The following is a 512,713-nucleotide window of genomic DNA, read 5'->3' on the forward strand; positions in this document are numbered from 1 at the left end:
GACTGTCTAAGAGAATGTAATACTATTTGCAAAGCTGATAAAGGTTCAGACATTTTACAGTCCTGTAAAAGTGTTAAGGTGGGATGATTTTTTGTTTTTGCCCATTAGAGAAGATCTCACAAAGGTTATGGTTTTATTGTCCTGCAGCGTAATGAATAGCCTTGCATCTAACATAGCGTTCTCACCTCAACCTTCGTTTTTCCTCGCTGTCTGTATATCTCGGTTTCTAAAATTGTCTCTTGAACCAACCATATTATTATGCCGCTATCAATGAGTTACATTAAACTTTGTCACATGCTCACTATTTTCTAAGAATGTTTTTTATCATTTTTTTGAACATGCTTTGACAGGGATATACTTCAAAAAGATAGAAATTAAACCCAGGAAACAAAGAGCAACTTGTAAGAAAAAAAAAAGATTTAAAACTAAATAGTTATATATACGGGTAAATCTAAATGAATATTCATCATGTGAGATTGTAATAAAATAAATAATTTGGAAGAAATTTAAGAAAATGGATCATAATTAATGCACTTAATATTTCTCATATTATTCAGGAGAAGGCTAGAGATATTGATTAACCTAAGACTTTATTATGTAAATTTATTATAATTAAGGTAACCATAAAAATAGAAGTTGAAAAGGTCAAAACTATTTGAGGAAAATATTGAATAAAAAAAAAAAACTTCAAGCAGTCATAGAAGGAAAAAATAAAGATGGATAAGCATTAAAATATGAGAGTAATTAGAAAGCATAAAATATAATGATAGAAATAAATCAGTAAATTTAAAAAAAAGTGAATAGCCTCCTTTTACTAGTGGCAGAGCCTGTCAAATTGGATTTTGAAATTTGTTGTTATTTACAAGGCACACTCTTAAAACATAAGGATGTTGAAAACCACATAGAAAAGTCCAAGACTGAAAAAACACATCAGGTAAATAAAAAGCAAAAGACAGCTGCAGTACCGATATTCTCACAGATAAACTAGATAAAGCACATTATTATGGATACAAAGACCTCTGAAGTATGATAAAATGTATAATCACAAGGAAAATATAAAAAGTTTCAATATTTACCCACCTAATAGTCACAACACATACAAAGAAAAAATTATCAGGATTAACTTCATAATGGGAGATTTGATCACAACAATCTGAGTAATTAATAGGTAAATATATCAATTAATAATATGTTAATTTGAGTCCCTATTTCTTGTTAGGTCAGAGTACATAATTAGAAATGGTAAAATAAACTATTTTTAAAAGGAAAAAATTTCTTCACCAAATGTTACATGTGGAAACACTGTCTTCTATAGTTGTTTATGCCTTTATATTGCACAAGTGTTTCAGAATAATTTATCGAGACATTGATTTGTGTTTTGCTTTGCAGCTGTGAAATAATCAGGAAAAATGAGAGTTACTTTTTCATTCGCCCTTTTCACATACACCCAGGGACTAATAGGGCGCTGGAGACCTTTCCCCACGTGCCATATTTAAGGGGTTTGATTTTTCAAAAGAACTAAATTGTACCAGGCATGAGGGGGTGGGGTGAGGCCCTGGGGTTTAGAGAGTAGGAAGGCTGAGTTGGCAGGAGCTGGCAGGCAGTTTCCAAGACAGATAGAGGTGGAGAAGATTTGGTGCTTGTTTGTGTGTTTTTATGGTGCTGAGAGTTGGAGTAGGGTTAGACGGTGGAGATCCATACCACCCTAAAGCCTCTGATAGGTTGACATATAGACACTGAGGTTCATGGTGCCAAGGGCCATGGTGCTGGGAGCTGAAGAGTCTCCTTGGCCTACTTTGGCAAAGGGGAGGAGGGGTGGAATGGACCACAGGGCACCTCAGCAGCAAGCACAGTGAACTGAAGACTGACGTCTCTTCTCGTGTTTTCTAAGCACCGTAAGCACCTCACCCTGAATGTGACTTCAGGAATGTGAAAGAGAGGTCGAGAGGTCCCCCAACCTCTAAAGCACAAATTAGGTTAAATTGCTCCCCCTTCTAGCAAATGAGAGCTGGGAGTAAGATTTAATTTGATTTTTGAAAGTGTTACCACATTTTTATTCACCAGAGAATTAAAGAGTACAATTCATATTTAATACACACCATGAAAAGTTTTCCTGTAAAACGTTTTATTTCCAATGTTCATACGTTTGACTTTCTCCAGAGGCCTACATTTGAGACCTGGAGGTCTTACAAAAATCCTCTGTTCTAATTGAGACTGATTCCATATTTTGCTGTCTACATTTTGCTGAATCTCTATTTTGTTTTTTTGTAAAATAATGAAAATAGCGAAGTCCTTTCATTAATGAAAAACATTCTCAGTAAACATCAACTATCTTGACCCCCTCAGTATTTGAAAAGGATCTGGCACATGGTAGACGTTCAGTAAAAAATTAAATGAGTGAGCCCTATGCCACTGTCAGTTCCACTTCTCCTGTGATGAAACTGAGCCAACACACTTAACTGAGTTTTATAGACTTTACAGACAATGTCAAAGTTAGAATTAAATTGCAGATCTAATTCAATTGTCTTTTTCTTGGCACTAAACCACTATGTTTCAGACTTTGGGCCATGATCCACCAGTGGGTCTCAAAGTCACAATAATTGGTCAGGATTGGCATTCTTAAAATGAAATAGAAGAGAAAATAGTGACAGAATAGCATGCATAGCACAGTCAGCACAGCACAGTAACATATACTGGAAAACAAAACAAAACAAACAAAAGAAAATCTAGTGTGTCTAGCACAGGAAGGCTAAGCAGCGTTTCATAAAACTTTTTCATATGTTGGCTCAATAGGTAAAATGTCTTTTTTGCTATGAGTCGTGGCCTAAAATGTTAGAAAGCCAATAAACTAGGCCATTTGTCTTCCCTAATTGCTCCTTAACATTTGCTAGAAGAAAATACCACTTTTAACCTGGCTTTTCTGACTTTGTCCCCTGTAACTCACTTTAAAATTTATTTTTAATCATGAAATTTTCTACATTTACAAAAAGTTGAGAAAACAGTAATAGAGATACCTATGCACTAATAGATGTTAACCTATTGCCATGTTTCCTCTCTGTCCTCCCCTCCTCTTTCCTCCACCCCTCCTCTTTCTCCCTTCCTCTCCTCCACACATCTCTCTCAAGGAACACAGTGTTACAGATACAGCTAATGCTCCATCTTGTCTTTATTATAACCCTCATTTCTCCACAGACGTAACCATTATTTTAACACTGGTCTGCATTGTCCCTATATGTATGTAATTTTACCACATATTTATCCATCCATAATTCATTTATGCATTGTTTTATATATAGGAATCATTTGGTTGCTTCTTTCCTAGCCTAAATTTTTGCAATGTATCCATTTGTCCTGTGAAAGACTGTTACAATATTTTTACAAGCAGTACTACAATGAATATCTTTACACACATTCCCTTGTGCACATGTGCTGTGAGAATTTCTCTACCTTGGAAATCTAGAGGTGAAATTGATCTGCCTTGGTAGGTTATGGGCACTTCAATGTTCTTTTCTTATTGATTGGTGGAAATTCCTTACGTATTGTGATTATTAATCTTGCCCACGCACATTACAAGCTTCTTATCTCGTCTGTGGCATTTCCTTAAACTTCATATGTTTCATTGCATAGCAGCTTATTGTTAGTTTAATACAATCAAAATTATCAATCTGCTATTTTATAGATTATAATTCATTTTTCTTAGAAATCATTTCTCATTCTAATAATACAAAGATAGCTCTGTGTTGTATTCCAAAAGTTTTATCATTTTGATTTCTACATCATCTTTAATGCATGTGAAATATATTTGTGTGTCTGAAGTGATGTGAGACTCTGGCTTAATTTTCTATTTCGATAGTCAGTTGTCTCAGCATTATTTACAAACGGTCGATCCCTTCTGATATGATTTCTAATGTTCTTTGTAATTCATGTACCAAGCACTCATATAAATGTCAGGTCTTCAAAACGCTACTTTTGTTGTTTGCTCTCTTTTTCTATACTCGTGCAAATAGCAACTTACTTTATAATTATTTAGCTTTAACAACTTAGAATCTGCTGAGCCATAACCTCCCTCCTCTTTCTTAAGGATTTCTTGTCTATTTTTAAGCCCTAACTCTTATATTTGAATTTTATAATCAGTTTTTCAGGTTTCATGAGAAAGTTTTGTGAGATTTTGATTGAAACTGAAATAAATGTATAGATTAATAAGTGGATAGTTGCCATGTTTATAATATTGAAGTTTTCTTCCAAGAAAATGGCCTAACTCTCCATTTATTTAGGTCTTTTGTCTTTCAGTTTTCATATTTTAGTTTTATTCCCCATAACCTCACAGTCTTGTTGCTAGTGCTGAAGTTGTGGTTTATTTTTTACATTTTTTACATTTTATAATTGCTTGTACATAGAATTATAAGAGATTTTTGTATATTGTTCTTATAGTCTCTAAACTTGGGGAATTATTTTATTAATTATAACCATTTGTCCATAAAATCTTAGGATTTTCTAATATTAACAATCATGTTTGCAAATAATAATTTCATCTTTCTTATTTTGAACTTTACATCTCTGATATCTATATCTTTTGTTAATGTATTAACTAATTTATCTACTATAACTGAATATAGGCAATGATAAGAGGCATCCTCTCTTCTATCCCTAACGTTCACAGTTTTTATCATGGGTATACATAGAATTTTATCAGGTTTTTTTGCATTTATAGAGATGATTATATGATTTTTCTCTTTTAATTTCGTATGGGAAATTATACTAATATATCCTCTAATATTGATTAGTTATTACCCTACATGATTATAATATTTATTTTATACACTTCTGGATTTGGTTTGTTTATTAGTTTTCTGTTACTTCATAACAAATGACCGCAAACATAGTGAGTTAAAACAACACACATTTATTATTTCATAGTTTCCATTTCCATGAGTCAGTCCAGATATGAATTAGCTGGGCCTTCTGCTCAGGCTCTTACCAGGATGAAATCAAAGTGTTAGTCAGGGCTGTGTTCTCAGCTGAGACTTGAAGTTCTCTGTGAAGCTCACTGGTTGTAGGTAGAATTCATTTCTATGGGATTTTAAGACTGACATCCCATTTTTTTCTCTATCTGTTGGCTGGGACCACTTTCAGCTCTTAGAGATTTACTTACTCCAAGCCAGCAGGCGACTCTCCCATTCGAGAGCTCACCTGAATAGATCAGACCCTCCTGGGATGATTTGCCTTTTGATTAACTCAATGTAAACTGATTAAGGTCTTCAATTATATCTATAAAATTCTATTAACATTGCCATATGTTATTACATAAGCATGAGAATGATATCCCATCATATCCACAGAATCTACTCACACTCAAAGAGAGAAATTAAAACAAGATGAGAATCTTGGGGGCCATCTTAAATTCTGCTTACCACAGTTTCCTAATTTTAGTTAGGAATTTTCTTCCCACATTCGTAAGTGAGATTAGCATATTATTTTCCATTTTATACTGACCTTATCTGTTTGGAGTATAAACTTAATCCTAATCATTATCGTGTTGGAGAGTATTGACTCTAGTTTTATTCTCTGTATATATACTTTAATATATGCATTAATGTTTAGTATTTTCGAAGTACTGCTTCAGCTGCAATTAACTGCTTTCCCTTGTTTCCTTCATTGGTGCAACTTCTAGCTCTCTGTTATATCAGATCCAAATTGGTAGGAATGATAGAAATATTATTCCAAAACTCAGTTTCATCAGTCATAGATTGTCTCTGTCTCCTATAAGGACATACAATACATGTGTGATACAGTGTCAAGGTCAGATCATGGGATCAGAAGTTGGGAGACCAGATTTTAGTTTCAAATTTACCGTTGATCACCATTATATTAGTGTCATATAAATCACTTTCTAATTCCTGTTGGGAGGCAACTTCCAATGAATATTTTCATGTTTCTGTATGCTGTGGCCTTTCTGAGCAAAAAACGCTGGCAATATTTGTTAAACAACGATTGAATGACAAATATGCCTTAGAAGTTATAGTTGGCACGTTGCTCCAGAAAGATTTAGAGACTTATCTTGCCCAGAGCCATTTGCTTACAAGCCGGGGTAGACAACTTTCCCACCCCCTTCCCAGAGAGGATTTGTTTACGTTCTAGAGTAGAGGCCTCTCTCTGTAGGGAAGGATGTGCTAAAGTGCCAGCCTTCGTATATAAGTTCTGAATCTCATAATTTTGGGGGTTCCTCTCATGTGGTACGACCCCAGTACACCTGGAGATGAACATCTGGCCCATACCTTGTTGAAACAGAAACATGAGGAACAGGTGCTAAAATGCTCTGAGTAACAAATGGGCAGACAAACGGTTTGTTCTTTGATCCAGAGATCCTGTGTTTGCTCTCAGAACATGAATAGCTATATAAACTTAAGAATTCTCAGGCTCTTTTTGGGTAATAGAGCTCTCACAGTCTAGCCTAGCACACAGAGTTTTCCTGATGAGGCAGATAAGATTATGTTTATGAATATAAAAGGGTTTTTACAAAGCAAGACAAGATATGCAACTCAAAGGTGGAAAGGTGGTGATTATTTTTATATGCCAAGAGGTTAGACAATATTTGAGATACTCAATGTCCATTGCCCAAAGTATTATTTCCATACTTACTTTGCCTCCAGAATAGTGTTTATCCACTTAAGCCATTGTATGCCTGAAGGATTGTTTCTTAACAGAGAATGAGACAGAAGGAAGGTCCTTACTTCAATTCAGTGTATAGTCCCGTCATAAAGGAAAAACCTAGATGGTAGGAGTGGTAGGAGGGGAAGAAAGAGGGATGTCCTTGCAAACCTCAACCAGAAAAAAAAAAAACACCTAAATGAAACTAAGGTCAAATTTTGTCATGTACTCCAGAATCCGAAGAGAGTTTTAGAAGAGGAAGTTTTAGAAGTTTAGAAGGAAGTAGGTAGAGAATAACTCATAATTTGGATATTGCTTTCCAGGAACTCTTCTCTACTTTTTCCCCACCCACCCCCAAAGATACCCCCACAATTGTGGTACTTTGATGCAAGTTTACTTATCTCTTAATTTGCCAGTGGTTACCAATAGATTGTAAAATTCATGAGAGTTGGGGCTATGTCTCTTGATCACTCAATGCCTGGCCCCATGACTGACCCTATATAACAGTTTATATAAAGAAAGAAAGACATTGCCACATTATTCACAACAGCCAAGACATAGAAACAACCTAAGTGTCCATCAAGAGACGAACGGGTAAGGATGTGGTATATATACGGGTAAAGATGTGGTATATATATATATAATGAAATATTGTTCAGTCATGAGAAAGAAGGAAGTCCTGCCATTTGCAACAACATTGATGGTCCTTGAGGGCATTACATTAAGTGAGATAAGTCAGACAGAGAAAGACAAATACTGTATGATATCACTTATATGTGGAATCTAGAAAAGCTGAACTTGTGAAAATGGAGAGTAGAATGGTGGTTACCAGGGGCTGGGGGATGGGGGAATTGGGGAGATGTGGGTCAAAGGATACAAACTTGCAACTACTAGATAAATAAGTTCTGGAGATCTAATGTACAGTATAGTGATTATTGTCAACAATACCGTATTATAAACTTCAGAATTGCTAAGAGAATAGATTTTAATTGTTCTCATTACAAAAAAGAAATGATAATTATGTGACATGATAGAGGTGATAGCTAATGCTATGGTGGTAATCATCTTGCAGTATATTAATGTATCAAATCAACACATTGTACACCTTAAACCTAAACAATGTTGTGTGTCACATATCTAAATAAACACATTTTTTAAAAGGAAAGAAGACACTACAAAAGGAAAACAGATGAAGAAAAAGAAAGAAAGAGAAGAAGAATGTCTGCTTTCAGTCACCAGGACCAAGATGTTAGAGGGAAGGAGAATCATGGATATGGAAGTCTTTCACACACAAGATCTCTTGATTTTTTTTTAAAAAAGAGCCTTCAAACATGATTTTCTCTTTTTTCTCACTTGCTTTGCCTACAAATCTCTTTCTCCTGAGATCACCAGTTGTCAAAGTTCTGTCTATGAAACCTAGCTTATTAAACACTCCCAGGGATGCACATTGCCTTTCCTCATTTTCTATCCTTCCAACAAAACTTGTCACTTTACGATGAATAGAGATTTATTATTTATATTTTTCATGTTCTCTTCAAAGTCTTGTTTGACACTGAAAATGTGAAAAAAATGACTAATTTGAAGATTTGAAGACACAGCAAAAAAATAACTACTGACAAGCATTTTGGAGTTTAAGCAATGTGTAAAACATTTCAAATATTTTGGATTTCATGCCCTCATCCACCACAGTTAACTCCTAGAACTGAGGATAATTTTTAACATTTCTTATCTAATAGTTATAGCTGAGCCAAATCAAAAGAATAATACTTAGAGAAATTAGTTTACATTTATTTTTTTCTATTTTATCTCTTCTGAACATCTTAGCCTAAATATGTAGTTTTAGTCTGACATAAAGCTTATTATGTTACCCAAGTTATATTATATAGGATTGAGCTTTGTGGTTTGGTTTGCTAAACCTATGGTTGAAACCTAAACATTTCTGGAAAAAAATGGATAAGAATATCTTATATTTATTGAACATAGCCAAGAAATTTATTTTTAATAAGTGAACCACAGATGGGATGCCATCTGTCAGCATATGGCATTGGCTCTTAAAGTAATGTTTACATCTGGGGGATATGATGATCTCTTTGAGAGAACAAGAGGCATTATTGGACTAAACATGAAGAGGAGTGATTTTAGATTCATGAATATTGTAAGTTTGCTAAGGATAGAATCAGCATGTTTATATGCATACAGTTTTCATACATTTGGGTGGATAAAAAGAAAGAAAATCTGTCCATTGAAATTCTGTTATGATAATAGAAAATAATTGTAATTTTGAAATTGTTGGGGTTTTTTTTCCTCCCATTACAGGCAAAACTTGGGATGAAATGATCAGATCACCAAATTTGAGTTTTTTTATATATCCAATTTGAGTCTATAAAGTTCCTTATAAAGATATTATTGAAATCTCAACTATCAGCTTTATTTTATTCAAAACCATGTACAAAAGACATAATTTTGTTCCTTAAGTTTCAATAACTTCAAAAAAATTTATCTAGTATAATTTTTGTCTGTTTTGCTATGTATTAACATTCTTATTTTCAATCAGCTTTGCATTTTGAAACATCATATGTTTTTATTATTTTATCATAAAAGCACTAAACTGACATTTTTTAAATTGCTATGCTTTGTAAGGGAATTGTATTTTGTTTATGTGCATTTAACTCTCTGATTACAATTTGGATAAATTCTGATTAATATTAACTTCTTTCCATTGTTAGTTCAAAACAAATTCAAAACAGATTTTCTCTTTTCTTCCATCTAATATAACAAAGACTTGATATCTATGATATATTAAAAATTACTTATTTTTCAAAACTCCAGAGAATAGAGACTATGAACAAATATTCAATTGTAATAATAATAATGGCAACTGCTATTTTAGAGTATTCTTTATGTGAGCAGTTAGAGGATTAACAAGCATTCTCTTGAATCTTGAAAATAACCCTTCCAAGTTATAATTTTCCCCAAGTTATAGTTGAGAAAATGAGTTTAATGAAGTTAAGTAATAGGGCTAAGATCCACAGAACCTGTAATCAGCAATCTATTTAAAGACCTAAATTCTTTCTACTAATAATGCTGCTTCTCTGAATGAGAAAATACTATTGGTAGGCAACCATAAAATATTTATTGATTGTTGAAAGGGGAAAAAGACCAACTGTACTAGTAATTACAAAGTAAATTGAAGTCACAATGAAGTACCAATTTCTACTTATCAAGCCGAATTTTTTAAAGTTTAATTATCAGTCTTGTCAAAAATTAGAGAAACAGCTACAATCAAATACTTCAGATCTAGTTGTGCATGTATAATGTATTTTGGAAATACCAATTAAGATCCCAAAATGTTCATAATTTTTGATCCATTACATCTTCAGAAGTTTTTATTTTAATAAAATTATTTAAAATATTAAGGAAGTTAAATTGGATAAAAGCTTTCTCTGCAGCAGAATGCATCTAGGAAGACAGATGTGATAAGATAAATCACCTTCAGTACAAAGATGGTTAAATCTTATATGTACTTAGCAATTTCCTTAATGTAAGACATATATTAAAAAGATGATCACATAAATATAGCAACAAAGACATGATATCATAGGCTTCTGAATCTGTCTATACTATTTCTTAGAAAAGTTCCTTACTTAACTTCTGAAACTCAGTTTCCCCATTTGTAAGATGAAGATAGTAATAAAAACATCCCCACAGTATTGATGTGAGCAAAAATTATTAAATATAGTTAATATATTTAGATTATTACCTAGGACATAATAAATGGTCAATAAATGGGGTATTTTTATTATATAGAATTAAGAAAAGAATAAAATATGTCTTCATTGCTGTGTTCAAAGGTATTACAGCAATACATAAAGCAAGTAGGCAAAAATGAGCATTTTTATTTGTTCAGTAATTATTTTATGGTGAATGTTTATATTCTTTTCCTTAGATTTTCAGTGACATCTGCAATGATGACTGGTTAAATTTTTAAATTTAAAAGTTCTACTCCTAAATTTTAAATTTAAAAATTCTGGTCCTAAAAAAGACCACTCTGTAAAGAAAATATTTGGGGAACCAAAAGAAAAAAATTGAAAAATCATTAATTTTTTTCAGCATACTGTTTTTGTTAAGAAGATGAAATTTCCTTAGTAGAAAAACAAAACAAAACTAGTAACTTCCTTTCCATTAACTTTATGCTTAGCACAGAGCACTGGATACCATACATTCAGTTCTATCTTCAAAATGAAGGCCAAATGTAGATACCAATTACCTGCATTATGATTTTTTTGAATCCAGAAAACTAACTTTATCTCTAAACAAGTATTAAAAGGTATCTGGAATATGTATGTGAGTATGTGATTGCACAGGCACTTACATTGTCAATAAGTTGGGAATTAAGTACACTTATATGGCCAGAGATTTGGGAATTGGCAATAACTGATTCTTCTTCACCTACAAATTCACTTAATCCACACCACAGAATAATGGCAGGCACATTTTAATATCGAATTTCATTAAGACCTCTGAACAATTTCTCTGGATCAAGGGGTATCAAACGGCATTGCTCTAGGGATTGGCTACATCAAAATCATATATAGGCACTGGTTAAAAATAGAGACTCCTCAGTCTCTTTTGCCACCGTCAGAGAGTGTATCCCAGGAATGTGTCTTTCTAGAATAGATTCAAAGTGATTGTGGTGTATGAGGCTTTCACTGGTCAGATCAAGTTTCTGACTTTATGAGGGTATTTCTCTATTTCCATTGGGATTCTGTTGCAGAGAACAGAATCCATTCTCACTAGTTTGAACAGAAAGAGATTTATTACTGGCTGTTGAATGACCTTCAGAATTCTTGGGAAGTGGGATAAAACAAGTAAGAGGAACAACTCTCAAAGTGATAATAAATCTAAAATGACCTGGAAGTTTCTGCCTCTCCGGACATCAGGGGCTGTGAGAGAAGGAAGCTGTTAAATCAGGACACTGACATGTCAGCTTCCAGCTCCAGAACCATGCTACCTCCGCCTTGGTTGGTGATCCCCTCAAGCAAGATGGATCCCCCACTGCCCACTTCTCTCTCCACTTCATCTTAGCTGTGTATTCGAATCTTGTGCTATTGCTTTGGATTAGTGGATTCTTTTCTTTTTTTTTTTTTAATAAGTATTTGTGTGTCTGATTACTTTGGTGTGTGCGAAGGAAATTTGACCTGAGCTAACATCTGTTGCCAATCTTCCCCTTTTTTGTGTGTGGGTCGCCGCCACAGCATAGCCACGGATGAATGGTGTAAGTCTGCACCCAGGAACTGAACCTGGGACCCCGAAGCAGAGAACTCCAAACTTAACCACTAGGCCATAGGGCCAGCCCCAGGATTAGTGGGTTCTCAATCATATCCAAAAACTTTGTGAAAATGAGTCAGGAAATTTTAGTTTCCTAGCCTATTTAGTCCAAGAAGAAATACTAGAAGGAAGTTGGAAAAATAATGAAGTAGGCAATTTATTATAATTGCTACAATCTCTAAGCTCTCTGGTCAAATCCAAATTTCATTGGCTTGAAATAAGATTATTCAGAAAAATGACTAAGTTTCATACCATGAAGCTGTATCATTTTTCTCTTTTTTTTTTTCTGATTGATACCACCTTTCCCATTGAAGTAGTTTCTCATTCCTCTGTATCACCAGATTGTTTAATCTGGACCTTCGTATCAATATGTGTCACTTTCTACCATGTTCTATGGATATCAATTATTTTCCTTACTCTTCCAGAAAAAAATCCATAAAACCATTTTAGTCCTGATTTATTGTATATTCCTCAAATTTAGTGTATTTCTTTACAAGAGAAAGTGCTTGTTTTCAAAAATCAGTTTCTTCAAAAATGCATGCAATTTTAGCATTCTTCTTATCTATGCTGCTATGACATTGGATAAATAAATGAATGAACAAATTAATGCTTCAACTGTGATTATTCTCAATTGTTGTAAGACATTATAGAATTATGTTTTTACTTAATTTAGAGATTCAGATTTGATATAATGTATGTGTGTGTCCACTGCCAAACTTTATCATCACACATAACACTGCATGCAAAGCCCAGTAAAGGTCAATTTTACAACAGAAATTTGTTACTGCTCTTCCCAGAATACGTGTTTCTTTCTTCCAAAAATAGCAGGTCCTCACTTTCCACTTGACTCAGTTTATATTTCATGGACCACTATTAAAACTATTTATTTGCATGTACCTACCTTTCTCCACTAATCTCTACTTTCTTAGTACCTGGAAAACCCCACTGCTGGTTAAATCCAACTTTTTACTCAGTCTGTACCTGCATTTTCCTAGCTGAAAGTGCCTGGAGGAAAACACACAACTGTGCTGTTTGATGTTTTTATGACCCAACAGGGCTCTTACAGACACCCAACAATACTGTTGTATTTGCTGGGTGCCAGTCATTCTTTAACTCTCCCAGGTAACAATGTCGTACCTTTTTCTCTCTCCTACAACCTCTAGCCTGTATTGCCCCATCCTCATTATCACTTAATGACTGTGTTTCCTACAGTAGTGCAAATACTGAAGTAATAAGAATAAAATTTCCAGGCTTCCAACCACACATTTACCTACCTACCTACCTCTGTGCCCATATATCCTGCCTTGTCCTTCATGCATATTATTACATAGGAACTATCCATATTCTTATCTACAGCCAACTTCTGGGATCTATCGTATTACCTCCTGCCTTTTCAAGGACAATTCTCCATCAATTATTCCCTCTCTGCAGAATCATCAAATTTTCCGTTTTACTGGATTATTTCGATGAACATAAAACACATTATTTTGACCATCTTAATAAAGAACCCTCTCATGATGCGTTTTTTCTCAAATACTACAATTCTCTGCTTCTCTTTACAAAAAAAAAAAAAAACTTCTTGAAAATGTGGCCTATATGCATAATTTGAATTCCTCCTTCTCATTGCTCCCTTAAATCTCTGTAAATTTGAGCTTTTATTCCCACAATTCTACTGAATCTATCATTCATTCACTGACTCTACCAACCAATCATTTGTTCTTCGTTACCAATGACCTACATGTTGCTAAACCCAATGATCAATTCTCCATCATTATCTTACTGGACCTATCAGAAATATTAGGCCTGCTGATCACTCCACTCTCTGAATGGCTTTTCTTTGTTTACAATTTTAGACACCACATTTTCTCATTTCTTCTTCTACCCTACAAACCAATTCTTCTTAGTATCCTTTGTCCATTCCTTCTCATCAACTTGGCTCCTTACCATTAAAGTTTCCAGGTCTCCATTCTCATTTCTCTTCTCCTCCCATCTATATTCACTGTCTAAGGGATCTTATTCAGTCTTCTGGCTTGACTAACACTGATATGCTACAGTGCCCAAACTTTTCACTCCACCCAGTACTCGGCCTTATAGTCTGGACTAATATATCCAACAACTTACTTGATATCTCCAGTTGAATTGCTAGCAGCATTTCAAAATTATCATATCTAGAACCAGGTTCCTGATCTTCTCCCCACAGCCTGATTTCCTACAATATCACCTATTTCAGCAAAATGCAATTCCATTTTTTCCAGTTGGTCAGGGAAAAAACCTTGGAATCATCCATAACTTCTATTTTTACTCACACACCTCATATCTGTCAGCAAGTCCTTCTGAGCTCAGCTTTCAAAATATATCTCATATCAGACCACTTTTCCACACCTCGACCGATAACACTCTAGGCAAATGTGTTATTTGTCAAGATGATCTTTTGCCTGGATTATGCTAGTTGTCTCTAAATTGATCCACCTGCTCCTTTATCTATCCAAAGTCTATGATTCACACAATTGCAAGAATTATTCTTTTAAAATACAAATCAAAGCATGTTATTCCTTTCCCCCAAAACTCTCTACTGGCTCCCATCTCACTAAGGGAAAAGCCAACATCTTTATTTTAGTCTCTAAGACCCTATTTGTCTTTTCTCGACCAAATCTGATCTCATCCCCTCCCTCTCTCATTATTGTTCCTCTGTTCCAGGCCCACAGGCCTCCCTTCTTTCTTCAAATATAGCAAAAATAATCCCAGGTCATAGTCTTGATCTTTCTTCAGTCTGAACTGTTCTTCTTCATGTAAGTCGCTGCGTAAATGGATCTTCTCTTACTTCAGATCTTATCAGAGCATCCATTCCTGGCCACTCTCTAAAACAGCAAATCCTCTGCCCAACACCATTGTACTCCCTGTACCTCTTGCCACCTCTATTTTTCTGTATAACATTTATGTCTATCTGGTATACTACATATTTACTTATGTATGCACTTATTTATTTATAATTATCTGCCCAGACTAGAATATAATATTAATGAGACCAGAGATTCTGTTTTGGTCCCTGCTATCTCCTCAACACTTAGAATGGATCTGATCATAACAGGTGCTCAATAAATACTTGTAGAGTGGTTGGATGAACATTCTTGCAATTTTCATTTGGAATTCAATTCTTCCCCATTTTCAGCCCTTTTAGGTTGAGTGGGCACCTGGGTACTAACTGGGTCAGCTCATCAAATGACCCTGGCCATAGTGGTTAATTTAATAGCAGACATGTGACCTGAGCTAAGCTAGTAAGAATAATCTGATGTTTATGATGGCTACTGTAAAAGAGGGAGTCTCTTTTCCCCTGGACTTGTAAGTGAGAGTATGTGAGACTGCAGCTGCTGCTGCCAGAGTCCACCTCCTGAAGCCTGAAAGAGAAACTAACACATGGGCACGAAGTGAGCAAAACCAAGAGACAGAGAGAAATTCAGGAATGATGACACTATTTGAGCCCTGAATCCAACTGTGTTTCAAAGCACTGTAGCCCTGGCCTTTTCAAATACCGAACCAAATAAATCGATTATTTTAAAAAGCCAGTTCAGGATGGGTTTTCTATCATTTGCAATCAAAAGAGTCATATATGTCCCAGATTGAGTCAGACAGTCTTTACATGTGCCTCCATGTTATCCTGTAATTTTTATTTTCTCAGAATTTAAAAAACTTTTTTACTTGTCTGTTTTCCTCATCTAGGCTATAGAAATCTTAAAAGAAAGCACTATAAATCAGTCACTTTTTATGTCCAGTGCCTGAGCCATATCTTGTTCATGAAGGTGGTCAATAAAAACTTGCTAAATGAATATCAAAATTATCCAGCTGCTCCTAGATAGTATGCATGAAAAAAATTTTTTTAAATAGGTCTTTACAATGAATATGTTTGTTAGAACAAATACCATGGAAAATGGTAAATTAACATATTGCTTTTCCTTTTTTTTTTTTTTTTTAGCCAGTCATACCCATAGCTCATTTCAATTTTCTCCATCTAAAAGTGGGAGAGTGGAAAGACAGAAAGATCATGGAGTTTGAAGTCACATATGAGAATTTTGAATCACCACTCTACTGGAAGGCAAGTAATAAGTGGACTATTTTGCTTATCTGGATTTCTCATGTAAGAGGGATGCACACTTACCAGACTATATTCAGAGGCAAGTAATGAACATGGTAATTGGCTTTAATTATGTTATATAAGGAAAATCCCATTCATGTATTCATTCATTCAACAAATAGTTATTTGATGAGTTCCTTCTATAGACAAGCACTATATTAGGCACCATTACGGACTGAATTGTGTTCCCTCAAAATTCATGTGTTGAACCCCTAGCCCCCAGTATCTCAGGATGTAACTCTATTTGGAGATAAATTCTTTAAAGAGGTGATTGATTTAAAATGAGGCCTTCAGGGTAGGCCATAATACAATATGACTGGTGTCCTTATAAGATGGTGTCCTTATAAAAAGATGAAATTTGGATACAGAGAGAGACACCAGGGATGTCATGCACAGAGGAAAGACCATGTGAGGACACAGCAAGAAAGTTGTCATCTACAAGCCATAGAAAGATGCCTCAGAATAAAACCAAACTGCCAAAACCTTGATCTTGGACTTCTAGACCCAGAACCATGAGAAATAAGTTTCTGTTGTTTAAGCCACCCAGTCTGTGGTATTTTGTTATGGCAGGCCAAGCAAACTAATATAGGCACTGTGTATAGAGGATATATTACTAAGCAGACAAAGCATGGACTTCACCATTTGAAGCTTGTAATCTAATTATCAAGAAATAGAAATATACAAATAATCATACAAATATATCATCCCAAACTCAGAAAGAGCTAAGAGGGGAAAACTCCAGGAAGCTGTGAAGACAAAGTAGGGGAACCTGACCTGGTCTAGGGAGTTAGCACTTGAGAAAGCAACGTTGTCATTGAGAATTAAAAAATGACTAAAAGCTGGCAAAATCAATTAGGTAGAAGGGGCCACGAGAGGGAAAGGAACAACTCTAGGACGCAGACAGATTCACTGGAGGCATTAAATAAGGCACATGCAGCTCTTTAGCACATATGAAAAATAGGGGGCAGGGTAAAAGCTATGCTAGGCTTTCTGAGCTGTTATTAAGAACATCCTAAGAGCAGCAGGAAGCCCTGAAAGGATAGTCTGATGAAGGAATAATGGTTCCAGTCCTAAAGGTGAAGCTAGAAGCAGATTTTTTTACCCTCTAAATGAGTTGACGTGTATATAAGACAGACTTGCCATTTATGGTGTATTGTTTCAGATACAACAGAAACTATGAAATTTGCGTCACTCATAACAGGAGACTCAGGGGAAGAGTAAGCTATGAGACTGACCAATTCAGTGGCTCAAAATTTATCAGAGAAAAAAGTTAATTCTATCATTCTGTTCTGCTCAGGATTAGTTTCATAATTAAACTGGGAAAAAGATGGCTGCTGGACTCATATTTAGTCAAGATGCAATGTACCTGTTCTAGCTCTCTTAAGAATGATAAAAAATAATTCCCATAAGCCTTCCAGCAGACTTCTCTTTATATCCCAAAGGCCAGAGTTGAGTCCATGTGATTATCTGGACTGATTACCTTGATTACCTAATCAAGGAGGGAGGTAGAATTATCATAATTGGCTTAGACAAATCACTGAGGGTCTAGTGGATGATGGGTCTCTATCACAATGACTATTACCTATGGATAAAGAAAAAGTAAGCCTTACGACTACCATTCATCCACAATAGGCACAGTGGGAAGTAAACGGAGGGACTTATGAAAAGGAGAGAGTTAAGGGTTCGAGTTCCTCCCTATCATAGGCAGGCTTCCACACACACCAATAACAGAGAAGAGAGAGGTGATTCATCCCTACCATTTGGAGGTCACAACAAAATTGAATAGGTTCTGCATCATTTAATTACATGTAAGTCACAGTGAGTCTCAGTTAGTAGCTTTAAGATGGTTGGAAGACTTCAGACCATTTCTTTGTGGGTTTATACAGTACTGACTAATTCAGGAAATTGAGCATGACTAAGCCTCCAGGTACCTGGCTTACCAGTCACAAATAATGCCCAAGTCATTTATTTTTTTATTTTTTTTTTTATTGGTTTATAACATTGTAAAAATTTCTGGTGTTCATCATTGTACTTCTATTTCTGCATAGATTACATCATGTTCACCACCAAAATACTAATTACAACCCATCACCATACACATGTACCGAATTATCCCTTTCACCCTCCTCCCTCCCCCCTTCCCCTCTGGTAACCACCAATCCAATCTCTGTCCCTATGTGTTTGTTTATTGTTGTTATTATCTACTACTTAATGAAGGAAATCATACGGTATTTGACCTTCTCCCTCTGACTTATTTCACTTTGCATTATACCCTCAATGTCCATCCATGTTGTCACAAATGGCTGGATTTCATCATTTCTTATGGCTGAGTAGTATTCCATTGTGTATATATACCACATCTTCTTTATCCATTCGTCCCTTGATGGGCACTTAGGTTGCTTCCAAGTCTTGGCTATTGTGAATAACGCTGCAATGAACACAGGGGTGCATGTATCTTTACGCATCGGTGTTTTCAAGTTCTTTGGATAAATACCCAAAAGTGGTATAGCTGGATCATATGGTAGTTCTATCCTTGCTTTTTTGAGGAATCTCCATACTGTTTTCCATAGTGGCTGCACCAGTTTGCACTCCCACCAGCAGTGTATGAGAGTTCCCTTCTCTCCACATCCTCTCCAACACATGTTGTTTCCTGTCTTGTTAATTATAGCCATTCTGACGGGCGTGAGGTGATATCTCATTGTAGTTTTGATTTGCATTTCCCTGATAGTTAGTGATTTTGAACATCTTTTCATGTGTCTGTTGGCCATCTGTATATCTTCTTTGGAGAAATGTCTGTTCAGGTCTTTTGCCCATTTTTAATTGGGTTGGTAGTTTTTTGTTGTTGAGATGCATGAGTTCTTTATATATTTTGGAGATTAAGCCCTTATCAGAAGTATGGTTTGCAAATATCTTCTCCCAATTGTTAGGTTGTCTTTTCGTTTTGTTGATGGTTTCCTTTGCTGTGCAGAAGCTTTTTAGTTTGATGTAGTCCCATTTGTTTATTTTTTCTATTGTTTCTCTTGCCCGGTCAGATGTGGTGTTTGAAAAGATGTTGCTAAGACTGATGTCGAAGAGCGTACTGCCTATGTTTTCTCCTAGAAGTTTCATAGTTTCAGGTCTTACATTCAAGTCTTTAATCCATTTGGAGTTAATTTTTGTGCATGGTGTAAGGCAAGGGTCTACTTTCATTTTTTTGCATGTGGCTATCCAGTTTTCCCAACACCATTTGTTGAAGAGACTTTCTTTTTCCCATTGTATGTTCTTGGCTCCTTTGTCAAAGATTAGCTGTCCATAGATGTGTGGGTTTATTTCTGGGCTTTCGATTCTATTCCATTGATCTGTGTGTCTGTTTTTGTGCCAGTACCATGCTGTTTTGGTTACTATAGCTTTGTAGTATATTTTGAAATCAGGGAGTGTGATACCTCCAGCTTTGTTCTTTTTTCTCAGGATTCCTTTAGCTATTCGGGGTCTTTTGTTGTTCCATATAAATTTTAGGATTCTTTGTTCTATTTCTGTGAAAAATGTTGTTGGAACTTTGATAGGGATTGCATTGAATCTATAGACGGCTTTAGGAAGTATGGACATCTTAACTATGTTAATTCTTCCAATCCAAGAGCACAGAATATCTTTCCATTTCTTTGCATCTTCTTCAATTTCTTTCAGAAATGTTTTATAGTTTTCGGTGTACAGATCTTTCACCTATTTGGTTAAGTTTATTCCTAGGTATTTTATTCTTTTTGTTGCAATTGTAAATGGGATGGTATTCTTAATTTCTCTTTCTGCTACTTCGTTGTTAGTATACAGAAATGCAACTGATTTTTGTATGTTGATTTTGTATCCTGCAACTTTACCATATTTGTTTATTACTTCTAAAAGTTTTCTGGCAGATTCTTTAGGGTTTTCTATATATAAAATCATGTCATCTGCAAATAGTGAGAGTTTCACTTCTTCCTTTCCAATTTGGATCCCTTTTATTTCTTTCTCTTGCCTGATTGCTCTGGCTAGGACTTCCAGTACTATGTTAAATAGGAGTGGTGACAGTGGGCATCCTTGTCTGGTTCCTGTTCTTAGAGGGATAGCTTTCAGTTTTTCACCATTGAGGATGATATTAGCTGTGGGTTTCTCGTATATGGTCTTTATTATGTTGAGGTACTTTCCTTCTATCCCCCATTTTATTCAGAGTTTTTATCATAAATGGATGGTGTATCTTGTCAAATGCTTTCTCTGCATCTATTGAGATGATCATGTGATTTTTATTCTTCATTTTATTAATGTGGTGTATTACGTTGATTGATTTGCGAATGTTAAACCATCCCTGCATACCTGGAATAAATCCCACTTGATCATGGTGTATAATCTTTTTAATGTACTGTTGTATGCGATTTGCTAGTATTTTGTTGAGGATTTTCACATCAATGTTCATCAGTGATATTGGCCTGTAATTTTCTTTTTTTGTGTTGTCCTTGTCTGGTTTTGGTATCAGGGTAATGTCAGCTTCGTAGAATGAGTTAGGGAGCTTCCCCCCCTCCTCAATTTTTTGGAAGAGTTTGAGAAGGATAGGTATTAAGTCTTCTTTGAATGTTTGGTAGAATTCACCAGGGAAGCTGTCTGGTCCTGGACTTTTATTTTTGAGGAGGTTTTTGATTACTGTTTCGATCTCCTTACTGGTGATTGGTCTATTCAAATTCTCCACTTCTTCTTGATCCAGTTTTGGAAGGTTGTATGATTCTAAGAATTTATCCATTTCTTCCAGATTGTCAAATTGGTTGGCATATAGCCTTTCATAGTATGCTCTTATAGTCTTTTGTATTTCTGAGGTGTCTGTTGTAACCTCTCCTCTTTCATTTCTGATTTTACTTATTTGTGCCTTCTCTCTTTTTTTCTTGGTGAGTCTAGCTAAAGGGTTGTCAATTTTGTTGATCTTTTCAAAGAACGAGCTCTTGGTGTTATTAATTTTTCTATTGTTTTTGGTCTCTATTTCATTTATTTCTGCTCTGATTTTTATTATTTCCCTTCTTCTACTGATTTTGGGCTTTGATTGTTCTTCTTTTTCCAGTTCCTTTAGGTGCATTGTTACATTGTTTATTTGAGATTTTTCTTGTTTGTTGAGATAGGCCTGTATCGCTATAAACTTCCCTCTTAGAACCGCTTTTGCTGTATCCCATAAATTCTGGCATGTCGTATTTTCATTTTCATTTGTCTCCAGGGAGTTTTTTATTTCTTCTTTGATTTCTTCGTTAACCCAGTCGTTGTTCAGTAGCATTTTGTTTAATCTCCACGTATTTGTGGCTTTTCTGATTTTCTTCCTATAGTTGATTTCTAGTTTCATACAGTTGTGGTCAGAAAAGATGCTTGGTATTATTTCAATCTTCTTAAATTTATGGAGACTTGTTTTGTGGCCTAATATGTGATCAATCCTGGAGAATGTTCCATGTGCATTTGAAAAGAACGTGTATTCTTCGGTTTTTGGATGGAATGCTCTGTATATATCTACTAGGTCCATCTGTTCTAGTGTGTTGTTTAAGGCCAATGTTTCCTTATTGATCTTCTGTTTGGATGATCTGTCCGTTGGTGTAAGTGGAGTGTTAAAGTCCCCTACTATTATTGTGTTACTGTCTATTTCTGTTTTTACGTCTGTTAATAATTGCTTTATATATTTAGGTGCACCTACATTGGGTGCGTAGATATTTACAAGTGTTATATCCTCTTGTTGGATTGTTCCCTTGATCATTATGTAATGCCCTTCTTTGTCTCTTTTTACAGTTTTTGTTTTAAAGTCTATTTTGTCTGATATGAGTACTGCTACCCCAGCTTTCTTTTCATTGCCATTTGCGTGGAGTATCTTTTTCCATCCCTTCACTTTCAGTTTGTGAGTGTCTTTAGGTCTGAAGTGTGTCTCTTGTATGCAGCATATATATGGGTCTTGTTTTTTTATCCAGTCAGCCACCCTATGCCTTTTAATTGGAGCATTTAGTCCATTGACATTTAAAGTAGCTATTGATAAGTATGTACTTACTGCCATTTTTAAAATTTTTTTTTTTCCCTCAGTGTTGTAGTAGTCCTTCTCTGTTCCTTACTTCTTCTATACAGAATTGATGGTCACTTTAGTTTGACCTCTGTCTGAAAGCTGTACTCTTTAACTCCCCTCCTCCCTCCTTTTATGTTTTTGATATCATATCTAACCTCTTTTTTGTGCATTTGTATCCATTACGTTCTAATCATGGAAATAGATAATTTTTCCTATTTGTGCTCTTCTCTTTTCCCCTTAAATCAGTCCATTTAACATTTCTTGTAGCACTGGTTTCTTGGTGACAAACTCCTTTAATTTTTGCTTATCTGGGAAATTTTTGATCTCTCCTTCCATTTTGAATGATAACCTTGCTGGGTAGAGTATTCTTGGCTGTAAGTTCTTTTCTTTTAGTACTTTAAATATATCGTGCCATTCTCTTCTAGCCTGTAAGGTTTCTGCTGAGAAGTCAGCTGATAGCCTTATGGGGTTTCCTTTGTATGTAACTTGACATTCTCTTGCGGCTTTTAGGATTCTCTCTTTATCTTTAATTCTGGACATTTTGATTATGATGTGTCTTGGTGTGGGCCTCTTTGGGTTTATCTTGTTTGGGGCTCTCTGTGCTTCCTGTACCTGGATGTCTGTCTCCTTCCTTAGGTTAGGGAAGTTTTCATCTATTATTTCTTGAAATAGATTCTCTGCCCCCTTGTCTCACTCTTCTCCTTCCGGGACACCTATAACACGGATGTTAGTGCGCTTGATGTTGTCCCAGAGGTCCCTTAGACTGCCCTCACTCTTTTTAATTCTTTTCTCTTTTACCTGTTCACCTTGGGTAATTTCTTCTAGTCTTTCTTCCAGCTCACAGATCCGTTCTTCTGTATCCTCTACTCTGCTTTTGAGTCCCTCTAATGAATTTTTCATTTCCAGTATTGTATTCGTCATTTCTGATTGGTTCTTTTTTATGTCTTCCATTTCTTTGTTGACATTCTCACTGAGTTCATCTATTCTTCTCCCCAGATCAGTGAGCATCCTTAACACTCTTAGTTTGAACTCTCTGTCGGGTAGGTTGCTCATTTCTGTTTCACTTAGTTCCTTTTCTGGGGTTTTGTCCTGTTCCCTTACTTGGAATGTATTCTTTTGCCTCCTCATTTTGCCTCTTTCCCTGTGCTTGTGTCTACGTATTAGGTAGGTCAGCTACGTCTCCTGCTCTTGGATAGGTGACCTTATGTAAGTGTTGCCTTAGGAGGCTTCCAGTGTGCTTCCCTCAGTTCTCAATGTTCCAGGGGTGACCCCTATGTGGGCTACGTGTGTCCTTCTATTGTGGCCTGTTAGCTCTCCCTATAGGCACCCAGGGAGGCTGAGTTATGCTCCTGGCCAGCTGTTGTAATGCTCAGCTGTTTGTAGTTGTTGTGGGCCCTTCAGTCTCTTTCTCAGGTGTGGGGAGCCCCAGCACAGTTGGCTGTAAGTTCTAATACCACATTTGTGTTGCGGTATTTCTTTTAAGTGAGTAGGCCCCCCGTGTGGCAGGTTGTTAGGCTCAGGGCCTTACAATTGCTGTAAGCCTCTAGCCTATTATGTCTCTTGTCAGCTCTCTGAGGATTTCAGCTGGGTGGGGCTGGCCTCAGGCACAGGAGCACCCAATTGTTTCAGGCTTTGGAAGGTGGGGCAAACCTCCTATGTGGGTCTTTGAGAAGCACAAGTCTTCTGCAGCTGACAAGCCCTGTTGCCCACAGGTCCACACACACAGTCAACACAGTCCTGCCCCGTGTGAGCGCCCCGACCCCCAAGCGGACCCAGTCTCTCCACAGCGGGAGCCCCACACACTCAGCCACCACCCGACACTCTCCACCCGCTCCTTGTGCACACCCTGCCCCGCTCAAGTCGGCTCAGTTGCCAGGCTGCAGAGAATCCTGTCACCAATCTATGCAGGCCCACCTGTTGCCTGAGGGCTTGTTGTTGGGTGGGGCCAGTCTCTAGGGTGGGCTGCCTGCCCTGGCTGAGCTGGATTAAATCGGTGCTCTAGCGGGTGGAGCAGACCCTGGGCTAGCCGGCCTCAGGGAGAACTCCAATGGCGTCTGTGTCAGCACGCTCACGCCACGCCACAACAATGGCCGCCGCCAATGTGCCAGTCCCTGGAGAGGTCTCACCCCTCACCGAGATGTACTCAGGGCCTATTAGGTGAGTCTCTTGTCACCAAAGCACTGTACACCTTTCTTTCTGGTGATTTTAGGATGCTTTCTGGAACGGGTGAGTTTGTGCGCGGGCCCTTTAAGAGCCAGTTTTAGTTTCTTTGTGAACCGGGTTTTCTGGGGGTGCTCCCCAGTGTTTTAGTAGCAGGCAGTCAGATATTATGCTGCTGGTCTCGATTGTGCTGGGTCCACAAAATGCCGACAGTGGGGGCGCTCCCCGGCTCAGGGCCCCGCGCCTCCAGGGAGGGTGCGTACCTGTGAGCTGCTCCCGGCGGCCGTGACGCTGGCGGCTTGTGAAGGCGGCGTTTTTCCTCTCCAGAAGGGAGTCTCTGCCTCTTCCACCTCAGTTAGGATTGTCCGTTGTTGCAGGAGCTCCTCTTATCCAGTTTTCAGTTCTGTCTCAGGGGTAATTTTTCCACGAGTAGTTGTAAATTGGCTGTGTCCACGGGAGGAGGTGAGTTCAGAGTCTGCCTATGCCGCCATCTTGACTCCGCCTCTCCTGCCCAAGTCATTTAAAAATACACAGATAAAAACTAAATATATATTTGCATTTTGGACATAACATTCAAATCAACTGTTAGGGATTGAATTTTGTCCCTGAAAATTCATATGTTGAAGCCCAACACTCAAGGTGACTGTATTTGGAGATAGGGCCTTTAGGGAGGTAATTAAGGTTAAAGGAGGGCATAAGGACAAGGCCCTAATCCAACAGGGCTGGTGCCCTGATGAGAAGAGGAACTGACACCAGAGCTCTCTCTCTCTCAGTGCTCACACAGAAGAAAAGTCATGTGAGGACGCAGCAAAAAGAGAGCCATCTACAAGCCAGGAAGACAGCCCTCACTAGAAGGAAAATTTTCCAGCACTTATACCACGGATTTCTAGTTCCCAGAACTGTGAGAAATAAGGTTCTGTTGTTTAAGCCACCCAGTCTGTGATATTTTCTGATGGCAGTCCAAGTTGACTAACACACCAGCCTTCAAAGAATTCAAGAATAATCAAGTTCATTAGCCAGTGCTAAATCTGTTGTCTACAGGCTTCAGTTACTTGAAGAGATAAACTGTCTCATTACAAAGTGGCATTTGCCTGAAGAATTCCAGAAAGGGAGTGTCTTATAATTCCCACATCAAAACAAAACATTTTACTCACTAGGGAAACATAAACAGGTTTATACAATTATTTTAAAGATGGCTTTGGTTGTATTGTTGTAAATGTGTTGTTTAGCGGAAGAAAGGAAAAGAATGGATGGGATAAAACACATTAGTAGGTTATTAGAGAAACCCAGGAAATAAGCAATTGTGGAGAGTTTAACTTCTGATTAAGATGTAGTAGGATGAGGAAGATCACAGCGCCTATGTTAACAATAAGAAAAAAACTAATAAAATATAAAACACACTTTTCTATAAAGCTATTCAAGAGCAGTTGATTCAAAGAAGCCAAAATAAGTTAATACCAAAGAGGGATGAAGTCTCCACAGGTGGACAAAGAAGTGCAGATGCTTCCACACCTAGTAACAAGTCTCTGGTGTGAGTGCAGATGTGTAGAAGAGAGGCCTGCCTTCGATGGAACGACCTTGCAGTGACAAGGAGAAATCACTGTCAAGGTGAGTTTTAAATGACGGCACAGGGTGGCAAGATAGATTGTTATCTGGAAAAGCCCCAAATGCAAAAATAAATATTTCATCTTGACAATTCCCTCCCCCAGAAATTTTGATGAGGGAATGACATAGAAAATGGCAGAACTAGTAATGAATGTGGCCTGGAAAGCAGTGTTTGCATAGTCTCACAGAACTCAGATTCCAGGGCTTGCTGAAGTATAGTACAAGAGTGAACCAAAACCAACTAGGCTAGAACCCAAACTACTCCTAGCTTGAGTCCTGAAAAGGTCAATGGATTAGCCCCACTGAGGCTGCTGCCCTAAAAGTTGTGAGTTAGGCTAAAGGGCAAAGTACAGTCTCCACAATCCCATTTGAAACCAGTAGTGAACACAATCTAATTAAAACTTTGAGGGTGGAGGAAGCAATGAATTGTTGAAGCACAGAGGATATTTGGGGGCAGTGAAAATACTCTGTATGATACTATAATGATAGATACGTGTCATTATACATTTGGTCCAACTCCATAAAATGTACAACACCAAGATGGACCATAACGTAAACTATGGATTTTGAGTGATGATTATGTGTCAATGTAGATTCATTGGTTGAAACAAATGTACCACTCTGGTGAGAGATATTAATAATAGGGGAGGCTGTGCATATGTGGGGGTAGGGGGTGTGTGGGATATCTCTGTACCTTCCTCTCAATTTTGCTGTGAACCTAAAACTGATCTAAAAAAAATTAAGTCCTTTAAAAAAATTCAGTCCATGTCTTGGTGGAATCAGATAGAGCAGCCCCTTTCCTTAGCTGCCTGATGAAAGAATGGGATTGCATACCCTGAAAGATATAGCGATATGAAAATTAAATATCCATTATTCTTTAGACATACCACATGTCATGCTGCCATGTGAAGAGATGTGAAGAAGTAGGAAAATGTGGCCCATAATGAAGAGCAAAATTAATCAATAGAAGCAAAATCACAGATGGTTTAGATGGCATAATTAGTCATCAAGGACTTTAAGACAACTATTATAAAAGTATTAAATAATTTATACTATAAGATGGAAAGAATGGCTGAAGATATGAGTGACTCTAGGAGAAACATCAAATAGGCAATGGAGAATCAAACTGACATTTTTGAACTGCAAAGTACAGTATAAGAAATAAAAATGATTAGATTGTTTTAACAGTAGGTAGAATAAAAGCAGAAGAAACAATTGGTCAACATAAAGATATCTCAATAGTAATTATCTAAATGAAAGCACACAAGGAATACAAGATTGAAAACAAAACAACGAAACAAGAACAAGGCATCAGAGTTCATTGGAAAATATTAAATTAGTAAATGTATGTGTAATTTGAGTTCTAGAATGAGAGGATATAAAGAATTAGGTAGAAAAACATTTAAAGAAATAGTGGTCAAAACTTTTAAAATTTGATGAAAAATTTCAACTTACAGACCCAAAAAGCACAGGAAACACCAAGGAAAATAAGAACAAAGAAATTCACACCTAGGCATAGCATAGTCAAACTTTTTTTTTTTTTTTTTACTGAGGAAGCCAGGCCCTGAGCTAACATCTATTGCCAATCCTCCTCCTTTTTCTCCCCAAGGCCCCAGTAGATAGTTATATGTCATAGTTGCACATCCTTCCAGTTGCTGTATGTGGGACGCGGCCTCAGCATGGCCGGAGAAGCGGTGTGTCGGTGCGCACCGGGGATCCAAACCCGGGCCGCCAGTAGCAGAGGGCATGCACTTAACCACTAAGCAACGGGGCGGGCCCCGCATAGGCAAACTTTTGAAAACAAATATAAATAGAAAATTCTGAAGACAGCCAGCAGATAAATAAGACACAATGTGTATAAGGGAGGAGCCAGATATCAGTGGAACACCATTTTTAAAGTGTTGAAAGAAAAGTATCAATTTAGAATTCTACATCCAGTGGAATTGTGCTTCAAAAAAAAGACATCATAAAGAAATATTCAGATAAAAATTAGTTGAGTGAATTCATTTCCAATATACCAACACTACAATTAAAGCTAAAGGTAGGTTTTCAGGCTGAAGTAAATGATAACAGATGGTCTGATATCTAGGGTGAAGAATACAGATAACCAATGATGGTTAATATGTGGGGAAATGTCAAAACTATTTTTTTTCTTTTAGTAAAATCTTAAAAAGACAATTGACTTTTAAAGTAAAAAAAATAATACGCTTTTTGGTTTACAACATATACAAATTAAATAAATGACAGCAATAGTACAAAGAAGGAGGGGTAAATGGAATTATACTGTAGTAAACTTCTCACATTATCTGTGAATTGCCATTATGTTAATTCAAAATAAATGGTGTTAAGTTAATGATGCATATTATGATTGCTAGAGTTATTATTAAAAATAAAATAAATACATATTTTATATAAATATGTATAAATTTCATATATAAAAATAATATGGCTAAAAAGCTAATAAAGGACATAAAGTGGAAAACTAAAAGAATCCAAAGGAAGTTGTAGTGTTGGATACATGACAAAATGCATCTGTCAAAACCCATTTTTAGAATTTTAGAATTTTGCCGCACAAAAAAGTATATGCAAATTTAAGAAAACGTCACTTAGAAGGTTGGGGGTTCCCAGGATAGAATGTAAAATGTAACAAAAGTACCTAATTATACTACAAATATGTGAAATAACCTTACTGAAGAGGGTGGGAAGAAAAGGTGCTGACCTAACTAACTTTGGAAATAAATGAAATCTGTAAGACTAAAGGAAAAAGAAACTGTACATTAGCATTGTACTCTAGTATAAAGTTATTTCCCACAAGGGTATGAATTAAGAATTCTGATATTGTTATACATGCATACTGAAACTGAACAATTAAGTGAATTGATGGCAGATGGTGAGAGCCACTTCTCTCACCATTGGAGTGGGAGCTTATGGATAAGCAAAAAGAAGAGGCTAGAATATTTCATACGTAATGTATTAGAGATAGAGACATAAGTAGAAACTCATGTTTAGCTTACTATAGATGTAGATTGTTCCATATATAAATATTTATAGACATAGGTTATACATGTGTTAGTACACACACATATATTCCATTGCTCTCTCACCTTACAGGGCCTAGAAGTATCAACACTCCAGTAGAAATGAGCATGCTTTGTGCCCAGATCTTGATTTATAATACCGTTCTTCAATAAAAGGAACTAAGATTCCTTGGAGAAATGGCTGACTCGAACACTGGGTCGTGGACTATACCCAAGGATCCTGAAACATCTTATAGTGTCAGGAAGTAAGGAAGCACTACACACTCCAAAAAGAGAGACATGATGATTAGGGGTATATCAAAGGAACACAGGAGTCAACCAAAAGAACTCCCAATGGCCAAAGCTGGAACAATTTAAGCAATACAATAAATAAAGTGGTATAGGTTTATTACCTAAAGTATAAAATAAATGTCCGTGGGTCTATACTGATATAAATAAATTATTAAGTTATAAATGGGAAAGAATAGACAAAACTTTTGTGCAGAAGAATTCCAAATAATTTATACAGATACTGCCCCTTCAAGGAGGTGGTGCATAACTCCCCACTCCTAAAGTATATATTGCACAGAGGGACTTCCTTCCAAAGAATACAGTATGAAAAAGTGGAAAAAAAGAATTAACTTTATAGTGGAGTAACCTGATAAACACTACCTCAGCCAAGTGACCAAGGTTAACATCAATAGTGATGTCATGCTGATAGAATGTCCTCTTAATATGATGTGATGAAAATGGTACTTTACCTCTCTGGTATTCCTCACTAAACCCATAACCCCAGTCTAATCGTGAAAAAAAATCAGACACATACCAATTGAGGGGCATTCTATAAAATGGTCAATATTCCTCAAAACTGTCAAAGTCATCAAAAACAAGGAGAGTCTAAGAAAATGTCATAGCCAAGAGGAACCTAGAGAGATATGACTACCATATGTAATATACTTTCCTGGATGGAATCCTGGAACAGCAACAGATATTGGGTAAAAATTAAGTCTAAATTTTTATTCTGAATAAAAAGTATGTGCTTTAGTTAACAATGATCTATCAATATTGGTTTATTAATTCTAACAAATGTACCATACTAATCCAAGATGCTAATAATAGGGGAAACTAAGTTGAGGTATATGAGAACTCTGTACTATCTTGACAATTTTTCTGTAAATTTAAAATTGTTTTAAAATTAAAAGTTTATCTAAAAAATTTTTAAGCCATCCAATGAAGACAGGAAAAAATAAATAAATAAAAGTACAAAGAACACATGGGACAAATAGAAAATAAATAGCAAGATGGTAAAATTAAACCTAATCATATCAAAATTTACATCTATTATAAATGGACAACATATATTAATTGAAAGGCAGAGATAGCAATCTTACATGACAATATAAAAAAGAACAAAACCAAGCAATTTCATGATGTTTATAAAAGATGCTCTTTAAATATAAGACTTTGATAGGGTGAAAGTAAAAGAATGGAAACAGATATACCATGCACAGCCTTATCATAAGAAAGCTCATTTGGTATATTAATATTAAAGTACAGATAATATCACTAGAGATAAAGAAGTGCATTTTACAATAATAAAAATATAAATCCCCAAAACAGTGTTACATTTCTAAATGAGTATTCCCCTAATTACAGAGCTTAAAAATACATAAAGTGAAAATTGACATAGCTAAAGAAAGAAATATACAAATCACCATCATATATAGAGATCTGGATAATCATTTCTCAGGAATTGATAGTAGTAGACAAAAAAGAAAAATCAGCAAGTATTCAAAAGATTTGAATATGAAGTGTTTATAAAACACTACACCCAAATTTGGGTTACGTTTATTGTTATCAAGTACACATGGAACATTCACCAAGATGAACTAAATGCTAATTCATAAAGCAAATCTTATTAATTTTGAAAACCATATGATCTCAATATACACAGAAAAATTATTTGACAAAATTAAACGTCAATTTAGGATTAATTTAAAAAAAAAACCCTCTCAACAAACTAAGAATAGAAGGGAATTTACCTGTCTTATAAAGTATATCTATTAAGTGCCTATAGCTAATGTCATAGTTAATGGTGAAATACTGAATATTTTCTTCCAAAGATCAGGAATATAGAAAATACACATATTCATCCCTTCTAATATACACAGTACTGGAAGTTCATAAAGAAATTAACACAATAGATTAAAAAAAATGGAAATGAAGACATACTTTACAGATGACATGAATGTGTATAGAGAAAATGCAAAGCATTTTAAAAAATCTATTAGAACTTGTATATGAATTTATCAAGTTTACAGTATGCAAAGATGAAATAAAAAATCAACTGGGGCCGGCCCGGTGGCTTACCGGTTAAGTGCACGCGCTCCGCTACTGGCAGCCCAGGTTCGGATCCCGGGCGTGCACCGATGCACTGCTTCTCCGGCCATGCTGAGGCCGCGTCCCACATACAGCAACTAGAAGGATGTGCAACTATGACATACAACTATCTACTGGGGCTTTGGGGAAAAAAATGAGGAGGATTGGCAGTAGATGTTAGCTCAGAGCCGGTCTTCCTCAGCACAAAGAGGAGGATTAGCATGGACGTTAGCTCAGGGCTGATCTTCCTCAAAAAAAAAAAAAAAAAAAACTGGTTTTTTATACTAACAACAGACAAATGAAAAATGAAATATAAAATACTATTTACAATAGCATCAAAACCACAATATGCCTTGCTAAAAATTAATCAAAGTCAACCAAAATCTCTACAATGAAAACTACAAAACATTGCTGAGATAAATTTAACGGACGTTAAGTAAGTGAACAGATACACCAACTTCATATTTAGGAAAATTTATTGTTGTTAAGATGGAAATTCTCTGCAAATTGATCTATAAATTCATATAATTCCTGTCAAGGCTTTTTTTTTGGTAGAAATTGATAAGACAACTCTAACAATTACCTGGATATGCAAGGAATTCAAATAGCCAAAAACTGTATGGAAAAAGAAGAATATAGTCAAAAGACTTGTGCTACCAGATTTGATGACTTAAAGTTGCATTAAATTTAGAAAAGACAGCATTGGTGCAAAAATTAAAACAATGTGGTATTGGGATTCCACATCCAGCAAAGATGGAGTAACGGAGACCAGATCTACTCTCCTACCTAAAACAACTAAAAAACTTGGGGAAAAATTTATGTGAATCATCAGTTTTAAATGCATGGGAAATCAGGTAGTAGTCCTTAAGAGAAAATAAAAATTGAATTGTGCCTTACTATTGCCCCAGCTTACTACTCAGAGAAAGCTTCTAGACCACAGCACAGTCAGGAAGAAACCAGTGGAGCCTGGTAGTCCCCCTGAGTTGAAGGGATTAAGCATTATGCCAAGACAGCTAGTTTTCAGGGCATAGTAAGGAAGAGAAAATACTTGCACATGCAGAGGGTTCCAGAGATCTGCAGAGGGTCACCCCTCAGCCTTCAGCTAAGTACTGATTGACAAATGTATATGAGGCCAGGAAAAGAACAGCCCTAAAGAATCAGAGGGGGCAATACCTGAAGTGCACGCAGGGCAGAGACTAGTTCCAGTTCCCACCAGAAAGACTGGAAAATCTCATAATTCATGGGACAGTGAGTGCTGCACAAAATAGCAGTGGGGCCTCGGCAGTAGGGTAAAATTAACCCCACAATAAATATTGCTCTTGTCCTACAAAACAAAGCTTAAAAGCAAGATCTGAAAGGATCAAATTGTTTCCAAATAACTTCAGTGCATTACAGAAAAAAAAAAGGCCAAGAATATTAAAACAATATAAAAATATCCAGTACCCAAAAGGATAAATGTCATGATATCTTCCATTTAATACAAAATTAATGGACGTATAAAGAAGCAGGAAAATACAACCCACGATAAGGAGAAAAATTAGTCACTCAAAACTGACCACCAAATGATACAAATGATTGAATTAGTAAACAAGGGCATTAAAACAGTTATTATAACCGTATTCTATATATTCAAGAAGCCAGAAGAAAATTAAGCATGTTAAGTGGAAACATGAATGATCTAGAAATAAAAACTATAATGTTTAAGACATTAAAAAAATACCCTGGATGAGATTAACAGTAGATTAGACTTTGTAGAAGAAATGATGAGTGATTTTAAGGCCAAAGTAATAGAAACTGTCCAAAATAAAATGTAGAAAGAAAAACATTGAAAAAAGGAATAAAGGGTCACTAAGCTGTAGACAACTTGAAGCAGCCTAATATACATTTAATTAAAGTTCCTGGAGTGGAATAAAGAAGGGAGAGGCAAAAAAAATTAAAGTTTCTAAATTTAATGAAAAATATGACCCCTTAGATCTACGAAACCCAATGGAATCCGAGTATGAATAACATAAAATAAACTACATCATTACATCATAATTAAGTAGCTTAAAAGGCAGTGATAGAGAGAGAAACTTAAAATTAGCTTGTGAAGGAACAACACGTTACTTAGAGAAGAACAAGGATAAGAATGACAAGACCTCTCACCAGAAATAGAGCAAACCAGATGATGGAGCAAAACTTTTAAAATACTGAAATTAAAATATTTTTTAACCTAGAAGTCTATGCCTAGCAAAAACATCTCTCAAAAACAAAAGAAAAATAAAGAATTTCTCAGACATACAAAAGCTGAAAGAATTTATAACCAGTAGGCCTGCACTATATGAAATGTGAAAGAAAATCTTTCAGGCAGAAAGAAAACGATTTCAGATTGAAATATGGATGTATACGAAGGACCAGAGAGACTCAGAAATGGTAACTATGTGGCTGTATGTGAAAGAGGTTTTTTTTATGATTTAAAGACATTTTAAAGGGATTTGGCTGTTTACAGCAAAGTGAATGTCAGTGCAAAGTGAATATCAATGCAGAAGTAAAATGTATGACAATAGTAGCACAAACCCCAGGAGAAGAGAAACGGAAGTACACCAGTGTAAGATTCTTATACTCTGTGTGAAATTGTATAATATCACTTAGAGGTAAACTATGAATTATAGTGTGCTGTTAATAAACTATAAGCTGAAGATATATGCCAAAAATCCTAGTGCAAACACTAAAGAAATATAAATTTACAGCTAGCAAAACCATAAATAAGATAAAACTGAACAGAACATGTAATTAATACAAAAGAAGACAGAAAAAAGGTAGCATAAAAAATAAATAAGACAAATGGAAAACAAATGGAAAGATGATAAATTTATCCCGAACATACCAGTCATCACATTAAATATAAATGATCTGAACACCCCAATTAAAAGGCAAAATACTTCAGATCAAGACCCAACTATATACTACATATTATTCACAAGAAACCTACTTTACATGAAAAGACACTAATAGGTTAAGAGTAAAAGGATGTGTCAACAAATTAAATAACTTAGACTAAATGGAAAATTCCTAGAAAGACACTAACAAAAACTGACTCAAGAAGAAAAAGATAATCTGAATAGACTTACAGCAAGCATTGAATTAGTAATTTTAAAACTTTCAACAAAGAAAAATCCCAGGCTTGAGTGGTTTCACTGGTGAATTCTATGAAGTATTTAAAGAGGAATTAACACTAATTCATCACAAACTCCTCCCAAAAAACAGAAGCAGGAACACTTCCCAATTTAATGTATGATGGCAGTATACCCTGATACCAAAATCGGCAATGGTATCATAAGAAAAGAAAACTAGCAACCAATTCCCTGACGTACATAGACAAAAAATCCTCAAAATATGTTAGCAAACCAAATCTGGAAATATATAAAAAGGGTTATGCAGCATGAGTACATAGGATGTACCCCGGGAACGCAAAGTTGCAAAAAACAATCAAATTAATACACCTGATTCATAAAACAAAGAATAAAAACCACATGATCCTCTCAATAAATGCAGGAAAAAGCACTTGATAAAAGACTTTTCATGATAAAACTGCGCAACAAACCAGTAGTAGAAGAGAACTCCTTGACCTGATAAAAAGCTACAAAAACTCACAGTTAACAGCATAATTAATTGGAAAGAACTGAATGCTTTTTTCTTAAGATCAGAAACAAGTTAAGGATGTCCCCTCTCGCCACTTCCTTTCAACATTGTTTTGGAGATTCTAGCCAAGACAATTAAGCAAAAGTTAAAATTAAAAGGAAGCCATATTAGAAAGGAAGAGGTAAAACTATCTCTACTTGCAGATGACAAGTACTTGTATATAAAAAAATCCTAAGGAATCCACAAAAAGAGCTATTAGAACTAATAAATGAGTATAGTCATGTGCCACATAGCAACGTTTTGGTCAATGACAGACCGCACATATGGCAGTGGTCCCATAAGATTAGTGCCATATAGCCTAGGTGTAGTAGGCTACACCACCTAGGTTTGTGTAAGTACATTCTATGATGTTCACACTGTGACAAAATTGCCTAACAATGCATTTCTCAGAGCGTATCCCGGTCGTTAAGTGATACGTGACTGTACAGCCAGGTTGCAGAATACAAGATCAATATACAAAAATTAATTGTTTCTATACATTAGCAATGAATAATGAAAAAATGAAATTAAGAAAACAATTTCATCTGTAATAGAATCAATAGTAATAAAATAGGAATAAATTTAACAAAAGTGCAAGACTTGTACCTTGAAAACTAGAAAACATTATTGAAGGAAATTAAAGGTGACTCAAATGAAAGACATCCCATAATCAGAGATCAGAAGACTTAATATTGTTAAGATGGCAATACTCCCAAAATTGATCTACAAATTCAAAGCAATCCTTATCAAAATCCCATCTGGCTTCTTTGCAGAAAATGACAAGCTAATCCTGAAATTCATACAAAAATTCAAAGGGCCCAGAATAGCCAAAACGATCTTGGAAAAGAAGAACAAAGTTGGAGGACTCACACTTTCTGATTTCAAATCTTACTACAAGGCTACAGTAATTAATACATTGTGGTACTGGCATAGGATAAACATATAGATAAACGAAACTGGATTGAAAGCCCAGAAATAAACCCTTATGATTTATGCTCAATTGATTTTCCACAATGGTGCTGAAATAGTTCAGTCTATTAGTCTTTTCAAAAGGGGCTCTAGGAGAAGGCAATAGAAGAACAGCACAACTGCAAACCCATAGCCAGGAAGGAAAGGAGCCAGAGGAATAAATAACCCAACTTTACTCTCCTCTCACCCTCTGGTACCACTGGTCAATTACGATCCCTCAAACCTAATCAGAACAACAACCCGGGGCTGTTGATGACAGGAACACTGTTCCTTGACAGGAACACAGTTGATGCATCTCATAAAGAACAGCCTCCTTTGAACATAAAGAAGGAGAAGTAGGGATTAGGGTAGATCTAGAGAAGCAAATAATGAAAATTGAGAGATTAGATTAGATTAGACCCACCCAGATAATCTAGAATAATCTGCCCACCTCAAAGTCCGTAACCTTGGTCACGTCTGTAAAGTCTTTTTGCTATGTAAGGTAACATATTGGTAGAGTCTGGGGATTAAGGTGTAGATATCTTTGCAGGGCCATTATTTTCCCTACCATTCTCTATTAAACCATTCTTGGGCTGGCCCCGTGGCTTAGCAGTTGAGTGCTTGCGCTCCACTGCTGGTGGCCGGGGTTCGGATCCCGGGCGTGCACGGACGCACCGCTTCTCCGGCCATGCTGAGGCCGTGTCCCACATACAGCAACTAGAAAGATGTGCAACTATGACATACAACTATCTACCGCGGATTTGGGGAAATAAAAGGAGGAGGATTGGCAATAGATGTTAGCTCAGAGCCGGTCTTCCTCAGCAAAAAGAGGAGGATTAGCACGGATGTTAGCTCAGGGCTGATCTTCCTCACAAAAAAAAATAAAAATAAAGCATTCTTTGGTATGACCTAAGTTAAATAATAATTGTTCCCCCCTAAAAAATACTTATACACAAATATTCATGGCAGCATTATTCATAATAGACAAAAAGTAGAAATAACCAAATGTCCATCAACTGATAAGTGAATAAATATAATGTGGTATATCCATACAAGGCAATAATCTTAGGCAATAAGAAAGAGTGAAGTACTAATACATGCTACAGTGTGGATGAACCTTGAAAACATAATACTTAGCAAAAGAAGCCAGCCACAGAAGACCACGTGCTGTATGATTCTATTTTATGAAATATCCAGAATAGGTAAATCTATACAGACAGAAAGTAGATTACTGGTTGCCTAGGACACTGGGGTGGGGAGTCTGGGGAAAATGGGGAGTGACTGCTAATGCATATAGAGTTTCTTTTTGTGGTGATGAAAATATTCTAAATAAGTGAACTATATCTCAACAAAGCTGTTAAAAAAGAAGTCTGCCTGAGAAAAACAAACTATTATATAGTGTTAGTGGTCAAGATAATGGGTCTTCCTTAGGGGACAAAGGAGAAGGGAGTGGTTGGAAAGGACTCAAGGGGAACTGCTGGTCTATTAACAATGTCCTATTTCTTGACCAAGTGGTGGTTCATGAGTGTTCATTTTGTTATCATTCATTGAGCTGTACATTTAGGATTTATGCACTTTCGTGGATCTATGTCATACTTCAAAATAAGAAGTCTAAATAATTTTTTTAAATAATTATAAGTGTATTTCTACCCTTGACAAAAGAAGTAACAATAGTTAGAAATATTACAATCATGACAGTTTTGTAATAGTGATAGAAAAAAAGAGATACATGAAATATTTAAGTTAAAATCCAACAAAATTGGAAGTAGATTGGAAGGCAAGAGAGAGGGTGGTGGTAGGCAGATTTTCTTTTCAGCAGCAAGCAGAATGGATTTAGATAGGCGACAATGGATGTATGTTTCTATATACTGGGTCTGAGATGTCTTTAAGACATCTAATTGAAGATGTCAAATGAGAACTTTATATACATATTGAAGCTCAGAGGAGACTCCCAATTTGGACATTCTGCTGGACTTTTCCTATTTTTGCCCCTAGATCTACCCCATTTCCTTCTCCTTCTCTCTCTATGTCCAAAGGAGGTTCTTCTTTATGAGATGCATCAAGTCTGTCTCTTGACCTCTGCACAGGGTTATCCTGGTTGAGTTTATTCATCCAGTGAGAGGAACCAGAGGATCAGAGGATGGAAGAAGAATAAAGATCGTGCCTAGGCGTGGTAAAAGCTCCCAGTGTTTGCTAGCCCTGGGGCGCTTTACCATCACTTTTTGGGTTTTGATTTCTCTTATCCCTATACACACTTCTGTAAATAGTCCTTTATTAAACTCTCCTTAATTGGTCCATCTGAGTGTACCTTCTGTTTCCTGTCAGGATCCTGAGTGATTCAGTAATTGGCACAAGAAGTAGCCCCGGGAAACACCCTTAAAATAGGTTTCTGGGATTGGGTAGCTAGCGTATTTGAGGAGCTCACAGATAGCTTCTTTGCTTCAGGAAATGGGACACTGATAATCTCTGGCATGCTGTGACATCATGATCAGTCAAATAATCACTGGTGGTGGCATAAGATGAAGTACAGATGCAATGAAGGCATTGGGAGATCAAGTGGCGGTGGCACTTAGTCACTATGGCAACAATGGTTATTACAAAGATTGTAAGCAAGAGAAAAGAAAAAAATTGAAGGTCCGCTTCAGAACATGAATGAAAAATCTGAAAGCTTCTATGGAAACTTAAAGCAGTCCCTTATGTCCTTTAGCCACAGGGCAGATATGAATGAGAATCAAGCCCAAGGACTGAATGTAATTGCATGGTTCTTAAAGCCAATTAAATTAAAAAAACAGCCACATATTTTATGCTAAGGTAAGGGTACTTGTGGAAAAAGAATAGGACCCTAAGACGTTTGGGCAGACAAGGGAAAGGGTAAGAAATTTGAACCTCCAAATTCCAGGTGTGCTCACCTGAAATTTGAAAGGTAATGAATTGGGTTTAAGTACCCAAGGAGTGGTGTTCACATCCAAAAAGCTTGTTGATTGAAGCACCTATGTTTTACACTAACTTTTTAATTTTATTTTTAATCTCTTTCCTCTCATTTCCCACTAGCTTATATGTAGAACAGCGCTGGCAAACAGTTTCGATCTTCACTACAAGTATAGCTAAACTATCATCAGTCAATGATAATAAAGTAGCTGATGGATTTGTGTGTCCCCTATGTTAGGGACAAGTATGTTTTTAATGTGGACAAAGGCCACAAGTAGATATTGAGGGGAAAAAGAGGTGGACTGTACTGGATGTGCTTCCTTTGTCCCTTCAGCTCCGTGATCCGCCCTTCTCCCTGATCTATGTCCTAGCCTGCATCAATGAACTCCCTTAAACTCTAGTTGCTGGGATTCAATCAATGGCAGTCACCAGCCAAAGATCAGAAGGCAGGAGAGTGTTGTGGGGGTGTTTATTTCTCCAGTTTCTCCTCTTCCGTGCTATAGATTGACATTTGAGTTGAGGAAGATGAAGAACACAAAATGTGAAAAGCATTCGGAAAGACGCTGATATAGTAAAAAGGTTTTTCCCTTTTTTCTCCTTATAGAAGATACATTCATTTTTATATAAACCAATTATATCATTCAGTGTCCCAGGGAAAATAGATGGCCCATTCAAAAGGTTTTACCTGAAGTTTAATGAAAGGACTATTTACAGAGATAACAAAACCAATAAGAGATGGGGAAGTGTCCTGACATTAGCAAGAATGGGAAGCCATTACTGTCCCTAGTGCCAAAGGGAAGGAAATTATATAATCAACACTCAGTGAGAGCTGACTCCACAGAACAGGGGCCAAGCCACTAGGAGATGTGGCTTTAGAGTACAGACATTGCCAGAGCCAAGGCACAGAGGGAAATGGGGGGATGGGGGGAAGAGGAATGGAGACTATCTTAATCCCTCTCTCTCACCTTTCCATTTCATGTTGTGTCTCCTTGGCCAAATACAACTAGAAGCCAAGGGCTAAAGAATCAAGTGATGCAAGCTATAGAAGTCAGAATTTCAGGGCAGAGAGCAACGCAGAGACCAGAAGAGAAGATAGATCTAGCGAGTATATGGCTGGGATGGGGGAATGGCGTGGGGTGAGCAGGAGAGCAAACAGATAAAAACCAGCGCACCAAGGAATCATTTCCAACTGATTTTGTTAATGAGCAAAATTGAAAACAAAAGACTAAATGGAAGTACAATAAGAAAATTAACATTTTTCAAAAAATGCTTTGAGTCAAAAATCACAGTAAAAACAAGAATATTAAAAATGTTCTTGGATTCAACATATTTATAACAGTTCCAAGAACCTGGATTGAATAGTATAGCTTTGATTCTAACTTCCTCTTTATCCTGTAGTACATGTTATCTTTTAAGGTTCAGAGTAATGAATACTACTGTGAATTCCCTTGCATCTCTGCAATGATGTCTTTGAATAAGGTAATTACTATAAATAGCCTCATTTCTGCTAAAAATTATAATATGAATGTTTTATGTAAGAACAATAAATCAACTCAAACAGCTGCCTCACTATTATTCATTATAACAAAGTTATGATGTAGCCAATTGGAAAAAAATGCAATTTCCCTAAAGTGTCTCTTTGAATTATTCAGTTTCTATTGCAGCTAATTAATTTAGAGCACATTACTAAAATGAATAAACGAAAATAAACAAAATACTGAGCAAAAATAGTACAGATGCTAGTAGTATTCTATTTTCATTGATACTGTACTTTATACATCTGCCCCAAACAGAAAGAAATTAATGTAGTAAATTGATCTTCTTTTAACGAGTTCTGTATATAGCCAAAAATATACTAGCAATGATGATTTGATATGCACTCCATAAAATACTCTAGATGGATGACTATGTAATTTCTTTGGGGAAAGGGTATTTTTCACTAACAAAAACTGAAGTGAAAAGTGAATCTGCATTAAATGCACCACCTTTTCAAAAGCTTCCTTATTTCACTCAGTTTTTACTTGTAAGAGAGAGCATACTTATCATATTATGCTATTTGCGTCTCATACGGTATCTAACATCAGATCTCTTCTTGGTAAGATCATCACAAAAGGAATTATGAGGAGGGATAAAGAAATCTATGTCAGAATGAAGACAAATGTATTCTTAAAAATCACATCCACTAACTTGCTAAATTGCCATTCTTGGGGCCAGAGCCGCATGCTCCTTCCTTGAAACTTCTTTCTTCATTCAATGTAATATTCAGCTCAGAGTCAACTGATTTTATGAAATCAGAGACACTGAAGACTGAGAATTCTAATCCCATCTCCATCATTAATGTAGTATATGACTTTGGACAATCTCTCAAGCCTCATCTCCTTCATCTAAAAGATGATGTTCTCAACTCAGTAGTAACTTACTTCACAGTCTTCTTCACAGGAATAACTAGCAATGTCTGCCACGTATATTGAAAACACTAAGTGCTTGATACATATTTTATTTTGAAATGGAACATTTATGACGTTGAAGGATATGCTGCAAAAAAAAAAAAGATAGCAAAATAAATCATATACAGGGAAGCAGAATCAGAGCAATTAGAAATTTTTCTTTTTAGGCTAGTTAGAAATTTATGAATAGGAGTTTCTTAAAAACCTTCCTGGTACCTGTCTTAGTCCATTCAGGGTGCTATAACAAAAATACCACAGATTGGATGGCTTAAACAACAAACATTTATTTCTCATAGTTCTGGAGGCTGGGAAGTCCAAGATCAAGGTGCTGGCAGATTTCGTGTCTGGTGAGAGCCAACTACCTGATTATTAGATGACCATATGTCCTCACATGAGCTAACGGGAACAAGAGAGCTCTTGGAGGTCTCTTATAAACCCATTCATGAGGGCTCCACCTGAATGACCTAATCAACTGCCAAAGGACTTACCTCCAAATACCATCACGTGGGGTATTAGGCTTCCAGTGCTAAATTTTGGAGGGAAAGATTCAGTCCATAATAGTAACTGTTGCAGAAAGAAATCAACTAAGCCAGCTTTATAATAGTATTTTTCAAGACAATAAACTCCATGCCCCTACAAGATTTGTGTAGAGGCATAAATTTTACTAATATTGTGCAAAGTTGAAGAACATCTGCTTGTGCTACTTGAAGTAAATGTATTGTAGATCAAGAAAACAATGTAGACTCTTTATAAACCTGAGAAAGAGTCAGATGTGATGTGCAAATCTCCCATACTTTCTTGTCATCTCTTCTACCTCAGAAGGTGAATGCAGCAAATAGAGGTCAGTTGAATTATGCTCTATAAAAAGATGAGAGTAACATTTCCTAAATAAAAAACATCCTGGGAAATCAATGAAAACCAAAGCTAGTTCTTTGAAAAGATCAATAAAATTGGTACGTCTCTAGACAGCCTAAATAAGAAAAAAAGAGACAGGCTACAAATTACTAATATCAGAAATGATAGCAGGGATATTATTACATATCCTGTGGACATTATAAGGAATACTATGAACAACTCTATGCACGCAGATTTGATAACCTTGATGAAATGGACAATTCCTTGAAAAACATTATTTGCCAAAACTCACACAAGAAGAAATAGACTATCTGAATAGGCCTACATCTATTAAAGAAACTGCTTCCATAATTAATAACTTTTCAAGCCAGAAAGCAGCAGGCCCAGATGGGCTTACTGGTGAATTCTACCAAACACGTAAGAACGAAATTATGTCAATTTCCTAAAATCTCTTGCAGAGGATAGAAGCAGAGGGACTACTTCCTAACTCATTCTATGAGGCCAGCACTACCCTGATACCAAAACCAGAAAAAGATTTACAAGAAAAGACAAATACAGATCAATATCTTTCATAAACATAGGTGCAAAAACCTTCAACAAAATATTAGCAAATTGAATCCAACAATATATAAAAAGAATTATACATCACAACCAACTAGGATTTATCCCAAGTGTGCAAGTCTGGTTCAACATTTGAAAACCAATTAATGTAAACTATCACATCAACATGCTAAAAAAGAAAAATCACATGCACATATCAATAGATGCAGAAAAAGCATTTGATGAACCCCAATAGCCAGTCATAATACAAACTCCCAGTAAACTAGGAATAGAGGGACTTCATCAACTTGATAAAGATTATCTACAAAAAACCCACAGCTAATATACTTAACAGTGACAAACTCAAAGCTTTCCCACTAAGATCAGGTATAAGATAAAGATGTCTCCTCTCACCATTCATTTTCAACATTGTACTGCAAGGTCTAGCTAATGCAATAGGACAAGAAAAGGAAATAAAAGTTATAAAGATTGAGAATAAAGAAACAAAACTGCTTTTGTTCATAAATGTCATGGTCGTCTATGTGAAAAATCTGAAAGAACAGCAACAAAAAAATTTCTGGAACTAATAGGTAATTTAGCAAGGTTGCAGGATACAACAAAAGTCAATCACTTTCCTACATTCCAGCAGTGAACAAGTGGAATTTGAAATTAAATACACAATATCAGTTACATTAACACCTCCAAAAATGAAATAGTGAAATATAAATCTATCAAGATATGTATAAGATCTATATAAGGAAAACTATAAAACTCTGACGAATGAAATCAAACCACAGAACTTACACTTTTTACAAAAATTAACTCAAAATGGATCACAGATCTAAATGTAAAATGTGAAACTATAAAAACTATAAAACTCCTACAAGATAACATAGAGGAAACACAGATGACCTTGAGTGTGGCAATGACTTTTTAGATACAACTCCAAAGGCATGACTCATAAAATAATCGATATGCAAAATTTCATTAAAATTATGTCTGCTATGTGAAGGACAATGTCAAGAGAATGAGAAGATAAGCCACAGACTGAGAGAAAATATTGCAAAGACACATCTGATAATAGACTGTTATGCAAAATATACAAAGAACTCTTAAAACTCAAATAAGAAAACAAACAATCTGATTAAAAGATGGGCCAAAGACCTTAACAGACACTTCACCAAAGAAGATACACAGATGGCAAATTAGCATATGAAATGATGCTCCATATTTAATGTCATCGGGGAAACGCAAATTAAAACGGCAATGAGAAACCACGACAAACCTACTGAAGTGGTCAAAATCTGGAACACTGACAACACCAAGTGCTGACAAGGATATGAAGCAACAGGAACGCTCATACATTGCTGGTGGGATTGCAAAATGGTACAGCCACTTTGGAAGACAGTTTGACAGTTTCTTGAAAAACTAAACATATTCTTACCCTATGGTTCTACAATCGCACTCTTTGGTATTTACCCAAGGCAGTTGAAAACATGTCCACCCAAAAATCTGCACATGGATGTTTATAGCAGCTTTATTCATAATTGCCAAAACTTGGAAGCAACCAAGATGTCCTTCAGTAGGTGAATGGATAAATAAATTGTGGTACCTCCAGACAATGGAATACTATTCAAAGCTAAAGAGAAATGAGCTATCAAGCCATGAAAAGACTTGGGAGAAATCTTAGATGCATATTACTAAGTGAAAGAAGCCAATCTGAAAAGGCTGCATACTGTACGACTTCAACTATATGACATTCTGGAAAAGGGAAAATTATGGAGACGGTGAAAACATAAGTGCTTGCCAATAGTTTGAGCAAACATTTCGATAAGAAAACATTCTGATTCTGCAAACATCCATTAACGGCTTGTTTTTATTATTTAATTCCCATAGATAGTTGCTGGCTGAGGCTGGGAGAAGGTACTTATTGCTCGAATCCTAATGAGATGATCAGGTACACAGATTTAATAAGCAATGTCCTGAAAGAGAATAAGATCAACAGCCAGGAAAATATTCAATGGAAGGGGATAGAAGAGTTGTTTTCGGTTTTATTCCTGTTATAATATACTTAAGGAGACAATACTCATTCCATTCAGGGCCAATGTCTCACTCGGCAAATAATTTCATGTAAATAGATGGAGTGGGAGAATAGGAACACAACTAAATTTCTTTGGATGTTGATGAAAAAACTCTCCAGATGAATCTAATACAATCCTTTATAAGGATCCCGTAGACACTCCTCATTCCAACTCTCAACAGATTAAGACTAAGAATCAAGGTACAAAGCCAAACTAGAAAAACCAGGGAAGAATGATTGAGGAGTACTAAAGATCAAAGTGTAGGGAGGGAAGGTTGGAGAATCGTTGTGCCTAGAGTGACATTTTATGAGGTTATCTTAAAGAGAGCTGAAACTGAATAGACAGTGTAGCAGTTAATTATTGCTGGGTAGCATATTACCTGAAACACAGTGGCTTAAAACAAGTATTTATTGTTTCTCAAATTTTTGTGAGTTGACTGGGAGGTTCCTCTACTTCATGTGGTGTGGGCAGGGGACACTCATGAATCTGGGAGCTCAGCTGGAGCCTTCAGCCCTCTTCCATGTGGGCTCTCTCTCCATATGCTCTTCTCCATGAAGGACCTCTTCTCAGGTCTTCTTTCTCCAGCACGATAGCTTGGACATCTTTAAGTGTGGTGGCTGGGTTCTAAGACAGAGTGCTCCAATCAGAAAAGCCCTAATGTGCAAGTGTGTATCAAGACTCTGTTGCATCACACTTGTTAAGACCCCGTAGGCCCAGATGCAATGTGGGAGGGGACTGATCCTTGTAGGATCTGAATACCGGGAGGGACAGGCCTTTGCATGCACCAATGGAATGGTCTACTACATTCATTGAAGTCTAGTCTACTGAGTACCATAATGCTATAATCCAGGTATTTCCATGCTCCAGCAAGTTGGAGTCTTTTTTAATTTATCATTTTTTTTAAGACTGTTTTTTAGAGCAGTTTCAGATTCACAGCAAAATTGAGCAGAAGATGTAGAGATTTCCCATATACCCCCTACCACCACACATGCATAGCCTTCCCCATCAACATCTCCCACCAGAGTAGTACATTTGTTACAATTGATGAACCTACATTGACACATCGTAATTACCTCAAGTCCATAGTTTACATTATGATTTGCTCTTGGTGTTGTACAGTCTATGGGTTTGGACAAGTGAATATTGACATGTATCTATCATTATGGTTTCATCCAGAGTATTTCCACTGCCCTAAAAATCCTTTGTGAATGTTGTCCTCTTAAGTATATCGTAACAGAAATAAAAACTGAAAACAACTTTTCTATCCCCTTTGATTGACTTTTTTCCTGGCTACTGATCTTATGCTCTTTCAGGACATCACTTACTGAATCTACCCACCTAGTCATCTCATTAGGATTGGAGCAATAAGCACCTTTCCCCAGCCTCAGCCAGCACCTCTCTACAGGAATTCAGTAATAAAAACAAATTGCAAACAAAAACAAGCCATTAATTGATGTTTGCAAAATCTGAATGTTCTTTCATTGAAATCTTTGCTCAAAAATAATTTTTCTTTCTGGACCATTATGAACCAAGACTGGCTTCCACTATTATTTCTTTATGATCCACAGCTATGTAATATAAATGAGAACTTGAAAAAGATTTCCAAAATAAAGGCAAGGAAAGAGGGGAGGAATTTCCTGGTTTGGATATCTCAATTTGATTTAAGATTGAAGTGGTAAATAGAAAGTTAGTCATTTGGCAAGCAAGCAAAGGAGCACATGATAAAATGATGCTTTTAAGAAGTAGATGTGCAGTGTTAATATAGAGGTTATGTCATTATGTCAGATTCTATTATTGCAATGGTCATATGTTTATTGCAATAAACTCTCATCATCAAAGTTTTTACCAGACCCAGCTGAATTTTTTTGTAATGCAGCTTCTTCCAAGTTGTCAAATATTGAATGTGACTGTAAATTTATTTTGCAAGAAAAGGAAGAGGTTGAGAAGAGAAACTGGGAGTCAAAAGTGATTTATTTTAAAAATAATTTATGTTTGTCCTGTAAATAATCTATCAATTAACCATACCAACACACTTAATATCATCTATTTACTTAGTTAAAGTGTATGTTTTGCTTATATTCACATGAAAAGAGAGCTATGGAGTCCAAAAACATTCAGATTATGCTGCTTTTTAATGTAAATTTGACAACACCAAATTTACCTAGAAACTAGATAAATACCTGTGTAGCTTCCTAAAGAACACATCTGTCTGGCTAATCTAATTATGTTGAAAATTGATAAGCATGGAAGATTTAGGAAAAGAAAAAAAGATTTGAATTACCTTGATTTTAATAGGACATTTTATTTTGTCATACGACATTATATGTCATACAATACATACTAATTAATGAGGAAAATGTGGTTTGGATATCATATACCCATTAGGCTGATACATAACTGGTTGGTGAATAATGTTCACAAAATTTTCTTCACCATTGGCTTGGAGATAGGAAAGATAGCTAACAGTATTTCACAGAAGCTGATGTTGAAGTCTTGGTTGCATTTATGTCTTTTATCCATAATCTAGAGCATATCTTCAAACAATACAAGAATTCCCTGTAACTGGATAAATTAGGCTTACTAATGATGATAATAAGATTTAATAGAAAGAAATTCAGAAAAAAAAGAAATTCACCTAAATGAGAAACCTGCAGAGACATAATATGGAGAATAAATGGTAATATATCTAAATGAATTCAAGGCTATCTTTTCTTTGAATTTTTATTACACTTATTGTGTGAAAGACATATTCTATTCCTTTGTTATAGGTTATGTTGTATTAATCAAAAACTTTTCATGTACTTCTGGTTGAAGTCTTCAAGCATATTTTAACTCCATTGTAGCAGAAATCATTTTTTTGTTATTAGCTTATATTTGATATTATATTAATTTCAAGGAGACAACATAATGTTCTGGTGATTATGTTTAATAGGCGGTTGTTAAAAAAAAAGATGGGCTTAAGTTACTGGTAAGGAAATGTCAAATAAATAGCTGATATTACAGAAATAAAAGAGTGTGCCTAACACAGTGTGATTTGCAAAACAAGAGAGAGACAGAGAACCAAAGATAAAAATCCTGATAAAAACTACAATAAAGGGATGCACAGAGAAAGAGAAGCTAATAAAATAGCTGAGGAATAATAGTTGAGGAGGTAAAAAGAGAACTGAGGTCAAGGATTTTATGAGTCAAGGGTGGAGAAAATTTCATGAAATAATGAGAGACCAACATTCTGCTGGATCATAAGAGAATGAGTAATCAGCAATGAAGTTTCTGAAGCCAGAAGAAACCATGGGTGGATCAAATTCTGTGCAAGGCACGTAGAAAAGCTCTAGAACTAGTTTTGAACTCATAGTCTCACTATTGAACATTCTTCAGGGAGGAGAAAGTGGAGATTAAAATAGGCCATTAATATTAAAAATATAAGATAATTAATACAAACACTTCAAAACTGAAGTTTCAGAGAATATGTTTACAGATGACAACTCAATATAATTAGGGGAAAATGTGTGTCTATGTGTATGTGTAAAACAATTAAAGGTACCAAATATATGGAGAATTTAAGATATTTTCCTAAAAAAATACAAAAAACCTTTGATCAATGAAAACAAAGCTGTTATTACAAGATTACAAAACAATTACAGTGATAACAAGCCACATCAAATCTAAGATCTGACCACACTGGGATCAGAAGCATATGCACAATATTGAGTGCATTTCTTATAAAACAAGATTGCTTGGAAATAAATGAATTAAGTCTTCAACTCAAGAAGTTAGAAAAAGAAAACAAACCTAGAGAAAGAGAATGATAGAAGAGGCAGATATTAATAAATTTGAAACTAGAAACATTAAATTAGAATTAATAAAAAACTCAAGAACTGAACCTTTTTTTTTTTTGCTGAACTTTTGAAAAATAACAGCAGCAAACACAAACTTCCTAAGCAATCTGATCAAGTAAAAGGTGAAAACATTATTATTTAGAAATAAAAAAAAATACAACCTCAGAAACAGGTAAAGTTTTAAAAATTACGATATTATGCATAATTCTCTGCTACACATTATAATCCCAATGAAATGAATAATTATTCCAGAAAAATTGAGATTACCAAAATTGACTTAAGAACATCTGAATACATCAATAACCATGTAATAAATTGAAATACTCATAAAAGAGCCATTCTCTGAAAAGGCATGAAACAGATAGTTTTTGCAAGAAATTCTTCCAAACTCTGAGAAGGAACTGATATTTTTTGTGCTTTTTCAACTATTACGAAGCATGGAAGAAATGGAAGGTGTCACAATTGATGTTATCAAATTATGTTGCTGTTCTCTCTATCCTCTCCTCCCCCTACTCAGCCCCAAGCTCTTATGATTTGTAATTCGTTGCCTCAAGGACTTTTGAATGATTCTTTCTCCTCTTCTGCAAAACTCCATTGAAGAGATTAGGTTAAGTATTTTCATGGTGGCGATCAGCCTTTACTTAGAGGAAAGAAAAGAAGAAATTCCCTCATACTGGTGAGAAAAGAGAGATTTATAATTCCCTAAAACATCAGGGCCCTGCACTCTGCTCTAGCATGGTCTAAGAGGCAGTAAAACCTGGGAGGAAAATGGCAGCTTAGGGATCTAGGGCTGAATAATGGGTGGCTTGGGAACAACTGAGGAGCAGAGATGACTGATGACAAGGGGTTTCCTCCAATGCCTTGGAACTTTGTAAGACCCTAGAAATTTTATACTACCTTAGTAAGAGGAAAGAGGCTCAAGCATAACTGACATTGAATTTCCTGCCAACCTAGGGGCATATGTGCTTTAAGTTGGAATTAAATTGATTTAAAGGTAATAAAAACTGTGATATTTCTTTCACAATTGAGTTTGTGCTTCAAGATTATATCCATTACGTATAGATTAAAAAAAAAAATCTTAAATGCATTTCTGGTTAATTAAATCCAGGAATACAGTAAAAAGTCAAGCAGCGTTAATTCTACAAATATAAGAATGGTTAAATATTGAAAAATCTATTTACGTAATTGATTAAATTAATGGCCCAATTTAAAAAGCATGATTATACTTCTAGCTGTTGAAAAGGAATTTGAAAAATTCAACATTCCTGATTTTTAAAAACTCTTGATTAAAAAAAAAAACTCCAATGAAATTTAAAATAAAAGGAGACATGCCATGGTTGTGCTGCATTCTTTCACATAGTATCTTGTTTTATTTTCATAACAATTCTATCCTTATTGTTTAGACATAAAGACTTTACCCTGGAAAGATTAAATAATTGGCCCAAGGTCGTACAGATGGTTAAGTAATGAAATTAGAATGTAGGTAGTCTGTTTCCTTACAGACTTACTGTGCCATGAAATTACATGGTCAAAAAGATAATAAATGATAAAGCAAAGAACAAATCTAACATATCTGATTCTGATTCTAATGATTCCTTCACTTGCAGTTGGAAGTATCTGTCTCTCCTACTAAATTAGGTGCTCTTGGACTACAACTTCCTCATCTTGTTTTCCCTGACATCAATATTGTGCTTATAGCCTACTACAAACTCCAAGAATATGTTTTGCACAAATGAATGAGCATTTTGAATTGAATCTGTGGGCAGAGGTGAAATTGAAAATATTTAACATCTTACACGACATAGACATCAGCTAATCAGAACACGCACAAACCGGAAACAACCGTCATGACCATATACTGATATGTCGGGATAGCTATCAGCCCTGGCCAACAGTGGTCAGCTCAGTCCCTAACTTCTCCTGTCTACAGGAAAATGCTGTTGGAATCCCAGCAGCTGTTTTATTCAATCTACCCCTGCTGCATTTGACACAGTTGTCTGGACAAGTGGTGGGCACCAGGCATAGCCCAATTCCTTCCACATAGCCTCCCTCCCCAGAAACAGCAGATTGCTCAAGGCTAGAGTGTATGATTTAAATGTGTTCAACAGAGTCTGTTTCCTGATAATTTAGAGTTTGTCATGAGAGGAAGATACATACTGAATAAGGGAATTATCTTCAGGTAGTTGGAATTTAAGTGATTCTATTAACTCGCAAGGCCAGATTTTCCAACAAGATTTCTAGACATGCACGAGAATACTATATAAAGAGAAAGAGAAGCTTGAAGCTAGACTGAGGAAGGACAGAAATGAGAGACAGTCTTGATTTCTAATCCTAATTCTTGGTTTCTAGTTCTGTCTCCTCTGTGAAGCAGTCAGGGTTCAACCAGAAAAGCAGAACCAGTAGGGTATATAAGTATATAGTAAGGAATTGATTACACAGTATCTCCTTACCCATTTATGGGGGCTGGCAAAAAAGTCCCCACAAGGCTGCCTCCACATCTAATGCCAGAGCTCAAAGTTCCCGGGGCAGATGGTCTGGAAGAGATCACAAGCAGACTGGAACCCCATGAGAACAAGTTGGAACTCCATAAGGATGAACTGAAGCCTGTGTCCCTTATTGTTGCCACTGACCTTGTAATGAGTATCTTGCAGAAGCTGGGGCCCTTCCTCAAGGAACTGAACATGCACACACACACACACCTGGCTCAAAAGTCAGAGAAACTGAAAGAAGATTCAGGGGTAAGGGAGAGCAATTGCAGGCCTAGCTGCTGTTTCACACGGAGAAGGTAAGTCAGATCAGCAACAACATATGTATCCTATAAAATGGCTGCTGCCTTCCTTCCTCTCTCCAGCTTTGGAGAGAATCCTCTTTGTATCTCACCCTAATGAAACATACCATTAAAGGACATTCTGGGAAATGTAATTCAGCCTAGCCACATAGATACATTACCAAGCCATCACATGGTGGCACTCACTCAGATGAGTCTTTGTTGTTTGTAACGACAACAACAATAAATTCCTAACTTATGCAGGAAAGAAAGGGAAACTGTGGAAAATGAAAGACAGTAGAGTAGAAGATATATGGAAGCCCCAGAATCAGATCACAAATGATAATACAAAAATAATAAAAATAAAATGGCTTACATTTTCATGGTGTTTTATAGTTTAATTTGCAACAAAAGATATTCAAATAACTTCACAATCCTAAGAACTACTAGAGGGAGGAGTTTACCTGGTGGGCTTGTATTATATTTCCTAAACTGTTTTGAGAAAAGGACAGATACCCATTTGTTGGGGGGAAAATGAGGGGGGCTTGACGGTATACTTTAGCCCAAATACAAGAATTGAAGTAGATGACTTCTCAAGATTCTTTCCAACTACATGATTGTATTATAAACCAAAAATTCTTTAATTGCACCATTCCCATGGCTTCAATTAGCTTATTCATATTAAGGATCTTTTCAGTCTAAGAAAACATATCCATAACTTGTTGGCTAGAGCAAGTGTTTTCCATGAAATGCCACAGAAAAAAAAATAACTTTCAAGAAGAATAACTGCTTCCAAAATTTGACTTGGAACAGATATGCAATACCTCTGCTGCTTATGAAAAGCATACATGATCTAACTCTAAAAATAGCTTCTTGATTTAGGTAAAATGACTCAGGGTTAAACTTTAAAAATGAATAAAAGCTGAGTCTATCAAACTTCTCCCAATTGCCTTAAACAGCTCCTGTACTGGGCCAAATTGGAACAGAGGGAGAATGTCTTTACCTGATACAGTTGGCCTCCGTTTCCTGAGATATTCTGGCCCCACCTGCCAACTCCTCCATTCATAGTCAACCTCAGATCACATTAAGTGCTACTAACTATATAAAAAGAGATGTCATTTTGACAAACACATTCATACAACCTTGCTCAGGCCTTAATTTGGTCTTAAGGGAATGTATAGTTTTAAAAAAAACAAGACAGGGAACACAATACAAAAATACCTGATTTTATTTGGGGACTTATTTCCACCATTATAATTATATATGTCTATTGAGAAAATATAGATATTTGCATAAAAAAATAAAATAATTAAAAACACCAAAAATTGAACAATCACATTTGTGTCTATATTTCCATATATCTGTATATTTTATATGATATACATGTATATGGATAGATAGATATTCATATATATGTATGTATATGTGTGTATATTTATTTGTATAATATGTATATGTGTCTGTGTGTGTATATATATATAATTTATGCATCATATCAGTCAGGTCACATTTTGGAGTATGGAGCACATTTTTGGAAAAGGAAGTCCTCTCTCTCTCCCCAACCCCCACACTTATCATCTCATTCAAGAAGACAAAGTGGATTGGTTAAATTCCATGATGTCTTATGGGCCCTAAGTTCCAGAGGCTCAGGAATCCACTAAGCATGTTGTGAGGACCTGTAGGACTTCATAGTTTCTCAGAGCTGGAGAAACATAACCTCTCCCTGGCTCCTACCTTTTCTGAGAATTCTCTGCCTTCCAAATGTATTACAAAGTAAGACAAGCCGGTAGGCTTCACCTGTGCCTGGTCTAAGAAGGCCTGAGATGGATGGCTGGGACCATCTTTGCCCATGCATTGGCACAAATCTCATATTCTTTCTGAAAAAGAAAAGGCTTTCTCTGCAGTTGGTCGTAAAATCCGACGCTCAGGTGTGTGTTAGAGGAAGTAGAAGGCATATGGCTTGTTTTGGTTCCAGATCATTTTAGCCTAGTAGTACAACCATCTCCTGAACTCTGACTCCGTGCCAGTAATTGTCCTGGATGCTCACATGGATCCCTTCCTTATTTCTCACATCAACCATATAAAGTTGCATTATGACTTCAATAAGCCAATTTGGTAATGCAAAGCTAATTCTATTATTCTTTGTGGTAGATAATATCCACAGTAGCAGTTTGAGATGCATGAGTTAGCTACTTTCTCACAACCTTTCTATCAGGTTTTAATGAAAGCAAATCTCAAATCAAATTCTGCCACATATTAAAGTCATTAACTAAATAGGTATTATTATCAAGAAGGTACAGGACAGTTCATACAACCCACTCTGTAGGTTTGATGAATCCCAACTTGGTCCTTTCAGTTACTCCAACCTCCAACATGAAGGAAAAGATTACTTAAGGCAGGTGATGACATAGTCTAAAGGCAGAGTTCCATTAACATTAAAGTCAGCAACAATTAAAGAAACCCCCAAACCAATTAGGGCCCATAGGAACACTAACCTCAAGTGTAAAGACTACTGGCCTCCCTAGATTCTTCTATCTTGCTCCTTCCTTCTAACTAGGAAGTCCTACAGGTCCTCACAACACACTTAGTGAATTCCTGAGCCTCTGGAACTTAGGCCCCATAAGACGTGGAATTTAACCAATCCACCTTGTCTTCTTGAATGAGAAGTTAAGTGTGGGGGTTGGGGAGAGGGAGAGGACTTCCTTTCCCAATTTTTACAATATCTAAGTCAATCCATATCGCCTGAAAAACTTTAATTTTACTACGTAGAGCCCATTTCTAACATTCATCATTCTAATTATAAGCCACTAATTTTACAAATACAGTCATGCATTGCTTAACAACAAGGATACGTTCTGAGAAATGTGTCATTAGGCAACTTCATGGTTGTTCGAACATCACTGAGTGTACTTACACAAACCTAGATGGTATGACCTATTACGCACCTAGGCTATATGGTACTAATCTGATGGGACCACTGTCACATATGTCATCTGCCACTGACCAAAATGTCATTATTAGCTGTCGTTATTTAGTGCGTGACTGTAACCAACTTATTTCCGACATTTACCATGATAATTAACAAAGTATATTATATTGATTGAGCTATCAACAAGAGAAGAACTCAATTAGCAACTTTTCAATACGGTTTCCTGGTGTGTATCATTCCTAAATATACTATTAACTGCACCTATACTAAAATATTTTAAGATAAATTACAGACATCATAATGAGCAGGAACTGTGATATTCCTTAGCCCATGCAATGCAAAACTGCCTCCCTAGGCAGAAAACGTTATTTACAGGATTCAGCTTGGGTCATAGAATTTTGTGTTGAATTTGGGGACCAAGGTTTAATAGCTAAATAGACTGATCCTTGGCTAGCTGCATGTCTCCTACACATGTTTTCTCTAGGGACTCTCAGGGAAGAGTAACTTGTTAAAGAAAAATTCAGGTGATCTTGCATGCCAGGAAAAATATCTTCACTTATCACATTTAGACAATTACCAGCACCATTCAGCTCATACTATGTAAGGTCCAATTCAGTGTTTGTTCAAATGGTTGTTTATCCTAATTTATGTTGCTTTGTCATAAAGAGAAAAAGTATAAATTTTTTAAAACATAGTAAAGTGATCTAAGATCCCTTTGGTATATTTACATTTTGACCAGAGCAGACCTTCAAGTGCTAAATAAATATTGATGATGTTTATCAGCCTTTAAATTTTCAAAATAATTTAAGTTTCATTTCCATTTGATCCTGATAAAATGCTGCTTGACTCTGAATAACTCATTTTAAACATGCTCAAAACAAAAAGCTTCTAAGATCCTTTAGACATCAAATAGTTCTTACGAAACACTTGGATGGGCCAAATATAAAAGAATGAGAAACATAAGGATTAAATTTCCCTTGACATCCACTTAGGTTACAAAATTAAGAAATAGTGATTAGCAAAACAGTTTTGGAAATTTGGTAACATTTGCAAAGGCTTTCAAGATGTTTTCAAATCTTAAAACAGGCTGGGTTCTTCCATTCCCAATAAAAAAATATAATAAATAAACACACAGGTGGAATGAAAGTGCATACATGTGTGTATTTATATCTAGAACCATTTATTTTCCTAATTTTACGATTTCAAGTGCAAAATTTGCACCTCAATTTCCTGCCCCCGCCCCCGCATGAGAACTCAATATATATTACCTGATCCTATTACTTTAAACCATAGATCAATTAATTTTTTGTTAGAATTTTTTAAATATGGAAAAAATTTCGTTATTCACCTAACTACTACTCTATTATAGTACCTGGGGCCTCATCTTCAAGTGTTCACTTCCTTAGGAAATGAAGCCTTTGTGTCATGAATATCATCTGCATGGTAGAATTTCTGCAGGCTATGTTCTACGGCCTATGCCATAGATTGTTACTATGGCTCTTCAGATTCCCCCTTTATGAATAGCCCTAATCCATTCTTTTTTTTTTTTCAGCTTTATTGAGATATAATTGACATTGTGTAAGTTTAAGGTGTACAATGTGATGATTTGATACACATATGTTATAAAATGTTTACCACAATAAGGTTAGTTAACACATCCTTCACTTCACGTAATTACCATTTTGTTGTTATTATGGTGAGAATTTTAAAACTCCACTCTCACAGCAACTTGGACATATAAAGCACAGTATTGTCATCTATAGTCACCACCATGCTGTACATTAGATCTCTGGAACTTATTCATCTTGGTTCTGTATTGTTTATCTGCTACCACGTGATCCAAACTGCAGACTTTTACTTGCATGTATAATTCAGCAACACTCATGATGTCATGATCCGGGATTAGAACTGACAACATCATGGCATTACTCCGAAAGTTTGTACTCTTTAACCAATATCTCCCCATTTTCCCCACCCCTAGCCCCTGGCAACCACCATTCTACTCTCTGGTTCTATGAGTCCAATGTTTTTAGATTCCACATAGAAGTGAGATCATAGAGCGTTTGTCTTTCTTTGTGTGACTTATTTCACTTAGCATAATGCCCTCAAGGTCCATCAATGTTGTTGCAAATAGCAGGATTTCTTTCTTTTTTATGGCTGAATAATAGTCCATTGTGTATATATATATATATATATATACATATATATATATATATATGCACACAGCACATTTTCTTTATTCATCTGCCAATGGATACTTAGGTTGTTTCCAACCTTGCTATTGTGAATAACACTGCAATGAACATGGAAGTGCAGATATCTCTTCAATATAGTGACTTCCTCTCCTTCAGATATATTCCCAGAAGTGAGATTGCCAGATCACATGGTAATTTTACCTTTAATTTTTTGAGGAACCTCCATACTGTTTTCCGTAGTGACTATACCAATTTACATTCCCACTGACACTGTCCCAGGGTTCTCCTTTCTCTACTTCCTCACCAGCATTTACCTTTTGCCTCATCCATTCGTTTTTTTTTTTTTTGGTGAGGAAGATTGCCCCTGAGCTAACATCCACGACTGTCCTCCTCTATTTTGTATGTGGGATGCCGCCACAGCATGGCTTGATGAGCAATGAGTAGGTCCATGCCTAGGATGCAAACCTGCAAACCCCAGGCCGCTGAAGCAGAGCACACGAACTTAACCACTATGCCACTGGGCCATCTCCCTGCCTCATCCATTCTTGAGGCAGCTTCCCTACAAAGTACTCTAATTCATATTTTAAATGCAGCTTGCATCGTTGTCTTTTCAACTTTACCAAAATCATTCACCATTTTTAAAGGGTTAATTTGTAAGAAATGAGTCTGTTCTCAATTACAGTTGTTTATTGGGATGGGCAAGGACTACTTTATATTAATCCTCCTAAGTGTATTACTTATATCATACTTACTTGTGTTCTCCTTGGAACGCGAGCTTTTTGAAAGAAGCGTCTGTGACTTTGACTCTCTATTCCTAGGCCAAGCACACCATCTGGCACATAATAGACATTAACAGTTGTTGAGTAGATGAATAAATAAATGATATCCTTTGTTATACTTTTTTATAAGCAAAAATAGCAAAACACACCACACTCTGGTGACTTCCAAATTGAATGTGCAGTCATATCTTTTTTCCAGATATCAGATCTGTATAGTTGAACATTTATGGAGCTATCTCCACTTGCCACCTCCAGTAAACATGTCCGAAAGTGAACACATCACCTTTCCTCTGTTATGTTGTCTGCAATCTGCTTAAACCACTTCAGCATTGTCAGTGTGACACATGTGTTAGTTTTCATCCACACCCTAGGGGCAATCAATTGCCCTAATCTAGAAAACACTCCCAGGGTGAGTCAGCATTTAATTAAAAGATATGATTGCTTCAAGGGACTCAACTATCTTTGTTTCCAAACAAGATCAGAGGTTTTGTTGTTTAGCATAATGGACATTAAGAAGGAGATTTTATTTGTGAAATTAGTGATATTCAAGATAGACAGATAAGCTTGAACAGATTTTAAGAAGCTAAAGAGACCAGTGGTCTGTACCTTTAGGAATAATGCTCTTGGCTTAAGTCCAAAAACTCATCAGAAGATTCTTGGACACCTCCCTCCAAGTAGACAGTTAACTAAATTCTGCCACTAGAACCTTAGCACATTTGCCTCAAGCAAACATTTTCTGCAAGACTGTAGGAGTCCCTAAAAGAGCAGAGAGCCAGCGTTGTTTACACTTAGAGGTTGAATGTATGTTTTCTGAGCCTGATTGCTAATAAATGTCTATGTCTATGGCAGTGATTGTCTGAGAATGCTTTCTTTTTAACCTAGGAACAAGATTGAGTGAAGGACACTTATAGTCCTCACTTACATGTAATTATTGGAGACTACAAATACTTACCAAAAGTAATCTAATATAATTGTGACCCATTAAACATTTTCCTACAAGGAAACCTCCATTAAGGTTGTTAAAGCCAGAAATCTAGGAGGCATTACTGTGACAGCAACTCCTATCTAGTCCCATACATAATTTAACATTCAGTCCTGTGATTCTTTCCTAATGCATTGTAAATTTATTCATTTTTCTTCGATCCTAATAAACTTCCCTACTTGAGGCTTCCAAGATTTCACACATGGATTAGGACAACTGTGTCCTAACTGGTTTCTCAGGTGATGATTTTGCTTTACATTCTACAAACTGTGCATGGGATGATCATTCTAAAATTGAATTTCAATAATGGTGCTTCACATCTCAGTTTAACTTTCTTAGTTGCTTCCCAGTATCCTCAGAATAATGTCCTAATGGGATGACAAAGTTCTCAAGAGCGACCCTTATGATTTTGCCATCATGTTGTCTTTAGCAAAGGCACAGAGGCGTGAAGTAGTACACATTTCTGCAGAACTTTAAACTCTGCTGTTGTGTTTGAGGGAGAAGTGAAGGTGACAGAGTGATGCCAGAGGAGTTTGGAGAGGTGCGTGGTGGCCACAACATGAAGAGCCTTGTGTAGATCTGCTGGTGCTTGGGCTGCATTGCATTTAGGTTTGTTTGTTTGAATGAACTTTTTTGTGTGTGTGTGTGTGTGAGGGAGATCAGCCCTGAGCTAACATCCGTGCTAATCCTCCTCTTTTCACCGAGGAAGACCTGCCCTGAGCCAACATCTACCGCCAATCCTCCTCCTTCTTTTCTTCCCCAAAGCCCCAGTAGATAGCTGCCTGTCATAGTTGCACATGCTTCCAGTTGCTGTACGTGGGACACGGCCTCAGCATGGCCGGACAAGCGGCGTGGCGGTGCACGCCCGGGATCCGAACCTGGGCCGCCAGCAGCCGAGCACGCACACCTAACCGCTAAGCCACGGGGCCGGCCCTGAATGAGCTTTTTAAATTAAGAATTTTCAACATTTACTCTATTAAGACAGTATAAAATTAAGCAAAAATTCTGTAAGTTTCCAACAAGTATTACAATTCTCATTTTTAATTCAATCATTATAGTCCTTAATGACAAGACAGATTACAAATAATTAATTGGGTAGTCATTAGTACCCCTTCAATGATTTCCACCTTATTAAATGATTTGCCTTTTACTGTGAGAGCTTTTGGTGCATTCCAAACAATGGTCTTAGTTAAAGAATGATCTTAAAACTTTCTTATGACCATAAATGAGAAGTTGTTGTTCTTTCTTATCCCCTTCTGCTTGTTGTTTATAGTAAGTTTAGCTGTCAGAGACTCAAAAGAAGATCTTATGATTTTTACCATGGGATCTTCTCTGGCATATCAAAGTCTAACCAAAGCCAAACTTTGAATAAGTTTTCCTAACTCATTATAAAAGATGAAGACGACGACAGAGGAGGAAGAGGAGGGGAGGATAAAGAGAAAGAAGAGGAGGATGACAAGGATGAAGAAATAAAGCCATTTAGCATTTAAAATTACTCCACTTATTTGGTTTTAGCTTAATTTGAGGTTTCTCTGTGAAATCTTCATTTAGAAATTCCCAGGCCTAATGGCATCGTCAGTGCACTGGAACAAGAGTAATGCCATGATATTGTCAATTCTAATTCCCTATGGGTTATGATGTCACAAGTGCTGCTGAACTATACGTGCAAGTAAAAGTCTGCAGTTCGGATCACATGGTAGCGGGTAAGCAATACAGAACCAGGACGAACAACACTGAACCATATTGGTGTCTTATTACAAAACATATGTTACATGTCCTTAAGCACTAAAGCAATTACAAGGCAATTGTAGACTTGATCTCTTTGAAATGTACCAGAGCAAGTGGTATTGTATTTAAGGCAATTATTGATAATTTGGTATGTAAAAATAATATATTAAAGAGAATTTGGCAATAGGGAACACTCGGTAAGGTGTGCTTCTCTTATGTAAGTTTTTACATATGAGCACGAGGAATAAAAATGGAATGCCTTCAGAATTTGGAATGGACAATTTGATATTAGAAAATAAGAGAAAATTATGTTACAGGTGAGAGTTGAGTTTTGGTTCAGATAATTGAGTACACAAATTTTTGAGGCAAAATTCTAAAAGTAGAGAAAATAAACAGGTGGGAGAATTGTCCTTATATTATAACTTGATTGTGAATTAGAGGTCTGCTCACCTTTCTGCTATGATGTAGACTGAGATGACTTCCTTCTGTAAATCCTAAATAAGTAAACCCATATTTATTAATTCATTGATTTGCCACATGTTGTCCGAGTGGTAGCGCTGTTTGGTCTGTAAATCTGTCTCCCTTGACCTTTGTTAATGATTCTTTTTTTATTATTTCACTTAAATTATTCTACCCAATCATTTAACCTTAATGGCCACCCTGCTTTGAAGATGACAGGCTTTTGCCCAAGGCCACAGCCATGAGGAGACTGAACTCAGAGCTGATGACCTGTGCACTGCTCCTCCCTCCACACTCTGACAAGACAAGCCTCTTTTTTTGGAGCTTTGGGAGATAAAATTTTAAATCGGACTTCAATTCCATCCTCAAGAAGTTTAAATCTAGCACGGTAGATGATATTTATGCATATAATCTCAAAACCAGGTGGAGTTTAGTAAGTAACATGACACAGATAAAGACCAAATCCTAGAACTGTCCCCAGATGAGACAATTTGTAAAGGCTTTGTGGATGCCGTGACATTGCAATGACAGCATTGCGGAAGTATGGAACTTACTTAGCAGCTAGGTAGGCAATGGGTCCACCTGTGAGAAGCTGGAGAGAGTATTAATGAGTACAGCGATTTTTAACAAAAAGAATTAATTATTGTCTCAGAAAACTTGTTTAATTGGAAGTGTAGGAAATTTGACTCGTTGGGACAAAGCCCTCAAGTATTACCGAGAATCTGAAAGATACTATATGTATTGCTATAGGCACAAGCAATACTTTCATTTTTAATAGTGAGTAAATCTAAGTAATATAGGTATGAAAGAAATAAATGAGGTTCTTTTTGTAAAGCAAAATATAGAATACTCCTGTATCCTGTCTGTACCCACAAAAGACAAATATCTGAAAACGTATAAACAGATCACAAACGCACACCCACACATCACAATTTTTAAGATTAAAAGATCACTTGAAAAAATTTTAGAGTTTTTATTTTGTCTCTAAAAATTATTACTTTATAACTCATGAAATATAAAAAGTCCAATATACATAGATATAACTATTGTTAACACTGTTGAATAATCTTTCAAAAAATCTTTCCTGGGGCCCACCCCGTGGCTTAGCAGTTACGTGTGGCTGCTCCACTACTGGTGGCCCGGGTTCAGATCCCGGGTGCACACCCACGCATCGCTTGTCGGGCCATGCTGAGGCCGCGTCCCACATGCAACAACCAGAAGGATGTGCAACTATGACATACAACTATCTACTGGGGCTTTGGGGAGAAAAAAGGAGGAGGATTGGCAATAGAGGTTAGCTCAGAGCCGGTCTTCCTCAGCAAAAAGAGGAGGATTGGCATGGGTGTTAGCTCAGGGCTGATCTTCCTCATAAAAAAACAAAAAACAAAAAACAAGAGACTTACACTAAAAAAAAAATATTTCCTATCCACACATGTACCTATCATACACACACACACAGATGGAAATAATATATACACAGTTTTGAAAAAGTACACCACTTATTTAGTAGTTAAATAGTAATCCATAAAGTGAACTTAGGTACTATTGATTTAAACAGTCTCCTATCAGTAAACATAGATTTTTTTCCCAAGTTATGCTTTTATAAATGATCCTACAATGAATATCTTTGAACAAATATTATATTGTCCTTGGTCTGTGATTTCTTCATAGTAAACCCCCAGGTGATAATTGCTGTAAATTTATTAGTAAATCTGTCTAGCAGAAAATTTATCAGTTTACCTACAAAATAGTATGTGAGAGTGTCCATTTCTCCAAAACCTTACCAATGTTAAGCATTACCATTCTTTTAAGGTTTGACAATGATATTTACTCAAAAACTATTTATTGAGAGCCTATATAGGCCAGTCTTTTTCTAAGTTCTGAGAATCAGCAATCATCATATAACAATCTCTGCCTTCAAGGAGCTTACATTCTAGTAGAGAGAGATAAATAATAAACAAAACAAATAGAAAATACATATTACAGTATGTTAGACAATACATAGAGTACATTAGAAGTTGACTTTGCTGTGAAGAAAAGTGAAAAAGGAAATAGACAATAGGAAGTGTGGTGGTAGTGGCAGGACTTTTCCATTAAAAACTGGTATTCTGCAAGCTTCTTTGTGTACATTCCTTTCATTGTTTGTTAGGTCCATATATTTATTGGACTTTTCTTCTTTTGTGAATTATCTTTTCATATCCACACCTATTTTTTCAATTTGGATACTTTCTTATTGAGTTTATAGGATCTCTTCATGAGTTAAGTATAATATATAATACATTATATTGATATATATTAATTATAGAATTAATAGAATTAATATTAATACTAACAATATATTATCTATCTACACTGCATGTAATGTACATATAGTATAATATATATTTCCCAACAACATAGAATGTATCATTCATCATTGGTCCTTTAACTTTATAGTATTTTCTATATACATGTACTATTGCCCATTTGGAAGAGAATTTATATTATTAAAATATTGACTTTCCATTACAATGACATACAGTATCCATGCATTTATGCATACTTGTCTTTTTTAGCTTTATATAGGATTCTAGAACTTTTTATTTGTTTGTATTAAAATAGATTCTGAAAACACGTAAGTTTTAGGTATTTGTTTCTATGTTCCCCCCTATTTTATCTCCTGCTGATTGCAGTTGGTACATTGCTGTGTCCTTAATTGCTTTGACTGACAGACTCCTTAAAGACCTGATAAAATCTCTAGAAACTTGTCCGGGTAAAATGTCCCCACACAATTTTGCATATAATTTCAGAGACTCAGAAATCTCTTGAAGTCCAGTCATCGACTTTTTAGTTGTCTATTAATCTTTAGTTTAGATATTTTGTAATATAAGAAAGCTATTAAAGTTTGTATTTTTTTAATTCAGTCATGTTTCTAAATTGTCAGACATTTTATAAAACTTTTTCAATGAATTTTCTAGTACTTTCCAGGTAGACAATATATCTCTTGTAAATAATAATATCATCTCCTTACAAATATCTTTACTTCTTATTTATTCTGATTGCTCTAACCCATACTTTCAGAAAAATATTAAATAATATTGGAGAAAACACTAATCGATTTTCAACAAGTAATTCCTATTATCTAAATATGTGCTGTTAGCTTTAGTCAATTTCTTTATCATATTACAGAAGCATCTTTCAATTCATATTTTACTGTAAGTTCTTATCAGGTGTTGGTGTTGAATTTTTCTAATACATTTTTCAGTGTTTATTAAAATCATCATATGATTTTTATCTGCTCAGATGAAATCTTGAAGCATTATTAATAGTACCAGCCAGAATAGTCTGGGGTCTATATATTTTCAGTAAGAAAACAACCACAAACCCTATTAAATTAACACAAGAAAGTCTTTCCTTGCTCACGTGAGAGGCTTACTTTGGGAAACCAAGGGGACCCTGTTCACGTCATCACTTAGGAATCCAGGATGACAGTGACTTCCCTTAACAGCTGCCACAACAGAAGAGATGAAGAGTAAGAGATTCCTCATTTGACAATAGGCATCAGGGATTTTTGGACTCTTGAGCTTTTCAAAAGAATGAAGTAGTAAATTACGCACTTTTGTTTAAACAAATCTTAACTGTGTTTCTGATCTTAAAGTCAAATTAGTCTCACTTGCACCTCAAATAATTCTGACTAATGAAGTCTTACTTCTATCACCTTGTAATAGACTTCTGGCTATTTATACTACCTGGCTGTCTTCTCTTTTCTTACCCTACCTTGTGCTATATCTCCAATGTTCTCATTGCTTTATATTGTCTCGAAAGCTATAAAACTTATATTCATTCTAGTAGTAGATGCCTATATATCCAAAAACGTGAGCCTCTATTTCTCTTCCAATGTAATGATTCATTTTAGAATGAATCATTTATTCTGCCACATCAGATGAGCAGCATGTATGCTGTTATTTCCTCTCCTCCACATCCCACAATTCTCACATTATGCAGAATAATCTTGACTTTTACAACCAGATTATTAGTATTAATTTAATTGTTACATTATGCATTTAACGTCTACATTATATCCACTTTAACAATTGTTTGGAAATCAACTCTCAAGTTTTACTATGCCTATGGCTACTTCTCTTACAACCTGTTTGCCCATATTTGAGATCGTTATTTTTATTCGTTTCTCAGATGACCAGAGTAATTTTCTAAATAAATTTTTTCAGAAAGAATATTCGAATTCTTTATTTTATTAATCCTTACAAGCACGTGAATATTTTTTTCCCCTTTTTATGTCACACTGGTTAGGATCAAGTTTGGATACATCTTAGAGGAAAACCCAAAAGAAAAATGGCTTAAAATACATTAAAGTTATTTCTCTCTCACATAAAAGAAGTCTGGGCATAGGAAGTTCAGACCTAATCTCATAGCTCCATGAATTTTGTTGGTAATCCAGGCTTTATACTTTGCCTTCCTGGAGCATACGACATATTCATGATCCAAGATGGTTGGTTAAGTGCCAATCATCACACGTACTTTCCAAGCAGAAGAATGGAGGAAGAGAGAGATGAGAAAATGATGTTGCTCCCCCTTTTTAAGGAGGATTCCTGGAAGGACTCATACTTCCAGTCACATCTCATTTAACAAACAGGAAGAAAATAGTCACATGGACACACACAATTGCAAGGAAAATTAAGAAATGTGCTTGACTAAAACTGAAGAAGAGAATGGAAATTTGAAAGGACGTACAAGTTGTGGCCACATAACTGAACGTTATCTTTTATGAATAAATAAAATTGGGGGGTTACAAACATTCTTTCTAAAATCTCTGTTACTATTGCTTCATTGTCTCCTTGCCTGTCTTAGAAGAGAATTAATTGTCTCTTTCATATGTCATATCATGTCTTCCTCTTCTCAACAATGGATGCTGGTTGCATTTGATATTTATCTCTGAAATTATAAAGAAAAATGCAAACATATGTCTTTTCTGTTCTTCTTCATTAATTTATTTTGTATTCAATAGTCCTTTTAAATCTTAAGATTATAGTCTTTCTTCCTCTTAGAAAAGTTTTCTTCTATTACTTCCTTGTTTTCTGTTTCTCTTCCATTTACTCTGTTTTTACTCTCTGGCATTTGTATGATAAATACATTGGCTTTCTTAGAGCTCTACCATTAGTAACTTATCTTTCCTCCCTTATTTTTATTTACTTCTGGGACAATTTCTTTAGCTGATTTTCTAAGTCACTAACTGAGATTATCACTTACAGTACATGTCCTCATTTGTCTGATGTTTGCTGTAAAAATTTAGTAATGATGTTTTTCCTTAGGAACACAGGTTCCCAATCTCAGATTATTCCGTGCTTGTACATACAATGTTTCTCAAATCTTGTGAGTAAAAGATGGAATAACTTTTGTTTTTTCTTTCCAGTTTCAAGAATTAAGTCCATTTCACAGGATTGCATTTGTACTGATTCTTCAGCACTATCTTCCTTTGAACAAGTGAGTCTTTTCATATACCTGGTAATTTTTCTCTGTCTGCAAATTCTTAAACAAGAGGTCTATGTTTGCCTAGTAGTACAACTTGTGGTTTGTTTTCAGAGATTGTGTTTGAGTTTTCATCCCTGGTGAAAGAGGAAGAGAATGTCTATATTTTCTGTGGTTTGATTGTGCTAGACTGGGGATCCAGATGGCCACAAGGCATAGAGAGGGATGTGTTTCTTCTTTTCTAGCAGATCCTGTCCAGCCACTAAAGTAGGTGACTGATTTCTGGCCCACTCGAGCCTGGAAGGTGGCCAAGAATTGGTTCTAAATTGCATTTTCAAATGGAAAGGTAAAAGTTACAATGAAGCTAGGCCTTAAGGAAAATCCCTTACTATTGCAAGTGGTGGTTATTGTTTCTTCATGTTTGTTATACATCAACAGTGGTTTGAGGAAATCAGCTATGGCTATTCACCCGAGCACAAAGAACTTTAACGTGTAGTACTCACCTCCAGATTATCTAGCTAGCTAACTCTCACCTCCAGTCCTTAGTATCTCAAACTTAGGTTTTTATTTTCCCAGTCTTCTGGTGAGAAAAGCTACCCACCTGCCTGGTAGGCAGATGTCTCCTTTGCCTCCATCTGCTTGATATTTTCCAACAATTTCTCAAAGATTCTTGATCTCTGATGGAAATCCTGTGTTTCCAATGCCATGATAGATATACTTTTATTTTTAGACTCCTTGTGTAACTTCAATGATATTTGGGGAGTGAAAAGAAGTAAATGCATGAGCACAAATAACCATTTTGAAACTGAAATCTGAAAATGTGGTTTTTCAGCCAAACCGTTGCATAAAAGCCAATTTTCCAAACTATAAACATGGTTTAAAATGTTTCCACTGCTTACAGTATGTGCTTATGAAGGGTAAAACATTTTAATTATTTTGAGAGGAATAAACATGTTTTATTTTTTAATGTTGGTAAACCTCATACATACATGAATATTATAAGGCTGAAAATATGCTAACTTTATCTAAAAACCATGCTTAGCACAATTTAGGGAGGGCTAAATTCATAAACAGGATACAATTCTAATATTTCAGGTTTTACATAATAGAATTGAGTGGTTGATCTTTTTCCCATAGTATATCTAAATAGTCAACTAAATCAGGCACTAAAAATGTCAATAGTATCCCAGACTTTAAGGCCTGTGAGGGAAATTTTCATCTTTAGTTAAACAATGGAAATACCTACTTGACAGGTTAAAAACTATTTTTATCTGGTTAACTTGATTAACCATATCATAATATGTTTTTCCTTTATTTCAAGAGAAAAAATATTAAGTCTATGTTCACCATCTTCTATCATAGGCCACTGTACTATGTCACATGCTCTTACAGAGGTAAGGTCATCCTGGCTGTCCCTTCTGTATTCAGTGGGAGCTGCTGAAATCTGCCAAATCTGGCCACTAGAATCTTATCTACAGTCATTGAGCGGATCCCTCTGGTTCTAGTTAGCAATAAAGGACAGGATTATTTAATCTGGAACTTTTCAGAGATTAAAAAAAAATTTTTTTTCAAAAAAGATTAATTTTGAAGAACTTAATCCATATTTTAAAAAGAAATACATGGAAAGTGTTTGCTAAATTGTTAACCTAAAGTGAAAATAAACACAAAAGGATGCTTGCTTGTCTGAGAATGAAACTAGAAAGGAGGAAGTAGAACCAAGAGATAGAGCAAGAGAAAACAAGTTTGAGCAACACCAAACTTGAACTTGAACTCTGAACCAGTTTTTCCTGAAGGCTTTCCTACTCCTGGACTTCTCAGTTCTTTCTCCCCAGTCATCTCCTGCTTCTTTCCCCCTTGCTCACTCCTTTGCAGCCCCTGATTTGCCTTGAAGAAGCCAAACTAATTCTCACTCAGGCCATTGTATTTGCTGTTCCCTCTTCCTGGAATGCTCCCCCTCCCCACACACACCCAGCTATTCTCATTACTCCCTCCTTCACTTTCTTCAGGTCTCTGCTCCAATATCAACTCCTCAGAGAAACCCTGCCTGACACTCTTCTAAAGAAGTGCTTCCTGTCATTCTCGCCCACCTTTCATCTGCCTAACCTTCCCCCCTGAAGTCAACCTCATCTCCCATCATATAGTATAGCTGGTTTTACATGTAACGTCTCTGCCTCTTCCACAGGGGCATGAGCTTCCCATGGGCAGTGGGTTTGCCTGCTTTTTCACTGCCACATCCCAGCACCAAGAATCATGCCTGTCGCATAATGGGTACTCAGCAACTATTTGTTGAATGAAGGAATAAATGAATCAATAAATCGCGCTGCTGTTGTTACTTTCGCTTAATCCGAGAGTAAATTTTCTGTCACAGCCAAAAGTATTGTAACTATTAGAATATTATTGTGCTAGTGTTCATGATACAGAAATTAAGCCTTAAATGGTTAAGTAAAACGTAAAGGGAGAAAGAGATTTGCAAGTCTGGTTCTGTCTGACTCAGGAGCTCTTAAAAGCTAAGTCTCCACTGCTTTCCGAATTGCTGAGTTTAGCCAGGAGGGCTTAAAAACATTTCTCTCCTGATTACGTCCATGATTTCTTCTTCTAATGGAGAATCATTTAATAGAAATTTCATATTGCTTTGTATTCAGTGATAAAAACTAATAGCTAGTAAACTCTTGTCAAGCACAGATTCTGTTAGAGGTATATTTTGGTTAAGTAGAAAGAATTATCGGACTGCTATACTTTTTAAGTCGATAGTAAGGTATACGCAAAGGATATATATACTTAGTGTAAACATACATCCAGATTTTGCCTGGGATGGTCCTGATTTATTCCTGTGGTTGTCCTGGCATAACAATAAATAGCACTTCCTTTTCCTCTCAAAACATCCTGATATCGATATCTATATCTTTATCTCTCTCTCTCTCTGTGTGTGTATATATATATATGTATATATATATATACACACACACCCCTTCCTAGGCTTAGTCCATTGTAACCTTCTGAACAACTTACTGGTATGGTTTTCTGAACATCTGGAATTGTCATTCTGCCCCCTTCATACGACAGAAATATACTACATTTCTGAAGCATGCTAGCAATTCCTGTAGACAGAGCACTCATAGTTGAATAAGCAAGTGTGTAAATAAACAATGGCAGTGCACATGAAAAGGCCTAGGAGGGAAGAGGAAGCTAGATCTCAAACTTGTTCACTTTTTTCCATTTCTACAGCTGGCATTCTTTTCCAAACCACCATCTTTCACTGGGACCATTGCCATAAATTCCTAAGTAGGTTCTCCACTCTCTGTCCTCTCCTCCTTCTATCTGTTAGCACACCAAAGCCAAGATGAACATTTAAAACACAAATTGAATCTTCTCCTCCTGTTGTGAGGATTAAATGAATGTCTGAGCCCAGGTGCTCTAGGTAACAGCCTAAGGCAAAAGCTTATGCACTAAGACTATATTGAGGGGTTCAGTGCCAGGAAAGCCAGAGTGATAGAAAAGAAGAGTGAAGCAGGAAAGGAGAGAGAGGAAATGGGAGGAGGTATGTAACTGATCCCTGGCCAGTTCCAAGTATCATGATGATTGACTGCTCAGTCTCATGGGACCATCTCCCAAGGGGCCCTGCGAACTATTAGGTCTCAGGACAGTCTGTGGTTGGTAAGGTGAGGGAGGTGAGAAGACTTAATCTTCTCTCTCCCTCTGTTGGTCAAAGTTTTGCTCCTCAGTGCTTTATCTCCCCCACACTTCCAGGTGGGGCAAGTGTGAGAGCTGCATGGGTCCTGAAAAGATTATATCTCAACAGCTACAGAGAAAAAAACCTGGGGCTGAAGGGGGAGAGATGTAACAGTAGGCATGAGGCAAGGTGTCACTCAGTTTGCTGCAGAGAAATTGATTTTTAAGGGACCAGGGTTGGAGTGGAAAGTGTGGCCACAAGCCTTGGAGACAATGAGGCTGAGAGGATCTGAAATGGTACAAAAGAGGTATCTGCTACAATAAGTAAGTTAGTATATTGAGTTCCTAGAAGCATGCCTATCATATTGGAAGTACCTGATAAATGTTATTGGTCTGTTAGTTATGATTATTATAGATGATATATTTGAAACAAGGGAGTGATGGTTACAAATACCACTCAGTAGACATATGGAAATTTCTTGATTCATGAAGAGTGTTCATTAATTTATTGGTTTTGATTGAATATTCACTTGGTACAAGACAGTGCCTGGGACCAGTGAACACAGTGGTGAACAATTACATATGGCTTCTGTCCTCAGGAGAAGACAGAGTCAGACACGAATCAAGTACATGATTATGAATTAAATCACGACTGTGATGGAGAAATACAGGGTTCTCTTGGAGTATATAAAGGAGGGATATAACACAGTCTTGGGAAGAGATGATCAAGAAAGGTTGATCAGAGACATGACAATTTAGCCAAGAGGAAGGGGTGAGAAAGAGCATTATGTGCATAGATGGCAGCATGTGTATGATAGTTAATTTTATGTGTCAACTTGACTAGGCCATAGGACCCAGTTTTTGGCCAAACACCAGTCTAGATGTTACTGTGAAGGTATTTTCTACATGAGATTAACGTTTAAATCAGTAGACTTTAAGAAAAGCAGATTACCTTCCATAATATGGGTGGGCCTCATGCCCTGCAGATTACAGACTTTCCAGCCCCCACAATCACATGAGCTAATTCCTTAAAATAAATCTCTGTATATACGTACACACACACACAAACACACACACACACACACACACATCATATTGGTTCTGTTTCTCTGAGTAATACAACTAGGCAAAGGCCCTGAGACCACCAGAGAGCATGGTTTGTTCAAGGCTCTGAGAAAAGGCCCCTCTGGTAGAGTGAGGGTTGGGTGGTATGAGTTGAGTGTGGAGAGGGAGGCGGGAGCTAGATATTCAGGATTAAGTCACTGGCATGGATTTTTATCTTTATTTTGAATGCAATGGTGTTACCACCCAAGGGGGGATCGTCTGCCTTCTGCAAGATAAGCCAATAGTCAAGAGGCAAGGTAGTAGGAGAGAAAGGGTTTTATTACAGCTTGCTAGCAAGGGGGAGGATGGCCGACTAATGCCTGAAAGAACCATCTTACAGAACAAAGACTACAGGCCAGTTATATAGGGGACTGGTCTCCGGGTGGGGCAGACATGTGGTCTTAGTTCCTGATAATCTTTTGTTTTACTGGATATATATTGGAGACAGGAGCAATGCCCTATACCCAGATCTTTCAGTTGTCATTGATGATGGCTATCAGAGTATGCTCTCTGTCCGGAGGTCATCACATTCCTAAGGAACTCAAAAGAACAAAGTTATCAACTTATTGCAGCAGGGAGGGGCTGTAAAATCTACAGAGCGTGTATATCTCCTGGAGGGTGCATATCCAGCTGGGTTAGTTAATCAGAGGTCATTCAAAGTTACAATTTACTTTCTTTTCTACAATATGGCTTCCCTTATGTCAACGTTGTGTTGCGCTGGTATCAATGGAAAGCCACTGAATGATTTTATGCAGGCTGGTTTGGAGACATTTCTTTTTTTTTTTTTTTTGAGTAAGATCAGCCCCCAGCTGACATCCGATGCCAATCCTCCTCTTCCTTTGCTGAGGAAGATTGGCCCTGAGCTAACATTCATGCCCATCTTCCTCCAATTTACATGGGATGCTGCCACAGCATGGCCTGAGAAGCAGTGCCTAAGTGAGTGCCCGGGATCTGAACCTGTGAACCCCTGGGCCACAGAAGCAGAGCACAGGCACTTAACCACTTGCGCCACTGGGTGGCCCCAGGAGACATTTCAGTTTGAAGTCTGGAGACCTATGTAATGATATGGATGAAGGATCATGTATTCCCGCACAAGGCTAGGGCCAAAAGAGAGAGAGAGGAATCTATGAACAATTCCTTAGCTGTCCCTGTCACGTTTATTCCATAGGTGCAGCTCTCCTAGAATATTGCAAATACCCACAGTAGTTGCCAGTGAATTCCTGAATTCTAGGGTAAAGATTTCCTCTCCCTGACCTGCGTCTGTGGCCATGGAAGAGGTTTTGTGCATGATGCCAACTTCTTACAGGCCAGAGAGGTAAGCTTCATTTTAAATTCATGTCCTCAATTCTCTTTTTGTTTGTTCAGTTTTTTTAGACATTGAAAAGTTTGACATTTTACTCAAAAAATTTGCAGACATCTTACAAATACCTAGGAACTCTTTTCTGGATGTACCCTGAAATCTGTATAAGTTAAAAATGATATTAGTGTACTCCTGAATTGTTTCTCTTTGCTCTTTGACCTGTTCTGCTCAAAGTGTGGATTGCAAGTGTCAGTAAAAATCAAAGCTTGCAATTAATGCTTAAGTAGTTACAATTACCAACCAAATTAGAAAACAGCCAAATTTTATTAATTTTCTAGGTGTGTAGATCTGATACTGAGAAATTCACCAATTCTTCATGGAATCTTCAAATCTGTCCTGCAAGCTATTATATTTCTCTAGTACTCTGATTTTCTGCCATAATTCACAATATATATTTCATATGTTCCTCTTTCCCTTAGAATCTCCCATCTCCTCTCTTCAGTACCCCTCCTTATCACCCAATTCCCCATTGCAAACTTCCTCTCCTGTTTTACGGTGAAAACAGAAACAATCAGAAAGAAAGTCCTTCCAACTATCATATAAACCCTTCTTGACTTTCCCCACCCCCAACTTTCCATCTTCCTCTGATTTTATTGAAGATTATGTCCCTCCATCTTTCAAAGATGAATCCCTTCGATGCTCAGGTTCCCATCAATTCTTCTGTTGTCTTCTCCAAGATCTTGTCTCTTTAGTTATTCCTCTACTTCTTGTGTGTTTAACTTCTCCCTCTCTGCTGGGTTATCTATTAGCATAAAAACAACACTTGGTGATTCCCCTTAAGGATGGAAGAAAAGGAAGAGAAGCAGTCTTCTGTTTCAATTCTTTCTCCAGCCACCATCTCTTTTCGCTTCTCTCCTTCTTCAAATGGTAATTCTCCTCATAACTATGACAGAATCTCTCCATACCTGGGATTCATCCTTGATCCAGTCATCAAATATTTACTTTTTGAGAAGCTACTATGTTTTCAGATACACAGTAATTAAGACAGCAAGTAATTATGACTACCTTACAATCTTAAAATGGAAAATTGTGCATCTGTGGCAAGGTGTACGGTCTGTCCACTTCTGGAGTCCAGCATTAGGAAGTCCACTATCTCATAGACATTAAACACAGTCTCCAATATTAGATTCTTCTGTAATAAATACTGTAGGTTCCAGCTGCCTTACTCCTTTGTCCCATTTCTCAAAGGTGAGGAAGAGGCGCGATAACTTTGTTTCTCTCAAAGAATCTCAAGTGCCTGAAATCTATGTTTCAGGCCATTATCACCAAGTCTTATGAAAGAATTTTTTAGGCAGGGACTGACCTACAGATAGAAAGAATATTATATGATTTGTTGGGCTTTTAGAATCATGGCCCTGCCCCAAAATATCACCCCAGCTGACTTTAAAATGACTATAATACCTGTTTGAGTTAACACTTTGATGTGATTTCGCTAAAATGTGAAATCATACCAATGTTGTTAGTTACTAATCTATTATCACATTTATTTCTTTAGTTAAGACATATTATTGACTGTTTTATCTGGCCCTGAAGATAGAGCTGAAGACAAACTCCTTGCCTTAGAGTCATTAGTTATACGGGAGAAAGACAAGTATTTATTAGTGTTTGATGAGAAACACACAGAGCAGGCAATAGCTGATGAAGGAATAACCAGATCAGGGCAGAAATGTTCCTGAATTGGCTTGAGGACGCCAAGCAGAGTAGTTTACATTCGAGCCAAGAAGGAATTTTCAAGTGAAAATGTTTAGGAAACCTGATGATATCTTAGATTCAATTATTGTATTAGGTTGAGAGACCCAGGTGAAATGATATCCAATATGGATACATTTGGAGGAGGAGCTGAGTAACAAGGTCAAGAGAACAGGGACTGTTCCAAGAATACACCTCAGTAAATATCAGTCATTTACTATGGATTGATATACTATTTGCATTAAACTAACTTCTTTACATGACTGCCCTGCAAGTTAGGTACTCTTAGCGTCACTTGCATTTTTAACAGATGAGTAAACTGAGGCTCAATTTGAGTAAGTTTCCCAAGGTTCCAATAAAAAAAGACGGTGGAGCCAGGATTTGAATTGAGACAATGGAACATCAACCCTGAAGTGCTGACAGCGACCCCACGGTGTCTCCAGCAGCAGTCAATAGTGACTTCCTGCGAGGGGTTCCTAAAGGATGAAAAGAAGTGCAGGCAGCACAGCACAATAGCAAGATTCAGAGAAAGATGAAGAGAGAAGGAGCCAAATCTGGCAGTCAAATCCACCAGCATTGCCTTGAGGGACTGGGGCAGCTCTAGAAACGTAGTGATTTACCTTCCCAGGACACACCTCAAGGTGATGTGGCTTCCAAAGAGTTTGGCAGCCAAGAAGGGCAGCCTCAGCCAGCATTCTTGATAACTATGGGATTAGGGTGCCTGCCAACTTTCCTCTCCAGATAAAAGCACAAAACTACTTCACTGAATATTAGAGAAAAGTTCACAAGAGGAACTCTTCTACAATCTTTTGGATTTCAACAGAATTTCCCCAAATGATAAGTTTCAGCTGTTTTCTAAGTTAAACTCCAATTCTCACCCTTTGAAGTTTTCCTTGGGGCTATAAAGTACATCTGGAAAACAATTTAGTACAATATTAATATGTGGAGAAATTGCTACTTGTAGAGGTAAAGAAATCTTGTTTGGATCATTTCTTTGCCTTGTCAGTGAAACATTAAAACCTAGACGATATATTTACTTTAAAATATTCAAGACTTTCCAGTGTTGATGATTCTGTAAACTGAATAGAGAATATTCTGATTTATAGATTGGTTAATTTGGTATAGGTCAAAGAAACGTGCTAAAAAAGAGTGAACATCATTCCATATCTTCACCGAATGTTAAGTTTTTATTTAAAATAATACAAGTAGTTTTTGCTTATTAATGGCAGTTTAATGTTAATCTATCTGATCTTCTCAAATGCAGTTAGGAAATCCCCTTGATCACAGCTATGACTAATTTATTTTTAATTGCATACTGATATTGCTTAACTTCCTCTAAATTTTGGCAGTTTTCTACCATTCAATGCAACAGCCTTTTCGTGAGAAAAAAAAATATTTACTCCAAAGTGAAAACAGGTTTCTCTGTGGGTGTTCTAATGCATTTGTCACTTTCCGGCTCTAGAATATTCTAGCATTGAATGAATCTATTTGACTTTTAGAGAAGGTTTGAAATAGTTATTGTGTTTTAGTGTTAGTTCTCAACATCTTCAAGTTAAACCTTTTTAAAATTTTGACTTAAGGAAATAACATCAAATTCAATTGGAAATACATATTAAGATTGTGAATGTATTTGTGCAGGTTACTAGCTTGTATACGGAAATATAATGAAGCTAGGATCTGAAGGGAGAGATAAGACTGTGAATGAGTATATAAATTAGGTATTAATATTTTCGTTTTTAAAATGAGGAGATTCAGACTCAGAGAGGTTAAGTGATATGTCCAAGGTAACACAGTTAGGGATAAGTAAAATCTGCTATCTAAGGAAAACCAACACTCATGCTTGCTCTACTACACCACATTGACTTGTTACATTTTGGCATTTCTGAAAGAATTCCATCCATTCAGAGGGATATGAGGGAAAAAATTGGAAATGGAACAGTGATGAAAGATTTCTGTGGCTTTGAGACAATGAACAAATCACGCATTAGTCAGCCATTTTCCTACCGCCTCCCACCCAGCCTGGGAAATTTCGTCAGACAACAAAGTATTTTTTTGTTCTAGTAATTTTGCAAATTGTTCTAAGAAATTAAGGACAAATAGAAAGTAAATAGAAGATTTGGTCCATGATCTGAGGCAATACACAGTATAGATAGAAGGAAAATATGCACATGAAATAAGGAAAGAATGATTTTATAAAGCTATGTATTAGTTAGTACAAATTATGCCAATAAGCACCCATGTGTTGGGCATAGGGATGGACGTGAAAGTAGGTTTTTATTATCATCAGATGTACTTCTCATTAAAGGCTACTTGAAGAAGATTAATTTTTAACAAATTTAAAAAGGAAAGGAAAAGGAATAGGTGGGAAGAAGAGGAGAGGGGGAGTTAAATGTTCAAAGATAGCAATGATATTAGCTTGGGGAAAACCTTAGAGAGGGAAAGAGTAGAAGCATCTGGACTTGGTAAAAATCATTGAATTCTGGACTTAAAAGTGTAAATTTGATCATAAAGTCTTCAAAAACAGTAAATTAATGAAAAGACTCCTTAAGATTTTGTCCTTTTGAGTGCCTCAAATACACAATGTCCCAAATCACACACATGACCTTCCATCGTTTGAGTCAGCTCTTAGTTCTACAAGGTGGGAACCTGAGTCATCCATAACTGCTCCCTCTTCCTCACCCTCCCTCCCCCAAAACAATTCATTCCAAGTTCTGGCAATTTTACTTCTTAGATATCTCTTAAATCCATCCACTTGTCTCCATCTCTATCACCACGATCCTAATGCAAGCTCCCATTGTCTTTCTCCTGAATTATTTTATTAAAATAGCCTAATGTGTCTACTACTAGCCAGTCAGACCCCTCTGCAATTCCATATCTTATGACATCAAATCTGATAATGTGGCCAGCTGCTCACAGCTTCCATGAATTGTCCTGTGAAGCTCTTTATCAGCTGTTCTCCATCTATCTCTCCAGCTTCGCCTTGCTCTCTTTGCACTAGACTCACTGACCTTTCATCTCTATTTTTACTCATCCTGATTCCTCTCAACACATGCCCTGTGTTTGTAATGTTCTCTCCTTTTTGACCAAGTTAATATGAACTCATTCTTTGCCTTTCTTTTTAAACAGCACATCCCATGACATCCTCCCCTGACTTACCTGACTAGGTCAAATCCGTGATTTAAGCTCTCATGGGACCATTTACCTCTCCTTTGAAGCATTTAACACCATTGCTATAAATTATCCCCTTTAATTCTCAAAACAACCCCATGAAGGTGGTTTATTTATTTTTACATTCTATCAATAAGGAAACTGAAGAATAAAGAGGCTAAATAAATTGTTAGCGTTGTGGGGATAATAAATGAGACAACCAGGATACAGACCAAAGCAGTCTGACTTCCAAGTCTGTGCTCTTGACACTGTAGTTGCCTCTATGTATTTCTTAAATGGATGGGTGGACAGATAGCTAAATAGGCAAATGAGTTAATGTCAGCAGTTGTTTTTTGGTTATTTTAAAGAAGAAAGAGGAGAAAGAAAGGCTATCTATGGAGTTGAGGTGACAATAAGGTGTTTTGATCATGGATGAGACTGATAATGGAAAAAGCTCCAAAGAACGCATCTGCAAGACAGTGAGGAAAGGATGGGTGATGGCTGATGTGTCAAGGTCAGAACTCAAAGAGAAGTTGACACCAATTCTAAGATCACGACCTATGGAATTGGAAAAACAACGCTGAGAGCTTTCTGTAAATGCTGTGCAACCCCTCAATTTCAAAGATTTTGTTCATTATATTATCTAAACGAGTTTCACAAAACTTTCTCACATCATCCCCTTCCAAGACTAGAAATACCTATTGTAACTTGTAAATCCCTCTGCAACGTATCATTTTCATATCTTATCATTGAGCTGAAACACCGTATAGTATGGCTGTCTTGAGTAGACCTCATTCATGCTACTTTATGACAACCAGCTATTTATTGATCATTGAGATTTCAACAATTTCATTTTATTCTGATTTCTACTAGAAACAAAAATCAAGGTCACCAATTACGCAGAACACAGATTTAGAAACCAATTGTCGTAAGGTTGAACTTGCCTCCCCTTTTCAATTATTAGCAGTTTTACAATGATTTCAACAGCATCTATTTTTTTTCCTGAAAATTTCTTTTAGTCAACACATTTTCAAAGCATTATTTGCCTTTTAAGAGAGTTCACTAAGACAAACAGGTAGCATGTTTAAATAATAATATATAAATTACATAAAATATTAAAAAATAGAGCCTCTCCAAGAAATAGTCATGACAAATCAAAAATTTTCAGAAACACCACTTAAAAGATTCCATAATGCCTATTCTTGGAGCTTTATTCATAAATACACACTTGTTTTCTAAGAAACAACAGTGACCACATAGAGACTACACATGAATTGGTTTAACATGAGAACTGAGTATAGTGTCAGAAAGCCCTACCTCCACATCATGCAGAATCAGACAGTATGATTTGTGTGTTTTGTTTTTTCTTTTTTTTTAATATAGCTATGAAAATGCAAGCTTCTATGACATTGATGATTTCTCAAATGAACTTTAACACCAAGACTGTCTCTGCTTTTCCATGGAAATTTTTTTGGGGGGAAATGCTCATGAAAAAAAAGTCTTGTAAAAAATCTGCTTATAAGACATTGTTTGATTTTTGTTGTTATTCTTTGGTTTTGGTGGGGAGTGATGGAAAAGAAGAGAATGAGTCTGTACTATTGCAGGTATATAAATTAGCAGTGAAGAGTATGAACTCTACAGCCATACAGACACTTTTTAGCTGTGCAACCTTGAAAAAGTTACTTGATCCCACTGTCCACTGTGTCTCCATTTCTCCATGTGTAGAATGGGATAAGAGTAACAGTGACTGCATGGAGTTTTTGTATGAGTTGAATGAATTGTAAAGTAGTTGGAAGAGTTGCTGGCCTATAACAAGGATATAATCTATGTTAGTTCTTCCCATTATTAAAGGTTAATTTCAACACACCAGTCAGTTGTTCAAAGTCTTTCATGGCTTCCCATAATCTTCAAATCAAACTAAAACTTCCTTTCTGTCTTTTGAGGAAATCCATAATCAGTTCTTACCCTTCCCGTCTAATCTCTTATGCTCTACCAATATGAGCCACCTGCCCTAATAAGGTTGTATCTTCACTGACCTATAAGTACCTCATACTCATTACTTTTAGTGTACTTCTTTAAAGAATTTCTTCATGCATTAATTAATATCCCCCATTAAATTAATTATTGAATTAATACATGAATTAACTAATTAATTCATGCATTAATTAATTAATACCCCCCTATTGATGGACACAAGGTTGTACTTATTTCTTTTTTATTTTATTAAGGATATGGTACACATACTTATAGATATAATAACATTTAAATCTTAATTTGGTAATTTTATACTTTGCCCAATAATAATAATTTGAAGCTTACCTAGAAGTTTAAACCATAGAAAATTATTGTAAATAATTTTATTAAGAAGATGAATAGCAATTTATCTCCCAGTTATTAAAATGTCCTCTACAGTTATAATGATCCAAAAAGTAGAGTACTTGACAAGAACTGAATGTGGATCAGTGAGACAAAACAGATATAGAGATTCTCATCAAAATGCACACCAAACGCAAGGCGGGAAACACATTGGACACAAGAATGACATATAAAAGGTGAATATTCTTAATGTATAAAAAAACCTTAAAAGGCCAATAAGAAAAATCAAACACTAAATGAAAATTTTAAAATATAACATTTGAATATATCGAATTGACATATTTTTCCTTGCAAAGCTGTTTCCATATATTGATGGTAGAAATAAATTTAAATTGGCAAAAATAACTCTGAAAAGAAATTTAACATTATTTATCAAAGGCGTCAAAGGATTCATAACTTCTGATACAGTAATCCCCTTTCTTGGATCCTGCATTGGTGGTATAGTGGTGAGCATAGCTGCCTTCCATTTCTAGGATCCTAACCTAAGTATAAATTAAACAGATGCAAATTAATTACACCTGTAAGTATTTGCACCACATCATTATTAAAATAGTGGAAAAAAAAGGTCAGAACCCTTGATCCATCAATAGGGGGAGATTAATTAGTATAGACATTTTATTTTCAAATAATAGTTAATGACAAGAAAAAAATGCCTGCAAAATGGCATTACATGACAACAGCCAGGAAACTTACAAAATATGACAGCTTAAATGCCAGCTTCAAACCCTCTGTTGCCCTCTTAAGAAATCAAACAAAAGGACCAAAGACAATAAAGGTGTAAGACGTAATGAGCAGTGAAACGAAGGAACAGCATCAGACACAAATGTCAAGGAATTTTGACTAGTATATTACAGATGGAGACAGATTGAAAGACAGACTCATACTACTCTGTCCAAGAAAATGATGCAGAATGGCAGGAAGTATTGAAAAATTCTGGCACAACATCATAGCCATCCCTATTTCAGAGACAAGGTGTACAGTCAAGAGTTTTCTGCATAAGTAATAAGGACCTCTACTTGAGGTTCTTTTATTTGCAGTGGAGTAAACATAATCAGATGCAACATCTTGTGGCCTTTTTGAGATATTTGAGCAAAGAATGCCTGGGGGCTGCACTTCTTGTCTCTTTACTCATCTCTCAGTAGAAGCCTAGCCTGGATGTAGTAAGTGAAAATGGACAAGCTATTTATCCTCTGTCGGTCTCCATTTCCGCATCTGTAAAATGGGAATAATAATAGTGGCTACCTCATGGAGTGCTGAGGACAAAATAAGATAACGTTGAGCAAACTCAAACACATAGGAATATCTCACTAGGTCTTGAAGATCATTACATTTGTAACTAAAAATTGGGGATTGTGAATTTTGAAGGTGTAGCAGTCTATCAGAGACGGTGTCTTAGGTCGGGCACTCCAGGAAGCAGATTCTGATGTGGAGATTTGCCTGCACTAGGGAATGCCCTGTGGGGAAATGAGGGCAGTAGGACTGGGCAGAAGGAGAAGCTGAAATCCAGTGCAGCTGCAACAAAGGTTTCAGCCTATGCCATGCAAAGCTTTGAAGCTGGGATGATCCTTCGAAAATCACAGAGCAGACATTGGGTAGGGGCTGTCCTTGGGAGGGGTCTAACTATGGGGGAGGCAGCTGCTTTTGGCCTAGGACAGTTCCTAGGGGAGGCCTCTGCTGTGGGCCAGCAATAAGCAATGCACCCACCAGCTGGGGTACAAGTACCTCAGTCCTAACAGGAATCTGGGCTGTGCCGCAGCATCGACTACAGGTGCTTGGAACCCTTCAGCCACTTGGATCAAGATTACAACGGAGATGCTCATGACCATGCCAAAGAGGAGATCTACAGGCAGGAAGGATTTTTTCCTAGCCTGTTTTTTCATCCCCAACACAAGATACTCTTTTTGAATATATTGTAGACTCTCTCAAAGAGGCTTATTCAAACCTAGAAGGCAAAAACTACAGAAAGGAGTACAGGCCTAATTTCATGCTTTCCTGTAACAGAGACACAAAAAACTGAAAATCGGATGTCCAGGGTTAAGCTCTAATACAAAATCCCTGTCAACAATTTTATAGGAAGAAACCATACATGCGTGTGTGTATGCACACACACACATGCAAACACACACAGAGGCAAAAATTCCCCCTTTGGAGCCAACTTCTGGCCTCCAGACTCTGTTTTTAGAGGTGCGTTTTAACAACACCTGGGTAAACAAGATAAAGAGATATAACAGGTTAAAAGACAGAGAAAGGGAGCTGCTTCTTTGCTTGTTGCCCCAAAGCTGATCCCTTTAGGAAATCAGAGAGGACTCTGAGAAGAGAGAAGATGTCTCCCTCTTTCTTAAAATAGAAAAGATTCCCTTGGCCTGGGCTGGGGTAGAGGTGCTATAATGATCACAGTGTGATGAAAATTCTGCCATTGGGGAGTTCTGCAGGAGAGGGTCCCCCCGCTCCCGTCAGAGAAGAGCTTCATGCAAGGTTGTGAACTCAGAGGAAAGGACACCTTGTTGTGCAACCTGGCTACAGCCTGGAGAAGCTGAAAACCCCCAGAACTATGTGAATGTCCACCCAGATATGTTTTACACCATTTCCTTCAAGAAACCCCTGGTGCAAAATGGCCAGAAGGAACTGAGGGAATCCCTGTCTCCAAATTTGGCCCGAAGAATGGAGAGAGGGGCCAGACATGAAAGGCCACACAGACAGTAATGACGGACTTCTCAGTAGCAGCCCTCACGGTGCAAGGACAAAGTCACATGTTGATGAATACCTGCATGGACAGGTGAGAGATGCTAAGAAGCCTTGCCCTCCTCCCTCCATCAAAGGGATGGGAGTGATTTTGTCATGTTATGTGTGTAACCTGAGTATAACTGGAACATGGCAGAAAGAGGAGACAAAAAACTCCAAATTGACTAAAATTTAGTTCCCACTATCATGACAGAGGTAGACATTTAATTGAATTATAGAAAAACTAAAAGGTTGGCTTCTGAAACCTTGGGATTTACTTGATACATATATAAAACAAAATTATTAGAAATTTAAGGAGAAATTGACAGGAACTTAGTGGTAGATCTTAATTTGTGGATAAATGGGAGGAAAGGGAAAAAAATATATGAATAGTATAATTAATAAGATTGATTCATAATGTATAAATTGCAATATATAACCTTCAAAATATAGGACTTTTTTTTCAAGCACATATAAACTAAACAAAACATATAATCTCCCCCAAAATCACATTTACACTCCTAAAGAAAAAATCAGATTATCTACACTCTCTAGTCTTGAGGCAATAACATGAGAAAATAACCACGAAATTTTAGACAACAGCAGCAATGTTGAAAATGCCATGTAAAATTAGAACAAAATAAAAGAGTAATGAAATTACATTTACAGAATCTTCAGAAAATAAAATTAATGATGATAATAAATGGAAAAAGATTGAGAGTGAGAACAAACTGTATACACAGGAAAATCTGTTAGCCTAAATTCTTATACTCTATTCCTAAAAATTAAATGAACTAAGTATTCCACTCAAAATCAGAACAAAGCAACTGAGAAAAAAAAATTTAATTAGGAAGGATGAAAATATTAACATAAATAAACGCAAAATTTCATTTAAAAATAAAAGAGCCACACAGCTAGATAGAAGCATGTAAGGAAAAACAAGACCACAAATATTAAAACCTTGGGAATGAAAATACAGGTTTAACCAAAGATTTTTAGTAAAATAAAGGAATAAAAAAAATTTGAGAAAAAATCTGCATCTGAATTTTTTAAATGTATCCAAAATGTACCTCCTCTTCGAATATATGTTACTAAAATTGACTCAAGAAGGGGTAGAAAACCTGTATAAATTAATGACATCAGTTAAAATCGCATTCAGTTGCATGTATCAGAAACTTGATTACCATGATTTAACCTATTAGGGATTTATACTTTTCACACCGTAAGAAGTCTTGAGATGAGAAATGAAACTCAAGCGTGTGTTTTTCTCCTCCTCTTTGTGGGTGGTTTTTATCCACATGTTCACAAAATGGCTGCTGCAGAATACTGCCTGGACTCTAGGCAGGGAAGACAAAGAGCCAAGAACAAAAAACAGTTGTCTAGTGAGTTTGTTTTTTTATTAAGAAAATAATAGCTTTCCAGAAAGTCCCACCCATCCACTTCTATATCATCAATCCAAACTATTTTACACAGCTACCCATAGCTGAAAAGGAAACCTGAAAATTTTTTTTAAGCTGGGTGCCTTGGAACCCCAAACAAACACAGAATTCTCCATATAATTGAAGGGGTGGTTATAAGAGAAGGAAGGAATGTTGAGTTGGCAATTAACAGGCTATTGCACCATAAAGACATTGAGAAAATTTAAAAACAAAACAAAACAAAAATTTTAATTGTATCTCTGAGGCCAGTTAGTTTCTCAACAACTTTTTAAAAAGTTTATTCCTTTAATATTTAAACAGTTTCAGAGCCTAGCTAAGGAAAGGAAGTTTACCAGTTCTTTTTACAAAGCTATTAGAGCACCAAAACCTACCCTGAAAAATACAGAACAAAAAGTAAAATAATAAAAATTTCATTTATTAATATAGATGCCAAACCCTAAACAAAAATCTAGCAAAATGCATAAAGCAGGATATGAAAAGAATAATATGTCGTGAATAACATGCTTTATGTCAGCATTGCAATGATGGTCGATTTTAGGAGATATATAGAGAGAAATAGATGATGATAGATGGATAGGTAGGTAGATAGATATGTTAACAAGTAAAAGGAAAAGCATTTAGTCATTTCCATAAATAACAATCAATATCATTTCTTAGTAAAATAAAAAATACTTCTTAAACATAATAGACTATTTTAAACCTATATGCAGTAAGGCAATGATGAAATACTATAGTTAATTCCAGGAGAGGGCAGAAAAAGATCAGAATGCCTATTCCCCCCAAAATAACATCTCTATTAAAGAGGAAGCTGGTTCAATTGTTATTTTGTTAGCTTAGTTTACTTTTCTTAGGTAAGTATTGGAATGGATAGGACATAAATATCATAATTTGCTCATGGTATCGTCATCTTAAGACATGAAGAGAATCAAAGGAAAAGATATTAGAAATAGTAGCAATGTTCAAAATGATGACAGGTTTGGAAAATAAAAATAGAAATACGAACAGATTTCTTAAAAGCCAATATTTGAAAATATAATGGAAAATTATCTCAACCATAATAGCAGCGAAAATTTATAAGTACCTGGGGATAAATTTAATGAGAATGTGTGTTATCCGTGGGAAAAAAAAAAAACCTATAAATCTCACTCAAAAGACATGAAAGAAAACATCAATAAATGGAAAGGAATATCTTATTATTTTCCAGGAAAGATTAATATAATAAAAATATCGATAGTCCCCCCACACGAGTATGACATCATCTCGAATAAAAATCCCCAACATGTATATTTAATTTGACAAACTATTTCAAAAAATGATTTGCGAGGATAAGTGTGAGAACAGACAGAGAATTTTTGACAAAAACTAGCTGGCGACCTTGCTCTTCCAGACAATTGAAACACCTCATATAGCTGTAAACATCAAGAACACTGGAAACAAAATAGTTTGGTACCAGGGTGGAGTAGACAGGCTTATCACCAGCATAGTGTGTAATGTCTTTTAGAGAAAGGAAGAAAGGATTTGCATCTCTATTTTACTCCTTATTAAAAAAACATTCTGTAAAAAGATTTGTTTGTAAAAATCAAAAAGACTGAGAGGGAGAGAGAAAGGAATGGAGGGAGGGAGGGAACAAGGGATAAAGGAAGCAAGGATGGAAGGAAGGAAGGAAGGAAAGAAGGAAGGAAGGAAGGGAGGAAGGAAAGAAGGAAGGAAGGAAGGAAGGAAGGAAGGGAGGAAGGAAGGAAGGAAGGAAGGCAGAAACCCCACAAGTGAAGGAAGAAAATATAGGTAAATACTAATGAAATTTTATGGATTGAGAAAGATCTAAGCATAATAATACCAGCGACAAAAATCATTTTTAACATTTTGATAAATGTTCTATATAAAATATTGAAATATAAAATATTTTTTAAACTTCTACAGAAAAAGCCACCACAAAATAAGAGATGAAGAGCAAATTGAGTGAAGGCCACCTTCAGTATATTATTAATATAAAGAAAACTTGCAAATCAGTAAAAAGTCAACCACTTCAATAGGAAAGAAAAAAATGACTCCAAGTATTTTCCATTACTTTATTTGCTCAAAATAATGTGAGATCCATTCATATTGATGCTATAATTTATTTATTTTCCTGCTGATGGACAGATAGGTTGTTTCCAGCTTTTTGATATTACAAATAGTGTGGTTGAGGAACTTCCAGTGCATGTCTCCCGGTGCACATGTGCAAGAAATTCTGAAGGGTATATACTCAGGAGTGCAATTGCAGGGCTGAAAGATTTGCATATCCTCAATTTTACCACATAATGCCAATTTGTTCCCAAAGTGCTAATACCAATATACATTCCCACCTATAGCGTGTATGAAAAGGTTTACTTTCCCCTGAACACAAGATATTGTCAGACTTATTTTTATATCCATCTGTTGGGAGTAAAAAGATATTTCACTGGTGATTTTATTTGCATTTCATAATTCTAATGATGTTGAGAGTCTGTCATGTGTATTGACAATTTCTGTTTTCTGTGAATTGCCTGTTTATACCTTTGTCTTAGGAGTGAGTTTTTAATTTCCAAGTGTCTGGGAGTTTTATGTTTTCTTTTAGTTTGTGATTTTTAGATCAATCCCATGATGAACAGAGAGTGTAGTCTGAATGATACTAGTTATCGGAAATTTGTTGAGACTTGCGCGATGGACTATGGCTTTATGACATGGGTCAAACTCATAAATGTTCATGTAAGCTTGAAAAGAGTAAGTATTCTCCAGCTGTTTGGTGTTAAATCAGACTTATCTATTGTATCCTATGTATGTCCGTTAGATCAAGCTTATCTGTTGCCTATTTTGTCCACTTTATCTAATATTAATAGCAGTTGTTAAAATACCCAATTTGTTGATATATCATGTCTCATCTTGTAGCAACTTTTGCTCTAATAAATTTTGAAGCTATGAGGCTCAGTGTACATAAGTTTAGTAATATTGTATCTATCTGTTGACTTGATCCCTTAATCATTATCTAGCCACACCAGCTTTAACTGATTAGTACTTGTCTAATTATTTATTATTTTGTGCCCTTTCCCTTACAGCTATTCTTATACCTTTGGTTCAAGATGTGAACAGCATATTGCTGTATAAGATACATTGAAGAAGGTCAATAAAGCTAAATGGTAATTCTGTTGTAAGTTTAATAAAATTATTCCACCTCTGGCAAGAGTGATCTTTGTCTTACTTTTTTTGTGTTTACTGATATATATGGATTTATTTTTACCATCTTAGTTTCTGCTTTGTCCCTTGTTTGCTGTGCTCCTTTTGGTTCTTCTCCTCTCTTTTCTTCTTTTGAATTTATTGATTTTTTTTCACTTTCCATCTTTTCTCCTTTGGTAGTTTGGAAGTTATGTACTTCACATTATTCTGTTCTTTAAATGGTTATTTATTTTTTAACTATCATATTTCACTTAACAAAGATTAAAGTAAATCAATATATTTACCCTTTTCCTAAACAATTCAAAGGAATTAGAAAATTCAAACTCTAATCAGTCACACACACACACACGCACACACAGGCACACACACAAATTTTCCATCTTGTTTTTTGCTAATCCCCTCAACATAGACGTTATTATAACATGCTTACAATTTCCATTGCTTGCCAACATTTTTTTTATGTTTGTGAGGAAGATCAGCCCTGAGCTAACATTTGTCGCCAATCCTCCTCTTTTTTTGCTGAGGAAGACTGGCCCTGGGCTAACATCCATGCTCATCTCCCTCTACTTTATTTGGGATGCCACCACAGCATCACCTGACAAGCGGTACATTGGTGCGCACCCAAGATCTGAACCTGCGAACCCCTGGCCGCTGCAGCAGAGCACGCGCACTTAACTGCTATGCCACCAGGCTGCCCCTTGCCAACTTGTTTTATTTTTATTTATTTATTTATTTATTTTTAATTTTTTTTTAATTTTTATTTTATTTTTAATTTTTGTTTATTGCAGTAACATTGGTTTATAACATTGTATAAATTTCAGGTGTACATCATTATACTTCTATTTCTGCATAGATTACATCATGTTCACCACCCAAATACTAATTACAACCCATCACCACACACATGTGCCGAATTATCCCTTTCGCCCTCCTCCCTCCTGCCTTCCCCTCTGGTAACCACCAATCCAATCTCTGTCTCTATGTGTTTGTTTATTGTTGTTATTATCTACTACTTAATGAAGAAAATCATACAGTATTTGACCTTCTCCCTCTGACTTATTTCACTTTGCATAATACCCTCAATGTCCATCCGTGTTGTCACAAATGGCTGGATTTCATGTTTTCTTATGGCTGAGTAGTATTCCATTGCGTATATATACCACATCTTCTTTACCCATTTGTCCCTTGATGGGCACTTAGGTTGCTTCCAAGTCTTGGCTATTGTGAATAACGCTGCAATGAACACAGGGGTGCATGTATCTTTACGCATCGGTGTTTTCAAGTTCTTTGGATAAATACCCAGCAGTGGAATAGCTGGATCATATGGTAGTTCTATCTTTGATCTTTTGAGGAATCTCCATACTGTTTTCCATAGTGGCTGCACCAGTTTGCACTCCCACCAGCAGTGTATGAGAGTTCCCTTCTCTCCACATCCTCTCCAACACATGTTGTTTCCTGTCGTGTTAATTATAGCCATTCTGATGGGCGTGAGGTGATATCTCATTGTAGTTTTGATTTGCATTTCCCTGATAGTTAATGATTTTGAACATCTTTTCGTGTGTCTGTTGGCCATCTGTATATCTTCTTTGGAGAAATGTCTGTTCAGGTCTTTTGCCCATTTTTTAATTGGGTTGGTAGTTTTTTTGTTGTTGAGATGCATGAGTTCTTTATATATTTTGGAGATTAACCCTTTATCAGATGTATGGTTTGCAAATATCTTCTCCGAATTGTTAGGTTGTCTTTTCGTTTTGTTGATGGTTTCCTTTGCTGTGCAGAAGCTTTTTAGTTTGATGTAGTCCCATTTGTTTATTTTTTCTATTGTTTCTCTTGCCCGGTCAGACATGGTGCTTGAAAATATGTTGCTAAGACCGATGTCGAAGAGCGTACTGCCTATGATTTCTTCTAGAAGTTTCATAGTTTCAGGTCTTACATTCAAGTCTTTAATCCATTTGGAGTTAATTTTTGTGTATGGTGTAAGGTAAGGGTCTACTTTCATTTTTTTGCGTATGGCTATCCAGTTTTCCCAACACCATTTGTTGAAGAGACTTTCTTTTCCCCATTGTATGTTCTTGGCTCCTTTGTCAAAGATTAGCTGTCCATAGATGTGTGGGTTTATTTCTGGGCTTTCGATTCTATTCCATTGATCTGTGTGTCTGTTTTTGTGCCAGTACCATGCTGTTTTGGTTACTATAGCTTTGTAGTATATTTTGAAGTCAGGGAGTGTGATACCTCCAGCTTTGTTCTTTTTTCTCAGGATTCCTTTAGCTATTTGGGGTCTTTTGTTGTTCCATATAAATTTTAGGATTCTTTGTTCTATTTCTGTGAAAAATGTTGTTGGAACTTTGATAGGGATTGCATTGAATCTATAGATGGCTTTAGGAAGTATGGACATCTTAACTATGTTAATTCTTCCAATCCAAGAGCACGGAATATCTTTCCATTTCTTTGTGTCTTCTGCAATTTCTTTCAGCAATGTTTTATAGTTTTCGGTGTACAAATCTTTCACCTCTTTGGTTAAGTTTATTCCTAGGTATTTTATTCTTTATGTTGCAATTGTAAATGGGATTGTATTCTTACTTTGTCTTTCTGCTACTTCGTTGTTAGTGTATAGAAATACAACTGATTTTTGTATGTTGATTTTGTATCCTGCAACTTTACCGTATTCATTTATTACTTCTAAAAGTTTTCTGGTGGATTCTTTAGGCTTTTCTGTATATAAAATCATGTCATCTGCAAATAGTGAGAGTTTCACTTCTTCCTTTCCAATTTGGATCCCTTTTATTTCTTTCTCTTGCCTGATTGCTCTGGCTAGGGCTTCCAATACTATGTTAAATAGGAGTGGTGACAGTGGGCATCCTTGTCTGGTTCCTGTTCTTAGAGGGATAGCTTTCAGTTTTTCACCATTGAGGATGATATTAGCTGTGGGTTTGTCATATATGGCCTTTATTATGTTGAGGTACTTTCCTTCTATCCCCCATTTTATTCAGAGTTTTTATCATAAATGGATGCTGTATCTTGTCAAATGCTTTCTCTGCATCTATTGAGATAATCACGTGATTTTTATTCTTCATTTTATTAATGTGGTGTATTACATTGATTGATTTGCGAATGTTGAACCATCCCTGCATACCACTTGATCATGGTGTATAATCTTTTTAATGTATTGTTGTATGCGATTTGCTAGTATTTTGTTGAGGATTTTTGCATCGATGTTCATCAGTGATATTGGCCTGTAATTTTCTTTTTTTGTGTTGTCCTTGTCTGGTTTTGGTATCAGGGTAATGTCGGCTTCGTAGAATGAGTTAGGGAGCTTCCCTTCCTCCTCAATTTTTTGGAAGAGTTTCAAAGAAGACTTAATACCTGTCCTTTTCAAACCCTGCCAAATTTTTAATCATACTTTTCTTTTAGAAGCATTTTCCTTCTTCCTGAAACATCTGCATTCCTTTAGTAATTCAGTTTTATTTGTCTGAAAGTGTCTAGTTTTTGCTCTTGAAACATTATTTTGTAAACTATATAGTTCTAGGGAAATGGCTATTTTTCCTCAATCTTTTAAATATATTATTTCTTCATACTCTTCTGTCAAATTTCTTTATTTCTCTCTTTGGTGATTAGTAGTTTCACAGTGATGTGTTTAGGTAGGGATTTCTTTTTGTTTATCTTTTGGGGTATATTGTATTTTCCAAATCTGAATATTTATGTCCTTTCCCCTTTGTCACCTTTTAGAAAATTCATAGTCACCATCATTTCAATGTTAATTATTAAAAGCACAGACTCTGCTACAAAATTGTCTAGGTTTGACTCTTGACTCTGCCATTTACCAGCTATGGAGTCTTAGGAAAGTTATTTAATCTGTTCCTGCTTCAGTTTCCTCATCTATAAAACAAGGTAATAATAATTATAATAATACCTGATATATTATATAAGAGGCATATATGAATATAATATAAACTGATAGGGTTAGAACACTGCCTGGGCCATAATAAATGCATCTATCAAATGCTATTTATAGTAACAATAATTATTATTTTGTTACTATTCTGTTTATTTTTAGTTTCTGAAAATCTGATCAAGTATTTGTTAGAATCTCTAGCTCTATATTTCAACTCTCCTAAGCTTTTTTTAATGGTTCTTTTTGCCTTCATGTTCTTCTCTAAGTAATTTTTCACATTTATCTTACCTTCAGCTCTGTCAGAAAACTTTTTAACCCACCCACTGAAGCCTGTATGTGATAATTCTAACATCTTAAGTTTTCCTGAATCTGATTGTGCTTTGCTGTTTCTGCTGACTCTCATTCATGGTGCTTTGTTTTCTCAGGTGTTTATGTGTTTTTTGTTTGTGTCATAAGCTCATGTTTTTGGGACTTTATATATCATAATTCTTTGAGTACAAGAGATGCATTACCCCATGAATGAAACCCAAAGCTCTTTAAATTCAACTTTCACCTTGGGTAGTGAAAAATATGACCCTTAAGCAGGTGAGAGAAATACCTGTGGAAGAGCCTAAAGGGAGACCCCTACTACCCCGTAACACAGAGCCACTTCAGTTGTTGGTGTCTTCATCTTTCAAGAATGCCTTCACCCAAACTCCTGTTAAATAACTCCTTTCCTGAGGTTTCAGAACTCCTGCCTGTTTCAACACTCAAACACTCACTGCTCTGGATTAATGCTCAGATTTCTGGTTTGTTTTTGTTTTCTTATTTTTTATGACTCACCCTTCCCCGGACTGTCCTTTGCTTTCTTAACAGATCATTCACGCATCTTTTAAGCATTTTGTCTTTAAACAATATATTATTAAATGTTTTGTAGTTGGAGGAGATTTTACAATATTTTATCTGCCATATTGTCAGGATGAGAATTTGATGCTTAATCTCAAAAAATAATTTAAATTCTAGGAAAATTCAACCCAATGGATATATCAGTATGATATTATATTTTTTAACTAAGCAGTTAATCAATAAAAATATTTTAAAGTAAGGATGGATATCCATACATGTGAAAAAAGTTTTTGTCTTGTTTTCTGTTTGGTATTATTGCACGCACACACACACAAAGTCTCGATGATTTTCTTCAAATTTGTTGAAATAGATCATGCTAATTAAAAGAAAGACCATGTGGAAAGAGAAAACAATGATTTCCAGAGAACTCCTAAAAATTAACAAGGACCACTGGTCGCAAAAGGTGATTAGCAAATGAACTATTTCTCCTATTTGGATGGTCAGCACTGACAGTGATTTTTTTGTTTAATGATGGGTGGTATGTATAGCTATTTGTTAAATGTTTTCATAATCAAGATAAACAATCTTCAACAAAAAAGTTAATCCAATTTCATAAACATTATGCAAGTTTTCGCTAAGCTAAAATTAAACGTAATTTACCAAAGCCATTTTGGCTTAGTAAACACAATTTTAAGCAAGTCTTATTTATATCTAACTTTATTTTAATGCCATTTTCCAAAAAGAATCTTCATGTGAAGAAGAAAATTGTTGATTTTTCTAAGTTAGAGCCTCAGAATACCTCACTTTAAATAGAGATGAGAACATATTTTGCAGAAGTGAATTTTCAGCAGGAAACTCTGAGAGAGGTTATACAATAATGTCTTCAATGGTTTCTTGGTGCTGCAAAAAAATCACTCTTCCTCCTAAATACATAGGATTGGCTTGGTCCATAGGTGAATTATAGACACTAAAATTATCTACTCCATCTGTCTGCACAGAGTCTGAAATTCCCACCTTAACCAAAGAATTAGGAAATTTTATTTTCTGAAAAGGTTAACAAATCTCTACTTCCCATATTTGCAGAAAGTGAGCCAATGTGTTTTGAGGACCCACTGCACGCAAAGCACTGTGATGATCACTTTTAAGGAGGTGAATCTACTTATTGACATTTCACATAGGCATAGCATAATGAACTTGCTACAAATTACTTGCATGTTTAGGAGCATGAAGCACTGCCAAAATTCAGATATACAGTACCAGGCGGCCTATGGGGAGGGAGGTTCTATGCCAATTTCATAGCAATTGGTTATGTACACAATAAAGCATGAGTAATTTTCCAGGAAAATCTTGGTAAAATTATGAAATTCTGCTCCACTTGTGGGAGTGAGTCACCATTTATACATTGATTCTATAGCTGCATCCTGATGGCAGGACAGTTCAGCCTTTATTAAGCCAAAGCCCTGAAATGCACCAGTGAAACTACATAAAAGAAGGTTGTCACAATGATCCAAACACACACAAAGAAAAATTCCAGTGCTTCAAACTCTGCACCAAGAAACTAAATAAATAGAAGAAAATGCTTGATTCCAAAATAAACCATTTTCTTACTGATCAAATATTCAAATACCAATTTCGTTGGCATGAAGAATGAAGTCAAAGTTTGCAATGCAATAAGGTAATTTCTCTGAAGGGCTCTTACTCTAAAAGTTCAGACAGTCTAATTTCCACATTAAAAGTAAATTTATGATGCCAGTTCTTTTGCAAATTGAAGAATAGGTATTCCATCTTCTGCACTCTGCTTTTTCCTGAGATACTTTGCATCATTGCTCATATTCAGCAAACCAGAATTGATCATGAAATTTGAAAAAAATAGAGAGAAAGACATTTACTTTCAACATTACTACCAGCTAACCTTTCTAATTTGATTACTCAAATACAAGATGTTACTAAAAACTGATGAGAGTTCTTAAAGTCATTAAGAACCTACATCCTCAATGTTGCAGACTCACTGTTGTTCCCTTGGAAGTCATCAGTTGTACAAACCCTGCTGCCACTGTTCCATGAGTATTTACATTTTCTCAGTCAATAGTAACTTAAATGGATTTGATGTCCATTTCTTTCTATGCTGCTATATATCAGTCTTTCTTTTTGACAGGTAGTTCTTGTAATGTAAGTTTCTCTTCTGTTTCATTACTCATATCCTTTTCATCAGCATCATGCTTAGCTTGATGTTCAAGTCATCCCATAAGTTTGTTTCAGAGAGCTTGAGTTATTTTGTTGACTTCTACTCCATGATTAATTTATTAATTCTTCAATTCAGTAAATATTTACTGAGTGGCTACGATATCCAAGGCAATCTTCTAGGTGCTAGGAATATGAAATAAAATGAATAAACCAGAAGTCCAGCTTGCATGAAGCTTGCATTCTAGTGGGAAGAGATATACAATAAACAAGTAAGTAAAATGTATAGGATGTTCAATGAGAAGTGCTCTAGAGAAAAGTAAAGCCAAGAAGAGAGAGTGTGCAGTAAGTAGGTGAGAGGAGGCTCGTAACATTGAAGATGGTTAGAGAAAGTATCAAAAGTTCGATAATATTTGAGCGAACACTGGAAAGAAGTGAAGGAACAGGGCATGCAGGTGTCTGGGAGAAAAGGGTTTCATATCCAGGAAACAAATACAAAAACTCAGAGGCAGGAGTATGTCTGGTGTGTTAAGGAATAGCCATAAAAATTTAGCCTGAGTTACTTGAATGATGGATTTTCTACTTGCTGAGAGAGAGAAGACTAAAAGAGGATAGAGTTTGGGGAGGTGATGGGAAATTTCAGGTTTGGAAGTATTTGTTTTGAGATGTCTATTAGACATTCAAATGGGTACATCAAATATCAAGTTGTATATATCCATCTGGAGTTAAGGGAGATTTCTGGGCTGGAGATATAGATTTGGGAGACCTCAGTGTGTTTTTGTGCATGTGTGTTATATAAAGCCAGAGATTGGATAAGTGAATATAATAGGAAAGAGAAATGGTCCAAGGGCAAAATCCTGGAATCTCTAATGTTAAACTGGGGATTTCTAACTGAATTATATATATCCTGAGAATATACATAAGACTTTCTAAGGATTATTCATGCAGGAATACTTTTGGGGAAATAGATTTCCATGTCTTCAACGTTGATATAAGTAATCATGACTAAAATTGATTGACCTGAGATGCTTCGGTTGAGCATCCTATGTGTTCTTATTTCCCATCTCTCCTTTCAAAATATTTTACCTTTATGCAATTTACAAGTAAATGATGTACTTTCCACGCATTGTGACTCTTCCTATGTTGCGTTACTCCAGGTGTTAATATGTTTGAACTTCAAACAAGGGGAAATTTGAAAGTATCAGTGTCTAATTGTACTCTAATGACTTTGAAAAATTTTTATACACATCAGGCAGTTTCCAATTCTTCTACTGCCACAAAATTGGAGGGGGCTCTAATACACTTATTACCTAAAATATTTTTAAAAGTAACTTGTGATGATGGATCATTTAATTTGGGGGCATACAGTCAGAAAGAACCAAGTGACATTTTTATAAGGAAACCCCTCTTATCCTCATCAATGTGAATGAAGTTCTTCAAGGAACACACATATAACAATGAAAAAGAGGAATAGACCTGAAGCAGAGTAATAATAAGTAATATCCACTGATGGATACATGAACTAATAAAAATGAAAGTTCCATACAAAGCATTAAGGTATGCAAGTAGTTACATTGCCGATGGAGGAAAAGGTTGTGATTGGAAAGGGGAGGCTCCTATGTTGTTGTCAATGTTTTGTTTTGTTTCCTGGGCAGTGGTTACATGAGTCTGCCTTGTCGTAAATAATTGAGGTGTACATCTTTGCTTTGTGAATCTTTCTAAAGGTGTATTTCACAAGAAAATGGCTTAAAATTACACTAAGGTAAAATTCTGTGATGGGAATGCATTGGAAATAATAGTCTAAGGAGAACAGCGAATGGTTTATAATTTCCTACTGCTAGAGGAAACCATGTTTATGTGCTTTAAAATAGATAAAGTTATGTATCAAATTGCTATAGCATTAAGATTTCACTGGATGCATTTATAAGTGTCATGTCATAGTTTTATGTGAAATACCATGTTTAAAATAGGTTGCACTTATGTCTTTTGCAACTATTTAAACCTAAGATGAAAATAGTTAGATGTCAACTAAAAAAATGGGCAAGGAGGTGCACGAATAAAAAGTTTGAAGACCACTGGTTTAGAGGTCATGGCTGTGAGGAATATTCAAAATATTCAACAAAGGATCATGAGCTTGAACTGCCAACAGAACAGACGGAAAATTGGAAGCAATGTATAAAAGGTATTTCTTTGAGGAGGGTATGATCAGCTCTGCCTAATACAGTAATTCTGAGAGATTAGCTAAGACAAGGACTGAAAATTCACCATTGGATTTAGCAACTAATGGTCATAGGTGACCTTGACAAGAGCTCTTTGGGGAGAGTTGTGGGGGAAAAAAACTTAACTGAAGTGAGTTCAGAAGAAAATAGGAGGAGAGGAACTGAAGACAGCAAGCTTAGACTAATCTTTCGAAGAGCTTTGCCTTAACGTCAAACAGCTGGAAGGTGATGTGAGGTCAAACAGGAATTTTTTTTTTTTTTTTTTGCTGAGGAAGATTCACCATGAGCTAACATCCATCCATTGCCAATCTTTCTATTTTTGCCTGAGGAAGATTTGCCCTGAGCTATCATCTCTGCCAATCTTCCTTATGTTGTATGCAGGTCAGCTCATACTCATGGCTGCTCATGAGTGGTGTAGGTCCATGCCTGGGAAATGAACCTGGCTGCCAGAGTGGAGCATGCTGAACTTAACCACTAGGCCACAGGGCTGGCCCCAAATGGGATTTTTTTTTTATTTTGTCTTTATTTGTTTAGATAAGAGAAGTTACAACATGTTTGTATGCTGGTGGCAATAATCCAATTAAAAGGGAAAAATTGATAATGCAGGAAAGAGAGGGAGATTACTGGAGCTATATTCTTGAGTAGGTGAGAAGAGATGGTATCTGGAGTATAAGTGGAGGGCTGGCCTTATTTAAAAGTAGTTCTTCCACAGTAAAAACAAGGAAGGCAGACTATATGGATAGAGATGGAAGTTGGATAGATGTGGTTTGAGAGTTGTGTGGCAGTTCTCTCTGATTGTTGTTATTTTTTTTTTTTCCGTCTAATTTGGAACAAGACCATCATCCTAGAGTGAGAAATGAGGAGGGATTGTAGGAGGTTGAAGAGAGAATAGAAGCTGTGATGTAATCATCTAGAAGAGAGACTAAATGGAGTAAGGACTTATAGGAGTGTCACTTGAGGTTAGCAATCATGAATTTAAAGTGATGCTCCAGTAAACACAGTTGTGTTCTTTTCTATCCATGATCAACTACACTTTTTTGTGTGGTTCACTTTTTTCTCTACCTACAAATACAGATGTGGAGTAGACAAAGAACTGGATGTACTCAACACTGGACCTGGCTAAGCAAGTAAGATACCATGAGAAAATTATGAGTGAGTGATTAAAATGATGGTCCTGAACTCAGTTTAGGTAACGAAGAAGATGAAGAACAGTGAAAAGCTCAGAGAACCCATGGATAATGCCTTGTAGGTTCCAGTGGATCAAGTATTGCTGCAATCTCCCTTTCCCTGCCACCTTCTTATTTTTCCTTTCTTTTTTTCATTTCTAAACAAGTTACTTAATCTCTCTGTGCCTCAGTTTCTGCATCTTTAAAATAGAACTCATCTCATTATATTGTTGTAAAGATAAACCTATTTTTATTGTAAAATATATGTAAAGCAATTGGAAAAGCACATGGCAACTAGTAAATATTCTATAAATGCTAACTATTAATACTATTATAATCCTTCCTTAACGCCTTTCCTTCTTTAAATGTTTATTAAACTGCTACCATGTTCTAGTACTATGAGAGATACTGAGTTACAAAGATAAATAGCACAGGTTCCCTGCCCCTAACAAACTCACAATGTTGTCAACACTAAGAGAGGTGACTGAATAGGGCACTCTGGGATCATATGGAAATAAACGCCTAACAATGTCTAAGCTGATTTTTTCTAAATGAGAAGGAATCAGCCAAATGGAGGATATTGATGGGGACAGGAAGGGAACTCCAGGAGGAGACAAAGGTGGTGTCTAAAATAATGATTTTTAGAACAACAACATTGGAAGGCACAAGAATCTTCATGGTGGGCTGAGCCTGTTCTCAAAAAAGGCAAATAATTTCTGGGGTTCCTATGTGAGAATGGCACACATTTCAGAACTGTCTTGATTTATATACAACCAAGGGCTACTTACTGGTAACCTACTGAGTGAGTTATTAAATAATTGTCGATATATTTTGTATTCTTATATTAGAATTAGCTCATTTCAAAGAGTTTTCTGAAATACTCTAATATGGTATTATACTAAGACATCTGGCTTCCAGGAAATGCTTGACAAAGACTTTCTGAGCTTCTACTGCACGTACACACAGATAGTTGAATATTTCTGAAAAATTCATAAAAGATGCTTTTTTATCAGTACATGATAGTGTTACCTGATTTGATGGTGGTTTTCTTCTACTGCTATGTTTGCAAAAACCTATATTGGTTTGGCTTTATCAGTATGAGTTTTGTTGCAAAAGTTCAACCAATTCTACAGTGTATGGCATATTTATATGTTTGGGGATTATACTTTTCCAATAACTAAGCCTAAAGAGTGGTAGGCACTGAAATTTAAATATAAATCATTCATGTTTCTATCATTAATGTACATATATACTTAATCTCCCACGAATCCTTGTAACTGAGTTTTTCTTGGTGATATGCTACCTCACACTCAATAATACTCAAAAAACTCACACGTATTATCAAGATAAGCTGTAATAAAAGCACTGGTAATTTTTAAATTTAGAGCATATTTTTAATAATATAGGAATCATCTATATGATTTCAATTATTTTCTTATCAGGTAGGTAATAAGCTGTTTATGTGTGTTGCTAGCAACAAGGTTTCTGAAAACTTGACATTATTTCCTCTTCATTTTTTTTTTCAGTTAATAGTTGAAATGGAATGGGGTTTTATGATGTTTCAAGTCTTGGTCCTTATGGTAGACAAAATAATGTCCCCCCAAAGAGGTCCACATCCTAATCACCAGAACATGTGACTATGTTATCCTACATGTCAAAATGGACTTTGCAAATGTAATTAAATTAAGGATCTTGATATGAGGCTATTACCCTGGAATAGCTGGGTGTGCCCAGTGTTACCACAGAAGTCCTTATAAGGGAAAGAGGGAGGCAAGAAAGTTAGAGCCAGAGAAGGAGAAGTGACAATAGAAGAAGAAATCAGAAAGAAAGAGATTTGAAGATGCTATATTGCTTGCTTTGAACATGGAGGAAGAGACTACAAGCCAACAAATGCAAGTGGCCTCTAGAAGCTGAAAAAGTCGAGAAAATATTCTCCTGGAGCCTCCAGAAGGAATGCAGCCCTACCTACAACTTGATTTTAGGACTTCTGACCTCCAGAACTGTAAGACAATAAGTTGTGTTGTTTTAAGTAACCAAGTTTGTGGTGATTTGTTACAGCAGCAATAGGAAACAAATACAGTCCTACTTAGAGTACTGCAATCATTAAAAATTGAGAACAGCCAGTACAGGCATATTTGAAAGCAGCCAGCAGTGAGCATCTCTTTGGACCTATTGGACACAGAGAACCATTTGAAGGCCACTTGGAATCCACCTCTAAAGCTTAGCAATGATCTGCTTTGTGTGGGAAATGCTGGGAGAGAATATCAGATCTAATTTCAGATTTTGATTCTTCAAATATAGGAAACACATAAGTAGAGAAATATGGACTTGTGAGCCAATAAACATTTATTGAATCATCTCTGGTTACTTAGAATCACATTAGTACTCCCACTACTGCCTTCAATACACACGAACTGAAACAGTAGTGTTGAGAGCCCGCATTCACATCCATTGTTGAATATGTTTGTCCAACTACCTGAACTGTAAAGCCAAACACAAATAATTATTAATTGAATTGCATTATCCATGCCTGTAAGTCCCTTCTAAGAGTGAATAACACAAGTTACTGCATTTCCCTAACAGTTCATAAACAAGAAAGGCAAGTAGAATACTAAGTTATTTCAGTAGAAGGCTACAAAATGTTATTCTCTATCAAAAGTTATAAGGGATATCCTTGTAACACTGGTGGAGTAAGTATCATAGGGTGTAGGTATGGATTTCCTCTAGGGCATTCCTATGCTCTCTAGCAGTGTTCTAATCTATGCAAATCATAGGTATCTCTCATAAATCAAATTTTGTTCCTTAAGTAAGGACTACTGCTTTGCTTTGAAATTTTAATAGGTTAGACGTTGAGAAACATCCAAACATTGCAAATAGCTTACCCATTAGTCCATTACACACGTAGTGATGGAAATAGCATCTGATTATCTGCTCCAAATGCTTCAATAATCACATTTTTAAAACATTTTTACAGTCTCTTCTAGCTACTTTACCCAAGTTGAATATTTTAAAGGTACACTAGAGTAATATGTTTTACTTAAAAAGATGGGTCTAAATGTGCTTTTACTGAAGCACTCTCTAAGAGTGGCATTATTCATATTCGTATTACTTCTTCACACCACAGTAACAAGACTTCTTGAGAGACATGTTATATGAAGTTATCACTTAATAAGAAATACTGGGTAGCTGACTTACTAGATTTTAGCTGGTGTCTTGGTCACACAGCAAATATGATTTGGACACAGGCATCTCTCATAGCAGAAGATGGAGCCGAATCTGCCAGTGAGACTTCCAGCTTTAGTCTTGCCTTCATCTCTTTGCAAAGTCGGTTTTGCAAAAGAAAGTAATGGCTATGTTAGTTCTCTGCAAGTGACAAATTGTAACAGTCACATATTACCACAATAATAAATTTTATCAAATCATTCCAAAACTGGTGGCTCAAAACAGCAATTATCTGTCCATGCTCACATATCTGTAGATTGGCTGAGGATTGGCTGACCTATGCTGGGCTTGGCTAGGCTTGGTTCCACTGGTGAGAGCAAGCCACACAGCCAAGCGCAATATCAATAGAATGATGAAATATATTGTGCCAACAGTAGGAGGGGAAGGAAAAAGAATATTTGCTAAACAATAATCTAAACTATTGAGGACCCTGACTAACTTAAGCCAAAAATCAATTTATTGCAAAGATGTAGCATAACTCAAAGGATCAGAGGAAAAGCTGAAGAATCAGGCTGGTAAAGGAAACAGAATGGATCCAGGGGTCTACGTAGGAGGAACTAAAAGACAGTCCCTGTAGGAACTGTTTCCTAGATGAATGAGCACCAACCATTTTCACTTTTGTGCCTCCCCAATCAAGTCTGAGATTCCAAGGAGTGCACATCTGTTTGGCCTTGGTTAGTTCATATGCTGCTTCCTGGGTTGGCTGATAGCACTCAGTAATGTCAATGCCGGTGCATTTTCATTCTGTCTTTCCTATCTGCCATCCAAGGTGAAGTGTCAGCTTCATTTTAAGGAGGGTGCTCCTGGAGTGTGTAGGACTGGCTGCCAGTTGTTAGGAGTTACATAGGTAATTCGATCTCAGCTATTTAGATCCAGTGGGAGAGCAAAAACTTCTGTCCTACCATTCTAGGCTTGAGTCTGAAATTAATTCTGAATGTTGTGAGGCCATGGAAGTAGAAAATGATGATTTATGTGAGGTAATTAGAGACTATCCTTAGAGCTGGTGATGATGGTCATCTTTTTTTCATTCCTGTAGACAGCATTGGAGAGGAAAATACCCAAATGAACATCTGAGTGTCTTTAGGAGGGGAGTAGGGGAGAACAGATGCAGGCAGCCGATAAACTGCTGTCAACTTTACGTAGCAAGTAGCACCATAAGTTTGGAATTCACTGAAATCTTCATTGTCATTCAGAGACTTATGCAGTGAATATACTACCAAAAATACATGAACATATAATTCTCGATATTAGTAGAGGAGAATAAATGATAACATTGAGTAAACCATGCATAAGTTCACATGACTGAGTTCCTCACAGCTGAGCAACACTTCTCAATATTAAAAAATTCATATTATATGTATGTATGTGTGTATATATGCATATGCTTATGTATACATACATATACATACATAACATGTAAAATATGCTACAAATCTTTTATGTTGGCAACTGGATGGACACTGAATGCTAGAATTGCTTTTAATTTTGCTTCATATAGCTTTGACTTAAAGTTTTTACTTTAAAGTGTGTCATATATGTAGGAAGATAGTGTATCTTTCTTTTTAATATATAACTTTGAATGTTTTAGAAAAATAACTTTTTAAAAACATTATTGTAATTTTCAACGTTTTTTATTTTCTTTCATTTATGCTTTTGGATGAAATTTAACATTTTGTGCATTTTGAGTAATAAGCTATGTTTTATTTTTAGTTCTTTGGAATGTACATGTTGAGATTGTGATAGGAATACATAACACAAAAGTACAGATCAGAAGAGAAAAAAAGGAAATGGGAAATCTTCAAAAGAGATGTCTGCTTGAAATTTTAAAAACTAGAAACAATGGAAGTGAGCAGACTCTTCTTGAGCACGCTCTGCATAAAATTTGCAAATAACACATTGCATATTCTTTATTTAAGGAAGATTTACTGATCAAAACAATAAAAATGAGCAACAGGTTAGACGAAATCCCAACAACTTCATGTTCTTTAATAACTGAAAATGTAAATATAAGCTCAAAACAATGAGAGTGAAAGAGAGAATTATTCACAGAAAATTCACAACTCAGAAGAAAGAAATACCACTCTGGTCTCCTCATTAAAGAATGAAGAAAAGTACATTTATAAAATGAGCAAATTGAAAGAAAAAGATAAAAATCTCTGGAGTGTTGTTTTTTGGGTTATAAGCTTAGAAAATGGCTGTCATATCCTTCTGACAACATGAGAGTGTTTTTAGCAAGACACAATCTGACTCAAATTAATGATTATGACTTTTCACTAGATATACATAGCACAAAATTTAGTATTCAATTTTACTTTAAAATTCTTTTAAGTGGAGAAAAGTTGTAGACATTGGCATTTCTAAATCAATGGCAAACAATATTGTCACTACATTTACATGTTTCCCAACTAATCTTCAAGTCCAGCTTTGGCTAATGAAGGCATCCATGATTGGAAACATATTTTTGGTTAAAGAAACACAAAATATCACTTTCCAATAAAAAATAAAATTAATTCACAAATGCAATTACTAGTACTCAAAAAGGCTGAGTAAACATCAATCAATAAATAACTTTCAACAAAGATAAATAAATGCCAATATATTAATGCAATATAGAAAAGAATAATATCATGTGTTCAATATTAGCTGAGCATAACAATGCTTTTTTTTGCACTGAAAGAATAATATTTACAGAAAGGAAAGCAAAAAGTTTGGTTTATTAGAAATTATTTCCAAATTTGTTGCAAGCACAGCTGATCATGTAAAATAGATTTAAAAAATAACCGATTTTACTATCTGGAATTGAGAAATGAAAATGAGATTACTAGTTTAATGAGTAATAAAGTAAAATAAGAAATTATAAATAAATAAAAAGCAAATATTATTCTATTTGATTCGATTGTACCAGTGACAAAAGTTATGTTGAGCAACTACTATTCGTTATTATTATTGTTGAATGTCCAGAAGAAAATAATGAAGTTAATTTCATTGATTTTTATACCCGTTGTAAAAAGTACACATTCTGACTTAAGAACTAAAAAACAAATTTTCAGCATTGATTTAAAAGAGATTCTATGGCCATGGTAATGGTGCTAACATAATTGATATTTAAAAATGTATACAAGTTAAAATCTGGACCAAAAACCCAGGAACACGTACAGCATATAGTTAGATTTTGTTGCTAGGAGACATGGCCACAATTTACCAATAGCAATGACATTCCTTAAAAAAATTTAGAGACTACATATAGTCTTTTTTTAATACTCCCAAAGATGGAACAAATAACTTGATAAAACAAATTGAAAATATTGACCTTATAAACACACTTGGACACATAATGATAATGCCAACTGAATACTATTAAAGCAATTCGATTTGATTCGGCAAGGTACGAGACGTTTTAGAGGAGTAAGGAGAAACTAACAGAAGACCCTCAAATAAAGAGTAAAACATGATCTTAAGTGAAAATTTAAGTTAATATTCAATGTGTGCTCTTAAGTTATTTGTCATGAACTGTTGCTTGTTAGTAATAATGTTAGCAGAAGCTTACCAAACAAAAAAATCACCAAGAAATCTAAATTTGGCTGTTTCACTTTTTAAAATATATATTTAAAAAATGTTAACATGTATTTTTAAATCAGTAGAAACTACGCATGAAATGTGCAGGGAAAATGACATTGCAACAAAATATAAGACTTTAGAATGAGGAAACAAAAATGTTTTTAAAACCATAAAGGAGAAAGAATATTACAAATCGTCACCAATTTCTATGGAGACTGTTTTCTGGTCATTCTTTTACACAGACTTTTGAGATAATTTCACATACCATAAAATTCACCTATTTGAAGTGATCAGTTCAATGATTTTTAGTATACTCACAGAGTTGTGCAACCATCACCATAACCTAATTTTTGTCATATTTTTTAATAACAGCTTTATCGAGATATAATTCACATACCATAAAATTCACCTTTTTAAGGTGTACAATACAGTAGTTTTTGGTATGTTCAAAGTTGGGCAACCATGACCACTATCTAATTCCAGAATATTTCCTCATTCAGAGAAGAAACCCCTTTCCTAATTACCAGTCACTCCCTACTCCTCCCCCCATCCCACAGTCTACCAATCTCCCTCCACCCCTGGAAAATGATCATCTACTTTCTGCCTCTACAGATTTATTTTTTCTGAAAATGTCATTTAAATAGAAAGGTGGCCTTTTATGTCTAGCTTCTTTCAGTAAACATAATGTTTTTAAGTTGCCTCCGTGTTATAGCATATATCAGAACTTCATTTCTTTTTATGAACTAATAATATACCTTTGTATGGATATACCACATTTTATTTATCCATTCATCCATTGATGGACATCTGGGTTGTTGCCACTTTTGGGCTATTATGAATAATGCTATGATGAACATTTGTGTGCAAGTTTTTGTGTGGCATATGTTTTCAGTTCTCTTGGATATAAGTGTATGTGTAGGAGTGGATTACTGGGTTATATGATGACTCTATTTTAACTTTTGGGGGAATTGCCAAACTGTTTTTTAAAGCAGTAGCACCATTTTACATTCCCACAAGCTATGTATGAGGCTTCCAATTTCTGCATATCCTTGCTAACACTTGTTATTTTCTATCTTTTTGATTATAGCCATCTTAGAGTGTGTGACAGTATGTATTGTGGTTTGGATTTGTATTTCCCTAATGACCAATGATGCTGAACATCTTGTCATGTGCTTATTGGCAATTAGTATATCTTCTTAGCAGAAATGTGTATTCAAATCCTATGCCGCTTTATAATTGGATTAGTTTTTATCTTTTTGTATTGACTCATATTTCTTGCCATTTTAAGATTAAAATATAGTCTTGATGGAATAGAAATTTGATAAAATTGAACAAATACTGCTTTTTATGGTTTGCCTTACCCAATTCTAAAAAATTTGAAAGAATAATATTAGTAATACAGTTGTATCTAAATATCACATTAAAAAGATTGTGACGGGCCAGCCCGATGGCATAGCAGTTAAGTGCGCATGCTCCACTGTGGCGGCCTGGGGTTCGGATCCCGGGTGCGCACAGACGCACCGATTGTCAAGCCATGCTGTGGCAGCGTCCCATATAAAGTGGAGGAAGAGGGGCACGGATGTTAGCCCAGGGCCAGTCATCCTCAGCAAAAAGAGGCGGATTGGCAGATGTTAGCTCAAGGCTGATCCTCCTCACAAAAAAATAAATAAATAAAAAATAAAAAGATGGTGAAATCGGGGCCCACCTGGTGGCGTAATTAAGTTCACACACTCCGCTTCGGTGGCCCAGGGTTCACAGGTTTGGATCCCGGACGTTGACCTATACACCGATCATCAAGCCATGCTGTGGTGGCTTCCCACACAAAATAGAGGAAGATTGGCATGGATGTTACCTCAGGGACAGTCTTCCTCAAGCAAAAAGAGGAAGATTGGCAACAGGCATTAACTCAGCACCAATCTTCCTCACACATACACACAAAAAGATTGTGAAATGACAACAGAAATGATAACAATTCAATACATAAAATTAAAGTATTTTAAATATTTTTGATGATCTGATAATTTATCTATGAGACCTATTTACATTGTTTGAGCGTGATACGTAAAATCCATGTTCGTTTCTGAATTCAATTATTGTTTTACAAAATTTGTTGACAATTTCAGTTACTACGGCCCTTGCAGAGGAAAATTTTTCAAAGTTGAAATGTGTACAGAAAAAAACTACTTAAACACCATAAGGTAATTTAATTTGGCATTACTGTCAGTGAAACACTAATTATGTGAAAAATTTTGAATGTAACAACATTAGTTAAGGGAAAAATGATTTTATCTCTTAATATGTAGTACTTTATGAATTATATATTTTTATTACTATATAAACATCTCCTGTTCTGCTACTGTATATCTTTAGAGAGCATGTAAAAGTAACTTTTTAGTTCTTGAGTGTCCAGAGCAAGAGAAATCACAGTCGGATTTGATGTGGATTCTACCACATCAGACCCAGAAAGCCTAGACTTGGAGCTTGATGCCATGGCAAAATGGGACTTTAGGACTGACTTCTTTGGGGAAGGATCGAGTATATTTTGCCTGTGGAGGTAGAGTGAGTTGAATATTTGGTGACCTGAAGGGCAGAAAGTGACAGCCCGTAACACTGTTCACCAAATATTTCCAGGTTTCAGCTTCCTGGGCACATGGAGGATTATACATCCTGTTCCACTTGCCCGATCTGGCCAGTGGGTTATGATGGAAGTGAGATGTCACTTCCAGGATGGAGCTTTTCGTTGCTGTGTAAGACTCCATGATGACCAGCAATGTTTGAGATAGTAGCTACTCCATCCACCGGAATGTAGAAAGAGTAGCCAACGATGAAGCAAATCTCGCAGCCAACCCCCAACAGACAGGTACATGAGTGAGAAATAATTTTTGTCGTCATGAGCCATAGAGATGGGAGTTGCTTATTATGTTATAATGTAGACACTTTCCTGTTAGTGACATTAAACACACCGGCTTCTTTAATAAAAATGAGGCATTTTCCAAACTAATGGTTAAACTGGTGAGGAAACATGAATCATGAATATTATCTAAACTTATTTTCGAAATTTGTTGGTTTCATGATGAAGTTCAGACCCAGAAAAGTGTGATACTTTTCCCTGTGAAAAGCAGGTTAACTTTTAAATTTGAGATCTTTTACTTCTTTACTGTATTTACAGTTATTGCTGGTCGCACAATGACTTTAGAATAATGCAAGCTAATGTGGCTCTTTACTCCCAGTTTCTCCCCAGGATACTTGGCAACTTCTCTCAATCTTCTGGTAGCTTTCTCAAAACAGCTGGGACTTCATTCTGAAAATACAGAGAGATAACATTGTCCTACAGCTTTTAATTGCCAATTAAGCAGGTTTCAATTTATGGATCTATCCCGTATGTGATAAAAATGGAGATTGTTTTTTCTTAAATGTTCTTGAACACTATGAGTACTTCTTCACATTCTTTACCTCAGTAGATAGGGTTAATAGGTTTTAATCTACAGCCATAAATAAAAATAAACGTCTTTATTTTTCACTTATTTATTTATTTATTTATTTATTTATTTATTTATTTATTTATTGTGAGGAAGATCAGCCCTGAGCTAACATCTATGCCAATCCTCCTCTTTTTGATGAGGAAGACCGGCCCTGGGCCAACATCTGTGCCCATCTTCCTCCACTCTACATGGGACGCCGCCACAGCATGGCCTGAGAAGCGGTGCCTCGGTTCGCGCCCGGGATCTGAACCCCGGGCCGCCAGCAACAGAGCTCACGCACCCAACTGCTATGCCACGGGCCGGACCCAATAAACGTCTTTATTAGCAGTTGAAGGAAAGTCTAAAATATATATCTATAAGAAATACATATATCATATATTTATATACATCTTATATATATTTATCAGGTATAAGAATGCACATGAAATCCTCAAATGGAAATTTTCTTAAAGAAAAAGCAAAGGTATACGTGTCTGAGTAAAAAATAATGTCTTAATAAGTATTTTTATAAACGACCCTTGAGTCGTATTTGGATTTCATTGCCAGTCTGAAGTAAATCAAATTATTTCAGTCTCTTATTTTCCTATAAGGGTGGGGGGGTAGTGTTTACTCATTTAATTGGTTCTGGAGCAAAGATTTCTCATTTGGTTCCCGCTGTACTTCCAAAGTTAAATCATGTATTATACCAAAAGAAAATAATGTCTGAGTAAAACATTATTGAACATGGCTCTTTTTGTTATTAATGGCATATTGATTTGTAGATTTCCTCCCCTGACCTCTTTCTCTATCTCTCCATAGACTGCAAATTGGAGGAAGAAATAAGAATTTTTTCTCCCTATATTTAGTATTAAAACTAGCAAATACTGATATTAAGATGATCAGGAAGGTGAGGGGGGAAAAAAGACCGTGTTTACTTAAGTAGAAAACTCTAGTATCAGTCCCCACATTCCCCAATCTCCTATAGGGGACATCACCCTCTTGTATTGTGCTTCTCAATTTTGGCTGCACATTAGATCATGTGGGAGTTTCAAAAAAGTCTGATGCCCAAGCACACCCTGAATCAATTAAATATAAATACTTAGGGGAGTGTGATAATTAATTTTATGTGTCAACTTGACTAGGACATGAGGCACCCAGATATTTGGTCGAACATTATTCTGAGTGTTTCTGTGAGGGTGTTTTTGGATGAGTTTAACATTTAAATTGATAAGACTGACGAAAGAAGATTGTCCTTCCTAATGTGGGCGGGCCTCATCCAATTAAGTTGAAGGCCTAAACAGAAAAAAAAGGCTTACCCTCCCCTGAACAAGTGGGAATTCCTCCTCCCTGACTGCTTCTAGCTGGAACATTGGTTTTTTTTGTCCTGCCTTCAGATTTGAACTGAAACATCTGTTCTTTCTGGGTCTCGAGTTGCTGGCCTTCAGATCGGAACTTACGCCATTAGCTCTCCTGCGTCTCCAGCTTGCTGACTACAGATTTTGGGACTTGTCAGTCTCCATATTTGCATGAGCCAATTCCTTATAATAATTTTTTTTTGTGGATGGATAGATAGATAGACAGACAGATAGATAGACAGTCATGTGACTTTATGTGGTCAATGAAATGTGAAAAGTCATATATGTCACATGTATGTCATGTTTAAGAGCCAGAGGGTGAAGCTCCACATTCTCTTTCCCTCTACTATGATGATCACAAGTGTTTAGGCACAGGATGCTCAGTGGGTCTGGCTCCTGGAGTGAAGATGATGTGGAAAAACAGTGAAGATGATATGGAACGGAGTGTAACTGACCCAGAATGGGCATGAAGCATGAGTGAGAAATAAACATTACTAGTAAGGGTTTTCTGTAAGAGCTTTTCAGAATTTTGTTAACATATACATACACTTCCTCATCTACCAATTCTGGGGCCATTCTGCCTCTGTGTTTATTGTTATGTGAGATAATATATTTTCTTATGGGCTAAGGCATTTGTGTCATGATTTTATGTTGTTTGCATCTGTAACCATTCAAATTGTGCACCAAGAAGACTCCTTTCAATCCTTCCTATCCTACTTATTATTCCATTTTCCTTGGATCTTCCCAGGTATCACAGGACAGCATTATTGTTCTCCTTTCTGTCACATAGCTATATACATTTTTCTCATCACATGAATCAGAGTGATTCTTAATGTCTTATTTTTATATTGTCTACCCGGTAGTCAACAAGCTCCTCAATAGGAAGATTTATGTCCTTTCTATCTTTGTTTCTCTGTCCTCTAGGCAAGTGCCAAACACCTAATAGGACCTCATATCCTTTTTTCTGAACTAAATCACACAATCCCTTAATGTGGAAGTGGTAGTAAACCTTCTGCAAGTGTTGCATGCTCTAGTCACCGTTCTATAAGCAATTATACTTTTACTAAATAACTAAGTTTCTTCTTTTAAACTCCTATAATTTTTATTTTTATTATAAAGACCTTTTTTTAAAAAATGATTTGGAAAAGTATGCCAATATTTATAAAATAAAATTAGATAGAAAAAACTGAGTCAGAGAAATAGCCCAAAGTTATGAAATACCATAGAATAACAACAAAAAGCTACATAAAAATATTAGGAAAATAAGATGAAAACTGTCAAATAGTTAGCATGCACAAATGTGAATTATTTCACAATACCTAACGGCATGACCCAAATTCAGCTTTGAGCTTTCTAGCTGTAAAAAAAAAAAAAAGAGAGAAACAATAGCATTTACAAGATTCACTAGACCCATAATATAAAATTTATCTGTAATAATAAATAACATTTAGTGAGTACTTTTTATGTGCCTTGCCCCACTCTAAGCAATTTACTCATATTAATTCATGTAAATATCACAAGAGTCCCTTGAAATAGGAAATATGATCCGGTATTAGAGACAAAAACATTGATGCACACATAAGTCAAGATCATAAAACCACTAAGTTGTATAACCTGGATTGAAACTAACAGAAATCAAGTACAAAGCCAGTGTCCTTAACCACTAAACTATAACCATCTTCTAGACATGATACTGTTGGGTTTTTCTTTTTAACTTTTTTATTTTGAAACAATTATAGATTCACGGGAATTTTCAAAGATGAGACAAAGAGATCCTGTGTACAATTCACTCAGCTTCCCTCAACAATTACATCTTAATTATACTACAATATCAAAATCAATATGGTACAATATCAAAGCGTATGCACACATTTGGTACAGTGTGTGTGTAAAGTTCTATGATGTCGATTTGCGTAACCACCACCGAATCAATCAAGATACAAAACTATTCCATCACCACAAAGATCTCCCTTGAGCTGTCCCTTTATTGTCAGATCCACTTCTTTCCTCCTAACCATCCTTAGCACTTAGCAACCACCAATTTGTTCTCCACCTCTATAATTTTGTCATTTTGAGAATGTTCTTTAAATAGAACTGTACTATATATGGCTTTTGGAGCTAGCTTTTTCACCCGGCCTAATACCTTTGAGATCCATCTACACTGTTATATCAATAGTTTGTTCTTTTTTATTACTAAGTAATATTCCATGGTATAGATGTACACACTTTAGCTCTTCATCTGTTGTAGAACATTTTGGCTGTTTATAGTTTACGGCTATTACAAATTAAGCTGCTATAAAAACTTGTGTACAGGCTCTTGTGTAGACACAAGTTCTTATTTTTCTGAGATAAATGTCTAGGAATGTGATGGCTGGGTTGTATGGTCAGTATTTAGTTTAGGTTTTTTTAAGAAAATGCTAAACAATTTTCCAGAGTCGCTGCACCATTTTACATTCCCATGAGCAAAGCATGTATGCAATTTTTCTGCATTCTTGCAAAATTCTGATATTGTCACTGTTTTATTTTAATTGTTCTAATGTGTATAGTTATGTGTCATCATGGACTGGCATTGTTTTTGTGTATAGAAGTCTGTTTAGAGGTGGTTCAAACCAGTCTGGAAATTAGGAGACCTGAATAGCCATCCTGGCTTTGCCTATAACTAGTTCTGTAATCTAATAAAGATCCTTAAATTACATGAATCTTAGTTTTCTTTACTGAAAAATGGGAACAATAATAACTGTTGCACATCCTTGTCACTGTGAAGATGAAATGATGAAATATTTGTGAAAGCGTAATTGAATATTACTCTCTTTTCAACATAAAACCATTGCTTTTAATGTAAGGAAACTTTTCTTTTTAAAGATTTAGCAACTTAGGTTTTTCCTTCTTTTTCATTTTAGCTGTTCCCACTAACCTACCTCAATTCAGCAGTTGCCCGGTTTTTGCTTTCCCTAAAGTGAGAAACCGCAAACCAGTAAAGACATTTTAGTCTTTGTTATTATCATTGATATTCAAATAAAGAAAGCATCTAAAGATATTTTGCTTGTTTGTTCCCTATAGTGACAATAAAATCATAGATTGTTATAGCTTGAATGACATTAGAAACCATTTAGTACATCCTCACCATTTCACAGATCAAGAGCCAAAGGCTCAGCTAGTTTAAATGACCTGCAAAAGTTCCCGTAGCTAATTGAGAATAGTTATAGGAAAAACTTCTAGGTGTGTCGAGTCCTAGCTAAGGTAGCTTTCTCATTGAAAGGTATTGGTCCATCTGTAAAAGTCCCCCTCTCCCTCCATTATTATACCACACATTTCTCTGTTTACTGTTTATCTCCTTGTACTCACACTTCCTTTATATCTCCCCTGAATGATTCTGGTTCCCACACCTTCACTCATAATGGTCAATATCCTTTCTCCCTTCTGGAAATTCTTCCTATACTCTGTCCAATTCTTTTCTCATACACACACACACTCCTCTCATTCTTCCCAGTCAGCCCTACTCCCCTTCCTCCAGTTACTGCCTTAGCCACCACCCTACTTCAGTCTTCTCCCTTCCCATAAACAGTTTCCCTTTCAGGGTCTCCCATACCCCTCTCTTGCAGCCTATAATCCCATACTTATAACTCCTTAAGGACTTTTCCTTCCCCATCCCTCAGAATCTTTGCATGCAATACCTAGCCCTACATATTGTTTAGAAATAAAGCCTTTTAGTTTTCCTTGTTATAATTTCAGTACTGTTATACTGATGGAACAACACAGTATGTAACTTTTGGTTCTTGTCTGTTTTTTCGAGTCACAGGAAGTTGCAAAGAAAAGGGCAGGGAGGTCTCACGCACTCATCGTCCAGCTTCCCCCAATATTAGCATCTTACATAACTAGAGAACATTATCAAAACCAGGATATTGACATTGGTATAATCTGAAGAGTTTATTCGGATTTCACCAATTTTACATGCATTTGTGTGTGTATCAAAACCAGGATATGGACATTGGTAAAATCTGAAGAGTTTATTCAGATTTCACCAATTTTACATGCAATTTTATCACACGTGTAGCTTTGTGTGTGTAACCACTGCCACAATCAAGATACTTAACTGTACCATCACCATAAGTCTCTCTTGTGCTACCTCTTTATAGCCACACCCACTCTCCCCCATGCCTGTCCCTAACCCCTTTCAACCACTAATCTACTCCCATCTCTATAATTTTGAATAAACATTTTGGATTGTTGTATCTTCTTGGTGGACTGAACCTTTTACCATTATGTAATGTTCCTCTAGCCAGCCCTGGTGGTTTAGTGATTAACATTTGGAGCTCTTGCCACTGCAGCCCAGGTTCGTTTTCTGGTCAGGGAACCGCACCACCCATCTGTTGATTATTATACTCTGGTAACAGCATGTTGCTGTGATGCTGAAGGCTCTGCCACCAGTATTTCAAATACCAGCAGGGTCACCCGTGATGGACAGGTTTCAGTGGAGCTTCCAGACTAGACAGACTAGAAAGAAGGACCTGGCCACCCACTTCCAAAAAAATCAGCCATGAAAACCCTATGAACAGCAGCACAGCATTGTCTGATATAGCAACAGAAGATGAGAGGACGATGCAAAAAGACTGGGCAAGGTTCTGCTCTGCTGCGCACAGGGTCTGTAGAAGGTGGAATCAACTCGACAGCACTAACAATAATGTCCTTTTCTGTTTCTAGTAATTTCCTTTGCGCTGTATCCACTTTATCTGATATTTATACAGCCACTCCCGCCTTCTTTTACTAATGTTTGCATGGTATATATTTCTCCACTCTTTTATTTTCTTCCTACCTATACTGTTATGTTTCAAGTGTGTTTCTTGTGGGCAGCACAAAGTTAGGTCATGATTTTCAGCCCACTCTGCAATCTCTTTAATAGGCATATATAGAACACTTAGATTTAATGTAATAAGTGATATATTAGAGCTTAAATCTGCTATTTTATTTTTGTTTTCTGTTTTTCGGTGGTTTTTCTCTCTCTGTTTTATTTTTTCTGGCTTTCTGTGGGATAAATGAATATTTATTAGAATTCCATTTTCATTTCTCTATAGTGTTTTTGGGTGTATTTCTTTGTACACCCTTTTTTGTGGTTGTTCTGGGTATTACATTGTATATACATAATGTCACAATGTTGACATTTTACCACTTTGTGTGAAGTACAGAGACTTTATGTCCCTTTCCCTCCCTTTCCTCTCATCTGTTTATAATTATAGTCTTCAATATTTCCTCTATATACATTAAGAATCACATAACATAGTGTCATAATTTTGCTTCAACCATCAAAGGTGATTTAGAAAGCTCAAGAGGAGAAGGAAAATGTATTGTCTTTACCCATATTTTTGCTCTTTCTGTTGTTTTTTCTTCCTCCCTGATGTTCCAAGATTTTTTCTTTATCAATCATTTCCTTTTTGTCTTAGACAACTTCCTTTAGCCATTCTCTTAGGATGGTCTGCTGGCAAGACAAATTCTCTTAGTAGTCGTTCATATGAGATTGTCTTGATGTCCCCCTCCACCATCTGACTGACATCAGTTGATTTTCTTTTCTCGTTCAAATTGTGGTTTTCCTGGGTCTTGTATGATGAGTGATTTTCCTCTCGTATCCTGGACATTTTGTTTGTTATGTTAGGAGACTCTTGATGCTACTTAAATCTTCTATTTTAGCTTGTAGTCAACATGTTCAGATTTAGCATGTAGGTTCTGGCTTAGTTCTGTGGATGTGAGTTTCAATGATGGTTTAGTTTTTATAGCATTTGCAATGCAATCCTGGTCTGTTTTACTGTCCTAATGCTGCTGGATCTTCTGCTCAATTCCTACTGGTGCTGCCTGTGGGGGCTGATGTAATATCCTGGGTCATCTTCTGCCAGGGAGTGGGGGAGAGCCAGAAGGTGATGGGCCAAGGTCTCTTATGCCCTGAGTGGAAGGCAAGAAAAGCTGGGATCCAATGATGCTGCCCTGAGGGTGGATCAGCTTGCCTGCTAGTGTCCTGATGATTGTGCAGCAGTGGTTAGGCTGGCCTACAGGGGCTTTGAAGCTGCTGCTTCAGATGGATCTCAGCCAGCTGGTACTCTAGGTATGGAGCAGGTGTTGAGGCACCCCCCTAGGTTTCTCCTGGGCTTTCCCTTTCCCAGCACTCTGTGAGATAGAAAGAAGACCCAGGAAACTCGTGTTCTCATTCCTCAGGTCCTGAGCTCCCTTGCCAGTCCACCTTCTTCTTTTCAGTCCTCTGCGTCCTTTTATCGTCGTCTGTTGAATTATTTCCAAGGCATTTAATTGTACTTAGAGGGGAGGAGTGGGTATATGTGAGCCTATAACATCTTGTTCCAAAACTGGAAGTCTCCAAGTGCTTTTATGTATTAACTTATTTAATCTTCACAACTTCTTTGGGGTAGGATAATATATAATATCTTATTTTCTGCATGTAATAGATTAAGGAAGAAAAATTAAAATTAAAATTAATAAGATCCCAGCAAAGACACCAAGGAACAGGAATATATAGGTGAAACACATGCACATATGTGTGTGTGTGCATGCAGGCATACACAAAAAAACAGTTATGATGGTGATCCTGAATAGATTTACAGCTATAGTACCTACTTCAATCACAACATAAAGCAATTTAGAATGAATGAACAAGTTTTTAGAAGTTGCTGTATTTTGATATACTTTTTCTTGAATGGCATTAGAATTCACATTTTATTTTTCGCAATTTTTCGTTACGTTGCTTGGGAAATCATACATGGGAATATTTTTCAGTTGTGTTATCTTGTAATCACAGTGAAGAACACACAGCTTTATGAGTTGATATTTCTTATACAACAAGATATGACTAGTTAGAAAGACCTAAAGTAATATTTCTAGCTGTTCAGACATTGTATTTATTGAAAAGTTACACTTTGTTTATTCTTAGAGATTCTTCTTTACATAAGGTTTTTCCTAAATTTACATAAACTTGTTTTTTATTCATGTCTCATATGTGGCAGAATTTCCATGTTGTTTTGGTGGGAAAATATTCCTTTTGTCTTATGTAACCAAGGAGAGTGTATCCCAAGTCATGAAAGAGAAATGAAATAATCCTATTAATATGGAAAGAAGGAGATAAAAAGAGTTGGCTCAAGACAGATTATATTTACCCCAGTGACTCTCTACTAAATGTTTGCACGTTATTTTTGCATTCACCATCTTCAATTAAAAATAATAGCCATAATGCAAATAAGAACATTAATACATTATTTTACAGTTTATGTACTTCCTTCACATACATAGTTTTCACTTCATTATCATGAATTTCCCATGATTTCTTTTTTTTTTAATTTTATTTATTTATTTATTTTTCCCCCAAAGCCCCAGATAGTTGTATGTCACAGTTGCACATCCTTCTAGTTGCTATATGTGGGACGTGGCCTCAGCATGGCCCGAGAAGCGGTGCGTCGGTGCGCGCCCAGGATCTGAACCCCGGGCCGCCAGCAGCGGAGCGCGCGCACTCAACCGCTAAACCATGGGGCCGGCCCTCCCATGATTGCTGAATTAGGAAGAGGCCTGGTGCTTTGGACCTGGCTGCTTGAGTTAAGATCCCAGCTCTACCCTTTCCTAGCTGAGTGAGTGACACTGGACAGGTTATTTAAGCTTTCTTGGCTTCATTTCCCTCATCCATAAGGTAATGTGGGCAAGTTACTCAACCTTTTTGTCCCTCAACTTCCTCATCTATAAGGTAATACCGTTTTCAAGGAGGATTAAATGAGGAAAAAAAGTAAAAAATTGGAATAATGGCTGCACATTGTAAATACTTAAGAAATGTTACTTATTGTTATCTCCATTTTATACATGAGGACCGTCTGGTCCAACAGATAAGCACATGCAAGAAATGGATATGCAGCATATCTTGTACTAATTTATTTTATATTAAAATGAAATGAATTTAAATTTTCTTTAAATGCTTTTCCAGAATTGCATTTCAGAGCTAAAGAAATAGAAAGAGTGGCAGATAATTCTGAGGAAGATATTTGCTGCTTGTCACAGAGCAGCCACTTTGGAGCTCAGAGCTCTTATCTTTACAACATCACTTTGAATTTTAACATAACCCTTTAGGAAATTATGACCTCGTACATTGAATAATCACCTCTTTGGACTAAGACCAAACTGGATTTGCCACATGTTTTTGTATTGCCAGTGAGCTAAAAATGGTTTTTACATATTAAACTGAGAAAGAATCACTTTTTATTTGATGATAGGAAACACTTACTTTGGACCCCAATAAGTGAAATGTTATCCCCCAAAAAGAATTCCATAATTCTCATTAGTAGATCTGTATTACAAAATATTGTAATAAATTGTTGTTTTTAATTACATCTGTAAAATGTTTGTGGAAATTTATTTTCTTTCTTTATTATATTAAGTGTCTACACAAATATCCCTGATTTTGCCTATTGGCCTACAAAGCCTAAAATACTTACTATCTGGTCCTTTACAAAAGAAGTTTGCTGACTCTTGGACTAAGACACTAACGCGACTTTTTCTATGAGAAAATGGCTTTTTGGCCATCAGGCAGGCATTCGCTTTGAAATATATTTTTCCAATAGTGGTTATGAACTGCCTCTGTTAATCAGATTTGATTTTTATCTAAAATATATAGTATTTAGCCTTGGGATTTAAAAATATTTATTTTGAGTTTATGCTAGACTACAGGGAATTTCTTTGTAATTTTAGTCTGATGTTATGACCCTGGACGAGAAAGGTCAACCTTTTTGAAATTGGCAGAAGGAGCCTGCAGAAGGTGTGAGGAGTTCCTGTCCCTTCCTTCCCAAGTAACACAGAGAGATTTCTTTCTTCTGTGAAAATCCAGGAGGCACATTTTTAGACTTAGTAAGTCAAAAGATTAGGCAATCTAAAATTATTTACAACTGTATTTCCTTTTCCTCCATAGTTAAATTCTTGCAAATATATTTTAACCTCATAAAACTATTAACATTTTTGCTGTATATTTTCCTTTGGGCTTTTAAGTGTTAATGTGTTTTTTAACCTGCATTATTGAGTGTTAACTATTTCTTTTACTATTTTGTTGTTGTTCTTGCCAAAGTTTAATATTCAAATGTCACTTTACTCCATCTTCATCTCTCTCAATATACTTTTGTCTTAATTATATATAAAAAAGTCATTGCATGGTGCACTGAAATCACAGAATTTGAGAAATAGTTTATTATGATGTTTATAAAATGGGATTTGATGTCAGACCAGAATACTGATTTCTCCTGTGCTACTTACTAGCTATATGTATATGACCAATTGAATGAATTCCTGTGAGCCCCAGTTTTCTTAACTATAAATGGGGGATAAAAATAGTCTCTAACTCAGAGGATTGTTGTGAGAATTAAAGGAGCTAAGATATACAAGGTGATCAGCCCAGAGCTTGGAATGCAGACATTACTCAATAAATATACTTATATTATTACTGAGAACTGGGAAGGATTTATGGCTCAACTAGTCTAATCCCAGCATTATATAAATGAGAAAAACTAAGGCCAGAAAATCTAAGTGACCTATCCAAAGCTTCCCAAGCATTCCCACGTAGCAGCATATATGGGTTTTGGACTTTCCTTTTAATTTCACTAAACCACCAACAAGCTATTTTATCATGGCAGTGGAAAACCAACTTCACCCCTTCAAGAGTGTTGTGGGACATAATTATCATGAAACTAATTGTATCCATCTCCACTCTTTTGTTCATGGAATACTGTAGGCCTGGCCAGGACTTGATCTTTCGTCTGCTCCTGAAGTAAAACCCCCAGCCCGCCCTTCCCAGGGATTCCCAGGTCTCAGTACAAGAAGCTACTCCATTACGGTAATAGTTAATGGAAATATATAATCTATCTTCACAACATAAATAAAATATTTTAGAAATGATCACCTATTAACAGTAGTAGTACTAATGAAATTAATAATACTGCCCTTTGTTTAATGAGCACCTAGCTCTATAACTTGCTGAGGCATAATAATCTGAGCAGCTTGCTGAGATGGACACTCTTTTCACTTCTCACAACCATTTCTTTGGAAAATGAGCCAAAGCTCTTCTTGCCTCCGTGGGGCTGTACCTGAAAATATTTTGGTGCCCCCTAGAGGTCATCAAGAATGTACAGTTGTCAAATGCCAGGGAATGAGAAGCTGAAGCCAATTCAGCAGGCGCTATCATTCATTGCTGCTTGATCCTCCATACTTAGGTGGCTCAGATATGACCACAGAGTAGCTTTAGAGAGCAGTGGTTCTCAAACTCCAGTGAGCATCAAAACCACTCAGATGGCTTTTTAGAATCTAGATTTCTGGCTTCCATAGTAAGTCTGTCTGTAGGTGAGGTGGGGTCTGAAAATTTGCATTTCTAACTACAATCCTTGGTGTTTCTGCTGCTGCTGGTCCAGAAACCACACTCTGAGAACCACTGCCCTGGAGAATCATCTCAAAGTTTAAGCTAGCTCCAGAAGCTGGTTGGGTTTCAATATCCTTGGGGTGCTGGTGCTGAGGATCCTCCTTCTTTTAGATGACCATAAATAGTGTAAGCAGAGAGACATGAACATCTCTCGTACAAGGCTCACAGTTCCTGATGAACTAGAGATTCCTTGAATCATGCGAGTTCCACAGGCTCTACAGAGACCGTTGGGTGTAGGAGAACCAATTCAGGTTTGAGGTCAGAGAACTCAGGTTCTGGTTTCAGCTCTGCCATTTACTCAGACCTGGGTGAAGACCAACATCCTCACCTGAACACAAATAAAATAGCAACCATCTAGAATTACACTGTGGTTTTAACTCTAACAAATAGCTTGGAACTTGGGAGGCATGAAACAAATTTTAGTTAAATCTTAATCTCCCTGATGTTAGGGTTCCATAACTATATTTCCAATACAAAACCATTGGGAGAAAAATTAGATAATTAACATGAACAATTTTGTAACAACGGAAAATAGTAGCATGAAAGCAGTTAGATCTATAGAATTATTCTGTAAGTTTCATGAATTTGATCCATGCTGTTATTGTTATCCACCTTTGTTTTTACTCATATTTACCTCTTTTTCATCAATTCTCTTTTCTTATTCCTTTTTCCCATATATCCCAATTTCACAACTTTTTTCTGCAAAGAAAATGCAAATTGAGAGAATGCTTGCTTTTTTTCTTTTTTTTTTTACTGTATGAGTTTTTAGGTGTCCAGATTGTTTTCTAAATTATTCTAACAACTAGATTTTTTTTCTCAATGTAATAGGAGACTTGAGTGTTGACTCTAGTGGATTCCACTTCTGTTTAATCCAGGTCAGGATTTATGGAGACCTCATGTGGTGACAAGAGGCACCACAGAAGGCTTTCTTCAGGGTGGGTGTAACACAGTCAAAGAGAACTCAGAATTCATTCATTCGGGAGCAACATAATCCAGAGAGAATTAAGACCTAGAAGTTAATGGTACCAAAGCATGGGAAGCATCCAAAAACCATTCCACAATAATACTGAAGGAATAATATAATACTATTTTTAAAACTGAGAAATCTGGTCACTCTGTATAAAGTTGCCTTTATTAACTGACACAAAGAAATTAATGTGTCATGTCTCTCAGAAATTAGTTACAGTCTTCCTTGTTTAAATTTGCATCAAATTAAAAAGTAAGTTTCTATAGGTATGTTGCTATGAATGTTATTTTCAGCTCTTCTCTTGGTTTTACACAAACTGGAAAGCGAGCCAGAGAAAGAATCAAACTTGAACTTATGTCTATGACTGCATTGTGCAATGATATAAATAGCATTATTTATGAATATTTGGCATGCAGGATATGTTTTTGCAATTAACTATGTGATGGATACAGTTGGACACAAATAGTTACATCTTATTGCTGACAATAATTTCAAAGTTGTGAAATTAAATGAATTAGTAATAAACATATTTCAGCCACACAATTTACTGGTACAGACTAAAGAAGGTTCCCTGGAGGTGGGGGGTGGGGAGGGTGGAAGAATCCTTGATCAGTGATAGGTACTTGTTCTTTATCTCATTTTCCTTGCAAGAAAATGTGACTATGGCTTCCACTTTCTCCTTCTTAAAGAAGTTACATAATAGACCTTTAAGTTAAAATCTAGAAGGACAAATGAGTTCATAAATGTTAAATGTTTTGAAGTCTTTAAAAGAACAGAGCAATATAAATCTATGGCATTAAAATGAGTAATACTAAGAACACCAATTCACTTATCTAATGGGTATCCTGCCTTTGGAAATGTCCTCAAGAGGGCTTTAAGTTTCCCAGGGCAGGCAAAATGACATAGGTAGAGGTAGCCATTATGAAAAGACATTTTTGGAAAACTTAAGTAGAAAAAGAGTTAACGGGGATATTGGTGAAATTTCAGATTGAGTATATTCTTGTGTTAAAGAAATCAGTGCATTCTCAGGGCACCTACTACATGTCAGGCATATTGTTAGACGCCGAAAATAAAAAAGGGATTTGGACAGATCCACTTGCTTTCAAGTGGGTAACAGATAATTATATAATTATCATAATGTGAGACTTGACATTAGGCTGGGGGCTTGCACAAATTGCTGCGAAAGCCGTGTAAGGAGGCATGTGACGAGGAAGAACAAGGTGAGGCGTTTTAAAGTCAAGCGAAGTTGTTGACTCATTTAGACGTTATTTCAAACCAATAGTGACAGTGGTTTTGCTGGGAGAGGAGCGGGGAGGCGAAGAGTGGTAGCAGTTGCCAGACACACATCACACTAAAGAGACAAGAAGAAACAAGGAAATTCTCTTTCAAAACATAGTGAGGAAAAAATATCCAGAACTTCCCTGAAATAAAGGAAACCTTCTGGTACAACGTGCGTTGCTAGGGATTTATTTTTTCCCTCCTAAGGGAGGAAAATCACACAGACACATTCAAGTCCTTAGAGTTTTGTGAGCGTACCGCATATTAAAGACATCAACTGAGCACGGTGTTAAGTGCGTGACTATAAAGAAAGGGTTAAACGGAAGGGGGTGGCTCGGAGATGGGAAGGCTGGCAAGAAGGTTGAAAAACACCGTTTTCCAACTTGCAAAAACTGAACTTTTAAGCTCCCCAAAATACACATGTGTGTGTCTGTGAGCGCAGGCAGATCTATTTTGGTAGGATTTTTTTTTAATTATTTAAAAATCATAATCTCTCTGTCTCTCTCTCTCGCTGCGCTGCAAACGCTGAACAGCCCCCTTAGGATCGCGTGGAAAAGCTGCAGCAGAAGCACCGGCAGCGCTATTTATTTACGAGCCGCGTTCAAAGCCGCCCTCTCCCCATTCCCCCGCTGCGAACCACCATCTCGGAGCCTGGGTCACCTCTGGGGCCCAGGCGCTGGGGGCGGGGACGCGGGAACCTCCTCCCTCCAGCAAACTTTCCCCGGGCGTGGGAGCGGGGGCGCGAGCCGGGGCGCGCGGGAACGCGCCGCCCCCCGCCGCCTCTGCCTGGCGCTGGCAGCCCCGGCCTCACCTCTCCCCGGCGAGGTGCGGGCTCCCCGCGCGCAGCCAGTGGGCGGCGCCCGGCCGCGCGGGGCGGGGCCGAGGGGGTGGGGGCTCCGCTGGGTATATAAGGCCGGCGCCGGCTTAACTTCTGACTTGGGGTTATTTATTTGGGGAGCGCGCGGACGGCGGAGGCTGGCGGCGGCGGTGGTGGCAGTGGTGGCTGCCGCAGACGGTGGTTAAAAAAAGGCGGCGGCGGCGGCAGCAGCGGCGAGTGATGGGAGCGCCGTGGCTCCCGGGCGCGGGCGGGAGCTGCCGAGCTTTCCGGGCACGGCGGGAGTGCTGAGGAGAAAGGGGAGCGTCCGGGGGCCCGCAGCCGGCTCCGGAGGCGCGGGCCGGGTTTTTGTTCGGCTGCGCTCAGCGCCAGGGAGCCCGAGCGAACAACTCCAGTTAACAACAACAACCCACCTTCCCGCAGCCGAGCGAGACTAGGGCTGCTGCGTCCGTCCTATTGTTTAGACACTTGCCAGGAGCTCGGGAGCCAGCAGAGCCACCGAGTCCCCGCTCCCCGTCGCCGCGTTCCCTCTCCCCCACTTCCCTCCCCGGAGAAGGAGGCGCGGAAAGCTACCGGGAGAGGGGAAGGGACTAGAAGGAGACGGGCTGCTCGGGACTGCGGCCGCCGAGTCAGGTGCAGCGCCAGGAGCCGGGCGGCGTCCCGACGTCGGCGGGAGGACTCCCATGGTGACCGTGGGGGACAGGATTCAAAGCCTGGGAAAAGTTCCTGCACTTTGAGAAGGAGGACCCACTTGCGGGCGGCTGTCCAGGGGCGGTCGAGGGGCTGCGCCCACCCAGGAGCCCGCTCTGGTTTCTTCCACCTTTGCCATCAGGTGTCTCCTGCGGAGCTGTGGCGTATCCGGGAGACGAGAGGGGCTGACACCCGCTCGCACACAGGACTGCCATTCAGCTGCCTCTTGGCTCTCCTCGGAGTAGCGGATTCCACCGGCCCAACTGCCACCGCTCGCCACCCCCCAGGATACCCCGGGAGGACTCGGGGAGCAGACACCTCCACCTTGGCCTTTCCACTTCTTCCGGCCTGTCTACCAGCCAGACCCCACTCAGTCCTTGCAGGAGCTCTCGTCCTCAACTTGGCCTCTTGGATTTTTTCTGCCAGGGTCGTGACTAGTGGATATTCCTGCCGGCTGCGGCGGCCCGATTGCCCTTTTGTTTTTCCTGCGTGACCTCGGGGAAGGTCCTGGTGCGGAGCGTCGCCAAGGACGCCAGGCGGGAGGCGGGATTGCTGAGACATCCTTCAGCGAAGTGCATGTGTGTTTGCAAACCTCCCTCGGCTGTCGGGAGACGGCGAGGACCGGTCCCGGCTGCGGAGGAGCCGCAGGCCGGGGGGAGGCGGCGTGAGTGAGCCGCGCCAGGAGCCCCGCAGCGCCGCCCCGCGCCCCCCGGGCTGCGCGCCCGCCCCGTGCGCCCCCGCGCGCCATGCTCAGTCGTCCGGCGCGCTCCGCTCCCGGCCCGCGAGGCTCCTGCGCCTTCTAGCTTCAGAGAGCCCACTTTGATCGAGGCCACCATTTCTATTGAGCACCCCTCTTCTGTCTCGTACTCCCCCCTGGAATCGGATTTGCAGAGGAGGTCCGTGGAATCGGAGCACCCTCCTTCCCCTTGCAACTGGCCCCTGCATCTTCACGGCCGTTGGGAGCCCCAGCTCTTTTACCGCCAAGTTGATCTTTGCGAGACAGACGACGCGTGATCTCCTCCCGGCTGCTCTGGGGTCTCTTTGCAGCCTTGGCCGTTGATCTTCAGGACCTAAAGTTGCCCGAGGAGCGCCTGACTTGCTGGAGGAGGGTGGAGGGGAGGCGGGAGGCGTGTACCTGTGTCAGCTCTACTGCCCTGAATATTATTACTGTTACTTCCCTATTATTTTGTGCACATTTACTCGGATACTCTGGGTTGCTAGCCCCGCGCCAGGCACTGGGCCTGAAGACACAGCGCGGTTCGCGCGGAGCAACGAGCTAAAGAGTAACCCCCGGCGCCGGCGAGCGAGGAGGCGGCGGGGGAAGATGCGCGGCGACGGCTGGCTGACGCTGTCCCTCTCGCTGGGGTTAGTGCTGGTGATCCTGAACGAGGTGGCGTCGCAGGCGTGCCCGGCGCAGTGCTCCTGCTCGGGCAGCACAGTGGACTGTCACGGGCTGGCGCTGCGCAGCGTGCCCCGGAATATTCCCCGCAACACTGAGAGACTGTGAGTATGAGTTCTTCCTCCCTCTCCCCCTCATCGGGGTCGCGCACCCCCTGCATTGAGGCTGCAGGGACCAAGCGGCACAGGGTCCTGTGCCTGGGGCAGTCCTCACCAGCTCTCCTGCACGCACATCTGGGCTTGAACTCTCTGGGAGGGCGAAGGACGGGAGGGCGCTGCCCAGGGAGGGGCCACTACCCAGGAGGGGCGGGCCCGCTGGCAGCTGCGCTTGGCGCCTTCCTCCCGCCCTCGTCCTGCCACTCGCAGCCCCGTGAGGGCGAGTTCGCTGGGGCTGGGAAACCGGGGAGATGGGGACAAGTACTCGTGGATGCCCGGGGCAGGAAGACCGACTTTGTTCCCCAGACTCCGTAAACCGAGTCACCTTGTGGTTGCCAACCCTCGCGGGTCGGTTGCCAACCCTCGCGGGTCGGTTGCAGGGCCGAGTCCTCGCTCTAGTCGCCGCGGGGTGTCGCGGGGGGGGGGGTTGGCGAGGAAACTCAAAAGAGAGGAACCTCCGCTTCCCGGCTTTGTGTCGCCCTCCTGGGGACGGAGGGAGGGGAGAAGGGGTCTGGGGCGGCTGGGTCCGCCCGGGGGCGCTTCTACAGGCCGCGGAGGGAAGGATGCCCCAGGGCGGCGGCAGCTCCCGCGATGCCCGCGCGCAGCCCCCCGCGACTCTTCCCCCAGCCCCCCACTTCCCCGGGGAGGCGGCGGCGGCGGGCCCCACGGGACCTGTCCAAGCGGGCGCATGCAGAGGACCGCGTCCCAACGTCTAGGCGAAGTTAGGGCTGGCTCTTCAACCGCAACTCGCCGAGTCGGGTCTGACTGCTTCGGCGACCCCGCGGCCCTCGGCTGCCCCCTCCGGCCCTTCCTGAAGAGCCCCAGTGCCCCCGTCCACCTTTCTGGCAGCTTCTGCGCCTCTTCACGTGGCAGCAGCTCCCTCTCCTTCCCCTCTTCGCGCTCTGCTGCCCGCAGACATCCCCGCCTCCCTGTCTCTGCGAGTCTCTAATGAAGAAGTAATCGCAGCCCGGCGTTGACGGCCCACGCGCTCCTGGTGGGGCGCTGCGCGAGTTCAGGGAAGTGGAGCATGGAGGCCGTTCTCTTTGTGAACGCGAGGCCCCGCCCGCGCTGCCCGAGCCCCTGGGCGCGCTCCGCTCGCCGTGGCGCGTGGGCCAGGCCGACGTTCCCCCACTCAGCTCCCGCGGCCTCTGCGCCCCCGGGGTGTGAGGGTTGCGGGCCGCGGAGTAGACCCGCTCGGACTCTCACGTCTACACCCGCGCGGCCCGCAGCGCCTTGGGTCGCCCTTCTTATCTAACCCATTTCCCTCGCCCTAAGTTTAAAGGCCAGCATTGGGCCCTTTCTTCCTTTGCAAATGGCTCCCCCACCCCCAACCTAAATGGGCCACCCCCCACTGCTCCTCCTCCCTCCTCCCCAGGCCCGCAGCGCTGGGCAAGTTGGGGCCCTACCAAGGGTGTCTTGTCAAAATGTGATCCACCACGTTTGTCTTGCGTGGGGGTAGGGATTGCAGTTATGTCAAATAGCTGGTAAAAGACCCCAGCAATTGTAGCAACGACTTGATGGTACTTGGCTCGACGTGGAAAGGGGCTTGGAGAGAAGGCAATGCAGAATTCTGTTTTAGCACTTGTCATTTGATGCAATTCAGAACAGCGTAAAGTTTAAGCACTAACATGTCTTACTCAACAGAAAGGGAATGTGCTCGGGACAAAATAGCAATTGAGTTTCAGGTCCTTGAAAACAATTTTTTTCCCTATGAGGGATCTATAAAGAGTTTTCAGAAAATAGTTTACTCAGTTCCGGCTTATAAAATTCTACCATTGACAAAATAAACGCATTTAATACAGATTTCAAACACGATGTTTCAAAATCAAGGTAAGAGAAAACTTACTTCCATGAAGGAGAGCGTTCAAACCGCAGCAAAGCCTGGTTTTACTTGAAATGATTGGAACCAGGGCAAGTTTAGATCTTGACCTAAGATGCCAGAGAAGGGGTTGTGACTGTTGAAGGAAACGTGGTGCTGAAATCTGAACAAAAATGTCAGAGACTGAATACTATTTCCATTCTTAACCCCGCTAGTAGTTTTCACTTTACAGTCACAGCGGGATGCCCTGAGCTGCAAATGAAAAGTTTTTTCATACAAACATAGAATTGTTGGAAGGTAGAGGCCTATAAATGCGTGTCTTTGAAGTGCACTTCTTTTGGTGGCACTCTGACTTTTTTCTTTGCCTTAGGAAATTGAGTCACTATGCCACCTAAAGTTAGGGTTCTGAATTTTTAAAATTTCTTCCAGAATAGTATCAGAAAATTGTTCATCTGACTTCCTGAAGGGAACTTTTTGGGAGTGAATGTGCCTAACAATAACAGTTAATAGCAGAATACCTGTGAAATTAGTGTACACATCCATCATAAAAGCAAAAATTGAAAGCACTCCCATACACACACAGAAGAGAACTTTTCGTAGTAACATAATCACCTCATTTTCTTGTCATATGCCAGCAAGCATGGACTCTAAACTAATTAAGAATCATTTAAAAAAATTTCTTTCAAAAGTCGCTTTCTTCTGTCTCTCTTACTTTGTAAACTATGTTAGTAATTGGGACTGATCTTTAAAGTTCTTATTTAGTTTAAATTTTTCTTTGTTTAACCAGATAGTGATAGAAATAAAATGGAACTTTCATTTTCTTATTTGTTTTCTCTTAGGGATTTGAATGGAAATAACATCACAAGGATTACCAAGACAGATTTTGCTGGTCTTAGACACTTAAGAGTTCTGTAAGTATGTTCTTCATCTGTGTTTTGAAAAATTTTCTTTTGTTTTTTGAGGTTGCGTATTTTGAATCTCAGTTTTAAAAACTATGCCAATGACAGACACATAAAACTTTAAAAGTCTTGGTTTCCTTTTTTTGTTTATCATTGTACTACAACTTTTAATAAGAATTCAGGATTTTAAGATTGGATGCAGGCCATAGAAACAATATTATAGAAATGACCTCAAATGTTTGCTATACCATATCCTAAGTGCCTTATGCATATAAAAATGTAGAATAATTGCTTTCACAATATGAATAAGTAATGTGAGACATTTGATACACTTTTAGGATTTGAGATTAACTAGAAAGAATTTAAGTGGGTATGCATTTTATTATTACTAGTATAAAAATGTTCAGACTTTTCTAGCAAACAACATTTATATAGGTATATAAAACTTATATAGGTATAATTTCTAACATTAAAATCAAGCAATCTAGCTTTTCACAGAGTTTTTGGTGGGAAATGTTTCTCTATAAAAACATGTTGATCATATTTTAAATTGTTTCTTGTATTTTATATCTTTGTAGCTTTTATAAAATTGTTGCAATGTGATGTCTTCTTTAATTAGTGGGTTAAATTAGTTGTGGGTGAACCATCATTTGAGATTCAAAGTAATTAAAATTGTTTTTACCCACAGATTTGTAAATATTTACATTTCAGTGAACATATACTTATGATCACTGTGTGTTACTGTTCATCTTTTAAAAGACACATTTTGGCCATTATGAATTCTTCCAATTTCTGATGTATATCCGTAAGTGAACTGAAGTATGTGTATGATGAATTACTGTATATTGATTCGTTCAGTTCAGAATTCACTTGAAAATCAGTTTACAAAAAACAGCCATCAAAGCTGCAGTGTCGTGTATTGCTCTTTAGCATATACTGTAGTTTAAGGTTTAGTTTTGACTAGTAGATGTTGTGAGAAACTGCATTAGTATTTTCTATGAAAGTTTTATGATATCGCTGCTATTTCTCCTCTCTATTTCATATATCATCACTAAATTTGATATCGAACCTCAAACCAGACCAATATTTAACTTTATAAAGGGAAAGAGGTTACACATTTTCAGTTGCTGAATTGAAACTTATTCAGATGGTGAATGGTAACATTAAGACTCCTGTTATACTTTGCATTTCAGTCAGCTCATGGAGAATAAGATTAGCACCATTGAAAGAGGAGCATTCCAGGATCTTAAAGAACTGGAGAGACTGTAAGTATTTCCAATTCCAAACTTATGACGACATAACTGTATTTTTAAAAATACTTGAGTTTCAAGGACCGTGTTTTCAATTTCATGTCTTACTCTTCAAAAGTTTACAGAAGCAAAAGGTTGAATAAGTGGTTTTTAGACTAATTTACAATTGGAAATTATAGAATTTTTACAAAAATAGTACCAACTTGTAATAAAGTTAAAAAATACAGAATTATTTCCTGAGCCATTTACGTCTCTGATAAACATTGCTTTGGTACTTAGAGATGTATATATTTTTCTTATTGTTCATTTAGTTTGTTTTCTTTGCTTAGTAGGAAGAAAGCTGGTAATTTTATTTGCATTTATGGTTCATTATGGAAAAGTTTTGCTAATAGTTATTTTAACTTCCATGCTGTTGCTTTGTGTGTCATTAGTGACTTTGAAGAAATATTTTAAATTCTTAGTGATAAAGATTTGCTTTCTGATATTTAACACTTATGGTGAACATTGTTAATAACTGCTATTCAAAATTTTACTTCATTATTTTATAGAAGCTTTCTAAATATTTCTGCTGGAAAAAGAATTTAAAGATTAGTAGAAATAGAAGTAAGAATTATGTTATCAAAGCGTGGTCATTTTAACATGAATTCTTTTTTTACAAGAAGATCAAATGTGGACTTCAGACTTTAAAATACATTTTTATTTTTTCAGACACAAAATCTTTTGGATTGATATATATTACTTGAGGGCCATTATTATTCTATGTGTACAGTGTATATATCTACAAAAGACAAAACCTCTGTCTGACAAAATTAGGATAAATTACACACTTTGTAATTTGAGATATGAATTCCATATCTCATATGTCTTGATAATTCAAGTTTAGTAGGTTTGCATTTCAAGGGCAAATAACAGCTCTATTAAAAGTAGCAACAATTATTTTAATACGTTTCCATGTCTGTTTTAATAGGCACTTTAGGTAAAAATAAAAATTTTATTTAAAATAAGGAAATATGAAGTTCATTTTATGTGTAGCACATATTCCGATTCACTGGGCCCAAGGGTGGAAGTTAATTTTGTGTAATTGTAAATAGAAAAACAGCTTGTTAGCTTCTTAAGACATTTGTAAACATATAGGCTACATTTTTATCACTTCAAGTAAAATTAAACACAGAGATGTCTAATTTATTTTACTATAAAATTTGGTCCATGATAAATATTACAATATAGGAAATATAATTGTGGAATTGAAAATAAACTTAAAATCACTATTTCGAGCTAGTTTTGGGGGGGGATAAAAACAGGTAAAACATTTGGTTAAGTTCATAAGTTCATAACCTATCTCTTAATATATAGAAATACTCTGAAAGTATGTATTCTTTTATCTCCTTCATAGGCTTTCGTGAATAGTTAATTCCTAGTGAGTACCTTGCAAAGGTATTTTTAGCTCATCCATTTAAAAAAATAGTATCAATATAGTTTCATGTTTGGTAAGATGAATAGATAATTTAAAATTATCATTTGAACATTAACAGTTTTTTCATGAATAACTTTTAATTATCACATGGAAACATATATATATTTTATTTCTTAAACAACTTTCAAATCATTGAAGGAATTTCAGTGGCTTTTCACGTAGTCTCTATTTTGGTTATATTGTAGTTTTAAATATTTTCGGAAACACTAGAACAAAATGAACTTGCTCATTATTTTTCAAGCCGCTTTGGAGTATCATTTGAACTTTCATCTTGAATAAATTAACTTTTCCTAAAAATTATTAACCAGATGCCTTAAGATCTGAAGTTTGATTAGAGTTGTAAGCAGGTACTATTTTTTGACTTTTACTTCTGCTGGGAATGTCACTTCATCTCAGAACAATTTTCTGTTCTACTAACATGCAGTCAAATGTTTCAGAGTGGGACGAAAATTTGTAATTTTGAATGAAAACTAATATATATGCAGGACTTCTTTAAATCACCCCAGCTGTTGGCTGAGAGCAAATATTTCATATTTGTGAGGAAAAGCTGAGAAAATTCCTTTTGTTTACAACTGCCAAGTCCATCTGATGGAAGCACATTGTTATCTGACAGCCAATTCATCTCCTTGGGACTCTGGAATTTAAAACCATTTCTTAGGAACTCTGTGGATACACTTTTCAAATATTTATTTTTTTTAAATACATTAAATGGCAAGGCAGTTTTGCGAAAGAATGCATCAAGTTATTGTGAAACAAACTATTTTAAATTTTGTTCAGTATATTATTTAAAAAATAAAAATAAAAAAGCTACCCGGAGAGTTCCATAATTGAATTACTATGGCCTGTGGCATATATTCTTATTTTAGTAGATGGTGTCATTAACATCACAAAAATTGCCTTTTTTTCCTCCCAAAACTTCAAGAGTTAATGTAAGAAACAGGAAGTAATTAATGAATTAACTTTTAAGTAATTATGTGGTGTGTGAGCTTATATGATTTTTAGCAATTTAGATGTGAATTTTTAAATTCAAACTCTAAATTATGAAAAGGTATTAAATGCAGGTTTATGTTTTAAATGCCATTCATATAGTATTGTAGTAACAATTTTCATTCTTGTGTGAAGAACAAAAAATAAAAACATTAATTTTATTTGTGTGAAATTTATGATTCTGTTTTTTTGTCATTTTAAAATGATAAAATCAAAACAATTCCAAATAATATTTGTGAATATTTCAAGATTATGTTTTTTCTTTTTATTTTATGTTGCTAGAGTTTTAACTTGATCTAAAGAGGACAAATCTGAAAACACAAGATAAGATCTGTGCTTTTTTAGAAATCCAACTTTTAATCTGTAAGAAACAGGGTCATGTTGTTAGGTTGAATTTGATTTTAGCATAGAACGAGAAAGTCATTATTTGTGAATCAAAGCATTGTAGCTATGAAAGAAAGATATTTTTTCCACTTTAAAGAATCAATGAAATACAAGGTTATGAGTCAAAATGTCAAGAAGTAGATGGATATTAAGATCCAACCCCCGCTTCCTCTACTTTCTTCCTTCCCTGTCCTACTGCCTCCCTCCCTCCCTCTCCTCTCACCCCCTTCTTTCTGTTGTATAGAAGGCAACATCAGATGACATGGTCATCATCGGAGTGTGGTTATGAATCACTGTAAAAGGAATAAGTTTTCATAGTGCGTACACACCAGGAGCGCACATTACTTCCTGTTTTGACAGTTTGCTCCTATACTCCCAGACCTAGCATGTGCAGGTCTGTGATGCCAGTAGTACCTGCTTATCTGGGATGAAAATGAAGCCTTGAGAATGTGCCTCATGTAGATTGTATTAGCAGGTCTCATATCATTTAATCAAAAAGTTCAAAAGAAATCTATTGTAGTTAAATGACTAGTTAATTCAATGGGAATTAATTAAGACCAAACAAACTACCAATAAGCTCCAGTAAAAAATTGGAATGTTTAGGAAGTATAGTTCTTTTTTATACTTCACAGATGATACCTGTGTATATCTGCAATAAAGGATCCATGCAAAATTATTAATTCAAGGTACTTCTTGGCTGGTGCATAATGTCTTAGAGGGTTAAAAAAGATCACATTGGGACTCAGGACTTCTGTGGGCTGTTCTACAGTTCTGTTGTTCACTCAGAGTTTATGGGGTTATGCTGCAGTCATTGAAGTTCTATTTTATGACCTTTTAAGGAGACCCAGGCCACTTCAGTGTTTCACTAGGGAAAATCATATGCTTTTGCCAGTTCTTGATAACACAAATTAAAGAGAATGAGAAAGTTTTTGAAATTTTTTAGGCTTGTCAAAAATATTTTAGAACATTTTGTCTTAAATGCAGTGAAATGCTTGTGTGCAAAATAGCCTAGCTTATGGTAATGAGAACCAATAGCATACCATAGATTATCTTGAGTATTAGGCTTTGCATTAACTTTACAATTATCTTATACCCTTATAATAAGGAAATTGAAAAAGTGATAAAGACAAGGGCTTGGACTGTTCTTCTTTTCCTACCAATAACATGTAAAAGTATTCTTTTAAGGCAGATATTGCCTTAAACTCTCCAAGTTTTAGTATCTTTGGATTTGAAATTACATTTTTCCTGCTAACTTTGTCATTTAATATTCATTTTTGCTTGAAAAATGAGTCCTGAAATATTATGGTGATGCCTGGAAAATAAACCTGTTGACTTGGATGTCGTGAAGCTTCTACCAAGTTGATATAAAGAAAATACTCATTTATTTTTTTTTTTTTTGGTGAGGAAGATCAGCCCTGAGCTAACATCCATGCTAATCCTCCTCTTTTTGCTGAGGAAGACCAGCTCTGAGCTAATATCTACTGCCAATCCTCCTCGTTTTTTTTCCCCCAATGCCCCAGTAGATAGTTGTATGTAGTAGTTGCACATACTTCTAGTTACTGTATGTGGGACGCAGCCTCAGCATGGCCGGAGAAGCGGTGTGTAGGTGCGCACCCAGTATCCGAACCCGGGCCGCCAGTAGCGGAGCGCGTGCACTTAACCGATAAGCCACAGGGCCGGCCCAGAAAATACTCATTTTAATTTAGAAAAGTCTAAATCCCTTTACAGTGGAGACTAAATTTGACTAAGTATCTCACTTTCCTGAAAGTATATCTAAAAGGCACATTATTGTTTTGTAAGGTGGTGCTGAATTCGTTCTCCAGCGTGCACACACCATTCATAAGCATGTGATGGCTAGTGTGAGGCTGAGGTACTACAGGTGCTCGAGGAGTTTTGTTGTAGGGCGCTACCCATGAGTTCAAGTAGAGAATATGTTGTGGAACAGGTCTGAAGGAAGGCACCACTTACCCCCTGTTCATCAAGGATGCGGAGAACCCCTTTTCTGACTAATCCTATAAGTTTGTGGGCAACACATAACACATTCCTTTTCTGAAAGTAAGGACAAACTAACAGTGCTAATCTCCTCGGAAAAGAATGCAAGCTCATCTCAGAAGAATTGTTCTCTGGCGTCTTTACTCCCAACTTTAAAATCACTACAGCTATTTTCTTGGGAAAGGCTCTAAAGAACATATCAAACTTAGTAGCAGAGGCCAAGTATGTATACTGTGTGACATAAAAATGCGCCAGATGACCAAGTGTATATCACTTAAATTGTGATATCCATTAGATGTCAGTTGTTCTCACCTGTTTATAAGCAATATTGAACTTTTTGAAATTATATTTACTGACTATGGTCATATAAGCCTTTAATTCATGTGCACTATTAGAAGTTTAGCAGAACATTGAATCCATCAGAGAGGGTTTCTCATGTAACGTTTTTATGGCCTTGAAGTTGAACAGTGGTGAGAAGGCCTGTTTGCTCTTTGTGGACCGTTTTATAAATTCTGAAGCAGCAAGGCTGTTTATTTTTCCCACATCTGTTTTGGGCTCATCCTTTGTGACAGTGTTTGCTGGATGCTGTGTGCTTTATACCTCCCCCGAAATGGGTAGTTTAGTTTACACTGTTACAATGTATTTGTGGAAGCAGCGAATGTCAAATATTTTAGGTTGAATTCTGTCTTTCATTCCTGTTGGATACCTTTCTGCTTGAATTATGCCTTCTAGACTGAATTTCACAACTTTACATGGAATGAAAGACTTTTCTGCTGGGACATTTATATGTATATATATATATACATATATAGTTCTTATCTTTTTTCAAAGCAATTTATGTCTGCTGGACTGGAAGGAATGTGGGTGAAAACGCTTTCAGAATGAAAGTTTGGTAAAAGCAGGGCTTATTTGGTATTAATGCATTAGAATATTGCTTTAAGATAACATTTACAAAAAATTATTTGATTATCCTCTTTGTGTAGCGTCCATCCACTCTGGATGCAAGTGGAAGGTTCTGGCGCTCTGGCTGTGTGCTGCTGTTCTAGGTTCTGGCAGGGAGCGAAGGGTGCAGATAACCTAGACTCCCCTCTGCTTAGGCACTTTGTACTTGTATATGCTGTTGCCTGGTGTCCTATGGAATGTGGCAAATACTCATCTGTTGTACCGTTGATTATGTTTTCTAAACAGATACAAACTCCTATCCTCCCTTTTAAAATCAGAAACATTAGATAAGAATCTCATCAGAAAACACTTGGTTTCAATTCCACTGTGAGATCTTGGTCAAATTGCTTCGTCTTTACAAACCTCAGTTTCTTCGTCTTTAGAACAGAGCTAATTATTATATCTAATAGCGGCAGTACGTGATTTAAGAAAGATAGCGTACGTAGTTTCACAAAATGCTTGGTACATAGTTGGCACTTAAACTATTATTATGCATTTCAGCATCTCCTATTTTTCAAAAGCTCAATTTAGGAATTATTTTATCTTATTGATCTAATAAAATGTGTAAATAATAAATTTGACTTTTGTACCTTCTTATTTACTATCAATTTCACTGATTTTCTGCTTTTAATAGCATATGATTAGTAGAAGAGATATGAAGAATGTACAAAACCTCCTTCAAGTTTTGTTTCAGAGTGTTTTTTATAATTGCTCTGAATATGTAGAGAAATACCAAGAAGTAAGGGGAGTGAAGAGAAAGCAACATTTTTCCTAATAAGTTTTTATCTCTCTGCCATGAAATATAAAGGATGAAATTGTTGATATCACTTCTGAAAATATAAACTTTATTTCACTCATGTAAGACTTCATAAATGTTAAAATCTTTCCTTTAAAAATGTTAGTATAAAGACATCTAAAAAAGACAAGTGGAAATTTACCCAAGGAGAAGGCATTTATATATGAGAAACAGAAGATTGTAAATGATAGACTCATTAAGGCAGCATTCATCGAATGCTTGGTAGAGACCAGGCACACTGCTAAAATGTGTTACATTTACAATGAGAGGTTAAATATGAGGCGTAAATTTTTCACTGGCTTTGGTAAAATTGTTTTCATTTTACATTTTGGATTGGGGTGAAGGTTGCAAATATTCATTGAATTGAGGTGAAAGTTGAAAAAATAAAGAGACTATAACCTTTACCAATGGATGAATTACAAGAGCAGCTGGCAGATAATAATTTGAAACAATGCTTGTCAAGAATGCTTAGGCTGCCCTTCAAATTGAGGTCGTTAAGAATCAGCACTTCAGAGGCCAGTGGTGTTTTGTGTGATACAGAAAGATCATTCACCCCACTGAAGGTCATGCTCAAAAATAGCCTGTAGCACAGAGGAAATAGTTACTGAGATCCCTCTCATCTTTGCCCTAAGAAAAAGTGTTTCAGAGGCACACATTACACACCTTTCTGAAATCATGCATTACCATCCAGAGAATTCTCAAGCAAGCCTGAGATCTTGTAGGCAGATTCCATCTAGCTGGTGATGACACAAGAGCTGATGTCACCAAATCGCTGTTATCTCTCCTTTGACACGAGAATACTCGCTTGGAACAATAGGTAACTAACCCACCTGGTCTGCTTAATGGAGCTAATTTGTGCTGGCCCCCATAAATCCTCCTCTGAGATACCCTTAATTCATGACATGATGTTTTCCTGTTCTGAGACCTTCAGATTTTAAGTTTTTAAACTCATTTACATTAGAATTATTATCATATTATGATCTTCAAGCCACTAAGAAGTATTCTGTGGCATTAAAAGAAACTAGGTTACTTTTTCTTCACCTCTATTTAGAAATTGTTATACACCTTAATAGTCTTTAAAGTAATTCTGGATTTGAAAAAATATCCTCTTTACTTTAAGGATTTGATTTCTGGTCATTGTACAAGAACCCCTGCTTTTACATTTTTTCCTTCAATGAATATTTTGGAAGAGTTTCACTTTTTATTTTAATGTTTATACTTCCATTTCTTCTTAGTACTGGTGGAAGAAAGAATAGAAAAACAGGGACCAAAAGTGTATTGATACTCTTTTAAAGAAAAAAAGCATGGTCCTACTGTTTTTCTATGCATGTTACCATATCATCTATTATCTGCCCTTTTTTGCATAGTACTACCTTGTCTTATATGCATGGTTGGTTTAGACATATTAAGATCATTCATAATAATTTTCATGAAATAATGATAAACGACTTGAATTCAGAGAAAAATATTTTATATATGTTTTCATTTTTCTCTCAACTTTAGGTATTTTAAATAGATCTTTAAAACAGTGAGCTGAACATAGAGCTAGTCTTTTGTAAAACTTGATGTTTTATTTTTAGGTGGTTCATTCATAGATACTTAAGAAGTTGGCTGTATAAAACTATGTTTTTCCCAAGGAAAGACTGGTTAAAAGGAAAATTTCGGCATTACATTACTGCAAATTGTTGTTTAGGAATGTTTAGACTCCTCTTTGAGAGGAGTGATTCAGAGTGTATGTTCTGGAGTCACCCCACCTGAATTCAAGTTCTAGCCCTACTTTGTATGACCTGTGTACCTCCCTCCAAAACAGCAGTAACAATAATACCTGCTCGTGGGTTGTTCTGAAGAATGAGTGTGATAATTGATGTAAAAATCTTGGAACAGTGACCATCACGTAGTTAGCTTAATATATGTTAGCTATTACTTTTGGAGTGAATTAAGAACCACTGGGAATATGAAAATAATAATTGATAAAAAGACACAGCTTGCACCCAATCTGAAAGATCTACTTTCTCACAGTATCTGCGATTATACCCATTAGACCCATTAACAAGAAATCTAGTAGGAGCTCTCCATCACTTATGTATCTGAATTTGTTTCAACATATTGAGTTCCTTCCAGCTTCTAGAAGATGTTGAGAATGGCAGAGGGGAGGGAGGTTGATGGGAGAGAAAGGAGGTAATTGCTGTATAGGTAAGTTCTTGTATACATGAAAGCAGGTTTGGAGGCAGGGCTTTGGTTAGCTGGAGAGTGGTGTGAAACCTAAGGCGGGTATCTCAGGGAGCATGCCAGAGGAAGGTTGTCTGAATATAAAATGCACGCTTGGCTTTGCTGAACTGTATTAAAATGCAAAGAGAATGGTCTGTTCTCATTCAACATTTCCTAAGAACCTACTAAGTGCCAGGGAAGAGGGAGAGAATACAAAGGTGTAGTCTTTACTCTTGAAGAGCTTACAGCATAGTGGGAAACAGATCAGAACGTGAATAAATATAAAACAGTGTGAGGGACTCTTATTTATAAATGCCATGGGGATATGGGGACACAGCCAAGGGAGGAACTAACTCTGTGTAGGGGAATCAGGGGATTGTTTTGAAGAATGGATCCAAGTTTCACAGAGGATGCAAGAAAGTACCATTTGGAGAAAAGGAAAAGCCCTCCATACAGAGAGCTGCCTCTGTGGGCACTGGGGGCTTGAACGGGCACGCTTGTTGTGGCTGGAGAATCAGAGGTGATACTTGTTAATCCAGTGGTTTGGATCAGATTATGAAAGCCCATCTCTGTCATTTTAGAAATGGAGATTGGCGCTTTGGACATTGGAGGTCTTTCCAAGAGTTGTTTCCCTAGAAAAATTCTCATTACCACTGTTGTGAATATTTGTAATCTGTTTTTTGAAAGACACATATAACAAGGTCATAATTAAATTATATTTATCAAAATTGTATAATAGTAACTCTGGAAGTACTCCTTCCTCAGAATCATGCCCAACAGAGAAAAAATAAATAAAAGCTTTTGGTTTCACTTTAAATTTAATCTTGTTATGTGCTTTATTCATAAAGATTAGTGTAAGTGGGAAGTAAGTCCACCCATTCACCACTATTTTTACTATTTTCCCCTAATTGTCTTGGCATACTTTTTTATGAGTATCCATTTTATTAAGTGAAAATGTTGCTGTAGGTGACCAACTTCATAGTATGTTATGTAACAAAAGTTATGGTTATCATCATTGCCTCATGGCATTTTAGAGTTGGAAGAAATTCTGAAATTCACCTGGTCGAACTTTTCGTCTAATGCAGGATTTCTTTTTATTACATCCTTTGCAGGAAAAAAAAAAAAATGCATACCTCTGCTTGAATATATGTGGGACAAGGGGTGGAGAGTTTTTCAAGGCAGATCATTCCATTTCTTAATATCTTGAATTCTTAGAAAGGTCTTCCTTATGATCTACTTTCTTAAGAGTTATAATCACTAGTACCATTCCTGACCTCAGGACACTAAATAAGCATAATTCTGCTTCCGCCTGATGACCGTTTAAATATGTCAAGGTTGATATGCCCTCTTTTCCTGTCCCCTTAACATTTATCCTTAAGACTTAGGAAATACCTTCTGTTTCTTCAGGGTGCCATTAGTTTCTGGACCTCCTTACTCTCTTCTAGAGCTATAGCAGCTTGTAAATCATTTAAGTGTGCGTTTTGCATCAGCTTGTCATCATTTTATTTAAATTTGGGAAAAGCAGAGAGATAGACATTTATTTTTAATGAAATGTTAAATTATACACTTAAAATGAACAGGATCAGGATATTAGTATATCGGGGCCAGAATTGGCCTTTCTGACAAGGGTGCATAGTTCAAAAGAACTTAGTTACATAGCATCAGGGCTTAAATTGCGTTACAGTTGAAATCAAATTCTTTCATAAAACATTCCAATATCAGTTAAACATTTAAAAAACATTATTTAAACATTTTTGCCATAGCTGTTAGTTGTAAAAATTCAGTTAGGGGTCGAGAACTGTGGGTTAAGGTTTGAACTTTGCTGTTTTTCTTCTGATTTTGCCTATAGGGACAAATCATGCTGACGCTTTCTCACACTTTTTTCCGCAACTAAATGAAAAGCTAACAAAATTGAAATTTCCATGTCCACACAATGCCTTGGCTGAAAATTTAGGCCATTTGGGACAGTGTATGAATTATTTTAGGGCACCATTTACTGTGGTATTTCTGCTGTATGCTGAACTTCCCTAATCTAGACACCAGAATCTGAGTCAAGAAATCCTTTTTCATTGCGTAAATTCTGATTGACTGATGGTGCACGGGATGTGAGTTTCGAGTTTAGGCCCCAGTAATCATCATCTGAGTAAACATAATGGAAAATTGCTTTAAAGAGTCATGTAACAAAAGGTGTAACCAACTTTTGATTTGCGATGCTTGAATTCTCTTGAATGTCATTTCTTTCTTTCCTGCAATACAGGATGAGGCATGACACAACCAAATCACAGTCTCATTGTTGGGTATTTTCTATGTAACATACGCTTTGTTTTTGTTTTTCTCAAAAGGCGTTTAAATAGAAATCACCTTCAGCTGTTTCCTGAGTTGCTGTTTCTTGGGACTTCGAAGCTATACAGGCTGTAAGTAGACACAAATAAGTTATTGTTGCTTTGGGTAGTACCTTCTGTTTTATTAAATGTATTTTGGATCTGTTTCCTTGTGCTTTTCTGGAATCTATTCACCAACAGATTAATGGATTAAAAGTTTGCCTTTCTTTTTTTTTTTTCTCTTATGGAAATTTGTGATTGGTTTTCCATGGCTCCAGTTGTGTTATTTGGTTAGCATTTAGTGGTTTATGTATGTGTTGTTGTAATTGTATTATTCTTTTTTGGTCATGTGATGATCGTGAGATTTACCTTACTTCTTTATGGAGGCTTTTGATTAAGTTCTGATGGGAAAAATTGCCACTGTACTTCCTCTTCAGAGGAAGTTGGCAATGTTTTCTTGTAAAGTTGGGGTTCTTAATGTCAGCTTTTTTGATACTGTCTCTGTACTTGAATAGCGTTTATTAGTCTGGAAATATAAGGCATTTAAAGATGGCTGTAAATTTTCTCTTAAATGTTCCTTTTAAAGCCAGAATGCCAAACTCTGCAATATGAATGACTGTAAGGGTTTCGTATCAAATATGTCATAGGCTGTTAATGGAAGTACTTCTTTGGAAGGAGCATAATGTGAATTTTAGTCAGAATCGGTTTTTCCTCCCTGGAATGCTTGTTCGCTGACCTAATGCGTAATGGTGAAAACACATTTTTGAAAGCTTTTAAAATTAGATTTTCAGCCACATGAGTGGTTTTGTACAGATGGGAGATAGCTACAAAATGTTAGGAAAATAAATAGCAATGATTATTGATGTTCACGGATGTTGTGAAATAACTGTTGGGATATATAGAATAAATTGCTCGTCACGGCCCCCACCTGGGTGATGGGGACGTCCCATATGTTCGTGTTTGTAGGGAAAGTGAACAGATTGCTTTTTTCCGAACTTGACTTTATAGCCGAGGCTTTGTAGCCTACCAGTTCAGTATTGTTATCAATTCCAGAAGTAGGAAGACTGTTTTCCTATAGCCCTCCCCCCATTGTAGCCAGTATCTCTGTTAGGTACCTTAACTTGCTATTGAGAGAACTTTCCCAGTAGGCAAGGGTGTGGCCAACTAACACACCAGATCTTCTCTTGAGAATCTGTCTTTCCTGATACTGTTCCTCTAGGATAGCCAAAGTCGCCGAGCAGTATTTTCTTCTCTTCTTTGTGTTCCCTGCTGGTTAATTGGCTCAATTGAAGTAAATTAAAAAAAAAATCTAAAGGAGAAACCCAGAGACTGCCTTTTTAACGAGAATTCTCTAGGGTCTATATTTACCAAGGAAATAGGATATAGGCTGTTATAAAGATTATATGTATGTATATAAATTGACATATTTAAATATTTGTGCTTAGTTTCTAAGAAGGGCCACAGAGATGGTTTTAATAGTATTCTACTTTCTGCTTTAATTTTTGGTGATTGAGTGGATTTTGAAGAATTGACTTCAGGGCTACTATACAATGAGGTCTGTGAAACTACTACCTTGTTAATAGTGTGCGTATAAAAGCAATCCACACCAGTCTAGGAAATTGTCCATTTTCTATATAGCTGTGAAAATATAATTTAAACAGAATGACTGTCATCTAGAATTAAAATTATTAAACTGAAGAGGGGAAAATGTAGGAAGTAACTTCAACACTATCTCTGAGGAACAAGAATGTTTGATTTTTAGTCTAGAGGTACTTGAATAACCTTCTTAGGAAGCTTCAGATGGTGTAATCCAGTTCAGAATCCCATCTCAGCAAATTATATTCTGTTGAACATTTTGCCCTCTTTGACAATATCACATAGTGGACCAAGGGATTTTTCTCTTATGTTTTGTTATGGTTTTATAACTTTATGAAGCTGCGATATGAAAGGAGACTTGAAATCTTTAAGAAGTGAATTAAAGAATAATAACAACAATAAACAAACACATAGGGACAGAGATTGGATTGGTGGTTACCAGAGGGGAAGGGGGGAGGGAGGAGGGTGAAAGGGATAATACAGTACATGTGTGTGGTGATGGGTTGTAATTAGTATTTTGGTGGTGAACATGATGTAATCTATGCGGAAATAGAAGTACAACGATGTACACCTGAAATTTTTACAATGTTATAAACCAATATTACTGCAATAAACAAAAAATTAAAAAAAAAAAAAGAAACAGAACCCATAAAACTATAAGGCCACAGTTTCTAATAAATTAAAAGCATTTAAAAAAAATGGGAAAATGGGCAGCTCGAAAATGTGTTCAGAGTTATGATGTGCCTTTTTGGCTTAAAGGATTTCCCCTGGGCGTTGATGTAAGATAAAATTTTGTTTGTTTGATAGGACTAATTGCAGGAGGGATTTGAATGCTTTGATGTTCCTGAAGTTAGAGGTCGATGGCCTAATGTTTAATATTGATTGGGATTTAACATCTGACATAGGCACTGGATACACATGGAAACATAGAGGTGTAATGTTTTCCTGCATCCTCACATTAGGAATCTTCTTTTGAGTTGAGGTACTGTTGTCTCACCTGAATTAGAGTTAGTGATTGTTAGCACTGATCTTTCTCTTGAGAGGATAAGTTAGAAGCTACATGTGACCACTTTTTTATGATGGTGATCACTAATTAAATTACAACCACCATTAAGAGTCTTTAATAAATAAAGGAAAAAAAGTTTGTGAAGCTGACTGCCTGGCTAGTGTAATTTCTAAGAGGAAAGATGCAAGTTCAAACTTTTTTCATATGGTACAGGTGCCTAGTAGCTCACCCGAAACAAATGTTCTAACAGATGGAAAAATGTGCACAAATCTGCATACAAAAATGTCCTTTAAAATGTTCATTTAAAAATGAATCTTTCTTTCACAAGCAGGATAAGAGACAGAACAAAGGATACAGGATTTTTGACAAATAACAAGGAAAATAGGTTGGGATAGGGAAAGTATTTGGCTGGTTGTTGCATATACATCTTAAGTGATCCATAGTTGCCCTACTGTATGATGTAGCAAAGCCATACACATCTAGAAGTCATGAAAGAAACAAATTTAAAATTTCTTTTCTCTTTATAAATTGTTGCATAAAGCTAATTAGTATCTCTTTCTTTTTCTAGCTTATTGTAGCTTTTACCCTTATTTAATACAATTTTTTCCTGATACGTAACCAATGAAAAAGTTTACTGGTTTAATATATAGTTTATACATTGGTGTTTGATTTTTATCACTGTTTGCTTAGATTAAAGCTAGTCTGATGTACTGGACATTATGCAGATATTCTTTGCACTTTTGTAATGAAAGATCACCATTTGACTCTGGGCTGAAAATTTGATGCCAGGTGAAGAAGCGCACATGCTTTTTTTTTTGACTCTAAATGTAATATAAAAGAAAAGAGGGTACACTGTATATGAATTATGATTCGACATGGTTGGTTGCTGCTAGCGGCCAAATATGCTTTTCCTTTGCTGTCTGCTCCAATTTCTCTTTGGACGGGTTGAGAGAGCACTACATGTTCCGGTCAAGATGTTTGCTCAGAAATAGTAGTACAGTTGCAGCTGTGTTTGTTGGAGCAGGAGACTAGTTTAAATAGCATTACCATTTATCCAGTCCATTAACAGAACTCTGTAAAATAATACCAACTCTGCATAAACTACAGGACAGTGTAATAAAATTACAAGCTCTTGTTGACAGATGGAAAGTGTAAGTAGAAGGAAAGGAAAGTAAAGGGCCACAGGTTGGAGGTTAAAAGAGACAGCACATAGTTTTCTTAACTTACATAGATACTCCATCCTCCCCTTTGCTCCTCCTCCAAAACCAAGGTTGCATTTTTATTATCAATATAAGAGTGGAGAAAATTATTTTCAGAGCAGTCTGGAGCTGGTTAACTGGCAGAGATTTCAGTGACTTTTGAAATGGTCAATTATGATTGATTGAAATTTATGAGTAGCAATTATCTTTATGAGTAGCATATACAAATCTTCCTGATAAATGTAACCTTAAAGAGACTTACCAGTGAATGATTCACACTTTTCAACTTGAGTTTGCAACTACTAATCCAGGCTCATTAGAGATGAATTTCAATGGTAGTACTGTGGTTGAGCATTTGGTTATAAATATTTGCTTTGTGGTTTCCAGTTTATTTCTTTGAGTATTACTATATTTACTCAGACTTCTTACGTAAGTTTAAGTACCCAAAACATGTTGCAGAAACTCATTTTTCACTTGTATTTACCAAAACAAAGCAAAACTAACAATCAAAAATAAATATATAGGTCCCAGTGATTCATTTTCTTTACTTCTTTGAATAAAAACTTTTTATTTCTGGTTCACAAGTGGCATTCATTATTCCCCAGTGAGTTTTGGAGCCACTCAATTATTTAACATTATAAATAGTTTTTTTAAAGCTAAGGGCTCTTTTTATGTGGCTTAGTGACTACTTACCTGAGACAAATAGATTTTGACCGCTTAGTTTGATTGGTCAGGTCACAATTGTCAGATGGGATCTCAGATTCTCAAAATTGTTTATGATAATAATAATTGGGACTTTTTTAGAGGAAAATTTAATTTTTTATTTTATTAAGGTAAAAATTAATTTGCATAGCGTAACAAATATACAATTAAGCTGTCTTTATTTCCCTTTGGCCCACTCCCATAGAAGGAGCCTTAGTTTTTGTTTTTGTTTGTTAATAGTTATAAGAGTAACACATGGTCATGTTAGAAAGGTTTAGACAATTCAGAAAAACAGAAAAGGGAAAGTAGATATTATTCATTATCTCCCACCCAGATATAAACACTAGTATATACTTGTCAATTATTATTATCTTAGTTTTCTTTTTCTATGATTATGCGTATGAATTCTGGTATACATGTATTATGAAAACATTTTTTTTTTATATCCCCAGGGTCTAGTATAAGTCTTGACCTTTAGAAAGCTCTCAGTAAGTGTTTGATGTATTGAATTAAATCTCTGTCAGGTTCAGGGTTTGTAACTTGAATGAGCAAATAGTTAGAACTGGGAAGGCATTATGAATAATGGAGAACCAAATTAAATTTAAAGGATAACTTGGCTAATTAAATGTTTAGTCTCCTTAGGTTTTCTAAACATCGAGGGGTTTTGATAGACAAGACAAAATCAAAATGATCCATTGTCCACCTAAGCAAAATATACCTTAATTTAATATTGTGATTATATAAAACTAATCCCCCAGTTCGCTAATGTCAATTTAGTCTCATAGGAGTCTTGTATTCAAAGATAAAAGCAGAATGCAACAGTGGAGGCTGTGTCAAAATTCCTCTTGAATTAATTTCTGCCAGCTCTGATTAAAGTGTGGGCTCCTAGAGGTGTCAGGTGCCATAGTCTCCTGCTTCATTTTACTCTTGGTCTGTTTGGCCCCTGCCACAATAAATCCGACAGCGGTTGTGCAGGAATTGCAGGTTACAGTTGCTACGGTTACCGTTGTCCAGCCAGATCGACATCATTACTCATTTAGGAGCTGCCGTGCTAGCTACCGCTGATCTCTGTTGCTGAGACTGACTGCAGAAGAGCTTCATGTGTACAGGATGAAAGTTCTTCAGAAGGTGGTGTGTGCATGTGTTACCATTTGGTGCAAGGATACACTATTGGTATTGTTAATACTGATATTTTGCTAAAGAGGAACAGATTGACTCTTTATCTTTGAAAACAAAGAACCAGTAAGAGAGATAAAACTTAGAGAAAGTGTTAACTTTCAATGATTAAAACACCAAGTTCTTTGTTACTTGATAAATAACTTATTAATTATTTATTATTATTGGACCCAAGGGACTCTGTTCTTGCCACTTAAAAAATAGAGATATACATGGAGTATTTAATTTAAAGAGATCACTACTACATAACTAAAAGTTTGTTTTTAAGTAGACAGATGAAAGACTGAACATATTTCAGAGTAGCCATTACCACTTGCCAGGAAAAAAAAAGAACAATGAACAGGACCTACTTTTGATTTTGTTTTTAAGTCAACATGTAATCCTATAATTTAGAAGTTATATAACCAATGAAGATTAAGATTGTATTTGAGATTTTTGCTAGGCCTTATGTTGATAGTTTTTACTTCAAAGGGATCTGTAGTAGAAGACTTGTTGCTGGAGAAAATTAGAAATTGGCAGATTTCTGCTGTTGCCAACCCACAGAGTAGACTCTCTGAGTCAAATCCACAGTGTAGTTCACGTCATAGCAGTCAAGTGTGAGAATGTCTTTCTCACTCAAGTGTACTTGTTTAAATGGGTGCTTTCCCAAATGGAAATGTTTCTGTCTCCACCAACAAGTACTCATGGTATGCCAACTTGGATTTGGAGAATATGGTGATAGATGCTAAGGAGAAAAACTGGCATAATATGTGACCCCACGTAATATGTGGTATTTGTGGGCCTCAGCTATTGCTAACATCTGATCTGTAATATGTAAATTAAAGCCTAGAGGGTTCATCGAGAGTGATTGTGTTTTCTGAAACATGAATTTAAGTATATGGTTTTCGTGTCAAAAAGATATCACTGAATACACATCATCAGGGACTATTTAAAAATTTGACTGTAAGTCATAAAATTACCATTGCAATCTCAAGATTATAATTTGGTGACTGAAGTTTACATAAATATTAATTCTAGGGATAAGGGTCCATAGGGTTTTAGTTCTATTTAACTAATTTTAATGTATTTACATCATGTTTTAAGACAATGAAATCAATTAATTTGTATCCTAAGAGAGGTGGTGTAAAATACTAGTGTTTAAATGCCTACTCAGATATTAGCGGCTCTGCTTTCTTTGGAAATCGATCAACACCTCTGGAGTCAAGTTTCCTTATTTGTAAAATGGGAATGATCGTAATATTTACTTCCTGGGTACATTTCAAGTCATAATTTAGACTATGTATTCAAAAGAACATCAACTTTCAAGTCTGACAGATATTTGTATTATTATCACCCTCTCATTGAAAAATAAGATGAAAATAATAGTCACAAAGATGTTCTTGCAAATCTGCTGCTTCTATTTCACCTCACTTTAGCACTTATTTTCAGTGTAATGATACATACATAAGTGTAGCCACATTAATTTTTTGTACCACTACAAATTAACATAAAATGTGCATTTGCACCATTTTATTTATCCTTACTTGGCCACAGAAGGTGCATTAAGGCCAGAATGTTCTTAATGAGATCTTTTCCTCTCTCCCAGTTGATGATTCATATAGTTTTAAAATTCCTATATACAATGAATTAGGGATAAAAACAGAGACTATGACTCAGGAAGTATTTATCTTAGTCCACATATCTAGGTTGTTGTTTTAATGATGTGTTTTCCTGAATCACAAAATGAAGGAAAAATACGAATTAGAAAATGCTGAGTAAACACCTTTAACTATAGGTAAACTTTTCTGAAAGTTATTCAGAAGATTTATATACGTTGCTAAAGAACATTTTTTTACTAATTAAAATTTCAATTTTTAAAACAATATAAGATAATCCATTGCTCTTATACTATACAAATATGATTTGATCTGTGGAACATTCTGTCTCCTTTATGTAACTGCGTATGTGATTTTAAGTACATTTTTAGATAAACATTATGTCAAAATGCAGTACAAATTGCAAACTGTTTAGCACTTTGGATTTAAACAATATTTAATAATGAAATAGGTTTGAGCCCGAAGTTATTTTTGTTTTGTTTTGTTTTTATCACATCTCCAATACTTCTTGTAAGTACATAAGCTTTGCAGTCAGATGAATGGGGGTGCATGTCCCCTTCATTACCTGTTACCCATAGCCAAGTTAATTGCCATCGCTGAAATCTTTGTAGAGGATTGACCTTAAAATATTTGATAAATTGTGGTATAAGAAACTTTGGGCAGAAGGTTAAAATATACCTAAATTCTAGAGAAGGAAGCAATGAAAATAAAAAGGCCTATCGGTGGCAACGCCTGTGGTCAAGGGTACAGTATGGCTGTGTGAAATGTTATTAAGAGAACATCTGTGCCTCTTGAAATGTCCCCCAAATGAATGTGTACAGCTAAGTATGGCAACTTTATTTAAGTGTTTAAAAAAAAAACTTAAAGAAAAGAGAAATAAATAAGTCTGGAAACAGAATGGGAACAGATAGCTTTGCCCTGTCATGATAAGTTTCTTCTACTAGTGAAAGATTAAAGCTTGAAGTATGTGAATAGCTGAGAAAAGCACAGAGAAAGGTTGATTGCTTCCCCTCCAACAGTTCCAATTGATTGAAAAAAAAAAGCCTAATTTAAAGTTCTGTTTGTTCTATGTCTTAAACCATCAGAATTCTCTTTTAGGACTAGAGGAATGCTCTGGAGGAAAAAGAATTCAAGGATAAAAAGTCATTGCAAGCCAACAATTGTTCCTAATCCTCACAAAATGCTGGAGAAATTAAATTTATTCTTTATTGCTCAAAGTGTTACCTAGGTCACTGGGCGATGGGAAAATTGGACTGGAAGTCGAGTAGGCGCAAGCTTTGTTTTGTGTCTAGATGCTTAACCTTAGACACGACAAGGCATCTTAGAGTGTTGTGGGAACTTGGTTCAGAGCGTTAACACCAAGACTTTTATTACCCCGGATTTATAATAGGCTGTGCTGTCAACAGATGAAAATGTTGTGTTTACGTTTCAGTGTTAAATGATCATTTAATTAACACCTAAGGAAAAAAACCTTGTGAAATTCTTAGCAGCTTTTATTGTTGGTTTCCCGGGAGGTTTTAATATCCGAGATTTCTTTTTTGTAAGTAGAGACACAAAAGACATTATAAACTTTTTAAGGAAGACAAATAGTTTAACCTTGACCCTTTTTTTCTAAAATATTAATTTTAATTACATTTTAAATGTAATTTAAAGCCAACAATTGTTCTGGTGTGCTTATTTCAAAGGTTTCTAGACTAATATATTAAAACATGTCTTAAAACATTTTATTTTTGTATAAACATTTAACATTTAAATATTTTTTATTTTACATTCTCTAAAATACTTGAAATTACCAATTAGTTCATCTTAAGAAGTTTAATACATTTAGAATACTAATTGTACATATTTTACATCTTTTAAACAACCACCGTAGTTACGCTGTTTTAAGAAGCAGCATCAAAATAAATAATCATAGGCAAGCAAATTCTATAAGAAAAAAGGTACATTATTATTATATTATCACCATCATTATTTAATTGGAGATAGTTACTATCATATGATGAAAGAAGTTTATATGTAAACAAAAGGAAGGATGATGCCATTAATATGAAAATTCAGATTCACTTCATTAATTACTAAAAGATTAGATCTTATCAAATGCCTTAATTTATTCTTGATCTTTTATAAAAACAGTTACCTAAAAAAGGAATGGTCTTGAGGCAAATTGATAACATGTGGAAAATATAATATGTACTGTCAAGGGCAGCTACACACTCAGTAACACTTTATTTTTCTGAAAATATTACTAGAATTTGTATCTGTTATTTCTCTCCTTTTATATGGATATGCAACTTCGTATTGAATATGTGAAATTTTAAAAAATATTTACTAATTTACTTGCTGTTAAAGTAAAATCTTTCTTAATTTTTTCAGAAATGAACATGCTGTTATAGTATAGTTTTTCTAAGTGTGCTATTTTTATTCATACTGAAACTAAAAATGTTTATCCTTTTTTTAAGTTTAAATTCAAATGCCTCTGGATAAAACCTACTTTCTGTATTATTCATGGTAAAAGAGTGCAAGGAGGATTGAATGTTATTAAAATCTCTTAATAGAAAGCCCTGCTTTGAACTAAGAATTATATTCTCATTCACAAAGTATTGCTGAACATTATATAGGCACTTTGTACGATGTTATATGCTCTTCTGACTTCTATCAAGTTTCAGCTTTTCTCCAAAACTTTCCTTGTTTTTTTTTTAGCCCACATTGATCTTTTTCTTCCCAAAGCTGCTTCTCCACCCAGAGTCTAGGAACAAAAACTCACAAATAGGAATATTGCTTTAAATTTTATCTCCTTTACATAAGGATGTGCCTTTTGATCGAGGTAGTTGCAAGACACAGAATAGCTCAGAAATTAAAAAGTGTGAAAGAAAAAGAGAGAAAGAGAGGAGTAGTGATTTAACCTAGTGATTTAACATACTGGATAGCCACCCTATTCTAAATGATGTTGTTCGTTTATACCAGCCGATGTTCCAAGCCAGCCATGTAGAGGGTGTGCGTGTGTGTGTGTGTGAGCGTGCGTGTGTTTGGGAGGTAGGTGGGGATACTGAGAGCTAGAGAAGCATAAAAATTCTGTGGATGTTCAAAATGCTTGAATAATACATATTTAGAGAAATTTCACTTAACATAGTTAAATGCATTGCTTTTATATCGAAAAAGCCAGTGATATGCTCTTATACTGAGAAAGTCAGTGTCAAAATTTTATGCATTAGTTATTTGGAATCTCTAACTAGAAATCAGAAAGAAAGATTCCAGGATTTATTTTAGATAAAATCTCCAAGTTTCCTCTTAAAGAATAGGAGTAACAGTTCCCAATACAAACAATTATGCTGTCATGAATGTATTTGATAGTTATTCTATTGAAACCATTGCATATAATGAGATTGGGAGATAGGATATCTAGAAATATGCTTATTCTACTCTGCAGTGATTAGGTTAGTTAAAATTAACTGTTTTTTTGCATAAGACTCTTTTGCCTGACTTTCAGGACCCACTATAATCTAGTGCTACATTACCTCTTTATCACTGCCCTCACAGTGTATATGCCGTATTCCTGTTACTGCCTGGAAATTCCCGGCACATTTCTGGTCTCCTTTCTTACCTCCAGTGTATATAGTAGTGTGGTTTACCCTCCTCATAGAAGCCTGACCTCCTCTATCAAACCTTTCTCAACTCTCCAAATGATCAGTCATTATAATGTGGTGGTTATGAGTACAGACTATTGACTCAGACTACCTAGGTTTGAATCACTTAATGTGTAAGCTTGGGAATGTCACTCAATGACCTGCCCTGTGCCTCAGTTCCCCCTTGTGGAAAATCAGGATAGTAATAGAATTTACCTCGTGGAAGTGCTGTGTGGGGTAAATTATTCACTAAATAAATAAGGCTTAGAATGATGCTTGGTATACAGTAAGTGCTAGGTATTTTGTTTTGTTTTTATTTTTTTATTATTAAAACAATGATTATAATTTTCTGTCCCATATAGTGTGCTGTCACATATTATTCTCTAATCCTAACATGTGTTAACTTTGCAGACTCCTGTCTTACGTTTGTCTTTGCTTTACATATAGCATCTAGCCTAGTGCAGGTTGGTTAATCAATACTTTTCGACTGAATGCTTAATGGAAATTAAACCTGAAAAAGCCACTAACAGTAGTTTGAATTTGGGATGAAATACACTGTGGCGTGAAAAGAACACTTGATCAGAAGTCAAAAGACATACTAGTTATATATCTAGCACTGCTGGTCACTAGCTGCAGATGCTGAACAAAGGTACTTGATCTCTTTTTGAGAAGCAATTTTTTTGCTTGTAAAAATATATAGTAGGTCAGATAAGAGAGGGACCATGTCTGATGCATTCACCATCATATCACCAGAATTGACCACAAGGCCTCCTGGTCTCTAGGGGATGCTGAAATATAATTGAGGGAAGGGGAGGGGATTGAAATATATCCAAGATTTGTTCTAGCTCTTTTTCAAAAATTTATAGGGAATGCTTCATAGCACTTGCTAGAATTATAATGGTAATAAACCAGGAATTAGATAATTAGATTGTGGATGAGGGATTTTGAGATTGTTCTCTTTCCTATTAGCAATTTAAAAAGTAAAGGCAGTTTCTTTACTGGATAAATATAGTCTGCTTACATTTTGCATGGCTTTGCTATTAAATGTGTATTATTTGAAGGCTTAGGTTAAAAAAATGATTAAAGGAGGTTTGATGATTACTCGTTATTAAGTGGTTGTCCTGATACTTGATAATGCCTCAATATGAGCTAAGTGGTGTACACTTGAGGTAGTTTCTATAATCACCTGCCTCTCAGACATCGCTAATGGTAGCATAAAGAAGTGAGTTAAAAATCAAACAAGACAAATCAAGGGAGAATAATGGAGTTGGTTCATGCAGGTTTTTATGTTCATGTTTGTGTTTTCATCTTTTGATTGTAACTGGTTTGAGAACCTGGACCATCATTTTCTGTAATTCTCCCTAGTAAATGTGTTATGCACCCTGGTCAATTAATTTTCCTGACCTTTTGAGGAGAATAGAGTGAATAGAACCTGAATACCCTGAAGGCAACTGAAATCTGGAGTCTGTTTCTAAAAGGCGAACTCATTCTCTGAATTGGTGTGGTTTTCTTTCCCTCTCTTTAAAGGGAATGAATTCCACACCTAATGAATAGTTTCAAGGAAAGTTGTTAATCAGGTACTCCCAGTGACCACCCTGGATTCTTCTTTTATTACACAGGAACGTGATGGAATGAGAAAGCAACATAGTTACATTTGATAAAAGGAAATACCTTTTTTCCTCTCCCCACCCACCATGTAATCCCCTGGAATTTAGTTGATGCGGGAAGTTACTGCAGCAAATAGTGTGTTTGAAAAAGCAAAGTTGTATGAACAAGAAGAACACTTGTAGCTACAATAATTACATTAAAATCACAAAGTATATCAATCATCATATTTCAGAGCAAGAGTTCTCACCTTAGAGGGTCTGGAAATAATTTTTTTTTTTTTAATTCTTGTCAGTCGTACGATGAAGTTATACAATGAACAGTGTCATTATTATCAACATTATTTTTTGTTTTTTTATGAGTTATCAGATATCCTTCTGTTGCCCTGAGATAGAACACTAGATCAAAATCAGATGAAGAACTTGAACTAAATATGACAGAGGGGCAAAAAAAGAACTATAAATATAACAGAATGTTTTTAAAATGGACAAATGTCATTCTTCAATCCCTTCCTATTCAGAAATCATACACTAATTTAAAGAGAGAAGAGTGGTTTAAAACAATAACAGTAGAGTCCAGATATGGCTTTATTTTCTAAATTTAAGTGACCTGGTTTAAGAACACTATTAAAGTGTAGATAAACATGTTTTGATAGAGGTTATTTCCAAATAAATGTTATACCCCCATCATCAGTGTGGTATCTGTTACAAGGTACTTAATTTTGTTATATTTTTGTAAGATGGTTCAGATTTAGATTTTTTTTTAAGTATAGCTCTTTTCTGCAGTTCTCAAGCATGTGTTATTTTGATGCTTTGTATTTATTGCTCTACTGATTATTTTATATGTATTATATTTCAAAGCCGTGATTTCTAAAAGGTGCCCTCCAATGATCCAAGAGAAAAGTATTTTGTGGTCAAGGGTGTCGGGAAATAATAAAAGTCATATCCCCTGTGATGACTGCAGTGTACACTGTGTATTAATCTCTAAGGCATCGTGTAATAAAGAAATCTGTTTAACTTTTTAAAATGTGTTTCCCAAAGTTATTTGACTATACAAGACTCCTGCTTTCTCTGCTTCTCCCACTTACACCAATTAATCCAACTAAGCAAGAGCAGCCTTTAGCTGTTCCAAAGAATAATTACTTATTGTTAATTCTGATTGAGATTTTTTTAAAAAATAAGTATTTTAGATGTGGGTGATTGCGGTTTAATGTTATTTTTCTTGTACCAGCATGGTCAGGTAACTTTTTATAGTGCATTGCCTTTATAAATCTGCTCTTTTCAGCCCACCTTTGCAGATGAACTTGGCATTCCTTTGTTCCCTCTAGGAATAGAGAAATTTAGATCCTTTCGTAAAGAATTTCAATAACTTAGCACTAGTATTTGCTTCTATCTTTGTGTTTGTGTGTGTTGTATGTAAAGTCATTTGTTGAATGCACACACACACACAGCACCACTCGACTACTATTTTAATGATTGCCAACATTTTATCACTTACCTCTTTTTCTCTTCTCCTCTTCTGCGATTACACCACCTGGAATCTTGTGGAGTAGCTGCTGTGAACAGCAGTCTTGGCAACACAAGGAGGCGTGCATCCTGTAAGCTAGCTGTCAACTTGCAGGAGTCTTTCTCACTCACTGAGAGGGTGTTGAAGCCGAAAGTGTTTTATGTGCAATTTGTAGATGGTTGATGGGCTTTGAAATCAATGTGAAGTTTAATTTGTTCAGCTGTTTTGACCAAAAAACCCATCTCTCCAGGACTAGATGGCGAAATAACTTAGGTATGAAAAATTTGAGACAGGATTAAAAAAAAGAAGAAGAAATAGTATTATAAATCTTCTAAGACATCTTTTTTCATACACCTGATAGGTGCTTCTTACTAGAATACTTATACTGATCATTACTGAAAATTCTGGTCCTTTCTCTTAGTTGCCCCAGGATGTTGCTTTGACTGCCTATTCTTATTTATATTAAATATTGGGGTAAAGGATGTCAAAGAAGATACCAGATTATGGCTAAAACAAAACTACATTTTTCCATCCAGTTTTATTGAAATATAATTGGTATTCAGCACCAAGTTTAAGGTGTACAGCATAACGATTTGGCTTACATATATCATGATTACCACAATAAGTTTAGTTAACACCCATCATCTCATATAAATACAAAATAAAAGAAAAAGAAAAAAAGTTTTCCTTGTGATGAGAACTCTTAGGATTTACTCTTCTAACAATCTTCATATATGTCATACCTTAGTATTAGCTACAGACATCATTTTACATTATACCCCTAGTACTTATTTATCTTATAACTGGAATTTTTGTACCTTTTGACCCCCTTCACCCATTTTCCCCTCCCCCTCCCCTCTACCTCTGGAAACTACAAGTCTGATCTCTTTTTCTGTGAGTTTGTTTTTTTTTTTAGATTCCACATATAAGTGAGATCATACAGCATTTATCTTACACTGTCTGACTTATTTCACTTAGCCTAATGCCCTCAAGATCCATCCATATTGTCACAAATGGCAGGATTTCCTCATTTTCTATGGCTGAAGAAACCATTGTTTAACTGTACCACAACTTCTTTATCCATTCATCCATCTATGGACACTTAGGTTGTTTCCATGTCTTGGTTATTGTAAATAATGCTGCAGTGAACGTGGGGGTGCAAATATATCTTCGACATAGTGTTTTCATTTCCTTCAGATATATTCCCAGAAGTGGGATTGCTGGATCATATGGTAGTTCTATCTTTAATTTTTTGAGAAGCCTCCATACTGTTTTCCATAGGGCTTGCACCAATTTACATTCCCACCAACAGTGCACAAGGGTTCTCTTTTCTCCACATCCTTGCCAGTATTAAAACAAAACTACTGGGGCCGGCCCCGTGGCTGAGTGGTTAAGTGCGCGTGCTCCGCTGCTGGCGGCCCAGGTTCGGATCCTGGGCGCGCACCGACGCACCGCTTCTCCGGCCATGCTGAGGCCGCGTCCCACATACAGCAACTAGAAGGATGTGCAGCTATGACATACAACTATCTACTGGGGCTTTGGGGAAAAAAAAAAAAAATAAATTAAAACAAAACAAAACAAAACAAAACAAAACTACTTTAAAGCCTGACATTAAATGGATTTAATAGAAATAATTCACTTCAAATTAGATCCAGTATTTACAAACACATTTATTGTTTGGATTTTATTAAAAGCATAAATGTAATCCATTTTGTGATAGTTTAGGTTCCTTCTACGTGAGGAAGCTGAGTACCCTAACCCTCTCTTCCCAATTCCCTGGTTTCTTTTTCTCTTTAGGCTCCATCACCATCTATCATACTGTGTATTTTGCTTATTTATCTGGTTGTCTGTCCCTCTCAGTTAAAATGAAAGTTTCGTGAAGGCAGAGAACAGTAGTAGGTGCACAAGAAATATTGGTGGAATGAATTAATATAGACTTTGCAACAGATGGCCAGAATTTGAATCCTAGCTTCAAGTCTTCCTAGCTGTGTGACTTGGAGCACATTACTTGACCTTTCTGCCTCAATATCTTCTTTAAGATGGAGATAATTAAAGCATCAATGTTAGAGTCATCGGGAGGATTAGATGATGTAATGCATCTGCCACAGAATTCAATTGTTGTTAAATATTATAAATCAAACAACTCTCAAATTGGTTGAGGAAAAATAACCAAATATTTACCATCATCTGTTAAAATCATTTGTTATTGTTTTCTGGGTTTTGCCTGAGTCGACCCCTCCTGTCCCCCCAATATAAGAATGAGAAGCCTAACTGTGCAGAGACACATTACAAGCTGCCTGTTCTCTCCTTCTTTCTTTCTACATGTTTCATGAGTTCTCCATTTGCATGGAGTTCTCCATCTTCCCAGTCTTGCATCTGGAATGCTGAAATCCCACCCGGCTTTGCCACTAACCAGGCATTGCTTTACTTCCTCTCAATGGGGACTGCTGCCATTCAGAGGGTGCCCGCACCATGCCTGGGGAGTGGGGCTCCTCTCCCTTGTGTCGCTATGCAGTACCAAACAATAGATGCCTTCCAATACGCAGATGTCTTCACTTAGGTCATTAAAAATGTGCTACTTTAAGTCTAGTGTATTCTAGAAATTGTTTAGTTTTTATATTGTGATTATTAGTTTGCCAACAAAATCCCCTCCCTAGGTTGTACTCTTGAGGGCTTGGGCAGATTCATCTCTATTCACCATAGACCAGTATTCACATACAGTGGACACTCTAATGTTTGTAGACTGAAGGAAAAGGCAGGTGGTACAGAGGATCCACAGAGTCATCTTTCATGGCGAATGAGCTGCAGAAAGCATTTGAAGCTTTATCTTGTTAATATCTTTGCATTTGTTCTTCCTTGAAGTTTAAAGAGAATAGCAATTGTAAACTTGTTCAGTTAGTATATCATATATTGACATATGCACTGATACATAGGTCGTTTTTTGTACCAATTTCCTCACTCTTCTATTTATGAAAGCCTGAAAAAAGGTTATTCTACAATATCTTTTATAGTATTTATCAATTCTTTCCTAATATTTTTACACATTTGTGCACGTGTATGATTTTGTTTAATTTGCAAAGAAAACAACATTGCTACAAAATTACTACAAGATAGAAATTGCTAAAATGATAGGAAGCAACTGAGCCAGCTGGTCATCTCATCATTTTGTATCCTTACATGGGTTGCTAAGGCACAGCTTGCGTTATCTTGCGTGCTTCCACAATTCTTTGCCATTCTAGAGCATGCACTTCTGACATTTTTATTAGGCTTTTGTGTTTGGTCACGGTATTAAATCCAGCAATTTATTCCTTTCCAGTTAAATTGTCTTCCCTGTACAAGGGTGGAGAAGAATTCACAGCGCCTGCACATGAAAGGCCAATATCTTATCTTAGCAAGTCCAGCCCTACAGAGACAGTGAATCATGACAGCTCAGCCGGGAAGATGGGGAATAGGGAACTGGATCATGGAGGGCCCAAGAGTGAGAGTGAGTCAATGACGAGGCCTACAGCGTGGGGTGGTGGTAAGTGCAGCACCAGCGGCCAGTGGTAGCACCCCTGTGCTGATCCTGGCCTGAGAGACCGTTTAGCAGACAGACTGAAGTTTGCATCCGGGGAGTGTGCTCTGCCCATTATCTTGATTTACCTGTAGCTTGTAGAAACTACTCAGGAGACATACTACCCATTGTTATTTTTCTTGCCCCACATCAAATCACCTTTATTTTGGATGGAATAAGCATGCTGACATTTGGTGTGTATTGCTGGGGGCAGGCATAATTAAACAACTATGTAGAAACTTTGGTGCTTTTCTCTAATACAGCCTTCCTTCCACGAGGGGAAACATTTTCGTATTGGAGAAGGAGGCGGTGATGCGGCTAGAAGGGTCGAGTCAGCTGTACAGCTCTCATAGGTTGAGTACGTGACCCAGGAGCTCTCCACAGGGAGAATAGTTCCTCATTTATTCACAGGAATAGTTCCTCATTTGATCTTCAGCAATATGAAGGAGAACCAAATTACAGATGAGAAAACTGAGACCCAAAGAGATGATGTAATTTGCCCAAGTGGCAGGCTGGCATTTGATTACAGTATAGAACTCCTTGCCACATATATTAACTGGACAGGGGACAAGAGTTTCTTTTAATTAGGTAAAAATACTACAAAATTCGTGATTCTTATTATATTCTTATAATCTATTTTAACTCCTCACCTTGTTTTGTGCATTGTTAACTGGCATACATAGGTGCTTATAGGGAGCTTGTCACCTTGTCTCCCCGACCCTGTCCAATCACTTATCCAAACTTGAAGCTTAGTGTCACTTTGACTCATTTACTCTCTCTTATCCCCACTGACAGGGTCTGTTGACTCTACCTCCGGAGGACCACGTCTGTCCCTCTCTCCTTTCCCTGTCTTGAGCTTACTTCCAAACTAGTTTCCTCTGCTCCAGGATTTCTTCATCCACACCATCGTCTGCCCAATATCTAGAAGTATCCTCTTAAAGCACAGCTAGGATTATGTCTTTTTCCCAGTCAAAAGTCATTTTGTATATTAGCATAGAGGTTTAGATTTAACAAAACATTTTCCCATACATTATATTCAGGGGAACTCTGATAAATACATGTCACTGCCTCAGTTATGTAGATGAAATACTGTAGCTGAAAGTGGTTAACTGAGTTACCAGCCCACCGTCATAAGGCTAGTAAATTGATAGAACTATTATTTTCTTCTTAACTTTTACTAACACTCCGTGTCTGTAGTCTAAACTCCTATCTTGGCCTTCAAGTTCCTTCAGGGGCCTCAAGTTATCATTCTTGTTTCCTGATGTTTTCTTATTAAACTGTGCACTTGCAGAGTTACACGAGTAACTTAGCTACTCTTGAGCCTCTGGACTTTTGCATCTGATAGTCCTTCTGCCTTCTTCACCAGGCAAACTTCTATTCACCGCCCAAGACCCAGATCATGCCTCCTCCACCATGAAGACCTACTTGATTTCACCCAGGAAAATGTGACCCCATTTACTCAGTACCTCAGGCAAACAGTGCTCTGTGTTTGGAGGTCTTACACACTAGCTTAGCACAGATTATCCCTCTTCCCCGGAGTATTTCTTCCTTCTTTACTGCCTGGCAGAATACCTCCCATCTACTTTGTGGCTAACATTATGCCTTGTATCTCGAGAGAATGTTGTAGCAGGGGTCCTATTTTATTTATCTCACTATCACCTTTGGTCCTGGCCCATAGTTGGGCCTGCTTTGTTGATTAGATGAGCTTACTTTCAGACTGTACGTAATGATCTCAAGCGTGTCCTTCTTCTGTGAGGCTCTTTCTGGAGAGCTTACTCTGAGCCTGCTTCCTTTGCAGCCGTGCCTCGCAGTCTTTCTTATGCCTCTGTTAGTTTTATGTAACAGCTGTCTTATATCATAGTGAGTTTGTCCCTCTCTCTCCCCTTCTAGAATTCAAGCTTCTGGTGGCAAGTTCTAAGTCTTTTTCATTTTTATGCTTCCCAGGGCACCGACCACAGCACTAAGCATGTAGGAGAACCTCAATAAATGCTTGTTAAGTAGATTTAATACAGATTCTTCATTCTTTTCCTCCAAGTCAAATTTCTATCATTGAAACAGAGAACATCCGTCTGAAAAAAAAATCAAAGAGACTTCAGTAACATTGTGTCTGAGTTTTAAACAGTTCATATTTGAAGAAATGAGAGCGTGTTTATGTGTGTAGATTGATAAGTCAATGCAATGTCCAGGTAAACAATCCTTGCAGCTGTTGTATTCCCTCATGTTTCTTATGGGAACGTAGTATGTTAATTTATTTTAGAATTTAAAAAGAAGTGGCATGTGAGTCAGCAGGCTGTGATGAAGAGAGCCAAGTTTTAGTGGGCAGACAGGATGGGGTTCAAACTCTAGTTTCAGCAGTGCACTGGGCGGGAAACACTCTCCTGGCCTGGTTTCCTTACCTGTTAAGGGAAGATAATATACTACACGTCTTTTTGGTTGTGAAGATTGAATGAGTTTGTGGTGTGAGTAACGTGCTTACACTTGGTAAATTCTCAGTAAAGATTCACTATTATGTTGTTATTAGAAATACTGACACTTTACTGAATTTGTGTGCTCTGCACACGTACTTGAAAATTAGAACATTTCACTTTAATTTCTTAAATGCCAGGATGATGATATCTATACCCAGAATAGTATTTCATGTCAGCCAGCTTATTGTGGATGCCTGTGGAAAAAGCTCTTCAATTTTAAGGTCTTGTTTTCTTTAATTTATCGGTAAGACATAAACCATTTAAGTTTAGAAAGTAGGTGGTCATGGTTAATGGATTAGTTATATGTTTACGGTTACAAATAACTGACATCTGACTGAATTTGGCTTCAATAATAAGGAAAATTATTATCTCACAGAGCAAAAAATTCAGAGGTGGGTCAAATCATAGCTTGTAATTTCTTTCTATCACTTCATTTCTCCATCCTCAATGTCAGCTTGCCCTCAGGCTTTGCACCTGGTCTCAAAATGGCCATCAGTTCTAACCAGGGCTTCATGATTCCTGGTTCATATTCAATGGCAGAGAGGGGAAGAAAGAAGAGAGAGAGAAAAGGAAAGAAAGGAGGGAAAGAGACAGAGGAGGAGATATCTGCCCCCAAAATGGATTCTAAATCTCTTCCTTCAATCGATTGAACCAACTTAGGTGAAGTACATACTTTAGACCAGGAGTTGGGAAAGAAATGCCATATAGAGATTGATTTAAACTAGTTAAGCTGCCTTTCTGGATTTTTGGATGGATGGGCACTGAATCAGATCATGATTCTATTAGGAAAGGGGGAGGGGCACTGACTGATGTGAGCAAGTAACCAATAGTGTCCACTACAGTTAAGGACTTAAATTTTAATTTTTCATTTGATGTTATCATAGGAATTTGGAAACGTTGCTACTATGGCGAGTTTTAGTTTATGTGCATAAAACTGAACTTCTTAGAATTGTTGATTTCTTTGTGCTTCATTTTTACATGTAGGGATAATAAAACCTACCATTCAGGTTTTTGAGGTGATTAAAAGTAAAATCTGTGGAAGGCCCAGTTCCAGGCACATAATCCAGGCTTGCTTTGTGTAGTTGCTGCTGTTGTATTTTCTTGATCAGAATTTCTTTATTTCATCTTTGTCTCTTCTATACTCCAATTTTCCATTTCCAAATTTTTGCATTATGAATCTACATGAGTGCCTTGTTGCCACATCCAAGTTAATACACCCAAGAAAAAACTCATAAAGTTCTTTTTTTTTTACCATAACAGTTTACATTTTATATTATAAACTATATAATCGTGTAATTTCCTGTGATCCTCACAGGAACCCTGTAATGTAGATATCATTTATGCCATTTTACAGATCTCTTTCTCTATTTCCTCCTCTAAAACGTGAGCTTCATGAGGACAGAGACTCTGTTTTCTCTACTGTTGTATCCTCAGCATCAGACGTGGTAGACATGTAGCTGCTCAATCAGTGTTGAAAGAAAGGAGAGAGCGAGAGAGGGAGGAGTCAAGTATGACCTGCAGAGGTTAGAGGACTCTCTTAGTTCGAGACATTGCACTTAAGATATAACCACCCATTCTTAGTGGGCCTATGAGACCTGCAAACCCCACCCCTCACTCTTTTGCTCCATCCTGCTTTCCTCACTCCCCTCTTCTCTCTCTGTGCTCCAGCTGCATAGGCACATGCAGTTCACAAGGTATGCCTTGCTCTTCACTTCCACAGGGCCTTTGCATGTGCAGATTCCTAGGCCCATAGCTCTTCCTACTCAGCCCCCTGCTGCCATCCCATACCTGGTCATTGTCCCGTAGTCTCTCTGGTTTGCTCTGTTTAGATCTTGTTCTTCTAGTTCAAACATCACCTCCTCTGGGAAGCCTTCTGTGATCCTTTAGGTTAAATCATCTTCTCTTTACACATACTCACAGTATAAGGATATTTTCCTCAACTGTTTTTGTATGATTGTTTGTATGATTATTTTATGAATGCTCTTTCTTCACTAGAGCTTCTTGAAAACAGGGGGTGGGATTTTACTCATTACTGTTTCCCTAATGCCTGACTAGTATCTGGCATATATCCTATGTGTTCAATAAATATATGTCGAGTGAATGCCATCAAACATTGTCTTGTCAGCCTATTTTCATGATTTTCTCACTAAATCACGGTTTTTAGAAGAGAGATTTGTGTTTTGTATTAGTTCCTTAATTTTTCATATGTCTTTTCAAATAATAACCTATACACTGGAACATTGTAAAGTCTTCCGAAACAGCTACTGTCTCCCTGCCTCAAATTCTCATCCGCATTTCCTTCTCTTATTTTAGGGCTTAGCTTAGCATTTGCCTTCACTGGGCTTCACTTCACTCAAGGTTCGATTAGGTGTCCCCATCTGGGATGTCCCGGCACCCTGTTAATGCAGTCATCACTCATCTGTTTTTCTCATCTGTCTCTTCGCTGAGCTGAAAAGTAGACTAAATCTGTTCTGAGATGTTTGCCCGTTGCCTAGCACAGTACTTGGCATAGTAGGCACCCAAGGTATTTTTTCCAAATGAATGAATAAATGATGTATATCTTGCACTTATGTGATATTCTCCAGATATCTAAATCATTCCTGGAAAAGCATTCAGTAAATAGTTGTAATTTAATTCAGTGTTTTTATTGTGGCATATGCATCGTTCAGTGATTGCTCAAAATAATCTACTCTTTGTGATCTTATACTCAGGGTGTCTGTTGGACACTGTGGACAATTGCCTGGCTGAGGAGGAGAATGGGGACTGAAATCCAGCCTGCCCTCTGCTCATTATGCTATGTCTGCCCCTGAGAGACCTTCTTTAAAATTTTTTCACAGAGATTCTATATATAGTAGTATGGCCCTGGATATAGGACGAAAATGTTAGAATCTTCTGTTTAAAATTTTAAAATTTTCTGTTTAAAATTTTCTCCTCAAGTTTGAAAACTCTCTATTTTTGTCTATTTTTAAAATATACATAGTGTATTGGTACAGTAACCCTAACTTATAAATACATGGATAAGTTATAAGTGATGGGGGCATATGCTCAAAAAGATTGTACTGATGTTGATACATGATCAAAACAATCAGGGAGAACTTGGATTTAACTTAGAGTTTACTTACAGGCAGTTTCCAAGTTGATTTTCAGCTTTTTCTTGACGCCATTTTCAGATGCCTTAAGAAAAGGGTGAGGGAGCTCAGGGTAATGACGTGCTGGACATGTGGTGCACCGCTGTGTGTCTATATGTGTGCATATGAGAATCATGTGTATATCAGTTGTTCCCGTGCATGTGCTGAAGAAGAGAATGGATGGACTGTGGCTGAGGTTTGACTTCAGGCTTTGTTCAGATCCATCCCAATGCCTTCCTTTTTGAGAAGGCAAATACAGTAATTTCAAGATTCATTAGCCATTTCCCCTTTCGGATGAGTAGTTTCTGATGAGTCTTCTTTTCCCCATTCATTGGCAGACTCTAAATCTTTATATGTAAAGCAACTACTTCATTTCTTCTCTGTCTCTGAAGTATGATACTAATAAATGAATGGTAGATTTCTAATCACAAAATAGACAAACATGCTTGGAGTCAGAATATCTTAATTGGAATCATAGCCCAGCTACTTTCTAAATGTGTGATTTGGGCAAAATAATTAACCACTCTGAATTTCGGTTTCTTTCCCTGTAAGATGAAAATAATAGTAATTAATTCACGAATTTGTTATAAGAAATAAATAAGAATAGTACCAAGTGGCTGGCATAGTACCAAGTAGACAGTGTATAGACTTTTTTGAGTTTTGAACATGCTAACTGCAGAATCCTTTTTTATGGTTATTAGCAGTAATAAAATCACAGCTGTTTGTGTGAGGTCTGTTGTGGTGGTTACTTTGAAATGAAAGTTTGTTTCTTCTTTCTATTGAACTAGTTAAAATGTGACTGTTTCGTTAGATGAGTGGCTAATTGACTAATCTATTTACTGAGGAAATAACAGTCTCCTAGCCTTTTTTGGTCTACTCTTGGCAGCCACATCACATGGTTGAGTAATGATACAGTGAGGGAGCTTCCATCAGAGCCCTGAATAGTGTTGAGTCCTGTGGGTACTACAGGGCTATAGAGGAGTAAAAATCATTTCTGATTGGAGTATCTAGGAAGGTAACACAGAGATTCCATTTTAAGTGGATTTATGTAGTTTCCATAAGCATGAGAGAAAAAAACATCCATAGAGAGAGAATGACATTAGTTGAAATGGTTAAAAAGTATGTTTATTGACCAAGAGAAATTTCATACATTTGTAGTATTAGATTCAGGAGAGAGAGTCTAGAAATGTAAATTGGGACCATTTTAAAGACTCTGAAATGCTAAGCTAAGGACATGATTCAGACTTTATTTGGTAGGCAGGGGTCATCTGATCAAGGTAATGCTCTGGGAAGATTATGACTGAGAATTAAAGTAAAGAGAGACTTGAAACTTAGAGATCAGTCACAAAAATGATGCCATGGTCCAAAGTCCTAATTCAGGGTGATGCTATTAGGAAAAGAGAAGGATGTATAAAGAGATACTTGCAATGAAATTGCATAGCTGTTGTATAGAATGATGGGTTTTTGGTAAAGATCAAGATTTCAGAATTCTAAACAAAGCCTATGTAAACAACAAAAAAACTCAATTCCCCAAGCATTTTGATTAATTGAGGTACTAATGATTATCAAGTGAATTTCTTAACTTATAGTAGTGTAAAATAGAATCATGAAAGGAAAAGCTCTACTGTTGTTTCAAGATTTGGAATCACTTCTTAGCTTTATTCCTGGTACGTGCACCATGTTTCTCTTATTCTGTTGTTTGAAGAACTAGAGGCATAGATGTATTAATGTGGCCTTCATTTTTCATATTAGAATAAAAGGATGATATACTTCCCATGCTGGAAAGGACTTTAGAAACTTAGGTGAAGAAACAGGTGCCAGAGATGTTATGTGACCTGCACAAGGTTACCAAGCCCGTGGAGGAGGAGCCTTCACTGTGGCACATGGGTCCAGACTCCCCACGTAAAGGTCCTCTTTAAACTCTGGGCTGCCTGGACTATACCTGCTGCAGGGAGCCAGATCCTTTTTCTTACCATTTCATAGTGTATGCATTTGTTGTTATTTAAAGGTACCTCCCTGAAATTCACAGAACTATACATGATGCTTATTGTTATCTTTTCTCTTCACAAAGTACCCATATGTTAAGGGTGCTATACTGGGCTCTATATAAAGCCAGGTAAATATACAGAGGCCTTAGCCTCCACTGTGTCTCATGTTTCATACATTTGAGGTTTCTATCCTGAGGCCACTGGAGCAAATGTTTAAGTATCAGTTTTCTCCCCTGAATTCTCCATTCTCACTTAGAGGGACTTTTGTTTTGTTTTGTTTTTAATTCTGACTAATAGTTTTGGCCCTAAAGAGGGAGAAGAAATTCACATGCTGTTTGTCTGATACTTTTGCAAGAAGCTATACGTGGATTTTTAATTTATACTTATAAAATTCTGTTGAGAAGGAGCTATTATACTCCTTAGTTTACAGATGAGAAAGCTGAAAACCAACTAGCTTAACTAATAAAAGGTAAAGCTGTGATTGGAATTCATGTCTTCTCAGGTCCATAAAATAGGCCATCACATATTGAGAAGTGACATTATAATATTGACATTGGCAAACTGAAAGACATTCAGAGAGAAACTGAGGGTATGAGAAGGTCTGAATGATATATCATATGAGAATCAGTTGAAGACAGTTGAGATGTTTAGAAGAAGTACATAGTTATCTAGGTGCTACTTAATCAAAATTTTAAAAACATCTGAGGTGTTATCCTCTCAAAGGAGAATCAAACCAAATGCTAGATAGCTCAGAAAGACCAAAGTATTTTAGTATTGAAGTGACCACTTGCCTGAAAAGGCCCATGCAGAGGGCTTGGCGCCAGATATTTGGCACCACTGCACTGTTGGAAGATTGCACAAGAATGGTGTCTTAAATGTTTCCAATATTAATTTTTCTGCCACTGAATTCCATTTAAAAGTGATTCTGATACAAAATGACAATATATAACACAGATTAACCAGAATTTCTCTGAAGCAAGGATGATCAGAAGCCACCTACTCTGAAAAGCTCCCTCAGGCCCCTCTCTGAAATACTGTGCATGCAATAATCTTAATTGGAAAAACTGTGGGGTAAATAATTTTCAATTTCTCCCCAATGGAAAGATATTAATTTAACTTTAATTTAGAGCAAGGTCAGTTTATGCCATTGACTCTTTATTTGTACATGACTTTTGGGGGAAATCCTCACTCAAGTTTGTACTTAGAAGACATATCAGGGCCGGCCCTGTGGCTTGGTGGTTAAGTGTGCGCGCCGCAATGCTGGTGGCCCGGGTTCGGATCCCGGGTGCGCATCGAGGCGCCGCTTCTCCGTCCATCCTGAGGCCGAGTCCCACATACAGCAACTAGAAGGATGTTCAGCTATGACATACAACTATCTACTGGGGCTTTGGGGGGAATAAATAAAATCTTTAAAAAAAAAAAAAAAAAAAAGAAGACATATCAGTTATCTTACTAGCCAGTCAATCCAACTCAGTTTATTTTATTTATTTATTTTTTGTGAGGAAGATCAGCCCTGAGCTAACATCCATGCGAATCCTCCTCTTTTTTTTTTTTTTTTTTTTTGCTGAGGAAGACTGGCCCTGGGCTAACATTTGTACCCATCTTCCTCCACTATATGCGGGATGCTGCCACAGCATGGCCTGACAAGTGGTGCATCAGTGTGCGTCCGGGATCCGAACCAGGGCCACCAGCAGCGGAGCACGCACACTTAGCCGCTATGCCACGGGGCCGGCCCCAACTCAGTTTTTTTATTGCCAATTCAATCCAGTCCTCTCCCTGCCCCCCTAAAAAGTTATTTGAGCTGCCTACGAAGCTATTTAACCCAATAAAATGAAATAGAAAAAAATAAAATCATATTATTTTCAGGATTTTAAGGAGGTATCTTCAAACATCTCTGTGCACAATGATCTTTTTCTTCTAAAAATCTTAAATCTCTGCTCAGTTGAAGGCATAATTATAAGGAAATGGGTACAGGCGTTATTTTTCCTAACAGATCACTTTTGAAATGAAAGTAAGAACGAAGTATAAGGAAGAACAGATATTATTAAATAAGGCATTAGCAGAGTTGCTCAGATTATCATGTTTTTTGACACAGGATGCTCTAGAAGAGACTACATTTTCACTTTATTTGTGTGATGGTCCATGTCATATGTGAAATCTATTCAATGCAAGAAAATATTTAGGAAACAGTACTACATTCAAACAGGTTTTCTACTGATTATTGTCCACTGACTTTTACATACTGTAGATATTCTATAAATACTAGCAAACCAAACATGTGTCCATTAATTACCTTTTGTTATGCTTATGAGGATAAACTGGTAACACAGTTCATATTCTCTTGCTTTGAACACAGATATGAGTTACCTCCTTGCTTATTTTATTATTCCACCTACTTATAATAATGTCAAATGGTAAAAAAGATGTGGAGAGTGGAATGTTGCTGTAAACAAAGAGAATAAAACCAAAAATAAACCAATGACCTGAACTGGGAACAAGTTAAAAAATGTAATTTTTCAGTTGCACAAAAGTTACCATGGCATTACCTTTCCTTTTGTGTCTGCTGGTGATTTAATTTAGTAGTTTTAGAAAAAGTGTCTATTGCTGTGTTTAAAAATTCTAATTACAGCGATTGGTAAAGGAGTTTCCAAGTACAAGGGGTATTTGTAGAGAGCTGGTGAAACTGACAAGTGATTGACAGGTAAACAACCCCACTGTGCCCTTATATTCCATTCTGTGATGCTAGACTATAGATACTATGTAAGCCTCAGGAAGTTACCACCATCCAGTTTTTATTAAATGCTTGGCTTCAGGGATGTAAACAACATTGTGCCTTAGCTGCCTAAATGCCTCACTTTTTTTTCAGCTGCCACACCACCCTTACTCAGTGTGGTGGAATATCCGTGAAAATGAACAAATGGGAACTTTTCTTTAAAACGTTTAACTGAATTTAAACTCTGAAAAGGAAAGCAAAGTGCAGATTTCATCAAATAGATTGAAACCATCTAAAAGTGAATGAAAGGGATAGCATTTCTAACTTAGAATTTTCTGTTTATGACTTACCAGTGTCAGTGTGAAATTGCTCTTTCTTCTCTGGTAATGCCAAGGTGACAGCTCAGCGTGTACACACAGCATTATGTTATGTGCAATCAGAAGCGCTTGTAATTGTCCTTGAAAGTGGTTTACTATTAATATATCTTGATTTTCAGAGTGCCATTTTTTTTTCTCTCTTGGATCAAGGCTTTCTTTTCCCACTTCTTTACAAGTAATTTTTTTAATTCATATGCATTTCTTACTGCACTTCTTAGTCCTAATTTCTTTTTAAAAAATTTTTATTACAGCCTGTTTTTATAAAATATTTTGAAATAGTAAAAATACATGAGTACAGTCGTAAATTATGATTCTTTTAAAAATGGTTCCCGTTTTTAGTAATAAATTCAAAATTAAAGGATTTATCTGAAATAAAACTTTGTTTTCCTGATTTTTAAAGTTCGGAAGAAATTCTTGTTTGTAACCATTTTATATTTCTAAAATGTTCTAATGATTGTCTTAGAGTTTAGAACCAAAATGTTCTTAATGTGTGTGTGTTTTTTTTTTTTCCTCTTGAACTTGAATGCTAAGAACTTGGATGTTTTTAATGAGCTATTTGCCAGCAGATGACGATTCATTCCAGATAAAAGAGAAACCAAGTACAGTAAAATCTGTGTTTTCTAACCAGCAAAATCTGGAAAATTGCATTTTTGAGATTCCCAAGCAAAATTGTCAATGTAATAAATGTCAATAGGCTAACTGACATAGAGTAGGGTGACTGTGCTGGAATTAGATTAAGGTTGCTGGAGATTTATTATGTATTCTTGTCGCTAATTTAAAAAGTTCCGTAGGATCTTTTCAAACAAAAGTTATATACCTGTGTAAATCATGGCATTTTCATTCTTTTGCCAGACTGTGAAGGAAAAGTGGCAGGTAAAAAAGGGAGATAACATGAATTGACTCCGAGTCAACTGTAATCCATATCCTGTCTTCATAATATATCTCATAACAAAAAATTTTTAATTCAATATATTCCAAAACTTTGTAAGTTATTTAGAACTTGGAACATGTTTTCCCATAGAAACAATGTTGTAAATATTGGTTCAGTTCCCAGGCCAGTGCACACAGCCTATTTAATCCATATGTATCTAAGATACAGTACCAATGTTTGCTTGAGTGCTGGGTCCTAAAGGCATATGTGTAGGGAAGAACACAGTAGTGGGTATTTTTTCTCCATTTTCTGGTAAGAAAATGGTTTCATGGGAATTTTCAGAAGGAACTATTTTTGGTGTTTGTCTCTTCTGTTTGCGCTTTTTATTCAGTGATCCCAGAGCCCTTCTGTGAACCTGGAGTGAAGGCAGGACCCCCAAGTTGCTGTCTCACCTGCTTTTTGAAAGGAAAGCGATCAGCTTTAACAGCTTCGCTGTAGATTATGGCATTTTGACCCCTTTATTGCTCTGGGCTTATTGATAAGTCTTATTAACCTTGTTAACTTTCTAAATGACCAAAACTTAAGAAAAGGGACAAGATAAAGTTAAAAATATTTATGAAGTATGAAAAAATACAGAGTATGACAGAAACGTCTTGATATGCTGCTGGATATTGAAGGTCTTAGGTCTTAATCAGTTGTGATTTTTAATTTCTTTCCTTTTTGTCCCCCTTCAAAACGCCTCATTTATATTAAAACTCTCTAACATTTTACAGTAGCCCTCATAGTGATGGTGGCAGAGCCTTTGCAAAGGTGAGGCAGTGTCAGGGAGACTGATGATAAACTCTTTGCAAATTGGGAATTGTAATTGATTGTATTATTTTTCAATAATGTAAGATTGCTATTATTCATAGTTGTAATTTTGCATTTATTTCAGTGACTGTGTTACTTTGTGTAATATGTTTTCCCCACAATCTTTTTTTTTTTTTTTTTGTGAGGAAGATCAGCCCTGAGCTAGCATCCACGCCAATCCTCCTCTTTTTGCTGAAGAATACCGGCCGTGAGCTAACATCTATTGGCAATCCTCCTCCTTTTTTTCCCTTTTTCTCCCCAAAGCCCCAGTAGATAGTTGTATGTCATAGTTGCACATCCTTCTAGTTGCTATATGTGGGACGTGACCTCAGCATGGCCGGACAAGCAGTGCTTGGTGCGCGCCTGGGATCCGAACCCGGGCCCACCAGTATCGGAGCGCACGCACTTAACCACTAAGCCATGGGGCCCCCCCCCCCCCGCCCCCCACAATCTTATATTCATGAGTGAGTAGGGATTGTATCATTTTTTTTTTCTCTCTGTATGTATTCCTGCTCTTGCCATACCAGTTGTTCTCAGACCTGCTGGGGCAAGCAGGTTAAAGACAACCCACCCAGTGGCTGAAGCATAACAGCCAATCTTAAGAGATATAAACGTCTGCATTTCTCTGTGCAATAAGAATGTACACACTTTAAAAATTAAAGTTCTTTCTAATATATTTATATATCAAGGGTAAAAACAGATTTTATTGCCAGAACGTTATCTCAAACCATATTGTAGTGTAGGAGTAACTGTTTTATTTTCTTGCATGTTTGGTTCAAAGGATGGCGTGTTTTTTAGAGGACAAAAGAAGACAGGAGCATTCGTGAGATTATACATCTCGTTTGGGCATTTTATCTAAGTTTCACTAAATTGAAAATTATTTCCTGTTTTGTCCACTAACTATTTGCTAGTTTTCGTGATTTCTTTTAATTTAGAGACAAAGAAAATATGGCTAAATATAAATTTCCAATGCACTTTTAGGTCTTTAATTTTGTTTACATTGTTCATTTTGCTTTTTTTTTTTTTAAAGATCTGTGATGTGATGGTCAAAAATGTGGACTTTTCAAGCCCAACAGGGGGAGCCAACTCCATGTTCTGTTGAGGTTGCTTGGCATTATTGCTGTTGCCCATTTGTCAAAGCCAAAATACTTCCTCTGCCTTGGCCATCTACAGGGCCCCAAAACAGATACTGTATTAAAAATGATGCAGTATTTTATATCAATTATCTTTTAGTCTGTAATACTAAATTTATTAATCTATTATGGTCATGCCTAAGAAAGTCTGAATTAAAGGTCATTATTTTCAAATACATGATATTTTTCTTCAAGGTAAAGGTTATCTTGTAATATTTTTACAGTAAAAATCAATACAGAAAATATAGAACATTTTAATGCTCACAAAAATCCTTTAGATGCAGTATATTATGATTATGTTAATAAAAAGGGAAATATGTTTTCTGCTTTTTAAATTAATCAAATTTATAAAATAATTAAAATCACATGACTCTATTATATGGATTCTTTTAAAAACCACACACCTTGCTTTCTTTAAAATAAAGATTTTCGACTAAGTTCAGGGTCTACGACAATGAATCATTTAGGGTGGTATTGAATTTCCATAATTGTTTGGTTCTGTGTTCTGTTCTCAAGGAAGAAGGTGGAATAGTTTTACTTATTTGAATTACTGTAGGGTACAGTTTGTCATAAGGCATTCTCAGAGATTATAAAAATTTTCACTCTGATATTTACATTTATCTTGATAAAGGACATGGGATTATATTGTGCAAGGATGTTGTTTGTTTCACAGTTTAGAATGCATATTATTTCATCATTTTCTGTGCAATTTTAATTTTTTAAAGTCTTAATTTGATACCTAACTACATATCTGTATATCCTAGGTTATAATATATGACGAAAGTATCTGGGTTGTCTCACGTTTAGACACATGTGGATACGCACACACAAATACACATCTTCGTTCTCAACTACAACAAAACTTTGGTCTTTATTTCCTGTATATTTAGCAACTAACATGGTGATGGATATATGGTATGTGCTAAATAATTAATTAATGATTGCTTATTTTAAATTTCAAGATAAATAAATCTCCAGCTTATTGTTTGATTTTAGCAAAAGAAGAAATTTACATATATTTTTCCCTTATGAAACTCTTCCTTTTTTTTTTTCTGTAAACTTGGTCTCTGTGATGACTAGAGCTTCATGGGAATATTATGCTACTAGGAGCCTAAAATACTATAGCATTTAGTGAATTTGCAGGGTTTTTTTTTTCCAATTAGATCTACTGTATACAGTTTTCTAATTAAAAGATTAATCTTGTTAGTTTTTTATTCCTTCAACATATAGTACAGTGTTTGCCACATAGTAGATACTTTGTAAGAGGTGGGTAAATGAATGAATGAATGAGTGGGTGAATTCTTACTGGCTGTGGGACCTTGAACAGTATATGTACCTGCTTTCTCACATGTGAAGCTGGATGCTCACTGCCCTGCTTTGCTCACATGGTTGTTGGAGAATTAAATGAGGTATGGGAGAGTGTTAAAAATTATAAGTATTTTATAATTGTAAAGCTATTATGAATAATGATAACACTACACTTTTATAATTCAGAATATTGACTATTTTGGATATATCTTTATTATAATCTTAAGAAAAATATAAGCATATTGTTGCCTATTGGAAAATTTCAGTGTAAGAATGTCTTCTTTTTTCAATGTTGTAATGAATCATGCTTGTAGGAACAGCCAAGTAGATTCATGTTTGCTAAAGTGAGATGTCTTTTATATCCAATTACCCTTTTGTTCTTCATGCCTCAGAATGTCATTTTCCCTGATGACCAGGTATTATCGGGGCATGCCAACTCTAGTGTACCTGCTACTTATGTAACATTAGTTCCAGACTCCCTGCTTTTAATTGAAGTGCTACATAGTTAAATTCTCATGCCGTGAATTCTAATTCCCTAGTAGAGCCAAGGCGGAGAACTCTCGAAACCTGTTCCAAATAACATTTCTTTTAAATTGATGAGAGTATTTATTTTGAGTAATGAGATATTAGTAGGGATGTTGTATTTTCAGTTGTAAATAAGAATTGAGATTAAAAAAAAAAAACTTGTTAAAGAAGACTATTTTAGAATAATCTTATCCCTCATGAGAAAAGTTGTCTTGACAACAGTACCATTTATAATTAGAAATGATGAATATTTTATTTCTCAAAGGAAAATTCTCCCTAAGTATGCTAGACAGTGATTGGGCTAAATGTTCATCAGGCTCAATCATTTCTAGTGCAAAAATACACTGAATATCAACTTTTTGGCTCAGTAATAATAAGGCTTCACATTTTAGCTTAAGGAAAGGATTTTCATATTAGTATTCTGTAAGGTAATAAAAAGATATTATTGACCTCATTTTACAGGAAAATTTCATATCTAATAAGTGGCAAAAATAGAACAAGAGAAATGCAGATTAGTTTTTTCTTTTCATTATTTTGCCAGAGGGTGCAGAAGCATATGACACATTTCAGAATTGTACTTTCACTCGTGTTGTAATTTATTTTTTTCATATCCTAGAATTTGTGTCTTTTCAATTTGTAATATTTTATTCTAAAGTATATGAATGAAGACTTAGCTAAAATTAAAATGTCCAGTACAAATGTCAGTCTTTTTTTGTGTTCATGATTTAAGTAAATGACTATTCAAATTAAAAGACAAGATTCAAACTTGATTTTCTGCAGTCATTCATTATATCAGTCATCAGACATTTATCCAGTGCCCATTATGTGCCAGGCAACATGGAATGTTCAAGTGAAATAAAACACAGTCCCTATGGAAGGACTCACCTGTACAAAGTGGTGGTCAACCTTTAGAGTATTGAAACTGAAACTGCTACGTGAGGTTGAGGGTGGAGCATTCACTTCCAGACAGAGGGTTCATGAGGGCTGTGCGGAGGAGATGACACTGGAATTGGGTCGTGAAAAAGGAGTTGTGTTTGTGGAGGAAGATTTAGGTGGGGGTGTAACATCCACTAGAGGAAATGACAGATGCAATCCAATGTGATGACAGAGCAAGAGAGAAGAGGATAAGATGGAATGTTAAATGGGACCTGATTCTGGAAGGTCTTGGTTTGTTTTTAAAGCAGACATCATCCAATGAGGTCTGTTACCATAAATTCAATGGCTTATTGAATTACACAACTGTTTGTACCTGATTACATGTGATATGGAGCTTGCATGAAATTAGTTCACTTTCTGTCATCATCTATATGACTATGTTAAAAATCCATTCACTTATTGAAATCTTATAACTAAATTACCTAATATGGACATTTTATCCTTAATTTAAATATTATACTTTTGAAAACTTCAATGGATATATCCTTATGATGAATTTAAAATGAAAGTGTTTTGTGGAATACTTTAGTTTTATACTGTAAGACTTACTTTTAATAAAGGTTCACTGTTGGGATTCTGTTCACAAAAATGTAAAATTTAATTCAAAGATTTTCAGTAGCTGGATTTAGAGAGCATACCCTTATCTTACCAGCACCCTTGCAAGTTGCTCATTTTGCTTATTACGAGGCATCGAAACAAGGATTAAATCAAAGTGTAGTGGCTCTTTATATCTACATTTCATTTATTTGTTTTTGTTTTACTGAATAGGAATTTCTTTACTAGCCTCCATTTCTCATTAGAGCACATTTCATCCTGGAGAAGCTCTGAGGTCTTAAATTAGATATATAATTATGACTGTGTTTTTTTTTATTTCAAAGATAGTAAATGAAAGAGAGTACATTTCATAGAAATGAAAGAAACTGTATGAGATGCCTCTTCCTCTTTTTCTTTTCTCATATGTACCAAGCTGTATTAGGAGTAGAAGATGCCAAGTTGTGTAACCACGAACATGGTGCCCTCAAGGAGTCTACAGTCCATGGAAAGGACAAACATGCAGAACAGTGGAACAGCATCAATACTAAGTTAGAGATATGATCACAGTCTGCACAGGCATATGTGTGTGATTTGTTCTGTCTTTGTGGAAACCTTATGGAAAAGTAATTAAGTGTGGCTCTTAAGAGAAAATTACATGTTCCTGGAGCTGAGGACTAGGGAAGAGCATTCTGGCCTGATGGAATGGCAGAAATAAAGCCATAGACCTACAAAAAAGAATGAGAGGTAAGTTGAGGGGAAGCGATAGGAGATGAACCTGGAAAGACTGGTTTGAGGGACCTTAAATGAGGTGCTGCAGAATTTGGATCTCATCTAGTAGGCTGGGGTAACCATGGAAAATGTTTAAGCAGGGTTGTGACGTGCTGAAATCTGTAAGCTAGAAAAATAATTACAGTTAAGGAGACAGGTTTGAGGGACTCGGGGCATATGTTATTGTCCCCTGCAGAGTTTTAGCTATGAGGGAAGAGGAAGAATCTTGTTCGGTCTCATGTCACACACAGTTACTACTACACTGTATTACAACTACTCAACACATGTTTGTTCCTTGAATGAATATTACTGTTCTTCCTCCTACCCTTGGTTAAAAGCCCAGCTAGATTTTTACAAAAAAATAAATAAATAAATGAAAGAAAAAGATGAAAAGGAAAGAAAGAAAATAAGGTGAAAGAGAACTCAAGATTGAACTAAGGCAGTGAAAATAGGTTATATAAGTGTATTTGAGGAACATTTCAAAAGACAACTCAAAGGTAGTTATTTGTGAGGGAATTGTGGCAGACTCTTACATTGGCCCCAGTGAAGCCCACCTCCAAGAATTCATGGGCTTGTGTAGTCCCTTTGGTTGAATCTGAATTTGGCCATATGACCAGCATTGGTTCATGAAACATTAGGAAGTGAGATGCAAGCATAGGCTTGATAAACACTTGCATTTGGGGGATTGTCCTCTTGGAATGCTTGCGGTTAGAGTGCACCTTCTTAGAACAGCTCCCACGCCATGGAAGCCCAAGAAGTGATGGAGAGAGGTCCGCATGGAGGAAAACCAAGATCCCCAGCCAACAGCCCATTCTTTGCTTCCAGACAGTCCCCTGTCAGGCCATTTTGCAACTTCCAGCCATCCCATCACCCCCCGCTGCTCCATATGAAGCATAAACACTGCCTGCTCAAACCATTGAATTTAAAGGGAAGGATTGGTTGTCATTTGAAGTCACTAAGTTTTGGCGTGCTTTGTTATGTAGCAATGTATAACTCAAACAGGAATCAAAAATAGCTTTAATATATGTGGACTGAATATGTTGGTGGGTTATGATACCTTCGTTTACCTAAGATCAGAAATGCAAGAGGAGTGTCTCCTTTACCTAGTACACTAGACTGAACTCCTGAAAAAAAGAATAAATATTTTTCCTGCATTTTTGCACATAGCGGATACTCAAACTGTTTGCTGAATACAGTATTAAAAGAAAGCCGTACTTTGGATAATGATGTGCCATTTGATCACTGTTAGACTGAGAACTTTCCAGGTGGCCTTCTTTTTTATTTTTGCTTTTGGTTATTGTAGATCCCTATGACCTAACATACTGAATAGTAACAGAAAGTGTAAACACACGTGTGTGTGTGCGCGTGTGTGCACACACACACACACACCAAAGGGGAAAACAAAATATTTGTTAAACTGAAACTAGCTAGATCACAAAACATTAAAAAAAAAGTAAGTCTATAGCACATGTTAAGAAGCTGAAATTAATGAACAAATTTCAGTAACATAGGATAAGCCAGGTTTATCCTTTTTATAACATTTAATCTAACGTATACAGAATACCATGTATGGGAAACCTATAATTATGCATACAGATTGTATACTTAGATTAGACAGTTTGGGGTTCCATCTGAATGAGAGGCAAATGATGTGTTTGGGGGTTGGTTACTACTTTCTGATGAAAATGTACAATGAGAAGTCCTAACTAAGTTATGATGCCCACATAGGATTGCTTCGGTGTGCGAAATTTTCAAAGCCATAATTTCTTCCTACCAAGTTTTGTATAATTCTTACACCTTCATTGCTATCAAAATTTCATTTGGCCAAGAACCAACCCTAGAACCGTGTTCATCATAGAGAAAAGGGGAGAAAAAAGTAAAATGGTGGAATCAGTTAAATCAATGAAAGATGATGAAAGGAAATGTTTTTTTTTAGCTTCTGAGACTTTAAAGCAGCAGGGGGCAGTAGAACATTTTGAGTATGGAACAGAGGGAAAGGACGACTGGTCAGTGGAGGACATTGACATCTCTCAGGAAGAGTTTTTTGTTTTGTTTTATGCATAAGACTCTTTTTGATTAAGCTCATTTTTTCCTGTTCTCACAATCCTGCAAGATGGGAATGAATAGTCATATATAGTCAACGTTAATAATAAATGAAACTCACCCTTTTAGAAAAATAGCTTTTGCTCCTTTCTCAACTAAATCAGTAAATAGAATTTGCTTCCATGCTCAGTCTATAATACCAATTAGTTTTTTAATTTGCTTTTCCTCTTGTGTATAACTTTATTTGAAAATCCTGATAAGTAGAGTAGAGGGATTCAAATTAGGAAGCATGAGAATTATAAGCCAGATAGTGAATTGAGGGTTTAATTTTCCAGTAGGTGTGTAGGTTTCTTTTCTCCGCAGTGTGAGGTCCTTATCCCACAATATTTTCTCATGCTTCTTATGCTCTAGCAAGTCATACCAAGCCAGTCTTTGTTCCCAGAGAAATCCTTTGCTCTCCTGCGTCTGTGCCTTTGCTCTTACTGAACCTTTTACCTAGGATTCCCTTTCTTGTATATCCATGACTCCGATTTATAATCAGTAGTTCAAATCATTTCAGCTTCCAGATTATTGGTGACCACTTCCAGTATTTCCCCAACCAAAGCAGCTGCATCCTCCATTGCGTTCTCCATAGCAATATCCATGCACTCAGTTTATACTACTCAATTTATACCTTATTAAAAAAATCATTTCAATAAAATTTTATTTTCCTCATCAGATTGTCAACTTCTTGAGCACAGAAATTCATCTCTCTGACACACACAGCACCTACTGTGGTTTCTCATTCTTAGTACACATTTGAGTTTGCTTGTTCAGTCCATAAATGCACTTATCCTTGATGAATCTCACCTGTTCTGCATTTAGGCATTCAAGAAGGTAGAGGTGAAAGGACAGGAAACTAACATTTATTAAGTACTTAATTGCTTACTAAGAAGTCTAATTTTTTGTGTCAGTTCTCTTTAAATCCTCATGGCAGGGCCGGCCCCGTGGCTTAGCGGTTAAATGCGTGCTCTCCGCTGCTGGCGGCCCGGGTTCGGATCCCGGGCACGCACCGACGCACCGCTTCTCCCGCGATGCTGAGGCCGCGTCCCACATACAGCAACTAGAAGGATGTGCAGCTATGACATACAACTATCTACTGGGGTTTTGGGGGGAAAAAAAATTTAAATCCTCATGGCAACTCTTTAAGATAGATAATGTTATGTCCATGCAGGTGAGGACATGAAGCTCACAGGCAGTAACTTGCCCAAGCTCACCCAGATAGTGTGAGGCAGAACTGGGATTTGAGACACCCCCGCCTCTCCCACCACTGCATAGCAAACAGTTATTTATTATCTACTATGTGCCACACAGTGCTTTACGCACTATTGATTCTACATTGAATAAAAAACTATCCCTGTCTTTGAAAGGCTCGCAGGAGAGAGATTAAAGTAATTATTATGACTCTGAGTGATAAGTGCTTGAAACGTGTCCTATGGGTACATAGCAAGGGGACCATTAGCTCTGCCTGGCGAGGCATGCACATCATGGAGAGCTGTAGGTCAGATTTGGGAGGTGATGGGGCCTTGGAAAATTAGCAGTTCACCAGGAGGAGAAGGTAGGAGGGCTCCTTGGGCAAAGGAAGGTGTCTAAGGTCAAGAAACTGGAGGGCATAGTCCAAATATATCAGTTCATTGAGTGGAGTGGAGTTTGGAGTTTGTGAAAGTGGTGAGAAGAGAGTGGAAGATGCTGTCACCTCATTGTAGGGTCTCTGGAGCCCTCCAGGGTGCCAATGGGCAACCTGGAGTGTTAAATCACATGAGTGCAGAGGTTTATAGTCTATGGATTAGATATCAAAGAGTTCGCTTATACTCAATCTGTAAGGCCAGACAGGAAATATATGAGAGGAAATAGCGTGGTGAAGAAAGCGTGGGCTTTGAAGTCAAGTAGAAGAATCCTTGAATCCCAGGCTGACACTTTTTAGCTACGCGATCTTGACTGATAACCCAACTTTTGTGAGTTTCAGTCACTCCTTCTGTAAAATTGGGATATTAAGACCCTCAAAGACTCATGGTGGGGATTAGAGAACAGACACAGCACCTGATAGACAGTGGTGTTTCGTAAACACAGGCTTATGTATAGGCTTCACTTTCGTACATATGGGTATACTTATAAAGATGTTGGTAAAGCACTGTTAAGTTTCTAAGACTATATGTTTTTATATATTGATGTACGAAGTAGTGTCAAGGTTCTAATTCTATACATACATATATGTGTATATAAACACAAATATATATATTTATCTTTATGTAATTTAGTGAAATTCTGTAAGGGTGGGAAAGTTCACACATTTTTCATTTTCTTACATTTACTAGTATGAAATAAAAATGATTTTGTCATTCTTCATTGAGTTCTATTTTGAGGGGTTTTGAGAATAAGTCTAATTGTGTGACATTCCTAAGACATTTTAGGCTTCTAACATCAAATTCATCATTGTTATTAATTAAAAATTGTAAACCATGTGATTCTTCTGGTTTATAAACCAGTTTCAAGTATGGAGAGTTATCAATAGTACAGTGCCTGTTACTGAAATAATGTTTAACAAAAGTCCTATTTGAGATATTTTTTAAGTCAAAATAGTAAATATTCTTATTACAATGAAGTTATTCTCATGTATTTCACAGACAACCAGTTAAAGTTTTTAAATAAGAACACTAAAATATGAAGGACTTCAAGGAAGAATTCGATGGGCTAGTAACTTCTCGATCCACTCACATCCCTACTTTCAGTGTCTGAATAAGAGACTGAACTTTCTTCCTGTTTATAACTCATCTTTCTGTTTTTTTCTTGATCCCCTCTGGTTTCTTTTCCACCAATTATTTCCATTTCTCCTACGTTTTTAACTTACTACTTTTTATTAACTCTTTTCCTCTGCCTGTAATGTGATCAAAGTTCTCCTGTTCTTAAAAAAATAAGGAAGCAACAAATAAAATCTCATTTTGTTCAAAGCTTCCCTAAATTGTTAAAACCTTCCAGCTCTCCTCTCTACAGCTAGACATCTTCGTATAATTATTTACTTACTATATATACTACTCAATTTCTCATTGATTCCTCAATCCACTGTGATAACCTCTGCTCTTTGCCATACCACTAAAGCTCCTTTTACTAAAATCACTGATAATCCTCCTACGCTCCTTTTACCAAATTCAGTGATCTAGTCTTAGTCTTCATCAGCTACAATGGACATAATTTACCATCATCTTCTCCTCATGCATCAATATATCCTCAAATGTCTTTCTTACTTTTTTTTTTTTTTTCTCTTTCTATACATGCTTTCTGGACAAGCTCAGCAATTTTCAAGTTTTTACCTACCCCCACTAACTGACAACCCTAAAATCTAGGTCTCCATCCCAGAACTTCAGATTCAAACACAAGAATATTTACTATCCGTATAAACTTGGATGAAACATTAACAACTCGAACTTAACTGGCACAAAAAATTTCTATCTCTGTCTTTCTCTGTCTCTGCTGATCTCCTCCTCCTTCATCCCCATCATGAATTTGCTCCATTCCCTCTATTTTCTTTTGCAGTTCCCAGCACCATCATTTCCCAAGTCACCTATGACACAAACCTAGGTCTCAGACTCAGAATCTTCTCTCACCATTTCCCCAGTAAACCTTCATCCCTGACAATTTTGACTTCTAAGTATTTTTTGAATCTTTCTTTTTCCTTTTCTGTCATGTTTACCATTGCCCTGGATTATTACATTGGTCCAAAATGGTCTTGCTGACTAGAGAGATGCTTTTCATCAATGAATTTGCCCCAATTGCTACAGAGTACTCTATCTCAAACCCAAGTTTCCCCATGTAATTATTCTGGAAACTCTTTCATGCTACTCATTCTCTAACTTAAAGTTAGTTTCCATTTATAAATCTTCAAAAGAAGAGAATGCATTTATTATTATCTGTATTCTCAGAAATTATCACGTGTAGGTAGTCCACAAATGCTTGAGAACTGAACTCGATATTTTATACTAAAATAATTTTGATAAAAAATAAACATATAGTAAGGGGCCGGCCGGTGGCATAGTGGTTAAGTTTGCGCGCTCCACTTCAGTTGCCTGGGGTTCGCAGGTTTGGATCCTGGGCGTGGACCTACACACAGCTCATCAAGCCATGCTGTGGTAGCGTCCCACATACAAAATAGAGGAAGATGGGTACAGATGTTAGCTTAGGGACAATCTTCCTCAAGCAAAGAGGAAGATTGGCAGTGCATGTTAGCTCAGGGCCAATCTTCCTCACAATAGATAAATAAATAAATGTATGGGAAAAGTTGGGAAATTAGAAAACACTTTTGAACTTGAAACTCTACATCCCATTTTAGAACCATGCTGTTATAACAAGATTATCTCTTGGATAATCTCTTGGATAACAAGATTATCCAAGAGATAATACTTATAACAACTTTTTCAAAGTGTGATGAAACGATTTTGAATATCTTTACCTTGTATTTGGATGGCAGCGTTATCAATTAAAAATGAGGTAATAATCTTAGCATAAGACTTGGTGCATTATAGATGGACATTCTTATTGTATTTTAAATACAAGTTGGTATGGAAACTTATAAGATTTTCAAGTTTTTACTAATTTTTTGTCAAACTTATATTACACACCATTCATTACAGGCAGTGAACAGTACTAGTTGGTTGGAAGGTTTTGTTTGTTGTGTTTTACTATTATAATTGAGAATGGACTATTCTTTATAGGCTATTTAGTAAATTATACAGAATATTGAGGCTTAATTGCTTGCAAAACTAACGTAGTTTTGTTTGGAATTTACTCTAAGTCACTATAAATGTGTATCCAATAAGTAACTTGAATTGGTATTCAGATAAAAGCATATTGAGTTTTTCTGGGCTTTCAATATCAGTTCTATTTCTGTAAGTATTTTAGCTTTCTAATACAAGGAATGCAATTTGAATTGTTTACTGCTATAAGCCACTGGTTATTTTCAGGCATAATGGAATAATGGTGTTTAACCACAATGTGGTATTTTCTAAAAGCACATGAAATATTTCATGAATAAGATTACCTAAAGAATTTAGTCTCGTTTTATGACCATGCCAGTTTAGGTGTGCAACATGAGAAGTTTGTATTTTCAGAACAGTTTCTCAGAGTGTTATTTTAAAGAAAATGAAACTCTTTCTTATAGGATCAGATATTGGGTTTCCACTAACTGTGTTAAATATCTGGTTTTAAGTTACACTATGGAAAATTTAGGTTACTCAGTTATTTAGGGATTTTAGTGTGAACCAAGAAGAGTTTAATAGATATAATTTAAAACTGTCACATATATGTGATGGTGTGACTGTAAATTCATTCTTTAGTGAAATACTAAGGATTTTATAATTTCACCTTGCTCAAAATGTCTCGGGAACTTTGTTTCTTGCCATCCTCTTCTCTCTCCCCCCTACAGACAGTTTGCTGTGTGGGCCGTCTGGGCCAGAAGGTTGGAGAAGGGATGGATGGCACAGGAGGGGGGCAGTGCTGGGATGGGTGGACCAGAGGTGAGACTGGAACATTCTCTTCTCTGAGGCAATAGGACTTCAGCAGCTTCTTTTAGTCAAAAAGAGAACTAAAGCTCAGAGGAGCAAAGTTTGATGTTTCCTATCATGATTGGATTTTAGAAATGGGAAATTTGGCTCCCTATATGTTCTTGCAGTCTGTAAAATAAATGTCTTTGTTGTTGTAAATATCTTTTAAAAGCACAAAGAAAGAAACAACGTGCTCGTATAAAAACATTCTTAAAACTCCTAGATACATCTCCTGGGAAAGAGTGTTAGTTTTAGTCATGTCAGTGGTTTATTAAATTGACGCTATTTCATGAAAATTAAATGAATGTCACTGTGATAAAATATTAGGATGAATTTATGAGAAATAATTTATTTATTTTATAGTCCCAAATAAGCATTTCTTTTTATGATTAAATCATATGAGTTTCCCATCAAATGAAAGGTAAATTGCCTTTTATTTGTCTCATATATACTTTATAACTTTATGTTGGAAAGTTATAAAAATTTTGTGGAGACGTATCTTTTGAAAATAGAAATGTTTATATCACAGAGAAGTACAAATTATTTTAAATTATCATTTTTTTTTTTTTTTGGTGAGGAAGACCAGCCCTGAGTTAACATCTGCCAATCCTCCTCTTTTTGCTGAGGAAGACTGGCCCCGGGCTAACATCCATGCCCATCTTCCTCCACCTTATATAGGATGGCGTTAAATTATCATTTTTAATTAAGATTTGCCAAAAGTTTTCATGAGTAATTTCCATTCATAGAATGTTATAGAAATTATATGTTCTAGTTTTAGATAAAATTAAAATACATATTAGAGGAAAAAAACCCAAAATATTATTTAGGGTAGAACCTATAATTGATATTTTCATCTCTCCTTAAATGGCAAATTTACAACAGGTTTTAATAATTAACTATTATTCTAGTAATAATTTTCGTGGGGTTCTGTCTATAAGAAAATGATTATAATTTTTGATGCTGAATTTTCAACACAGGGATTGTCATTCTTCAGCTATTTAAAATGTATTTGGTCAACGTTAACCTTTAATCCAAGCTTTATTGTCTTCTAAGAATGTTCCCTCACATAGAAGATTGACACAAAAGAAAAGAACTCTAACCCTAACCAAAGAATAATACCAAAGGTTTTGTATTACCATGGCAAACTATGTGGCTTTTGGGTAGGAGGGATTTTCATTTAATAGTGTTAGTCAAGTAATTCCATGGCGATATTGCATTCTAGCAGAAACTGTATCCACCAACCCCAAAACATGATAACTGCTGGTATTTTCACCAATAGTCTCTGCTGGCTTTTATCAATTAGCTGAGAGAGTTAGTGTATTTTAATATAAACAGACTGTACTGAGTCTGAATGTAAAAAAAAAAAATCCATCATTTTTGCCTGTGCAAGTTTTCTACCATATCTGCTAACTATAAACACATAGTTGAACTTGTGATAGCCAATCACTAATAATCCCTGGCAATTGTTATGAGAAATAGCATTTAAAAAGTGAAAGAAGAAAAAACTTAATGAAACCACTGCATGAATAAGAACATTCTGGAGTTATAGAAAATAGACGAATCAATGATAATCAAATTTTATTCTGTAGAAATTACTAAATTATGCCACTTAACAGTTTGGATATAGTTTTCTTTTGCAATTGTCCCTTTAAAGATTTGAGATTTAATTTACATACAGAGGTGCACACACACACACGCACATGCGCGCACACAAACTTGATTAATAAAGTTTATATCTTTCTTATTTCAAGTTATTATTAAATTTATTTTGTAGCCTGAAATCTTTTTATGCTTTTATTGTTCAACATATTTCTTTGACAATCTCTATATGACTGTGTTAGAATTTGACATGATTAAGAAATTTTTCACTTCTATGTTTGAGATAGTGTTTCTAGTCTAGTTGCAGGATTTTGTTCACAAACCACATTGATTTAGTTAATCACATTCTCTTGTAGTCTGTTGGCACAATACTTGGCTTTCTGTAGAAAGTAGCCTTCTGATTACTTTTAGCTTTCTATTTTATTTTCTTTTTAAATTTGTCCATTTCACTGCTGAAGTCTTAGAGCCCATATTTTCATAGCTAATTTTAGGCTCACAAAAATAGATATTTTATGTATTATGACTGCAAATAGAATGCTATTCTTGGTTTGTAGATCTCAGAGTGTTTCTCAGTCTTGGGGCAATTAAAGTTGAAAATTAGATGATAAGCATATTTCTGCCAATCCCAGGTCAGACACACATGCTGATAGGCAGGATGACGTAATGGAAAGTATCTGCCTCTGGCATCAGAAAAATGTGGATTTATATCCCAGCTCTCTTATTTATTGACTCTGTTATCTTGGACAACTTTCTGAGTCTTGATTTTTCTCATCTGTAAAATAGAAATAACAATATCTGCCTCTCAGGATTAAATGAGATGTTAAGCTGTGGTAAGGATTAGAAACACTAAATGATGGCAAAGTACAAACAAGCTTCCTTCCCACTTGGAAAGCAAATATTTAACAGTTTTAGGGGTTAATATATATACATACACACATTTATTCAACAAATTTCTGTATCCAATAAATGGATAGATATTTACTGAGTTCACACTGTTTGCCAGACTCTGTTCTAGATTTTTGAGAAAAATGATTTAACAAAATAAGGAGCCCTGTCTTTGTGGAGCTTAATATTTGAGAAAGTGAATATTGCAAACTTTCCTTCTTTGTCCCTAATGTTTATTTTAAACCATTTCAGCAGTCTTGGCTATCTGTTGTCTTGGTTCACACTATATGCATATTCCTATGAACTAATGGAAAGAAGAAAAAGTAAAACAGGATGGGAGTTATTTATTTCTCATATAAAAAGAAGTCTTATGAATTGATTCAAAAAGACAAACAACATAAGGGAAATTGAGTAAATGATATTAACACGTAATTCACAAAAGAAGAACTGCAGATGGCTAATAAATTCATGGAAAGCTGCCCAAACTCACCAGTAACATGGGAAATGCAAATAAAAGGATATCCGGTATTTTGTTAATAAAATTGACAAAAGGGAAAAATACTGATATTTTCCAGTGAAGTTGGTGAAGGTACGGGGAAAATAAGCACAGTTCTACATAGGGATGTGAATTGTAACTTTTTTGGAAAGTGATCTGTATTAGCTAGTAAAATTAAAAAAAAAAAATGTGATCATATCCCTGATCCAGCTGTTTCCCTTTCAGCAATCTCTGTTGTAGAAATAAAAGTACCAATATGTGAAACTGTGTTCTCAACACTGTACTACATTACTATGTGTAATAACAAAAAGCTAGGGGAAGAAAACCTTCAAGTCCCTCAATAAAGGGACATTTCAACACAAATACATTGATATGTAAAATATGTCTTCAAGGTATTCTTCATCAGTGTTTGTGACGGGAAAAATCTGGAAAAATCATGAATTTTCATCAATAATGGAGTAGTACAACAAAGTGTGGTGAACCCAAAGTATGCAGCATTATGTAAATATTAAAAATGATGACTTAGAGCTATTAGCATTGACCTCCATAGATATCTATGATATGTTGTTAAGTGAGAAAAGCAAGTAGGCTTGTGATGAACTTATGATGATCACATTTTAATTTTAATAATTCTGTATACATGGTTATTTCAAATATGAAGATGTTTTATGAACATAGAGAAAGACAAGGAAGGATGTCTACAAAGCTGTTCATATTCGTTACCTCAGTGTAGGGGTTGTTGATGGCAGACGGGAAGTCACGGCACTTGACTTTCTTCTTTCTGATTTATTTGAGTTGTTACAATTATCGTGTATAACGTTGTAATAAAGAAAGCAGAAATAGAAAAACTAAAATTTCAAGCTATTAAGAATGGCCTATTCATTGGTATATTCCTTAGTATGGAGTCCAATACAGAATCTGTTGTAATGCTTTGCATTATAGTAAGTTTTTCGTAAATATTTCCATCATTCGTTAATTGAAATAGATTGAGAACTCTATTTCCAAGGGCTTTTAACACATACACACATATATATGGATCTCTATATAATTTTTATTGGTTATTTATGATACTTTGAGGGCTATTGCATGCAAGATATCTTTGTCTAGAAATAATTTTCTTGCTTGGTTTGGGCTTTTATTTTCTTTGTGTAGTGGGAGTGAGCCAAGCAAGGATAGTAACAGAGCCCATAATAAAGTCATCTCCCTCTGGCTTCCTCCGCCTCTCCAAAAATGTGATCCGGACAAGACGTAATGAACTTGATGCATAGTTATTCCAAGGTTCATTGCTTGCTAAGCCTTGTGGGGGAAACAAAGATTTATTCATGAGTTTTTTACCTACAAGGAGTTTACAGTTCTGCAGGTTATAAACATGTCATCAATTCCATGTCACTTAATTTTTTCTCTTCAGCATAGATTAAGGTTTTATTGCATACTTATTATCAACTTTTACACAAAAGTCAAAACCTATCCATTCCTAACCCTTAAATGTATACTTAGTGAAGGAGACAAAGAAAAGGTGTGATCTCACTGAAAGACCAGCAGAAGATGTGTAAAAAAACAATAACTAAGGAGCCGGCCCCGTGGCATAATGGTTAAGTTTGGCGCACTCTGATTTGGCTGCCTGGGTTCCCGGCTTCGGATCCCAGGCGTGGATCTGCACCACTTGTCAGCCATGCTGAAGTGGTGACCCACATACAAGATAGAGGAAGATTGGCACAGATGATAGCTCAGGGTTAATCTTCCTCACCAAAAAAGACAGATAACTAAGATATAGAAGACAATTTAGATGTATGATAAAAATGGCTGCCACGGGCCTTATACTTGTTGGATCCGAGTATAATCAGACTTCGTATTCTAGTTTAACAAGCCTCACTTAGACTCATCTGCTAAAAAAAACTTCCATCTAATGAAACTTCCGTTCTTCAAGACCAGATTTTTAAGCAGAAAAAGTATTCTAATAGGCATATATTCCTGGGATTCTCATTGTGAAAATATTGGCTTTCATTATATTTATATTTTTATCTTTACATATATAGTATTCAAAAAATATAAAATTATATATCTATGTAATATAAAATATCGTATTAAATGTTTAATATATTTAATATAATTACTTAATATAACAATAACATATTTTATATATTTATATTTAGATGTTGTTATATGTTCTTTTGTAATAAATCTACTGACACCAGAATGACTGCTATGATTTTTTTTTACCTATGCTTTAGCTTCCATTGGTATATTATGTATTTTTAATTCTTGTGAGTATTTTTGGGTAACATTATTCTCTTATATTTCTGGCAAGATTTGGGCTTTTTCTTTAGGAATTCTTCCTATTTTCAAATTCATTGCTTTTGGTTTATTGTGAGCAAGGAAAGCAGATAACCAGGTTTGCTGAATTATTTTTAAAATAGGTATTAATAGACCCAGAAGGAAGGCCTGCAGTCATCTCCTATGTGTAAAATGTGTGGCCTTGGGGACAAAATGCATGAAATATTTTGACTGCTGGGGCTTTGTTATTTATTTATTTATTGCTTGTTTTTCTTACTAGTTCTCAGCCATATTCTGAAAAATTAAAGGTGTCAGATGATTTGCCACGGATATATGACATAATATAATATCTCCTTGAGTTTATTAAGGTGCTACAATTTGTGAGGTTTTCTTTCCACATACCTATCGCACAATCTTAATGACGACTCAGTATATTTAGGTCTAATACACAGAAAAGATGCTTCATTGTTGAGCTCAAATTGTAAAGAAAAAAAGATTTATCTGAGAGGCTTCAATTTCATGTAGAATTTTGCAGGCAATTTATTAAAAGAACATTCAACTTACAGGAACTCCTGGTGTCACTGGAAGGCAGCGTGGGAATTGGAGGTGCATGAGCTGCCGTTTCAGTCAGACCCGAGTTTGAATCATTGTTCTTTATTAGTTGATTTAGAGTGAGTTCTTTAACCACTCTGAGCCTCAGTTTCTCCATCTGTAAGATGGGATATCATTCCTGCACTTCCAAGTCTGTTGTGGAAAATAATACTTGTCAAGTACCTCTAGCTTCTGGCCAGGCCCTGTTGCTGTCAGTAACTGGTGGTTTAGCATCCAGTTGCTGCATACCGACACTATTTGTAATGAATTACTACTGCAAAGGTCAACTATGACACTGGCTGCAGGAATGTAGTTTTCAAAATCAGTGTTTTTTCTTCTCATTAGAAGATAAAAGAACAAATGGTGAGACAATCCTAAAGAATGTACATCTCTGAGTTGTGGTTGATTCTCAACAAAAGGAAAAAGAAATTTAAATCAAGGATTTCTGTTGGATTTCTAGCTATAGAGAAGAAGTATTTTCCACAATGCTGATATGTTATAATTTAATGATGTGTTCTTTGGGGAGATGGTCCATTTTTTGCACATTCATCATGGCTCTAAAACTGAGTAAGGATGAAAAGCATGTAGTGCTTGCCTTGTTCTTACATCAGAAGAATTTTTTCTTTTGTCCATTTTATGCTTGTTTCCAAAGGCTTAAAATGAAAGCTTTGTTTCTGCAATAATGGCTTAGTGTAGGCTTACATTGTTGATCCCCTCAGTAGATGCAATGTAATCCACTTTGGTAATGTGAATTTTTAAACAATCATTGGCCTTTGCCATTAACCCTTCTCTACTAATGATAATACTCTACAAAAACTACAAAGGAACTCAGGCCCAGCTTAACATTAGACTTGGAGCGTACTTAGCTGAATTTGCATTTCTTATTTTAGTAGCAGTGAATTGTGGAGCATATGTTGAACTTCATCAATACCAAATGTAGAATAGGTGATTGTGAAACTAATGTTCGAGTGCAAGCATTCAAATACAAACACGGGAAACTAGAAGAAAATAATGATGAAACGAAGCAAAAGTGCTTTCCAGTCCAGAATTCCCCTTCAAGGGGTTTTGGCTGCTGTTGCTTTTTTGCAATATTTTTTAACTTGACCTGTTGCTTTGCTTGGTTCATTGTAGTGCAAATGTCCCTAATAAAGCTGTACATGAGTCACTGTTTTTTCCTCCTCAGTTCAGGCTACTTGGATAATAGCGCACTTTGAACACAAGCATGGGAACCTATTGAATGTTTCCTGCATAAAGCCTTCAGAGGTTTGCTCAGCAGCTTGACATGTTTCTTTAGGAGGGAGAAATGGTAAATTAGCTAAGAGTAATTTTATTCCATGACATATTTCCAAACTAACTTTGAGAACACATTTCCACTTCGTGTTTGGATTCCACTTTGGGGACTTAGAAAAGGTTTCCTGAATTTGGTTTAAGTAATATAGATGGTGGATGGCTAAATTAAGATGTTCTTTAGGGATTTGTAGATATTTAAAGTTTTACCTAAAGTAGAGAGGACTTGACTGCAGTTCGTATTGAAGCTGCAGTACTGTATGCCTTCAGGGCTGTGGAGTTAATAAACAAAAGATCTGTCACTGAGCGTGGTGCACAGTAGGGGGTAGATGTAATTATATACTTTAAAGGGGAAAAGACTGTTGTTATTATTTTACATTTACTGAGTGCCAACATTCTGCAGTGTGCTGTACCTAACATAGAATTAGACACAGTCCTTGCCCAGTGGACTATCTATTTAAATTAGACACAATCTAAATATTTCTCTTAAGTAGTTCCTGTGTTTTCAAGTTTGTTACACAGTGCATTGTACAAGTACAGAAATATTATTGTACTTGCAAATGTCATTTAAAACTATGAAGTCTTTCAAAGACAGGTAGTAAAATGAGATGTGATTATTAGACTGTAAAATTGCTCATGTTTTTCAGGACTTCTCCTTTAACTGTTACTGTAGATCTAACTTGAAATGCAAAGCAGGAGAGGTATGAAATTTGGAAAATGGTGGATATATACTTTTGATTTTTACTTTGGAAAAAAATTGCAGCTTAACAATAATAATACCATTTTTTTACATAACTAGGTTTGGAATTATATTTATTTATGTGTTTTTTAAATTTATTTTTACTTTTTGTTTCTTTTTATTTTTGTGTGTGTGATTTTTAGTTAATTCCAGTCTGAAATTCCATGAGAGCCGGGATCACGTTGTCTAGCACAGAACATAGCATGTATTAGGCACTCATTAAATATTGTTGAAGGGATGAATGAAATGGGTTTGCAGATGGGTTTCCATGTCAATCATCATTTTCTCAGGATTCCTTTTTCTGATTTTAGAGACTGAGGGGCCAGTGCTGTACTGGCTTTGGGTCAGCAATAAAAAAACAAAAACAAACAAAAAAACCAAAAACATTCCTGGGAATACCTTCAAAGAGCCCTGTTTGGAATTTGTTTCTGATAAAGATGTTTCTCATCTCTCCACAAGGCCTAGGCACGTGATCCAGCAGGTCTTTGGGGGCTGTGAGAGTCCTCAGGATTGTGGCGATCCCCACCAGTGATCAAAAGGCCCTTTCACACCGGATGCCTGGTTTCAGGGAGGCAGTCACCTGGTCACCAGGTGACTTATTGACCTGTTGTGTAGGCGCACACAATGTCTATTGACTCAATTATAAGTCAGGCTGGTATTAGGGAAAATGTGCAGATAAACATAGAGAAGAATATACAAGTTGGTCTGTTTATGTATTTGTCCTGTATATTATGACCATTTTACGCCCACTGCTGTCTCCCCAGTTCCAGCATGTTCATTCAGTTCCGTCTTGATGTCACACAGTGCACATCGATTCTCGGTTGCAAGACTGTAGCTGTTCTCTCAGTAAGCAGAAATGAGGATCCTTGATATCGCAGTGGAATTATCCAGCCCTGAGTTTGCATCTCTGGCCTGCCATCTGCCGTCTGTGTAATCTAAATCAAGTCGCTTAACTTTTCTAAGCCCCAGGCTCCTTAGATGTAAAATGGGAATAATAATAGGACTGAGCCCTTAGAATTCGTGTGAAAATTAATCTAAGCTACATAAAGTACTTTGAACATAACTCTTCTATTATTGTTACTATAGATAATAATCCATTTATCTATCTTGTAGTGTCACGGTCAACTGTGAATATCAAAAAGTCTGTTGCATATATACTTAATATTTTAATTTAAAACACAAAATATTCATATTGCAAAGCGGTTATCATTCTGATCAGCCAGCAATGTAAATGTAAAGCTTAGGAAGTAGAGAAATGGTGCCCCTTTTTGACCACCACATCCACTCTGCCCACTTTGCCATGCCTGCTCAGCCTCTCCTTTAGGCTCAGTATGACCCTCTTCCTTCCGCTTGGCCTTCCTGCTAATTCCCTCTTGCCCTAGCTGCCTTCTGATGCAGCTGAACCCTAGTAATTCTCCACTAAAGCCTTGCCTTCTTATCCTCAGCAGTGGTCTCATACTTTTTACTTTGGTGAGCATCTGACCTAATTTCCTGAAATATTTCTTCGGTTTTCCTCAACATTTCTTCTATTTTCCTCCAGCCCTTTTTCCTCCCCTCCTTTCTCAGAACACAAAGAGTTTCTATAACTTTCAAAATCACTAATTGCGTCACACCCTCCATGTTCTGTCAGTTGCTCATCCAATCTTTGCACATCCTCAGTTTTTTCCCTTTTTCCTTGTTCTCTCCCTTTTGCCCTCAAGATTCCCTTCATCTGCTTGTCTCCCATTCACTTATCACACACTTGCTCTTCTCCCTGCCTCTTGGTGGAGATGATGTTCCAGATAAGACACTTGTCATGTCTTATCACCAAATCCAGTGGTCTCTTTAATCCCTTTTCTTCACCCTTACTGCTCCCTCTTCCTCATCTCTTTTTCTAAGTTAATAGAAGGATTTTCTTCTGTTTTGAGCTTCCTTTCACTCTCTCCTTCTTCTTCATTATTATCTAGGTCTTGCATTGTCAAATATTACATTTATGTACACGATGTACAGATCTGTATATCCCACTCCAATCTATGTTTCAAGTTCTAGGTGTGAACTTTATCTCTGACTGTGTGCTAGACATGCCCAGCTGTCTGTTTCGAGGCAACTCCACTCAGTCACCTAAAAGCCAAACTTATCACCTTTCCTCTGAACGAGCTTCTCCTCGTGGTTTTCCTGTTTCTGTTAACGAGCCCAAAATTCTCCTCAGAAGCCTAGGCTACAGACCACTGAGTCATTTGATAGTCAATTAGTTGCCAAAATTCTGCTGATTTTTCATCCACATCGTCCTTCATATCTACCACTTCCCTTGCTTTCTCTGTGCCTGGTTATACTACCGCTTGCCTCTGCTACTAGCAGGAAGTTCCTCCCTGGCCACACCATTTCTAGTCTATGTAGAAAATGAGAAGTCACAAAATCCAAATGCCTTCACCAGCCTTTCAAGGCATTGGCTTGCAATGACTAGCTTCTGACCCCATGGCCAATAAACCTAAACACATAGAGAATATTCTCTGACTCTAGGACCCAATTAGGCTGCATAGATTAGATGCCTGTCTGAGAGAATCCACAGGAAATACTGTATAAATGTGTTGCCCATTCACTGGATTGGAATCATGAGGGAAGATTCACAAAGTGGGAAGAACACAGGACCATCCTCCTCAGTGCAGGCCAACCAGATTCCAGGCTTGTGTTTCTTGCTCTCTTCTCTCCCCAGAACCTCTCCTTCACAGTTTAGCCCTTTATGAATGCAGGGTCCTCTATGCTTATCATATTGTTCATCTTTCTTTCTGCTAATTTAATCCAATCATTTCTTCACAGTCTAGATTTATGTCTCATTTCTGTGAAACTCCTCTGAAATGAAATCCCATAGTGTTTATTAATGGTGATACTATTTCTTTAAGAGTGATTGTGCATTATTCTCCTTAATCATTATATTTTACGTCTTATGCCCCAAAATAAGTTCTAGGAAAAGAAAGTCAATGTTCAAGCCCCATTTCAATTCCCCGTGGTGTCTAGCACAAGGCTGCTTTATAGTCTTTGATGATGAATTTTCAGGACTATGTAGACTAATGGTATTGAACATTCTGGGCTCTTCATTGCCCCTTGTCAATATGGCGTCACATTCTAACCACTGGTCTGAGGTACCTTTGTAAGAGAAATCTTCTACATCAGTGGATTACGTAGATAAGTACCATTTTAAAGATGCTTCAGAGTTTGCAAAGTACTTTCATAGAAATATATCATTAGATCCTCATAAAAATCCTGTGATGTAAGTACTTTTATTATCTCAATTTTGCAGGTGAAAGGACTAAATATCATAGTGTTTGAAAGTACTACTCTCTATGGGAGAGTGGGAAGACTGTGGAGATTAGAGTAAGAATCTCCCACATAAGCAGACATTAACAATTTAATTTTCTCTGTAGACGGTTTCAGCTGAAAAATATATTGTGATCTTGCATTTCCAGAGTATTTATCCATATCAAGATTCTGATATCTTACTTTCCAGGCAAGAGTAACCTAGCCTTTTCTGTTAAATGTAGTTGAAGAGAGTAATATAGATGGAGAAGAGAATGGACTCTGTCTTTGGATGAAGACATTAACATTTAAAGGACTGGAAACAATTATCAGAATAAATGCTTACCTGTATACACATTCATATTTAAACCTAACAGAAAATGAGAGCTTTAGCTATATAAATTGAATAAACAAGATTCAAAAAATATTTCTTTTTTACCTTATGGCAAATACACATAGATATCAGTATAAATCTTAGATTTTATTCAGAATTTTTCTGCAAAAGAAGCGGAAGAGGGAAAGAATCCAGTATATGTGCAGATACAAGAGGTCAGCCAAAATGGAACTTGCCCTTAACATTCTATGGAAAAAGAAATATTCCATTCCAGTTCAGTTGGCTGTAGACACCAGTTAGGTATAGAAAAAATGTCTGGTTGGAAGAGTCAAATTATCATAGGAAAAACAGGTAGACAGAAACGATTATAGGCTAAATTAAGTTCTATGTCACTTGAAGAATTACCATAACATAGTGTGTTGTTGATTTTTCCTCTTTAATTCTTCCCATGTGTCTTTAACAGTATATCGCGTATAGCGTGTGTTCAATTTATATTTACTGAACCATTTACTTTATACCTAAAACAATATTTTTAATTTGTAAGTTCATAACATGACCCTTAAGGCACTTTGGAGAACTTTTGATTAATGACAGCTAAAATTTTGCAAGTCAGAAACATCAACACTTAAAGAGGGGAAGAAATAATAAGATTGTGAGCAGTTGTGGGGAAAAATGAAAAGCAAGAGCGTAAGCGTAGTGAAATGGAGCTTGCTGAAAATGCCTAAATTTGGCCAATCGTCGCGGCACAAGCAAACCAGTCTGAGGACCAAGTCATGTGGTATTTGAGACTCCTGGAGTAGAAGCCCTGGAGTCACCATCTAGGCATGCCAGCGCTGGTTTTGCTATTTTCATGTTCCCAGTACGTTGAGGCACTTTGGATGAACTAGAGGTGCCGCTCACCCCGACCAGGCATTTCCCTGCTCTCCTTCCATTGGTGTTAAAGCAGAGGTGGTGATTATGGGGATATTCTTTTTAGAAGCTCATTTAAAGTAGTAAAAAGATGTAACCAAAGGGCAAAAAACTGCAAGTCCTCAATAAGCCCTGAAAATAGAAGCAAGAATTGAAAAGCCATTGGAAACCAAGCAACCTTTCTTTCTCTCTCAAGTCCTCTTGCTCCCTCTGTCTTCTCTCCTCCTTCTCCTCTTCCTCCTTCTCCCTCTCCTCCTCTCCTTTTCCTCTTGGCTTTCTCACCTCCTCCCCTTCCTAAGCTCCTTTCCCCTCCTACTCCCCTCACTCCTCTGCCCCTTTCCTCCTCTCTCCTTCCATCTTCTCTTTCGCTGAGTGCAAAGAGAAGCAATGGTAGAAGATGGCTTTCTAATTGCTCTCAAGTTTATCTCACTTCTCTTTAAAGGAACAGGCTAAACTCAATGAGAGTATTTCAGAGTGAGACTCTGGTAAGTAAGTATCTTACAGGGCAGCTTTAGTTCGATGTTGAACTCTGTTCCGGTTAACTGTGGCCAGTGACACAGGGTCGTGAAATACAAACCCACACCTATATATTGGAGAAGATAGTGGTAAGGTGGGACAGATTAAAAAAAAGAAGAAGAAAAATAAAATATTGTCGATTTTGACTCAGCAAATATGCTGAAAAGTATCTACTACATCATTCATTCTTCCAAATTATTACGTCAACCAAAATGGAGCTTACCTACATCATTTGCCTTTACATAAATATAACCAGCTATTCTGTCCTCAGCTTTATCGAGGTTTGTTACAAGTCCTAATTAGAACATTTACAGTTTTTGTAATTTTGCTGTAAAGGACACCATTCATTCCTCTGAATTCTTATATCAGATTACTAAAATGGAGCATACCTGCATTATTTATTTTGAAGCATTACCTTTACATAATATGTACAAATATTTTGCCCTAAGTTTCATCAATGTTTATTCTAAGAAATAGTCCTAAGTAGAACGTTTGCAGTTTTTGTAATTTTGACATAAAGGACACCATTCCTTCCTTATGCTGATTGGTATCTCTCATTTAAGTATCAAAACAACAAATTCCTCTTTGAATTCAAAACTAGAAAAAAGTGAGCTCTTGATGGACTGGTCTTTTTCCTTAGATTTGACCATAATTTTATACGTGATCAATAAATATTTCTTCACGATGGGATAAATAAGGGAGTGAAAGAATTCATCTTACTTAGCTTTGCTTTGGCTACCAGAATGCAGTGCTCAATTTTGTGTTAAATGGCAGTGGCTTTTCTTAGATGAGTGTTCCTGCTATATTCTTGCTCACCCTCATTTACTATTTTAATGTTCTTTTATGATTTTACTCTATCTGTGCCCTTCAAAAATCTGTTTTGGAAGTAGCTGGAGTATAAATAGCATAAAAAATAAACTGCATATTCTGACATTTACAGTTGTAAGGATAATTCCATGTTAAGGATGATTCAGTCTGCAAGTAAAGTTATTGGATATCTATCTAAATATATTTTAGAATAATTTTGATCATCACGCAGCGTTTCTAAGATGCTAGTGTTTCTTGTTTTGTTGTTGTTTTTTTCCTCATCAAAACATTTCTCTCTCTATCCAAAAGTGCATAATGACTCAGTTTGGCTAATTTTATCAAAGTGATGTTTAGAAGGGCATGTAACTCTACTGAATCTTGTCACAGGCCCTACATTTTCTTAATTATACCAGCCCCAAAATGGATTTCTCTACCCCAGAAAGCATAGCTACCCATCTTGCTCATTTCCATCTTTTAGCTTTCTTTCTGGATCTCTTTGCATTTGCATGCATTTTTTTCTTTGCTTTTCAACCATTCCACTTCTGTCTTGTCTTTCAAAACCTGGCTTAGGTTTAACCTCTTTTGGTAAGACTTAATGAACTCTGAGTGACTCTTATTCCAAGTCTGCTTGGAATTATCTACTCAGTTTTTACTCTATTAATTTGCTCTTATTTGTATGACATGTTGAAAGCATTCTGAAGCTGTTTTTTTTAAGTGCAAGAATGAGTTCTGGCTCTCTAGTTAGAAAATATGCTAATTGTTTCTTAGGCTGTGTCTTCCTTTTCTTTTTCATACTGTCCCCAAACCACATAGTTCAATGTTCTATGGGATGAAGGAATGCTCATTAAATGATGTTGACTTCAAGACTCTCAGATGAAAACATAGGTTATTGATTATGTTTGTCTTAAACATTTTATTAGGAATTAAGATAAGAATTGTTTCCAGAAAATTTAAATTTAAACTTAGAGAAGTGCAGCACAATTTTTGATATAGTTATACATCCAACCATTCCAACAACAGGTTTCTAAGTTAGTTTCTTTGTTTCTTCTCCTATTATTCATATTCTTTCCAGGTTGATTGAGTCATATGGCTTTAATTATCACATATATGCTGAGGACATGCAGAACTACAGCTTTTCCTGACTTTTTTAATGAAGCTAGTTTCTAACAGCAACATTTTCCAGATTATTTTATTGTATTATGACATTAAACATGGACCAGCAGAGGTCTGGATAATTGGGAATGATACCTTTTCCCCTCTAACTGCTTATTTATTTTCCAGGAAACTAATTTAGCTTGGTTATAAAATGAAACCTCATAATTCAGTATAAATGAGTTAGGTCATATAATATCGATAGCTAGGCTGGGTGAAATCCTATGAATAAATAAACAAAAATTCTGGAAAAATTTATTTAAAGAATGAATAAATGCAATTTTATTGCTTTTGTTTATTACCTTTAAGACTGGAAGTAACATTGAATAATTGTTTTTCTTCCTTTTTTTAATGAATTGGCAAGCATTATTTGTAATTAATGGATTAATTGTGTATAGACAAAGATTGTTGCTAAAGTGCTTTAAAATTAAAAACAGTTTATTTCATTTCACTAGAAAATAGGCAAACTCACTCTTATTATGCTTAAGTGATAAAATTTAAAAAAACTTTTTATAACTCGAATTTAAATAATAAATGTTGCAAGTATAATTTAACTTATAATGTATCAAATCTTTAAATTTGTATGAAACCATACAGCACTTGTTGCCAGCTGCCCACCCCGCTAGTTAGCATCGTCCATCTTATTTGAATTATGGCACTCTGATTTCTGTCAAGGCAGAGCCTATGTTGCTTGATTTATGTTCATATTTTTAAATGAGTGCTATTAGCCTGAAAGATATTTACAAATTTGGACTTTAAATTTTAATCTTATGGCCATATGTTAATTTTATGAACAATCTCAATGTGTGGTTGGCTTTTAGAACATATTCTACATCAAAGAGTTGTAGAATGGGAGAACTGTCAGGATTCTATAGAGTGCAGTGATCATCAAAGTGTGTTCCAGGGAAACTAAGGGTTCCTTGGAACTACCCCAGGGATTTCCAAGGAGAGGAAGGGGAGTGGTGGTCAAGTTGAAATGTCTACTTCTGTTCTTTGAAGGGTTTTAATAGAAATATGGGATTCCACTGATAAATTTTGAACACACTCAGAGTACAGTAACTTCTTTTGTATGTGAGAAACTATCCAGACAAGTAAAGGAATTTGATGAATGGGATAGAAAAATATTTTGCCAATGCTTGAATTTGAACCCAGTACTATGAACTCTTAGATGAGTTCTCTTTCACTGAAAGCAGAATAAAACCCTTTAGGTAAAAAGAAGGAATATATTCTTAATATTTTTAGTATTAAACAAATAATTAGTTTTTGAAATTAAAAAGGTTGAACAATACCAAGCTCTAAAATTTGCTATAAGGTTCAAAAAAGTTAATCACTGCATTTTCTGTTTGCAGCTTGACTTTTTTTAATCTTTACCTAGCCAGTTTTTGCCACAATAAATAGGATGGAATAAGAGGTTCACAAGTCATATTTGAAAAATTGCATTGAGATATGCAGAATTTTAAGGAAAAAATTTAAAAAATGGTTATTAGATTTCAGTTATGTACCAGGCACTCTCTACTGGACACTTGGACTCCAAGACAAAAAGCAAAATAAGGACTCTAGGACAAAGAAATTCACACTTCAGCAGGAAAGACAACCTAAAAATGGACTGTGGTAGAGTGATGATGATGTTTTAATGGATAAATGACTTGGAGCTGGCCCTTGAACTGAGAATAAGAGTGTTCCAGGGAGAAGAGTGTATGTGGGCGGGGGAGGGGGAAGAAGAGAAAGACAGTCAAAAGGAGACAGAGAGACATTGATTGGTTGATTTACGATGATTTTGCTAAACCAAGTTATGGAAGCTGGAGAATAGGATAGAATATGGGGACTAGAACATGCCCAGTCCCAGACATCTGCACCTGGACAGACAGAAAATAGCTTAGCATTCAGACAAGAGATTAAGGCTGGAGATATTCACTCATTTGTTCATTCATTCATTCATTCATTTGGTAAATATTATTGGGTGTTAACTGTGTCTTAGGCATTATAATAGGCACTATGTTAGGGAGTGTGGAATACAAAGACGAAAAGACGTGGACTACTCAAGAAATGTACAGTCCCTCAGGGGGACCAACAGGTCAACAGATATTATAATTTAATTAAGAGAATTATAACAAATAATTCTCTGAAATAAGAAATAATTAAAAGAAATAAAAGGGATCCAAATTGGAAAGGAAGAAGTGAAACTGTCACTATTTGCAGATGACATGATTTTATATATAGAAAACCCTAAAGAATCCACCAGAAAACTTTTAGAAGTAATAAACGAATATGGTAAAGTTGCAGGATACAAAATCAACATGCAAAAATCAGTTGCATTTCTGTACACTAACAACGAAGTAGCAGAAAGAGAAATTAAGAATACCATCCCATTTACAATTGCAACAAAAAGAATAAAATACCTAGGAATAAACTTAACCAAAGAGGTGAAAGATCTGTACACGAAAACTATAAAACATTTCTGAAAGAAATTGAAGAAGACACAAAGAAATGGAAAGATATTCCGTGCTCTTGGATTGGAAGAATTAACATAGTTAAGATGTCCATACTTCCTAAAGCCATCTATAGATTCAATGCAATCCCTATCAAAGTTCCAACAACATTTTTCACAGAAATAGAACAAAGAATCCTAAAATTCATATGGAACAACAAAAGACCCCGAATAGCTAAAGGAATCCTGAGAAAAAGAACAAAGCTGGAGGTATCACACTCCCTGATATCAAAATATACTACAAAGCTATAGTAACCAAAACAGCATGGTACTGGCACAAAAACAGACACACAGATCAATGGAATAGAATCGAAAGCCCAGAAATAAACCCACACATCTATGGACAGCTAATCTTTGACAAAGGAGCCAAGAACATACAATGGGGAAAAGAAAGTCTCTTCAACAAATGGTGTTGGGAAAACTGGATAGCCATATGCAAAAAATGAAAGTAGATCCTTACCTTACACCATACACAAAAATTAACTCCAAATGGATTAAAGACTTGAATGTAAGACCTGAAACTGTGAAAGTTCTAGAAGAAAACATAGGCCGTACGCTCTTCGACATCGGTCTTAGCAACATCTTTTCAAACACCACATCTGACCGGGCAAGAGAAACAATAGAAAAAATAAACAAATGGGACTACATCAAACTAAAAAGCTTCTGCACAGCAAAGGAAACCATCAACAAAACGAAAAGACAACCTAACAATTCGGAGAAGATATTTGCAAACCATACATCTGATAAGGGCTTAATCTCCAAAATATATAAAGAACTCATGCATCTCAACAACAAAAAAACTACCAACCCAATTAAAAAATGGGCAAAAGACCTGAACAGACATTTCTCCAAAGAAGATATACAGATGGCCAACAGACACATGAAAAGATGTTCAAAATCACTAACTATCAGGGTAATGCAAATCAAAACTACAATGAGATATCACCTCACGCCCGTCAGAATGGCTATAATTAACAAGACAGGAAACAACATGTGTTGGAGAGGATGTGGAGAGAAGGGAACTCTCATACACTGCTGGTGGGAGTGCAAACTGGTGCAGCCATTATGGAAAACAGTATGGAGATTCCTCAAAAAATCAACGATAGAACTACCATATGATCCAGCTATTCCACTGTTGGGTATTTATCCAAAGAACTTGAAAACACCAATTTGCAAAGGTACACGCACCCCTGTGTTCATTGCAGCCTTATTCACAATAGCCAAGACTTGGAAGCAACCTAAGTGCCCATCAAGGGACGAATGGATAAAGAAGCTGTGGTATATATACACAATGGAATACTACTCAGCCATAAGAAACGACGAAATCCAGCCATTTGTGACAACATGGATGGACATTGAGGGTATAATGCAAAGTGAAATAAGTCAGAGGGAGAAGGCCAAATACCGTATGATTTCCTTCATTAAGTAGTAGATAATAACAACAATAAACAAACACATAGGGACAGAGATTGGATTGGTGGTTACCAGAGGGGAAGGGGGGAGGGAGGAGGGTGAAAGGGATAATTCGGTGCATGTGTGTGGTGATGGGTTGTAATTAGTATTTTGGTGGTGAACATGATGTAGTCCATGCAGAAATAGAAGTACAATGATGTACACCTGAAATTTTTGCAATGTTATAAACCAATGTTACTGCAATAAACAAATAAGCTAAAAAAAAAAAAAAAGAAAAGTATATGTATTAAAAAAACTAATAAAAATAAAAAATAAAATCTATCATGTGTAATCATGATAAAATAATTAGAATGCTTTATAATGTTAATGAATATAAAAAATTATATTTCGTTATAATTCAGTAAAGAGATTTGCTTTCATGGAGATATTTGCTAGGCATGTTTATTGCATAGGAGAAAAAGCAGCTCATGCTGTCTGGAAGTATTCACACTGGAGGTAGCATTTGTGCTGAGGACTGATGGATGGTGTATCAGAAGTCACTTTTAGCATACGAGTAAAATCGTGGGAGTAGATTTGATCTAAACATACCAATTAAGCATATATTAGGATTGAAAAATGGGGTTTACTCATACTGTCAAAGTCAGACTTGTAATCCTTGAAAGTGCCTCTATGGTTCCTGTAAGAGTCTGAGCTGACTTGATGGTACACGGACAGAGCGATGCTTGATGTTTTCATGGACAAGGAAGATAATCAGACAGGTACTGATAATTTGCCTGTGAATAATGTGCTTAGGGTCATAATCAACTCCGGTAGTTGATAATGCCATTATTTCATTCTATCTCAACATCCTGAGAAATGACACAGGCTGCCTTTCAGAGGGACAGGGTTTTCTTGGCTTCTTTATGTTTTTATCAAATTCTATGGCTACTCTAATTTTATCATTTTTTATTGACGTCTTTGCATCTTTCTTTTTCTTTTCCCACTTAGGTTTTTGTTTTGTTTTGTTTTGTTCCCCATTTAAACCTTATACTGTTAGGACTGCTCTGCAAACTTTCTCATTTTATACCTCTGTAACCACAACTTTAGCATTATGGGCTTTGTAAATCTAGCAGAATGATCAGTTTATTTTGTGATTCTTTTCTCCTCATCATCCGTTGTATAGATTTTTCTTTTCAACTAGTTTAGAATAAGTCAACATTCCCGGAGACAGCACAGCTTAGGTCAGATAGGTCTACCAGACTCCTCTCCTCATTGAGCCTGTTGTTGCTTTGTGGTCTCCAAATGCCACTGAAATCTTAAATGTAGTTGTGCAAAGCATGGAATAAAAATAATGTATTTGGTGATAACGATGAGGTTAGTGTTAGCACCTATTGTGAATTATTCCTCATTTATAACACAGCATCAGTTTTGGATTTTGAGAAACCAGTTATTCTTTTCATTTGGGTCCTATCTTTCAAGGTAGAGAGAGTAGTAACTTGCTGATTCACAGCACGTTTGAAAAGGAAAAACTAATTAATAGCTTTAAAGGACTTAGAAAGCATGAAGTATTATATACATAATAATTATATAATCCCCCAAGATAGTTATTTATGTGTGTTAGCATATACTCACTGACTGTAATTTCTCACACTTGGTTTTGGGGCTTCTTTGGTTTGGGGAGGATATTTTCTTCCTTTCTCCAGAAAAATGATGATGTGAGAGGAACATGTATAGTATTGGGGATTAATTCATACTAAAAGGTAATTATTCAGAAGTTTAGATGTCAAATCATGACCTCATGGAGTTAAAAGAATCTTGCAGATCATGTAGTCAAGTTTTTGACAAGGAAACAGAAGTATACATAAATTTAAAAAGTTGCACAGCTAAGACTGGTTTTCATGCTTATATTAAAATTTGGTCCCCAATTGCAGCTGTCTTTAAAGTAAGCCTGTAGGAAAGTCACCAAAAACAAACCAACAAAACTTGCTGTAGGCAATTAAACTTGATATGTAAGAAAATTTAGCTTTTTATTAAGGATGGACATATGATGATGTGTTGTAAAATGGTTCTGCATTTTTGCCAAAAGTACTATTAGAGGCAGTGGTTATTTAGTTGTTACTCATTGTCTTTTGTGACACCAGGCATGTTTTTTTAATGTGTTATTTTCAGTAAAATTCCATATGGATTTTTAAACATTCACATAAGGAACAACATTATAGAGAAAGAAAATTACGATGACGCCGGGAAAAAAGCAGTCCTATTTGGAGACAAAAGAAAATTGTGTCAGAGGATAGCTATAAGGCTTTGAAATATGTTTTACAGCTATTGCTATAAAATATTTATTTACAAAAGCAATATTATGGATTTGCAAGAGTAAATTAGTCAAGCAATGGGTAAGAATGTTGTATTCATCTTGAAAAAGAGAAATTAAATGTACTATATTAAGTTCTTATAATTTAAAAATCAATTTTGATAAATGCACTTATGTTTTCAAATAGTAATTACAGCTAATTATAGCTAACATTCCTTGAATCATATGATGCCAGTCACTGTACTAAGGGTTTTTCTTATGTCAATCTTTGGCACTACATTTTTTTTTTTATAAGAGCTTGATTGAGGTATATTTCACATACCATACAATTAAATTATTAGAGTATATAATTCAGTTGTTTTAATTTATTCATAAAGTTGTGCAGCATCACAACTCTCTAATTTTAGAATATTTTAGTCATCCCATAAAAGAAAGACAGTACCCATTGGCAGATACCTCTCATTTTCTCTACTTCCATGATCCTGGCAATCACTTTCTGCCTCCACATATTTGTCAATTCTTGGCATTTCATATGAATGGAATCACATAAAATGTGGCCTTTTGTGACTGGCTTCTTTCACTTAGCATATGTTCTCAAAGTTCTTCCATGGCGTAGCGTATATCAGTATGTTATTCCCTTTTACTTCAAAATAATATTCCATTGTATGAATAATGCTGCTATGAACATTCCTGTAGAAGTTTTGTGTGCACTGTTTTCAGTTCTCTTGTGTGTGTACCTAGGAGTAGAATTGCTGGGTCATATAATAACTCTATGTTTAATATTTTGAGGAACTGCCAAACTTTTCTGAAGTGGCTGCACCATTTTACAATCCAACCAGCAATGTCTGAGGGTTCCAATTTATTCACATCCTTGCACACACTTGTTATTGTCTCTTTTTTTATTTTAGCCATCCTGCTCAATGTAAAGTGGTATGTCACTGTGGTTTTGATTTGCATTTCCCTAATGACTAATGATATTGAACAACTTTAATGTAATTATTCACCATTTGCATATCTTCTTTGGAGAAATGTTTATGCAGAGCTTTTGCCCATTTTTCAGTGGGGTTATTTGCCTTTTTATTATTGAGTTGTAAGAGTTCTTCATGTATTATGGATACAAGTCCCTTATCAGGTATATAATTTACCAGTATTTTCTCCCATTCTGTGTTTTTTTTTTTTGATGGTATGCTTTATAGGACAAGTGTTTTTAATTTAGATGAAGTCCAATTTATCTTTTTTGTTTTGTTGTTGCTTGTATTTTTATTGTCATATCTAAGAAACCATTACCTAATCCAAGGTTATAAAGATTAACTTCTATGTATCTGCTAAAACTTATAGTTTTAGCTCTTACATTTAACTCTGTCATCCATTTAGAGTTAATTTTTGTTGATGGTGGGTGGTAGGTGTCCAGCTTTGCTTCTCTGCATGTAGATAGCAAGTTACCCTAGCACCATTTGTTGAAAAGGTTAGATTTTGCAACTAATTGTCTTAGCACCTTGTAAATCTAAGGGTTTCTTTCTGGACTCTCTATTCTATTCAGTTGCTATATATGTCTATCCTTAGGCCAATGCCACTTCTGACTTCTGAAGCTTTGTAGTTAGCTTGAAATCAGGAAGTATAAGTCCTCCAACTTTGCTCTGCCTTTTCAAGATTGTTTTGGATAATCTTGGTCCCTTGTATATCCACATGAATTTTAGGATTAACTTGTCATTTCTCCAAAAAAGGCAGCTGGGGTTTTGATCAGGATTGGGTTGAATCTGTAGATCAATTTTGGGAATATTGTCATCTTAAAAATATTGTCTTGGGTCTGGCCCGGTGGTGTAGCCGTTAAGTTCACGCATTCCGCTTCAGCAGCCCAAGGTTCCCCGGTTTGGATCCTGGGCAGGGACCTACCCACCACTCATCAAGCCATGCTGAGGTGGCATCCCACATAGAAGAGCTACAACTCTTCAACTATAATATACAACTGTGTACTGGGGCTTTCGGGAGAGAAAAGAAAAAGAGGAAGATTGGCAACAGATGTTAGCACAGGGCCAATCTTCCTTAAAAAAACAAATATTGTCTTCTGATCCATGGATATGGGATATCTTTCCATTTATTTAAGGTTCTTTAATTTCTTTCAATGGATGTTTTGTTATTTTCAGTGCAGAAACCATACAATTCTCTTGTTAAATTTGTTCCTAAGCTTTACAGTCTTTGTAATGCTGTTGCAAATGGAATTCCTTTCTTAATTTCATTTCAGATTGTTCATTGCTAGTGTATAGAAATATATATTGATCTTGTATCCTGCAACCTTGCTGAATTAATTTATTAGTTCTAATTTTATGTGTGTATGTATTCTGTAGGATTTTCTATATACAAGATCATTTCATCTGTAAATAGAAGTAGCCTTACTTCTTTCCTTTTCAACCTGGATGTCTTTTATATCTTTTTTCTTGCTTAATTGCCCTGGCAAGAACCTCTAGTACAAGACTCACGGGCAGAAATCTTTGTCTTGTTCCTGGTCTTTGGGGCCTGCTGTTTTTCGCAGCTACCATGGTTGTGAGGATGCTGGTTTCCAAGCCTACCATGGAGCTGGGGAGAGAGGGATAGAAATAGACAAGTTAAAACACTACAAAGCTTACTACTTGTATTAAAATGTAGCTGTTTTTCTTGAATAAGTTCTTGGGTTTCTGCAAGCCTTTGGTTAATTTTCATAGTTCAAAAGTTGATTTTGACTATTTTTGTCATTACTTTTCTTGCTTTTATTGAGTAGTGGATTCTCTGAGTTCTGACTCTACCATTCTGGAACTGGCACTAGGTTTTCCATAGGCCATATTTAGGGGCAAGAAAGGGAAAATTTCGTTTTATATATGTATTCTTTTCTATTTTTAAAAGATAGGAAATAATATTTTTCCACAGAAATATTTCTGAAAATGCAGTGGCTTCTAATCCTTTGAAAATGTCAATTTATTTAAGAGTGTCTATCAATTTCCGGTTACAAAATGACTTAATGGCTTTTTAGAAATTATCGTTTTATTCAAAATTAAAAAGCATTTAGAGGTAAATATCCTTATTCATATTAATTTAAAATTAAAGCTGTTATACTTCATAATGTGTTGTTAAATTCTTCTGGGAAAAAAGAAACTTTCAATGAATTGATAATTGAATGAGACACCTTTTATATTTTGTTATGTGAGCTGAGAATTTGGATATATACTAATTTTCTGGCTGTCAGCACACTTTATTTTTAAATAATCAGACTTTCTGTGGGTGGAGTAAATCTGAAGATAAAATTCAGTTTCTTACTGCTCATCCATAATATGCCCGAGTCATTCTTTGATCACTCTTCCTTAAATCATTGTATGACTACACACTTTTCACCTTTCTTTCTCTTCCCATCCCTCCACTGAGAACAGATTGACTTTGGAACACTCTGCAGTTTGCTTTGCCAGTCACATCCCAGCAGCGGAGAAATTTACTTTGTTCTGAGTGAATCTGAACCAAGAGTGTAGCCCGTACTCAAAATGTGTTCACTGACAGATGTTTCTCTATAGTTCTCTGTTGCTACATAGGACAAAGAGAAAAGATGCTTTGGCCAATTGAAGTTGCCAAGAAGTTGATTTTTCAATATTTGTTTCAAGCTTTGAACCACAGAAAGTTCCTTTTATAATTTGTTTTGAAAATAATACAAGTCCAGTACACAATGTTGTATTGTTTTTATTTCATGTGTATATGTAGTAATAATTTAGGAGAAAACATTATGAAGAATGAATTCAGAAGAGAACTTGATGAGGATCATCAGTGTTCTGTAAAAATGTTTTGTCAGTTGCATTTACTTGGGGATGTTGCTTAATAGATAATAAGAAAGAGGTACCTGTTCCAAAGATTGGTTCCAATTGATCTAATTAGTTGTAGTTTTTGAAATATTATTCAACTATTTTTTTCCAAGTTCACTGTGATTGGCTTGATAAAAGAATGAGAGAACTCAGAAATTTATATATTGTATGCTTTCCACATGTTTATATTTTCAGGCATTTGTTTTTCATTATCACCTTCCCCTGGGGAGAAAAATTATATCAAATATAATTCGCCCTTACTAGAGAAATTAAATAATAAGGTAAAAGATTTTGTTGCATTGGATTGAGTTTTGGAGGGCCATAAATATTTATAATATCAAAGACTTTTGCACCTCCCAAACCTCGCCATTGCCCCCATTAAGTACACGTGCCCTATATTCTCTCTCTATAAAACTATCTTTAAAAAGTTTAAGATTTCGTTTCACCCAGACTTTTCGTGAATTTTTAAGTTCATTTATAAGATGTCACTTCTGCTGAGGCTTTTATTTTTTTAAATACAGAAACTTTCTTGATTTAGAACAGAGAAAATATCATTTGTGTGCGTATGTGTGTACATACATACATACACTGGAAATCTCTACTGTACCCAGAGTTGCTGAATTCAATTAAAGATATATTTTCTGCAAAAGTTGTATAATGGTTGTTGAAATTTAACCTTAAGAAACTACCAAACCTATGTTTCTGATTTTACCTCCTCTAAATTATATTCTATTCATCTTGTTTACCTTAAAAAGATTGTAGTAGAAATGTATTCTTTTTTTTTTTTTTTTTTTTTTTATTCTTGATTGATAATACAGGAAACAAAAAGTGGCCGCTTAGCTTAGGGCAATGGCAGTGAAAATAGAGAACAGGGAATGGATGCAGAAAATGAAATGGAAAAAGGCTCAATGGAGGTGGCTGCTAATGGTATGTGGGGAAAGGAAGAGAGAGTTCAGTCATTGATGATGACCACTAGCTTTTGACTCTGAGCATCCAGAAGGATAGAGGTTCCATTAATAGAAATAAGAGAATAATATTTGGGATGGGAGATGGTAAGTTCAGTTTTTTTAACTTTATTAATAATACTTAGACATTCATTTTTGGATATCTAACAATGGTTCTGAAAACTAAAAAGTGGTTCTGAAAATGCAGAGAAGGCCAGGCTGAAGGTATACAGTAGGGATTATTCATATAGAGAAAATATGACTATCAAGCCATTAATTTGCACGGGAGTTCCAATGGAATGACTAATGAAGATGAGCTTAAGGCTTCATTTTCAGGGGCTGCCTACATTTAGAAGAAAAAAGAAACAGAGAAATCCCCAGCCAGGAGAAAAAAGAACAGATCCAGGAGCAGTGTGTTCCAAAAACAGAGTTAGGGAGAGTAAACACTGGAAAAATACCGTTGAATTTAGTAACAATTAGACAATTGTATCTAATCAAATTACATAAATGCTATGTTCTATTTTTAGGAATTAGAGGTGATAAAATGCCTTTGAGAACCTTTTTAGGTGACTGTGAGTCGAAGGAATCATTATGAGGGACTGTAGATTGATTAAAGCATTTATTGAGTATCCGTTATGTACAAAGTTAAATATATGAATAGGTGATCCTACTTTAGTTACGTTTGAAATATATATTCTGTATTGTATACAGAATGACTGTGTATTAATCAAGGTCCCAATAGTCATTAGATGGAACATTTAAATGTTTAATTGGGCAGGGATAAGAACCAACAAGGGATGGTGACACACTCAGGGACTAGCACAGCAAAAAGCCATTCCCTAGACCCAAAGGACTAGAGAGAGGGAACAGTGTTACCAAAGCCCAGTGAGAGCTAGTGCTGTGGAAGAGGGGCACCATGGCCAGAACGGACCCAAGGCAACGAAGCAGCGAAGGATCTCCTCCCAGTACCTCCCATTGGATAGACCAAACTGGGAAAAAACATGATTAGGGAGATTGAGTGATTCATCTTTAGAGTCAGACCCGTGGTGCACAAATCGGGACAGAGTATAGAGAATAAACCTGGGAAAGGGGGAAAACAGTAACCAGTGTGTGTAGTCAGTGCCAATGCTCTTGTAGTACTAGAAGTTGAGTCGAGATAAAGTAAAAATGAAATGGCACAGTTTATTATTTAATTAATGTGTGAAATGTGACAATACTATGTAGTTGATAACCTTTTTGATGACAATACCATATAATTGATTACCTTCTTGATGACATGTAGAAAAGGGTATTGTAGTGGTTATTGAGCTTTTCTTATGAAACAGAGTAAATAAGGAAATAAATAAGTGTTGAAATGTTAGAGCATTTGCTATGCTCCCCCCTCCCTCCCGAAAGGTTCTCAAGTTGGGGCACAGGAAGAAAGACTGCTAGTTAAAACACGTTTCAGGAGTCAATGAATCAGCATTGGCTTACCAAATCTCAGGTCAGAATAATAGTACAGGTTATTTGTGGCTAAGTATACCAGAGAGGGACACTAAAACTGCTCAAGGACTTTTAGCTTCAGGGCAAAATTGATTTGGACATTTAGACTGAGCTAGATCAGCAGATGGAAAAGTCAAAAAAATAGTACTGTTTCAAGACTACTACTATGGAGTAGTAATAACAATAATAACTATCGCTTATGGAAGACTCAATACATGTCAGACATGATGCTAGATACTATATAAATTAGGTCTATAATTTTAGATCCAGTTGCCCAGGCAACCTGGAAAAACAATTATATTATTTTCCTCATTTTACAGATTAGGAATCTGAGGTTCAGAATAGTTAAGTAACTTTTCCACAATCATACGGTGTACTGAGTTGATGGAGGTAAGTCTGTCACCTGTCATCTCTGGACACACTGTGTTCACCCTGATTTGCTGTACATCCTTCCACCTTTTGCAATCCAGTGAGTTGTTAGCTTCCTTCCTCCCCCAGTTCACTCATCTCACTTTCAGTGTCAAAGTGTCATATGCTGCTTGTCAACCTAACACCCCTGCAGTCACTGATCTATTGTGGACTGTGCCATGCTGTACCCGATATGCTAGATTATGCTTTTAACCTTGATACTCTGTTGCCTGTTATTATAATTTTGTCGTTCATTTATTAATTCCAGTATTGGGTCATCTCCCATTATGTGTTAAGAACCAATGTGCTGGGCACATTAGATACGGGATGTGCCAAACAGACAATTTCCTGCTCTCATGTAGAGGGGTCAGACAGTAAAAAGTAAACGAATGTAATACAATGTCAAGGAGTGGTAAGTGCTACGAAGAAATGGAAAACAGAGATGAAGACAAGGAATCACTGGAGATGCTGTTTTAGAGAGACAGGCAAGGGCCTTCTGAAGAAGTGACATTTGAGAAGAGAAAGTATGTGAATATCAGGGGAAGGAGCGTTTCAGGCAGAGCCTCGAAAGTGCAAAGCCTTACTAAATGTGGGACTTGCTTAATTTCTCTGCTCAGATCCTTCAAGGTAGGGCCAGCACTGTTCTGCTCCATAGACAGCATGCTCCTAATAACTGACAGATGTAGAAAGAGACTGAGAACTGAGTTTAGCTAGCCAACATGTCCTTTGTGGTGTATCTAGGATACAGATTATCATGTCAAAAATCCTTCAAGGTATGTTCCAGCAGTCTAGGGTGATAGTGTATAACTTCTCATCCCATGGTGCCATTAAGGCATATCAAAGTTCGCACGTAGCTCAAGCCCATTCATCAGCATAATGTGTTGCTTCTCTAGCCCCCACTTCCAATGAGCTGGAATTAGTTTCTCCTTTAAAAAGTGAAGATCTGGACTTATACAGAGAAGCCATAAACAACCTGAGAAATAGTTTTCACATGTTCAAAGTGTAAAAAGACTGCCTGTACCACACTCCTTTCAACTGTTTACTCCCCCTCCCCCATCATTACTATGGTCATTTGATCAACATCCACACAATCTTTAATTCAAAAATGTGGATACCATGTAGGAATTCCACATTATTTTCTTCTTAAAAAACTTAATGCCTTATAAATTTTTGTTTGGGGTTGGCTCCTGATAAAGCAGTTAAGAGTTTTGCACAATTTTTTTCAGATTCTAATTGCTTACCTATTTCTCTCATAAGAGTTTTCAAAATATTTTATTAGAATTCTTTCAATAAAATACTGCAATAGGAAGTATAGTTATTATTATTGCTTTTTAACAAAGGGCAGGTTAACTAGCAAAGAGTTGAAATAGTAGACACTAGATAAACCGAGTAGTTAGTTGTAGAGTCAGGGCTGAAATTTAGATAACTTGACATTTAATTCAGTTGTTTCTCTAGAACTTAATGCTAAAAGACGATCATGATGCCTCTACAGAAACCAAGCCAGAATTGGACTACTAGATATTTTTAGGCTAGTATATACCTGAATAGGTAAGAAACAAAGAGGCTGATTTTAACAGGCAGCAAATGACTTCTGTATCATTTTTTCAACTAATCAAACTTGGACCTTTTCCTCTTTGCTTCTCCTTGCTTAAAAAGAACCAAAAAAAACCTGTAGAAGTACCAGTCAATTTATATTTTAAAGAAAAAAAATGATGCCACTAAATATACCAGATTTTTCAGTGGATCAAAAGCCCTAAGTTCAGAGCAATTGCTTGAAAGCTGCTTAATAAATTAGTTGTAAATCCCGGAGAAAAACAAGAAAACCTGCCAAATGCCACTCATTTGAAAAGAGATCCTCATTTTTGATAAATTATTAGGTCATTTTTCAAGGATATCACTCACAAGTGAGGATTCTTTTTGGTATATTTAAATGATTCATTTTCACTTTCTCATAAATTTTTAAATTTTTCTCATTTACATTGTCACTGCTTGACAGGGTTGCTCATAAGGGTTTTTCTCCCTTTGTGTTAGAATTACAGAAGATGAAAGTATTTTAAATATCTGCTGCTGAAGAAGGGCAGGTGCTATCCAGCCTACAATGGTCAATTTTACTCCATCAATACATTGTTGGTCACAGTGACTCTCTTTCTGATAGCAAAAATTACTTTTATAATATTAGGCTGAATTAAGCTGGCGCTGCAATCTGTTCCTAAAAGATTCAGAACATGATCCTTTGATGTCAGCTTTGAGGCAGGATATTCCCAGGATCACGTTTAGTCAGAAATATGGAGGATGTATGTTAATGTGATTTACACATCTCACTCCTGTGGAGTCTTGTGGTAAATAATAGAAATGGGCAAGGAGCCCTGCATCAAGGCAAATTCACATTATTTCCTGACACACAGTGAAGCTTATTTTGGGATAATGGCTACATATGTTCAGGAAAATTGGGCTCATGAGCCCACTGTCGGAACATTTTCCAGGAAAAAAAAATGAATCTATTATTTGAAGACATCAGGGAGGGGTTCCTCTGTTATTTATACAGTCCCTTTTTATGAGAGCAAATACCAACAATCTGTTGTTCCCTTGATCAATAAAAGAACTATTGTGGTTAATTGAATATTTTGACAAATTGACATACATTATACATTCCATGTGGATTGCAAATGTTTACAATATTGAAAAGATAATAACCAACTCTTTAACATGATAATGCAACTGAACCTGATTGAATTTTGGGGAGAGGAGAAGAATTGGGGTTTCTGAAAGGTAGTTTAGGATTGTACAATTTCTCAGGAGTCTACTTGCTCATTTATTCAAGAAATGTTTGTTAAAAGCTATTGTATGCCAGAAAGAATCTTAGTACCAGGGGTGTAAACAGTAATCAAAGAGACTCCCTGCTCTCCAGTGGCTCAGAATTTAATATCAAGACAGGCACACAAACAAGGATTTCGGGAGGAAAAGGGGGCATTACTAGTTCTACTTGGGCTGTTTGGAGAAATCTTCAGAGGAAATGTTTAAAAGGAACTTTAGCAAATGGATTTGTATGTGGTTTTCATGTTGACTCTAGTGCAAAGACATTCTAAGAAGGGACGACAACAAGTGCAAAATTAAAGAGACGTGAAATGGTATTACCCTTTTAGGTACCACAAGGGATTGGGCGTGGCTGGAGCATAGATTATTTGAAGGCAGTGACAAGATCTGAACCTTCAGTCTAAAGATAGGCCAGAACGTTATCCTGAAATGGTTTGTATACCCTGCCAGGGTTTTGGATTTTTATCCTGAAGGCCCCAAGTCATTTAAAACTTTGGAAATCTATGTTAAAAAAATCTAACTGAGGTTCAGACATACCATTCTGGTTCTTACCATATTGTACATTGTCATTAAATGTCCCATGTATGTCTTTCTAGAGTCCCACTGGTGGCTAACACATTGTCAAATGAATCTAAGTTTGTTAGAATCATCCATAAGTGTTAGTAATTTGTTCATAGCTCATTGTTAATCCCCTATCTATACCTGTATTCTGAATACCTTGCCCACCAACCTCGCCTTCTCCAAAACCTTGTTTTTCCTTTATCTTCTCTCTCTCTCTCTTAAGTTTTTCCCTCCCTTGCTACTTTCTTTCATATTCCTCCAACATTGGGAGGAGAGGGGGAAATGACAGCCATAAAGCCAAAAAATTCCTAGACACATTCAGTTGTGTGTTATAGTTTTTCATTCATCTATTGTCATCTCTTTTAAACCAAGGGAGTGTCTGTATCTGGTTCATTAAATATTTATTGAAAATCTTCTATTGCTTCTTTTCTTCTCCGGCTTAGGATATAATAATGAAAAAAATAACCAGAGATGCCTGGCATCATGGAGCTTACTTTCTGGCGAGAGGAGATAGACAATAAACAATAACATAATTAGTAAACAATAACATAATTAATAAGTACATTGTGTAATATATTAGAACATGATAAGTTCTATGGGGAAAAAAAATGAATGAATAAGGACGGTCTGGATGGTTGGTTTTAATTTCGAATAGAGTGGCTAGTTACACCCCACTGAGAAGGTGAGATGCAGAGAATACTTCAAGGTGGAGAGGGAGGTTTTGATACAGATACCTGGGGATGGACAAAGAAGACAGGCAGTGTAGAGGCCTTAAGAAGGGGTCACCATCGTACCCCAAATGGTAAAGGCCGTGCACTTTGTAGATGTATTTTCAAAGTTACTGAATTAAAGAGCAAGAAAGGCATTATCCTTCTGCTCAGAGGCATAGAATTTAGCAAAGGGAAGGTAAAGGAATTGCTTTCCCCTTCGACACCCATGGAGAATGTGTCCTCTGTTGAGTAAGAAAGATTGGACGAGTGATTATACTGAGTCAGTATTTGAATGTCAACGACTTCTTTCCCTCTAGCAGACAGTAAACTAGCTGCTGAAGCTGCTCACACAGCTCCACCTGTTGTTTTGTTCACCGTGACTTTTGGTGTTTCATAAACACATTTTCCTGTGCATTTTAATCGACTTGTTTTCAAATAGAGTGAAAGAAAATTTCCTTGAGGCATTTGTCATTCCTTATTCAACAGGAACCTGGAGCCACGCAGGAGTGAGTGGATAAATCCATCTGCAAGTTAATCTAGTGGAACACCACTGAGTGTGATCACTTGACAGGAGAAGTAATTATCGCAAGGGGAAGTGTTCAGGCCTTCACTTTACAGTAAACATCCTGCCCTTCCAGAAGTGTGTGAATTTGAAAAATAACAACATCAACAAAAAATCCACTCCAGTAAATAATTAACTCTTTATTGACAGATACACATTTTTAGAGATCAATTACTATTAATTAATTATATTGCATACCCATACTAAGTATTTGAAATAGTTGTAGCTTTGTTGAGCAGTAGATTCTCTAATTTGTGCCTTTTACTCTGAAATCTTTTAATCATTTATGAATGTACTGATTTTAGATTCTGCTTTAGTTAATACTTGTCAAAGAGGATGTTGTAATTTTTTGTATAAAATTGCATTTTTCTCCAGATGGTTTACTTCATAGAATTTGCTCTTGTTTCTGGGAGTCACAATCAAAGATAAATTTATTAGTAATGATATTAGGTTAGAAAGGCCATGGAACATATTTTGTGCTCAGAGGGTTGGATTCAGTTGCTAGATTTCTTTGTATAAATGAGCATATTGGGACATGATTTCTAGAAATGTGTACAATTTATGATTATTAATGATTAATCACATTTCTAGGAAATTAGTATTTTCCCTTAAGTTTTCATCCCACTGTGCCTTTAAATTATATGAACATCTGCTTAACACTGTGTGCCAAAATCTATGGTTAATAATGTAGATTGCATAAGCACCTTTTTCTGATTAGTAGAAACATATTAAAAATAATGGAAATGAAGGTAAATTTTACAATATTTCATAATCAATGACTCAATGCTAACATGAAAAAATGAAGAATTACAGTGTTATTTCAGTTGATATCAAGAGTAGTCAAGACCCATCACAAATGTTAGCAGGGTTGTGCCATGTCATTTTCTCTTCATAGATTTTCTATATAGCTTTAGGTTTGAGGAGCAGTGAGTATGGAATTTGACCCCTACTATATCTAAATCTGAGCTATATTTCTTGACAAAGTTTTACCAGGTCTAGAACATTTAGCACCTAAAATAAATCCAGGACCAGAATTTAAATTTGAATATGCTGCTTTAAAATAAAAATATTGATTTAGTTTATCTATTTGTTCCTTTTTAACCTTTAAAATAGGTATCCTATAGTCATTTGAGTTGATCCTGCCACTCATTCAGCAAATCTTTATTGAGCACCTACGTGCTCTAGTGGCTGTTCCACATGCTGGATAGACAGGCACAATCAACAACACAGCTGTGGAGAGGTTAGAGTGATTAGAAGCCTAGACGATTATGTTAGAAAACCAGTCAACTCTCGATTTCTAATAATGGCTTTGGCCTTCAGAAACATAAAACTTCTACAATTTTGCATTGACATTCATTCAGTAATCTTATTTTTTGGTTGTTTAGGACCTAGTCCATGCAAAGTATCTTTTTAAAATATAGTCACCAAGATAGAAACATAGGGTCTTTTTGCCATCATAGTTTACACAGCCAGGCAGAGTAGACAGACACATGGAGACACCCTTCTGATAAAGGTGACAGTGGAATACGTGTTATAAAGAGAAAATAAAAAAACCTGCTATGGAATTGGGGGAAGAGAGAATTCGTTCTGATTAGGGCAATCTGGGAAGAAGTCTTAGAAAAATTTTTTTAGGTATCACCTTTCCATAGTCGTCTTTAATATTTTGATGATATTCTCCCTCCCCACACCCCTGTGTTGAAACACTACTAGCAAAAACTTTGACATTGCCTGGGCGTATGAGGGTTTAAATGAATAGAAAAGCCATCTATTGCCACTGATTGAGGCAGGGAGAGTGGACATATAGTCAACATTTTCTCTTTTCTTTCCTTTTCCTGCTCAACTCCCCAGACATGGTTTGCATCCTTTGCTTGTCTCCCTCCTTGACACCCTGGGGATTTTTACTTCATCCACTCTAGTGAACCGTTTTCTGAATGGTCGCCCTTGACCCCCATCTAGCCAAATAGAAGAACCTTTAATCATACTAATCCTGCTTAACCTGTGGGTCAAGCGGCACTGCTGATAACCCCTGACTTCCTAAATTGTTTTTTCCTTCTTAGGACATTATCTTTCATATATCTTTTCTTTACTTTTCTTTTGTTTAAACACGAAAGCTATTTTTCTCCTCCACTATAGTACATTTTTGGAAGGCAAGGAACCATGGTTTATTTTATTTCCTGTACTGCCTACTTGCTAAGTATATAATAGATGCTCTAAAAATACATGCAGACTCATTTTGGGAGGGATTATATTGGTGGCACCCACCGTTAGCTGTTGCTTGTAGAATGTGTAAGGGATGTGGATAGTATTTCACTAATTTTTGTAAGAAATATCACTCAAATTACATTTGATTTTAAATCCACATCCCACAAGGCAGGTGGGAAGTTAAATCTCAGTCACGATGGCATCTTCCAGGATCCTATAAGAATTGAGGGTATTAGGTAGTACCATAAAATAGTGGCAGGGCCTCTCTAGTTCGTCTTGGTCAGTGATGATGTATTTTTTCCCCAAGTCCCTGTGGGTCTTTGAAAACCTGTGGCTCTTTGGCTCTGTGCCTCAAGTAGGGCACAGGAATTTTTGCCAAGGCTGAGAGCTTGAGTATCCAGGGCCAGCATCCTCTTGCACACTTGGCCCTTTCCCTGCAGAGGTCCTGCCACTTCCTATGGGTGCTTTAGGGACCTTTGACCCTTTCCTCATCTGGAATAAATCCTTCCTGTGTGACTACTCTTGATCATGTTTCTTCTAGCTTGGTGGAGCAGCTTCCTGGAAAGAGACACCTAAGAGCAAGAAGTCTGCAGACAAATTCTGCATTTGACCCTGTAACCCAGGTTTCTCAACCTTGGCACTATTGACATTTTGGATCAGATAGTGCTTTTGTGGAAGGGCTGTCCTGTTTATTGTAGGATGTTTAGCAGCATCCCTGGCCTCTACCAAATGATGCCAGTAGCATCCCCCAACTGTGATAATCAAAAATGTCTCCAGACATTGCCAAATATCCCCTGGGGGACAAAATGACTCCTGGTTATGACTCACGGTTATAATTCAAACTTATTGAGATATGAAAGCCTCTCAATAAACTCTACTGTAAGAAATATATAGTTAGGAGATATTAATTCTCCTTTAGAAAAACATTAGAAATCTGTTGGATTTGTAGCCAAAAGGGGGGATGGCATTTATGTGTCAGCAAGATGTTATTCACATTTTACAGAACATTGAGAGACTGGATCTCAGAGCTACTTATTTGGTAGGCGGAGGAGGCAGGTTTCAATGAAGCCCACATCCATCCAACCTCAGAATCCAAGTACTTTTCGTGATACCAGCTATGCAGTTAACTTTGCCGAATATTTTATGCATACTCAGGAAGACTGCATTCTTTGCTTTACTTTGCAATGTTGCATTTGTAGTGGGCACTGGGTTACAGGCAAAAAAAGAGTTCACTAAAGATGTCAGAATGTGAAATGTCCTTCAGTTCATTCAAATTTGAGTAGCAGATATGTCAGGAATTCTTAAGGGCTGTGACTTTTATAGACTATCTGCGTAAGAAACATCAGGCTTAGCTCAAAGTCCATGCTATTTACTATTTTTCTAGACTTGTTCTTTTAGGACAAGTAAGGCAACTGAAATAGAATGTGAGAGTTGAGTGAGCAAAGATGGGAATGTGGAGGACTTCTAATGAGAAAGAATAACATACAGAAAAGAAGCAGAGCATGATAACTACAAGTTGTGTAATATGGCAGATGCAGCAAATGCAAAGGATGGAGTGAAGGGAAATAAATCTGTAAATAGTCAGGGGTTTGGCTGTGGGGTCTTTATATGCTATACGAATGAGTTTTGACTGTGTTATCTAAGCCACTGGGGAGCCATTGAAGAATTTTAAGCAATAGGGTTTCATGACCAGATCTGTGTTTCAAAAACTGTTTGAAAAAACTAAAAACTATTGCTGTTATAATTTGACCACTGAACAGGCACAAGTCTTTGAAAGAGAAGAGTTAAGATGCTGGTGGTGTAATCCAATCAAGAAAATTGAGATCCTGCATCAAAATTGTGCCAGTGGTGACTTCTTAAAAAAATTAATGAATTAATTTTTATTAGGTTTTTTCTAATTTATAAGTTCTCAAACTTTAATGTGCATCCCAATCACCTGTTAAGATGCAGATTCTGATACCGTAGGTTTGGATGAGGCCTGTGATTCTGCATTTCTTACAAACTTCCAGCTGATGCCAGTGCTTCTAGTTCATGGACAGTATTGTGGGTAGCGAGATTCTAAGTTAACATCTACTGTGCTGGATACTGGAAGAATAAGGTAATGGCAAGTAGTGTTGAAAATGTGGTCCCAGGTGACTGGAATATAGGTGCACTGACTCTGTCATTAGGAGTCAGTTTGTCTCCCTCTCCAGCTTTGACTTTCCTATGTTGCTTTCACTTTCTGGCTCCACATAGTGGCCTCTGCAGCTCTGGGAGCTCATCCTCCCAGGTTCAATTTTGGTAGAAATAAATAACTTGCCTCTTTTCTGACGGTCTCAGTGAAACGTCTCACGCATTGGCTCCAATTAGGTCATATGTCTGCTTTTGAACACATCATGGTGGTGAGAGGACTGTGCTGTTCCAATTAGCCTGGCTTAGGTTGGCCCATTGCTAGGATCAGTAGTAGAGTCAGTTCTGTCTGACGTGCTTGGACTGGTAATGGGGATAGTGCCATTCCCAAGGGGAGAATTAGGATCCTGAACTGAAAAGGTGATTAGATTTCTACTACATACAGTGATTGGATATGTACCAGAAGTTTCCAAATGTTCTTAATTTCTTAGGAATTTTTTCATAGTGCCCTAGTCCAAAAGAAATACTAAACAGTTAATTTATTTGGTAGTTACATCCTAACAACTTAATAAGGATTTATGTTCTCACAACTTACTAGAGTTCTGTTTATTAAGGAAAGTCCAAACAACTTAATAAGATTTATGTCCTTAGCATTAAGTAGCTGTTTGTTAACATAATACATATAAATTGAAAGAAAAATAATATTTTTGTTTCATTCTTAACTAACCACAATCACTTCCTAAGGGGATGTGTGCACCTGTTGGACTCCACACAACTTCTTGACCTCAGGTTAAGATTGGATTCTGCCACCCTCATTTCCTGTTCTACATTGATTTTTGTGCAGTAATTCCCCTTTTTTCTAATAGCAATCCCTAAATCCCAGCTTTACAAAGATGTGATGTCATCGAATGGAATGCGTGTGAGCACCATTTTTCTGGGAACCGTGAACTACCTTAAGCTAATTGTTGGTGTGGTCTCCAACAGATGTTGAGTATCACTGTGTTTCTCTAGAAATTTTAAAATATCATGAGAGCCCCTATGAACTCCCCAAGTTGCTTCAGTGCAGTTTGAAAACCATAGTCTTAGAAATTTTGAATTTGAATTTCCTATTAGACATCTATGTTGCGATGGAGAATCCAATGTTGGCTATATGGATTGAGTTTAGGTAGGAGGTCTGGGGTGGTGGGCCATCTCAGCATAGAGGTCTGATTCCTTCTGCATCTTGGCCCAAAGAGCTCAGGATGGTACCACATATCTTTCCCTTCTCCTCAAGAGGAGAATGACATATGTCTACTCGGCTACCACATAGCTTCACAGTGCACTATTTTACTCTTTGATCTTGTAAGTCCTCATTCTGTCTAATTGATGTCCTCCGTGGAGTAGCTCATCTCAGTATTTGCATTTAATAAACTGCAACAGTAGTGATTTTTTTTTTTTTTTTTTTTTTTTTTTGGTCTTCTAAGCTCTGAATTGTTCGGATATTGGCATAAATAACTGAGAGGTGGGCATCATGTATTTTTCATTCAGGTTGTAAACCCTCTGAAGTTTTAGACTTTGTTCCTTTAAACTTAACAATGTGCAACATAGCTTAATTAATAAGGACTGAGCAGAGCATGCTTTTGATCTTGAAGTGATTTTTTTTTCCCTTAAAGTAGTTGATAGAGTATTTTCACATTGGTTGTGCCTTTCTCCTGGCTCGTTTGCTGTATTAATGGTGTAGCATCAATATCCTTCAGCCTGATTTTTAAAATAACTTAAATCTAGTCTGGAACCAGTAGATTTCCCAATGCATGTGCAAATTTTATTTTACTAGGGTTGGTAATGTTTATATCTCCCTAGTTCATGTATGAGATACAGTGGGTCATCATTATATCACTGTAGCTCATCTCATAACATTACTCATCATCTCATGAAGCAGTCACTCCTACAGATTGTGCAGAATAACCTCTGTTACAATCTCTTCCCATCGTCCTGAAAATAAAATGTATTGAGAATATTAAGTACACCATTGTTAGGTGAATATGTATTTTTGTTATTAAAAAGCAGAAACTATTAACAATTATTCAGTTACTACTGAAATACTATGTTGTTTTTTTCTTTGAATATGCAAATACTTTTAACTTTTATTTGTAAAAAGCAACATAATGTTAGACTGCTTATTTTTTCTGTTAGCTTCACTTTTTAATATCTTTTAATACTGCAAACGAAATATTTGAAAAGTGTTAGCACAACGTTGGGAATTGTTTATAGTAGACTTTGAAACACAGCATCAATGTACACGTTTATTTTTCAGGTTTTATGTAGTTTGTTTCTTAAATGGCATAAACGTTGCTTGGCTATGACATGTAGTTTTGACGCTATTATTATTTTAGGACATGTGTTAGTAATGAATGTCTGTGAGTACTTACCACGTCACATAAACAATGATGCATTAATGAGGTGTTGAAAAATACTCCTGCTTAGGCAGCTGAGTTTGTTTGTGATCATGAATGTCAACAAAGTTCCATAGATGATAATACAGTTTGTGTTTTGATGATTGTCTTCTTAATGGGGGCTGTTAACAGCTTTTCTTAGTTCTTGTCTCAGCATTTATTCATGATTGATATGTGACAGTCACATGCCTAGGTTCCATTTTTGTTTTTTATCATGCAGATATTTGAATTTCTTTTATAGAAGGAGAATGCCATTGCATCTGTTGCTTGTTGAATAGACTCGCAGTTTGTGCTGGCAAAATGTCAATGCTGTATGCCTGTATGTTTGTGATTTTTCTTTTGTACAGTCATTTTTCTTTTAGCGTTCCAATGATTGATTGAATGACTGTGATAGCAGTACTTAACATGTCACTTACTGAACTTAAAGTCATCACCGTAGCTCATCACATAGCACTACTCATCATCTGCTGACCTTGTCACTCCTGCTGATTTGCAGAATAGAAGCCACTTCTCACCTTCTATTTTTCTTCATATAACAGATACAGTTTGTATATTTTATGCTCGTTTTAACTGACATTTTATCGTTTCTCTGCTGTTGATTAGTAAGAGTTAAGATATTTTTTTTCACCCCAACTAATACAAGGTAAAAAGTAGAGCAGTTTGTTAATGCATATTAAATATTAATCACCAAGCTAGAGATATTGGACATATAAATATGTCAGATTGGATAAACAAAACTTAATATTTTGGCTGTTATAAAGAGAATATTAATTTGGACTCTCAAATTTACTAGTTCTCAAAGCATATTAATTTCACAGCAGAGTTTGAATGTTTTGCCTTGTAAGAAATACTTGATTCAGTAAACAAATTTACAATAATACAGAAAAAAATTTTATATTAAACACCTTTGTAAAGTCTGCTGTTGTATAATCAGGAAATGCCATTTGAGTGTAGCAATATAACAGGGAGAAGCGTCAGATGTGTCCTCAGAGCATATCACATCTTGCCTTTGTTCTAGATGAGAGCCTAGTTTTTGACTAGAGGTGTTGTAGTAGGAAAAATAGGTTTGTGGTGATTCAGATTTCGGGGTACATTTATAGCAGGTGTAGAATCACATGCTTTCTGACAGAGAATTAAACCTTGGCAAAGGTAAAACTTTAGACCTTCCTGAAAATTAAAGTTTTAGCTTTATAGAAAAAAATGCTTTATTTTAAAGCATGATGAAATTGTAGAATTAATGCATAACTCAATTATTTTGTTCTGAACTTAAAAAAGATACTTTCAAAAGGCATCCTTAAAAAAGCAAGTATGATAACAGTAGCATGAAACTTCAATGTGATATAATTAAGTTTTTTTACTGTATCCAGATATGTTATAAAAAAATTCTCTATAAATTGCATAACCACAAATGCAGGAGCCGATGCAAATAATGCAGAACATTTAATAATAAAAAAAAAAAAGCAGCATTTTTACTTAGAGCAGACACAGGCATCATTTACTACACTGTATACAAAATATTTTGCAATCCTGTTATGGACAGGTTTTCTTTCGCTTGGAGAGCGCAGGTAAGGACATCAGAACCGTATGCATCCTGAATGCAGCTGTGGAGAGTGTCCCTTACAAGAGACAGTGCAGCTGGTTTCCCAGTCTTTTTTGTGCCAGACAAGGAAGTGACTTTCCTTAGAGAAGAGGATTACAGTCATATCCTTAAATGAGGAAACTAGAACCAGATTTCTTTTTAGACCTTGCAGTGGGGATTCTGAAAAAACGATTCACTGAACTCTAGCTTATGCTAAACTCAAGTCACTAAGATTTTGGTAACACTGCGCTTTCAACTTTGGAAATAGTTGGGGCCACAGAATAATGTGTACTTTTCATAACTGAGAAATAATCGTGCTCCTTGCATAGGATAAAATGGTTCGTTATTCTAAAACCAGAAGAAACTGCAAAGAAAAGTGAGCACTACTTTAACAGTTACTCAGATATCCTCTCAAATGTTTCCTTTATTTTGTAAGGAAATTTTTGCATTTACTCTCAAATTAAATATGAGGCATATTTTCTCATTTTCATATATTGTATAAAAGCATTTAATGCTAACTTAATGAAATTTTTGCTTTTACTCTCAAATTAAATATGAGGCTATTTTCTCATTTTCATATATTTTATAAAAGCATTTAATGCTAAATTAAGATGGAAACGTAGTGTTTTACCTTCCGTTTCTGGAAAAAAAAATCAAATATTTATTAACTGCTTTCTATTGTTGTCTTTCTCTTTAGAAAGTAATTTGTGGTCAGTGGAGCCCAGCAGGGAAGCTCCTTTTCCTCCAGATGGCTGTGACATTTGAGAAAACCTTGGAGGATTAAAGGCACTCTAGTGAGCACTCACTGCAAAGTCCTGACACAACTTGACAGTCCTAATCTGGGTCCTGAACCGATTGCATGACGAAGGGCACAATATTCTCATCCAACTGTGCAATCACCATGCACATTTTTAGGACCCTAAAAATGTTCCAAAGTTTTGGTGACTGTTTAAAAATGTATGTATATATAAATCTTTTCTTCGTGATATGTGCTTAGAAAAGCTCATGGCGGTACCTTATCTGGCTTAAAAAAAAAAGACCTGGTAATATTTTTGCGTGAATGAGCACAGCATGCTATAAATGTCTTTACTCTTTATTAAGTAGGGTTTGCAAACAATCTAAATGGTTAAATAGTAGAGGAAACTATAGAAATTGATCTCACTGAGCAAAGCCTACCAAATCTAATTATATATTGTCACCATCTGCTGAAATATGATAACAGAATTAATACAATTACTGTCAGAATTTCAAAGAAAAAACTTCTGAAAAAAACTGCACGTGTAGGGTGTGTGTGTGTGAGGGAGAGAGGGAGAGAGAGAAAGTGAGCGAGAGAGGGAGAGAACAGCAAGAATAAGACAGAATAGCATCTTACATGTTCTTTCTATTTTACTTTTCCTCATTTTGTCATTTATTGTTTAAAGTAATTGGAAAGACATTTTCCTAATTTTTGAATTCATTAAAGTAATCAAGTTTTGGTAAAGTGATTTTATTGGTTTGGAATTTTAATTATATTCACTGCAGCTTCCAAAATTACCATGGCAACAGGTGTGTAATTATCAACATTGCACATAGCTTCAATGTGTAATGCATTTCTTCCAGTTGAATGAATATTAAATCATACTGCTTAACACCTCCTCAACGAGCAAACAGATAAAGCTTTGGCCATGGCCTGTAAATTGATCCTGCTTTTATAGATTCCTTTTACTACAAAGCCATTGAATGGAGTAATTTGTGGCTTTGAGGGCTTTCTGAATTTATTAGAGCTTGACAGAAAGCTAGTTTTATTTCATTTAATGAAAAAAAAAAGTGACATATTTAATTACTACTCACATCTCCTTTTGTAGCATTGTCTCCAAGAGAATATGCTGCTATTGTTTTTGGTTGCAAGGTGTGTGTTCATGACAGATGACATTTTTTAAAAAGGCATTTTCAAAATAAGAACACCTGGTGTTTTAAGTGCTGCTCTTCATAACAAATGCAGGTGGTCTTTGTATGAAGCACATATGAAATGAAACATTTGAATTAAATATAGTCTTCTAATACATATAAACTCTAATAAGATAGTATAATCCATGATTTTTTAGTGAAGTCTAAAGTTTACATTGCTTTTAATATTCCAGGTGGTCTTTTCAGACTAATTTCCACCAATAAATAGGCAAGACAGTGAATGATTATCTATCAGATATTATCTTTTATATATCTTTGATTGTTATCCAACTCAAAATTTTCCTTAAATATCTAATAAAAAAGATAACAGTTTACTTTGATTATTATTACTATTTTTTGGTCATTCAATATTATTTAATTTATAAACCTGATGTATACATTTGACTGATAGAAGTGAGGCTTTTAAAAAGCTAGCATTATAAGAAATCTACCTATGTTTAAAATATACAGATCAAGTAGGCTGTAAATAAGATTGTTAAACAGGAAGCCAGCTAAATGACTACAAAGCTACATAGATCATTTTGTTATTCAATCTCTGTTTTTAATGGACATTCTATTCTGGAATGCCATTCAGTAATTGATATCATTAAAAATATATAAATAATCAATGTTAGAACAAAAGCTAGCATAAGAAGATATATTTAAAAGTTGGAGTCTAGACACTTGGATTTCCAAGATAGATGATTCTACAAAAGATTAGAGAAAGGCTGTATGTGACCTTCTACTCGACTGCTCCCTCTCCATCCCAGCCAAATAGCCCAGAATATGATATCATTTAAGTATCATCAATTTTAATTTTAGTGTGTTTCCATTTTCACACTGAGACAGGTACTAAAGTTATTACCAGTGGTACAAGATCAGATCACCTAATTATGTATTATTGATGCATTGTAAAATGTAGCCTAACACACTGTATTCATAATATGGTTTAACAACTGAGAAAGGGGTGAATGCTGTATTCATACTAATAGGTTAACATTCCTGAAATAGTGTCCATTGCATTGAAAACCATTAAAAGAACAGGGAGAGTATACTGACTTTCTCTAGACTGGTTTCTCGAGTATTTCTCTCTTTATTATTTACTCTAGCTCATATTTAAACTGTTTTTTTTTTCCAAAGAGAGGACAAACACACACACACACACTCAGTATATTTCTGTAGACTCCCCGTTAATGGATCTCTGCCAGTGTTAGCCATTGTTTCAGTTGCTTGTGGCTGCTCAACTGTGCAAGGTTGCCTGGAAACGCTCCTTCTTCGGTGCAAAGCTCTCCAGCCACTTTCCATACCTCCCAGTCCAGGGCTTAAAGATTCAGGAAATCCAGCCACTGGTGTTTCTTTTTGAAATCTCCTTAGTAAACTAATGATCTTGTAAATGTAGAAAATAGAAAGACAGCTTCCCAGTCTATGGGGCATGCATGGTTAAAACAAAACAAAAACTTTCAAAAAATTTTAAAATTGTTGTTAAAGTTAAAACAAATTGAAATTTTTCTTCTCAAGTGAACTTGATATAAAATTTTGTTATGCTAGTATTTTGTAATGTGCAGTATTATTTGGAAATATTTAAAATAAACACCTACCACACTCTCTCACTCTGGAAATTTAGCTCTATTCCCACCAAGGTTGCATCGTATTCCCATTACCCCTTCAAATTGGGAAAGGTTGAAGTCAGATAGCTTGACTGGGAATTTTAATGCTTTTATTATGTTTTAAAATAAGTACCATTATTAGATAACAGAATATGATCATTGTTCACTTTTTTCCTTGCTTAAATTTGTTTGAGTTGGTCTTGAGAGGCTGTCAGAGCATAAAATTGGTGTGATATTTAATAATACTGATTCAACTGTTCTTACTTGGTTTTGGTATTATTTTCTCTTTTAAAGTATAACTCAGTCACTTTAACAGCAAAGTAAGAATCAAAAATATTTTGGATATGATTTTTCCATTATTAGTCCAAATTACTAATTCTGAAGTAAAAAATGGGAATATTATTGTATCATCATGCATGAGTTAAATATATGCCACTGCATAATACTTATATACCATTACTAGCTTTTAAAAGAAAGATTCTTTTTAAAAGTAACACTAGGTAGTGTTCAGTTTTTTTCTTGTGTTAAAAGTAGTAAGAAATCATTGGTTCGTGGTGCTCTGTAATGTTTGAAAGGCATACTATCGTCAGATATGTCTGACCTAAATTTAGAATGAGTTAGACTTGGGCCTCCTAATAGATTTTTCTTTTCGCAGTTTACCTTCAAATGCTGACTGTCAGTAATTTTAACTGTGCAGTATTAATATTGCCAACAACACACTCTTTGACAATTCTCCTTTAGTCGACCACATAGATTAAATTTGTTATTAGATATTGAAACTTCCCTATAATATTATGTACATTCAAATGTATTTGAATACTTTTCCTTAGTTTGTTTATTTAAATAATTACTTCTGCCAATGCATGGATTTTAGTTGCTGCAGAAATGTGTTTTAAGGTTATCATAATGTTAATTTTTAGTTTTAAATGGCTATATGCCCTGTGGTTGGTTTACTGTTTTGGATTTATTCATTATGTTGTTTCTGAAGTTAAGAATTTAAATCATTGGTCAAGAAAATCAGATATATTTCTTCATATTCTCTTTTTTGAAATTGTTATTCAATTTATTTAAACTACAGAAAAAACCAGTTCACCCGTTTCTCCCATGCCCCACCCTCCCACCTCTTGCAACCACCAATCTGTTCTATGAGCTCGTTTTTTTTTAAGATTACACATATTAGAGAGATCATATGGCATTTGTCTTTCTTTTATCTAACTTATTTCACTTAGTATAATGCCCTTGAGGTCCATCCATGTCATCACAAATGGCAACATTTCATTATTTTTTATGGCTGAATAATATTCCATTATATATATGTGTGTGTGTGTGTGTGTGTATGCCACAATTTCTTTCTTTTTTTTTGTGAGGAAGATCAGCCCTGAGCTAACATCCATGCCAATCCTCCTCTTTTTGCTGAGGAAGACTGGCCCTGGGCTAACATCTGTGCCCATCTTCCTCCACTTTATATTGGCTGCCACCACAGCATGGCTTGACAAGTGGTGCGTCAGTGTGCGCCCAGGATCCGAACCTGGGCCGCCAGCAGTGGAGCATGCACACTTAACCACTATACCACAGGGCTGGCCCCTGCCACAATTTCTTTATCCATTCATCCATCGATGGACATTTAGATTGTTCCCATATCTTGGTTATTGTAAATAATACTGCAATGAACATGGGAGTGCATATATCTGTTTTTAATTAGTGTTTTCACTTTTTTTCAGATAAATACCCGGAAGTGGATTGCTAGATCATATGGTAGTTCTATTTTTAATTTTTTGAGGAACCTCCATACTGTAGGTTTTCCACAGTGGTTGCGCCAATTTACATTCTCACTAACAGTGCACAAAGGTTCCCTTTTCTCCGAATCCTTGCCAACACTTATTTCTTTTTTATAATAGCCTTTCTAATCGCATTATGGTTTGATTTGCATGTCCCTGATGATTAATGATGCTGAGCATCTTTTCATGTACTTGTAGGCTGTCTGTCTTCTTTGGAAAAATGTCTATTCAGATCTGCCCATTTTTTAATCAGATTGTTTGTTTCTTTGCTATTGAGTTATATGAGTTCTTTGTATATTTTGAATATTATCCCCTTATCAGATATATGATTTGCAAATATTTTCTCCTGTTCAGTAGGTTGCCTTTTCATTTTGTTGGTGGTTTCCTTTGCTCTGAAACTTTCAGTTTGATGTAGTCCTTGTTCATTTTTGCCTTTGTTACTTTTGCTTTTGGCATCACATTAAAAAATCATCACCAAGACCTATGTCAAGGAGCTTACAGCCTATGTTTTCTTTTAGAAGTTTTAAGGGCTCTGGTCCTGTGTTCAATTCTTCTGAGTTAATTTTTGTTTATGGTGTAAGGTAGTGATCCAGTTTCATTCTGTTGCAAGTGGCTGTCCAATTTTCTCAACACCATTTATTGAAGAGACTGTCCTTTCCCCATTATATATTTTTTGTCATAAATTAATTGGCCATATATGCATGGCTTTATTTCTGGGCTCTCTGTTCTGTTCCATTGATCTATGTGTCTGTTTTTTTGCCAATACTATACTGTTTTAATTACGATAGCTTTGTAATATAGTTTGAAATCAAGAGTGTGAAGCCTCCAGCTTTGTTCTTCTTTTTCTAGATTGCTTTGACCATTCAGGGTCTTTTGTGTTTCCATACACATTTTAGGATTTGTTTGTTCTATTTCGTTGAAAAATACCATTGGAATTTTGATAGGGATTATTTTGAATCTGTAGATTGCTTTGGGTAGTATGAACATTTTAACAATATTTATTCTTCCACTTCATGAGCACAGAATATCTTTCCATTTATTTGTGTCTTCTTCAATTTCTGTCATTAGTGTCTTGTGGTTTTCAATATACAGGTCTTTCACTTCCTTGGATAAATTTATTTCTAGGTATTTTATTCTTTTTGATGCAACTGTAAATAGGATTGTTTTCTTAATTTCTCTGATAGTGTGTTATTAGTGTAAAGACATACAACAGATGTTTGTGTATTGACTTTGTATCCTGCAACTTTACTGAATTGGTTTATTAGTTCTAACAGTTTTTTGATGGAGTCTTTTAGGGTTTTCTATATATAATATTGTGTCATACCTTTTACTTCTTTTTCTTGACTAATTGCTGTGGCTAGAACTTCCAATAGTATATTGAATGAAAGTGGAGAGAGTGGACATCCTTGTCTTGTTTTTGATCTTAGAAGAAAAGCTTTCAGTTTTTCAACATTGACTATGATGTTAGCTGTGGGCTTTTCATACATGGCCTTTATTATGTTGAGTTATGTTCCCTGCATACTTGCTTTGTTGAGAGTTTTTATCATGAATTGTTGTTGAATTTTGTCAAGTGCTTTTTCCACATTTCTTGATATGATCATATGATTTTAATCCTTCATTTTGTCAATGTGGTGTATCACATTGACTGATTTGCGGATGTTGAACCATCCTTACATCCCTGGAATAAATTGCACTTGATCATGTCGTATGATCCTTTTAATGTACTGTTGAATTCGGTTTGCTAATATTTTGTTGAGGATTTTTACATCTGTGTTCATCAGAGATATTGGCCTGTAATTTTGTTTTTGGTGGCATTCTTGTCTGGTTTTGGTATCAGGGTAATGCTGGCCTCGTAAAATGTGTTTGGAAGAGTTCCCCCCATTCTATTTTTTGGGAGAGTTTGAGAAGGTTTGGTATTAATTTTTTGAATGTTTGGTAGAATTCACCAGTGAACCCGTCTGGTCTCAGATTTTTGTTTGTTGGGAGGTTTTTGGTTACTGATTCAATCTCCCTGCTAGTAATCGGTCTGGTCACATTTTCTGTTTCATCATGATTCAGTCTTGGTATGTTGCATGTTTCTAGAAATTTATCCATTTCTTCAAGGTGTTCAATTTTTGGCATATAATTGTTCATAATAGTCTCTTATGTTCCTTTGTATTTTTGTGGTATTAGTTCTAATATCTCCCCTTTTATTTCTGATTTTACTTATTTGAGTCCTTTCTCTTTCTTGGTGAGTCTAGCTAAAAGTTTATCAATTTTGTTTATCTTTTCAAAGAACCAACTCTTAGTATCATTGATCTTTTCTGTTGTCTTTTTAGTCTCTGTTTAGTTTATTTCTGCTCTAATCTTTGTTATTTCCTTCCTTCTACTAACTTTGGGCTTTGTTTGTTCTTTTTTTCCTAGTTCCTTGAGGTATAAAGATAGGTTGTTTATTTGAGACTTGTTTACTTTCTTTAGGTAGGATTTATCACTATGAACGTCCCTCTTAGAACTGCTTTTGCTGCATCCCATAACATTTGGTATGTTATATTTCCATTTTTGTTTGTCTCAAGGTATTTTTTGATTTCTCTTTTGACCCATTGGTTGTTTAGTATCGTGTTGTTTAATCTCCACATATTTGTGAATTTTCTAGTTTTCTTCATGTAATTAATTTCTAGTTTCATAGCATTGTGGTCAAAAAAGATGCATGATATGATTTCAATCCTCTTAAATTTATTAAGACTTGTTTTATGGCCTAACATGTGATCTATCTTGGAAAATGTTCCATATGCACTTGAGAAGCATGTGTTTTCTTTTGCTTTTGGATGGACTACTCTGTAAATATATGTTAAGTCCATTTGGTCTAGCATGTCATTTAAGGCCAATGTTTCCTTGTTGATTTTCTGTCTGGATGATTTATCCATTGATATAAGTGGGGTATTAAAGTCTGCTATTATTATTGTATTGCTGTCTATTTCTCCCTTTAGATCTGTTCATATTTGCTTTATATATTTAGGTGCTTCTATGTTGGGTGCATAAATATTTACAAATATTATATCCTTATCCTTTTGTTTGATTAACCCCTTTATCATTATGTAACATCCTTCTTTGTCTCTTATCCCAGTCTTTGTTTTAAAGTCTATTTTGTCTGATATAAGTGTAACTACTCCAGCTTTCTTTTAACTTCCATTTTCATGGAATATCTTTTTCCATCTCTTCACTTTCAGTCTGTGTGTGTCCTTACATCCAAAGTGTCTCTCTTGTAGGCAGAATACAGATGGGACTTGTTTTTTTATACATTCAGTCACTCTATGTCTTTTAATTGGAGAATTTAGTCCATTTATAATTAAAGTAATTATTGGTGAGTATGTGCTTATTGCCATTTTATTAATTGTTTTCTAGCTGTTTTTGTAGTGCCTCTGTGTTCATTTCCTCTTCTCTTGATCTCTTCCTTTGTGGTTTGATAACTTTCTTTAATGGTATGCTTATATTCCTTTTTCTTTATCTTTTGTATGTTTACCATAGGTTTTTGCTTTGTGGTTACCATGAAGGTTACGTATAACAACTTATATCTATAGCAGTCAATTTTAAATTGATAACAACTTAAGTTTGATATCATTCTAAAGCTCAGTATTTTTGCTCTTCCTCTCCAACATTTTATGATTTTGATGTCACATTTTACATCTTTTTATCTTGTGTATGCCTTAACTAATTATTATAATCATAGTTATTTTTATTTTTACTACTTTTTTTCTTTTAACCTTCATACTAGGTTTATAAGTAATTAATGCACTACCTTTACTATATATTTACGTTTCTAGTGAGATTTATTTTTTCAAATATGTTCTTTTTACTAATTAGTGCCCTTTCTTTTCAGTTTGAAGAAGTCCCTTTAACATCTCTTGTAATGCTGATTTAGTGGTGAAGAACTCCTTTAGCTTTTGCTTGTCTGGAAGACTCTTTAGCTCTCCTTCAATTCTCAATGATAACTTTTCCAGGTAAAGTATTCTTGTTTGGAATTCTTTTTCTTTCAGTACTTTGACTATATCATGCCACTCTCTTCTAGCCTGCAAAGTTTATGCTGAAAAATCTCCTTATAGTCTTGTGGGAGTTCCCTAGTACAAACTAGTTGTTTTTGTCTTGCTGCTTCTAATATTCTCTCCTTGTCTTTAAATATTAACATTTTAATTATAATGTGTGGGTCTCTTTGGGTTCATCTTTTTGAACCTCTCTGGGCTTCCTGGATCTGGATGTCTATTTCTTTTCCCAAATTAGGAAAGTTTTCAGCCATTATTTCTTCAGATATGATTTCTGCCCCTCTCTCTCTTTTCCCCTTCTGGGAGTCCTATAATGAAAATGTTAGTCTGTTTGATGATGTTCCATAAGTCTCTTAAGCTATGTTCACTTTTTTTCATTCTTTTTCCTTTTTGCTACTGTAATTGGGTGAGTTCTACTGCCTTGTCCTCGAGTTGACTGTTCTTTTCTTCTGCTTCATGTAGTCTGCTGTTGAACCCCTCTAGTGTATTTTTCTGTTCAGTTATTGTAGTCCTTAGCTCTGTGACTTCTATTTGGTACTTTCTTATATTTTCTATTCCTTTGTTGAAGTTCTTACTGTGTTCATTCAGTCTTGTCTGTAGTTCGGTGAGCATATTTATAACCCTTACTTTGAACTCTTTATCAGATAAAACACTTATCTTCATTTCATTAAGGTTCTTTTCTGAGATTTTTATCTCCTTCTTTCACTTGGAACATTTTTCTGTATTTCTTCATTTTGCTTGACTCTCTGGTTGGTACAGTAGATGAAACAACCACCTCTCCCAATCTTGAAGGAATGGCCTCATGTAGGAGATGAACCTTTTCATTCAGCCCTGCCCCAGCTCTTAATCGTCTTTCAAACTTCTGTGCTTGTCCATATTCTCTTTCTTTCTTTATCTCTTAAGCTTAAGAGTCCCTCAAGATAGATCTTTGGATCTGCTTGTGAATTGCTGATGAAATTTTTCAGTTAAGTTATATCTCAGATATCATAAAGTGCTCACACTGGTTTTATTACATAGCGTATTGGAAGCAAAACAGAAGAATAAAGCAGAGGCATATTGCTACCTGTTTAAGCATGTATCCACTCTATTTTTAATGCAGAACAATTAATTGTGGGATACTTTAATTACTGTGTTATTCATTACTGATTACTGTAATGAATAGAAATCTGGTGTTCTCATTGTCGTCAGGGTAGGAGTCTGATTTTCATGTGAGTTTAAATTGGTAAGGCAGGTGGAATATCAAAATAAGCTAGCATGGTGATTTGAAATAATTATCAAAGAGAAGATAAGAGAAAGAGTTCAAGTACTTACTCTATGTAGGACAATCTGTCTCCAAAGTGCTTTGTGTATTTTATCTCACTCAATCCTAAGAATGGCCCTATGACCTAGGTGGCATTGTTCTCATTTTATAAGTTGAGGGATTCATCCTTATTGAGGTTAATTAAATTCAGATTTTTTCCAGTCATTTATAATTCCATAGGATATACTTTTGTATTACATCTCTAACTTCCTTATTAATATAAGAAGACATGATATCCCTGATGCTGTATAAAGTAATCACCTTAAGGATAGATAAACATAACTGCCTGGAATTTTGATTATTCAAATCAATACTGTACTATAGAATTATGTATTTTCCCAGTGAAAAACAACCACCTCAACAGCTAGAGCACAATTAAAGCTTCTGTAAGACTGGGCCAAGCAATTTGAATTTTTGACAGAAATATAGAAGGATTTATATGTTTTCTGATATTTCCATAGAAACTGGAAAAAATACTTCTGATCTTTGAGGACCATTATGTGCCAAGCCCACAGTAAGAGATGCAAATATAAGTTAAGACATGACCTCTGCTTCCATGGAACGCCTACCCATGAAAATCACAACTATAAAAAGTCATTGTAATCCACTGTGATAATTGTGAAGGCAGAATATAATGTGCTATGGGAGTATGGAAGGCTTCACTGAGGAGGTGACATTTGAGTAGGGCCTGGAATGATGTGTTCAGGCAGTGGTGAAAGGAGGAGGGGGATTTCAGATTGGTGCAAAGTCACAGATTCGTTGGTGAGCAGCTCCACGTGATCGATGAAGAATGTGTTTTGGTGAGTCAGTGTTTTGGTGAGTCAGAAGAGGTTTCTGGTTCTGTCCGTGGAGCCAGTATCACAAAGAACCTTGCATGGCCTGCTGAGGTATTTACATGCCACCGTGTTGTATAAAGAGGAGATCTGTAAAGCACTTATTGATTATAGATAAAAGATGGTTAGATTCATATGTGGGAAAGATTGCATTTGTGGTAATCAAGAGGATATGGCAAAGGGACAGAAAGTAGAGTTAGTGACATCACTAAGCGTACTAGTACCTTAGTCTAAGGATCTTAGGCTTTAGGCAAGCAATGCTCTGGACTTGAATTAAGTGTATGAATAAGACCAAAGAAGAGGTACTCAGAAATATTGACTCAATGTCATTTATTATATTTAAAAAACATCTTTAAATCCTTGCTTTTAATTCTTTTGGATATATATCTAGGAGTGGTATTACTAGATCTTATGTAATTCTATGTTTAACTTTTGACAAACCTTCAAACTCGTTGGCTTTTTATAATGATGGATTGAGAGAGGACTTTCTAAGCATTAAAAAAATTCACACATATTTCTCTCTCTCAAAAAAAAAAAAAAAAAAGCTTAGGAACTCAGTGTTCACCACACAAGGCACTCAGCTGCTTCTCCTTCTCCTCCTTTTCCTTCTCCTTCTTCTTCTCCTTCTTCTTTTTTTTTTTTTTTTTTTTTTTTAATGAATGAATGCATTTGTGGAGGCCGTAAGGAAAAAGTCAGCTGTGACATTCCTGGCAGTTAGCTATCCTCACGTTTAAAAGACCTACTAAGACTTCAAGCAGGAAGTAGATTTATCATGGTGGGATGGAGATGGCTTGATAGAATGAGGAAGTGAAATGAGATGGCTCTTCCCAAGAATGGGACTGTGCTTTGGAGAGGATGTGAAGATGAGATAATTGGTGAGAAGACAGAGTATTCACTGAGCAGCACAGTAGAGAAAAAAGGTATAGTACTTAGAAGTGAAAATGAGAAATGAGGGATTCTTCATTTTTCTCTTCTAGCTCTGGTTCTCTGACAGCACTTTGCTCATCCTCTGTCTTCACTTTAATCAAGCTCCACTGAAAGATACGTAGGAATAGGAAAACTTTATAAACTCCTCTCTTTTTCTCTACGTTAAGTTTTCCTACTAAAAAAAGAAATAAAAAAATATTAACTAAATGCCTAGTTTTATTCCTCCTCCATAGAGAGCTGAGTACAGGATCCCTTATACCTTAGTGAGAGTTTTAGATGTGTCTGAAAGTGGAAGGAAAGGCATTTCACATTTTGGCTTGCTCTTCCCCTTGGAATTTCTAAATGGCTTCACCACCTCAGTTCATCACAGACAGATGCAAGAGGTCTTTAGTATGAGGAGAGCCTCAGGAATCCATGTTAGGGATATAAGCCTTCCTTTTGACAGGTTGTTTTTTTAAAGGAAAACAGAGGAAAGGGAGAGAAGGAAAGAAAAAAGGCCTACTTGAATGTCATAATATGTTTTTTATTAATACACCTTCAAAGAAAGTAAATCCCATAATTTTGACTTTGGGTAGGTTGTTTAAACTCTCAGGACCTGAGGTTCCACTTTTATAAAATTAGGGTAATGATTTTATTCCTATTTTGTGAAATAGGCTTTTTCTACTAGTGTGAAGTTCTCAGTGTGAAAATACTTGGTAATTTTAATGTGCTTAACAAATGGGTTTTCTTTGTACAGTGAATCCTTAAGGGCGATCACTTGGACTTCTTTGTTATCTACGTTACAGGAAACATATGCCTCAAAGTAGTAGAAGAATTCAACAAAATTATTGTAAAAATTAAACAAAAGTATATGTGATAAGATAAAGCCAGGATTTGTAGACTAGATAAGTTACATTCGTTAATATAATTTACTAAGAACTATGCATGGTACATATTATGTCCTTAGAAGCAGTCGTATTTGCAAGGGATGATATCTTTTTTTTTTTTAAATAGATACCATTTATTGAGTGCTTACTAGGTGCTAGTCACTGTTCTAAACACATTGCATGTATGAACTCTGATTTTTACAGTCACCTTGTGAGCTATCATCCCTATTTTATAAACAGAGAAATTGAGGGATAGAAAGTTTAAGGAACTTGCCCAACATTAAATAGCTATTACTTATTATGTAAAAATGAATCTATATTATCATTTTGTATCAACCAATGATCTCAATAATTATTTATCAGGGCTGGTTAACAAATGATAATCGACATGTTCAGTATTTGACATTTCATTTACCTTAAGAGTCTATTCTTAATTTTTATAGATTATTATTTATTTCAACCTCCAGTAGATTTATTAACATAAAGACTCCTTGGGTGAGTGGTTTTCAAACTATGCTCCAAGGATCCCCAGGAATTTCTTGGAGAATGTTGTATCCTCTTCATCCAGATATACTCCAGGTATATCTGTTTTGTATATTAGATTTCATTATTAGAGCCCTTCTTTCCTTCCTCTCTCTCTCCCTCCTGCCCTCTCTTTCTTCCTCCCTCTCTTCCTCCCTCTCTCCCTCCCTCCCTCCATTCCTTCCTCCCTCCCTCCCTTCCTTCTGTCCTCCTTTCCCTCCTTTCCTTCTTCGCTTCTCTTCTTTCATCTATCATCCATCCATCCATTCATCCATCCATCCATCCATCCATCCATCCATCCATCTGTACATACATCCAACCAACCAGTCAACCTACCAACCAACTAACTAATCAACAAATACATTTTGGGTTCTCAATGTGTACTAAGCACTGTGGGTGCTGGCAGTTGCATTCTTACAAAAGAAGGATCTAAAAGATTTTTTTTTTAATTTCGAAAACCAGTGAGTGAATTTAAAACACTTTGTTTATTTTTTTGAATTGTTAAATAAAATTAAGTCCATATTAAATATTTTGGAAAAATATTTTTTATATTATGTTTTGTCCTTTATATTAGAATGAAAGATATTCTTTCTTAAGAGGGAGAGGCATAAGTTGTGTCCAGCTTTGAGGAGTTACATAGACCTGGGCAATGGGAATGGAGATGCACTTTCCTGTACAGGAAAATTGATTATTTCCTTTTTTAATTTTATATGAACTTCAAACCAAGAATGGTGAATTTTTTACAAACATCAGGCCTTGGTAGTTTGATTGACATGATCTGGGCTCACAACTAATCAATCTGAGTTGACATGTGATAGTAAAGTCATTGTTCAAAATGGAAAAAAAAATTGTTTCTGAAAGGAAAAAAAATCAATTAACTCTATTTTTTACCTTAAATATCTAAAATATGTAGTATCCAAAAAAAATTAATAAATAAATCTCAAATTGGAGAACAGGGCATTTAAAATTTTAGATTTTAGGATCTCTCTAGAGCTTGTGCAAATCACTTCATTAATGTCAGCAGTATTATTAAATCCAAACTTATAAACATGTTAATGACTAAGTGCCAGTGCATTAAAAACTTTGGTCTTTCCTGATTGAATGTACGTCACATTAAAATGCAATTCATTTAAAATGAATTTTAAAGTGGATAATACCTTTAAAGATTCTACACCCAAAAGACATTTTGGAATAAGGAATGTTAGATATACCTAAATATTTTTTCTTAATGAGCTTATTCAGAAACTTTAAACTGATTTTCAGTCTTGACTCAAAGTACATCATCCATGATATTCCTCCTATTATCTTTTTTGTTTCTTTTCCTGTTCAATTCTGCTACCTGACATTAAGAAAGAAATATTGAATAAATGGCTGGTTTCTCCTGATTACTTATCTAAAATAATAAAGATTACTTATCTAAAGTACTGAGTACTTCTCAAGGGACAGCCTAATTAGCGTACTCTTTCCTCCCCCTAGCTCCTTGCCTCCTCTCATCTTGCCTGAGGTAGGTGAGAGAGCCTGAAACTATGTTCTGTGAGATTATTAGGCCAGAACAAAGAACATACTCATTTCGTTTGAAGATTTAAACCATCTTATTAAAACCGGTTCTATTCACCTAACTTAAAACTCCTAGTGGGGGTTGGAGTCGGGAGTGGAGGTGGGTGAGGGCAGAGGGAAGAGTACCATACAAGGATACATTACAAAGTCTCAAGGGAGTGTAATAAACGTGTTGGGTACTTGAGAAGTGGCCGGCACTGATTGAATACTTTCACTGGATTCTGAGGATTTGGGGGACAAAAGGAACAGCTTGTTTTTCATGGTTTAATTGTCTAAGCAGATTTATAACGTTATAATTTTTATGTGGGTTGTGTACATTTCAGTTAAATTAATTTTTATATTCTGAGAATGCTATGTTTTAATTCTTTGTATTTTGTTTGGAAACTTTGTATCTTTTTTTCAGTTCCCAGCAATCTGTATATTCTCTTAAAAAATAGACATTTTTGTATGTAAAACTATATCTAAAATACATATGCACAAACATATATTTTTCCTACAATGTAATCCTGAGGATTTTGCTTTCCTTTTTTTTATGTAAATTAATTTATAGTTATAGAACTTAAGTATCTACAGTGTTTTTTTCCTTAATTTTAAAATGTTTCCTTTAAAAATTCATTTTCCAAGAGGAATGAAAATATTTAAAAGAGAGATTTTAATGTTGAGAAATCACTTTGGGACTTGGTCTGTAGGTTAAGTACACTTTCAAATACTGAAACAATAACAGCCCTTATGGACTATTAAACCGTGACAATAAAATAAAAATAAACTCTAAGACTAGATCTTGGTTCAGATGTCTAATTAAAAATATGTGTTATTAAATGGGTAATTTCCAGTGAATCTCATGAAAAAGTAAATATAGAGTAAACAATCATGACATTAAAATAAAATACAAATATTTGTAATTTATGTCTTTTTCTTAATGTGAAACATGTGTATGATCTTCAACATATACAGCAAAAAGTAAAAATGCGATTAAGCTAGAATGCCATTTTGAAAACAAAACAAAAAAGAAGAAAGATATGTTCCATTAATCTGCAGTGTTAATTTAAACTATAGTAGTATATCTTCCTTACCATAATTATTTCTGCAGACCAGAAGAATAACTTGGAGAGAATTTGCATCTACGTTTACTTAATTTTGTTCCTGTCCTTGGGTTTCACGTCTGTCCCATGGTAATTTATAAAAGTAGGACCACCTGTTCTCCACTGGGCTTTCAGTTTGGGTCAATTCTTACAATGTAGCACTGTATTCCTAATCAGAATTCTTCTGGAAATCTGAGATAAGTTAATGATAACAATATTAATAAAATACTGCAGTCAATAAAATGAAAGATCTGAGACTGTACGCCTCAAAACAAAAAAAAAAGCAAAAGAAAGAAATCTGTGAACAACCACACAAACTTCCTGTGCAGACTTAAAAGCTTTATGAATCAAGTTTATGAATAAGGAAATTAATTCACTTCCGTAAGGATCCAGAAAGAGAATATTTAAACATAAAAGTTGATAGGTAAAATCTAGGCGGCATATATTTTCCTACAACGATTTATAAGAGAACAGATCATTATCGAGTAATGTTTTTAGTAAGCTGGAAATATTTCTGTCTTCAAAGATATTGCTGTGAATTGGGGACGGTGGAGGAAAAACTGTTTTTGCTTGAAAAATTGCAAAAGTGTTCTGAAGTAGTGTTTCTCAGTTTCTATTTTGAGTTAGCAATAGGGAAAATTATTTTCTTGTATATGTGTCAAAAAAAATAAGATGAGAAAGGCCATCTTCAATTGATTTTTTCAACTTGAAAGGAACAAGGAAGGGAAAGTTGGTCTTTGCTCTCGTCCATCAGAGTATTATGCCTGTCAACTTGTGTGCAAATGATTTATTCTGAAAAGCAGACTTTACACTTAGAGAAATACCGAGATGGAGGGTTTGGACCCCATGGAGTGTTTGCAAATGGAATAATGCATCAACAAAGCCAGCTTCCTGCATCCTGTCTGTGTGCACTTATGCAAGTATAGGCGTTCATTTTCAATAATAGTTCAAATAATTGAAAAATAAAGGGTTTGCATTTCAGGATAGCTGGACTATTCACTCCTAGCTCTCCACTGCAGAGGGGAAAAGAAAGGTTAACTGCCCAGTTTATCATTTTAGCAGATAATGAAGAATGAGAAAATCTAAAAAAATCTTAAGTCAAATTAAGTTGTTTGATAACCTAAAAATCAGACAGTAACCGTCTTATAAGAGTTTGCTTTGTAGTTTCCATGCTTCTTTAATTGCAAAATTTTTTATGCTTGATTTCTTAGCTGCCATTTTGTGTAATCATATTTAAAATTGTTTCATGTAAGACATTTTCCTGTTCTGAAGGTTATTTTGAGAAAAGCTTGAACTTCATTTTCTCTCACTCACGTATGTAAATTAGCCAGTGCAAGCAAATAGATGCTGTGAGAAGCCAGGTGTTTTCAATAATAACTAATCCCAGGCTATGAATTTTGTAACCCCAATACTCTTAAGTTAATTTTTAAAATAAACTTTCAGGAGTGAATTAAGGTACTAGGAGGTCACAAACCAAATTGTTAACTGCAGAATACTGTGAAGTTCCTCCTGGTGTACATGCTAATGTGAGAGAGTTTCTGAGAGCTGTTCTCACTGTTGCATTCAGTTAACTCATCAATATCGCATGTTTCATCTACACATATGTAGAAATTTTATATGTTCTCTACTAAATAAAGTTATACTCCTTAGAGTATAGCTAAGGACCTCCACTATCTCAGTCTCAATCTTTTTCCAGCTTCAACTCTCACTGCTTCATACCCCTCAGTTGACTAAACTTCTTGTTATTCTGAGTGGTCATTCTAAAAATATTTAACAACAGGTTCAGTATAGATACTAACTATTCAGAACAGACATTCATACACCCTATGAGTGCTTAACTGTTGGATATCAGCTCTAATTTTTCTACATATATGCTCTGTAAATTTCTAACATCCCTCTATCAGTTAAGAATGATTCATGTAACAAAACATACAATTTGCTGAGTCTTAAACAAACTGTTGCTATTTATGTAAGAAAAGTCCGAAGGTAGGCAAGCAGTTCAGGGCTAGTGTAACTCCTCAGCAATGATTTAAGGGACCCAGGCTCTTTCTCTCTCTCTGCTACGCCATCTTTTATATTCACTTTTGTCCTCATGATTGTCACCTCATGTTCACAAAATGGCTGCTGCACCTCAACTTTTCAACCCTATTCCAGGCAAGGAAAAGGGTGAAATGGAAAGGGGTAAGAGTAAAGGGCTGTGCCAGCTTCTTGTGTCTTTCTTTTCCTTTCTGTAAAATAATGCTCTCTCAGAAGCCAGACCCAGCAGTCTTTGGCTCACATTTCATTAGCCAACACTCTGTCATGACTATGCCTACCTGGAAGATGGCTGAGGAGAAGGAGATGGGAGTGGGGATTGGGTCCTTGAATGAACAGTACCTAACACACTGCCTTTCACTCACATTCGTTCCTCCACTTGGAATGTTCTTTCTGTCATCTCTCATGTGCCTTTCCTTCGTATCTTGTGTACAGGCCGCCCGTTTTCTCCAGTTCTGACTGAGCGCCTATGAGTTGCCCTTTGTATTTTCCTATGGAATATCACTTTTTAACCTTCATAAGAAAAGGCAAAATAACTGTAATTACTTATGTCCAGCTGTGTCTTAATCTTTTGGTCGAAGACTGTATGAATTAGGACTCTTTCAGTTGCAAGTGTCAAAAAATAATTCAAACTAGTTTATTCCGTAATTTATTGGTTCTTTTAACATGGAAGTCCAGGATTGGCTGGCTTCAGGCATGTCTGCAACTGGAGGCTGAAATGATGTGCTCATTGTTAGCCTCATATCTATTCCAATTCTCAGTCTCATCCCTCCTCTCTCTCTCCCCCCTCTACTCCCTCCTTCTCTTTCTCCCTCTTCCTCTCCTTCTCTCATTTTTTATTCTACTTTCCTCTGTTTTGCTCCATTCTGAAGCAGGTTCTCAACACATTGGGTAAAAGATAGCCATTTCCAGCTCTTAACTTACCTGGTTTTTCATTGTGCCAGAATCAGGGAACCCCTCTTGCTCCCACATGCATTCATCAGATGTTTCTGGAAGGATTATAATTAGCCTTGGTTGGCCACATTTCCACTCTTTGAGCAGTTAAAGGGGAGGGGAATAGAATTTAAGATCGGCTGGCCTAGGTCAGGTGACCATCTGGTGGCCAAAGGGTAGATGAGGACTCTAACTGATGGTCCCACCACAACCATAGGTGGTATTGGGGGAAAGTGCTGTGCAGGCGAAGTAATAGCTGTTACTTTTCCTGTCAACTTTCACTGCGTGTGCATGCCTCTGACAAAGTCGGTAGGAGCTCAGAAGGTATTTGAAGAAGTGAACAGATAAATAGGATAGCAGAAGAACTGAGCTGACCTAGGAGCAAGAAGAGAAAACCCGTAGCCTTTCGGTGTTTCATGAGCTGTATTTAGATCATGCAATGCCATTTTGTATTTTGAATTCATGTGAATTCCTAATAGATAAGTTGTTCAAATTTTTTTAACAAAAGTAAGAAAATGCAGCCCAAAATCACATCCAAAAAATGTTATCTCCGCTATTGCTCTTTCAGCAAATATTTATTGAGTGCCTGCTCTATGCTAAGGCTCAAATTGGAAGGTGTTTTATTCTTTTAGTGAAGGTAATTGAGATGTTTTTCTCCATACTTAATAAAAATGTTAATCTGATGGAGAAAATAACAGGTGATACATAGTTAGCAAGTAAAGTATATTCTGGGAACCATTTGTCTCCTTAATGCTTCTTATAAAACTCTGTAGTGTTGTGTTCAACTCCAGAATATAGATATAAGAAGCTTAAAGAAAATGAATTTAGATATTTAACCCCACTTATTTTAAACCAATTAAAGAGACGTTTGATGCATTTTTAGGTCTCTCAGATAACATCCTAAGCATACACATATAACACCAAATAAAGTAAGTTTCTATCTACATATCATTTCTCTGTTATCCTCTTGACTGATTTAGAAAAGTTCTGGGGTAAAAGATTTTAGCATTTATTTCTCCTGAATTTTTTCCACTTGCCTTGAATAACAGTTCATTAAAGACTTCTGATAGGTTCACTGTCATTGCCCCTATCTTTGCCATCAGTGTTTGGGATGCGGAAAGGTTGCCTCTTTGTCACTGATGCACCTAATCATTATCTCTCCAGAAAGCTGGTTGATTCTGGCAGGCAAAGCTCCCTGAGGCTGGATCCATTCAGCCCATTCTTACAGGGGTAATAAGGCTTGGAGCTTATTTCAGTGGGCCTGCCCTAGAACAGCGTTCCTCTTCGTTTTCTTTTGAAGATTGATTGGTTTGCAAAGGAAGAGAGATAACACTACTCACTTTCTCTCTTTTTTCCGTTCTTCAAAACTTGATAGTTGTATACAATAAGAAGTCTTACTTGATAAATTTTGTGTCAGGCTTTATGTAGTTCTCTAAACATGGCTCTTGAAGCTGAGCAACTTTTAATGGGACTCTTTAGCTAAACTGAAGTCTCTTATATAATCCAGCTCTGTATTGTTAGTTTTTCTGATTTTTGAAGTAGTGTGATGAGATAGAAAAAGATAGAGTGGCAGGGGGATAGAGTCTGGTAGAGAGATGCCAGAGAATTTCTAAGACTAGTCATTTAGCAGACTGACTCAGATTAAAGTTCTCAATAGCCCTCTGGAAAGAGAAATTTCTAAACACAGTTTTTGGCCTTTTTTAAAAAAGTAATTGAAAATAATATGTGTTTGTGGTAAACCACAACAATCTCTCTATATTGCAGTGCTTGAAATAGATGCCACTAGAACAAGTTAATGAGGAAGTTTCACAGCAATAACTTTAATTCTAGTCACATAAAAATCAATTCAAATAGTTCAGCATAAAACTTGAACAGTTACTCTGTGTACTGGGTCTTTACTGGGATCTGAAGAATTCCTTTTAAGTAATTCCTATAATTGAGGCTTTTGGTCTAGTGGTAGGAGTTTAAAAAAGTAAAGAATGCTCATGATAAAATTTGACAGGTGCTCTGAGAACTATGAAGAATTAAGGGAACCTCTGCTTTTGACATCATATGCTCTAAGGAAGTATTTTATATTCTGACTCCAATTTTAGGAGGGCCCCTGCAAACTTGTAGAATGACAAAAATGACATTTTTTTCATCCTGCAATGGGGTGGATAATTATATATCACACTTAGACATACAGAAACCGTGTTCTGTTTTATTTGTTAGTAACTGGACCCTGCCCACAATGATGGAGAGAGAAAATGATTTTGCTAAATAAAGCTATTTCAGCTACTTTGGGTTTTTATTGGTCTCTTTCAGATGAATGCAATTGCAGTTGACTAAATCTTCAGTCAGTTTGAAGTTCCTATTTCATGTCAGGAATGTATCTCTCTCAATGAGTCCATACTCTTTTCTCTCTTCTTCCAAAGATGACACTGGGAGCAGAGTAAATTCCCATATCCCATGATAAGAGAGGGAGATGCTTCTGGTCTGTGTGCTGTCTTTGTCCTCATTGATTTCCTCTGGGATCAGAGATATTGTCTGGTATTGTATGGGCATAATACCTGGTATTGTCCCCAAGTATCTTGTATCCTTGTAGGCCAAGGTCTGGCCATTTGGGAGTGCTAATGCTTATACAGGCTATTAAAGGTGGACGTTCCTTTGCTTCTGGTCCCTGTGGTTTATAGTAGGGGTCGACAAACTATAGCATACAACAAAATCCAGCCACGCTGATTCATTTATGCATCGTGTATGGCTTCAGTTTTAGTTCTAATGAGTAGTTGGATTCTGTCACTACAGTGACAGACTGTTGGGCCTACAAAGCCTAAAATGTTTACTAACTGGCCCTTTACAGAAAAAGTTTGCTTACCATTGATCTCTAGAGTCCTTGGGTTGACCACTCTTTGCCTGTCTTTCTTCTTGACCTGCTTCGTCTTTTCCAGGGCACACAAGAACAGTTGGGGCTCCTGCACAGCAACTTGGGCCAGACAGGGTAAGGGAGCTATGCCAGGTGCATCTATCTGTCTAGAAACCTCTCTGTTCCTCTCCTGCTTCACTGCTTTTGCATCAGACCTGCCCCTATCACTCCTCATATCTGGGGGTATTGGAAGTGGCTGTATTTTCAGTTTCCAACCTCTTGGCTGAAGGACTTTGGTATCTTCTTAGAGACTCATGTGTTGTTTTCAACCTAGTTATGTTCCTTTCAAATCTCCATTCTTCTTCCTTCCATGAAAGGCTTTCTACTTTGTATCTGGGCAGAATTTTCCTTACATGAATGATTCTCTGAGTGTTCTCTGTGCCAGCAATACCGCATCATATGAGAACTTACTATAAATGAAAATTATCAGGCCCCAGCCCAGAATCAGAATGTCCGGGGAAGGGACCCACTAAGCTGTGTTTTAGCAAGCCCTCCAGGTGGTGGTGATGTCTGCCAAAGTTGGAGAACCGCTGCCTTACACCATATCTGCAACTAACCACATGATCTGTGTTAGGCGGCTCTCGTTCTTGATGTGTGGAAGAGAGCTTTCAAAATGTAGAAAACTCCTTTCACTTTCCACAAAGATAGGCTGGAGTAGACTCAAAAATTCTGTTTTGAAAATTAAATATTTCTATTGACTCCTTTTTCTCTTTGTATTTCTGGTCTAATAATTCTCCTCCTTCCTGAGGCACTCAGTGCCTCTGTGATCTCCCTTATCCTTTAAATAAGGATATATGCACAAGGAGGAGAAGCATCTTAGGAGGGTACAGTGTTTCAAAATAAATACTCTTCTATGCACTCATGATACAAATTTATCTAAATGGTAAAGTACATGCCTGGAACCAGCAACACGATTTGCTGAGTCAGGAATTTCAACTCTAGCCTCTAAGTATGACTGTGGCTCCAAGGTTGGAATCTTCAGCTTGCCCAGACATTTTCATTTAGATCTGCCCTGGGCATCTCAAATTTGGCAGGTGTGAAAGATAATTCCTTATCTTTCCCCTCAAACCACCCTCCATGGCCCGAATTCTCCACCTTGGTGAATAGCTATGGGGTGGTGACTGTAAGCATCAGTTTTGGTGTTGGGGTGATCTGGATCCAAATACCAGTTTCATCTTTTATTAACATCGTGACATTGAACGGCCAACCTTTGTAAGTCTACATTTTCCTGTAAAACGGAGAAAGTCCTGAGTGGGGAGTTTTAGAGATTTGGAGAAAACACATGCCTGATAAATATTATTATCCTAAACTCGCCCCCTTCTCAACAGTCTCTTAGTGATCAAGTCACTAGGCAGCACTGTATGTTCTTTTTCAGAAATACTTTTCAAAGAGTACTGCTTTCCTTTCAACAAATTGCCACTGCTAGTAAAGGCCATCTTCAGTTATTTTGGGGATGACATGGTTTCTTATTTGTTCTTCATACCTCCAGATGGCTCACCCCTTAGAGCTGCCACTATGGTTATGCAGACTCTGGAATGCACAAGAGCACCACATCTAAGGCGCACCATTCAGATGTTAACTAGACCTTGTACTGGTCTGTCTACGCACTCACGCTAGCACACTTACATACACTCTTACACTCATACAGTCATGTACACACACACATTGACCTTGACACTCATACAAACTCAGAGACCACCGTGCCACACACACCCACTCACGCTCATTCACATTCACACACACATTTTTCTCCAACAGAATACAAGTTTCTGTAACTGTACCGAGAAGGGAACACCTTTTTTTAATCCACGTGAAGGTGACATAGGGGCAGCTTTGCCATTTTGTTTTGAACGTGTCTACAAGGGGATAAACATTTTATTTTATAAGCTTAATGAGAGAAGTTGCCTTTAAAGGACTTACCAGATATGGATATATTGTAGGAGTGTGTTTACATATGCAAATATTATTTTCCCATTGCCTGCTCGGTTCCTTGTAAATAATAGCTAATAGACGCTAAAAGTCATTATATTTCTATGTGAAGCCGCGTTTCTAATCTCAAGTCACTTCTTTCGACTAACACAGCTGTCTTTGACCTCTCTCCCCATGGCATTTTAGAGTTGCTAGGGAATTTATAATCAAAATTAGTTTGGCAGCTTTCTGAAAGAGAACCAAATGTTCCTTGCTGAAAGAAAAACATCAACTTATTCTGCCTCTATTATCACACTCTAGAAAACCACTTTTTGTGTCCTGAGTTTAACTCTACTATTGACTTCTATTGGATCAGCTCCTCTATATTTCAATTTACAATTAAGTGGAAGATAAATCCCAATGTTTGAAATGCCTAACTCATTAATGTATGCAACATTTCATAAATTGTCTATTCCTTTTCCTTTGAAGAAAAGTTTTAAAGAAACTAGTGTTTACCAGTATTAAAGTCTTGGTGTCAATCCTTCTAACATTTTGTCTGTCCTTTAATATAGCTAATATATGTGTGTATTTAATACACATTGGTGGGTGTTTGTGTGTGTATTTAATAAAATTAGCTCCTACAAAATTCCTTAGGGCTTCCTTTAGCATTAATTTTCTCATTTGACAAATATGTATTGAATTCTTTTGATGTGGAAGGCTTGCTTCTTGGAGCCACAGATATGAAAATGACCAAGTCTGATCCCATTCCGTTTGCTCCCAGAGCTCAGAATCCACGGGGAGAAACAAACAATCGAATAGCAATTATAACACCATACGGTAAATGCTTCTCTGGAGTAACACGTGGAAGAGGCACGGCCCGTTTTAGGGAAGGCTATAAGAGAACTACTTCTCTTAGGTTAGATGGAACCATATGGGGCAAGAGGGTTCTGGGCAGAGGGAACAGTGAGCAGAGTCTAGAAGAAAGAAGTATTAGGAAAACTTTGTGAAGTTTTGTCTCCTAGGAACTGTTCTCATCTATGAGCTCTCATCTATGAGAGCAGTGTGTATAGTGGTTAAACTTACACACTCTAAAGTAAACTGCCTCAGCTTGAATCTCGGCCCTGCCGCTTACGGAATGTGAGTCATTAACATCACTTCTCTGTGTCTCAGCTTCCCATTTGTGTAAAAGTGGGTTTTAGGCTAATACTTACATTATGAAGGTACAGTGATGACTATGTATAATGAGATGTGCAGGGTGCTTAGAGGGGTGGGCAACAGGTACATAAAAAGTGCTTGTGTTGATTTGCTAGGGCTACATATCAAAGTACTACAAACTGGGTGCTTTAAACAACAGAAATTTATTGCCTCAGTGTTCTGGAGGCTAGAAGTCCAAAATCAAGTTGTCTGCAGTGTTGGTTCTTTCTGAGGACTGTGAGGGAAGGATCTGGTCCTGGCTTCTCTCCTCGGTTTGTAGATGGCCATCTTCTCTCTGCATCTCTTCATGTTGTCTTCCCTCTACGCATGTCTCTGTGTCTAGATTTTCCCTTTTTATAAAGACACCAGTCATATTGGATTAGGGCCCACCTTAATGACCCCACCTTAACTAATTACATCTGCAACCACCCTAATTCAAAATAAGGTCCCATTCTGAATACTGAGGGTAGAAGTTCAACAATTGAATTGGGGTTGGGGAGGTGCACAATTCAACCCATAACAGTGCCCAATAAAATTTGCTCATTTTTTATTGCATAATAGGTTACCGTTTGGACAAGGTAGATAGGAAGAATGAAGAAATTTGAAGGGAGGTAGCTGCCCCTTTGAAAGGTAACAGTCATTGCTAGGCACTGCAAAAGGTCTATTTTGGCATAATTTTGATAGTAATCATGTGAAAAACACCAAAATCAATTTTTTCACTATGTACTGGTTAATTTTTTCACATTCCAAAGTTGAAGATACATTTCTACTTTTGATTGCCTCTCACTGGAAATCATTGTTATATATTTCTGAGCTATGATGGAACTTACAGATCAGCAGTTCTAACCAACCCACTTAGATAGGAGAGGTAAAGGAAGGTGGCTAAGGCAGCCTTTCTTACCTTGTTACCACCTTCCTTGCCCAGCCCATCTGTGCTTCTGGCCTCTAAGCCCCTCCAGGTGAGAGGACATCAGTGACACATAATGTGCTCCTGCACTGTGAGAGCTCAGTTGCTTTCAGCAACTTTCACTTTCTTAACCCACTTCTTATTCGTGTGAATAGAAAAATTGCTTACTGAATAAATGAAGTAAAATTGTGCTTTAATCTACTGCTTTCAATATTACAGCAACTACTCTGTTTTTGGACTTTTGATCTAGAGGGCCATTTCTCTGTTCTTTGGCATTGAAACAACTGCTTCTTAAGCAGTTAAGTTCTTTTTATTGTCAGAGTCAATAGTTTCCTGCTGACCCTTTAGCTGATAAATGGAGTTTTTTGCTAATTGAGATCTCTATTCCTGTTGCTCTCATCCTGTCCTACTTCTCACTTTTTCCATTCTTCCTCCTTCCTCCTCTCTCCCCTTCCCTTTCCTTCTCTTTCTCTCTCTCCCCTTTGTCCTTGCTTCTTCATCTATTTTCCTGTTTCTTCTACAGACAATAAATAGGAATGTAGCTTCAGTTGTCAATGAATTTTCATATATTAATATCTTGCAGAAATTATTGTATGGTTTCTTAGCTGGGACAATATAAACTCAGGGTTTCTGTTCACTCAATGCATTGATCACTTTTCTGCCAACTCTAAAAACTGCAAATGTCAATAAGCCACGGAGTTGAAATCTATTGACATTTCAGATGTTATTGCTGTTGTCAGATTTGAGATTTAGCCTTTTTTTCTATTGCTATTTTTTTTCTTACAGCATCATTGACGTTCTAGTTAGGAAGAATGGAGCAATAAAGCATGGAGGAACATTAATTGTTACAGGTCTAGTGTGTATGTGTGTAAATGGATATTAAACAATTAGTCACAATTAGTGTGATTTCTAAAATTTTTAGCTTGGGGAACTAGACCATTTCTATGTTGCTTATCATGTTTTTCCCATTCAGATTCTAGGTGGATTAATAGTAGGATATAAGTTCATCTATGACATAGTTGTTGAAGGAAGAGTGGCTTCATCAGTCCTTTTAAGAGGAGCTTTGTTCTTCAAGTTCTATTGTCTCTCATTGTATATGATGGTAGAAAGTATACAGAAGAAGACTGATGAATAACTAAAATACACAGATTCTCTAACAATGAACATGTACAGTGTTGTGTAAATTTTTTTAGTGCTTTTCTTTTTGCTGATGTATAGAGACCTGAAAAAATACTTACACATTTAAAAATGTTTTAATGTGATGATTTAGTTGATTTTGAATAAAAGAGTATTTTCTGCAAGTCATAACATTGAAGAGCAATGGTTGATTGGTAGAACTAGGTTTTAGATTTAGTTTTCCACTAGCTAGCTGTTTGATTTATGACAAGCCATATAATCAGTCTTGGCTTTGGCTTCCTCATCAGTAAAATGAAAATGTTGGTTTCTGAGATTCTATAGGACTCTTTAAATTTCATGAATTTATATTTTCATATTTTTAATGACCCAGTCATTACAATAAGATCTGCATATTAATGCAGAAAAGGGTCTAATTTTAGATTTTAATTTTATACTTTGTAGATTTCCGAGGTAGACATGTGGCAGTGGCAAGGATTAGCAGGTCACACATGTTGTCATTTTTTTATATCCTATATCACCATCTTCAACTTTTAGGTCACAGGATCCCTTTAAACTCTTAGAACTTACTGAGGACCATAAAGAGCTTGTGATTATGTGGATTTTATAAATCATTTTATCATTGTATAAATTAAAATAGAAAATGTTAAGATACTTCTTTTGTAATTTTTTAAAAACATAAACCCATTACATATTAACATATAATTATAAAAGAACATATTTTTGAAAACAAAAGTAGTGAGGACAACATTATTGTTATACATTTTTGCAAATCTCTTTAGTGACTGGCTTATTAGAAGACACTTGGATTCTTCTATCTACTTCTGTATTCAGACTGCTGTGATCACACAATGTGTAGCCTTCCAGAGACTCTACTTGTGAGACTGAGAATGAAAAAGCCATGACATCTTGGTATTTTTATGAAAATAGTTTTGACCTCAGGGACTCACTAAGAAGTATCTCAGTGACCCCCCAGAGGTCCCCAGAACACTTTGAGAACTACTGCAACTATTTAACATGAGATAATTTTGTCGTAGAAAGTGTGACTTCAGAATTTTGAAGTTCAATTTGATGAACTCAAAGTTTTAATTTGAGTTTTAATGCTGAAATGATGGTCAAAATCTTCTGCCTATGAATTCGTTTTTTCTACTGCCTTATGTATATGACAGTTAAAAATATGAGAACTCACCAAATAATTTTCTTTCCTTTTAGCCAATTTAAGAGATCTTAATTTGTTTACATATTTATGTTCTTCACTTGGCCATAAGCTCCATAAGGGGAGGGAGTATTCAATACTGTATCCTACGTACTTAATTGCTCAAAAAATATACATTAAATCACAGAGTGAAGGAAAGAGGCTAGGAAGGAACAGATGAACATATTAACAAACCTTGAATAAAGTGCCAAGTCTTTGCTTGAGCAACTTAGTTTTTAAAATGTTTAAATCATTCTCAAACGGAAAAAGTGATCAAAATTTAATTTACAGTGAGTACGTGAATACTTTATAGTCTCTGAGATGCAATTCGAAGAAGACCATTAAAAGTGAATGTATCTATTAAGAAATTTAAAATGGAATTTAAAAAAACCTCTAATGATATATAAGTGTATGTACTTGCCTGAAATGATGGAAATATTTACTTCTGTATGTATTAAGCAAGAAGTATTACTAGTATTATAAATTAATAATTGTGAGCCCTATTCTTCCCTGCCAGGAAGAGTTGTAACGAAGGATCCATAAAAGGCAAAGAAAGAGCTTGCATGACGCTGGAAGTCAGATCATCTGGATTTTGGTGCTGTTGCATATAGCAATCTGATCATAAACTCCTTATTCAGCCTCTCTGGACTTATATGTCCTCCCACAGAAGAACTTTCTAATGATGGGAGCACTTTAAAATATAACAGCTGCTTGTGAGGTAATGAGTTCCTCACTACAGGGAGGTTCAAGTCCAAGTAAGTAGAATAGATTTCCATGATGTTGTTGACAGCATATAAGGATCAATGCAAATTTGTTTGCTTCAAAGTCCACAGAAACCATATCTCCCCTTTGAGGACAGTAGCCAAGGTACCCATATTCTACATCACAGAACAAATGAATTGGGAGCAGAATCCAATCCATGGCCACCTAACACCCTTGAGGTCAACCTCAGATTGAGAGCAAGGGAAAACAATGTGTCAGAACAAGGAAATCAATGTGTGATTTTAACAGATTTTTTCAAGTCTTGCAAAGTGAGGTAACACTGAAGGCTGTGCATGTGTGAGGGCAAGGGGTATATGGGAAATTTCTGTATCCTCTACTCAATTTTACTGTGAACCTAAAAGTGTTCCAAAAATTAAAGTCTATTAAAAATTGAAAAAAAAATTTTTTTACAAGACAAACAAAAAAACTCCAAGGTCAGATGTCTTCACTGGTTATTTCTACCAACCTTTATAGAAGAAATAATGTCAACTCTACATAGACTTTTCCAGAAAATAGAAGGGGAGAGAATACTTTCAAATACATTCTGTAATAACAAAAGCAGACAATTTTGTTATTAAAAAAATAAAACTGCAATCCAGCACATAGGACATAAATACAAAATTTCTCTTCAGAAATTTAGTGAATTAGTATAGCAGTAAATAAAAAGGGTAACATGTTTTGAACAAGTGGGATTTATCCGATGGATGCAAGGTTGCTTTAATATTTGAAAAATCAATCATTACAATTCAACATATTAACAGATTTTTTAAAAAGAGAAAACATTTGACAAAATTCAGCACTGATTCATGATAAAAACTCTCAACAAACCAGAAATAGAAGGGAACTTCTTCAGACTGATAAAGGACATCATTGAAAAACCTATAGTTAACATCCTCCAATGTGGTAAAATGCTTTTCCTCCAAGTTCAGGAGCAAAGCAGATGTGTCCACTGCCACCACTCCTATTTGACATTGTTTAGAATATCCTAGCCAGTCCAAGAAGTCTAAAAAAATCATATAGCTTAGTAAGGAGGAGACACAACTCTTAACATTATTGGTTTTGTAAAAAATCTTGAGGAATCATCAAAAAAATTACTCAAACTAATAAGTTGGTTATCAACGTCGTAATATGCATATTGCTTACTACACTTGGATATTTTTTCAAGCAAAATGAAATTTTTGTCCACACGAAAGTTTATATGCAAATATTCAGAGTAGCTTTTTAAATAATAGCCAAATAGCAGAAAAGAACTCATTGTTCATCAGCTATTACCCTGGTTAAACAAATGTCATATTCATATACAATGGAATACTACTACTCAGCAATAAAAAGGACCAAACTATTGATATCTATAACAACTCTCAAAAGCATTATGCTAAGTAAAGCTAGACACAAAAGAATCCACACTGCAATTTCATTTATATGCTATTCTAGGAGAGGCCAAATTATAATGATAGAAATAGATCAGTGGTTGCCAGGGGTTGAGGGATGGAGGAGAGATTGACAGCACATGGGCATGAGGGACTTTTGGGGGTGATGGAGTAATTCTGCATCATGATAAGTTTAGTGGTTACACGACTGCATAGATTTGTTAAAATTCTGAATCATATACTTAAAATTAGTTAATTTTATTTCTCATAAATTATACCTCTGTAAAGCTGACTAAAAATAAGATATAAAAATCTATCTTCAGATAAGTCTTAACAATTAAACTGACAGAAGTGTCACTAAGGATATTTTTCAGTAATTGGTTCAGAATTGTGGGCTGATAAATGGATTAAAGCAAACCAAGAAAAGAGCTTAATATTATTTTAGAAAGCAACTGTTGAAAGATAATCCTGTAATATAGCTACATGAGGAGATCAGTAAATCCTAGCCAAAAGTTTAAATCTTCCCTTATTTAATGAATTCTAGCCAAGTGGCAGCGCTTGTTAGTAATTATAATGGTGGTGACAAATTTCATATGTAGATGCTTTAAGCTTTGAAAGCAAGTTAGAATATATTCCTTTTCTTTTTTAATGATTTATTTATTTATTTATTTTTTCCCCTCAAAGCCCCAGTAGATAGTTGTATGTCATAGCTGCACATCCTTCTAGTTGCTGCATGTGGGACACGGCCTCAGCATGGCCGGACAAGCTGTGCGTCGGTGCGCGCCCGGGATCCAAACCCGGGCCGCCAGCAGCGGAGCGCGCGCACTTAACCACTAAGCCACGGGGCCGGCCCTAGAATATATTCTTATGTTACCTAAAATCTGAAGGCCTGAGACATCTTCTGGCCATGGGAGCAAAAAATGTGTTAATGGGTATAAGATAGGTGTCAAAAATTAGAATGTTGTTCAGAATGCAAAAGAACTTTCCAAGTGTTTACAGTCATTCTGCTAGCCTGTCTGCTTCTTCTGCTCCTACTTTCTGGGATCTCTTTTTGGACATCCCACATTCTGACTCCCGAGACAGGATTTGATTGACTGGGTGAGTCTTTCTCCAAGATAGAGGATGCCCATGGAGGAGAGTTTTTGTATCAGATCAGTTCATTGCCCGGGGTAAGGAGTTGTTTTGGGAACATTCATCCCTGGTCCAGACAGGTGTGACAAAACCATGTGGCACAAGCACAATTACGGCATTATATCCATGACAATTCTTATCAGATGTAGTTGTAGCCTGACTGCATGTTAGAATTATTTCATCTGATCCCTATAACAGACACTTTAAGTTTTTCTTTTTATGGATGAGTCTTTTCAGCTCCTTGTCCAGTGAGTGGCTCTTAGTAGGCACTCAGTAAATATTTGTTGAATGAACTCACGAGGAAATTAATAAATGGATTGACGGAGGGATGAATAAATCAGTGAGGCCCACCGAAATTATGTGACTTGGCAGAGGTCACGGGGTCTGGCACACGTGAAAGGAAAGGCAGTAGGGTGCAGTGAGCAATTCATCATACAGGTTTTGCAGTCAGATCTGGACCTTCACTCACTAAGCCTCATTTTTTTTCATGTGTGAAATAAAGACAATGACTGCGCTTACCCTTCAGAATCTTAAGAAGTATTAAGTAAGCAAATGTTTGCAAACCCAACGGCACATGCTAGGCACTTAGGAACTACTCAGTTAAAATTCAGGATCCCTAATTATAATTTCTATAATTCTTGCCATTATGTCATGCTTGTGAAATAATTATTCTTTTTGTAGAACAAGAGAACAAAATGAACACAGTTTTCATCTTAGCAGATATAAAACCATACAGCTTCTTTATGTTCCTTCTGCAAGTTTGGCTTATTACTATGTCTATTTGTGTATCCTTTCGTGATTTTTTCGGTCACACTTGGATAATATGTCTTCTCAAATTTAGTAAAATCTAATTCATCTAGAAACTACTTATCACTTAATTTCAGCTCTTTTTAGCAGAGCCAAAATCCAGGAGGTAAAGAAAAGAATTAACCAAAAAAGTACTTTCACCGTTCTCTACATAAATTCCATCATGTGTATGATGTGTTATAAATATATGAAAGCTCACACATTTGACTCATGGGGCTTTGGCTCATAATTTGAGCTTTACTCAAAGCTTGTTGACTCTTTTTGAATATCATTTTATTATGCTGAATTTTCTGATTTTCTCACACAGAGCTGATTGAAACTAGCCACTTAAAAGGAGACAAGAAAACTGGCAACAGTAGGAATTAATAATTTTTCACAGGCTATACTCTTCATTATCGTCAATAATACAATGTTTATGGCTTTATCTGAGACATAAATATTATTTATGCTAACCCTGTTTCTTTGATAAAGGGTTGTGTTTGTGTTAAGCAACACATATCTTTACAAACCATCCCAAACATAAATAACTCAGAAAATATTTCTTCATTAAGCAACAGTTGAAGTTCTACAAATTGAATCAAACTTATTGAAATACAGATAATGATGAGCCTGCAATAGAACCAACTAGAAGTATGATGTGCAAACCTCAGTTTTCCATTTTTAAACATAATATCAAAAATCTGTTCTTGATTTCCCAGACACTGATTTATTGAGAACTATTTATGTATATCATACAATCCAATCTCTCCTTAACAGATACTGGGATAGACTGATACCAGGCAGGATCTGAAATGTGCAAATATAAATGTTTAAGAGGATAATCTGGGGTTTATCACCTACAAGGACCAAAATAATTGACAGATATCTAGAGATTGATGAGTGATGTTAGGTCTGTTTGGTGTGTGAGTGATACATCATGACCTCTCTTGTATGCAGACAGTTTTAAGTACTTTGTTCTAATTGGAGGAACTGAAAGGTAGCATTTTCCGAATAGTGAAGCACATTCAGATGAACCCACAGAGTATGTGGTGGGCGTTTGTTATAGTTTTAGCTTCCCAGCCTTTTGTATACTTTTCCTCTGGGGGGAAAAAGTGAGTCTTGGTGGAGGTAGGATGTGCCTTCTGCAGTGGTCATCAAAGTTCTGTTAGTATTTCCAGCTCTCTGCTTTACAGGATAGAATGTCCTGGCTGCCCTTTGGTAGGATGGGTCCATTAATCCTTCTGGCCAGTCAGATGTGAGCAGCAGTGATGGAGTCTTCTGAGCCAGATCATCTAATTGCCAGTGTGAGACTCACTAGAGCTGTTCTTAAACTTTATAAATTTTTTTTGTCTCAGGACCCCTTGACACTCTTAGAAATTTTTGAGAATTGTAAAAAGATTTGGTTTATGTTGCTTATATCTGTATGTTATCTATATATGAAACTATATAGCTGTATGTTATATCTACATTTACTGTATTGGAAATTTTTAAAAAGTATTTTAAATCATTTAAAATAATATATATACATACTAAAAAAAACAGTGAAAACAGTAGCATTGTTTTACATTTTTGCAAGTCTTCTTAATTTTTGGCTGAAAAGAAGACAGCTAGATGCTCATATCAGTTTCCTCATTCAATCTGTTGAAATATCACAGTGTCATGTAGCCTCTAGAAAACACCGCTGTACATTAATTAGAAAGAGAATGAGAATGCAAAAGGAAAATACCATGCACAGCAGAAGAAGAGGAGGCAGAGAGATGTGGCAGCATGAGAAAGAATGGATGTGCCACTGCTTTTCTGAGATGTAGGGCCCAGAGAGAGGCCTCTAGAAACCAAGGGCAGCCCCTAGCTGATACAGTGGGGAAATGAAGACCTCAGTCCTAGAACCACATGTAACTCAAATCAGCCAACAACCTGAATAAACCTGGAAATTCATTCTCCCCAAGTGTCTCTATAATGACATTCAGCTCTGCTGATACCTTGATTTAACCCTGAGAGACTTGAAGTTCACTGGACTTTAGACTTACAGGCTATAATATAATAAGTTTTAGTTGTTTTAAGCCACCTCCCCCAAAGAAAATCAAACAATATAATTCATCATAGTAACAGACTAAAAAAGAAAAACCATATGCTTATCTCTATACTTGTAGAAAAAAACATTTGACAAAATCCAACATCCTTTCCTGATAAAAATTTCACGAAACTAAGAAGCAAAGGGAACTTCTCAAGCTGATAAATTGAATCTATGAAAAACTCACAGAGAACTTCATACTTACTGGCGAAAGACTGAAGGCAAAGATTTCTTAGATATGATACCAAAAGCACAATCCTAAAAGACCAAATCAAAACATTGGACTTTATTAAAAACTAAAACTATGAGTCTTGGAATGACATTGTTAAGAGAATGAAAACACAAGCCACAGACTAGGAGAAAATATTTGCAAATCTTATATCTGACAATGAACTTGTATCCAGAATGTATAAAAGAATTCACAAAAGTCAAAAATAAGAAAACAAGTAACCCAGTGAAAGGCTGTGATTTTTGAGCTAAAATTTAAAATACATTTAACTCATTGACAGAAAAACCAGGCTGAAAGGAGAGAAGTAGACTCCCAGAAGGAGGAGCAGCATTAAAAATATTGTGGGGATGTGAACAAAATGAATGTTTAAAAAAATATAGTTAGTTCATTATAACTTGAACTTAAAATATCTGTTCTTGGTCTCCTTACTTTTAAAGTTTATGTGTGTGTGTGTGGTGGGTAGCTATTAATACTTACCTTTCAAGAGTATGATAATCAAATGAGATCATTTCTATGAGTATAATTTATAACTGTAAATTGCCATAAGAGGTATTATTATCATCATTAATATTATTTTAATTATTATTATGGGGTATTATTATCATCATCAATATATTATTATAATTATTATTATTAAAGATGAGTTGCTGTATCATCAAAATGGAACAAAAAACAGGCAAATAATGTCTTAATATTATTATGAAAATAGTTTTGAACATGCAGATCCCCAGGAATCCCTGGACTCCGCTTTGATGATCGCTATTCTAGGACTCTTTCTCTTTGACAAGGCAGCTAGATCAAGTGGCTGTCTCCATTTAGGTGAACACAACACGTAGTGGAGTCCTCAGCTGATGAACGATGGGGTGTGTGAAAAGAGTGAGAAATAAAGATTTTTTTTTTAACCATTGACGTTTTGAGAATATTTGGTTGTTATAGTATAATTTAGATCATCCTAACTGCTACACTTCCAAAACAGAAGTGAAAGGTCCAGACACTCACTTTTTTGAAGCTCTAGTAACCAGAGGTGAGCACAAGCCTTACTTGTAGCCTATTAGATACAGTCACGCACCGCATAACAACGTCCTGTTAATGATGGACTGCGTGTATGACAGTGGTCCCTTAAGATTAGTATCATATAGCCTAGGTGTGTAGTAGGCTATACCATCTAGATTTGTGTAAGTATACTCTATGATGTTTGTACAATGACGAAATAGCCTAATGATGGGTTTCGCAGAATGTATCCCCATCACCAAGCAACAGATGACCGTATTCCTATCTGGTATTTTGAATCTAGAACAGATGTTAAGAAGGAGGTACATGTAAGCGTTCACTGCAGTGAGATGGTGGCTGTAGAATCATCCAGGGACCAGTAGCAGTATAGCCGCAGCGCCTGCAGCCTTGTCCACTTCTCAGTGTTCAGCAGTAGAGACTTCCTCATCAGACACTTATGGGCATCTGATTTTTTGATGAAGCTTGAATATCTTTGTTCTTATCTGCTTGTGAGCTTGGTTCTCCAGTCTTCCGGTAAATTCCCTTCCTGCTTAAATTACCCAGAGTTCTATTCTTTGCATCTAAGAACATCAGCTAGCTTTATGCAATCAGATAAATGAAGTTTTGCTTTGTTAAAAGGTAGAATTCAAAACTCTCTAGGGCTCCCCAAACTTCTTTAATCATATTTCTCATCAGGAAAAAATGTGAGCATATAACCCCAATATATCTCCCTGCCAGAAACTTAGATCACGTTTATAAACCAGACAAATCTTCCTTGATCAGAATTCATTATTCTAAAATGTAACCTCACTATTCTAATTAGATGGAAAGTCAGCTGTCTGATAGAAATGCAAAATTCTCTAGGTAAGTAATATTTGAAGAGGAAATCTGCAATGCATTGAATAATTGGCACTATTGATCTTACCTTCACCAGTAAGCATCTTTAAATATAAAATACTAACATGGTGTGGTAAATACAGCATTTTCCAGGCTAATGCTTTGCAGTGGACTATAGGAAAAAGGATATGGAGATAGTATTAGGATGCAAGTTGTATACGCTTTGATATCTTCTAACAGAGGGATTCCAGGGCATGGATTGAGTTCCTAAAACCACCTAGTAGGTTGACTCAAAAAGTCTTTTGAAAAATACATCACAAAGTTACTATAGCACTGCAGGCCTACTTCTGCAGTGAAGAATGAACTAGTTTAGGTTTTTGTCCTTTTGTTCATCTAGGACTAGTGCTTCTTTAGTTGACATTTTAAAATTAAAATATATTAAAATAAATTATAATTAAAACTTAACTTTGAAAATAGCAGCTCATTAGTTTTCAAACTCATAATTGTTGAACATTTTGAAAAAGATCTTATATGTTTTTATAGTATACTAATTACACGAGTCCTAAAATACCTTAAAACAGTGCTTTGTTTTTGTTATTTCATTGAAAATTCCTGAAACTCGTTACTTAATTATATGCTACAATTCTTAAAACAGTACCTGATCGCTTTCAAGTTAATTTTCAAGTGAATTAAAACAAGAAACCCACATTCCCAGAATTCATAATCTTATATAATTTTGTTTCTAGAATTGTAATTTTATAGGACCCATAAATAATCTCTTTAAAGATGGAAAATACTCTGTGCCTCAGGAAGTATCCAGACAAGTTGCTTTTATCGCAAAGATCTGTTTGGCTTTAAAGTCCAAAAAGGCTTTTTGTAAAAACTATTAGTTTGTTGTTGGTGCAATTTTTTTTTCTATATAAATTGAACCACAGAACTTGTTATAAAACCATGCATGTGGTTCTCCAGGCTTCTCTTATTGGTGATAACCTCATAGTTTTCTTAAGTGCATCAGCCACAGTGCACATAACCCATCTCAGAAGCATCATGGTATTCCTGATGCGTGAAATCACTTTGAACAATAGGCAAAGTGTGTGAGACGGAAATGGAACAGGCAGGGAAATACACATGAACGCAGACCACCAAGGAAATGCTAGTAGTTTCATTGCACCAAGTGTTTATTTAACTGTGGAAAAGATCATATTTGGCATAGAAAGTACATTCTTTACAGAAACTGACTGCATTGTTCTGCAGATAAATTGCTTTTATGGCTGATGTGTTAGACTAAAGCTGGAATTTTTATGACACAATTCATTTGTTGAAACCATGTTGTTGAAAATCTGAATACTTTAAAGTACATGGTTAAGAATATGTTTTAACATGATTTCTGATTTATCATGTGTATAGTACTGATGATAAAATATTTGGTAAATGACTGGTGATGTGGTTATCTTTCTGAATTGTAGGTTCTGATAACTTTAAACTGACCCATGTTGTCAGGGGAGGTTTCTGAATGTGGTTATTTAAAAAGGTAGACTCAGTAAAGATTTCTTGGCATCTGTGTACTTCTTTTCTTTCCTTTATTTGTTTTGAAAACTACTTAGTCTTATGAAAACATGTTCAAAACAGGTATCATTGACAGTTCTGGCGTGCTGACCCCTAGAGGAAGAAACAGGGTACTGAATCAGAGATATGAATGCAGGATTATAAGGGATACCAGCTATCGGCAATCTAGTGGAGACTAGTAAACCTGTGTTTTTCAGGTGAAATTGATAGTATGCCAATTGGCAGCATGAGAGGTGTTTATTTCTGATACTTAAGAGACACATATAAATGCTCTCTTGCTCATACTATTTGAATTTCTTCTGATTTCTTCCATTTTGAGAGTCTATGGAACAAACAGAAACCTGATTAGATTGCTTTGCTTCTGGTCCCCTCCGTATCCTGACCCTTAGAAATAAGTTCTGGGGCCAGTGGGAAGCATTGACCAGATGCATGGCTATGGTTATCTTGTGGCAAACAAAGTGTTGGCATTATTACCTACAGTTAGCAAGTGTGGGAGATCCAGATTTGGCCACCCTGAAATATATCTCTTTACCTTGATTGTTTTCTCTGAGGGACATTTGACCTCCCCCACTAACTGCCTAAAGAATTTGACATGGTGGTTCCTTCCTGGAACAGATCTTCTATCATAATGGCTGTAAAGATAATGTAGGATAGAGGTTACAATAGGAAAGGCACCAAGCCCCTTTTATCAAAAACTCTTGTCTCTCCCTGACCACATTATCTATAGATGACCCTGAAAAGAATTGTTCTCCTGCCCTCTGAAGTCCCAGGCCACTACCCACCCCCAACACGCTCCTCGCCTTTAGCTGCAATACTTAAGCAAGCAGCTTAGACAGAGGGACGAGTTGCTCATTTCTGAGTTTCTCCCATGTATACATGTTATTAAACTTGGTATTATTTTCTCCTGCTAACCTGTCTTGTTGATTATTTGGCCAGCCAGAAGAACCTTAAGGAAAAGGACAGAGGGAGATTCTCCCTCTTCCCCCGACACAAGTATTTTCCCATTGGTTATTTTTTGCTCTTGAATCTTGAAAATATTTAAACCTTGACCATTGATTTTTTATTGTATTTTTTACCCTCTTGGTTGATTTTGAGAAGCCACTTTGGCTTTTTCGGGGGCCCCCTTGACTCTACTTCTTATTGCTGGCAACATGTGCAGGTGTCCCTAGGGACATAAAATAAATGACCAAGCCATTTGAGTTATGAGGTTTCCAGACACAACAATCCAGGCTTGCATGCTTTCATCATGCTGCTCCTCTTTTCTTACTTTTCTTTCTGCGAGAGCTTCCTGCATAAGAGGATGAAGCCGTCATCATGTTTTAGACTTTGAAAGCTTATGCTCCTTACTGACAATTCATGGCTTGTCAAGCTGAACCGGGATTAGCTGTTTTGCCTTGCAAGCCACGTGCATTAACATTTGCTGTATTGGTGATCACCAGGGCTGAGGGCAGCACTCTTTATTGGGACAGCCAGCAGGGCCGAATCAATCATATCCTGTTGTGCTTGGATCAGTATGCAGATTGCCTTTGCACAGCATGACTTAATAAAGGACGGTTGTGGTGTGTGATTTTATTATAATTATGATGACTTTCCTCAGTTGCATTAGCATCAGCCTCAACTGCACAATAGAAAAATTCTTGGTGACTGTGGGAGGAAGTGTGAGAACTGCCACCATTTGACTACTTCAGATGGTGTATTAATGATCGTTGGATTAAAGTCAGGCAGGTATAAAGGGTTTTCAATGAAAAAAAACATGAAAAAGAAATTTGAAAATATATAACTACCGAGGAAAATGAAGCTTCAAAATATTCACAGTGTAAACTCCAGCATTTTATGATTAAAAAAAAATTGTCTTAACCTTTCTTTAGAAATGTGTACACAACTTTATTCAAAAGTTTCTTTGAAAATAACAAGGTTTTACCCCCATGGGTGTGTTCTGCAGCATTACAGCCCTCTAGGATCTTGTCTATTCAAATGGGAATTTTTTAAAGCACTGCGTTCTCTTGTAAATAGAAGACTACTGTACACATATCCTGCTATTCTTCAAATGATGGGACCGCATGGAGGGAGAGATCCAAAGCTTCCTAAAGTATTTTAGCTTCCACCTTTCTCATGCTACTCAGGATTGAATCCATTAGAAGCCAACAAAGCCCGTGCGTGTTCCTGTCCCTCCCGACTACAGCACACTGCCTTTTGATAGTTCAGCCAGAAGGCATTTTTATAAAAACAGCTTTCAAGATCTGTTCTTGAAAAGGCATTTGTATACTCATTATGCAATTCTATCATTTGTCAGTAGGGAGTTCTGTAAATAAAGCACTGAGGTCTAACACTGTAGTAGCTGATGGCAGTAATCTTGAACAGAGTAGTTTCTTTTTCTTTATATATCTTGATAGTTCACAGCCGGTCATGAAATAATCATCTCAAGGCTTTGTTGGTGGTGGTGGTGGCTGGGTTTTTTGGACAGTAAACCATGATGGCTTAGAAACTCTCTGGTAGAAACCTTGCTTTGTATTTTGTATACCCACCTGTCCACCCGTCCTGAACATCTTTTACTCTAAGATAAACAATATAGAAATCTATTTCCCTTAAGTTTATGATCATGTTGCCATTTTAATTGCGTAATTACAGTATCACTATATTCTGTAAACATTAAACATTTATAACTGAGCATTTTGCTGGATAACATAGAAGGTAATTCCTGAGCTGAGACTCGAAGGATGAAGAGAATTTTGTTGGCCCATCCAGCGTAAGGAGACACACACAGATTTGGAGGATTGGAGAACATGGTTTTGGCGAAATGCAACATACTTCAGATGGCTGTTTTGGCAGGTGCCTGTAGGGGGCAGTGTTTCTGAAGGTAAAGATGCATAGACAGGAACCTGACTAAGGGCCTGGACCAAAAGATTTTAGGTTTTATCTAATAGGGATTAAATCCTATAGGGCCTTTGAGGGATTTTTTTCAGGAGATAAGTGATGTGATCCAATTTATCTGTTAGAGTATTCCGGCAACACTATGGGGGTGAGCCATTATTTTATTCTCTTGCTTAGCCAGTTTAAATAGTCATAGCATCATTGGCCAGATTGCAAATAAAAATGCTTATATTCCCTTTGTAAATAGCTACATGCTAGCTCTTAACATACACCATTAAATTTTTAAAATTTTAACCAATTAACTGCTCTCATACAGATCAAACTTTGTGTTGAATATATAAATCCTACAAGTTAAACCCTGACCTTAAACCTTTATTAAAACCCAATTATAAAAATTTTTTAGAAGAAAGCTAACAACAAAAGTTAAACCTTGACCTTTACCTTCATTAAAACCCAATTATAAAAAAATTTTTAGAAGAAAGCTAACAACAAAAGAAACCCCACACTTTTGAAGCAATTTATTATATAATGCTGGAATTCTGGAAACAGCCTAGGCAAGGATTGTTTTGGTTTTTTAATGTTAAACATTATAATGTAACTAATTAATATAAGTAAAAGATACTTTTGAAAGATGAATCATGGTGATAAACTATCTATAGTAAGTATTTAAGAGTACTCCCAAACTACATTTTATTATTCTTACATCCATATGTACACCTTTGAAATAATTTGGCATAGAGCCAAAATAATAATAAAAACAGCAGTGGATCATGATTTTATTCTACCTTTAGATCCCTGACCTTGAATATAGTAGGTATTCATTTTAATAAATGTTTATTTTATGTATGAATGTATATATTTAACAAATACCATGTAGGCCTTATTATGTGCAGGATACTGTTCCCAGCACTTTTTAAAGTTATTAGCTCATTTAATTAAAAGAATGAATGAATGAATGAATGAATAAAAATGAAGAAGACATGCTAATGAAACAGCTCGTTAATGCTCAACTGTTTTTCCCTATTCTTGGGAGACTGATCACTGTTGTCTGAGTATGCCGTGCTGTCTGTGGACCCCTCACCTAGTTACAGAAGTGGGTAAAGTGTTCTACACTTGGTTCTTTTCACATGCATATTATATCATTCTCATAACAATCCTGTGCTTGGATGTTGTTATTACCAGAGAGGTTAATAATTTGGAGAAGAAGTGCAGATAAGAGAAGGAGCTTTTTCTTCTGAAACCTAATCTTTTTATTTTTCTTGTTTTTGAATTTTATTTTATTATGTTAAGGACACAACATGAGATCTGATCTCTTAAATTTTTAAGTATCCAATAGAGTATTGTTGATAATAGGTAGAAAGTTGTATAGCAGATCTCTAGAACTTACTCATCTTGCTTAACTGAAACTTTATGCCACTTGATTAGTAACTGCCCCTTTCCCCCTCCTTCTAGCCCCTGGCAACCACCATTCCACTCTTTGATCCCATGAATTTGACTATAATAGTCCCTCTTCATCTTCAGGTGGACAGGTCGCAAGACCCCCAGTGGATGCCTGAAACTGCAGATAGTACCGAACCCTACATATATTGTGTTTTTCCTATACATTCACACCTATGGTAAAGTTTAATTTATATATTAGGCACAGTAAGAGATTAACAATAATTTCTCTTTGGCATATCCGAATTGCCATCATCACGACTCTTGTGCTTTGGGGTCATTTTAAAGTAAAATAAGGGTTACTTGACCCCAAGCACTGTGATACTGGGACAGTTGATCTGATGATCTGATAACCTGACGGCTACTAACTGACTAATGGGGCTGGTGTATAGAGCTTAGATTGCTGGACAAAGGGATGATTCACTTCCCAGGCTGGACAAGGAAGGCTGGTGTGAGATTTCATCATGCGGGCTCAGAACAGCGCACAATTTAAAACTTATGAATTGTTTATTTCTGGAATTTTCCATTTAATATTTTCAGACCACGATTGACTGCAGGTAACTGAAACCATGGAAAGCGAAACCATGGATAAGGGGGACTGCTGTATTTTAGATACCTCATATAAGTGGAATCTTGCTGTATTTATCTTTCTGTGACTGACTTCTTTCACTTAGCACGTCTTCAAGGTTCATCCATGTTGTTACAAAGATCAGGATTTCTGTCTTTTTTAAGGCTGAATAATATTGCATTGTATGTATATACCATGCTTTCTTTATCCATTCATCTGTGGATTGACATTCAGGTTGTTTCCACATCTTAGCTTTTGTGAATAGTGTTGAAGTGAACATTGCTAATATCTCTTTGAGATCCTGATTTCAGTTCTTTTGAATAAATACCCACAATGAGATTGCTGGATCAGAAGGTAGCTCTATTTTTAATTTTTTGAGGAACTTCCATACTGTTTTCTATAGCAGCTGCACCATTTTGCATTCTCACTAACAGTACAAGGGTTTCAGTTTTGCCACGTCCTTGCCAATATTTATTGTCTTTGTTGTTTTCTTTTTTTGTAAGGAACATTAGCCCTGAGCTAACATCCGATGCCAATCCTCCTCTTTTTGCTGAGGAAGATTGGCCCTGGGCTAACATCTGTGCCCATCTTCCTCTACTTTATATGGGAAGCCGCCACAGCGTGGCTTGATAAGTGGTGCATCAGTCTGCGCCCGGGATCCAAACCTGTGAGCACCAGGCCACCAAAATGGAGCACGCGAACTTAACCGCTAGGCCACCAAGCTGGCTCTGTCTTTGTTTTTTGATAATAGCCATCCTGACAGGTGTGAGGTGATATCTCATTGTGATTTTGATTTGCATTTACCTGCTTATTAGAGATGATGAACATTTTTTCATATACCTGTTGGCCATTTGTATGTCTGTCTTTGAGAAATGTCTGAATAGTCCTTAGTCTGCTGGGTTATTAGTTATTATAATCAATTGGGTTTTTAGTTTTTTGCTGTTGATTTGTAGGAGTTCCTTATATATTTTGGAGATTAACCCCTTATCAAATCCATGGTTTTCTCCCATTCTGTATGTTGCCTTTTCACTCTGTTGATTGTTTCCTTTGCTGTGCAGAAACTTTTTACTTTGACATAGTCCCACTTGTTTATTTTTGTTTTCATTACCTGTGCTTTTGGTGTCACATCCATGAAATCATTGCCAAGACCAATGTCATGAAGCCTTTCCTCTATATCTTCTTCGGAGAGTTTTATGGTGTCAGGTCTTATGTTTAAGTCTTTAATCCATTTTGAGTTGATTTTATGTATGGTATAAGAATCCAATTTCATTCTTTTGCGTGTGGATCTCCAGTTTTCCCAAGACCATTTGTTAAAGAGACTATACTTTCCTGATTGCATATTCTTGGTACCCTTGTTGAAGATCAGTTGGCCGTATACATAAGGTTTTATTTCTGGACTCTCTATCTATTGCATTGGTCTAAATGTCTTTCTTTATGCCACTATAACACTGTTTTGATTTCTGTAGCTCTGTAATATATTTTGAAATCAGGAGGTGTGATGTCTCCTGCTTTATTCTTCCTTCTCAAGATTAGTTGGCTATTCATGGTCTTTCGTGGTTCTATATGAATTGTAGAATTATTTTTTTCTATTTTTGTGAAGAATACCATTGGAATTGGTAAGGGTTGCATTGAATCTGTAGATCGCTTTGAGCAGTATGAATATTTTAACAATATGAAGTCTTCCAATACAGAAACATGAGATATCTTCCCATTTGTTTGTGTCTTCTTTATTCTTATTACATTTCTTATATTCCAGGGGAGAGGCAGTCCATAAAAAGACCAATTCAGAGCCCTCTAAAGGTGCTCTTTATCAGACTGCTTCCAGAATAGATTTTCTTTTTTCCTCCTCTCTGTATTCTACACAGTCTATAAGTCAGATTTTAATATCATATATATGGGCAAACTATCCCTAGTTCTCTCTCTCTTCTAAACCTTTTATATGCATTTTTGTTTGTTTGTTTTCCATATTATTAGTCACTTAATTATACTTTACTCTTTGTCAAGACTTAAAAGGCCTGGAATTAAACTCTGGCTTGATTTGTGCATTAAGGGACCAATTAATTTATTTTTTTCAACTAGTATTTTCTGAAACATTGTATGGGGGTGGGTGACCCCAGGAGTAGAGAATCTATTGGGTAAGACAATACTGTGTAGTAAGTATTATTTAAGTGCTGTATGCAGGGACCTACCTGACAAACTTTGGCCAAATCACTCAAATAATCTAAGGCTCACTGTCTTCATTTCCTATTGATAAATTGAGGATAATAATGTTTGTCCTCCTACCTTGGAACAAAGTTGAGGTAGTAATGAAATAGGATAACAGATAATAAAAAACACTTTCTAAACCCAAAAGTGCTGTGTTGAATAAACGATTTAGTAGTTCACTGCTTCTCAAAGGTTTTTGTTTATTAATTAGTTTCTTCTTTTATAAGAATGTGAAAGCTGCTTCTCTGTAGTTTCTCCTAGTGAATGTGGCTCTGTTTTCAGGGAGTCAACTGAACACATCTTCCTTTTTCCTCTACATTTTTGTTAGGTAGTTATCCTGACTTCTCTTAATCTTCTTCGTGAAGATGAATATTTCATAGGTGTATATCTCTTTTTTATAGGAAATAGTTTCAAATCTTTTGTCATTGGCACTGTCCCTTGTATAGTCCTAAGTGTTTTATTTTAATTAATAGATTTTAATTTTTAGAGTAGTTTTAGATGTTTAGAAACATTGAACAGAAAGTATGGAGAGTTCCCGTATACCCACTCTCCTCCTGCACACAGTTCCAAGTTTATTTGTTTGTTACATGTGGTTATCAAAATTGGACACATTATTGCAGGTGTGATCAAGAACTAACTTTATGTGGAGGAAGAGGAGTCAAAGATGGCACTCAAATTTCTGGCTTGTATAACTGTATGAGTGGTGCAATCATTTATGTATATAGGTCTCCAGGAAAAAGACCAGAGTTGAGAGAGTAAAAGATGATTTCAATTTTTGATATATTATGTTTGAGGTATCTGTGAGATACCTATGGAGACATGGCCATGAGACACTTGACATGGGATCATGGAGCTCAGGAGGAAAGGCTCTGAATGAAAAGAGACATGACAGAGTCATTTGCATGCAAGTAGCTGAGCCCCTTGAAGAAGTGTGGTGGAAAGAGAGAACAAAGAGGACCTGGTAGAGGACCTAGGAGAGACTGAGCAATGAGGTGGTGAATGTTTCAAGAAAAAGCAGGGTTTTGTGCTTTTGTTTTGTTTTCTGCAGAGAGGCCAAGTGAGAGAAAGGGTCTTTGCATTTGGCTGTGAACGTTCCAGCCGAGCGTCCGCAGCACGGTCTGAAGTGGGTTCAAGAGTTATGGGATGTAAAGAAGTAGAGACAGGTGGTACAGACAGTTCCAGGATTTGGGATTTGAAATGGAGAAGAGAGAATTCAGTGTTTGAAAATAGCACTGAAAATCAAGGAATAGAAATAACATTATGGCCAGAATTTTGGGGGACACGTCATGTACTTTAAGTTGGGCTGTCTTTTGTTATCTAGACTTCCTCACAGGACTTTATTCTCTGCCATACAATGTTCTCTGATGGTTTTTACTCCAGTGCGTACTCTTTTTTTGCTCCTTAGTTCCTAATATAAATATCATGCTATTCATTTGAATATTGATTCTAGGCTTAGTTCTACTGTTTATACATATATTCCATTCTGCTAGTATGTGGATTTCTGTGTCAATTATCAGTTAAAATTTTCAGAAATCCTGGAAGTAGGTATATTTAATTATATTTTGTATAACATCTGAGATATATTTCAATTCTATTTATGTTTAGCTCAATCAATAATACCCATCCTTTGGGTAATGCAAAATTTTAATGGTTTTATAAATTGATTTAGTTATATTTTAAATTAATTGAAAATTGTACCTATGGTAAACACATAAGGTTGTCATTGAATCAAAATATAGAACATTAAATAAAGGGTTAATTTTAGGGTAATACAAATGTACTTTGTTGCATATGCACAATCTTATAAAAAATGATAAGTGGCTTAATATTAAGCTGATCAATATAAAAAATATTCAACATGATAAAAAATTATAAGATGTGTGTTCTGTGTATCAAATGTTTCATTTATGGGGAAGTTAAACTTTATTATTTTCATCCTATGGCTGGATTATAAAAGGGTAGAAGTAAGTAGAATAATATAAGTTTTCAATATTATACTGTTTGGTTTAAGAAAAATATCCTGGGGCTGGCCTGGCGATGTAGCAGTTAAGTGCGCGGTGCTCCACTTCCGCAGCCCGGGATTCGCGGGCTTGGATCCCGGCACACACCCATGCACCGCTTGTCAAGCCATGCTGTGGCGGCGTCCCATATAAAGTGGAGGAAGATGGGCACAGATGTTAGCCCAGGGCCAATCTTCCTCTGCAAAAAGAGGAGAATTGACATCGGATGTTAGCTCAGGGCTGATCTTCCTCACACACACAAAAAAAATCCTGTTCAAGTTATGGAAGAATATTAATTGGGTTAATATTATAAAGAGGGTGCCCACACCACAGTCTTAAGTCTGGAACCAGACAGTCTGGGTTTAAATCCTGGCTTTGCCATTTATGAACTGAGTGACCCTGGGCAAATCGCCAAGCTCTCTGACCCTCAATTTCTGCATCTATAAAATACAGCTAATAATGGTACCTACCTCCCAGGTAGTTGTGAGTTTTGATTAGGTTAATATATGTAAAGTGATCAGAACAGTAAATGAAGATGTTAAGTATCTGTAATTGTTTGCTAGCGTCATAATTCATGTGCATCTGTACCCAGCTTTTTTCAGTGTGCATGCCATTATATGAATATCAGTGGGAATAGCATTTTATCCTTACATAGTGCCATTCTCATGGGAGGTAGCTCAAACTTAGGTTTATATGGTGGAACTGTTTTACCGAATGAAATAGTTAAATTCATGATAGATTTAAGACTAGATTAGATCCTATTTAAAACTTATATAAACTATATCTCACATAGTATGTTGACAGTTAACATGCATTACTTGAATCTAATTTCTCCTCTACTCTTCCTTTTAGGGACTCAGTTAACTAGTGTTCCTTAAGTGCTTAATATGTATCAGGCATTATACTATGATCTCACTGCTTAAGACAGATGAAATTATTGCCTTGAGGGAGCTTATGCTCTGATGAACAAGAGTTATATCAAACAAACAAATGCTATAAAGGAAAAGTTACAATGATGTTGGACTTTATCAGAGGGCATCTCTCCTATTATTGAGTCACAAAAGCCATCCTAATTGAACTGCTATAGTAAGCTGGGATCAAAGAATGAAAGTTTTAGGTACCTGAGGAAGAGAAGTTCCAGAGAGTGTTCCAGGTAGAGAGTATGTTATATGAGAGTTCCAGGTAGAGAGTATGGTGTCTGAGAGTTTACATAATGTACATGTATGTACAGACTGCAGAGAAATACAGGTGTGACATGAGGCCAGAGATAGAAGGAGACAGATGGCATAGAACTCACAATTCTTATCTATCTAAAAATAGTGACTTGATTCACCCTAAGTCTTTTGGTCTGTGTTTTTGTTTTCTTACTAGCATGAAAGTGAGGTTATTAGATTTGCATTTTTTTAATTGGAGGGGTGCTTTTCACTTTAACATTCTATACTTTTGAACTATGTGAATTTGATCTAATGAACATACATATAAATCCTATAATCTTACTTTGCTTATTACTCTGACTACAATGGGGAAAATTAATTGAATGGGAGATGTGGATGTGGAGAAACCATTTAGGAGGCAATTTAGTAATGCAGGAGAGATAGTATAGCATTTTAGCCTAGAAGGATGACTGGAAGAATGAAGAAAAGTAGGTAGATTTCAGAATCTTTAGAAGAAAATTTTAAGACTTGAGGATTGATGGGTAGAAAAAGAGGTGTGTACCATGGTTACCAGATTTCTAGTTTGAACAAATGAGATATGAAATATAGGATGAGGTATAAGTTTGGATATGAGGAATTTTGTATATTTAGCATTAGACTTTTTTTTCTCTTCAGATTAAGTCTGGACTACTACGGGCTAAATAAAATGTTGAGATGGGTATATGGTTCTGGAGTGCAGAGGAAAGCTCTGGGCTGTCAGTATAAATCTAGGAGTTGTAAACATAGAGATGGAAATTGAAGACATAGAAGTAGATTGGGTTATGAAGGCGGAAAGGAAATGGAGTAACAAAGAAGAGCACTTAGTTCCTGAAAAAAAAAAGCCAGCATTTAATGATCAGTTAAAGAAGGAGGAACTAATCAAGAGAGCTGAAGAGAAAAAAAATGGGAACATGATGCCATAGATATCTTAGGAAAGGGAGTGTTGAAAAAGGAAGAGTTGGGCCCATCGGGTGGAATACTGCTGACAGGTCAAGTAAAATGAAGGCTAAGTATTTTACATTAGATCTAGTGAAATGGATGTCAAGGTCCAATTAACTGTAGTGAGAGCACATGAGGTAATGTAGTGAGAGTAGAAGAAATATTGGAATAAACAGGAAGTGAGGAAATAGAGTAAACAACTCTTTTTTGGTGTTTGACTTTGGAAGCAATGAGCAAATGTGACTGTCTGGAAGAGGAAAGGGAATTGTGAGAGTATTTTTTGTTTTTGTTTTTGTTTTAAGATGAGAATTAAGATTTGCTCACTTATGGAAAGAAACCAATAGAGATAGAGAGACTAAAGGTAGAGGAGAAGGTTCATGACAGACATCTCCTGGTTCTGGGAAGGTAAGAGGAATGCAGAACATAGAAGGGAAGGAGAACAGACACCATGTAGAGGCAGGTAGGCTTATAGACTCAGATGCTGGACGGGAGTTTCTGTTTAATACTCCTGTATTTCCTTGGTGAATAAAAGGCAGTAGCTTCTGAAGAGTGTGAGGAAGGCTAGTAGAGTGAAGGTCAGGAGTTGGAGAAGAGTTGAGAATTTCTGAGTGGGAGAACCAGAGCATGAGAGAGAGCTGACTAGACACACGTGTGGATTGCCACGCATTGGTAAATTCTGCTCCAGGTGGTGACCATAAATTTTATATAGACGCTAAGCGACTCTGAGATTGTTCTGTGAGCATTCAGCAACTAAGATGCATGTACAGAGAAGATGGGTAGTTGGATTCATTCAGGGTTAGGGACTTTAGGGCATGAGCAACAAAAACCCAAAGGGTCAAGTGAGTTTAGGTTATTGGTGAGGATATGGTTGCAAGGATGAGCCACCAAATCCAAGCTGGATGGGCTTCCTCCTTGTCATCATTATCTTCATCCATTATAATCTTCTCAATAAAGATGGAATTGAAGTCAGAAAGGCCTGAAAGAAAGGAAGAAAGTAGAAGTGGTTGGTCCAGGTGAATGTCTCTCCATACAACTCTTGGGAAGAAGTCTAGTTAATTGTGTTGGACAGAGCTAGACATTTGTTGAAACAGGTTTTGCTAGCAAGCCAGAATGTTGTACCCCAAAGCAAGAGCCAATCTGGCTGATTCCTTTGTGACTACCTGCCTTCTGGCTTTCTCTTCCATTTGCTTGTCCTCCTGTTTGGTGAATGTTCTTCTGCCTTGTGTTTCTTGATGAGAAGCAGAGCTGGAAGGGAGTGCTCTCCAGCTGGGAAGGCTTCTCTCTGCATGCTGACTCTGATCTGTTGCATTCGGCAGACCTCTGTCTTCATCCATGCATCTGGGTGTGTGAGTTTACTTACAGTCAGCTCTGTGGTATCTCTGCAGACACACTTGGGCGAGCAGCTCCAAGATCTGGATTTAGAATGGAAGGTAAAAGATTCCTTTCAGCTTCAAGTCTAAACTATTTTCTTCCATCTGATAAAATGGAGAAGTTATGGATGGAGTTTATGTCTGTTTTTGATGCCTAACTGTGGTTCTTTGACCAAGTTACTTAACCTCTCAATTTTTCATCTAAAAGTGGGATACTAATAATCCTCATCTCATACATTAGTAGTGAAGGTGGAGCAAGTTAATGCTTATAAAGCATTTACCCAGGGCCTAGGGCATCAGATTGAATAAATATTAGTGTTTAAAAATTATTATTTTATCAGTGGGCTCTTAATGGTGGTTTAGAAGGTACTTAGATTTATTTTTAGTTTTTTAAATTTTTATTTAAAAGTGTTTGTTTTATTCTTTTCTCTTTTGGTTGGTGATCGTTGAATATGTACCTCTCTCCTACTCTGGAGGGAAAGAAGGATAATTGGGAAGGAAGTGGGGACACACTGAGCCCTAAAGGGCAGTGGAACAACAAACATCCTGGAGATAACTGAGCAGATAAAAGGAAGAGACAGGAAGATGAGCGTTGAAGGATGGGCACAGGGAGTAAATAAGATGCTTACAGTCACATAGCTGGGAAGAGTGGAACCCAAAATTTGAATCAGAGACTCAGAGGGCACCGAAGTCTCAATCTACCCCCAATACTATTATCAAATTGTTTTCACTGCACCTGAGAAAATTAACAATTATTGCTTAAGTCAGAAGTGAAAACTGGAGTTAAATTATCTATGTAAAACTTGAATTATTTTAACTATCTATATTTGTTAGTTGGAATAAGAGCAAAGATATGAAAACAGTGGTCATTTGGTTTCTTATTTAAAAAACTAGCACTTAAACTTTTCATATTTATTAATTGGTTTTTATTATTGTTATTGTAGTACATTTTTAGTTATCTATCTTGAGTTTATAAACTGACTATCTATTACCCATCTAATTAAAGAAGTACAAGGAATTTAGCATTATTGGTATACTGAAGAAAAAACTATTTTTCTGTGTACAGTGAATAACATGTGATGTTAGTTTTAGCATATGCGTTACCCAACTGATGCAGCTTTCATTTCCTTCATCACATCCTTCCATACTTCCTACCCTACACAATTCACCTTGAGTAATTACCCAGAATAATTCAGCACATGCTGGTTTATTCATTGCTGGGTTAATATACCTCAAGAATGCAGGTAGTGGCTTAGAACTGAGAGGCCAGAGGGTTACTCAAGCTTTACTAGTTATCCATAAATGCCACTTCTCACCTTAGATCCTCAGTTCTTTCAGGTAAAATGAGGACAATAGCATCGACCCATTTTCACAGAGTCCTGATAAAAAAAAATTAAATTCTTATATGAGATGGTGGTATGTTTTCTAAACTTTTAAATAAATATTAAAATGTGGAAAAATTTTGAGAACATACTTTTTTAGTTTTAGAAATTAAATATCTTTTTAGTTTCAGAACAACAAAATGTTGAGATACTAAAAAAGATAATGCAAGTAGAGCTACTTTGTAAGCTTTAAATAGTATATAAATCCACGATGATATTGCTATTACAAAAATATTCATTCATATAAAATTCTCAAATTTCTTAAGAGATGCATCTAAGTTATTTTAATTATAGTAATGTATTTAATACTTTTTCACACCAAATTCTATTTGGATCTAAAATATGTTGTTTTGTAGACATATACATGTTTAAAATAGTTGAGCTTGTTAAAAGTGAAGGCTAGCTATATTTTATCTTTTGGAATTGAACAAGATACAATTGGAAAACTGGAAAGAAACCATATTAATTTAAAATATTCCTATTTCATATCATTTTTGCTTAAGTTGATTCAGGAAATGAAAGTAAATGCCATTTAATGAAAAATAAATGTAGATGGTAAGTATATTAATCTAGATGGGTAATAATGCAATAATGCTCCTATTTTGACTTAACATGAGTCTTTGCTTAGTGTGATATATTAAAATACCATTGGCAAACCACACACCCGTTTCCAGGAGTTTCTACTGGAGACAGTGTTACAAGAGGCCATTGAACTTTACTTTCTTGAACCTTTGTCGTTGGGGCATTGGTTTCTGGATTGCTATTCTGTTAATGTGATGAACTAATTGACCTAGCAGGACTCCCTATAGAATAGCAGCTTTTGCTTAGTTCATCAGCAGTACAATTTGTTGTTTCATTTCCTCTTCTAGTCCCATTGGGGAAACTGAATTGTGAAAAGACTACCTACTGGGAGCATTCAGTGCCCATGGCTGAATAAGTAACTTTATTTATTTATTTATTTGGTACTATCTTAATTAGCAAAGAAGGAAGGACTTCATTAAGTAAGAGTGGGCTGTGGTTTTGATACGGATGAGTAAGTACTCTTAGCAAAGCTTTTGATTCACAGAGCCTTCTCAAAGTCCGGGCCCTTTGCAGGTGCAAAAGTTATATAAATTTTAATTTGCTATGCTAGACCTGTTTGCAGTTTTAATAATTGTTAGTCATCCAATGCAGAAGATGGAAACAAGTCAATGGTGGTTTAAAAAAAAAAACACCCACAGTTGTGAAGTTTGGAAGATTTATTCTTTGGACCATACCAACTTTGAATTTTTCTCCAATAATCAAGTACTTAGCAATGAAGTAATACTCTAAATCTGTGTTCTAGGAGTTTAAAAAAATAAGAAAATTCTTCGATGCTAAGAATGTTCTGCTTCCCTTTGGAGCAGATTTATGTGGAACTGTTGAAGTAGAGGAATGGTCTTAATCATTTTTTTCGAACTCTCGGAAAGTTCTGAAGTCTAGGAAAAGGTGAAAATATAGAATTTTCATGATGATTGTTGGTTATTTTGTATTAGACTGAAAATGTGAGCAAGAAAGAGACATCATTGCTAATGATATATGTACTTTTATTTTGCAGTTGCATTAATTTATGGTAGTGCCAAATTTTTTGTGTGTGATTGTTATGTAAGTGGTAAGATGCGTGAGAATGCAAAGCAGAGTGTCTGGCACATAACATTCTTCGTGCTTGTCTGTCTATCTGTTTGACCATCTTTCACCCCTTTCTTTATTAATCCATGATTATCAAGAGGAAAACACTGAGACTACAGTTATTAAATTCACCACAAATGGAAGATGGTATTGATGTACTAGGTAGTACATGGTGGCCACAATGAAACTTCCATAAGAGGTGGTATTTGGAAACCAACAAATTTGTGAAGTGGTTTCTGCCTTTAGCTAATTCTTAAAAAAATCAGTCTCCATTTGGGCTCTTTCTTATAGAGGAATATGTTATTGTTTAATCTCCCCAATGCATGAATAGTAAAATGATTCAGTAAGTTTATTTTCATATGCCAAGAGAAGAGTAACTATTACCTTGACAAATATTACAGCAACAATATTATTCACAAATATTTCATTTGCTGTTCTTGATGCTCTTGCAGTTATTGGGCCCTGTGACTAGATCTGGAGAATAACATGTGATGTGTGTCATTTCTAAGGTTGACTCAGCCCTTGTGGATACTGTAGTTTCTCATCTTTTGCCATAAGGAAATAATAGTCATTTATAAGTAGTCCTAGGTCAATTGGATTTACAAATGAAAACAACTGTATCTCACCCCTTACCTCAGATATACACAAAAATTGGTTTTAGGTAGATTGAAGATTAAAATATGAAAGGCCAAACAATAATATTTCTTGAAAATGTCATAGAATATTTTCAAAATCTTTGGTTAGGCACTTTTTTTCTTTTAATGAGACACATAAAGCACAAAACTTAAATGAAAAGATTGAGGGCCAGCCCATGGCGTAGCAGTTAAGCGCATGCACTCCGCTGCTGGCGGCCTGGGTCCGGATCCCGGACTCGCATCGATGCACTGCTTCTCAGCCCATGCTGTGGCGGCGTCCCATATAAAGTGGAGGAAGATGGGCATGGATGTTAGCTCAGGGCCAGTCTTCCTCGGCAAAAAGAGGAGGATTGGCATGGATGTTAGCCCAGGGCTGATCTTCCTCACAAAAAAAAAAAAGAAAAGACTGAGAAATTGAATTCAAAATTAAAAACATCTTTGTCAGAGACACCATTTTTTGAATGGGAGTGAGAGGAGTATTCGGAGTATATGTAACCACTAAAAGATTCATATAAAGATTATATATTTTAAAAACTCCTGTAACCCAATAAAACAAAAGAGAGGGGGACAAAAGTTTTGGGCAGGCACTTCCAAAATGAGAATATACAAATGGCCCAATAAACATACTAAAAAATGCTCAACATCATTATTCACCAGGACTATCATAATTAAAACCACAGTAAGATACTATCACTTACCCGTTAATATGGCCATTAAAAACAAAAAAAAACCTGATAATACTAAGTGTTGGCAGGAACCAGAGAACTACTGAGACTCTCAAGAATTGCCATTGGGGGCATAAATTGGTACAACCAGTTTGGAAAACTGTATTGTAATAGCCACTAAAACTAAAGTTACCATTCCCCATGGTCAAGCAATTCTACTTCTAGGTGTGCACTCAACAGAAATACGTAGATTTGTATTTTGAAAGAAGTGTACAAGAATGTTCATAACAGTAGTATTTTTAAAACCTCCAGTGGAAACAACCTAAATGTCTATCAGTAATGTGACACAAAAAATAAATTTTGATACAACAATGAAAATAAACAAACTATGGCTACATACAACAACATAGACTCTTACAAACATAATGAGCAAAAGAATGTCAAGCAGAAAAGGTACAGCCTACGTGATTTCTTTTCTATAAATGTTGTTTATATATAGTCCAGAAAAAGACAAAACTAATCAACTATAATAAGAATCTAGATTGTGTTTTCCTTCAGGGAGATACATGACTGAGAAGAGTCATGGGGGAGTGTTTTGTTTTGTTACCGTTGATACATGGGTGTATTCATTTTGTTAAACTTCATTGAGCTATATTCTTATGACTTGTGCACTTTTACGTATATATGTTATATTGCTATAAAATTCAACACTGAATCTGTAAGCAACTTATTAAAAAAGACTTCTTTGATAATTACACTAGCAACATCTCGTCTCCTCGCATATCAGTCAAGTCTTATTGCTTTTAAAGTCAGAATCTTGTGTGGTCTAAATTTGGTTCACATGTGCACTGCTCATATTCCCAGGATGCCACTGTCTCTAAACGTACAGGATGGCTGCCCTGAGATTTCAAAGGGATGCAGTGTGTTCCATGAACACTAGTAGCTTGCTTTGTGATGAGAAAGGTTTTTTAAAAGCACAGCCTGTCAGACTGTCTTCCAAATACTAGAATTTAATTCCCCAGTCCCTGCTCTTCTCCTTTAATTTCTGTTTTAGGTTAGAGTTTTGTCTTTAGGGAAGGTAGATGTAGGGATCAGTGTGGAAGAAGATCGACGGACGTGTGCACTTAGATATGGTAACACAGAATCACCAGTCGGTGTAATCTGGGCCAAACATACTTATTTTTCCAAGTTGTGAATAACAAAATTGAACTAAAAACATTCTAGAAATGTCTGTCTTTCGTTATTTCTGTTTGGTTTTAACTAAATAATATCTTCCCTTTCACTGGCTCTGCCATCTCCTCAACTACTCTAACATTGCTACTTGGCAGGCAGTAGTGGAGAACTTAATGTCGGAATCTCAACAGCTCCAAACAAGCCAGCAAAACGTCAGGACACTCAGTTGGCAGGAGCATGAAAGTATCTTCAGAAGGCCAAGTGATAGAATGTGAAATTTCTCTTTGCCCACCTTTTTTGTTTGAGCAAAGCTCAATGGGCAATGATTTCAGCACAAGATGAAGTGCCCCATATTCTCAAGCTTTTGATTGAATTCTAGACTTTGAAGTAGCTGGGGAAAAACTAAAAATTTCTTTGCAAAGTTCAAGCTCCTACGTATCCACTGAAAAATTAGCCATTGGAGGAGAGCCAGACACCAAAGATTACATCTACTGCACTCTAAAAGGCCTGTTCTGTGATCAAAAGCAAAAACAAAACAAAGTGCTTTGATTGGCAGTGCTTATGATAGACAAGTCTTTTCAGGCAGATGCTGAGATGGGGCTACAGATAAAGGAAAGCAGAGGAAAACTGAGAACAGTGGTGATTAGCAATTGTTCTGTATCTTTACCTGCATCAAAATAGTATGTGATTAAGTGTAAGTAAACTATCAAGTTCCATATGAAGTATAGTCAGTTTTATGCTGGATGTTAATTTTTTTTTTTTTTTTTACTCATTTGTTTTCAGAGGCATGTTAAACAGCTTTTCAATCCTAAAGATGAGCTGGGGACACAATATCCATATGACATGGCACCTAGCTCAGAGGGCTCACAGCCAATTGATAGGAGAAAGAAGTTAGATAGAAAGAAGCTATTACATTATAATGTAATAAAAAGAAATATACAAAAACAGAGTAAATCCACCAGGAGAATGCAATCCCCAACTTCAAGCTTGTGCCAACCAACACTTTTTAGGCCTCAATCATTTGTATTACTTTCTCTGTTTGAACCTCAGGACTTTGCACGTTCTGTTTTTTACTGTAGGGGAGAGTGTCTGAGGCCTTAGCACCCTTCTCTACTATTTATGCCCAAATCTCAGCCTAAGCATCGCTTTGCCCCGAAGCTGACCCTGATTCCCTTTTCCCCTACAGGCTAAAATTTCAGTTTACTGACCCTCCTCTGTACTCAACTAAGCTCCCCTTTCTTCATGATTTTGCACTTGACTTTGACCATCTTCTAGTCCTACTAGATGATAAATTCCTTTGGGGGCAAGATCATTTCTATTTCGTTCAATGTGGAAACCCAGCTTCTGACTCTGGAATTCATTTATAGTCATTGAGTAATAGTGAGAGAGCCTCAGTCTAGGAAGCCTAGGGGACAGTCGGCCTGGTGGAACCAAGGAAAGCTCAGGAAGAAACAGAGCTTGTATCACTACAGTGATGGCATTGCTCAAAGTGACAATTTTCTTATATAGTCTCTTTGTTCTACACAATACGTAATGGAGAAAGAAAGAATACTATCCTCGTCTCAACTTTAAATTTCTGGGGCTTCTTAAATTTGGTCTGTGTCACATTGGACACAGACCAAATTTGAATGAATGGACTCTCTCCCACCTACCCCCCCAAATGTGCTTGTGCTTGTACATGTTTGTATATTATTTCTAGGGTCCCATGGACATGTTGAAGCCCGTCTAGACTTCAGCTCAAAAAAGCCTGATGTTTTGGAGCATTGTCTTTCTCATTTTGTATGCCCAGGTAGCTTGTGGAGTCAGTGCATTCAGCTTCCCTATACCCTTCATTAATTAACAATATTAGTAGGCACTACTTATTATGCACCTAGCATATTGTTTCATTTAATGTGGATAACCCACATTAATGTGGGATAGGTCAGCTTATTTTCCTCTGTACATAGATGAGGACACTGCACTAGAAAGGCTAAGTAACTTGGCAAAATCTTCACAACTTGCAAGAGGTGGAGCTGGAATTCAAAGCTTGGCAGTCTGGCTCCTGGGTCCCTGCTCACATCCAACATTCCATTCTGACTCTCCAGAATCTTGGTGCCTTATATCCCCTCAGTGTCTTACTAGGAAGTAAGTATGCTTATGCCCATTTTATAATCAAAGAAATTTAAGCTCAGCAAGGTAGAATAAGTTATTTTAGGTCATTTCATACTAGTTTGTGGTAGATCTTGAATATGAACCCAGATGGATCTTGCTCCAAAAACCATGGCCTTTACACTACGTCAAACTTCAAAGCATCTGGCACATGGCGGGCACTATTCTCTGAAAAGACAAAGATGAGAAAACGCAAATGTAGGGTTGATTGAGCCAGTGTGTTTGAAGCTGTTTGGTTTTAGTGTACAAGATTGAGACTAGGAATTAGAAAACTCTTTAATATGCGAATTTGTAAGCTTGTGCAGGAAAGAGGGGAAGGGAGGGCAGCAGCCTAAGAGGAGAGCATGAGAGGGCAGGGAGCTACCCTACTTCAAAATGAGAGTTATGAACAGCCATCTTTAATGACCTCTCATTTTATATTATTTTGGATATGGGTTAAGGAACATAATATTCTCAGTTATTTTGACTCAGACTCAATTATTTTCCTCGTGGTAAAAATATGTATATGCACACACATATATGTATGCAATTATATTTAACTCGTGAGGGGGTCATTTCTCAGTTTAGATTCCTTGACTAATTTGAAAAATTCATAAATGCACATTTTCTTTGTTAAAAAAATTTTTTTTGCATAATAAATTTGCTGAGTCCCACTTCTATTATACATTAGATTTGTTCTATGGCTGAATAAAACACAATAAATATGTTATATGATTAATTTATGCTCCTAACTCATTAGACATAAGTTAATATAATCATTTTATAAAGAAGCTTTTTCCAACAATATTTCCCTGCATATTATTGTTATTTTTAGCCTCAACTTGCATCAGACTTGCTGGTTTAATATGAAAGGAAATCCAAATTAATTGTTTTCTATGCTGTGATAAAATCTTTCACCTTTATACTGTAAACTAACAGAGTAGATGAATAAATACTATTTGGCATCCAAGCATCCTTTTATTTCAGAGACTTGGGATCTGGTAAGTTACCTTATTACCCATGTTTTTTAAAAAATAAAAATTGTATTGAGAGAGAATTCACATAACATAAAATGCATGCTTTTAACATGTATGATTCAATGTTTTTTAGTATATTCATAGAGTTGTGCGGTCATCACCACTAATTTCATCACCCCAAAAAGAAACCTTGAGCCCATTAGCAGGCACTTCCCACTCCTGCTTCCCTCACTGTAGTTGTGTTTGCCCCTAGCAACTGTGAATCTACTTTCTGTCATTATGGATTTGCCTGTTCTGGACATTTCATATAAATAGAATTATACAAAGTGTGCCTTTTTGTTTCTGGCTTCTTTCACTTAGCATAATGTTTTCAAGGTTTATCCATGTTATGGTGTGTATCAGTACTTATTCCTTTATGGCCAAATAATATTCCATTATATGGATTTACCATGTTTTATTTATTCTTTAGTTGATGAACATTTGAATTGTTTCCACATTTTAGCTATTTTGAATAACACTGTTATGAAGATTTATGTACAAATTTTATATGGACATACATTTTCAGTTCTCTTAGCTATATACTTAAGAGTGGAATTGCTGTTGCATATGGTAACTCTATGTTTAACTTTAAAATTAGGTTATTTGTCTTTTTATTGTTGAGTTGTAAAAGTTCTTTATATGTAAAAGTTCTTTATATACTCTGGATACAAGCTCCTTATTAGATATTTGATTAGCAAATATGTTCTTCCATTCTGTGAGTTGTCTTTCACTTTCTTGAAAGAGTCCTTTGAAGCACAAAATTTTTTAGTATTGATGAAGTACAGCTTATCTTGTTTATCTTTTGTCAGTTGTGCTTTTGGTGTCATATCTAAAAAACTATTGCCTAATTCAAGGTCACAAAGATTTACTATTATCTTTTCTTCTAGAACTTCTGTAGTTTTAGGTCTTACATTTAGAACTATGATTTTATTACAGTTAATTTTTGTATATGGTGTGAGGTAGGGGTTCAGCTTCATTCTTTTGCATGTGGATATTCAGTTGTTCTGGCGACACTCTTTGTAAAGACTATTATTTTCCTTTTGAATTGTCTTGAGATCTTGTTGAAAATCAATTGACCATAAATGTAAGGGCTTATTTCCATACTGTCAGTTTTTCTTTGATCTATATGTCTATATCTATGTCAATACCACACTGTAATTACTGTAGTTTGGTACTAAGTTTTGAAATTGAGAAGTATGAGTTGTTCTTCATACTTTTTGTTCTTCAATTTTGTTCTTCCTTTTCAAGGTTGTTTTTGCATTTGTGAGTCCCTTGAATTTATGTATGAATTTTAGTGTGAGTTTGTCAGTCCCACAGAAACACCAGCTTGGATTATGATAGCAATTGTTTTGAAACTGTAGATCGATTTAGAGAGTATCTTAATAGTATTTAAAGTCTTCCAATCCATGAACTTGGGATGTTTTTCATTTATTTATTTCACTTTAAGTGCTGCTTTAGCTGCATCCAATGTATTTTGTTTACTGTGTTGTGATTTTATTTTCATTCTTCTTAAAGTGTTTCATAATTTATTTTATTATTCTTCTTTGAGCCATTGGTTTTTTAGGAGTATGTAGTTTAATTAACACATATATGTGAATTCTCCAAGTCTTCTTTTGTTATTGATTTCTAATCTCATTCCATTGTGGTAAGAGAACATCATTTTTTAATTTTTGGTGAGGAGGATTAACCTTGAGCTAACATCTGTTGCCAGTCCTTCTCTTTTTGCTGAGGAAGATTGGCCCTGGGCTAACATCTGTGCCCATCTTCCTCTACTTTATATGTGGGATGCCTGACACAGCATGGCTCGATAAGCTGTGCATAGCTTCACGCCTGGGATCTGAACCTGTGAACCACAGGCTGCTGAAGCGGAGTGCACAAACTTAACCACTATGCCACCGGGCTGGCCCTGTGAACATACTTTTATATGATTTCAATACTTTTAAATTTATTGAGAGTTGTTTTAAGGTCTAACATATAGTCTATCCTGGAGAATGTTCCAAGTGCATATGAAATGAATGTGTACTCTTCTGTTTTGGAGTAACAGCTACTTCAGCTGTTATATGAATACTGTTTGCATGGTATATATTGTTCCATCTTTTTACTTTTAACCCATTTTTGTTTTTGAATCTGAAGTCTATATTTTTATATATCTTTATAAAGTTTTATGTAGTATCTTTATATATTTGTATCATGTTTTTGTTTTGTTTTTCCATCCTGTGAATCTCCTCCTTTTTGATTTCAATGTTTAGTCCATTTACTTTAGTGTAATCAATTGCTGATAAGGTAAAATTCGTGTCTATCATGTTATAGTTTGTTTTCTATATGTTTTATATTTTTCCTCATATTATTTCACTATTGCCTATTTTTGTGTAAAATATACATTTTATAGTGTATAATTTTAATTCTTTGTGTCTTTTAAGTTTTTATGTTTGTTTTGTTATTTTTCTTAGTTGCTGCCGTATGGATTACAATTACCATCTTAACTTATAACAATATATAACAAATACAATATAACAAAATACCAACTTAATTTGAATAGTATACAAAAACTTTGTTCCAATATAGTTTTATTTCCTCCCAACTCCTTTATGTTATTATTGTCGTACAGATTACATCTTTACACATTATAGGCCCATCAGGACAGCTTACAACTGTGGCTTTGTGCAACAGTCTTCTAAATTAGACAGAAAAAAAGAGTTACAAAACTTTTGTGTTTACCTATGTAGCTCTTTATTTCTTTGTGTGGATTTGAGTTACTGTTTAGCATCTTTTTATTTCAGCTTGAATGACTGAGTATTTTCTGTGTGGCAGATCTGCTAGCAACAAATTTTCTCAAGCTTTTTTTTTCTTTCTATATCTGTGAATGTCTTAGTTTCTCCCTCAATTTTTGAAAGATAGTTATGCTGATTCTTGGTTGACATCTTTTTTTATCCTCAGCATTTTGAATATGTCATCCCATTCCCTTCTAGCCTCCATGGTTTTAGATGAGAAGTAAACTGTTAATCTTATTGAAGATCCTTTGTATATGATGAATCTTTTTTTTTTTTTTTTTTTTGCTGCTTTCAAGATTCTCTCTCTCTCTCTCTTTTTTTTTTCTTAAAACAGCAAATATTTATTTATCGCAGTTCTGGAGGCTGGGAAGTCCAAGAGCAAGGTGATGGCAGATTCAGTGCCTGGTGAGAACCCACTTTCTGGTTCATAGATGGCTGTCTTGTTGCTGTGTCCTTACATGGCAGAAGGATCTTTGCTTTTTTCTTTCAACAGGTTGACTATGATGTGTCTAAGTGTAGACATCTTTGACTTTATTCTATGTGGAGTTTGTTGAGCCTCTTGGATGTGTACATTGTTTTTCATCAATTTTAGAAATTTTGGCCATTATTTCTTTAATATTCTTTCTACCCTTTTCCTTCTTTCCTCTACTTATTGTACTCCTTTAATGCATATTTTGATACATTAATGGTGTTCTACAAATCTCAGAAACTGATGAATTTTGAATAAATATTTTTGTACTTGAACAACTAACATATTTTTGGCATCTAAGAAGCTGTTCTTGAATACCCAAACTAGAAGTAGCCTTCTATTTAATTATGTATTATATTTCAGGTTATTATGATAATACAAAATTGATCCAGGGTAGATGTAATAAAGTTTGAGTACTTTCAGGGAATGAATGTCTGCAAGTGTACAGTTGGAGAAAGAAATATCTCATTTGAGATCATGAAAAGTCTTTGTAAATATTTAGAGTGCTGGAAAGTGCAACTGGGAGGAAGTAAGTGTTTAATCCTAGAAGTATTTCAGCTGTTATAATGATAGCAGGTATCATTTTTTTGATCCCTCACTAAATTTTAGTCTTTTCAAATGTTACCACATTTAATCCTTTACATAGGTATAGTTGTGGAAGCTTTATGAATAGGTTAAAATCTGTAAAGCAATTTATAAATAAGCCTATTTATCTTAAAGTCCTAAGTTGCTTTATTACAGTTATATCCATCACTGTCTTTTGGGGAAGAGTAGGGTCAATGCACTCTTCCCGTGAAGTATGAAAGTTTGAATCTTGGTGGTTCACATATAGAGTGATTCTATATTCCCATTTTACAGATGAGGAAACTGAGGCTCGAAGAAATTAACCATTTAGCTCAACATGATTTTTTGTTATATTCTTATATATCAGATAGATAAAATTATGTTCAAGAAGGGTAGATTATGAACATTTTGTGGGTAGGGGTCTTGATTTATTAAATTCTTATCTTCAATTCCAGAAACATAGTACACTCAAGTTAATGAATTAAAATCAGTATTAAAATCAGTCAATTTGATATTCTGTCCTGGCCCTGTTATTTAGGCATTTGTTTCTTAAGTTCTCACTTTATATTTCTACATCTTTGGAAAAAGAAGTACGATGTTTATATATTAAAAATGTAACTCTTGAATGTATTATTGTTATTCTTTCTGTACTAGTCTGCTGGGGCTGCTATAACAAAATACCACAGACTGGGTGGCTTAAACAACAGGAATTTATTTTCTCACAGTTTAGGAGGCTGTAAGTCTAAGATCAAGGTGTCAGCAGGGTTGGTTTCTGGTAAAGTCTCTCTCCTTGGCTTGCAGAGAGCCATCTTCTCACTGTGTCCTCACATAGCCTTTCCTCTGTGTGCATACAACGAATGAGAAAGAGAGAAGTCTGGTGTCTCTTCCTCTTCTTTTAAGGGCACCAGTCCTATTAGGATTAGGGCCCCACCCTTGACTTCATTTAACCTTAATTACCTCCTTAAAGGCCCTATCACCAAATATAGTCACATTGAGGGTTAGGGCTTTAACATATGAATGGGGGGGCAAAATGCAGTTTATAATAACCTTCTCTTGTATAATGATTCTGATATACTGAAGAAAGTGGTTTGTTGAAAATATTTTCAAATGAAGGAAAAATATCATCCCCTCTTAACTTTTAAAGTCAGAATTAATATTCAAGTATTATTTGTTTTAATAATGCTTATTCTGGCATGCTTTTTAGAAGACTAAAATCCTGTTATTCGAGTTGAACACAAGTTTTAAAACAATTAAGAAATTTAAGAATGAGCAAAATCGTTCTGATAACAAGAGGAAAAATACAGTTCCTGTTCAACAAGTCTTTCATTCAGTTCTTCATTCAATTCACATAAGACTTATTTGGAATATTTTTCTTGTTCGTTTAAACAAGTTAAGCCTGATCTTGAATGTATCTGACTTGCCTTCTGTGTTCTTCCAGCCACAAGAAATTCCTCCATGCCAATCATTTAAACTTGTATAGAGTCTTTTCTTCACGTAAATGTTACAAGTTTGAATATGGCTACATGAGCAAATGGAAACAGAATGGAACCTTGAGTTCAAATCAGAGCTTTCCTCTTTCCTAATGAAGGAGATGTTGAGAAAATTACTTCATCTCGTCCTTCATTACCTTGTCTTGAGAAACAAGATAATCATATCTAACACATATGGTGAATATGGATATTTAAAAAAATGATATATATGAAGGCCTGTTGTATTGCTTGACTCATCTAATTCCCTTCATACTTATTGGCCATGTTTCTTGTTTGTTGATCTATTTTTATCTTTGTTGTCATGCTTTGGAGACCGGGCTCCCACTTCCTCTTCTAACAAATTTCCTACCACTCTCATCCTCTATTAATAACATGAGAGCTGTCTTCTTATCTGCTCAGCTTGCTCCCACTTCAAGACTTTATATGTGCCTTTTCCTCTATCTTCACTACTCTCGTTCCAGATCTTCATATAGCATCCTTCTTGTCATCCCTTTGGTATGCACAAAAATCACCTCCTCTAGTGCCTTTTCTAATCCGCTTGTCCTAAATAACACATACCTTCTTTCCAGCCCCCAAACCTAGACACAGTAACTCTTTATCCTGCACCTTATTACATTTCCAGCACTTTTCAGTATGTGAAATGATCTTAAGTGTTTGTTGTGTCTCTGCTACATTAGAATTTACTACCGGGAGGGACAGAGACATTTTCTGTCTTAACTCAATGTTTGGCACGTAGTGGAGTTTGAAATGAGTATCTGTTGAATTAGTATAGGAATGGATGAATCTATACATATAAAGCCAAATAACAATTTAAACATCATTTATCTGACAGGAGCATATTTTATCCCTTGGGCTGTGAGTTTTAATTCTCTGAAGTTACACATAGTAGAAAGTGGTCCAGAAAAGTTCTCAGTGATGATAGAAATGAGACAAGGAATCAAAAAGTATTGTAGTAAATTTACAAAGTAGATAAAACACTTGCTAATTAATTAAGACTTGCTATCTGTCATTTTATGGTTATATCCACATAAGGAAATATTTTTCTCTGTTACATATGACTGAAAATTCAGTAATGCAACATATTACCATCATTCTCATTCCAAAAGTCTACTTATAAGTTGAAGGTAACGCTTAGATCATGGATCATGGGATACATTGAATATTTAGTTTCCTTTTGATATGTCAGGTGATCCTTTGACAAAAGTGGTGAAAGCTTGAAGATAATTTCAGTAACTTAAACCTGATATTATGTGTTGCACAAACTAAGACATCAAAGAGTTTTTACATACCGGTGAATTTCCTGGGAGGAGTAACTGCATATTGGCCTTAAGAACAGCTCTTCTAAGTTGTCACATATTGAAATTTGTTTTTAATTACTAATTAAAATTATTAAATTTTAATAATTAAATATTAATTTTAAGAGTTACTTTCTCTTATTTCTGCCTCAAGTAAACAGGAGAAAAAATAACACACGCACACGTACACACACACACACACACACACCCACAACACACAAATTATGTCAAACTAAAAGGGAGAAAACAAGTGTGAAAGAATTGTGGTGGTAACTTTTTGCTTCCCAGGACACTCATTATACCTGTTAACACCCCCTAAATAAAAACCTAATTAATGGAATTTCTTCATGAAAAGAATATCAGAGTATATTACTTTCTGTTCCATTAAATGCATACCAGCATATTAGCTCTATTTTCGTAGTTCAATGGGTTCCCAGTAGATGGCACCATTGTGACTCACAATGTTACTCCATCTTGATAAAGAAGTGTTATAAAGCACTTTCAATTTCAAATCATTTGTAAATAGTGCAGTATAGTAACATTTGCAGTGTTGACTTAGAAAACAAATTTTCCTACAATATCTAGAAAAGAAGTCAACTGTTAAAGCCAATAAGTGTCACAGGGACCTCCACAATTATTTTGTGTGTGTAATTTTCCATATCTAATGATTTTCATAATTTTAAATTTAAATTATCTTTATAAAGAATGTGAATACACATGCACAGACAGACACACACACATTTTATTTCTCTCTCCTCTTACTAATTCTGAAACATTTCACAAAGATTTCTAACTCCTCACATTCTAACACATTTTCCAAATATGCTATAGCCATGGGTGGGATAAAAGTCTGAGGATCACTAAAGGTAACATTTTTATATCTAAACAGGTGAACTTCTCTCCATTCTGGTTGATTTAGCTTTGTCCTACCTCTATGCCCATGAATTACCTAGACTAACAGAGGCTTCTAGACCTACAAATCTATGAATCTCCATAAGATGCTGTATTTAGTTTTCTGTGCTCTCAATATCCATAGTAATATCCAGTCGGACTTTGCTAGTAACTTAAAAGCAGTTCCCACATTTTGTGTCTTAAAGATTTATGTGCAATTTTTCTATTTAAAATTTGGTACACATTTTTCTCTAGGAACAGTATTTTAATCATAGTTAGGTTGTCTGGGTAGTCTATAACGACATTTTAAGCTGCGATCTGACAACTCCTCCGTGACTTTGAGACAGTAGGACATAGTGGTCAGAAGCAAAAGGATTGGTGTCGAATAAACATCAGCGGATTTTAGTACCTGCCCAGTTAATTATTAATAATTAAATATTAATTATTAACTTACTGTTTGTAATTATTTACTTACTACTATTACTAATTATTACTATATGAATGAATTTTGGCAAGTTACTAAGAGAAACTGGCAGTTCCCATAGGCTTCAGCGAGCATGTGGCCCCAGTTGTTCCTGAGAGAAAGGAGTATGGGGTAGTGATTCTAGATCCAGACAGCACTGGAAACCAACCCCAGCTCTTCTCTTTGCTATCTACATAACCTAAATCACTTGACATAACCTTTCTGAGACTCAGTTGTTTTATCCTCAAAATGGGGAAGATGGCACATACCTGGCAGTGTTGCTGTAAGGATAAGGATTAAGAAAAATTTGTGTATGTCTGTGTATGTGTGTGTATAGTACAAATGTATACACACAGCTGCATTACTATACTACTTGTATTGAAGTTAAGTGCTGAAAACAAGAGATTGATTTTGGTGTGTTTCGTGACCTCACATAGTTTTCTGCACCTTAGAATAAGTCCAAGCTTTCAGAAATTTCCTCTGGCCCATGTCTCCCCTTTCCTTTATTTTAGTCCCAGGAAACTCCACTGCTTTAGAGTAACTCAGTGTAACACCTAAACATGGCTCTTGGGGGTTCTGTGCAGCTGTCTGTATGGGTCCTTTGAATAAAATAGGGCCAGACCAGTCACTTCAATCAGAAAATTCCAACAATAAACAATAACCACTGCCTCTAATATCCAAATCATTCCCTGCTCATCCTTCTCCACTAGGCTCACAATTCATTGCACCATCTTCCTAAATATTTACCCATGACAAAACTTCACTTCCCCCACCCCTCATTCGTACAGATTTATCAACAGGCTTTTGTTAGGGTCTCTCTGTCCACGTACTACACCTATGGGTGCGTGACAGGCCTGAATTCTAACTTGGCCCCATAGGGTTAAAACAAATTTGTAGTTCTGGAAACCACACTATGCTTATGGAAGCTTTCATTATGTTTCCCTCTCCAAGTGACTAGTCTTTCATTCATTAATTCATTCAACACATATTGATGGGGCACTTTGTATGCCAGTCACTACAACAGGCACTATGTTTGCCCTTGTGGTCCTTCAACTTTGTCTAAAAATATTATCCATCATTTATTGAACACGTACTGGGTGTCAAGTGTTTTACAAACATTATCTAATTTCATCCTTCTAGAACTTTATGAACTAGGGATTATAGATTATAGCTGTGGAAACTAAGATGCAGAGGATAGGAAACTTACAAAAAAAGAAATGAAGGAAGAACAGAGGAAGAGCAAGAGGGAGGGAGGGAAGGGCGGAAGGAAGGGAGGGAGAAAAGAGCAAGTAAAAAACAAAAGAGTGACCAAGGGAACTGCCATTCCAGTGGAAACTCGTCTGACTCCAAAGCCCATGCCCTCGCCCACGCTGCATGCCGTGGTTGGGCACGCAACCAGGTGCTGCAGTCAAGAGAGTCCTCTAGGAAGGATAAGCCATGTTAATGATTCGTGATGCACTATTTACACAGATATCCACAAAGACATAACTGAGCTAAGTTTATTAGATATACAGGCTCGCACGTAGTTGGGAAAGTTACAAGAACTTCTGAACATAATTTTTGTCCCCTTACCCTTAGGATGAAGTAGTGATAGGGATCAATAAATAAATGAATGAATGAATGAATAAATAAGGCCATATTATTTTGAAGTTATGTTTTTAAACTACTGTTGGAAACTGTAACCTACTGACAATGTCTCATTTTTAATCAGCCAAAATAATTCCCAACATTTTCAAGTTAATTTTTTTTGGCCCGAAGGTGAGAGAGTATTAAAAAGATCTGAAAAGTCCCTAATTGCCCAAGTTATAACTGTGTGAACTTTCTGATTTTTCTGCTTACCTGGATTCTGTGTGTTAGATAAATACCTTAATGAAAATGTTGGCTTCTCACACTTTTCTAATGAATCTGAATTTGAAGAACAAAGAAATTTATGAGTAACTTTTTAGAACAGAAAAGAAAAAAACAACTTTCCTTCTGGAGATAGTTATTATTTTTAATGCGTGTATTTAAAAATTCCAATAGAGCATTATTGGGAAGTTATGAAATGATGATCAAAAAAACATGTGATAAAAGACACTTGCTATGAAACTTTTTGGCTTACTGTTCTTACTTGACACTTAGGAGATCACACCAGCACATTCTAACCCAGCTCTGATATTGGCCTCTAACCACACTCTTCCCTCTGTTTGCTCTAGAGCAACACCACCACTCACCATAGATCTTTAGTGCGGGGCTTCCATCTCGTAGCTTCCCCAGGAGACTTACCAGGCAATCATAAATCATAAAATAAATAAATACTCAACATTGACAGAGTATGACCCTCTAGAAACTTGTAGGCCATTTATTTACCAGTATCACTGTTCAACTCTTTATTGGCTGATACACCAGATTACATATTTTACTTTATTTATTTGACTTTAGACAAATCTTAAACTCCCAGGGCCTCAGTTGTCTCATCTCTGGAATGGGGGAAATAAAAATTTTACTTCACAGAATGTTTTTGGGGCTTAAATAGAATAATCCAGGTAAAGGTGTGGCATAGTTCCTGGATCACGGCAAATGCCCAATAAATAGCTCTATTATTTTCTTGTTGGTGTTTTTGTTGGTGTTATTTATAAAGTGAAGGCGTTGGCCTCATTATTTCTATGCTCTGGACTGCTTGCAAATTCTGAGTTCTTAGAGCCTAACCATATTAACAGGACTGTCTAGTTGGTTAAACCCTTAAATAAATTTGCAAAGGCAGTACAAATTGTAATTTTATCTTGAACAAACCTAGAAAATCATAAATTTAAGAAGATTCTTCTCATTTTCCATCCTGAGTTGAAGTTTTTGGTTGAGATTTTTTTTTTTCTTTGCTCCTTTTGCAGAAAGGCAATATAGCAGAGTGATTTAGGGCAAAGATTCCAAAGCCAGACTGCCTGTGTGCAGAGCCCAGCTCTGCATTTACTAGCTGTGTGACCTTGGGCAAGTTACTGAACGGCACTGTTCTTCAGTTTCCTGGTCTGGAAAACAGGGAATATAATAGGACATACCTCTGAGGGTTGTGGAGAGCAGAAAATAATACAAGTGAATTGCTTAGTACAACACATGGTTAGTATTATAAGAATGTTAACGATTACTATTATTTTTTTCTGTTATCTTTTAAACATGGTTTATTTCATTGCTTCTCTTCAAAATTCTTTTCATAACAGGGAAAATCTCTAATTGTTATTCATAAATGTATTCAGACATTTCAAAGTATTATTTATAATATATTATAACTGTTATATTAATGCTGTTATAAAAGCCCATGTAAGTGTGTGCAAGCCAGATTTTAAAAATATACTTGACCAATAGACACCAAGGTGAATGAGGTTCTAGCCTAGAATAAATATTAGCATAAAGATTTTATTTAGCCCTAGGGAAGAGTAAAGATGGCTGCTTTCTGGCCAAAGACAAGAGAAAATAACACAGCATTGTTTGAGGTTGAGAATAAAGTCAATCAACACAGAGAGCTGCTCAACAGTTGAGAATTTGGTGTTGGGTCAGATGTTTAAAAGAATCACCGTTTGCTGTTATGAAGAATGGCCAGATGCCAGGGCCGGCTTTTGGGTTATATATTGAGATCTGAAAGTCAAGGGGATGTCTTAGATTGGGATCTTCAGAAGCAGACTCTGACACAAAGATTTATGTGAAATAATTTGTAGGAAGTGTTTCTAAGAGAGGAGAAGAAACTGGGAACAGGAAGGATGAGATATCAAGCAAAGTTTAGCAGAGGCTCGCATTGACTCAATCCCACAAGCTGAGGACGTCATAGGTCAAACCAAGACTTGTTCTGCTCAGGGACTAGGGAGCTGCAGCGTGGAGTCAGTCATGGGTTAATGGCCAGGTGTTAAGGGTCGATGGACATCCATTCCCAGGCACCTCCTGTTCACCGTGTGCACAGGCAAATCATGTTCTGGCATTCTGTGGGAAATGAGGCTGTCAGTTGTGGAGAGCGAAGGGCATAAACAAAAATGGTAAAGAGATCCATCCAAGGAGACATGGCAGAACAGTAATAGCTTCTGCTACAGAAGGTGTGGCAATTTATGTCTAAATGTGAGACGAAAAGCTGAAAGGTACTGAGTCATTGTTACTCCATTTACATTTTTAAAAACTGACTTTGGTGACTTTTGAGATACCCTTTTCATCCCCAGCAATGGCTCATTACGTATTCTTTCAATTCTTAAAGTATATCATTCCGTAGTTTTGTATTAGTAACTAAAAATCAGGATCACGGAGATCCCTTAGATGTGTATAGGATCTAGAGTACTTGCAAACATATTTCTTTCTTGAACCTATGAGTTCAGAAAAACATGAAATCTTCCCGTTATTCCTGAGACAAAGTACTTATACTGTTAGGTGACATCTGAGTCACAAATAAAACCCAGAAAAATGGCCTTCTTTGTCCAGCAACTTACGCAGACCTACAACTGAAGGATGGCTTTAGACAGTTTGAAAATGCTTAGTCACAGTACTTTTTATTATTATTATCAGTATTATACATTAATAGTGATCATAGAATAGATAATGTTTGTTACATTGCATATACAGAAAATGTGATAAGATCCAGTGTCTCCACCAGTATTCCTTCTCCTAAAACATTTGATGTCATTTATGTAATTCTGCAGGTACTGGATAAATTTTGTTTTCCCAGGAAGCTGAGATTGGCTAGAGAAATCTGTATATTTTGATTGTTGAACATGAGAATGTTAACTAAGAGTTTTTAGCTTAGACCCTGAATGGTCCACACCCATTAGGCAATTGACAAAAGCCATGATTCAGCTAGCAACCAATCACTCAGTAGCAATGTCAACGCTTAATTTAAAAGTAAATTTTCTCAGCCAGCACAGAGCGAAGAAGTTAAATTACAGGTGTGTTTTGCACAATCCTTGCTATATCTTAATTTTGTATTGTTCTTTTCTCATTTCTACCTTTCCTAAATATTATGATTTTCATAGTTTCATTCAGACTCTTTCCATTTGCTGTGGACTGAATTGTGCCCCTCCCCGCTAATTCATATATCGAAGCATTAACCCCCAGAGTGGCAGTATTTGGAGAAGGGGCATTGGGGGGTAATTAGGTTTAGATGAGGTCTTGAGGGTGGGGCTCTTCTAATGGAATCAGAAGAGAAACCAGAAAGCTTGCTCTCACTCTCCTTCCACCATCTGCAAGTCAGGAACAGAGCTCTCTCCTGAAACCAACTATGCTGTCACCCTGATCTTGGACTTCGAAGCCTCTAGAAGCGTGAGAGAAAATTCTTCTGTTGTTTAAGCCACCTAGCCTATGGTATTTCATTATGGCAGCCCAACCAGACTAAACGACCATCCTTGCTCTTCCGGAACTAACCTGGAACTAGAATAGAGAATATTAAAGAAAATTTAATCAGCATTGCCAGCACTTAGCCCAGATATTAAAGTGGAGATAACCCTCAGCTCCCTAAATTTGATGAAGAATCTGATGAATGTCATTACACTGAAATGTTCATCAGACTTTTTTGCCTTTTCTGGGAAGTCAGGCACAGCTTTCAAATCCAAAATATGTTGGAAAGTGACTTAAATCTGATCATCACATGCCACTTAGAATTCCCAGTCTTGCTGGTGGAACATTTTGTAGTAACATTTAAAAAAATAAACATTTTATTTTTCTCCTGCGGTGAAGAGAGCTGATTCATGATGAGTTCCTCTGTCCCTCTCTTCACCATATGTCTCCTCCTCAGTGTTGATTTCCTGTTGACATTAAAAGGAGCAACACGTATTAAGGATTTAGGATGAAAGATTTAATTCAGTGATGAAGTTTTTTAAAAGCATGGATCATATTTTCTTATAAAGCCACTTAAAATGCATTGTGAATCATTTTGTTCATATTTTGTAGGAGCTTATTGTATTGGAAGCATTGATATTCCTTTTTCCCCAAAAGGCTAAGAAAAATATCATAAATAGATTTATTTCTACAATATAATGAGAGGAGGGGGATCCTGTGTGAAGCGGATAAGAGTCTTATGATTCAATAACACACAGCCTATCAACTCCAGCTCTGATGTCAAGAGGCTCTCAGCTTTTTATAATTCCCAATGGAATGTTTCCTTTGCCTTCCTCCTCCTTCCTGTTCCCCATTTAACAGCAAGATTATTTGGCCCATCTGTGCTTTGGTTTCATGTTCACTTTTGTCAGATTATTCAGCCTACACTTATCAGAGACGTACAGCAATCATTTCAGAGTGGTCCTGATGGGTGCGTGGGTGGAATGCCATCACAGGGTGTTTCTGCTGCCCCTGAGCTCTGTCATGAGGAGATAGTCATATTTCAAAGGTCATTTCTTGGCTCATTTTTGATCTTCCTTGATCCTGCTTCATACCTCCTAATATATTTTGAATTGTCACTTTAGTGAGATGGCCCAAATTTAATATCAATATATCTATATCACAGGTCTCACAAATTGGATGCTTTTCCAGCGTGAATTATAATCTGCTGTAAGAAACTTAAAAATATTTTCTAATTGTCCAACTGTTACACAGATGTCAATATGAGATCAGAAATTAATCCAGGCATGAATTAACATGGTTTGGATATTTAACATAGGCATAGCACTTCGTCTGTCTTTGCCTATTTTGGGAAAAGAGATACATGTTAAGTGAAAATTAGCAGAGGAACTTCTTATCAGTGATACATTTTTGCTCTGTTTTATGATTGAGAATATTAGTTTTAACCATAGGAAATTGCCAATATTTGACCATTTCGACCTACAGCAAACCCCGTCGATTTCAAATGGTTTGATCTAATAGTATGATACCATTTAAAATGTAATTGTTGTTTGTGATATCGTTGGGCTATTTTCATTTCGATATGCAATACTTTTTTATATACAACTCTCAGCTTCAAGGTTTTGGCTTCTAAAATGTCCAATAATAGAAGAATGCATAATTAAAAATGCTAAGACTATATGGAGGAAATGTGGTAGGGAAGATTGCTGTTTACAGTGACCCAATGAAAGCTTTGTTTTGTAAATAACACACTGAACAATGTAAATACTGATGAGATTTTTGCATCTTAAATTAGAAATAATGAGTCCTAACTATCAATTTCTGTGTATTGGTCTTGTTGCTAAGGGAGTTTTGGAGATTCCCCCATTTTAATTCCTTCTTCATGTAAACATTTGTTTTATTGCAAATAATATGCATAAGGGTCAATGTTTTTCTGTGCTTAGTTCTTGTTTCCTTCATTCTTATTGTGTACTAGGCGCTATTCTAAGCACCAGGGACATTGGTGTGGCCAGATCAGACAGTTCCTCTGTTCCCAGGAAGCTTACATTCTAATGTAAATAGCTAAATATATAAATAAATTAGATGGCTTCTGTGTCATGGAAGACATCAACCAGAAGGGGGCGGAAGAGACTCTTTCTGATGGGCTGATCAGGGCAGTCCTCTCTGAGGAGGAGACAGTGACCTGAGTGCCAGACTGCCACAGAAGTGAATTCACCTCTAAGGGATCTGAGACAGCAGCAAGACAGGATTTTGGGGAAACAGAAAAAAAGCCAGTGTCTATGAAGTGAGAGAGGAGAGGGAAATGAGGATGGAGGTAGGAGAGTGGAGTGAAGTGGACTTGAAGAATATTCAGTATCTATCTTTCTGAATTTTTTTTTTGGTTGTTTGGAGCTAATGAGTCCAGCAATTCTATTTAAAATTATTTTGAGAGAAGATGCTTTAGATAATGTGCATATAACCTATTCACCTTGCTTTTGTTCTCTTTCTCTTAAGTTTCTTCATTCTAAGATATTATTATCCAGTCTCTACCACTGCTCAGCCATCTGGTTTACCCTAGGTTCCTTTTGTGTCTCTCCCCTCCTTCACAGGACTAACTCACAATTTGCATATGCTACAACCAAATTTTTAGAGTACATTAGATGTAGACATAACAGGAAACATTGCGATTGGGTGGGATCTTTATTTTGTTAAATTTCCCCCAAACCAACTTAATTGTGATGGAGGAGGGACATTTAAACACCAGAAAAAAAGACTTGGGGGCGATAGAAGGATTATAAATGGATACCCTTAGTGACATATCACAAATGTTCATTCTCTATATTTTGGAACATTCCTGAATAGTTACCAAAGTGAAGAACCTATAAAGTAGATATTCTATAATTTATTGTTTTAGTGTGACTAACTCAGAATTTGAGAAATGCAGTGTTTAACATATTTATACAAATTTGTCACTTAGAATTTAAATTATATTTCAAGGTGGAAGAAGAGAGCACTCTTCTGATTATAAGTGGTTAAGTGGTAGAATTCTTATTTGCCACAGAAGGTCCACATTTGATTCTCACTGCTTGAAATTTCACAGGGGACCTTTCTCGTAAACCTTTAGTAGTGTGATTGGCACTTCATGGACATACAGTAAATATTTGCTTCCTGAATAAATGAATTAAATAGGGAATATATAACTTATAATGCAAATATAAATGTTTAGTCATCATGCTGTGTGTTACAATTATTTTCATGAGTAAGGAAAGTTGTAAGCTTCATATGGGTTTATTTACACCACAAACAAATAATGATTATGAGTTCATGTAAACATTGGAGCTTTAAGTATAGCTTTCCCTTACAGGTCTTTTCTTAAAGGAGTGTAATCTTGGCTGATGTGGTCAATTTGATACCACTCATATGGTTAAAGAATCCGTTGGCAATATCTGCCTCTCTCTTTATTAGTTAACTTTTTTAGATTGATTTTTCAGGCAGTGGTAATATTTTGCATTGCTTCATAGAATTAGTAAGTTAAATGTATAAATGAAACACTTTATTCATTATCAAGTTACCCATAGTTGGCATAGAGGTATGATGCATTGGACTAATGTTTCTCTTGGCACTCTTTCCCTCGAGTACTGCCACTTGCCAGGAATGTTAAATTGAATCAAGTGAGTACAAACTAGCCATAAAACACTTTTATCTGCTTATCAATTTCAGAGCACCTTAACTTCATGTAAATGACAAAGTCTTATTGTTCTTTGACAGTTCTTGTTTCTGAATTAGATTACTTACCTATCATAATATCTATGGAATTCCAAAATAAAATTCTAGTGGAGAAAAATATTGAAAAATAATTTGTAATTAGTATTTTGGTGGTGAACATGATGTAATCTATGCAGACACAGAAGTATAATGATGTACACCTGAAAGTTTTACAATGTTATAAACCAATGTTACTGCAATAAACAAAAAATTAATTTCTCAAAAAAAAAAAAAGAAAAATAATTTGAGAAAATAAGTCATAAAGTTATAAGGATTCAAAAGACCCATGAAATTTGTCACCACTTTAAAAATGCTAACCACATTATAGGATCTTATATAATAAAAGTTCTCATATATGGGTTTTTTCAAATATTGTAGTGACCCTTTGTTCGCAAATAAAGCTTGAAAAGTTTAACTAGTATCCACATCTGAATTATGGTATAAACTGATCAATGGCATGCTTTGTTCTACTTGAAGATCTGTCCATTTCATTATTGCAGATTCATACACTGGGTTTCAATATGTAAAATATCCAAATAATTTCAATAACAATGTTTAATATTTTATAGCAGTTTCTATTTCAAATTTTATTTCATATTATTGGCTAAACTTATTAAAATACTTAGGATTAACAACTAGAATACAGTAATCCAACATGATTCTGTAGAATTCAATTTTCTAGTTGAGTTTGTTTTAATGCAGTATTTGTCACTAAGAAACCTATACAGTCAATGTACACATCAGCTTCCTGGGCATTTATATTATTTTTAGAAAGTGTCATAGAAACATTGGTTAGGGTGCTGTGAGAGACTCTCTTGCTTTCAGAGGTTTACCAGGTAATCATTACCCTTCGTTTTCCATCTCCAGATGTCCCTTAGTAGTTATTTTCACATCCATCAATCCTCATTTGCCCCAATTCCACAGTAACTCAAATTTTAAAGTAACAGTGAACAAGACTTGACTAACCTCAGATTTGCAAGTCCAAATAAATCATGTCTATGTATTTCCCCTTGTTCACATATTTATTTATCTTGCTAACTACTTTAGTTGATCGGTAAGGCATGATTTGCGTCATGAAAATGTCTCTTTCCCAAGGAATTATATTTGCTTATTTTCCCTGCATTTTCTATACATGTTAAACACTGTTTGGAAGTTCATTATAAGTGTTCCATGAAGTTTTGGTTTAGTTCTAGTTATTTCTAGATTGTTTTTGACCTTCAGAGTTTATAGACTTTGGCAAACTTTATGTTTTTAGTAGATGGTTTTTCTTTTTACAGAAAAGGATTTTTTATTTTTTCACAAAGTTTTATACTTTATTCTATTTATTGTGTTTTCAAAGGTTTTTTGTTATTGCTTTGAGGTTTCTTTAATGTCTTTTTTTGTTTTTTCCACCTGTGGCCCATTTTTTTTCTGAGCTTTCAACAAGTTCTTTCTTTCTTTTTTTAAAGTAAATAGTGCCCATACTTCTGGTGTCTTTGATTTATGTAAATGAAAAAGTCTCAAGAAAAAAAAGTCTATAGATGTGTGTGTGTTGTATATCTATTGTAGAGAACAAAGTTTCCATTTAAAAACATAAGATATTGATCAAATACAATTAAAACTTATTAGAAATTATTTTCTAAAGATATGTTTCTTACATCTTCCAGCCCATAAGTCAGTTTGACAGAAAAAAAGCCACCTTCAAAATAGAAATTCCTTTTGTAAGTTCAATTTTAAGTTCCTAAGAGATGCTTAGAGTCTTTCAAAAATCAGAAAAGATAATAGATTTTATATGGATACTTTATGTTGGAAAGTGTCTCTTTAACTGAAAGCTTAAAGTAGTATATAGAGAAACTCAAGTTTGGTTTTATTTCCAGTGACACTGTACTGGTTGTGTTCCTGGTTGGCTTCTACATTTTTGCATGAATCCCTTCCTCTGTCTGCTACTTCCTCCCACCCCAATCCTTTGCACAACCATGTGTTTTTCAGGATTCTTCTGTACCATCCCTGACCCCTCAATTAGGGCTTTGATGTCACCTTTGGTGCTTCTCTGGAAACTCACGTTTCTCCCTGTCACACTAATGGGTAAATAAATATTTTTGGTCAGTGCTCCTTTCTGTACTGTGAGCTTCTTGAGGGCAGGGAGGCTGCCTGCCTTGTCATTGCATCGTCAGTGCCTAGTGGGGTACCTAACCCATGCCAGGTGACTGTAGCTCAACCAACACATGCATTGGATGAAGCAGCTCTGAGCCTGGAATGTGGAGGCAATAGGGAAGGAAGGGATATCAGCAGGACTGTTGACAGATGAGCAGAGCATTGGCTAAAACCTTCACAGTGTAGGAAGCAGAATAGAAGAGAAGATTTGTGGAATTGTATATATGAAGACAAAGTTGAAGTTAGGAAAAGAATGAACATGGAGACTGGAGAATCAGATTCTTTTGAGAATAGGGAGTTTAGTGTAAGGGAGGGTGGTAGAAGAAAAATAATTTTCCAAAATAATCATATTTCACTTGATTTGACAGTGGGTTATCTGATCAGAGATGACCTGGAGAAAATTCACTGTGTAGTATTGTATTAATGGGAAAGACTCTAGAGTTTGACAGGTAGGTTTGTATGCTGGTGATAACTAAAATTGTAAGGAACAGAAAAATAGTGTAGCTTAAGGAAATTTATTGAAGAGGAAAAGAAAAAGAAGGGGAGTCTTAAACCATAGCTTAAGAAAAGAAGAGCTGGGGCCAGAGAGCAGAAAATGAGACTTGGCTAAAAAGCCATTGTTACAGAATAAAAAGATTACGTGGCATTTAATAATGATGCTAATGATGGTTTAAAAATATATGATGATGAATAGTGTGTAGCAGGGGCCAGGCTTACATTATTTCATTTAAACCTCAGAACAAGCATCTGAGGAAGATTTCATTGTTATCCTCCGAGAAGTCAGTAATGACTGAGAGGCTAGTAACTTGCCCAGGGTCCCAAAACTAACTAGTAAAGTTTGGAGTTGGGAGTGGAGCCCATTTAGAAGATTTTACCCACCACCCTCTAGTCTAAGCTTTAAACGAACTCTGTGCAACATTTGTGGTTTAGCTGTCCTGGGTTTAAGAAGTATGTTTATTTCATTTGATCCTCAGAACATTTACGAGATAAGGAGGAAAGGTGTTATCATCCTCAACTGAAAGGCAAAGAGACAGCCTTAAAGGAAACTGAGCCGTGCCCGGGTATCCACAGCCTGCAAATGGTAGTGATTCGGCCTGGACCAATAGCTTTTAGTTCTAGTAACATCACAGTTTCCACTAAACCATGCTACCTCCACAGAGAGTGCTCCTTTAGAAAAATAGTGTTCATGTCAATATTTCTATAAGAAAACAGTAAGTGCATGTGTGTTTGTATATATACACGAACATTTGCTATAGCCTGTTAGATACCTTTTCACCATATTTTTCCTAAAGGTCATAGGAAAAATTGTATTCTAACTCAGTGGGTTGTACATTCAGAGAAGCAAAAGCTATTTGGTGAAAAGTTTATCATTGTGGATTCTAAAAATTGAAAGCATATGGCCACATTTTTAAAACCTCTCTACACGAGATGCTCGTAAGGATAGTATTTTGTGTCTTAACTTAGTGATAGCTGCAGGCCAACTGTCTTGTAGGAACTGTCCTTGTGTTCTAGTATTGCTGGTGTATTTGAACAAGTGAAGCGAAGCCACACAGGGAAAGCTGTGAGTTTGCATTCTTCCTTTTAAGTGAAGGCTTACAACAACGTCAAATAGTAACAGTAGTTTCTAAATATTTGCCAATAATGATTAGATATGATAAGCAGTTTATTGCTTTTTCACTCCAGGTCTTATTTTTTTTTTCCCAACCACTTATAGAATGTTATCTAAAATCACTTCCCCCAAGCATGTGTTCTCTACCACTTTTAACCATGTTTCCATTTGTTTCTGCGGCTTCTGCCCTGAAGTACTAACTGGAAGGAGTTAACGCAGAGAAGGCAGGGGGGAGGGAGAAAGGAAGGAAACCCATTTTGAGGCCACCCCATGGTCTGTGCTGTGCCAGTTGCCTTCAGCTCATCTAATCCACACAACAGCCCTGCAAAGTCAGTATTTTTATATCCACTTATACCAAAGGAAAACCGAGGCTAGAAAAATGAAATAACTTGTGCAAAGTCTCATAGAGAGTAAGGGAGGGAGATTTAAACCCATGTTTGACTCTTAATGCCATGCTTTTTATCTCTGTCTTTAAAGACTCTTGTATTCAAATTCACTTTTCGTATGTATTTTTAAAGTTCCTATTGTGAAATGTAATTCTGATCAGAAGTAATTAACATCTTGTGAAATATACACACACATAGAATATTATGCATAACTGTACACAATAATTTAAAGTAAATGTTTACATACCCACTATTAGGGCAGAGATGGAGCCCTGCCATCACACCACACATGTCCCCTCGTGTCTTGTCCTATCACACCTGCCTCTGGCCCACCTAGAGGAAAATACTCTCCTGATTCATGGCAATCACTTCTTTGCTTTTCTTTCCTTTAAAACGTATTTTGGAGATTTTTTTTATGATTGTTACCTAATTAGGAAAGCTGAGTCATATTCAGGACAGGAGAACTGATCTTTACTAGGAAGGTGTGCAGGAATATGCTTATGATGTATTGTTTGCTGGTCTCACGTCGAAGACCATGTCTTAAAATCTGGACTCAGATGACCATTTCTCAGCCTTTGAGTGCCCCTAAGTGGCCATAACAGAAAATACAGTGTTTTATAACTCTTGGACTATCCTTCTGGCTGACAGCTAGACTTTCTTTTGGGTTCCTGGCCTTGATTCTACAATGTTCTGCATCCTTTTTTCATTAAACAAGGGCTCCTAGGACTTTACTTTGACTCTGCTTACAGAAGAGCGTTTGTGCAGTGTTAATTTTAACTGGGAAGTCACTGACATGCTGCAGTAGCTGTCTGTCCTGCTCCCCACTTGGGACTCCACTTTAGTCCTAGTCACTGCAGTTGTCATACCAATTGCAGATTAGGCTGGGGCTGTGGCCCTAAACCTGTGGTCAGTGAATATGCCTCATGTTTCCTTCATGTTCATGGAGCTTTGTGTCGTAGAAACAAGTCCATTTGCTGTAGTTTTGTTATGAGCTGTCAGGTCCTTTAATGGCACAGATGGATATTTTGATTTTTACCCTCTTTTGAAGCTACTTCATGGGGATCAGGCTGCCTCTTAATATGTGCAGTTTATGGGTATTTACTGGGCATGGGGAGGTGCCTTTAGTAATGGAAAGAAAGTAACTTAATAGCACTTTTAAAACTTATCCTTGGTGGGAGTTTATTGGTTCCTCTGTTTCATAATCAAGCAGAAATTCTTTTTTCATGCATCTTCATGCAGTCTTACTTTCAACTCTGATTTTTCAAAAGGCTGAAAAGGTTTATTCTAATTTAAATTATTATCCTATATTTTGAAAGACATAATCTCTCCTAAAGGAAAATTTGGTTCATTCACATATTCAGCAAATATTTATGGAGGGACCTATTATATGCCAAAGTTATTGTCATAAAAGAGACAAAAAGGTTCCTATTTTCATGACACTTCTATTCTATAGTGGAGAACCTAGAAGTAATGATTAAATAAGTGAATAAATTTAAAAAATAAATGAGATAATTCCAGATAAAAGTAAGAAATATGAAGAAAATAGAAGAGGTTCTGTGGTTGGAGAATGAGTGGGAGGAGAGAAGAGCTGTGTAAGATAAAAGAGTCAGGAAAGGCTTCTCTGAGAATAGAACATTTGAGCCCAGTTGTCAGTGCAGAGAGTGAATCAAGAATTAAACAGCTTTTGAGACAGAGACCAGGAAATGCAAAATCCTAGCAGCATAAATGTATTTTGCTGCATCTGAGAAACAGAAAGATGATTAGTGTTGAAGAAGAGAGTAGTAAGAAAGTGTGAAGAGGGGCCAGGTCCTGTGTTTTCGTGCGATGCTTGGATGTTATTCTGCAGACGGTGGCCATCACTGGAGGGTGTTAAGCCCAGCAGCACCATAATCCACCTGTTTTAAATAAATGGTGATAACGTTACATTTTAATGTAGATATTTTGAAGAAAAACTAAAATTAAATTAATGCAAATATTTTATACATTTTTTTAGTTGTATAGGACATAGGATGTTGGTTATATCATAATGAAGCAGACATAAACCGAGCAATTGAGGAAGTTCAATGTATGAATTATTTTTCGATTAGTATACATTTACTCAAAGCTCTTTTTTTTTCTTGTTTCTTTCACATTTTCCTTATTGACACATACTCAGTTTTTGAGATTTAGGTACTGTCTCACAGGCTGGACTGCTGCAGAGTTACGTGCTTATGTTCCATTGTATGGTTTTGGTCCCAACAAAAGAACTTGCTATTATGCCCTTGACTGTCTTGAGGGATATCGTAAGAAGCTGATGCTACACTTACTCTTGTATTTATGTCAAAATGTTTTTGAGGACATTACACACCGTCTCATCTTGATGTGACCTCTCAGGCAGATGTGTTCTCTGCTGCAGCATCAGGGGAAAAATATATATTTTTCCTGGATAGTTGGAATGCTTTTAATCTCAAAGACAGGTGGCTTTCCTCTTTGCCAAGGACACAGAACTAACTTGACCTCTTACTTGGGACAGGGGTTTCTGTGAATGAACAGCCCTTAACTTAACCTTCACCACCGTTACTTATCTGTCTATGCATCCTACTGTATCAAACACGTCTCTGTAAACTACCTAGAATCCTTTCTGCATCAGATAACAGAATATATAGCTACCAGAAAACTTGCTCACCACCCCACCACCACCACCAGACCTGTATTCTTGTTATTTTTAAACTGCTGCTGATAGGTACCCAGAACTTTCCTTAGGCCTTTAATTTCCCTAGAGCAGCAGGCCGTGGACAGGATTGGTGCATCCTTCCCTTTCACCACAGCCCGCACCTCCTTCTCTGGACACTGACGTCTCCATACACACCATGGACACACACAGCGACACAGCTAACTCTGTTTCCTACGCCAAGAGACTGTCCAGGAGAAACTTAACCTTCTGTGTATTAAACAGACTCTGTTGGTTACTAAAGGTGATGATAAATCAAAATATAAGCACTTAGACTTGAAATATGTTAGGTTGGCAGTTTTATATCCTTATCTGAGGAATCTGTGCTTTCCTCTTGTTTATAACGTTTTTCTCAGACCCCAGAAAGATGTTAAAGAAGAGACTCTCCTCTAACACATACCACGTTCTCTTCAAAATCATTTCTAAAACAATTCTTTCTTGTACTATCAGGAAAAAAATATTGCAAAAGAGAGACACTGTTTTATTAATGTAAAATTTGGCTTTATATGCCAAGAACATAGACATTCTTCGTAGGTAGAGAAGAGGAGGGCTAGAAAGACCGGATCCTCGGAAGTAGCATCCTGCCTCTGTTTAAAGCAAATATTTGTTTTTTCTAAGACAGAGCAGCCAACCCAGGGCAGCCTGCCTGGCAGAAGCAGAAATGGAAGGGCAGAACCCATCTTTTATGGAAGTCAGATAAATTTCATGCTCTTTAACATCGTCTCTGACTGCAAGCCTTTGACTGCAGTCTGGCTCCTTCCCCAGTGGGAACAAAAAAGGAGAAGTGATTAAAGTTCCCTCAGTAATAGACAGCAGGAGGCAATGGTCTTGGCATCTTCTATAGAGGGAGAGAGAGTTCTTTAACAAGACTTGTGAGAGTTCTTTGAAGAAAAGAGGTAAAGACTCACAGGGCTGGTAGAGGTCTGTTGTAACATTTGTTCATTTCCTCTACTTCCTATGGCTTCTTTGACTTCTTGTAATAGCATCACCCTCTTCATTAAAATGTCCGTGATAAAAGAAGGAAAGTGAAGTTGGGCTCCTAGCTGGGGCCAGGGTTCACCATGCTCTGCTGTGAGTAGGAGTGTTCAGAACTTGACTTTCATAAGGCAATCAAATAGATAAAGATGATTACTAAATTCAGTGTGTGTGTGTGTGCACGTGCGTGTACGTGTAAAAGAGACAGAGAGAGAGGGAGTGAACCAGAGAGAAAATATGAATGAATGAGTACAGGAGAGGATCTTTTCTGTGTAGTAGGCGGCCTGGAATTTTGGATGGCCAGAATTGCCTTTGCCTCCGTCCAGTGAACTGACTAGAGTTCCCCCTCCAGGACCAAACCCCTGGACCTTTCTCTCTCTTAAAAAAAGAAAAAAAAGATTTGCAATCAGTATTCAGACATTCTTATAACTAATAGGATTAGGGGCGTTACAAAGGGATTTGAATAAGATAATTAGTTTACTGCTTAGTCGACAGTGGAGCAAGCAAAATCCTTCTGAGAAAAGGCAGACAAAATAGGTCAGAAAATGTGTGGGAAATGAGGTAAGACCTCTCAACGAGGACTCTGATCAACTTGAATATTATGAAAGGACTCCAGAGCCCTCATTCATTGCTGTCAACTGTTAGCCTTTTTTTTTTTTAACTTGGCCACCAGAGGTGTGAAGAGAAGTGACTTACTTAATTTTAGAGTTTATGGGTGCTGTTCCAAGGTCATAAATGCTGCCTTCAAAGAATTTCTCACAAGGTGATATAAAGGGAATGTTTTGGAAAATCTAAAGAGCCCTTATCAGGCATTTTACAAGCTGGAAAAAATTATACAGTGAGGAGAACTCTTAAAAAAAATCCCTGATATTCTTGAACAGATTTGTTACTTTAGTTGCACAAAAATCTTGCAAACAGAAATGTGAGGGGTGTGTTCTGCGCTTTATTAAGTGCTTACTTAAGTATTTATTCCCTAATTTGGACAGTTTTCTCTGTGGTAGGATATACTTAGGAAAAACCATTTGAATTAAAAAATTTTATTTCACAGCCACATCATATTCTCCCATCTTCTTAAAAACCTGTGTTATCAACTGTACTATTATTGTCTGTCAATTAAAGAATACTTCCAAAAGAAAAGTAGAAAAAAAGTGTTCAGAACATCTGTGTATGTGGGGCACCATATACTTTATTTAGTTAGTTTCTGAATCTTACAGCAACCGCCAGCCAGATCAAAGCCACCAGCAGTTGTTAAAAAGCTCTTGGGCCTGGCTTTGGCACAGCCTTGACTTAAGACTGGTAAAGGAAACAGCAGGCATTTCTGCCTAATGAACTGTCCAGTGGCTGCATAGAAGTGGAGCTTTCATTATCTATCTAGAGGTGAAAGAAGGCTAATTGACAGAAGAACTTGTTAAACACAGAAAGCAATTAAACCTCCATAATGACATTTTGTTAAAATATGACATGACAATTAACTTAAATAAAGAAGCCAAAATGTGTGTTTTCATATTCTTAGAGTTTGGTTTGTTTATATTCCTTTCTCTTATTTAGACAGAATATGTTGTATGTTCTTTTCATGTGACAATAAAATATCATGTTATTTTCCCTCTCCAAATATATGAAGCTATTTTTTGCCATCATATCCTCAGTCCTTAGTTTAGTTTTAGGAGGCAGTTTGGAATTAAGCTTTTAGAAAAAGAGAGTCACAATGCAGAGCTATTTTTCATGGTTACTCTCTGAACAAGGATGCCCAGCTGGCCACTGGGTTTTTAACTCCAGCTTTCCTCTGCTGGCAGAAGGAGTGCCTTTGTAATTTATCTATAATTTATCTACCTCTTGCTAATTTACTCAAAGATCCTCAGCACACTATGGTGGATTTTAAATGATTGGTACTCATCTTTGATTACCGTGAGTGATACATATGTTTGGAGGATGATACATATGTCTGGAGGGTAAGGTTCCTTGAATAACTAATTCTGACCAAAAATCATTATATTAATAGATGGTTTCAGACAAAAGTTTTCTTTAACTTCACTTAGGAAGGACTTAGGATTTCAAATACCTACCTAAAATTGGAATTGAATTAAAAGAGTTATAGAGTCTCTTGTGTATACAGCTCTGTGTTTTGGACTTGGAGAAATACCGATATGAAGAATGACAGGGTTCCTGAACTCCAGAGGATAGCCATCTGGAGAAGGCAGATGCTGACCCTGAAAAGAACAGCGCAGCACAGACTGGGATGCATGCAGAGGGATGGGAGTTAATGGAATGGGAAAATGGGGAAAGAATGGCTCTTGTAGGAGGTGGGATTTCAGATCATTGGACTTCGCCGTTAAATAAAAAAAGAAACTTGAGGCTGGGATGGATGGGTGGGAGCCTTGGAAAAATGTTGAGGGGTGGTGGGGAGGGGGAAGGCATGTTCAGTAGTGATTGGATTGGATCATGGATGTATGGAATCTGGTGGGATGTAAGTGGAAAGGTAGGATGGACTAATTAGAGCAGGAACTTTATTGTCGGGATGTTACTCTATTTGTATTAGAGAACCGCTTCACAGCTTTAGAGAAAGAAGTGATATATGAGTTCCATGTTAAAAAAAAAGTGATGGTACAACGTATTAGATGCTTTGATTGGGAGGCTGAAAGGTAGAGATTTGAAGGAATAAATGGGAGCTAGAAAGTCTGTTTAAGAAGCTAATACTATAGTCCAGGTGAAAAGTAATAAAGCTTCACTGAAAGTAATGATGGTAGAAATGGAAAAAAAGTTTACGGATACAAGGAACATTTCAATGTTATCTAAATTCTAAAAATTGAGAAAATATCACATACGGGATTTTGTCTCCCACATATTCACTTATTATTATAAAGTGAACATTTTCTCATATCATTATTTATTCTTGGAATTGCTGGTTTTAATTATTGTCTGATAGTATTAAACTATAATTTATATATCCTGTCATCTATTAGTGAACATTTAGCTTATTTTATAATTTTTCCTTATAAAAAATGCTTTTAAGAACATGTATATGCATAAAAATTTTGGCAACGTTACTAATTATTTTCCTGGGCTAGGTTCCTGAGATCACACATTCATTATGTGAGACAGTGCTATGTGCACAGCCTTGTGCTAGGAAATGGATTATAAATGCTCTCTGGAATCTAAGACATCACAGTTTCTAGTTGGTATGACAACCGGTGGGCCACGCACACCACAGACATCTATTGATCCCTGCATTCAAGCAAGGAAGGCACTCTCCTGGTCTCCACAGGGAGAATAGATGAAAAACATATGATTCTGGACTTCAAGGAGTTTGCACTTTAGTGAGACAGTACAATTTAGTACCAAAGTGAGTATAGCTCAAAGAATAAATGCTTAGGGCTTTAGAGAATAGGGCTAAAAATTTGTAATTGAATGTGATTCCAATAATAAATGCTCTTAGGATTTTAGAGAAGAGACTAAACATCATAGGCTAGAGTTGTTGAGAAGGGCCACATTGTACTGAGTCTGGAAAAAATAGACATGCTTTCATTTAGTGCAGGACAGGGTTAAGGAAATTTCAAATGAGAAGTACATGAATAAAATCTTAGAAATGAGCCTGGGAATTTCTCATTTGAAGAATAATAAGGAGTTCACCCTAATTGGATCAGAAATTCCAAATGATGTGTTATGGGTTGAATGTTTGTGTTCCTCCCCAATATTCATATGTTGAAGCCTTGACTCCCCCAGTGTGATGGTATTAAGAGACGGGATCTTTGGGAAATAGTTAGGTTTAGATGAGACCATGAGGGTAGAGTCCCCGTGATGGGATTAGTGCCCTTATAAGAGGGAGAGACGCCAGCGCTTCCTCTCTCCACCATGTGAAGACACAGCAAGAAGGCAGCCATCTGCAAGAGGAGGAGGGCCCTCACCATGAATCGAATCTGTGGACACCTTGATCTTGGACTTCTCAGCCTCCAAAACTGTGAGAAATAAATGTCTATTGTTTAAGCCACCCAATCTATGGTATTTTAGTCAGCCTGAGCTGACTAAGACCTGAAGCCATAGGTATAAACAAATAGATAAAAATGGATTGTCGCATGCCTGGAAGGTCAGGCTAAATGTTGACTTTATTCTATTGTTAAAAGTTGACCAATGTAGATTTTGTGCACAGGTCAGAAATCAAATTTGCTGGGCATTTGTAGGATGGCTAGGAGAAGAGGAAGAAGAAAAGTAAGGCACTGTAGAGTAGCCAAAAAGAAGTGGGAGTTAATAAAGGTTTGGGTTATAGAGTGAATTAGAGAGCTGAATGTGAGACAGAAAGTTTGCTTTGAATGAGTGAGGAAATGAACGGATGTTTATCCAGTGCCTGCTTCATACCAGGCTATTTGCCATGCTTCTCACAAAGTTTAACTCACTACATTGACCTTAGTCGTCTTTGTTTGCTTGGAACCTTTTTGTTCATATTAAGTATTCAAATCATAAAAGTCCTCCTGATGTTGTGAGACTTCATATTATGAGCAATCATTTTCCAGAGCTAAAGTATTAAGTACTCAAATAACCAAAATGATCTCCCTGCGATAAATGGCATCTTTTACTTGCTCAGGTCAAAAAACCAGGAGTCATCCTTGACTTCCCTCTTTAGCACATACCCCATATTCAATCCTAAAGCAAATCCTGTTAGCTCTACCTTCAAAATATATCCAGAATCTTACCACTTCTCATCGTCTCCACTGCCTTGTTCAAGCTGCCTACGACACTCACTGGTTTATTGGAATGACCTTAACTGGGTTATTGGAATGACCTCTTAACTGGTCTTTCTGCTTCCACTTTACCTCCTTTTCTGTGATTCTCCAAACAGCAGCCCCAATGATCCTGTTAAAACGTCAGTTAGATCACATCAACCCCTCTGCTCATAACCTTGCAATGGCCTCTAAGCAACCTAGTGGCTCCATTATCCATTGGCTAATCTCTGCCTTATCTTGACTCCCTGTCTCTCTCTGACTTCACATCTGATTTCATCTCCTAGAGCTCTCACCCTGCTCATGCTGCTCAGCAGCACTTGCCTTCTTACTGTTATCACAATATGTCAGGAATATTTCTACCTCAGGGCCTTTGTACTTGCTGTTCTGTCTGGAATGTTCTTCCCAAAGCCACATGGTTTACTAGTGCCTTCATATGGTTTATAAATCTTTTTTTCCGATTTTATCAATGCAGGCAAGACTATAAAATTTTATTCCTTTAACCCCTTACTTCATATTCCTCTTCCTTGCTTAATTTTTCTTCCTAGAGTTTCTTATCATCTGCCATCCTATGTTGTTTACTTATCTGCTATTGACTGTCTTCTCTCACTGGAATGTTAGCTCTGTGAGAGTTAAGTCTTATTAATAGCTATTTCCTCAGAAATAAAGCAAGGCTCTGCACATGAAAGGTGCTTAATACATATTTGTTGGATGGATTGTGATTTTCTTTGTCATTTTCAAGGTTACCATTTATTGAGTACTAACCATGTGTTAGGCGCAGTTTGTTGTTGTTAGTGCCGTCGAGTGGATTCTGACTCCTAACTACCCTGTGTACAGCAGAGCGGAACCCTGCTCAGTCTTTTTGCACCATCCTCTCACCTTCCAGTGCTATATCACACAGTGTTCAGCTGCTATTCACAGGGTTTTCATGGCCAATTTTTTCAGAAGTGGGTGGCCAAGTCCTTCTTGCTAGTCTGTCTTAGTCTGGAAGCTCTGCTGAAACCTGTCCACTATGGGTGACCCTACTGGGATTTGAAATATTGATGGCGTAGCTTTCAGCATCCAAGCAACATGCAGTTGCCACAGTATGATAACCGACAGATGGGTGATGTGTTTTCCTGACCAGGAAACGAACCCGGGCCACGGCACTGAGAGCACTGAATCATAACCACCAGACGACCATTAGGCACAGTACTGAAATATTATTTTCATCTTACAGATAAAGTTTGTAGAAGTTAAATGACTTGTTCTAAGCCAGTGTATTAGTTTTGTAGAACTTCTGTAACACAGTATGACAAACTGGGTGGCTTAAACAACAGAAATTTATTGTCTCACAGTTCTGGAGGCTAGAAGTCTGAGATCAAGGTGTTAGCAGAGTTTATTCCTTCTGAGGGCCGTGAGGGCGAATCTGTTCCAGGCCTCTCACCATAGTTCCTGGTGCTGGCAATCCTTGGTGTTCCTTGGCTTATAGAAGAATCACCCCCATCTCTGCCCTCATCTTCATGTGGCATTCTCCCTGTGTGCATCTGTCTCGGTGTCCAAATTTCCCCTTTTCATAAGAACACCAGTCATATTGGATTAAAGCTCACCCTAATGACCTCATTTTAACTTGATTACCTCTGTAAAGACCCTATCTCCAAATAAAGTCGCGTTCTGAGGTACTGCGGGTTAGAACTTCAACATATGAATTTGAGGGGAACACAACTCAACCCATAATGGCCATTCATTTTATTGGTAGAGGGGCTTTGATTCAAACTTGGATTCCAAAGCTCACAAAGTACTAATATCTGAATCCGTATGTGTATTTAATAATATTTATTAAATGCCTACTTTAAGCTGTGGACTGTACTAGGAACTGTAGATAACTAGAGTTCAGCCCCTGCCCTTGAGGAACTCACTACACAACAGGAGAGAAAGATACAAAATTAAGACCTAGGACTTAAAAGCACTTGGAAAGCAGTTTACCTGCCATTTTTATTTATATAGAGCTTTCCATCTATTAGGTTTATTTTGCCAAAGCCTTCTAATGAAATGGTTCCACCATTTAATTTAATTTTCAGTGGGGTTGCCAGAAGTGCAATTAATTGATGAAAGTCCCAACTATGAAATTTTGCTTTGGAAAGCAGTCTGCCATATCTTTATATACCATTAAATTCAATCATATGCTTGTCATCCTGGCAGAACATCTTGATATACTCGAAGAAACATGGTAGGGGAAATAAAAACATATATATATTGTCAGTACTACATTGTAGGGTTTCCAAATACAAATGTTAGCATGATTGGGTTATACCCATCCATCATTAGGTTGCATCTCCCTGGAGCTGAAACTGCATCTGAGCTTGGCAAGGATGCATTATCACCAGTCAGAGTGGGAACCATGTGTCAGTCTCCCAAAGAAGATATATAGTCTTGTGTACCATTAGGATTGGATATGCTTATGCTGCAGACTTTAAATCACTTCTGAAACCTTTCTACAGATGTTGACTGCTGCACGTCTGTAAATAGCATAGTATATTGTGAACTTCAGCTGATGCATACAGCCTAAGAAAATGCTGAAATATGGGGCAGTAGAAGACAACGCAAAGAATAAAACAGGGACTGGACAAAATTCACTGAAATGATCTCATCTATTTAATGACGTCCTTTATATAATATTACTTCTGAAATTGAAGCTGTCATTTTCTCACATCCATGCAGAATCTTCATAATTTTTAAATTCTGGAAGTTTCTTTCATAGCCCTTATTATAGTCAGCACATCATAATAACGTTTCAGTTAACAATGGGCCACATATACGGCAGTGGTCCCATAAGATTTCAATAGAGCTGAAAAATTCCTATCACCTAGTGATGTCATAGCTGTCATAACATCATAGTGCAGTGCATTACTCATGTGTCTGTGGCGATGATGTTGACAGCTCCGTGTGTGTTATTGCCCCTGAAGACCTTCCAGTGGGACAAGATGTGGAGGTGGAAGACAGTGCTATTGATGCTCCTGACCATGTGTAGGTCTAGGCTAATGTGTGTGTTTGTGTCTTAGTTTTGAATAAAAAAGTTTAAAAAGTTAAAAAATAGAAACTTTAAAAATAGAAAAAAGCTTATAGAATAAGGATATAAAGAAAGAAAATATTTTTGTACAGCTGTACAATGCGTTTGTATTTTAAGCTAAGTGTTATTACAAAAGAGAAAAAGTTAAAAAAAATTAAGAAGTATACAAAGTAAAAGGCTTACAGTAAGCTAAGGTTAATTTGTTATTGAAGAAAGGGAAATATTTTTTATAAGGTTAGTGTAGCCTAAGTGTACAGTGTTTGTAAAGTCTACAGCAGGGTCCAGTCATGTCCGAGGCCTTCACATTCACTCCCCACTCACTCACTGACTCCCCCAGAGCAACTTCCAGTCCTGCAACCTCCATTCATGGTAAGTGCCCTATCCAGGTGTGCCATTTTTTATCTTCTATACTGTATATTTACTGTACCTTTTCTATGTTTAGATGCTTAGGTACACAGATACTTACGATTATGCTGCAGCTGCTTACAGAATTCAGTACAGTAACATGCTCTACCGGTGTATAGCCTAGGAGCAATAGGCTACACCATATAGCCTAGGTGTGTAGTAGGCTATACCATCTAGGTTTCGTTAAGTACACTCTATTGATGTTCACACAAGAACAAAATCACCTAACGACGCATTTCTCAGAACATATCCCTGTCGTTGAGCAACTGTACTTGATATGGATTGGATTTATTTGTAAAGTGTAATGTACGCCGATATTGAGATTTTTTTTTATTTCTTAAATATCCAACTAAAATGCATTTAATCATACTCGAATATTTGGGAGTGAGTTGAGCATAATTTTTAGCAGATTCCCCAGTGAAGGAGTTAGAATGCCCAGACAAAGCCAGGCCTTTACAAAGCATTTTAGCTTCTCTGCACATCTGAGCACAGATTTTTCCCTGCAATTAAAATTGTACCCCACCCCTGACTAAAATGTCTAATTTTGCTTTAACAAGACTTTTTACTCAGGGTCACAACAGGATTGATTGCAAATGGCTGAAGTTTCATATGAAAAAAAAAAATCTCTTCATACACAGCGAACTTTTAACTAATAGACAATGTGATTTTAATACGGACTTTAAATCCCTCTCTCAACCAGGAACTGGTGAAAATCTGTAGTGGTCAGTGTGAGAAAGGGGGATGGCTGTGTCCTGGTCCAGTGTGGATCCTCTTCTTTTGCGACCTGGATCTTAGTCATTCACTGATGTCTTTTTTACTGATACCGTGCTCCATGCACAAGAGACCATTTCCTTACATCAGGTCTTTATACCTCTTGCAAGGCATTTTCAATCTTTTGCTTAAATTTCCCTCAAATACACAGCTTTAATACAGCCATAGCATGTCCAGGGTCTATGTTGGTTTGCTTACTTCCGATATATTTTTGCTGCAAAATAACAGCTGTAATGGTAACTGAGGATCATGCTGTCTCATCCAAACACACACTTACTCTGTTTCTTTCTCTCTGTCTCTTTCCCTTACACACACACAGGCACTCACACAAATACACACACATATACACAGTATACACACACCTACCCATAGTCAATAACCTTTCTGTCTCTCTGAGTTAAGGATGTTATAACTCTTGACAGTTGCTTAGAAGAGAGTAACTTCTATGCTGCAGAAAAGCTTTTTAACATTGTGTCCTCCCTGCTCGTGAGTCACTGGCAGTAATAATTCCCTTGTACATTATCAAACATTCCATCTACTGTACAAAGCTCAGAGCTTTATTTTTTAACCATTTCATTTCCACTCTACAAGGACCATAAAGTACTATATTGAAAAAACATTTTCTGTGTAATTACTGTGTCCCAGGCGTAATTTAGCTTAGTCAGAGAACCCAACCCATATTTTTTTTTAAATCATTTTAATAAAACAAGAGTATAATAACATTACAACAAAGTAAATGATTCAGTCGAGGTATGCATAAATTGCTACGTGAGAACAGAGTAAGGAAAATATAAATGTTATAGTTGTGGGTGGGGGAGGAAAATGGTTGGGGACAGGCAAACTGGGTTCAGATGGGGTCTTAACGAGCTTGTGTTTCCTTGTTAATGGAGAAAGGTGATGTGTGTGATGGGGAGGGGCAGGTAGACAGGGTAGTATGTACAAAGGCACCTGGCCAAGTGGGGGAGGCAGAGCGTGTTTAGGAAAGGAGACCAGTGTCCTGAAGGGCGTGGAACATGGATGAGGCTACAACGGGAAACTGGGCGAGTTGCAAAATCACACCTTGCAGACTTTGAAAGCTCTGCAGCAAAAGAATGAGGTGGCATGTTTGTGTTTTAAAAAGTTACTCTGTGAGAGATATGGACAATGAGTTAGAGAAGGCATAGACTGGAAGCAGAGTTTCATCTTCAGTGTGAGATTTATCTTGAGAATGAAGAAGAAAGATTAGGAGGCTTTGCACCATTGCCAGCTAACTCCATGGAATTTTCCCTTCAGTAAACGATAGCTAAAGTTTCATGCCTACTTAATATTTTTCTGGGGAATATTTAGACATGTTACAGATTGAAACTTTTCCAGATAAAGAGAAGGCTGAGAAAAATAAACAAAGGTGAAAATTCTGCTAATAATGCATTGAAATAGAAAAAGGCTACTTTTCCTTGCTCTAGTAGTTAGGAAGTGATTAGAATAAGTCACATGAATGAGAATCTTAGAATTGAATAGAATTTTATTTCTCATAGGTCATATCATGCCTTGGAAATCTCCAAGTTTTTATAGCAATATATCAGGGAATGCAGTGACATTTTCAGCGTATACCATTCATACTATTTGTGCATGCACACACACAGCTTTGGTGATTAGAAAGCCTTTTATTAAAAGATAAAGTATTGAGCAGGGCACGAAGGATTCACTTTGGTCTTTTTAAAAGGGCTTCTGAAATTTTGACTTACATTTTATTATGTGCAGACACAAACAGATTGAATTTGATTTCTTTCCACATGAGAGATAGCTGCCTTCTTGGAAAATGCCTAAAATATTTCTTGAGGACAAAACCTTGAAGACTAAAGGCTCAAGAGATCGGTGCTTTAGGGGACAAGACATGGAAATGATACATTTTCTCATAAAGTTTAAATGCATTTTGGCCCAAGCAGATAACTTTTCACTCAAGGCGCTTGAGTGCATCAGTCATTCATTCATTCATCACAACTTTATTGAACCATGGCTGAAGTATCAAGTCATCAGCTATTGGGGGAGAATAGGTGAAAAGCTAAATAAAAAATAAACTAAAAAGGTAACTTGGAACTAATTTGGCTTTATAACCATGATTAGCAAGTGTTTATTGAACACTTACTATGTGCTAGGCAGTCTTAGATACTGGAAGTATATATTCTAGAAGCCATTCTGGAATGTTTGAGGATAACTAAAGCCTTGAAAGTAGAAATATCCCCTGCAGAGTATCATTAGGTAATGGTTTCCCTGGAGAAGAGGAAGAAAATGTGAGATTGAGATGGAGCATTTGGTGTGGCAAGAAAAGAACCAGACGTTGAAGAAAGACAAAGGGGTCCAAAGTGTCAGATGCTGGGCTGAAGAGTCTGTTGGTTTGGCTGTGACAACACCGTTTGTCTATAGAGGGCAAAAGGAATACTAGTTCAACACATGCTGGAAGAGGTCTGTGTTAAGGTGAGGCAAAGGATGTTATCCTTGGAGATGAGGAGAAACCTGGTAAGGGTTACTGTGGGTGTAGACACATTTATCAACGTGGAAGGGGAAGGAAAGGAAAGTTCTCACAGAGGGCTTCCATTATCTCAGCAAATTAGAAGACAGACTTATTTTCCTAGATCCAGGAGGCTAAGCATAGGGTGGCTAAGCATCACTTGAAGAGATGATCAAGTGAACCACTGCCACCAGTTGCCATTATGGCAGATGGAAAAGGGCAAGATAGGCTCAGAGAAGGAAGACTGTCGGGGGTCCCGCTGAAAGTGAAGGCCGTAAATGTGTAATTATGTTATTATCTGGTTTTATTTTTATTCTCCTGTTTCCCCTAAAAGTTGTCATCAGGAAAAAAAAAATAAACTTAACTGGTATTTAAATTTAACTGTCTTGTAGGTTTTACACAGTTGTGATAGCTTTCCTAGTAGATGGAATTCCTTGTACCCATACCCTGGAGTCAGACACACTGATGTCAGAATCCCGGCAGAAGCTGTAACTTGGGACGCTTCATCGGCTATAAATGGAGAACATTTTGATCACATCACAGTATTTTTTTTTTTTTTTTTAGAATTAGCAATAATGTAACAGTGGATAGCCCAGGACAGTACTAGTGCAATAAATGCTTACTATTGCCATTGTCATTTTTATCACTATCTTTTAATAACATAGAACATGCTTTTTAATTTCATTTGGAAGGGAAAAATTCTTTAAAGTCTCTTAGCCTGCCAATTTCTCAATTCTATGTCTCTGCCTTCTACCGCATTCAAACACCTTTTAATTGTCCGGTCCACCTCTTCCGTGAAGCTTTCTCTGATACTGCAGGGCCGCTAATCTCTGTACTTGCTTCCCAATGCCTGTGTCTCTGTAACATACTTGGAGATTTAATTGCATTTGTCTAGATATCTTAACCCATACTTTCCTTGTATTTGCAGCAGATCAGCCCCATTATTTGGACACGAGTAAGTGTCCTCTCCATATCTAGTGCATCAGAGAGAGCTGCGGTGGAGAGATTCAGTAGAGCTCTGGCAACACTGATCAGCCCCAGCCTGCAAACAATCATATCAGTTTCTGCCATCCTCCTTGCCCCTCTCTTGGCCATTAATGCAGAGTGCTCTGCACCCAACTCTGTTATTAAATTATCTGCTATTAAAATGATAAATTGGTTTCTGCTTCAGTAATTCAATGTCCTTGAAGACCACTCTTTCCAGAATCTTGTTTTTATATTGATGTGTTACCTTAAAAAGAAATATTTCTTACCTGGACATCATATTTTTAAGAATTCACTATTTATTTTTATTATTAATTTGGATCCATTTAAAAAAGATATTTTAAAGAGTGTTTTAAAGTTACATATATTTTCCCCAAGTAAGAACTGTAGGGATGACTGTTATAGAATATATTAAAAAAGATTTACATAGAATCAGAGGACTGAAAGGGACTTATTCCATCTCTCTTTTAGACGTTGCCATTTTTTCTCCAAGGTATTGTTTTCATCCTGTAACCAGGCCCAGTTTTTGCTGTTACTCTGTTAGCATCAGCACACTCTACTGCAGGGAATTTATTAGGGTCTGTACTTCATGCATCAGCTAAAAACATGCGTATGACCCTGTGGGAGTGTCCGTGTGTATTTTTCCAGGAACAGGTCCACAGCTTTTGTAAGAGTTTCCAAGGGTTCTAAGTTCCCTTTTCTCTCATAAAATATGAGAATAGCTGTTGTAGTGGAAAGGGACTTTTCAGTTCTATAAAATTAGATTTAAACACAAGTTCTACCACTTATTAGTTTTGCAGTCTTGGACAAATGCAACGACTCTTTAACCTTGGTTTCCTCTAGAATCCCTAAGGATGTTGAGTGGCCAAATGAGGCAAAGTATGCAAAACACCGGTCCATAGTGCATGCTTCATAAATATCGAGACTCTTCCTTCTTGTCTAAAAGTCGTCATTCCTACCGCAGCGTTCCTTTTGTTCATTCTCCATCAGAGACAGAAACCAGCTGCTCAAGTCTCTGCACAACAACTGTCGGTGTGCTTAACATACTTAAGCAAACCCTTGCCTCCTTAACTACGGGTTAATTCCTTTGACCCTTCTTCGTAGCCAGTTGTCAGATGGGATATTTTCTCAGTGGTTTGCCCACTTAAGGCAGTATGTCTCTGGAGGCAAGCGGTTGAAGAGGGAAGCTGGTCTTGTTAACAACAGAGCTGAGCCATGAACTTGGTCTCTTGTTTTTCTGTAGTAGCCCCGATTGTCTCTGCTTTGCAGTAAGGAAGGGATCAATTCACTGTGTTGTTGCATGGTTACCATCAGCCCTGGACACCACTTCCACCTAGAAATGGGGAGCAAGTCTGAGAAAGTGCTACTTTTTAAGGGATGGAGAATGAAGAAGAAAGAGTGAAGCAGGGGAAGTTTGGAGAAAGTGTTTGAAATTGTATCCAGGATTTCCAGCCAGTCTGGAGCCAAGAAAAGCCAAAAATCAGTATGCAAGACTAACCATCCAAATATTGCTTTCTTTACTATCAGAAGTGAATCAGGCAGCTTTTAAAAGCAAGGGCTTTGTAATTCCAAAATTGCAAATTAATAACAGATAAAAGCAAATATGCATTATTTTAAATGAATGGCTGCATCAAAAAGACCCCTCTGCATGTTTATCTGTTCATATAGTTAACTAAATTTCAGATGCAAAATATTACAATCCTAAATCAAGACCAGCTATTCATATTATTAACTGTATGTACAGAGAACGAATAGGTAACTCCATAAAAATAAATGATGTTCAGATATGTAATATACACCCAGCTCCTTCTTATTGTATCAAATGAGATAACATAGATGAAAATATCCTATACATTTTAGTTTTGAGTCTGATTATTGTTAATAATTTCCCAGAACAAAAGGTAGGGGAAAAGTTAGAGGCAGAACCTAGGAGTCCATGATACATGGGGATTATGAGCAGGACAGAAACGGAGGTGGCCCTGTTGAGTGCTTGCTTAAAGGAAATAGGTTGCAGAAGGTCAAGATATCCTTTGGAAGGCCATCTTTTGGACAGACAACATCGATCCCCCTTCCCTGTTAGTCACACATTATCCGTAAGATTCTGACTTTCTAGGACTATTAATAAAACCCCTAGGTTTCTTGGCAGCAATTTTCAAACCCAACAGTTTTCCTTGTCGGATGGGAAGGCAGCACAGTATATGAGGAGCCGGGGCTGACAGTGAGGGATCTGTGCATCCTGTGAGCAAGGAAGAAGGGGTCAGACAGATGCAACCGTCTTACCAAAGAAAGATCCAGAGGTTCTTGCTGGGCTCTGCCGTAATCAGTTGTGAGATGTGTCATGAGTAACTTATAAGTTATAGTAGCTGAAGTACCTTTATTTCGAAAGATTTCATTTTTAAAAGTCTATTCGAGGTTATCCTTATTATAACATTGCTCTCATTTGAATCCCAACATTCTTTCTTGATTTGGAGAGAGAAAGATGGAGATAATAGGTAAGAAATTCTCGTAGGAGGGTGCCATGTCCTGTGTTTTGTGGAAGAAAATGGGTTGCAAACTGCTAGTGAGAGGCAGCAGGCATGTGCCCTTTCTGCAGGAGAGTGGGATAGAGAGGAAGGGATGAGCATCTTTGTCTGCCAAGGCAGGGCTAGGTTGAAAGAAACAACTTTTCAGAAAAAAGTAAAACCTAAAAGAACCCCTGTCTCTCTCTCTCTCTCTCTCTCTCTCTCTGTCTCATACACACACACACACACACACACACACAAACACACACTAAATAAAGCAGAAAATGAATTCAGAAGCAACTACTTTGCAATAGCAGTAAAATGAGACTCGTTGGGGTTTTTCAGTCACTTTACTCACTGAATGTTTGAGGAGAAAAAAAGGAATAGGAAGTAGTATTAGAGGAATCCCAGATCTTCCTCAATGGGAAGATGTTAAGCTTGAGTCTGAAGAAAGAGAAACAATTGGTTAAAAGGAAGGGAAAATTTCATAGAGATTTTACTAAGTCTGTACTCAACACAGTAACATAGGAGCTAAGAAAGTACAGGGGTCAATCTATGTCTGTCTACTTAACTTGCCATCTATTGTCTTTCTGAAAGACTTAAGAAATCTATTTCCTAATCTTTTACTGATTTTACTGAATCTTTTACTGAAAAAAATATTTACTGACATTGATGTGCTAATAATGCACAAGTGTAATGGTACTAAATATTCTGGTTGTTTATTAAAAAGCCTGTACTTTTATATGATTCAGTGGCTATTGTTGTTTAAGCATCCCAAGGGATGATTTTAAAGAACTACTTTTGCTTCAGGAGTCATAGAGAAAAATATTCCAACCACTTCTAGAAGGGCTTTCAGTTTCTGTTTGTGTATTGAGTTGTGAAGATTCATTGCTTTTCTTGAAGATTACTTCAATTGCTTTTTATTGTTGTTATTAGCAACTATGAAAATGGTGATAGTTTATATGCCCAGGTACTAAAAGAAATCTAGGTAGGCACATTTGGAAACTTCATTGTTTTTTATTTATTGGGAATTTGTGGGGAATTGTTGAATATTTTCATTCAATCAGATTATTAAAAAAGCAGAAACAATGTATAATTTTCATTCTATTGCATTGTTTTCTAATTTACAGAGAGAAAACGTATTCGTTTTCATTTGCTTGAAAAGAAGAAAATAGAACATTAATTATACAAGTATTAACTAGACTATTAAGGAATTAAAAAATAACTGATAATTAGAAACTAAGGACATTATAGGGAAAACACAAGAGGTATGAAAACTAGAGTATTTAAATCTAAAAATAAAACCATTGAAGCTATTTAATTTATAGCTGTTGCTAAACAAATTAAAATACAGTCTGGAACCCACTGCTATGATTTATTGCAGGATTGGTAGCTCAGTGCTTTTGTCTGGATTCCTGAAAACATGATTCAAAATGTCTAATCTGCCAAGAGTACTGTCAGTAGCTGAGAACCTGTAGCCTTTTTTTCAGTGTCATCAACTTTAGTTTCCTGGATAGAGGAAAAGTACATTTGATAATGTCTCAACTTGATGAAAATAGAGTTGAGTAACTCTGAATCTTCATCATATATTGATGCTACTTCCTTTATCTCCAGGAGACCATTAGAGAATCAGGTCCACTTCAGTCTCTCCATACATAAAATGAAAATAATGTTGCTTCCCCTCCCGAGTGATGCTACAAGAATGAATATGAAATCTCATCAAACTGACTGAGCCATGTGCTACCCTATGGTGCTGGGCTACATTTTATTGAATGGGACATTAAAAACAGAGCATCCCAAATTAATTTTATATTGGAGTTTTGATATTTTAAGCCACATTTTAGATATTTACAGTTCTATTCCATTTTGTTCTACCTGAATTTCTTATGGTACATCTAAGAGCAAATGATAACCATTGGAGTAGAAGGGACCTGGAAATGTTACCTCATCTCGTGCCCTTACCTTCTGTGAGAGAATATGTGAATCACTTCAGGTGGAGGAGACCATACATATCCTGTTTCCACAGATCTACTCTATGGAAAAAACTTCTGCTTATATTTCTTATAAAGGAAAACTTCGATCCAGCTAAGTGTGCTAATTTTATTAATTATGCAAATAACACAAATAAGTTTTTTTTACTCTATTCTAATTTTAACCAGCTTCTCTACTGGATCAAAATGTTTTGAAGAATTGTACTAAGATATTTGCTCATTAAGTGTATTTGAAAAAGCCATAGTGTAAATCTAACATTTGATTTGGAATATTACTCCTTCCTATAACAGTGAAAGTTATATTGTGTATTTCACAATTTATAATCTAGTCAATTACAGCATCTAAATCCATGTTTATGGGGAAAGTTGACTTGAGCAACAAAATAAAAAGAAAAAAGGAGACCCTAGTATTTGTCGCAGAATAATTGATTCTTACAAAAAAGTGACACTATTCAAATTTAGCCAAAACAGAAGAATAAGAACTTTAAAATATACAGGTTTGTGGGTCTGTCTATAAATACAGATATTTTTTATACCTCCACGAAAGGATTATTTTTTCTTCATATTGTAAGTCACCTGGCAGCCCTTAGCTAGGGACGTAGGTCGCTGGTGTCCTCACCGTGCCGGCTTCCCTGCTCTCTCGCTAGTCAAGGAGGTGCTGTGCCTCCGTTACTCCTTCTTGAAGTTCTGTCCACTGTCTGCAGCTGTCACTCAGTCCCACTTCTGATATGACCCGTGTGCCTTTCTCTTTGGACGATGAATTTAAACCCTACATTTCCCACGCAATGTTAGGTTATGATTTCTTCGGAATTAATCCACCGACATTTTTTTTTTAACACAGTCAGTGCAGACACTACTTTCTTTGCAAATGGTCCCTTTGTTCCCTGCTAATGCAGCTAAAAGAAATACTAGAAGTCAGAAAGGATATGTTGAATTTTCTTAAGATGTATAAAATTTTCCAAGATCTTATAAAAAGAAAACTATTCATACTTTGTAGGTTAATGTCCTGCTAATACACACATAAAGGTCATGTATGTGTTGGAATTGCTTTATCAATGAATCTTTCTCACAAAGATAGACTGAGACTGAGAACTGTACTCAAGTGTGAGCCCTGAATCTCTGGGCTAAATTTTCTGTGTATAATAACTAAGTATAGTTTGTGCATATATCATTTTATGCAGTACTTTTGTAGCAAATTGATTTAAGTGCCTTTTTGGAACAGTTGTTAGGCAGAATTGATTCAGTGGCCAATAGATTGACTTACACAGCAAAATCGTGTCTGGGCTTATTCTGGCATCTAAATAGAGTTTTAAGCAAATGAAAGCGTCTGTAGTGCTGGCGTCCAGTTCTCCATCAAGTTAAACTGTGAAGTGCTGTGACGTACGTTATTAAAAGAGATTCGGTGAAGTATGGTGGTTAAAATACCCATTGACAGCTGGCAAAAAAACAAAGCATTTGAGTTGCATTAGAAATTTTAAAGTAAATTTTGTCTCATTGAAATTGTATAACCTGACAATGTCAAAGTAGAAGTGATGAGATGTTCTAATTGCAAAATCTGTGTCACAAAATAAAGAAACAACTTTACAAAGTGGGTAGATGTGAATGATGTGTTCAATATGCGTATGAGACGCATTTATACTTTCTCTCATGCAAACATCTCACATCTTTCCAAACCCAGAACAAATCCAGCCTGTAGCATTTTAGGTTTAGCTTGCTGAGGGCAGGGACTTGGTTCTGCTCACTTCCGTATCCTCAATACCTGTTAAGTGCTCAGGTAAGTTCCCTTAATTTCTAAGGCTCTATTTCCTGGTCCATGAATTGGTGATAACAATAGCTACTTCTGAGTATTGTGAATATTAAGTGTATAATGTGTGTAAAGCAATAGAACAATGTCTCACAGTAGAAACACATTCCTGCTAAGTATATAAAAGAAATATTTTGTGCCATTTAAAACTATTCACCTCTGATTCTTCTTTGGCACAAGTTGCTGTTGTCTGGCTGTTTGTTTTGCTCTGCACCTTCTCTCGTTTTTTCCTCTTAATCTCATTGTCTTTTATTTTGTTCCTCTCTCTCTCTGTCACCCCTTCTCCATCTCCGCCCTCTTCTTCTTTTCTCCCTCTTTCTTACTTCAACACAGCTCAGAGTTGTTTCTTTGATTTTTCATATCTAGTTTAATTCTCTCTGCACTATGGCGCTTTCCTTTCTGCCCCATCAACGTGGTGTGCTGGGCGAGTCTGCAGCTTGCGCTGAGAGGCACCGCCCTGCTGCTGCCTGAATGGAGGCCTTTCTGCGGGCAGAGTAGGTGGGCAGGGGTGATGGAGAGCCTGGTGCTCATCTCCGCTCTCTCCATCTGTGAAGGCCCAGCCAGGGTAGCTCACTGAATTTAGAACCAGAAGTTGCTTTTCAGATTTTTTTATCAGTAGTAAATTATTTCAGATGTAGTTCAGAAATCATGATATCATGAAAAAGTGGCTTCGATCCCCTAAAAATGTCTGCTAGCTGCATAATCAAGGGTGGTTTGTGCATTAAGTGGAAACATTAGCTTAAGATTGCCTTTCAAAACTTATAAAATGGCTTTTTACATTCAGAACATTATGACATACCCGGATACGGGTTAGGAACCTTTTATCCTTTTTTGTAATTCAGAAACTGTATATGATGAATTTAAATTTCCTGAATTTAAAATGTATCTTAAAATAGCTCAGGGCTTACTGGGATTGTTTTAAGTATTTATTGATAATGACAGCTATATAATTAGCAGATACTATGTTTAACTGTGAAAAAGGCTTTTCTGTTTTATCCTAAATTGTACTTTGGCAGATATAATTGATGTGCTAAAATTTTACCTAAATTATAGTACATCTTCCACAATTTTGTTTGCTGGTATGTAGTTCCACGTTAAATGACAATATGTAACATTTACTGAATGTTATTAATATGTGTGAGGTCCTGAGCTAAATATTTCCTATAATCTTCCCAACAGCCCTATAAAGTGTGTTCTAAATATTAGTCTTAATTTAAAGATTAGGAAATTGAAGGCTTAGAGAAGTTAAAAAAAAAAAAAAACTAGCTCAAGGTCATAGAGCCAATGAATGGCATTTCCAGGATGAAACTCTTAGATGATTAAGGCAGAGACCAAGCCCACAAGAAGTTCACCCTGAAGTGGAGGGAACAGACAGAAACATGCGGAATGGCACACGGTTATGACAGGTCTAGTGTTTATCAGGCACTTGTTCTGTGCTGAGCACTCCACCAAGCATTGCACAAGCTTTATCTCAGCTCTTTCAAGCAATAACCCTGTGAAGTAGGTGGTTTTATTATCCCCATTTTACAGATGAAGGGGTGAAGGTTTAGAAAGGTAGAATGACTTGTCCAAGTAACAAAGCCAGTAAGTGGCAGAGCCCAGATGTGGCTCCAGACCCTCTGGTTGAGTGACATGGCTCTTAAACATGCACTGTACTCTTCTCTCTGTTCACAGGAAGATTTATGATTGTTCTCACCTGGTGTGTGTCACATTTAATTAGCGTCGAAATGTACCAACTTTTGCCCTTCACAACCATGCTTCCTTTCTACTCCCTTTAGAACTAGCTTCCCTGTAGGGAATTCTAAGGAAGGAGAGAAAGCATCGATGGAGAACACTTCTCCTACACCTCCCAACCTCTCCCTGGTCTTGCATTACTTCCTTGTGCTGTCACCCTTGAAATAGTCTAGTGGTACCAGATAATTCTATGAATATGTAGTATGAGACTGTACTACATATAAACAAGTCTTTCTCTTGAACGAATGTAAATCTCTTTCTCTTATGTGAAACTCATTGTGTATTCTTATCCTCACACAGCTATTTGGATCTTTAGATACATGAAAATAATTCCCTTCCATGAATGTATTATTTGATTATATATTTTAACAAAAAGAGTTTTAGTAAGTAAACTATACTTTTTAACAAATTAGGAATTTAAGCAGTGATGACTTCTATAGGTTGGCATAATTATTTCCCACCCACATTTATATTTATTTGCTTCTTGAAGTTAAAATCTGGGCAAATACTCATTTATTATTACTCAGTAGTTTCCAAAGTAGTCCATGGAAGTACAGATTTATGATATTCCTGGTCAGGCTCTAAGAGAGGTTAAACTATGGAGGAAAATAAAATTACCAGTAATTAAATTTACAGGCAGGTTTGCCATCTAAAACAAATTTATTGCTTAATAGTGAAAGATAGTTTAGACACTTTCACATAAAGCGAATCCATTTTTACATGATATAGGTATTATACATTGCTGTTTCAATTTATATAATTAAAATGATATCATTGCACTCTGAGGTTAATGGGATACTCAACTGGAAACCATACGTTGTGAGCAATAAAATAGCAGCATTGCAGTATTGGCTCTTTTGTTAAAAGCTGATGCAGTATTTCAGCAGCATTAGATTACATTCTACCTTTTAAAAATCTTTAGAAAAAGTAAGAAACAAAGACATGCCAATTGATAAAAGCATACTCTTAAAAGTTGCCTTTATCTTTTAGAAATGGAAAAATTAAATGAGGCTGTATGAAAAGTGCTTAGGATAAACATATTTTACGATTATTTTCATCCTACCTCCTTTTTTTTTTTTTCTGGATAATATTCCAGAGAATGCCTGAAGTGAGGCTTCTAAAATTATCATTTTAGGAGTTATAATATAGGTTTGTTTTAAATTGAAAATCATTGAGGTCTTTTTAAATCTGAAAAAAGAAAACTTTTCTTAGATCACAATATTTCACAATTTTCTTACCTAAATTACAGGTAGTGAGATATTAGTAAGATAGTAACCTGTTAACTAATATACATCTCTATATGTAGCCATGCTTGCGTATGGTGAGCTTTTCTCTGTCTCTCTTTTTTCTCTCTCTTAATCTCTGTCTCTGTGTGTATGTTCCTGTCTCTCTGTCTGTCACACATGCACATACATTTAGAAAACAAATATATATTATTTAATATTTATTCAGCTCTGTATCGTTGTGGATATATATATCTGGAGAGAAAGCAGTGATAGGAAAATACATCTATTCTCATTTTTGAAAACAGTTTTATCCCAAATTCAAAACAAATCAAAAGCTGTTTCTAGAGTCTATACAAATTCTGTGAGCGTGATCCAAAGAATATATCATGTATTGTAGAGCTGTTGTGAGTATATGGAGATGAAATCAGGGGAAGAACACTATAATCCAACACACACAGTTGAACCAAAACAAACAAGTCTTCAAAGAGAGTGTGGTATCTGAAAGGATTCAAGATGGTCTAAAGCAATAGCCATTTCCTGATGGCCATGGACTAATAATACTAATAATAAGGGTTCCTGTTATTTTAAAAAATATTAAACCAAGTACAGAAGTGTCATGAAGGACCCAAAGAGCATACTAAATATGCAATTTCCCAGCAGAGGTACTTATTGATTTTGAAATTGCCTTACAAAGCCTGTTGCATCTATCAGCTGAGGAGTGGATAGACAAAATGTGGTATAGCCATGAAATGGAATATTATTTGGCAATAAAAAATGAAGCTCAGATACATGCTACCACACGGGGAGGGAAAGGGGAGTGACTGCTAAGGAGTACAAGGTTTCTTTTGGGGTAATGAAAATGTCCTAAAATTAGATTATGATGGTTGTTATGAACTCCATAAATAATCTAAAACCCATTGAATTGTGTAGTTTAAACAAGTAAACTTTTTGGTATAATTTTATCTCAGTAAAGCTGTTAAAGTCTGTTGCAAAAATTTTCTCTTTGGAGGATCATAATTTGTTGAGATTTGATGTTTGACAATTTTATTTATCAATTCTTGATTTGTAGGTGCTTTTTCAATGAAGCTTGTCATCCATTGAAAATTTTTTCATGATTATCAAGAATCACTTTTTAGTTGAAACCTGTAAATTCTAGAAGGAAGTCCTGACGTTTGGGTATCTTTGTAGACCACAAGTTTTTTATAAAGTCAGAATGAGTATACACATTGACATTGACTTTTCATTGACAAATGTACATTTGAGAATAACTAGGGGAGGAGAAAACAACAAAACTTGCTGTTCTGAGTAGTTAGATGTTGTTCTCTAGTTATTCTTGCACAAAGATTCCTGAAATCTTTGTTTCATCTTGTTTCATTACGTGCTCATCTTGTTTCTTTCTGCTAATAAGATTAACTGAAAATTGCACAGTCATCTTATTTGAATGTGTTGGAATCCCAACAACCATTCTCTTTCCTTCTAGTTAGTAGTTAAATGCAACAAAATTCTGTCTTCTTACCATTCACCCCTGATGATGTCACCCTTAATATACCTCTGTCTTTTATCTTCCCATGCTAATTTCTTCTTTAGAAATAATTTCCCATTTCTTCTTACCAAACCATCCCCATCACTTTTGCTAAGACACAGCTCAGTGCCCTCCTCTTTTGAAAGCATTTCCTGATTTATATGCCACCTCACTCTTGTTACATCTCATTATTTAATTTACACATATATGTCATCATGAGTTTGTGTTTGCTCTTTATTCGTATATACATGCCTAGTCTTCTTTACTATATTGCAGTTATTTTGATGAGAAAATAGGATCACATTTTAGATATGTCTCAATAAATGAATGGTGCAATTCTTGACACAAGCGCAGGGAATTATGTTCAGGAAATGATTATTTCCTCATTGCATCCGTGTTTTATTGACAAAACTATGAAAGCCACACATACTGAGAGAATTAAAGGGTTTTTAAATCTATCAGCTGAGACTGAGACTATAGTTGAGGCTGAATAAAGGCTTTCACTGACTGTTATCCATTTAAAATATGTGATACCTATACTAACACAATCATTCTAACTTTGCCTTTGCCTTTATCTTACTGATCTCAGTAAAGATATTTGGATCACAAAAAGAATATTTTTACCATATCTTTGGGGACCAGAGAATAAATACGTCATGGCCTTAATTTACCAGAGTAGAAGATGACGTTTTCATGTAATATATCCTAAGAAAGACACCAAGTACTTGTTAAATAAGTAATTTGCTTGAGGATCTAAATGTCAATAATTTTAATACCAATTTACTAATCAGTTATGGACATTTTTATTTATACTTTATTGAGCACAGCCAGGCACTGTGTTAGGCACTAGGGATACAATGATGAGTTATTCAGTCTAGGAACTTTTAGCTCTCATGGGATGTGTCAACAAGTAAACTAGCAATTATAATCCAGTATATCAGTTAAATATAACATGTTACAGGAGCACAAGGAAGAGAGCCTACTCCAGTATTAAGATATTTCAGAGAAAAGTTTTAGAAGAGAGAATATTTAAACTCTGCTCCAAAGGGTGAAAGGAAGATTAACCAAGTGAAGGACAGCATGTGAAAGTTTCAGGCAGAGGGAAATGGATATACAAAGACTTGACAGAAAAAATGCATATATATTAGATTGTGTATACATATGTATTCTGTGAGTCCATATGTAAACTTAAGAAACTCCATCATTTCACAATATATGCATACATCAAATCATTATGTTGTACACCTGAAACTAATAAAATGTCATATATCAATTATACCTCAATAAAATAAATAAATAAAAAAGAAACTCCATAGTAAAGATTTTTTGTTTTATTTATTTATTTTTAATATCATCTCCCTTTCCCAGCACTCCAATCAATGACAGAATGAAGTGTGTCCTCCTTTACTATTTCAGGACTTTATATATTTTTCTACTGATATTTTTATCAGTTCAGTAATGTAATAATCACTTTTCCTGCCTTCTTTGTCTTTCTAGAGCTGAGTTTGTTGAGAGCAGACACATGTTATTTTTATCTTTTATTTCTAAGACTTAGCAGTGTGTTCAGCACACACTGCCCTCGATAAGGAATTCCTGAAGTGAATTGAATTGGACTGATGAAAGGGCAGGAAAGTAACGTGGCGTCATGTGCTCACACTGGGTGAGACACCTCACACGTTCACAGAGAGATGTCAGATCGCAGTCCTCGCTGTAACCGCGGCACAGCAGTGCTTGGTAGTTTTTCTAGAATTAGAGAAAATAAAACGTGATTCAGAGAGTCTCAGTAACCTGACCAAGATCACATGGTCACATAGTTTCATGGATCCAAACTTTAATCCAGGCCTGTCTCTATACCACCCTCCAGGAAACCACTTCAGGCATCTGGGGCTGTTTTCAGGCCATTGTGGTTATCTCTGTGTTTAGATGTGACAAAAAAACATGGATTATTATAAAACCTGGGTTATTAGCTCAGTGGCCCCTATCATAAAAGGCACACAGGGAGATAATTTTTTTTATTCGTTGCCACCTGCTATTTTTAGAATCTCTCATTACCTGATGGCTCTACCCAATTAGTTATGTTCTCCTTGAATGCACTTAATAGGAGTGCTTATAGGTAACCTAAATGGGGACTTAAATATCACTTGGAAAGATAAATGTTAATATGAAACAGTGTTATGATACTGGTTTGAAAAGAAGAAAGAGAAATGATAAAAATTATTTATATTGTGAATTATTTATTATTTCAATATTAGTATCCTGGTGGTAAGATTTTACATTATGCAAAAAAAGTTTTAAAAATGGACCCTCAAAATATTCTGGAGATGGATGGTGGTGATAGTTGCACAGCAATGTGTGGATGTACTTAATGCCAGTGAACTGTACACTTAAAATGGTTAAAATGGTAAATTTTATGTTCTATGTATTTTACCACAGTGAAAAAATTGGCCTCTGTTATCCAGCCCTCTTCTTGTTCAGAGAACTATGTATACTCTTCTTGATTTTAGTGGTGCTTCCCATTTTTTATTTCCTGTTGGCATTCATTATTTCCAACTGGATGCACATAAATGAATGTCATGCTTGTAAACCAAACGAAAGCTAGAAGATACCATTTGTTGAAGATGTTCCAGTGGGCTACTAACATGGACTTCAAAAACAATGGGAATAGTAGTTACCAAGCAGACTTGTTAAAAATACAGATTCCTGGGCATCTCCCCAAGAGATCCTGGCTAGTGTTTCTGGAGCGGAGCTCAGAGGTCTGTTTTTCAAACAACCTCCCCAGAGGATGCTTATGAGTGGTCCTAGAACTACACTTTGAAACCACAGCTCCAGGGTAACTGAACTATAATGTCAGAAAGCCAGATCTCTACAGGAGCCACCTCATGCCTAAGGCAGAACAGCAGTGCTTAAGTGTATGAGGTTTGGAGAACTACAGAGCCAAGTTCAAATCCCTGCTCCACCGCTTACCAGCTGTGTGACTGCGGGTAAATTATGTAACCTCTGTAAACCTCAGTTCCTTGTCTCCAAATGGAAATAAAAGAGTATATATATCCTAATATGATTATAGAAACAATCAAATAAATCAAAGTATGTTGCCTGGCAGTTAGCAATTGCCCAGTAAATGTTAGCTTTCAGTGCTATCTTATTTCATCAGTTCTAAGTTGTACACATTTTCACATTTAAATATCTATGGAACCTTACAACTCCTGTCAGCAAGTTGTGTAAAAATCTTCTATTGATACTTTTTATGAAGTTCAAGAAAGCACTGTTATCAAAGCATATTAGAGAGTAGAAAAATTAGATATCCATTATTACTGCTGTGTTCAATAAAGCTTTGGTTGTTGAATACTAGAAGTTGCTGCAGATTGCCAGTGACGAAACAATTTTTAGTGAAAGAACAGCCCCAATAATCCCTAAAAAGAGACCATTCGTACATCTGACAAAGAATGATAAAAGAACCTATTCTATGTAGGATTATATTAAGACCTGGAAGGGAAAGGACGTATGTAGAAGAGAGAGCCTTGTTTATCAAGGAGCAGCCGTCAAGTTGGTGGTTAAAAACATATCACAAAGGAAACAGGGAACCTTTACAAAGCGATGATTTTATAAATGCTTTTGAATGCATGAATGAGAAAATAGAAGTGAGAGTGAGAAAAGAGCACATCCGACTTTCCCACTTTCAAATATTGAAACCTTGAGTACACCAAGCATCAGTTCTTGGGGACAATAACCTGCAAATTTGAAATTTGTCAATGCATACCACCTGAAAGAAGATGTACATATGCAGTGCATAGTTTACTTCTCACTGTGGTGCGAAGACTTGTTAATCTGCATTTCTCTCTGATCTCCTTACTGAGCTCTAGTTTCATATCTCCAACATGTTGTGAAACATTACCATCACCTGTCCTCTGTTCTCTTGATACCAGTATACCTAAAAGTGCTCTCAGAAGTCCAGTTTTCTTTCCTGATTTACCCTCGTTGTGTCTGTACAACTAGATTTTGCTACTTCTCAGGGCTCTACCCACAGGCTTATCCTTAATAGCTCTGTCTCTTACCCGTATACATCCAGCAAGTTGCCATGTTTTGTAAGTTTTTTCTTCAGAACTTCTTTTTCTTTCCCTACCTCCCTTCCACAAACTTTTGCTTACTAAAGGCCTATCATATGCCAGAAATTCTATAGAAACAGGGTGAACTAGAATCCCTGACTTCATTCATCACATCGTCTAGCAGGAAAGACAGTTATCTAAGAAAAGAATTCAACTAAAATTTTTGAAGTGTTGCAATAAAAAGGTATGCCAGTCACCTTAAGAGCACAGAAGAGGGAACAATTGACTCCTCAATAATAAATAATTGTATTTTATGGTTATTTTATGATCATGTAATAATTTTATTCATAGTTAAATATTCATTTGTATTAATAACAATACTGTTTTTTGGACCAAGCAAAATGACCCTAAGAGATATTTCTACCAGCTCATTTTACAGATAGGTAAATAGAGAAAGAGGCTGATCGCCCTGCACAGCATCATATAGCTATGGTTTACACAGATCTTAGCACCAGGTTCAGTTGGGGAATTGGAGAAAAACTACATTGAAAGAGGTACTATTTGCTCTGGGTCTTGCACGATGTTTAACTTTCTATCGCATGATGACAGGAAGTAGGTACCTAAAACAAAAAGAGAATGTGCAAAAGCTGAGAGATTTGAAAAGATGATTTTATACGATGAATTAAGAGCATGGAATTCATGAAGGAAAGTCTGAAGTGGAAATAGAAGCACAAAAAGTATCAAGGAAGGCCCTTAAGTGAGAGAATGTTGAAGTTTTCAAGAAACTCCAAGAAGGCCAGCGTGGTTGGAGAAGGAGTGGGTGAGGGAGAGAGTAGAAGGAGATGAAGTCAAATAGCATGTGCTGAGTGGGGCCGGCCCAGTGGTGCAAGTGGTTAAGTACACGAGCTCCGCTGTGGCGGCCCGGGGTTCGGCGGTTCTGATCCCGGGCGCGCACCGACGCACTATGTGTCATGCTACGCTGTGGTGGCGTCTCATATATAGTAGAGGAAGATGGGCACGGATGTTAGCTCAGGGCCAGACTTCTTTGGCAAAAAAGAGGAGGATCAGCATTGGATGTTAGCTCAGGGCTGATCTTCCTCACCAAAAAATAAAAGATGACAATCACCTTAACTTGCATTGAAGACCTTATATTTGGACCTGAACCCAACTCCCAACTTTATTACTTAGTATTCTCCAAAAGAATTTCCTAGTTCACGGAGACCATCTCGCTCCACCAACACTGCCCAATACCACTTCTCTGCCCATTGTCCCTGCCTTCTCCCAAATTCAATTTCCAGATTAATCTTCCTAAAAATCAACTCCAGTCAAGCCATTTCTCTACTCTGAAATACATTTTTACACCCTATTGTCTAGTGATGTAATTACAAACTCTTCCCTTGGCAGCTTCATCTCACTAACTCAGTAGTTCTGACTCATTTTTCTTGTTCCACGCAGTTCACGGAACAAGGCAGTCCCATCAGTAATATCTTGCATCGCCTACAGTGATCTTCAAGGAACAGAGCAGATACACTCAGGAACACATAGCAGTCTCCAAGTAGAATAATTGTAACATGTATGTAACCAACACCTCTATAGAGCTTATTATGTGCCAGGTACTTTTTGAGCATTTTAAAAGTATGAACTCATTCAATCCACCTAACAGTCTTATGAGATAGGCACTATTATTGTTTCATTTTACAGATGAAGAAACTGAGGCACAGAAGGAGTAAGCAATTTTCCCAAGGTCACATGGTTAGTAAATGGCAGAGTTAGAATTCAATCTCAGATATTTTAGGTCTGCAGTCTATGCTCTTAATTCCTCTGGCATGCTGCCTGTCTCCTTGGATTCCTGCCACCCATCACCTACCACCCCCTTCACCAACACTGGAGTCTGAGAATTACTGAGCTCAATCATTTTCATCAAAGTTCAAAAAGATCCCGTTCTATTTTGAAAGTGGCCTGAATCAATCAAGCCTCCAATGACTGTTACTTGTCTTATCTCCTAGATCATCTTTCTCAGATACCATTCATGTTTTACTTACCATATACTATCTTTGTTGCCATCAAACTGTGTGATATATATGACATCTCTCTAACTAGATTGAAAAATTTTCAAAACCAACTTCATAACTGACACTGCCAATGGCTCTTCTGATTTCCCAATTTTGTTAATGGTCCCTGTGATCTGAGTACAAAGTGACTTCTGTCTCTTCTCTCTACCTTGCCTAATCCATATCCTTATATGATCCTCTTCTAAGTTTTGGTTCCTCTTTCATCCCTGAGACCACTCTTTATCTTCTCCACCTTTTCTGTCTGTAGAGTGGGAGATGCCTCATCCATTAACTGTCAGGGTAAGCAAGCAACGTATTGATGGTTGTTATATGGCTTGAGATTCTCACTACCCTTTCCCCAGCTAGCATAAAAGGCTTGTATCTGGTCTTGCAAACTTGAGTCTTTGACACCACATATTCATCCTAAATCTCATTGCTAGTTTAGTTTATCTAAGGAAGAGCCTCTGGCCTGCTGCCATCCACTGCTCTTCTCTCCCCTCCATTGTCTGCTAAAGTAAAAACTCGCTCCTCAATTGGTACCCAAAAGTCTACTCATTGCACCATTGACTTGTCATTCTGACCTCATCTTTCCTGTTACTCCACTCCACGTGTTATACTTTCTAAGAAAACCAGACCAAAAGCTACTCCCATAAAATCTTCTGATTTTTTATGTCCATACTCTCGCTTGTGCCGTTTATTTCACTAGAAGTTCTGGTTCTCACCCTGCCCTCTACCTTTACATCTTGACACATCCACATTGCCTTTCTTATTACTCTGTCTTCTCGCTTTTTAGACTCTCAATAATTTGTTTAAATCTCTCATTTGGGCTTCTATTTGGTTACTTGCTTCATTTTCTTTACTGGATTTGAAAATTCTTGAAGCCAGGAAATGGGCTTTACCCAACTCAGTAATCCTTGCAACATCAGCCAATTTAGTAGATATTAAATAAATGTATGTTGGATTGAAATAACTGCTAACCCCCACTTGATTATATGTAGAAAATATGTCATTCTTCTAACACAGCCTGACCCATCATTTTGCAAATGACATAAGTCAGAGGCTGAGATGAGTTATGACAAAGCTTTCTAAGTTCTAGGCCACAGGAAGGACATATTGAGATTGATTAAGTAGCTTCTAGTATCATCTTTAGAAATCCCCAAATCTTGACTCAATATTTATCTGGATTTCCTAGACATCTACTTTAACAGTTTGTGTCATTGTTTAACACTAATACCTGACATCTCTGAAACTTGGTTTCTTTAGTAATGATAATACTTTAGGGCCAGCCCCAGGGGCCTAGTGGTTAAGTTCAGCACGCTCCACTTTGGCGGCCTGGGTTCCTTTCCCCGGCATGCACCTACACCACTGGTCTGTCAGTGGCCATGCTCTGGCAGCAGCTCACACACAAAAGGAGGAAGGTTGGTGGCAGATGTTAGCTCAGGGTGAATCTTCCTCAGCAAAAAATAAGAGTAATAATAATACTTTATAAGATGGCTATGGGGATTAAAGGAAATATAGATCAAATTTGATCATATATTATGTCTAAAATTTTAGCTATTGCATACAGTAGGTACTGAAAACTTAAGTTTCTTCCTCCTGTGACGAGTGAACATGGCCCATTTAACTGAAGGGACCTGGGATCCGTAACTGAAGTTGCCTGCCAGAGTGGGCTGGGTAGAATAGTCTATTTTATAGACTATTTATAGTTTATGTGTGGCATAAACTATATGATCATAAACCATTGATCTTAGGGGAGTAAGGAGGCTCTGAGTCTGACAGTCTCTCACTCTTACATAAAAAAAGACTGTGTGTCAGCAGGATAAAACCTTTTATGCCCTAGAATTCTGCCTAAGGCAACCAAAAAGACTAAAATGAAATTCAGAAGGATTGGTGTTCTGTGTGTTTCATTGTTCTTCAGTGCTGTCTCTATGAACCACCTAAAATCATCCCCCTGACTTTCCTCCACCCACTCTCCCCACATTTGAGAACATGACCCTAGGAGAAAGCTGTGCCTAGAGATTGAGCAGAGCTGAGATTGCAGGTGGTGAATGAAGTGGCCCCAGCTGGCGAGATGGGAAGACTGCAGAGCCTGGGAAGCAGGCAAGATCTGAAGCAAACATCTCTGCCATTTTTATTCACCTACACAGTCTTTAAAGCAGTCTTTGTCTTAGGAGAAGTGGAAAAAAAATAAGCGATGGGAAAACATTGAATTGACAGGGCACCACAGTAAAAACAGAACTGGTTTTCAGGGATTGCTTTAGATTCGAATTTGCTTGAATTCAATCTTTTTTCTTCTTCATTTCTTATTACTTTCTGATTTTTCCGTCTCCAATATCTCTCTTTACCTTCTCCTTGCTCAGTAGCCTCCTTTGAATACTGTTTCTAGCATCAAGGCTTTTAAATATATACTGTTAAACATTCTTAACTCATTGTAATTAAACAAAGGAAGGACGTCAGTCTGAATCAATGACAAGCTGGAGAAATAGCAATTTTTAAGGAAATGAAGTTTTATTGCTCTTCGGGATATACTAAAACTATTGAAAGCAGTTACAGAGCTATGTCGCTTAGGAAATTGTCGTCTGCCTTATTCCTGCAGAAGCACATATTGTAAATTTACTGCTTGAAATAAAATATGTGGCCTTTTTTCTTTTTTGCTAAAGACCTTTACTCTTTAAATAGACCAACATTTATTTCTTTACAAATTGCTTAGCAAACATTTTTTTTTATTTGAACATTACAGATACTGACATATAAATGCAAATCTCAGTTGTTTAAAACTTGGTGCTAATGAGGTCATGACCACACACTAAATCTCTGTATCTGCCAGTTATCTCTGTGGCATGGCCACAAGTGTGTGAACAACAAGCTCTGGTCATAAGAAGCATCGGGGGAGAGGATGTGGATGAATTTGTCCAATATGCCTCCACATAATTGGAAAATGGCTCTGTTGGCATCAGCTACGCACCCGTGGTCAGTAGCTTCATCTTTCTTTGTGAGCATCAGTTATCTTAGAATTTTAAAGATAATTTTAGCACCATCATTGTTACTTTAATAATCTGTTTATTTGATATTTCAACTTTCTGCTATATGGTAGTGTTACTTAAAATTAGACTAGTATTTTCTGTTTTCAGCGACATTTCTTGCATATGTATTTGTATCCTACTTGTTAAGGCTAATAATACTGTATGAGCTCAAAGAATTGCATCTGAACTATGAAGGAAAAATAATGATCCATTTCATGAGATGAGTGATTTTTACAAACTTCTCATTCCAACTCAGAGTGCTTTTTCCCCTTGATTAAAATGTATTTCTCAATCAAATTAAAATGCGAATATAGACAGTCTGTTTATGGTTATAATAGAATTATTTAAAGAAGGTTTTAAATCAACCTGCTGTTAATATTTCATGCAGGAACTGTTGGTTTTATTGTTGGGCCACTACTACCATGTTCCATTCTCAAGATTACTTAAAGTGCTATGAAAACTTAATAATACTGCCCAGGTTTTATCAGTTTTTGCCCACTCTTCTCTAGCACGTTAAAAGGGACTGCTTTCCTATATACTTCGTACATTATGTCAAGAATGTTGGAGAAATATCAAGTACTAAAATTTTAGAACCCCTTGAAATTGGGTTATGAATAATTTACTGTTTGTTTTAAAGAAATATTTTATTACACAGAATTGAATCAGTTCTTAAATTTAAGAGAACCGTATTTTGAAATTTTATTATGAAATTAAAGATCTGGAAAAGTACTTCAAGAAACCATTTAGCCCAACCTTTTAATTTATATTAGAAATATAAAATATTTGTATTAGAAATTACATCTAATGCTATGAATTTAATTATGATCTCTAATGCTATGGATTTAATTATGATCCTTTTAGTATTTTTTTTACTTTTTAAGTGCCCTATCATTTCTCAAACACGTTGATTAAAATAATTTTTAAATAATATTTTATAACTTGATCTTTTTTTGTTGTTATTTTTAGTGATCTCAGTGAAAACCAAATTCAGGCAATTCCAAGAAAAGCTTTCCGTGGGGCAGTTGACATTAAAAATCTGTAAGTATTTTTTTCTAATTTATACTGTTTTTTTAACTTATCTGTTTTCAGAGTTAAATTTATATTAAATAAAGTCTCAGAAAAAAATGGTGAAAGCTCTATATAACTTTATGCTTGCTTAGGAGAGCTTGTAACAATAAGTTTTAAATTGCTTTCACAAGCTATCTGAAGAGATTCTCATTTAGAAGATGTCTTGAAACTGAAGTTGTTATCAAATTCATTCTTCAAACCTTGTGATTAATCTTGTGAAATCTAACGAGGTGATTTGATTAAAAGATATTTACAATGTATTTTCTTCCCTTTTACTGTCAGCTTACTTCAATAACTCCCTTTTCGGTTGTTAACTATGTTTATTGGAAATGCAGAATATAAACTGTTTTTTTCTGGAAAGAGTAGATAATATTTTCCTGTTAGAGATACCTGTAGCCTAGAGCTACAGCTTTTTTTTTTATAGCTTTTAGATGACCTTTTTCATTAAATGCCAAAAGTGTGAGAATGGGAAAATTATGTTTTTCCCTTTGCGTAAATATTTTTCTTACATCTTTTTCCCCTCGTATATTTATGAAAGAATATATGTATAGCCTTCTTTAAAAAGAGAAAAAAAAAAGGAAGAAAAACAAAACTGTGTTTCTGTATTTTCTCTTGACAAATCTTTAATCAGGTGTCTTGTGTAGAACTCTTCTTTGTAAGTGGCCATAGTTCTGAAAGTACATATCAGATTTAAGATCTCACTGACAATCCTAATATTGTCATTATATATCTTTATAAATTTTAAAATACCATATTAGCCTTTGAAAGTGATGGTTTTTGATTGACTGTTAATGCTAGGATATAAAATGTTTTCCTTAGCTTTTACATTAGTTTGGAATGTAGGGGGAAAAAGTCCCTGTGTGCTGGGATTAACTCTCAGGAATTCAATATTTCTTAGCTAGTAATAAACAGGGCAGGCACTTTTTCAAGAATTAAGTTCTATTCAGAATTCTCCATGGTGAGATCCAACACTATTTTTCCAGTAGTGAAATTGAGACAGATGTTTTCCCTTGTCAAAGACAACGACTATTTATAAAGCTACAAGTTTTGGCCTCTATGTATTCTCCCCATTGTAAATGGTTTTGTTTTAAGTTTGTACTTTCTAAATGTACAGGTAAAGACAGAAAAATACAGGGTATATATATAGAAAATATGTATTCTAGATATAAATTGAGGAGCCATTAAAGTCCTGGCCCTAGGTTTTTATGAGTTTTTACATGTTAAAAGGGTTTTATTTGCTTTCTTTTTATCTTCTCTAGCTGGGGCTTGGGGACGTCTTCAGGTAAATTCACTAATAATAGGGTGTTCACAACTACCTCTATATCTTGTGTATGGTCAGAACAATATAAATATCCCTGCGTAGCACCTACTCAAGTTGCCTGTATGTTGCTGTAAAAGGATAGTGATAAAAGGATAGCCACTTGCAATCTTAGGATAGTATTATCTCTAAATCCTTAAAACAGGTGGCTTTTAATCTTCTTAGTAAGATATTCAGGGAATCCAAATCTATATGTAACCCTTCTTCCTTATTAAGAGTATGTTTGTGAGTGGGATACCAGTCATGGTGGAATTCCTCCTTAGATTTTCTTCATTTATTGTTTAAAATGTGATTTTAAAAGTTCAGAGATAAAAAGAGAGATGCTAATCAGTGTGCTCTGAAGAATGCAATGTTGATTTAGCAGAATTTAAAAAGAATCTTTCCCCACATGCATCATTTTCCCCCCCAAATTTAAAGGCAGTTATTATATGCAGTGAGATGAGTTTTGGACTGGAGTCTCAGAATCTTTTGCTATCTATTGGACTGTAGACATGACAAATCAGTAAACTTCATTGAACCTTTGCTTTCACTTTTATAAAACGAATATAATAATTGCTTAGGTTTGTTGGGGAAAGGAGGTATGTGAAAGACCTTTTAAAACAGTAAAATGCTATGAAATAACGTATATTGTTTCATTCTGAAAGTGTTCACTAATCAACTACTAGAAGTTAGCCCTGAAAAATGTATAGTAAGAAGATGGGAAAGTAGAACATGAAGTAATTTGTGATATTAGGAATGGATAAGATAGACCCATGTCTATTATGGGTCAGTTAGACTTGGAGTGACAAAATGGAAAAAGAAAATATATTAGAAAGTACTAAATGAATATACACAAGACCCTGATTTATAAACAAGATATTAGGTGCTATATGTGCTGAGGAAAGAAAGAGATAAAAGTATTGCTTGAAGTTATCAGGGAATGCTGTAGGAAAGATTTCCTGAAAGAAAATACAAAGGAATCTTCAAGGAGGTTGGTTCGTTGTGTATTGGTGAGTTGTGGCAGGTAAGGGTGGATTGACGAGGTTAGAATTTATTAAAGAGGCTATGCAAAGTTAAAATTTATTCCCACCAGTCTCACAATATCCCTGCTGTTCTCTCTGCCTTCCATGTAACGATGTGAAAGACCATTAGAGCAACATTGAAATACCACAATGTGTTTATAGGTTTATTTAATTAATCAGGATCCTAGCGACAATTTTATAGAATTTAACAGTTAAAAGGCATTTTTCAGCAATTAAAAAAGAGTTCAAACTACATTGTTCAAAAACAACCTCTGATTTCATGGGGCTTTGTATGAAGTTTAGATTTATCATGAAAAGTTAAGGAAGATATCTAGTAAAATAGATTAAAACTGAGGGTAAATTTTAATTCATATTATTATAAAACTGGTAGCCATAAGTCATCAAGTAATGAAAGCCCATAAATATTAATATTAACAGTATTAATATTATTAATATTCAGTGTGGGAAGGAGAGGTACAGTGCTTTGTCCTATTCATCATCCCAATGTATGCACTTACAATTTGGACAGTCCTGCATGGCTACTGTTTCAGGTCATTCAGAGGATAAAAGAGAAAAAAGAAGGCTGGACAAAGGAATATCTGCTTTAGTTGCATCAAGATGATATTTCTATAGCACTGTCTAAAAGTCTGATGCACCGTAACAGGTTTATTGGATTTACCACATTCAGTCCTATTCAGAGCAAATTCCAGTTATCAGAAGATTTCCACCGGAAGCAGTTGCTTTAATCTGTGGATTGGCTAAATGTGCTCGAGGCAGCATCCTGACAACATGAAATTGATGCTGTGGAAATTTTGCAAATTAGCACATCTCATTCCTCTTCCTTCCGGCAAGCCACACTAAAACTATTCTAGACAGATGGACATTTATCTTACTTTTAAACATCTCCAGGGAGGACTTCCCATAACTTTTTTGCTTATCTCTATTAATTTCTTAACTGGATTAAACCTTTATATTTTATTACCTGATTTTCTCCAGCTGCAACTTAAAGCACTGTCTTTTTCCTGACATTTTAGATGGTGAGATCTAACAATAACGAGATCATATTAAAATATCAACTAAATTATAATGTTTATAACAATCACTGGCAGCACTTTTACGTAGGGTTTACATCTGTGTCTTTAAACTCCCCAATCAAGTATGAATTAAAGTATTGATACCATATCATTACCAACTGATGCCTCACCAAAATAATAATGTTTATATATGACTTTTCTTTATAAACTTTATATATATATATATTTAATATATTTAACACTGATGGCAGTAAAGCCTTTGCTGCCTCCTGATCAAAGCTTGAACAAAAACATGTTACACTGTGCCACAGTTTTGTTTACAATTATCCATGAAGTATTTCCATTTAATGGAATAATTTAGGAGACTATTCAAATTAAACCTTGCTTTATTGCTAAGACTTGTGAGCTTATTCTCTAAATATGTGTTTTATGAATATAAAACTTTTCCAAAAGTCTCTATTTCTGTGAGAAAACATTCCTAGTTGCAGTTATCCCAGAATTTAAGCAAAAAAATGCACAAATATATGAACTTGCAAATTAAATAGATTACTGGTTGTTATTCACATCACAAAAGCATAATCTACCATAATTTACCACTTTTTTTAGTGAATTCAACATGAATACTTAAAATAATTAAATTCCAGCAAGCATTATTTTATACATACTGTGCAAAGTAAATCACACTTACCTTTTTTCTTTCATTTTGCAATACATCCTCAAAATGTACTCAATGTTCCAGTCAAACTTTACTATTTAGTTCAGAAATAAATACATCCCTTTCTCATTTGCTCGCATTATCTCAATTCCATTAACCCTACATCTGTTATGAGTCTTACACTCCTTTTCCAGGAAAACTGCCTCTTGGTAAAAAATAGATTAGGGTAAGTATTTATATTTATTCTTTTTTAACATGCATTAATTTATAGACAAGGGTTTAAGTTACAAGATGATTTAGCTTGGTTCTCTTTGAGTAAGTCACAGTATCATTTGGGAAGCAAATATGTATGGCCATGAATTTTTAGGAAACAAATCACCCAATGTGGAGTGCAGTGATTATTGCCAAGAAGAAGATTTGGCAAACAGGAAAGAGAGTTAATCTATGTGTCATTACACCACTATTTATATTATTTAGAAATTTTAATTTTTTGGGGGAACTCTGTCATCTTCAATTTAGTTTATTGATGGAACAATTAAAACCCATAGAAGGAAAATATACAGTTCTATACTAGGTACACTTAGTATTTTACTTTATTTTTTACACTTCTCTAATTTTATATATCTCTCTACTGTTTTTTTTTTCCTGTATCATCTGCATACTTCATAACAGTAAAGGAATGAGGGTTGTTCGCATAATGAAGATTCAATATGTAACAATGAGAAGAGTGTATTATGTATTTTACCATGCAATTGCAAGACTTACTTTAGCTTTGTCATATAAATTGTCTTAACTGCAAAATGTCTGCTGTAATCAGGTAGTTTTCGTGTTTAATTCATTACATTTCTTGTCATACCTATGTACTTTGTCCATACTTATCATAAAAATAAAATCCATTGATATCAAATTTAAATTGTAACTTTTAAGTACCCCAGACTCCTTCATAGAGTGTTTTCAGTAAGGCTGAGCCTAAAGAAACTTTGAAGTGGAGCTTGATTTCTCACTCAAGGGGACCACTATCCTTAGTGTTAGATTAAATGCCACAGGTCTTCAGTGGGGCATAGAACCTTCTGAACAAACCTGTGGAGATGGCTCTTCATTTTATAGATAGTAAATGAAGTTGAGTTTCATATTATGAGGGCCAGAGCTCCACTTAACATCCTGAATGCTGTCTATAGACATAAGGGACAACCAGTGGCCGTCTGGGTACTTAAATGTAAAATGTATCAGGAACTCAGCAGTGCCGCTATTGGTACCATGGGAACTGTCCGTGGTCCTGTAATTTGCCTGTCTAAAAGCACACTGAATTATGAAAATCGCCAACAACTACAGTTAAGTTTGCTACCAACAACCTCTCCAACTTTTCATTTTCCTTTATCTCCAGGATACCTTAGCAGTTTTTCTTCAGCGATGTCATTCTCTTATGTAAAAATAAATCGATACAATATATCTTCATAAATACTTTCCAAAGTAAAACAAACAAAACCAAGAAAATTGGACTGATTAATTGGCAATCCAATTCACATATGTATAAAATAGGAATTGCCATGATCCTGTTGTGGCTGCCGTCTTGTTCTTGAGACAGAACAGATGTTTAGGTTTCTTACTTCTCCAACACTGAACAGCCAAATTTTGCTACCTCTGAACAGTTACAGTAGGCTGCTAATTGAATTTTGATTTCCAGTTTGTATTCTCATTAGGTAATTTTAACATTACAGACAAGATTTGTTTTCATAAAGCATTGTTTTTTAGCCCATCACTACCTGGCTTAAAATCATTCAGTTTATTAAAAAGAAAAACTTTGTTAGAGGCACTATGGCAAAACCCTGGGGATATAGCAGAGTATTGTTATAGTTCTACAAGGTCTGAAGAAATATAGACTCTTCCCTGAGAGAGCAATGACTTTTATTGGGTGACATAGTCTCTTTAGATATTCTGACTAGTCCTAACATTCTGACTTCCACCCAGGCATCCAGCCGCCTCTCCCACTGAATCTGCGTGCAAGCTCTTGGCTCAAGCCCAAATGACCTCTTTCTTGTGAACATTTACCATGAACATTGTAGAGCCTCTGCTCACAACAGTTTTTTTTTTTTTTTTATGGAAACTGTCCCCTCCATAGGGAATACTCACTTCTATTTTCTGACTTTCTGGACTCTACCTGTCTTTTAAGGATCAGGTTTTTTTCCTCCCTCACAAATGACTGCTTCAGCCTATGGTAATCTCTTCCTTGTCTAACATTATATAGCACTCTTCATCTGCTGGCTTCTTCCTTGAAACTTGGCCATCAGAGATTTAACTGAAACCCTCATTTTCAGAATGAATAGCTTCTGAATCTGTTTCTGTAGCCACTTATGTATTGAGTGGGGGCTTCAGCAATATGTCAACTGAAATTCGAATCAAGGTTCCACCAGATGTTTACTACCTACTTTGAATAAGTTGTTGAACTTCTATGAGCCTCATTTTCTCATCTATAAAATCAGAATGATGATAATAGTTACCTTTTCAAGTTATTGGGAGGAATAATAAGATGGTATATCCACAGATCCTGCAATTTGCTATGCGTTCAATAAATGTAAGCAGTTACTATTGTCAGTTTCAGTTTCTACCACCTTTGATTAATTTATAGTTACCAGAACATGAAGCTCGACTAAGTTGTCTTTCCTCCATTTTCTCTTACCATCTCTCTTAGAGCTACATTTTGCTTCCTCCCAATAAATTAGCAAGTGGATATAACTTGACACCATAGATTACTCCAATAAAAACTGAGATTCGTTCTTCTGATGAGAAAAACAAAATATTGCTTGAAAGATTGCAAAAGGGTTAAATTCTCAAATAACGTAAATTATTTTGCATTCCTCAGAACAGTACTTACCTTAGTTGTTTTCTTCACTAATACCCAGGTTAACACTGATGTATTTTTATGTTGAGGTAAATTATATGGTTGCAGAAACTTCTGTCCAGGGTGTTCATTTAGGATCAATTTATATTATTCTTTTGCTCTCTGTATGTTATAACTTAAATCTTGGACTACTTCTTAAGCAATCATAATTGGAAGAAGATTTGTATATTTTGGAACTCATATTGACTTGAATTTTATATACACAAGGGAAGAAATAGAACAGATCATGCCCATATCCTTAACAGCATTTTTTTTCTTTTTCTTCCATTTGATTTATATATTCTCTCATATTGATCCTAATCACTTTGATGTCTTTTAAGTCAAAACTAAATTTTTGAAGTTTACCATTTTAAAAAAGTAATATGAATATGAACTAATCTTCTAGTAGCTTAAAAAACTGGAAAACCAGAGCATAGTCATAATAATTTTGTTGAGACATTGAGAGACCCTGCGTGGCTTAGAAATTATTAAAGATTTTTTATGTTCAGTGTTATTTCAGAGTTAAGTATATTTTATGGTTTTCTAATTTTTACAAAAAGAAAATCCATTAGTAATAAGATCTTATTACTTGGATGCTGCAGTAAAATGGGAATTTTCTATGGGTAAGGACAAAACCACCTGAAGTTAATGCAGGCAGGTAAGTTTTATATGTGTAATTCAAACACAGTATGGTATCTAAATTTCAAAAAATTAAAACTGGAAATCTCTGAAATAAAACTTAAAAGTAACAGAATGCAATGTCTCCATTTATATCTCAAGATGCCAAGAAAGCAAACTTGCAACCTTTTTGTCATTTAATGTGCCTATTTTTAAAATTTATATTTAGCAGCATTATATATTGTCTCTCACACCTAAAATTAATCAAAATCTGAAACTAGGCTGCATTATTTTTAGTGTTCAAGAAAATCAAATCAGCTTTAGAAATTTTATGTGTGTGAGGCACGGAATAACATCTTTTAGTAAAGACACACTGTGTTGTGTAAGGCTAACTTTACCAGCACTAGGAAAAATTAAAACAGGCAGTCTAGATTTATTCTAGAGCATCGTAAGAGGAGTAGGTACCACTGAAAAGAGAATCATAGAATGTTAACACTGAGAGATATCTTGAAGATTATCTAGTCTTTTTAACATCGTCTTTTTCATGCAATTAATGATACAGCATTTGCTTCAAAACACACACTTACAAACTAGGACGCTGAAGGATCAGATGGAGAGGGGATTTGGAATTTGAGCAGAAGCAGAGGGGAGGAGTGGACATAGGATAAGGAAGAGAAGACGCCACAGTCTGTGCTAGGATACGTCGCCAGAGGTCTGAAAGAAACTGCCCATAATACTATCTATACCACTCTTTCTCTCCAGAAAATAAGAAAAGTGCTAGCTTGCTTCCCCCTGGCAAGTGTCCCCTATGCCAGAAAAGGATCCTAAAGCTGTCCCTAATGTACCTATTGCTCTTATCATGCAAAGATCAACAAATTTATCCTATGTCTGGCTGAATCCTTGTAACATTACTTTTTGGAGAAGTGGAAAATTACCCTCTTCTTCCTGATGCCTTAATTCAGAACAATTTCACGGCACAATTGGAAATCACATCTAAACAAGGTCAGCCTGTCACTAAATGCATGGCTGAGAACAGATCTTTCCCTGTTTACGGAAAGCAGAAGTGCCCTGGGTTTGAAAGGTAGTGGGGAAGGAAGTGAGCAGGGTGAGAGAAACAAGGTGCAGAAAAATCCTCCAGAAACCCTGAAATAAATTACGCTTTTTCATCGTTTTGACACTGTTTATCTTGAACCATATGCAGACAAATGGAGGTTTGTGCAGAGAGATTTTCTCATGAGCAGTCATGTGGGCACAACACTTTCCATAAACGTTCCTTTGACTATAACAAATCCACCAATTGATTAAAAAAATTATTCATTTTGATTTTGATTGTCCTTTCATATGAGTAACTTATAAAAAATACCTTCATTCTCAGAAGATATATGGACTGAGATATGATAGCATTCAGAAAACTTTTAGAGAAAACTTGGGTCTTATGATAGCCAAATAGTCTTAATGTTTTTGCACCAATAAAGGCTTAGATTTCTGTTAAGAATCAGAAGCATATAATCACAAGCAGTGTTAAAGAGGGGTGAAATTACCAAAGTTTCCAGCAGCGTCTCAACTTCTGGTGGTATATGGAAAGTAATCTGCCTTTCAGTCCTTGTAGGACAAGATTTGCTTGAGTGCTTTCTGGCATGCTGGGTCTTCCCCTTTGTGTATAGTATGCATGATTTAAAAGAAGCTGTGTCAGCACTGATTTATACATTGACAGCTAAGGATAATAAGATATGGGCAAACATACAGCTCACCCTTTTACAGATTAACCTGGAGACTGCATTAGGCAAATTTGATAGCATTAAAAGATTTTGCCAATTTGTCTGGAAACAATTTCTCTTTTGTAGTGTGTCAAGGGTAACACTTCATGCCATTGTACTAATTTAAATGGCTTTGATAAATTGTTCAAGAGGTTAGAGAATAGTAGTGTAGATATATATTTAGCACTTTCAAATAAAAAGGCTATTAACTTAATTGTTAAATGAATTTAATCTGTAAAAATCAAAAGTGTTCAAGAATGTAAGTGTTTTCTTGAAACCACAGCAGCCATATTACATCATGAGGCTTTAAAAGTCTTCTTAGAAAATAAAATTATACTTCTGCATTACTTCCTAATAAGTGGAAGTGCTTTGGGCTATCACAGTAGCATGGGTGGTAGCTATTATTTGGGGAAAGCCTTAGTTTCTAAAAGCAATAAAATTGTATCTTCTCCAGGGTTTGCCTTTTTGTATATTGCATGTCCTAGATTATACTATTTGCATGACATCAAGGTAGTCTCCTGTACGAGTGTGTCCCCTAGAGACCTTCTTAAAAATGAGATGCATATTTCATGAGATATTCTCTATGTACATAATTTCTAAAGTAAGGAATTTGAAGAGGCCCCTCTGAAAGTCACTGGATTAAATCACTGCACCTTTATTCAGTAGTCTTGTGAGAGAAACAGCTATTTTATGGGAATATTTAAACAATTATTTAAGAACAAACCTCAAATATGAATTAGCCATTTTGGTGAATTCCGAACTTGAAACAAGGAAGAGATTCATTTGTATTATGATCATAGTCTTACCACTGTACGTCTGCATTCCCTCTCAATGCATGTAGAGCTGACAGCTCACCTGACTATGTCATCAAACATTTTGTTTCTGTATCAAGTGAAGCATTAAAATACTTTTTCTTTACCGGAATAATAATATTGCTAAGCATCAAGCTACTAGTAAGATTCATCTGTTTGAATTTTTTATTATTTAGAACTAACTGATACAGCTTTTAAACTTTTTACCTTAGATATATGTAGTGTTTTAACGATGTTGCTGCAGTATATGTTTCTTAATGTTTTGGGCTGGAATTAGCATCTTTGAGAAAAGCAAAAATTTTATTAATTTCTTAATACTTTAAAAACATTTTCTGGAGAGCGGCATAGTTCGGGAAGTTACTTAACTGAAAAGTATGCCATATTTACAGTACAGAGAATTCACATATAATGATAAATAATGCAAATTATGAGAATAGTGAAGCTTAATAGAGAACAACTGCTAGCTTTCTAAAATGTATTCCTGGTTGGAAATAGCAGGGAGATATATGGGACTTCATTTCTCTTCCTTGATTTGGAGTTCTCGAAGGAAAACTGCTTTTAAAAGAAGAAAACCTAAAAGTAGTCTTGCTCTTGCCTGCCAAGGATAGTGAAATTAACATGCAGCTGGGCTTCTCTGATAAATGGATTCTGTTAGGTCACTGAGGGGGTGCTTGTGACATTAAGTGATTTACAGTCCTTTACCTTAATGAAATTGTTTCAGCAAGATGACGCTGAAAGCTCTTAATGGATAGCTTTTCTTGATGTAATGAAATTGCATTCCTATGGCATTTAATATAAGGTGCAGTTATTATTTACTGGAGCTTTCCAAGGGCTGCTGTTTGCACAGACAGTTCAGAACAAAAAGAGATTTCAGTGGCGGCATCGAAGCCAGAATGGCTTGTGACATTCTTAAGCAGATGAGTGTATTTGTGAGAACATTTCAGTTAGTGCAGCCAGGGCTCCATAGACCCTTCAGGAGACTTCCTTTCACCTAACCCTGCAGGTCTTCAGCTTTTTACATATATTCCTTTAATCTGTTTAACAGGCAACTGGATTACAACCAGATCAGCTGTATTGAAGATGGGGCATTTAGGGCTCTCCGGGACCTGGAAGTGCTGTAAGTCATGCTTATTTCTCTTACTCTTTAACGGAGCTTTGTGTCTGGGGAGTGCTGATGTGGAAGCTTATCTACTAGCTTAAAACCTTGTGTCAAAATGGTCTCCTAAAGAGATGCCTTAAATAACTCATGGTGAATACAGAGAAGAGTCGAAATGTGTGTGTGTGCAAAACCTTGTATATCATATCTGCATGTTTAGGTGAAATTGTCTATTTGAGAGGGACACTCAGATGTTCACACATATTGTCCTTTAAGTGTTTGTTCTTATAATAAAATATTCTCACTCACAGGATTTGTGAGAATTCCCAGAATGGCTAAATATTAAGACAACATCAGCTGTATAGGAAAAATTACAACAAAAAATAAACCTTAGTAGCTGATATTTTGTGATTGCTATGCAATGGAAAGATGTTTTCTTACTTTAAAATGTCCTTTTTAACTAGATAACATCATCTTTGTAAGGTTATTTTGAAATCTACATTCTAATTTTAATAAGACACCCATTAGGTCCCTTTTCAAGTCTTCCCTACTGACTTTGTGAAGCACAACACACAAATTTGAATTATATTTGGCATCCTCTCTCTTTCTTTGCTGGATAGACATGGCTGACAAAATTGGTTAGAGGCAACTGAGTAATCTCTACAGACTTTTGACTTAGTAAAATAATTTTAATGAAATTGTTAATTTTAGTAAAAGCGAGAGTTACTAAAGCCGTTTAAACTGCCTCTACACGTCTGGAATTTTTTTCCAAAGATTCACATTTCTAGCTTTTTAAATATACTTACAAATTTCTCCTCCAAATAAAATATTTTTCTATGCTATAATTCATCCCTGACTCAATGTATTCAGAAATCCAAAATTGAATTAAATGTGAAGAGGTTTTGAATTTTTAGTCCATGTGTTAAAACTTATCCAGGAATCATGAAATCCTCCCAAAAAAAGATTCGATTGCTTTATAAATTGAATTTGAGGAACAGAATATAATTCTGAAAAATGTTTAATGTTTCAACTAGGATGGTTTATTTTAGCAATATTTTCTATATTATTTTGGTTTTAATCGCGAGTAAATGGATAGAATTTCTAGCTGCGTCATGTGCTGCTAAGTTATTAATTATTTTTAAAGATGTAAGAATGAGTTGATTGAGATAAATTGTGTTATAAGAATATATGCTGTTCTCTGACCACAAGAGACGTCACTTTCTGTTGATAACTATATTTTTCTATAGAAAAGACATTCAAAGTGCTTATCACACACCGTATAAGGCCACTTTTTAGATTGTGTTCCAGAGCCATTTTTAACATACGAAGCACACTGATGCTATTTCAGAGTCCGAGTAATTAGGATCCAGTTATGATTTTAGATGGTAGTCTGATGTCAAAACTGTACTCAATGTCACGAAACTTTGTATATGAAGAGACTATCACAGGTGTTATTTAATTGAATAGAGCTGATAGAGCCAAAAAATTTGTTACTAAGTCAGTGCTCCTAACTAGGAATATGAATGATAGCAATCATTTTATGGAAAAAGCCCCTGAATATTTTGGATGAATTAAAATCCCATAAAGTAGTTTGTTATTAAGAAAAATAGCTTAAATACTTATTAGATATGGAATCATTCATATATATAGTATACTGAGTACTCTCTCTCTACATAGAGGGAGAGACAGAGAGAGTACTTTCTATATATATTGAGCACCTGCTGTGGGCCGAGCACTGTGCTATGCGTTAAAACCACTTTACTCACAAATACAAGAACTATTCATTTGCTTATATGTTCCCAACTATCATTGTTTTTAGAGGCAGTAAGTTCATGAAAACACAGTCAACTCATACATTTTGCTTGTCATGTTATCAAAATATCTGAAAGGTGACTTTAGCAGGACCTACTATCGTGAAACACACCAAAGAGTGATAAACGTTTTATGGTTCATGGAGTTAAAATCAAAATCCAAAATATTGGGAACTCTTTTGAGGACCTCATATATATCTCTCAAAGAGATATATGATGGTCACAGTTTATTCGCTAAAAACATAATTAAAATTAGCACATGATACAAGAAAATGTATGTTTCTTTCAAAATGATTTAAATATTTTATATTAAAATTTCATAAAGTCAAGCAGACACTCTTTTAATGTATGTTAATTTTTTAAATCCTCATAATTCATACAACCTTTCAAGAAAGAATTGATGAAGAATTTAAGGGAAAATTGGATAAAGTATTGAAAAAACTGGGATTTATCAAGCCCAAATTTCTTGTCAAGTAAATCAGAAGTTTATGTATCATAAACTTTTGGTTGGGGCTTTTTTTTAAAGAATAACCCTCAGAAAGGTTCCAGAAAGAAAGTTGTCTGTTTTGCTTATTTTTACCATCCATCTCTTTACTACCATCCTAACTCTTTAGGATATGTCGTCTTCTATGTAGAAATAATGAAGGATTAATTAATTTGCACATCACCTTGAATTTCAGATTCCCAATGCTTTTGATTGTTTTAAATTTTAATTCCATGAACGATTTGTGAATGTATGAATAAACGGAGGCCAAACATGAGAAGATGGTAGTAATCATCCTGGGCCGTTGATGCAAGTTTGTTAGATTAGGATACATATTAAGTTGGAGAGAGTGAATAAATTTCAAGAAGGAAAAGTCAAGGTAAATGACAGCAAGGAGGCAGTTTATCACTTGTATATTCATGGTCTTATTATGAAATTCTGGCTGATGGGATTTAGAACTGTTTATTTTCTTAATATGAAGATATCATCTCAAAAATAGCATTGGAAATTAAATCTACATCAGTGTTTTCTTTTTCTTTGGACACTAGATTCAGAAATGAAATATATTCCTTGAGTTGCTAGTTTTGTGTTTTTTTTTCTTTTCCATAGATTGGGCATAATTTAATTAAATTGAAACATAGTGATTCATATCCATTGAATATCAGACTCTCTGCCAAATCGTGTGCTTGAAACTAAGGGAATAAGAAAGAATAAATCAAGATCTAAGTTCAAGGGGGCCTACATGATTACCAAGACTAACATTTCTTATTTATACCCCAAGGTGTCCTTTGTGCAAGGATGCGCTCTCATTACAAAGAGAAAATCTTGAGGTTGAACATAGAAATAGACCTTATATAGAGGAAAAAGTATTTACAAATAAAGAAGTACAATATATAAATTCGCATTGTTTCAGGATAGGCATTGATCATGACCATAACATATACATGACATCAAAACCTAATTAACACTTACATTTATTATTAGTTGTAAAATAACTTAATTTCATTGGTTTCACATATTGTTCAGTTACCAGGTATCAGTATCAATATTGCTTTGCCAGCATCAATACTGAATAAAAATACTAAGATAATTTATTTCTTCAATCGCATTTTGTGAATTAACATTTTGAGAAAAGTCTTCAAATTGATAGCCACAGGCTTCAGCATTCAATGAAAACTCTCTTTTATGTGGAATTATAGGAAACTGTAGTTCAAAATTAATGCATGTCTGCTGAGTGTGAACTACTTTTAAAAAAATGTTATCCCCAAAGTCACATTTCAGTATGCTATGTACTCTGAAGATTTTAGCCATATAAAGTCAGCATAAATTTTGAGAGTGGGAAAGGGGTCATTTGAAAGCAAATCCCTTTGAGAAGTAAAATCTTTTAGTTCAAACATCAGGGTATATTTTAATGGCATTTGAAAAAAATCTCATTTCACTTGAGTACAGGAAAATGCTACAGGCTTATAGATAATATGAGCCAACCAATTCAGTGCTTTATAGGTCCTTCATAAAGTGGGTTTTTTTTCTATGTGACTTAATTCAGATCACTTGGATTAGTTCTTATGTCACTCAATACATTGCAAAACTGGATAGTAAAGAGAGTCAGTGCATGCATGTTCTAGATCTGTAGCTGTCGTGCCCTACTTTACTGAGAAGTTTAAGTTAATCTCTCAACCCCTGAACATCCCATATCCCACCATTGACAACCATAGTCCCCAACTGGCCTAATGTGGCCTCACAAATGTATTTTGCTTAGCCCAAGTAGACTCGGCCCCACGGACTCTTTGAAATATTTTAGTTAGTTGCCAGTATTTAAAAATTAGGAGGGTTGATCTAAAAATTTCCATTTCTAGCTTCTCTTGAGAAAATCACATTGTTTGGCAGCCTTCCATCACAGCAGAGCAACAGTCCATTGGAGCTGAATATTAGCTGCTAAAACAGAGAATATCGTCACTAGATCACCAGAGTCCTCCTCATCCCAGCTGTCTGTCTGCTCTTCTCCATCTCTCTTCCCCATTGTATTTATTTACATGCAGTTTGCTTCTCTCATGTGTGTTCCCTGCCTGGCCTCTGTAGTCAAGTGAATTTGCAGCTTCTAATTCAAACCCTTCTCCAGTATCAAACTTCATGCACTTGGGCCATTGATCCCATCTTTCTTGCATCCTTCAGCAACTTGCCCCGTTTAGTCACTGCCCACTATATCTTCTAGGTGCCGGAATCATCTTCTGTCTCCAAACGGTACTCACACACTTCTGGGTTAACTGTCTCCTCACTTGCTTGTCACAACCTGACTTCTCCAAAGGGAGAAAACAAAATCTCTCTTCTTTTTTTTTTTTTTTTTTTTTTAATTTTTTGTTTATTGCAGTAACATTGGTTTATAACATTGTAAAAATTTCAGGTGTACATCATTGTACTTCTATTTCTGCATGGACTACATCATGTTCACCACCAAAATACTAATTACAACCCATCACCACACACATGTACCGAATTATCCCTTTCACCCTCCTCCCTCCCCCTTTCCCCTCTCTTCTTAATCTTATTAACTCCAAGTTTTTGTAATTTATGTAATTCATCTCCCCAGTTGGACTATATGCTATTTTAGGACAGGTTTTATGCTTGATTTATTAATATTCCACGTTGCCATAAAAATAAGAACAATTGAGGAAATATTAGATCAATGAATGAGTAGTAATAGTAGAAATAATAATAATAATACAACTAACAATGCTTGTGTTAGGAGGAAAAGTCGGAAAATTTGAATCCAGCAAGAATTATACTTATTTTCACCATATCTCCCTTGACCACCCAACTTCCTGACTCTACCTTCAAGAAACCATGCACTACCACACAGCACTAAACAAGGGACAGGATATGTGTATTAAGCTTTTAATATACTGCTATGGCATGTCACTTCATCCCCACCCAGTGCAAGTACCAAATATAGATATTGGTCTTACTACTTAAATTTCAGCAGCAGCTGATGTCCACGGTAAAGAGCATTAGCAGGACTCTCTTCCAGAACGTGACAGAACTGATTCTATGCTATTGCTGTGAGATTTCAGTTGTAGAATTCAAATATGTTCATTTACTCATAGACACTAATTACACATCATACCCCTCTAAGGAAAAGCAGCTCCCTGATTTTTCCAACTGTGACGGTCTTGTGTTCATTCCTTAACCAATATCGTAAGTAAGCATGCATGTATGCACATGGTGCGTAAAGCACCGTGTGAATAGTCAAAGATATTATGGCTAAAGCCATCAATTTGTAATAAATATTTGATGAGTGTATAGTAATATGTTAAAGTATAAAATTTATTTAACATCTTGTGTATAATATTGTACATTCTCTATGCCGTCTCTACCAGGTAGTTGTCCTGCATATACATAATCACGAGAAGTTTTCTCTGTATGAATATATAGAATGATCAATAAACTCTCAAATTTAAAATTCCTAACTTTTTTTTTTTTATTCTACAGCACTCTCAACAATAACAACATTACCAGACTTTCTGTGGCAAGTTTCAACCATATGCCTAAACTTAGGACTTTGTAAGTAGTCACATATATAAAGGTCAACTTAATCAATTAGGAGTTCACCTTAAGTACTACATTTAGTAAGCAAAGAACCAGACCACTAGTTCATGATGGGGTAGACAAAGAAAACACCACTTTTTAAAAAGTTCTAGATATGATATTTGAGTAAACAAACTATTCTGAAAACTTGAGAGCTTTCTTTTAAATGATATGTTATGGGAAGTTTGGGAGGGGGAGACATTTACTTTGAGCTATTGTGGAGGTCACATTTCATTAAGAAATGGAAGACTCCTTGATTGGCTGTCAGAAATGATAAATGGTAAATCTTTATAATTTTATTACTGTATGGCAGGCAGACCTAATAAAGCCAAACTGGTTCTCCAACATTCTTTGTAACGTAAAATTACTGTATCACCACCTAGTGCTTCTATAATTAAGATTGTGCCAGTATTTATATTTAAGAATATCTTTTCAAGGGTTACAGATGGACATTAAAATATTTTAGGTGAATAAAAATGGTTCTCTAATAAAGTATTTGCTACAGGTATTTTTTCTCTTGAAGAAAAATTAATCCTTAAAGCCCAGGGTGGGAGTATTTAGTTAAATCATTTTCAGAGATAAATCTCATTTGAACTCGGTTTCAGAATCACCTTGACCTAAAAAGTATGTTGTATACAACGTGTGAGAAATGGTGGGAGATGTAACCTAAGCTTTGGAATTCTTTAAAAAAAAATGTTTTTAAGTGGGGTAAATGTATTTTGATTGGATTTGCAACATATTTTTCATTTTACAATAGCTTATAACTGGAAACATAGTACATTTATTTTCGCTCTTTAATAAAAAAATCAGTTGGATTGCCAGCTTTTAATGAATTAGGTAATACCAATATTAATGTCATTTTCTCACTAAAATGTAGCTCTGTGTGCGATAACATATCAGTGTAATTTCCTTGGAATATGATTCAGCAAAATAAAATAATTCTAAAAGTATGCAGGTATAACTAAATTTTGTTTTCTTGGGGCTATCAAGACTAATGGAGACTAATCTGGCCAAATTAATAGCCCAGTTTACTCAAACTATATTTGATGAAATTGGTTTCTCATTAAGTTGAGCCTCATTTTTTAAAAACAAATTGATCAAGCTTTCAATCCTTGCAAAACTAAAGCCACTGAGACTGTAAAAACATCCGTCTTCATTTTTTATAGTAAGCCTTATTTTCCTGTAGAAATCCACTACAGTTTGTCTGGCTAATCAGCTTTTTAAATTTTTATGTTCTTTTCTCATTGCAAATTTGTGCATACCTACCGAATCATTGTAATGTGCTTAGTTTAGATGGAAACATTTAGAGAACAATGATGTGGAATGTGCTATGTGGCGTCCAAAGGATGCCACTCTGACTTCTAAGCAAACTAAGCCGAGGTCACCCAGCTTTCCCAAAATGTAGCTTTTTGTTCTGTGGCGTGCCGTCTCGTTTTGATGCAAGACAGTCTGTTCCGTATCTACAGGTTCAAGGAGAATGTACAACAGTCATCTAACTTTAAATTCCTCTGCTTTGGTTGTTTCATTATTCTATACTATCATTGCTACTTAAAAATTCCATTTTTATGGTCCAATTATCTTTCTGGACTGAGTTCCATGTTTTAATATCCATTACTGTTATTGGGTTAGAATTGAGCACATCAGCTAAAAAGGACTAAAATGGTATTACCGTGTCATAGACAATTCTGGGAATGATGCTTTGATTTATAGCTTTGGATGTCCTTTTCTTTAGTTTGAGAAAACATAAAAGCCAGTTGGAAATCATTTACCTAATTTAGTGGATACATTTGTCTGATATTTTATTAATGGAGAAGTGCTATTTGCCACTTGGAGGGAATCCATGGTCTGGTGTGGATCCCTGCCAACATAGAGGGGGCTCACTTAATTCCTTCACTCCCAGCCATTTACGTCTTTTAATTTCAGTTCCTGCTCTTTGAGGATGGGTCCCCAAGAGCCAAAAGCAGCTAATCCCCTTTCCTGCTATTAAACAAAAAGAAGGAAATCAGAATAGGGACGTGAAAGAAGTGTTTTATATTGAATTATTATTCTGTCTTGTTCAGCAAAAAATGAAAGTGACCTGCTAAAAAGATTTTGCAGGCAGTTTCTACAGAGACTAATAATAGCAAGACTACCTGATAAGTCAAACTGGGAGACACAACTTTTGTTAACGTGCCCCTTCCCCTACCCCACCTCTTACCTCCCCATTCCTTCACCCCACCTCACACAAAAGTGTTCTGAGCACGGTTAAGGTAGACTAGGCTAAGCTATAATATTCGATAGGTTAGATGTATTAAATGCATTTTCAACTTATGATATTTTCCATTTATGATTGGCTGTCAGTATGTTAGACTGCAGAGCAATTTGCCTTGGTCTTACTTGTTTCTCTGCACTCTTTTAAATGAATGTGGACAAAAGATTTTATAGTCATGTTCAAACTTCTGTATCATTGCTCAGCTCAGAGGTAAATGAAGAGAGACTTGGTTCTGTGGTTGTAAACTGGTTTAATTTTTAGAAAAATAATTAGATTGGAACTTGATAAACTTTATCTACTTCTATGTTAAGAAATAAAGTTATATATAATTATTAATGAATTTTCCAAGTTTTGAAATAACTGTTTTCTGTTTTCGTGCTTTAAACTTCTTTCCTCTCCTTTAGTCGACTCCATTCGAACAACCTGTATTGTGACTGCCACCTGGCCTGGCTCTCTGACTGGCTGCGCCAAAGGCCTCGGGTGGGCCTCTATACTCAGTGTATGGGCCCATCCCACCTGAGGGGCCATAATGTAGCTGAGGTTCAAAAACGAGAATTTGTCTGCAGCGGTAAGGGAAGAAGAACCTTTGTGTTGTCGTATTATTGTACGCTCTTAAGTAACAGAACTCTGAAGAGTGCATGCTTTAAAGGTTTCACTGTTGCTCACTAACGTGCAATTGTGCAATAATCACTCTATGGAAATCCTCCTTTTTAGTGATGATAATAATATGTTCTAAGGCATTTGCACATGGTTTGCAATTACTGATTACTTGTACCTAAATTATGATGAAAGATTTCTCAGTTTTCACTCCAGCAGAAATATAGGAAATTTCTAGATTATAGTTCTATTTGCTACTCATTATTTTCCCTGTAAATAATAAATTATAGCTACTTTTATCTTGGCAATTGGAAAATGATTAACTAATCCTGGATCCCTGCTGTGAAATTCAAAAAAGTAAGTCAACTATGGTTGTAAAGTGACAAAGTCCTTTTTGTGTATACATATATACTAATGTTGCAAGTCTACTTAAATAAATGACTAGCTTTAGTAACAAAAATATGACATGGGCTATGCAAAATATTAATAGCTGACATTTACTTAGTTCTTTCTATGTGCTTACTCACGAATCTGAGTATTTCACATATATTTACCTCATTTCACCTTCCTCATAACAACTATAGAAAAATGTAATATCATCTCTATATCAGAGATTAAAATGCTGAGAAAAAGAGATGCTAAGTAACCTTGTCCAAGGTTATATGGTTGAGTCCTATATATGCACAGTCTCATTCCCAGTCCATGTATACATACAGAGTATCCCTGACTTACCATGGTTCGATTTAGGATTTTTCAACTTTATGCTGGTGTGAAAATGGTATGCATTCAATAGATACCATTTGGAATTTTCATCTTTTTCTAGGGTAGCAATATGCAATACGATACTCTTGTGATATTGGGCAGCGGCAGTGAGCAGCAGCTCCCAGTCAGCCACACAATCACGAGAGTAAACAACTGATACACTTACAACCATTTTATACTCTACAGCCATTCTGTTTTTCACTTTCAGTACAGTACTCGATAAATCACATGAGATATTCAACACTTCATTATAAAATGGACTTGGTGTTAGATGATTTTGCCCAACTGTAGGCTAATGTAAGTGTTCTGAGCACAGTTAAGGTAGGCTAGGCTAAGCTATGACGTGGGATAGGTTAGGTGTATTGAATGTGTTTTCAACTTATGATATTTTCAATTTACGATGAGTTTATCGAACATAACCCCATCGTAAGTTGAGGAAGACCTGTATATATGTGTGTGTGTGTGTGTGTGTGTATATATAAAGTTATATGTTAATATTAATATTACATTAATCCATATTAAAATGTATTTTATTTTATGAAATCAGGCTGGTTCTGCTTCAGAAGTCTGTTCAAAATACAGTAAAACAAATTTTTAAAATATACATAATGCATCATAAATAGTTAACAGTTTCTTATGAGATGTGCTGGTATAGGATCCTGTTATCTTTTAGACCTTTTTATGTTTTTTCCCACACTTTTTATAACCTGAACAAAATTTTCTTATGTCATGGGATGTTCTCAATAGGTCTGATTGCTTTTTTAAAAAATTAAATAAGGAAATGACTAACAATTCATTACTAACCACTTTTTTCTCTGTTCACCTTTTCCTTCCTGTTTTCTAGATGAGGAAGAAGGCAAGTTCACGTTTCTTTTTTAGACTGAGACTATTTTTGTAAAGTTTGAGAGCTTGTTGAGAGAGACTGGGTTAGTAACTAGCCTGCAGCCTCTTCCTGGCGCATCACCACTCCGGGGCCCTTTCCCTGCAGGACCGAGAGGGCTGTCCGTGCTCCAGGAACCAGGCATTTGCAAATGCCCATTTGGTGCAAAACTGCTGACATTCTGTTCATCATTTGAACAGTAAAATCTCATTTCAAAATAGTTTTGTTTCCAAATACTGAGTAGTAAAAATAGATACCTGCAGGTAACTACTTATGCTAAAATTTTAAGCCATGCAAAGCCAAAAAAGAATCATGTAGATTGACAATTACAAAATGACGTGAAACAAATTAGTATAAATTTAAAGAAAGTGGTAATTTTGACCCTATCAAAATAAGACATCAAACTTAGCATAATCTAATTTTTCCCCACATTTATTCGTGCATGATTATTTAGAATCAAGAGTTATGTCTACCAAGATGGAAAGTTACTGTTTTCCTTTCTTTTTTTGAGGTAAATAAAGTAAGTTAAGCTGCTTAAGTTCAATAAAGACCAAGCTCTTTTTAAGCTTATTAGAAATGAAATACAGATTAGTCTGACATTGCTGCTTTTTTCTGCAAATTGAAATAGTTTTGAATGGAATTCTAGTTTAGAATCTGAATTTAGCCTTTCTCACAATTATTTTATCTTAAAAATTGCTATTTTAATAATTAGTTTTAAAAATCTCATTTGCTTCATCTTAGTATTGACCCAAAAGTATAAAAGCATGCTTCTTAAAATATAGTCTAGAAATGTAGGATCATTTTATGATGAGGTGTTTAGAGAAATGTATTTCTGTTAACTAACAAGTTTTGTCTTTTGAGCTAAGCATGCATGTTTCCCAATTATAAAATTCAGGAGGAAGAACATAATTGCCGTTTGTTTCTTTTTCAGGTCACCAGTCATTTATGGCTCCTTCTTGCAGCGTTTTGCACTGCCCGACTGCTTGTACCTGTAGCAACAATATCGTAGACTGTCGTGGGAAAGGTCTCACTGAGATCCCCACAAATCTGCCAGAGACCATCACAGAAATGTATGTGCCCTGAAATTCCCTCCTTCCCTCCACCTCCCAGTGACCCAAACCATGGCTTTCCTTACGACATTCTGGGTTTATCAAAGGCAAATCTGATCAATTAGCTTAGACAAATGTCCCTTTCAGAATTGTATTGACCCTTACTCTGTTTAATTAAATATCTTGTTGAATGGCTAGGATTTTTTTTAGCACAGGTAGAATGAAAAGGAATGCATTTTAAGGATAAATAGTACTGTTCTTCCCTGGAGAAGGTGTTAGGCTTTTTAGGAAAAATAAGAGTAGTGATACCTCATCTGACTGTTTGGGTCTGTAGATTGCTCCTGTCCATTTCTAACTTGGAGTTGGGGGAAACAAAAGAAGGACCAAGCTGGGGGAATAAATCATAGAAACAATATAATTTGGTGATGTTCTGCCTCCTCAAGAGTTCATCTTTTAAAATGCAGTTTCACTGTTTTGTTTGAACTGTTGTATGGTCCACCACAAAGTCTAAAAAAGGATAATATTATAAAGTCAAAATATATGTTTAAATTAGTGAACATCTTAAACTGTTTGAGTCAATGACTACCTCCATCAAAAGTTAAATTTTCTTAACAGAGTATTTCATACCAATTTTGTATGCAGCTACTGTGTGCATATTTTTATGTCCTTGCCAAATATAAGTCATGTGAATAAAACAAGGTCATATAAGATGTAAAATGGACTGCTTTTACCATCTTGGGAAATGAGCATTAGGGGAAATCTTGACCTCAAGATCCATTAACTAAGAAAGCACCTCTTAACCACTCAGCCTCTCATGTTTGTAACTATTTCTTAGCTGAACCTTGAAAGAAGAATATATGGTTTGAGAAGAGGCGGGTGACATTGCACAAAAGAGAAACATCAGGAGCAAAGGGCAGAGGTGTCAGTGAGCATTATGTTTTAGAGATGGTGCGGTTGAGCCTAATCTGAGTACTAGGTGCCTGTTGAGGCATCATGTAAAATTATGCCCCAAAAAAGATATCTCCACGTGATTTTAAAGCCACAGATTATTGAAAGACTTTCATTGTAGTTAGAAGATGTCATATATGATGAACTAAATAGCAGAAAGACCTAGTAAGTTGTCAAATAGGGGAGTAGTATAGTTATCTGTCCAGGCACAACCATTTGTTCTGTAAACACTATGTGGAGGCAGATGAATTCTCTAGAGACCTTCCATCAAGTGACTAGAAAATTTGACATGAAAATTAAAAGCTATGAAATGAGATAAAAAGTAATAAACGTTATAAGAGAGGAACAAATAAAGTTCAAGTTATTTACTACAGAAGGCGAAAAGTGAAGGGCAAAACCAGACTTGGATTTATTTTAAGATGCAGTTAACAATGGTTAACTAGAGACAAAAACCTGTAATTAGAACCACAGGTTTACCTTCCATTTACTGTCTGTGAGACCATGGGCAAGATACTTATCCTCTATGGAATTGTCTCTTTATCTGAAACTAAGGGTTGTTGTCAGTTTGAGATGAAATAATTAACAAATGTAGAGCTTTATGTGCTTAACATGTAGTAATTGTTCAATAAATGATACCTCGATCATTGAAGCCTTCATGCAGGAGGAAACACGTGAGATAAGCCTTGAGAGATAGGTAGTGAATGGAAATGCAGAGATGAGAAAAGAGCTTTCAAAATTAATAAACATGAGCATAGGCAATCAGAATGGAAATACAAGATATCTCTAAACAGGAACTCGGTTTGATTGGTATTTGATACCTGAGAGAGTTCAGGAAAATAAAGTTGGAAAGGTAGATTGGAGCCAATTCATGGAGGGCTTTGATGGTGTAAGGATCTAAGTCTTTATTTGAAGTGCATTTGAATACAGTTTTCATCTGAGTCTTCAAGAAGAATTAACCTGACAGCTGTGTGCCAGGGGTTTGGCAAAAGGATAGAATCCCAGGCATGAGCTCTCTTAGGAGGCTATTATGTTGATCAAGGGGAGATGTCATGAGAGCAGGAGCTAGTAAGTAGCAATAGGAAGGGTGATGTGGAAGCAAATATGATAGCTAATATGGGAGAAGAATTAATGGGATTTGGCATTTGATGAGTTGAGAGAATAATGGAGAAAAATGAACCAAAGCTGATGCCAAAATTTCAAGTATGAGGGATAGGGAGATGGTAGTTATAACATTGTATGTGAGAAGCTGAGAAGCAGGACTAAAACTGGGAAGGAAGATGGTGGTGAGCAAAATTTGTGAAATACTGAAGTACCAATGAGATACTTAGAGGTACTAAAATAATACAGACTATATTAATTTGGAGCAAGACAAGGCCTGGATGCAAAGATTTTGAAGTAATTAATATTATAAAAAACAAAGTTGACAGTTAAAGCCATCAAATGGCCAATGGAAAGGAGAGCAAGAGAAGAGAAACCAAGGGAACTCAATAAAAGCAGCAGATGGCCATAATAGGTAAGAGAGGAAGGAACTTCTAGGAAAAATGATCTGCAGAGTCGGATACTCTCCACGATGAACCAAGCAGATGTCTGAGAACAGGTCTTGGAATTTGACTGGCATATTGTTCTTGGAGGATTCAAGATAGAGTAAGTAAGCCACTTTTTAGAGTGTTAAGAAAGGGAGTACCTGATGAATATTGGAGAGAGCAGTTATGCAGCAGTTTGAAAAGTTTGGCTGAGAGAGGATTTTTTGAAAAAGACAGTCGTCACTATAAAGGACGGACTTGGATTTATTTTAAGATGCAGAAACCTGGAATCGTTAGAAAGTCAGACAGAAAGGATGGGTTTAGAGAGAGATGAGAGTATGAGAGTTAGACAAGATATATGTGGGAGCAAGATCGTCCTGGACACGGGAGGGGATTAATCGAATCCTGATCGTAGGAGAGGAGAATGAAACGCTGTTGTGGTTGACAGAAGGAGAAGAGCAAGTTGTAGACATAAAAGATAAAGTAAGATGAGACATTTAAAATGATTTATCTCCTGTAGTCTATTTTATTTTTTATAATAGAGCTTTTCTTCTATTTTGTGTGCTCTATAGATTTTGTATAATAGTGGAATTTAGTAACATAAAAGTTTATACTAAATAATATGTCCCATTGGGTTTGCCAATATTGAGGAGGTGGTGTATCAGGTAAAGCTGCAATAAATTAAATTTATGTCGAGGTGAAAACACATGTGATGCTCTAGGTGAGTTTTACTTCTCTGATTATTACATTATCAGCTTTATCAGTAGAGCATCTGGTAATAAATCATATTGATCTTCAACTGCAACAAAATACCCCTATTACCATTCATTGTAGTGGCATCTTACTAGCTAACTCATTTCTTTTATTACTCTCTTATTTTTTATTAGAGTAAAGAACATCAGTAAGATTAATAAATGTGGAAATAAAGCTATACAACATCTTTTTATTTTTTATTTTTATAGATTCCAAGTTTTTAATACATGGTGAACTGAAAATTAAAACTTCTTCCATATTTTTGAAATAATTCTTTAATCTGGATTTTACCATAATCATTTGCATTTCTTTACTGCAAGTTATCAGACAGTTCACTCAATACTGTTAAGTTGATTTCCTTATGTGTGGTATGTCTTTATTCCTGCAACTATCTCATAATATAATTTTTAACAAAAAGAAAACGTATGCTATATATAGGGATCATCAACTGCCTATAAATCTAGGTAGAAAAACTTGACTCATCCTTTTCTTTTTTCTGCTTTGTGCTTACAGCTATAATTTCACACTTCTGGTATTTGCTCAAATAATTATTTGTTAAGATATAGAAAGGAAACGTTATTTTAAAGTCAGAACAATTTGGAGAAGGAGGAATAGAAAAACTAACGCTTATCTAATTCTTGCAATGTTAGATGCTGCACCCACATTATATCGTTTGATCTTCTCCTTTGCCTTTGAATGGGAGTATTTATGGAAATTAAATAAAATAGGAAAACTAATGCAGAGGCGTACGCCAGATAAATGTTGATAGTTTCTATGAGAGGCCTCATTATCCTGATGATATTACCCTGGTCCAGGATCTGCCCTCCCATTCGTAGGCTAGAAATCTGATTTTGAATGCACCTAATTATTACGTTTTATAATTATTTATACATTTTTGTGGGTTTTTTTGTTTAACATCTGTCTTCCCTACTGAAGTAGAAGCTCCGTGAAGGCAGGAACTGATTCTGTTTTGATCACCACTGAACACCCAGCAACGAATCTAGTACCTGGCACATACAGGCACTTGACAAATATAAGATAAATATTTATTGATTGAATGGACAATTTAAAAATTAAGCATTTAGAGCAGATTTTGTTTCTGAAAGGATGGAGCTGTATTAAACAAGATTAAAAAATAAAACCTGAAGGAGCAGACCCTTCTCTCCCCGTATAAAATAAGAATCCTTTTATAAAATCAAGAAGAGAAAGTTAATGAATATCATGTTTAATGGAATGGGCTAAAATACTGAAAATTCATTTGTTAAATTTTCCTGTTCCTCATTCTGGCTACGTGTGTCTGAGAGGTCCTTTTTCTCTGTTCTAGGCTGACCAACCTAGTATCTAATAGATACTCTCCTTCTTTACATATATTAATTAATTCAATCTTCCTACAGATAAGTCTTAGACATCTGTCTCTAAGATATTATTTCCCCTGTTATGAAGCCAATAGACATTTAACTCAAATCTCTCAAAGACTGACAACTTTATTTTGCTTTTTTAAAAAAATGAGACTCAAAAAAGTTAAGAAATCTTGCAAAACAGAAGTTCTTCAATTGTAAAGTAGCTAAACTGGCTTCAATCTTAGATTTGTTTGGCTCCAAAGTCTATGTTCCTTCCTTGATCCAGCTGCAAAAGAAAGGTAGACAGGGCTTGGGCTTGTTGGGATATCATAGAAGAGATAATTGAAAAAATCACAAAAAGAGCTGACTAATACTTAGAAAAACAGAACAAAAGAAACTTTAAGAAACTTACATATGAAGAGAACCTGGAAGGAGCATAGAGAAAGACAAAGGATTAAGTTATCGAGATGTTTGCAAAACTGAGAGCTATTTCATATTACTTTTTATCTACAACTGCTATAATGTCATCTTTCCTATTCTCTGTTAAATATTCTCATATCTCCCTGGATTTTGTTTGCATATAGCTTGTCAGTTTAATTTGATATTTTGGTTAATGTCAAACTATCCTATTAGACTGCACGCTTAACGAGGGCAGGCCCATGTCTATTTTCTTCACCATTTCTGCCCAACACTTAGCATAGTGTGAGTGGGGAGAAGGACAATGTTGGAGGCAGGTGAAGGGGGTCTGGGGCACACAATCTGGAGGCCTCCAGGCCTCCACTCTTCATAGTAAAAAAAAAATTTGACAAAGAAATATGGACTAATGAAGGTAGAGGGGGCGAAAATAGAATGCGTAATGTAAGGTAAAATTAGGTTTAAGGGTGAAAAGCATCTCAAGAAGGGGGTGGGGTTATCAGTGCCAAATTGTAGCAGAAATATGTACTGAGATAAAGATACAAATACCTGCAGATTTTTAAAATTCAGCATTGAGGATGGTCTCAATGGCTCCATCCATGGTGTGCTTGTCTAATTCCCAAATGTGGGGACTGAGCTGGTGGGACAATCTGGGCCCACAGCAGAAGCCCACCCATACACCTCTCCCACACTCCAGCACACTGGACTAAACAGTTCTTTCTTCATGGCTTAATAACACAATTCCACGATGGATCTTAGAAATGTCAAGAGAAATGAGTATATCTCTTTTGCTCCCAAGCAAAATCTACTTATCCATTTATCCTCCTTTTGCTTTGTGATGAGTGATTAAGTTTCAACTCTCAAAAAAAAACCTGCTGCTGATCTAAGAACAATACAAATAACCATTGAGGACAGAGTCTGCATCCACGTATCCACAGCCCTGAGAACTGCAGCCGTCCGATGCTGACCTCAGATTTCTCACTTCCTACCAAGTTAGTTTTAGTTAGGAAGTTGCACTGTGTTCTGGGTCTTTGACCAATTTGACTTCTAGCCATCCTTAGCTCTCAGAATTTCTTAACTACAATCACCATAATAATAACAAAATAGGAAGCCATTAGGTAATAGATTATCTACAGAGGGTGGTCTAAATCAGCTCTATCTAGAATTTGGCTCAATTTTCCTTTGCTGGATTCGATCTAAGCATGCTTGTCTTAAATGTCAATTGTAACCAAACAGAAATGCCTCGTTAAAACAAGTTTATCTTCACTAAACTTAACTGTAGTCTCTGATTAGCTGTTTGGAACTTAAATAAAGCATATTTATGGTTGTTCAAAAAATAAATAAATAAATTAGGTTTAGAAGAAAGAAGTTGTTACTTCTCTAGATTCTTCCAGACACTTTGCTGCTTTGGACTCTGCTGGTTGAAACCTTGTTTTCATACAAAAGGAATGCCTGTGGCAAGTTATACATAATCTGGCCAAGGGCAACAAAACCGTTGATAAAAAATTGATTCTTTCTATATAAGATCCTCAGAATTAATTTCTTAATTCATGTTTTGAGGTAGAAAGTTTTGAATATGATATGATTGCTATAAAGTAGACATTTAGTTCTCTTCAATCTAGTTGTAGATTTTCTGTGGCATGTCACCTGTTCAGACTATTATACAAAAATTCCATAAATCATGGAGGATGGTTAATAAGAGCATAGGGTATAACAATTTAGGATGTCTTGTTTACTTTATAAGGGAAGATCAAGGAAAGGTTCAAATTATGAGAAGGGAAAGGATGATAGCAAGATTCTAAGGCCAAGTCTTCTGAGTGCTGTTTCAATGTTTTCTAAGATGGATTGCAAATACTCAGAAGTTATGTTTTTTTAGACATCTATTCAAACAGGTAAAATAGAAAGGAAACTTGTTTTGTTGAGTAAACTCACTGGACAACTACTCTTACTCTGCCAGTAATAAAGAAGGCCCTTTCAAAGAGATCCACAGTGATGGAGGTTAGATATGAGGTTTGGAAGTACTTTTGTTCCTTCTGTTCTCTCTGGATCACTTGCATGTGTAATTATAAAGAAGTGAAAGTAAGAATGATTCTGAATCCTATATTTGATTACAACCTGCATTTATGATACTGAATTTAACTTTAAAAATCTCTTTTTCCTCCATTTCTGTTTAGACAAACTCTCTTCCCATATATGTTTAACTCTTTTTGGATGCTATATCTGCATTTGCCCCTTCTAAAATTCTGAATCCTTAATTCCATTAATTAATACTTCCCAAATTTTGAATCCACATATTTCAAAGACGTCTGACTTTCTATAGGTAGAGATATGTAAATTAGATTTGATCAACGTAGGGGGTAGCCCATTCTATACCAGGTTATTAAGACAGTTACAGGTACTCATGAAATCAAGAATGAATTTCTGATTATTTATCACTCACTCAGTAATGTCTCAGCTAATAGTACAACTATCATGCTGTGTAATTGGGTGATTTTCTTTTAATTCTGCCAAATTTTTGAAAATAAATTTTAAAAATAAATGCAACAGTTTGACTAATTTTTATGTCACATTGTAGATTTCCTTGACTTTTAGACAATATAAATAAATGTAAATAAAATATTAAATAAAGCAAATGATACCATTTTTAATGTAATTTGGTATGAAAGAAATAAATAGTCCCTAATCTGAGTTTGCCTTAAATAAAAAGTGGGTTGATAATTTCAAAGTGAGTTTGTTTTCGTTATGAAAGTATTTGTTTCACTATGAAAGTATTTAAAAATTTAGAGATATGTTCAACTTAAGAGTTACGATATGCACTAGAAAATAGGCAGAGTTAAGAAAATGTTATAAAAGTGAAAATGTGAGCAATTCTACTATCCTTTGTAGTTTTACTGGAGCACCGTTAACAACAGGAGCGCTTGTTAGCATTTGGCAGTTTTATACATTCTTGATATTTTTGTTACTTCAGATCCACCTACAGAAATAGCTAGCCTGTAGCATGACTTTTAGCTTTGCATTTTATATTTTTACAGTTTTGTGCTTTTCAGGCTAATATGACAACATACTCCTATTTTATGTCTAGTAGAAATATATATGACATAGTACGTTTTTAAAAGCATCTTGTATCATGGTTAATGCCTTTTTTATGATAAAAAAAATTTCCTTCAGACCTACTGAAACAGAATGTAGGAAACTATATAGTCTCTAAAGGTTAGCAGAAATCTTTCAAATTTTTCATAATGTAGAAAATAATTTTGTTAGTTTTTACATAAACCTGGTTTTAAATGTGGGGATATGACTCTGCTTTTCTGCTCTGATGTAGAGAGTTAGAATTACATTCTCATATTTGCTTCTGAGATTCTTACAATAGCAGAAATTAGCTATGTATTCCCCAAATCCTGTAAAAGAGCTAGTTTTTCATCTATCAAATAATATAATTTTGTTTAGAAATGTCATTAAATAAACAGTTGTAGGATCAAAATAAAGCCATCATCGAAGAATATACATAAGTCAAGAATTCTGCTCTGATTATGTCCTAATATAGTTATGATTAGAAAAACAAAATAGCATAATTCCTCTCTGACAATATATTTTATTTTATGAGATGAGTAGTCAGAAATTTGTTTGATGTAAAAGAAGTTTTTTCATGCAAATTTTATTTATCCTTATTTTTATTTTCTCATGTTTTTGGATTATATTTTCTGAAGTTTTCATATCATTATTTCATCAGAAGAGCCCAGAAAAAAACATAATAATTTAGCTTCCTACAGAATTGCAGAGAGCCAATTCATTATTCAGTATACAAAACAAACATCTCTATTGTGTTCCCTCAGAACAAACATCTCACATTAATTTTTAGTTATCAGTAGCCACACTTAGTGTAATCCCTACAGCTAATTTGACAATTCCACAGCAAAATAGTGTAAGATAAATTATGTGAAATAAATTTATAGATTAAAACTATACTTGTAGTTCCACAGGCCATTATTGAGTTCACTAATAATATCGGAGTGTTTTCTTCTTTATTTTGACATAATTCTCAATTTTACATGCATATCTTGAACAATCTTTAATTGCTATTGAATGAAATAGTAGAATAATCATCCTTAAAAAGTATATCCATTACATGCAGAGAACCCATTTTTATTAAGAGTATGTGTCCCTGATAAGAAACTTATTTTACCTATTTCCCCCAACTTATTTATTTTTTTTCCAATTTTATTGAGGAATAATTGACAAGTACAATTGTACATATTTAAAGTGTATACTGTGATGATTTGATATACATATACATTGTAGAATGATTGTCAAGATCAAGGTAATTAACACATCCATCACCTCACATACTTGACTCTTTTTTGTGTTGGTGAGAATGCTTAAGGTCTACTCTCAGCAACTTTCAAGTATGCAATACTGAGTAACTATAGTCACCATGCTGTACATTAGATCCACAGAATTTATTCTTCTTACAACTGAAAGTTTGTACCCTTTGACCTACATCTCTTCATTTTCACCTCCCCCAGCCCCTGGCAACCATCACCATTCTATTTTCCATTTCTATGAAATTGGCTTTTTTTTTTTCCCCAGATTGCACATGTAAATAATAGCATACAGTATTTGTCTTTGTCTGTCTGGCTTATTTCACTTAGCTTAATGTCCTCCAGGTTCATCCATGTTGTTGCAAATAACAGGATTTCCTTCTTTTTATAGCTGAGTAATATTCCAGTGTGTGTGGGCATATATATCTCTACATATCTACATATATATATATATCTACATGTCTGCATATTTACCTATATCTATCTACATGTATCTATATATATATATCTACATATATCTGACATTTTCTTTATCCATTCATCTGTCAAAGGACATTTAAGTTGTTTCTATATCTTGGCTATTGTGAATAAAGCTGCAAAGAACATGGGGGTGCAAACGTCTCTTCGAGATACTGATTTCATTTCCTGCAGATATATACCCAGGAGTGGGATTGCTGAATCATATGGCAGTTGTATTTTTCATTTTTTGAGGAACCACTATATTGTTTTTCATAGTGGCTGTGTACCAATTTACATTTCCACCAACAGCGCGCAAGGGTTCCCTTTTCTCCATACCCTCACCAAACTTATCTCTTGTCTTTTTGATAATAGCCATCCTAACAGGTGTGAGAGGTGATGTCTCGTTGCGGTTTTGATTTGCATTTTGCTGAAGATTAGTGATGTTGAGCACCTTTTCATGTACTTGTTGGCCATTTGTATGCCTTCTTGGAAAAATATGTATTCAGGTCTTTTGCCTGTTTTTTAACTGGATTACTTGCTTTTTTGCTATTGAGTTGTATTAGTTCTTTATATATTTTGGATATTAACCTCTTATCAGATATATGGTTTACAAATATTTTCTCCCATTCTGTTGTTTTCCTTTTCAATTTGTTGTTTCCTTACTTATTTCTTATGTGTCCCTAATTTCACAAGGAAGTTATATATGTAACATATGTTATATGTATACATACATACTTTATATGCTTTTCTGTTGTTGAGTTGTATGAGCATTTAAGCAGAAAGATATAATGGCTTTCTTAAGATAAAAATATAGAAGACAATAAAACTTTTGTAATATTAGTTAAGAAGTGAAAATAAGTATGGTAAAATTATAAATAAATTGGTAAAAATGAAAAATTAAAATGACTAGAGTGGAAATTAAAGTAGTAAGGCAAGTAAGAAATTCCAACTGGTTTCTTGTAAAAAAGTCTGAGGAGTCGGATTCATATTGCAACAGAAGAAGGACATGTGGAAAATAGTCTTTTTTTCATGTACTGCATACTCAACAAATATTTTTGAGTGCCTACTCTGCATCAGGCATTATGAATGAAAGGACACGGTTCCAGCCTTCAAAATGTTTACAGTGCAGAGAATTGAAGCTTTATATAAACAGAAATTTTGAAAAGTAGATGATAAATAATAAAATTCATATGCACAGGGAACACAGAGAAATGAATACCTTGGTTTGCCTGGGAGAATCAAGGTATCTTCAGATATGACAATGTGTTTTGCAGGCAGAGAAATTGGGGGCATTCTAGACAGAGGAAAGAGCATGTGCACAGTCCCGGAAAACTGAAAGTAGTATATCTTTGAGAAATTAAAAGAGTTTTTGATTGTTAGAACAAAACACAAAAGCCTAATCTTGAAGAGTCACTTGTCCTGATGACAAGAGGATACAGGGAAAAATTTTGAGCAAGGTAGTAGCATGATTAGATTTGTTAGTTAGAAAAATCACTCTAACGTGGAGTGGAGAGTGGTTTGGAGGAAAGGAGCCCACTGAGAACGTGAAAGCATTAGTCTCTTTAAGGCCTGAGGAAGGTCGACTTAGCAGCAGATAGTGATGGAAGGTTACTCCAAGGAGTGACTCTAGTGCTATTACAGTATTTCCCTAAGGTCATCTATAGGAAAAAAAAATGGAGACTCCTCAGATGTGAAATAAGACCTATACAGACTTCAACATACAAATGAAGACAGCTGGGGCGCTGGCCTGGTGGCATAGCAGTTAAGTTCACGCGCTCCACTTCGGTGGCCCGGGGTTTGCTGGGTCAGATCCTAGCTGCGGACTTGTGCACCACTCATCAAGCCATCCTGAGGCAGCATCCCACATAGAACAACTAGAAGGATGTACAACTGTGACATACAACTATCTCCTGGGCCTTTGGGGAGAAAAAAGGAGGAAGATTGGCAACAGATGTTAGCTCAGGGTCAATCTTCCTCAAAAAAAACAGAACAACAACAAAAAAAGTGCTTCTCTTTAAAAATGAAGACAGCTTGGGCATAATCAAAGTATCATTCATTCTCAGACAAATGAAATCATCATTTGTTTTTTAGGAATTAATTTATAGATTTATGGTTTTATAATCAGCTGGAAAGATGAATTTGAAAATTTATATAGTTCAAATTCTATTAGTGAGCACAGTGTTATCTAACCTTTAGGAAAAAGATAATAGATAACTTGGACAGGAACTCAGTACAGGGGTAGGAGAGAAGGCAAATGGCTGGCTATCTACTCATTGAGTAATACTGTTAAACAAGTGATGCATGAAGATAATTTGCATAATGTTTTTAAAGCTAAAATTATTACCACATGGGGAACTTAGCTCAGTGCCTGACTCATAGTAAGTGTCCAAAATGTTTTAGTTATTAATGAAAAAAAAAGCAGCAGAACTTCTAAATGTTTTTCTTTCTTGGGTTGCTAAAGAAGTATCATATATGAAAACTTAGTGTTATTGATGCTTTGAATCCGTACTCTGTCCCCTCCGAAATTGGTAAGCCATGGACCTCAGCCCGTTTTTCCCCCTAAATCTAAACCATGCGATTGTGTGTATCTTTGCATTTGAATATGTATCCATATGAATACATGCATGAAATTTTTAATGCTGATTCCGAAGGTCATTGCCTGAAATATGAAGTCAATAGGAACACACACACACATACACACACACACTTTTTGTCTTGCTTTAAATGCTTAAAGAGCAAATGGAAAAAGAATTACTTCTACTAATAAAACATCAATTGAATTTACACTCAGGGAATGTGCCCTAGAATGACATCACAAGAAATAAAATAAGATTAAGGAAATGGACGATTTTCAGGAACAAGTCATCCCAAGGCAAGGATGGCTGATAATCAATTAGTATGGACACAGTCCTAATGCCAAAATGCTAGCTATGGGCAAAGTATGTCCCTCTAGAGGCCAATATTCACTCAGCTGCTGAAGATGTTATTAAACTTGCAAAGTTCTGAAGACTGCAATTACATAACAAATAATATTCTAGTCTAAAATATCTTGGGTCATTTTATGTAGGGACATAGGAAGGATTTCAATGGCCTGCATTGACTGCTAAAGTTAGAAGTAACGTTCCAGAAATATAAAGTACTTACTTTAGAATTATTATGTAATAGGCAAGAGAATCCCTAACATCAAAGGAATATTGCTGCTTCCTTCTTGTCAAATGCTGGACTGATATTACCTATGATGAGACTGTCTGGCTGCACTGAGCAGTCCAAGATTCAGAAGCTAGAGTCCTTCCACAACGCCCCCTTCATCCTGTTAAATCTACGTTCTATTCTCTGGCAGCTGTTTTTGCCATTTATGTTAAAAGAAGATGGGGAAAATGCAAAGAGCTGTCAGTTTTATTGCCATGTATAATCAGCATCTGGGCTGTATGTTACAGATACAATCAATCCAAACTCATACTTTACTGGTGTTGTAAAAACTTTTTTGAGTTTGTAAGACAGTTTCCCAATTAGAGAAAATGCTATATTTTAATGATGTTGATCATGGAAATTGCAACCATATATATTTTTTTCAGCCTTCACGTGAATAATGTGTGTGTGTATGTGTTTAATACACAGTTACTGAGTTATATGCACCTCTGTACTACTACCTTGTTTAAAAATGTTTTGGAATCATATATATTTATTTCACACTAGAGATCAGATCACGTATCAGGTTTATTCCTTTATATAATCTGTGTGTGTTTGTGTGAGTGACTAATATATGCTGTAGACATTTTATTATATAATGCTATATGTTATTACATATATACACATATATCCCCATTTTTTATTCTTTCAGCGTTTTTTGTGCTAGAAAAAACATATCATATATTTTCTTTACATCTCGTAATTTTTACCAAAACATTTATAGTAGGTTTTATTTTCCTCATTTTTCAGAAAGAGAAACTGAGACACGGAGAAGCAAAGTAACTTTTGCAGGGTCCACAGAGCTAATCAGTGGCAGAACCAGAATTTAATGCAATTCTATGTAAAGCTCATACTTTTAATCACCAGATGACACATTTTGGTCTTTATACCCATATATAAAACGCAAATACCTCTTAGGGAGAGCTATTTCAGCTTTGGCATGTGGATGTTATTTTGTATAGTTTGTCAACTTAATTTTAAAAATATTGAGAGTAATGCCTAAGAATTGAACGCTAGTGAGCTGAAAATGTCGTTTAAAATAGACTAATACTGGTTAGTATCTTGTAAATGTCTTCAGAACTAGTTCAAGTTTTTAAATTCTCCAGTTACACTATGTGTTGTATACTCTACTGATGTAAGATGTGCTCATTGATAACCATAGTGGAGTATTTTATATGCCACAGAGCCCAGTTATACTTGCACATCATTTCCATGTTCTAAGGGTCTACATAGTACAAAGTAATTGGGAATACAAGGATGTGGATAATCTTGGCTTTAGTCTCTAATGACACTTCCTTACACTTGATGTTCTTTCCGAATTCTTTTATTGCTGCCCTTCCAAGGCTCAGTCTTCTCTTGATTTCTTGGCTTCAGTCTCTGAATTGATGACTGAACCAAGGTAAACAAAATCTTTAAAATTTCATTGTCTTCATTGTCTACATTAGAGTTGTGTAGATCTTCTGTAGTCATGAATTTTCTCTTCTTGATGTTCAAATGCAGTCCTGCTTTGGCAATTTCTTCTTTTACTTTCATCAGAAGTCATTTCGCGTCCTTGCTGCTTTCTGCCAGTACGATGGTGTTATCTTCAGATCTTAGATTGTTGATGTTTCTTCCACCAATTGTCACTCCTCCTTCATCTGAGTCTAACTTAGTTTTTCATGGTAAATTCTGTGTGCAGATTAAACTGATAGAGAGATAGAATGCATCCTTATCTGACACTGTTACCTATAGGAAACCATTCTATCTCTCCGTATTCTGTCCTTACAGTACTTCTCATCCATAATTCAGCTTACGCATCAGGACAATCAAGTGCTGAGGCATGCCCATTTCTTTCAGTGCTGCCCATAGCTTTTCATGATCATGCAGTCAAAGGCTTTACTGTAGTTTATAAAACATAGATTAACCTTCTTCTGAAATTTTTTGGAGCACTCCAGTGGCTAATGAATAATTGCAATTTTGATGTCATGTGCCTTTCCCTTTTGGAAATCCAGCTTGGACGTCAGGCACTTCTTGCTCCAGATAAGGTGAAAACCTTTGTTGCAGCACCGTGAACATCACTTTACTTGCATGGGAAATTAGAACAACGGTCCTGTAGTTTCTGCACTCCTTGGCATCTTCTTTCTTGGGGACTGGGATATATATTGTTTCCAGTCTATAGGCCAGTGTTTTGTTTTCCATATTTGTTGGCATATTCTTATTAGGATTTTGACATATTCAGTCTGTGTGGCTTAAAATAATTCTACTAAGATTCCATCTATCCTTGGTGACTTATTTCTTCCCAGTACTTTCAGGGCAGCTTTCACTTCACTTTCTAGAATTATGGGTTCTTCTTCATAGAAATCTTCTTCAAAGGAATCTGTCATCCTTTTGTCTCTTCTGTATAGATCTTCAGTATTCTGTTTCCACCTTCCCTTTAACTTTTCCTGATCAGATAGTGTGCTTCCTTGTTGGTTGTTCAGCATTAAATTATCTAGGTTTAAATTTCCCTTTGATTTCTTGAATCTTCTGGAAGAGACCTCTTGTTCTTCCTTGTTTGTTGTTTTCTTCTGTCTCTTTGCATTGGCCATCATAGTGGTTCTCTGTATCTTTATGTAACAGTCTCTGAAAAATTGTGTGCGGGATTCTAGTCCTACTTTTGTCACCTTTTACTTTTGCTTCTTGCCTGTCCTTAACAATTTTTAATGTTTCTTCTGTCATCCATCTCAAATTTCCCTGTCTTTTTACTTCAGACATTGTCTTTTTGCATTCTTCCTTAATAATATTTCTGGTTTCAGACCATAGTTCTTCTGGTTCTCAGTCAATTATATATATGTATATATGGGCATACCTCGTTTTATTGCACTTCAATTTATTGTGCTTCACAGATATTGTGTTTTTTTACAAATTAAAGTTTTGTTGTAACCCTACATTGAGCAAGTCTATTGGTGGCATTTTTCCAACAGCATTTGCACTTTTTATCAATAAAGTATTTTTTAATTAAGGTATGTACATTGTTTTCTTAGACATAATGCTATTGCACACTTAATAGACTACAGTATAGTTTATACTGTAGTATAGTGTAAACATAACTCCTACATGCACTGGCAAACCAAAAAATTTGTGTTAACTCACTTTGTTGCAATATTCACTTTGTCGCAGTGATTTGGAACCGAACCTGCAGTATCTCTGAGGTATGCCGACATACATAGTGATGAAATGTTTTGGAATTGTTCACATACATGCTGTGGAGGAAAAGGTTCTTTTTATGAAAAAGACTTCATTATAGTATGTGGTTTATAGAATTTTCTCCCTTCCTTATTCAGTTTTCTAAATCTATTTTTATTTTGAACTTCAGAATACTGAATTTTCTTTCTTTGAAGGACTAGCATTTGGAAGGCTATTAATTATGGTGGATTTTATCCACAGCACGCAAATATATCCTAGCCATTACACTATCTGCTTTTCTAACACTGGAATGTTTTTAATTAGATTCTTCATGGAACAATGGATTCAAATTTGCGCTCTATAAAATTCGGCAGATTCTGTGCTATTAAAATAGAAGATTAGAGGATAACAAAGATAGAAAATGTACATTTCATTTGCTTTTTTTTGTAAGCTTCACCTGAAAACTGTAATAATTTTCTTTCTTATTTTTTATAATCTAGTTTAAATATTTTCCCCTCTTTTTGTAGGAGGAAGGACACTATTTTAGAGGTGTGTTGTTTGTATTTGTCAAATATATTATAAATTGATGACTTTTTTTTTTTTTTTTTTGAGGAAGATTAGCCTTGAGCTAACGTCTGTTGCCAATTCTCCTCTTTTTTGCTGAGGAAGGTTGGACCTGGGCTAACATCCATGCCCATCTTCTTCTGCTTTATATGGGACACCACCACAGCATGGCTTGAGAAGTGGTGCATAGGTCTGCGCCTGGGATCCAAACCTGTGAACCCCAGGCCGCTGAAGCAGAGCACACGAACTTAACCGCTATGCCACCAGGCCAGCCCCTCATTGATTACATTTGAAACTTAACTCCAAGAATGGATCACAGCAAAAATATATATATATATATGTCTCTATACCATCAATTCATGTTGCTCTATATATATGTCTCTATACCATCAATTCATATGCTCTAATCAATAATGTAAGAGTGAAATGATTTAAATACCCTTTGCTATATTTAGAGCTTTTGAAACAAGTACTCTTTCTTAAGACCTAGATAAATAATATAGATGCCAAATCCATATTTTTCTCCATATGATTTATTTCTTGTCTTCTGGGGTAAATCTTCCTTTTAGGAGCCACCAACCCAATGGAGGAGGGATATGTGAAAAATGACTAGAATATAGTGAGATAAGATCAGAGAAGTTGAGAAGAGAATGTCACTGGGTATATAGAGAAAATAAAGTAAGGCTTCAAAAGAAGACCATGCTTCCGTTGTCTTAAAATAACTAAGCAATATTATTAATAATAATGTAAAATTATTACTAACATAAATGGCTAATAATAGGGAATGATTAAAGAAATGTCATCTATTTTGATAATTGGAAGTTATGAAGACATTAAACATAAAGTCTTCCAAAATTTGTGTAGGAAAACATGTATGATATTTAATGTTAAGGATACAACTCAAAATTCTCTATAAAATAAGACTCCAATTATTTAAAATAAATATACATGCCCAAACATCTCAAGTAAAATTCACTGATCTGAATAGTACATTATGGGTGATTTTTATTTTCTTCCTTACATATTTTGTAAATAAAGTTGAATTTGTCTTTAGTGTGAACAAAATAATTTATGATTTTTGGAGGGGGAGAATCATGACTAACGTTACAGGTGGTGGAGGAGCGATTTCACCTTTGTGTGAGAGAGGGAGGGACACGAAGCTGGGGAATAGCTCAATTTAGAGAATTGGAAAGTAAAGCCATAAATTGAGAAGGAGAAAAGTAGAGTGAGAACCAAGGACATATAGTGTCGCATCCAGGGGAAGAAAGATTGTTAGCAATATCAAATGCTACAGTGAGTTCAAGCGCAATGAAGATTGAGGAAACCCATTGCATGTAGAGATCAGGAGGTCAGAGGGTGAACCCTGAGACTGTTGAAGAAACTATGGTACTGTGAGAAGGGCTTTGGAATCAGAAAAAGGTCAAAATTTAGGCAATTTGACCTAACTTAGGGATGTTTTGTGGGTTTTGATTTGATGTTCATTAAATGTTGGTAATACAAATATGTTATAGTATTACCAACACTCAATAAAAATGAACCAATGTATATGACACATACATAGTCAAAACATATATATTGTCATTATATTTATACATAAATATATGTCTATACCAATATAAATATTTATACCTATCTATGTATATGTAAATTTTTTTTTTAATCCAGGCAGGAAAATGGAGCTCAAGCCAGGTATTTCAATAGAGGGATTTAATGTGAGGAGTGAATTAAACAGCTGTAGAAAGTGACACCAAGATCAAAATGCTGCTGCCACCCCCAGGGCTACAAAGACCTATGTAAAAGGTGGTGTTACACAAAGTCAGAGGGTAGCCCCCAGCAGGAGCTGAAATTAGGAAGGAGATGAGACCACTGCTGAGGACATGCCCTGAGGCAGAGGAGGGGAGAATACCCTGGCTTCTCTCCTCTTCCCACCTTCCATCTCCCACCAGTGCGTCTCATTGGCCAAGTTTCACAAAAGCCAGCTGGCAAGTGAGCCTGGGATATATGGTTCACAAGAGTCAGCTCTCTGGGATGCAGAGCAGAAGAGAAAGAGAGGAAGGGGATGGGATATGTTTATTAGGATGTTTATATATGGATAGAAATGAGACTGAGAGGCAACATTTTTTGATGGACTAAGATATTTACTAAAGCACTTAATGAAATCTATTTCTTTGTGTCTTTCATAACTAGGTGGGTAAAATCTTGTCTTTCTCTGATAGCAGAACCCTAGAGTAGCTAATATCAGAGAGTTATTTTCATCTCTCTGAGTTTAGTGCATAATAAAAATACTTCAGTTGTGTGTGAATGCACTCTGCTACAGTGTTTTCACATGAAATATTTACATAATGAATGGACAGAGTTCAGACAGTCGTACTGAAAAAACTTATAACACTTATAGATTTAGAATTTAAGGTTTTGCCTCAAAAGAAGCTTCAAAATTAATTTTCTGACTATAACAATTTTTTTCAACCTGTAATATGCTTTCTGTAGAGGAAATAAAAGGTTTATAAAATTTAATATTCAACAGTAATTTCCTTTGTGGAAGAGTTGTAATTATCTCTAAAACATGTTATACATCTATTTAGTGTTACCACATATTTCTCTTACTGATATGGAGGTTATTAAAATATATTCCCAAGTTAATTTCTTACAGGTGTTTTTTCTTTTATACAAAGACTAGACTTAAATATGAATGGACTTCTTATGCCGAAAAGTCAAGATATTTTTATTGTTTTTATAATTGCCTTATTTTTATTTGCAATCTTGCTCCACATGTAGGGCGCAGCACGATTAATTTTAGTAGTCATTTTTGAGAAAAAAAGAAAATATCACTCATGAAGAGCATCAACTTTGCTTCTTGGCATAAATCCTGGGCTTGAATTACACATAACTGAGAGCTCACATTTCCATTTAAAAATTGAATTTTTTCATTGCAGACGTTTGGAACAGAACTCAATCAAAATCATCCCTCCCGGAGCTTTCTCACCATATAAAAAGCTTAGAAGAATGTGAGTGAATAATATTCTGGAATATATATAATTTTTTTAAGTATATAGGTCATGACCATGCAAAGATACCCATTTAAGTATGAATATTCAAGTGTTTGACATGAATGATTAAGTGTTAATATTAAGCTTAATGATGTGACTATCTGATTGCTGGTTCTATAACATTGTAATGTTAAAAGCTAAACTGTAATTTTTTAAAGTTCTCTGTAATTTAACATATTGATTCACACTAATATGAATGTATGTGGTCAAGATAGTATGCATTCAAATTCTTAGGTGTTCTGTTTTCAAAAATGACACATGACATCTTTAATAATAATTTAAGAAAATAGCCCATAATTGACTAAAAAGTGTGATTTGGTTTTAAATTTAGGATGCTTCAGATATTTACGTTGCAGATTTTATACGTATATTGATAGGTGCAAAACTGACATGTAAAGGCAATAGATAGCTTTCTCCTGCAGTAAATTTCCCTGACATTCTATTTAATTTAACCTAACCCTGTTTCTAATCTTAGCGACCTGAGCAATAATCAGATCTCTGAATTAGCACCAGATGCTTTCCAAGGACTACGCTCTCTGAATTCACTGTAAGTATTGACCACATTACTGGAGGAAAGCAGAACAAACAACAAATAGTGGTTCTATTTTTTAAATTTGATTTAAGAAAATACTTCAATTTTTTATTGTGAATTATTAATAATATTGTTATTAATCATTAATGAATTCCATTTTTTTATGGATGACTGCTACATATCACTAAAATCAGCCAATTTTTAGGGGTGTATATTTTAGGATTTGATAATTTTGCTGTTTAGAAAGCAAGAGTAAGAGTCCCTGTTTTGACAGTTTTTTGTTTCTGAAATAAAAGGAAAACATTTATTTTGGAGTGCTTTGGTCAATGTTGTATTTATAATCCTTAAACCAATAGCCACTGTCTCTGGGAACATATCAGTCCCGTTTAGAATGATGCTGGGCAAAGTCTTGCTGAGAACAATTGAAGATGACCAGTGAGGGGCCCCCTCAGCTCTCTGCTTCATCCCCTTAAGATTTCCCTGAAAGAAACAGCTTTAATCTCTCAAAGAACAAAGAAGAAAGTATGACAGCTTTTTTCATGTCAAAAGGACTTTCAGGGAGTTAGCTATGTAAATTAAAGTGGTTCTAAAATAAATGGATAGAGGCTGTTATTCTTTCAAACTTGTAAAAAGATCTTCAGACGTCCACCAAGTAAAGTAACCTTTATTTCAAATTTTAATTTTAAAGTTTGAAAATGGAGGCTGGCATGTTTTTTTTAAGAGATGATGCTTAGAGAAGTGTTCTTATTGATGTAAATTTTTGCAGAGCTCTTACAAATTTCAGAAGTCAATGGTATTCAGTGAGAATGCCACGATACACATGTGCAAGCCCCAGATAAACACCTGGGGTCTGTATAACAATTTACAGTCACTCGTACCAGGGGGAGAAGATGGAAGTGCTCATCTGGGCACATGGATGTTCAGGTTGCTATGCTGATCTGCTCAGAAAACAATTTTCTTTGAAGAAAGAAAATGGAAAACTACCACTTTACCTGCAGTGTCTGCTTAGGTTCATTTTTGTTCATTTTTTGGTTTGGGTTTTTGTTTTGTTTTGTTTTTTACTAGAGGAAGTCCAAGACCAGGAGAGCAATTGTTGGCAGAAAATGTAGAGTACAGTCAGGTGTTGCTCTCAGGGTGGGCTGTTGGATTCTAAAATAACAAAGTTCAATGTAAAATTCAGTTAAATTGTCCATGAAGAACTGTGTCTACCATCCTGGACAGTAATACTGTCCAAAGTCAACATAGGCAACCTCTCAGTCATACAAAAGGACAGAACAAAAGTCAAGTCAATATACCAATTACTGGTCCTTCAAGTATCTGTGCCTCAAAGATAACTATTAAATGTCAAAAGGGAGAGAAATGGTTGGAGGATTCTTATTTATATCTGCTTTCTTGCAGAGTTTGCTATTAAGCTCTGTTGCTTTAATAACCTTAATTAACACTTTTGTGGCTGTGAGAAATAAAATAAATGATAAAAAGAAATAATACAATAATAAATAATAAGTAAATAATAAATAGAGCGTGTTGTAATTTACCATAATAAATTATATTATGTTTACTAATAAATATATAGTTATAATTAATATTATAAATTGTTATGTAATAATCTATATAAATAAAATAAAATAATAGCAAATAGTAAAAGAAATGACAACACATAAAAGAACATGCTTGCTGACTTGGGATCTTAGTCTTCGTGATCCGAGTTCTCGTGTACACAGTTCTCTTGGAACACTGCAGAAAAGCCTCATGTTTCCTTGTGGAACTACATTTTAGTCAGGGTGTTGAGTCACTGGGGGAATTTCTAGTTCAAAAAGTAGCAGTGCTTGGAAGCATAGGAACTGTTTTCCAGAAGTGGAATACCCACTTAATATCCACCTAATAATGCCGTATAACGTTATAAAATGGCTAGACTAGGGGAGAATCTAATAGCTATGCTATGGTAGAGAGAGTCCACATGTCAAAACTGGTATCATTTTCCTCATTGTGTTCACATTTTTTTGTTGTTGTTGTTTATTGCAGTAACATTGGTTTATAACATGGTATAAATTTCAGATGTACATCATTATACTTCTGTTTCTGCATGTATTACATCATGTTCTCATGTTCACCACCCAAATACTAATTACAACCCATCGCCACACACATGTGCCTAATTATCCCTTTCTCCCACCTCCCTCCCCCCTTCCCCTCTGGTAACCACCAATCCAATCTCTGTCTCTATGTGTTTGTTTGTTGTTGTTATTGTGTTCACATTTTGAATTGGCCTTCCAAAGATTAATTTATTTATCTCCTCCATAAAATATATAACTACCCAGATTTACAGTAGCCCCTTTCTTCATTTAACCACAATCATACATTCAGCAGAAATTTATTGGGCCCCTATTGTGTATTAGGCTCTATTCCAGACTCTGGAGATGCATGAGTGAACAAAACGCAAAATCCCTCCCTTGTGGAGGTGACCAATGGTAAACTAGATGCTGGGCAAAAGCTGTAGTATATCTGGTGATAAAAGTGCTATGAAGGAAAGTAAAGGAGAAGGGATAAGGAATGCCAGGGGAGGGAAGAGCTGTAATTTTAAATAGGATGATCAACAAAGGCCTCCCAAGAAGGTGATATAGGGTAAAGACCTGAAGATTCGAATTGTAGGAGTGAGCTGTGCAAATATATGCAGAAAGAGCATTCAAGACAGAGGGAACAGCTAAACACTAAGGCCCTGAGGTAGGAGTATACTGAGTGTTTCAAGAAAGAGCAAGGAAAAATCAGTATGACTGGAGGGGAGCAGATGCTTGAGACTGAAATAATGAAGAGGTTGAACTTACTGGTAACAACAAGGTCTAGGACTGTGTGGAGAGAGGGATGAAATATGATGAAAGACAGGTTTGTTGGGGAAGAGTCATGTTGCAGATCACAAAAGTGAGCCGGGAGTTGAAATCTTCCAGAAAGGAGTGAAGTGACTTGGGAGTGTGTAGATAACTGGAGGACCCATGCAAGTAGGCAAAACACGTCTTTTTTTTAAACCAAGTTTTTACTTAATAAAACTTGGTAGTTGAATACTACGTCTTTCTGGAACCATAGTCAAGTATATAGGCAGTTTAATTTAATCACTACATTTTCTAAAGAAGTGCAAATATTTAAAAGTGGTATGATGCCAAAATTCCTCTACTGCATTTTATTAATTTTTTTTTAAATTTTTATTTAATTACCAAAATAGTATATCTTAGAGAAAACTGGGATTGATCTGTTGAATGTTTTTTAAGGTCTCTTCTAGTAAATAAATGCATTAATATTTATTTATTTTTATTAACATTTGTTTTTGTTACATAGATTTGGTAGTATACAAACATATATTTGTTAGTATAGTACATTGTTAGTATATACTACATATCATTAACAAAATATCATTCAAAATATATGCATTTATGGAGTCATTTTAAGCCCAAGGCTTTTTATTGCTTTTACTGTGACATCAACCAAATTTCTCTAATATTTAATAATCCTCTCTTAAGAATTCAGGATACTAGTACATTTAGCATTGTCTGTAAACATTTTTTATTGTTTTTCATTTACTAGTTGGGAAATTTTCTTTATATCAACAAAATAAGAAGTGTTGTAGTAGTGTGGCATAGTGGCGAAGTACATAACCTTTAGGACACTAGATGGCTTGTGTTCAGACGCTGTCTCTAACTTATCAGGTGCATAGCTGAGCTGGTTACTGATTTCTCTAGGCTTCAGTTATCCCATCTCTAAAATGGGGATAAGATTACTCCCCTGCTGGCTTTATTAAAGCACAAACATTCAACAGGTAACAGATAGGACCATGGCAAATTCTTCTCCTGCTACTTATCAATTTGTATGTTTCTAGATTTTAATTATCCCAGAGAAATTTTATGCCCAAGATCCTCAGTATATGGTTTTCCTCTTTCTCCATTTTTTTCATTAACCCCCTGCAAACTACTGTAGGTCACTTATTCTAATTCCTCTCTTCACTAACTAGCTCCCAAATTCCACAGAGTGAAAAACTTGAGTGCTGTCTTTACATCTCCTACAGTCTTTTCTTGGACTGATGTTTACTATCCTGCCCAATAGCTTGCATTTTACTACCAATTTTCAATGAAAATGAAAATGTAGCATCCTCTACTTTCTCTTTTCTGTACTCTTTTTAAATTGCTTAGTGTGTTAATTGTCAAGTATACATTGTTTTTAATTGATAAGCATAGCTCTCTGATGTTTATTTGGATTGGATATTAAAGTCTGCCCACAGCGCCTTTTTCATGATAGCTATCTTATAAGTTTCTATTTTGAACGTTTTTTCTCTTCAGTAGGAGTTCTGTCTTCTAACAGCTTTCAACAAGGGCAGGAGGGTTCAAAGACAGGGCACCAACAGTTGCTGTATCCTACTGTCCTAAAATTGAAACTCACGAGGGTTGAACTGAGTTTAGCATTCTTAGCCTTCCTTCTAAGAGCGGGTACAAGAGCTGCCTTAACATTTCCCTGTTGTTCCCAAAGACTATAAAAAAATTCTCTTTCAGCATAATTGTATACTGTACATAGTATGATGAGTGTAAGTCATGTATAAGAAGACTGTACAGAAGCTACTCAATTTGTCATTCTTGGTATTTGGATGATATTATCCAAATCCTCATGTATTTATTTTCTTTTCAGCTGAATTCATTTTCATTTTTCAATTTCTTTTTACATTTTCTTTCTCTCATGTGAATATAGCACAGATTCGCACTGGCCTTCTTGCACTTTATGTCTTTAAGTGATGATATGTCTTTCCCTCATTTTTATAGATTTTGGCTCTATTTTCTTGATTGCCATCGGAATTCTCTGTCCTGGTCTTTGGATTTTTGATATTTTTAACTCTTTTTTTCCTTGCTACCATTTTGATCTCACTGTGTATAAGAAAACTGTACCCAGCCCTAGTATTGCTATACCATTTTGTAAAGAAATCTCATTCTCATCATATTTAGTATTTCTTTATCATAATATTTTTATGATCGTTAGTCCATATACCCAATAATGCCTGCACAGACAGATTTCTGCCTCCTTTTGTGATCTCCTCCTTTTTTCCAGTATGTACCCAAATTGTCTCATTAGCAGTAAAACATGTATTTTTATAATATGAGCTTAAAGAAAACAGAGTGATTTATTGGAAAAAAAATAGTTTCACAGTATAAGTGTGATATACCTCCTAGTTAGTCCTTTTTTTATGCTGAGTCAACCTTTGAAGCAAAAGTCCCAGATAAACAACTTACTAAATTATTTGCCCCTTGTTTCTTATGTGGGTCCCCCCACAATTTATATGCTTCCTGTTTCCTTTTTAAGTCTCGATGGGCTCAAAATATGAAAATCCTTCAATATTCAAAATTGCTCTTTTGGATTGCTCTTCAAAGCCCTACCTTATTCATCGCAGTCTTATCAGTGCCTGGCACATGGGTAAATGACGAACAGTCAACAAATTACAGTTGGTTTCAGTTTAATTGGGCACCGAGCTTAGATCGTAGCAAAGTTCCTGGCACATAGGAAGTGTATGGTATCTATTGTTGAATGAATGAATTGAATGGTATTAAATTGAATATCCTGAATAGGTACCATCTTGATCTGCTTATTTGTGTTTCCTAAAGCCCTCTGTTCTCTTACTCTTGACCTTAAAACATTTATTCATTCTTGCTTTATCCTTTCTTAATTCACTTACCTCCTTGACCCTGACAATATAGAATTCTCTCTTTTGTTCTTTGATTTTTTCAAATTTTTTCTTCTCTAATTGACTTACCTTTTTAAAAAACATCTATATTCTGGGCCGGCCCTGTGGCTTAGCGGTTAAGTGCGCTCGCCCTGCTGCTGGCGGCCCGGGTTCGGATCCGGGGCGCGCACCGACGCACCACTTGTCTGGCCATGCTGAGGCCGCGTCCCACATACAGCAACTAGAAGGATGTGCAACTATGACATACAACTATTTTCTGGGGCTTCGGGGGGAAAAAAAAGGGGGAGGATTGGCAATAGATGTTAGCTCAGAGCCGGTCTTCCTCAGCAAAAAGAGGAGGATTAGCATGGATGTTAGCTCAGGGCTGATCTTCCTCACAAAACAAACAAACAAACAAACAAAAAACAGCTATATTCTGCACAAAGGAATTTTTATGTTATGCTGTATAACTGGAATCTATACAAATGGAATGTCTCTTTACACAAGATAGCACCCAGATTTATTTATTCCCTTGAGAATTTTTCTCATATTTTGTAATATATCGCACCTCTCACTGACTTAAAAGGGAACAACTTTTCCCTCACTCTTATTTATCTCTCTTGTATTGTTATTTTCCTCCTTTTCAGATAGAAATCATGTACTGCTGCCAAACATATTAATTATTTAGATTCTCGTTTCAGCTTTTTCCTTTACATATTATGACATCCATTTATTTCTTTTCCAAAAGAATATTTTTCTGATTTTCAAAAGAAATAAGCTTATTGTAGAGAATATAAAACATTTAAACTATATATATAGATGCAAATTCAAATCATCTCTGGATGGCACACTGTAATATACTAATTTGTATTATGCTTTTTTTAAACTTAATGTTATATCATGAACACTTTCATGTCACTATATATTCTTCCCAATGTGATTTTTATCAATGTGAGATATCTATTTAATCAATACCCTTTATTGGGATTCGAAGACATTTTATTTGTGTTTAATTTTTCACTCATAAATTATGCCATGATTAACATTTTGTACAAAAAAGTTGTGTTTGTTTCTGATTATTTTCTTAAAGTCCTAAGAGTGAAACTACTAAGTTAAAATTTATACAAACATCTTTATGACTCTTGGTGTATGTTTCCAAATTGTCCCCGTAAAAATATAATTTCTATGTTTTCCTACACATAATTGTGGTCCCCTACTTTTGGGGGCTAAATATTGATAGGTCTTATTGCAGATCTATTGTTAATAGTCGACATGATGAGTCAACCATTCCCACTCATTTGCTATTGAAGTTCTTTCATTTCACCCTTTTTTTGTTAATTTATTCCTTAATTTGTCCGTCTGCTAGTATGTTTTTTTATTTCATTCATCAAACAATGTTCCCTCATCAATCCAATGTTAGAACATCAGTGCATACCAAAACCTAGGCCAGGTGCCAGATGTCCTGAGGGGATTAGGTCAGGGTCCTTGCACTTAGTGGCTATTCTTAGTGGCTGATCAAAGGTGGATCTATGGGGATGCATTCCTGTTCATATTTCTTTGGGGAACATACATTTTAAAAAATGTCCTGTGTTAATATCAATGATCACTGTCTTCACAGATCTTACATTTCTCAAGCATACACATTATAAGTTTAAAACAATAATCTTACCCTTATATGGATTTCTTTCACTGTTTACCAATATGATAAGCCTAAAACTCATCCCTTTAATGAGCAATGGATTCCACCTTTACTATTCTCCTTTGTTATGTATAGTGTGCACTCATTATATATGAACTGTGTGTGTGTGTGTAGAAAAACATGACAATTTAACAGTGGGCATTTCTATGAAAGAGCAATAAAATTATGAATTGTGTTTATTTTTGTTAGTTTTTCTGGTGTTTTTTTTGTTTTGTTTTCCATGCTTTCTACCATAAGCATACATTTGAATCAGGAAAAAAACATTTGCAAATTGAAGTTCATTTACTCAACTATAGCTTTTATGATGAATGGAGTGCTTACTAACCTCTTGTGAACCTGAAGACATATGTGTTGGATGAATTTGTTATGCTACTTTAGTGTCTGATTTTTTTCATTCAAATCATGTTTTTTCAGTGTCCTCTATGGAAATAAAATCACAGAACTCCCAAAAAGTTTATTTGAAGGACTGTTTTCCTTACAGCTACTGTAAGTATTTGATTGTTTCTAATCTGTTGAACCTAAATATTATATTTTAGTTAGTGTATCATCTCATATTTTCACGGAGGCTTCAGAAAAATTCAACCCAAAAAGACATAGTTTAATGAAATGGAAAAGATTAGTCTACTGGAGCTAACATTAATGATGGTTATTTATTTGAAGACACAACACTTTGAAATTGTCCCATAACTTTTCTCTCCATACTATCAGGAATGTATGTATCCTGGCAGCTCTATCATTTAAAGCTTGTGCAATCCCTTCCCTTTTTGAAACTTCTCTGTTTTGATTTAACAATAGTTGGAAAAGAGAGAGACATAGTGATACATTTATCCACCTTTGTCTAAAGAATCTGCAGGAGTGACAGTGCTGGAATAACATCCCCCAGCATGAAGATGGTGTGCAGTAGGCCAGACCACAGCAGTAACACTCAGACTCATCTTCAGTGAGAGAATTATCTGTAGATTCCCTGGATTGTATCTTTAAAGGCCACTCTGCTTAGACAATAGCTATTACTCATTTGTCTCAAAGACTCATTTACATATGTATAAGAACAAGGCTTGACCCCAGATGTCTTAATGGATGGTTGTGTGAAAAAGAGATTGAAAAAAATATGCTAATACTAAGGTTGTTAGTGTTGGATCATCAAATTCTGTTCAAATACCTAATACCAAACACAAATGTACCTCATCTGGGACACACACTGGCCTAGCTGCTGTGGATACAAAGATGAGAATGATATAACTTCTTCTCTCAACTAGCTCACAGGAAGTCTACTTTAAATTTCTTCAGTTTAGAATGTTATTCTCTCTTTCAGGTGTATTCATTCGTTGGCATTGGAGTTTATATGATTTATTTGGTAAAATGTATTCCTAATCCCACAAACTTCCCAAATATAGATCTTTTCATTAATTGATAAACTTATGTTCATAATTACATCCTATTATCCATGTTTTAAACTTTTTCATCATAACCCAGAAACATATTTTATATTACAACCCAGTTCACATGCACACACACAAACACACAAATGTAGCAAATTGTTGACAAAACAATATTTCACCTTACTATGTGTAGTACTCTCCATTCTGTTCCATTCTCTCTCTTTCTCTCCTTAATGCTACATAACCCAATAAATTGATTTTACAACAGAGCAATGAGTCATGATACATACTGATCTTTATGATCTAATGACTTTATTCGGCTTTCGAATTATTTTCTAATCCTTGCAATGGAGTTAGCAAACATTGTTTCTGATGGTTAATAGAAAAATTCTATACACATTATAGGTATAGCTGATTCTATAGCCGGGTATTGCCTCTTTGTTATTACTTCTCTGTCCTTCCTCCACGTTTCCCTAGCATTATTCTCCTTTCCATTTACTCGCAATCTCTTTTGCTAACGCTGTCCTGCCTAGTACCAACGCTTAAAATAGCACCTTCTTTTTCTTTCCATGCACACTTATTGATAGTTGATGTAACAAACAGGTTAATACACCATGAGATAAACCTTACTTAAAAGATCACGTTTGTCTCTCAGCCTGATATTTCACTTCTAGACTGAGGCCCGTTCTTAAGCCTGCCAGGGCTCATGTGACACAATTGTCCTTTACAGCTAGCTGAGAACGTTGTTAAGCATCTTAGATCTGCTTGAACAGGTGAGGTATTAGGGAGAAGAAGTAGGGAAATGGAAGGAGCAAAAGAAATTAGTGTGCAATAGTTTTTTCCCCTAATTTTTGGACCGCATAAATTTGAAGTAAGTGTAAAATGCTCAGAAGAGCACCTTCTTTCATTTTCTTCCTGGCTCCCCACCTTTTCCTCGTCCTTAATGCCCTGCTCTCTGACTCCTTTCTCCAGTTAGCTGACAAATTAGGGAGCACAGTCAGTGTGACTTACGCTGTGGCCTAGAATGGGGAGGAATGGGATTAATCAGTCCTTACCTCAAACCAGGCCTCTAATCTTTTAAAGAAAATATTACGTAGACTACAAAGAAAGCCAAAACTTTATCTCCTGCAGGGGGCTAAAAATGAGTGCAGCAAAGAGAATCACCACGAGGAAGTCACAGCTTTGCATGTGCGTGGAGTACCTAGAAAAGCAAGCAAGCAAAAAGGAATTACCCTATGTTAGTTCTAGATAGAGATTCTTGCGGGCAAAGGGGAAAAAATTTTTCAGCCTCTTAGATAATAAGGCATACAAACCCACGCTGCATAGCACATATTTTTTGAGCTACTAAATATTTGTTAAAGCTCTAAGTATCAAAGTTTTGAACTAAATAGTGATAGAGAAAAAGAAGTATCAGAAAAATTCTCAGCCCTCAGAGTGCTAAACTGTCTTTGGGCAAACAAGTGGGCCTCCATGAAATAGGTGAAAAGATAAAGTAGCACTGAGTAACTTCCTCTGGAACCTGGAGGAAGGAATACTTTAGTTGGGTGAAAGTCATGTTCTGGAAAAAGTGAGCCTTCTGTGAGGCCTTGAAAGGCCAGAAGATTGAGGAAAGTGGAGAGCAGGGCAAGTATATTCCCAAAGATGAGTCCACCATAAATAAAAGCTCAGATGGAATCACGTATAACCTATGAGAATGTTTGCCAAAGTATGATCTGTAAACCACAGTTCCACAGACTATTGATACAGAATATTGAGAGGATATATGAGAAAAAATGAGTTTGTGGGATACTGTGTTAAACCAAGCTCAACGGGTATTCATAATGCAGGACTAGGGCCTTTAATATGGTAATGTGCCGTGTCACTTTCCAAGAGAGTTATAAAGTATTCATTCAACAATAAATATTTATTGAGCACCAGGTATGTGCTAGACACCTGGGAAACATCAGGGAACAAAATAGACAAATATCCCTGCTGTCTGGAGCTTATATCCTTGGGGGAGGGGACATTCAAATGACAGCAATAACGTAGTAAATCATAGATAACAGAAAGAAATATGTTTTTAAGAAAATAGAAGAAGTAGATCATGATAAAGGAATTGAGGGTGCTAGAGGTTGAGGAGGGGGCAAAGACAGGCTGACAGTATTAGAGAAAGTGGTCAGGGTCGGCTGAATGCAGAAGGTAAGATTTGAGCAGACTCCAAGAAGCAAAATAGTTAGCCAGACAGACAGCTGGGTGAAGAAGATTCCAAGCAGAGGAGAAGAGAGTCCCTCCAGGAGGCCTGTGTGGCTGGAGCTGAAACAGCCCGGAGGAGAGAACTTGGAGGTTGCAGTGTTCTGAAGGGGGTGCTGAAGATCCGATTGGGCATTAAGGCTATTGATAGGACTTAGGTTTTACTCAGAGCAAAAGTTATTGCATGGTTTTGAGAGAAGAGTGACATGATCTGATCTATGATTTAGAAGGCTCATTCTGGCTGCTATTTCGAAAATAGACTGAACTTTTTCACGGAGCAGCTCAAGGGACTGATGTTATGGCATTTGTTTATGGTGTCCTCATTGACAGCAGGGGCTGGGTGTCACCCACCTTCGTCTCTGCTCTATGTCTACATCTTCCAGAGAATATGTTTAGTAATTTTTTCTGAATAAATGTATAAGTACCACTAGATTTAGGCATTCATTAGTCTGTATGACCCTTGCTTTATTTGATATAACCCCAGATCTTCAGCCTGTGATATCTAAATTGTTACAGTTAAAATGTTAGTGTTGAGGTTAAAAGAAATATGTTTCTTAATTGAATTTTCTCAAGAAGGGCAGAATCTCGAAGGTGGGTTAATGAGATGCTACACTTTAATTCTACAACTATTTGATCAAACAGATTATTGAATGCCAACAAGATAAACTGCCTTCGGGTAGATGCTTTTCAGGATCTACACAACTTGAACCTTCTCTCCTTGTATGACAACAAGCTTCAGACCATCGCCAAGGGGACCTTTTCACCTCTCCGGGCCATTCAAACTATGTATGTATATACGATTTGGAGCAAATTTGATGACTGTTGTTTTCACTCTGAATTTGAGAGTTGAGTTCATTGCAAGTCATGTATGAAAGTGTTCTGTATGTGTTTCTGAAAGGCATTTGGCCCAGAACCCCTTTATTTGTGACTGCCATCTCAAGTGGCTGGCGGATTATCTCCATACCAACCCCATCGAGACCAGTGGTGCCCGCTGCACCAGCCCCCGGCGTCTGGCAAACAAAAGAATCGGACAGATCAAAAGCAAGAAATTCCGTTGTTCAGGTAATTTCTTACTTTGTGTGACGTTTCCCCTGCGTTACCAAAAACAGTGGTTACGTGAGACCTAGAGACAGCTGGCTTTTGGCTGAATTGCCAAACATAGTAAAATCATATTTCTTTTTCTTCTGCCTATAAAGAAAAAAATAGAATTGTAGACACAATTCATATAGTACTCCTATATGTAACATTTTTAACACTATATCCAGCAGAAGAAATAGGCTACCAGCCAAGAAAAAAGATGCCTGGAAACTTCATACTGTCTTCCCAGGATTCGAATTTAACAGAGGCCGTTTAGCTAACTCGGAATGCCTTTTAAGTCTGTTAAGTCTCATTTTGGTTATATTGTTCTCCATTTGAGAGACTTAGGGTAATCAATAATGTTTTCATTCCTTCAGAAAGTGAACAGAGACTTGGTTACATTATTTGCTCAGGGCCAGAAGTAGGGGAAAAGCTCCTGATCCCTTGCTTCTCACATTGAATGCCCTTTCCTCATTTTGCAGTTTCTTATTTTGAATAGGACTGTGAGGATACATTTTGTCCAAAAGGTCATCTTTTAACATTTTGGGAATATTACATTGATTTATAAAAAACTGAATATACGTGAATTATATCCATATTAAATAGAAAGCTTACTTTGTTGAAATTTAGTATTTGCTTTGGTCTAATCTTTTCTTTTTCCTTATGATAGAAAACAATCTAATGTTTTGGGTAGTATGCTACCTAACTATTCCAGGTGTATTTCACATTCGGCAGTTAATTCGTACTAAAAAGCTAATATCAAAACAAAGCTGTTTATTGTTCCTGGTTCTAGATGCATTTACCTCACCGTACATTATTATACTTCAGCCACTGCTGTAAATATACATTTTCACTTAATTATCTATAGTAACTTTAGTCCATTCTTAATCTAATATAACTCATATCTCTGCTTGCTGACATTCAGGTGCATCTTCTATTTTTTTTCTCTTTTTTTATTTAGCTAAAGAACAGTATTTCATTCCAGGTAGGTTTTGCTCGGTAGTAGGACTAACTGCAGACACCCTTTCCTCACCTTGTAAAATAGAGCTAAAACGATGATATGCATGCTTTTGAAAGTACAGTGGGTACTCTATAGATAGATTTCCTTCTGCTTAGATCCTTTGTAGCTGTTTCCTGAAAACCTGACCTCTGCATGCAGCTTCTGATGTTAAACATATATATTATTAAACTCCCACCTTTTTTTCTCTCTCTCTCACTTTGCCACATTATCTAAAATTTCTCACAGTAGCTAAAATGTTTGAACCTATAGCTTTCTACTTAAATCATTTTCTCTCCTTATGTTGTATATCTGATCTTTCAACCTGTTTTTAAAATATAGCTATTGAGCTGGTTTTAAAGACAGATATCTTTCTGTTGTCCAAGAGCTAGTTCTACATGAAATCAGTTACAGGCACACAGAATTCGGTTTTCAATCATGAGATTTCCATTTTTTATATAGTTTTTTATACTGGAAAAATGTTCCTTACTTTTTGCTTTACTTTGCTTAGTGTTATTCACTGTTTGTACAAAAATAGGAACTTCCTGCTGATTTACATGCAATTGTACTTTATTGCTGGTGACTTTCCATTCTTGCATATCTAAAGTCACAGTATAACTCCACAAAAACAATATTGACATCCATCCTGAAAGCATCAGAAGTCCATGGGCACTAAGTGCCTTTAATAATTTAGACGGACAAATGAAATGTTTCTTAGGAAAGTAGTTGAAATGTTTTACTACTGCAGTCTTAACATTATCAAGGCTGATGATTCTAGAACTAGCTCTTTGAAATATGTTTCTCTACTTATTTTTTCTTTGCCTGCCAATTGTGTAAAATGCCTCTTGACTTGTTTGTTTTAAGCCATTATATAAAAATATATGTTAGTAATTGATTGGCCACATTTATCATCTCCTGGGTATATTCTCGACTATAATATATTTTAATAGCTATAAATAAAAAGATATTGCTACAGTGTTACTGTGCAAAACCATACTTATTTTCTTAAGAAGAGCTCTGGGTTTGGTCTCTATTTTAAGGAGATATATGTTGCTTGCTGTTATTAAATTATAATTTGAATAATTTAATGCATTTAACAAATTTTGTTTATTACTTATTTTGAGCTTGAATGATCAATAATATTTTATATATTACATTGGCTGCATAAGAAATAACATGTTGAAAAGAACAGGTGATAGACCTTCCTTGGCAATCTTTAAACTTCATTATTTTTACCCAATTATTAAGTAGAAAGTCATCTGATAGCTATTACTTACCCAGAAAAAGCCATATTCTAAAGACCAGAACACCTATAGGATAAAACATTAATATTACTTAAATCCCAGCATTTACAGCAGTTAATATAATTGTTACCAAATTATTCAGTCTATTACACTTAAATATACTTTATTAACAATTTAGAAATTAATATTTTCAATTCACCAAATAAAGAAGAAAAGTCAGGTTGTATTCATAAATTCTGTTACAGTTTTGCCCTCTTATTGACAGCAGCCAAAAAAAGTTTTGGAAAATATCTTTTATATCCAATATCATTGTCCGATTATGGCTTAATTGTCAATTTCCAATAATTCAATTTACATTATTTAAAACAATAATTATAGAAGTCAGGACTCAGAAGAAGTCTTTGGGCCTCCTCTCCCTTTTATTTTTCCAGATTTTAATTAAAATTTGAGCCTACGTAAAGAGCCACCATAAAATAAGCATTATTGTCATTGCATTGAATGCAGATTATTTTAAATGTAAGTTACCTAGTGTACCTGTCTTTTAGACTTTATTCCCAGTATTTCCTCATTTCACTTTTAAAACGAAAGCTTAAACCACAATACAACAGATTCCCAATAAATTCCATGGCATTAATTGCCAAATGTAATGAAACTCATATTCAGCTTTACAAACTTAGTACAAGATTCTGATTCCATTTCCACTAAGTGACATTATTTATAAGTGGGAAAGGTCATTAAAAAGCATGTAAGCCACAGCCTAAGGATTAATCCAAATGTGCTAGTTATAGTCCTTGAAGATCTCCATGATTAATTTTTCACTTAATTTTACATGTTTACTTGCCTACCACCATTCTATATGACATTCTAGATATTATACTGATAACTCACAAGAAAATCTATCTTGCAGAGAGTTCATCTTTTAAAGGAATCGACAAGAACTTAATTTGTGCTGTGCATCTTGTATGCACTGCATTTCCTATAAGACCACTGTGCTTCAAAAAATTATGATAAAAGTTTACAGTCTGACAATTCCTGTCATACCATACTGTCTCCCGATAATTGCCACAGTAAGGAAAGAAGGAAGAGACCTTAGTTAGTTTTAGATATGTGTATTAATCTTAATTGGGATTACTCTGTCTTTCTTTCCTTCTTGGTGATCTTTACTTTTGCAGGAATTCACCATTTTGGCTGTAAGTAAAAGTATCTGATCTGAAACTTAATGTCCTCCCTTTTCAATCCTGATGTACCTTCTTCTAGTCTCGGTCTTTTGCACCTTTTTTTCAAGAAGAAACCACAGGTCTTTTGAGCTTCTCTGTTGTCCTTGTAGCTCACCTTCAACCTCTTCCTGGATGTTTTTCCTGAAAGCTGTTATTTCCATTCTGCAGTTCTGAGGAACGGTGGAGGCACTTTTCAGTATAGCCCCTTCTTTGTGTTTCCAGGAAACCTTCGGTAGTAATACTCTTACAATGGTCATAAACATTCTGCGGGAAGAATGCATGTCATGTAAACAGTATTACATTTCCAGAACGTCTGTAGCTTTTCTCCTGCTTCCCTTCATCTTTCCTCTCGGTCTTACCCTTGGCCTAGTGGATGGTGTAGTGATTATGTGGCGAGATTTTCTGTTGTGCTTGATCTAACCATGTGGTTGCCAGGTATGAGTAAAACATGGTTCCGTCAAGCACCATGGAACGTCACGCAGCTTTCTACAGCATGACAAGCTGCTGAGGCTTAAATCAGGATTTACTTGTCTCTTTTTATAAAGTCAAAATGAAAAAAGAGGGCTTTTTAAGCATTTCTGAAGATTATGTGAGAGGGAGAGAATAATAAAAGACCGTAGAAAATTTAAAAACCTGAGTACATCTATTTGCCTTGAAAGCCCTAATTTAAAATGATATATAGGAATATGTTTATTACTGGATACATTTTAAATTCTTGACTCAGAGAAAAAAATAAACTTTTAACAATTAATAGCCATTGTGTGATTAGCTGTCAAATAGGCTAGAATGGCTCATAACTGGATCAGCAGACAGTACAGCTGTGAAAAGCTCAACTCTATTAATGTTTGCCTGTCCTGTGAATCTGGTTACTCTTTTTTCCAGCAAATTCCAAGCCCTTGTTTTAACCCTCTCCTGACATCCATTGACCAAAATTCCCCAAGTTGTCTCCCTGCTGCATAATCTGTAGTTATCTTACTTTTTTCTTCCTACAAATTAACAAATATTCTAACCTTTAGACTTAGTATCTTCTCTTTTGGCTTGAATCCTCAATAGGTACAGAAGATTATCGATCAAAATTAAGTGGGGACTGCTTTGCAGATTTGGCTTGCCCTGAAAAGTGCCGCTGTGAAGGGACCACAGTAGATTGCTCCAATCAAAAACTCACCAAAATCCCAGACCACATTCCCCAGTACACTGCAGAGCTGTAAGTTCATCTCCCAACAAAATCCTGGTTGGGAGGGAGGGAATGATAGCATCAAAGCATTGGAATTTTGGTCTTGACCTTTTATTCTCAATAATTACATTAATTTTAATTAACACACATTGGCATAAGTCTTCTTTGTATAAGAGTATATTAGAGGCTATCTTACTTCATCTTTCCAAGATACAACTACAGAAATTAATTTACTTCTCAAAAATTCAGTTAGCACTTAATAATGCTAATAATAATAGCATTTATTTGATATTTATTTCTTGAGTATTATTTATGCCCAAACCCACTTCTAAGCACTTAATAAGTTTTTAAAGTAGTTAGTCTTTACAGCAACCAATAAAGTAGTTTGAGAGTCACCATTTTGAGTCTCTGTTAATTACAAATTCAATCAGGGAATCCTTTTTTATCTGCTTTACTACTTTCCTGACTCACAAATGGAAGGATTCAGTGGTTATCAAATGTTAAAGCACAAACGATAGTTTTTTCTGAACAATGGAGAGCATAGCAGGAAAGCTATAAGGGCAGAATGTGATCAGATTTATATTTATGACCCTAATGGGGGGGCCTAGCATAGACTAGGTGCCAAAATATGTTTGTTGAATCGTTTATAGGTTGAATGCCCATGTATGGTTTGCCTTTACTGACTTTATTTATAAAAGTAAGACATTTAATGTTAGTGTTCTAAAAATCCAGGAAGAACCTCATGAAATCTCATCATTTTCTGAACGTCTCAGCAATGTTTATGGATAGCACCATCTGGTATTTGTCATTAACTGCTTTGCATAGTTGGGTGTATTTTGTGCATGTATAATCCTTTTGTCTTCAACTAGATTATAGCCCCATGATGACAAGGATTGTGTTTTATAGTTTATCTCCCACCATGCCTATACTCATGCCTGTTACTTAATGAATTTAAAGCAGTTTGAATAATTAAAAATAATGTAATGCTGTCAAAGAGATGACAGGAACTAACTACCCTGTGGTTATAGTGAGGCTTCTTTTTATTCCTGCTAGTTCATGAAGCTATTTCATAGCTCCAGGACTTTTTTAAATGCATGGGGACCATGCAGTAAAAGCCCTGAACTCTATTTTTACAGTCACGTAGGAAGTTATGCTTATTTCCAGTAATACTACAAACAATTCAAATTATATCTTCCAGCATGGTAACACCTTAAATAGGCTTACTTGTCAATCAAGAATTGCATTAACAACTAACATCTAATTTATTCTTCAGCAGAGGTTGTATGTGTTTTAGGAAATTAAGAAATTTTTTTATTGCACATTTAAAAATTGGTACTGGGAAGAAAATATTTGCAAATCACATATCTGATAAAGGATTTATATCCAGAATATATAAAGAATTCTTGCAACTCAATAAAAATGTACATTACCCAATTAAAAAGTGGTCAAATTATTTGTATGGACATTTCTCCAAAGAAGATATGCAAATGTCTAATAAGCACATGAAAAAATGCTCAGTATCGTTAGGCGTTAGGGAAATGCAAATCAAAACCACAATGAGGTAACACTTCACAATCCACTAAAATAGCTATAACCAAAAAAAAGGACAATAACAAGTGAGAAAAATTAGACCCCTCATATGTTACTGGTGGGAATGTAAAATTGTGCGTTTCCTTTGGAAAATAGTTTGGATCTTCCTTCAAGAGTTAAACACAGATTTACCATGTGACCCAGCAATTCCATACCTGTGTATATATCCAAAAGAATTGAAAACATATGTCCACACAAAAACTTGTACGCTGATGTTTATAGCAGCATTATTCATAATAATCAAAAAAGTGGATGCTTGAGTATGATGGAAGCATACTCATCAACTGATAAATGGATGAGCAAAATGTAGTATGTCTGCACAATGGAATATTATTTGACCATAAAAAGAAATGAAGTACTGATATATGCTAATCACGGATGAACCTTGTAAACATTATGTAAAGTGAAAGAAGCCAGACACAAAAGGCCACATTCCATTTATATGAAATGTCCAGAATAGGAAAATCCATAGAGATAGAAAGTAAATTAGTGATTGCCAAGGACTGAGACAGTGGGGAGCAGCAAATTGGGAGTGATCACTGATGGGCACGGGATTTCTTTTTTGGGTAATGAACGTATTCTAGAGTTAGGTAGCAAAGATGGTTGCACAATCTTGTGAATATACTAAAAACCAATGAATTGTACACTTCAAAAGAGTAAACTCTATGGCATGTAAATTGTAAATCAAAGCTGTGAATAAAAAATTGATGGAACAAGTGATTAGTAAAAAATTGTCTAAAATGCTTTGTCGGGGAGGGGCAATAGTGAAAAATAAAGTTTGAGAAACTTTCTTCTGCTAATTACTAAAGGAGAGCTGAGTTTGATTTTCAATTATTGGTTTTCTCTACTATGTGCTTCTTCGTATATTTTATTTTGATCATTAAAATTTGAGTGAAATGGGAAAAAAATCAGTACTTTCTGCAAATCTTCTATGATATGTCTTACATTTTGCTTTAGGATAATCATTAAATAATGTTATAATTCTGTATGAAAAATAAAATTTAGGGGTTGGCCCAATGGCTCAGTGGTTAAGTGCGCGAGCTCTGCTTCAGTGGCCCGGGGTTTCACAGGTTCGGATCCCTGGCGCGCACCAACGCACCGCTTGTCAAGCCATGCTGTGGCGGCGTCCCCTAGAAAGTATGGGAAGGGCACGGATGTGAGCCTAGGGCCAATCTTCCTCAGCAAAAAAGAGGAGGATTGGCAACAGATGTTAGCTCAGGGCTGATCTTCCTCACAAGAAAATAAATATATAAATAAATAAATAAAAATAAATAAAATTTAATCCATTCCTGACTGTTGGTAATGAAATTTTTCTGTCTGGTTTCCCTAGGCGTCTCAATAATAATGAGTTCACGGTGTTGGAAGCTACAGGAATCTTCAAGAAACTTCCTCAGTTACGTAAAATGTAAGCTGTGTGTTAGCCATCTTTTTATATTTCTGTAGTGTTTTATTGTGTTTTTCCCATCCCTTTGCAGTTTTATTTAGATTTCCTTGGAAATTGGAAAATATAAAAGATTCAGAGAAATTTCCATGCAATGATTACCTGTGACGTGAATTTAGGGTAATCTCTGAGAAGAACCCGAGTAATTGGCTCTTTCCTATGTATTCAAACGATGTCCTGTAGCAGAGCCCCAGCATCTTAGTTTACTCAGACAGCTGGTCTGTTCTGTGGCCACAGCAGGAATCCAGCAATCTAAGCACATTAGAGATGGGTTCAGTCATGTTTTGTAACTTCCTTTACTGTTCCCCAAACCATGCTGTTATTTCTCTTTCAGCACATTCATGTCAACTGTTTGACTTTTTGCTTCATTAAACTTTCATTAGAATATAGTCAAAATTAATGATTGGTAAACTGGCTTGATAGCTTATCTGTCTTACTACATGTCCACAACTCCTATTTTAAAATAAGTTTATAAGCTCAGCAGTTTCAACAACACTTAGACAGTACGCTATCCCCCTGAGGATGGGGGAGGGAGGGACAGGACAAAGGTCAAGAGTGTAAAGACAATGGAGCCCCCTACACATACAAGGAACACTCAGAAGGAGGAAAGGAGCATTCTTCTGTGATATCTGTGCTTTTATATACGTAACTGGCTCACGGTCACATAGACTGTAACTGACAGAGCAGACTGAAACTACTTCCTGTACACTTGACCCTCATTCTACACTGCCTCCTGAAGACTTTCTAATTGTTTAATTGTTCTCCTTTTTCACTGACACTAACTGCTCTTTCTTTTTCGCTATAAGGTGCCTTTCAATTCAATACATATTTATTGAGCAGCTACTGTGTGCAATGCTCTGAGGGGAATAAAATGATACATAAAAATGATCCTTGTTCTGATGGCATTCCTAGTCTTGGAGTGAGGATTGAGAAAGAGAAGGATAGAACCTATAGAAAGGTGTTGTCTCAACTGCACGTTCTTGCCCTCTGGACAAGCACTGTAATATTTGTATTATACAAAATGCTGACAGTTAAGTTGATTGTTTTGACACATTATTACATGAGAAGTTTAACTGGGAATAAACCCATATTCAGATACATTTCTGAAGCTATCTAACCGCGAAGACACTTTAGTCCATCCTTCTCTCTACTCAATTGCCGCCTTTTAGTCATTAATTCATTCAATAGTTTTAAGCAGGGGCATTTCTTTAAAAAATTCCCTATTAAGTTTTATGGCAGCCATAAAGGTTTATGCAACTCAATACCTGACCTCTAGAATTTTATCCTCCTGGGGACCCTTGCAGATCGTTTTCACATTGATTGGACTGGTGTTTTTCACCATAGACATTCCTCCTTAGTATCATTATCACTTTGGCTTGATGGAATAGGGAAGTGGTGTCTTTTCAGAGCCTCAGGAGTGCTGGGCAGTGAAGAGCTTGGAGATTGTGAAGACTGTTCAGTAGAAAAAAATGATCAAACATGTTGTCTCATTGACTTCATTGTTAAAAAGAAATTGTTTAAAATTTTCATTTCAACAATGTTCATTTAGAAACTTTAGCAACAATAAGATTACAGACATTGAAGAGGGAGCATTTGAAGGAGCATCAGGTGTAAACGAAATACTTCTCACGAGTAATCGTTTGGAAAACGTTCAGCATAAGATGTTCAAGGGATTGGAAAGCCTCAAAACTTTGTGAGTATTCTCATTTGCTTTGTGATTCTTCTACCACAGGATTGTAGTTCATTTGTCATTATGATCCCCGGAGGGGGTGTCCCTGACTCCAGTACTCCTGACTTCAGTATGTTGCTTGCAAACGATCAAAAGAGAGTCTCTCCTGGCTGCCAATTCCTCAATTAAAGACTGTCCTTGCTCCAGTACTTGTGCTGATCTGGCTCCCCTGTTCTGCCTCAGAATGATCATTCTCTTTCCTTTTCCTCAAACACCTTCATCTAAGACTCCCTCTTGGCCCGAGGTCACTAGCTTCAGAGTCTACTCCAACCCCTGGGGCAGAATAAATCTAATACCTTATCTAGAGACCCCCTTTGTCTGCCCCTGCAAAGTCTTAGTGAAAAAGAGAGAGACTGGCTGGTGGTAGATCTTTTACTATCTGTTTCAAAGAAAACACGGCAAGAGTTATGTCTGCTTGCTCAGGAGTAGGGAGGTTGGGAAAAAGAAATTCTGTATGTTTCCAAAAGATGGTTGGCCAAGGAGGATGAAGATTGGATTGACTAATACAGACAACACTTTGAGTTACTTGAATTTTCTACAACGCATATGTGTAGTTTTTATTATCTCTAAGATGTGTAATTATGTTTGACAAAAGTGGTGGCCTGAAAATTGGAAGAGACACAAACCAAACTCTGAAGCCTTTGGAAGACATGCAGGAAACTATTTGTAACCAAGAAGCAGTCCTTGGTGACTCCTCTAAACCCTCACCCTGCCCCGCATAGCCCCTCAGAGCCACAACCAGGGGGGCTGATAACCAAGGAAGTCCACTGCCTGCTCTTTATCAGATGCAGAGGGAGAAGGGCATTTCCCTAGCCAGTGGGGATGTGTTCATAGCATCCCAAATTCGAATCCTGCTGAGAACCCTCTGCACATGGAAGCAGAAGTGTGCTCCTTGAGCCTCACAGGGATAGCCTGGAACCTAGCCATCCAGCAGTACCAGACTGCAACCTGCTGACCTCTCCCACGGGCTCACTTGGAGCCCCTTCAAAATGTTATGCAAATATTCCTTCAGACTTTTTGTGGAGGGTATGTTGAGGCGTGTGTAGAAGGAGGGCGGAGAAGATAGACCACAGGTGGCTGTACCTGCTCCTGCCCCTGCTCCCCTCCCCCGAGCTGTCTCAGGTAACTCAGCAAAACACAAACCCTGCAACAAGCAGAAGCCTCCCTTCTTAGACAGTAGAGGGACTATTCCTTACTGGAACCTTCTTCTTGAAGGAGCAGTATGGGAGTGGGGTGGGGTGAGCCTGTGACTCCACTTATATTAGTTTGCCTTGCGCTGCCATAACAAGATACCACATACTGGATGACTTAAGCAGCAGAAACCTGTTTTCTCACGGTTCTGGAGGCTAAAAGTCCAAGATCAAAGTGCTGAGAGGGTTGGTTTCTGGTGAGATCGCTTTTCTTGGTTTGTAGGTGGCCACCTCCTAGTTCCATTCACAGGACTGTCTCTGAGACAGGTTCTCTAAATTCATCTTTCTCCTTCATTGTATTCCTAGCAATGGTTGGGGCCTCTTATGTTTTGGCACCTGAGACAGACACCCATTGCTCTCTACTTAATCCCACTGTGCCCAACAAGCATAATAAAGCATTTAGAGCGAAGCTCAGGGTGTTCAAAGGCCTAGAGTAGGTTTATCTGGACATATCTATTCCTCTAAATGCTATCTTTTAGCTTGTAACTGTAAAGATTTTAGCAAGACACCCTCATTACCCCTAAACTTGTTAATCCTTTAGAATTCATAACCTCTTAGTAGTACATGTACATATTTCAGCGGTCTTTGAATCCCCAATTGCAGGCAAAATTTAGTACACATGCGCTTATGGATTTTTTTAGCAACAGAAAGCAAAGCTGTCTTCAACTTCTCCCAGGGGTCCGGGACTCCAACAAGATTAAGACCAACTGCTCTTTATTATTTATGGCAAAGGATAGTGCTAACAGAAAAACTTTTCCATTGTGCATTTGTTTCCTACCATAAAATAATGTCTTGATAAGGAGGATGTCATCCTTTCTTCTTATCTTTGACTTAGCAGAATGCAAAAGTTGGTATTTTTTCTTTATTATACGGCAATCTAGATTTTTAAAGGAATATTTTGTTATTAATTTTTTTTTGCCTCTCTCTTTTGCTTACTACAATCTTCTAGTGGGGTGGTCAACTCATGTTTAGAAAAATTAAGGAAAACAAATTAACTTTTCAGCAATGCTGAGTAAGATTTATGGCAACTGTTCATTTTTACATGGGATTTTTAGAAGCTTTTCATTCCTTTTATAAACCCTACAAGTAAACGGTTCAGCAAAGAATTGAGAACTGAACCAAAATTTTAGCAGTGATGAGGAAATGACCATAGTGCTAATCCTATTAATGACAATGACTTAAAAAAAATGGTCAGAATTTTTTCAAGGGAAGCCAATTTAAACTTCATTGTGAACAACTGGAATCTGTTAACTGTTGCCTCATTTTAAGTTCTAAATAATGAAATAATTTTCATAAATAAAATAATTCATGCAAGCTCTGTGGATGCTCAGTCAAGTTTGGCACCCCAGCCCATGTTGACATTGACTTGGTATGTAAGTCCCTGAGATGCCCTCAGTTCTTCATCTGCTGTGGTTATTGATTCTTTTCTGCCTCCTTTCTGTTCAACCTCTGATGTAATGCTATGTGATTACACAAATCACAGGTCTTCAAGGGCTTAGAGAGCTGTAGGTGAATTAGGATGTTCTGTAATCATGCAAACATAATTACAGCATCAAAGGAAAACGTTCTACCCTCTTCAGACGGGGCTGTAAGTCCATGCTGAGGCTCACTGTGCTCTTTGTAATGGAGTGTAATCATTGACAACCCTAAGCATTTTATTCTTGCAAATGTTCTCAGTGCAGATCCACAGCAATTCCTGATGACAAGAGAACATTCAGGTAACAGTAATGAATGCTACACATTTGCAAAGAGGGGTTATTTTGGTCCTCAGATAGGCAAAATTGATTGCCTGATGCTTCAACTCCGTAACAATGTTGTCTTTCTTCCCTCAGGATGCTGAGAAGTAATCGCATAAGCTGTGTAGGGAATGAGAGTTTCATAGGACTCAGTTCTGTGCGTTTGCTTTCTTTATATGATAATCAAATTACTACAATTGCACCGGGAGCATTTGATACTCTCCATTCTTTATCTACTCTGTAAGTATGAAAAATAGTCTTCATTTTTGTATTACTTGAGCCAGTGTATTATACTTTTTACTTTTATTAATAACATTTTAATGCATTATTAGGCATTTCATAAAAATGAGATCAAGGATTTAGTATTTTTTAGAATGGACAAATTTGTTCCTGTTAAACTTATTTTAATTTTCTAAAAATATTGCCTACTATCTTATATTAAAATTTAACAAGAATTATAATATTCGTCAATCAATTCTTTTTTATAAAAATGTGATATAGCTTAATATATAAATTTTAGTCTTATTATAACTTGCTTGTGCTGCAAATAAATGTTATAGATTTTCCCTAGTGTTCTCACGTTGCAGTCTCTTCAGTATAAGTATCATAAAAACAGAGCTGATAGGGTTATTGCCAACAAACTAAGCTCAGAAGGATCATTCACAATGACAGAGATACATTAGAATGACCAGACCAACAATGAAAGCTGTTCACTAGAGGGCATTTACTATGATATTAGGAAAATAGTGAAGAAATAGGTTGAAGCTGTTCAAGAGGATATTTTATATAGACAGTTCAAGAATAAAGAATATTTATAGGTTTATAGACAGAGCTCAGAAGGTGTCAAAAAAAAAAAATCCACCTCCAAATAATGTATTTCAGACCTCTTGTATGTGAGTATCTAAAAATAGGTGTTTGAAATGATAAATCTAACTGATATGATTTCCTAGTAATAGCAGCATCTAAATATACTAATCTAACTCAAAAGATAGTTAGAAAGGAAAAAAGCTTGTTCAACATAGCTCAAGTCACTGGAGAAATAATTTGAGAGAAGCATCCATCCATCAGTAAGGTACTTAATCCTCTTTTCACATAAAATGTGACATTTTACATCGAGTGACTAATTTGTGCATATTAAAGATGGCATGTTTATAAATAATGGGATTGTCAATAGGTTTGTGCTAAAGTGGTGAGATGCTAAAAGTATTGAGATTTGTAGAAGTAAATTCATTTTTATAACTGGCATTTAATCAACTCAGCTGTCAGTTTAGATGGGAAACCTATTCTCTGGAGCAAATAAGAGATGGAAATCTTGAAATGGCAAATTAATGAAATAGCTGTTGTCAGGTTAAACTCAATAATATAAGGTAATCAGCCTTCATCTTTATATTAAATTACTGCATTATCAGTGTAGAGAAGTTTGACAACAAGTCAGATTTCTGACAAGTTTTAATTATCTCTAAATGAGATATCTATCAGGATCCACTGCATAAACCCTAAATTGCTGCCTTCACTTTATTTTTCACATGAAATTATTTGAAGAATTCTTATATGAAAGTATTGTTGCTATTTTTAAGGTCCAAACATAAAAACTTTAGCCAAAGAAATCATCCCATGTGTTGTGTGTGATTGAATATGAATGGGGTGGGGAGGATACAAAGAACAGGAAGGAATCATTCCAACAGAAATAGTGTGGGAAAATGGTAGCATGGGGTTTTGAGAAGAAGAAAGTGAAAATCGGAACTCAACTCTACATTGTTTGCATGTGATGCTTAGAAACCTCTTGGCCAATCCTTTTAACTGTAACTGCTACCTGGCTTGGTTGGGAGAATGGCTCAGGAAGAAAAGAATTGTAACGGGAAATCCTAGATGTCAAAAACCCTACTTCCTCAAAGAAATCCCCATCCAGGATGTTGCCATTCAAGACTTCACCTGTGATGACGGTAAGAAAGCCTTGCCAAATCTTTGGTCATCAGGTGTTCAAGAGACTATTCTTTGTGTGTGTGTGTGTGTGTGTGTGTGTGTTAAATAACAGCTTTATTGAAATATAATTCACATGCCACAAAATTCACCCTTTTAAAGTGCACCATCCGGTGGGTTGTAGCATATTCACAGAGTTGTGCAACCATCACCACTATTTAATTTCAGAACATTTTCATTACCCCAGATAGAAACTTTGTACCCATTAGCAGTCATTCCCCAGCCCCTGCCCCTCAGTCCCATGCGGCTTCATTTAAATTGGAAAAATCATCCTAAAGGCTGAATTGAAAGTTTTTGTGATTAGAATAGGCCGTGTACTTTTTTGGTGTGGAGGTTTATGCTCCCATGCCATTCTCTTATTCATTTGCTCTACAAATATTTATTTTTTTCTTTTTTTTATTATTTTTTTATCTTGAGGTAACCTTGGTTTATAACGTTATATAAATTTCAGGTGTACATCATTATATTTCGATTTCTGTGTAGACTCCATCGTGTTCACCACCCAAAGACTAATTACTGTCCATCACCATACACATGTACCCAGACCCCCTTTACCCTCCTCCCTCCCCGCTTCCCCTCTGGTAACCGCCAATCCAATCTCTGACTCTATGTGTTTGTTTGTTGTTGTTTTTATCTTCTACTTATGAGTGAGATCATACAGTATTTGACTTTCTCCATCTGGCTTATTTCACTTAGCATAATACCCTCAAGTTCCATCCATGTTGTCCCAAATGGCAAGATTTCATCTTTTTTATAGTTGAATAGTATTCCATTATGTATATATACCACATCTTCTTTATCCATTCATTCCTTGATGGGCACTTAAGTTGTTTCCAAGTCTTGGCTATTGTGAATAATGCTGCAATGAACACAGGTGGAGGTATCTTACACGTTCATATTTTCGTGTTTTTTGGATAAATACTCAGCAATGGAATAGCTGGATCATATGGTAGTTCTGATGCTGCAGGGCACAACTGTACAGCGTATCATAGTTCAGGTAACAGATAGTTATTGTGTATCTTTTGCTCTGTTTTGTTATTTTGTTTTGTCTTGTTTTAGCAACAGGACACCTTCTCAGACTGCACTTTCACATCCAAGTCTACATTGTGTTTCTTAATGTTTTAGAAGATTTTCTCTAACTTGTGGTTAATATTATTTATATAGTTTCATTTTAACTTATTTTTATTATCCTAAGCATCTCTTTTGGTAACTACAATTTTCAAATGAGAAAAGCAATTGACTTATCAAATAGAAATTCTAATAAATCTAACAAAAATAATATTTTTCACTTTTTAATGCTTTCTATATATCATTGCATTTGATTCTCATAGTAGCCCTGTAAAGTAGGTTGAGCTGGTTCTATTATTATTGCTAGTGAATGGAGAGCTCATTTGAGCCCTGTATTTTAAAATGAGGGGCCCATACAATTTTTGCTAAACTTTTAAAATTAATCTGTCCTTTTATGCCTCTTCATGTCTGTCTCCTTACAATTTCTCCATAATTCAGTTTACATATATATATTTTAATTGAAAGTATAATTTGTATAAATAACTGAAGAAAATAGCTATTATAATTGTATTGATAATACAGATTGTGAATTATTTCTGGAATTAAGCCCTAGGCAGTCTGAAAACAGTGCTATGTAGAATGTATGGCATCAATTTGTACTTAATGCCCTATACATAAGTGATTATTTGGCTCGAGACTTTTGTGTTTATTACATTAATTTAAAAGCATAAAATCGCTTCTGGCATCTTCAAAGCCACAAGTCTGGGTTTTCCTGTATTTCTTTTGGCAATTTAGGAAATGATGACAATAGTTGTTCCCCACTCTCTCGCTGTCCTATGGAATGTACCTGCTTGGATACAGTAGTCCGATGTAGCAACAAGGGCTTGAAGGTCTTGCCCAAAGGAATTCCAAGAGATGTCACCGAACTGTAAGTAAAGCTTGTCTTTCCCTTTTCTGAACAATTAATATTTCACACACCAAGGGAAATGGAGACCAAACAAAAATCTTTAGAGTCCTGTTTGCAAATTGCGTTCTATGGGCCATTAATTAGTATCACGTAAAACCCTAAACAAATAGTATAAGCAGTTCAGAATGCTGGTTGTGTGTGTTTCTGTGTTTTTCACTGTAAGGTTTCTCAGTGCCTTTATTATGCTAAGGTGCACAGTGAAGCTCCAAGAGAGGATGGTAAAATATAAGGTGGCACCCATACTTATTTGTCTCTATGACCTTTTTTTCATGGAGTATCTTGCAAGACTAGTGTTCCATCAAATGCACCTTGGGAAATGGTGTATGTTTAGTCTATCTACAGTGTCTAGGATATTCCATATAGTTAATTATTCTTTACCATTATGTCCCCTGGGAGAATATCTCACCATATGGGATACATAAATATCTGGGATGTAGAAGAAGCTGGCATAATCCTTACCCTGAAAAAGAGATACTGCTCTTTGGGCTTGAATCAAAGTCCTTTAAATTGTGAAGGGTATGGGGCCAATTATCCCTAATGTTTTCATAACTGGCTTTCAACCACAAATTACATGACCAGTATACATGTAACTAGATATTAAGCACTACCCACGCTTCCTTAGCTGCCTCATGCTGTATATGTGGAATGAAATAAATCGGAAAATAAGCTACCTGAATAATGATGCACACATGCTCCATTCCATTCCTTTATCTGTATGCTAATGTACCATGTACAAATGCTTGATATGCAGTTGAGTTATTTTGCCTCTGTTCATTTTTTGTTTGTATGGAATCATGTATCAAAAATGGTTTAAGTCCAAATGTAATTCATGCGGCTATGTACCTGTAATTCATGCAGATGTATACGAGTATTCCAAATGAGCAGCTTTGATAAACTTTTGGCAACATAGAACATAGGTAATGAAGTTCAAGAAGATGTCACTTCAGTTATTGAAGAACTTGTTTTCAAATCACGTGCAGTTCTCTGAATCCTAATTTGGTCTTGAATTGAACACTGAGAGAAAAAAGATGTGATCTTAGCACATGTACACAGAAGATCCCTCTTAGATTTGAATTGTTGTAACGTGTTCAATTTCTGTCTCTTGCTACCAATCACAGTTGTTAATTAACTATAAGCACTGCTTTGTGTGTGCGTGTGTGTAATTAAATACTTAATTCAGGGGCCAGCCTGGTGGTGTAGTGGTTAATTTCTGCGCGCTCCACTTCAGCGGCCTGGGTAACCTAATTCTTACTTTAATGTGTGTTTATTTCAGAAGATTACCCTCCACCCAGTGTTGGGAAGCTGGATGCCTATAGAGTATTCTGTATGCAAAGCATTGATTCTAGGAGCACCCCAGCCAAGAACATAATACTCAGCATGACATTCAGATCATCTTGGATGCTAAATCACTTCTACCATTTAACTGGCCCATGCTTTAGTTGTTTTACCTGACTCCCATCAAATAATTTTAAACATTCTTTAATTTCCTTATTAAACTACATTTGAGAACCTGTTTGATTCATGTCCTGTCTATGCCATTTATGTGTTTCTTCTGTCAGATAGTCAAATCTTCAGTCTATGTCTCTACAAATTATTAAAAAGTAATCCTGTTTTTCTAAAGAAAATATGTTATAGAGATGAGGAAAATAACTCATCTCTTGTGAATTCTAGTTTTACCTCCCAGAGAGCTTATTCTTAGAAATGTACCAAGTGAGCAGGATCCTTCTGTGCAGTAACATATATGCACGTATTAGAAAAATTTCATGTGTGTATTATGTTAAATTATTAAAGAATTTGGCAAAAATAAGTATGTATTGGTGGACCATTTTGAACAAATGGTATCCGTTAGTTTTAATCAGTTCCATATAATTTCCCGCTTAGCTTGTTTTACATGTAGACATCCATAGCGCACATTCTGAATCTTTTTGGCTTTCTCTTATGATGTTTTCTGGAATAAAGGAAGAGTTCTGAAGTATATGGGATTATGCTACCCTCTAGTGGTAACAAGAACTACTTAGCTAGAGGAAGGAAAGAAGGGAGAGGAGTTGAAATACAGTCAGAAAATTGGAGTAGGCATCAAGAGTCATAACATATGCCCAACTCTTAATCAAATATTTATTACATATTTTGATAATTTGTGCCTTTTATAGGACCGTTTTCATTTTGAAATATCTGAAATACATTGTTATCTCAAGCAATTTCTCAGCTACTTCTGTATTCAGCAAAAATACTAACCTCAACCTTGGATCTCGAGATTGGCCACAACACTGGGCAGGTGGGGTCACGTGCCCAACGTGCCAGAATTGTTTGTGGGCACATCTATAGCCAGATGACCCAAGTTACTGAAGGACATTTTTACCCCTCACTGTCTGTATTCTCGGAAAGAGGAGCCTTGGAAGGAGATGGAATTTCCTTTTCTTTTTGTGACATCATGGATATAACTTCAAGCATTCCTTCATTTTTGTGTCTTGCCAGTTAGCCCAAAACCTATCTATTTTCTGATTATTCTGCTGACTCTGATCAGAAAGGGAAAATTTACTTATATGTGGCTATCTGATTATTACTTTTACATACATATAATATATTTGTATATGTGATAAATGTTGTGATTTTCTATGAAACCTCCTAAAATTATTATTACCAAGCCATGTATACAGTGGTAAAAACTATTTTTAGGATATTTTAAATTGAATATAATTATTTTTAAATTCCCAAATATCTCCTTTAAACCACCCATCATTATTTGCTAACTGTATTGATACACATGAAGGCAGTGAAGAATAGTCTTGCCCTCGGTAGCAAGGTTCTGCCAGTAGCAAATGCGTTTCATGGCATTGTCTCCACATGAAAACAAGCGGACTGGAGACTGAATAAAAATACGGTTGGTTGAGAGAACCTTCCCACTGACACACAAGTGGTCGGATACATCCCTTGCCTTCTTGGATAAACGCCAAAGAACTAGACTCACCAGTCTCTCCTTGGTTTTATAATTTAGCTTAAGTGATCCATGCAAGAAGTCTACTGGATTGGACAACTGTGCTTTTTTTTTCTTTATTTCTCTTAAACAACAATCCCAGCTAGGAACATGAGATCTTAAAGCCAAAACTGCCAAGTGCTTCCTTGCCTCAGTTAAAAATGAAATAGTGTTCAACTATTTTATGATATATTACTGTTACTTTTAAAATGATAATATTGTTTTCTTGTTTTTAGGTATCTGGATGGGAACCAATTTACACTGGTTCCTAAAGAACTCTCTAACTACAAACATTTAACACTTATGTAAGTAATGTGTTGTATTTTTCCGTCTTTGACTTCTTATTCTATTTCATGAAAATGGGGATAGCAAGAAGCGGAAGATTTAGCGAACCTTTCAGATAATATAAATCATTTACAGTTAGATGCTTCCCTCCTTGCTCGTTGAGGTTCTGGATCAGTAGCTACATCTTCACTGAATATCAGTCAGGCGATGGAGTGTCTCAGAAAAAGGTCTTCCTCTGTTCAAAGTACAAATAAGATTAAGGGTAAGTATCAGAGAATTATAAAAATACAATAAATCGGCTACTTCTATTGATAATGAATATGGGCTATTTTATGACAAGCCAAGGAAAGAAAGATAGAAAACAATGTTTTTGTTCTTGACTTTAAACAAAAGATATTAGATGGTAATAACTTTAGTGAAAATATATTATAAATCTAGTTTATTAGGTTTTATTCTCTTATATAACACATTATAAGTTGAGATAGGGCTTCCAGTGTTAAAATTTATTTTCTAAAATCCATATTTACTTACACAATATTTAAGTAAACTTGTCAAAGATGCTGACATTTTGAGTATAAATTTCAAAACATTGAATTTTTTTTAGTTTGGTTCAATATCCTCCTAAAGTAACATCTCTTTTTTTCATTAATGTATGTAAACAATTTTTTACCATCTTTAGGTTATGAATACAAGATTATACTTAAACTTACAAACATTTCAATCTGGTTATGTGCACAATATTTAAAAATATATATAATCTTACTATATATAATGTCACACTTAGAGTAGCTATGTTAGTAATTGATAAAACTCACAAAACAAAAAATTAGCAATGATAGTGGATGCAAAGGGAAATACTTTACTAAGTCTATCTGATTTTAGAGAAAATATGGCTGGCTTAGGAGGCAGATTTCTAGTATTCCTAGAATAAGGAGGTTTATTCCTAATTAGTAAATTCTAGAAACGTAGGTAGCAGAAAATCTTACATTTCTCAATGTAAACTTTATCCCAGGCAGGTGGACGTTAGTTAAAATACTGTGGATCGTTTTTAATTTTCACTAAAAGTATGGGGAAATCAAATACTTTTTAGAAAGTATATAGGACTGTTTAAATGACAAATGATTAAATTAAGAAAAAAAAGAATATCTTCTAATCAGAATATCTTATTCTGCCTCTAGTTATTTATTTAATAGCAGCAAGAACTGATTACATACATTTTGTTCAGTTAAATAAACCACGAAATTGCTGCAATTTCCAGAGAGTCACGTCAGCAGAATTGGGTCATTTGTGAGACAGCATGTGATTATTTAAAACCAGTTTGGAAATGAAAAATGAGAATTCGTAGATCCAGAAATGCTTTTACCAATGACTCATTATACAACTCTAGGCAAGTAACTTCTGCTAACATAGATATATTTATTCATTTTTAAAATTTTGGTATAGTACTTCTGCAGCTAAGAAGATGAATTATAAAGCTCCTATAACATTCCTACCGCTTTCACAATTCTGTTGGTTCATTTTACTGATATTTTGGTATTTTAATAAAGGAATGGATAATCTTCAGCTTTTCTGAATCTTGCATTTCTTCATCTATTTTGCTTCAGAAAGAACAGTGAATATAAATACACACACACATAAAGGAATATAAATTATGACCCATGATCTTCCGTTTATTCATGAATCTTCCTTTTATTCATATATTGGGCATTTTGCTATAGAAAAAAATTAGTGAATTTATACATATTTACTAATATGTGTCACATTGTTCATATATATGCGAGTATGTATATGCATATATTCACTAATTTTTTTAAAGCAAAATGCAAAAAAAGTTATTATGTATTATTATATTACGTTATATATTATATTATTGTATTATATTTATAAAATATGTCATTATACTATATATGACATATAGATTATATAGAATAAAAATAAGATCAAGTTCACTGAATATAACTTACAACACATACATAGTACAAAGTACACTTATTAATAGCCATTTAGCATTGGTAGAAAATCCACATCTCTCTCATTTACTTATCATTCATTAAACAGATATTTACTGAGGACCTAGTATGTGCCAGTGACTTTGCCAAGGGCAAAGTTTTAATATGGCATTGTTTTTAATGATGGCATTGTGAATGTAATTAAACAAGGGATTCTTTCAGTTATCATATTTACATATGTGTATCAGTCAGCATATGAATCAGTGAAGATAAAGTATGTGTAACCAATGGAACTTTCAAGAACAAATGTTTATTTCTCACTCATAAAATGTGTCTGTTGTGAGTGCCTCCACGTGTCTTTGCTCTGGGACCAGGCAACAGATGTGGGCTTTCTGTGGAGCATCACAAGTCTTGCAGGGGCGGAAGCAGAGGGATATGGAAAAAGCAAGCTCCTTCTAAAGCTTCTGTTCTGAAGTGAGACTGGTGCTGCTGCCCCCATGTCACTGGCCAAAGCAAGGCATATGGTCACTTCTAATTTCAACAGCCCAGGATGTGAATAATTATGAATAACATTAGGATCTACCCCAGAGGTTTACCCAATGTTTTGTTATTTTCAGATAAAAGCTGAGTGCTAACAATGTGCTCTGATTGTGAATAAGAAGATCCTTCTCTTTCTAAGAATCACTAATATTTCCATTTCTATGGTAACAGCAGGCTCTATTTCTTTCTTTTTCTGTTTTAGAGACTTAAGTAACAACCGAATAAGCACCCTCTCTAATCAGAGCTTCAGCAACATGACCCAGCTCCTCACCTTGTGAGTATGAAAATGTACTGAGTATTTATTAATTCACTGGACAAAATGCATTTTTCGGCCCTGGATGTTCCTGGTAAACAAGACAGTCTCTGCCCTCAAAGATGTAAATACTGTTGGGAGAAACAGACAAGTGAAACCCCAATAAACAAACAAATACATATATTATAAAAAGTATTGGGCTCTATAAAAGAAACAAAGAATAGTTTACGTTTGTGGTGGTGTTGGGAGAGATCCTTAAGACAGACTTCTGAGGAAAGTCACCTCTGGGAGGGCATAGTTGAGGCATCAGCATTGGAAGCATGCTAGACGGTAGTTAGAAATAAATATGTTGTAATAGCGAAACAACACAAGGATTAAAAATATATATTAGGCCTCAATATTCTCAATTTATAGGATGCTAAAATAACTCCTTCCTTAACTGCTTTACTTTAAAAATGACATTTGCCCATTATGGTATAACTGAGTAAAACAAATTGGCTTGTGTGTGCTTTCAGAATTCTTAGTTACAACCGTTTGAGATGTATTCCTCCTCGAACCTTCGATGGATTGAAGTCTCTTAGATTACTGTAAGCATCTTACGTTCAACAAAATATCTCTATTCTCAGGGATCTGAGTTTTTGTTGTCTTTTTAATGATTTACCTGCTTTGTTGATTCTTGGGTATTTTGAGATATTTGCATTAGGATTTACTGCAGATTTGGAAGTAGGAAAATCGTATCTTACCATATCGTTGCTCAACGGCTTTTATTTGGACAACATAATTTTCTCTTTTGTAACACGTTGTTGCTGTAGTCATTTATTTGATAATGGATAATATTATGATATATGTTGTATATAGACCCAACTAATTTTGAAAGAAGTATAGGAAATTTTAATTTCTTTAAAAATTACATAATACATGAATACACTTTTACCCTAAAAATATATTTTAAAGTATATAAAATAAAACATGATCCTCAATCCCAGTCCTTTCCCCTAGAATTAACAGTTAAATAGTTTGATGTTCTCTTCTGGTCCTTTTGTTTATTCATTTCTTTATATACTGATATATGTATGTTCATGGCTATAGAACTTTTAAAAGCCATAAATAGAATTTGTTCTTGTTCTACCATTGGCCATTTTTATTTAACAATATGCTTTAGACTATTTCCATTCCATCGTATAAAAATATTCCTCAACTGGTTAACTGGTACAGAGTATTCCATAGGATGAAAGAACCATGACTTATTTAATCATCCTCATCTTTACTACCATTTGGTTTAATTCCAAATTTTAATTCTTCTGCACAGTGCTAGAATGAACATCCTACACATTCATCTTACTGTCAAGTATGTTGGGAGAATACCAGAAATAACTGTCAAGTTGTCTCCCAAAATAAGATTTTGTCAATTTACAAATTTATTTTCTACCAACTCTATTTTAATAGAGTACCTGTTTCAAAGCACTCTTGCAAATATTGAATATTATTAATCCTTTCATTTTCATCATATGACAGATTGAACATTGTTTTCCATTCCTGTTTTAATTTGCAATTCAATTTACTAGAATATTTGAGTATATTTCATTTGTTTATTGAGCATTGGTGCTTCTTATTCTGTGAGCCTGATCATATCATTTTCCATCTTCTATTGTCTTTTCTTTATTAACATACATATCTTTATGCATCCACTACTTGACTTCTAAATTTGCAGGTCTTTTTACAGAGGAATTAACCCTTTTCTGCACTAATTTAAAATGCTTATTATAAACTAAAGTCACATACATGCATGGGGATTTTCCTGAACTTTCTGAAATGTAGGAAATTTAATTTTGCTTTTTCTCGCTTTTAGTTCTTTACATGGAAATGACATTTCTGTTGTGCCTGAAGGTGCTTTCAACGATCTTTCTGCATTATCACACCTGTGAGTACCTGGTTTATGAATGTGGGTTTAGAGTCAGACTCTCCCTGGCAAGTGAGTTTGGAACAAACAGTCCTCTGCCACCCCTTTTATTGTAACATCATAAGATGTGATTGGTTCCATTTTTAAAGAAAATGTAAAGATTTTCAATCTATATATAATACCCACTACAAGATAGCCTTAATTCATCCTTTGGCTCTTACTGCCCATTAGTTGAATTCTCTTTGCGTAGCTAAGAGTCTCTTCTTACAAACATGGCTCCTCAACTTCCTAGCCTATGCCTTTTCTCTTAATGTTCTCTGATTCTAGAATATCAGCTCCCTTTCAATTTGATCTGCCCAAATCCTACATTTCCAAGTGACGTCCCAAGTGTCACGTCCTCCATGAAGGCTATCCTGACTTGATCAAACTGGATTCATTTATTTAGCAAATATTACTCAGCATTGACTATGACACCATGCAGAAATAAATTTAGAGAGGTTCGAGACTTTATGGTGTGGTAGGGGGAAACAGCCAAATCCTCATATTGGGTGAAATATTTTTCCTTTGTGTTTTCTCTCATAGTAGCCTGTTTGTACCTCCATATTTCTTGGAAATACAGTAAAACAATTTAAAAATATGTGATAAATGGGGTCCAAAAAACTCTGTTGGGTCAAATTCCATTATTTTTAGTTGTAATGTTAAGACCAAGGCAGAGCTGGAAGAAGCTCAGGGAACAGCCCTAGAATCCAAAGCCTTCTGAGGTCAGGCTGCGTTTGGCATCATCTGGTGGCGGTTTTCTGCTTCAGCTTATATATCAGTGTCACTTGGCTCCAAGTTCCCCAGAAGAGGTTGCCTGCCATATCCTCTCCTGGCTTTGCCCTCCCCTCCAAAATCCACCAAACTCCATGAAGATAAGAAGTTTAGAAAAGTGAGAAAGAGGGATTGGCAGAGGGTAGGAGCCAACAGTCCATCATGCTACATCTGAATGTGCCTTTTGGGGACTCTTATCAATGTAGGTATTTTGTACATCTATCAGACTGTTTGGTGCCTACTGTTAATATCCCTTCCACTGAACTATTAGGTCCCAGCAGGCAAGACCTTCACTTTTTCATGTGTGAGCCCCAGCACCTACCTCAAATTCAGTGTCAGGGCCACCCCTCTACAAATTCCGTGGATGTCATGTGCGTGAGGTACAATGTGAATGAGGCCCCTAGCTCAGGGGTGCAAGGCTGCTGTACTGTCTGGCAAAGAAGGGAGCATAAAGAAAAAAATGGCCTTCAGCTAGTGTGGGGGTGGTTTATCAGAAAAGGCAGCCTAGGAAAGGTGCTGCTTGAGCCAAGCAGAACTTTATGTGACACGCTCCACCCCCAACAGGGAGAGCAATTTCAATCTTCTTTGTCATGTGTCCTTTCTGTCACATATTTCATTTATGCATTTGTCTTGTACTCCCTAGATCATGAAGAGCTTGGCTCCATTCACTTTTTCCACTGAGTCCCCTTACAAGGGCTTAGCAAATGTCAGTAGAGATGAGATCAAATGACTCAAAAACATCATTTTGTTAATTTTTAATTTAGAAGAAGGGTTTGAATATGACATACATGTGAAGATAACATTTTACACTCCAATTCTTGGTTAGAGTTGGGCATTAAAACTGCTACAATATAAAGTGTTATGGTTTTCCGTGTATACTTTGGGGGTTTCCTAGTAAAAGAATAAGATTAATTTTGCTTAGACTGTAGACCTAGAAGCATTACTAATGACAAGTTAATTATAAATCATAATTAATTAGTTTTTAAATGCTATTTTATGCATCAACTACTTGTGCCCAAGCTTGGCAAGTTTGCCAATCCATTGCTTAACTTCTCTGGCCTTAGTTTCTTAATCTGTAAATTGTGTTGTTAATAGTATTTACCTCATAGAGTTGCTATTTAGGATAAAATGGATAATTCATGCAAATGTCCTAGCACACTTCCTGCATATTGTAATGGTGTAATAAATGTTAGCTATTATCTTGATTACTTTTCTTGTCACTACTTCTGCTTAAGTGAGTAAGAACCAAAGTTCCAAAATGAAAGACTTCGTAAAGGGACAGACACCGAACGAAGGTCCAGATCAGCTCTGGTGGACTAACTTTATGCATCTTAATTATTTCATGCCCTTTCTTATCTTCATGCCTTGATACTAAGTGGCCTTTAACCTGAAATAGCCTTCCCAACTTTTTCCACTTACTTGAATCTAACTATATAGAAGTGTAGACTTTTTTAATCACCAGTCCCCCGGAAAGGTTACCTTCTGTTCACAGTCATCTTGTAAAAACTTTTGATACAAAACTTCTAATGAAACCTATTTGCATGTATGAGTATCTGTTAATCCCCTTTGCAGAAGGAGTTCTTTGGAGTTAAAAATCATGTCTTATTCATATTTTGGTCCCCAGAACCTGGCATAGTGACTGGGTTCTCAGTAAATAATTGGTGAATGAACAAGTGTTAATCTGTACTTAGGTATGCTTACACCCAATATAAACCTGTCTCTGCAAATACATGGAGACTTTGTAACACCCAGATAGATGTTAACACTAGTGACAGCTCACTAAATCTCAGATGCACGTAACTCAGGAAAATGGGGAATCCCCAATGTCTCCATTTTCTTCTAAATTGTTGTTGTCAATAAATCTGTAGGGATTTTCTACTGAGCATCACTTTGAGTTATGTTCCCTTAGGAAATAACAGTGCTTCCATACTTTTGTGTGTGTGTGCTTTCGTGGTGTTGTTTTTCCAGAGCAATTGGAGCCAACCCTCTTTACTGTGATTGTAACATGCAGTGGTTATCCGACTGGGTAAAGTCGGAATATAAAGAACCGGGAATTGCTCGCTGTGCTGGTCCTGGAGAAATGGCAGATAAACTATTACTCACAACTCCCTCCAAAAAATTTACATGTCAAGGTATGGCTTTTAATCATTTGTACTTCTGTAAATAAATATTTACCATGTTAATTTCAAAAGAAAAAGAAAACCATTTGCTGCTAGACCTCAAAGTTATACCCCCAATTAACAATTACTGTTTCCACCAATGCTTGGACAAGACCTGAGGAGCCCAAGTAAAGAACTAGGTTTTTCAAATAAATCTCAGAAATATCGATTGGAAATGACTATGTTTTCTTTAAAATCTATGAAGAAATGAAGAGTACACGATTTATGGAAATTCCTCTCGTAGCCTCTAACAAGTGCAATATTTTGCTTTTGCCTTCTTTGAACGAATGCCCTGATCCTAGGGCTGCCAGGGCCCTGTGGCTTCCTGATGCCAGGTAAGGAGAAACGAGCCCTGCCCAGTGTTCAGGCCAAACCTTCTGACTCGCCTCCTGTGCTGCGCTCTCCCTACGTTAATGTGGGTGTTTCTTCCTTGTTCGTATCCCTTTTTTCCCCTTTGTTTTATGTATCTGTGAATTCGAAATAGTGTCTTAGTAACAAATATTCTCTTCTCTTATTACAAGGGCAGTGTTTGCCCAACATAGAAAATCTAAAGAATAGGAAAATGTAAACAATAAGAAATATTTTACTTCTGCAAGAACTGAAATTAACCATTAATCACAAGACCTAGAGATAACCATTATTAAACTTGTTTTGTATATCTTTCCACTTTTTCTAGTCAAATATATGGATTTAGGTTACTTACCAAAAATGGGATAGAAGGTTACTATTATTCTTAATTTGTAGATATTTCAAGAGGGCCAATCATATTATTAGATGGAGGAGAGAAATTTTTGAAAATTCTAAATGCGTAATCAGTAAATGTTTATTAAACATGTTATATGTGTAAAATAAAATCCCAGGTATTATGGAGTATAGAGAAGCTTATGGTATGGTCTTGTCTTGCAAGGCTTGCAGACCTAGCTGAAAAGATAAGCTTTCAACATTTGAACATTTAAGTAGGAAATACATATCTAAGTAGGTAATATTGGGCCGTGGGACGTAGCTTGGGCTAAATCCCAGCTTCGGTTTTCATAGTTATGTAACTTTGGTTTAATGGCTTAACCAGTCTGTGCCTCAGTTTCCTCATGTGTAAGCAGAGGTGATGATAGTGCATACCCTGATAGGGTTTTGTTAAGATTACATGAATCACTATATGTGGAATCTAAAAAAAAGAAAAAAGTCAATTTTATAGGAACAGAATAGAATGGTGTTTGCCAGAGGCTGTGGGGAGGGGGAAATGTGGAGATGTAGGTCAAAGAGTATAAACTTTCAGTGAAGAATAAGTTTTGAGGATCTAATGTACAACGTGGTGACTATAATTAATACTGTGATGTTCTAGACTTGAAAGTTGCTGAGAGTAGATCTTAAGTATAGAAAAGAAGGAATTAACTATATGAGGTGTTGGATATGTTAATCATCTTTCTCTTGGTAATCATTCCACAATGTATATCAAATCATCACATTGTACACTTTAAATATACACAATTATATTTGTCAATTATTCCTCAATAAAGTTGGAAGAAAGATTAGTTGAGTTAATACATGTAAAACATGCTATCTCATATGCAGTAAGCACCCGATATAGGTTAGCTGCTAGTTTTATTATAACATTGCTTTTCAAAACACTAACCAAAAAATTATGTGGGACACTCCATAATTTATTGATAAAAGAAAGAATTTTCTAAAACTATATTCCCTCCAAACATTTTGAAGTTGGCATCTAATGTTTTTTTATAGCTATAAATGGTTGCAAAAGATGTAATTTGCAACGCATTGTAAATATTGACATTTTAAAACAAAACCCTTCCATTATTCTTTTAAATGTATTTGGTAGAATCTAAATATTTCAGCTAATTTTAAAAGAGACGAAAACAAGATTATCCTTAATATTGTATACTGTTCTTTTCCCTTGAACTTCTGTTTTTCTCCTCAAATTCCTATTTCCGGTACCTCATATAATTGCATCATTCTTTGCTATAAAATAAGTGTATAATTTGAATTTTTAAAATTTCCCACCACCAAAAATCTGTGAGCTTTTAAATTTTTCTTTGAATTGTTGCCATTAATAATCATGCACCATTGATTGAGACAGCATAGTTATTTATGAATATTTTAATATTTTTATTAAAAATTGAAAGTAAAATTGTATTGGAAATGCCTTTCTGGGGTTATATGCATTGATTACAAGAGCCTTTGCAAATAACCAGTATTTTAAATTGTCCTTTTATGACCCCAGATGTTTCCTTGGGGCAGGCCCCATGGTAAATTTCTGGAGGGCTGAGACATATACTATTTTTTTGTAAAGTGGAGATGATTGTCAAAGGGGAGATAGGAAAGGAGAAACTGGCATAAAAACTTAACTGTTAGGCATGTTATTGGGCAGGTTGGTTTTAGAAAGATTATATGGGGAAGTTGAGAAACTGCAAATTGATTGTGTTACCCTTCTCTGTACCCGGGGATACTCGTACTCCATGTCAAAAAATGCTGGTGCTGATCTGTATTCCTTAAAGTTTAGAGTTCACTGGAGATATTTCTTGAAAAAAAAATTCACGGTAACACAAATTTGAGAAAAGTTACATACTTATATTCTATTTTTAGAGCATCACAGTACACATTAATTTATTAAATGTTCTCAGAAGTCCAATGCATACTTACGTACATACATACATGAATGTCTAACTCAAGATTTATCTAACTAATTTGACCTTTTTTTCATTTAATGACTATAGCATCTCATGTACTTAGTGTAGCATGAATGGAAATATGCTTGAGGGAAAATTGGTCTGTGCGGCCTGATAGAACTTTCTGCAATAATAGAAATGTTATGTATCTGCACCATCAAATGTGGTAGCCACTAGCCCCACGTGGTTGTTGAAATGTAGCTAATGCAACTGAGGAAGTGAATTTTTAATTTTATGTAATTTAAATTTAAACTTAAATAGCCACATGTAGCTAGTGGCTACCATATTGGATAGCACAGTTGCTACAAGGGCTCAGAGGAAGAAATTGTGTCAGAGGAGAGTGGCTGTGAAATGTTTAGTATAACTGTGTCTAAGCCAGCTGTTTGGACAAGCAGACAAGTGTGAGGACAGTACTATGGGTGGGTGGAACTGCATGACCGAGCTGTGTTGTAGGAAAATTCTGAAACTGTGGCAGTTTAGTTTCATATTCACTAAGTTATCAAGTCAATGGATGACATTTATTTCAAGGTATACCCTAAACTGGATAGCAGAACACATGGATCTAGGCCAGTTGGCAAGAAGTGTAGACATTTAGAACTCAACAAATATAGTGTAATTGCATTTAGCAGACTTGAAGATCTACTCAGTTTTTCTATACCTTAATATAATTTTGGAGTGATAGCAAACGTTGAAACTTATAATGCACTTTGACGGCATTTCTCAATATTTGTCAAAATATTGTGAAGTTTCATTGTCTTGTTAAGACTCTGCCAGTTCAAGATTTATGACAACTCAGGCTAAATCTTTGCCAATACTACTGCTACTACTACTGATAATAATTATAGCAATAACAGTAACAGCTAACTTATATCGAGCAGTTTGCATTGTGCTGAGAATTTTACATAGATTTTTATCTCTTTTGATCTTTACATCATTCCTGTAGTAGGTACTATTATTTCCCCATTTGAGAGATGAAAATATTGCAATTTAGAGAGACTGAGTCACTCAGCTGCTAAGTGAAGGAGCCAGAATTTGAACCTTGACTCTGACTCCAGAGCTTACCACTAAAGTTTACTTATAATTTTCAATAAAAATATTCTCAAAACAAATTATCAATATAAATAAGATTGCCCTCCTACTATTGAAACATACTTAGGAAAATAAAAGTTTGGAACCACTCTTGCGTGCTTTGCTAGAAATATTTTCATAATAAATGGATTGATAGAAAGCCAAGTATTCTAATTTATTAATTAAAATAATTCGCTCTAGGAAATCTACTAAGAATTGTGTTTTTGAGCTTACATTCTTTATGAGCTTGAAAGCTTTAAATATTTTATAATTTGAGTTTTTATATTTTAATTACCTTTTCCCGTAGTTAAGCCAGTTTAATGTGATTTATTTTATTCATGAAAATCATGTAAGTACATACTTCTAATATTACGGTTTGTAAATTTGTAATTTCTGATTATGGCAGGAAGATGAATATTCTTTATTTGAAGGCATGTTTACATAGCAATGTAATAATTTGAATGCTTTCTCTTCTAGGAAAGGCTATGCTATTATTTAGAGTAATTAATTGTTTCAATACAGTTTTTATCCTACATCTTTCAGAGTATTTTCTTTATGGTATAATCTCATAGTTTCAGTAAACAACAGAAATAAATGAACTGGATGAAATAGATTATCAGAGCATATTTAATTAGTACCCAGATTAGAGCATTCTTGAATGGGAAACAGATGGTCATGACTTGTCTTTGTAACCCAAATGTTGTATCCTCATCTTTTAAATATCAGATGAAATTAGAGGGATCAAGCAGTCTGCAATAAAACAGAGGTTTCTTCCCTCTCCAGGTTTTCATTGAGAAAGTCAGCATGGAATGTAGAATATTGTTAATTTCTAAGATTCCCTTTATTGCTCTTGGTTCAAGAAGATTTAGCTATACAGACAACTAAATTATTGATTTTTAATTTGACAGACATTTTTTAAACTCTTAAATGTGCTAAGGAGTGAACAACCTAATGCAAATGAATGATATATTCCTTCTTTCATTCAACAGATGTTATGTGAGTTTCTGTTATGCAGCAGGCATAGTTCCAAGGTATTAAGAATAAGGTAATGAACAAGACAGAGAAAAACTCCTGCCTTCATGGAGCTTATATTCTGCTGATAGATACATTTAAATCGATAATTCCCAAACGATATGGAAGTTTGGTGATAGAAATATATACAGTCATGTGTCTCTTAATGACAAAGATACATTCTGAGAAAATCGTCATTAGACGATTTCGTCATTGTGAAAACATCTTAGAGTGTACTTACACAAACCTAGATGGTGCTGTCTACTACACATCTAAGCTATAGGGCACTAATCTTATGGGATCACTGTCATATATATGGTCCGTCACTGACCAAAATGTCATTATGTGGTGCATGACTGTATAAGATATTAATAATAGATATACACAGCAAACAATTATAGAATTGTAACTGATACCACCAGGTCCATCAGGGCATCAGGAGAGTCTTACAGGGAGTTGTATGGAACTAAGAATGGAACACAAAAGACAGGAAGAAACCCAAATGGGCCAGTGTCTGATAGCCACAAGGTGTAATAAAGAGACAGGGATATGGTACTAGATGGTACTTTGTTACTTCATTTGTAAAGGTCAGCTAAAGGGGCAGGAAACCTGGGACTTTTTCATATCCCAAGATGATCAACATTTCACCACCACATGGTTGATCTCTTCCATTAATTTTATATGGTAAGAATCCTCTAGAATCTGGAATTCCTGGGGAAAATTCCACATTTCTAAGCGATAACTTTGTAATACTGTTGGGTTTTTTTTCCAGCAAGATCAACATCTTTATTTTGGAGAGAGTTTTTGACAAGCTTGAGATCTTCTGTTTTGTGTTTCAAAATTATTGGTTGATATTGTCCGTAGTTATTTAATTAAACTATGAAGGCAATTAAATAATTTAGCTCAAACTAGAAGCAATGAAAAATTCACTAGTTAGATCAATTTTGAAGTAATATTTAGAACTTGGTCAAATCCTTTTTACATTTCAGGTTCAGTATCACTAGCATATAGCATATATAACTTTGAAATAACCTTAGCTTTTTGGGATTATAATTTGTTCACTGGCTAAAGAAAATATTAGCTTTATACATAGTTATTTGCCGAAATCACCATGTTAAAAAAACACATAAGGGCTGTTGTTTTTGGTTTTTTGGGGTTTTTTTCCTGAGGAAGATTCACCCTGAACTAACATCTGTTGCCAGTCTTCCTCTATTTTGTGTGTGGGGTTACCGCCACAGCATGGCCACTGACGAGTGGTGTAGGTCTGTGCCTGGGAAGCGAGCCTGGGCTGCCAAAGTGGAGTGCCATCAAACAGGGCCTGCCCCAAACAAGGGCTGTTCTTCATTACACTTTTTAAAACTTAACACACTGGGAAAATTTTAACAGACATTTATTTTAATAGGTGATGAGAACCAACAGTTTGTATTCTGTTCTTAAATATAGTATATCCATATTCTCTATGATACAATAACTCCATAAAATAATTATTGCTCTTTTCCATTTCATTGTGACTCAAGAAGTTTATTCACTGGCCTAAGATCATGTGTATATGTAGCAAATGGCCAAGCCAGGTGATCCCAAAGTTGTTAACATCCAGCCTTCATAGTTTTGTTTAACCATTTATGTAATGCAAACTTATGGGATTTAACCCCCTATCATCTGGCAACCATCTCCACCCTTCCACTGAAACCATAGGGATACCAGTGACTTCCATCTTGCCAATTTCAATGGCTTCTTTTTAGTTATCTTTATTTGCTCTCTTTTCATCTTAGACAGTGGGGGCCACTGCTCCTTCTTGTACATTCTCCTTGCCTCTTCATTCCTTTGCCAACACCTCTTTCCTACCCACTCTTTAATATTGACATACGTGGGGTTCTCTCCTTAGCCCTATTAAATTAATTGATTTCAATCCCATGACTTCAAATATCTAGCCATGACTTTTCTTATGAACTTCAGATTCGTATTTCTGTTCACTTAGTGAATTCCTCCCCCTGGATGGCTTGAGTAAACTTAAAACACATATTCCAGAACATGCATTCCCATTAGCCACATCCTCTTGCAACTATGTTCTGTAGTTGATATATATTATATATATATACTACTAAACTAAGTTTTTCCAGGAACTTGGGCATTTCACTTGCCTTTGAACCCCTAAAACTTAGCCTAGTGCCTATCACAAAGTAGACTCTCAATAAATATTTGATAAATAAATGACTTAATGATGGAATGTTGTTAAAAAGATGCATTTGATATTAATGCTTGAGAGATGCAGTAATGTAACAGCAATTGGAGCCTGGAATCTTTGGTTTTAAATAAAACTTCATTTTAGTTAATTATGCCCAACATCAAATATTTCCTACATTTTTCCTGAGTTGTCTTTGATGTTCCTCTGACTTTACACAAGGGCAGTGCTAGAGGATTCTGTTATTTGACTCATGTTTCCAAGGGATGCCAGAATGAAGGCAGACTCTGGGATACACTTAGAAATTGTTTCTGGAGCTTTTAGTAATAAATCAAAGTGAGATATAATTCTCAGTGGGTGGCAATATTGGTGTCAGGTGCATAGCTAGTGATTTGAGTCAAGTAAGCAAATCTGCCTACGAGCTTTAATGGATTTGAGGTCCGGCAGTTCTTCCATTAAAGATTAAAGTAACTGACAAAGACAAATTGTTAACCAAACTTTCTGCTCATTTTCTCTTTGAATTATTAAGCTAAACACACCTCCACTCCATGTAGCTGATATTACAGGGCTTTCTTAAGTCAAGACCAAATCTTAAATCAATCTTGTTATCCCAGACTGGCCTCCTTCATTTCAGTGACGTTAGTAAACATCTGCATCCCTGAAGCTAGATTTCTTTTGTCCTCTGTGGCACACATCTTATGAGGGCTAATGTGTTAGCAATAATTTAACATTTCTTGGAATTAGTTAACTTTGGGAAGGAGGAAATACTGAAGATTGGTGAAATTGTATCAGCAAGCAAGCTGTGGTTCCTTGCCAAGTAGCAATGCAAGAACATAGAGAACCTCTTCTTCTCAATGTTGTACTACTACTACTTCTGGTGGTTGTCTGTGCCGAATTTACAAATCACAGTTGCAGTCCTTAAAAACGTAAAATCATTAAATCTGAGTGTTGTTACCCAATGGATAATTATCTCTCGGTGCCTACTTCCATTCTCTCATGGTTTTGATAATAATAGCCCCTACAGTTTTCATACATTTCAGCAGCAGTAGACAGAAAGTACTCAGTGAACTTGTGATGAATACTGAGAAGAACTCAGTGAAGGTCTTTCTCCTATTAGGTAAACCACTTGTGTTCCCCCCATCGCCCTGCCTCCCTTGGAAGTCTAGGAAAGCGTGTCAGAACTTGCTGTGGCTTCTGTGCTTGCTCTCACTATATTCCGTGCTTGCTCTCACTATACTCTGTGATCAACATTCATTAGTATCTCATCCAGTGCTTAAAACAACATTGAGATGGCTGCCATTATTCTTCTCACTCCACACGCCAAGTGACAAATCTAGGTTACTAACTTGGATTGATGGGCTTCAGATTCTCTGTCCAAGATTACTATGCATTATGCTGAAGGACTTTTCTAATTCCTATTCCTGGACATCTTCTTTTTACCTGGGACTAATCAAGTGTGCAAAATTCTACAAATGTTGGTTTGCTTCTAGAGAGCTATGCTAACTCTTCTACCATTTTGTTATGACTGTATTTATCATCTCCCTTTAGCTCTGATATCATCTCCTTATTGTAGACAGATTACAGATTAAAGACATCATTCCTCTTGAATAAGAGCTTTGCAAGAGAGGATCTCGAAGAAAGTGTCCTGAGTGTAAAATGAATCACAAAGTGAAGGCAAAGAAAAGATGGAAGATAGACTTAGAAAAAGGGCAAATATGGGGAGAAGATGAATGACGGGAGAGAGCCAGATATAAGGAATATAGTTCTGAGGGGTGAGCATATAGAAATAGCAGATTTGGATAAACCAGGTAGATGTAAAAATCACATTATAAGAAGGATATTTCATTAGGTGGAATTACAATCTAGATAAAATAAGAAAAAGAATTATATCATTGTAAGATATTTGGACATATCAGAGGATGCTGCTATTTGGAATTTATATAACTTACTAATATCTTCTGAATTTCCCTTCACTCAAACTCAAGTACCAGAAATAAGAAATTATCATTGAAGAACTGACTTCAAAAGAAGGATTTGAAAAAAGGAGAAGCAAATAGACTGTAGCTGTAGTAGTCAACCTTACCAACCTGAAAAAGTTAGAACTCAATATTTTGCTATATTCCCAATCCTGATGTCACCAGAACAGTTTGTGGGGTTAAGAAATTGTCAGAGGAAGCCTGCACCCCTGGGAAAGCTTGTTATTTTGATTCCTTTAGCTAAACTGAATATATACGAGGGGGCAACAGTCTCCCTTTATATACCCGTGAGAAATCCCAGATACTGAAGGAATCCAGATAATGAGCATGATTAGCTGTATAGGAAGCCGAATTTAGTGTTGGAAAAATGTGGAGAAATTCGATAGTGCTTATTTATAATATATGATTCAGTGGATATTTATTAAATAAATCTTGACTGTGTGCTAAACTGGAGAGGGACGACTTCAGCCTGGCAATTTGGTTACCTGTCTACTGTATTAAATTCTTCAAAATATATCCAATTTTTTGCTAAAACAATCTCTAAACATAATTTTTGAAAAATGTCACATTCCACAGAATAAATTTAGAAACTGCCAACCGTGAACCCCTCGATTCAAACCACAGTCTTACAAGGTTGAAAGCACAGAAATAGACCAAAAGACAATTGTTCTCAAGGTCTTGGGAAGTGTCCAGATAAATGTTTACAGTCTTTGCGTTTGCTGATGTGCTCTTTTACTGGTATACATTCTTGGCTGTTTCATCCCACGCCTTTGTTCCAAGTCAAATTCTTCCTTCTAGCCTAGCTAAGGGATTCATTACCAGTTAGATATTTCCTTTCTATTGCTGATTCTAAGTGTGATAACTTTAGCCAACACAAAGCCATTTATTGGGGGGTTCTAAGTTAATTTAACTAACTGCGTTAAATAACTGCCACCATTCACTTCTCCAGTGTGCTGAATAGCTAAATTTATTTGATAAATAATTTGGAGGAAGGGTGAGAAATTAAATTTCTATGAGGCTCACTTCAGTATTAATCCCAGAAATTTTCCAGCTGTAATTTGATGTAAAGACTGCATTAGTTATTCTGGTTACCAAGAAAAAGTGAAGGGGACACTGGTTAGGTCTCGTCCAGTGACTAGGTGTTGCTAGAAGCAAACACTACCCCTTCTCATGAACATGGTCATCCTCAGAACTGTCATCCACTTCCAAGTGGTTCAAAAAGAAACAGGAATCTCTATGTAGATATATTTCGTGTGTTTTTTTGTTAATAGAAAAACTAAACAATATAGAACACTATCTTTTTATTAGATTTTACCTCAAAATCATTATATGAAATTGTATCAGTGTTTCCCAAGGTAAGAAAATACTTAGATATGAAGAGTCTCTATGGCCACCACGTTAACTCACATTTTCTTTCATACATGACTTTCTGTCGGTAGACCAACAACTCACAAATATACACTCTAATCTGTAGAAAAATTTGATGAAAGGTAGTTTATATGAGCAGAAGGCATACAACTTTTTGGGTATAGGTACATTAGAAGTTTAGAACAGTGATAGTAGAGGGGGCCTGCTACACAATTGACTCAAATAACTTTGCTAGAAATTGTGTGTGCTGAAGCATGCAATTGGAATTATTGCTGCATATTCCAATGAGGATAAAGAACTACAGAGAGATTGGTGATAGCAGAAACATAATGTTTATCTTACAAAATATTTGTATTTTATGCATGAAGATGTCACTTTGACAAAGGGTCTTTATCAGACAGTTGCCAAAAGGCCATCTAGTGAGCTCTCACAAACAGTGCAAAAAGTAGCATCAATGGAACATAATTTTATTGAGGATGGTACAATTTCCACATTGTTAGCCATTTATGAATAAATATGTGTGACCAAAGGAAAATGGCTGCAACTGAATCTGCATTAATCTAGACCTTTCGTGGATAGTGAGGTTTTTTAAAAATGTGCATCTCAAAGGTGAGATTACAAGTAGAGATCGCTTCAATGGTGTTTCCTTATCGGAGAGGAAGATACAGAAATCTCACTCATCATGTCTCTATGCTTGTGTGCTAACAAACTGAACCAAAAGGATATGAGGGAGAATAAGAGAGATTACATTTTAGTTTATTTTCATATGCCGGAGAGTGGCACTGTTTGTATTTCCTGTGTGAAAATAACACTACTGAACTAATATTGTCAGGGCAGGTGCATACTATTTTATTTTTAATTGCACTGATGAATTTCTACTTATTCATAAAACTTGTCCACCCATCCCCAACACACACATATGTGCACACACACAAAGTCCTCTTTGGGATTGAGGATGTACATTACCATGACAACTGGCTGAGGTTAAGGTGCAGGCAGTGGCCATGGAACACATCTACATCATCTAATCAGCCCATGAGGGGATTGATCCTGTGACATTGATGTCACTAACATCACATACTAACCGCTTAAGCCCACAACCCAGAGTCCCACGCTTATGTCAGAGAGTCTCAACATACTTCCCAATAAGAAGGCCTTCTGTTGCGTTCTTGAATGAAATGCGATGATACTGATTTCTGGTTTTGTCATGGAAGAGAAACACATATAGATATGTGATCAATAAGAACTTTTATACAAACTTTATTGTTGCATTAAGGCATTGGAATAATTTGACATGAACTAGAAATAGAAAACATTAGTTTCTCATATTTTTGAATTAATTTTTAGGTCCTGTGGATGTCAATATTCTAGCTAAATGTAACCCCTGCTTATCAAATCCATGTAAAAATGATGGCACCTGTAACAACGATCCGGTTGACTTCTATCGCTGCACCTGTCCATATGGTTTCAAGGTAAATAGAAGCTGTTGTGGGACCACGATATGAAAACATAGCTTTCTTTGGTGGGCCTTCATAATTTTATTGTGCTATCTCTTGTGTGCTGAGAGCTACTTTACTTACACTCAACTTTCCTTGGCCATTCCTTCTCTAGGGTCAGGACTGTGATGTCCCAATTCATGCATGCATCAGTAACCCATGTAAACACGGAGGAACTTGCCACTTAAAAGAAGGAGTAAAAGATGGATTCTGGTAGGTCATCAGTCTGTAATCTTCTGTGTCTGCAGTACTGTAGTAAGAATAACTAAGCAAACACGCATTTTCCTTTTCAAAATAAAGGGCATTATTTTAAAAAGTATGCTAGAAATCTATTCATAAGAACAATATCTATCAGTCCCTCTCAGAGATATTGCAGTATAAAAACAAATGGAGATGTTATAGTATTCTCAGCTCAGGATGCTACAAAATTAAGAAATGTAAAGACACTCGCACACATGATGATTAATCAAGTCAGATTAGGTCAAGACAAAGTAGTGGCTCTATTATGCTAATTAATAGCCAACTGGTCCCCTACTGCAAGTCATATATTCATCTCTTGTTTTGTGTACTGCTTTAAAGACGGTGTGTAATGATAAGATGTTAGGTCCCACTGAAACAGAAAATTAATGATTCATTTCCAAGCCACAATATGAGTAGACAAACATGCTGTGAACATTTTTAATCTGGAGTTATTTAATCATACAGTACAGTTACTCCAGATGTACTTCATGAATTATGAAATAGAGTTTTTATAATGGCACTAATAATTTCACATACGAATGCTAATCTAATACTAAAGCTTGTTAGAAATATCACTTTTTATAATAAATATACTTCATTTCTGCGTTGTTATGAAAGTGTCTCTTTTTCATCGAGACTTTACTGAAAAATTATTCTGATACTTATCAGGATTAAATGTATAGTGTTTTATGCCAGTGAAAAAAATTGTATTTGTTGAGATTTAAAGAGAACATTCACGTTTTGTAATTGCAAGGAAGACAAAATTTTATTTTCAGATTTCTTTTTTGTTTTGAGACACCGAGAACATTTTAGAGTGGTAGATGTTGTAATTTTTAAAAATAATAATTAGTTCTTCCTCATTTATGAACAAAGAAGCATGAATTATTTTATTAGCACTCAACCGAGTTTAAGATATCTAGGGCCGTAAAATAAACTTTGCTTATGTTTCAGACCTGCAAATATATTATATTTATTGACTTATAGGACCACAGGGCCATTTGCCATCTTGTAGCCAGCATAAATTTTCTTCTTCAAATTGTTTCTGATTTGGGGGATATTACCTTAAATTGTTGATTACAACATGTCATTTAAAAGCATTTTAAAAATCAATTTCATGTAGTTAAAAGCTCTGTAATGGATGAGTGTATTTAGTTTGTTTCAATATTTAAACCATATGGTTTTAAAATGCAGGAAGATGTTTTTGCCCTTTCTTCCCCTGACGTTCAGGTGTATTTGTGCTGATGGATTTGAAGGAGAAAATTGTGAAGTCAATGTTGATGACTGTGAAGATAATGACTGTGAAAATAATTCTACGTGCGTGGATGGAATTAATAACTATACGTGCCTTTGCCCACCTGAGTACACAGGTAGGAAGAATAGGAAATGCTATGCAATCAATCTGTGTATCTGTTTGAAAGCCTCATTGGTACTACACTGCATATGTTTAGTGAACCATTATATTATTCGATAACTGGTGTAGGTGTTTTGGAAATGAGATGTAATGTAAATAACAGATGGAGTTAAAGATGATTTCATCCAACCAAATAAAAGACCCAGCAAGCTCAGTTAGAACACAGGCACCTATCATAAAGTCATGCTGTCCAGTAAAAACTACATTACCATACTGAAGCTTTTAGTCCCACAATTGAATGGCATGCAAAGCATTTTTCCTGTGCAAACCAACGCACTCTATATATGTGAAAAGGGGCCATTTCTTTACATGGTCAAAACATAATAAAACATTAGAAATTACTCATGGCCATACTTGTTTCTTCACTAGTGAGTGTTTTACTCTAGTAACTCATGTCCTTCAAAATAAAATGCAATCAGGAAGATATGGAGCACTTGGGATAATCTTACGAGATCAGCACCGTTTTTTCTGACATTTTGTATCCTGGGGTAACAAATCTCATAAGACTATTCAAACTGCTAAACTTCTCTGGATAAACTGATATGCTGTAAAGTCAACATTCAAGTGTATGAGTTGCCTACAATGTCAGAATATCTGTTTTATTGATTTTTGTAGCTATGAATAAGAAACTTCATAGTTACAATCCTGTTTCCTTAATAAATCACTTAGGTATAAAGTTATAGGGAAAAGGAAAATGTTCCGTAATTTATTTGTAAGAAAAAATGCAAAAGTAGATTCTGTCACTCTATTCAGAGTTACCATTTACATTTTGCTAGGTATTTTTCATTAATTTTATTTATTTTCATATAATTTAATATATAGTTAAGAATATCAGAGGATGAAATAACTATGTAAATGACTGAGGTTAACAATAAAAAACACGAAAAATGAAAGCACATCTGTTTAATTAACTTTCTCAGAGATTTGTTGGAAAAGCATAGAAATTTAAGCTTTTATGGAATACTCAAACTTTGCATTTTGCTAAATACCTTTCTTGATATAAAAATGCTGGATAGAATAATGGGGTTCTGTTTTGACACCCCGGGTCTGTTTGAGTGCCTCAGAAACTGCCTTTTTCACGGTATGAAATTTTTTTATACCAGTGGAGTACCTGATCCCAAAATTCAGTAGAATTTTGAATTTCTCTATATCACCAATTGCTCTATTACATATATACAGCCCTTGGACTCTTAGTGGGCAGAATTTGACTGTGCTTTGATATTTTGCATTCATAAACGATAGCAAGTGTATCCATCATGCCCCAGTCTAAAGTGGCTGGGAAGAGTTTAAGGGTTACATAGCTTTGACTTTCACACCAATATTACTTGTGTCATGCCTCAGGTACTTGCCATTAGCTATGCATACAGATTCTGGAACCCTTGGGTCTCCCATGAGAATGTGAGTTTTATTGGATGGGCTAATTTAGACTTGTACAAGAAGCCCAACATTTGCACTAAAATCTGTTACTTAGATTTACCTAGATAGAATAGTTCTCTTTTCCCACCCTTGTTCTAATCATTATAGAAAGGGCTTAATTCACTTAATTTTGGAGGCCTCTTTAAACCAATCTACTCTGACCAAGACAAATTGGACCCAAGCATTTCAAGCACACTTTGGCTGGAGCACAGAAACCAGGAATTTATCTATCCCCTTACTAATGAAAACCTAGGCTTGACAGCACTGCAGTATTCAACTTCTTACGTGCCTTTTTTATGATAATTTACATAAGATGGTAGACTCTTCTGCTTTGGCTTTAGATTTGCTATACCTCACCAATTTCTTTTGAGTCTTTGTCTTACCTCCTCTCCCTTCATTTTCCAAGCTCCCTTCCTACACCCAATCCTCTAGAACACATTTTCTCCATCCTAAGTGATTCAATTCAGTGCAACTTTCTCTGAGAAGTATTGTGAAGCCCCATTTCCATGTGTCAGATCTCTTTCGTTGAAACATCAAAAAACCCAAAGCTTAGAAAAACCACTTTTTAACCAAAATGTGGCATCTTTAAAAGCTATCATGTGGGAACCTGCCACGACTACCTGTCAAGAGCCATTGGGTTCGCAACAAGAACTGAGATTCTTTTTGTCTTTTTAGTCATAGCTGTTGCAAACACCAGTTTGCCTTAATCCAGGCAAAGGATAAACAAAAATATTGAACTCAATAGAAAGTTCATAGCATACAAAACATGAAGATATTACCACTATAACTTTGAGCTGGGTCTTGTGGGCAATGAAGAGTTTGACAATTTGGCATTAGAACAGATATCTAAACCAGGCATATTTGTAACTCATTTACTAGCTGTATTATTTTTGTCCATATGTGAAATGAGCTCATTTACAAAATATCAAACAACCATCTGCAGATTTTGAAATCAGTGGCACATAAGTGGCCTTTAGTTATAGGAAAGTATAAACTGGACTCTAGAGTTTCATATCCTGCTTCCTCCAAGTCTGCAGTTAGGGAAGAATTTTCTCAGAATGTGGCTGTATTATTTTAGATGTAAGTTTGGAATCTGATTAATGAGCAGATCTGGGAACAGAAACCCTGCTATGCTCAGGGAATATAATAATGTTGTCATTGTTTAAAAATCATTCAAGTCACAAGTTGCTTTTCTATTTGAAGATTTTTTACTCCATACCCCAGAGGCACACAATGAGAAAGTGAACTCGTTAGTAGGAACAAATAAAACTTCATGGAAAAACCTTGTAAGTTATTGTGGTGAAGATTTTTACATTTGACATCCAAGTCGAGAGTCGGAATGGCATGATGTTAATGGGGAAAATTCAGAGATCTGAAAACAATCTGACAGAGAAGTCATGATGCCATGGGCAGGTTATAAAACACAGCTACAAATATTCAAAATAAAATGAACCACCATTGGGAAATTTACTAAATTTTTTTAAGCCCATGTAACCAAAACATCACAGTAAATAGTTATTGATTTATTAGAGGACAAAACTCTCACTCTTTCCTGCTGCAGGGATTAACGACATAAATTTTAAGGTCAATATTGTTCTATTAAAGGTCAATATTGTTCTATTATCTAACTCTTGCTATACCCTCCCCACTGGAGTTATCGAAACTATTCTTTTCTACCGAATTCAATCCATTATCTGTCCTTGTTGTATAATATATGACTGTTGATTGCTAGTATTCTTCAGACAAGATTAATTTTTGAGAAGTTTAATTCACCATGGTTCTAAATTAAAATCTCTATGCTAAGTATTGAGCAGGTAGAACTCTGGAATTGCTGAACAAATAATTTAAAAATCCACTCTAGGGTTTTAATTTTATCTTGAGAGACTGTGTGTTTGGTTTGGGTTGGTTTTTTTTAATCATTATTATATCCTTTCTAAAAACAGAGCATTTCTCGCAGGTAAATTTTCAAGGAATTCCTCAAGTAACACAAGTTCAAAACTTATAAATATGAAAATTATGGGGCTGGCCCCGTGACATAGTGGTTAAGTTCACACGTTCCGCTTGGGCAGCCCAGGGTTGGCAAGTTTGGATCCTGGGCACAGACCTACACACCGCTCTTCAAGCCATGCTGTGGCAGTGTCCCACATACAAAATAGAGGAAGATTGGCACAGATATTAGCTCAGGACCAATCTTCCTCACCAAAAAAAATAAATAAACAAAAATGAAAACTGTAAACATGGTACCCTTGCAGTGTTGAAAAACTTTACACCTTTTCTTAAGCTCTGGTATGAATTTAAGTGTTAAATTGAAAAAATGTGTTTTTGCATGTTTCCTGAGAGTCAGAACCCTGGATCTGCTCTGTCAAGACTATGTTTCTTAATTAACCCTATTCTCACGGGACCACATACAAAGGTGCTACAAAATTGATCACATTTTAAACCATGATATTGCTTATTGGAATTGCATAAATTCAGTAAATAAAAGTTCGTATACAAGTTGGGCATGTAAAAGCTTGGAATATATTTTGTGGAAAACATTCAGAACATTTTAATTTTTCCATTTTATACCATTACCTCTTTGTTTTCCAAATCTCCAGTGCCCACACACAAAGCATTAAATGCACATCTTAAAAAGTAAAGCTCCTGGTTGTTAAATCACCTGGTTTAGATGCAGATCTCTCACTCCCTGAGATGGCATTTACCTTTTGCTTCATTTAATACATGTTTGTGTGTTTGGCCCGGCTGTAGGTAAGAAATCTAAGCTTTGCTTCAGTTTGCTCTCACCTTTGGCTTCTCTGTTGTTAATGCTGCGCATTGGCTTCACGTGCTCTGCTGTTGTATTGCAATGTAAAAAGTCTTTTGTCTCTTCTGTCTTTGTCGCTGCCAGCTGCTAATCTGAATGAGGTGGAAAAAGGTTAGTTGCCTTTTAAGTCTATTATGATTTTCATTTTAGTTTCCTCTTTCTTTTAAAGCTACATAGATTTCATTGTGTGTACATGGTAAAAGGAATGTTGACAAAATCTGAAATCTGAAATCAATATATCAAATCAGTCATTCAGATCTTTGATATATAGATAGCTATGCCAAACACTATAAAAAGGCCATCTGAAATGCACTTTACCAATTTCTAGAAGGCCATAACAGAAATTCTCTGAGTGGGAAGAAGGGATGGCTAAAATAGAAAGACTAGTACTTTCTACCTTCTACTTGTCTATATGCTTTTAGTTTTTTAAAGATATCACGAACATAAATTATTTTTACAATGAAAAACATAGGTCATTTAGTATAGTAGGTAGGTTGTAGATAGAAAAATTTTAAAATAATGGGAATTTTCTCATAACTTTAAACTATCTGTAGTAATTTGAAAGGAAAAATATTGGAAGATGTATACATTTATTAAAACATTTTATAAAATAAATATTACAAAGCCCAAGAGGTTGATTTATAAAAGGACATTGTCGAACTCCCAATATAGAATGTCATGCGTACTAGGCAGTATTTTTAAAGCATAAAAAGAGCCATATCTAATCACTGACATCAATATGGTCCACATGGTTGCCCAAATACATCAGGGCCCAGGAAAGGAAGTCCTAGAGTACTTAGGGTGATAGTTGTGTTTGGGGAATCATCATCGAATCTTGGTGAAATTTTATCTTAGAGATTCAGAAGTGCTACTAATAACATTGGGTTTTTACTCATTCAGGTTACCAAAAGTCTTCACGTGCCAAGTGGAGGCACAGCGTCCTAAAAGAAGCACAATATGTGCTTGTCTTGACAGGTCCAGCTGTATGTGAAGGATTGGCAGTAGGGTTATGGGGCTAACATGGAACATGTTATTTAGCAGCTCTCTCTGTCTCCTCTTGCTAAGGACTTCATTTTTTTCTGTTGCATTGTTCAGGTGATCTACTGTGTTTGGCCACTTACTCTTACTATGTGCAGAGTTAAGCTGAAAAACATGAAAAAAGTGGTTTCATATTTTAGAATGTAAAAACATAGCCTGTGCAATTCTCTGTGGATTAATGCATCCAATACCATCCTTGGTCAAATGTCATCTTTTTTTTTTTACAAATACTAAAGCAATTGGTGGTCTGAGGCAGAGCTGTCTAAGGTCTGATTCTGTCTCAGAAACACAGGGGCAATTATTCTGTCATAGGACTATGTCCTTAAATAGTTATATATGCTCTCAGGAGCAAGCTTGGCAGTGTGATAGTATTTTAAATCACCACGTGGTTTCATGTGTTGACTAAATTTCATGCTTAGGTTAGTAAAAGATGTCTTTTATTTCCAAGAATCCACTGCTGACTGAATTTGCTTTTAAAAATAATCAAACCATTTTCTATTTTTTAATCCAAAACTTAGCTAGAAATGAAATTTCAATTTCTTTATAGCACTGAGGGTAATTTTCTTAAATAAAAAGAAGCTCCATAATTAGCTGACATATTGTTAATTTAAAAGAACTCTGTAGATATGAACAATAAGGATTTGAGCAATAACTTGTATAAAACAATGAGAAAGCACTTACCCAAGGATACATACCTTGTAAGTAGGGGCCCAGAGGCAAACCGATGTCTAACTGACCCCAAGGCATGCACTCTAATTCAGGAGCCTTCCACTAGGACCAGTCCCTTCTTATCTGCTGCCATCTTCCAGGCTTGGAATCTTTTCACATCCCACAGTGGCTCGGACTAATTGTTTTTGCTAAACAAGCTTTTCTTCTGCTGTCTCTTTAGCTTGCTATACATAATTGTCCTTTATGTATATTTGAAAAGAGTAAAGCTGTAGCCACAAAATTCAGGTGCACACAAGCAATCTATTTTATCTACACATGAAAAAAAGAAAACGCCTAATTAATGCGTGTACAATTAATTGATTAATTCCCCTGGTGACTAGGCTACCTTCCATCACATCGGGAAGGTGGGATACTGATGAATATGTGTAGCTAATGGGAAAAACTCAGATTTCTCATCCTGACACTAATATTTATCAACCTGGAACCTCTCACAGTCTTTTTTTTCTTCTGTGACACAGGGTAATGACATCTGTCCCACCTCACATAGATGTTTCAAAGTAACATGGAAGAATGTATAGGAAAACACTTTAAAACATTAAATGTCTGTACTCCAGAAATATCAGGGACTGCTCTGTATGACAGGTTTAAGTTTTGCATCATTTAATTCCAACCATCATCACTACAGTGATGTGGTTGAGATGATTTGATGCCATTCCTAATGGCATAAGAATTCTTATGGGAATTTTGATAGAGGAAATTCTACGTAAAGTAAGTTATACGTGTAAAGGAAATTACTCTCCCCATATTTTTCAGTACTATCTTTTTCTTAAATTATTATCTTGTTATTTTATTTTCCGTGCTCACTTCAAATGGAAAGACTTTATTTAGGAATAAGTCTTTGGTTCTCTTTACTCCCGTACTCTACTTTGAAGTATAAGGAGATATTGAATGCCGAAGAACTCTTGGATTTGGTTGTATTTTTTTAGATTTTGTGTATATTTTTGGATTTTCATGATCCCTTAATAATAATGACCACTTCTGTTATTAATTCTGCCTCGGAATGTGTCAGGTCTTTACATCAAAGTCAATATAGTTGCAAACATACGTGCAGTCTGTTTTAACTAGAGAGAATACTTTGGCAGCCTAATGATATTGTGTGGTTTGCATTTATCTTCTACCCTTTCAAAACCTTCTTAAATGCGTTTGAATCTCAGAAAACATTTTAAAGATCCTGTTTGCTCTTTAGTTAATAGACAGGGCCCATTGAGCCCAGAACAACAGTTTAGCTTAACCAAGCCTTATTCAGTCTAATTTGGATTTATTTTGAAAATGGAGTTAAATATTTCTGCAGTTTCAGTAGCTGTTGGAATTGGCTACTTTATTTAGCTTCAATGTTCCAGTGAGGAAGTACTAAAAAACACCTCCTCTTTTGTTTATTTATTTGGGGAGGTAAGTTTTTCCATTTTAAAAATTCAAAAGATGTTTATTGAAAAGATACCTTATGCAGGACACTGTGCTGAGCATCGAAAGTAATACAAAAATGCATAAAACATTACCCTTGTCTACAAGGCAAACTCTTTGCCTTTGTTTCTTCCCTGCAAGTTCAGATTAGGTCAGTTATATCACCAGTACAAAGCCAACATTTCTCATATCCCAAGAAAGTTAATAGCATAATAGAGTTACTTTCCTAGTTTGTAAGTAAAGAGAAGCGCTCTTTTCTGAATATGAAGACTAATCAAACTTTCTTGCAAACAGGCATTATGGAGTAATTCATTTCATATTATTTAGTACAAAAACGAGAACATAAAATGATTTTCTTTGTTTGAAACATCTTAATATCCACATTTATAGCGTATTTTCTTGAGCCTCCCTATTTTGAATTATGATTAACATTATCTCATGAGGTTTCTCTGTGGCAGTGTCCCACTTATGCACGTTGCCCATTATGCACACCTTTTGCACCAAGAGGACATTTATCAGTGGCTACATATCTTCAAGAATTCACAGCCCCTCGAATCAATTCCCTGTATTTCTTTTCTGACAACTGGATTCAAATAAGTTTAGAGAAGTTAGTGTGATCTGCATAGATTATTGATCATATTGTGAAGGTCCATGAACTATTTCTAATTGATAGGGCAAATTTCAGGATAGTGAACACAAGTAAGAAAGCATCAGATTATTAAAAGGAACCTTCAGGAAGAGTTGGCTGTTTTAAAAAATAAGAGACACACGCTGTTCCTAAGTAATCCTTTACTTAATGGAAATAAAGTCAATTATTACCATCACCACTGATGATGATACTGAATATTCAGATTGGAGACTGGGCATCTGCCCGTGTTAATGTGCTCTGGTGCCTGGGACTATAACCTTGAGCAGAGTGTGTAACAAATAAGGCTGTCCTGCTTCAGCAAAAGAGGAGAAAATAGAAATACTTTTCTCTCAGGTCCCATTCTCTTAGCCTGTCTTGGGACGACTTCAAAAATCCCATGAGCTGTGTCTACCCTCCACCACAGTTCATCCATCTCCCTAATACATTGCAAGGTCTATGAGAGGAGAGAGAATGGTTTTCTTCATACAAATAAAGAACAAATGGGAAATGTACAATTTTTTATAGGAATTGTAGGGAATTTTTAAAATTAGGTAACAGAAACATTCAGGTCCATTTATCTTTTTTTTTTATTGCAGTAACATTGGTTTATAACATTGTATAAATTTCAGGTGTACATCATTATACTTCTATTTCTGCATAGATTACATCATGTTCACCACCCAAATACTAATTACAACCCATCACCACCCACATGTGCCGAATTATCCCTTTCACCCTCCTCCCTCCCCCCTTCCCCTCTGGTAACCACCAATCCAATCTCTGTCTCTATGTGTTTGTTTATTGTTGTTATTATCTACTACTTAATGAAGGAAATCATACGATATTTGACCTTCTCCCTCTGACTTATTTCACTTTGCATAATACCCTCAATGTCCATCCATGTTGTCACAAATGGCTGGATTTCATCGTTTCTTATGGCTGAGTAGTATTCCATTGTGTATATATACCACATCTTCTTTATCCATTCATCCCTTGATGGGCACTTAGGTTGCTTCCAATTCTTGGCTATTGTGAATAACACTGCAATGAACACAGGGATGCATGTATCTTTACGCATTGGTGTTTTCAAGTTCTTTGGATAAATACCCAGCAGTGGAATAGCTGGATCTTATGGTAGTTCTATCCTTGATTTTTTGAGGAATCTCCATACTGTTTTCCATAATGGCTGCACCAGTTTGCACTCCCACCAGCAGTGTATGAGAGTTCCCTTCTCTCCACATCCTCTCCAACACATGTTGTTTCCTGTCTTGTTAATTATAGCCATTCTGACGGGCATGAGGTGATATCTCGTTGTAGTTTTGATTTGCATTTCCCTGATAGTTAATGATTTTGAGCATCTTTTCATGTGTCCGTTGGCCATCTGTATATCTTCTTTGGAGAAATGTCTGTTCAGGTCTTTTGCCCATTTTTTAATTGGGTTGTTAGTTTTTTTGTTGTTGAGATGCATGAGTTCTTTATATATTTTGGAGATTAAGCCCTTATCAGATGTATGGTTTGCAAATATCTTCTCCCAATTGTTAGGTTGTCTTTTCGTTTTGTTGATGGTTTCCTTTGCTGTGCAGAAGCTTTTTAGTTTGATGTAGTCCCATTTGTTTATTTTTTCTATTGTTTCTCTTGCCCGGTCAGACATGGTGCTTGAAAATATGTTGCTAAGACCGATGTCGAAGAGCGTACTGCCTATGTTTTCTTCTAGAAGTTTCATAGTTTCAGGTGTTACATTCAAATCTTTAATCCATTTTGAGTTAATTTTTGTGTATGGTGTAAGGTAAGGGTCTACTTTCATTTTTTTGCATGTGGCTATCCAGTTTTCCCAACACCATTTGTTGAAGAGACTTTCTTTTCTTCATTGTATGTTCTTGGCTCCTTTGTCAAAGATTAGCTGTCCATAGATGTGTGACAATCCCATTTATAATTGCAACAAAAAGAATAAAATACCTAGGAATAAACTTAACCAAAGATGTGAAACATCTGTACACCGAAAACTATAAAACATTGCTGAAAGAAATTGAAGAAGACACAAAGAAATGGAAAGATATTCCATGCTCTTGGATTGGAAGAATTAACATAGTTAAGATGTCCATACTTCCTAAAGCAATCTATAGATTCAATGCAATCCCTATCAAAGTTCCAGCAACATTTTTCACAGAAATAGAACAAAGAATCCTAAAATTTATATGGAACAACAGAAGACCCCGAATAGCTAAAGGAATCCTGAGAAAAAAGAACAAAGCTGGAGGTATCACACTCCCTGATTTCAAAATATACTACAAAGCTATAGTAACCAAAACAGCGTGGTACTGGCACAAAAACAGACACACAGATCAATGGAATAGGTCCATTTATCTTAAACTTTCTCAAACATGCCACTTCAGTGCTCTCACTCATGCTTACTGGATTCCTGAGTTCATCCTCTCCATTTCCAGTTGGGAAGGTCATTATTTGGCAGACGAGATTGTAGGCATATCTGAGTCAAGAGGTACACATGTAGTCTGGCAAGGGTGGACCTCAGGCTGGGATCTCAGAACATAAATCTGCTACCAGTTTTCCTTATTTTCTCTGCTTCCTTACACTGTCCCTTATGCCATCTGGATCTCCTTCATTAACAGTTAAAAGTATCTTTCTTTGGGAAGCAATCAAATAAGTGCTCTCTTTCACATTTTTCAACAGCTATCAAGTATATAGTTTGTGCCAGACAATTTGCTAGTAAATGCAATGGAAAGGAGGAGATGCAAAAATATAAATAAAGGTACCTGTCCCTTGCCCTCAAGTAGTATAATTTTAAGGAATCAAATCTCATTTATTTTACCCAACAGGTTGCTTTTTTTGATACCTGCCCTTGCTGTGCCAATTCAAGTAGAGTAAAATTAGTACCATTTTTTTTCAGGTTTTTCTTGAGCCAAGCAAGAGCTCAAAATACAAATATTTGAAGAATGATGTGTTTGACCCTCCAAAAATCTGTGTCCTGGGGATTCTCTCAGGAATTCAACCAGACTTCCTTCCTTGCTACAAGTATATTTGAAAATGTCATAACTGATTAAGTTTAACACTAGAATTCTGGTCCAGTTATTCAGATTGCTGTCATAAGTTCTCTTTCCGTTATTATCAATTTTAATGATCCTTTCATATTAAAAAAACCAAAAAGTAGTTTGGTACAATTTATGAATAGGAATAAGAATGGGCTGCAGTGTCAGCCCCAGAGCCCTCCCCACCCACTTTATACATCCATGATCCCCAGAATGGACTCTGAGATTTTTTTTCTGTTTCAGAGAAAAAAGAAACTAATCTGGTTACCTTAGCAAATCTAGCAACACTTAAGTGTTCCAGCAATGCCGTGTACCCACATCTAAAACTTTTTCTGTTTTAGACATGCCCAACCTGAATTGACAAAGCTAACTTTTGGAAAAATTGAAAAGAAACCCTTGTTAATTCAAATCTACCCTTTCCTATTGCTCTGTTAGTGTAAAGCAGATGAGTATTTTAAACAGAATGATTTGAGTTAGAAAATTTCAAAAATCCTAATCCAGGGACAAAATGACCAACCTCTTTTCTGCTAGGCAGGCTTTGAGGACTAAAAATGCCTAGGTGAGACACACTGTTGCCCAAATTTCTTGGTAGATAGAAAGCAACTAATCGTCCATCCAATAACTCTTGAAAAATTTCTTCTGTCTGAATTGCACAGTTTACTTTACCAAGAGAAGAAATCTCTTTAGGGATAATAATGAATTTTGGAACTATGTACTATAATTTTTAATAATAAATAAAAAAAATAATAAATCATTTAGCCAGTTTCTAGGCCAGGATCTGTCCATATTCCAGTCACCAAATGAAACTTAAGGAATACTGGATAATTAGACATCTATCTTATTTCTCTAATTTTTCCAGATTGTAACTTCTCCAGAGTAAGGACTTTGTCATGCACGTCCTTTAATCATTTGCTGGATCTAACTCAAAATATTTTCCCCCAACATTTTGTTATGAAAATTATTAAACTAAAGCAGCTTTGTATTTTGGTTAAATAAGAAATTCTCACTCCAGAGTACATGTAAATTAATCGTATTGTAAGTGGTTAATTTTCTTTTACACTATTCTTACTAGTTTCAGGAAACACTTAATGTTAACTCCCACATACTATATAATATCTTCGTTATTTATTGATTTGCCAAAGAATCACTATAGTTAAGAATTTTCAAGAATGCCATGAGTTAAACCAGTATTTTTTAAGAAAAAACATATTTAAGAAATTTGAATGTGTGTGGGAAATGTAAATCATTATTAGTGACAAGATTCAACTCAGGTATCCTCTACTTATCATTAGCTTGATGTCGTTGACATAATTTAATAAAACACTTTCAAGATTATTATTTTTAAAATTAATGATAATAGAGATATTGGTAGTTATTATTAATTGCAGCTATCATTCAAATTCAAGCCAATCTCCAAATTTATTGTAAAGTTGATGAAACAAGACACTGGACTCACTTTTCTCCCCCTCTTTAAGACACAGTGGTTTGTGATTCTCTTGCCTTTGTCACTTTTAACACCCTAAAGGGAGGAGAATATTCATTACTATTTGGGTAGCCTGTCCTGCGAACCCTAACTGTTAACACCAACTCCCCTTGGAGAGAGGGCTAAGGGTTGATTGGTCCAAGTCAACCAAGACTCACAGTGCTTTAGAGGCTTCTAGCCCTAGCAGCAAATGTAGGGTTAACCACTCTGCTGTGCTCTGTTCAGACTTGGACTCTTTTGAAGTGCAGAGGTCATGGTCATGGGCTGCTTCCTCTGCTTGTGCATTGCTTATTACAGACTCTGTTAGAGAAGCTCAGAGACATAATAGAAACTTTCAGGCAAAGGAGAGGACAGCCACATGGAATGAAACAAGAAAGGAAAGAGACATAAGAACCAAAAAAAAAAAGAAAGAAAATAAATAGTGGCATAGATAGAAAGTTTTATTCTCCACTGGAAACCTCCAGTAATTTAGAATTTACCACCTGTATTGGTGTGCTAGTGCTACTGTAATAAAGTACCACAAACTAGGTGGCTTAAACAACAGAAATTTATTTTCTCACAGTTCTGGAGGTTATAAGTGTGAAATCAAGGTGTCAGCAGTGTTGGTTCCTTTTGAGGGCTATGAGGGAAGGATCTGTTGCAGGCTTTTCTACTTGGCCTGTAGATGGTCATCTTCTCCCTGTGTCTCTTCGTATCATCTTGCCTCTATGCCAGATTTCCCCTTCTTATAAGAACGTCAGCCATATTGGATGAGGGCCCACCCTAATGACCTCATTTTAACTTCATTACCTCTATAAAGACCCTGTCTCCAAGTAAGGTCACATTCTGAGATACTGGAGGACTCCAACATATCATTTTTGGAGGGAGGGGGGACACAATTAAACCCATAACACCACATCACTACATTTAAAATTCTTGATCTTTGTCCAAGAAAACCTGGTCTTTTCATTGTTCCTTATGTCTGGAAGTACTGAAAGGTACTTCCAAAATATACATACCAGAAACCTAGAAGTCCCAGACAAGTCCCGCCTCTCCCTCTACCTCATCCAATCCGTCACAAATTCCCATCTATGTTGCTTCCTAGACATCTCTCCAGGCCATCCATATCTCCTCTACCACCACCTGAGTGCAAGCTAAGTCATCTCTCATGTCCATTTATATCTACACCTCTGCAATCCATCCTCCACTGGAGCCAGAATGTTTTTTTCTAAGTCCAGATGCATCTGGCCGTACTCCAACTTAAAACCTTTCAATGGCAGCCCATTGGCCATTGAGTAAAGACCTTCTACCACGTGGCCCCTGCCAATCTCTGTGGCCTTGTCTGACCCCATGCTTTCCTGGGCTCGCTCTATCACTCAGAGCTCATGTTCTCCAGCCACTGCCTGCACAGAGCCTCTGCAAGTGCTCATCATTCCCCCTTCACCTTCACATCCAAGTCTCCCTTCTTCAGAAGAGCCTCCCTCACAGTCAGTCCCCTTTCTAGAGCACCATGACATTTTTCTGTTTAGCATTTACCACACAGGCAATTTTATAGTTACTTATGAAAGTATTGGATTAATATCTTTCTCCTCCTCCTCTCATCTCTAAGTTCCATGAGAAACGGGGTATCATTTTTTGTTGTTGCTCACCATTATACTCCTAGCGTTAACACAGGTCCTCATACATACACTCAAAATATATGGTGATGTTAGAAATCTGATTTGCTATCAGAACCATTAAAAAAAGCCATAGGCAGATCACCCCATAGGTATCATGGAAGAAGTTTGTAGAACAATTCTAAAACTATTTCAGAAGGTGTAATAATAAGAAATGTAAACAAAAAGGTAACTGAAGATACCAGAAGTACAAATGAAAATAAAAGGAAGGAGCCTTGTGTTTAAGAAGGAAGGCACATTAAAATCAGTTAGGTTCATGGATCTAAAATGAAGCAGGAGGCAAGGCCAGCTCCAAGTACTATTTCCCATAAGAACGAGCAAAGTGCATTGAGGTTTCCGCCTCTGCGCAAGAAGATTCACAATATTGGTGCCTCAGAGAACTCTGGGCACGTGCCGACACTGTTTTTACCACTGAATGCAGTAATGTTTTGTACAGCTAAGCTAGACGCTCCCTCTGCTAACTTGCTCTCTGCATTATCTGTCTCTTTAGAAGCATTTTCCTTTTTTTAAAAGACTTTTTAAAGCCACAGTTGACCTTGCACAACTTCAATTCCAATTCCAGAGCCTCATTTTACCGATGAAGAATTGGGGCCTGGAACAATAAAATAGTTCACTTCTCTGCAAGCAGTCCACTGTTTTGTACTGAATAAGCCACAGAAGGCCGCTCCAAGCAATAACTCAGCATCCCATACGTCATCTCACCCAATAAGAGTAGTTTCTCCCTAAGATCTCTTTATGCTGGTTCACTCTTCACTCCAAACACAGCATGAACTCTGCCGATCCAGCTTTTACTGCTCTGCCTACAAGGTGACCATAACATTTATCATCCAGATCATCTGTGTGGGTGCATGGGGACACTATTGATAATGACCTTGGGACAACAGGTGTAAACTAGGACTGTCCTGAGCAAGCCAGGATGTATGATCATATTACCACTACATCAAATTCTTCAGAAAAACCATGTTTCCAGATGTTCAGTTAGTAGTGAATTCTGTCTCCTCCTCAAGAACAGGCTTTGAGGAATCAAATTCTTTTAGGGAAGTGGGTGTCACTCTCACCTTACTCCCTCCCAGCTCATCCTAATATAACTGTAGAACTTGGCCATTTCCAGTCCCACTCTGTGCCATACTTTCCTGACAGACACAATCAGGAAGAGGTGATCCAAGACCTAGATGTCGCTTTCTTAAAAAAGACACCTCTATGTAGGACGTGTGGTGCTTTTTCTCCACAAGTTACAGTGGGTCATTCACTAACCCCTGTTACCCTGAAGAGGCAATAATACACTCTTTGGTTGACCACTCTGTGTTTCTTCTCAAAAACACAGACAACCAACACATATTATATACACACACATACACCCCTTTAACTTCTCATCACCAGAAAAGCTGAAAACTAAAAGCATGAGGAAAATTAATTTGCTCATCAGATCAAAAGTGAAATCACAAGTGCCAGGCAACCATTGTGTTCCATGCTATTGCTTTGTCATTGGGGACTTTTAAGGGTCCAGAGCTAAAAGCAAAGAAATAGGATTTCCTGGGATTTAGTGGAGTGGGTTGGAGCCGAATTATGGAATCAAGGTGTGTTTAGACCCCTGTCTCTTAAGAGGTTCATGGGCACTGAAATTTGACCTGTATTCAACCACATTGCCCTTAACCACTCTGGTGGGCTGACTTACCTTTTCTGATGCCAAGTAAAACACATGAAGACCTGCTCATGGGGTAACAGGTTACAGAACTATGTGTAGTAGAATAAAGAACATTTCCACCTTTCCTCTCAGTTACCTCTCATTTTATCACCTCAGGAAGGGAGGCAACCATTGATGATATTATCTCAGGTCTTGGACCATCAAAAAAGCAAGTTCACTCGCCTTATTTTCCATTGTTTTTCCTTGATTTTTTTTTACTAACTCATTACTGGTTCTGACTACACATATGCCAAAAACAAAAACCAAAGAAAAATTGCATAATGTCCTCTCAATATTATGAGGTTTGGAGAAAGTTTTCAATAGTAACTAAAAGCATATGAGTGCACTACTGTTAGTGCATTTTATTTCCATTCTTCCTGGAAAGCCAATGCAGCTTGCAGATGTCCAGTTTTCCTTTAGTGGTTGAGAAGTAGACATGAAGTCCCTCATTTGTCTATGGGGCTTGCTATATTTCCTATGTTATATTGAGCTCCGAAATCTCACCACTATGGGACACTATTTGAACTTTAAAAACTTCCTTCTTTCAAATACAGCAGAAGCTAATATAATTAGAACAAATTAAAGAAAGAGTCCAGTGAAAACATTTATTTTAATATTCAGTGGGGGAAATTTTTAAGTAACGTTTAAAGGGAGAAGCATAAGCTATGTTATTATTAATGATAAGTGACTAATTATTAAATAAAAAATAAACAGAAAAATGTCAAAATCCTGAAATGAAATCCAAGTTGAATATAGGTCAACAACATAGAACCTTGCCTTAAAAAGCATGATTCTTTTGGGCCAGCCCAGTGGCATAGTGGTTAAGTTCTCATGCTCTGCTTCAGTAGCCCAGGGTTCGCAGATTTGAATCCCGGGTGCGGAGGGATGCACCGTTCATCGAGCGGTGTGTGGCAGCGTCCCATATACAAAATAGAGGAAGATGGGCACAGATGTTAGCTCAGGGCTAATCTCTCTTAGGAAAAAGAGGAGGATTGGCAACAGATACCAGCTCAGAGCCAATCTTCCTCACCAAAAAAGAAAAAAAAGATGATTCTTTCTTTCAATAACTATTATTTTAGTATGTCACAGCACCATACTCTAGAGAGATAAAAAGATAGCTAAGCCTAATGTTTGTTCACTATGATCTTACATTCAAAGAAAGGAAATGAGATAAACACCACTAATGTCCAATGCATCTCAAACAGTACAACCCTACAACCTTACTTTATAGGTTATCATGAACATTAAGTGACTGCGTATTTGCACAATGTTTAAAACTGTCTGACACACAGTAGTAAGCACTATATAAATGTTTATTAAGTCAATAAAAAATACATACAATATATGTGCCATAAGATAGGTACAAGCAAACGTGACATGTAAAAATTGTAGATAAACAACAAATGGTTGAAAAGATCCAGGAAGATTTCATAAAGAAGGGGATATATTATAGATGGGAAAATTGACAACAGAAATTACTAAAGTTACTACAGTAAAAGGAAACACCAGTAGCCCAGGCATGGAGTTGAGATTAAAATAGTGAATAGACGCAGGTGATGAGTATAGGGTGGAAGATTGGGCTTTAAAAGTGAGTTAGGCGGTAATGGGATACAGAGACTGCTTTTGTAATATTCGTTAGTGTTGTGATGTTTGGTGATACATAAAGGGAGACAAATCCTTTTTGAAGTAGTCAACCAATCTTACCAGAGTCAAATGTGTAGCAATGGAATGGTCATAAATAAGCATCATACACAACTTTAGCAATGATCAATATTGTTACAATGCTATTCTTATCAGATAGATTCCTTATAAGATAGGAATATTTGACATTGATATAACTTTTCACATTCAAGTTGGCATGCTTAGTCTTAAAGCTGTTGATTACAGATTTGGCAATCTGTTTAGCTAACAGTTTCTTAGAACCATCTCCTTTCTTACTCCTTTCTACATCAAGTTTATGGAGAAATACCCGGTAGAGAATAAGGGTCAACTCTATTTTATTCTCTTAGAGATGAAATTTTCTCTGTTCTGTCTTCAGCCCAGGGTTTTTCTACTGGTTTATTGGGAGCCGATTGAGGGCAGTGTCCATTACGTCCATCCTTATAGCCCCAGGATCTAGCACAGCATCATATATAGTCAGACTTCACTTATGACAAGGACATATTCTGAGAAATGCATCATTAGGCGATTTCATCATTGTTCGAACATCATAGAGTGTACTTACACAAACATAGATGGTACAGCCTACTACACACCCAGGCTATAAGGTACTAATCTTGTGCGACCACCATCATATATGCAGTCCATCTACTGAAACATCATTAGGCAGTGCATGACTGTGGTAAATTTTTGTGAACTGTGGTTTAGACTAGCTTAATTGGATTGGACTGGGTTGGATTGAATTGGATCAAAGTGAATAAGAACTAAAACATTTCCCCCTTTCTTATCATTTTTAAAACAACTTCTTATGTGGGCATAAAGTGGAAAATACATAGAAAGACTTTTATTATATATCTCAAATGGTCCCTCTCTAGCATGAATTTTTACAAACTGCCTTGGATATAGACTGCTGTAAACAGTCTGTATCCAACCAGCTAGATTTGATTAAAAAACTTAAAGTGATTTCATCATGGTGGACTGATAAATTAGAATGAATAAAATCCATCAAGATGTATTACTTAAAGTAATACTAATTGAAAGTGAAAAGCTTTAAATAAACCCTGTTTAAAAATAGCTCATCATGTATATGTTGTTAAAAACTTTGTATCACAGATTTGGAGACACTTAGAAAGCCTTCTTATAGAAGAAATATATGAGGCTTTCAGGGCAATTACTTCATTTTAAGAGACAGAAAAAAAGCTAACTTATCATACACCAAATTGATGTAATAGCTTGATGAGTACATTTACATATTTGCATCATGGAAAAAGATCCTTGAAGTTTAAATAATATGCCACATTTAGTCGTTAAACAACTGTTTCTACTAAGTAGGAAAGTATTACCTTAAAAGGACAGTCTTGTAACAAAGGGATATACTGCAAACGCCTGATTTTTTAACCAATGCTGTTTAAATCCACACACTTGAAACAAATAAAAGTTCTAATAGTTTCTTGGAAATGAACAGCTACCTATAGATGTACCACTTTGTTCATTCATTTATTGCATATAAAATAATTAAAACGTGTTTAAAAGTAAAGTAGAAAAGGAGAGAACTTTTTTATTTTACATCTTTCTAGTCACCTTTATGTCTCACACAATGATTGAGAAAGTCTTCTCACTGAAAATCATATTTGTCCTAATATATCTGAAAATGAAATATAACCAGCTTATTTGTATCTGAAGAAGTTCCTTAAGAGAGAGTCAAACATGCAGTTCAGCATAAAGTGCCTAGAACCTGCGTGGTTGTGCTCTTGGCTCTCATTTATTGATAAAAATTATGCTTTATGAGCTAGCTGATGCTCAGAAAAAAGCTTATGTTCTTTATCTAGATTTATTCTCCTTTTGCTTTTTTCTTTCTATCTGATGGTTGCAGCTAAGGAGTATTCTGTTGAGCTGTTACGATAAGTCATAAGACAGAAACAAAGTCTTTTTCTTCTAGACTTATAAGACCTTGGAGACTATGAAGATTTGTTTCTTCATAGTCTTCACAGAAAAAAAGAATTATTTTTTCAAACATAAAACAACAGAATAAGCCAGACATAAAGGGATACATCTCGAATGATTCTATATAACTAATCTATAGTCACATAGGCACAACTAATCTATAGTCCTGTAAGGATGGTGGTTACTTACCCTTGGGATCGGGCTTCTGGGATGCTGGTATGTGGTGTTTCTGGATGTGGATGCTGGTTACATGAGTGAGTTCAGTTTGTGAATATTCATTAGCTATTCATTTAACTTTTGGATATATGCTATACTCAAAAAAAGTCCAAAAATAAATAAATAAATAAATAAATAAATCGAAATGCAAAGCATTCCGATGTCCTCTTCCTAATTCCAAAAGTATATTCTAAAGGGGCTCATATTAGTCACAGATCTCAATAGTTGTGTTGTCCCAAATCATAAGAGTATTTAGCAGTAGAACCAGCATTTTGGATCTTCTGCTTCCATATCTTGTGATTTTTTTTTTTTCCCAATCACAAGCTGCGCTAACCTCTAAGGCCCTTGACACAGCTTGCTGGCAGGAAGCCTGTTAACCTTTCTCTAAGAACTAACACCATTTGCCATATTAACAGGAGAGTTGTGTGAGGAGAAGCTGGACTTCTGTGCCCAGGACCTGAACCCCTGCCAGCATGACTCCAAGTGCATCTTGACGCCAAAGGGATTCAAGTAAGTCAGAGGCTGACTCGGGGCTCACAATCAGGGGAGGAGTCTGTTCTTTTAGGAACCCCTCTTCTCCTTCTTCCTTTGAGGACCTGACTTCACACCTTTGCTCAGGATTAAAGGAACATACTCTCTAGTGTCAATGGCATTTTTATAAATGTTCTTATACAGCATGGACTTTTTTTTTAGTACACTAAAGAAAATAAAAGAGAGTGTTTCCTTTTGTTCCATGACTCTTTCTGGGAAGTCACATATGAAATAAAGTTGCCTTTGACTGTGTTTACTTAAATTTATTTGAAGGCTAAATAAATGTGTCATATCTGCTAGGTGCTTCATTATCTGAATGTAAGTCCGTGATAAAACAGGGAGTTTATCTAATGTATCTGAAAATTTTTCGGTCTGCTACAATACTTGAACTATCCAAGGTGAGGAGGACAGAGTGACGGTGTGCCCCAGGTTGCCCCAGGACAGTCCCAATTTATGCCTGTTGTCTCAGTGTAATTATTAATCGTGCCCCTTTCACCTTAAATATGTCTTGTGTGGGATGATAAAGCATGCAGTCACTCTAGATAGAGGGCTCCTGCAAGTGATCTCAGAACTGCAAAATCATTTCTTTTTCCTCCTCAGCAATCTTCCTGAAATATGTTTGGTATCAAATAAAATGAATCCTTTGATACCATCCTGAAACATTTTAAGGGTCTGTCAATAGCAACTTCTCTTCTTAGTGCTGGCAGTACTTTAGAGTTCATTTGTTCCAAATTCTTCATTTTATATGTGAGGAAACCACGGCCCAGAGAGGTTGGTTGGGTGGCTGTCCAAAGATCTCTTATTCCGTGGCAGAGCTGGAGCTGAGTTTTTCTTATACAGGTTACCTCTAAGACGTTTTATAGTTTATAAACATTATAGTTGGTTTGTTATAGAAAGTAAGCTGGATTCTCAAGAATGACACAGTTGGGTTCAGGAGTTGAGCTGTGTTTATATCAGATAACTAGCAAATAGCATTATTTGTTCCTTCACCTAATGTTTGTTGAGCATCTGCCGTGGGCCGGGGCACGTGGTAATAATACCATCTCATGGTTTTGTAATGCTTTATAGCTGTTCACTTTCACATACTTCATCTTCTCAGTGGAATGACTCAGACTTAATTGCCATAGGATTCAGAGAATTAAAATGTACTTAGGTCAGGAATGGTTTATAAGAGAAGATGAGATTTGAGCTGGGACTCCAACATATTGATACTTGTCAACAGATCATCAGACTTTCTAAGTTGGGTGGGAGGTCGTGTCAGTTCACAAGATCCCCATTGCTGTTCAAAGATCAATCTGAATAAAACACTTATTCTCGTTTTATTTGGAGAATATTCTTTTGTTTCATCTGGTTTAAAATTCATCATTTTGGAATATGCAGAAACAGTTGCAGCACCTGCTGCTTCCATTTGATGCCCTATTGAGAAAGAAAAGAATATCTTTGATTCTGTTTTTCACTTTATTTTAGTTTATATCCCTAAGCAAAAAACAAAAATCTTATTGAAATCTTTACTTTCTACAAAATTCTGCATTGCATTCTGTTCATCCAAATACTGTACATAAATTATTTTAACTCCTAATGGCTTTGATCTGCCCAGAATTGAATTTGGCAAGTTGAAAGTGCATGACTTGCGTAACAAATATCATCATTTCTCAGAGAAATTAGTCAGTCGAGCAGGTGGTTTTCCAGAATTGCTTATCTGCTGTGTAGGTTTCACAGGGTTTTGTGCTTTGTAATTATAAGATAAAGTATTAGTAAGACTCAATGGAAACCACTAAAAATAAGGGAATTCGTCTTCAAAAAGACTAATCCTTAATACAGTATGTTCCATCGCTATCAATTAGATTGCACACTCTTAAAAGTGCATCTTGCTGGATTGTGGGTTAGCTGATTTGGGAACCCATGGTTTTCAGCAGTAATCTGTAAGCTTGTTTTACAGCTGTATGTAATTCAGCAGAAAAAAGGTTAAGCCATAGTGTATGCTATTGCTCCCATCTTATAAATAATTGCACATTGTGGGAAAGGGAGTTGCCAAAAGAAAATGGACTTAAAAACCAAAACTATATGAAGCTGCTAAAGAATCTCTACTGACAAATGTTGTTTGGACACGTTGTACTGTTACTTCAACTTCATTTTCTTATGACTAAGCTAACAGAGCTGGTTTTACTTTTCCTGCTTTATTATATACCTCATAAATCTCCTAAATTGCTTTGAGATATTTTTAGACCATGATATGCCATAAGCAGTATTTTCAAGCATGCATCTCACTTAGCCAATTTCTGGGCTTCTAAACAGTGTGTTTTATATTCTATGCTTTCTTCCTCTCTCCTTGTCAGATAATAGAGTTGAGGGAATGTGATAGGTTTTATTGTTAATACAAAGTTTAAGGAATTCTTAATTAAATATTTTCTTCCTGTTGTGAAACCCGGTCTGAGGAGCAAAAGAAAGACAAAAATGTTTGTCGTAACATGACTCCAGGTTCTAATGGGCTTGAAAAATGGTATTTGTGGAGAAGAGAATATAAAATAGCTCTTAGACAGCCACTGTGGTGAATGTGTGGTTCTCTTATCTTTTGCTTTGATTTCTTTTCTCAGATAAATAATTCAGAGTGTTTCAAAGCATTTCTTCTTTCTTTTAATGCTTGGCACTTCAGCGGTCCTGCTCACATTAACACTGATGGAAGCTCTCTTCTCAGGCCTTGTCCGTCTAGTTGAGAATGTCTGTGGCCACTTAGCATCCATTTAACTTCAGACTTGCTGTTTACTTTGCTTTGTTATGATTTAGCATTAAAACCACTGGCTCTAGAGCAATCGTGCTTATGCAGTGAGCTCAATTTATTTTCTAATTCATACATGCAGAGCTGAAAGTCTGTGTGTTACCCTTAGAGTGTGTATACTCCCATTTATTTTAATTCATCAGCTCTCCAGGAACTCTTAAATCCTGATTTTGCATTTTCAGACAAAACCCTCAGCATTCGGTAATGTCCACATTCACTTGGGTGCTTTTAATTATCCTCATTCATTTAAATCCTAATGGCTTTGAAATAGAAAAGTGGATAATTAGTATAGACTAAACCATAAAGATTTACAGAATTGTAAAGACTTACAAAGAATTATTTTTAAAAACCTACCATTTATTAATCATGCATTAGATATCAAACACTAATTATTTTATGGATAGTGTTTTTATTTAATCTTTTGACAAACCTATGAGATGGGAATTATTGTATACATGTTACAGATGAAGAAATGATGAATGAAAAGATTACATACACTTAAGGATGAGGCCAGGATACAAACGCAGTTCTGTCTAACTGCAAAGTCCAAATTCTGTAAGACTAAACCAAAGTTTCCTGGTTTATTTGTTTCTTAAAGTCAGTGAACCCTTTCTTAAACCTAAAACAGAAACGCTCATGGAAGCCCAATGTGTAAAACTAATAAATCACAATAGGAGGCAGAAGGAAGCTGCCAGAAGACCCCTCCCCATCAATGGCCGCATCCAGGGATGCTAGGGGTTCCATGGTCCCCTATAGCTCTACAAAGCATAGTTTCAAAACCACTGCACATACCACACAGCTTGTCCTCAGGCAACTCTAAAGTCCTGGGTGGTTGGTGTCATAGAAGAGATGCCAGTGGTCAGCACTAGAGAACGACAGGTTTTAAAGGGAGCCCTGAGGAGTTAATTATCTAACAGCGTAGTGCTGTGGTTCGAAATCCAGGCTTTCTTGTCAGATTCCTGGGGTTCAGCTCCTGGCTGTGGCATCTACAAGTTGAATGTCCTTGGGTAAGGTACTTAACCAATTTGTCCCTTAGTTTTCTCACCTGTAGAGTGGAGTAATGGTATCACTGATGTCACAGGGCTGTGGAGAGGATTCATTGAACCCCTGTATGCACAGGGGTTAGGACAGGGCCTGGACAGAGAAAGTGCTCAAAGAACATCAGCTGTGTTATTATCCTTGGTTCTTCACCCATCAGGAGCTAAGACCCCTTCCGCCCCCACACCACCAGAGAGAACAGGCTGAAAAGCTGACCATGGGATTGGCCCCAGGAATTTTGTAGCAGTTCCCCTGCTCCACCCGGTTAGGTCAGCCCCCGTTTTGCCATAATGATTATCTGGATTCATGGTGAATGAGGGAATCCGATGTTAACATATTTTCTTTTCATAAAATTATATTTTATTCCAATGCATCTAGTCTCTACTAGAAAATAAAAATGTTAATTGTTCTTAAAAATATGCTTAATATTCTTAGTAAATTTTGCAATTGATCATCTCAGCAGCTCAAGTGAATTAGACAGAGCTGAAAATAGAGAACACTGTAGGTAAATAAAGCGGGGAAAGAGAGAGGGAGATAGGAGGAAGAAATGAACCCTGGTGCAATTATTCTATTCTTACTTGGATTGTGGATTCGAGAGGTAAAATCACCATTCCTCTGATAGATCACAGTGAGAAACCACAGACTACTTTTCAGATCAGTACTACTTTCTAGGCATCCATTAATTTTTAGGCTCTATGAACCTGTTCTAAATAAGCTTTTTAAAGATGGTTCCATTTTTTTCTAGATGAAATGCAACTGTTTTACTTACTTTGGCTCAGTTGGGTTTGAAACTGTTTACCTGCTTGTTCAAACAGATGTGACTGCACACCAGGATACATAGGCGAGCACTGCGACATAGATTTTGACGACTGTCAAGATAACAAGTGTAAAAACGGAGCCCACTGCACCGATGCAGTGAACGGCTACACGTGCATCTGCCCCGAAGGATACAGGTAGAAGCAGAAATATGCATTTGGATTTGGAGTTAGGTCCTACAGGTCTCAATTCACATTGGCAATTAAATGAAATCTAATTGGCATATTTTTTCTGTTTACTGTTTAGTGGCTTGTTCTGTGAATTTTCTCCACCCATGGTCCTCCCTCGTACCAGCCCCTGTGATAATTTTGATTGTCAGAATGGAGCTCAGTGCATCATCAGGATAAATGAGCCGATATGCCAGTGTTTGCCTGGCTACCAGGGAGAGAAGTGTGAAAAATTGGTCAGTGTGAATTTTGTAAACAAAGAGTCTTATCTTCAAATTCCTTCAGCCAAGGTTCGGCCTCAGACGAACATCACTCTGCAGGTACGATTTCCCCCACCAGCAAGAGCTGATCTCATCTTAAAGCCAATTCAGCTTGAAAGCATAAACATCCGTGGTAGTTTGTGAGTGATACTGTATCTTAAATAGACGGCTACAGAGTGCACAACACAGTGACAGAAAATGCTGCTTGTGTGAAAAGTTTCAATCATTCTTCTCTCCAACATTTATATTTTTCAAAACTAAATGGGACCCTGGTATTTTTATTGACTACTTGATTGTATGAAAAAAAAACACACAGCAACAAAATATATCTCTTTGTTTTGTGCTCGGATAAAGGCATTTTAGTCATTTATGTTTATGGCTCTGCAGTCCAGGCCCTGCACAAGAGGAAGGTTTTTTTTAGGAAACCTGCAGCTGAGGAGAGCGCAGGGGAGACAGAAGACACCTTAGCATTGAGCCAGTGTCTTTTAATTGTTCACCCAGAACCTTTAAGAATTGACATGAAATTAACAGACTTAACTTTTATTTGTACAGTATCCTCCCTTATCCACAGGGGATACCTTCCAAGACACCCAGTGGACACCTGAGACCACAGATAGTACCAAACCCTATATGTACTATGTTTTTTCCTAGACATACATACCTATGATAAAGTTTAATTCATAAATTAGACACAGTAAGAGATTAACAATAACTAATAATAAATAGAACAATTATAACAATATACAGTAATATAAGTTACTGTAGATCTTAGTGACCTGAGCACATTATTTTATTTTTCTTTCCTTATTAATTCGAGAACTTTCGCCTTTTCACTTAGAGGAAGCACTTTATGGTTTCTCTTTGGCATATCCGAATTGCCAGCATCACCTCTCTTGCGCTTTGGGGCTATTATTTAGTAAAATAAGGGTTACTTGAACACAACACTGCAATACTGTGACAGTCGATATGGTAACCGAGATGGCTATTAAGTAACTAACCAATGGGTAGTGCATACAGCGTGAGTACACTGGACAAAGGGATGGTTCACATTCCATGCCGGACAGAGTGGGCCGGCATGAGATTTCATCACGCTACTCAGAATGGTGAGCACTTCAAATCTTATGAATTGTTTATTTCTGGAATTTTCCATTTAATATTTTTGGATCCTGGTGGACCGTAAGTAAGTGAAACTGCAGGAAGCAAAACTGCGGATAAGGGGGGACTACTCTAAGTTTTTCCACCAAGTCACCGTGTAACTTTGAGCAAGGCATTCAGACCCCTACGGAAGGAGTTAGACTGGATTAGGGGTAATAAATTTAAGGTGCTGTACATGGGGCAAATTGGGGCTGCATGTCTGTTTTATCTGGTTAGCAAAATATTTAATATGTTTTGAATTCAAATGACTAGCCAATTTTCTGTAGATCCCACTCCTAATTTGGTTCACCCTGACACTCCAGTGAGGGACAGGGTGTTCTTTAGAAGTCAGGAAGCATGAGACCCTGGAAGGCAGGCAGGCCTTCTTCAAAAAGCCTGTCTCCCTGCCTTCTAACATTTGCCACACCAGACTGTTATGAGAAGTACCCAGAGGTGTTCAGGCTTAAGTCCTAACTTGTATTGAACTGGTCCCTCAAAAGCCCAAAAAGGCCAGAAAGCAGGATCAAAAACAGGTTTCCCCCTCTTCATGACATAGCTATAAATAATTTGTTTTTTTATATGGAATATGAAAATCAGTCTTGCTCATTGAAGTCACATTTCACATATGCCGTAAATAAAGCCCATAACAGGAGCAATAACAGCAGGTAGGTAAAAATCTCCAGCAAAGAAAGTTCTAAGCACACCCAGGGTGTTCACATATTTGTTATCGTTCTTTTTAAAGTTCTTTATGAACTTCTCTGTAACAAGGTAGTTTAGGAACAGGCTGCCTTTCAGGTAATCATTCCAGCATGCGTTATTATTTTCTCATAGCCGTAAGGAAAAAACAAACCATAGCAAAAACTCTTCACTAAGTGATCATGTTTCTTTTTGATGAAATACGTTTGGATGTCATACGTCCTACTCATGTCAAGCTTACTTCCTACTAGATTGCCACAGATGAAGACAGCGGAATCCTCCTGTATAAGGGTGACAAAGACCATATCGCCGTAGAGCTCTACCGGGGACGTGTTCGCGCCAGCTACGACACCGGCTCTCACCCGGCTTCTGCCATTTACAGGTGAAGATCTCTCAGTTACTGGTAAAGGTGAAAACAATTGTTCAATGAAGAACTGTTTCTCCTCTATTATTTTGTAACCGGGGGAGGAGGGAATAATTTTGCTGCAGCGAGCTTCATGATAAGTGAATTAGTTAGGGGCCTGGCAGGAACAGATGGCATACTCAAGTAGGATGATTTGAGGAGAGATTTATAAGGGCACTGTTTATAAAGATTGGTAGGAACAGTACAGTAACCTGGGGCTGGTAACCAGGGACACTGCTACTACCCATATGCTTGAAGGGGTGTGGGGAGGCAGCAGTTATGGAAATCCATGCTCAGAAAAGGAATTATGATTGCCTGACAGAAGCAGTGACCTTCAGTGGGGGGATGCAGTCAGCCCTCAGGGAGGGAACCAGGGTTTTAAATACCAGACCCCAATCTCCTTCCTCCCAACGATTTCCTGCCCATGCTTCCCTTTGGCCAAGTCAGATGTCAGAAAACCAGGAATCCACTGATCCTGGTAACACAGGAGCCTCCCAGGGCTCAGAGCAGGGTGAAGATGGATGGAGAGTAGCTCTAGAGCAACCACTGCAAGGTTCCCAGCACAGTGAGTAATTTAAAGGTACATTCACACAATATGTATTTATTGAGCACCAACTATATATCAGCCACTGTTCTAAGCTTTCAGGAACAAAGCCCCTGCCCTTAGGGAGCTTTCACATAATAAGCCAATGGACACATACAATATGTGATAGGTCATCTTATCATTCATTTTGGGAGTTTTCTAATAGTATAGTGATATTGATGATACATTGAAGATGTGAAAGGGACGTGTTCATGGAGAATACATTTTGCTGGAAGTGTGCTTTTTGCATAAGACTACCTTCAGAGCCCCTCTCTTGGGTTTCAAAACCAATTTTCTCTCGTCCTGCAAACAAGTTCCCTAGCTAATTTCTCCACGGGTGGAAATAACTGCCACCTTTTTGAGCAGGGTCACAAAGTCATACACAGTTTTTCCAGGCAGGTAACTTGCATGAATTAAGCAGGCCAATTGCAGAAAAAGAATGTGCTTTCATCCTTTTACTCTGGAAAAGACCTACGTTTTTAGAGAAGTATTCCTCTACTACAAATGGCTTTGATATTGGCAATATAATAGGAATGGTTGTGACTGGAGTGAACTAAAAGCAAATCTGTGTCGAAACAGGGCTAGCCCACATCTACTCAGTTCTCCTTGAATGATGCCATGTAAAAACGTGGGCCGAGAGTTTTGCCAGAACTCCTGGTTTTTCAAGGAAAGGCAGAAATCTGGCTTTTTCAAATATAGAGTTTTCCCTGCTTTAAATATCAGTTCACATTTTTTAAAAATACCATATGTGGTGAACAAAACAAATCTGTAGGCAAACACACTTGGCAACAAGTTTGTGGGCATTGATTGGGGCATAAAGGGGAGACACTGGCCTCTATATTATTGGTTATTCTTATATATTTTAATGTGCTTCAAAAGCCTTCACATTTTATTTGATCTTTTATAACGGTTCTGGGAGAGTATATGCCAGTTGTAGCTGTGAATGGAATTCGATAAGTCCTTTTGGTGGTGAGCTAACCCATTTGGGAATATTTAGAACATGGAAACAAACACATAATTATTGTTTTCCAAGTAGAATACAATAGTTATTTCATCTCCAAATGGTGATGAATTGGCGCCAACATTTTAGATATTGCTAGGCCTTAAATTATATAGCCTCAATTTGTTTCAGACCATAAAAAGATTTCAGAATATTGATTTTGTGGTTGATTTTTGGTTTTGATTTTTTTGTTTTCTATTATGCAATGAAGCATCACAGAACTCTCAGAAACCACAGTAAAGGTTCTTGAGGTTGGCTTATTAAAGCTAGTATTCATATAAAATATATTTAAAATATTTCTAGATAAGTTGTAGAAACCCAAATGATTATATCCAAATGAGGACTTACTATAAAGAGCTTATTTTGAGTTTATGTTCATTACCATTTTTGCCTAAATAACAGTAGAATATACCCTGTGCCATTTATAAAAAATAATATCTAATTGCACACTTTCGTTCTGAACCAGAAATCCACGTTTCTGATTGCAGATCATCTAATGGAGACATATATTGTGAGGTCCAGGGAAAACATTACTTTCATTTATTTCTCGCTCTTTCGTTTATGGCACAACAATCAAGAAAAGTTGTTACATTATTTTTAAGGAAAAGAAAATAAGCAACAATTACCTAGAATTCAGATAGAGAGATGATAGATTAATTGATTGATTGATATGGATACAGGATATGTATACAAAATATATTTAATATATGAATATGTTAGTATTCCAGTTTGGGATAATAAAAAAATGCTTTTGTGAAATAGAGATTGCTGAGAACATTATTTCAACACACTAGGAAAATCTAGTGTTTGACAGGTAATAATCATAGTAGCTATGTGTGTGTTCAGGTTTAGGCTTGGCTAATTACTAGTATATAAACTTAAGCAAAGTACTTAATCTTTCTGTGCCTCAGAATCCATATCTGTAAATAATATAGCAACTACCTCATAAGGTCACTATGAAGATTTATTCTACACTCAGCTCTGTCCTCACTCTTCACTCAACATTGTCTTCATTCTCATCTCCCTTCTAGCAATATAGGAAAATCTTTCTGATGTCTCTCTCTGGAGTGTAGCAGAGGAGTTGAAAGTGTACCCTCAATCCTCATACATTAACCCTAGAAGTACAGATTGTGTACAATGTCTATGGAGGGCAATTTGGAAATATCTATGTCACTTCTTGACATTTATCCTACAGATATACCTGAAGACATAGAAATGACGTGTGCACAAAGTAATTTGCTGTGACATTGGTCAGAAAGTTAGGAAACAACTCAGGTTTCTATCTAAATAAACTACAGTGCATCCACACAATGGAATGTACTATTAAAAAGGAAAAGGAAGGGAGCCAGCCCTGATGGCCTACCCGTTAAAGTTTGGTGCACTCTGCTTTGGTGGCCCAGGTTCTGTTCCCAGGCGTGGAACCATACCACTTGTCTGTCAGTAGCCATGCTGTGGCAGGGGCTCACATAGAAGAAGCAGAAGAACTTACAACTATATACAACTATCTACTGGGGCTTTGATGGAGAAAAAGGAAGAAAAAAGGAGGAAGATTGGCAACAGATGTAAGCTTAGAGCGAATCTGCCCCTGCAAAAAAAAAGGAAAAGTAAGCGAGAGAGGGAGGAAATGAGAAAGTTCTCTGTGTATGATATTGAAAGATTTCCAAGATATGTTGCTCAGTTCAAAAGGAAAAAAAAAAGTGAGCCATCCCTGATGGCCTAGTGGTTAAGTTTCAGCACTCTTATCACTTCGGCAGCCTGGGTTCATTTCCCAGTCACGGAACCACACCACCCGTCTGTCAGTTGCCATGCTGTGGTGGCAGCTTACGTAGAAGAACCAAAAGGACTTAGAACTAGGATATACAAGCATGCACTGGGGCTTTGGGGAGGAAAATAATAAAAAGAAAAAAAAAAGAGGAAGATTAGTGACAGATGTTAGCTCAGGGTGAATCTTTCCCTGCAAAAAGAAAAAAAAAGTAAGGCAGAGATGGGTAAATAAATATATATATTTGTATTTCCACGTATTTACATGAAGAAAAAACCAAGGATAGAGAAGAATGAGTAAGGTGGAAGCACAATTTGTATATGAATACCATTTTATATCATTTTGATTTTTGAATTATTTGAATGTCAGTACCATTCAAAAATAAAATTGAAGTAATAGAAAAGAGCAGGTGCTCTCAACAGTCTACCTTGATGCAAGTCCCAGCTCTGCCATCTACTAACTGTGTGTCTTGGGCAAATTGTGTAAGCTCTCTGGGCCTCACCTGGTAAAGGGCTATAGTAAATCATAGCTCTGTCTTTGTGGGATTGTGTGAGAATTTTATGATTTGATATGTGTAAGATATTTAGAACAATACATACCAAATAGTAAACAACCATAGCTATTGGGATCACAAATTCAGAATGTCCAAAACTAGGTTTTTTGCTTCACCCAAATGCGTGTTCCTGTTGAATTCCTAGTTTCATTGAGAGCCCTCACCGTCTTCTTGGGCATCAGAAGTGGAGCGGAGTTACTCTTGACTTTTTTCTTTCCTTCACCTTCAACTTGAAATTTGTTCCAAGTCTTAATTCTGCTCCTAATTTTCTGGCTTTTATCCAAATGCCTCTGACCTTGCTCAGGCCTTACTAGAATATGAACTCTGATGAAAGGTACTACTTCTCCATCATTATAGCAAAACCCATCAATAACACCGTTGCCATCAGCTTTCCCATAAGTTGCTTAATAGATATTTTGTTTGGTTGAATTAAATTTTCAAATCTTGATGTGTTTCCACTTTACATAACTTCTTTAAAATTACATCACACTAATATTTTAAAGGAGATATTTTTACATAAGCTTACCTCAGAAAATTTAAGTTCAGTTTAATTGCATGATTTTATGTTATATGAGATTTACTTTGGTAAAACTTTGTTTTCCAAATTATGCATTATTTAATGTGCTGTTGGAGCATCACACATGTGAATAATTTTGTACATCAGGTGCATCTTTTCAATTGCTTGGTTAATTTTCAACATTGATGGAAATGGATTTTATTTATTTTAGTAAAATGAAATCTGTTAAATTAGGGAAAAAGTCATATATTAAGTTACTGTTTCTATTGTAGTATAGTTTTTGGTTTAAAAAGTTTGATTTTAGATGTCAATTTTTTTCTAGAATGAATCAATATGAGAACAATTATTTCATGGAAGTATGTCTGGAGGGAGTAGTTAACATAGCTGTAAGAGTGTTTAAGAAAATCCAGGATGTCATAATTATTTCTTTTGCAGTAGAACTGAAGTGGCATGTACGTTTTCTCGTTTTATTTCTTACATCTGATGGAAGATTGTGGTTCTTGTAGACATGCATACTGCTAACGGGGCCAGAAATACGGGCAGTGGTGTAGAGCAGGTGTTTTCAAATAGCATTCATCAGAATCACCTGAAAGGTGTGTTAATATACAGATTACTGGGCTCCATCTCTAGTTTGTGACTCAGATCTGGGATAAGCCCAAAAATTCTCATTTCCACAAGTTCCCAGGTGATGTTCTGGTCCGGGGACCCCAATTTGAGAACCATTTGTGTAAAAGGAATATATTTGAGCTGTGCTCTGAGAGCTGATGGTGTGCGTCTCTTCTCATATCCAAATTCCATGACATCATGCTTGATGTCGGCCTTGTTGGGAGTATTTCCACCACAGTAGTGAGCAAATGCTATAAATCCAGACTCTTTTTTCAGAGAGCCAGTTGCTAAGCATTTGCCTGCACCCTGCTGTCTAAGGGATCTAATCACAACAACAGAGATGATATAGCTGCCTAACAAGTGAATGAGTGTAGAATATCGCACACATGCCTGATTTTTTTAAGGCTTAGAGCATAGCATAAAGAGGGACTTGGTAATGGTGCCATGAATGAATGAATGAATGAATGGCAGCTAAACTTAAAGCTAACATTAGCAGTAGTCCCTCAGATAGGGATGGAGTAACACATTTTTTCCTCAAGTAGGCTGATAATTGATTGCCCTTCAAAGTGACTTTCTTTTCATCTAGCTAGGCAGAAAATTTTTTTAATTATTAATAAAAATTGTATGCTTCTTTCTTTAGATTCAAATTAACGTCACTTTCCAAATCATATAGCTTCTTTGCAAACATAGTCAACAATTATTTAAAAGTTAGGAAATCAGATGAACACCCTACAAAGGTACAGGACTGTACATGCATTAATCAGTTTCAGCATTTAGGGGAACTGGAAAACTTCAGGGGACTTTCCCTGCCAACTGTTAGGTTTGGTTGGCAACATAGGCTCTGAGCTATGCAACTTACAGGCTTACATTAAAATAAAAAGAATTTAGACTCATTGGAAAGACAGACAGTAGATAGAATCTATATAGTCTTCTCATTTCCAGGATGAACACTCGGCCAATGGGAAGGCACCGCTATTTACCAGCTTTATAGCCTTGAGCAAGTTCCTTCACCTGTTTGTACTCCCATTTCCTCATCTGAGTAACTGGAATTATATCTGTTTTCATGTGTGGTTGGGAGAATTGGAAGTAAGAAGTCTAAAGTGCCTGGTATAGTGATAGGCACAGCATAGGCTCACAATTATTGGTAATGCTGGGTTTACGGATACTCTTCATGCTCAGATATCCAGATACTGAAGAAAAAATACCCAAGTGCAAATGTTATTGCCTTACGTGTGACTCTTACGTATGTTCAAATGTAGAAGTCCCTGTCTATTTTAGTGCATTTTTACTTGTTAGATAATTTGCTTCAAAAGCATTGATAAAAATACAACTTTACTTGATAAACTAATTATTTTACAAAATGTTTTTCTGAAAAGTCTTATGCATATATGTAGATACCTTTAATGCCATTTGGCTTCTCATTCCTTTTGACTTAAAGAGATAGGCAGGGAAATTTTTTCTTACCATCCCCACTTTACAGATGAGGTATCTTTAGCCCAGAGATATCAAAATGAGGTGACCAGTTGAATTTGTCTGGTTTCTGATTCCTATACTGCTGCACAGAATATACCAACAGATTCTTTAAATTTTTAAGGCAAAAAGCAGGAGATCAGATAAGCAAAGTGAACTATTTATCTTTACTAAACTCCTGACATACCTCAAGATTTATGGTTGAGATAGAATATAAAAATGTCATTGTTAATGTGTCCTGCATAGATAAGGAAAATCAGAGACAATTTAGAGCCCTCTTCTTTTAAGCCCTGAGTTTTTAAACTCTTTTTCTGTATCAAACCACAAGACAGTTGAGTAACTGCTGTGTTTTCATACATCCATTTAGAAATTCAAGAAAACAAAATCTCAGATAATAGATGAGTGTAAGACTAAATTACATAATAATGTAAGAAATACAATTTATGTTCCCAGTGGAAGGCTCACTGTTAAGTGGTTCACTTGTGAATTTTGTGAGTCATCATATATATATATTGTTCCCCAGGGAGTAGTGAAAGAGAGTTTATCAGTACTTAGCAGAACCCAAAAGGATGTTATGCATTGTGAGTGGATAGGTAGATGACTGTGATAGACTATAAAACATGATAGCTCAGTTTTGTCATGTGACAACGGGTGTGTCAATCACTGCTTCTATTTTAAAAGAGCATATAGACGAAGGAATCCTGGACATCCCCCAGTTTATCTCATGCTTTGGGAGACAGCGTGAAACACCAACTTAGAATACTCTTAGCTCTGACATATTCTCTTCAGGCCCCGTACACACAATATCATCTTAAACAACAAAGAATCTAAAGATTTTAATTTTTAAATTAAAATATTATTAATTTTAAAATTTTAGTTTGTTAACATGGTAAGTAATATTGATTTTTGAATGTTAAATAAATTTTGTATTCCTGAGATAAATCCCACTTGGTTATGATGGATTGTATTTACATTTGCTAATATTTTATATATTATATATTGTATAATTTTATATATTGTATAATTGTATAACATTTTATATGTTGTATTTGCTTTGCTAATATTTTGTTTAGAATTTTTCCATCTTTGTTTATTACACAATACATTGTTTTATTTTCTTATAATGTGTTTGTTAGGCTTTGGTATTAGAGTAATGCTGGCATCAGAATAAACTGGGAAGTATCCTAAAATATATATATGTATTAGTATTACAATACTTACCTGTTAAAAGGCCAAGATGAATTCTCACTTAATTCTAGGAAATATAAATTGAATTAAGTTCAGTGGTAACTCTTATCAAGTTCTGGAATGATCAGATTAGACATTTAAAGCTTTGTGGAGGAGAAAAATCCGGTCAGTCTGAATTGCACTTATAATTGGGAAAATAGGTTCTAAATCCAAGTTTCAAATCTCTGTACTTTATATGCACTCTCATAGCCTTCAAACTCTTATTATAAGATTATTACATATTTTTTTACAATTCAATGATTTGTAGTAAATGAACGAAGGTGTGAAACCATCATACAAGGCTGTTTTCCATAAAACTGTATTCTTGGGCTATTTGGTAGAGAAATCATCTATTAAAGGCTTGCTAGTGGTGAGAACATGTGCCATTTGTATAGTACTAGGTTCTCTTCAGACTGTTGATTGTAAAAGTGATGGATTATAATTAAGAGCATATACTCTAGAATCAGGCAACCTGGCTTCAAATCTGTTTAGCCCCTGGCTGTGCCACCTGGAGTACCCTAAGTGCCCAATTCTAAGGTTGTTGTGAGTCGTAAATGAGTTAATACACATAAAGTTCTTTGAACAGTATCTGGACCATAGTATGTGCTATATAATTCTTTGGTCTTATTATTTGCGTTTCCCTGATGAGAAAAATAAAGCAGAAAAAAATTACTTGCAGTCACAAATCTAATGTGAGCTAGGACAAGCTGAACAATATTGATCTCCCAGCATTATCCTTTAGGATATGGCCACTGATAAATCCAAATTTTTTGATAAAATGCATCTTTAGATGCCCTGCCCTAAGTATGATTAAAGCCTCTTGACTATCTATAACTCTAATCCAGTTAGTATTACTAAAAAAATTATATATGTTATTCTTAATACATCTTCCTTATATTTTACTGACTTAATATATATTTATTGAGCATCTACTATTTACCAGACACTCTACTGGATACATTAAGGAATACAGAAATAAGTAATACATGGTTTCTGCTTTAAAGTAGCTTACTCAATTGTACTCCATCAAACACCATCATCCACAATGACATACCTGGATTGATTGTCTAAGACCGATGAGTGACCAAGAACCGGTTCCCCAGTACGTAGGAATCTTTTCTTTGCAATTGTAAAGGAAAAAAGGGGGGCCCCATTGTTAATGTTTATGATTTAACTAAGGTCAATATTCATAGAACATGCATGTAAAACTGCTTAAAGAGTTGTATATGATCACAAAAGAAAAAGCAATTGGCCACCACTCTATGTATATCTTTATTTTAATGTTTTACTTTCAACTTTTAGTAACTTGAACAAGATATTCCCCCAAAGAAGTTATTATATTTCTGCCAGTCTTTAGCATTATCTTACAATTAATATTAAAAATAAAGCTGGACTAATTTCTTCCTGAAAAACATTCTGAAATAGTATTGGATTATTTATATGATGATGGTGGTGGTGGTGCTACTAATATGTAACATTTAACTTTGCACTTTCTATATGCTGGATGTTTTGCTCTGCACTTTTAAAAAAATCATTTCATATAGACCTCAAATTATCCATAGGAGGTAGAAATATTTATTAGCATTTACTGAAGAAAAGACTGAAGTTTATTAGAAATTAGTAACTTATCTAAGGTCAAGCATTTAATAAATGCAAGACCAGGATTCAAATCCAGATTTATCTGACTCCAAAATCTATATGCTTCACTATTAGTTGATGTTACTACTCAGCATACCCCCTTAGAGGACCATCATATTTAAGAGCACTAACGGTTGGTATGCAACATTTTTTGGAAAGTGATTTCCTTGTATATTGTTTCCTCTGTTGATTTTAGTGGTATCAAGTGTTGGGATAATTAATGTGTAGAAGGCGAAAATATTGATTGACATATCTAACATTTATTTTTTAAAAGATGATGTCTGAGATAGGTTATCAAAGATCCCTATACACATGGACTCTTCTACCCACTTAAGCTAAAAGAACTTCGAATGTTTTCACAGTTCTGCAGAATGGTTTATATTGTCGGATCACAAAAGCTTTTTATTCTATGTCAGCAAACAGTGGGATATGATTAGACTTCTATGGTGAGAACCATGCAGAAAAGTCAATATATTTCTCTGTAATTTTCCAGGCTTGACCTATTTGCAGATTTAAATATCAGCACCTGGAAATTTAAGCAATCATCTTACGTAGGAATATTAAGTATTCACGATCTCTCTATCATATGCTCCCGTATTTCCATTTTTGAGCCTTTTTTCAATCTTTTCAGTCAATATCCTAGTATATTAGTTCTTTAATATTCGCTAGTGACTTTTGGCCATACTTCCATTATGCCATATGTTGCCTCTATAGTGAAAGGTAAGTGTATTTCTGACACCGCATTGTGTATGGATCCTGTTTTCTTCTTTTGTCCTGTTTCATTGGTCCTGTTTTCATTTTTGCCTGCTGTAACACTCATGTTATTTTTACAACCAACCTTTAAAACTATATAGCACTTACTAATTGCGCCCACTTTTATCTTATTTTTCAATCTTCATTTTCCTTTTACCTCAGTTTCTTAGTGATTTTGTTTTTATCCATTTTATGAATTTCCATAAGCCCTCTCAAATTTTTTAGAAGATGGCAGTAATAATTGTTAGACCTGGCCCTTTAAAGTTAAGAAGAGAAAATGAAGGACGATTGTCATCACTAGAGTCCCTAGATATGACTACGTTAAGCATTTTATTTAATCTGTTATTCCCACCTCTCCACTGAGCATAGACTCCTCACAGTTATAGCATTTGATGGGCATCCCTCTGAAGAATGCAAAGGAAGTAAAAGTATATTACCAATTAACAAATTTCAAAAAGTACAAAGATCCTACCAAGTTGGTTCTTCCTCTATTTGTGTGTATGTTTAATTCTGATTAGTCTTAATGTAATGTATTTAAGAAAGCAGAACCAGTGACCAATGTCTCTAGAGTGTATTTGGCACAGGTATAGGTTCCTTGTTTTTCGAATGCAATTTGGAGTAATAGTATCAGAGTAAATGGAACTTTAATAGCATTTAAAAGCAAATACATAAATTATCCTTTGTAATTTCTACATATTGGGAGATTATGACTGGGTAATGATAAAGTATACTCATTTCCACTTCTCCCAATGGGAAAACAAGCTTATTTTGTATCCATTCCTAAGAAGTAGAAATTGATTGCATCCCCTTGAAAGTATTTTTTAATTTTTAAATCAACTACAGGTCTTTATCTTTATTAAGGTTAGGTAGGAGTATCTTTTCCCAAGGAGTAATTTTTGGAGTTTGCATTGTAATCCCTTTTCTTTAAAAAAAAAAATGGAAGGATCAGCTAAGTTGTTTTTCCTTTGTAGTGTGGAGACAATCAATGATGGAAACTTCCACATCGTGGAACTACTCGCCCTGGATCAGAGTCTCTCCCTCTCTGTGGATGGAGGGAGCCCCAAAATCATCACCAATTTGTCAAAGCAGTCCACTCTGAATTTTGACTCCCCACTCTACGTAGGAGGTAAGCTCTTCCAAATTCAGTGGGTTTCCAAACCTTGCGATTCCTATCACAGACTAATCTGAAGTTGTTAATGCCTGGCGCTGTGGTCATTGACCAAGAGTAATCAATCGCTGAAAGATGGACAGCAGGAATAGAAAAGAGCCCTAGATGGACATTGAGACCATTTTGTTATCCTGGCTCTGGGGCTAACTAAATTTGTGGTTGAGGTGGAGAAGGACATTAATAATGCTTTTGTGTCTATCACATGCCAGGTGATTTATACATCATATAATTTAATATTATTCTTTGATCTGGTCTATAGAAAAAGAAAGTTGGTTAGAGGTCAAATCAGACAATGAAGAAATGATCATGAAACAAGTTTGAGGCAAACTGAGGAGTGCATGACCCCACTCCAGCTCCCTGGAGGAGGTGAACACTACCAGCTTCAGTCACATGTTACCATGCTGGAAGGTCTGCCCTACCAGTTGCTAACTCATGTAGATGATAGGATAATTATTAATTAAATCAAATGATGAATGAATGAACAAATGAATTAAATGTACAAATGGTGTTGCAGTCACAGAAAGTACTTCTGTCTGGCTAAGATCTTAAAGTGAATGAACAGACAGAGGGTTGGAAAGGTGGGTTAGGGCTTGGGATGATGGAGTGAAGACTCTAGACTTTTAATTTTTAAGCAACAAGGAGGCAGATGAGTAAACAGATGAGGGATATGAGGTATGAGCAGAAGTCTGAAGGAGTCCAGAGGAGAGGACCCACAAAGAAGAGAGCTTTGCATGCCTGCCTCTATCTGGAGGAGTAAATATAAACTGGAGACATAGAATTTCAATTTGCAGGCAAAGGAGCAAGAAAACGTTATGTTGAATTGAGTTGCATTGAATTAAATCACATTGCATTGAGGTGAATTGACTGGTAAAATTAGCTCATTTTACAGATAAATAAGCTAAAGCTTCAGAACAGGTCAATGTAACTGGTTTTTTCACCATGACAGGTATTTCAAGAAGTTCGCCTCATTCCCTGCAAAACAGTAACCTTGGGATGCTACACAATTTTAATCTACAAATTGCTAACACAATTTAACCCCTCAAAGCCTTCATTGACGGCGTTTTTTGGAATTGTCCTGAAAGTCCAGAGCACTTCTGTTTTTAGTAATTTCGGCAGCAGGAAATCTTAACACTTGGGTAGAGTTTTAATTTTTTAGAAATAGTTAAAAGTTCAATTCCATAAATATTTATTAAGCACCTCCCATATGCTGAGAACTTAGTTAATAGATGCATGAAAGATACGAAGTTGAAAAAGAAATATCCCTCTGTGTCCAGGGGAGTGGGGAAAGCAGACACATTTTCAAGTAACCAAATGCATTGTAATAAAATATTGCATATTAAGTCTGCACAGCAAGTTGGCTGATCTAGTTGCTTCATGGGAATCACAACTATGAGATTCATGAAAGGACAAAATGTGTTATAGTTAACAGCCGTTGCTTTGGGATGAGTGAAGCAAATCACAGATGTACCTGTGGTTTGAGAGAAAATAAATTATATTTACTAATCACTTGCTATGTGCTCAACACAGTGCTTTTACAGTCTTAATCCTCAGAGACTTGAGGAAGTAGGTATGATGATTTTGTTTCATGGTCCCTAAGGGACCATCTCAGGGACTTCATAAAACTTGTCCAAGTTCACAAAGGTATGAAGTGATAGGCACCTCATGTGAATCCACGTCTGTCTGACCCCAAAGCCATCTGCATTGCTACTCACTTCTTAACACAGAGCAGAAAGGGACGCAATCTAAGTCTTGTGGCTTGTTGTTTCTTTCTGGACTTCTCCTTCACTTGATTTTATTATGGTTTCATTAGAAACCATTTCATTAAATCTTTTAAAATCCCCTTAGAATGTGGTGAAAAGAATACAGAATGGGAGTGCTTGGGTCAGAAAATTTTTCAAAAATGGAAGAAAAAGTTTTAAATTCCAAACTGAAAAATGCTAATCCTTCTAAGAGTAGAGGGCCTGGAAGAATCCAGATGGTGCCTCTGCCCGTCCAGGCCTGCAGGAAACCACTTCCATCCCAGTCTCACTGCCAAAGAACACATTGGGCCCATCTCCTTCCAACTCAAAGTGCAGTCTCAAGGGTAATTCAGATTTAAAAAATACAAGGCAATTGTCAGACCGCAGCCCTGAATTCTGTATGGCAAAGGCAGGAGACCCTGAGTTAGCAAAGGAGAACAAGGTAAACAAGCTCTCCTTTGTCTCCAAGTTTGAAAACAGGGACACTCCCCAAGGAGGAAGGCCTGAAGGTGATGTATCTCACACCTCAGGCCCCCAGCAGAGGTAATTTCTAGCAAAACCAGGAGGCAGCTTTACCTACCCTTGGGTTATCAACTACCTGTGATATAGGCTTTACATAACAGGACACAATCTAATCTTTTGCTTTTCTAGGTGGTCCGATGAGAACATGTATTACCTAATGGGGTTTAAAAAAAAGGTTAAGACCTGCACATAGAGACCCTCCATGTATCATAAATCCTCTCCTAATGCCACCATTGGACAGAGGACCTCAGTCTTGACATCTGGTCCCTTTATTGTCATTTTGAAACACGTAGAGCTTGTTGAGGCTAAAAGCTGTCCACTAAGTTATTTGCTGATTGCTAGACTGATTGAATTCCAGCTACAGTCCATGGCCTAGAGGAAAGGCTAAAAGAAAAAAACCATGGATGTACTTCTGTTTATCAATTAAGACCTGGTTTCCTAGTTAGAAATGTGCTAGGCGTGTGAAACAGTTAACTCAGAATAGTTCTTGATTTTCTGGTATCCTGTTGAAAGTCAATATATGTGTGATGGATCAACATTTTCTTGTACAAATTATTATAATCAGAGCTGGACCTTTTATAATTGTTAGCTTTGGGAATAAAAGGAACACATTTACTAATTGTTTCTCCCAGCTGTGGAACTTCACCAGTCTGTATTTAGTCTTTTTTTTTCTTTTCTTTTTTGTTGTGAGGAAGATCAGCCCTGAGCTAACATCCATGCCAATCCTCCTCTTTTTGCTGAGGAGGAGTGGCCCTGGGCTAACATTTGTGCCCATCTTCCTCCACTTTATATGGGATGCCACCACAGCATGGCCTGACAAAGCGGTGCGTTGGTGCGCACCCGGGACCCGAACCCGGGCCGCCAGCAGCAGAGCGCATGCAGTTAACCGCCACGCCACAGGGCCGGCCCCTGTATTTAGTCTTGACACATGTACATGTGTGTGTCGTACCTCCATCAAAATGAGCTATTAAAAATAGCTTTGGAAGAAGTTCTTTTTTAACCTCTGAAGAAAGGACCATAAATGTGTGGGCGTTAAAATCCACACATTTATAATGGATTAATATGATTAAATTAGAAGAACTTGTCCCAGAGCAAGGAATTTCCTATCACTAGTCCTCTCCTGGAAATGGTACATTTCACCCTCTTGACCCCACTCTACAAAGCGACTCAGTCTTCAAGGCCAGATGAACATAGACTGAAAGCCTGAACTCATGGAACTTCACAGCCAGGACACCTAATTCAGAAGCTGTCAAAGTGTGAACATGGACTACCTGTAGCCAAATCACCCAGGCTGCATATTAACATTTAGATTTCCGCACCCCACCCCTTCCCACTGGGTCAAAATCTCAGGGTGGGGAGAGAATGGGGCCTGGGAAGCCGCCTTCTGAACACGCACCTCTGGTAGTTCTTATGTATGATAACCTCGGAAAGAACTGCTCTGGTCCATGCACTCTTGTTATAGAGAGAAAACTAATCCCCAGAGAGGGAAGTGGCCCAAGTGCATGTAGAACCAACAGTAAGGACTTAGACTTCTAGCCTAGTGGTTTTATACACCTAGCTGTCTGGCTTTGGGGCCTGCTGGAACTCAAATGGGCCTCCTTTGACTGGGAAAGGAGACCATGCCACGAGGCGGGGCCCAGAGAGTGCTGAGGTTGTTGGTCTTTATAACCAATGAACCCCCAAGAGAGTGAGAACCGGGGTCTTCCCCAGCCTAGACCCTCCAGCCAGTAGCTCAGAATCCAGGCACAGCGAGGGTGTGCGTGCCAGCGGGGAACATCAGCTGCTCTGAAGGCCTCCTGCTCCCTCCCCTTACCCAACAGTAACTGGATGGCTGCCTTGTGCAGGATTCCATCCAGGAACTATTTCAGGGTCTGGCTTAGGCCATGGAAAGATTCCTCCCTTTTGCCAAATGAGGGTTACCAGATGACTGTCACTAGTGGAATGTATATATACAAAGATTGCAAATCCTGTTTTTGGAGGAATTTCTTTTGTATTCTCAACTTCTTGAAATATGAAGGCTTCACTCTCAATTAGCAAGGAAAAAAATGACGTGAATGAGGTGCTGTCCTGATAGTTTTCCAGGCACTGACATCCACAGCTGAGCTCAGCACATTGCTGGTGGTGAGCTGAATTAGTTGCTAGCTTAGGATTTGTCAGTGCTGGGCTGAATGATCACTGTGAGCCCAGCTCTCACCCCCTGAAACTGGATGGACTGAACCGTGACTCTAGAGATTGCAGAGGTTTGTCTCATCAGCCCACCTCCAACCAATCTTCCTGGGTGACACTGATCATGTCACGCAAGCTCTCTGGGCCCAGGGCCCTTCATCTTTAAGGGGTAGGATTGGTCAGAGGACTGCACTGAGCTTTGTGGAGCTCTTGGCTTCCAGGGCTGTGTGTCCGGGTTGAGGAGGTGGGTGGAGAAAAGGGAGCGTTAATCCCTCCCGCATTCCCCATCTCACCTTTAGTTACAGTAGCTCTGCTTTTAAGTTTTATGTATTTATGCCTTCGTGTAAGGTTTTGTTTGAATCAAATGTTAAAGATTAAAGATTGACCACCAATGAACTAGGTTCTTTATTTTAGTTGTGCATTAGAATTACTTGAAGCGTCTTCCAAAAAACAGAAACAAACACACATCTCTTCTCCCGCCCCCACCTCGCCCAGATGATCTGATCAGGTTCCTCTGGGCTGAGGCCCCAAACAGTATTTCCTCAAAGATCCCACGTGATTCTAATGTGCAGCCAGGTTGAGAACGACAGGACTGGATGCTCATGATGTCTGGTTCTCCTAAAGAAGTGTCACACAGACGGCCACCCTGCTGGAAAAGCTAAGAAGGTCTGGGTGGCAAATGGCTGAGGATCGCCCAAAGAGCCTGACCTCTGCCTTGGTGTCCCTCCCCAGGCATGCCCGGGAAGAACAATGTGGCTGCAGCTCTGCGCCAGGCCCCTGGGCAGAATGGCACCAGCTTCCATGGCTGCATCCGGAACCTTTACATCAACAGCGAGCTGCAGGACTTCCGCAAGGTGCCCATGCAAACCGGCATTCTGCCGGGCTGTGAGCCATGCCACAAAAAGGTGTGTGCCCACGGCACGTGCCAGCCCAGCAGCCAGTCGGGCTTCACCTGTGAGTGTGAGGAAGGATGGACTGGGCCCCTCTGTGACCAGAGGACCAATGACCCCTGTCTTGGAAATAAGTAAGTTTGGGCTGCTTCATAGTTAAACACACATACTCCAACCCTAAGAACAAAACCCAAGAAAGAAAGGAAGAAGGGAGGGAGGGAAGGAAGGAAAAAGGAAGGAGAGAGGGAAGAGAAGGAGGTCAGACCATTAGCACTATCTCCATACTCTTTCCATCATCCTGCCTCCATTCTCATCCCCTCTGCCTAACGCATCTCCATTCTTGCATTCCTCCTCCGCTGTAGATGCGTACATGGCACCTGCTTGCCCATCAATGCATTCTCCTACAGCTGTAAGTGTCTGGAGGGCCATGGGGGTGTCCTCTGTGATGAAGAGGAGGATCTGTTTAACCCCTGCCAGACGATCAAGTGTAAGCATGGCAAATGCAGGCTCTCGGGACTTGGGCAGCCCTACTGTGAATGCAGCAGTGGATACACTGGCGACAGCTGTGATCGAGGTAAGCCAACCCAGCAGGTCATCTCCCTCTCTGGGCAAAACAAGAGGGACCCCCATCTTTGAAAAGAGAGAGAGAGAGAAAAGGAGACAGAGACAGAGAGAGATAGAGGGGGGCGATATGAGGAATGCCAGGTCTGTGCACTACTTGCAGTTGCTGATGTTGATTTATTTCCCAGTGTTGTGAAGCTACCAGACGTGAAATGTCCTAACCCTCCACCGCCAGATTTCACACGCCTTCAGCTGTCCACTCACAGCGTGATTCGCTGTGAAAACACTCCTTTTTACCTTACGTAGAAGCAGGTTTACTGTACTCACTTCTTACCTTTACCTGCTGATCTCATCCAGATATATTAGTAACTCATCTTCTGGCACAGAGAAGAGGGAGCTAATAATTCTGCTGTAGTTTTAGGACAAAATCACCTTTGACCTTAGAATCAACTGATTTAGGACAGCAAATTACACAGGTGAGAGGAACGGAAACGGGCTGCCTTATTCGCCCACCTTTCTCCTGCTTTGTGTGATCAGCCTCCAGCTGGCACGGATTTTGTTGTGCGTATCGGAGGGACGAAGCGAGGAACGTGCCCGTGGAAGCTTTTAGCAGATGTCTCTTTTTGAACTAGTTCATACTAGGGTAATTTATGAAGTTAGTGGAATGTTACTTGTATTAAGTAACAGATTGAATGATATTAAACTCCAGGTCTAATAAATTAAATTGCATTCTCTCTGAAACCGCTCCCTGTGGTAAACAAAACCAGCTGTTAGTCGTGTAAAAACAGAAGATGTGTATTTTTGCAATAAACGGAAAGATTTAGGAATCCAATTTTCTTGTCAGTCCAATAGCACAGTATTTAGAGTCCACAGATATAGTATTCACTTTGCTGAAAATAAAGGCCAAAAAGAAGTACTTTTTAATGAATAGCAGGCTGTGCCACCAGCCATGATATATAATAACACTGAAAATAGCATTCACAAACGAGAAGCAAAAGCAGTGCCTCCTGAAGTGAGTTGTGAATTCTCCGTCACTCCACGTGACTTACAGCGACTCTGCCCTTACAGTGCTTGTGCTTCTTGTTCTTTTCTAGAAATCTCTTGTCGAGGGGAACGGATAAGAGATTATTACCAAAAGCAGCAGGGCTATGCCGCTTGCCAAACAACGAAGAAGGTCTCCCGGTTGGAGTGCAGAGGCGGGTGTGCGGGAGGGCAGTGCTGCGGACCTCTGAGGAGCAAGCGACGGAAATACTCTTTCGAATGCACTGATGGGTCCTCCTTCGTGGATGAGGTTGAGAAGGTGGTGAAATGCGGCTGTACCAGGTGCGCCTCCTAAACGCACCCCTGGCCTCTTTTGTCTTTGGAAAATGTTGTATACTTCTTGACCATGTTGGACTCATTAATGCTTCATAGTGGAAATATTTGAAATATATTGTAAAATACAGAACAGACTATTTTTATTATGAGAATAAAGACGTTTTTTTTCTGCATTTGGAAAAAAAAAAAAAAAAGAAATGCTTGAACTAAAGCTTCCCCGATGCTGGAGAAGTATGAAGAAAGATGTACTTAGAGACATGAGGACCACGTTGGGAACCATCGTATCTTGGATTCATCTTTGTAGCCTGCGGAAGACAAGCAGAAGCACATCCACAAGGGAGAGGCGAGCTACTGTGCGCTGACGTGCAATTGCCCAGAGCATAAAACCCACGTGCCCTCGTGCGCATGTCTACAGTTCACGAGGACAGACCAAGCACATGTGTGTGAGTGAGGATGCAAGGCAGAGGAGTGGAACTCCAGAATTCACAGATAGAACAAATGGTTGAGTAATATTTTGTGCAAAATATAGTGTCCTGAAGACCTGGGTTCCATTCATGAGAGGAGATGGGAGTGCTAAAATAAATTTTATCTTCTTTTTAAACGTCAGCATGTTAGCAGAAGAAGCACACAAAAGTGTTTATCTACCATTTTCCAGTATTAATTTTTTGTAATATAAATGATAAAGAAGATGATAAAGAACCAATAGATTATTGATAAATAAATTAGTAATAATATGAATTTTTGTTTCTATGAGTTCTAAACAGCCCTATACAGTATTCAGTTTCAATGAGAAATATTTATTGTATCAAAGTACATTGTACTTAACATTTTAGGCCATCCTTTTGCTGTTCCTCGATGCTTTAATATATATTAATTTATAATTGTCCTGATATTTTTGTATATTTTTCAAACTTAAAAATCAGGATTTTTTGTTTTTCTGGCAATAGTACTAACATAGGGTGTTATCTTGGGATAAATATGTGTTGGTCTGTTTACCTTGACACCTGACCATTGGGGTCAATGACCTTCTGGCCTCCTTCGGGACACCTGCAGAGAGTGTGTAAAGTCTATATGTGAAATGGTCGTTGTACAGAAAGAAGTGGCCCCTCTGCAAATTGTCCTCGCAGAACAGAAATGGTGCGTAGCAATCGACACTAGAAAAGTAGATCTTTCGCAAATTAATATTTCTTTGCCATTTTTTGCCCTTCTATTGGGGGTGGGGTGGGAAGAGAAAAGCTGTAATGTCAAGAACTGTGATTTTTTTTCCAAACAATAAAGCTCCTTTATTACCTTAATGTTCCCATGTTAACATGTTTGCTGCTAAATTACAATGTAGAATTGATAATGATTTATAGTGGACTGTGCTCTTCCCTCATTAAAATCCCAGGGTACCCTGTAAAATGCAGATGTTTCTTTCCAAAAACTTTTTTTTTACAAAGAAAATTAGATGTACATGTATAATTCAGTGTGCTTTGTCTTTCTCCAGACTAATATCAGTGACACTACTGATGTTTGCAAATTAAACAGATATTTACTTCATTAACAGCTTGGTGGTTTTCTTAGAAATTGCACAATGTTTAGAGTCTCCTCCTTAAGAATTTCTTAAAGTGATACAGAAAGAACAGGGAAGAAAATAATACCTTCTTGTTGCCAGAAGTTGGTTTGAGAGTAGCATATTGTCACACATGGGGACTTGGGCATGGCCACGTGAAAGAGATGGATAGAAGAACCCATTCTTTGCTGTGAAAAAAGTGGGTATTCAATTCATTTCTTCCAAAAAAATTATAAGGTGAAGTCTAACTTGGCCACAAATGGTATTTTTGTTTTTGCTTTTCTTTTCCCCTCAATTAGAACAGGATGGAAAACAACAAAAGACAAAAAATGCCTTTCTCCACAGGCCCTCTCAGGCAGGGGTTGGTAATATCAAGGTCTACCATCCAGAACAGGGAAATGACATTGGCTGGGTAGAATATTAATACCCACCCACCGTGCTGAGATTTCTGTGTTTCCCTGTAAGTCGTACACACACACACACACACACACACACACACACACACACACACATTCTGTCTCTCACAGATACAAATGTCCAATCATTTGTTCATTCTTGTTTAAAATGTCTACATTTTGATTATATAAATATTAATAGTCTTCCTAAAACATTTATTTATTCCCATCGGTTGTTCCTTTTTTTCAAGGGTTGTGAGTCATTTATTAGGCAAAGAAACATCTGTGAAAATGACATGATTTAGATCTTTGTTTATAGGTATGTGTTTTTCCTAATAGCCACTGCTTTTTGAGGGCTTATTATATGCCAGACACTATGCCAAGGGCTTTATGAACTACCTCATTCATCTCTCACTACAAACCTATGGGATTATTGTGCTGTCTGCTTTACACAGGCATAAACAGCTCGAAAACAGAGGAGCTGAATTCCACCTCAGGCCCTTCAGACCACATTGTCTATGTTAACTACTTGTCAGTAGTTACTACCTGTAACCACATACTACCTGTACTACCTGTAACTGCTACTCAATTGTCAGTAACTACTACCCTCTACTAAGGTACTTTTAAGCCTTGGAGGCTTATTTCCACAGCACAATTATTCCCTCGACTGATTATGTCAGTTTAAGTAATTGAGATTAGAGACATTTGCTTTGTTTTTGTTTTTAAGGGAATAAAAAGTGAAGTCTTAGTAGTTTCCAGACTGTACTTTTTCTCCTTCTTGCTCATAAAGGCACAAAATAGAATTATGTTTGCCTGGGATTTGGGCTGAGTTAGCAAGTTTCTTAAGGGATTGTTTGCCTCGTGATGGGACTACTTTCTGCACGAGCCCTTCTTTGAGAAAATTCAATAGACAAATAATTACTAGCAAATGAGACAAATTAAAGGCAATTATTCATGTTATAAAAGGCTCCTTGCTTATAAAGCCTTGACCATAAGATTTCTTTAAATAGGAAACTATTCTAGAGTGTTTCCAACAGAATTCAGTACGTTAAAACAAAAAACATTTTGGAATCAAGGCTACTACACAGAATAATATACGTTTGTAATCTGAAAAGATAAAGTGGTTAAATGTCCCCAATGTGTTTACTTTAAATTCTCTCATGAGTGAGGCACCATCAGGAAATGCCACTGGGATTTGACATGTGTTCAATTTAAGATGTGTTCATTGAATAATAACTATCTCCATCTTTGGAATCTGTTGTCACCACAGATTTTCTGAAATTGTTTCTAAGCAATAATAGGCTAACCCTGGTTTTAGAATTGCTCTGAGCATTTTCTTTTTCAGACGGCTTGCTTTGTCAGCAGCAATTCTTTCTGGAGAAATAATTGAAAGACTGTTGAAATCGATTCAGGACTTAAAGATCTTGAACATTATGGTGTCATCTGCCTCATACAGTGACCATTATTTTAAAAGTAATGTTTGTAAAAGTACATAAGCTATAAAAAGTATATGAAGCTTTATATAAAGTATATATATAAAGTATATAAAGCTATATAAAATACATAAGCTATTTTCATTCTTAATTCTCTCTGTGTACTCAAAAGTGATTTAACAACAAATTTTTATTTTCTATCTCCCATGATGTGCAAGAAACTATGCTCAACTTTTTATATATCATTTCAGATGAAACAGACATAGCTTCTGCCATTTTAGAACATACATTCTATGCATTTGGAGTTGAATTTAAAGTGGGTAATAGATTCTATACAAATAACCCAACTAATATGTAAGTTCAGATTGTGATAGCTCCCTGAAGGAAATTATGAGGTACTAGAAAAAGGTACAGCAGAGGAATCCTATCAAATACCTATTGGGAGGTTAGGGAATGTCTCTGTGAGGAAGTGACATTTAAGCCAAGTCATGAAGGATAAAGCAGGCTTTAGGATGGAGGCCGATGGAAATATGTGTGGGGGTCAAGGGTATGGGTACATGCAGAGAGAGCAGCCTGTTTGCAGGCCTGAGAGAAAGAACCCGTATGTGGTCAAGGAAATGAAAGAAGTTAGTGTGGCCAGAGTGAGGCATACATTTACTTCATGTGTGTAATACAATGATGGCCATTTTCTTGCTTTATTAACTCACTTCATATAGTCTCTATTTTTCTTTTGAGCATCTGTTTGCTGTAGGCTTTTAAAATGTCAACAAAAATGGATTTCCATTTTAAAATAGCAACTAGTTAGTTGTGTTTAATCTAGTTCCTCAACTTCCAAATGGAATACCTCTGAAGACACAGAAAATATGAATACTAACAACAGCACTGAAAATTAAGAATAATATTTCTGGTATCTCAGAGGAATTTTCATGAACTCGAAAGCTGATGAGGCTGGATTGAAAGAAACAACTGCTGGCCAACTCATGCTATGCAACTCATGTGCATTCCTTTCTCTGCACGCAAGGCCAGAGACTCAGGAAAGGAATCAACTGGAAAACCAGCAAAAAATATCCGTGCATTAAAGGTGCCAGTTTGTGAGGATGCCAGAGGGCTGTTCCTCATATCAATGAAATAAAATCTTTCTTCATCTGCTAGAATGCTCCAATCCTCTTTAAAGAAAACCAAACAATGCAAGAAATACTAGGGAAGACCAGTAGTGTTGCATTGAATCTTGAGAGATGTAGTCTCTATAAATAAACCATTATAGATATGGATTGAGCCTGGAAAAGCCATGGGAGTAATGCATACTTAGAATCATGGGAAGAGGGAAGTACTTTATCAATTCAGAAAATCAGAGAACAATTGCATTATATTGACTCACAATTAAGCTAATAAAATGGTTTGAGCGAAAGCCTGGTGGTGGAAAGATACAGGCCATATTTGGGGTTAGGGATAAGAAGTTCAGAATTCTTTGGTGGGCAACAGAAACCTATTAAGATTGTCTGAGTAAGACAAAGCTTTGCCCATTCGTTGTCCATAATGACTTGTAGTATAGGAATTTTAGATGATAGCAGAATGTAAAATGAATTGATCAGGTGGCTACTTCTTAAGTCTAAAAAAAGGTAAGGGCTGGGAATAAAAAGGGAAAAGTAGAAAATGAATTAGAAGAGTACAGACTGTACTGTTACAGTGGAAGAAGTAATAATTCATGATGACATTGGATGTGTTTGGAAAGGAAGAAGGGGCAATCAAGTAAAAGTCCTTGTTTTGAGCTTATCTGTTTGTTTCTGTTGTTTCTAAAGCACAAGAATTGAAATCTGGGTTTAGTTGCAACGTGGTGACTGCATAGGGCTGGAAACAGCTTGAGGATCAGAGTCGCCGACCTGAGAAGTTCTTGCCTTCTGCCCTCAACCCATCCTCCACTCTGTTGAGTGAAAATGATACATTCCTCTAGATCATGTCTTTAATAGCTTTAAGTATCTGTAATTAAATATCTTTAATCAATCTGAAGGGTAAAATTCAAACTCTGTAGTATGGTATTCCAGATTCCTCACAAAGTGACCTTCTCAAGCCGTCCATATATGCTTTTAGATCAACACATAGTAGGAAAAGATAGTTGAAAAAAAATTATAGGCAGGGATGTCTAAAACAATAGATATAAGATTCATCCATATAGAAGTGATAGTTGAAGCCAAGAAAATGGATGAGCTCATTTAAAGACACAATAGAATGAACTTGACCAGAGGAATAAGATGCACCTTTAGATCATGCTCACGTTTCTAGAATGCAGTGGTTCCAGCATGGAGATGAAGAAAATCAATTTTAATAGAGTGATGAGGTAGTAGCTGGATAGCCATGGCTTAGGAGTGGAAGCTAGTAATAGACCACCTTCTCAATAAGCCTGATAGCAAAAGAAGAGGAGAGTCATGATGACAACTGGAAGGGTTGGTGAGGTCACGGGGTTCTCATTCAATGAGTCAATACGTATTGATTTATCCCCTGTAGTCACAGCTTGTGAAGGTGTTGGGCAAACACTTGAGGTGCATCCTGGAGGGAACGCTGAGGTCCAACCTGGAAGAGCAAGACCAAACTGGGTCATCAATTACATGGGCTAGTTGAACAATGAAAGGTAAAAAGTGGGGCTCAGATACAGTGGGGTTGAGGAAATTGGATGCCTGAGAGCAGGAAGCCACAGTATCACCCAAACAGAATGAAGAGAGTAATATATACATAACAGTTCTTTTCAAAATGGACTTCTCTGTTGCCCTCCTCCTCCTCCCACAAAAGGGAAATAGAGGACACTTACAAGTGCTAACTGTGTCCAGAGATACAAAATTCAGCTGAGTGGATGCATTGCCATCCTGCATTTGTAAGTAGCTTTGTCTTTGCGTCAATACGTGGGTGGCTGAATTTGGATTCTAAAGAAAATCAAACATAGAAAAAGCACACGCACGAAACAAGGGCGTGGGAGAAACAGCCACAGAGACAATCATCTAAAAACTTGCTGTCATTAATCCTACTCTCCCTTCTTGAAGTGGCTAGAATTATTTTCAATTTGTTCACATAGATTGTGGTAGAGAGATTAAGTGACTTGCCCAAGGTCACACACTCCAGATCTCCTGACTCCAACCATAATGCAATATTGATTTCACTGGAATTAACAGGCAAAGTGTGAATGGCCTCGTGAGGTCATGCTGGAGGAATGATTATTTCTCAAGGGGACTTATTTTGGTTTTTAAAAAAATACCCCTGAATAGCATTCACTTTCCCAATAAAAACACTTTAAAATCTTCTTTATATCTCTCATTTGGTAAAGGAAAATAAATAGTACTTTTCACTGAAATTTTCTTCCAGGAACTGAGACTAGAGAGATGAAATGAGTTTTACGTGGCTGCTTAAGTAGTTTTGGTCATCGTGCTGGTCAGGTGTGCCTTGATTGAGTGGGCTGACCAGAAGCAATTGAATTCTGTTGCTAAGATAGTCACAAGGTCAGGATCAAACGTGCCCGAATCCAGTTATATCAGTTGCAAAGTCACAGCCTTGGACTCATTCCAGGTCTCAAGGCATTCTTTGTAAAATTAAAAAAAAAAAAAAGACACGGAAAAAAATGAGAGAGGAACTTCTCTTTGAGCAGATCTGATAACGTCTCTGCCCACAATCTCAGAGAAGAGAAAGATGCACATCTGTGAGTTGCCTAATCTTGCAGTTACTTGATCTTGGTTTCTGCTCACAATATTACTGTTCAATTACCTCAATCACCAGTTCTTACTTTCAATTACATCTCCGCATTGATTTTTTCATTCCTATTATTCCTACGTTAGCTACAATTCTTCTCTTCTGATACCTGTCAACTCCTTTTTGGATCTGTGAAATGAGCAGGAACACATTTCTGAATGGCACACACAATACTCTGTTTGATTAGGAAATAAACTTCTTATCATTTGGCAAAAAAAGCATGGTGGCCTCACAGCTCAGAAAATGAAGTGAAAATTCCTATATCTCTGTCTCCTCATTTGCCCTGATTTTCCTTTTTTCTCCTTTCTGCTAAATGCTTCCATATTTTAGAGCATTAACACAATTGTACCAATAGAAGAGATAGTCTGAAAATAGAGTTGGAGTATAGAGATTCACATCCTAGCAGCAATCACCTAGGATACTCAGAAGCCAGGCATACGCAAGTGGCAAGAGGCCTGATCAGTTCAATTCAGTCAGACCTGGAGCTGCTCCTCTGGACCTGATGTACACGCACACACACACATCACGTGGTTTCCTAGAACAAAATTTCACACATAAACTCCCTAATTCCAAAGTCAGAATAAATTAAGGAAAACCCCATGATGGCTTGTCATCTGAGCTTTTAGCTCCGGCTAAAGAACCTACATTTGTAGGGATTTTGGAGGACCCACCTCACAGACTGGATGACATGTGGGCTCCTGAGCTGAGGGAGACTAACAGGATTCCAGAAGTCAAATCTTCCCTCATAGAGCAATAAAGCTAAAAATTAAGTTACTCAAGGAATTGGCTGAGATCCAAATCTAAGGAACGGTAGTTGCATCTTTGTGCGCTCCCATTTTCTTTACTTGAATCTTATTCTTCTTAAAGCAGAATTTCCGTACACAGAGAAGCCATTTCAGTTATGACTGCCATGGTGTAATATGGAACCCAACCAGGGGGTCCGTGATAGGAAAAATGTCACATCTGGAAAGACATCCTTGGCCTGAGAATATCCAGGGGTTACTGTTCCAGGTTCCTTTTCCTCACCTCAGCTTGGGTGTTCCTTCTTTCACACATAATGTAATAGAAGTGTGTATCCAGCCCCTGTCTTCAGGATTTACTAGCCTGCCCTAGTCATTCTCATGTGGACACTAGGACATATCTGCCAGAAACACTTCAGGACTCCAAAAGACTTATCCTGCCAGCTGCTGGGACCTCTGCCGGTGGACAGCCCTCCACTGTCAGACCACTTTGGACTTGCCTAGCTTAAGAGAAACATCTTTTCCAGGGTCCTGCACTCTTTTCAGGGCAGTCTACATGCAGTAAGTAGATGAGGCGGGGATACAAATGTCCGATCCCTTCTCCTCATTTGGGACATTTCTGAGGGGCCCAACCCAGCTTCAGAGCTCCCTGCGGGGTCAGCTGAAACCTTCTTTAAGGCTGCGTCACAGCATGACTTGTCCCTCTGCCCAGGCCTGCTGCTTCCCCTTCCTTTCCACAGATGGTGATTCTGAGACCGCTCCTGCAGAAACCTTAGGCACGCAGTGTCAGCTTCCCGGGAAACACACCTGGAATACTCCTGTCTCCAAGTCAGTAGTGAACACAAGATTGCTGGGCAGCAGTGAGATGACTCTGAGGTACAGAATGTGGTAAATTTCCACCTTGGGGAAATCAGGGAGGTAATGGGTGACATTTTAAAATGACATTTGATGGCAGAGGGGTAGCCTGCTTGAATGAGCCAGTCATTATTGCCTGAGCCCCCATGTAGCTAGTGTTCTAGAAACTGGCAGATAGTTCCTTCACATCTGTCCTTTACCTTGGCCACAGGTCTCACACGCATCCCTCAACAAGGGATCCAGGCTGTCTTACAGACTCAGAACCTCAATACTTTCCTTTTCATGGTCTTCCTTCAAGGTCCTGCAGTCTGCTCATTTAGCCTCTCAAATATAAAAAGCAATGACTACAATGTCCTCACTGGAGAATAGAGCTTCATCTCCCCAATGGTCCTGACCTTGGCAACCCAAAAGCCTCTTATGATTCAGGATATTTCATTCTTCCAAGAGCAAGAAATGAATTATCTGGTGTCTTAGTCAGCTCAGGCTGCTAGGATGAAGTATCATACACTGAGTGGCTTAGAGAACAGAAATTTATTTCTCATAGTTATGGAGGCTTGAAAGTCCAAGTTCTAGGTGCCAGCCAATTCAGTTTCTGGTGAGAGCTGTCTTACTGGCTTGCAGATGACACCCTTCTCTCTATATCCTCTTATGGCTTTTCTTCAGTGCATGCTTACTGGGAGAGAGAGAGAGAGATCTCTCTTTCTTCTTATAAGGCCTCTAATCCCATCATGATTGCCCCACGCCTATGACCCATTTTAACACTAATTACCTCCCAAAGGCGCCACCTCCAAATACTATCACATTGGGTTACGGCTTCAACATACGAACTTTGGGGGAACACAAACATTCAGTCCAAACATCTGGCATCTCTCATCAGGGCAGATAGGAATCAAGTTCTCTCTGGCCTGGTGCTGCCTACAGTAGTCTGTGCTGGCCACAAGTACAGCAAGAAATGAGGAATAGGCTGTATGCTTATCACTCTGGCCAACTAGATAGTCACAAGAAGGAATGGTGTTTTAGTTATCAGTTGTAGTATAACAAGTTATCCCAGAACTTAGTAGCTTAAAAAATCAATAATCATTTTTTTTTTAATCTCTCACATTTCTATTGGACAGAATCTGGGGAAGGGCTAGACTTTTAGTCCTCACAGGTTGGGGCTGCCATCATCTGAAGGATTGACTGGGGCAGACAGAGGCTTCAATTCTTCTCCATATGGGTCTCTCACAGAGCTGCTTGAATGTCCTCCTTGCATGGTGATGGCTTCCCCCAGAGTGAGCAATCCAAGACATCAAAGTGGAAGCTGCCATTTAAGACCTAGCCTTGAATGTCACACACTATCACTCCTGTAGTATTCAGAACAAGGTTCAGTTTTGATTCAATATATTAGGAGACTACACAAGGGCAGGAATGGTAGACGTGAAGGTTACCGGGCCATCTGGGAGCCTGACTCCCGTAAACAGTGTCTAAGACAAGAGTCAGCCATTTGCATGGAAAATGCCAAAGGAAGCACTGGCCAGCGACTAACTCTGGGCCAAACTCTCAAGTAGAGAAACCTGCATTTGGTGTCTTCCCATAATATATATTGCTCCAGACCATTACTACTTAATCCAAGTCCTTTTCTTGCTCTTAACTATTCAAATACTAGTCTTCCCTAGTAGACTGTGTGCTGCTCCATATCTATGTAGCTTTGCATCCCCAAAGCTTAGGGAAACTCTCAGTACATAGTTGTTTCATAAATTTTGAATAACTGAATGTGCTAGTGCTGGGTATAAAATACTGAACAAAAGAGAGATGGCCTCTCCTCTTATCAAACTTACATTCTAGAAGGGAAGCCAAAAAATCAAGTAAACGAACAAACAATTGTGTAATTCAAAATTGTAATAAGTTCTGCAAGGGCTACTGGAATAGAAAATAGTAATAGGAAGGAGCCTGTTTTATGTATGGTGGTCAGACAAGTGTGGAGGTGATGTTTGAGGTGAGACCCAAAAGATGACAAGGTGCTTAATCAAGAAGGAAGTTGCTTAATCAAGAAGGAAGAACATTCTAGAAAGAAGGAGAATCAACCCACAGAGCCCTGGGGTGAGAAAAGTGTGTTTGAGGAACAGAGAAGATGAGGGAGGCTACAGTACAGATAGGGAAGAAGTGGCATCAACTAGGATTGCAGAAGGAAGCTGGAACTGACCTGCTTGATCAGGAAGTGCTTTGTAAGGGATGGGATTGGAAATTTTCTTCCAAGTCAAATAAGAAGTCACTGAATATTTCTAAAAAGAGAGATTAGATATTAACTGAAAGCGTAATCACTCCCCAGATACTCACATTTTAAGAGAGGCTACGGAAGACTTCTACTTCCTTCCCCTGCTTAGCTCCTCCCTTCCCCTTCAACAGGCTTGCCCTTCACATCCCTCCCTCTTCAGCAATCCCACTTTCTGTTTCCCTCCACCCACTAGGGCCATGTTCCCTCCTCTTGGCAACCAGCATTCTGTGATGAAGTCCCATGTTCTTACTGCTCTTCTGGAATGGTAATGAAGATGGTGGCAGAAGAAAGCTTATCTTTCTTTCTGGGGAAAAAAGGATCCAGACCCAGGTCTTAATACAGTGTTTCCTGTTCCTCGAGAGAGACCCCGTTAGTACCACCAACTACAGGGCACCCAAAAGGTAAAGTTTATTTATTACAATATTGTGAGTGATTTCCTCCTCTTCTCTTTTCCTAGCCCAGAACTTACCTGCCTCTGGAGTCAACACCAGCATAATTTGTTCAAAAAAGGGTAATGTGCTAGATCAGGCATCTGCAAATTTTTTTCTGTAAATAACAAGATAGTAAATATTTCTAGCCTTGTGGCCATAAGGTCTCTTTTGCAACCACTCAACTCTGCCATTGTTAATATGTAAATGATAGCCACAGATAATATGTAAATGAATGAGATGTTGTATTCCAATAAAACTTGATTTATAGACACTGAAATTTAAATTTCATGTAATTTTCACTTTCATTTTCATTTCATTTCATGAAATTTTATTCTTCTTTAGATTTTGTTCAAACATTTAAAAATGCCAAAACCATTCTTAGCTCACAGGCCATACAAAAATAGGTAGCAGGCCAAAGTTTGAACCCCTGTGCTAGATAATTGGGATACAAAATAAATAAGTTGTTGTTCTCTGTCCTGGAAAAACTAACAGTCACCTTGAAGACATAGACACATGATCAGATAATTGCCCCGTAAAGTGGTAAGTACGTACCATAACCGCAACATGAACAAAGAGCTGTAGAAGATCAAAGAAAGAATTTTCTTCAAAACAAAGGAAACTTCTTGCCACTGGTCCTCTTCTCTGCGTAGTCCTGGGATAGCATGGTGCTAGTACAGGGCTGGTGCTCAATAAACGTTGACTGAATAAATAGATGAGTTAACGACAAAATATCTCCAGGACCCTTCCTGGGGATTAGGTAAACACAAACACGCTGGGACAGCAGTCTTCAAGTAATTCCTAGTTTGGTAAGGGAGACAGGCATTTGGGGAATAAATAACATCGCAGTATGATAGGTGTAAGGGAGGCAAAACTTCACCTCTACCCATCTTAGGTTTTCAGCTGGGGCTCTTTAACAAAAGGACAGATTAACAAGAGAAAAACAGTTTATTAATGTGTACAGCGTACATTATGCAAGAGAAACCTCAAGGAAAAGTAACTTAGAGCAGTGACTTAGAATTTCAGTTTATATGGTATCTTCAACAAAGAACAATGAATTTGTAGAAAAATGAAAGGGCAACGCAAAGCGGATTTAGGCTTCCAAGGACAGCAAACTGTGGGAAGGTAAATATTGGGAGGAAACTAATGGTGTAAGGTTCTTTTGCAGCTTCCTCTGATGCCTTCTCTGGGCTGATAAGAGTCTGTCTCCAGTAATAGGAGACTTTATATCCTGCCTTTAGGCAGAAAAGGGGAGGGCAGAGAGAGCTTTTCCTGCATTTGCTGCTTCTTAATTGCCTTCAGCTCAACATAATTTTTATGTCAAAAGGGCATATTTTGAGCTGACGTGTTCTGGTTTCCTTCATAGGTATAAGTAAAATAATTACCAGTAGCAGAGAAAAGGGTGTGATATAGTCAATTGGGTGAAAGAGAGTTAACAAAGGCTTCCTGGAGGAGGTGGCATTTAGTCTGGCAGAAATAATGTGAAAAAGAGGATCAAAGTCATTATTCCATTTTGAGAATAAAAGAATTCTCAAAAATAAGAATAAGAGAATAAGAGAATTCCACTGAGAAGAAGAGAACGTCATAGGCAGCTGGGATTGGCGTTGACACCTTAGAGAAGACAGAAGCCCACTGCAGGGCTGTCAGTGAGGCTCTCCACCTGAGGATGCCAAATGCAAAACATACTGGCATGCTCCAGGCTATGCTTCTCAGGTTAATTGGTGGCCACATTTCCTAAGTAAAACAAACTGACAAATAAGAGAGCTATCCCTCTTCTATTGACCTCATTGATTAAACTGCAAAACACCAAAGACAATAAGAAGATCCTAAAAGCAGTCAGCCAGAGGAAAAAAGATCACCTACATCACATATGTAATTATTCACGGTTTTACTGAGAGCATACTTCTCAATGAACAAATTAGAAGTTAGAAGCCAGTGGCAATGAATCTTCCAAGGGATGATATAGTTCAAGTCAATGTGAACAAACTAGAGGTAGAGTGTCGGCCCAATGGAAGAGCTGGCCAACCCTGTTTCCACGGCTGCAAATCTCTCTCAGGCAGAGACTCTGGGCAGTGATGTGCACAGGGACTGTCTAGTGGGGTTGTGTCTGTGGATGACATACAGACAGAATCCCCTACAGTGATTTAATCTCTCTAAGACTTTCCTCACCCCATGAGACTGATTGAATAGTTGTTTAGCCAAATTGTCAATATTTCCTCTGATACTTGTATCTCCTAGTACCTGTTGACAAGTGCCTGTTGAAATCTGTTTTCTTCTTCAGTCATAGAAGAGACTTGTGCCCAGCTAGACGACATTTCTCAGCCTCCTTTGGTGTTGTGTGTCCAAATGACTAAGTTCTGACCAACAGAATGTAGTGGGAGGGATGTGAGCCTCTTTCAGACCTGGGAATTGAGGTATCAGGCGTATCTTCTCCATGCTGTTTATCCCCATCCACGTGGCCGAAACACAAACATGGCAGAGATTCAGCTTTGCCCAAGTAGAGGAGGGTGATTCCCTGAGAATGCCTGAGAAACCCAGTTGGGAGGAACTGGGTCCCTGAATGGCCACATAGAACAAAGCTGACCCGGCCGGCCTGGACCCCTATCACCAGGACTGCTACAGCAGAGAGAAATAAGCTTCCGTGTCCTTTAAGCCACAAGATTTTAGGGCCCCATGGAACAGCACATTTCCTTGCCTTCCCCAGTGCACTCCTTCATGGAATGGTTGTGGATAGTAAATGAGACAATCCATGTAAAGTGCTTAGGACAATACCTGGCATCTGGTAAAGTTCTGGTAAATAATTAGTTATTATTATCACTGTTTGCTAAGGTAATGATCTTCTCTGTATGATCTGAACCACTTAAACTCAGAGTAGGGGAGGAATTAGAGGTGTTGATAAAAGAATTACAAGAACTGGATTCAATCACAGGAACTAGATTCTGGATCGACCAAAACACCAAACATCCATAGTGTGTAGTAATGATACCAATGCCTACCACTATTGAGGACCTACTACGCACTGGGCCCTGCACTAGAAGGTTCATCTATATTATTTTATTCATTCTTACAGCATTCTTATGGTGTAAGTATTTGTATCAATTTTTTCCTGTTGAGAAACAAAGACTCATGGAAATAATGGAGCATTAATCTTAAAGACAGTCATCATTTGGGAAAAAAGAAAAAAAAAACCCTACCTCAATCAAGATTCTCACTCAACTTTCAGATATTTGGAAATGTAACTGACTTTTAAGAGGATACAACAAATGACAAACGTGCAGGGAGTTTCTAAGCCATCGGAGAGAATGTTAGGTAACATGCAACATTTTAATTTCATTTTGTCTGGCTCCTCCACAGCTCACTCTTAAGGGATTCTAATCATTAATCATCCGAAGACTTGGTGTCTACACTCAGGCTGCCTTTTCTGGGAAAGTGATGTATCTTGAATTTTAAAGTCACAGTAATGGTCCCCAAATGAGAGCAGAGTACCAATTTTTACCATTACCCACACAATCAACATATCTAGACCTACAGGACAGTAGCAGTGTTCTCTCCTGGGTTATGACTTTGTATAAATATGCATGCAAACATAATAAGTCTCTGTATGGAAAAAGTTTCTGCAAAATCACTGCACAGAGTCTGTATTTTCATTAAGAAGATATCCTGGGAGCATGAAGGCAGCTTTCAACTCTGTAAATTCCCTGATATTCAGAACTCAAGAAGTATTTACCCAGGAAAAAAAAAGTTTATACCACATGGGTAAATTCCCAGCTAATCCTCCCCTCTCCCTGGCCACCATCAACCAGCCATACCCCCACTCTCCTTCCTCTAACCTCTTCTCCCTGGTCTTGGACCAGCCCAGGACAAATGGAGCAGCTGCCAAAGAAAGTGATGGCTTTAAGTTGCAAAATTTTCAGTTTCAAGAGGAAGGGATGTGAAAAAGAAGACAAGTCACAGTCTTAGTTGGAGAGAACCAAGGAGAATCCAGGGGCCACATTAGGACTTCATGGCAGTGGCCATGACAAGGACTCCTTCCTTGATCAAAGTTTAATCAGGCTCCTTTGAGCCCACTTCCCGACTAGGTCTTGTCCTTTGCCTGCTGAGCTCGGTTTTAGCAAAGAATTCTGCTAAATCAGTTTATCAAGAATCCCTCCCACCCTTGATAGCCAATCAATCTCCTCTGCCTATACTCTTGATCTCTAATCAATTTCCTCTTACCACCCTCGCTGCCCCCTTAATACCTAACAAAGTTCCTGTTAGTAATTTTCCAACTAATCCCGCACCTTGCCCATTGGCTATAAATTCCCACTTGTCCCTATTGTATCCGAAGTTGAATTCAATCTCTCTCCCCTTTCAAGACTCTTTCCCTATTCAAGAATATTGCAAGAGTCTTGAATAAAGTCTTCCTTGCCGTTTTTAACAAGCGTCCAGGCAAAATTTTTCTATTACAGCCTTGGCAAGTAGGGCTGGAAATATCAGTGTATTTTGTGAGACTATACAGCATGCAGTGGATTTTGTGCAAACTATCTAGATATGTATCCTGTATGGACACTCTCATAGTTAGGTTTTCAAACAACTTGAGGGGATAACCTGAGCCTGCCTGTTCTCTCTTACTGACCTTCTATTACCCTTAGGCAAGTTGTTTAACCTGGACAGGTTTTATGACTTCGTTAAATTCACATTTGTTAAGTGGTGCACAGAGTGCCAGATGGTGAGCAGCATTCAACAGACCACAAGAGAAATTGAAATAGAGAAGTTTATTACTCACAAGTCCTGGAAGAAGTACACAGCGTGCCTCAAGGAGCCACATGGAGAGGCCAAGGGAGGATACAGACGGAGAGAGACGCAGGACCTGGGGCACGTGTCTTTATTAGGTTCTGTGAGGGAAGTGCTTTGGGGTTCCCAGGCTAAGGCCATATTGGTCAATTCAAACCAAAAAGAGTGGGGTTTTGGTTGGACACCCACTGGGGTCTCATCTAAGGAGCGCACAAGAGGAAGGCCCTGGGAGGTGGGGGAAACTGTTGCTCACAAGGGCTACTGGGGAAGTCATGTCAGGAACTTAGATTTGCTCCTGACTCTGCGGGCTGTTATCTAGAGCATGTGCTTGCATGAGGGGTCTAGTGTCAGTTTAAGACCCCCACAGGCTGCTTGGCCAAGCAAAATGGATGCCAAGGCAGCAATATGGTGGTGTAGATTAGCTAACCTCTTTACAACAGGCCTAGATTTCCTCATTGGTTAGGCTAGGTGAGCATAGCTGCCCCTCCCAGGTCAGAGGTTGTCCTGTAGCTCAGTGAGGAAACCAAGTGCCATGCTCTGTGAAAGGCCCAGGTGTACAAAGGGAAGTTGTGCATTTACCTGGCCAGCTGTGACCAAATATTCAGACGATCCTGAGACGTTTGGGGAAATGCTCACAACATACTAAGTGAAAAAAGCAGGTAACAGAATAGCATGAGCAGTTTTATCCTGGTTTTGAACTATAGCATGTGACGATAAAGATTGGAAGGAAAAACTGTAAAATGTAAACAGTGATTTTTTGGCAAATGGGCCTATTTTACACCAGCATACATTTTCCATATTTTGCTCACTTGACCACTTATACTTTTATAATTAAAAATAAGGGTCAATGTTTTATGAACTGGAGTCTGTGGTTGGAAAGCCTGTTTGAGGAGCACTTTGCTACAAATACTAGGGCTTAAGAGAGAAGGTTGCATTATAGAACTGGCTTTTCTTATCTCCCCAACCCCTTCCTCAGCATTCCCACCCTTTATCCCTTCCTCCTCCATGCCTCCCTCTCCCCCTCTCTTGCTCTCTCCCCAGAAGAGAAAGCAAATGTTTCTTTGTCTGAAGCAAACTGTTTCCCCTACACCTGGGCCCTTTTTCTGGCTCATCTTCTAAATAAGTCTCTTTCCTTTCCAAAATGCAATGTCCTTCAAAAGATGAATTCCTTTGAATGAATTTTCTCCATCTCATTATACAGGTATATTAATCCAGGCCCTCCCTACCTCATTGCTATTTTTTGGCATGTGAATATTAAAAAGGATATTGCATGTGAAAGCACTTCGTCAAGTGCAGATCACTATGGAAATAAAAATTAGCTGTTTCTCATACTTCTTGATTACTCTTATTGTAGTACTTGTTATACTGCATTCGTTGAATTAGAACTGAAAGTTTTCTTGTCTTTTTCCTGTTCCAGACCACAGGTTCTGTGAGGGCCAAGAGTATCTTCTTCTCTGTGATATTCTCAATATCTGGCCTGGAGTAGCTGTTCAAAATATTTATCCAGTGTAGGAATCAACATATTTGATGAAAAATGGAATTTAATCAGAGGATCATTTCATTGGTGAGAAATGGGATTGTGGAGCAGGTCAGAAGCTATCTAGCCAGGGTTCAAATCCCAGCCTTGCCCATACTGAAACTCTGACCTTGGGCAAGTTACTCAACCTGTCTGCACTTCAGTTTTCTCATTTGTAAACTGAAGATAATGGTATAGCTCCCATCCAGGTCATTGTGAGGTTATTGACTAAAACACTTAAGTACTTACAATAGTTCCTGGAACCCAAGCAAGTCTTCATTAAGTGGTGGTTTCTCAATTTTATGATTATACTTAAGATTCTAGTACGTTCCCAGATCAGAGACACAGAGACTCAGACATGCTGTCACCATCCCCCTTCATTTCTTAGCCTAGGAGGCTTCCTCAGAAATGAAAATCACGGGAGGGAAATACAAGAATAATATGTAAGTTCCCAGCAGCTTCAACCACTTTCTACTCGCCATTACTCTCATTAATGTACAACATCATCTCTCCTACTAGAGGACCAATGCAGAGGAGGAAGGTTTTCTATCTGATTTTTATTTGTATTTCCAAAAACATTTAGCTCAGTGTTTCACACTTAGTAGACTTTCAAGACTGTGTGATAAATGGGGGAAATGCCAATAATGGGGCTGATTTGAGAACACAAGGAAAGATAGAAGTGGTTTAGGAATGTGGGTAGGAGAAACTGAGTGAGCACCACAGGTTGATACAGGTCAGTAGTTTTCAAACTGGCCACGGAGGTGTGTGATATTGTGATTCATAATAGGAAATATATATGGTGGTATTTGGTCTTCCTCCATTGTTCCTGGCACAGAGCTCCTACAACCCTTGAATTTCCCAAGTGAGGAGAGCCACAAAGATGTCTTTTGTTATGTTAATGAAGTGACTTTAGGACCCCCCTCCTACGTATTAGGCTGGAGGTGAAATCAATCACTGATGGCCATTTAATCAATCACACCTATGTAATGAAGCCCCCATAAAAACCCAAAAGGATAGGGTTCTGACAGCTTCCATGTTGGTGAACACGTGGAGATTTGGGGAGAAAGGTGCATTTGCAGAAGGCAGGGTAGCTCCGCACCCCTTCTCCATACCTTGCCCTGTGCGTCTTTTCATCTGGCTGTTGATTCCGATCCTTTAATGTCGTTTGTAATAAACAGGTGAGTAAAGAAGTTTCCCGAGTCCTGTGAGCCACCTAGCAAATTAATAGAATGCAAGGAAGGGGTCGTGGGAACCTCTGACTTAAAGACATTGAGTCAAAACACAAGTGACAACCTGGACTTGACATTGACATCTGAATGGGGGAGCAGTCTTGTAGGACTGAGCCCTCCACCTGTGAGGTCTGGTGCTGTTCCTGGATAGATAGTGTCAGAATTGAGTTGAATTGTAGGCCACCCAACTGGTGTTGCAGAGTTGCTTGGTGATGTGAAACTCTCCCACCCCCCACACTCCCACACCCCCACCCCCACCCCTGCCCACACACACACATTGGAATTGGGTGTTAGAATCATTAAAGTGGCAAAATGTGTGGAGGTGGAATGAGGAAGAGGCTGAAAAATCAGGTTTCCAGCACACCACCCTCACCTTTTCCACTGTAGTGAGGGCAGCCTCACTTTTATTTTCTTCTGTGTCCCTTTACAGAGGCTTCCTATATGTATTGGAGTCTTCTACTTTCAAAAAAAATGGAAGAATGACAATGATACTTCATGCCTATTCAAGTGCTGGCTCAATTAGATAATGTGATACTTGGAATTCACATCAAATCCCCATTGCTGCCAGTGTTGACTTCAGGACATTGGAAGCATTTGATATAATAGTCCAGATTTAAGGGTGACCTGTATTTCCAAGGAGGAACATTTCTGATTAATTCATTGCAGACCTTTCATTATCACTGTAATATAATTTTCAAAAAAATGAATGCAAGTGTCTCATATAAATATAAAATGAACACATGACAAAGATTTTAACACGTGAATTAGTGAAGGAACCTATAAGGTATTGAAACCAGCACATTTCAAGTGCTCCATAGCCACGTGTGGCTTGTAGCTATCATACTGGACAGTGCAGTTAAAGGACATTTCCATTATTACAGAAAATTCTATTGGAGAGCACTGCTCTATATAGTGGTAAGTTCTATGAATAACAAGCTGGAAAAGTACAGAGGATGCCTAGGACCTGGGCTGAGTGAGGAAGCTGTGTGTGGTTTCTTGGGGGAGGAAGCAGTATTTGGGTTGAATGACAAACAGCCCTGTTAAAATCTGATGAAGGACTGTTTAGGCTGATAGTTTGTGTCAAAGCTCTGGGTCAAGAAGTGCAGGAGAGCTGGAGGAATAGAAGGAAGCTGGAAGGAGGGACACAAGGAACATTCTAAAAGTGCATGGAATTTGCTTGTGACTCTTTTTTTTTTTTTTTTAAAGATTTAAAGATTTTATTTATTTATTTTTTCCCCCCAAAGCCCCAGTAGATAGTTGTGTGTCATAGCTGCACATCCTTCTAGTTGCTGTATGTGGGACGCGGCCTCAGCATGGCCGGAGAAGCAGCGCGTTGGTGCGAGCCCGGGATCCGAACCCGGGTCGCCAGCAGTGGAGCGCGCTCACTCAACCACCAAGCCACGGGGCCGGCCCGCTTGTGACTCTTAAAGTAGAAGTAAAAGTTTTCTTTCCTTTTTTCTGGAAGGGCTCACTTTGGCAAACCCTGCTGTCATGCTTATGTAAGTCAGGGGGCTAGTCTCTCACTTTATGGTAGCCCTGCACTTTGATGATAAAACTCTAATGCAAATACTGCAAATGAGAATGTTAATTATTTAATCATGTGAAAGGCCGAGAGAGCAGACCAGGGCAGTAGTTGTTCTGGTAAGCATGGGTTTTTCTGTTCTGAGAAATTTGTGATTATTATTAAGATATTTCTAGATGTTTCTCTGGAGGTCTGGCATAGGGGTTTGAGGGCCTTGCAATGGGAAGGAACTGGAGGAGAGGGGACTGTGGTTTGAGTGGGGCTACTGACCTATCAGAGGTTCTAGAGATAGAGATAGACATAGAAATGGCCCAAAGGAAACCTGTGAAATGGAAACTGGCTGAGAAACTTTCAGAGAAATGAGGTCCAGCATCCAATTTAAAATTTTCTCCCTGTGTTGTGATATCTTTACTTAGTCTATTCCAACGTCTTCACTGATGCCAACTCTGTGTTAGCACTAACTTTTGAATAAAGTGTGGAGTGAGGAAAACTAAGGAAGGTAAAAGCAGCAGGGAGTGAAGTAAGGATGTGACCAGAAGAACTCTAGGACAAACAATTATCAGGAAAATGTAATTCTCTTGGAAACACTTAGCAACCTTGAGAGGAGGCTAGAATTCCTGAAAGATGGAGGGCTACTCAAAAGGCTGTACAGCTTGATGACACTTGAGTTACATAATAATCATTACAGTAATTACAATAACTAATGGAACACCTACTACATCCCAGACACCATATTTAAATGTATTGTCTCATTTAGTCTCCACAATAACCCTGTGGAATAAATATTACTTATACCCCAATTTAAAGAGAAGGAAATTAGCTACTATAACAAATAACCTCAAATCTTAGAAGATTTCCAAAATTGAAGTTAGTTTCTCACTCAAGTATAACGAAAAAGGGTGTTCATGAGCATGAGGTTCTCCAAGGATCAGTCAAGGACCCAGGCTCCTTCCACCTTGTGGCTCTGCCATGCTCAACAAGACTGCAGTGATCTGCATCTCCCTGGAGGAAGGGGAGTGAGAATTGTCCAGGGAGGGTTTTATGGGCCTGCCCCACAGCACTGCCCTTTACTTCTGATGACATCCCACTAACTAGAATGCAGTCTCATGGCCACATCTAACTTCAAGGGGGCTGGAGAGGAAGGCTAGCTGTTTCCTAGGAAAAAGAGGAAATGAGTCTAGGAAATGGATAGCTAGTCTCTCCCACATCAGGCAATTGTCCTTGTGGTTAATCTAGGAATGTCAGAGGAGGGATTTGAAATGAGATTTTTCATTTATGTAGAGTCCACATAACACTTCTTGTAAATATAAGTTTAGAATTTGCTTTACTGTGTAACTGTTACAAATAAATAATGTTCATAAAGTCTCCCAAAATATGCCTGGTACATGCATAGTACAAGCTCAATAAATAGTAGCACTTCTGGCGTGATTTTCCTAAGATAAATAAATGAGAGTAAGGTGAAATGAGGTTTGACTAATGAGAGAGTCACAGCATTTAATACATGACTGTCTTAAAGCCTTGAAAAATGGTAAAGAGCCTGGCACATTAAATTCTGAGAAACCCAGTGGCCAAAACAGTGGGAAACATGATCACAGCCCATGTCAAGAATATGAAAACATATCTGTTGTCTGGAGAAACCCAGAATTTCCTGACACCAAAGCTTGAGAACAATCTTAGGAAAGGGACAATGGTTTAGGAAGTGGGTCACATTCTCAACAAAAGCCCACAAATGAGTAACAAATTTTCTAGAGCCTTCTCTTGTTGTTCTAATTTCCCTGAGGGACATACTACCAAAACCAAATATGGGAAAAAACACCCAATTCTATAAGGATCAACAAAATGAAATCCAAGTAAGCAGCATTCCAATTATTTAACTTGATCCAGGGACAACAGTCCCTGGATCCACAGGAATGAATGAACACATGTTTTATGGCTTTGTTCTCCAAAAGGGAGTACGAACACCTTAGGATGTGTGCAAAACATTCCAAGGGGCAAAGGGAGAAAATTACAACTTCGAGCTATATTTATTTTTATCCCATCCTATTCTGTTTTTATTTGTTTCACAACATATATATTTTCCTAGTAATACATGCATACAATCTATTAATAAGTGAACACATGTATATTGATCAAATAAGCTCAAAAATATTTTTAACATATTTACGTGATCAAAAAACTTTGAAGACCTCTGCTTTAGTTATCATCGATAAATACTGAATTTATTTTTTGTCACAGTGCATGTTTTGATAAGAATTGCAGAGCAGGCTACTAAGGTTATGTACTCTGACCGGAACCTGTAAGGTTTTCATTTTTCAAGTTTCCCCTGCCTTTGGGAGGCACGACGACAAGTGGAAAAGGCACAAATAATTGAGTAAAAGACAGTGTTCGTGTTCAAATACCCCTAAGGTCAAATACAGTTGAGTTTCCCACTATAGGGAATGATAATGCCACCTCAGTTCTATTTTCCTCCAGGGGTGGATGGCATTTATGTTAGTGTGGGTAGTGAGTGCTTTAACCTGGGTGCTTGATGCACAGTAGGTGCTCAGGGTAGGTTTCTTGCCTCTCCTTAAGGGTTCTCCTTAAGGGTTCGGCTACTTTGTCCTGGCCACTGGGCCTCCAGTTTATTCATGCCTGGGGCAGCTTCTCCCCAAAGAGATGAAGTGTTTGGTCAAATTTGGCTAACATGATTCTCTTGAGGTGATCACATAATCATGAACTAGAACTAGGCTAAGATTTCTAAAGTCTATCTTTTAGAAAAGAGAGTCCACACCAGGTAAAAATTAAACACTATGATAAGGGGATATTCAATTCCTGTCCTCCCCTGGAGTGAAATTTCTTAATCTATTGGAAGGAACGTTGATTGAACAGAAGCTGTCTGAATACACCACTGCTCTAATATGCAGTGTGAGCCATTGTAATATGGTGGCTAGTGGGTGGCCTCTGATGTCCAGTGTCTGATTTCCAACCCCCAACTCCAGCATACATCCACTCTATGACCTTAGATAAGTCAATGTACCCCCCCCCCGTGCCTCAGTTTCCTTATCTGTAAATAGTGCCTATCTTACAGGGTTGTTCTTATGACATACTATATGGAGTACTTAAAATAAGCACTTATTAAATATTCAATAAATATTAGCTATTATTCTGTCTTATTCCCTATATGGAGTGTTTATGCTGCCTTTTTTTTTTTTTTTTTTTTTTGAGATACTCTCCTTAAAAGGGAGATTCCAAACCCGACCAGAACATGTGAGAGTATCCTCTTCCAGTCCTTTGGTTACTGTACTGGAACCACCTCTGCTCGCTGGTTTCCTCCTGGATCATAAACCTAAACCACTCTCCTGTTTTTCAGAATTCCTGGTCCATCAGTTTGCCCTGCTGACCACATAGACATCTGCTGCTTTTAGTCCCCTCAGTGCTTCTAAACCTGGTCCCTACCGCATGTGCTGTTAAGGATGACTCAATGCTGGGGCGCTTTTTCTCTATCCAACTCTCTGGACCACAATCCCCAAGCCACACAGCGTGCTGTCTTCCTTTCCAAACCTCACCCCAAACTTTCCACTTTGCTTCACATGATGATGGTGGCTCAACTCTGCCCATTTGGACTCTGCATTTAGCTCCAGCTTCTTGATTCTTCTTGGAATTGGACTGAAAGCTTATTTTACTTTTTTCTTTTGTAATTTTTCTTTTGCCTAGTTTGACAGTATTTATAGCCAGTTATTTTAAAAAGCTTCTAACTAACCCATTGTCGTTTCCATTGGGAACAGCATTAGGAAATACTTTCAATATGAAATAAGAATTAAACGTAACGGCCCATTAAGTGTCTTGGTGCTTTCTTCATGGAGCTTCACATGCTGGAAATCCACTGGGCGTTCACATCCAGGTCAAGAGCTAGATCCCAGTGATTCCATGACGTCTCTTCATCTTGCAGAACTCTTCAAATTTTGGAAGGATTTTTTAGGAATATCATTTTTTTTAAGGCTGTAATAGTAGTTCCTACATCAAATCCCTCCCAGTCCGGATTCTCTAACCCCAGTATTCTAACAAGATAATTAATGAAGATCCAGAAGCTATGTGAACGGGACTTGAGATTCAAATCCAAGTTACTAGCTGAGAAAGACTGAAGAAGTTTCTTCCCCCTTATTGAGCCTTGGTTCTGCATCTGTAGAGTGGGGATAGAAATGTCTATGTAATAGGACCTGAGAAAGATTAACATTGAGATGAGTAAGGTGCCCAGAACTACGACTGACACAGAGAGGGTGCTTAATAAGGAGTTATGATTATTTTCAGTCTTTCAGAACGGTATCATTTATTTTCCTGCAATGAGTCTGCACTTTCTTCCTTTTTCATTGGGAATTTATGAGCTCGGTGCCGTGACACTTGGTTAGCTCATGCTGACTGAGAGCTATGATCAGCAGTTATAGATGTCTGTACTTGAAATCAAGAAAATAAATTTTGGGGGGATGTATGATGGAGCAAATCTTTCACAAGATGAAGCCCATAGGTGAAAAATTACACAAGTGAACGATGACAAGTGGATGTTATTAAAGAGCTGGAGTTTAGGAGTCACTGTCTGAACATGAGCAAGCCTTTGAACTGCTCTGCAATTTGGGTTCATCCTCTGAGAATGTTGATAATATATTGTGCCTTCCCCAGGGTTCTTGTGTTGATGAACATTGAGATAATATGTAAAGTTCCTAGCACCGGCCCAGGACACAGTAGGCTCCCCACAAAGGATCATTTTCAACTCTCCCTTTGTGGCAAAATGGTGGGAACCACCCTTCCATCCCTGCATCCATTCACCAATGCACACATGCCTGGGAAGGAGTTTTATTCCCGAGAATGACAGCATCGTCTATCATTAATAGCAGGTGATTAGCTTAGATTGCAGTCCTGATTCAGTGCCTGCTCCCATACGTCTAATTAATCTCGCAGCTCTGTCCTGATTTCCCAAACAAGAAGCCACTCTCAAAATTCATTCAGACAGTGCATTTAATTTTTTTCTCCCATGCACATTTTTAACCTCTAAAATGGACTTTGTTCTAGCTGAGTTTATCCCGGCATCCTCAGCTGACCACCACCTCGCCTCTTATCCTGATGGGCTCCTTAAATCCTCATGAAGGTTTTTTTGTGTCCATCAGCATCCCAAATCTCCCCTTTCTGTCCTTGAGAGAAAAGTGCTTCTAAGAGCTGGGGGAGGAGTGTGCTGGGGAAACGTCTCAGAATTATCTTGGCTGAATTTGGTATTTGCTTCAATCTTTGATCTTGGATGCAGCAAAGTGTCAGCCAGACCAAAGTCATTTTATATATAGGCCTGCATAAGCGAAGTGGAGGGACTTCATGGTTAATTGATTAAAACGTTCCAAAGAAGGTGCAAGATCAAAGGGCTGCTCACTGGTTTTATATTTCTCTGGGGTCCCACAGGCCATATGGGTGACACGAATGACCTTGGGCGTGAGAGTATTCAAAGGCTGATGTTTGTTTGTTTTATTCCAAAACACGATTTGTGTTTCCCAGGGCTGCCTGGTGACAGGTTGTATTGAGGGCTCCCCATGGCCTCAGTCTGCGTTTAGCGGGGGCCTTGACTGGAACAGCAACCATGGGCAGGAGGGCATGACCTTGTCATGTTGCCACCAGCACCTCTTTCTGCCAAACCCCAAGGAAACAGACTCCATTATATTACTGGAAGGCAAAGACCACATTCTTCTCTTTCTCGCTCTCTTTTTTAAAATTTCCAGTAAGAATCAAGGAGAGGTTCACAAAGTGCGGGGTCAGTCCCTGAAACTTAGACAAAAGGGAGACCAGAAAACTTCCCATTGTCCCAGATGTTCTGATAAGAGGAGCAGGAATCTGCTGGATAAACATTTTTACAAAGGTCCTCCAGTTACCGGAAACCTAGCAGAACAAGAAGAAGCCATGGGAGAGAGTCTGCTGTCCAGAGACGCATCATCAACTATCTTTGGGGACACTGAGCATTAGCAATGGAATAACAGCTACCATTCATCAAGTAGCTGCTCTTTTCCAGGCACCAGCTCTAAGTGCAGCATACCCCTTTCAAAATCTCATTCATTCTCCTTCATAATGAACATAATTAAGGCCAGAGCATGGAGATGACTTCTTGAGAGTACACAATTTGAGCCGAGATTTGAACCCATGTTGGTCTGGCCCTGAAGTCCATATCTCCTCAATCACCCTGTGATGGGCTGAATTGTGTCCGTGCAAGATTTATATGTTGAAGTCCTAACCCCCGGAAGCTCAGAATGTGACTATATTTGGGGACAGGGTCTTTAAAGAGGTAATTAAGTTAAAATGAGGTCATTTGGGTGGGCCCTAATCTAATGACTGGTGTCCTTATACAAAGGGGAAATTTGGACACAGGCTGTTACAGAGGGAAGACCACGTGAAGGTACAAGAGAAGAGGGCCGTCTACAAGTCAAGGAGAGAAGCCTCAGACATCTTAATCTTGGATTTCCACCCTTCCATAGAACTGTGAGAAAATAAATTTCTGTTGTTTAAGCTACCTAGTCTGTGGCATTTTGTTATGGCAGCCCTAGCAAACTAATCACACTCTGATTTCCCATAGGAACAACTCAGGGAGGCAGATGCCAGAGATATGCCACTTCAACCTGCTCCATGTAAGATACATGCAATGAAGTTATCAAAGAGCTGTTGTTTTTTTTAAGGTAGTTAATTACATTTCCTGCTGAAGAACATTGGTTCTTGTATGGGGCAGGTCTGATCATAGTGTGGAACATAATGGGTGAGAATTTTACAACTTTTGAGAAGCCATTCATAACCTCACATCTCCAAAACAACGTAGATGAATCTCTTTTTGGTTACCTGAAGATCTGGTGCATGCCTCCTTCTTAGCACTTAGCACCATTCTCTGTAATTACTAATTTAACTCTCTGCATCCTACACTGTAAATACCTTGAGATCCTGAATTTGTCTTCTTCAAGTTGTGTTGCCAGGACTAAGCAAAAGGCTTCATTCGGGATAGTTGAATGAATCAGTGAAGACAAACAGACAGACACACTTGAATGAGGCCGCATTCCACCATGATTAACTTGGCAGGTACCACTGTCCTGCTAGTTAGATCCAGATGAGATTCTTGGAGTTGGGAACAGAAATAGAAAGGAGGGACCCAAGTTCCAAAATGAAAGGGCATGTGGCCTTTCGAGCTTGTTGGAAGAAATGCTGATTGAGGCACTTGACTCCCAGAGAGTAGGAAAGAAGATGGCACCCACAGGGTGCAGGCATAAAGGAAGCGCCCAGGGAGAAAACCAGGCAAGGTGGCTGCAAAGGGCCCCAGCCCAAAGTGGACACTGTGTGCCTGGATGGGGCTGAGCAGAGCCCAGCAGCTTGGGGGCCTGACCCCAAATCCTGTGCAGTACCCCCCAAGCAGTCTCACCTTCAGTGCACTCCAGTGTGATTTTAGAGACTTAAATAGCTCTCTCCTTTCTCTTCCTTTTTCTTCTTTTCCCTTGTCTTCTTTCTCCCTTTCCTCCTGCCCCCTTCTTTTCCTTAAATTTTTGTCTTGCTTATATCCCTTAGAATTTAGTGAACTCAGTGTTGAAAATGCCAGCCTGCTTCACTTGTGCTGAGATAAATCATGGACAGGAGCTATGTTGATGTTAAGTCCAGAGTTCTATACAAGGAGCGGGGCTCCCCTTATGGAGGATGGCTATGATGAGTCCCCCAAAAGCACAAGTCCTGGGCTTGATTTTTCAAGAACCACAACCTAACTTGTTCCACTTGGCTAAAAACTATATATTTTGGTGTTTTGTCTTAATAAAGGTGATCCTATTCTGTCGTGTGAATCCTAAAGTTCAGAGTTACAAGTTCTACATAGCTGTCTTAGGAAGGAGCAGAGCTGTCGGCTAACTAACGGCTGCTGTTAGATTAAAGGTCAGGAAATGTATGAAGGAGATTAAGACATTTCTTCTGAGATGTTGTTCTTTCTCACTCAACTCTCCTCCCTCTGTCACCCAAACTGGAGCATGTAGACTGTGCACTCCACCATGGCCGTCTGTGTTTTCTCCTTTATAGTCCTAGAACCTACCAAGGAAGGGAATGCACAGGTTTGTAGGACCTCTTACATGCTGAGCTCAACCCATTGCATGTGGCTCATTTGTCTTCATATATATAAAGGCAAGTTGGAGATGGTGCAATATTGACAAGAGGACACATTACCATCCACCCATCTCTCCATCTAGCCATCTGACAAATGTTCACGGCACATGTACTGTGTTGTCTCTTTTGGGCACCATGCTAAGCAACAGTGTGGACACCAAAGAGTAAAGCCCAGCAGATCCAGATCCCAGGTAGCAAAAAGCCAATGGTGGAGACTTCAAATTCTAAACAGCAAAGCAAGGATTCAACAGTAATAAAATATCAGAAATCTAAGTCTCTAGAAGCAACTTATGATTCTGTACCAAGTAAGTGACATAGAAAAGACAAGAAACAAACATTTCATGATAGGGTTAAGTTTAAACCTGCTGCTTGCAGGTATGTCTGTATGGATGAGCAGAAGGGACATTTCTAGCTGGAGTAATAATGTGAATAAGGGGTAGAAGGAGAAATGTGCATAGTGAGTAAGGAAGATGAGTCCTGTCAAGAAAGGAGATGCTCGAATCAGGGAGTGAAGGAAGATGAGAAGGAAAGATTAGTTTGGTGGATTGAATAGTATCTTCTCCCCTCCAATTCATGTCTACTTGGACCCCAGAATGGGACCTTGTTTGGAAATAGAGTCTTTGCAGGCTTAATTAGTTAAGATGAGGTCATATTGGAATACCATGTACTCTAAATCCAATGAGTGGTGCCCTTATATGAAGAGGAATGGACACACAGAAAGACACAGGGAAGTAGGCCATCTGAAGATGAAGGCAGAAATTGAGTGTTGGGTCTACAAGGCAAGGAAGGCCAAGGATTGCTGGGCCCCACCAGAATGTAGGAAAAGGCAAGGAAATACTCTTCCTTAGCGCCTTCCGGGGGAACATGGTCCTCTGACACCTTGACTCTAGCCTCCAGAACTGTGAGGGAACAAATTTCTCTTCTTTTAAGCCACCAGTTTGTGGTAGTTTGTTATGGCAACCCTAGGAAACTAATACAGTTAGGTTAGCACAGATCAAGGTTGTCATACTGGAGCCAAGAACACCTGCAATCACACCACAGCTCTGTGGCTTCCTAGCTGGGAGACTTTGAACAGGTCTATTTTAATTCTTCAAACTTTAATTCCTTAGCTGTAACATGGATAGATAGTAATACCTACCACATATGGCTTCTGTGAGAATTAAGATAAAATATGTAATGTGTTTAGCATAGCACCTGACACAGAGTAAGCGCTCAACTCTTGTCTTTTACGATCTCCATTATCATTCATTATTTTTAGTAATAATAGCATACTGAGGGCTTTCAATATTCAAAGCACTATTACAAATGATACAGACAATATGAAAATTAATAAGATATTTCTTACTCTTAAATGACTGTCTTAGCTCAGGCTGTTATAGCAAAAACACCACAGACTGGGTGGCTTAAACAACAGAGATTTATTTCTCACAGTTCTGGAACCTGGAAAGTCCAAGATCATGATACCAACAGATTCAGTTCCTGGTGAGGGCCAGTTTCCTAGCTTGTAGACAGCCACCTTCTCAGTGTGCACTCACATGGCCTTTCTTCTGTGCACACATGTGGGAAGAGAAGGAGAAAGAGAGAGAGAGCTCTGTCTTCCTCTTATAAGGGCACTAATCCCATCACCAGGGCTCCATCCTCATGACCTCATCCAATCTTCATTATTTCCTAAAGGCCACACTTCCAAATACGGTCACATTGGGGGTCAAGGCTTCAACATAGGAATGTGGGAGGACACAAACATTCAGCCCATAATAGTTGCTCAAACTAACAAGAATTATATCATCCCCACCTACACAGAGTAATACTGTGAAAACCTCAATATGCTGTCATCTATTGATCTTTTACTAGAAATGTTAGATTTTTCTAAAATAGAATACACAAAATGACATTTCCCTTTTTCCAACACTTTCACTTCCATGTTGTGCAGGAAGCAGCAGGGGTATGTAGACACATTAGAGCTCTATCATCTTGGAAAATGCAGAATTATTTGGCTAGAAGACCAGTTACACTGGCAAAGAGACAGTGAGTTGAGACATAGCAGAATATATCCAGTGAAATAAAATGTTTGGCAGGTCAGGGCTAGCCATACCAGCTTCTGTTTTGATCAGTGTCCTAGGATAATTGTTTAGCTCTTTCCAGACTGTGCCTTTGCGGGTAAAGTCTTAAACGGAATGTTTTAACAAGTGGTTAAAAAACCAAATT

General features: G+C 36.5%; 1 protein-coding gene and 1 long non-coding RNA gene across 3 annotated transcripts; both read left to right on the top strand.

The window, feature by feature from the left end:
• The first annotated feature begins 24,127 nt into the window (after positions 1-24,127).
• LOC147916404 (uncharacterized) lies at positions 24,128-71,980 on the top strand. The gene is made up of 3 exons (XR_015552980.1): positions 24,128-24,290; positions 65,839-65,909; positions 71,836-71,980. It is a non-coding gene; the product is annotated as an uncharacterized LOC147916404 (long non-coding RNA).
• A 51,634-nt stretch (positions 71,981-123,614) lies between these two features.
• SLIT2 (slit guidance ligand 2) lies at positions 123,615-483,244 on the top strand. Of its 2 annotated transcripts, XM_004432303.3 has the most exons (37): positions 123,615-124,175; positions 126,885-126,956; positions 128,138-128,209; positions 139,320-139,391; positions 340,389-340,460; positions 351,609-351,680; positions 357,441-357,512; positions 360,192-360,355; positions 362,958-363,096; positions 382,662-382,733; positions 383,251-383,322; positions 391,110-391,181; positions 394,946-395,089; positions 395,202-395,365; positions 396,342-396,365; positions 399,892-400,042; positions 402,933-403,007; positions 404,593-404,736; positions 407,795-407,938; positions 409,475-409,641; positions 411,482-411,614; positions 414,864-414,932; positions 417,604-417,675; positions 418,170-418,241; positions 419,504-419,575; positions 422,333-422,496; positions 434,157-434,281; positions 434,421-434,518; positions 435,773-435,912; positions 456,073-456,166; positions 460,817-460,954; positions 461,064-461,304; positions 463,326-463,456; positions 474,558-474,712; positions 479,914-480,205; positions 480,434-480,645; positions 481,727-483,244. In XM_004432303.3, exons 1-37 carry the CDS (start codon positions 123,997-123,999, stop codon positions 481,966-481,968), a joined length of 4,593 nt encoding a protein of 1,530 aa, XP_004432360.1. In that variant the 5' UTR covers positions 123,615-123,996; the 3' UTR covers positions 481,969-483,244. The 2 variants fall into 2 exon arrangements, with proteins under 2 accessions (XP_004432360.1, XP_004432362.1); XM_004432305.3 differs by lacking the exon at positions 396,342-396,365.
• The last annotated feature ends 29,469 nt before the right edge of the window (positions 483,245-512,713 follow it).

This window comes from Ceratotherium simum, chromosome 8, assembly GCF_057802395.1.
Source record: "Ceratotherium simum simum isolate JZ-2026a chromosome 8, ASM5780239v1, whole genome shotgun sequence".
Taxonomy (NCBI): Eukaryota; Metazoa; Chordata; class Mammalia; order Perissodactyla; family Rhinocerotidae; genus Ceratotherium; species Ceratotherium simum.

Excerpts from the sequence above, each read along its gene's own strand:
- SLIT2 (XM_004432303.3), top strand. The coding sequence starts at position 123,997 with ATGCGCGGCGACGGCTGGCTGACGCTGTCCCTCTCGCTGGGGTTAGTG. Across the intron at positions 124,176-126,884 it reads CCCCGCAACACTGAGAGACT|GGATTTGAATGGAAATAACA; the intron begins GTGAGTATGAGT and ends GTTTTCTCTTAG. Across the intron at positions 395,366-396,341 it reads CAAGAAATTCCGTTGTTCAG|CTAAAGAACAGTATTTCATT; the intron begins GTAATTTCTTAC and ends TTTTTTATTTAG.